This window comes from Podarcis cretensis (assembly GCF_951804945.1).
Source record: "Podarcis cretensis genome assembly, chromosome: 14".
In the NCBI taxonomy this organism is placed as follows: domain Eukaryota; kingdom Metazoa; phylum Chordata; class Lepidosauria; order Squamata; family Lacertidae; genus Podarcis; species Podarcis cretensis.
In genome coordinates, this window is record NC_137183.1 from 7,691,665 (window position 1) to 8,165,733 (window position 474,069).

Consider the following 474,069-nt stretch of genomic DNA (forward strand, 5'->3'; position numbering starts at 1 on the left):
GGCTGTTTTCCCCACATGCACAAGTTGTTATTTATGTGTCGTTTTTACCTGTATGGGCCTATGGCTGTAAATAAAAAATTACTTCATGGAGTTTGGAATTCTTACTCATATGTGAAGCCCACTAAAGCACTTCTGGCTTTCAGTTTTGTTTCCACATTTTGATCTGCAAGGTCTCCATGAAAAATCCAATTGTCAGTTCAAATTTCAACAGGTTCCAGTAAATTCATGTTGTTATCAGTTGTGATAAGTGATTTTTAAGTAAAAAAAAAACCCACCCGGCCCCTGTGTTTATCGTGCATGGTTTTGTAGTTTTAAAAGATTCTTAAATATACCTTTTACTGTTGGGAATGGGGCAATGCCATCCTTCTTTGTAGGATTTGTGTCTGAAGAAAAGATGTTTCAGATAAACTGGGACAGTTCAGGGACTGAGCGGAGGCAGCCAAGGGTCAGATTTAACAGAACAGGCAGTTCCCCAAAAGTTTCATAAGAAGATGAAATCAATAATCTAAACCCAAAGTCCAGCAAGAAACCAAAGTCCGGACAACGCAGTCCAAAGGAAGCAGCAGGGAAGGAACAGACAAGAACTTGGAGTTGAAACAACTGACCCTCAGTATACAGTATTTGGGTTTGGTTTTTCCCTTTTCCTTATATAGGGCTGCTATTGTGCTGGGCCAAGCAAGACTTTGTTATGTCAATCAATCCAAGTAGAGATGTTGCAGAGCAGAACTGGAAGTGATTTACTCACTGGCATACAACTAGGTTTCATTCAGTAATCATAGAATCAAATGAAGTTGATTGCATATCCTCCAACATTTCACAGACAAAAAAATCCAGATTAGGTAACATCCCGGTTAACTCTTTAAACAATATCCCACAACCATTTTGCATGTGTATATTCCCTTGCACCTTGGCTCAAAAATGTTCTGTTTTTTTCCTGAAAAGGCAAAGTAGTAAGTGCTGTAATATACTAATTTACCCTTCAGGCATAAAAGGGTTAACCAGGGTTAACCTTGTTTATTAATAGTAATTAATCCATAACAATGCAACTGAGAGAACTCAAGTTATATATGCAGTATACAAGTGTAATCAACATTTTGAACAAAAGGGACATTTTTAGAACCCTCCATGCAGTTCCATTTTGGCGGAACCAAATGAAGCAGCAGATGGTTCTCCAGTGACGTGAACTGTTTTCTCTCCTGCCGGGAAGTTGCCTGCTATAACTCCTACAGCTGGAGCACCTTGCCAAAGCTGGGTAGTCTGCAGCTGACTCACAGCATGTCACATGCTTTTCTCTATTGTTTAATATCAATCCTAAAATATTAAATCAGATAAATACTTTTGGCCTTTCTGAAGCAGAAGGAAAAAACATTCTTTTAACTATCTGCTCAAATGCCATCATTTTCACTGAAAATGCTAATGGGATTATGTAAAAGGTTATTTCATTCATTTCAGACCAGGGGCGCATTGACACACTGATGATGTCCTTTGTTTGTGCGTTGTTAATGACTTCTTTTATCTCCAAGAACCTCAGGCCTCGAAGAGCAGGCTTGGCATCTTTGCTACCGAAGCCTCTCATTTCAAGCATCTCCCTAACTTGTCAAGTAGTTTTGGAAAAGATGTAATGGACATTAACGAGCGTCAGAAAGTGTAGATATAGCAAGTGCTTGCACAGTGGATGAAGTTTTCTGAATCACCTGTCCTTTCTCCATTCTGCTTGCACAGACAGCAAGATGAAGTGGGAAGATGGGTCAGAAATTCAAATACGTAATCTTCTGTGGGGCTATCACTGCTGAGCTGGAAAGCTCAAGTCTGAGTTATACATCAGCCATTCTGCTTGTGTTTCATGTTCATGCTTCAGGTGCAAACTTAAATCTGTGCAGCACCTTCTATAGGGGGTTTGCAAGCTTAATTTAGGGGGTCTGCAGTGTGTCTGTGAAGAACATGGGCAGCAACAGTCATGAACAGCAGGTGAAGACTTGATTTTCCATTGTGTTCTGATTGCTTCTTGTATTTCTTATATTGTATTTTATTGTGGCATTTTACATTTTATTCTATGGACTTCAAATTGTAATGTAATAAAATACAATATAAAAGAATTAAGAGAAGCAATCAGAATACAGTGGAAAATCATGCGGCCTCTAGCACAGTGCAATACCCCCACCTCTTCTTTCCTGATGCAGAAGGGAATGTCATTTTGTGGTTCTCCCCAGGTGCCAAAATATATAGGGCCAGTCCTGTGTGGAAGACCTCTGATTGGCACCCTAGAGAGCTGCTACCAGACAGTGTATCCAAGACTGGGCTCAGCAGACCAATAGTCTGAGCTGCTTTAAGGCCACTTCCAATGTTCTTAAATTACATTTTGTAAAAAGGGCTGCCACCACCTGTGCAAGGATTCACAGACCTCTAACAGCAGCCATATATTTGGGCTGCAGAGCAGAGGGAGCGATAGGGAAGGGAAGCAGGGCTACAACATCAGTTCTGCTGAGAGACCAGCTGCATTTAGCTTTGCCTCAACAGTGGCCCTACCTGCGCTATACAGGTAAAGCACCATTGTTGTTGTTGTTTAGTCTTTTAGTCGTGTCTGACTCTTTGTGACCCCATGGACCAGAGCACGCCAGGCACTCCTGTCTTCCACTGCCTCCCGCAGTTTGGTCAAACTCATGCTGGTAGCTTCGAGAACACTGTCCAACCATCTCATCCTCTATTGTCCCTTTCTCCTTGTGCCCTCCATCTTTCCCAACATCAGGGTCTTTTCCAGGGAGTCTTCTCTTCTCATGAGGTGGCCAAAGTATTGGAGCCTCAGCTTCACGATCTGTCCTTCCAGTGAGCACTCAGGGCTGATTTCCTTAAGAATGGAGAGGTTTGATCTTCTTGCAGTCCATGGGACTCTCAAGAGTCTCCTCCAGCACCATAATTCAAAAGCATCAATTCTTCAACGTGGCACCATTATGCCACGTTAATAGTCATTCAAGAGAGAGGCAGAGACAAAGAGAGAACTGCAGAGTAGCCACAGTGATACTGAGCTTGCAAAACCTGCTGTCATTTCCATAACTGCCACCTGAGGTCAGCACCTGTTAATGCTTCAGGCTGAAAACCAGACCTTGGGAAGGCTCTAAACTCGTTGCTTAGAGGCTCATTCTGGCCATTAGCATTGTCCTTCAATTCAAGCCTCTCCCTTAGGATCCCTTAAATAATAATATTTTTATTATTTATACCCTGCCCATCTGGCTGGGTTTCCCCAGCCACTCTGGGCAGCTTAAAGGTAGAGGTAAAGGACCTCTGACAGTTAAGTCCAGTTGCAAACGACTCTGGGGTTGTAGTGCTCATCTCACTTTACTGGCCGTTTGTCCGCAGACAGTTTTTCCAGGTCATGTGGCCAGCATGACTAAGCCGCTTCTGGTGAGGCATAGGAATTCGTTCGTGTGTCCCCTCCCCCCCAATATAGTCCAGCCCACCACATGGTCTGAGGGATGATGGACCAGCCCACGGCTGAAAAAGGTTGCTGACCCCTGGCTTAGGGCTTGCCAGTCAGAAGGTCAGTGGTTCGAATCCCCGCGATGGGTGAGCTCCTGTTGCTCGGTCCCGGCTCCTGCCAACCTAGCAGTTCAAAAGCACAAAGTGCAAGTAGATAAATAGGTACCGCTCCAGCGGGAAGATAAACAGCATTTCCGTGTGCTGCTCTGGTTCTCCAGAAGCGGCTTAGTTGTTTTTTTTTTAATAATATTTATTACTTTTAAAGCTTACAAAAAAGAAAAGGAAGAAAGAAGACAAAAGAACAAAAAGAAAAAAAAAGAGAAAAAACAATACAATACATAAACAATACAAAACACAACCTTAACACATTAAACTAACACAATAAACTAAACCAAACCAAACAAAAACAATTTAAAAACATACATCATACCTTTATTCTATCTTTCATTCCCTTGTATCATTGACCTCCTCTCACCTCCCTCTTTGTATTCCACTTCCATTAATTGTTTCAGCAATTCCTTTCCATCTTTCTCTATTTTCTATCATATAAATGTCTTAACATATTTTTAATCTTATTTCCATTAAAATTAGTATACTTATTTAAACTTAACTCCTTATAGCATTTCAGCTAAAGCCATAAAATTTCCTTCCAACATTCTTCTATCACTCATTAATTTTACAATATTTCTATATATAGACTTTAGATTTCCAATCTTCTTCCACCATCTCCTCTCCCCAGTCTCGGACCCTACCAGCCACTTCCGTCAACTCCATACAGTCCATCAACCTGGAGATCTTATGTCCGAGGCTCTTAACTCTTTTCCACGTCCCTTCTGCCAGTCTTCTTCATATTCTTTAATGCTGAAGAGCAGATCTCGGGGAAACTCCAATCCAATGATACTTTTATTCCTTCTCGACAGGTCAGCCAGATTTCCATAATTAAAACTAGGATCCATAAAGTATTTCCGGGCATGTTTCAAAATTCCTTCAAATCCAAAGGCCCCCAGAACTCCAATCTCCTCCTGACCCAAGTCCATATTCCAAAAGTCAGTTAATCCCTGCATAGAGGGATCTTTCCAACTTTCCTTTTCTAGTCCAGGCCAGGCTCCGATCTTCAAAATCTGACTTTTTCTAGTCTCAGTCATAAAGGGCCTCAACTTGTAGTCCTCAATTTGCCTCTGTAAGGCTAAGGCTCCCCCTTGTATTACTTTAGGTTCGACAACAGCAACTTTCTCCTTCTCCTTTTCAGCAATTTGTCCTGTTGAAATAGATTCCTGTGCCAAATCCTGAATAATTTCTGTATTGGTGCTCGCTTTTGGTTCCAAAATGTCAATTTTAGTAGCCATAGCATCCATCTTTTTATGAAGCTGTTCCAACAAGTGGCTTATCTTAGAAAATGCAGTCCATAAGGCTTCTCCTGTCGACATTCTTGAATATCCAAGGTCAATCTCTAGTTCTCACAGTTCTTATCAAGCAGCTGGAGATTTCCCAGCTCCACTCTTGTAACAGTTTCAAAAGCTCCCTCTAGAGGGGAACAGTCTCCACTTGTATCAATCTTTTCCAACACAGATCAAAAAGAAAAGATAGTTTCAATTTTCAGATACTTTTCCTCCCTTTTAAACGCAGAAGCGGACAATGGAAACAGTATATTTCTCTTATTTAACTGACTGTCAACATCTGTTCTCTTTGCTGTCAATGAACTCTCCCGAAACGTCAATCACTGGGAGCCCGTTCCCAGGTTCAGAGCAGTGGTGATTTAATTTTAATCACTCTCTCCTGCAGGATACACAGTCCAAATCCCCACCCCCTCTTCTTTGCTTCCAAGGGGGGTCTAATAATTTCAATCGATGGAAGTTTAATCCTTTACATAAGGCTTTCCGAGACCTTAACTTGTAAGCTCTTTGCTTCAGTCTATTTACGAAAGGGGAAGGCGGACTTCCTGTTTTGAACCTTCCCTGTTCGATGCCAAATTAAGATATTTAAAGATCCAATTTTCCGTTTTACTCACGGGTTGCTGTTTAAAATCCAATCGTCCACAAGAAAAAGTCAGCGCTCTCCGGCAACAGCAATGCGGCTTCACTCTGTGAAAGAAGCGGTCGATTCAAAGCACCGCACCGCTCACCCCACGTCGCTCCGGATCCCCAAAACAGGGTTTCCCCGTGAGTAGGGGAGGCGCAAAAGGTGCCAGCCGAATCCCAGGTTCACAAGCTTCTTCCGCCTGTGATTTCAATGGGTCTCCGCCTTCGCCGTGGCGGTTCAGACCCAACTTTCCACAGAGCAAGTTCCTCCCAATTGGAGGAGCTCTGTCATTGCTGGGGGCGCCAACCCGGAAGTCCCAGAAGCGGCTTAGTCATGCTGGCCATATGACCTAGAAGCTGTCTGCGGACAAACGCCAGCTCCCTCGGCCTATAGAGCGAGATGAGCGCGCAACCCCAGAGTCATCCACGACTGGACCTGACGGTCAGGGGCACCTTTACTTTTACCCCTATAATACCTAGTGCTGTCCCTATAATTCCCTAAAGGCTTCTGGGCTTTTTTAAACAAATGTTATTTTAAACATATTTTTCAAGTTGTTATATATCATTTCCCTGTAAGCTTTAACCGTACTACAAGACCATCACATAGGAGAAAAAGAACCTTCTTTCTCATTACATTTCCAACATTTATTTCATTTGGATTTATACATTTTGCCAATTTACTCGGCGTTAGGTACCATCGATATATCATTTTCATATGATTTTCTCTTATACCATAGCATGCTGTAAATTTTATCTCCATATTCCACAACTGTTCCCATGCTTCCATATCTATATTATGACCAATATCTATTGCCCAAACAAGTTTCCCATTCCTGATACAATTGAATTTCTATCGAAAATATAGCAAATATTCATCAGTTTGCATCGGTGCCTATAAATTAGCCTGTACAAATCGGCATGCAACTCTCAGTGAGAGCCTTCTCCACTATGGTGAAAGGGATTGAATTTCTCTAGAAATTAGAGCCCCGTGTTATCGGTTTGCACCCAGAGCCATAGCTAGGTGATCTTGCGCCCCGGGCAGAAAAATCCAGATTGCACCCCCTAGTCACAGACCAATTAGCTTTTCTTTCCACCTCTCCTCCACCATCCCACTCCACCCATTCAATTCCTCACGCACTAATCAATATTTTTATTTATAGACATATTTATGGACATATTTTAAAGCCAATTTTGCTCCCCCGTCGCCTGCGCCTCTGGTGGGGGTCCACCTCACCACCTCCTAGCTACAGCCCTGTTTGCACCGCCACCTTATAAATCGGCATGTGCAGATTGCATGCAAAACTCGTCAGCCACTTTTTTTTGCGGGGTTTTGCGAGTGATCGCCCAAGAAAAAGAACAAGCATTTCTATTTTGGCCATGTGTCAATGGCCCCCCCACCCGCCCCTGAGGTGGTGCCCCAGGTTTCGGCCCCCAGGACCAGGACCGGATTTAGGTTTGATGAGGCCCTAAGCTACTGCAGGTAATGGGACCATTTATATGTCCAGCTGTCCTTTGTCAACAACAAATTGTTGCTTTTTTATGTTTAATATATGCTATATGGTAATTTATGGACCTAATAGATATCTAAAGCCATTTGCACATAACAAAATATGCATTTTATCAAAGGAATTGTTGAACTGAAATACAATTAAGAAGTATATCAATAGTGAAATACAATTAAGAAGTATATTAATAGTGAAATAATTATGAAGCTCTAACTTAAAATGATTTATTTGTAACAAACTTAATAATGCAAACACATTGGTATTTGGCAATAACAAAAGTTCCTTTAGAAACACAACTTACAAACTCATAATCTAGTCTCTAGAAACTTACTATAACATGAAATAAGAACAGGTGATATATGTTGCAAACTACTAATAATTATAAATAGCTTTATAAATATGAAATTAAGTGTTATAACCTGTACAATGTAACAGGGCCCATTACTTACATCATAGGAGCCTACACAAAACAAAACAAAACAAAACAAAACAAAACAAAACAAAACAAAACAAAACAAAACAAAACAAAACAAAACAAAACACTGTTGCTGTATGTAGGTTTTATTTTATTTTGGGGTTTTTTCTTATAATTTGGAAATGTGCATCCTGTTTTTTCCTCCTTTAAATTTTTGGGGCCCCCCAAGAGTGTGGGGCCCTGAGCTACAGCTTGTTTAGCTTATAGGTAAATCCGGCACAGCGCCAGGACAGCCATGCCGTCGGCTCCGTCTGGCAGCGAGCCAGCAGCGCGGGGGCCCCGACGGGCAGGGAGCGCGCCGGGCGCGGGTCCTCCCCGCCGTCCCTGAGTGACAGCCCCATGTGCGGACCACTATAAATAGCGGGTTCGGCGGCCAGCCGCGCGTGATTGACGGCTGCCGCGCTGCGCGGCGTCGAAGCGGACTGGGAGCCGCCCGGGACCCCCGCGCGCCCTGCCGCCGCTACCAGCTCCCCATTTTTCCCGGCCGGGAGAGACTGAGCGTCGCTCTTCGCTGCGGGGCAGATGGGCTCCAGGCGGAGGCCCCTGGGCCGCTCTTACTCGGGCAACGGCCCTTACTCGGCGTACAGCCCCGGCCAGGGCAGCGACGGCGAGGACAACGGGCCCCTGGTGGAGCACCGGCCCGAGCGGCGCAGCTATTTCCTGAGCGTGCGCCCAGAGAACAGGTACGCGCCGTCGGGGCGCACGGGGAAAAATCGGTGCCCTGGAGGGAGATGTGGGGTGCTGTTGGCATCCAGGCCCGGAGGTGGGGTGGGGTGGGGGGTCGGGAAAAGGTGGAGGCCCCCTAAGCGTTTGTGGTTACGTCGGGGGGCATCCCTCCCGGCGAGGCGGCAGGAAACAGATGGGCACCAAGCGCTTTTCTTTCGTGTTGGGAAGCGAATGGATGCTCGGGAGAGAGAGACTGAGGAAGGGCTCGTCGAAAGTAGGGAGAAGGAACCTGTGGAACTCATCGCCACCAGATGTAGGGAGCGGGGGCCGCTCGCTTACAGGGCTTGGAAAGGAGGAGAGGTGGATCGGCAACCGCCCTGGCAGTCCTTCCATGGAGCCCCGACGTCCAGTGGCAGCCTGTCTCATAGGATCAGGCGACTTGGAGCATGAAATCAGGGAGGGCAGTTTCCCACGTGTCCGGTTTGTGATTCCTCTTGGGGGGGGGGGAACCTTTGGTTCTCTGGATGCTGGACTCCAACTCCCATCAGCCCCAGCCAGCCTGGACCTGGACCCAGGGATAATGGGAGAGGTATTCTAGCACCCTTCCCCAGCCCTGGGCTACAGATGGACCTGATCCAGCAGGGCTCTTCTTACCTTATGTACTTATTAAAGTGCCAGAGGTATTTGAATTGTGCAGATTTCAGCGTTGGGCCTTGCTTCCCTCCCCTCTCCACATTGGAAGTATAAATGAAGGAAAAGGTGCCTTGGAGAATGTGCAAAATGCACTTTTTTCTCTCTCTCGGGACAACGCACTCACAAATCTACAGTTTTGTGGACAGTTGATAGTTTTGTGAGGCTATGAATCTCCTCCTCGAGTCCGGTGAAGGGATAAAGCAGATTATTTTTCCTGGGCTTTTGGGTGCCCTGGTGAACTTGGCCAATGGACCAGGAGGAGGGAGGAAGCTCTTTTATTACAGCGATTTCCTAGAGGTCTGTTTCGTTCCCTGCTGCTAACAAAGGACCTAGCTGATCAGCGAGCGCGATGTGCCAGGCGTTCTCCCTGGCCTTGAGGGATACCCAGGAGAAGAGGAGGAAGAGGGGAATCGCCTGCGAGGACAGAGAGCCACCGGGGCAAGCCAAGGCTTGCAGAGGCGACTTCTGCCTGGCCATTCGGAATTGGCTCTGCACCAGCTGCCAAATGGCTATTATTAAGCTGCGGGCCAGTAATGGAAGCTCTATGTATACAAGTAAAAGGGCTGATTTAGAGAACTCTCTATTTTCCTCTCTTTATTTTCATTTATTAGAATTTTCAGTTTCATGCATTTCAATAATTTTACAATCATTTCAATATTTCAAAACTCGACTTCTTTACCCCTCTTTCTGGGGTTCCTTAAATTTGTTTTTTATATTTTCTGCATAACCAAATTAATTTACTCATTTAGTCATCCGCTTTAAATATATACTCCTATAAAACTGCAGGTTAATATAATAATCCTGCCAATGTTCTTATCTGTTTACAGTTTATTTGTAAATATTCCATAAACCATTTTCATTCTTTTATAATAAGTTGTCATCTTGATTTCTTATTTTCCTGGTAAGTTTTGCCATTTCTGCACATTCCATAAGTTTTTGTAACCATTCTTCTTTCGCTGGGACTTCTTCGTCTTTCCATTTTTGGGTAGTTCTGTCCCTATAATTCCAAGAGAAAAGCTTTTGGATTTTTTTACAAACTTTATTTTAAACATATTTTTCAATTCATTATATATCATTTCCCAGTAAGGTATAACCTTACTACAAGAACACCACATATGATAAAAAGAATCTTTTTTCTCTTTATATTTCCAGCACTTATTTGATTTGGATTTATACATTTTTGCCAATTTACTCGGTGTTAGGTACCATCGATATATCATTTCCATATAATTTTCTCTTAGACCGTAGCATGCTGTAAATGTTATATCCGTATTCCACAATCGTTCTCATGCTTCCATATCTATATTATGACCAATATCTATTGCCCAGTGTGTATCATTGAGGATTTTACTTGCTCATCCTTTGTCTCCCATTCCAATAATATCTTTTACATTTTAGACAGCACTTTTACATTCCATTCCAACAGATCTCGCTCCAGTTGTGATATTTGTTCCCCAAACCCTCATATCCTATCTTTCTTAAATACTTTGTTCAAATGATGATATTGTATCTTCCCCTCTTTTAAAGCAAGAATTGTATACTACTTAATCAGTGAAATAAATCTCAAAGTGGTTTTAAATAGTATGAAATATTCATTTAAAAGATAGCAATTAAAAACAGACTTTAAAAACTATTGACACAACAAAATGACCAAACTCAAGTTTTAAAAGCCCGTATGCATAAAAGAACTAAATGGCTGGGTTTCAGGCTTCCCGAAACAGAAAATGTATTTAGCAGGCATTGAAAAGCAGTACAGTGAAGGCGTCGACAGGGATTTCCAGAGAAATCCAGTGCCACACTAAAAGATTGCTTTCTTGTGAGTGTGGAACATGTGGCACTTTGCAGTTCATGCTTGCATAAGAAGTCTTAGCTTAGCCATCCTCCCTTGTAGTGAGTCAACCTAATAAGTGAGCCAGTGAGTCATCCTTGTGGACTGTTAGCAACTTTTGAGATCCCTGCGGTGGTTTTTGAACTTCGGAGAACACAGAAATTGATGCCAGCCCGCTGCCCTGATTTCTCATTGGTGCTGACCGTTTTTCTTATGTGAGCAACTATTGACATTTCTGAGAGTTTCTGGACTGACAACGGCCTGCAGTCTTGGGAACGGTGTGCTGTGTTTCCTAGTGCTTGGATCAGTTGCTGAAAGAGCTGTTTTAAGACTGCAATCCTATACCAACTTGAGTTAGACGTATATAAGATTTATTGGGACGCGGGTGGCGCTGTGGGTTAAACCACAGAGCCTAGCACTTGCCGATTAGAAGGTCAGCGGTTCAAATCCCCGCAATGGGGTGAGCTCCCGTTGCTCAGTCCCTGCTCCTGCCAACCTAGCAGTTCGAAAGCACGTCAAAGTGCAAGTAGATAAATAGGTACCACTCCGGTGGGAAGGTAAACAGCATTTCCGTGCGCTGCTCTGGTTCGCCAGAAGCGGCTTTGTCATGCTGGCCACATGACCAGGAAGCTGTACGCTGGCTCCCTTGGCCAGTAAAGCGAGATGAGCGCCGCAACCCCAGAGTCAGCCATGACTGGACCTAACAGTCAGGGGTGCCTTTACCTATATAAGATTTGCCCTGTGAGGCTGTGCTCGAGACAGCAAGACTACAAACTGAGCACATCTGAGCAGGGATGGGGAAGCAGAATGGCAAATGGTTAAGGATGATTAGATCTGTGAGTCCTGCTCTGCCTGGAGGGCCATCACCTGAGTCAAGGGACATTTGGATTACAAAAATCCTGGGCAGCTTCGGCATTTGGTGACTAATCAGGTGACTGCAACTGGCGAGTCCAACCTGAAACTCTCCACATATTGTTGAACTGTGACTCCCATCAGCCCAGGCAGCAGGAATGAAGTCTGGACTTTTGGCAGCAGCCTCACCCTGCAGGACGGGGTTGGGGGGGGCAGTGTGGATGTTCTGCCCCAGGAGACTAATGGAACTGAATATGTTCCCAAATGCTCTGCTGGATTTCCCAGTGGATTGAGCGGGTGATCCTGTTACAGCCATGGCCTTGCTGTGGGAGGGTGAGGCGTGGAGGGCTGTTGACATGATCCCTCACGAGGCTCCTCTCTGATGCTGCAGAGCTTGCAGTGCTCCTTGGTTTACTGAGGAAAGCCATGGGCAATGCAGTAGGCTGGCAGGCGACTGGAACGCAGGGGGTGAAAAACAAATTCAAGCTTCAACGAAAAGAGGCGGGTGCACCAGGCTGAGCAAGCTTGGCAGTGTAGGCACAAGGATCTTTTCCCTGGGCACGTTTTTTTGGGGAAGTAAGTCCCGCTGCATCCAGAGGGGCTTTCTGACCCTCAAGAAAATGCGCCTAGGATTGCAGTTCGCGTGGCAGCGCAGGAGCAAAGTTTGCTGCCGGTCAAGCCAGCTGTCTTGCGTGGCAGCGCAGAAGCACAAGACGTACATCTTTTGTCGCCGTGCTGCCATGCGCTGCACCACAGTGCCCGCCAGGTGGAGATGTCAGTCGCCAACCTGCCATCCACAGATCTCCATGTGGTCCAGCTGCCTTGCCGGTCGCAAAGCGTGCCTGGTGTCCGGGGAATTTCGAACCCTGTAGGTCACACCTCTGCCTACCAAGTGGCAGAGAAGGTGGCAAAGAATTATTTTGCCGCCTCCGTTGCATCCTCAAAGAGCCGTCCAGCAGAGCTGCTTCAGGTGGTCTGGAGGCTGGTGGTACCAGCAGTGGTGGGCGGGCCTCTGGATCACTCAGCAGCATGATAAATTCAATTTCCTTGGCGCTCTAAGGCTCATTACACTTTCAGCTGAGGTGTTCAATGCAGTGCCTTTCCACACTCTATGGGATCCATATTGGTGTATGTTGTGGAAAGGACTCTTGCAATGATGCATCCGGCACCTTGCTCTCTTGACGCCTGCCCATCGTTTGCTGTAAGAGCCAGTTGGCAGTGACAGTGGTTCACCAGATGGGTCAAGGGTGTGATTTCTATACAAAGGCTCTTAACAACTTGGGTCCAGGTGCATCCCTCCTTGATCACTGGGGTGTTTCAGGGATTCAGGGCTCCCGATCTCCCGTGGGTGGCTTGGATGCAAGGCTCACATTCACAAGGAGACGTGTGCTCAGTATTGTGGGTCCAGTTTTGTGGGTCCCCCTTCCAGTTGAGGTCAGACCAGTCTCGTTCCTGTTGATGTCCAGCGCTAACTGAAAACTTAAAAAAACAAAAATAAGCCCAGCAGTTTTTAAAATTGGATTTTATAGTTTTAACTCAGGTTTGGTCATCTTGTAATTGTTTTTTTTGCACAGCATTTAGAGATGACTGTGATGAAGTGGTAAAGGAATTGTTTGAATATAAATAAATGAATGAAAATGAATGAATGATGGGAGTTGTAGTCCAACAACATCTGGAGGACACCTGATTGGGGAATACGAGTTTAGTCACAAAAGTGATTTGACTTTAAAATGTATGATAGCTGTATTTACTTGATGTAGATTCAGATTTCTTTTTAAGGAGCCTTTTCCCCCAGCGATGCTGCGTGACATAGACTAGCTAAGGTTGCAAGACAAACTTGTAGATTCCAAACATGGACTGCCACACATTCTCTAGAATCTGTCAATTCACCCCTAGGTCTAAGATGTCTATAGATAAAGAGCTGCTTCACATACTATGGGCATTCTTCCCTAAAGGCACCCCCAGTGTAGCAAATGATTTTTCAGGACTCTTGTTGACTGTCATCAGTAGCAATCAAGGGTGATGTAGGGAAGGCCTGAATTCAGACCCCCATCTCCCCATACAGCTCATTGTGTGGTCTTGGGCCAGTTAAAATACCCCAGCCTAACTTACCCTGCAGGGTTGTTGACGGTGTGTATGCTGCTGAGAGCTAATTGGATGAAGGGCAGGATAGCGGTGCAATAAATATTCCTACATGAAACATGTTGGGAATTTTGTTGCATAGGAAGCTCTCGGGGAAATGGTAACCTTTAGTGAGCCAGCTGGCTTTTGCAGCAGCGCAGAAGCACAAGATGCTCATCTTTTGATGCTCATCTTTTGTTGTGGTGCTGCCACTGCACCCAGCACCACAACGCCAGCCAGCGAGTTGCCAACCTGGCATCCAGCGATCTCCCCATGGTGGCCAATGGAGCCTGTGCCCATCACAAAACACGCCTGGTGCCTGGGGAATTTTGAACACGGGTCTCTTCCAACTCTGATTCTGTACCTCTGTGCTAACATCTGAAAGGCCACAGGCTCCCTACTTCGGGTATAGATGCTACTGAACTAGATGGTCCCACTTGTTGTAAGGCAACTTCCTCCGTTCAAGTTACCAGGACTAGGAGGGACCATTCTCTGGAGGACGGAGAGACCACCTGCCAGTCTGTTTGGCGTAGATGGACCAGTTTTCTGATTCCTTAGAAGCCATGCTATTGCCTTTTTCTCTCTTGTAAATATGTGAAAACATGCACTGGGCATGCCTCAGCCGGTTGTACCCCCCAATCACATGCTTCCCAGATGGTCTGCATGCTTCAAAGATATTTAGGATTCAAATCCTGCTCTTCAAACTTGACAGAGAAGAGTCAACACTTTGCGAAAGCACAACTCTCTCTTTTCTCCAGTGCCTTTGCAGCTATGTAAACACTCATGTTGCTGGCCACAGCAATTGTATAAATAATATGAATGATAAAATTGTTGTTGTTATTACAGTGGTACTGTGGGTTACAAGCTTAATTCGTTCCGGAGGTCCGTTCTTAACCAAAAACCGTTCTTAACCTGAGGTGTGCTTTCACTAATGGGGCCTCCTGCTGCCGCCGCACCGCCAGCACACAATTTCTGTTCTCATCCTGGGGCAAAGTTCTTAACCTGAGGTACTACTTCTGGGTTTGCAGAGTCTGTAACCTGAAGTGTTTGCAACCCGAGGTACTTCTGTATTATTATTAATTGCACTACTGCCCAAGAAACGGGACGCAGGTGGCACTGTGGGTTAAACCACTGAGCCTCTTGGGCTTGCTGATCGAAAGGTCAGTGGTTCGAATTCCCGCAGTGGGGTGAGCTCCCGTTGTTCGGTCCCAGCTCCTGCCAACCTAGCAGTTCGAAAGCACACAGCAACAAGTAGATAAATAGGTACTGCTCCGGTAGGTTTCACCAGAAGCAGCCCGGAAAAACCGTCTGCAGAAGTGGACAAACGGCGGCTCCCTCAGCCTGTAAAGCGAGATGAGCGCTGCAACCCCAGAGTCGTTCGCGACTAGACTTAATTGCCAGGGGTCCCTTTACCTTTACTATCCAAGAATATTTATGGGCATCCCTTTTGAGCTTCTCTCAGGCTGAGGATTACTTGGTGTGGAGGAGAAATATCTGTAATGGAAATGAGCATTTTGGCTTTTTAAAGAGACATTTGCATTGCAAACAGATTGACCCAGACCCACATTAATAATAATTTATTATTTATACCCCGTCCATCTGGCTGGGTTTCCCCAGTCACTCTGGGCGGTTTCTGACAAAACACTAAAATACAATAACCTATTAAACATTAAAAGCTTCTGTAAACAGGACTGCCTTCAGATGTCTTTTAAAAGTTTGGTAGTTATTTTTCTCTTTGACATCTGGTGGGAGGGCGTTCCACAGGGCGGGTGCCACTATCGAGAAGGCCCTCTGCCTGGTTCCCTGTAACTTGGCTTCTCGCAGCGAGGGAACCGCCAGAAGGCCCTCGGAGCTGGGCCTCAGTGTCCGGGCAGAACGATGGAGGTGGAGACGCTCCTTCAGGTATACTGGGCCAAGACTGTTTAGAGAGAGCCAGTGTGGTGTAGTGGTTAAGAGCTATAGACTCGTAATCTGGTGAACAGGGTTCGTGTCTCGGCTCCTCCACATGCAGCTGCTGGGTGACCTTGGGCTAGTCACAATTCTTGAAATCTCTCAGCCTCACTCACCTCACAGAGTGTTTGTTGTGGGGGAGGAAGGGAAAGGAGAATGTTAGCCACTTTGAGACTCCTTTGGGTAGTGATAAAGCAGGATATCAAATCCAAACTCCTCCTCCTCCTCCTCTTCTTCTTCTTCTTCTTCTTCTTCTTCTTCTTCTTCTTCTTCTTCTTCTAGGGCTTTAAAGGTCAACACCAACACTTTGAATTATGCTCGGAAACGTACTGGGAGCCAGTGTAGGTCTTTAAGCTTTGCCCTGTGCAGTGGTGATGCTCCAGGGTTGTTGTGTAGAATGTCTCTTGCGTCAGCACCCTGGCTTTCAGCCCCCTGCGAGGCTGTCCTTCGAGTCACTCTCTCTGGCTCCTCCACTTGTACTTTCCATGTTGTGAACTGGGAATGTTGTGGCTTGTCCACCAAGTGGTCCTGTTTCAAAGGACTAAAGGGACAGGCTTGTTTCCCCAAAGCCTTAGCTAGCTGAAATAGCATGAATTGTGTCATGGGGCCGAATGAGACATGATGTTGAACATGACATTTGGTGCTGTGATGTTCCACCAGTGCTTGCAACGATCTAATTCAGTTTAACCAATTTGATGAATTCGAAAATCTCAAAATTACGATATACCTGAAATGAGTTCCTATAATTCCCAGGTGAACTGAACATGAATTAAGTTCCATTTGCTGTGGCACTTTGGGTGATATTTAATCCAATCCAATTTTAATTTTAATTGAATTTTAGATAGATGCACAGATAAATAGTTGGTAGATAGGGATTTCATCACACTTTGCTGTGTGTGATTGTGGCCATTGCAATTACAATTTTTAGCTGTCTGAAAAGTGGCTCTGCTGTTTTGGCTTGAATATCATAATGGTTGGGGACATGAAACAGAACAGTTGTCCACAATATGTACCCGTTTGCATTCTGTGATGTTTTCTTAGTCTTCTTAAGTATATTTTGCACTTTAGCAAAGCAGCTGGTACATTTCTGAAGGCAGAAAAAAACCGCGGAGGACCACATGACAGAACTGTGAACTGAACTGAAATGGAACTCGTTCCTTTTTCAGCTTGACCTGGGGAAAAATGTTTTTAAAAATAAACTTTCCAAGCACTGAGTTCCATTTTCCTTTGGGAAAGGGGGGCGAGCTGGGTTGGGACTGTGGCTTGGGAGAGCGGGGCTTTAGCCCTTTGGGCCCAATGCAGACCTGAGTAGAACCCCCCTCCCACATTTGCAATGGGAGGAAAGCTCCTATCAACACCAGTGAGGGCTTTACCCCCAGCCTGCCCCCCCCTCCACGATTTCAGTTGAAATCTCAGTGGGGAAAGGCTTACAACCTCCCTCCTCCATGCCACGGCCTTGATCAAGCTTGGCGCCTGCTCTCTGTGCCAGCTCTTGGTTGAAGAAAAATGAAATATGCAGTGCCAGACCACACGGCAAATGTCATGTCTACTTTGGCCTTTCGAAATGGGGACAGTCACGCTGCAACAGTGGGTGATTCAAAGCAGGGAAGGGATGGGCAGAGCAGAGCAGAGGGGCTGAACTCCCCTGCTTACCGGTTTTGCTCCTGCAACCACTTCTTCCCAGCTTTGTGTTCCTTTGAGCCATGTTTACACTGGGTCTCTGAGCCCAGACAGGGAAAACACAGCTGGAGTGGTAAAGTAAAGGTAAAGGTACCCCTGCCCGTACGGGCCAGTCTTGACAGACTCTGGGGTTGTGCGCCCATCTCACTTAAGAGGCCAGGGGCCAGCGCTGTCCGGAGACACTTCCGGGTCACGTGGCCAGCGTGACATCGCTGCTCTGGCAAGCCAGCACAGCACACGGAAACGCCGTTTACCTTCCCGCTGGTAAGCGGTCCCTATTTATCTACTTGCACCCGGAGGTGCTTTCGAGCTGCTAGGTTGGCAGGCGCTGGGACCGAGCAGCGGGAGCGCACCCCGCCGCAGGGATTCGAACCGCCGACCTTTCGATTGGCAAGCCCTAGGCGCTGAGGCTTTAACCCACAGCGCCACCTGCGTCCCATAGCTGGAGTGGTAGAGGTTGGCAATAGGTATGTATTTATTGACAGCCGGGATGGGGAATTTGTACCCTCCAGATGTGGTTGGGCTTCCAGCCCCCATCATCCCTTGCTTGGTCAATGGGGAGAGATAAGTCCCCAGCCCGTGGTCACACTCTGACCTTCATGGCAGAAGGAGGATTTTCAACATGAGTTTCCTCAGTCCTAGTCCATGACACCACACTGGCTCTTAATAGAGGAGAGGACAGTGACTGGAAGCATTTGTGACCCATCTTCTTCAGATTTGTATCAGACTTTCTGGTAGAGGTGACAGTCAGATGATGATGATGATGATTATTTTATTTTCAATTTTATTCATTTCAATAATTTTATAATCATTTCAATATTTCAAAACCCGACTTCCTTCCCCCTCTTTCTGTGCTTCCCTAAATTTATTTTTTAATATTTTCTGCATATCCAAGATAACTTAATTTGTTCATTTATTCATCTACTTTAAATATATACTCCTATAAAACTGCTGTTTATTACAATAATCCTGTCGATGTTCTTATATGTTTAAAGTTTGTAAGTATTCCATAAACCATTTCCATTCTTTTATAAAAAGTTTGTCATCTTGATATCCTATTTTTCTGGTAAGTGTAGCCATTTCTGCATATTCCATAAGTTTTTATATCCATTCTTCTTTCTCTGGGACTTCTTTTCATTTTTGGGCAGGTAACATTCTTGCTGCTGTAGTCACATACATAAATATTTCTAAATAGTTTGGATAGTTCTGTCCCTATAATTCCCAAAAGGAAGGCTTCTGGTTCCCCCCCACAAACTTTATTTTAAACATCTTTTCCAATTCATTGTTTATCATTTCCCAGTAAGCTTTAACCTTACTACAAGACCACCACATATGATTTAAAAAAACATTCTTTCTCTTTACATTTCCAACATTTATTTGATTTGTACATTTTTGCCAATTTACTCGGTATTAGGTACCATCAATATATCATTTTCAAATAATTTTCTCTTAGACTGTAACATGCTGTAAATGTTATATCCATATTCCACAATTGTTCCCATGCTTCCATATCTATATTATGACCAATATCTATTGCCCAGTGTATCAATGAGGATTTTACTTGCTCATCCTATAGAGCTGACAGTCTGGAGGCAGGCTGGGACCGGTCAAGTAAGTAGCTAAGGTAAGGTAGGATGGTCATTTGAGAGCAGCTCTGTAGCTCAGAGATGGGGAACATGTGATACCCCCTTCCTAGATGTGAGAATCCAACTGACTTCATCCTGGACTATTGACCATGAAGGCTAGAACTGGTGTGAGTTGATGTTCACCAACAATCTGGAGGCAAAACAGGTTCCCTGGTCTCTTCTGCACCTGAACAATGAACGACGCTCACTGAAGAAGCAGGTCAACCCTGGAAACTTTATATCACCAAATGAAACCCAATTAGCCCCTTGTGTCACCTGATTCCTTCAACTCACGCTGTGTCCCATGTGCCATGGTGGCACTTCTCCAGGGGATGGACTTCTGGAACCACCTTAATAAATGAGCTAATAACGAGGGCTCTATTGCAAGGAGACGTTATTGTCTGGAATGGCTCGCAAGCAGGGCTGTTAGGGAGGTGAACAGCTGACTAAGAAAGAGCTGGGCTATTTATATATAGCTGCTTTCTGGAATGCTTTCGTGCTCCAGCTGAGCTACTACCAGATCCTGCTCAAACAGGTCTCTGGTTTCCCCGAGAGGTATGTCGACACCTTGGGGTCAAGTTGTGCAGAGGTCACCCAGCCCGGCCGGTGTGCAGTCCCTTGTGGCTCTCTCCTGGGTGAATCCAGCACCGTTTGCTCTCTTGCAGTGCCAAGGAAATGGGGCCTGAAATCCAGTCCCATCCTCATCCTTCACAGTGGAGAAGGTGGGCTGCCAATCCGCTGCCCCGAATCTCGTTCTGACAACTGTGCCAGCCCTCGCTGCTTTGTGCCCACAACCGTGCGATGCCTGCCTAACACTTCCAGGTGGCATTTGGGGGATATACAGAACTGCCCTTGCCTTTCTTCCCTGCTGTTAACGACCCTTTTCATTCATAGCCTTTGGTTGCAATTTACAGCGTCGTGTGTTTATACTGGCAGGCGGGAGGCAGCTGAATTTTATTAATAGTCTCTTGACTCGTGTTGCGAGGACTCATTTAATACATCCCAATAACTGTTGTTTTGAGCTCCCTTTTATGCTTTCTTATTATTACTTATTATTACTCTCTTAAATTCTAATTATTTTGTTTGCTGTCTCTGCTTAGCTTATCAACCAGCCGGTTATCTCCCTCCAGCTTTGGAAGGTAAATGATATTGTATTAGTCTTGTCTGACTGCACACTTCCGGGGTCAAGAAGACTTTCTGTGCAACTCACCCACTGAGTTCAGGGGTACTAACCGCACTGACAATGCTGCCTCGATCCTGCATGCTTATGCTTGCTTGTACTGAAGAAACTCCGTAAAGATGTGTGGAATACACAACAGGAGAGTTTTAAAGAAGGAGGATGCTGTCCCCCCCACTCTGGGATGCTTTGGTTCAAGTCAGCTCCCTCGAACTTGGTGCCTTCTCACTGGAGGTGGGCCCCTTAGCACTGCCCCACCAACCACAGTCTGCCCTCAGCCAGCCTCCACCTGCCTGTCTTCTTTCTTACAGCCAATCAAGCGGTGGCTGTGCCTACTGTTGGTCTCCCTCCCTTCCACCCTACCGGTCCAAATGGGCACCACCCAACATTATTCCAGATGTTTGGAACTACGAGACGCAGCAGCGCTGCTGGCAGTCATTGTCCGCAACATTTAGAGGGAACCAGGTTGGGAGAGGCTGGCTTTAATAAGTTGTGTTTGCTATGTGAAATGGCTTGACAAAGGTTATGGAAGGCTACCTGGCTTTTCCAGATTTGTCACCAGTTGCTAGGAGCAGGCACCAAATCTCCTGAATATGGCTTTTGGCAATGCTTCTGTGTTGGACGAGGGGCCTGCTAGAATAGCAGAGAGTTTGATTTTACAGGGAAGGGAGAAACTTCTCTTTGTGAATAAAATGACCCATCTTCTTCAGATTGTTTCCTGTCCCAACAGGAGCAGGAGAGATGAGTAACTTCCAAGCTAGATGAGATGTACATTAGTCTGAGGACTGCTTCTCTTTTACAAAGCACCTTGAGGAAGGGGCAATTTGGAGTGGGGGAGGGGATGCTGAACCCTTTTCCTGCCAGACCTCTTTCCTCCTGAAACTCTCTCTACTGTGGGGTTCCTGAAAGATAAAAATGAGCTTGGAGACGTGCAACAAGGTTGGGGAGTGTGTAGAGACAGAGATCCATGGCGGAAAAGGGCTGGAAGGGAAAGTATTAAGCCAGGCACAGGCAAACGTGGCCCTCCAGATGTTTTGGGACTACAACTCCCATCATCCCTAGGTAACAGGACCAGTGGTCAGGGATGATGGGAGTTGTAGTCCCAAAACATCTGGAGGGCCGAGTTTGCCTATGCCTTTCTAGAAAAATAGGAAGCTGACCTCCAACAGATTAGAATATCTGTTCATCTAACTTAGTGACCTGCACTACAACTGGCAGCAGTTCTTACAGGGTCTCGGGTGGAGGTTTTGCCCCTTTCCTGCCATCTGATCCCTTTACTCAGAGATGCTAGGGATTGACCCTGGGATCTTCTGCATGCAAGCATGTGCTCTGCCACCAAGCTGTGGGCAGTCTCCTAAAAGGGGCTTTATAAGGGAGAAGCAGCTCTCTGACGGCGTATATTAAAATTTGGCTCTTATGCTGTGTTAAAGACAGGGAGGTTTCATGATTTAAATGCATTTAAGAAAAACTTCAACAGTCCACACACTTCCTGATCTGCCACGGTTTGCACTGGACGTGTTTGCGTGTGTGTGTCTTTGCACAGAATCCTGAACTTTCTTAAGGTAATAGACATTTTTGCACCATGGAGCTGGATCAAAGCCATTCCTTGTTGTCCATCCTGCCTACAGCGGTAAATTTGCACCATCCCATCCACGCACCAATTTACCTAGACTTTCTGCTGATTTTCTTTAAACACAAGGTGAGCCTCATTGCAACACCCCCCCCCCAAATCTCCCTTGCTTCCTTCCACCTTTCCTTCCAGCAAACTGATTGGACTCTGTATATAAACGCACAAGAGCAGGCATGCAATTCAGCAAAGCTCCAAGCTGCAATTTGCAATGGAAATGTCCTGTGGAAATGGCATGGGCTGGAACCAAGGAAGGAAGTGGGGATGGGAAACACATGCACACAAAACAGCGATGAAGTGTGTGGTGTAGATGCACCCCAAGAGCATTCTCCTTTGGTCTCTGTATTTTTGCGCATACCAAATTGCATGGGAATCTGATACTGGATGAAGAATGTGGATCCCTGAGAAGCTTGTGTGGCTAATCTTTTCCTCCTCAAAGCAAATACTTAGCCCTCAAGCTTGTTGTGGGGGCTTGAAAAATATTTTGAATTCTTGGCCACTGGCATCAGATTTCTAGGGGGCTTGGATTTTTTTCTTTCTTTCCAGCTTTTCTGGCTTAGCTGTTTGTGACCTGCATTCTCAACAGTCAGTCTCTCTTTCCAGGAAACTCCAGGAATCATAGCTCTTCAAAGGGTCTCCCAAGAACTCTCAACACCCTTAACAAACCACAGTCCCAAAGATTCTTTGGGGGAAGCTGTGACGGTTTAAAGTGGTATAATACTGCTTTAAATGTATGGTGCAGATGGTGCATTAGATGTCATGGCTCCTCGAACTGCAGCTGTTTCATAGTTCCATAATAGCCACGGGGAGAAATAGGTGTCGTCGTCCCCAGCCCCCTGGGGAGCAACTTAGGAACCAGTGTGTACTTGTGATACTTTTCTCATCAGCACAGGTGACTGAAGCAGTGAATGGGGAGGAGATAATATTAACAGGTACCGTATTTTTCGCTCTATAACACGCACCAGACCATAACACGCACGTAGTTTTTAGAGGAGGAAAACAAGAAAAAAAAATATTCTAAACGAAAAAGTGGATGTATGATTTTTGTGGTTCATGCTGTGGCCACAGACATGTTATCTGACAGTGAGTTTGGAGTAGCCCAATGCAAAAATCCTGAGGATCCATGTGGATCCATGCTTTGTAACCATGTTTTTGCACCACTGCGACCCCAAGCAACAGTGGGTGCGTGATTTTTTTGGTGCAAGATGTAGCCATGGACATGCTATGTGATCTGATGGTGAATTTGGGGTGACCCAGGGCAAAAATCCAGAGGATCCATGCTTTGTAACCACGTTTTAAGTGGAGAGGGAAGGAAAAGCACTCAAGGGACAAGGAGCACGCATGGGGTGTGTGGAGAAGGATGCTGCTAATAATGCTATTTAGCGAGCTGAGTGAGGAGGAGAGAGGGACAGAGAGCCTGCTTACTTTAAAGGAGTCAACCGGACAGGAACCGCTTACACGAGTTTGCTCCTCTCCCCTCCCGCTTTGCTCCTTTAAAGCAAGCAGGCTCTCTGTCCCTCTCTCCTCCCCACTCAGCGGCTCTTCTCCCGCTTTGGTGTTTCAAAGCGAGCCACGGAGGAGGGAAGGAAGGGGAACCATGGATCCTCTGCTCACAACTGCAGCAGATCCTCCCCGCCACCCGTAGGCATTCGCTCCATAACACGTACAGACATTTCCCCTTACTTTCTAGGAGGAAAAAAGTGAGTGTTGTGGTGCAAAAAATACGGTACCTCTTTTGAAGGGACACGGGTGGTGCTGTGGTCTAAACCACAGAGCCTAGTGCTTGCCGATCTGAAGGTCGGCGGTTTGAATCCCCGCGACAGGGGAGCTCCCGTTGTTCGGTCCCAGCTCCTGCCCTCCTAGCAGTTCGAAAGCACGTCAAAGTGTAAGTAGATAAATAGGTACCGCTCCAGCGGGAAGGTAAATGGTGTTTCCGTGCGCTGCTCTGGTTTCGCCAGAAGCGGCTTAGTCATGCTGGCCACATGACCCGGAAGCTGTCTGCGGACAAACGTCAGCTCCCTCAGCCAATGAAGCGAGATGAGTGCCAAAACCCCAGAGTCATTTGAGACTGGACTTAACTGTCAGGGGTCCTTTACCTTTACCTTTTAGTCTTTAGATGCAATTAAGTCTTTCTCATTGGGAGCCAAAAGTAGACCTGGCATTCGCTTTTCACTTAATTATTTTTTCAATGCAAATAGCAGATCAGCGGTAGGCATATTGTAGCGATGGGGCTGGGGAGAGGGTTAACCCTTTCCTTTCTATGCATGGACCCAAGGAAAACCCCACCCCTAATTCCGGTATTTGCTTTGGGGGAGGACCCTGTCCCCAATTCACTGTACACTTACCAGTTGGAGTCAGGTCTGCTGAAATCCCTTAGACCACTCTTCCTCAAACTTGGATCCCCAGCTGTGTTTGGACTACAAGTCCTATCATCCCTAGGTAGCAGGACCAGTGGTCAGAGACGTTGGGATCTGTAGTCCAACAGTGGGGGACCCAAGTTTGAGAATCACTGCATTAGATTGACTTCCCTGAATCAATATGTCTAGCATTGCACCACTGCACGCCTCTTTTCAATAGACAGAAGAAGAATTCACAGATGGGACCCTATTTGACAGCTTGAAGTGCATCCGCAGATCTTTGTCAAACATGTGGACATACCTCTGAGTTAATTCAAGGACATGCCCACATGACATGCGTTGTCTAATATGTTGATGCAGAAACAGTTGCATGTCCTCTTGATCCTCCGAGACCCATGAAGAGGTCCAGGGTCAAAAGTATTTTGGGTGTAAAATCACAGAGGCATGGGTGTGGCTAGGACATGTGTGCCCATTTTTGATCAGGTGACTGTCAGGGCATATCTGAATATAAAAAACTATGGTTCATTCTAGCCCTCCAACCTTTCCCCCCAGAGATGGATGTTGCAAAGAGGCAACAGCAGAACTCTGGCCCATGTTGATAACATGGATGAGTCCCCATGCTATAATTCCAATGGGTTAGGGTTACGCCTCATCAGAATAGACCCAATTAAATGGATGGACATGACTAAAACCTTTCGACTAAAACTAAAAGTACGGGGTCCCACGCACACTGTATATTCGAAGCACACCAGTTCTCCCACGGAATCATGGGAACGGTAGTTTGCCTCTCACAGGGCTACAATTCCCAGGAGTCTTTGCAAGGAGGACGATGTGCTTCAAGTGTATGGTGTGTACACAGCCTAGGTGGACCAATGGTTGGACTTGGGCAGCATGTGCAACATATATTCAAAGCACACATACCTTCCCAAGAATCCTGGGAACTGTAGTTTGTTCAGGGTTCTTGGAATTGTAGCTCTGTGTGTGATAAACTAGCACCCAGGCTGCTTGGGGGGGGGGGCAGGGAGATGTGCTTTAAATGTATGGTGTGTAACCTTAGTTTGATGCGACCCAATCATTGTTTGATAACCAACGGGAGCAGTTTCATGATCAGTTTTCCCAGAGCTATGCCTCTTTTAACTCGGCCAGCAGTTTCTCAGTGGGAGTCAAACTGGGATGTGAGGCTAAGGTAGATCCTTGTGAACAGGGAGGGCGGCGGTGGGGGGGACGGGACAAGGGCATGGAATGCCTTCGCAATTCTTCCCCATGTACCTTGACCATGTTCTAATATTGTTACTTGTATTGCTTCCAGGAGCACCTTCTGTGCGATCATTGCTCAGCTGACTGAGGAAACCCAGCCCCTTTTTGAAACCACTCTCAAGTCGTACGCTGTCTCCGAGGATGCAGATGCCAAGTTCACCTGCATCGTGACAGGTACGTTAGCACAGCTAGCACAGCAGCAAGATGCAGGGATTCAGATAAAGTGTAATGGCTGTTGTTGTTGTTTAATTAAATTTGTATACTGCTGTTCAGCCATAGACCTCAGAGCGGTCCACGACATAAAATGGCAGTATAAAAACCACAAAATGCATAGCAAAAAAAAGATCAAACGAATAATCTCTGCTCCCAAAACACATTTAAAAGGGCATCGGATGTCAATCGGCCAAAGGCCTGGTTGTAGAGGAATTTTTCACCTGGCGCCTAAAGGTGTACAATGAAGGTGCCAGGTGAGTCTCCCTGGGGAGAGTATTCCACAGATGGCGAGCCTCAGAGGATGATCGCAGGGTCTGGATAGGTTCATATGGAGGGAGACAGTCCTTGAGGCATTGCGGTCCTGAGCCCTTTAAGGTTTTATAGGTCAAGACCAGTACTTTGAACTGGGCCTGGAAACTTATTGGCATACCCTGCAGTTGGGCCAGGATTGGCATTATTTGCTCCAACCTTCTTGCCCTGGGGAACAACCTGGCTGCCAAATTCAGCACTCTTTTTCTCTCTTTCTCAGGGTCCAGCTAGACATGATAGTGGCAGACGTATTCATGTGTCTGCCCCGTTTGCGCAAGATGTCAGATCTAAAATTAGCACTGAATAAACCAGAACATTTGCAGCATAAAAAGTTACAAGGGTTTAGCAGTAAATTACGGGGCATGCACCAATTGGAAACAAAGCGGTATGACCACCTTAAAACTTTTGTAAGCACAAACAGTATTGTTTGTATTGTTCTATGTGAACAAACAGTTCACATAGAACTGCCCTGGTACCATCATGAGCCGAAATCATCCTGAAGCATGATAAAAATAATGTCTGGAGGCTCTCCCAGTTCAGCCCTGAGAGTTTTTTGTCCGTTACCAGGATCTGTACTCTTAAAAGTCTTGTGGTACTATCCAGTTCCAGTCAATTTCCTAGCTCTGGGTGCAAGAACACCTCACAGCCAGTTCTCTCAATCTCAAATGTTTGCTTCTGTCTCCCAAACACTGTGACGGAATCTCTTAGAGGCGCTTCAGTTTTCTCTTGAGAGACCAAGATAAATGGTTGCAGGCTGGAGCCCTTCTTCTGATAACAGGCCGGATCTGTGTGTTGTGACAGCTTCTTTCATGGCTTGGAATAATGTGCAAGGGTGTTTTTGTTTTTTTAATCCCCTTCCAAGTGGCTGAATTCCTAAACCTGGTACAGTGGTGCCCCGCAAGACGAATGCCTCGCAAGGCGAAAAACTCGCTAGACAAAAGAGTTTTCCGTTTTTCGAGGCGCTTCGCAAGACGAATTTCCCTATGGGCTTGCTTCGCAAGACGAAACGTCTTGCGAGTTCTTGCGAGTTTTTTCCCTTCCCCCCCCCTTTTTTTAAAATAATTTTTATTAACTGGCCAATCACATCAAATTAAATCACATCATATAAATTCCGAATTACAAAGCCAAATTTTTAAATTTTGTTGGGGGAACCCATACTTCAAGATCCAAAGGGGAATTCAGATCATCTTCTTATTACTGCGTTAATGTCCAAATCTGTCCCAATCAGTCCAAACAAAGTTCATAATTCTATCCAGTCTTATCTTGGTGTTGCCACATCATATCTTGTTCGTATAGTTTCTCTTTTTCCTTTACGATCTCTTCTGTTAGTCTCCTTAAGCCGATAGCAAGTGTAATAATCCTGTGTGGATTTCCCGTTCCTTCACTAAGTCCAGATGGTTTCCATATATCTCCTTCGTAGATAACATCACTTTATCCATCGTAAATTTTGGCATTTGTCGCTCTTAAGTCCCACCGAGGAGTTGATTCACGATATGTAAACAACTCTATTTCTCTCTTTCTCCTCCCAGACCCAAGAGCTCCCACAATGCCTCACAAAATGGTGAACGGCATTTTTTCCTGACTGCGTCACTCCAAAACTCTTAGCTTTCCAGCTTCATCTTGAAACATTGCTTTGGATCGAAAGTTTATCTCCACACAGCCTTAAATCCACAGCTTAAGTCCTTAATTTCTGACTCATTAGGGGAGGGGGATTCTTGTTAAATCACATAAAAAGGTAGAGGCAGGTTTTCCCCCCTCCCCCCTCAGTCATTACCGTATCTTGACGTTCTTCTCGTATTTTATTGTTGTCTTGTTATCAGAGATCTCTTCTGTCAGCAGTATTTACTCCCCTTTTTCCTTGATGTATGTGCAAATAATCATGTCCAAATTATTTCTTTTAAAGATCATTGCAACCAGCGGCGCGAATCAGGGACGGCGTCGAGGAGTGCCGAAAATCCCACAGGAGGGCTTTGTGCCTAGTGCCCCCACCCCCACAAATTCGGGGGTGGTATAGGGCACAGCAGGCAAGGGCCGTCCCCCCCCCATAATCCTGGGGGGGTTAAGGAGGCTAATTACCCCCATCATAGCCTCCAAATTACCTCGTGTGGGTCGGAGAGATGTTATTGTCAGCCATCTTCCGATGCGCCACCTAGTGGCCCCCCTTTTTCTAAGCCGCTAAGCCGCTAATAGCGCTAATCCGCTAAGCCGCTAATAGCCATGCTTCGCAAGACGAAAAAACCGCAAGACGAAGAGACTCGCGGAACGGATTAATTTCGTCTTGCGAGGCCCCACTGTAGTTGGAGCAGAGAGTTGATGCCTCCTGCTGCTTAGACACCCTGCAACAAGCACAGCACCATTCTTTCCCTCCAGCCATTTTTTCATCTTAGGGCACTTCCAGATGAGCTGTTTATTGGGCATAAATCCTGATTGGTTTGCAGGGAGATTGACTTGGCTATTTAATGAGCATTCGTTCTGATTCATTTGTGGGGCGGGGATGACCGCCGAAGAAAGTATTATCCCACACTTCCCAGGGAATTTCCCCATCACCTGCTTTAAAAAGTCTGATCTTTTGTTCATAAGGCCTCTCAATCAACTGTAATTGTCCAACCTGAATTTGCCAGGTTGTGACTGTGGCTCAGCCAAAAATTGGGATTGTAAGGAAAGGTAGTCTTTGAGAGGAACCTCTCTAGTTTCAAAAAACAATGCCAAACCCTTTTAAAATCACACTTTTGCAAATGGTATAAATTTTCCCCAAATAGTTAAATAGATTTGCACAGCTTACTCCACACCTAGATTTCCTTAACACTTAGTTGCATTTCATTTGGGCCGGTCTATAATTTGATTTTACTGCACACCAACTGTGGACTTGGATGCTCCTGGTGTACCCTTTGCACCCAGGGTGATCTCATCTGCGCCTCTCTCCCCTTGGCCTCCTGGTGGGCTTCAAATGCCCTTTCTGCTCCAAGATTCTGTCTGTCTTTTTGTTGCTTTCATTCCTTGACCAATGGCTGCTGTCTCGATCTCTCCGCCGTCCCCAAAGCAAAGTAAAAATAGCACCTCCCAGATGCATGTCTGGCTTTCCCCATATATTCAGACAATTTACAGTATCTCCACCCCTTCCGTTTTTAAAATGCATTTCCTTCCTTTTGGGGAGGCTGGCGGCTTGGCTAGCATGCTTGGTCGCTGCTCCTAAGAGTTCAGTGACAGCCTGTATCTTCCTCTGAAATGACTGGAATAAATTATCTCTGCTCAGCAAGAGGGAGGTTAGGCAAGGGCACAATTGTATCTGCGATGACTAGCATCTTTTGTGTAAGATCCTGGAGCTTTCAGGGACTTCAGAGGGCAACTAGTCCACCCGTGTCGAGGCAGATCTGCTGCTACAGCATCTCTAATAACTAGTCACTTATTAGTTCAGCCTCTGCATTAAAACCACAGACAAAGGAGAGTGAATTGCCTTCCTCCACACAGCCAAAGAGGGGTGGGAAGACAGGCAAGCCTGCTGAAGTTTATGCAGACAAATACAAAATCGACAAGTGAATAATCCACTCCTCCCCAACCTTGTGACCTCCAGATGTTGTTGGGATCTGACTCATTGTCCCTGACCATTGGCCATGCTGGCTGGGGCTGATGGGAGCTAGAGTCCCACAACTTATGGAGTGCACCAGGTTGGGCAAGGCCGGTATAATATTTCTCCTTTCTCAAACAGTAGAGCATGACATGCTTAATTTCAGGGTTGTGGGTTCAAGCCCCATGTTGTTGTTGTTGTTGTTGTTGTTGTTGTTGTTGTTGTTGTTATTGTTGTTATTGTTGTTGTTGTTATTGTTGTTGTTGTTGTTGTTATTATTATTATTATTATTATTATTATTATTATTATCATACCCCACCCATCTGGCTGGGTTTCCCCAGCCACTCTGGGCCGCTTACCACACATATAAAAACATAGTAAAGCATCTTGTTGAGCAAAACGATTTCATACAGTTCTGTTATCCTTCCTCCCAGTTGCCTTGTTTTGCATTTTAGGGCTGGGTGTGCATCATTTAGCGGCAAACAAATGCCTTCAGTAAATGTTACCCAATGTATGTTGGTGGGTTCAGGAACACTTGGCATGTTGTGGGATTACAGAGAATTGCCACCATCTTTCTGCAGTCACTGTCATAGGAGAGGCTTCCCAACGGATATGAAATTGCTGATTCTCATTTCACCCTTTGCACCTTCCAAGGAATCAGCCGCTTGTGGCTGTGTGAATGGGACCAAACAGCTGACACACCTCAAACTCACCTGGAGTCATATTCCTCAGCCCAGAGTTAGGATGGAGAGAGATCCAGTTGTTTGAATTTAAAGGCAAACCTCCCTAGTTTGCACTTTCTGAAACAGCACAGGAACTGAAACGCAGCCATCTTCTATAATTTGTGCTTCTCCACATTTTTCGCAGTGCAGTTCTCCAGTGGAGTAATGTGTACAAAAAGGTGTATATTAGGGTAAAATGTGCAAAAGAAGCAGCAGCATAAATTTATTATTTGTGAAAGGAGTGTATTAGGACTGGGCATATCTGGCTTTCAACATCACAATATATCACCAGCTAAATATTTTTATATACTGATATATCACAACGTCTGAAATAAGGATGGAGTTTCATGGTTTTCCCCACATTGTGATCTTTGCACAGCGCGCGCGCACACACACACACTGATTTGCAATATATCGCCAGGTCAAAAATTATGAAACCGATATAAAAATATGGATTTCAAACCTGTTTTGGACAATATATTGATATATCACCCAGCCCTGTATTAGAGGAAATTGCTTTGCAATGTATGTATAACAGACAAAATAGCACACACAAATGTATGTATTTTAGCACACATTTGCAGTAAAATGTTGATGAATTTTCTCAAGTCCTTTTAATGCATGGCTTGGACTTTTGATTTTTATAATCATCATGTTTTTCATTTGTTGTGAGGGCTGTTCATGGTGAGATAGAAATTTGTAAATAAATATAAGTGGAGAATTGTCTCCCTCACTGGGCTCTAAGCCTATGTCTGCAAGTAAACATGGACCCAGACCCCCTGAAATTCAGGAGGGTATTCAGGAGGGTGGGGGATTTGAGGAGGGAATTAGCCATCTAGGAAAGAGTTAAGTGGCCTTCTGCTCCTCTCTTGACAGTTTTTTTTTTGCTTTTTGCTGCAAATCACACCTCCCTAGCCTCAATTTGCAAAGAAGAAGCAGACAAAATTAAATTCCAGTCCAACTCCCCCACCATAATTTATTTTCGTGAAGTGTGATAAACTTCTCGAGTGAGATGAGATTGCATGTCATTTGCAGGTTTTGTCCTGTATGAAAAAGGGCACTTTCCTCTATGCAAGGAACCTGGCTTTTTCTCCCCAAAACAGCCAGATAAAAATTAAGAAACATCTGCATCTCATGGGCATGGTCTCCTCCAGATGTTGCTGGACTGGCACTCCTGAGATTAATTAATTTTGAGTTTATTAAATTAACACCCCAACCTTCCTCACAGAAGAGCCTGGGGCAGGCTGACCATCACTGACCACCGGCTGTGCTGATGGGAGTTGGAGTCGAGCGATCTCTGGAGGACCTCACCTTGGCTTTCCTGCTTGGATTGTGTGGGTTACTGGGCTGAGAGAGGGGGTGGATACTCTTGGGGCCACGGAGTCTTCAAGCTGGATGTCCTCTGTTCTCCAAGCAGAAATGGCTGGCGTGTTTCCAGGCTCTTTCCTGCAGCTGTGATGGCTAACAATTTACTTTAAAAGCAACAGTTTTGCTTCCCTCCTGGAAAAGGCCATAGATTCTCAGTCGAAACAAAATAAAAAAATTCCTTCCAGTAGCACCTTAGAGACCAAATAATAATAATAATAGCACAGTGGTACCTCAGGTTAAGTACTTAATTCGTTCCGGAGGTCTGTACTTAACCTGAAACTGTTCTTAACCTGAAGCACCACTTTAGCTAATGGGGCCTCCCGCTGCCGCTGTGCTGCCGCCGCGCCGCCGCCGCGTGAATTCTGTTCTCATCCTGAAGCAAAGTTCTTAACCTGAGGTACTATTTCTGGGTTAGCAGAGTCTGTAACCTGAAGCGCATGTAACCCGAGGTACCACTGTAATAATAATAATAATAATAATAATAATAATAATAATAATAATATTAATAATAATAATAATTAATAATAATTGTACCCCGCCCATCTGGCTGGGTTTCCCCAGCCACTCTGGGCGGCTTCCAACAGAATATTAAAATACAATAACCTATTAAACATTAAAAGCTTCCCTAAACTAGGCTGCCTTCAGATGTCTTCTGAATTTCAGGTAGTTGTTTATCTCTTTGACATCTGAAGGGTGGGCGTTCCACAGGGTGGGTGCCACTACCGAGAAGGCCCTCTAAGTTTGTTATTGGTATGAGCTTTCTGAAGAAGTGTGCATGCACATGAAAGCTCATACCAATAACAAACTTAGTTGGTGTCTAAGGTGCTACTGGAAGGATTTTTTTTATTTTGTTTCGACTATGGCAGACCAACACTGCTACCTACCTGTGAATAGATTCTCAGTGTTAGAGAATCGCCTTTGCATGCAGCAGGTCCCAGGTACAATCCCCATCATCTCTGGGTAGGACTGGGAGAGAACCCTGCTCAAAACATTTGAGAGCTGCTGCCAGCCAGTGTAAACAGCACTAAGCTAGTTGGATCCAGTATGGGGCTATTGCTGGGTTCTCCCTCTCCTAGCAAGGTTCCCCCCTAAACTTTTCTCTACTTCTGCAAACCTTGGTGTTTTCCCAAAGCTGGTTGATACCGTACTTTGCTCTTGTGCATGGATGGTACTGTTTGAGCTATATCACCTGTGACATTTGCTGCCTGCACATTGGAAATATTATTATTATTTATTGAGTTTATATACGGCCCTATACCCCGAGGTCTCAGGGCAGTTCACAGAAAAGATCACAACATATATAATCTGAATAAATACAATAACCTAATATGCCCCCCAAGAAAAGAGCCACATTTTAAAAGGGTAAAGTAAAGGTAGAGGGAACCCTGCCCATTAGGTCCAGTTGTGACCGACTCTGGGGTTGCGGCGCTCATCTCGCTTTATTGGCCAAAGGAGCTGGCGTACAGCTTCTGGGTCATGTGGCCAGCATGACTAAGCTGCTTCTGGTGAACCAGAGCAGCGCACGGAAACGCCGTTTTCCTTCCCGCTGGAGTGGTACCTATTTATCTACTTGCACTTTGACGTGCTTTTGAACTGCTAGGTTGGCAGGAGCAGGGACCGAGCAATGGGAGCTCACCCCATTGCAGAGATTTGAACCGCCGACCTTCTGATTGGCAAGTCCTAGGCTCTGTGGTTTAACCCACAGCGCCACCCACGTCCCTTTTAAAAGGGTATAGGATGTCAAACAGATCAACCAAAGGCCTGGTTAAAAAGGAACATTTTTGCCTGGCACCTAAAGGTCTGTAATGAAGGCACCAGGCAAACTTCCCTGCAGAGATCATTCCAGAGACGGGGAGCCACTGCAGAGAAGGCCCGTTCTTGTGTTGTCACCCTTTGGACCTCTCGAGGAGGAGGCACATGAAGAAGGGCCTCAGAAGATGATCTCAGGGTCTGGGTAGGTTCATATGGAGAGAGGCTCCTTGAGGTATTGCAGTCCTGAGCAGTTTAAGGCTCAGGGGGCAGATGAGTTTCTCAGGTTTATGGGCTCCTCTAGGTGGTTGGTTTATTCAGAGTGCAACAATAGTACTTGTGGGTAGATATCTACTGGACTGTCTGCACTGATGGGAAACAAAGCGATATGTCTGCCCCAAAGCTTTTGCAGGCGCGAACAGTGTTGAAAGTGTGGTGACGTATAACCCCCCCAACACCACCATGAGCACAAATAATCATGCATGCACAAGGATCTGTGGACGGGGGCCTTTGGCTGTGTACACACCACAGATTCAAAACATGCCCCCAAGAGTTCTGGGAGTTGTAGTTTACCTTTCACAGAGCTGCAATTCCCAGCGCCCTTCGCAACTTACAGTTCCCAGGATTCCTGGGCAGGAGAGGACTTTAAATGTTCTTTAAACGCATGGTGTGTGCATGTTGTGTACAGTGGGAATCCCTCCATGGTATATGCAAAGTGTGCGCATGGTTTCTCCCCTCCCCCCACGCCAAACCTTGCAGCCTCATCTGTGCATGATATCCTCAGTTATAGAGAATGCCCCCAGCAGCACCACCTGTGACTACTGGCGATGTGTCTGAGAGATGTAATCAGAGTCCCTGGAGGGAAGCGGTCTAACCAAGTTCTTGGGCAGGTCTTCAACATGCTGGCGGGGGGGAGAGCAGGGTGGGAGAGAGGCAGCTCCTATTACAGCTCTCTCTGAACACGTCACTCCTGTGATTCTTGGCCAGAAGAACTGCTGAAGGGGCAGGGATGGCAAGCCGGCTGGCCCTTCGCTTCACTTTGGCCTCTTTGCTGCATTCTGTAGCCACCACGTCCGCGTGGACCAGTCGGAGATCTTGGTAGGGGCAAAGCAAGCCCCTTTGAAAAGATGCTTTTAATGGGCAATTTGATGTGGAAATGGACCCTTTGCTACCCCAGTTAGAGTAGTTGGCAAAGATCTCTTTCTCATTTAATTGGAGAAGGGTAGAGCATCTGCTTGGCGGGCAGAAGGTCCCAGATGATTGACTGATTGATGATTTTCAATTTTATACATTTCAACCATTTTATAATCATTTTAACATTTCAAAATTTGACTTCCTCCCCCCCCCTTTCTGTGGTTCCTTAAATTTATTTTTATTTGCTAAATATCCAAATTAACTTAATTTACTCATTTATTCATCCACTTTAAATACATGCTGTTATAAAACTGCAGGTTATTACAGTAATCCTGCCAGTGTTCTTATCTGTTTACAATTTATTTGTAAATATTCCATAAACCATTTCAATTTTTTTATAAAAAAAGTTCGTCATCTTGATCCCCCCCCCCGGTAAGTTTCGCCATTTCTGCATATTCCATAAGTTTTTTGTATCCATTCTTCTTTCGCTGGAACTTCTTCTTTCTATTTTTGGGCAAGTAACATTATTGACGCTGTAGCCACTTACATGAATAAATTTCTATACAGTTTGGATAGTTCTGTCCCTATAACTCCCCAAAGGAAAGCAGGTTCCAGATTCAATCCCTGGCAACTCCAGGGAAGCTTGGCGAAGGATTTTGGTTTGAAACCTTGAAAGGAGGGAATTAAAGTTAGGAAAAGAGCTGCTATTGCATCTTTTAAAAGCCATTTCTGCAACAGAACTCTTCCTGGCTAGTTGCACTCTTTGCCTAGGACGCATTGCATTGCAGAGGATGGCTCCAAATCTGGTTAGAGAGCCCTGCTCTCTTTGTGGGGCTCCCTTGCGCATTCCTCTCTGTGTGAGGGGACTTCGGCCCCCCAGGCAGCCCTGCCCCGGCCTCTCTGCAAGGCGGTGTGTGCCTGTGAGCTGAGATAACTTTTTGAACTTCGCCCAAGTGCCGAGACCTAAGCAGGGGAAGGGAGAGGATGGAATGAGAGACACTGGAGGTCACCTTGGTTGTGGCAAATTGGAAGGACAGTTGCGAGAGAGAGAGAGAGAGAGAGAGAGAGAGAAGCTGGTTTTGGAAACTGGGAGGAGAGAGGCAGGCACCTCCGGAGAGGAAAAACAGGCAAGGTTTCGATCGTCCCCTGTTTGCACATGTGTGCACTTGTTTTTATCCTGCCCTGCCTATGCACGTTGGGGTGGGTGGGTGTCCTCATTTTATCCTCACAACAATCCTGCGAGGTAGACTAGGTTGAGAAGCAATGGTGGCTCAAGATCACCCAGTGTGGTTTATGGCTGAAGGGAGACTTGGACTTGCATCTTTTCAGTCCATGTCCCAACAACTGCATAACAACAGGTGGAAGAGGACAGGGGCATGTGCCCCTTTCTAAATAGCTGTAGAGATGAGGGAATTTCTGCACCCCTGAAATTCTTTTGCACGGCTTTGAAAGGGCTCAGGAGCCTTGTTTTCCTTGGCATCTGCCCTCCCTATCTCCTGCAAAAACTCTGGTGTGGGAGCCATTGTTGGCTCTATGGTTGCCTCCAAATCCATGCTCTGCGATTCTGTGGTTACGAGAAAGGCCGTGTGAAATAAATAACGGCAGTCAGATACATCTGTGTATTTGCATAGTGTGTGTAGGTCCTCAGAGCTGCATTCCTATTCACAAAGCTGACCTCTTATATTCCCAAAGCGCACCTGCGTGGAGCAAGAGGCAACCAGAGGTTCTGGTCCTCTTATTTTTCCACAGTCCCTAAGTCAGAGTTTAGAGCCAGTGAGTGACCTTGGAGATCCTTAGTCTGCTTGATTACCACCTTAAGGCCCTCTGGAGAGCCAGTGTGGTGTAGTGGCTAAGAGCAGTGGACTCGTAATCTGGGGAACCGGGTTCGTGCCTCCGCTCCTCCACATGCAGCTGCTGAGTGACCTTGGGCCAGTCACACTTCTTTGAAGTCTCTCAGCCTCACTCACCTCACAGAGTGTTTGTTGTGGGGGAGGAAGGGAAAGGAGAATGTTAGCCGCTTTGAGACTCCCTAGGGTAGTGATAAAGCAGGATATCAAATCCAAAAATCCAACTCTTCTGGACAAGTCGCTGCAGAACTGTTCCAAATTGGTTTCCTATAGCCATTCAGTATCTTTGTAAGTTTGTAAGTTTGACTCCTATTTCAGCGGGTGTGTGTGTGTGTGTGTGTGTGTGTGTGTGTGTTCGCCTTCTGGCAGGAGCTTAATCCTCCCTCTTGTGGACCAGAGATAACCAGGGAAGCACAGCGGAAAACCAAGCTGCTCCCTGTATGCTTTTCCCCCACAGTGCAAACAGTGTGTAAATCAATAGGAATGGGTTTAGGAAACGAGTCTTATGTTAATGCCTCGGGTTTAAAGCTGTAATTATCACTGTGCAAACATCCCTGAAGCTTAGAGGGGATGCTGAATGCGCTTTGCAAGAATATGATCCAAGCTTATGCACGGTTCCCAGAATGGGTACTGTTCAAGAGCCACTTAAGGATGAAACTGTCTGGGATTGAGCTGATTTCCTTGGGTGGATCCATGCAGCCTGAGCTTTTCTCGAATCCAGAGGCAGGAGAAGGCAGCAGTTGCCTGCAGATTGCTTGCTGGAGAAACGCTGCCTCTTGAGAATTAGCTATGGCCAAGCTCCCCTCTTTGCTCACTTTGGCTGGGCTCAGGATAAGCCGAACTCTTTCCTCAAACATCACGAAATAGCTTGAATGATTTCTGAGGCAAGCCAAACTGATTTCCGAAGCCAACATTCACTTGCTCGGTCCCTTAAATTGCTGTAGTCCTTGGGGAAACGACATTTCCCAGGGATTATTTGCTGTCTTTCCCTCCCTCCTGTTTGTTATGAGGCTAGGATTGGCCCGGGGGGGGGGGGGGGCGGAGGTGGGCAAATATGGCTGGCTGGCAAGATGAGGTTGTTGTTTTTGTGGGGTGGGGACTCCGTGGGGAATCAGAATTCAGGAGTGTGATGCTCGTTGCGCATTTGAGACAAGCATCATCGGCTCCCGAGTCTTATGCTTGCAAGTCGGGAAATATGAGCCTTGACTCCTCTGAGTCAAAGGCATATCTAGCATTGTGTACCACACACTGATCCCAAATGTCCTCTCAGTTCCCCCGGGGACATTTAGGCTATAAGGAAGGAGTGGGGGAACCTGTGTTGCTAGGATACAGCTCCATCACCTCTGACCATTGGCCATGCTGGGTTCTGATGGGTATTGGAATCCCAAAACTGCCTAGAATCTGGGGTGGATGGTGCCCATTGGGACTAGCGAGACAGAAGACAGAGGGCCTGGCAGTAGCTGGAGCCCAGAGCCAAGGACAAACAAAGCCAATCTGTTCTAGTTTTGCCCCTAGTGAGTTCCATGCTGAGAACACAAAGGCTAAGATCTTCTAGTAGTTGTGTGTCCCAGGAATTTAGGTGAGGGCCAGCCACGGATGAGTTGAAGAGGGTTTGATCAATGGGTGGTGGTGAGCAGTTGGTGGTTGGCCCATCTAGTGCCAAAGCAGGAAGAAGCTGGCAGGCAATGCCAGCCCCTAGACTGGATGCAGATATGGAGGCAGACCTGTGAGGGCAGGCTGAGGTTGGTGGGGCACTGCCCCATTTGCCCTCATGGATCAGCCTCCACTGTCCGGAACGTCACAGGTTCTCCAACCCCTGCTCCATGAGGGGCTACGGGTGCAAAAGCTACACTGCTGGAGCCGTCTCTCTGTGCCCTCTCTACCTGTCGGTGCAAGGAGGACTGGACCCAGAGGAAGCTATTTTGTAAGGCAAGCGGGCAACTTTAACTCTCCTTGGAGGGGTAAGCAACTTTAGAGACGAGTGATTCCTTCCCCTCCCCTCTGGCCCATCTTAGTTCCGTATGCCCATAGCTGATCCTAGCAAGAATATAGCCTCTTTGGCTCAGAAGCAGCCAGTCACACATGTTATCATGATGTCATTGTACTAAAAAGGCAGATGGCATCTGTCATCCAATGGCATTTGGAGGGCACAAGCAGGCTGTGATGCAACCGCTGTTGCTTCTGTCCAATGGAAACTTTGGGTTCAGTTTACAGACTGTGATGCTTGGTTCTCCATGGAGCTTCTGGTCCACTGCTAAGTGTCTGTTTTTTAACCTTAGGTTTCCACCCCCCAAAGCAGGCTCACTTCCTAGAACAGCGGGGATGTTCTCATCGCCCATTTATGTCAGATGTGACAAGAAAAGATCACCTGATCTGCACTCTTCCCAAGTCATGCTTACGAATGGTTGTTTGTTCCGACGGGTGAAAAACTGCCATATGGTGAAAAACTTCCCATATGATTTAGCACCAAAGGGGTTTCCTCTTCACTTTAACATGCAATTAATTTAAGCACAGGTTGACTTTGGCAGACCATGTTGGAATCCCAATGAATCAGGTTTCAGAGGGTAGTTTGTTTTTTTGATACGTCTAGATCGCAACTTGCCATGTCCCAATTTAACCTGCTTTTGGGATATATTTTAGCATGTGGTTCAGTTGCAATCTGGACATTTGACACAACGTTTGTAAGTCTGGGTCAACCTACCCTCCTTTTGCATCTGGACGGTCAGGAATATTATTTCCTTGTTTTACTCCTGCCTTTATATCCTTCCCCTTCCTCTGTTGTCTCCCCCAAATCTCTGGATTTTGGGCCTCATCAGCATGATGCATGCAAAGCAATATCGTGCCACTTTAAACAGCCATGGCTTCCCCCAAAGTATTATGGGAACTGTAGTTTTGCTAAGGATACTGAGAGTTGTTATGAGACCCCCTATTCCCAGAGAGCTACAGTTTCCAGAGTTCCGTGGGAAAAGCTATTGATTATTAAACCACTCTGAGAATTGTAACTTTTTTTTGGGGGGGGGGGGACAGGCACCATTACATTTTTATTGTTGTTGCTGTTTGTTTATTTAGCTTATTAGTTGCACAATTTTACAGAATAAATCAAAGGGACTTACAACAATAAATAAATCATTCATTAAAACCAGCATAAAATAAAACATTATTTTTTTTTAACTGGCATATTTAGCAGCAAAGGCAGGATTAAAATATCCACTCACCGAAAAAGACTACAGAAAATTAGAAGCCAAAGGCTTTGCGGAAAAGAAAAGTTTTAGTCTGGTGCCTAAAGATCAGTAATGCAAGCCTCTCTAGGGGGAGCATTCCACAAGTGGGGAGCCACCACAGAAAATACACATTTTTATGTTGCTACCCTCTGCAACTCCCCTGGAGGAGGCACATGATGCAAGACCTTGGACAGCAGTCGCGGGGTCCAGGTCAGTTCATATGGGAAAAGTGGTCTTTGAGGTATTAGGGTCCTGAGCCACAGGATGTTTCCAAGCACAATTCAAAGTGTTGGTGTTGACCTTTAAAGCCCTCAACGGCCTCAGCCCCATATACCTGAAGAAGCGTCTCCACCCCCATCGTTCTGCCTGGACACTGAGGTCCAGCGCCGAGAGCCTTCTGGCAGTTCCCTCACTGCAAGAAGCCAAGTTACAGGGAACCAGGCAGCAGTGGCGGTAGGGGCGCCCGCCCTGTGGAACACCCTCCCATCAGATGTCAAAGAGATAAACAACTACCTGACATTTAGAAGACATCTGAAAACAGCCCTGTTCAGGGAAGTTTTTAATGTGTAACATTTTAATGTATTTTTAATCTTTGTTGGAGGCCGCCCAGAGTGGCTGGGGAGACCCAGCCAGATGGGTGGGGTACAAATAAATTATTATTATTATTATTATTATTACCACTACTACTACTACTAATACTACTACATAAGACTTCATAGGTCAAAACCAACACTTGGAATTGGGCCCAGAAACTAATTGGCAGCCGGTTCTTGGCCAGGATCTGTGTTAATGTTCTCAGACCTTCTTGCCCCGTTGAACAACCTGGTTGCCAAATTCTGGGCCAGTTGCTGTTCCTGAACCACCTTCAAAGGCAGCCCACATATAACAAAGTGCAGTAATTTAACCTAAAGTTTACCAGAGTGTCAGCCATAGAAATTAGGTTATCCCTGTCCAGATTGGGGCACAGCTGGAGCACCAGCCAAAGCTGACGGAAGGCACTTGGTTCCTCCAGGGCCACTTGAGCCTCAAGCAAGAGTGGGGGATCTCGGACTTTTCCTTTAGTCGTGCTCAGTTGCAGCCCTTTTTGCTGCTTCTTTGCCTCAGCCTCTCTTTGCCCCAGCCCTATAAACACTGGACCACGTTCCCAAACTTCTGCAGCTCGAATCAATCTCTCTTTTGCAACCAGGACAGCCATGCAGAACAGAGAAGTTTCTGGTATCAACCTGTATGTGGCAGAATGTGAGACTTTCCTGCATGCACCTTGGAATGATGTTCATCTCGGGGTTATGCGCTCCTTGACTCCCGTGCCCCAACTCCTGCTAATTTGTCATGTCCTAATCAGGTTACCCGCAACCGGAAGTGACTTGGTACAAAGATGATGAAGAGATGGACCGATACTGTGGCTTGCCAAAGTACGAGATCTTTCGTCATGGGAACCGACACACGCTGCAGTTGTACAAGTAAGGAAAGTGTGTGTGTGTGTGTTGGGGATACCTGTTAGCTAGCTGTGGCTGGTTTGAATATTGAGGAACACTGGCCTTCTGAAATATACAATCTGTTCAGGCCTCTATCACTTCCTGGACTCAAGGCCAAATGCATGAGGAGATACAAATTCCCAGATCCATGGAACTGCCATTATTCTTATTCTTCTTATTATTTTTATTTTTATTTGAATTTATATACTGCCCTATACCCCGGGGGTCTCAGGGCAGTTAACAGAATAAAAACCATGCTTCAGAGGTCCAGTCACTCCTTTTGAGTTTTATACATTTCAATAATTTCACAATCATTTTAACATTTCATAACTCGACTTCCTCCCCCCTTTTTCTGTTGTTCCTTAAATTTATTTTTAATACTTTCTGCAAACCCGAAATTAAATTAATTTGCTCATTTATTTTTCTGCTTTAAATATCCACTCTTATAAAACTGCAAGTTACCACAAGAATCCTACCAATGTTCTTACCTTTTTAAAGTTTATTTGTAAATATTCCATAAACCATTTCCATTCTTTCATGAAAAAGTTTGTTATCTTGATTTCTTACTTTTCCGGTCAGCTTTGCACACTCCCTTTTCTTTTTCACAGAAGACATAAGAACCTAAGTTGAGCCTGCTGGTCTACCTAGTCCAACATCCTTGTCCCACAGTGGCCAACCAGATGCCTGTGTGTGGGAAACCTGCAATCAGGATTGGAGCGCGAGGGCCCTCTCCCCTCCTGTGGTTTCCAGCAACTGGTGTTCAGAAGCACAGCTGCTTCTAGCTATGGAGACAGAGCCTAGCTGTTACGACTAGTAGCCATCAATAGTCCTCTCCTCCCTGATTCTCAGCCAGGTTTGGTTGGTGGCCCAGAGGAGCAAACCAGATACAGTGGTACCTCGGGTTACAGACACTTCAGGTTACAGACGCTTCAGGTTACAGACTCCACTAACCCAGAAATAGTACCTCAGGTTAATAATAATAATAATAATAATAATAATAGTAATTTATTATTTATATCCCGCCCATCTGGCTGGGTTTCGCCAGCCACTCTGGGCGGCTTCCAACAGAATATTAAAATACAATAACCTATTAAACATTAAAAGCTTCCCTAAACAAGGCTGCCTTCAGATGTCTTCTAAAAGTCTGGTAGTTATTTTTTCTCTTTGACATCTGGTGGGAGGGTGTTCCACAAGGCGGGTGCCACTACCAAGAAGGCCCTCTGCCTGGTTCCCTGTAACTTGGGTTAAGAATTTTGCTTTAGGATGAGAACAGAAATCGTGCAGCGGCGGTGTGGCGGCAGTGGGAGACCCCATTAGCTAATGTGGTACCTCAGGTTAAGAACAGTTTCAGGTTAAGAACGGACCTCCAGAACGAATTAAATTCTTAACCTGAGGTACCACTGTAATGGCGATGTGCCTGTCCCATTCACATATCAGTAGGAGCGGGGAAGCTCGTGTGAAAGAAGTGCGCTGTCGCAGAGCGTTGTGCTTTCCACAGCGCTCCACAAGATACCTCTGGGAAGCTCACAAACGGGGTGAAGTATCTGACTGCCCACCCTTGCTCCCCAGAAAATGGTATTGAGTGCAGGCTCCCCCTTTCCAAGCACTGCATTGAAGATATGGTGGCTAGTGGCCACTGACAGACGTCCCCTGCGTGATTTTGCCTCGTCTCCTTTTGAAGACATCTAAGCCAGGGGTAGGGAACATATGGCCTTCCAGTTGTTGCTGGATTCCAGCTCCCAGCCGCCCCAGCCAGCACGACCAGTGGTCAGCGACGGGTGGGAGTTGCAGCTCAGCGACCTTTTGAGGGCCACAGGTTCTCCCCTCCTGATCTGAGCTCTCAGCTGTCACCGTCTCTTATTGCAGCCAAATCTATAAATTCACGGCCTGCCCTGTGAAGAAGTGCCCGCTTTTGTCTCTGCCGAATCTTCTGCCGGTCAGTTTCCTCGGATGACTCTGAGTTCTATTCTAGTGTTTTTAGAGGACGATTATATAAGCTTCTGTCATGTCTCCCCCATCACCCTCAAGGCACCTTTTCTCTAAACTAAAACCACCCTCCAGTTTTTGTGATGGTCACCACCTTGGGTGGCTTAGAAGAGGGTGAGGCAATCTCCTGGAGGATAAGGCTGTCCATGTATCCTAGGCAGGATGGCGAAGTTCTTCCTCCACAGTCAGAGGCTGCTGGAAACCATCAGTGGGGAAAGTGCCATTGGATTCCTCCTTATGAGCTTCCCATGGGCACCTATTGGCCATTGTGAGCAAAGGATGCTGGCTTAGATGGGTCTTTGGACTGATCCAGGAGAGCCACTCCTATGTTTCTATGCTGCAGCCTTTTCCCTTTACGGGAGGAACCCCCAATCAATAGGGTTGCCCCTTTCTACCCCCTTTTTGGTTCTACAATGCTCTTTTTGAGATGAGGGGCACTTGAGATGAGATTGAGGTTGAGATGAGGTGAAGCCTTCCCATATGGTCCATTCTGCATTCTGTTCTATTTGCACTGTTTGAAAAACTATTTTAAGTTTTTTTTTGTTTTTTTTAAATGATGTATTTGTAAACCACCTTGAGATGCACATAGCAAGTGATTCATAAATTAAATAAAAATAAGACTATTACTTCAGCCACTTTTCTCTTTTCCCAGCTCACTTCCTTCGCTTTATGATGGTTCAGATTGCTTTATCTGTGTTTCCCAAATGTTCTAGTGTTCTGATTTGTTTTGTAATTCTTCTTTTATGTCAATGGTCCTGGGGGTTTCCTGTTGAAGGATGCGGTAGAAATGCTTAAAATGAATTAAACCTTTTCCTCAGTAAGGATGGTCCCTTGCACAAAAACTAGCATATTTTTCACTCCATAAGATGTACCTGACCATAAGACACACCTAGTTTTTAGAGGAGGAAAACAAGGGGAAAAAATATTCTGAACGAAACAGTAGATGTATGATTTTTGTGGTTCATGCTGTGGCCACAGACATGTGATTTGACGGCGAGTTTGGGGTGGCCCAATGCAAAAATCCTGAGAATCCATGTGGATCCATGCTTTGTAACCACGTTTTTGCGCCATTGCGGCCCCAGGCAACAGTGGATGCGTGATTTTTCTGGGTGCAGGCTGTAGCCATGGACATGCTATGTGATCTGATGGTGAATTTGGGGTGACCCAATGCAAAAATCCCGAGGTTCCATGTGCTTTTACCTCCCCACTCCCAGGCAGCCTCCTTTATCATGTCCCTTATCTCCTTCCCGATGGCTTGCCGATCAGCTGCCTCCTTTCAACACCCCCTTCCATCTTGTTTGCCTTAGCTTTTTGCTCCTCCTTTTCTTCTAATTTCTCTCCTCATTGCTTGTTTTAGTATTCCTGTCTCCTTTCCTTGCAAGTTCCCGGTCTTTACCTCCCCCCCTCCCCCAGCATCCTCCTTTACCAGCAGCCTTATCTCCCTCCTGATCGCTTGCTGATCAGCGGCTTTGTTTCAACACCCACTTTCCTCTTTCAAAAGAAAAAAAAAAGCATGATCTGCTTTTCGCCCCTGGGCAATTCGGCTCCAGGGACCACGCACTTGCTCCATAAGATGCACAGACATTTCCTCTTACTTTTTAGGAAGAAAAAAGTGTGTCTTATGGAGCGAAAAATACGGTATATTCCCCCCGCCAATACTAAAGCATCTGCTTTCTTTTGCTAGGATGATAGAATCACAGAGTTGGGAAGGGACACCCCACCCCCAGGGGTCATCAAGTCCAGCCCCTTGCAATGCAGGAATCTTATTTCAAGCATTAATGACAGATGTCCATCTAATCTCTGCTTTAAAACCTCATAGGAAGGAGAGTCCACAACCTCCCGAGGGAGACCGTTCCACTGTAAAACAGCTCATACTGTCAGGAAGTTCTTTCTGATGTTTAGTCAGGATCTCCTTTCTTGTAACTTGGAAAATGTGGGCAACATGTTTGCACATTGAAGTGGTCCTGTCATTTGAGATGATGTTAGTGATGGTGTGGGAGCCAGCACTGTGAGTGTCATGTGCGGCAAACTCCGTACTGCCAGTTGCATAGTGCTCCTGATTTCCCTCTGACGGTACTTCCCCACCCAGACTCAATACTTCGGACGGCAGTGTTAAATGGGACTGTTGATGTAAGGCTCAAGCAAAGTTTTTATAAAATGATTTTTGGATGGTGTTTAACACGAAGTCGTCTCAACCGTATATATAAAAAGGCGAGCAGTCTGTGTTAGAGATGCAAGATGTTGAATGCTGGCATTCCACATATTGTTATGAGTTTGGGTGAGGGGGTCGGCTGCATGCCTGAGCCCCTTCTAGTTCCTAGATACAGCATGGATTCAATTCCTGGAATAGCTAGACTAGTTTCCTGGTAACAGCCCTCTAAATAGTAGTAGTAGTGGTAGTGGTGATGATGATGATGATAATAATAATAATAATATGATAATAATAATAATAATAATAATAATAATAATAATAATAATAATAATTTATTTATACCCCACCCATCTTACTGGGTGAAATATACTTGGAGTCGAGTGTGGATTTCATTCTCTTTATTCAGCTCATAGTAGTGAGGAATTCAAGTTCCCCCGAATTATCTGCTTTATATACATTATTTCCATAATGGGCGCCACGTGATTGGCTAATACTGGGATTCTCTTGTAGGCCAATCAGGTGCGGCTTCACTTCCACCTAAAGTTGGATAGGGTGGCTCCTGTGGATCAATCAGACCACTGCATTCTGAATCCTATTGTTCTAGGACCAATCAGACTGCTGCAATTTGGATCCTATTCAACTCAGTACATAACACTGGGTTTCCCCACCCACTCTGGGCGGCTTTCAACAAAATATTAAAAACACAAGAAAACATCTGACATTAAAAACTTCCCGATACAGGGGCTATTAAGTGATAACAGGCTGCCCAAATACATCACAGGGGGAAACAGCTTGCAAAAATGCATTTATTAGTCAAAACCGTATTTTTAAAAATGTATATTCTAGGAGAACTTTCCATTAAAATGCTGATGAAATATCATGAGGATTAAAAAAAAAAAAATCCTGCAAAAATGTGGAGAACTGGATTTTGAGATTTAAAAACCGAGAGACTGAGAGAACAAAAATGGACAGATTTGCCCACCCCCCTGTCTACTACACATCTATGTATGGGCATTCTCCTAAACTGGGCTGACTGAGAAGGAAATGTCTCTTGGCTCCTTCAGTATTGGTTTAATCCCTACATCCACACTCACAATCCAGGGCACATGCTCATTGCTGTCCAAGAATGTGCAAAGAGGACAGCCTGTACGAAGGAGGGGTTTCAGGGCTTATCTACAGCTCAGCTGCAGTTTATTAGCTTTCCTGAGGTAATCTAGCAAGTGCCCATTCAAATGCATTAGCGCATCAGTTCAATATGTGACATGTGTGGTGCTGTTTTCCATTTTTAAAAGAGTAAGACACTAAGCATCTCTCCCACTCTTCCTCAAATTGAAAAGTAAATCTGTTCATGTAATTCTGGCATAGCATTTACCATATTTTTCGCCCTATAGGATGCACTTTTTCCCCTCCAAAAATGAAGGGGAAATGTATGTGCGTCCTATGGGGCGAATGCAGGCTTTCGCTGAAGCCTGGAGAGCAAGAGGGGTCGGTGCGCACCGACCCCTCTCGCTCTCCAGGCTTCAGGAGAGCCGCAGCGCCAGCCCCACAAGGTCGGGGGACAGCGGGGAGGCGGAACGCCGCCATCCCACTGTCTCCCGATGTGGTTTGGAGGCTGACGGCGGGGAGACGCATGCTTCTCCCCGCTGCCTGCCCCGCAAGTTCCAGGGACAGCGGGGAGGCGCAGCGCGTCTTCCTGCTGTCCCCGGACATGGTCTGCAGGCGGGCGGCGGGGAGAAGAGCGCTTCTCCCCGCTGCGGGCCCCACAAGCGCCTGGGGGGAAATAAATTTTTTTTTCTTCATTTCCCCCCCAAAAAACTTGGTGCGTCCTATGGGCCGGTGCGTCCTATGGGGCAAAAAATACGGTATGTAATTCTGACTACAGTAAGTAGCGTAGCAGCTACACAATCCTGTGCCTACTTACCTGGGAGCACATTCCATTACACTTGCCTTGTTTATTAACAGATGCGTATGGAATTGCACTATAAGTTAGGATGGGGAGAAATTTGATTATGTTCACATTTTAAGGAGAAACTGCCCGATTTGCACTTTTGAGGCTCTATGCTTCTGAGTGCCAGTTGCTGGAAACTGCAGAATGATAGAATCATAAAATTGCAGAGTTGGAAGGCATCCTGTCCAACCCCCTCTAGTGCAGGAATCTCGGCTAAAGCATCCATGACAGGTCCCCATCCAATCTCTGCTTAAAAACCTCCAAGGATGGAGAGTCCACACCTTCCAAGGAAGTCCATTCCTCTGCCAAACAGTTCTTGCCGTCAGCAATGTCTAGGCAACACGATGACCTTGTTCATACACAATAGACAATCTTTTATAGAATTCCTTCAAACCATAACAAGTCCAGAATGAAATCTTTAGTCTTAGAGTCTCTGAAAATCTATAAATGAAGGGAGGTACCAGACTTGGTAGGGACGCAGGTGGCGCTGTGGGTTAAAGCCTCAGCGTCTAGGACTTGCCGATTGAAAGGTCGGCGGTTCGAATCCCTGCGGCGGGGTGCGCTCCCGCTGCTCGGTCCCAGCGCCTGCCAACCTAGCAGTTCGAAAGCACCTCCGGGTGCAAGTAGATAAATAGGGACCGCTTACCAGCGGGAAGGTAAACGGCGTTTCCGTGTGCGGCTCTGGCTCGCCAGATGCAGCGATGTCACGCTGGCCACGTGACCCGGAAGTGTCTCTGGACAGCGCTGGCCCCTGGCCTCTTAAGTGAGATGGGCGCACAACCCCAGAGTCTGTCAAGACTGGCCCGTACGGGCAGGGGTACCTTTACCTTTACCTTTAATCAAGACATGGTCCGATGAAAGACAAGCTGTGAAGCTCTGTGTATTCATCAAATATGATGTCCAACACTGAACAGTGATTCTGAATATTGACTACTGTTTCAATTATTACATGAGCGCTGTTCCACAGCATTTCATATTTTCATTCACATACATTCATTTGAAATAAGATGAGTTTATGAAGCAATTCTATATCCTCCCACCACGCTGACAAAGAATTCTACGAAACAGTAGTCAATATCCGGAATCACGTGACAAGCCCTTGAGATATTTGAAGGGGCAAATGCTATTGTGCTTGAGTCCTGGACTAGATGAACACCCCAAACCTGATTCTGCAGGCTTTTCTTATGTTCTTATGAAACCTTATGGGAACCAAAATGCAGCTACCCTCAAAATTTGCAGTTCCTCGAATTTTGTGGGGAAAGTGTGCATAGAACATGCATTAATTTCATTATATTTGGGGGAATTGCTAGCAACGTGTTTTTTTTTAGTCAAAAGTAAAAACAAAAATGCATTCATAGGGGGAGAATTAGCACAGAAATGCCAACAAATGTTCATGAGCATTGTTTGAAAATAATAATTCACAACTGTGGAGAACTGAATTTAAGACTGGGAAAAAGAGAAACTTTTTCCACTGTCTGCAGTTTGGCAGGGAGGAAATAATATTGGCTTGCCTTACTGGGTACTTGTTTTTTGTTTTTTTTACAAAGTAATAATAATAAATAAATAAGAAAAAAAATGTGCACCTCACCCCCAAGACCATTCCGTTGTAACTATCCTACAGCCCAAAATTTCAGCACCTCCTGCGATGGTTTGACCCCTTTCCATTTTAACAATACAAATTCTACAAACACCTTCCATATCTCCTCAAAATCATTTCCCCTGCATATTCCCCATCTTACCTTAATAGCACATGTTAATTTATCATTTTTAGCTATATGCCACACCTCTTTATACCATTCTTCCATTTGATATTCACCTTGCCCCTTCCACTTCCTAGCTATAATAACTCGTGCAGCTATCAATAAATTTGTGAGCAAGTCCTTCATAGCCTGTGAAGCTTCCACCCCATCGTAAATTGATAATAATGCTACCTCTGGACTTTCGATCAGCTTTAACCCAGTGATTTCTGTTATCTCCTTAAACACCCTTTACCCAAAAAATTGTACATCACACGTGAACATAAGTGCCGGTTTCCTGGCATCCCCACCAACATAACACCAAATAGTCCTTGTTTATTTGATTTAATCTGACTGGTGTTAAATACCATCTCCAAACTAATAATAATTTTCTTTTATCCTTAGACAACATTTTCAAAGTGTTTCTCCCATATTCTTCCCCAGCTTTGACCATTTATCTGACCTGCTGTCTCCTTTTCCCGCACCTCTTTTAATTGATCTTCTTGATCCTCCATTTCTGCTAATAACTGGGTACTTGTGAGGATTAGAAATAGGGAAGGCATGCGAAGCAATTTGAACCCTTGGTAGTACTGCGTGAATGCTAAGTATTAGCATATTGATATTGCACTTAGGTGCACCGACAGATGTCCCTGTGTGCTGAAGTTCTGTGCGCACTTCTCCAGTAAGTCACACTGAACTCCGTGGGACTTCTGAGTAAACATGTGCAGGACTATGCTGTCTATTATGGATTTCGATATGTCTCTTGGCTTCTTGGAATGAAGCTACAGAAGGAGCACAATCGTAGGCATGTGTCCTCAGAAGTAAGTCCCACAGAGTTCCTGGTGGCTTCCTACTATTGCCACACAAATATCGCTTCACTGAGACCCCTCTTCTGTCTGTAGATTGGCAATGGGTGTGTTTGGTGGGGCCAGGGCTGGATCTAGGTCAAGGCTCCCCCGTTTCTGAACCGTAGCCTACATCAGACTTGGGGAACCTGTGGCCCTCCAGATATTGCTGGACTCCAACTCCCATCAGCCCCAACCAGCATGACCCATGAGCGTTGGTAGTTGTAGTCCAACAACATTTGCGGGACCACATGCTTCCCATGCCTGGTACAAAGGAAGGCAAATGAGTATTATCGGTGCTTTTTTTGTGACAGTACTCTTCAGTACAGAGTACCGACACACTCAGTGCCAGATTTATGTATAAACAAACTATAGCTTAATTTAAAGAGGGGAAAAACTGGATTTCCAAAATACAAGATAAAAAACAAATAAAATAAAACCTACATAGAGCAACAGTGTTTTGTGTTGTGCAGGCTCCTATGATGTAAGTAATGGGCCCCGCCTGCTAGCCTGCTCCCTAAAATATAACTACCACTATTAATATAAAGGTAAAGGTACCCCTGCCCGTACGGGCCAGTCTTGACAGACTCTGGGGTTGTGCGCCCATCTCACTTAAGAGGCCAGGGGCCAGCGCTGTCCGGAGACACTTCCGGGTCACATGGCCAGCGTGACATCGCTGCTCTGGCGAGCCAGAGCCGCACACGGAAACGCCGTTTACCTTCCCGCTGGTAAGCGGTCCCTATTTATCTACTTGCACCCAGAGGTGCTTTTGAACTGCTAGGTTGGCAGGCGCTGGGACCGAGCAGCGGGAGCGCACTCCGCCGCAGGGATTCGAACCGCCGACCTTTCGATCGGCAAGTCCAAGGCGCTGAGGCTTTAACCCACAGCGCCACCTGCGTCCCTCCACTATTAATATACTTCTTCTTAATTGTATTTCAGTTCAACAATTACTTTGATAAAATACATATTTTGTTATGTTCAAATGGCTTTAGATACCTATTAGGTCCATCAATTACCATATAGCATATATTCAACACAAAAAACAGTGACAATTTTTTGTTGACAAAGGACAGCTGGACATATAAAGGGCCCCATTACCTTCTGTAGCTTAGGGCCTCATCAAACCTAAATCCGGCCTTGAACACACTCCTCTTTTTATGGCCCAAGGTGCCTTTTCAAGATACGAGTGCTGATACCTCTTTCTTTATTTAAAAAAATAGTGAGTATTATTCTTAGCAACTATGGTCAGAATTCTATAATTTGGAGGTCCCCACATTTTGCCCAGAGACTAGTTCTTTTCAGTTCCCATATAGACAATCTTTTTCTAAACTGGGCGCAGCACTTTCCCTGCATCTGGCAATGGTGTAAATGGCTTTTTAAACCCAAATTGGGGTTACAGCAGGGTGGCATTAAAGTGGTCTTACTGCCACGGTCCCAGTTTGGGTTACGTTCCCGCCCCCTGCCCCCTGCTCGCTTCTGCGAGGGCTCCTCCAGACTTACCCCACTGCTTTCCCCTGGGAAAACCTGATCTTTACTGCTGAATTGGAGCAAACAGCAACTGGGTTTTCTCCAGATGGACATCTGCTCTGATTTAACACGGAAGAGCGGGTTTTCCAAGGGAAATCAGTGGGGCCAAAGCAAAACCACTCAGACTTGTGCCTGGAAAGCATGGAACAAGGAGGAAAACACTCAGACCTGGGTGGATGAGCTCAGATGCTATGGACACAATTGCCAATTAGGTGAATGCCATAATGACTAGTTTGGCTTTAAGAAATGGTGTACAGGGTAGATTTCCACAGTTTTTCTGTAGTTTTGCCATTCACAGCTTGGGTGCTATGACCGTCCTTTCCTGTGATAATGGGGGGTCAGGAGAATGCCCCTTTGTGCAACCCTGAGCAGTCAAAATGACCCCATCATGTGTGCACAGATGTCAGCAGAATGACCCTGTTCGGCTCAGTTGCATAAGCCTGTCTCATGAAGATGGCAGTCCGGAGCAGAGGCAAATGTAATGGAGAAACACACAAGATTTCTCTCTACTCATATGGCTGGCTCATTTCTAGCGTTCTACCAAACACATAGGAGCTGCTCATGGATGAGCAGCTGGGAAAATGACAGAGACTACCTATTTAAGGCACATTAAAAGCACATTTGTCTCCACCTCTAAATCCTGGGAACTGTAGTTTCGTAAGAGTGTTGGATGCTCTGTGTGGAGTAAACTATTATTATTATTATTGAATTTATTATTGAATTTATATACTGCCCTATACCCAGGGGTCTCAGGGTGGTTCACAGAATAAAATCAAGATCTAAAACCACAAAATACCTAATAAAAATAAAAACAGCACCCCAATACCCCCGCCAAAAACCCACATTTTAAAAGGGCATAGGATGTAAATTGGATCTGGTTAAAGAGGAACATTTTTGCCTGGCGCCTAAAGTTGTATAATGAAGGCACCGGGCGATCTTCCCTGGGGAGAGCATTCCACAGATGGGGAGCCACCACAGAGAAGGCCCATTCTCGTATTGCCACCCTCTGGATCTCTCAAGGAGGAGGCACACAGAGGAGGGCCTCAGAGGATAATCTCTGGGTCCAGGTAGGTTAATATGGAAAGAGGCGGTCCTTGAGGTATTGCGGTCCTGAGCCATTTAAGTCTTTATAAGCCAAATCCAGCACTTTGAATTGGGCCTGGAAACTAACTACAGTTCCCATGTTTATTTGAGGTGGGGTGTTTGTGTGCTTCAGATGTATGGCATGTGCACAGCCTTAAACTTTACACCTGTGTGCACTAATGCTCAGAACAATCTGCTCCCTGAATCATGTGTGTTTTTTCTCATGGCGCTGTTGCTCTTTGCCCCCAGGTGCAGAGAGGAAGATGCAGCCATTTACCAAGCCTCGGCCAGAAACAACAAGGGCATTGTGTCCTGCTCGGGGGTCCTGGAGGTGGGAACCATGACAGAGTACAAAATCCACCAGCGATGGTTTGCCAAGCTCAAGCGAAACGCCGAAGCCAAGCTGCGCGAGATCGAGCAGAGCAGGAAGCGAGGGAAGGAGAACGTGGAGCTGGAGCAGCTGAGGAGGGTGAGCCCGGACAGGTTCCAGCGGAAGCGGCGCTTGACCGGCGAAGTGGGCATGCGATCGGGCACCACCCTCTGGGACAAGGAGGAGGTGGCCAAGGTGCGCATCCCAGATGGGAAACCACGATTTGGAGAGGACGAGAAGAGCAAAGAGACTTCCGTGAACGTCAAGACCCTGTTCCCAAACAACTTCATAACAGGGCGTCTGGAAGCAGAGGTGACCACCAATGGGGACTCTTCTCTGGAGAGCGGGGAGGAAAACGGAGACGAAAATGCCAATGGCTTTCTTACCTATATCTATGAGACGGTGGAGATCATCAAAGCGAAGCCTACGGTGGCCAAAGAGTTTTCCGCAAAGAAGAAGAAGAAAGAGGAGGTCACCACCGCCCTTCCAAATGCAAGTCAGGATGTTTCCCGAGAGGAAGATGGGACACAACAGAGGAGTATTGGCTCGGCGCATGAAGATGCCACACCTAACACCTTGGCCTACACCACGTCACCTTTTGCAGCAAATGGGCTGGTGGGCACGGAGCCCAGAGGACCTCCGAGGCAGGTGGCAGAAAAGCCCATTGCCCGACCCTATTCAATGCCCCCTAAAGCAGACGTGTACTTTTCTCTGAAAGATATGTATTTTGACATGGGGGTGAAAGCTGAGGCTGAGCAGAAGGCGCCAGAAGCCAAGGAAGGCGAGGCTGATTGGAACCAGCCAGGGGAGGATGCTTCCGTCCTGGGAGAGATGCTCCCAGCAGCCCCTACGGCTTTGAAAAGGGCAAAACCAGAGGAAGGGCAAAAAGAGCCACACGAAGAGCAGAAAACAGAGGAAAAGGAGGCTGTGGAAACAAAGGAAGCCCAAACGGTGGCAGCCACGGATGCTGGTGGGGATGTCAATGCAAACTTATCCCAGTATCCCAATTGGACCGCAGAGGCCGTGCAAGAGGTGCATGGTTCCCTTCGGAGGGGAAATGGGGCAGACATTCCTGAAACAGATTTTCAGCATCCTAGCCAGACTTCAGAGACTGGCCTTGGGGTGTGGGCTCCCCTTTCAAAGGATATGGTTGCCGACCTCCGCGAAACAGACTTGCTGGACTCTTTCTGCCCTGAAGCAGAGCCATCCCCCCAGCCCCAGAAGACCAGGGGGCTGGATTCGTCTGTGCGCTTTCAGGAAGCGGCGAGAGACTTGAAGGAGGCCTCCTTGGGAGAGCAGCTGCCCGACCAAGGGCCTTGTGAGGTACTGTAAGTTTTTTTTTTTTTTTTTTTTTTTTTGCTATGACTGACCTCATGCGAAATGTTTCCCAAATCTGTTAAGCAGCAACTGCCAGAGTCCTGCCTGCTATTTATAGCTGAGAATGCGGGGATGTACATGACTAGCAATAAGCAGGGTGGTCTCTCTCGCCAGTCTAGCTCTGACCCCTGACTGTAAAATGTTGCATTGGCCAATTTTTAATATTATTATTTCTGCAGCTGGTCAGAAATGAGCCAGATGCATTGGGTGATCTGTGGCCAGCAGCACTTTACGGGCTGGTGTTGAGTTGGGACCCAGCCTCATGTGCTGGCCCTCCCAACAGGCGTCATTGCATTGCCGACTGCAGCTGTCCCTGACACTCAACATCCTGGTTTGGCTTGGGGTCTATTTTTTGCTGCTTATTCTGAAGCATTTTCCATGTAATTCTTCATTAGGAAAGAACAAGTGTGTGCCTTGTTAACAGGGGGTTTCCTAATTCAGTGCGTGGAGGAGTTCGTGCTCACGGGATTGGCATTTGAAGGATCCCTGCTGAGGAGTGGGCTGCGTGGGTGCGCAGAGAGGAGCTGGGGCTCCAGGTGCAGGACTTCAGCGTGGTCCAACGAGCTGCAAGGCCCCAGCAACCGCAAACAGACTCTGGCTCATGTTTCCAGAGGATGTCGGCCTGCCCTGCCTGGGAACTCCAGGGCTCGGTGGGCAGCCAAATGTAAGAGCATAAAAAAGCCTGTTGAATCAGGCCGGTGGCTCATCTAGTTGAGCATCCTGTCCTTGCACTGGATACCCAGATGCCCATTATGGGAAGCCTCAAGCAGGACAGTTGGCATTCAGAGGCATAATGCCTCTGACAGTGGAGGCAGAGGGAACATAGCCAATCCCTTGGGAATGTGGAAAAGTGGAGCTGCCGAGTCAGACCCTTCCAGGTCAATATCATCTACAGTGGTACTTGGGTTAAGAACTTAATTCGTTTGGAGGTCCATTCTTAACCTGAAACCATTCTTAACCTGAGGTACCACTTTAGCTAATGGGGCCTCCCGCTGCTGCTGCGTGATTTCTGTTCTCATCCTGAAGCAAAGTTCTTAACCCAAGGTACTATTTCTGGGTTAGCAGAGTCTGTAACCTGAAGCATCTGTAACCCGAGGTACCACTGGACTTCATGTTTTTGTGATCCAATGTGTGGGGTGGTTTGTATGTTACAGTGGTACCTCAGGTTACATACTCCGCTAACCCAGAAATAGTGCTTCAGGTTAAGAACTTTGCTTCAGGATAAGAACAGAAATTGTGCTCTGGCGGTGTGACGGCAGCAGGAGGCCCCATTAGCTAAAGTGATGCTTCAGGTTAAGAACAGTTTCAGGTTAAGAACGGACCTCCAGAACGAATTAAGTACTTAACCCGAGGTACCACTGTATGTACAGGCAAAGCACTATCAAAGCTTTTCGGGGCAAATGTGTCTTTAATTAGAAACTTCCTCTTTATTGATTCTTCTCTTGTCATTGCTTCTTTCAGAAGTGTCCCAAAGGTTAATTGAACCACAGATTTGCATCAAAGCATTACCATATCAGCAATTTTATCTCCAGTCCCTTTTGTATTTATTCCTGACGAGCAGGACTGGGGCTGCGTTGGCTGGTCCTGCCCCCGCTTTCCAATTTCCAGAGGTGAGAAGTAGACATTACCGAATTGCCCCAGAATTCTTCCGTTTCTTTTACTTGCAAAAAAAGGGGCAGGGAGGTTATGTTACTGGTTTGCTTCCATTAACTTTTTTAAATTGCGAAAAAGTGATGTTTTGCAACAGAAAATAATTCTGTGGAAACCAGTAACTGAAGCTCCTTCCCACAGAGAGCTAACACTTTAAGAGCCATTTAGAGGCAACTGACTCATGCCACATTTCCCTTGAAAGGGGCAGAAGCAACAAGGAGGAAGTTTTCAACTAAAGTTGCAGGAGACCTTAGTTCTGAATAAATGTCGTAGAAGGGTCTTGGTCACAGGTACTGCAGAACAGTGATGCTTCCACAGCACTGAAGGGTCATCCTACAGAAGCAGCTTTTTAAAAAAATGCATTGTTAGGCAAAACTCTGATGCCTGCCCCTTTCTTCCGTAGCAGAAAGGGCAGATGTATCTGTTCTGCTTTGCAATGTAGCTGCTCTCAGCTTCCTGCAACATCCTTAATTTCATTTATGAATCGCTTCCTGTGTAGTATCTCTGATTTCACAATGCCATAAAGACATAGTTAAAATATTTGCATTTGTAGAAAACAATTGTGTATAATTTCTGCTGTCCCTTTTATGACAACTGTCCACCTTGGTGTATTTGCTGTGCACACACTTTTGCTGCTTGTCCATGTTGCAGAGAGCAGACAGAGGCAAGGAAGGAAGCCTTTGTCTCAGAGTATTTCAGGACTTGCCGCTTGACTTCCCCCTCTCTTATCAGCCTCTTGGAGTTGCTTTCAGCACTTGGGCTGGTGCTAGCCGTGGCAGCACAGTCCTGTTGGAATTTGCTTGATGTGTTTCCATTTTAGGAGATGCGAAATAATCTCTGCCTATGACAAGGAAGAGACCCTCTTAGCTAATAATGGGAAACAGGGCCTTGCATGCCTGTTGAAGCCCTGGTGTGGGAGCTGATTCCACATTCTGGGGTTTGTTAAATAATAAAAAAAATGGCCATGGGTCAAATTACAGGCATAAGCAAACTCGGCCCTCCAGATGTTTTGGGACTACAATTCCCATCATCCCTAGCTAACAGGACCAGTGGTCAGGGATTATGGGAATTGTAGTCCCAAAACATCTGGAGGGCCGAGTGTGCCTATGCCTGGGTCAAAACATACATGATGTGGGGAACCCATGCTCCTTGTGCATTTATTTAAATATATGAAGCAACTTTGATCCCGCACTTCAGACCAAAAGGCTCCCAGAGTGGCTTGCATACATGACACAAAAGGAAAAATGGAAGGGCAGGGAAGAGGAAAGCTAAAATGTATCACCTCTGTAGAACCCCAACTTTTCAGACAGTGTAGTAGACCTTTCTTTCTTTTCATGCATCCTTCTCTCAGCCCCTCAGGACTCTTTAGTCTTTAGTCACCTATTCAACCCTCATGAATTGCCCCTCCTGTACTATATGTTTAGATAGAAACTTCATTATCCTTTGGATTTCACACTGCTCTGAATTTTGTGAAATGGACCTTAGCTTGAAACATTTAAAAAAGTATCCTAATGCGTTAAAAAAACTATATTTTAGAATAAATATAGGTTTTTTTTAAAGGCATTGATATAAAATACCTTTATAAATATGCATTTTGTGATAAAATACATATTCAGCCACAAATTTTCCTATGAATAAAATTGTCCAAGGAGCAGAAACTGACTGCTCTGTCAACACCTATTTTGGATACTGTGGCTGTGTTTGTTTATTTATTCAAGACACATATACAGTGGTACCTCGGGTTACAGACGCTTCAGGTTACAGACGCTTCAGGTTACAGACTCCGCTAACCCAGAAATATTACCTCGGGTTAAGAACTTTGCTTCAGGATGAGAACAGAAATTGTGCTCCAGCAGCGCAGCGGCAGCGGGAGGCCCCATTAGCTAAAGTGGTGCTTCAGGTTAAGAACAATTTCAGGTTAAGAACGGACCTCCGGAACGAATTAAGTACTTAAGGACAAGACTACACAAAGCAGTGCTAAATTCATCACGGCATCATAATACGGAGCTCATTTTATAGCTTCCTTTGCCCCATCTCTCCCCACTGAAGAGCAGTGCCAGAATGGAGAGGCTCACAAGTGTGCGCAACGTCATTTCTGCCCCACAGATCCCCTGAGGCTCATCTTCCAGCCTCTTCTCTTAAGATTTAGCATTGCTCCCACTGCCAAGCAATGTTCCCATTGACCAGGAAGTAGGGTTGGGGGGGGGGTCTGTTTGCAAGTGAAGCTGCCTGAGTTTGCAGAGCAGCGTTGCCAAGTGGTGTCTCTTCTCCCTCCCTAACACACACACACAAGCACAATTGTCATTTTGTGGTGGGGAAGATCCATATCCCTCCAGTACACCCCGCCCCATTTCCCAGAGATGTTGACCTTTTTAAGTGGGGGGGGGGCTAAAGTTGTTGACCTTTTTTAGAAAAGTTTCCCCAGAGATGTTGACCTTTTTTAGGGAGCTGACACAGCACACTTACACATTATCTCTGCTTGATAAAAGAGAACAGGAAGCATAAACTTTTTTTAGTTGCTCATTTATTAACAACGCACCTGTGCACACACTTATATAGTCTCAGATGCAGGTGGGCCCGCCAAAATCTGACAAGTCACCCCTGCTCTTAAATTGTCCAAACAAAATGGCATTGCTTAACCTGGCACCAAAATGAGAAAGAAATGCTGAACTTAGATATACCTCAGTCAGTAAAGCATGAGACTCTTAATCTCAGCGTTGTGGTTTCAAGCCCCATGTTGGGCAAAATATTCCAGCATTGCAGGGGTTTGGACTAGATGACCCTAGTGGTTCCCTTCCAGCTCTGTGAATGGTTCTGTTATTCTGTTGTAACTGAAGGGCTGCTCACAGGGAAGATGGAGCACGTTTGTTTTGTGAGAGATGCTTGTGCTGTGATTCCTGCACTGGAGGTGGTTGGTCTAAAGGATCCTTTCAACAGTCCAGTTCTGTGATACTATGATTAAAATACTCCAATAAATAAATAAACGGGCTTCTCTGTGGCAGTCTCTGGAAAGGGATCCAGGGGCGGCCATCCCTGTAGCCCAAGCCCCATTCACCAGGCGAGACCCGGTGAGCCGAAGGAGCGCTCCGCAGTGGCCACGGAGCTGCCCAGGATAGCTTGAGTATGTGACTGCACGCCTGAGGGATCATGGCAGGAACTGATGGGGTTTGAAGTCCTTGGCCAAAGGTATTAAATGGTGTTGGAATGAAGCAAATCAGTGGAACTAGTGATTTTATATGAAAGTTTTGAGGCTTTTTCCTAAAGTCGACAGGTTTCGGAAATACAGTGGTACCTCGGGTTAAGAACTTAATTCGTTCTGGAGGTATGTTCTTAACCTGAAGCCGCTGGTGCCGCTGTGCCACTGTTCTCATCCTGAAGAAAGTTCTTAACCCGAGGTAATATTTCTGGGTTAGCTGAATCTGTAACCTTAAGCTTATGTAACCTGAAGCGTATGTAACCCGAGGTACCACTGTACTCTGACATTGACTTGCTACATTTCATCTAGGTTATAATAGAGTTCTCCTGCCAACCTAGCAGCTCGAAAGCACATCAAAGTGCAAGTAGATAAATAGGTACCACTCCAGCGGGAAGGTAAATGGCGTTTCTGTGCGCTCTGTGCGCTGCTCTGGTTTGCCAGAAGTGGATGAATGCCGCAACCCCAGAGTCGGCCAGGACTGGACCTAACGGTCAGGGGTCCCTTTACCTTTACCTTTATGATAGAGTTAACAAGATAATGAGGTTTTGGTAGATTCAGTCCATTGTTCTCACAGCGGGAGATCAATCAGGTGCTAAATGAGGAAACACAGCACTAAATGAGGAAACACAGCACGGGATGGGGGATGACCCTGGCGCTACAGAGCGGAACAGGATCGTAGTGCCTCCGAAGGGCGCTGGAGACGTGCAGGCACCAAGCCCCTGCTCTGCCTTGCTTACCTCCCTGCTCTCCCCTCCCCGGACTCTCCGCCTGGCACCCTCCACTGCTTGGTGCCCTGGCTCACCGCGCCACTACTCCCAATGATAAAGACGTCCCTGATAGTATCCTCTGGGAACCCCAAGCTGGGCATCCATGCTGGCGCATTTGCAAAGCTAAGCAACGTCCGGTGAGGTTTGAGATTGGAGACGGTGACCACTTGTTGAGATTCCTGCATTGAACCTTGGGTTCCCTTCCAACTCTGCAATTCTATGATTCTGGGAAGGCCAAAGTTCTCCAGCAACTAGTATTCAGCGGCCAAGGTACATCTGAACATGGAGGGAGCATACAGCTATCATGTTCCAATAGCCATTGATGGGAAAGCTGCTGATTCCTTCCTTCCTTCTGTCTGTCTTTTTAAACCCCCTTTCTGTTTTTATTCCTCCTCCCCTCCAGCCTCACAGATTACTTGGCTCTGCTTTGATGACTGTATTTTTGACACATATCCATAAGTCTGCACCCCCCCCCCCAATTCCTTTCTGCCCTTGCTCAGCCAGGCTGGACAGATATAGCTCTTTTAATCTCTTCCAGACGTCAGTCCTTCCAGCCACCCGATCTCGACGCTCCTGTTCAGTCGGTCGGTGTGGCTTGGATGTTGCCCATCCTCTGGGCAGCTATTCCTGGTGCCGTTGCACCAGCCTTCAAAGTTGACAGATGGACCCTTGCAGGCCATTTCGCTAGCCGAATGGCAGCCTTGGATTTCCTATGGAGATTTGGCAATACTCTGGCCCCAGGTTTTTTGTTTATTTGTTTAAATAAAAAAAGGTATTGATTCGACAACCAAGAATTAATCCTGAGCCAGAGTTAGATAATTTATTCCCAGTGCAATTGGAGGCTTTGGGGATATTCAAAGGAGGTGAGGTTTCAGGGTCACACTAAAATGATTTTTATTAAATTTTCTGTTTTACAATTCCAGATAAACATTTTGCGTACTTAAGATATTGATGACTGCTCTTCTTCCCTTTCTATGGTTCATTTTACATATCTTATATCCCTGTATATTTTACATAAACTAAACAATTTAGTATTCCATTATTACATCCATCAAAACTTATTTACACTGTTGAATTTATCTTAATGCTGCCAGTGTTTTCAGCTGTGCACAATTATTTCCCATATATTCAATAAACATTTTCCAATCTTCTTGTGCTCTTATTCTACATGTTAAGTTTTCTAGTTGTGCATAGTCTGTCAACTTTAGTTGCCAATCTTCTTTGGCTAGGTTTCAGGATCTCATTAAAGCAGCCCGCACCAACTCAGCACCTTCTGTATATAGATATTTTGGACTACAAGCCCCATCATCCCCAGCTGGCATAGCCAGTGGTCAGGCATGATGGGAACTGTAGTTCAAAACTGATGGAGGGCACCAGGTTGGTGAAGATGGCTTTGAAGGAACTGTGATTGCAATGGAACTGCTCTGAGGATTGAGAGATGTTGGGAGGGATGGGGTTAGTAGTGGATGTTGTGACGGGGAGAAAGCACTCACCTGACCAGACAGCTGAGTCTCTGCTGCTGACTGGGAAGGAGGCTTGGAGGGCCGAGACAGTGAGGAGATCAGTGCAGTGCGAACGCACCAGCAGAGCCCATCTGCTGCGCCCGCCTGTGCTTTTACACCACATCCGTGCTGCCTCCACCCAGCCCCTCGTCTTTCTGGTAAGCAGCTGTCTGGAAGTCAGGTGAGCTGCCACATCAAACCATCCAAAACTTGTTAGCCACCTGCTCCTTGAACAACAACAAAAAGTTGTTCTTTGTGTTTCTTTTCAAGTCTCTGGGCCTTTACTTGCAATGGTTCATCTTCAAATTTCACTTTGCAAGCTCCAGGTGTATTGTACGGGAACCCTTTCCATATTAATGTGTGACTTGGAGCAATGAACCCTGGAAGCGGCTCTCTCTTTCTTTCTCTTCAAATTGACCCCTGAGACGCCACAGACCTCAACATACACACCTAGAGCACAGCTCCCTTTCCTTCGACCACACAGACAGTTCCTGGTGGAAGGGAAGCTGCTCTGATGGCTTTATGGGTAACAGTGCCATTAATAGACATCGCAGCTCGCAACCGAAGCAAAAAACACAGGTTCAGCGAAGTCCAAGATCTCTGGAGAGTTGAGGGCAATCATAAGCACAATCGCAGCTGGGGATTTGTATATTTAGGGCTGTCTACCAGGTGGCTGATTAATCATCGTTTGCCTTTAAGCTTTGTGGTCCAGGGCAAAACACTGATCTGGATTTGATGCCAGTGATGGTTTCTGACACTAAACTCCCACTAGTGGAGTTGATACATGTGTGATTCATTCACATACTGGCCCCGAGACAGCAGTGGAAAACCTGCACCCATCGACCTCACTATTAGCCACATTTCTGGGGCTGCTGGGTGTTTGAGTCCTAGGATATATGGAGGACCACCGGTTCCTGACCCCTGCTCTGAGAGCTCGTTTCTATTCCAAGCAAGGGTCCTCTGCAGAATGGAGAAGCCCATCTCAGGACCAACACCAGCTTTGAGCTGGCCCTGGTAGCCCTCAGCCTTTGCCAGTAGCATCCTTTAGGCTTGCCTGGACTCAGATAGACAGTTTTGCTGGCCATGGAAGCCTCTACATTTAATAACAATTTTCTTAGAAAGAACACCATACTTTCATAGGCATATGCTTAATGAAATACATACACTGCATTTTAGTGTGAGAGAGCAGTTGGCTCAACTAGGCTTTTGCAGCAGAAACATTAGTTTCTTCACAGCACATTTCAAAATACTGGAACAAAAAGACTGGAACATGGATGTAGACTCACAAACTCAAAAGTTGCAGCAAAACATCATCTACCATCAACTTAAAATCATACTCCTCACTTAAGCTACTCGGAGGAAGACTCTTTGGAGCCTCTCTCAAATAACAAACATTTGCACACTTCATTCTCATTTTTTTTTTGTCCTGTTTATGATTGATAAGGCCCAACATGGCTTCCTTAGATTTAAAATTTTTTGAAGCAAGCTTGCAATTTAAAAACTATGTGCATTTAAGTACAGTCTGTGGATGCCGAGGCCAATGTAAACACAAACCCTTGAAATATTTCTATATCTTTGAGTACATCTCTTATTCATGTTTTTTTTTTTTAGAGAAACTAAGATCTCTAATGCGTGGGCTATCAGGCTGGGCTGTTATTATATCTACTGCCTTCTGAGCACCATTAAGTTTACGGTTTCACGTTCTAGCTTTAGGTTATAGTTTAACAACACGAATTTGATGTGTTCAGCTCTTCCTAAGGGTTCACACCCTGATTTTGTTGAAGGATCCCTGAGGTGGCCGCTGTGCCCTGGGTTCCAGGTGGTGGGCCTAAGCCACCCACTAAAAGTTACAACGGTCTCGTACTTTGTACTTGGAAAGATCATTTTGCCCCTTTATTTTTTTATTTTATTTTTCCCAATTGGAGATGACAAGCTGGAGGGGCATATCAGAATCCTCTCTGGGGCAAAAAGGCTTCATGGAAGCTTTGTTGCCAGGAGGAGTCCAGCTAGGGTGTTTAGAAGAGTGAGCTCCCATTTTCCCTCTAATACCGAGGGGGGGGGCTGCTCAGTAGATTACACTAGGAGATAGAAGAACGGGTACAAGAAAGGGACAAAGAGGGGGGGTAGAGAAAAGAATATTCTATCAGTATTCAAGTTATCTTTCAGCTAAAGCAATCCCTGCCTACCAGTAAACTACAAGCAATTTGTCTAGAAACCACAGGCACTAGCCTGGAAAACCACACGTCCCTCTAACCCGGAAAACCACAGGCCCTAGCCTGGAAAACCACGGGTCTCTTTAACCCGGAAAACCACAGGCCCTAGCCTGGAAAACCATGGGTCTCTTTAACCCGGAAAATAACCACGGATCCGGAATTTATTCAGCGCTGCTTACAAGACTAATACTCCGAGGGAAGACGTGGAGGAAAGAGGAAAGAAGACTTTCCACGGTTTCCCCGGTCAGGCTCCGAGAGGGAAATCGGGAAAGAGAAAAGGAGAGAAAGAGTTTAGGACGTTTCTGGTCGACTCCGAGGGGAAACGTCAGAAAACAACAAAGTTCCATGATTTCCCTGGTCAAAACTCCGAAGGGGAAATCGGGGGAGAGAAAGAGAGAGTTTAGGATGTTCCTGGTCGACTCCGAGGGGAAACGTCAGAGATGGAAAGAAGAAAAGTCCAGCTGCCATGGAGACGTTACCTTTCCACCCCCTCCCAATGTATTAATTTTAAACCATACTCACGTTCGTAGATGTCCCCCGTGGATCCCGGGATCCTTTCTCTTTAGCCGGCTTGACCTTGCCTTTGCTCCCCCTGGCTGGGCTTTTGGTGACGATTGATTACCGCCCGCAAAGAGGAGAGAGGAAGAAGGATCCCTGGGCTAAGGTTGCCCAGTGGTGCCCGATCCCCTCTATCTCCCCCCTCACCTTCACAAGAGGACCAAGTGTCCCTGAGCATGGTCGCCAAACTGTTACTGGAAAAATCTGAGGGCTCCCTTGAAAAAAGCAAAGACACCAACCAGGATAACTTGGAGCAAAACAGCAGCCTGTAGGCTTGGCCTTTATTGAACTGTTGCAACAGGGTGTTCCCCTCACTTGCAGGAGAGAGGAAAGACACAGAAAAATGGTGTGCAAGCCCTTATAAAAACTTTTGAAATTCCCATCCTCTAGGTCAAGCCCACCACCAGAAACATCATGCGTACATTACAGAAAGGAGGAGTTGAGGGAGGAGTTGTGGTGGTAACCTGAGTGTCCTGTCACCTGGCTGGTTCCCTTCTCCTCCTCCCCATGAGTCATTTTCTGAAGACAAAAGGTAGTCGCAGTTTCCTGCCCCCTGAGGGAAGATCTGATCATTGTCCTTTGTTCCAGTCCATGCTGAATCCACTCCCATATGCAAGTTCTTTGTGATCTTGATTGTCTTCTGTCTAGGACCATCAGGGTTGGCATAGCAACTGGGCAGGGCTCCTGTGGATTTGCTGGGCTTCCCCATTTTGTAGTCCTTCCTTCATGGAGTAAAATAAAAGTGGAACAGTGCAAATCTGATATATGGTTGATTTTCTATGAATTTATAACAGAAGTGTAGCGTATGTAGTGTGTGAGTGTGAGTGTGTGTGAAGTTTGTACAAACGGAATGATATGGGGGGGGGTTCCTGCTACAGCTACAAGCTGGGTGGGTGTAGCCACCATTTTGATTCCCAACAGTATCTTGGAGTGATGCTACATCTGCAGCATTGTGGGAAAGTTTAAATGTGACCCATTCATCCAGTGCTGCTCAGAATGCTGGACCAGATGGGGGGATGGGGTGGACGAGCCCACCTAGATCCTGGCATCCTGGTACCCTAGCAGCTGCTTGAAGGTGTTAATATGGCCCCTGGACTACAATGATGTTTTCTCTCTAAGCCAAGGTAGCCAATGTGGCAGCGTCTCAATGTTGCTGGGCTCCAACTCCCATCAGCGCCAGAAAGCGTGGTCAGTGGTCAAAGATGATGGGAATTGTAGCCCAGCAACACCCAGGCTGCGCCTGCTTTAAGCTCACACAAGGAGACTAATTATCTTTTCAAAGTTCATTTCCTGACTCCCAGGTGGGTGTCACCAATGGAAGCTAAGGAAGTGAAAAAGCTTAATATGGACTCTAAATGGCCAAAATATTGTGAAATTCTAGAATATGATGGTGTAAGGGTTAAACTTCAGAGTTACGAGAAATTAAAGCCCAAAGTTCGAGATTGGTTGCATTATCATCAGATAAATGAGACATTCAAACAGGACAGGAAAATAGGATTTCAGAAAGAGAGGTCAAAACTAGAAACAGAATTGTTAGAACCCAATACTAAGAACTTATCAAGAATGTATAATTTGCTGTTGAAATGGAACACACAGGATGAGATGGTGAAATCAGCTATGATTAAATGGGCACAAGACATCGGTCATGATATTATGTTTGCTGACTGGGAACAGTTATGGACTACCGGTATTAAATTTACTGCATGTAATGCTTTAAAAGAAAACATAATGAAGATGATCTATAGGTGGTACATGACCCCAGTCAAGCTTGCAAAAATCTATCATCTGCCAAATAACAAATGCTGGAAATGTAATGAGACTGAAGGTACTTTTTATCACCTTTGGTGGACCTGACCGAAGATTAAAGCTTTTTGGGAAATGATCTATAATGAAATTAAGAAAGTCCTTAAGTGGACTTTTCCTAAGAAACCAGAGGCTTTTCTCTTGGGCATGGTTGGCCAATTGGTGTTAAAGAAGGATAGGATTTTCTTTATGTATGCTACCACAGCAGCAAGAATTCTACTGTCGAAGTATTGGAAGATGCAAGAACTACCTACTCTGGAAGAATGGCAAACAAAGATGATGGACTTTATGGGACTGGCCGAGATGACGGGCAGAATCCGTGACCAGGGGAAGGAGACAGTGGAAGAGGACTGGAAGAAATTTAAAATATACCTTAAAAACTGTTGTAAAATTGAGGAATGCTAAGATGTCAAGGGGTAAGAAACAGAGAATTACAGCTGTAACTAAAAAACTAAAGGAAATTTAATGAAAGGGAATCAAAATAAATTGACCAAAGGGTTGCTAAAGAACCATAAAACAAGGATGCAGGGATGGGGAGGTATGGGGAAGTCGAAGGAAAGAAGGTGTATGAAAATACAATTTTGAAGTTATATTGGTTTAATTGTTATGTATGCTTTTGTTTTGCGTTTTGAGTTTTTGTTTTGTGATTTGTTTTTATTATGTGTTTGAAAAATGAATAAAAATTATTATTATTATTATTAAAAAAAGTTCATTTCCTGGTTTGGATTTTTTTTTGATAATGTGAGGGTGATTGGGCAGAGCTACAGAGCATAAAATCCCTTCTGCATAGGTTGCTGAGGTGCTGCTTGTTTGTTTTTAAGTGGTTTTAGTAAGGGAACTGGAAATGTACAGCCAATTGAATTGTTTTTCAGCAAAACCAAAACTAGTTGAAAAAGAAACATAGCAAGTTTCATCTTACCCAGGTCATGGTTCTAGTTAGCACTGAATTCTCAAAGAGGCCTAAGCCATCATGAAATCCTGTTCATCCTCTAAGTGCTCTCTTCTCTGTAGGGAAGAACTCTGTGAAACACTTTGCAAGAAAGAGGAAATCCTTGACCTTTTGCTGTTTTGGGTTTGGAACACAAATTAATGCATCAAGTAATGAGCTTTTCCCCCGAACACAAGCTTTGCCTGAGCTGTGATTAGTGTCAAGGGTTTGGATGGAATTTTGAGTCACAGTTGAAAAACAGAAGTGTTTTTTTTTTTTTAATAAAGCAGAGCTAAAAAGAGTGCCAACCTTCCAAGCTGTGCAAGAACTCCCAGGGAAAAGATGAGCTTTCCCTTCAAAGTGTTCTCTGAAAATAATCAAATATACCAAGCTAGTATTGAGTTGAGATGAGGGGGGAATGTGCCCATTGCTACTAATAAACTCTGTGCTCTTTCTTCCTAGGCTCCGCAAACCTTAAAGCCAGCCTTGCCCACTGCCCGCAACCTGCAAACTCCAGATGTGGGTCTTGGAGAAGAAACAAGCCAGGATGCCCGCCATTTTGCAATAAGGGAAGGTGCTCCAAGAGAGCCAGAGACCAAACAGCCTGAGGAGCAAGATGATCCTAGCCAAGAGGCCCAAGAGCCAAGCATGTTGGTGCTAAGCCAGGATGGCAGCCAGCACTTCTCAGTGACTTCCCAGAATCCCCCAGTTCTCTCCCTTGGCACCACACAGCCCATTGGGAAGGAACAGCGGGTTTTGAGAGAAGATGTGAAAAGGCGTTCCCCACGTTTTGGAAGTGACAGAACCCAAGCCAAACCAATTCCAAGTCATGACAGTAAAGATCTGGCTGCTCCCGGGTCATTGGTTGAGGAATCCAGTCTTGAGCCTAGACCTACAGTCATCTTGGAGCGATATGCCCCTCAAATTGACACGGTGAGCAAAGAAAAGCAAGAAGAAGCCTTTGAGGTCCAGGGAGACAAGAGGTCTAGGCTAAACAGGGATTTAGGGCTTGAGGGCGAGAGGCCTCCCACAGTCACAGCAAGGCCATTATTGGTCCCAGAAGTTGCTGTAGAAGCCCCAGTTTCCCATCAAAGTATTTCAGAGGAACCTCATCTGGTTCCTACAGTAGCAATGCCTCTGGCATTCCAAGAATCTGCTCCACTTTCTCCAGATGAAGAAGGTTCAGCTGAGAAGCGGCAGTCCGTGGCCCATTTGCTGAGGGATGTGAAGAGAGAAATAGAAACCTGGCAGCCATCAAAGGTGGCAGCTTCAGAATCAGAGCAGCGGAAGGTGGGCAACATGGAAGTCCGTGCCCAGGAAGAGCCCCCAACTCCACTGAGGAGTGAGGAAAATGAGAAGGAGTCGTTTGGCCTGGGCAGGAAGATGGACATCAGAACTAAGGAAAGGGAGAGAACAGTCTCTGAGGCACCTGCAATACAGAACTCAGGCCAAACAGAGACCGCGATGGAGGAGGATCAAACCGCAGATAAGGCACAGAACACAAACCTAGTGTCTTCCCTGAAAAATTACTTGCTTCTGCTCTTAAAGATGACCACAGAGGCCGACAAAAGCAAGGGCAGCAAGAAGCAAGATGTCAAGGCTTTGGAAGAAAGGACCCAGCCGACTGCCATTCCCAAGCACTTGCCGGATGTGGGCATAGCTGGCTTGACTCCCAGGACATCGAGGAAGATCTTTGAGCGGGTAGAAACCAACCAGCTCTTCCAAAGCGCAGAGAATCTGCAGTTGACTCCCAAGACTTCCCGGAGGATCACAGGGATGATCAACCAAGAGCTGCTTGCTTGCAAAGAGAGCTTGGTGGCTGAACCGGAGGCCGCCCCATTGCCCTGCGTGCCCTCGATTGTGGTGGGGAGCATCTCCAGCGAGCTGGCAGGGCCCCCAGATACGTCTCCGGAGGTTTCCGGCGAGGCACCGTCGGCACTGCCGAGTGCCACACCTCAGGAACTGGCCTCCGGGGCACGTCGCAAAATATACCTCACCAAAGCCAAACAGGCCGACGAGATGGAAGGGGTGGCCCCAGATGGGCAGCCACGGGCAAAAAGGGGCAGCCCCACTGTGTCCCCACAGCAGGGCCGCAAGAACGCAGCACTTTTGCAAAGCCCCGTCCCGGCTTCTCCTCCCCTGGAGAAGCGCTCCCCTACCACAGCTAGGAAGATGGCAACCTTAGAAGTGCCCAAGATCTATGAAGAAATAGCAGAAGAAAACAAGAATGTGGAAGGCAGCTCCCCGCGAGCTCCAGAGAAGTTGGAAGAGACCACGGCCGAAGTACAAGTGGGCGAATCCCGGAAAGCAAATGACCCATTTAAAGGTCAGGAGGGGTGTGGCTTTTCAGCCTCCCTGGGAGGGCATCTAGCCCCACCCTGAGAAAAGTTTCTTCTTGCAGGTTGAGAGGGAAAGTCACGTCTAGGGGAATAAGCATTCCCAGATGAAATCCCACCCCCCTTGAGCTAGTAATTAATTCGTTTTGAGGTTTATTTGCCACTTTTCCTCCAAGGAGCTCAAGGAGGTGTAAACGGAAACCCCCCCCCCCCATTTTATCCTCACAACAGCCCTGTGAGGTAGTTTATTATTTTTAATAAGTACTTTTATGGAATGCTTTTGACATAAAATAGAAATCAAACTAATCTAAATAACAAAAATAATAAGAAACCAAGAAAGGAGAAGAAAGAGGGGAAAGAAAGAGGGGAAAGAAAGAGAGAGAGAGAGAGAGAGAGAGAGAGAGAGAGAGAGAAAGAAAGAAAGAAAGAAAGAAAGAAAGAAAGAAAGAAAGAAAATAGTAGTAGTAGTAGTAGTAATAATAATAATAATAATAATAATAATAATAATAATAATAGTAAATTTATACCCAACCCATTTGGCTGGGTTTCCCCAGCCACTCTGGGAGACTCCCAACAGAATATTAAAACCACGATAAAATATCAAACATTAAAAACTTCCCTAACAGGGATGCTTTCAGATGTCTTCTAAAAGTCAGTTAGTTGTTTATTTCCTTGACATCTGATGGGAGGGTGTTCCACAGGGCGGGTGCCACTACCGAGAAGGCCCTCTGCCTGGTTCCCTGTAACCTCACCTCTCGCAGTGAGGGAACCGCCTTGGCGGTTGGACCTCAGTGTCCGGGCTGAACGATAACTATAGGGGTCCTTTTATCACATTTATATAATATATGTCATATTTATCCACACGCAGAAAAGTAGATCCACCTGAGAGCCTACCTCTTCTCCCAGTCTCTCACCCTGAGAGACCCCCCCCCCCCGCCTTTCCTGTAGGGACCACCTTCTTGCCTGAGTCCTAGCCTTGTGAGGCACTTTAGACTGATGGCCACTGGTTTAAAGAAACAACAAAATGAACTGATCTCCTTGGCAGGTTTTGAATAAACAAACACAAATTTATTATTGGTAACACATAGACAGATTAATTAAGGATTATTACAGTTGTATAATATGCAGAGAATAACTTGTGCTCAAAAACCAGAGAGAGGAGCTGAGGGATGTCCGGCAGGGTGGGGTTTTCTTAATGAGGGAGGAGGGAAATTTATGGGGGGGAAATGAGTATGATATGTTTTTTGACAAACTGTTATGTTGAAATGTTTAATAAAAACTTAATTAAAAAACAACAGGTGGCCACTGGTCACTCGGTGAGTTTCATGGCTTAGTGGAGAGGTGAACCACCACACCCCTCTGGCCATGCTTCCTCAGGCTCCCAAGGGGCCAAGAGGAAGGGCTGGCACCAAGGATCAACATGGTTGGGCACCCGCTGGAGGCCTGTACCACCCCTCCCCAGCAGGGGGGTCCCTGGGAAGAGCTCTCTCTGGTCCTGCTTCTCCTCTTCGCCACGGCAACCTGCTTCTTCATCCACCCTTTGCTCTAGCTCAGTATTTCCCAACCTTTGGTCTCCAGCTGTTTTTGGACTACAGTTCCCATCATCCCTGACCACTGGTCTTGCTAGCTAGGGATGATGGGAGTTGTAGTCCAAAAACAGCTGGAGACCAAAGGTTGGGAAACACTGCTCTAGCTCACACAAGGGAGCTGGTGGCGAGGAGCACGAAGAGCAGTTGCTGCCCCTGGCTGCTTGTTCCTTGGCTGCCTGGCGAGGGATGGAAGCAGGGCGTGGCAAAGATGGCGGACGGCAGCTGGAGTTGGTGAGAATGGCAGGGAGGAGAGAGACTCGCTGAGGGCTGAAAGAGGTCTTGCCCAAGGGCCCCCCAACAATGCTTTCAGTTAGGAAAACCAACGCTTTCTCCCCACCCCTTCAGGCTTCCACGGTCGTAGCCAGGAGGGGGTGGGCATTGGAGCCCCCTGAGGTGCAGGAGAAGGTGCCTGGCAGAGGCACTGCACTGTTGGTAGAAAGAGTGAGGATGAGGGAAGGAGAAACGTGGCCTTGTGCCATTTGCACTTTCCGAAACAATACAGGCCTTGAAAAGCAGATACCCTTCCAAATTTATGCTGCTTTTTTACTGCCTGGTGCAGAACAGCAAACAGCAACCCCCCCCCCCCAGTTTAGGACTGATGTTGGAACCCATCGCAGGGGCAGGCCCATCTCGAACCCCTGCAACTGCCAGGACACACATTTTCATTCATTCATTCATTCATTCATGATTTTCAGTTTTATACGTTTCAATACTTTTACAATCATTTTAACATTTCAAAACTCAACTTCCTTCCCCCTCTTTCTGCAATTCCTTAAATTTCTCTTTGGAATTTTCTGCATATCCAAATTAACTTAATTTGCTCATTTATTCGTCTACCAGGATGCACATTTTCCAGTCAACTGGAAATATATTTTTAATGTATTTTTCATCTCCTGTTGGAAGCCGCCCAGAGTGGCTGGGGAAACCCAGTTAGATGGGTGGGTTATAAGTAATAAATATCTTCTTCTTTTTCTCTAACTGATAAATCAGCCACTGTCTCTTTGCAGCTCCCCAGGTGATTCGCAAAATCCGAGCTGAGCAGTTCTCGGATGCCTCTGGAAATCTGAAGCTTTGGTGCCAGTTCTTCAACATTTTGGGTGACTCAAAGCTGACCTGGTATAAGGATGAGGTTCCTGTGACAGATGCCAAAAGGAGGTGAGGGGTGCTGATTCGGGTGGCGGAGAAATTCAATTCAGTTTGTGTTTAAAGGCAGGCCTGCCAAATCCACACTTTTCTGAAGTGCCACACTTACCACAACACAGCTGTCTTTCAAGATTTGCAGGTCACTGAATTTTGCAATGCAGCCCAAACTTAAGCTACGTAATGTGCACCGAAATGCACGTACAAGGGTGAATTGGGCGTAAGAACGCATAGGTGAATAAAAATAACACGCAGAAATGCATTTTCTTAGAGAAAATGGCTGTGCACAAATATAGCTGCCAAAATTACATATAAATGTGAAAATATATTTTTTCGAGACATCTTTATTGAAATTTGAAAAAGTACATAATTATATGTGCACTAAACATGATGAGACGTAAAGAGAGAGTGAGAGAGAGAGAGAGAGAAGCAGCAGCCGTGCGGAAGGGAAAATAAAGGAGGGAGGGGGGAAAACCCAAAACTGTACAGTCCTACCTCGGAAGTCAAACGGAATCTGTTCCAGAAGTCTGTCCGACTTCCAAAACGTTTGGAAACCAAGGTGCGGCTTCCGATTGGTTACAGGAAGCTCCTCCAGCCAATCAGAAGCCAGGTCTGACGTTCGGGTTCCAAAGAATGTTCACAAACCAGAACACTCACTTTTGGGTTTGCGGCGTTCGGGAGCCAAAACATTTGACTCCCAAGGCACGACTGTGTACTTTACAAAGTTGTTCTTGTACTTCATCAGATCTTAACCTATTACAGTATTTGTAAGAATGGATTCCAAATATCACTGGATTTGTCCATAGCAAGTCTGCGTTTATATGCAAGTTGTTCATATGCTGCGAGTTTGTACAAGTCTTCAAACCATTCGTAGAAGGGAGCTGCATTTTTATTTTTCCAATTCATCAGTATCAGTCTTTTTGAGAAATTCGCAGCACAATGCTGATGTATTCTTGAGGGCTTTTTAAAAAAAATGCAAACGAATGCTGGGAATTAAACTTAAAATTTGGAAAAAATGAAAAGCTGAGAGAAACTGAAATTGATGCGGGTGGTGTTGTGGGTTAAACCACAGAACCTAGGGCTTGCTGATCAGAAGGTTGGCAGTTCGAATCCCTGCAACGGGGTGAGCTCCCATTGCTCGGGCCCTGCTCCTGCCAACCTAGCAGTTCGAAAGCACGTCAAAGTGCAAGTAGATAAATAGGTACTGCTCTGGCGGGAAGGTAAACAGTGTTTCCGTGCGCTGCTGTGGTTCGCCAGAAGCGGCTTAGTCATGCTAGCCACATGTCCCGGAAGCTGTACGCCGGCTCCCTCGGCCAGTAAAGCAAGATGAGCGCCGCAACCCCAGAGTCGTCCGCAACTGGACCTAACGGTCAGGGGTCCCTTTACCTTTACCTTTTACTGTTTATTGAATCTGACTTCCACACTGATGATGGAGAGCATCTTCCACCTTGCCTCAGGGCAACAGCTCTCCAGTCCTTGCCCCTGCCCCATGCCCACTTTCACCTGCTCCCTGAGATGGCTGTCTCATTCCGGCTAATAGGAGGACCAGCCCTGTTGGCTGGGGTCCCTCCTCAATATATATATTGGGGTGTAATCCTTAATTGGGAGCACCGCCTTTTCTAGGAGATGTGTTCTCTCTGTGATTATTAAAGTTTCTAACTGGTAAGACATGCCTTTCTTTGATCTTTTTATCTATTGCCATGGGGGCGGGCGCCAAGGAAGCCTATTCCCCGAAGCCTAACAAGGATCTTGCCAAGATCTGCAGCAGGTCCCCTTCCCTCTTTCTGTCTCGTGACCACTTGAAGGCCACATGCACCCATTTTCCTTGCAGCGTGCCCTGCTCTCATCTCTCGGTGGGCTCTCTTCCAGCTCTGGAGACGAAGGGCAGGCGGCCCTGGCCATTGTGCAGGTCTCCCTCAAGGATTGCGGAGTTTACCAGTGCACCATCCAGAATGAGTATGGCACCGACTCCACAGACTTCCTCCTGAGCGCTGAAGGTGAGTCTGTCCCTTGCTGCCAGGCCTGGCTGCTCCTCGGAGGCGGTGCTCACCTTGCAAGATGTGCGCAGCAGAGGAGAACACCCGGGGCTGTGGACAGGGTGCTTGAGATCTGCAGGCGCTTGACTTCATCCCACTGCACATCATGGCGTTGGTCTGCTGGGCCGCTTTTTGCTGATGCACCTGTTTGGAAGCACAAAGACTTCTCGTGGGGAGCTTGCTGTGCATGCACAGTACAATGCACAGTGTGGGGTGCATGTTAAGTGCATGCGCATGCATGTGCAAAAAGGAACGATAGGGACGCGGGTGGCACTGTGGGTTAAACCACAGAGCCTAGGACTTGCCGATCAGAAGGTCGGCGGTTCAAATCCCCTGCTCCTGCCAACCTAGCAGTTCAAAAGCACGTCAAAGTGCAAGTAGATAAATAGGTACCACTCCGGCGGGAAGGTAAACAGCGTTTCCATGCGCTGCTTTGGTTCGCCAGAAAGCGGCTGTCATGCTGGCCACATGACCCAGAAGCTGTACGCCGGCTCCCTCAGCCAGTAAAGCAAGATGAGCGCTGCAACCCCAGAGTCGTCCGCGACTGGACCTAATGGTCAGGAGTCCCTTTACCTTAGGACCTATAAAGCTTTAACAGCTTAGGCTATCTGTACAGCCGCATTTTCTCATACAAACCGGCCCAAGCTCTGAGATCTTCAGGGGATGCCTTGGTCTTAGTCCATGCCTGGTGGGAACACAGGAGAGGGCCTTCTTGGTGGCTGCTCCCAAAGTTTGGAACTCCCTTGCCAGGGAGACTAGACAGGCTCCCTCCTTGTTGTCCTTCCACCAAGCAGGTGAAGACTGTTTTGTTCTGGCAGGCTTTTGGGAGCTGGCTGCTTTTAAGGAAAGGGCTTTTAGCAGTGCTGAGCTTTATCTACTAGACTGGTTTGCTAGATCTTCTAGATTTGATTTTATATCATTTTAATTATAGGATTCTATAATTAGAATTGTATTGATTCTGTTACATTGTTTTGATTCTATTCTGTTCCTGGATAAAACACAGAAAGCTAAAAACATACAAACCTTAATAGATAAAAAGTAATTAAACCATTAAACCCTCCCACCAGATGTCAAAGAGATAAACAATTACCAGACTTTTAGAAGACATCTGAGGGCAGCCCTGTTTAGGGAAGCTTTTAATGTTTACTAGACCATTGTATTTTAATATTCTGTTGGAAGCCGCCCAGAGTGGCTGGGGAAACCCAGCCAGATGGGCAGTTTATAAATAATAACAATCATCATCATCATCATCATCATTATTATCATACACACACACACACACACACACACACACACAGACAGACACACATACTTCTCTCTCTCTCTGTTTACTATTTAATAGTTTAATAGTTGCTATTCTTTTAGAGCTATTCTTTCCATTTATACTTTTCTTTTTTACAATTTTCTTTTTTATTTTGACAAAGTAATAATAATAAATAAATTAGAGTAAAAATGTGCATCCCACCCCTGAGACCATTCCGTTGTAACTATTCAGCCTCCCAAAATTTCAACACCTCTTGCGATGGTTTGACCCCTTTCCATTTTAACAGTGCAAATTCTACAAACACCTTCCGTATCTCCTCAAAATCATTTCTCCTGTATATTCTCCATCTTACCTTAATGGCACATGTTAATTTATCGCTTATTTATTTATTTATTTATTTGCTTGCTTGCTTGCTTGCTTGCTTTCTGCGTTTTATCCATGTTTGTTTTAATTTTTGTGAGCCACCTTGAGTCTTGGTTCTGTGGGGGAAAGGTGGGATATAAATAAATGAAGCAATAGTAATAATAATAATAATGAGTGCATCCTAATCTGCCACACAGCCTGGAGTCTCAGCAGAGACGCAGACAAATTGTTATCGTGCATGAATATAGGAAAGCTGTTCAGCATACAAAATCTCAGGGTGCAAAGCAGGCCCACTTGCAGCTGCGAGAGACACATGTGCTTTTGAGGATGGCGGCAGATATGATGTTTGGGGAAATAGGGCAAAGAGAAGCTAGACTTACGCAGACCTTCCAGCAAGAAAAGGGAGCTGCACCACGATTAAAATTTTGATTAAATGGGCTGAAAGATTCCTCCTCCCTTTTCTCAGCTGTCTTTTAATACACCCAGCGTCTCCCCCAAAGAATCCTGGGAACTGTTGTTTGCTAAGGGTGTGAGGAATGGTAGCTTTGTGAGGGGTAAACTACAGTTCCCAGGATCCTTTAGGAAAAATGTGTGCTTTCAGTGTATGGTGTGAATGTATGTGGGGCTCCATAACTGTGATAAATGTGTATTTTTCTATCTTTCTTCCCAGTGCTATCGGGATTTATCTCCAAGGAAGAAATAGAAGGTAAATTGTGCCCCGCAGATGGCGTGGCAAGTCTTGTGCCCCTCCAGGTAACAGGACCCCCGCCCCACATGCTCCAGCTGTGTCGCCGCCGTCGCATGCAAAGTTTAGCATTAAAGGAGTAGGAGAGATCAGTGAGATGGTCTCCTCTTTGGGGCGAAAGGCAGAGAGAGGGTGCTGTTTTGAGGTGAGCCTCTCAGCTTCCTTATTTCTCCAAGTGACACATCTTAAGTCATCCTGCCTGGACCTAGCAAGACCTCCATCCCCATGGATCCCACAGTCACAATACCCAGACATACCTTGCCGGGCTCTCTGTCTTCCCCACCCTCTTCTCTCCATGTTGTTCCATGATCTTGATGGAGGAAATCCTGCTCATCCACACACCTGGCTGGTTTTGGGTCCCTTGGGCCTTTTGCCCAACATCTCTCCTTGTCCCTTGCCTTGTTCTCCCTTGGCTTCCTATTAGCACCCAACAGCTGCATCTGAGCATCAAGGGACACGTGCGCTGGTTGTTGTGCCAAGGAGAGAGTCCCTTCCACCTGTTGCTGAAGAACAAGTCACACCACCTAGATCATTCAATGGACCTTTTCCCCCACCCCTGTCTCCACCACGAGAACTGAGTGCTGTCAGGTTGGGCATCGTCTCCTTCCCCCACTCTTTGAGCCCCACACCTTCTCCCTCTCTTCCAGTTGGCGAGGAGATCGAGATGACACCCATGGTGTTTGCCAAAGGCCTGGCTGACTCCGGCTTCTGGGGGGACAAGCTCTTTGGCCGGATCATGATGGAGGACCTGGAGGTGGGCCAAGGTTACCTGCGCAAGGCATGTCGCGCCCGTGCCATCTACGGCCTCGAGCCGGTGTTTGAGTCTGGGCACACAGGCATCATCAAGGTCCGCAACCTCATCGCTTTTGGTGGGCGCAGTGAGAACACGCTGGTGGAGAGGAACTATGACATCACCATCCAGGTGGGTAGAGGGAGACTCGGTGCTCTGCTGCTTGCCAAATGGCCTTGGCTGGCTCAGAGTTGGAGCCCTCGCTTAGCATGCAGAAGGTCCCAGGTTCGATCCTGGCCAAGGTATCCTCCTGGAATGGCTCTGGGTGTTTGCAGTCATCCCACTCTTTCCTGTAGGGTTGTTACCAGGTAAAAAGCATTGGGGGGTGCATCTGCATAGCTTAATGGCTTCTGGGTTCGCTGAAGTTTTCATTCTGTTCCCATTGTGTCAGGCTTCAGGGAATCGCCTTCCTTCCCTGTGGCCGTAGATAAATCAGAACAAAGGAAAAGGAGTCTTTTCCCCAGTTAGAAACTTTAATAATCACAGCAAGAGAATGAAGAACACTTCTCCGAGTAATGGCGGTGCTCCCAATTTAAAGAGCCCACCCCCTCCTATCCCTATGAACCTACATCACTTCTACGTCTCGTAATCTGAGCTTATCCCCTCTGTGCTTTCTGTTCTGCTACTTTCTGAGCTCTTCTCGACTTTGGGGAGGGTGGTGGAGGAACGCTGTCTAGAGACTGTGAATCTGTTAACCCTCTCCCTTCAAGTGTTTCTTTTCCTAGCTGTTCCCCATCCAGTATTTGAACTATGTCCCTCTGCAAACCACTGTTCCAAAACTATACTGTCCTCCTGCTCATGGGAAGATGAGGGATCTGGATCAGGGGCAGGGGGAGGGGGAGGCTCCCACCTTTGCTCCTCAGTGCAGCCCTCCTCAGCACGGTCCCTGACACATTGTGGCTTAATACCTACATGCAACTGCTATGGGGAGTCACCCAGAGACGATTGTCACCAGTGTGCAGATGCCACCCAGATCTGTCTCTCCATCCCATCTGAATCAGGAGAGGCTGTGCAAGTGCTTAGACCACTGCCTGTCTTTGGTCGCTTTGCTTAAGCATCCGCTCTGCCTGCCGATTTGGCCTACCCATTTTATGTCCACGAGTGTATCACCCCTCCGTTCTGCCTGCAAAGTCCAAAAGTCTCATGGAGGATTGTTTGTTTGCTTTCCGTAGGAATGCAAGATCCAGAATTCAAGTCGGGAATACTGCAAGATCTTTGCTGCCGAGGCCAAAGCCATCCCTGCCTTTGGTCCGGTGCCTGAGTAAGTTGTATCTCTGCAGCCCAGCTAGCAAGTCCCACTGAAAAGGGTTCATAGAACCATAGAATTGTGGAGTTGGAAGCGACCACCAGCACCATCTAATATAACCCCTTGCAATGCAGAAATCCTTTGGCCAATGTGGGGCTCAAACCCATTACCCTGAGATTAAGAGTCTCATGCTCTACCAGTTATGCTATCTCGGAGTTTTTGAATCCAATCCTGATACCCTGATAGGAACAATGGGCAGGTAGGCGGAAAGGAGCCGGTCTCTCTCTGGAGCAGGAGCGAGGACCTGTGGCCCTCCAGAAATTAGTGGACCACGACTCCCATCAGCCCCAGACAGCACGGTCAGGAATGAAGGCTGCCTCCTCTCCTTCTGCACCCAATTGGCAGTGCTGCCAAGGACCAGAGGGCAATGCCAGTAGAGGCTGTGGCTCCTTGCTCTTGTCCCTGCTCACGTGCCAGGTGTCTAGGCAGCAGCAGCAGCTGACACCAGGACCAGGAGGCTCTGGAGGTCAAAGTGGCTCCTTTGCTGGGAATTAGTGGGTGTCCTGGCAGAGCTGCCCCCCTGATGCCAGCTCTGTCCAGGTGTGGGAGCGCTTGACCTGGTTGCAAGGCTCTGAGCAGCAACCAAAAATGGGAATCTGCTTTTGACAGAATCATCCCTCTTTACCTGATCTACCGCCCGGCGAACAATATTCCCTATGCCACCATGGAGGAGGACCTGCCCGGCCAGTTCGAGTGCTACTGTGGCCGAAGAAATGGCGGCCTGGCTCCAGCCAGCCTCTCCGAGGTCGGGCAAAAGTGTTGCGCCTTCCAGCACTGGCTGTACCAGTGGACAAATGGCAACATCCTGGTGACAGACTTGGAAGGTGAGGCTCACGTCCCTGTCCCCTCACTCTCTGGGAATAGCTTCGGGGCAGTGGGGGCGGAGGGTGAAGCCCTGTTAATTGTCAAGGGGTATGGAGTCCAGTTCTGGGTGCCATATTTTTAGGAGTGCATCCAGAGGGGGGACGTTCATTGGGTTGCCTAATTCTACTCCATCTCCATCTCTGCAGTGTCACACCCTGCTGTGACCTACAGATGTACACAACCTTCCAAACGTTAGTCGCGCCACAGATTTGCATCAGGGCATTACAGTATTAGCAGTTCAGCCTTCAATCTCTTTTGTAAGGAGTCTTGATGAGCGGGACTGGGGTGGTGCTGGATGGTCTTGCTCGCCCGCCCCTCCACCCCCAATTTCTGTGCATTGGGTCCAAGGTGATAAGAGGCTCAATGTGCATGCAGCAGCTTGTGCATAGGAACTCTGCTTGTGATCAGGAACCCTGACAGCAGTCAATCTGCAAGGGGCTGTCAGGATGCTGTCAGCAGCTCCCAGCTGGTTGCCCAGGAAAGTATAAAGACAAGGAAAAGTTTCTTGCTGTCCTTTTTTATTTCAATATTACAGAGAGAGGCTATAGCTACATGCCCTCTGTCTTTGAGCTCTTTGCTCTCCTACTTTTAAGGCTCGCCGGGTTCTGGGAGATGGAGGGTCTGGAATGCTTTCTAATGACAACGTGTCAGCCAGTTTCTGCTCTGTCTCTGCCTGCTCCTCTTCCTCTCCCATTATTTCCCAACTTTCCCCCCTTATCTGCCTCTGAGCTGCGACCTCCCTCAAACCCCTGTTGTAAATCTGTACTGTCTTCCTCTTCTTCTTCCTTGGAAGAGTCAGGATGGGGAGGCGGTCGCAACCATTCCTCCTCTGCCCAGTCCCTGATAGGGGTGCGGGAAGGACCAGCAGATGTAGTCAGTCCCATTCCCTGCTCAACATGGTTGTTCTGTATGCCAGTTGAACCATGAGTAGGCTTAGGGTTGAGTTTAGGGTTAGGGTTGGGTTAGGGTTTCCATCTTCTAGGCCCCCAGTAAGTGCTGCAGCAGAATTGATTTGGGTTGGGTTAGGACAGGCTTCCTCAACCTCGGCACTCCAGATGTTTTGAGACTACAATCCCCATCATCCCTGACCACTGGACCTGCTAGCTAGGGATCATGGGAGTTGTAGGCCAAAAACATCTGGAGGGCTGAGGTTGAGGAAGCCTGGGCTAGGAGCATGGAGTCCAGACTTGCCAGGTCCCATTAGCTCCGCAAAAGGTAGGGGCTGCTTACCTCTTTGCCGATCTGCTCCATGACCTAGAGGTTGGGTGTCTCTTACAGGTGTTGAGTGGAAGGTCACCAATGTCAAGATTGCTACCAAAACAAAGGGGTAAGTAACCACCTAGCAACGCAGCATGTTAGGGGCATCTGTCTCGACCCTGATGCCACGGGGCAGAGGGCTGAATTGGGACACCTGAGCCCTGTTGCCAAAGGCTCATCTAGTCCATCATCTTGCTCCCAACCAGATGCCTCAGGGAATTCTGCAAGCGGGGCATGTGTGCTTGCAGGCCATCGAGATTGGAACGGGGGTGTGCAGGGAAAAGGGGGCTTCTCCCTTTCCCTTGTGCCACAGCCCTAATGAAATTGAAGCTGTCATTGGCACCAATGGCTGTTTCCCACCCCTGGCCAAATTGACAGGCCTATGCCCGCTATGGGGCTCCCAGAGTGTCCCATGGCACTACCCTGAACAGCTAGGGCTTCCATCTCCATCTTCAGAGTCTGTAGACTGCTGTAGACCAGGGGTGGGAGGAGCTGCGGCAACTCTGGGGGTTGCTGGACTCCCCAACTCTCATTAGCCCCAGTCGGCATGGCCAATGGCTACGGACAATGAGAGCTGTGGTCCAACAACATCTGGAAAGCCACAGCTGGCCCATCACCACTGCAGAAGGTTTGGGTGTGGTTGGAACCTAGAATGCAGTGGACCACATAGAATTGAGACCAGATAAAGCTTTTGATCACAATTGCTCAGCAAAGGAGAGGGACAACCCGGCTTCCTAGTGGCCTGCTATATGATCCAGACTTGGGGGGCTCAGGGGGGAGAACTGATTTATGCACTTAGGTGCACAGAGATTCAAAAGGGAATATCCTTAACAGAAGCACCGCAGTCCCTACATACAATTTAAGAAAGCAATTCTTAGTTCACAAGCTCATCTTTTTAAGTTGGCAAAATATAGAGACTAAAGGCAATATTCAATGTTAGTCATACTTAGAGCAGACTAACTGAACTTAGGTGACTTAAATCCATTCATTCCAGTGGGTCTACTCTGAGTATGACAGGCTAACGTTTGATATTGCCCATTATCATTGTAACTGTCCGAGTAGTACATGACAATAACACATCTGATAATAAAATACTCAACATGTTTCAACCCATACAGGTCTTTTCAGTAGTAAAACGGAGGTCTATATCCATTTACAAAACAACATGAAAATCTGTGGTATGGAAATGCGTATTCTTACAGAATCAGCAGAACTGAAAATGCATATAGATTTTTTAAAAAAGCAACGTTCAACCTCTAAAAGAACAACTCCACATCTAAATAGTATACTTTAACTAAAATACTTCTGTTTACAATGTTTTGCAAACAGTAAGCATCAAGAGTATTACTGCCATATATGTGGACCATTATTGGGCATTTTCATTTAGTGTGCATATTTGGTTCATATTATATATGAATTTGTGAATTAAGAATCGTTTCCTTAATTTGGAGGCAAGTTCCCTGATACTTAGAACCTCTTATGGCACCTGCTAAAGGTCTCAGTGAATATCCCTTAAACAATCCACACAGTACATGAGAGTGTTTGCTCTTCCTGCTCAGTTTCTTGTGAGGCATTTTGTGTTATGCCACGTAACCCATGGCAGCCATTTTGCGGCTGGTGCCCACGGCACTCTCTCGACATTCCACAACGACCCGTGTGAGCTGGGTGGGGAGGGCTGGGAGTGAGCTTGCCCTGGTGTGTAATCCTCTCTTTATTGCCAGGTACCAAGGCCTCAAGGAGAGCTGCTCCCCCAGCCTGATCGACCACTTTGAGGCATCTCACCAGTGTAACCACTTCTGCCATCTCCTGGGCCTGAAGAGCATTGAAATCCCCCAGCCTACGCCTAAAGGCAAGGGCTCTCGGAGCCCCATAGTGGGCAGGAAGACCCCATCAGCCCAGTCCAGCCCCCAGCTGCAGAAGAAAGGCCTGGCTAGCCCCCAGGCCTCCAGGAAAGGTTCTGTGAGCCCCAAGAGCGCCCGGAAATGCCCTGAAAACGTGGGAGAATTGCAGTCGGTAGCAAGGCCCAAAGGAGGGGACAGTAGCAAGGCCAGCTGGCTGCAGTGAACAGGCGCGGGGACCCTCTTCAGAAGTGCGCTGTGTGTGCCTGGGGGAAGGGGTGCTGCTGCTGCCCCCAACGTACTCGCCTGCGTGGCTCCTCCCCTCCAGTGTGTGCGGCTTATGGTGTGTGAGGGAGGGAGCCACGCTGATGCGCCTCAGAGAGAGGGCCCTGCCCACACACCGCCCTCGGGGGTGGGGGCTTGGGAAGGGATTGGGGAAAGGACGGACTGTGTGGATGCACAATGCCACCAGCGCTGTGTGGGACTCGGAGCCCCACTCACCCCTTGTGTGCATTTGCAGCATCTCAGCTGTGTGCGCTAGATGTCCTGTGGACATGGGCTGCTCCTCTGGGTCCCATAAGGATGCAGCCAAAAGCAGGGGCTAAACTCCTAGGGCGTGGAGCCCTGGCAGGAATGGCGGCTGGGCCCTGTGTTCTGTTGGCTCCAGGGAGGGCCCTGCCGATTTGACTCCCAACACCAGCACTTCCCCACAGAAGAGCCGTCGCTCGCTGCTTTCCCCATGAATGTCTGGGCCCATCACCACAGCGAGCCCTTTGACACTCAGTCTGGCCAGTCTGCCCACCCTATTGATCTCTCATATGGCGGAAAAGAGAGGATGGATTCTTTTCTTTCCCTGTGGGTGGAAGAAGCAGCTTTCTTGACAGGGCTGTGTCCGAGGGGGGTATGGTTCTGTCTTCCTGGATCTGCACTTAGGACAATAAAAATGTCAAGTGGTTTCATGTGTTTAGAAGAGAGAAGGGGGGTTTCTTAGACTTCACTGAGGTTTAGATCAGGTCTGAGGCAGCCAGCTCCCTTCATTCCTGAGCACTGGCCTTGTCAGTCGGAGCTGATGGGAATTGGAGTCTGACAACACCTGGAAGACCACAGACTCTCATCCCCCAGATTTGACTCTTCTTGCTGCTTTCTTTCCACTAGTGCCTCATTGTGCAGCATGTGGGTTGCGCGCAGAAGGTTCCAGGTTCTTTCCCCGTGGTCTCCAGGTTCAGCAGATCTAATCCTCTTGAAACTGCTGCCAATCACAGTGCTGGGCCCCATGGATGATGCCATTTCAGGTGTCTGTAAGCTGCTACTGCCCTCAAATAGCAACACCCCCCTCCCTGTCATTGTGCTGCATTCTGCTGTCTGGCTACCCCTGACAATGTAGTTGGGTTTCATCTGCCATCATCCCTGATCACTGACCATGTTGTTATGTTCTAAGATGGAAGAAGTGTAACCTTCTAATCTAGGTGCAGGGAACTTGTGCCCCTTGAGATGTTGGGCTACAACTCCCCTGCTGCCTGGGGCTGATGAGAGTTGGAGTCCAGTAACATCAGGAGGTCACTAGTTTCTACCTCTGGCCTAGTCAGATAGAAATGGCTCTTCCTTAACAAGGAACCCGCTTTCTGTTGAAATATTCGATGGCACTTCTGCTTCTCCTTTTCCTCTCGTACTGTGCAACTGTTTTTTCTGAGCATCCTCCAAATCCAACAAGTGAGATGTTGGTGGAGGGGCGATTCAGAGAGGACACCTTGGAGCAGTAAACCGAAAACATTTAGGAAGACATTCGGAAGATAGATGCCACAGACTAACCTCTCACCATTGACTCTGATCCATTGACGTCTGATGCGGGTCTCTTTATTCCTGCTACTAAATGATACCTTTCCTTACCCTTCCTAGGAATAAGCCTAGACTGAGACCTACTTTAGGGGCAAGGAAGATTCCGCAGGGTGATACAAAAGAGCTGGTGGTGGTTCTGGCAAGGAGGGTTTCCTTTGCAGGTCGGCACATGCGTTTCCAGAATTTTGCTAAGGATTTTGCGTAATAAGTAAGTGTCAATAATGCTTGTTGGTTGTAGAAGCGAAAGAACAGCTTTAGTTCAAGCTGTGGAGAAGACTCCAGCCTGTTGGGTCATGCAGCAAGAGTATAGAATTTTGTTTTGCAGCTTATCAAAGTGTCTGTTGAAGCTGGGATCTTGGCAGCAACGGGCCAAATCCTGGCTACAAGGCGGCCTCTTTTGCAGGAACGACCTTGTAAGACTTCTTGCCTTGACCCAGTTTAAAGTTGATTCTCTGGAGCGATGGACTGGATGGGAAGTTCTAAGTTTGTGGCCCAATAATTGCTGATTGAATATAAAGAGAGCAGGAAAGTACTTCACTCATGAAAGCAACTGAGAGCTGTCTGTTGAATTTCTGGGTATGCACATGTACGTCCTTTTCCAAGCTTTTTGTAAACTATGGAAACTAAACCTGAGAGCATCTATCTTCCCTACAAAAACATGGGAGGCATGCTAGTTTATTTTTAAAGGTCTAACTGGCGGCTGATGCCTGTTTACTTAGAAGTTATTCCCACTGAATGTGGTGGTGCTTACTGCTGGGGAGTGTTCATAGGATTGCTGCAATTCCTCTACCCATTTAACCTGAGAGCAAGCTCTTTTGAATTCAAGGGAACCTGCTTCTGAGAAGAGATGCTTAGGACGACACTATAAGTCACTAAGGGAAGGGGAGACTCAAGTTAGTTCGTAGAAGCCAAAGCACAAAAAGCCATGAAAATAATGACATCCTCTTTCTGCTTGACTGAAGAGCAGCGAATACTTCTTGGCTGAACAGTCTGTCCAAAATTGCTGGGAAATCTTGTGAATGTCTCGCCACCCAACTCTTCCTGCCTGTCCAGCTTTTCTTACATCACAAAACAGAAAAGCAGGCAGCAGCTCTTGCACTGGACATGCCAGAAAATAGCCTCTTGCTTCCATTGGATGTGACTGTGGGCAAAGTGACCTGAAAATTCACTGTGATTTTTCAATGAATCTTTAGAGAAGGGCCGACACCTTCCCCTATTGCTCTTACATTTGACGCTGATATTTTTGCCCTTGCTAGCCAAGATCTGCATTGCAATTTGACACACACAATCAGACCAGTACACTTCCTATAAATACTTTATTGCATCTTTGTTGTCCAAGCAAGACCCTCTTTGGCGCTGTGCTCTGGAGCCGTTATGGCTTGGGACAGGCTGTGGCATTATAGTGAGAACAGCACTGTTGCAGATACATCGCCGAAGTCCCAACATCCAAGCTTTCCCAGATGCCAGAGAAAGAAAGGGAACCATTTGTTGCAGTTGAGGTGCTATGAAAGAAAGACAAAGATATGAGAAAGTAACAGCATCAGAATTGCTGTCTCCTGGCACCAGAATATCCTTCTAATCTGCCTGCACCAATCAAGAGCATTTATTTTGATAAAAGGGACCTGGGGAGAGCATGGCTGCTTTGCAACCTTGGCCCATCGATTCATATCCAATCAAAGAGGCACATCTAATGGTTTTCCTGCACACATGTATTAGCTTAGGTGCTTTAATAAAAAACACCATTGCCCAATAAGAATAAGAATAAGAACAGCTATTATTATTATTTTATTTATTTACCCACCCACTCTTCATCCTGTGTTCTCAGGGCAGGTGGCAACAATTAAAACACAAAATAAAGTCCAGTAGAAATTAAAATTACAGAAATCAAGTGGGTCCTAAACATACACATCTCAAGTATCAAAAGTCAGGGTAAAGTTGTGCATCTTCTGAAACTGGAAAGTCCACCATGTTGCTCTGATTAAGAAATACTGGAATAAAGACGATGAAGTAAAAATGGTGTTGGAGGAAGTAACCTACATTGTCATTATGCTGTTGTGCAGTGTCTGACGTCACTGCAAATTCTGGTAAACCATGCTGCTTAATCCTGTTCATGTCTCCTTGGAAATAAATGCCACTTAGTTTAATGGGGCTTACTTTTAGGCAAGTGTGGGTAGGACTGCAGCCGACATGTCATTTTTTTTAGAATCCAAAAACTTTCAACTTTCATTTTCTCAACCTCACAGTTAAGAAAATCTTGAATGCATCTGGAGGTACAGGCAGATGTGAACATTTTAATTGGTTGTGACATTGACTCAGAAAGCAGGTGGCATTTCTGGTGGCCACAGGCTGTAAAGTCTCCTTTTCTCATGCCAGTGGCCATTTGGAGAAAGCCCCATTGTTGAGTGATAGAGCACATGCTATGTATGAAAAATATCCCACGTTCAGTTTCTGGCATCTGCAGGTAGGGCTGAGAAAGACTCTTGGATTAGAAGTAGGGAACTTGTGGTCCTCATGTTGCTTCACTATTACAGGTTTGCTGAATCTTCCAAACCAGCCAGCAATAAATGTTTTTCAAAGGAAAATGGGTGCCATCTGCTGGTCATACTCATCTTCACAAGAAAGATCTTCAGAGACACTGAAATGGCCACATATGGGGTCAAAACGGAATATAATGCACAGATTGCTGAAGTGCTTAGCTCATTGTTGCAAATGTATGCACAGGTGGCCATGAAGAAAGGCTTCACCAGCATGCATTCATGGGCCCTCCCGCATTTAAAATTGTATTTTTAAAAAGTGTGCTGCCTTGACCTTTGGCTGGGCGGATGCAGGCAAGCAGACTTGCTCCCCTGCCTCCATGACACTTGCAGTTCCCAGTGGTGGCAACGCAGTTGAATTAGTCTGATCTAATCCAGAGGGCCTATAGCGCAATGGCAAAACACATGCGCTGCATGCAGAAGACCTCAGGTACAGTCCCTGGCATCTTCAGCTAAAAGGTCCAGAGAGCAGGATATGTGAGACGACCTTGCTCTGCCTGGGACTCCTGAGAGCTGCTGTCAGTCAGTGTAGCCAGTACTGGTTCAAATGGACAATGTAGTCAACTTGACCATGTGAGACACCATCCTCTGACCAGGTACAGTGGTGCCTCAGGTTAAGAACTTAATTCGTTCTGGGGGTCTGTTCTTAACCTGAAACTGTTCTTAACCTGAAGCACCCTTCTGAGCTGGGGTTGCTAATGTCTAATTCCAATGCTTACATTGAGGAGAAGCCTTGTTTTTTATTTTTTTTAAATTGCATTTATATTCCACCCTTTTCTCCAAGGATCTCAAGGTGACTGTATATGGTTCTCCCCCTCCCTCACTTAATCCCCACAACAACCCTGTCAGGTAGGTTAGGCCATGAGACAGCCAATGTCTGGCTGAATGGGGACCCTGGTCTCCCAGGTCCCAGTCCAGTACAGTGGTACCTCGGGTTAAGTACTTAATTTGTTCTGGAGGTCTGTTCTTAACCTGAAACTGTTCTTAACCTGAAGCACCACTTTAGCTAATGGGGCTTCCTGCTGCTGCCGCGCCGCTGGAGCACAATTTCTGTTCTCATCCTGAAGCAAAGTTCTTAGCTCGAGGTACTATTTCTGGGTTAGTGGAGTCTGTAACCAGAAGCGTATGTAACCTGAAGTGTATGTAACCCGAGGTACCACTGTAATCTATTCCCCCACCCCCAGCGAGTGGTGTTGTGGTCTAAACCACTGAGCCTAGAGCTTGCCGATTTGAAGGTTGGCAGTTCAAATCCCCACGACAGGGTGAGCTCCTGTTGTTCGGTCCCAGCTCCTGCCAACCTGGCAGTTCGAAAGCACGTCAAAGTGCAAGTATATAGATAGGTACCGCTCCAGCCAGATGCAGCTTGTCACGCTGGCCACGTGACCCGGAAGTGTCTGCGGACAGCGCTGGCTCCCGGCCTCTAGAGTGAGATGAGCGCACAACCCTAGAGTCTGGCAAGACTGGCCCGAACGGGCAGGGGTACCTTAACCTTTATGTACCGCTCCAGCGGGAAGGTAAATGGTGTTTCTGTGCGCTGCTCTGGTTCGCCAGAAGCGGCTTAGTCATGCTGGCCACATGACCCGGAAACTGTACACCAGCTCCCTCGGCCAGTAAAGCGAGATGAGCACTGCAACCCCAGAGTAGTCGGCGACTGGACTTAACAGTCAGGGGTCTCTTCACCTTTACTTTACCCCCAGCTTATCGAAAGGATGGAGGGTCCTAGTTCTCCCACCATCAAATCTTCAAATGATGGTGGGAATCTGGCTTAATTTTTGAAAAAGGTACAGGACACCTAATCCACACAATCCACAAGTGCAGGAGGCAGGCTTGGCCCAGGTTGGTCCACATGCTCATTGAGATTGTGCAATTTGTAAAGAAAGGGATTCAGTGAAATTGGGACCTGCGGGCTGCTTCCTCTCTCATGATGCTTTTGGGCACTTCCTCTGACTCATGCCAAGTGGTTAGGAGTGCCAGGATTCTGAGAGAGAGAGAGACTCCTTGGTTGCTCTAGTGTGCAGAGATGCTTTCTTCCTCTGATTGTTTTCTGGCCATTTCTTTTCTGCATTACCCTCCTCTTGTTAGTTGCAGAATGTCTCCTGTCATTGGCAACACCATTTGGGTCTGTGCCAGGAAGATTAAGAAGGAGTCAGAGTCTCATAACATTGCCTTGTCTAGAAAATTGCTTTAGCTGTTTACATAGCAGTTTGTGTTGCCATTACGTTGTGAGTATGCTGGAGAACTCCCATTTCTTTGCAAATGAATTGAAGTTCTCAAATGCAAACTGAGTCCCATCTGAACACACTGTGTTGGGGACACCAAATCTTGCAAAATGAGCCTTCAAGTTTACTGATGGCTGCCTTATTTCTAGCATCTGAATTGCCTTCAATCTCCCAGAAATTGGGAGTAATAATCCAATGTGACCAGATAACTCCTGCTCCCTGAAGGTGAGCAACATAACTCCAACATTTCCCCATGATTTTTATGGGTAGCACATGCAGTGGAAGAATCTATGTTGTTGATTTATGCATGATCAACAGGAGTCACATCCTGCTATCAAGAATTAATTCCTGTTGTGTGTTCATTCCTGGCCAGTAAACACACTCTGCCCAAGTGTTCTCAATTTTCTCGTGCAAGAAGGCTGGGACAACTGTTCTCTGCTTTGAAATGAAAGATTCCTTCTTCCACAGTGAGCTCAGCTTTGATTAGGAAATATTGTTCTGCTCCTGATGGTAGCTGAATCTTGTCTCCAGTCCATCCTTTTACTATTGCTTCCTTAATAGTGCACCTAGATGTATTCTTCAGTAGCCTGCTCAATTTCATGGATATTGGTTGCTGATATTGGGAGATAGTGCAATGTATTGAACCCTTCAGTGTCTTTGCCCCTTTCTGTAAATTATTTGCCATGGCTGTATATGCTTTGCTAAGGATGTCTGCTAACTACCTGTCATCAGTGTGGGCATCATAGTATTACACAGTAATCTCTTTGAACACTCAGGAGGTGGCTTTGTTGTTATTGTCTAAAGTGATAGCATTGACTGCATGACCATAGGTTGTTGCTGGAATTGCTAAACTCCAAAAAATCATTGCAAGGAATTCTGTGTCTGGGTATAACTCTGTCCAGTCTCCAGTAGGGTGTGCTCTCAAATGCCATTATGTGGCCCAGTGAAAGGTCTGAACTGAGGCCTTTCTCAGACGCATTACATTGGAGTGTCTGTTTGTTGTTCTGTCTGACAGTCCTGCAAAGCTGGGGCATTAGCAATCGTTTCTCTGAAATGAATGTGTGGTATTGTGGAGCTCTCCATTCCTACTGAACTTCCTTCTGGTAAGTTGTCACATTGGCTTCACAATTGTGGCCAAATGAAGACAGAACTTGGGTGACAAAACATTCCAATAATGTATTGCACTTCTGGAGCTGGCATGGCTCAGGTTGCATCAAGTATGTGAGGGTCTTTTGAGCCTCCATACCTGTCCATCATATGTTAACTTTTATCTTTCTCACCTGCATTTTTTTCTGCATTCCGTTTAATGTCTTTGTCTTTGCATCACTGTGGAAAGGTGTTTGATTTCCTGCCATGATCCTGCACTGCCTTCATCTACTATGGGGATATTCTCTTCTTTTATTTTCACTCCATCCTTCTAGGTCTGCTCTGAAAGACCTCTGTAATGCTGGACAGATCCCCACTGGCATATGAAGCCACCCAAAGTGACTAAATGGAGTTGCAGACATTGCATGTGTGTTAGAATCCCTATTTAGTAATGTGTGCCAAAATCTATTCTTTGTACTGCAGAGCATAGAAGATTCTAGCTTTTGAAAGTTAGAGGAACCAGGGACAGGGAACCAGGAGCTAGCAGTTGAGCTATGAGGCTGAAACCAAGACGCAATCTGGGAAGGCGGAGTTGAATCAAGCAGAAATCACAACCAAAGGACTATCTAGATGTCGGAGCTGAGGCCAGAGCCGGCAGGAAGGAGCAATCCAGGAGGCCAAAGGGCAAAGCCAGAAGGCAGGTCTGAAGAGCAAAGCCAGAATTGAAAAGCAAGCCAAAAGTCAGGACCAAAGGTGAAAAACATATCAGAGCTTGATAGGCCTTGTTGCTGAGGCAAAGGTCTAACCAAAGCAGAAAGCTCTTTATAGCCCTTCCTGACCAGGAGGGTCCAATGGCCAGTATGGATGGGCAGAGTCAGGCCTACAAATGCTTAATTGCTAGGCAGATGCTCCTATCTGCAGTTCTGGCGCATGGGCCAGCTCTACACAGACAGGAAGGTTTCTAGTTCAAGCCACAGCAGTTCTTGATAGGAAATTCTGGCAGTGTTTTATGTACCGTAGATACTGGATCGTGGCATTTCTCCAGTGTTCGAGTTTAGGCCTTTGTTGGTCAGTGCAGCTTGCCCGATCACTTCTTTACCATTAAGGTGGTGTATACCCAGGAAGCAGTGGCTTCTGCTGATGCTGAGATATCACTGCTGTGGAGCATTTCAAGTTGCTCTCTTGCTGGATTATATGATGCAGCAGGAGGAGTCTTCTTCATGGCATGTAAACTACTCTTGCTGCTGAGTCTACCTCAGCTTGCAGCTCACCATTCAGGCATGCTTCACTAATGACAATATCCTAGTATGTTTGTAAAATCTCCATTGCACATGGAAGAAGCAGTCTTCTTTTTCTGAACGGAGGAAAGAAAATTCTGATGCTAGGCCTTGGATCATGTCCGTGGCCTCCACTGCAGAACTCTACACAACAGGTCTTTCTGGTTTTCCACAACAGTTGCATTTCCCCATTGGCTGCATTGTGTGTACATAATCTTTGTGCATTGTGTGTACATAATCTTTGTGCATTTCCGCATTGGCTGCATTATGTGTACATAATCTTTGTGCGTCTACTCTGTTTGATACGTGTGGGATTCAGTTTGGAGGATTGCACTGCAGGAAGCCCCACTGGTTGCATTGCAGCTGCTGTGATGCTTCTCTGCCTGTGACCCAACAGTTTGAACCTCAATCTATTTTTGTGGATTGAGGACAGCCACAATGTCCCCAATGCTGTCTGATGTCTGTGTCTTGCCCCTCCAGGTCATCTTTTGACCTGTCTCTAACGGGCTTCCTTTGACTTCCACACATAGCATTGAAGGGACTGAGCCTGTCGCATTCCCCGAAGCACTGCTCTGGTACCAGGTACTATCTTTCATGCTGTCTCCCCTACATCTAATAGTGGGTGCTTTTCTTCAGCATGTTGCCTCGCTGCATGTTTTTAAGGGCTTTCAGTCTCTCGTGTGCAGGTACTAGTCCACCATCAAATTGCCTTCCCTGAACAGCCATTCTCACAGGGAGTTGTCCACAGAAAGGAAGGTGCCATAGACTCTCTTTTCCCTAATAGAAGAATTGGTTCAATCTTCAAAATAGCAAGCAGTGCACAAGGCAGGCAATGGCATAAGAGTCAATGCTTTCCCCCTTCAGATTGCTCTTTGGAGAAAAAAAATCTCCACTTCATGGGGGGGGGGGTCAGTGGGTGGCAAGAAGCCATAGGGCTTGCAGAAACGGTGTTGGTGCAGAATGATCTTCCAATTTTGTTGTTGTTTAGTTGTTTAGTCGTGTCCGACTCTTCGTGACCCCATGGACCAGAGCACGCCAGGCACTCCTGTCTTCCACAGCCTCCCGCAGTTTGGTGAAACTCATGCTGGTAGCTTCGAGAACACTATCCAACCATCTCGTCCTCTGTCGTCCCCTTCTCCTTGTGCCCTCCGTCTTTCCCAACATCAGGGTCTTTTCCAGGGAGTCTTCTCATGAGGTGGTCAAAGTATTGGAGCCTCCGCTTCAGTTTAGAAGACTGCAAACCCCTCTGCCCAGCTTCTCTAAGAGATAAGGACAAAAGCTTCACTTTCCTTCTGAGAGTCACTCTGTTACATGACCAGCTCTGGGTAGAGTTTGACCATAGTTCCACCGGCTTCGTTGCCGAGCTGAGATTCTGTCTGTAAAATCCAGAAGATCAGACAGCTCAGGGGCTGGTGCATTCCAGAACTCAGCTGTTGCCACCGCGTTTTAAGCTTTAAGGTGCAGCGATGGTTGCCAACTTGAACGGTGTTCAAAAGGGATTAGACGGGTTCATGGAGGATAAGGCTTTTGGGGGGCAACTAATCACGATGAATGTATACTACCTTCCATATCAGAGGCAGGCTGCCTCTGGATAACAGTTGCTGGAAACATGAGCGGGGTGTGTGTGGTCTTTTCCTTGCATCCTGCCAGTGGGCTTCCTAGAATCATCTAGTAGTTTGCCACCTTGTTGAATGTTGGGCTAGATGGACCTTTGTTCTGACACAGCAGGTCTTTTAAGTTGTAAAGAGAGAGATTCGGCAGAAGCTAGGCCTGCCAAAAACCTTCATTGAACCAGAGAGATACGTACCAAATATTTGACAGCTAAAAGCTCTTTGTCTGGAAACAGATTCCTTCCAGGAAACCTGCTCTCTTAAGTCCCTTTAAACACATCAACTGGGAGACCAAGGCAAACAACGGTATGTCGTTGAATTGGCTTCCCTCTCTGTCTTTTCCAGGGACATCTCCTGTGCTTTCAGATTTCACACTCCCAACTCCCAACCAAAGGAATAGGCAGCTACCATAATTGGCTTGCCCCAAAAGTAGAAGCAAAAAAGACATGAGCACATCTAATTCATTTAAATATATGTGCATTTTAAAAAAAGAATAATTGTCCCAATAGTAGCACATTCCGAGAGGATGGTTTAAGACTGGCCTGGTGGCAAATGAGATGACAGTGCAGAATGAGAGCATCGCCACATACCTGCCTCCAGCACAGAAATGCAAAGAGGCAGGCAGTTCCAAGTTACCTGTTTCAGGGAGGCTCTTATGCAAGATACCTTCAATGGGCTCCCTCTCTGTGGTGCTGCTCCCCTACGACCACCATTGTCACCAGAGGCAGCTGCTCTCTTCTGCGCCATTGCTACTGCCTGCTTGCTTGTTAGGCTGAGAACTAGTGAGCAAGCTGGCAGCAGTCCCTGTTCTTGCTCCCTGTTTGCACCATTACCTCCCTTGGATCTGAGTCAGAAGTGGGTAAACAGGGAGCCTGCAGTGCTTAAGAGAAATAGCAGCTCCAGGGAGCTCTGATTGGCAGAACCCCTGCTAGACTGTGGGCCCTTGGCAGGTGCCTGGCCATGCCTTCCGTTGGTGCTGGCACAACCAGGCGATATTGCACACACTTGCATGGGCATCTGGTCATCTCCTGGCTTCCCTATAACTTACTGCTCCCACTTCCCCTGCTGGCTGGAGGTGACCATGTAGCTTTTGCAAACATCAGCACTGCAAGGGTAAGAGGAATACACTCACCAGGTGAACAAGTCTTGGCAGCAGATATAGACTGGGTAGCTGGTAGAGTTTAGATTGGTTTTGCTGAAGAAGTCTAAGCAGTCTGTCACCCCTCCTCTGGGCACATAAAGGATACCTATTGTGGGTTGCAGAGTCCATGAGAGAAGGCTGGGAAGTGGGTGAGAGTTATATACGGTTGGTGGCACGTGTCCAGGAGATCTGCATGTCTTTGGGCTGGTACTCATGTTTGGGAGACATGCTGTCACTAAAGGAGTGACTGTGTCCACCAGCCTTTTGTATGGCATTGTTGTTTGCATAGTATATTGATGGGACAAGCAAGGTTCTTTGGGGTTGACTGAGTGCACCCCTTTTCTCCATGTATGGCTATCATAAATCCTAGCCCTTGCATAGTTTGACCTCTCCCTTCTCAAATAATCTCCAGAATGGAGGCAGTTTAGTGGCAGAGCATCTATTTGCTTTGTGTGCGGAAATCAATCTCAGGTTTAAACCCCGGCATCTCCTGGTGGGGCTGGGAATGTCCCCTGCTTGAAACCCTAGAGAGCCACTGCCAGTCAGAGTAGACAGTATTGAGCTAGATGGACCAATGGTCTGACTCAGATTAAGGCAGCTTCCTACATGTTCCCATTTCCAACAGTTAGTTTCTCCTTTTCCCCTCTTTTTGTTCTCCCAGGATCCTTATTGCTCCTGATTTGAATGTGACAAGGGCAAACTGACCCTTTCCTCTAATCCTGGCATGGGGATCTGTGGCCTCCCAGATGCTGGAACAATTCCCATCATCCCTAATCATTGGTTGAGCTAGCTGGGAGTTCAATAACACCCAGAGAGCCATAGGCTCCCATTCTTTGAACCCTTGGGCCCCTTTCTGCCACCAAACACCCATATGTTACCTGCAAGGCATGCGTTGATCAGGGACACACAGGCTCCAGTGAACAAAGCCCGGGGAACGATGCTGGAGAATTCACCCTTGCGTTGCGGTGCCATGGAAGCTTAACACACACACAAAAAATAGCTGGATGAGCAGGATGAACTGGATCAAGTGACTATATATGGGGTTTCCTCCTGATTTGTTCACACCAGGTCGAAACCCCCCAAGTGTCTCCAGTGTGTTAGCCGGGGCAGGCAGTTCCAGGAAGCCACAGCAGTTGGAGACATAGCTATGGGCTGGACAGTTTCTCCTCCTGATCTCAGAGCTTACATGTTCCTCACTCCAACTTACTCAAGCCTCCCAGCATGATCCCAATGGAGCTCAGATTCGCAAATCCACAAAGAGCAAAGGTTGTTATGATTTCAGCTCTCTCCTGGGGAACAAGAGAGACAATGTGATCAGTTCTGCTGTAACAGCACAAGTGGCCCCATGCCAATCACTCCTGCCATACTGAATACCGGCCCCTCTCTTTGCCCTGTTGCAGGGATGCTCTGTGGGAAGCAGCATCAGCATCCCAATGCAATCAAGATCTTGCATACAGTAACTCAGTGCTAGCTAGTTGAGGGGTTGCTCCCTGTGTCTGAGTTCTGGATCAACAGATCAGGGGTGCCGTCTAGACCTTGTTGGACTCCCAACTCATCAGCCCCAGCCAGTGTGGCCAGTGGTGAGGGATGATGGGAGCTGTAGTCCAACATCTGTAGGGCACCACATTGACCGCCTCTACACCAAGATGCACGGCAAGCTGGAGTGTAGAAGCCCAGATCTTTGCAAGAAATAGTATTTTTCCATCTTGCTTTGCTCACCAGGAGTTTGGGAGCTGCAAGGCTCACCCTAGTCTGGCTAGTAGCGTACACAAGAGAACATGCTTCTTTCAGGTCTAGCAAACTCTGTCCCTTCATTGCCTCACTTGGGCAGCTTACCTACCTCCTAAACATGGATTACCCAGGATGCATTGTCAGAATCCTTCATGTATTTTCTTTTTTGGGAGGGAGGGGCCAGCCCTGTGATTCCTCGGGAAATATGAAGGCACATTTTTCTGATGGAAATCCAAGGGCTGGGTGAGCATTAGGTTCACTCTGAGGCCCCTACTTCGCTGTTTGCACCAAAACCCATGCCTTTGTATTGCGTGTGAGTCCAAAACAGCATCCCACAACGGGAGGACTGTGGACAAGAAATCAAAACATATATGGCAAATGAGGAATATTGGTTTCCTTCAAACGGGTTGAAAGTTATTTAGTGTGCAAATTTAAGGCAGCCGTCTAAGTGCTATAATGGAAAGTGCATTTTAATTGTTGACTGTTTGTGAACAGCCCTCCTAGTTTCTCTCAAACCTAACCCAACCTATGTAACTTCATTACTTTCCTGAATAAATGTTGTGTTTGTTTTACTATATAAATATTGGACTCAAGATCAAATATGGGGGAATAGGGGTACTGAATGGAGAAGACTTCACCTACTCCAAGTCTGTTGCCTGGGTGGAGTAAATGGAGCCAAGAACCCAAACAGCCTGATGATGGAGCCCCTGAACAATGGCTGTTGGGACCAGAGCTGGGCTTCAGTCAGGGCCCAGATGAGCATTAGAGTTGAGAAGCAGCATGGGTCCTTGGGATTCTGGAGGAGGACACTAACTCAGGAGCAGAGCAAATGCTTTTGCATCAGGGTGGGGAGCCTCAGGCCTGCCAGGAATTTATATTTGGCCCATGAGGCTATTTTCCCCAAACTATACCTACATGCCTGGTGCTTGGTGTCATATATGATTGAGGATGGAGCAGGTAGAGATGCAACTACCAGGTCACAACTGACAGCCTTTAAGTGCACTCTCTGTTGAGCACTGGCAAGGGAAAGTGGGCTTTGGCTCTTCTAAGGCAAACGGTACAGTGGTGCCTCACAAGACGAACACCTCGCAAAATGAAAAACTCGCAAGACGAAAGAGTTTTCCGTTTTTGAGTCGTTCCGCAAGACGAATTTCCCTATGGGCTTGCTTCGCAAGAAGAAAGCCCATAGGGAAATCTCCGGGGACCTCTTTTAAATGCTGGCAGTGGGGAGCAAAGCCTTTCGCCCCCCCTCCGGCCTTCAGAAGAGGTCCAGGAAGGCCGGCGGGGGCCGAAAGGCTTTGCTCCCCACCGCCAGCATTTTAAAAGCCGTCCGGGATAGCAGGGAAGCGCGCTTCCCTGCTATCCCGGACCGCTTTTAAAATGCTGGCCGTCGGGAGCAAAGACTTTCACCCACCGCCGGCCTTCAGAAGAGGTCCTGGACCTCTTCTGAAGGCCAGCGGGGGGCAAAAGTCTTTGCTCCCCCCCGCCTGCCTTCCCGGGATAGCGGAGAAGCGCAGCACGTTTCTCCGCTATCCCGGACGGCTTTTGAAGGCAGGCGGGGGGGGGGGGAGCAAAGACTTTCGCCCACCGCCTGCCTTCAGAAGACCTCTGCTGTCCCGGGGGCTTTTAAAATGCTGGAGGGCGGCAGCAAAGCCCTCCTGTCCCCGGAGCTTGCGGGGCGGGAGGTGGGGAGAAGGGCTTTTCTTCCCACCGCCAGCCTTCAGAACAGCCTTCTGAAGGCTGGCGGTGGGAAGAAAAGCCCTTGTCCCCCCCCCCCAGCCTTCAGAAGAGGTCAGGGGACAGACGGTCCCCGGACCTGGTCTGAAGGCGGTTTCCATAGGAACGCATTAATTGATTTTCAATGCATTCCTATGGGAAACCGTGCTTCGCAAGACGAAAAACTCGCAAGAAGAAAAAACTTGCGGAACGAATTAATTTCGTCTTGCGAGGCACCACTGTATTCATTTGCAGATAGGTGGTAGAGTCAAAGCCTGCTGGATCTAGTGTTCCCTTGGGGAACGCCCTCATACACCCAATGCTGGGGCGGCATGGGGTGCTTTGAAGTCTCAACTTCAGGACTTCAAAGTGCCAGATTACTTGATGTCTTCGACTAGAGGCAATTGATGTGTGGGGTTGCCCTGTCAGCTTTGGCCCATGAAGCCTAAAAGGTCTCCCACCCCTGTTTTCCATGGCAGAAATGCCAGGTTCAGTTCCTGGCATTTTCAGTTTAAAAGTGGGAAACCCTGAATTGCTGCTGCTGCCAGTGACAACAGGCAATACTGGGCTGGATGACTTGATATAGGGAAACTTCCTGGGTACCCAAGATAAAACGAGCAAGGAACAAAAGAAAAATGACTTGTTGGATTTGGGTAAATCAGGAGTTCCATTGCCAACACAGAAGGCAGCAATGAGCTTTGGGATGTGCAGGGTTTTCATGTTGTTTTCCTGTGCCAGGGCTTCATCTCTTTCCTGTACACAGCTACCAAGGCTGCATATATTACTATAAAACCATGGGGCTGTTGCGTACACAAGGCTGCTGATTGTGCAACTGGAGTAGGTGACTCTCTCATTTTAGTTTCTCTCCATTTCTCATTTTCCTAGTCTTTAGTTCAGTTTGTTACTACACATTGCTACTGCAATTAGTGATTTTTTTGCTACTGCAGGAAGCTCCTGCAGCCAATCAGAAGCCACGGAAGCCCCGTCAGATGTTCAGCTTCCAAAAATAGTTCGCAAACTGGAACAGTCACTTTTGGGTTTGCAACGTTCAGGAGCCAAAATGTTTGAAAACTAAGCTGTTTGAAAACCAAGGTACTGAACATGCATTTTTGCACACATTACTTGACTACAGAACTACAGTACAAAATTCAGAGAAGTGCAAATTTCAAAGGATTTGCTGTGTTTCAGTATTGCTTTGGAAAATGAGAAGTGGGCAGATTTGCCTTTAAAAGTGAACTGAATCCAATTTCTCCATCAGTCCAGTGTACAACCACTTTCTGTTGTGCTGTGTCCCTAGCCTCAAACCCAACTGCACAACAGTCAGGTTTTGTTGCAATGGTTGGGTCTGGAGGACAGTTGTACACAACAGGTGTTGGTGTGTGAGACCATTGAACTGACATTTCCCCTCCACCATATGACTGGCGCACTTGCCGAAATCCACTGCTTATGTGTCCCGTCCCACTCGGGTAGTCCTTTCAATCGTTTCTCTTTGTAGCCCGAGAGCTGTTGATAAGCCACAAACTCATTTAAGAATATCTTGATTCCTAGAAGCTCAGCTACCACCGGGGCATCCTCCCAACTTGCTCCCAACAAGAATGCTACAGGCACCAGGACATAGGAACAGATCAACTGGAAGGGAAAAGAAAGGTTTAGAAATAAAATCAATGGTCAGATAACCACATGACTTCTGCCATCCCAGGCCACCTTCCCCACCCATCCTCACTGGCACCCATATCATCCATGGCACAAACTCACTTCCCATCTCCTGCCCAGCTACCCCCCCATCTGTCGTGAATCCACAGTAAATCCTCCACACTAAGATTATAGGAGAGGGCAAGATTAGGGATGGGCAACCTGTGGCCCTCAACCTAATTTCATGTGGGTAGGGGGAGCCTAGAGAGTGAAATGGGGGGAAATGGGGACAGGAAGTTGAAATGGGCAGAGTGATGGTGTAAGGGACTGGGCAGAGGAGGAATGGTGGAGGCCGCCTCCCTATCCTAACCCTTCCAGGGAGGAAGAAGAGGAAGACAGTATAGCTTTGCAACAGGGGTTTGAGGGAGGACACAGCTCAGAGGAAGATGAGGGGGAAAGTTGGGAAATCATGGGAGAGCCAGAACAAGACCCAATTGACTCATCGTTAGAAAGCATCCCAGACCCTCCATCTCTCAGAACCCGGCAAGCCTTAAAAGTAGGAGAGCAAAGAGCTCAAAGACAGAGGGCATGTAGCAGCACCCATAGAGGAGATGATGAGACAGACAAATGAGGAAGTGGGAGAGACGGGGTGGAGATTCACTCGGGACAACGCCATTATCCAAAAGGCTGGGTTCTATAGCCTCTCTCTGTAAAAATTGAAATAAAGGACGGCAAGAAACTTTTCCTTGTCTTTATACTTTCCTGGGCAACCAGCCGGGAGCCGCTGACAGCATTCTGACAGATGGAAGCAGTGGGGGGAAGCCCTCTGCACCAGTCGGTTCAGATGTCTGACCTGTCCTTGCCCTGGCAACCCATTGAGTGAGAGGGCAAGAGAGCCAATAAGTTACAATGCACATATCATTCCCTCTTAGCATCCGTTGACCACCCTGGTGTACTCACAGGGTGGCTGCCTTGTGGATGGTACCTGGAAGGAGAGTTCTGGCAGATTGACCATGCCTCCCAGCCAAGCGAGGGCAGCATTGATGAACTCCAGTACAGCCAGGAATGCTATCAGGTTGGCCGCGATGTTGGCTACCAGCCCCACAGAGACGGCTGCTCCATTGCTGGCAGCTTCCAGGACATTTTTCTCCTCCCTGCACCAACAATACACCAAGTGAGAAGAAAACAGGCCCAAAAATTGCCTCCTTTGGCAAAGCAGCAATGACATACAAAGCTCCACCACGTGGAGCTCAGCAGACAATTCTGCATCCTACTATCTGAGGGCTTGTCCACATTTGAGCATTATTTAGCTGTTAATCCACTTGACTTAGACCTGCGCATATTAATCCCATTAGACTTAGACCTGCGCATATTTTGATTTGTATATGAGGAGCAACTCCAGTTGTTCTATTTATAGCAGTAAATGGTCTAAATTGTTGATTCCACTGGGGCAGTTAAGTACTCATGCCAAATAATTACTGGCAGGGTGTGCATGCAGTCTCTGGCTAACATGCTGCTCACTACGCCTGGGGTGGGTAGAACCTCCAGATGTTGAAGTATAGCTCTCATTGGCCATTGCTGGCTCAGAGTGATGGGAGATGGAATGCAACAACATCTGGAGAGCCAAAGATTCATCAACTGAGTCCTATACTGCAATAGTTCTCCTTACTTCACGTTGGCTTCTTTCCCAAGCTTTCTCTGTTTCTCTTTGCTATGGAGAAGTTGTGCAAAGATGCTCCTGTGTCTCTCAGATGTTGACTCCCCTAGTTCTGCGCCCCTCTTCCCACTTAATCCTGCACCCTTCCAGGATCCTTTGGGCAGCCTCATGATCCTCATGTGCTCTGACTACACTCACCCACAGGCAATTTTCACGCCCTCCTGGCTCCGGAACTTAGATTCTTCCACTTCTGGGTAGACGAGCTTAGCCATAGCCAAAGCACAAGGTGCTGCCATTACTGAAGCAGCAATCAAGGATGAGGCATCAATCTGTAGCAGGATGTAAATGCAGGATTGTGATCTTGGATGCATATCTCAGTAGCACCACAATACGGTAGAATGGTGGGATGGCAGGCATATTTGGTGTCCCCAAATAACTAAAAAATGTTACATATTAAATCCAGCAAACCACTTTGCTCTTTGACATGTGATGGACAATGAGAGACAGGGCCTGTTTGGTGGTGGAAGTTTCTGTTGTGAACCTCAGCGTGAAACCATATTTATACGGATTGCAGACCAATAAGCTAAATGCAAGAGCCCTTGGAGTTGTCCAGCCATTACTCTCTCAAGTACTGTGCCCTCCAGAAAGGGCACTTATGGTAAAATGGAAACTTGCCTTCTACAACCAGGACCTTGGGTAGCTCTCTCCATTGCTGACTCACCCCAAATGAAATGTAAGCTCCCATCACACTGCCGGCAATGGTGGCAAAGCCGCCAGTCATCACAGCATGAACCTCTGACCGCGTCATGTCCAGCAGGTAGGGACGGATGAGCAGTGGCGCTTCTGTCTGGTGAGCAGAAGGGGGAAAAAGGGGAGAGGCACATGTTGCAGAGTTTTTGCCCCCTAGTTTGCAGCCCTAGAGACAGCACTCCCAGAAGTAGTGAATTTAGAGATATTTTTGCTTCCAGAGCAAATGCAACCAAACAGAACAAATCACAGTCTTGAAGTAAAACGCTCCTGATCTGACTGTGCTCAAATTTGGGCGTTTTGAGATGATGGTATATAGTGCCTTTCATCAGTTGATCTCAGGGAAATTCACAACATAAAAATACAATATGAAAACACAAAATGCATAAGAAGAACAACAGACACACTAACCAATGACCCCCGCCCACTACCCCCTCCCACAAACACATTTGAAAGGGTGTAGGACATTAATCAGCCTGGTTGGAGAGGAATGTTTTTTCCCCTGGTCCCTAAAGGTGTATAATGAAGGTTTGCCTGGGGCAGGGGTAAAAACAAGAGAAACCCTTCTTACCATTCCCACAAACACGTTCCCCACCACACTCAGTGATTCTGTGGCTGCTGTGCCCATGGTGATCTGCAGGAGCCAGGACAACTGCAGGAAGGAGTAGGAGATGGTCAGAGGGCATTACTGCCCTGTCACACAGCCTGCAAGACTTGGTATTATTATTAATAATAATTGTCATTTATTAAATTTGTATGCTGCCCTACACCCGCAGGTCTCAGGGCCGTTCACAGGATAAAATCACGATAGAAAAATACAGAATACATAATCAAAACAAGAACAACCCCATAACCCACCACATCCCCAACACATTTTAAAAGGGCATTGGATGTCGATCAGTCTAGTTAAAGCAGAACATTTTTGCCTGGCTCCTAAAGGTGTCTAATGAAGGCTCCAGCTGAACCTCTCTGGGGAGAGCATTCCCCAAAAGGGGAATCACTGCAGAAAAGGCCTGTTCTCGTGTTGCCATCCTCCGGACCTCTCATGGAGGAGGCACATGAAGAAGGGCCTCAGAAGTTGATCTCAGGGTCCGGGTAGGTTCATGTGGAAAGAGGCGGTCTTTGAGGTATTGCTTTGAGTCCTGAGCCGTTTAAGGCTTTATAGATTAAAACCAGCACTTTGAATGGGGCCCAGAAACTACCGTATTTTTTCACCCTATATGACGCACCAGACCACAAGACGCACCTAGTTTTTGGAGGAGGAAAACAAGGAAAAAAATATTCTGAATCTCAGAAGCCAGAACAGCAAGGGGGATCGCTGTGCAGTGAAAGCAGCAATCCCTCTTGGTGTTCTGGCTTCTGGGATAGCTGCTCAGCCTGCATTCGCTCCATAAGACGCACACACATTTCCCCTTACTTTTTAGGAGGGAAAAAGTGAGTCTTATAGAGCAAAAAATACGGTAATTGGTAGCCAGTGCAGTCGGACCAGGATCCGTGTAACATTTCCTCAAAGTCTTGCCCCAGTGAGAAACCCGGTTGCTGAATTCTGCGCTAACTGAAGTTTCCGAACCGTCTTCAGAGGACACCCTACATATAATGCATTGCAGTAATCGAACCTTGAGGTTACCAGAGCATAGACAACGGTAGTTAGGCTATCCCTGTCCAGATAAGGGGTAGCTGAGTCAGCAGCCAAAGCTGATGGAAGGCACTCTGTGCCACTGAGGCCACCTGAGCCCCAAGACTCGACAACAAAGATCTTCAGTAGCTATGAATTTTCTCTTGCTCTTGTTTGGCTCACCTTGCAAGCATAGCCATTCCCCATACCCATTCCTTAGCTATGAAGCTTAGCAATGAGCGAATGCAGAACTTCTTGGGTTCAGCCTTTGGTGTCTTTGGAGGGCCAAAAGACCCCTCTCTTGAAATGTCGGAGAGCTGCTGCCAGTAGACAAGATGGAGCTATGTAGACCAAGGAGTTGACTCAGTATAAGAAGGCTTCCTGTATTCCTTCTTTTTCTCCAGACAGCATAGCTGGTCCCTGCTTCTCGTCCCCTCCATCACACATGTCTTAGTACTGACTTTCCATCAACAAACCCTCCCCTTTGTGTCAGCAGCCACTCTTCCTGCCCCCTTCTCTCTACCACAGCCATGTTGGTTGCCTCATCTTCCCTGCAAGAGCAACTGCTTCTCCATCCTTGTGGCATGACCTCCCTCCCCACTAGCAGGCAGCAGTGCCTTACCTAGGTTTCCCACATCGTCCAAAATCTTTACACACACTTATCTTGGGAGTTTTTCTCCGGAGCTCAGAGATCTTTCATGATCTTTTATGGTAAGTTGCATGGTAGAGAGAAATGGTTGACCCTCCTCAGCTACACAGTGGGGGCTCAAAAGCATCTCTCCACTGCCCAGAGCCTTGTGCTCAGCATTACCTTCAGGATTATGAACTGCATGACTCCCAGGTAGTAGAGAATGGACATCACACAGCTGAAGAAGACAATGATGGGCAATGACTGGAGGCAGAAAGCAAACAGTGAACGTCAGGCTTTAGGGAGTTCTAGACAACCTACAACACAGCATATATAGGGGTTGATTATAAAGTTGAGCACAGAAGTCTGAGCAGCTTGTAAGGTGCAGAATGTTATAGAAATCCTGGGCACAGTGAGCTAGTCCAATGGCCCACACTGGCAAAGCGAAGTAGACTTCACATGGTTGGACATCTGTGGAGTTAACACAATGGCCAGAAACTCACCACTTGGCTTGTTTGGGAGCATTTGTGAGTGCAAATTCCAGGAAGACAGCTTTGTGGAGGTTATGGGCAAGGTGCCCTCCGATGCCTCCTAAGTGTTGCTCCTGTGTCTGCCACCTGCAAGCTTATCGGGGTAAGAGGAGGCAGAAAGTAGTAGGGACAGGTGTTGGTGGGGAAAGCACAGTAGCTCTCATCTCCCAGGATTCCCTCACCCTGGTGCTGAAAAGAGAAGCACTCAGTGAAGCTGCTTTAGCTGCCCTCTTCACTTTCTCCAATGTCTCCAACATGCGCAGTGCACATCAGAACAGAACCCAGAAGCATTGGAGACAGGGAAGATGGCAGCAGCTAAAACTACCTGGCCTGGCATGAATTTTCCAAAGGACATAGCTCTTAAAAGAAATAAAAATTAAGAATGCTGATGTCAACCACAGATGGGCTCCATGGACCCTGGCATTTTTTGTCCCACTATGCCAGATAACGACACTAGGCCTGTTGCCCAGACTGTAGCCCACAGCTCAGACAGGTCTTATCCCAGTCCAAACACACAATGAAATGCCAGCCTCTTGTGTCAAGGACTCAATAGCAAAGATGACTCAAAGAAGGATAAGGCGAAAGAGAGAAAGAGAGAGAGAGAGAGAGATATTAGGGTCAAACATGCCCCTTAAGCTAACCTGAAAGGCAAACGCCTCTTGGATCAATTTGTCTCCAAAGACGAAGCTGGAACCAGCTGTGGTGTAGTTCAGGAATGTCTATAAGGGAACAGAGGGTATGTTGAGGAGAATGAGTATGCATAGGACTTTACTCAGTTGCATTGGATAAGGCGGAGACCTAAGTGCTTATTTTGGAACATCTTTCCTGAAATGTACATATGATGTTACAGTGGACAGTTCAAGCATCGTTGTGAAGCCAGAGGTGCTACTCGTGCAAGTCTTATTCAGGGCTCATGACCCTGGTCACCACACAATAGATAGCTTTTCCCCACTGCTGCTCAGAGACTCTCTTTTTTTTTTAACGAGCCCACCACTTCCCCCATAAAGAGCCCTTGCCACCACCATCAGGAAGCTGCCTTATATTAGATTATCTAGTTGAGGGTTGGCAACAGCTATCCAGGGTTTCAGACTGGATCTTCCCTGGTCCTACCTGGAGATGTTGGGGGCCTTCTGCATACAACACTATGGCTAACCGGCATGCTGGGAGCAAGGAAAGATGGCAACAGTCAGAGAGGAAGACTTCTGGCTACTTTGGCCATCTATGGTGACAGTGGCGGGAGAAAGGGAAGAGGAAGTCCCTTCACAGGTGGTGGTATTAAGAGAAGGAGAGCCGTACAGTGGTGCCCCGCAAGACGAATGCCTCTCAAGACGAAAAACCCGCTAGACGAAAGGGTTTTCCGTTTTGGAGGCGCTTCGCAAAACGAATTTCCTATGAGCTTGCTTCGCAAGACGAAAATGTCTTGCAAGTTCCTGTGGGTTTTTTTTTCTTTCCCCCACTTTTTCTAAGCCGCTAAGCCGCTTATCTGCTTATCTGCTAAGCCGATAAGCCGCGAAAAGCCGCGAAAAGCCGCTAATAGCGCTAATCTGCTAATCCATCAATGGGCTTGCTTTGCAAGACGAAAAAACCGCTAGACGAAGAGACTCGCGGAACGGATTCTTTTCGTCTTGCGAGGCACCACTGTATTGACATTGCACTGCCACTGCTGCCACCACCAAAGTTAGGTGGCTCCCCGCCATCTGAATCAGTTCTGTTCCACCCCATTGAGAAAAATAAAACTGCCATGCTAGCTCACTGTCTGTGGACCAGGTTGGTGCTGGAGCAGCTTGATGCACCCCTAATGGAATGCATTCTTATATACCATGAACACCCTGCATTGCCTTTTCCATTTGCCCGGGTCTTTATTTCACATTTTCAAGACATCTGCCACTCCCGCCTTTCTCAGGAAGGGCTGCTCTCATCTCCCTGAGTTAGGATGTTTGGCACATGAAGCTGCCTTGCACCAGGGGTAGCCAATGTGGTGCCCTCTAGATGTTCTTGGGCTGCAAGTCCCATCGTTCATGACAATTGGCCTTGCTAGCTGAGCTGGATGGGAGTTTAGAGTCTAACAATATTCACGGGGCTCTACATTGGCTACCTCTACCTAATACTGAGTCTGAATATTGGTTGAACTTGAACCAACCCAGTCCTGTTTATTCCATCTAGCAGCTGCTCCCCAAGATCTTGAGTAGAGGATGCTACTGGATCTGCAATCCGTATACTTGGGGCTGAATGTGGGAGCCGGGGAGTGCAAAGAATGCACTCAGATATAGTCACTTCCAACAACACTGCTCTGCACCTGAATCTGAGTACCAAGCCACTGGAAGGCCTGAAATCCAGGTTCTGTCCGGATGATGAACACTCCAAGGATAAACTGCAGGCCAAGCCCCCAGAACACAGCTCTCCACGACACCTGCAACACAGCACAAGAGGGAATCTTGCGAATACAGAAACCAAGGGACATGTCAGTGAGAATCAATGATAGCCCCAGGTTGCAGAAGTGCTAACCTCAGGATTAACAAAGCACATTGATTTCTTGAATTCACTGCAGAAGGAGGCAACAATGATCCCCAGCATGAATAGGGTGGTTGCTGTGCAAAGTCCAAAAAATCAGCTCAAATTCTACATATTTCAATTGGATTCTGTGAGAGAGCGCAAATCAACTGAATGGGAGCCATTTGAACTTGTTAGCTGTTGCCCCCAAAGGGAAAGAGCAGGTGGAGTTATCCAGTGTGTCCTAGTGGTTAGAGCATCAGGCTAACACTGGGGAGGTCTACATCCAAACTCTGACTCAGCCATAAAGCTTGCTGGATGACCTCTCAGGCAGTCCCACCTCACACCGGTTAAAATGGGGGAGGGCATGCCTCATAGGCTGCCTGGAAATGTAGGGCATAAATAAACTGTCCTTCATTGCGTGTCTTCAGAAACAGATGCTGGACTGACATCTGTTGGAATGCTCCAGTTCTGAACTTCTGGCATCAAGCAAGGCCTACAACCCACCCACCCCACTGTGACTGTTTTATCATTACGAAGTTCTATCTTGCCCAACCACTCTGCAGGTTTTATTTAAAATCTGGCACCTGAGCTCTAGCAGAATCTCAGCTCAAATCTTTGACTGCTATTTCTCAAGTTAAGCCCCACTGAATTCCGAGAAGATCACTCCCAGGGATAGATACATAGGATTGTGGGTTTTATAGACTGGGAAGGTGGCAGGAAATTGTGGGTTGCAGATCTATCAAATCATCTGCGGGAAATTGTGGGTTGCAGGTGTATCACATCATCTAAGGACCACAGGCCAAAGAAAATGCAGCTACTTACGGCTCCGTGGTGTTTGGAGCAGACAAAGAGCACCAGCACCAGCGCAGTGAAGCCACCCAGGGACACCAACTGCTCTTGCCTCTGGGACATGTCAAGAACCAGCCACACTACCAGGCCAATCAAAATGATTGCACACAGCACCCTAGGAGGGAAGCAGATCACCACCATTGCAGAGATACACCCAGACAGGCTTTGCTAAATAAATGAGATTTGTTGGGGAGGCTATTCTTCACATCCTGATGGTTGGGATGCAAGACTGTGTCCATACATGATTATGGGATTCATCCCCCTCCTCACCCCCTTCCACTGCCTAGCTAAGATAGTTTTATTCTAGCAAGCATGTGGCCTGCTGGATTGAAGAGTTGTAGAACTGAACTGTTGTCTTTTCAGCTCTTTCTTCTGGTACATCACTTGCCAACAGAACTTGGTTGAAGTTCTCTGCCATTTCTATTGGGTTTGGGTTTTTTTTGCCATTTTATTGTATAACATTGAATTTAGGGATGGGGAATAGATTTGATTCAGTAAGCAATTGATGCTGAATCTTTCAAATTTGTACTTTCCCAAACAATCTAGGAACCAAAACGCAACCATCCTTTGAACTTTGCTCTTAACTGGAATTTTGCGATGCAGTTCTCCAAACAAACGGTGTTCACAGAAATATATATTTTAGGGGAAAGTGTGCATAAAAATGAAGCTATTTGTAAAAAAGAACATGCAAAAATGCATTATATTGGACAAAATTGCTTGCAAAAATGTGTACATTAGTCAGAATTGCCCATACAAATGTGTTCATTATAAGATATTTGCACTAAAATGCTGATTAATTTTCATGAGTGTTTACCCCCCACCAAAAGAAAGAAAGAAAGAAAGAAATGCTGCAAAATGTGGAAAACTGTATTTAAGACTGAAAAAATGAGCTGTAGCTTTAAGAAAAATGATAATTTTCAGTGTGGAATAAATCACTGCAGAGCTGTCCATCTACAGCAAGATACATTTACAGAGCGCAACTCTATACAGGTTTACTTTGAGGTACCGTATTTTCCTCCCATAGGGCGCTCCGTCCAGGCTGCTATCCGCAGCGTGGGGATGTCTGCCCGGCGCGAGGGGCGCTCTGCTTCAGGGTGCCCCGCACGCTGGGCAGCAGGCTGCTATCCGCAGCGTGGGGAGCCCTGCGGGAGTTCCCGCAGGGCTCCCCACGCTGCAGATAGCCTCCTGAAGCCTGGAGAGCGAGAGGGGTCGGTGCGCACCGACCCCTCTCGCTCTCCAAGCTTCAGCGAAAGCCTGTATTCGCCCCATAGGACGCACACAGATTTCCCCTTCATTTTTGGAGGGGGGAAAGTGCGTCCTATAGGGCGAAAAATACGGTAAGTCCCATTTTGTTCAGTGGGGTTTACTGCCAGATTAAGTATGTCGAGAACTGCACCATCCTGAGCATATTTGCAAAAGGTTCCCTTGCAGTCTTCATGATGGATGGGGCGGAGATCGCTCCTAAATTTTTTTTATTTTAATTTATTTAATCATTAAATGATTAAATCGCTCCTATTCAGATCTGCGCAGCAAGCCCCAAACTCACCATTTCAGCCATGGCCAGATGCTCCGGCAGCATTTTCGGAAAGGGCTGAACATCTGGAAAATCTTGGAACCCCAGAATTTCTTGACCATGCTATAGATCATGAAACAAACCACCAGGGCAGTCAAAACGACCAAAGCCAAGGCTCGGTCAAAGTCCAGCCAACAGGCTGCAATGAAGTAGGCCACATAGCCTAGAGAGAAGAGACAAAAAGGTCAGGAAATGCACCTTATGGGTCAAGTCCTTTGCCAACAGTGCAACCCCCTGTAGTTGTCAAGATATTATTCTCTCCAGGCCGTTGCACTGAGGTAAGGTACTGCAATGTGGAAATCTAGCAAGTTGCCCCACCTCATTTGGTATTTAAGCCGCATTCAATAGCAAACAGTTGTGGGCAATTCTGGACAGTGGACGTTGGTCCATTAGGACAAAGTGGGGATGGCTCCATCAATCTCAGACTGCCCTTTGCCAACCACTGCCTCCCTACTTAACAACCAGCCTTCTAGTCTTGGTGTTGCATTTGTAGGACTCAGCAGGAAGGTAAAAAAGGTAAAGGTACCCCTGATGTCCAGTCGCGGACGACTCTGGGGTTGCGGAGCTCATCTCGCTTTACTGGCTGAGGGAGCTGGCGTTTGTCCACAGACAGCTTCTGGGTCATGTGGCCAGCATGACTAAGCCACTTCTGGTGAACCAGAGCAGTGCACAGAAACACTGTTTACCTTCCCACCAGAGTGGTACCTATTTATCTACTTGCACTTGACGTGCTTTCAAACTGCTAGGTGGGCAGGAGCTGGGACCGAGCAACGGAGCTCACCCCGTCGTGGGGATTCAAACCGCCAACCTTCCAATCAGCAAGCCCTAGTGGTCTAAACCACAGAGCCACCCGAGTCCCGAGCAGGAAGGTAGATGGTTACAAATGCAGAATTAAGTCTTGAGGTAAATGGCTCTTGCGCCACCTACTGTTAGGCTCCCTGTCTTCTGCCCTACCAGTCCCAATGGGCACCAGGCACAACTGCTTCTAGAGGGCTTCGTAGGGGAGCTATATCCTACAAGTGCTCATCACTTTGCTCTCAATCAAAGATCCCTCCCAATGTTCCATCTGAGCCAAAATTTATTTGGATTTTTTTTTTAAAGCTCCTCCTGAAACACCGGGAGAATTTTGGTCTTCCCCAGGGAACATTGCTTTCATATTGGTGAAGAAAGCAATGGGCTTACTTCCTACACCTTCCTGTCTTAACCTGTTGCTTCCTTCGTACACCGGCTTGAACTTAACAATCACGTTGCATTCAGCATGACACGAGCTGAAATTGCTCAGAATGCTGCGGTTCCTGTACTGCAGGGGGTTGGACTAGACAACCCTTCGGGTCCCTTCAAACTCTATAATTCCAAGGGGGGAAAGCCATTAGAGAATCTCACCTCTTCCCCCCCCCCAAGACTATTCAGCAGAGTGCTCTCCCCCAATGTCACCATCCACAATTGGTGTGGAGACTTTTAGAGGGGTCATATATGATCGGCTCATGTGGCCTAGAGGTTTACCAAAAGGGAAGAAAACCCAAATTATTAGGTGTATCGCCCCACTCCTTCCAGTGTCACAAAAGTGTCAAGGTGTGTGTATGCATAATAGCCTCACCTGCACACAGGATGCCCAAGAAGATCTTCCGTAGTATCTTGGCATGAGCCTTGCAAAAGCACTTTGCTTTAGAGAAAGGCTCAGCTGCTGCATTCTTGATCCTGAAGAGAATCACACCAAGAGAATAAGCCTGGATACATGTCTGAAAGAGGGGGAACAGGGCTGCCATTTGAAGCTCCAGCAGTCCCAGGTGTCCTGCAAGAGGCTGGAGGAGCTTCTGCACCTGTGTGGCTCCCATCATTCTTGTTAAAAGGTGAGGGGGAGTGGCAGATGAGGATGCTTACCTGATGCCCCTTCAAGTCACTGCTGTAGGGACCAGGGATGCAGCAGTATGCACCTTCCCTCCCCCAGCCCCTTCCCTGAGACTGCTGGGGGAGTCTAAAAGGGACACCTCCTCCTGTAAGTACCTGTCCAAACCTTAAGGTATCCTACATTTGCTGGTTGTTTTCAAAGCCTATGATTTATATGGTCTTTTATTGTGATCACTTCTTACATTTGGGGGTTAAGCTGGGCTGGATTTTTCAGCTTTATTGTGGCTTTATTTTTATTTCCACAATGCAAATAAAAATGTCTAACAACTGTTTATGTATGCAGAATGAGTCAATAAAGGATATAGTTTCCATACCTCTGGAAAGAAGTATCATGCACATCATTGCCCTCCTTGATCTCAGAAGGCCAAGGGTTCTCTGCCACCTGCGGGTTTCTGTCTGCTTCCTGCCAAAGGGCACAGGGAAATATTTCCTGTTCATAAATGCTTTTAAAGCAGCAGTTGATATTAATGCACCAGAGGTGGCCTTTGCTCTCTCTGGTCTAGGCATACAAAGGAACAGTTATTCTACTGCTTAGAAGCCTATTTTAGCATTAAGCGCTATATAAATTAATAAACAATGACAGCAACAACATGGTCCTCTTTTGAGAAAGTGCAAAGGGCAGAGCTAACAAGCAGTGGCGGTGTTACCGTGAGCTCTAACGCTGGATTCTCCAAACCTCTGTCGCCAGCTCCAAGTGAAATCCTGACTTCTCCCATCTCTCTGGCACTCTGCAGCTACCTGAAGTTGAACTGCTGGCAAAGACAATGCATAGTCAGTCTGGAAGCAAAGGAGCCCTCGGCACCCTCCTGTCTCAGGATCATAGCAATCCTTCTGTCTGGTCTTGTACTCATTATAAATTGGAGTGCAGACATGAATGGACTGCAAAAGGTCCGAGCTGGGAAAAGAATTGGCCCACTAATAAAATCATAAGCCGATATCTTGCGCTGCCCAGGAGTAGGAACATAACAACATAAAGAGTCCTGCTGGATCAGGTCGATCTAGTCCAACATCCTGTTTTCACAGTTGTCAACCAGATACCTATGGGAAGCCCACAAAGCAGAACCTGAGGACAAGCCCACTCTCCTCTTCTGAGGATTCCAGCCACTGGTATTCAGAAGCATTGTTGCCTTTGCCTATGGAGGTAGATTATAGCCATTGTAGCTAGTCACTCCTCCATGAATTTGCTTGATCCTCTTTTAACATGGTAAGTAAAAGGTGCAGTCTGTTGGGGCCCTTGAAAAATTCAAAACATCACCCTCAAAGAAAAGAGATTCCCCACCTTGACAATGCACACACAGGGCTGCATGTTCTTTTCTTCGCACAGAAATGCTTTGAAAGCAAATGATACGAATGCACCAGAGATGGCCATTGTTTTTCTCTCTCTGGTTTCCTGAACCAGGTATAGAAATGCCCCCTCCCAATCGCTCGATTGTTCGGCTTCCCCCAAATTAAATGCTCTCTTCCCTCAAAATAAATGCTGCCCACCCTAGTGATCTCATCCTGAGTGGCTGGCAAATAACTCACGGCAATATCGAACTCTGTCCTGCTCCTCATGAGACGTAGGGAATTCCTTCTTGGTCAGATCCACTCAGGCCTCGGGCTAGGCAATGGAAAGTTATCAATTAACAGAACAGTCCAAAGAACTGGAGGCAGATCTCCTATCACAGCAAAGTCCTGCTCCTCTTCACTCACGTAGGGATTGTTTATTTTCAGCCTCATTACTTCCTGCTGATAAGTATCATTTTCTGGGAAAGAGCAAGGCAGGTTCCTCCAGATGGACGAGAGACCATCTGACCAAACTCTTCTCTGATCCCTTTATCTAGCACAGGGATGGGGAAGCAGTGGTCCTCCGGATGTTATTTGCAAAATAACAGTACAGTGTCATTTGATGTGCTGGTCAGTTGGGAGAAGACAGTACTCTATTCTTGCCCTGTCGGACTCTTCCAGGAGAGATGGGAAAGGAAATTTGGTCAGAAAATGACAGAGCTCTGTTAAAACTCCTGTTCTTTAGAGCAAGCCAGAAGTGAAATGGGAAGAGGCTTCTTCCTAACACATTCTGGGGACAAGTCTGATACGCAAAGCCCTGCCTACTGGAGTCAGAGGGCTGTGCAACCTGCTCTTGAAAGATATCAGTTCATGGTATGCTGGTCTCAACTTTTAAAGTACAAGCAGAACTGGTTTCTGCTCACATGTAAACCTTACTTCCTGGTGTGTATAGGATTCCAGCCTAAATGCCTCAAAGGACCGCCTTCTCTCACAAGAACTCACTTGGATATTAAGGTCTGTCTCAGGAGCCATTCTGAGGGTCCCTCCATCATTAGAGATAAGGCAGGTGCTAAATGCAGACAGGAACTTTTCGGTGGTGACACGCCAACTCTGTAGCATCTTGCACTTGAAGGCTTGCTTGACACAGACATCCAGTGAAGACCTTTTTATTCTCCCCTGCTGTTCAGATTTAGTTATCTATCAATGACTGGGCTTTTCTGCCACTCCATTTTTTATCTGGTTGTTTTACTTATTTGTATGATTGTTGTTATTTTATTAGTATTTTCAACCTAATTTTAAGTAAGCCGTTCTGGAAGGCCGAGGTCTAAAATAGGCTACAAATCCTATGAATAAATGGAAGATTTACGTTCCTGTTTCTAGAAGCTCCTGTTTCTTAAAACAAAAGCAAAAAAGGGATTCAATTGACTGCAATCAGGAAAAGAATAACCTTTAATCGTTGCAAATTCACTTGCGGAAAACACAACATGCTAAAGTCCCTTTGGAGAGCTGCTGGTGCCAACTGCTTTACCACCAACCTTGGAAGGCACAGATAACAAATTAGCAGCCTCTTTAGTCATACTGAACTGGGCAGTTCTGTTATCTGTTAGCAGTGGTTGTTGGGGTTTTTTTAATAAGAAAAAAATATATTTATGCAGTGATTTTCAAGAGAACAGGGTATATAAAAAATAATTAAACTGATGTATCCTTCATCCCAATACTTCCTGTCCATGGGTGTCTAGATTTCTTGTGACCTATGCTAATTTAAAATTAAAATTCAGAATTAAAAACAATTGAAACAAAATAGTCACGGGAATAGGATGGGTCCTGAAAACACATGTATCTGGTGTCAAAGGCTACTCCATTCGCAAACTGCTGATGACAGGTCTCAGCCACTTCATATAGCTTTTAAATAGCTTGGGAGACAAGATGGAACCATGAGGGTCAAGGCAGCAAATCTCCCATGGTGTTGAAAACAGTGCCTTCCCACAACTTTTTGGAAATAGCCCTGGAGGCAGGAGCAAAATCACTTAGTTCTATTGCCTGCAGTCACACCTAAGTTTGCATTAGAGATAAATTGAGTCTTGGGGGAAGAATGGTTAAATACTGGGCCTATTAGTACCATTGTTAGAGGTAAGCGATTGCCTTCAATATTATGGGCCACCTCAGCCAAATAGGTCCTCCATTCCTACAGCATAAAGTAGCTGTGTTGAGTCTGAACCTCACTGATCTGTCTGTGACAATGGGCTCACAAGCCCCTCATTTAACAGAGTATTACCAATCCACTGTGTGGCAAATTGGTAATTCAGGGGAATTGTAGGACATCATTGCAGTCAAACCAACAATTCCTCCTTGGGCAGATGGGCATGTGAAGAGACCAAGACCCATAGAGCTTTCTTGTAGAATGTGCTAGAGGGAACTCTGTGAGATCACTTCTTTTGTCTGCCTGGGCAGGAAGCTGGAATGCTACCAACTTCCTGCTTACCTGGGCAGTCTTTCCTCAACCAGCTTGCAAGCTGACCACATGTGCGTGTCTGAGCTCAGGCACCATTTTTAAACTTACATTTTGTACTTTTGTAACTTTTGTCGCCTCCATTTTGCTACTGTAATTGCTACTGTAAATAGAAGCTTTGTGTGTGTGTGATAAAGAAATACATAGTAGAAGAAATCTTGTCTGTCTGATCTAGAAATGAAACCATATTTTAAAATAATTTTTGCTTTAGATTTTTATAATCATATATGGTATTTCTCCAATAGCAAACTACCTAGAATTGGAAATAATATTTAGTACACTAACCTTTGTTTAACTCTTTATAAATGTCAGCTTGCTGAGTTATCTTGTACCATTGTGATTCAATTTGCCAGCAGGCAGACCCAGCAATACAGAGTTTTGCTGCTTAGCAAGAGATTTGGGGAAGTTGCTACTGTTCTTCACTTTGATAAGATTACACACTGAGTTCTTGTCTCCCGTTTACTGTGCAAGCAAGTCAGCCAGGCCGTAGCATGAGTACCTGCCAGCCATCTCATCCTAGGTCATCACCTCCTATGCAGCATCAGGCAGGTGAAGTCACTAACATCCATGAAAAAATATACCTAAGGCGAATTCTGGGACTCCAGAATCCACAGATACCTGCACAGTCTCTGGCTCAGGTGTGGGGAACCTCTGGCCCTCCAGATGTTGCTGAACTCCTGCTTGCTGGAGTTGACGGGAGTTGCAGTCTTGCTAAAGAGCTGGGGTGGCTAAAGGTTCCCCACACCTCACCAGAGGAAAAGGATTCTGCATATGCTCAGGAGCACATTTGCCCTGCGGTCTTTGAAATGCTACATCCCACTTGGAGATCAAAGATTTCTGTGCATGCTCCAGGACACTCAGCCAAGGTGCCAGAATTTTGGTCAGCCCAAAGGTAGCTGCTGCACTCTTTAGACACGTCTGCTGAAATTGCTGATAAATTTGCACTGGCTTCCTCGCCCTTTGAGACTATCTGAGGTGGGGACTGGAACAGGCTTGCCTCTTTGAGGACTTGTTAATTTATTTTAGCACTCCTTTGGAAACAAGCGGGTATGTGCTCTTTGCAGTCGACTGGGCATATTTCCAAATGTGAATTCCGCAGAAAAACAACAGACTGTGAAGCATTCATGTGCCCCATGTGCCCATGGCTCTGGAATTCATGTGCTCCCATGCCAGAGAGGTTTTATGAGCAAATTTGATGGTTCCTTTCCCCACTTAGGCCAGACAGGTCCCCCACGTGTCTGCCTTTAATGTTATGGCCCACCATTAAACTTGCATGCACCATGAAATGTGCCGCCCACATGGAAAGAATTGGCTGCATTTACCCTTTTCTCTCCCAATTTGAGTTCCGCCTGAAAATTATGTGGCATAAGTTACAAATGCTTGCAAATCCATTCCCCTGCTTAATTCACAGAGTGCAGAAGGGTAGTGATATTATTAAGCCCCCTGCAGCAAATGTAGAAAAAGAGAGCCACCAAGCACCTTAGAAACAAATGGATTTATCGTGGCAGAGCCAGTCATAGGGCTAGAGCAGGCATCCCTAACCTTGGCCCTCCAGCTGTTTTGGGACTACAACTCCCATCATCCCCAGCTAACAGGACCAGTGGTCAGGGATGATGGGAATTGTAGTCCCAAAACAACTGGAGGGTCAAGTTTGGGGATGCCTGAGCTAGAATGTTTGGGATTAAAGCATTCTGCATATCTGATAAAAAGCACAAATCCACAGGGTTCCCCCCTCCCATCAATCTGTGGGGAATTTGATGCCCCTCCCCCCTACAGCCTCCAAAGGGGGGTGGGGTTGTAGAGAAACAAATCTCTGGGCTCCGTTGTTATACAAAGCTTAATAGAAATGATAAATGGAGATGATATGAAATGGAATTACAAACAATACAGAATGTATACAGAAAAGGGGAAATAGAAAATTGAATATATGGTAATTCACACAAAATCCAGTAAAATATGACTGATTGAATGATTAGCAATTGGATATGATTTGCATGCAGATTAGCAAATGGCGAGCACTGGCAAAGCAATAAAAGGCACTAACATATTCGATAATAATTTTTTAATTAATTTTCAATTTCAGTCCAATAATAGCCTCATTATAACGATACCAAACTATAATACAAACACCTATTGTTCAAATACAAAATTATATAATTTAGGTGGCTCCCATTTGCTAGAATTGATGGTTGATTATTTTATTTCTGCGTTCCAAAATCTTACGAATTTCAATTACATGCCGGTCAAAAAAATAATGCCTTATACAACAACTGCAAGATTCACTCCATAAATAATAAAGGATGGGGAAGAGTCAGCTCTAAGACTCCATCGTAAACCTTTTGCAAAATAGAGTTTCCCTCCCTTTTTCCTTTTTTTACACGAACAGTTCTGTTTGATGTTAACTTCCATATCTATAATATGGATAAGGCTTGGTTTCTAACTGCCTCAACCGTTCCTCATAAGGCTTGGTTTCCAGACCCTTCATCATCCTGGTCACCCTCATCTGCTCACTTTCCAGCTGCTCAATATCTTTCTTCAACTTGCCTGCACTGACTGGCAGCAGCTCTCCAGGGTTTGGAGGGAGGGGGACATTCCCAATCTCCCAGCCCCCCCCCCCGGAGATGCCGCCCAGGATGAAAGACCTGCATGCCAAGCAGATGGTCCAATCCTGCGCTATGGAGATGCCTAGCCTGCCTGGAAGGGCATGGGGCTGCAGGAAGGATGTGAAATGAAGATGCAGCCCAGCTGCAGGCGGAACAGCAGGTGCCTCTGAGTTCTGACAGAGCATCACCACTCAGGAGGGGCCAGGGCCAGGTCCTGGGGGGGGGGGGCTTGCCACAGTGACAAGTGTGGGAATGTTCAGGGATGCAGGGGAGGATATATTGTCTGACAATACCCTTTCCAACTTGTGTTAACAAGTTTACAATTTTAGCAGAGTAACATTCCCCCTTTTAAATTTGCAGCGGATGCGTTTGCTCAGGCTCGCTAAAGCCTCTATAATAACTGTTCTGGTAAAGGTAAAGGGACCCCTGACCATTAGGTCCAGCTGTGGCTGACTCTGGGATTGTGGCACTCATCTCACTTTATTGGCCGAGGGAGCCAGCATACAGCTCCCGGGTCATGTGGCCAGCATGACTAAGCTGCTTCTGGAGAACCAGAGCAGCACACGGAAACGCCGTTTACCTTCCCGCCAGAGTGGTACCTATTTATCTACTTGCACTTTGACGCGCTTTCGAACTGCTAGGTTGGCTGGGACCGAGCAACGGGAGCTCACCCCATCATGGGGATTCGAACCGCCAACCTTCTGATTGGCAAGCCCTAGGCTCTGTGGTTTAACCCACAGCGCCACCCATGTCCCTCATAAAAAGGTTTACTCACATATCATTCTGTTTACAATCGGATCCCAGAAGGCAGACTTAGCTTAGAAAAGCAACATACACTTGGAAACTATTCCATAAGTAGTCCCTTTGTCCTCTCTTGGCTGGAGCCAAGAGGGCATCTTTGGCTAAGCAGATATTGCTTCTTCGATGCATGTAGTGAAAGAGAGATGGCTGCCCTGCCCTGTGCTTTTGTGATTACCTGCACAGGTGAGGCCACACCTACCTCTAGTCACATGCAGAGGAAGTCTGTCCCAGCCCAGAAGGAAACAGGACAAACATTCTGCTGCCTGGACAAACATTCCTCCCCATGTGTAAACATGTTCACTCTAGGAATGTTGTACTTGACTGCTCTTGTGTTTCACATCCCACAAGGACCCGCCCTCCTTTGTGACATCTCTTGCTTCTCCTTTAAAAGCCACTGACTTGCAGGCGGCCATTGTGGGTTAGTAAGGAGAGGTCAGAGGAGAGAGGAGGTGGTGGCAGTTGGTGGAGAGTAGACGGAGGATTAGTGAATTGTTCTTTTTCTGTTTTCTTACTTTGATTTCATTTATTACTTTTATTTTATTTGATTTTTATTTTCTTTTATTCTTTTCTTTTAACACTTTTATCTTTTGTTCTGTTTTAATATTTTTGTTTTTTGTGCACATCTGTGCATATTCTGTATATATTTTGTACATTTTTATTTTTTATATAGAGGAGTAGTTAGGGTTAAGTGTAAGGTTAGGGCAGGGGTTAGGTATAGACTTAGGGCAGGGGTTGGGGTCAGATTTAGGCTTGGGTGGGCATTTCAGATAGTTAGTTACTTTAGATAGGAGGGTAGGATCTTTTGTGGACGACATGGGGAGGCTGTAAGTAGCATCACTTTCTCTTCATTACCGGGGGGGGGGGGGGTGAGTCTGTTTCCCAGCCAAGTTGTCCTGGCCAAGTCCCTAATCCACGTAGGTTGGATCCACTCTTGTCCTTGAGATGGCTATGGGAAAACAGGAGGGCAGTGATTATCACCCAAGCAGAAGGGTTGCTGTGTACATGGTCTCATGCTTCAGGCTGCCCCTAGCCGTGTCCCAAGTGCCTCCTCTGGTAGCATTGGAACGGTGTCAATCCAATGTTGGATTGCTTTTATATGAATAGTTGAAGGTTTTCCCGCTGCATGAGTAGGCGAGTGCTATGACCAGATATCATCTTCTTCTATCACGCATAGCCGAGTAAGATTGACTTCCATGAACAGCGAGTTTTAACCGTGAATCCGTAAATGATTGTGGAGGCCACTTCTGGATCCACACGTCTTTCCACAGTGGGAACAGTTTTCTGGGCGGGAGTTGATCACAGTGAGGGTTTGCCAAGTGTGCCTTCCTCTTAGCACGCTTCTCCCTTGTGTCCTGACTTCAAGTGTCTTCAAAGCCCATGACACCTTTGGTAAAGGCTGTTCTCCTATTGGAGCGCTTGCAGGCCAGTGTTTCCCAGCCATTGGACATGACCAGTCGAACGAAGTTGGTGTTGAAGAATCATTGCTTCAACACTAGTGATCTTTGCTTCTTGCAGGACACTGGTATTAGTTCGCCTGCCTTCCCAAGTGGTGTGTCACATTTTTCGGAGATGCCATTGATGGAATCTTTCAAGGAGTTGGGGATGGCATTTATATCCATGTTTTACAAGCGTACAGCTGGGTTGGTAGTGCAAGAGCCTAGACTGAAACTTAAAAGACTAGTTTCAATGGACCAAGAATGGTTTTCATGGCTGGTTCTGACTTTCCTCTTTTCCTAGTAGGAATTCCTACTTGTAGAGCAGAGGCCACGGCTGGTCGGCAGCTGCAATGCCTGTGTGCTTTGTTCTGTTGTTGTTCAGTCGTGTCCAACTTTTCGTGACCCCATGGACCAGAGCACACCAGGCACTCGTCTTCCACTGCCTCCCGCAGTTTGGTCCAACTCATGTTGGTAGCATTGAGAACACTGTCCAACCATTTGGTCCTCTGTTGTCCCCTTCTCCTTGTGCTCTCAGTGCTTTGTTCTAGAGGGTGCTGTTTTGTGGTGCTCACTGGTTGCTATTGGACAGTTCTTTGGATAGTCTGAGCAGATTGGTTGAGTGGCTTGTGAGTGAAAGGCTCAGCCTTCATTAGGGCAAATGTTCTACCCTTATTTATGGGAGCCTTTGGAATAGAAAAAGGAAAGGACTGTGTCAGGATATGTTTTGTGGGGACATCTGCAGAAGTGAAGGTGTTGATTTGGGGTACAGTCGGAGGGGGGGTATGGTGCCTGCTGGAGGGGGAAACCCCCCGCCACCCTCCAAAACTTCCGGTAACAGTGTTAATGGATGACCCAAAGCTCTCTCCTCTCCCTATTCATTTCATTTGCTTCATGAAATTTATACACTGCTTGACTGCACAAATGAGGGGACCAGGCTCTCTGGGTCCTGGCATGGCCGTAGCTCTTGAACCCAGAGCACTTGGGACCACCTTTCTCTCTCTGCCAGCCCTTCATGCTCTGGGCTGCCTCTTTCAGGCTCTGATGATGCCCCTTCAGGTCACTGAACTGCAGAGAGATGGAAGGAATTGGTCATGATGGGCCAGCAAGGATCGATTAGGCTCCACATACGTATTTCTGTTCTGCCAATTTGGCAGTGGTTCACTGTTTTCTCCAGACGCCCCTCCTCACACACAAACACCCCCCAAGAATTGGGGCTGCTGGTGTCTGAGTCGCTCTTTCCGCTCATCTCTTCTAGGATCAGGTGCTTAAGGTGCTTGTTCAGGCACTGCCACAGGGTGGCGCCCCAGCAAGACCCAGAGCAGCCCGTGGCGCCAGGTGAGCAAGTGGCCCTCCTTTTTTGGACTGAGGAGGGCAGGAATGGGCATGGGGGGCAACCAGTCCAAGGATGCAAAAGAGGACTCGCCTGTTCCCATGTCCTTCTGTTTACAGTTTTGCTGCAGTTCCGCATCCCAGCCCCAGGGGTGAGTATTGGAGAAAACAAGAGCAGGGACTGGATCCCTCAGACCTGCCCTCCCCACGCCCCCACGCTCTTTGCCCCCCACTCTGCACTCTCAGATGTGGAGAAGCCCTCCCCTCACGAGGAACTGATAGCCTGACTTTTGCATTTCAGCTACTGGAGGATGAACAGATCTACGTCCTGGGGGTCATCCAGAGCTGCCAGACAATTGAGCTCAGGGGGCTCCGATCCCTGAAGTGCTCCAAGCAGGAGACGGCCCAAGCAATTCTGGTGAGTGATGGGTGGTGTGGGGGGAAGGGGTTGTGCATCTGCGGAGAGGACCCTGCTGGCTTAGGGCATGGGGTTTCCATTCCCCTGCAAAGCCAAGCCTGGTGTTTGGGATCGGAGCTGATATTCCTCCTCTGTTCTCTTCCAGGACATCTTGGGGCCCTTGGAGCACTTCAGGGATCGCCCCCTGACCCTTGCCTTGGAGGCTCTCCTCCAGTTGAGTGGGGTCTTTGGCGTGGATGGGGTTGTGGGTAGGGGGTAGAACTCCAGGGGGAAAGAGCAGGCGGGAGGGAGAAGGGGGCAAGGGAGAATCTAACCTTCTCATCTCTGCAGCACCATGAGGCCCAAATTCAGCTGTGATATGATCAGTGCGATCCTGCACAGGACATTGGAGGCCATGCTAAAAGGGGCCGAGGAGGAGGAGAGAGAAGTATGCCCTTTGTTTTGACTTCCCTTCACTGCTCTTTCTTCTTTGTCACACACTTGCAGAATCCAACCCAGCATTCAAACTTTCTTCTCTCTTTTCCCACAGGAACTGAAGAGGCACTTCCGGCTCCTGCTCGGGAGTCTCCTTATGGAAGCCCCCAAACCTGGCACTCTCCTCCACCTTCTCAGTGTAAGTGTCCCGATGGCATCAGGGGTGGTTTTAGTGTTGTTGTCCCCCCCCCCAATGGACTGCACCATTTCTAGGGCCCCCAATTTGGTCCAAGACCAAAGCTGGCAAACCCTCATGGTCCAGAAGTGCCAGGGACTCCGTGGTGCGGGCAGTGGGGGCCGCTTTGACCCCGACTGGCCCCTGACTCTCAGACACTCTTTCCTCCTGCAGGACCTCCAAGGATATGCCCTGGGGGAAAGTGGGGAGGCTCAAGAACTAGCGGCCAGCAGCATTTCCTTGCTGCTGGCTATTGCCCGGAAATACCCCAACCTCAGAGTAGGTACCTTGCCTTCTTCTATTCATTTCTTTGGTTACTTCCATCCCCCCAAGATCACATCCCCAAGTGATATTTAGCACAGATGATGCGGGGTGTGTCTCTGGGGGTCAGGATGAGGCCAGAGGCTTTTCCTTCCCCCTTTCCTGCTGCTGCCCTTCCACCTCTGCCCAGGAGGCTGCAGGGCCCAGGGAGGTCCTCTGGAACAAGGCATTGGGCCCAAGACAGAGGGAGACCCATCCTTCCTGATTTGGCGCTGCTTCTGTGCTCTCTTGCTCCCATCTGACCCCAATTTTTCTTTCCTCTGCAGATGATAGTAGTTCGGCCGGACCTGGCTTGCTTCCGCTTGAAGCCGAAAGAAGGTAAGCCCCACACCTTGGAGACAGTGCCCTTTGACTAAAGGCCTGTGGCAAAATCTCATTTTCATTTTCATTCTCTTCCATCCAGATGACATCATCACTGAAGATATATAAGTAGTGTGGACCTCGGGCTCCATTGGATACCAGAGAGAGGCCAACATCCAAATGCACTCAGCAGGTAAGACTTTCTCAAAAGCCCATCTGTAGTTAGAGATGCCCTGTTTCATCTGCGAGAAAAGCAGGCACTCCTGGCGTCCTGCGTACCATTTTTCTCTTGCAGGTGACAGAATGATGCCGGCAAGACCTCCTTCTCCATCTTTTCGTGGCGGCAGAAGGGAAGCAGTGGCTGTGGGACCAGATCAGGTTCTACACTGTGAGATGTCCCCTCCTGCTACCCTTGGCAGCTAAGCATTTTTACAGGCTAAGTCACTTTAGTGAGCACACCACTGCTTGATATACATCCAAGTTTTGTTAAAAGCCACCGTGGTCCAAACTCCAGAGAAAGGTGCTGTGAAAGAGAATAATAATTAAAAAATCAACAGCAGCAATCTTGTTTTCTCCTCCTGCCACAAACACAACCCTCTTACTTGTCCAGGGTAATGGCAGCACACAGCAATTATTCTAAGAAAGCTACTGGAATAGCTATCCTGTATACAGTGGCCTGGAAAACTGAAAAATTGACCATCACATACAAGTTAGCTGAATCCTTCAAACTAGTTAGCGGTTTGGATTCCCAGCTTTTTATGGAAAAATTGTACCATCTACTGGTCACTAACTTCACAAGAAAGAACTCTGGGGAAATAGAAAACTACGTATTACACTACAGTGCAGATGTAATGCCCCAAACTCAAGAGCTGCAAGGAGAAAGCTCACAGAAACAAAAGGATGGTTTCTTTGGAGTGAATTCCCTATTTTGCTTTCCCCAAGACAGAGTGCAATTTATGATTTTCAGGCACTAAAACATGTGGGACTTGCACTGCACGTGTGCTATCGTGAAACATGGGGTTTGCACCACCCAACGTTGCAGAGGGCAATTTGCATGTGTTTGGCACTGTTTCGAGTGAATCAGACATCGGGTTTTTGGTGAAACTGTGACCCCATTAATGTAGCACGCTAAAGAAAATATTAGGTTGGACCTTTTGCAAATACACTAGATCAGGAGTCACCAACTTCTTTGATTCATGGGCATTTTTGCAAACAGGAGAAACTGTCAGGTACCACACTTACCCCACAGTCAAGCACATGCTGCAGTCTATTGGCTACAACAGAATGTTTATTTCAACCCACATTTCAGCAAAGGGAGGATGCGCTGTGGGTACCAAGTACCATATTTTTCGCTCCATAGGGCACACCGGACCATAAGGTGCACCTAGTTTTTAGAGGGGCAAGCCCAGGTCCCCCCCAGCCCCAAAGAGCAAATAAGCCAAGACACCGAGCGGGACGGATCCAGCTGGGAGAGGCTGCGTGCGGTTAAAGAAGCAATAGCCGCATGCAGCCTCTCCCGGCAATACCCCCACCTCCTGCAAAAGCCCACAGGAGCCGCACACCCTTTAAGGAGCGCGCGGCTCCTGTGGGGTTTTCTACGAGGAGGGAGAAGGGACTGACTAGCCGCGTCAGTCCCTTCTCCCTCCTGGGGAAAAGCCTGCAAGAGCCACGCGGAGCTCTTGGGGGCTTTTCCTGCCTGCCTCCCCCCTGCATTCGCTCCATACTTACTTTTTAGAGGGAGAAAGTGTGTCTTATGGAGCTAAAAATACAGTAATGCTTCTGTAGGCACATGTGCACCTGCAGACACACTGGCAACTCCTGCACTAGGTTACCTGCCAGGAACACAATTCATTATATTTTGTATTGTAGTGTTATATAATGTTCCTAATATATTTTTTTGAAAGAGATTTTAAAATGAAGGTGGGGGGGGGGCAAATACGGCTGGTGCCTACTGGGTATCCCTGATTTGAATGAGATCTTTGGCAGATTTATGATTTGCAACAAGTATATACAGACCATTACTAATTTTATTGCCGGGCAAAAAAAACTGACAAAGGGATGAAGTAGGTGTGACACATGATCCTGTCTCCCTTCCTCAAGGGATCTTGTTTGAAGTGGGGCCTTTATTGGAGATGGAATATGTAATTCCAGTGCTGTTTTCCCAACTTACTAGTTCCATGCCGCTATTAGGTGGGCTTGGAGGAAAGGCAGGTACCTTTTTAATTGCATTTATGTATCACTCTTCTGCTAAGACACCTGTAATGATTTACAATTAAGGTGATATGAAAATGCTGTCTCAATTTCCTCCTCCAAGGTTATGTGCCGCAGTGCCCCAGAAGTACCGGAAAGGGTTACTTCCGGGTTTCCACTTGCGCACGCGCAGACGCGCAAAATGTCACGCGCATGTGTAGAAGCGGCAAATCACAAACCGTGCGTGCACAGACGCGGGTTGCGTTCCTTTCAGGTTGCAAAAGGGGCTCCGGAACGGATCCCGTTTGCAACCAGAGGTACCACTGTATATATAACCAAAATGAAAACATCCTGACATCCCTCTGTGGCTACTTTATGAACAAGGAGGGGAGATCCGATCAGAATTCCTTGCATGGTATCTGCATTGGCTCTGCTATTATGAGCTTTTTCTATGGAAGGAATTGTTTAGGTTTACATCCCCGCTTATTGGGGCAGTTTTAGAATCTTTTTTTTTTTATATAATAATTTTTATTAATTTTCCAATTTTTAACACAAAACAACAACAACAACAACAACAACACAAACATCAACAAATACAAAGATATCATTTCTTAACCTCATTTTCATAAGCCTCTTTTCTCGGACTTCCCCATACCTCACCCTTTTTGCATCCTTATTTTACAGTTTTTCAACAACTCTTTTTACCAATTAAGTTTAAGCTCATTATCATTCTCAATTTTACCTTAAATCATCAAACAGATTTAGCTGCAATTCTGCATCTCCCTTCCCCTTGACATTTCATCACTCCTCTATTTTACAACAGTTCTTAAGATATACTTTAAACTTCTTCCAATCTTCCTCCACTGTCTCTTTCTCTTGGTCGCGGATTCTGCCAGTCATTTCTGCCATGGGGCAGTTTTAGAATCTGCTCGAACATACACTGACCCTTAATTTTTTTTTTTAAAAAAAGAGTAAACTGAACGCAACATGTCCGTAACTTGATGTGTACATTTGACGCCCAAACCTCACCGTTTCCAGGAAGCGTTGGAAACGGCCAACCTTTCCCTTGCCCAGCGCCGAGGGAAACGAGAGGAAGCTGGGGCACCGCTAGGAGGCGCTGCGGTGTACCAAGCGGCTCCCACGACGGCTCTGTCACCTCAGGAAAGCGGCGGCGAAGGCCGCGGGGGAGGCCCTCGCTTCTATCCTTCAGCCTTCGAGCCAAGAAAGCCGGGAAGAACCCGAAGTTGACCACAACCTCTCCAACCATCTCGGAGGTAGGGGCCGGAGCAAAGCCCTCAGCCGCCGCCCAAGGGCCGCGCCGCCTCAGCCGCCCCCTCGACGGCCAACCGTCGTCGCCTCACATTCAAATCAAGCGCGCGAGACAGACAGCAACGGCCGCTCTCGGAAGGGGCGGGGCTAGAATACAAGGTTTTCAACGTCAGCACGGCGGCGTGCTCAGCCCAGGAGGGGCGGGGCGGGGCGAGGAAAGTGACTGTAGAGCCTGCAAAAGGGTAGAGTGGCGCAATGCCTCACCTAGGCCACGAGGAAAGTACAAGAAGCTCCTTTTATCTTTAGGGTTTTGGTTTTTTTTAGCTTCTGAGGGTTTTCCTGCTGCAATCGAGCGGTGGATTCGTTTATATAAAGCGCCTCCCTCCAGGCTCGCCCTATCCCCAGGCAGCCCGGCGTCTGTCTGAAAGCGGAGGCAAGCCTAGAGCGCAGGCGCGCGCGCCCCTTGAGAACAGCTGCGCTAAAGCGCATGCGTTCGAAAGGAAGGCGGTGAAAGCGGTTACGACCATTCCTAGCTCGAGAACGAATGACATCATTGGCTGTGACACTGAAGAGGGCGGCTGCGTCCCCGACTCTCATCTTCCCTGGTAGCTCGCCGTGATCGTATAGTGGTTAGTACTCTGCGTTGTGGCCGCAGCAACCTCGGTTCGAATCCGAGTCACGGCAGGAAGGCATTTATTTTTCTTTTTCTTTTTCTTGTTCAAAGGAAAGGTGGTTTTGCTTTATTGTGCTTTTGTAACGTGGAACCTAAGCATTGCTCCCAAATGCCAGGCTCGATTTGCGGGAAGGCATTTGGAGACGCAATGGTGTATAGGGCTGAATTGAGCTGTGCGATTTATTTTATTTTTTTACGGCTAGAAGAGCGGTTGGTTTCTTTTCATTTGTGTCTTTATCATGCAAAAACGTAGCGTTGCACCCGGATTCCAAGCATGGCACCGGATTAGACTTGGTTTATGCAGGTACTATGAGATCGCTACACACATGATTTCCATTCGTAGCATTCTTGCATTATAGCCTGCTCCATCTCCAAAGAGTGGCGTTAGTAACAAAGGCTTCCCCACCGCCACAAACAGAATAAATTTTATTAAAATGCAATTACATTTGACCAGCCTAATTAGATCTTGTTTGTCAGTAAAAAAAGAACAGAAAGCAAATTAAAAAAATAAACACCTAGGGTGGCACACAATATTGCAATGGTCAGGCTTGGGCTTGGCTGGGTCCTCAATCAAAAGGCCTTTCATAAAGAGACTACTGTGGGGCATACAGCTATCTGTTCCTTGCATTCAGGCTTTTGTGGGCATCTCCAGATCTGACTCCCCTGATGCCCTCTGTCTGGGGGTGCTCCCAAGGAAAGCTTGAAAACTTCAATTGGTTGAAGAGGTGGCTGCCAGGCTCCTTCAAACTGGTTGGATAGTCAGCTTGCATTGCACAGATCTTGAACCAACACTGCCCATCTGTTTCTGGGCTCAAATCAAGTGCTGTTTTTACCATGAAGTCCTAAACCGCCTAGGAACAGAATATTTCAAAAATAGTATTCTTTCATATAAATATGCTGAACAACTTTATTTATCTTGTAGGACCCTGCTTTGGGTCCCCTACCTTTGAGATCTAGGGGTAGGCAACACAGGCATACAGTGGTACCTCGGGTTACATACGCTTCAGGTTACATACGCTTCAGGTTACAGACTCTGCTAACCCAGAAATAGTGCTTCAGGTTAAGAACTTTGCTTCAGGATGAGAACAGAAATCGTGCTCCGGCGGCGCAGCGGCAGTGTGAGGCCCCATTAGCTAAAGTGGTGCTTCAGGTTAAGAACAGTTTCAGGTTAAGTACAGACCTCCGGAATGAATTAAGGACTTAACCTGAGGTACCACTGTACTGCATTTGTGAGACTCCTGCTGCAGGCTGTCCATTATCCACTCAACAGCTGAAACCAAAATTTATTTTCATTTATTTACTCACTTCCCATAAAATATCTCAAGTAGGTTACGGTCACGATTAATATACCACTGTATGTGGCATTTTACAGGTGCAAGAGTCCTATGCCCTGAGGAGCATACAGTCTAAAACCTGGCACAGGAGAAACAATAGAGGACGCTGAGGCAGGGATAAACAGGAGAATACATGGCTGTCAAATGTGCTCCGGTTTGGTGCTGGAAGATGAACACATTTTCATATAATTTATTGAAAGCACATGAGTGGAGCAGTGGGTTTTCATGCACCATCTCCAAGCATGCACCAACTCTGCCTGTTCAGCTTTGTGCATGTGCACAGAAGTTGCACACGTGTGATCCGAAACTCTCTGGTGATGTATCAGGAATCTCAGGAAGCCTGTTTTTCCAGTGTTCCTGGTCATGTGCCCAGAATCTACGGGCAGGTTTAGCTGAACAATACATGGCAGGCAAGAGTGAAAATGGTGTGCTTTATGCTCCTCTCTCCCCCGCCCCCCCATCTTTCCATGTGTTCAATATAAAAAGGGTATATTCTATGCATGTGCATTAACAGCAAGATATACACCTGTTGGGGCTGTACACACCATACATTGTAAATACCCCCCCCCCCAAAAAAAGGATCCTGGGTACTGTAATTTATGCCTCGCAGCACCTTTAACAAACTATGGTTTCCAGGATTCTTCAGAGGGGATGAAATGTGCTTTCAGTGTATGGCGTGTGCATGCAGCCAAGCCCCACAGAACTCAATGTGTGTCAAGGTACACACGGCTGCAATCTGGCTTGTCCTTTCTAGAGAACAACTCCTCTGATCTTAGCTCTCATAGGATTGTGACACCATGCTCCAATCCCACACATTTACCCTGGGTTTTCTTCTGAGTAGTTCGGCCCCTGATTGCACGTGCACTAGATTTCACTGTGTATAAGGCAGTCCTTGGAGCAACTCCACAATTGCCTACCCTTGTCTCCCATAGGTTCAGGTCGGGGGTCACAAGCAAAAGACTTCAGCCAGGAGATAGAAGCAAAACAGTGGCCAGTAGGCCTGATCTTTATTGTTGCAGCAAGATTTCAAACTACTACACACAAGAGGCAGAGAGAAGCCCCAAACAATGGTTAGATCAGTACAGTGGTACCTTGGGTTAAGAACTTAATTCGTTCTGGAGGTCTGTTCTTAACTTGAAAGTGTTCTTAACCTGAAGCACCACTTTAGCTAATGGGGCCTCCCACTGCCACTGCGCGATTTCTGTTCTCATCCTGAAGCAAAGTTCTTAACCTGAGGTACTATTTCTGGGTTAGCGGAGTCTGTAACCTGAAGCGTCTGTAACCCGAGGTACCACTGTATTTTATAGTTTCCCAAAGTTTCCCATTTCCGGAAGCATCATCAAGACATCATAGATATGTCACAGAAAAAGTTGTTGTCTCAGGTAGAACCTGAGATCCAGGCATGGCCCTGTCACTCAAATATACTCCCATCAGAGTACAAAGGATGTTTGTCAAATATCCCCCTTTGTCTTGTCTGGGCTTCATCCCACTATGGGCTGGCTAGGCATTGTGACTGAGATGGTTATCTGCCTGACACTCTTGGGGCAGGATATCACCCCTGGACTTGACTGTACATTTCAGGGCTTGTGGTGGGCTCACTCACCCCTCCCCTTACACCTCACTTCCCTGAGTCCTAAATGCCATTGGAACATTGACACCAGGATGCGATTTCTTATGATTTCCTAAAGTTTCCCCATTGAGCCAGTACATTGATAAATTTATCAGTGAACTGCTATATCTATATTTGGTACTGTGCAGCTGAGTCTCTTTGTCTTTACCTCCTAGTGTGGAGAGGCAAGGCTGGTGGGGGAGGGAGGTATCTCACCCCTCTTCCAATTTCCCGGTAACAACTGTCAGAGACCGGTGGGGGTGCAGGGGGGGCCGGCCGCACCGGGCGCAACATCTGGGGGTTAGGGTTAGGGGGCGCAAATCCACGGGTTAGGGGGCGCAAATTACTTGCCTTGCCCCGGGTGCTGACAACCCACGCTACGCCACTGTCAGAGACCCGAGCAACACAGGGACCATATTTTTTAAAGGGGTGGAATCCGGGGCTATGCTTGGAAAGGGGGCCCGTCGATGGGGAGGGGGACGTGGTGGAACGCACGGGAAAAGGAACCCCCGCCCCCAAGGCCCTGTTAAGGCTATGGGGTCTCTGGGAGGCCAAGGCTCCGCGCGGGAGCGATCGGGGGCGCTCCGTGGCGATCAGCGCCCCGTCGCCGAGCTTGCGCCCCAAAGGCCCGATGCGTCTCGGGGAGCCGCGCGCCGGGAAAGGAGGGGGAGATCGGGGGCGATGGGCGGGCACAGCGCTTCCGCACCGGCCGGCTAGGCGAGCAGGAGCTCCGACCGGCACTTCCGCGGGCCCGGGACCGGGACCGCCGCCGCTGCTGCTCCGCGTGCGCCCCGCCGCCCCGGGGCGCACCATGGCGCGCTGGCTCCGCGATCGCCTGCTTTTCCGCAGCGCCAAGCCGGCGCCGCCGCAGCCGGATTACGCGGCGGGCCCCGAGCAGCCCGACCTGCTCGCTGCCTACCGGCTGCAGCGGGAGCGGGACTTCGAAGACCCCTACGCGGGCGGCGCCGCCAACTCCGCGCCCGCCGCCGACCCCGACGGCCGCCGCTGCCGATCGCCCCGGAGGCGCCTCATCCGGGTGGAAGCGGCGCAGGCGGCCGAAACAGCCGCGGCCTCCGGGACCGGCGATGCCCAGGGCCAGCGAGAAAAGGTGGGGCCGCCCTCTCCGTCGGGGGGCTGCCGGGGCGGGAGCTGGAGCCGGAGGTGCCCCTGTTTACACGATGCTCTTTCTCCGGAGGGAGGGGAGGCTTTCGTTTCAGCCTGCAGCCTGGCTCTGTTTACTCGGAAGTAAGCCCCCATTGTTCTCCTTGTCCCAGCAAAACGCTACAAGGAGCCTGGGGACGGGCGGGGCAAGACTACTCGGCTTCGATCCCAGACACGTTTCCCCGGAGGTAAGCAGCCGGGAGCCCACTGGGGCTTACCTCCGAGTTCACGTGTATAGGACCGTGCCCTCGCCCTGCATGGACCGGAGGCCACCTCGCCAGCAGTTTCGAAGCGGGTCTCTCCCCCAGTTGTTAGAATCGCAGAATTCTAGAGTTGGAAAGGGCTCCCAGGGTCATTTAGTCCAACCCCTGCAAGGCAGGAATCAAAGTAGTTGTCTTCTGTTTTGCATAGACACGTCCTTGGCTACTCTTTTTGACTCATGGCCCTTTGGGCACCACAGGTTACCAGGATTTGCTTATCCTCCCCCCCCCCCGCCCCCTAGATCACTGGTAGCCGATGCAGTGCCCCCCAGATGTTGCTGGACTCCAACTCCCATCAGTCCCAGCCAGCATGGCCAATGGTCAGGGAGGATGGGAGTCCAGCAAGACCTGGAGGCCACAGCTCCAGCATTAGAAAGTTACTTCTTGTTTGGCTCCTTTTTTTGGGGGGGGGTGTTATTGAGTTGTTGTTGTTGTTTATTTTGATTATACAGTCATACCTCACGTTACAGGCCCTTCGGGTTGTGCGATTTCTGGTTGCGCACCGCGCCAAACGCGGAAGTACCGGAATGGTTACTTCCAGGTTTTGGCGCTTGTGCATGTGCAGAAACACTAAATCGTGCTTTGCACATGCACAGAAGCACCGAATCACAACCCACGCGTGCGCAGATGTGCGGGTTGCAGGTTGCAAACACTGCGGGTTGCAAACGTGCCTCTCGCATGGATCATGTTCGCAACCCGAGCGTCCAGTGTATACCGGTATATTGTGGTTTTTATGTTGATCTTTTCTGTGAACCACCCTGAGACCTTGGGGTATAGGGCGGTATATAAATTCAATAAAGAATAAGAATAAAAACTCAGAAAGCCAAGCTGAATCAGGCCAGTGGCCCAATCTAGTCCTCCATCCTGTTCTTCAGTGGCCAACCAGATCCTTCTGGGAAATCAACAAGTAGATTCTGAGTGCTGTGCAACAGCGCTCTCCTGTGCGGAACCAAACCGCGAAAATGTTCTGGAAGGCCTGTAAATGCCACCTTGGTAGACAAGATAGCACTGGGACTGATTCTTAGTTGCTGCATGAATGAGTTCACATATGTTTAAGCCTTTGCTTTTGCGATGTACTCTTTGGCTTGCTTTGGTGCGCTGCTGATCGGTGGGCTTGGGATGATTAGCTCGTTGGGAGAGGGGAGGCTTCTCACACTGCCCGCCTGTCAGCTTCTCCCTTATCGGGGAGATGGGTGAGAGTCGGGGGTGCCAACTTTAATAAAATATTGGGGGGTGGGGGCGGTAAGCCTCGACCCACATAATTGACCACAAGGCATGGCGCATGCATGTCATTTGAATGGCAATGCCCACAAACTTTTTGGGGGTAGTTGGCCCCCTCAGAAATTTATTGGGGGGAGGGGGTTGAAGGTACCTTGGCCCCTAGGAGTTGGCTCCTACAGTGAGAGTTGGGAAGGGGCCTGCAAGCCAAGGGTGAGTTAACTGGGCTGTAGAGGCCGGCTTACATAGCTTGGTTTTGTATAAATGCTTTCCCAGGTATGGACAAGTCATGTCGACTGCTTGCTGTTTTGGTGTCCATATATATGTGTGTGTGTGTGTATATATATATATATATATATATATATATGTAACATTTTCTGTTTTACAGTTTAAAATAAACATTTGACATCCTTAAGATATCAATGACTTCCCTTCTTCTCTTTCCATGGTTCATTTTACATATTATAAATCCCTGCATATTTTACAAAAGCTATACCAATCGGTTTTCCATTATTGCATCTGTCAAAACTTATTTACGCTGTTGAATTTATCTTAATGCTGCCAGCGTTTTCAGCTGTACACAATTATTTCCCATATATTCAGTATATGTTTTCAGATCTTCTTAAAACATATGTTCTTCTTGTTCTCTTATATGTTAAGTCTGCAAGTTGTGCATATTCTGTCAACTTAAGTTGCCATTCTTCTTGGGTTGGGACCTCGCTCGTTTTCCATTTTGTGGCTAACAAAACACGGGCCGCAGTTGTTGCAAACATAAAGAACCTTTTCTGACAGGGGAGGCAGAACATTTCCATCATGACTATCCTCCATGAGGTGAAGGAGACTAGCTGCCCTGGCTTTCAGGTTCCACATGATTATGGATTTAAAGCACAAAGCGAAAAAGCAAACATGTTACAAACAATAGGTAAAATACAATGAAACCCAGTACCAAAGTAGATGGAGCCATGGCCTGACTCTGTGTAAACAGCACCATACTTTTCTAACTAATTGGGTCGTCTTCTCCCTTTCAGATGATGATTGTGGAGGACTATGCAGATCCGTTTGATACTAGACAAGAAACTAGTTGTCAAACCGGGGAGCAGGAAAGGGTGAAAAGCGAAGGCTATATGGAACCGTATGAAGCTCAGAAGTTGCTGGCGGGTAAAGTACTGTTTGGATGCTAAGTCTTCTGTGTTTCTTGACCTCCCAGATCTGGAGTGAGACTTATCTTTGCAGTGTCGGATGGAAAACTTTGAAATAGGGAACATAATGATGCTCTCTGATGCAGCTTTCTCTAATCTGGTATCTTCTGGGTATTTTGAACTCCGGTTCCCATCAGTCCCAGCCAGTATGGCCAATTGTCTGAGACTATGGGAGCTGTAGTCCAACACATCTGGAGAGAACTGGGTTGGGGAAGGTCTGAGCTAGTGCAAAGACATCTATTGAGTGATCTTTATTTCATTATCTTCTATTTTCCTACACTCAGTACTTGTTTGTTTCAACTTCATCCTTCAGTTTATTGTGTTTCCAGGTTGGCTTCTGTACATTCACTAAACTAGTAGAAAGTATTTAATAGAAAAAAATTGCAGTAGTGGCATGCTCATTGTTCTAGCTGTGAGTTCAGAGTTTTGTGATATTTTCTGTTTTGTAGATTTCTGATGTTTGATGTTTTTGAAATTTTGTTAAGTTTCCTTGAAGGCCACATTTATTTATTTATTCGTTCACTTACTACATTTAAATTTCATCTTTCTTCCAGTGAGCAGGAGGCAGAATAGACAGTTCCGCCCTTGCCTTTTATTCTCACAGCAACCCTGTGAGGAAGGTTAGGCTGAGATGTTGATTGATTTGGTTCAATTTGTTGTATTTTTATGCCACTTTTCATTCAAATGAATCCCAAAGCGGCTTACAAAAAATGTGGGGGTGGGATGAGATGATCCTAAGGGTCCCTTCCAACTTTATGAAAGGACAAAAACATAATAAAACATAATAAAGGGTAAAGGGGCCCCTGTCCATTAGGTCCAGTTGTGGCCGACTCTGGGGTTGCGGCGCTCATCTCGCTTTATTGGCCGAGGGAGCCAGTGTACAGCTTCCGGGTCATGTGGCCAGCATGACGAAGCCGCTTCTGGCGAACCAGAGCAGCGCACGGAAACGCCGTTTACCTTCCCACCAGAGTGGTACCTATTTATCTACTTGCACTTTGAGGTGCTTTGGAACTGCTAGGCGGGCAGGAGCAGGGAGCGAGCAACAGGAGCTCACCCCGTTGCAGAGATTCAAACCGCCAACCTTCTGATCGGCAAGTCCTAGGCTCTGTGGTTTAACCCACAGCGCCACCCGTGTCCCAATAAAACATAATGGAGCATCACAAATACAGTGATATAAAATAAGTAACAAATCATCAAGAAAACAATTACAATCTATAAAATACTATCAACAATGCAGCTACTAAAAATAAGCTAAATATTGCAATTACAACAAAATTCATGTGATTAACAAATCAATATGGCATTTATAATCTATAAAACCATATTATCAACAGTAACAAAACAGCAACTTACAAAAAAATAAAAAGCTGAGCGCTGTTAAATTCATGCACACACTCTCCATGCCCCCATGACTGATAATCTTTCACTCCAGTGAAAGATTGGGCGGCTGCCAAAAGTTGCCATAGGGAGCTTCATGGCTGAGTGAATGTGGATTCCTCAAGTCCTGTTCTGATGCAACACCAGAAATGTGGCATTGCATTTAAAATAAAAACAAACATGGAAAGAGGCAGTCCTGTTCTGGAAGAAATTCTCTTCCTTCTCTTCCTCCTCCTAACCATGTCACTTAACAGTTGCCCCAAATATGAAAGTTTAATTATGGTCACTGCTGTCTCTGCCTGTCACTGCATACGTAAAGCAACCTGCAGCAGTCCAGACTGACAGTATTTTGCAGGAAGGGCTCAAATGCATACTTGAACTGTAGGTTTGGGAAATTCAAGTGGATTGAAGTGCTCTGCTACCTTAGTGGAACAAATCCACTTTTAAAAAAGGCAACAACTTTGGCTGATCTCCTTAAAAAAGCTCAAAAACTTTGGGCAATCTCTTAATAAAAGTTCTGCCCCAGCTGCCGGCGGGGGTTGCTACGAATTGTCAGTGGGAAGGATACAGGTGGAATTCCAGATGTGGTATAACTGCCCCATAAACAAATCAGAAGGAATGCTCAATAAAGACTTGAATGGCCTCCAAATACCACGTATGCTTTGTGCAGTCAATGAATATTCAGTATTCAACAGGTCACTGGAGGAGCCATTAATTCAAGTGTGCTATAAGGAACTGGGTAGTTTCTAACTGGACATGTGAAATCCCAGAGGTGCAAATCTGGAATCCAAGGAGGGATAATAACAATAACAGCAACAGCAACAGCAACAGCAGCAGCAGCAGCTGCAGCAGAAGCAGCAACAACAACAACAACAACTTATTATTTATACCCTGCCTATCTGGCTGGGTTTCCCCAGCCACTGTGGGTGGCTTCCAGCAAAGTATTAAAATACAGTGGTCTGTTAAACATTAAAAGCTTCCCTAAAGAGGGCTGCCTTCAGATGCCTGCTAAAAGTCTGGTAGTTGTTGTTCTCTTTGACATCTGATGGGAGGGCGTTCCACAGGGCGGGTGCCACTACCAAGAAGGCCCTCTGCCTGGTTCCCTGTAACATGGCTTCTCGCAGTGGGGGAACCACCAGAAGGCCCTCGGCACTGGACCTCAGTGTCAGGGCTGAACGATGGGGATGGAGACACTCCTTCAGGTATGCTGGAACGAGGCTGTTTAGGGCTTTAAAGGTCAGCACCAACACTTTGAATTGTGCTTGGAATTGTGCTTGGATATTAAAATGGCCTTGCATTTTAAGCAGCAGCCATAAGAAGTGAAAAAGAATGGCATGCAAACAAGTGCATGGAAACCCATGCAGACACAGGAGTGGGCTGGGGCACTCTATGCCTTCTCTGTGCCCTGCAAAAAGATATCGCAAACTGCTGCAGGAGGGAGGGAGCTCTCTATCCCTCTTCTGCCAGCTCCCTGCAGGCAGGTAAAATTCTTTTGCAGGCTAGTAACTATTTGCAAGCCTGCTTTAAAGTGAAATCTTTCCTTCTTTGCTACCAGAGATCCAGAAAACCGGCTCCAATGATGCCCTAGCTGCTCAAAAACCTCTGCACTTATATGACATTCCCTATGAAGCACCTGAGAACTGCATGGACCCCGACCTCCAGCAACCACCTGGCGTTCAGTGCCGATACTCGTGGCTGCCGGAAGACGATGAGCGGCCACCGGAGGAATATGATCAGCCCTGGGAGTGGAAAAAGGAGCGTATCTCCAGGGTATTTGCAGGCAAGTAGCCAAAGGGAGCATTGGCACAGGGACTTTTTTTGGTTTGGGGGATAGGTGGGATTAGGCATGCATAAGACAAAAGACAGGGAGCCAGGATGGAATTTCAATTCAGCTCTCATTTAAAGCCGAACCTACCAAATTTACACTTCCTGAAACAATGGGCAAACTGAGACACAGCTGTTTTTCAAACTGATTCGAGGTTGTAATGCAGTTCTGCAGCCACGTAACATGTACAAAAATGCAGATAGCAGGGCAAAGCAGGCATATGAATGCACGTGTTACTGAAAATGACACTCCAAATACATTATATTAGGGAATCTTGCTATGGGAAAATGCGTATATTAGGCAAAATTGCACACGAAAGTATGTGTATTAGGAGAAATCCAGACTAAAATTCTGATGAATTTTTACAAGGACTTCCCAAAAGATCACAAATTTATATGGAAATGTAGCAAACTGAACATAAGATTGGAAACCTGACAAACACTGAGAAACTGAATATGACAGATTCGCCCGTCCCTAACAGAATCTGCTTTATTTATGTTTTCGTGGTGGGATGGAGAGCCAAGCTAAAATTTAAACCAGCCTTCCGCAGTTTGGTGCGCATCAGATGCTTTGGACTACAGCTTCCATTATCCCTGATGGTTGGCCATTCCATCACTTTGCCTGGGTGGCTGGATGTCCAAATGTCTTTTTTATGTTGCTGTGAGGACTGACAGGTTGAGCTGAGCACCTATTTGGGAGGGGGCTTTAAGCCCTTTCCCATTCAGAAATTTATGCTGGCTGTTAGTCAGCAAGGCTGACACCCTATAACCAGGGCATTGTTCTGCTCCCTGGAAATATCTAGCCAGCCTCCCTCCAGAATTCTTTCTTTTCTCTCCTAATGATTCATCCAGTTGAAATCGAAGGAATTCAGGAGCTGCCATGGCCCCCGCCCGTTGGGCAGCTAGACAGCTCTGCGAACCACATGGATGCTGAGGGACCACCCACTCTTCAGAGCATCAGCGCCAGATGCCTGCCGGCCGATGCTCCGCCAAGCCTCCAGGATATCAGCGCCAGCCTCCAGGACCCTGAAGCTTTGGCCAGACCCCTGGATGTCAGTAGTGGGTATCCACAAACCACACAAGCTTTGGGATGGGAATAGGGATGCTCCAGCCATTGAGATAATATAGGCAGAGGGTCTGGGCATTTGCGTGGCAGCAATTTCTGCACAGACATGCAAGACAACACAGGGTCCCAAAAATCTCTTTTTTTATCTTGTATTTAAAGATAAAGTTCCTGGTCCTCATGGTGAATCTGAAAATGGGCAGCTCCTACTTCAAAGGCTAAGGGCTACACAGCATAGTTAGGTGACTGACACTTTTTACTGGACTCCTTTTTAGGCTTTTAAGGGAAGTACAGTGGTACCTCAGGTTACATACGCTTCAGGTTACATACGCTTCAGTTTACACACTCCGCTAACCCAGAAATAGTGCTTCAGGTTAAGAACTTTGCTTCAGGCTAAGAACAGAAATCGGGCTCTGGCGGCGCGGCAGCAGCAGGAGGCCCCATTAGCTAAAGTGGTGCTTCAGGTTAAGAACACTTTCAAGTTAAGAATGGACCTCCAGAATGAATTAAGTACTTAACCCGAGGTACAACTGTAGTCGCAGGGGGCATCGGTTTGCAGGGAAGAATGCAAGGGGCCACTGAACCCTTTTCTGGCCAGCAATTTGTCCACTCAAAATTGCCTCCTCCTGAGTTGGTTGACTCACTCCATGGTAGAAAGCATATGTGGTCCCCACATCCTTTCCCTGTTGAGAATCAAAGCTGCTGGAGAGATATGTGGTTTTAGAGTGGCTGGCTGTGAAAGATTTAAAGAGGCCTCATTTCCCTATCCCTCTAGCTCCCTGAAGTTGCCTTAAAACACACCAAACCCGGAGGGGGGGGGGAATCATGGAACTAGACAAAACATGTTTTGGCCCTGAGATACTAAAAAAGGTGGGGATGGGGCCTCCAGTGATCAGGGGGTATATTTCCTGCTTGCAGCGAATCTCCCAGACTACATAACAGGCCTTGTGGTGCAACCTTGTGCACGCTTACTCAGAAGTGAGCCCCATGGTGCTCAGTGGGGTTTTGTTGTTGTTTAGTCATTTAGTCGTGTCCCACTCTTCGTGACCCCCCCCCCCCATGGACCAGGGAATGCCAGGCACTCCTGTCTTCCACTGCATCCCACAGTTTGGTCAAACTTATGTTGGTAGCTTCGGGAACACTGTCCAACCATCTCGTCCTCTGTCATCCCCTTCTACTTGTGCCCTCAACCTTTCCCAGCATCAGGACAGTATTTTGTTAGCTCAATTCCTTTGCATGTTTACTGGATAGCCCTGCCGTGTGATCTCCTGTCACTTTCCCCCCACCTCTACCTTCTTCCTTTTTTGTCTCATGCCCTAATGTTGCACTATAAATTTCGGGCTCCCACATTTCTTGCGCTCTTCCCCAATCCGTTATCCTGCTTTCTGAGTTGCTCTTGTTCTGCACTTTGGGACTCGCCACCACATGTTCCTCATTTCATGCACACTCGTGTCTTTCTGCCCCAAGGCAAGGGAGCTGTGAAGAACCAGCCTTGCCCAGAGAAGAGGAGTAGCGCATGCTGGCTGAGCATGGAGCATGGGTTAGCTTTCGGTGAACGCGTGAATCCTACTTTGCCGCTGGAGAGCCAAGCGTAAGTAGCTTGAGCATAGGAGAGGAGGCTGGGACAGGGACACTTGCATGTCTGATCACACACCAGGGCACCGACAACACCACATACTTGACCCCATCCACCTTCCTCTGCTGAGCTTTGCGTGGTAGGCATACAACACTTTCAGCAAAATTCTGCTCTGGCCATTTCTGTTGACACCAAGCCAATGTCCCGCCCCAAAACTCATTCTGGTGAGAGCCAGTGTGGTGTAGTGGTTAAGAGCAGTAGCCTCGTAATCTGGTGAACCGGGTTCGCGTCTCCGCTCCTCCGCATGCAGCTGCTGGGTGACCTTGGGCTAGTCACACTTCTCTGAAGTCTCTCAGCCCCACTCACCTCACAGAGTGTTTGTTGTGGAGGAGAAAGGGAAAGGAGAATGTTAGCTGCTTTGAGACTCCTTAGGGTAGTGATAAAGTGGGATATCAAATCCAAACTCTTCTTCTTCTCTTAGCCAATAAGCAGGGACTGATGATCACAATCTGGACAAGAATGGCAGTAGTGAAACGAGCTCAAAAAATGAGACCCATGGCTCTTTGAAGGACTAAGATTCATTGTGGCATCCATTTTTGTGTGGATAAAGCCCATTTCATCAGATGCTGTGGGGCTGATAAGAGCAGGGCCCCAAATAACAGTTAGGAGTGTAAAGTGAGTTCCTGGGTGTTCCTGTGCTGTGCTTTGAAGTCTCAACAACCAGAGCTTCAAAGTGCAGCATCGCTTGACATCATAGTGACATCAGGGGATTGGCAAGTGGGCGGGGGCCTCCTACCTGTCACATTTGGCTCAGCATGGGTGGAGAGCTAAGGCCAGTAAAGGTTCCCCACACCCATACAGTAGAAGAACAATAGCCATACACAGCAGCAGTAACGGGTGATTTTCACACCTGTCTTAGCTTTGCTATGCTAATTTAACATCCACAGCCGGGGGAGAGAACCTTTGTTCCAACTGAGTCCTAAGCCCACTCCATCAATTTTAGTTGTGCATCGGAGATCATGAGTTTCATTCTGGAGCCTCCCTTTGAATCTTTCTGAAGTGACAAAGGTGGTACCTAATCCAGGCTGAAAACTTTCAGGTGTCTTCTATTTATATGGCTCCTTGTGGATAAATGCATGCCTTGGTATGTAGGTGCATGTGGACCACAAACAATTATTATTTAGTTTATTTTTAAATTAGATTAGCATCTCACTTCTCCAGCCGAAGGTTCCTGAAGGACCTCTCTATAGGGGTTTGAGTGGATGACTTCCTTTCTCCTCCACAGGTGGTATCATGGGACCTTGAGCCGAGTGGGTGCCGAGGGGCTACTACGACTTTGCAGAGAAGCCAGTTACCTGGTGCGGAACAGCGAGAGCAGCCATGATGCCTTCTCCCTCTCCCTGAAGTGAGTGAGTGAGCATTGAGGATTCTGTATGCATCGTACTGTTCTGAGCTGACTAAAGTAGTTCATGGAGTTTCGCTGGGAAAGCCTGGCAGGGGCTCAGGGAGCATTAGGATGAAGTAAATGGGGTCATGCAACAAAAAGGTTGCAATCTGGAACTTGCTAAAGCTAAGCAGGTTTCGGTCTGGTTGGTAAGTGGATGCGAGACCATCAGGGAATAATAGTAAGTGGAAGGGGAGCGTAATTTGAGTGGTTAATATGCATTAGAATTGTACGTTATACACATTCACCAGCCCTCATGGAGAATCTGCACATAAACCATCCATGAAGAGGGGAATGTGCATATTTTTCGGTCAATATACATATTCTCAAACTGGCATGGGTAAACACATGGGTAGGCAAACTAAGGCCCAGGGGCCAGATCCAGCCCAATCACCTTCTAAATCTGGCCGCGGACGGTCCAGGAATCAGTGTGTTTTTACATGAGTAGAATGTGCCCTTTTATTTAAAATGCATCTCTGGGTTATTTGTGGGGCATAGGAATTCGTTCATTTTTTTCCTATAGTCCAGCCCCCCACAAGGGACAGTGGACCATCCCCTTGCTGAAAACGTTTGCTGACCCCTGGGTAAATGTACATATCGTGGATGAATTTTGTATATTCTTTGGGTATGCATAATCTCCAACAAGCCTTCGGGAATGTGCATATATATCAACCGCCTTTTGTACATTTTCTAGGCAATATGCACATTTTCTGGTCAGGATGCATAGTCTCCAAGAAACTTGCCTCTTTTACAGAAGTACGCAATCTGCACCTCTGGTCTGCTTCCTGCCCACTGCTTAGTATTTCAGGGCCCACGTTATACTCTCCCACTGAGCAGCAGGAAGAAGGGATGGAGCTCCAGATAAAGATCCAGTCCCCTTTCCCCCACCAAGCTACACAAGAGGAATTTGATGGAAATTCCCTATCCCATGCTGCTTTTAAGCTTAGGAGAAAGCTCAATACATGGGGGTCAATCAGCACTGGAATTTCAGGGAGAGGCGAGGATTTAACCAGCTGAGAGAGGGCTACTCAGCAGGGAGAAGAGGGCTGGGAGAGAAAGAGGCCCAGGACCTCTGATCCAACCCACTGCTGACCCACCCTCTCCTGTCATTCCTTCCCCTAGGAGCAGCCAAGGCTTCCTTCACATGAAGCTCTTGCAGACTGAAGACCACAAGTTTGTCCTGGGCCAGCACAGCCCCCCGTTTGACAACGTCCCTGAGATCATCCACCACTACGCCAGCCACAAGCTGCCCATCCAGGGAGCAGAGCACATGTCCCTGCTCTATCCTGTTACCACGCAACCCTCCAGTTGCCTTGAAGCTGAGCAGTGACTTCTTGCAGAGGACGGGTGAGCGTTGGACAAGAGCAGAACATTTTTGGATTGCAGTTGCTTGCATGGATTGGAAGAGGAGGCGTCCAAGATGAGGCTGGAAGGCACAGGCCACCCAAACGGACCTCGGAACTGTTCCATCCTCAGCTCTGCATCTGCAGGAGAAACCAGGCTTTTTGCATGTTGGGACTCCAGGCCCTCCTCGTTGGGTGCCAGTTAACTCTCTTGACATCTTCAGGGCGGGCCCCCCAAAGAAGGAGAAAACCAGTTCTCAGGGAGGAGGACTTGGAATTACAAAGCTGGGTGGCACCTCAAGTGTGAAGGAGTCTAACCCCCTACACCATTATTCCCATCTGACTCCCTTGGGGCCACTTCCAGCAGGCCTATTTGCCACATGTTGCCTGCACATCACAGATTAGGCATTCATATCATTCAACACCACATGAAGCATGGTACTGTTCTATGGAGATAGCTTTCGTGTTTTGACTGAGAGTTGTAAAGGGACGAGAAATCAAGAGACGGCGCGTGCAAAAGGGCCAACCAGCCACCAACCTCCTCTTGGTTTCACAACTTGCTGACTACCCTCTCGCTATTTTGACCTCTATCTGCGGCAGCTTCAAAGCTCGTAGTTTCCTGCAAGCAGACGAAACTATCCACGGGATTTCTGACTGGTTGCTGTTCAATAGGATCTGCCTTTCCCCCGAATGGAGTTGTCTCTCCTGATGTTACTTTATCAGTCAAATCCAGGTCTCTGTTCTCAGTCATGTGAGCAGCCTGCCTTCAGCCAGCTCTTCTGATGACTGGACCTCATCATCTTCCAAAAGGCCCCATCAGCCAGCCTCCAGGCAGAGATTCAGTGAACCGAGAAGACAAAAAGAACGGATGACAAGAAAGATAGAGGAACTAGAGCTCGGTGCAAAGGCGTGCCGAAGATCCCAGGCTGAATTTTGGGCATCTCCAACTGAAATGATCAGATGGGGCAAGGGACAGGAAAGTCCTGTGCTTGAGATCCTGGAGAACCACTACCACTTGTGGTAGACAGTGGCATGGACCAAAAGGAATGGGTAGTCTGACCTGGTACAAGGCAGCTTCTTATGTCCCTATGGTGGGAAGATTTGCATGTGTAATGAATTTACCCAGGATGCATTGTGAAACCCTCATTTGGTACTAGTCAGGTGGTCTTTTGTTTCTAGCTCCTTCAAATAAAAAACAAATGACATGGCATGCCTTGATTGCTGCTGTCCTCTACACCGTCAACAGTAAACAGGGGCACTCAGAGCTTATCCTTGCTCTCTCCCGCTGTCCCAGACTCCTCTAACTATTTTGTGCTTAATTTGGTAGCTGTTGAGAATGCCTGAATGATCTTTCTCATGCTTACAGATGTACCATCTAGTTCTTATTGCTGAAAGCGTAGGGCTTATTATTTAACTTATTCAGTAAATTTCTGGATTTGTGCAAAACTTCCAGAGGGGCATATCATAATGAGAAATCCTGTGAGGTCTTTATTTTCAGTGTGTTGTTTGCTTTGTGGCCTTGTGGGTTACGTTGCTACCAACCTGCTGGACATGTGGATGGTGTGACTCTGGCAACACTCATGGCTGCGGCCAAGATTTGGCAGCATATATTCACACAGCGGGTGGCGCTGTGGGTAAAACCTCAGTGCCTAGGACCTGCCGATCGTATGGTCGGCGGTTCGAATCCCCGCGGCGGGGTGAGCTCCTGTCTTTGGTCCCAGCTCCTGCCCACCTAGCAGTCTGAAAGCACAATTAAGTGCAAGTAGATAAATAGGTGGGACGCAGGTGGCGCTGTGGGTTAAAGCCTCAGCGCCTAGGGCTTGCCGATCGAAAGGTCGGCGTTTCGAATCCCTGCGGCGGGGTGTGCTCCCGCTGCTCGGTCCCAGCGCCTGCCAACCTAGCAGTTCGAAAGCACCTCCGGGTGCAAGTAGATAAATAGGGACCGCTTACCAGCGGGAAGGTAAACGGCGTTTCCGTGTGCGGCTCTGGCTCGCCAGAGCAGCAATGTCACGCTGGCCACGTGACCCGGAAGTGTCTCCGGACAGCGCTGGCCCCTGGCCTCTTAAGTGAGATGGGCGCACAACCCCAGAGTCTGTCAAGACTGGCCCGTATGGGCAGGGGTACCTTTACCTTTACCTTTAGATAAATAGGTACCGCTTTATAGCGGGAAGGTAGACGGCGTTTCTGTGTGCTGCGCTGGTGCTGGTTCGCCAGAGCAGCTTCGTCACGCTGGCCACGTGACCCGGAAGTGTCTCCGGACAGCGCTGGCCCCCGGCCTCTTAAGTGAGATGGGCGCACAACCCTAGAGTCGGACACGACTGGCCCGTACGGGCAGGGGTACCTTTATTCACACAGCACCCCTGTTCCTTGGGCTTGTTAGTTCCACTAAGGCCTGCCTTCTCCTGTGCCTTTTAAATCTACTTAGAGCCTGACAGGCGGTTGCTATACCTGTCCGTTGATCTCTCAGGGCTTTAGCACATATTATGGTGCTACCAGCAAATCACTCCCTCTCATTGCAAACTCAGGATTGTATCAAAAAAGGGGAAGGATAAAACAAACTCCCTGCAGATGTTCTTTCTCTAGCTGAGTTGGCTTTCCCCAGGCCACGTTGTTCTTCGTGTATGTGTGTGTGTGTGTGTGCAAGTGACCCATGTTCCTCGTTCCTGTGCCCAAAAACCAAAATGGTCTTTTCTCCTGCCACTGCAGTCTCTGGGTGACTTTCACATCTTTGCTGACAAAGAGTGACTTTGAGCAACGGTGAGGACATTGAGACCCATCTGTACTCTGCAGTCCACATGCTCCGCTCATTGTTCTGCATTGGCTCCTTCCCTCCCTCCCTTAAGACTGAAAGGGATTGCGGGATCATTCAGTATGGGATAGCTCCATAGGAGCATGAATCATGGCTCAGCGAATCATAGAACTGTAGAGCTGGCAGGGACCTCGAGGGTCCAGCCCCCGGCAAGGCAGGAATCTACTTCGTGCTTTGCTTGTAGGATGGTTCAGTCTGCAGTTAAAAGGAGCAAGTAATTTTAAAAGCTGCCGCTAGTCCTCTGAGGTACAACATCAGAGCAGGAAATGGTTTATTATTTAGTTTATACCATCTGGGGTGGGATAGCTGCCATCTAGACATTTCTGTCTTGGGCACCAAAATGGCGTGGGCCATCTGTGCCCATCTGTAACCAAATGTGTGCCCAGGTCCAGTGTGTGTGTCTGCCACTCACTCACAAATTGTCTCTCTCTCACCCACCTACCGGGATGCGGGTGGCGCTGTGGGTAAAAGCCTCAGCGCCTAGGACTTGCCGATCGAAAGGTCGGCGGTTCGAATCCCTGCGGCGGGGTGCGCTCCCGCTGCTCGGTCCCAGCGCCTGCCAACCTAGCAGTTCGAAAGCACCTCCGGGTGCAAGTAGATAAATAGGGACCGCTTACCAGCGGGAAGGTAAACGGCGTTTCCGTGTGCGGCTCTGGCTCTGGCTCTGGCTCTGGCCAGAGCAGCGATGTCACGCTGGCCACGTGACCTGGAAGTGTCTCCGGACAGCGCTGGCCCCCGGCCTCTTGAGTGAGATGGGCGCACAACCCCAGAGTCTGTCAAGACTGGCCCGTACGGGCAGGGGTACCTTTACCTTTACCTTTTACACCCACCTACCAGTGACAGGTAGGTAGCTGTGATGGTCTGCCGTAGTCGAAACAAAATAATAAAAAAAATGCCTTCCAGTATCATCTTAGAGACCAACTAAGTTTGTTTGTGCATGCACATGAAAGCTCATACCAATAACAAACTTAGTTGGTCTCTAAGGTGCTACTGGAAGGTATTTATTTTTTTATTTTGTTTCCACCTACCATTGTCCCTAAACACATAAGAAAAGAGTCCCACAAGACAAGACTTGAAGTCTACCTAGTCCAGTAGTGGGGAAAGGATGTGACTATCCAGATTTTGTTGGACACTGTGATGTTTTTGGTACAGCCACTGATCACGGATGATGGAAGTGGCTCTGAGACCTGCGGGTATAGGGTGACATATAAATTCAATAGAATAAAAAAATAAAAAATATTGTGAGGGTCACATGTCCCCACCCACCTTGTTTAATATCCTGTTTTCAACAGTAGCTACACAGATGTTCTGGGAAACCCACAAGTAAAGCCTAAAGTAGGATTGGGCGACCTGTGACCCTCCAGTGGACTACAACCCCCATTACTTCTGTCTAGGATTGATAGGAGCTGGAGCCCAACAACATCCAGAGCAACCAGCACTCACGAGGTACACTGCTTATGGAACATGGAGGTTCCATTTACCTATCATTCCTAATAGCCCCCATACCATGGAACTTGTTGCAATGGATATGATAAGCCATAGATGGGAAACCTATAGTCCAGCCAGAGTATGTTTAAGATTTTGTGTATTGTACATTTTTATTTTTGTAAGCTGCTTTGATTATATATATAAAAAAATAAACAAATCGCCATCATCCTTGCTGGGCAGAACTGAGAGGAGGTGCAGTCGAAGAACTGGAGGGCTGGAGGTTCCGCATCCCTTCTGTAAGTGAATTATGCATTAGGAGGATAAATAATTTCTTTTGTCCTGAGTCATGCTGCCAGACAATTTTACTGGGCGTTGCTGCATTCTGGTATTATGAGCGGAAATTAATCTCTACTCAATTTTTTCCCTTTACATATTTATAAAAAAAACCCCTCATGCTCCTCACCTCCAGAAGCAATTCCTACTATCTTCAATGGCTCTTACTTCCAGGTAAGTGTGCACAGGTAGGTCAGCCTTACCCATTATTTCTTGTAAAGCAGAAACAAGGCAATCACTGCCCTAGCAAAGTTTCAAGTGTCAGATCAAGGCCATTTTATTTTAGGATGCCTTGACACCACTGAATGCTGCTCTGCTCTTTTTATTTTCTGATGTTTTAGTCTGTGTTTTGAATTTCATACGTTCTGGGTGGGATTTAATTTTTCATAAGCTGCTTTGAGACACAGGCAGAAAGAGATGTGCGTGTCTAAATTCTTCAAATAAACTTGGGGTAGCCAATGTAGTACCTTACAGACGGTGATCGACTCTCGACTCCTGTTGGCCCCAGCTGGCATAGCCAATGGCCAGGGATGATGGAAACAGTGGTTGTTGGCATCCGTATGTCTTGAGAGACAATGGAGTGCACCTCCAGGGATGGAGCCAAACCGTTGGAGAATCACAGCACCTGCTGTGGCTGCAGAGAGTGGAAAATCATAACTGCGGCTCTGGTGTATTTCTGCTGCATTAGCAGTGCAGAAGTGACCTCTCCAGGGCACAAGCCTGGGCAGTGTGTCTGGAGATCCCGGACTGTCCAGACAACAAGACCACTCCCTTTGGCATTGCTGATGTGGTCCAAAGGAAAGCAGAGCAATACGTTTGGCACCAGCTTGGCTGCAGCAGATGCCAGAAGGAAGCACACAAGACGCCATCCAACCATTTTAGGGACCCCCCCTATGGATTTCTGTAGGGTTTACTCCTTAGCCTTTTCTTCTCCCGAAGATGTCCCACAAGACAGCAGGTATGGATTTTCCCTCAGAGCTTACTCCCAAAGCCTTTCTCACAAACGAATATACAGTGGAACCTGTTTTCTCGAATTTACCGGTAATCTGTTCTGGAAATCCGTTAAACTCCCAAAATATTTGAAAACAAAGGCACGGCTTCTGATTGGCACAGGCACCCTGGAAACAATAGCCGAGAGCTGCAGTGGACGTTCAGCTTCCAAAAAATGTTAGAAAACCAGAACACACAATTCTGGGTTTTCAGTGTTCGGGAGCCAATATGTTCATCAACTAAGCTGTCCGAGAACCAAGGTTCCACTGTAGCTGCAAGACAGCAGAGGTTTAGGGTCAGAGTTTTCCTTCTCCTAGATGGGCTACCTTCCCAGGTGAATGAGCCCCATCTGCCCCCTAACTTCCCTCTACAGAAACCACCTTCTTGCCTGTTGGACCCAGTCTTGGTCTCGTCTGCTCGGTCTGCCTGGAGCCTGTCCCTGCATGCATTTCCCTGCATGGGAATGGCGCTGCAACAATATCTAGTTATCTCTCGCTTGGACTACTGCAATGTGCTCTTTGTGGGGCTACCTCTGAAGGTGACCCGGAAACTACAATTAATCCAGAATGCGGCAGCTAGACTGGTGACTGGGAGTGGCTGCTGAGACCATATAACACCGGTCTTGAAAGACCTACACTGGCTCCCAGTACGTTTCTGAGCAAAATTCAAAGTGTTGGTACTGACCTTTAAAGCCCTAAATGGCCTCAGTCCAGTATACCTGAAGGAGCGCCTCTACCCCCATCGTTCTGCCTAGATACAGATCCAGCACCGAGGGCCTTCTGGCAGTTCCCTCATTGCAAGAAGCCAAGTTACAGGGAACCAGGCAGAGAGCCTTCTTGGTAGTGGCACCCGCCCTGTGAAACGCCCTCCCACCAGATGCCAAAGAGAAAAACAACTACCAGACTTTTAGAAGACATCTGAAGGCAGCCCTGTTTAGGGAAGCTTTTAATTAAAAGCTTTTACCTTTCCCACCCCAACCTGGCCACAGTGATCCATGAGACGGTCACCTCCAGGCTTGACTACTGTAATTCGCTCTACGCGGGGCTGCCCTTGAAGCTGTCCCAGAAACTCCAGCGGGTGCAGAATGCTGCAGCGAGGCTCCTCACGGGGTCCCTGCCATGGGAGCATATTCACCCAGTGCTTTTCCAGCTGCACTGGCTCCCGGTGGAGTACAGGGTCAGGTTGAAGGTGCTGCTTTTGACCTTTAAAGCCCTTCACGGCCTAGGACCCTCGTACCTACGGGACCGCCTCTCCCAGTATGCCCCACGGAGAGCCTCAAGGTCCATAAATAGCAACACCCTAGTGGTCCCGGGTCCTAAGGAAGTTAGATTGGCTTCAACCAGAGCCAGGGCCTTTTCAGCACTGGCTCCGGCCTGGTGGAACGCTCTGCCTCATGAGACCAGGGCCCTGCAGGATCTGATTTCTTTCCACAGGGCCTGTAAGACAGAGTTGTTCCGCCTGGCCTTTGGCTTGGAGCCAATTTGATTCCCTCCCCCTCTTTTCTTTTTCCTTTCTCCTCCTGTGATGAGGCTGCATTTTTATATTTTATTGTTTCAATATTTTTATGTTGTATTTTAATCTTGTTTTTAAGTTGTATTCATTCAACTTGTTTTTATTATTGCTTGTTAGCCGCCCTGAGTCCGGCCTTGGCTGGAGAGGGCGGGGTATAAATAATAATAATAATAATAATAATAATAATAATAATAATAATTAATGTTTAATAGGTTATTGTATTTTAATGTTCTGTTGGAAGCTGCCCAGAGTGGCTGGGGAAACCCAGCCAGATGGGCGGGGTGTAAATAATAAATTATTATTATTCTTATTATTATTATTAATGTTTAATAGGTTATTGTATTTTAATGTTCTGTTGGAAGCTGCCCAGAGTGGCTGGGGAAACCCAGCCAGATGGGCGGGGTGTAAATAATAAATTATTATTATTATTATTATTATTATTATTATTATTATTATTATTATCTAGAAGGCCAAACTCAAACCCTCTCTCCCCGCTCCCCTGAAGCTAAACTCAAATCTCCCAAAGGATTTAGCCTTTACTTGCAGGAAAGGTTCTCCAACTCTGCATTCCTGGCAGGCCATAGCTGCCCCCATCTGCTCAAAGTTCTTCCTAGATACTGTAGGCAGATTGCCACTAAGCCCTAAAGTCAGGCCCTTGGTCCATCTAGCTCTGTATTGTCTGGCAATGGATCTCCATGCTTCCAGGCAGCGGGCACTCCCAGTCTTACTTGGAGGTGTCTGAAACTGAACCTGGGACCTGGTCCACAAAGCAGATGCTCCACCGATCAGCTCCACTGGTACATCCCTTTCTCTAGACAGGTGGCCAGGACCTGTCACGACTCAGCAGCCTCCCCACTGCTATGTGGGGGATGAGGAAAAGCTGTGTTTGGAAGCCTGTCATAGCTCCTTATAAAGAAAACAAACAGGTCCATTTCTGAAATGAATCATTTCTTGGATTCGCAGAGAGGCTGGTGACAGCACAGACTTTCTCTCTCCCTGACTGTGCAAGAATGAGTTCCTAAGCATTTAATTGCAGAGGGGATTTTTCTCACTTCCACGGAAGCTACCTGGCAATATGGCTCCGTTACAATGAGGGAGGTCACCAGTTAAAGGAAGCTTAGGCAACTCATGGACAATCTGAATACAATGTACAGGTAAATGTTGAAGTGCATGACTTTGGCATCTCCCCAAGAAGGGACAAAAAATATAGCCAATGCATTGCTGCACTCAGATGTGCACCCTGTCACACTGAATGCCTTTTGTGTGTATGTTAACTATGAGGTGCCAGTAGACATAACTGGGTAAATTGCAAAATGGATCCCGGACCCCTTATGCGCCTGCCTTCTCTTTTGAGTGTGTGGTGAACGTTGAATTTAAAAGTTGATGATAAAAATAAACAATGCAAATTAACAAACAGTGTAATGTTTTGTAGATGATTTGCCTTACTTTGAGTTTTAATAAATGTTCTAAACAATTAAAGCATACCAAAATTAGGGTTTTGTCCTGGCTCCTGCCCAAAACACGACAGCAGCAGCATTTATTCATAAGTCACTGGCCACTGGAAATCTGGCTGGTCTCCCCCACTCATTTTTTTCCGCTTTTTCCCCACCAGGGGAATCTCCATTTTGGTTTCTCTAACTTTCTCATTTTTCCAATGTTAAGTTTAGCTCTACTTCAGTTTATGAATTTCTTAAATTTTAATGAGGATTTTTTTTTATCAGCATGTCTGTGCAAATTTCTCCTAATATACATGTTTTTCCATTTGGTTTTGCCAGTTGTACACCTGTGCAAAGCAATTTTCTCTCCTAACCATTTTTATATGTTATTTTCGCAAAATATATGCATTTTGATGCACACTTTACTCAAGTATATACATGTTTTGTACCCGTTACTTGCCTGCGTTACAAAATGAGGAGATGTGTGCATTTTGAAAGATGGCTGCATTTTGGCCTGCATATTATTTTGAAAAGTGTGAATTATGTAGCTTCGCTTTTAAGTGCAAACTGAATCCAGTTTCTCCCCCATCCCTCCTCGCCCCACATTTTAAAGTCTTTCCAGCTTTATTAATTATTTATTCATCTGGTTTATTTATATCCCCATTTCCTTCCACCATGGAACTCAAGGTGGCGTAAAGTGAGTTCCCAGGGAGTCTCCCATCCCGGCACTGACCAGAACCAGACCTGCTTAGCTTCAGCAAGGTAGCAATGCATCTTGTGCCTTCAGGCAGGGGCAGGAGTGGGGGGGAATAGGTAAATAAATAAATATGTAGGATTCCCACTTCTACCTCATCCTTCCAGCTGTTATAGGGATATAGAATAAATGTTGATCATTGCACATGGTAAACACACATACATAAGTATATAAACCACATGTCTAAAATAGTACAGGAGAGCAATCCAAAAGCCACCTTAGCTCTTGAAAAGACTCTAAATATTTCCTCTGCCTCCTTAATCTCCCTTGTCTGAGAACAGTCAGGGGAAGTGCCGGAAGGGATTCCTCTCCTATGTCTACGAACCTCCTTTCTATGAATTGTCATTATTTACCCAGATGCTCTGCATTGAGGGATCCTGATTGTCTTATCAAATGCTAATATTTTGTGTAAACTGTGTCTGGAACGATGTGAAACTTGCTAAACCACACCTTGGCCTGCCTGAGCCACAGTAACCTCACCTTAGGTGTGATGTAATTTCTGGCTGTTTGTAGAGGGGGTGTCCTCCTTCTCCACGCCAAAATGCAAACCCTTAAAAGAGATGTTTCTTCTTGGTTCTGGGTTTCTCTTGCTTCCTTGCTAGGAGGGGAGGGAACTCTGTCACAACAGAAAAATGAAGATCTGCCTTGCTTTCACTGCATCCTGTCTCCATCCATTCATCTCTGACCAATCATGGGGCCTTGGGGAGTTCGGCAGCAAAAGTCTAACACCCCTATTTTTCTACATTCATGTGGAATTGTGCAGAAAGGAAGACTGTGTCCCTTTTCAGCAGATTTCTTAATTGCAACTGGACTGCCAAGATAACCAAGGATGGCCTGTTTTTCACAAGTTTCAAGTGGACCTAAAAAGCCTTAAACGTCTCAGGACCACTTTACCTCAAGGAGCGCCTCTTTCCATGTGAACCTACCTGGACCCTGAGATCATCTTCTGAGGCCCTCCTTCGTGCGCCTCCTCCTCCAGAGGTCTGAAGGACAGCAACATGAGAACGGGACCTTTTCTGCAGTGGCTCCCCATCTGGAATGCTCTCCCTAGGGAAGTTCGCCTGGCGCCTTCATTATATGCCTTTAGGCACCAGGCAAAAACTGTTCCCTTTTAACCAGGCCTTTGGTTGATCCGATTTACATCCTATGCCCTTTTAAAATGAATTTTGTATGTGTGGGGGCGCTATTGGGTTGTTGTTTTATTTTTATTAGACATTTCATGCTTTTATATCTTGCTTTTATTCTGTGAACCGCCCTGAGACTCCCGGGTATAGGGCAATATATAAATGCAATTAATAATAACAACAAATCCTTAGGCAAAAGCGCCCCCCTTATCTTCCTTTGTGCGAGACACGCAGCCAGGGCTTGGTTGGGGAGGTAGGGGCACTGCCTGCCAGTGCCAGGCTGGCAAATGGGCGGCAGCAGCCTCCTCGGATGGGTAGCGCGCGTCTGGTGGCGCCCCCGCCTGCGCGCCCCCGGGCGCCTGGCTGCCTGGCTCTTCCCCGGCATCCCTCTCTCCCCCCCTCCAACCTTTTCGTCTCGCTGCGAAGCATCACATGACAGCATCCCGGAGCTGCACTGAGCATGAGCAAAAGCATCGGGGCCACAGAGCTCCTTTATGAGAGCAACAAAGCCAGCAGCCGCCGACGAGCCTTTTGTTTTCTGCCCTGCTGGATCCCCGCTCTCTCTAGCGCGCACGCAATTCGCCGGGCTCCTTGTGCAGCAGAAGCTGGCCATTGATCTCCCGTCCAGGTTTCCCTTCCGTTGCGCCATGCCCGTCTGCCTGCCACCAGCAGCCTCGTGAGCATCCCGGTCCCCGTCTCGCCAGGCCTTCCGTAGCAGTGGAGGCAGGTAAGTATGATGGAGAACGGGGCGCGGGGGACGGACGTTTGCATGGATTTGCCTTTTGTGGGTACCGAGGCCGAGAGATGCCGAAGAGAAGGCGGGAGGCGAGGACCCCGAACTCCAGCTGTGCATGGCCCCTTCCCTTTCTGCTCTTCCAGAGGTTGCGGCAGTTTATCTCTAGCCGGGTTGGGAGCAAGATCGGAGCCAAGGATTGTGCCTGTTTGATTGCTGCGCATTTGTGCACATTGAGCAAATTCGGCTGGGTTGATGAAGGCCTTTACTCTCCCTCCCTCCCTCCCTCCCTCCCCCCTCTTTCTGTGTGTGTTTTGCTGGAGACTTGAGCTTCAGAGTCTAGAGCTAGGGATTTCTGCAATCCCCTGCCCTATGGAAAAGCCCAGAGTGACAAATAAACCAGGCCAAGACTCCAGAGCCAAAGGCTTCCATGACAGTCAACAGGTGGCTCTCTGACAGGCCTGCTCTCACTTCTTGGCAAGGGCCCTGTCTGTCCAAGCTGGGACGCACAGCTCAAAATCACTTGAAGGGCCACTTTGACTTTTTAAAAGAAAATTAACGGATGGGGACTATGCTGCTATAGTAACCACTGAAAAATGAGGTTTTGGAAAATTAGGACTCTGTGTTTTCCTTTTCACACCAGGGTGGTGCACCCCACCCAGCCCACCCCTAATTTGGCAAGCTGCCTCATGCCACACTGGTCTTGGGAGCCATAAAAGGGGAACAAAATAGTTAAGTTACTTGATTTATTCTTATTGCATTTTTGCTGCCAGGGACAGAGGCGCTTGTGGGATTTTCTGACTCAGGTGCTGAAATAACTTGATCAGTCTTGTGTAGGGATCTTGAGTTTGGATGAAGGGAGGTCCTGCCTCGTGTAATGAAGTCTCTCGGGCTGTGCTGTTTTCATTCATTCTCCTTTAGATTCTTTTCCTTCTCTATTTGTGGCCCATAGCAGTCTGCCTCTTTCTGCTGACCACTATCTATGGACCCTAAACTGGTCAATATATAAAACCAGAGGCAGGAAACCATTTTTCTGTTGAGAGCCACTTTCCCTTGAGGCTAATCTGTCAGGGGCCACATGCTGGAGGTGGGCAGGGCCGAAGCCAGCAGCAGAGACAGAATCAGGAATGGGGAGACACCTGCCTTGCTTGCATTTCAATGTGAACTCCCCAAATTTACACTTCCCGAACCAATGCTGTGAACTGAAGCAGCTCTCCTGTGAAATTTGCCCGGTGACTAATTTTGCAGTGCAGCTATCCAGCCTAAAACTGCTTACAAACATGTGCATATTAGTGATACACAAGAGTGCATTATTAATATGGCAGAAGTTGCTTGCAAAAATGCTTATGCTAGACAAAACTTTTTATATATAATTTCACACACAAAAAAAACCACACATGAATTTTCATGCGGACATTGAGTTGTACCCAAGGTAGCGCTGTGTTAAAGTCACTTAGCAAATAACTTCTTGCCTCAGCAGAATGTTATTGCACAAGGGAATATGCAATTCCCCTTTCTAAAGGTAGCTTCGCAACAGATTGCGCAACTGGAACCAATAATTGTGCAATAAGCTTCCGCTAGGGCAACTGTTGCATGGATGCTTTTGCATACCCTTTGAACTCTGTCATCTACCAGCACATGGGATCTTGTGCTAGTAGACAGAGAACGCTGGATATACAGACAGTGTTAGACAGTGTTGAATATGCCCCCCCCTTTAATTGCAGGGGGGCAAAGCAAATTTAAGACCAGAAAAACGAAAATTTGAGAACCAAAAGTGAGCATGTGCACCCTTTTCTCTCCCTCTTTCTTTTAATGCCACCCACTTCACAACCACCACCTGCTTTTGATTTTTCTCCCCACCCAGCCAGCTACCAGCTTGCCAGAGGTCCAAACTGATCACCTGCACCTTGAGCTATTGCAGTTAGGCCAAGGCCCACATGAGACCATAAGGATTCACGTTGCCCACCCCTGTATTAAATACACAATCAGACTGGTGTATCTTAAAAAAAAAAAAAAAAATCCCTGAAAAAGCAGCCTCAAGACCCCCTGGATTCTCTGTGCTGTTTTTTCATGATAAAGGCCACTACTTGGAAGCTGCTATTTGCCTGGAAGGGAAAGTGTGTTTGCGCCAATAGAAGCTTCCCTCCTGCAGCAAATAGCAAATTTGGGAGGGGTGGGCAAGATATTTTCATGGGGAAAGCATCATGTGGGGGAGGGGAAGGAAAGGATTAATTCCCTCTCACACTGAGCCATGGTCCTGATTCCAACTGGGGCAGGAACATCTTGACTGCTTCTTCTTCTTCTTCTTCTTCTTCTTATTAAAAATCAAAGTACATGAATGCATTTAGCATATTGCTTAGTCTGACCCTAAAGCTGTTCTGGTGTGCGATGTTCCTTTGACTTCTTTGGCTTCTGCAGAGGTGGCCCTGTGAGGCTGTATTCTGGGAGAGGAAAGGACATGCCTAGTTTTCAAAAGGGGAGGCAAAATATTCTAGGTTCCTCTTATACTAGTAAACACTTATGCATTGCCACTCTTACATCACCACAGAAGAGGACAAATGAGGATACAGATCTGCATAAAATCTGCATTTGCATTGCTAAGATGCAGTGGAGATGAGATGCAAATTCAGAAACGATTGCTATGATCTGAATAGAATTACAATGTATTTTGCCATGGCGGGTGAAGAATGTGGGCAGGTGACCCTGGTTATGTCTGCTCAATCTGAACTGCTTTTGATGGGCAACTTTAAGGTCCCTCCTGCTCTCCCTTCTTACGATTCTTTCTCTTTAAAGAACACCTGGCCTGGGAAGCCCTTCAAACAAAGGACGCCTTCTAATAGAGGACTGCCCTCTCTAAAGTAGGACCATCCTTACGCATTCACCTGAAGTTACTGGGAAGTTATTGCTCAAACTCCCAGTCTTTGTTGAAGAGGCTGAGAGCTGATCTCCCAAATTCTCCCAGAATGCTTAAACTCTCCCACCATGCCCCATATGTTTCTCTCTGCAGATTACGGAAGAGCTGATTCACACATTCGTGTCTGTCAATAACAGATCGGTGATGATTCACAGCTCCCCGCCTCCTTTGTAAGGTTAGGATTGCCTCTTCCTTCCCACTAGCAGAGAGACCTTTTGAACTCCCCACCCCCGACCTCCATCATTCCATCTGTTTCTTTTCCAGCAGCTTAATTGGCAGCCGATGAAATGTTTGATCTCCATTCCCTGAAAAGCATCACCTGCTGCTTTCCCCATATTATGCTGCTCTTAAAAGGCACAAGAAGAGGCCTCTGGTCAGTTGGGGTCCCTAATTGCACCCATGTTGCTGCCTCTCCAATTAGCCACTGTGGGAAAGGAAGGATCAGTAAGAGAGGCTGTCGGAAAACCAGCACTGATGGTGATGGGGGGCAGGGGGACGGACAGGACGAAGGCACTGCAGAGCCCTGGAGATGGGCCTGCCAGGTGGGAACTGGTGAATCGTTTGATTCCAGTTCCTCTCCATTTTTCCAATGTTCAGTTCAGTTCACCACATATTCACATTGCTCTGCAATCTTCCTTTTTAAGGGTTTGTATGGAAGTTCTTCAGCATCTCAGTGCATTTCCAACATGCACTTTTTTGTATGCAGTTTTCCCTAATAGACGCATTTTTGCAGAGAAATTTCTCTTAATATAATGTTCTTTCCCCTGATATATGCATTTTAATGCAAACTTTATATGCATGTCCATTCACACACCTTGGCTGAAGGCCTGCTTTGCAAAATCTGGATAAGCATGGATTTTGAAGGATGGCTGTGTTTAGGTTTGCGTATTATTTCAGGAAGTGTGAATTAGGTATGTTTGCCTTTGAATGTGAACTGAATTGAACTGCTCCCCCATCCCTATTCCCAGGTTCCCACAAGCATTGTCAAGTCTCCAGTATCTCAAGACCTGTGATTTATAGAATTAGAATGCATGTTCATAACTATTATATGTTCATACTTTAGGTAAAGGTAAAGGTACCCCTGCTCGTACGGGCCAGTCTTGACAGACTCTAGGGTTGTGCGCTCATCTCACTCTAGAGGCCGGGAGCCAGCGCTGTCCGCAGACACTTCCGGGTCATGCGGCCAGCGTGACGAAGCTGCTCCGGTGAACCGGCACCAGAGCAGCACACGGAACGCCGTTTACCTTCCCGCTATAAAGCCTATTTATCCTATTTATCTACTTGCACTTAAGGGTGCTTTCGAACTGCTAGGTGGGCAGGAGCTGGGACTGAAAGACAGGAGCTCACCCCGCAGCGGGGATTCAAACCGCCGACCATGCAATCGGCAAGCCCTAGGCACTGAGGTTTTACCCACAGCGCCACCCGCATCCCATTCATTCTTTATATGCACATAAAGAATCTTGGAGTGAAGTCATCTTAGTCCAATCCCCAGCTTAGCGCAGGGCCTGCTGTCCTGAATGCAGAAGCCCATGCAAGATGGACAAAAGGCAGGTCTGGGATTCTGGAATCAGCACTCCAGGGCATGGTTAGAGATGCTGGTTCAGAGTTCAGTGCCTAGGGTTCAGGACCATGGACAGCAATCCCGCAGCTGAGGCAGACAGAACAAGGTGCCTCAGCACTGGCCTGGAGGAACTGAAAGGTCATACAGTCCAACCATCTGCTTGGCAGATGGGCACCCAGCTTCTGTTGAAATATCTCCAGGAAAGGAGAGCCCACCCCTCCTGGGACTGCCTGTTCCACTGTCAAACAACTCTTACCATTAGGCGGTTTCTTCTCATGTTTACACAAAATGTATTTCCCTACAATTTCTACTTGTTCATTCTAGTCCTGGCCTCTGGAGCAACAGATAACAAGCCTGCTCCACATCTTGCATGGCAGCCCCTCAGATATTTTTAAACAGCTATCATTCATGCCTGTCTTTAATCTTCCCCAAGCAAAACATACCCACCTCTTTCAACTTTTCCTCATACGACATGATTTCTAGACTTCTCACCGTGGTGGTGGTTGCCTTTCTCTGGACATGCTTCAGATTGTCAACATCTTTCTTAAAATGCAGGACCCAGAACTGGATATAGAACTCTAGATGCAGCCAGGTTAGTGCAGATTAGAGAAGTGCAAGATGATTGCCATTTAAGGAAACCAGACAGATTTGATGGTGAAGAAGCAGGAGTATGTTCGAGTAGTTGCTCCATGGGGGAAGTGTATTCACCATGTAAAATTCCCTGTCCAGGATTGAGTTTAGGGGAAATTGGTTCTGTTGTCTTGCAGAAGTTGTCTGTGCATAGTACTGATTGGCTAGCACTTGGGTCATCAAAAACCCAGCAGTAGCTCCTTTACAGTGTACTTATGCTGAAGTAGAGGATATCTCAAAGGATAAATGCTGGCTAAGAGACAAAACTACAAATTACAAAGTCCCTGATTGAATCTATTTGTCCTATCTGAAGGAGTGTCTCCGCCCTCATCGTTCTGCTTGGACACTGAGGTCCAGCACTGAGGGCCTTCTGGCGGTTCCCTCACTGCAAGAAGCCAAGCTACAGGGAACCAGGCAGAGGGTCTTCTCGGTAGTGGTGCCTGCCCTGTGGAACGCCCTCCCACCAGATGTCAAAGAGAACAACTTACCAGACTTTTAGAAGTCATCTGAAGGCAGCCCTTTTTAGGGAAGCTTTTAATGTTTGATGGACTACTGTATTTTAATATTTTGTTGGAAGCCACCCAACTCCCTGTAGCACAATGTCTCTTTTGGGCCACTGAACCAGCACATCATGGCCCCCATACCTGATTCTTCCTTTTTTTACGCTGACTCAAATATCACGTTCAAGGCCTTTTCCTTCATTGTCCCCTCTGACAGGCCTTCAGTGAAACCTTTTCCATTTCACTTAATTGTTGTATTTTTAATATTACTGTATGTACCACGTCTGTTTGAACAAAAACACAACAGCAACAGCAACCATACAAATGGATGAAACAGACAAGTTTTCTCCTGGCTATGTCAGATACCTAAGAGGGCAAATAGGCAGCATTTCCTCCAGCCTTGTCAGTTTTGTTAGAAAATTGTGGGGTAATGCAAAAAGGTGGATTTCACATGCTCAGCCTGTCCCCATCATGGTAGGAACACATCCAAATCCATTTGCAGGGCAGATTGGGCCAATATCCAGCTAGGCTGGTGAAGGAATGTCTTCTCTACAAGCTGGAGAAGCTGTGATGACATTTGAAAGTGGAAAAAGATTAACTTGTGAACTGTTCTAATGCACATTAACTAAAGCAAGGGAAGATTGCTGAGCAAATGTTTATGAAGTGGCTAAAAATTGCCTGCGAATTTGGCTTTTATGCTTGTTGAGCCATGAACTTATTGTTGTAAGTGCCTCTCTCTCTTAACCTCAGTTGCTCATCAGGCAAACTGGAATATTAATGGCCTTTCTCTAAAGGGAGTTGGTAAGGATTAGAGAGAATTACAGTGACCGTAAAGCACTTTGCATGAGACAAAGTGCCGAAGGAAGCACGGCTGGCCCTGCCATTAGGCAGAATGAAGGTCATGAAAGGACAGCAAATGGTTGGTCACCATGTTTACCATTGTGCTTTTACTGCCAGAGAGAAGGGATTTTCTGCCTCTGGTGCCAAAATAGCTTGACTAGATTGGAGTACTATGCACATTGACTTGGGTGTGAAAGAAAGGGTTAACTGATGTGGTTGTTTATTATATAATAATGAGGATAATGACGGTGAAGCCACAATAGAGATGGTTGAATCCAACAATTTCCGTTTCACACAGTTTCTCATTTTTTCCTGTCTTAAATTTGATTCCACACATTTGCAGATTATTATCTCTTTAAAGTCCTTGTGAAAATTCACCAGCACTTTATCGTGATTTTTTCCTTATACACAAATGTTGGTGTGCTATTCTGCCTAAAATACATGTTTTTGCAACTCCCTTTCCCCATATCTAATACATTTCCATCTGTTTTTTATTATATGCATTTCTATGCACGCTTGACCCTAGTATTATGCATATTTTAACACATTGCTTAGCTGAACATCTGAACTTGGACTTGGAAAAGAGAACTGAGAGATTCTGTTGCTGTTGTGCAAATATTAAAAGACAAGTGTTTTTCAGTTGCACATTGTTTCAGGAGGTACAAATTAATGAAGTTTGCCTTTAATGATAACAGAACAGAATTCCTCCTCCATCCCAGTGGCGGAGCTTCATGCAGAGAGCAGGCTGGTGTGTGTCCCGGGGGCATAGTGTGCCACCCATAGGGGTGTAGTGTGTGTCCTGGGGGTGTGGCACGCCACCCAGCGTGGGTGGGGGGGCAGCTGCGATGGCACCCCATTGGGATCGTGCTGCCGGGGGCAGTGCGCTCCCCCCCGCATGCCTCTTCCTCCGCCAGTGCTCCCTCCCTCGGCCATGTTCAGCTTGTTTCAGACTCATGATCACTTGTGTGACTGATAAGTTTCTGCAGGCAAATAAGCAAGTAAACAAATAAATAAAATGAGTCCAGATGATAGAACATCAGGATTGTGCACCCGTGGGACAACATTTTAAAGATGTTGTCACGCTGGATGCTGAGTGCAATAAACCATCGTCCAGGGGCTGAGCAGTGAGAAGAAGGAATGCCTTGGTGATCTCATGCCAAACCCCAAAGAAACATACAGTGGTACTTCGGGTTAAGTACTTAATTCATTCTGGAGGTTCATTCTGAACCTGAAACTGTTATTAACCTTGAAGCACCACTTTAGCTAATGGGGCCTCCCACTGCTGCCGCACCGCCAGAGCACGATTTCTGTTCTCATCCTAAAGCACAGTCCTTAACCCGAGGTAATATTTCTGGGTTAGCGGAGTCTGTAACCTGAAGCATCTGTAACCTGAGGTACCACTGTATTCTGTCTGTGTTGACAGGCTGAAACATAGCCCATGGGAGGAGCTGGCAGTGCCACCACTGCTGCTGTGATGATGGAGCCATTATTTGTAGTTTTGTCCACTGTGGGTGTCTGTGCACCTGAGTATCTTTAAAGCAGGTGTGTGTGTTGTGGGAATGTTCTGGGGTGCAGGAGAGGATATATTGACTAATTATATCCTTATCCAACTTGTGCTAACAAGTTCCCAAAATATCAGCAGAGTTTATGACATTCCCCTTTAAGTTCGCAACGGTAACGCTTGCACAGGTTCGCTAGAACCTCTATAATAATTACTCTGGTAATTTCCCCTTTTGTTCCCTCTTAAAATACAAGACACGACACAGTCTTTATAAAAGTATAAAAGAGTTTACTCACGTTCTGTTCACAATATGATCCCAGAAGGCATACAGCTTTAAAAAGGTTACATACACTTAGAATCTATCTTATAGGAAGATAGTACTGTCCTCTCTTGGCTGAGAGACAAGAGGGCATGTTGCTCCTTCAGAAGATGAAGATGAGAGAGAGGCAAGAGAGAGAATGGCTGCCTGCCCTGTGCTTTTATCATTACCTGCACAGGTGAGGCCAAACCCACCTCTGGTCACATGTGGAGGAAGTCTGTCCCCAGGAAGTTTACCTGCTTGCTGGACAGACATCCCTCCCCATGTTCTAACATGTACACTCTAGGAATGTTGTCATTGACTGCTCCTGTGTTTACATCCCACATGTGTGTGTGTGTGTGGGGGGGGGAACCTCAGACCCAAGGGCCAAATGTGGATCTCTGTGTCTCTCTGTTTGGTCCTCAGCATGCTCCACACGTACCACTGGCCTCCTGCCCCTCTCTACTGCTTCTTCCAGTGATCCTGCTGACTGGGATGGAAAATGGAGATATTGGGGGTGGGGGGACTAGAAACCTCCGACTTTGTGTGGTGGGCAATATTGAAACTGCTACCACATTTCCAAAGCTACGCATGGTTCAGTATGGTTTCAGATTGGATGGGGAACTGTGGGTTGAGATTCCTGCATTGAAGGGGGTTGAATTAGATGACCCTGGGGACCCTCAACAGTTCTATGACTGCTGTAAGAGACACCCATTGTTTTGCCCACTTTTGGCTCTGGCGCTGCAGGTAGCTCAGGGACAGCCAACATGGTACTCACCAGAGTCTTCCTGTTTTATTAATATTTATTAAACTTATTAGTTGCTTGTTGCCCAAAGGTCTCCAAGCGACTTACAGCAAAGAAAAATATGCTGTGCATAAAATCATGGAGGGGAAAGGAGGGAATCATATAATATGTTTCATATAACATAACATTCATGGAAAACAAAGGTAGCATACCAGCCATATAAATAATAGCAAATGACATTAACAATAGTCAAATAATAAGCAAAGCAATACTTGGACCACTCATTAGCAAACAAACAAAACCTCAAACCCCCCACCCTCCTCCAAAATCATTCACATCAGTTATATAGAAAAAAATCATTTTTATGTTAAATGTATTGTGAGAACTATTTAATGTATTATTGTTGTTGTTATTTTCTCCCCCCCTTTTCAGTTGCTAGGAGGTGATGGATATTTCTTTACTTCTATATTTATTTTGTGTGTGTGATGTATTAAAATGATATATATAAAATGATATATATATACTGTATTTTTCGCTCTATAGGATGCACTTTTCCCCCTCCAAAAATGAAGGGGAAATGTGTGTGCGTCCTATGGAGCGAATGCAGGCTCCTTGGCTTCAGCGATAGCAATGCGAAGCCTCTGAAACGCAGAGGGAGAGCTCCCCCCGCGCTCTGGAGACTTCGCGTTGCTTTTGCTGAAGCCGCCTGAAGCCCCTGGAGTGCAGGGAACGCCCGCTGCGCTCTGGGGGCTTCAGGCGGCTATCCGCAAGCCTTCGGAGCGCAGCAGGAGTTCCCGCTGTGCTCCGAAGGCTTGCGGATAGCCGCCTGAAGCCTGGAGAGCGAGAGGGGTCAGTGCACACTGATCCCTCTTGCTCTCCAGGCTTCGCTTCACTGGAGAGGCGCTGCACAGTTTTCCCTCTCTGTGCAGCGCCCCTTCAGCGAAGCGGGAGGAGAAATGGAAGGGGCTCCTTTTCTCCTGCCGCTTCACTGAAGGGGTGCTGAGCAGAGAGGGGGAGAATTTTTTCCCCCTGTTCTCCCCCTCCTATGGTCCGGTGCGTCCTATAGAGCGAAAAATATGGTGTACACACAGACACACAAAATCATTCACATTGAACAAACATTTCACCCCCTTTAATCTCCCCACCCCACCTAGAAGTCTGGAGTCAAGGCCAGCTGTTGTGAATCAGTGGTGGGTGGGACCAGCATCTTCCAGGGATAGTCCAGCATCTCCCTTCATAGGGGAGCAGTAGCAAAGCAAAGTGGGAAGACTGTCGCAAAAGTTTTAGCTGCTCTGCAGTTATCCTGGCTCCTGCTCCTCACTTATCGCTGTTGTTTGCTGGATCCCTGATGATGGGCAATGTTGGCAGGGGCTGATGCAAGCTGTGCTCCAACAGCAAGTGGGGGGCACCAACCTCTGTGGCCGACCTGGGTGTGGACGGGGCAGGGCAGCAGTGAGATCAGGGTTATGGGGGTGCACCAGTGAGAGCGCTGGCTGTGCCTGGGCAGCCCCGACCTCCCCCTGCGCAGCCAAGCTGCAGCAAGGCTGCTGTCAGGAGAGCAGTGCTGCCCCAACACACAAGTCACTAGGGTAATGTAATGGTTCTAGGGGGTTGCTCATGTGTAAGTTGCCGCCACTCTTGGCTTGGTTGCCTGGTTGAACCCTTTCTGTCTGGACAGCCCTTCACTGCGTGGCTGTCTCAGTCGCTGGCAGAATCCGTCAGTGGGCGTTTCTTAAACTTCTTCCAGCAAAAAAGTTCTTTGACGCCAAGTCTCCTCCTACTCTCCCTGCGCGGAAGTCTTCTGCGCAGGGAGGGTGTGGGCAGCGGAGTACCTGTGCTCTCCCCACTAGTCTCCGTTGAAGAGTCCTGGAGCCTTTTCTCCGATTCCCCCATCTGCCCCCCTTCTCTCCTGGTGTTACGTTGATTTCCTTCCCCAGCAGCTGGGCTGCCTCTCTCCCTGCTGGGACCCTCTCCGGCATCGCTCTGGAGCCTTCCCTCCACCTCTGTCTCCGATGGCAGTTCCCTGACAGGTAACTAACAATTTACTGCCCTTCCATGACACAGAAGATCAGCTGCCTGAGGCAGCCGGCTCTTTCTGCCTAATGGAAGGGCTGGCCCTTGCATAGAGCTATGCATATGTAAAGCCTTCGATGGCACACCCCTTAGACATTTCCAGCTTCCTTCTGAAAATGTTAAGGATAACCGGCAGAGGACAGTGCAGAGCACAATTCCACACACCTGAAAAGGGCTAGGCATCAAAGCCTCATTATTAATGCTGCAAAAACGGTTGTGCACTTGAGATCAAGGTGTGTGTGTGTGTGTGTGTGTGTGTGCGTGCGTGCATGCATGTGCATGCTGATTTTTATTGCAGCAGGAGCTGTTTGGGCTGTATGCAGGTGGGCAGCCATGGAAGGGTGCTACATCCTGGAAGAAGGAGACCTCATAGGTCCCTGCTGTCTTGTACTCTGTATTTACTATAGGTTTCAATGTAAACACCCAAACTGTCTTGGATTTCCCCTTTTCAGTTCTCCGACGGCCAATGAGGAGGCCTCTGCACGGCACTGACGTCAGCCTCATCGCTCTCAGCTTTTCTCGAGGACAGTGACTTGGTTGCCAGGGTGACGGAAGAACATACTCCCCAGGCTGACTCTCCCTGCTGAAGGCCGTAACACCGCCTGGATGTCTGTCTCGCAGCTCCCAGGCTGGCTGGTGGCATGGAGAGGAGAGGCCTAGCCCTGTGGAAAGAGTGCCTGTGAACCACAAAGCAAATGGTAAGCAGGATGAGGCTCGCAGGACGGGTTTGCGGTGGTGTGTGGGGGTCGAGCGACTGCTGGACCACGGATGGCAAAGCTGACTTCGCTTGGGAAGGGATGTTCTGCGTGTGTTGGAGGAGAAGAGGAAGGAGTGAAAGTTGCCTGGTTAAATTGCAAAAATAAGAGATGGGTTGGAGGTTTTGACAGTGGGCTCCATACACACCGTACATTGAAAGCACATGGCTTCCCCCAGAGGATCCTGGGAACTGAAGTTTGTTCAGGGTTCTGGGGGTTGTAAACTATGGTTTCCAGGATTCTTTGGGGAAAGAAATGTGCTTTATAAGTGTGTAGTGTACATTCTTGGAAACAAAGGTCAGTTATTAAGTGGAAAAATGAAATGCAGAATAGGTGGACCAAGTGCAATATTTTATTCATTGTATCCCACCTTTTTCTCCAAAAAGGGATCACATCATGGTTTTGCTTTAGCTGTATTAATCTAGACAGCCACCACCTTATTTTAATGCTTATTTGTTTCTTTTATTTTTATTTCAAACCATTTGCAAACCTCTTAATGAGTTTTAAAAACCCCTTAAGCGCATGTTTGTATGTGTGGTTGTGTGTCTACATTTATCTGCAAGCCTTAGGCTCCCCTCTTGTTAGGTAGTGCTGACTTTCTGAGTGTATAAGCAACTGCAGTCATGCCTGAACATTGGAAAAGGAGTGAATGGGTGGGACTTGCAATGAATGCGGCAGTGTAACCCAATCTCTCCATCCTAGGTGTTTGTATGGCCAATCCACGCCATGCAGTCAAAGAATTTTTATACCACTTTGGCAGTCATGGCTTTCCCCAAAGAATTCTGGGAGCTGTAGTTTGTTAAGGATGCTGGGAACTCTCTCTCTGAGAGGTCTCCCAACAACTCTTAGCACCGCTAACAAACTACAGTTTCCAGGATTATTGGGGGGAAGCTGTAACTGTTAAAGTGATAGAAGACTGCTTTATTTTTAAAATATTTTTTTATATATTTGCAATTTTCAAAAACAGGAACAGAGAGCACATTTAACCCCCCCTCCCCTCCCCTGTCCCATTTACAACTTTCTACCAAATACAGCATGTATTTTATTATTATTTTTTGAATTGATTTTAAAATGAATTGATTTTAGAATGCTGTGTTACTTTTATTGTTGTTAGCTGCTCTGAGCGCGGCTTCGGCTGGGGAGGGCGGGATATAAATTATTATTATTATTATTAATGACTTCCCTTCCACCCTTTTCCCGGTTCCTTTGCTTTTCTACTCCATGTAATCCACATCTTTTTAATCATCCAATTTGTCATCTATTAAATACTCTTATCTATTTCAGCTTTGCTGGATTTACTCAAGACCCGCTAACCCAGTCCTTTTTTTCCTAAAAAAATGTTTAGGGTTTCTCTCATTTTCCTACTCATATTGAAATACTGCCCCTCAATGAGGCCAAACTTAGATTCACAAAATATTTAGGGGTATTGCATACCCCTGCGTCCCCCTAGAAAAAAGCACTGTGTTAACCTATGTATTTGTCTATACCAGTTCTTAAAATATTCAGTAAGCATTATCCTTTCCTCCTTATATAGTGGAACCTCGGTTTTTGAACATCTCAGCTGCTGAACGTTACGAATGCCGAAAATCCGGAAGTGAATGCTTCCATTTTCGAATGAGCCTCGCAATTTTCCCCATGTTTTGCAATTTCCCCCATTGAACTTGCTGACAGCCCTTTGATCCTCAGTTTTCAAACATTTCAGAAGTCAAATGGACTTCCGGAACGGATTACATTTGAAAACAGAGGTTCCACTGTATTCCTTATCTTTGTTTTATCTTATCCTGTTCGTCAGACCAGCCAGTTCAGTGTATTCAAACATTTTACACTGCCATTCTTCCTGAGTGGGTATTAGACTTGTTCTCCACCTTTGTGCCCATAAGGTTCTAGCGGCGGCAGTCACGTATAGTAATAAACTTCTGTTTTGGGGGGACCTCCATTGCTACCATCCCCAAGAGGAAAATCTCAGGTGTTTGGGGGAAAGTTTTTAAAAGTATCTGTCAGGGAACTGACATCGGAGCCAGAGGTGGAGGCAAGGCTCTCAAGTGATGCTGGAGAGGGGCCCAGCAGGGAGAGAGGGAGCTCATCGGCTGGGGAAGGAAATCAGCGCAACACCAGTAGAGAAGGGGGGCAGATGGGGGATTCGGAGAAGAGGCTCCAAGACTCTTCGACAGAAACCAGTGGGGAGAGCACGGGCACTCCGCTGCCCACTCCCTCCCTGCGCAGAAGACTTCCACGCAGGGAGAGTAGGAGGAGACTTGGCGTCAAACAACTTCTTTGCTGGAAGAGGTTCAAAAAACGCCCACTGGCGGATTCTGCTAGCGACTGAACAGCCACAGAGTGAAGGGCTGTCAGCCAGGACAGGTTTAACCAGGCTACCTAGCCAGGAGTGGCGGTAACTTACGCACGAGCAACCCCTTATAACCATTACAGTATCTTTTTAAATTCATCATATATAGTTTCCCAATATTCCTTCATTATTTTACAGGACCACCACATGTGAATAAAAGATCCCTCAGTTTCATTCAACTTCCAACATATACCTTTTTCTTTTTTAGACATAGTCACCAATCTGGTTGGTGTCGAATATCATCTGTGGGCCAGTTTCATCCTGTTTTCTTTTATCACATAACATGCCGTAAAATTCATATCTTTTTCCACAACTTTCCCCGTAATTCATAATCCATATTTTGACCCACATTTTGTGCCCACTTAATCATGTTCGATTTCACAAATTCCTCTTTAGTTTAAAATGAGTTGTTCGAGTTAAATCCTGCATGAAATGGCTACCGGTAAATGAATGCTGAGGGAGGTGTCTGTGTTATGAGAAAAAAACTGCTCCTTTTCCCTTATGGGGAACACAAGAGTCCTTTTGTAGGTTCTCTATCGGTAGGTGAAAATAACAGAGACCAACTAGAGAATATTGAGAAGCAAAGCAGCTAGTAAGCCTGATTTTTATTAAAGCTGTTGCAACAGGGTACTCCCCTCCCCACAAGCCCTTATATAGACATTTTAAATTGCCCACCTTGGTCCAAGACCACCCCCAGATGCATCATACATACATAGGGGCGGACTACAGTGGTACCTCGGGATGCGAACGGGATCCGTTCCAGAGCCCCGTTCGCAGCCCGAAGCGATCGTAACCCGTATTCGCGCGTCTGCGTGACTGCGCGTGATGTCATTTTGATGGTCTGCGCATGCGCGCGCAGCAAACCCCGGAAGTAACGCGCTCCGTTACTTCTGGGTCGTCGCAGAGCGCAACCCGAATTTGCCTAACCCGAAGCGTATTCATCTCAAGGTATGACTGTACAACAGAAATCTGAGTGCATTGGTTTTTTCCTCCTGTCTGCTAGGTTACTTGATTGGATTACCTGAGCATCCTGACCACTCTTTTGTTATGATAACTACTCAACTCCTGAATCCAGGTCACAGGTCACAGGCTCACATCCTATTCATATCTTAAATGTGGCCTTAAGACAGAATTTGTGGAAGAGACAATGGGAAGATTTACCATTTCCTTCGACCTTGCAGAGAAATATTTGAGGTCATTTTGGGAGAGAGAAAATGGTTTCAGGGCTTTTCTGTGGGTTTCAGACATGTGGTTTACATATTTGTATGTGTTTGCTTGGTACATTTATTATATATATATATATAAGACCTTAAAATTCTTATAACACCTGTGTGAATTCTTGGCTTTCCATTTGCCACCACAGCAGTCAGTCAACATTTCACAGCCCTTGAGCATCCTGGGATATTTTCGAGATCCGCCCTTAGAGTTTTCCTCCCCTAAAGGTGTTTTGCATTTCCGCAACCTTTGGGTTCCATCTAACCTGCTGTTGCCTCCCTCTTGGGGGCGGGCAGTGCCATTTTGGCCACGTAAGAATTTCCACTCACCACCCGAACGCTGGAAATAGGAGGAATGATGATCATATCGTATATGCCATCAATGTGCTGCCAGCACTTTGAACAGTAATCAGAAGGAGACAGGTCCCTTCCTTAAGGAGCTTACAGTGTAAAATTCAAAAGAAGCAACATGAGAGAGGAGAGGAACACAGAGTTGAAAGCAAACAGGAGGAAATAAATGCCACTCCATTCATAAAGACACATCCTCAGGATCTTCATGTATGAGGAACGGAAAATAATAATAATAATAATAATAATAATAATAATAATAATAATAGAAAAAGGAAGCTTAAAAGAATCCTGGAATATTGGGTGAAGCATCAGATGTGATTCAAAATGTGCCATTGTGAAAACATTATATTTGCAGAATCCTCACTCTTTCTCATCTGGCACTTTTCTTGGCTTTAGGACATCAAAGGTCAGTACTGGACTGATGATGATTCTGATGGAGAAAATGAGTCGGAGGAGTTCTTGTATGGAGTACAGGTGAGGCTCCCGGGGCTTGTGGAGGGGTATCAGTGTGGGTATCAGTGAATGGCTGCAGGATTCTGTACAATTTCCTGTGGAGCTTCAGAGCAAGCAACAAGGATGTACAGGCTTCCTCTCATGGGTCCACACTGCTGGGCGCTTGTCAAAGCCCACAATCCTACAGGCAGCCACATATGATATCTGGCCGAGACCCTCAATTTTGCTCATAGACTCATAGAACTGTCAAGTTGGGAGGGTTTCCATCTAGTCCAACCCTGCAACCCCTGACCCATGGCCACCCAACCTCTGCATAAAAGCTTCCAAGGGTCTGCCACGTTCCTAGGCACTAACTTTTAGTCAGAAACCCATTTCTTGCCATTCGAATTCATTGGTTTGGGTCCTGGAGAAGCAGAAAGCTCTTCCATTTTCCATGCGGCAGCCCTTTGGATATTTGGAGATGGTGAGCGTATCACCTCTCAAGGTCTTCTCTTCTCCAGGCTAAACCTATCCCGACTCCTTCGACCATTCCTCATCAGGCTTGGTTTCTCAGAGGATTTCATGCTTCACTCATTCACTGTCTCTGAATATATACCCCCTGTGCTGGTTTTCTGCAGGGGACCTGTGCGGCGGACCTGTACCGTCACCCGCAGTTGGATGCTGACATCGAGGCCGTGAAGGAACTGTACAGTGAGAATTCTGTGTCTGTCCGGTGAGTTCTGTGGTCCAGGTTGGCACTAACTCAGGACCCCAAAGCTGGACCTGTCTTGCTATGAGGGTCTCATCAAGGACCTGAAGTCAGGGACTAAGCAGAGGAGGAATGGTGGAGACCACCTCCCCAGCCTGACCCTTTCAGAGGAGAAGACAGTTCAGAATTACAACAGGGGTTTGAGGGAGGTCACAGCTCAGAGGAAGATGAGGAGAAAAGTTGGGAAATAATGGGAGAGGAGGAGCAGGCAGAGTCAGAGCAGCTGCCTGACACTTTATTCCAGACCCTCCATCTCCCAGAGCCCAGCGAGCCTTAAAAGTAGGAGAGCAAAGGACTCAGAGACAGATAGCCCTAAGCGGCAACCATAGAAGGGGTGCTGCTGTTGACGAATGAGGAAGTGGAAGAGACAGGGGTGGGTGGAGATTCACTCGGGACAACACCATTATCCAAGAGGCTGCTCTGTCTCATGAGACCAGGGCCCTGCAGGATCTGATTTCTTTCCGCAGGGCCTGTAAGACAGAGTTGTTCCACCTGGCCTTTGGCATGGAATCAATTTGATTCCCTCCCCCTCTTTCTTTTTTCCTTTCTCCTTCTGTGATGGAACTCCTATTTGGGGGCTTCCCTGTTTTTTTTTCTGGCCCATGTAGGACCAGTCTGGATAATTAGCCTTGGTGAAGACTTTTCATCCCCCCAAAAGTTTTTGATTTGAGTTTCCACTGAAATGAGGTTGCTTTTAATGATGTTTTAACATTTTAATGTTGTATTATAATCTTGTTTTTAAGTTGTATTTCAATCAATTGTTTTTATATCGGGTGTTAACTGCCCTGAGCCTGGTCTTGGCTGGGGAGGGCGGGGTATAAATAAATTTTATTATTATTATTCTTAAACCTCTCTCTGTGAATATTGAACAAAAAGCAGATGCTAAGGACTTTCCCTTCTCTTATCCGTTCCTGGCAACCTGCATTGTGGGTTGGTTCCTCTGCCGCCTGACACCTGTGTTCAAATTTTTAAGTGGATGCAATAAAAATAAGACACTGGAAATATTATTAGAAGCTGGAGAGGTGTCCTGAGCCCCCTGGAGATCATCAGTATTCGATTCTTTAGGGTAGGGAAATGCATTATTAACTATGAAAGGCGCAAGGTCCTTCTACACAACTATGGACCTTAGGATCTGAGTCTATGGATGGATCTTGATGTGCAAAGAGGTTTTTTTAAACTCAATTCCAGTCCTGGAGTTGTAGACTTGGGGTTGGGCTGGAGGTCCCTTCCAGATTCTTTCTGGCCCTATGATTCTTTATTGTAAAGAATCTACCAAACTGGTTTAACCAACAGGAAGACAGGAAGGTACCTTATCCTGTGTTAGACTACCCAGTTTAAGCTGTAACCTCCATCTATGCCCAACCTGTATCTTTGTAGACAAATGCAAATACCGCAATAGCTGCCTGACTCCAGTAGATTTCATTCAAAGGGAACCAAACACTGCACCCCCAAGTTCCTTGCTGTTCAGGGATTGGGAGTCTGCGTAACACTGAGATGGTTTTTAATAGTCAGGAAAACAGCCTGAGCCATGGCAAGGGTCCCACGGAGCCACATGGTGGAATGTAAGTGCAACAAACAACAGTGCTTGCATTGACACCTAGAGTAGCTGGCACAAATTTAACTCCAGGTTTGGATTAAGAAGGGCAGGGGGGTAGAAAGCTCTGCAGATCAACAGAGGAGCAGCTTCTGGGTTACTTTCCTTGCCATCAGCTAGCTCCATGTGCCCCAGCCTTTTGCTCTTCTCCCTCCTGCTTTTTCTCACACTGGTCTTTCCCTAATGCTCCTGCTTTCCTCCTCAGCGAATATGGGACCATTGACGACGTGGATATTGACCTGCATATAAATATCGGCTTTCTAGATGTAAGTTTCGGGACACAGTCACATGGGGGTGCAGTGGGCAGAAAGAGGCTACACACATGCTTAAATGCACTCCCCACTTTCCAGATATCTGCAGACCCAAGAAGCTTGAAAGATTCCCCCAACTCTGACACTGTCAGGAAGGTTGATTCCTCCTGGATTAGCAACAGGAAATTCTCACACTTGGCCTTTGCATTTTTTATGGTGCAATGGGTTGGACAGCTAGAGTTCAGACTTGGAGTCGATCCATTGACACCTAGACTGTTGATGCATGTTTTAATCTGTTTTTAGTTTATTGCTGATTCTGTTCTTTTTAAAAAAGTGTTTTAAAGAGTTGCTTTCACTGATGATTTTATTGTTTTATCCTCTTTGTAAATCGCATTGAGGTTCTGTTTCTATTTTATTTTTACAATCAAGTAGCATATACATTTTAGGGGTGGGGGAGAGAATAGTCCTGCTGGATCAAGCCAGGGGCCCATCTAGTCCAGCATCCTGTTCTCACGATGGCCAACCAGGTGCCTGTGGGAAGACCACAAGCAGAGTTCAAACACAAGAGCAGCTTCTCCTCCCGGAGTTTCAAGCAACTAGTATTCAGAAGCATGGCTGCCTGCAGCTATGGAGGCAGAGCAGAGACATCAGAACACATACATCTGGGAAGCCCACAAAGAAAGGCTTAAAAGCAATGATCCTTATAGTTTCTCCTTGGCATCCAGTACCCATATACAGTGGTACCTCGGGTTACATACGCTTCAGGTTACAGACGCTTCAGGTTACAGACTCCGCTAACCCAGAAATAGTGCTTCAGGTTAAGAACTTTGCTTCAGGATGAGAACAGAAAACGTGCTCTGGTGGCACGGCAGCAGTGGGAGGCCCCATTAGCTAAAGTGGTGCTTCAGGTTAAGAACAGTTTCAGGTTAAGAACGGACCTCCAGAACGAATTAAGTACTTAACCCGAGGTACCACTGTAATGCATGAGTCTGGCAACTAATGATAGTCTTATTCCCTTGTCTAATTCCCAATTAAAGCGATCTAAAACAGCAGCCATCCCTGCAGTGGTGAAGCTACCTGCTCTGGCACTGGGAGTGGCGTACATCCGGGGGCATGGCGCACATCCCAGGGGGCGTGGTGTGCTGCCCGCAGGGGGTGTGGCGCGTGTCAAGGGGTGTGTGTCGAGCTGCGTGCGTCCCGGGGTGTGTGCAGTGAGTGCCAAGCATCCCAGGGGCGGGGATGTGGGTGGCCGCAATTTCACCCGGGGTGGACCCCCCCCCACCTTCGTCCACCAGCGCATGCCTGTCACAGTGAATTCCATAGATCAGGCACCCCCAAACTCGGCCCTCCAGATGTTTTTGGACTACAACTCCCATTATCCCTAGCTAACAGGACCAGTGGTCAGGGATGATGGGAGTTGTATTCCCAAAACATCTGGAGGGCCAAGTTTGGGGATGCCTGCCATAGGTCAACTGTGTACCATGTGAAGAACTACTTCCTTGTTCTGTCTGTTCCAAATCTCCAGCAAAAAAACTTCACTGGAGAGCCCTGAATATTAGGAATATGAGAAAGGGAGGAAAATGTCTCCCGATCCAGTGCCATGATCCACTGCAGTCTTTTGCTTCCTTGTATTTTTCTGACTTCCACTTTGAGCCCTTGGTCCTTCCCCTCTTCCATAGTCACAGCCCTGACTAATGAGGATGCTCTGCTTCTCATTGCAGGAAGAGGTGGCAACAGCCTGGAAGGTCCTTCGGACCGAGCCCATTGTCCTCCGACTGCGGTTCTCGCTTTCCCAGTACCTGGATGGCCCCGGTGAGTATCACATTTGCCTGTAAACAAGGAAGAACATAAGAATAGCCCTGCCGGCTCAGTCTAAAGGTTCACCTAGTCCAACGTCCTGTTTTCACAATGGCCAACCAGAGGCCCATGGGATGCCCACAAGCAAAACCTCAAGCAAAACCTGAGCACAATGCAACCGTCCCCACCAGTGATTGCTGGCAACTAGTATTCAGATACATCCTTTCTCCAGCAGTACTAGTCATTGTGGCCAGTAGCCTCCGGTAGCTTTATCCTCCATGAAAGTGTGTAATCTCCTTTTAAAGCCATCCAAGTTAGTGGCTGTCATTAGCTCTTGTAGGAGCAAATTCCATACTGAATGAATTTTATTATTACGGTCACACACCAGTTCCGGCTCACCTACAATATCAGAAAAATCATAAAACACAACAGGAATACATTGAATTGAAATTGGGTTTAACAGAGACAATTCAGATATAACAGCAGTTAAAAATATACATCAAATCTTGATCTCTAAAATATAACCTAAAATTGTCATTTAAAACCTTAATCATTTTGGTAGTAGTAGTAGAAGAAGAAGAGTTTGGACTTGATATCCCGCCTTTCACTCCCCTTAAGGAGTCTCAAAGCGGCTAACATTCTCCTTTTCCCTTCCTCCCCCACAACAAACACTCTGTGAGGTGATTGGGGCTGAGAGACTTCAAAGAAGTGTGACTAGCCCAAGGTCACCCAGCAGCTGCATGCGGAGGAGCGGAGACCCGAACCCGGTTCCCCAGATTATGAGACTACCGCTCTTAACCACTACACCACACAGCTTGTTCCCTAGGTTTTATGGCAGTCACACAGAATTTGGCCACCCTTAGCGTAATCTATTGATCCTTGTCCTCTACCAGGAGTTTTAGACATTGGAGTTTGGACCCATTTGGAGATTTTTGAATAACAGGAGTGATAAATGCCGAGCTGTCAGGGGCTCAGGAGCAGAGGCACAGGGGAGAGAGGAAATGGAGAGCAAAGGGGAAGAATCTGAGGGCAGCGTAGGGGAGTATGAGAGTGGCCCGAGAGATTCCATGAGCTTCTCCAGCGAATCAGAAGATTCCCAGAGGGGGGCGCCGACGGCCAGGGCAAGGGGGGTCCCAGGGGGGACACACCAGAAGCAAGGGGCCAGCGGGGACTCCCAAAGCAGCAGCGAGAGATCAGGACCAGCTCCTCCACCAGAGCGTAGTGGGGGGGAAGAGTCCCATGTATCAGGACCAGCTTCTCCTCCAGCAGGGAGAGAAGATGAATCAGGGCTGGCCACGCCTCCATCGCAGAGTGAGGGAACGGAGGGGAGGTCAGGTCCAGCTAGCCTCTCCGAAGGGGGAAGCAGTGACAGGAGCAGTGTAACGGTCAGGAGGAAGGTTGCCGGCTGGGCGCGCGCGCCAAGTTCGAATGTACAGGCGCGTGGCACAGCAGGTAACCCGGATTGGGAACCAGGTCCTAAAGCCCACCGGAGGGAGGGGGAAGACTCAGGGGACTCAGCGTCAGAAGAGTCTAGAAAGGGCAAGACCCCAGCGGACAGGCGGACCCAGAGGAGGAAAGAGCAAAGGAAGAGGTGGAGCAAGGCTAGAGTCTTAAACTGGTGTCTGGGGGGAGGAGATTCAGACGGAGCTTCAGCGGTCTAGGGTTTAAGACGTAGGGCTGCATGCCGCGGCTTTGAAATCGAAACTGCGTTTCAATAAAGACTTTTGTACATAACAACGGACTGGCGTTGGTCCTTTGTGAGCTGGGACCTCGGGCAGCTCTGACACGAGCGTATATCCCTGTAGAAACGGCAGTGTAACAAGACATGAGAGACGGTTTCTACCTCCATCAAACTGCAAGGGCAGACTCGTTCCACTTATGGTTTACCCTTGATTCTGACCTGCAATAAGGCAGATGGCAGCATGTTGAATCTAGCAAGGGTAAATGACCGTCTGTATTTGGGTATTTCTAATTTTGACAAATAATTTGCTGGGGTAAATCCTCTCCCATTATCTTTTATTGCTGGGTGTTTATTCATCTCGGCATTGCAGTGCCACATCCCAAATTCGTTGGCGGATTATTGCTCTAGCTTTCTCATAACCTACAGCTATCAGGACTTGTGGGGAAAACCCCAAGCCTCTTAGCTTTTCATGCAGTATAGCTTTCCATTTGGATTGGTAGGAATCCAGTAGGGTTAAGATAAATTTTAACCAATAATGGATCTTCAGAATCCATATCCAAGCACTAACAGGGATTTGTCTGACCTCCAGGCGGACAGCTATGTTAGACACACAAGAAGGGATCCCTAGCAGGCAGCGATAGAACTTAGTTTGGAATGATTCCAAGGGAGCAAGTTTTGAGAAGCTGCAGATCTGAGAGCCATATGTCAGTTGTGTTAATATTTTTGCAGCAAAGACCTGGGAGGCTGCCAGAATATATTGGCCCCCTTTTCCATAGAAAAACCTTATAATAACTTTGGTAGATCTTTGGGCATTTGCAATAGTATTTTTAACCTGATAATACCACAAGCCCTTTTTCTGGAAGGATATACCCAGGTATTTAAAAGATGATACCTGTTCAATAGGCTGATTCTCCATTTGTGTCTCATTCTTTTTTTAGAGAACACCATAATCTTGGATTTGCTATAGTTAATTGTTAATTGTTCAGCATTACAATAAACTGTGAGAGATCTTAGAAGTTTTCTTAGGCCTACACAGGAGAAGGAAATTAGAACTGCGTCATCCGCATATAAGAGAACCGGGAGGGGTGTACCAGCCAATTTAGGGGGGTGGGCATTTTCTTTCTCCATGTTTCCTACTAAGGAGTTAATATAGAAGTTGTAAATTCCATAGTGTTAACTATGCACCGTACAAAGAAGTACTTGCTACTGAAGGGAGATGGAAGGATACAGTTTGTACTGCTAGACTGATAAAGTTCACCAGGGCCGGCCCACCCATAAGATGGGGTGAAGCATCATTTACATTGAATTCTGGGTGCCGAAATACCAACGGATCAGAAAAGACTGTTTACGTATGTGACCACTGCTGCTTGGATGTTACCAGCCCAGAGGTGGAAAGAAGACATAGTCCCTACCAGAGGATAATGGCAGATTAAACTGATGGATTATGCCAAAATGGCAAAAATGACCGGAAGAATCAGAAACCAGGAAGACCAAATTTTTTTTAAGGATTGAGGAAAATGTATAATTTACCTTAAAAGTCACTGTAAACAATTTAAATTATTAGGAGGATTGGAATGATACTTATGGTTGTAATGGAGATGTAATAGATTTGGATTAACGGAGAAGATGCAAGAGGAAAAAAGTTAACACAAGGACCCACAAAGTGGAGGAGGGAAGTCCAAGGGAATTTATGGAATTCTCTTTTTATTTTGGTTGTTTGACAATTGTTTGTAAAAAAATTTTTTTAAAGACATTGATTTCTGGTGAGATCTCATGAGGTCTTATCAGAATCACATAAGATCTTGCCGAAATCTCGTCGGAACCTGCCTCTGCGCAACCTAGGTAAGGGGTGCTTCAGCAGTGGCGGTTTGGTGGCAGCAGGGTTGGGCAGCACTTCCCATTTCATCTCAAGTGGTGAAATGTGATGCACCACCCCTGTAGCTCATTTATTGTGATGCCTTACTATGGCGTCTAGCGCTGAAGCTGGTCCAGTCTTTCAGAAGTCTCTCTCCCAGCTAGACGTTACCTTCTTCCCTTGACTCTTAACTCTTCTTGTTCTTCAGAACCGTCCATTGAAGTTTTCCAGCCATCCAATAAGGAAGGGTTTGGACTGGGCCTACAGCTGAAGAAGTGAGTAAGGCCTTTTTAAGCTGAGTCATGAAGCACAAGGTGTTGCTCTGGAGCAAGGGTTGTCTAGTCCAAGGGGCCACATTCCAGTGGTTGGTGGGGTAAGAAGGGAAAGTGATTGGAACAATGGACGTGACTCTCTGCCCTTCTACAGTAGGTTATACTGTATTTATATTCATATATATAAGTCTTACATAATTCAGAGGGTTCTAGACACAAACTCACCTCTCTTCAACCATATCTGCACTTTACTTTAAAAGCAGTACAGTATTGTATTGTGTGCTTTGGGGTTCAGTGATGGGGATAAAACACTTCCAAGATCTTTTCTTGGACTCCTTTCTACCTGTCCCATTGATGGGAAGCTGTGAATGAGGCCAGCTGCTTCAGCGCCATGGAGAGCTCCCAGTGAGCAACTTACTCCAACAAGGGTTGGAGATTAAAGGAGGCCTTTTGAGGCTCTGTCTCCAGTCCACCTCTCCGGTCCAGGAGAAGGCACTCATAAGAGTCCCAGCTCTGGCTCCAGAGGCCCCAAAATTGTAGGAGCAAGTTCATTGGGCCTCTGATCACTAGCTTCAGTCTCAGAGCCAGGGGCCTGGTCCAGCTTTTCAGCCTCTGACCTATTTAGCCACTGACTTCTTGTTGTGGTCACTACCAGTTTCTGGGTTCATGATACTAATGCTGTCAATCACCGTTTCTCTTCCCAATAGGATCCTGGGAATGTTCACATCCCAGCAATGGAAACACCTCAGCAACGACTTCCTCAAGACCCAGCAGGAGAAGCGGCACAGCTGGTTCAAGGCCAGTGGCACCATCAAGAAATTCCGTGCCGGTCTCAGCATCTTCTCGCCCATCCCTAAGTATGGCTCCACTTTTCCGCTGTCTCCACCCAAGAGTGGCTTAGGGTCTTTCTTTTTATTTATTTATTTGCAATCATTTTTATGCTGCACTTCAGCTGAAAAGGGCTCCCACAGCAGCTCTCCCATATCAGAGAGAAAACAGTCCCTTCCCTCAGGCTCACGGCTCTTAAGAGACATGACACAAAAGGGAAACGTATGAGGAAGGAGGAGGAAAAAAGCAAGCTCAGGCACGAATTCGTAGCGGCAGAGCTTTTGTAGTGAGTAGCAGGAATGGATCTTTTTTAAAGATATGAGCCAAAAGTTGTCTGTTCTTGCAGCAGAGCCAGTGGAGAGACCCTGCAAGCCCCATCTTTCTCCCTGTCCCACAGGAATGGCTGCTGCAGATGACAATTGAAGGACGAGCCTGGTGGAGCTGTTCTTCCTCATAATTCCTTTACTTTGTGATTCTCTCTGAGGGATGAAGAGAGCAAGCAAGCTCTCCAGTTTGGGGTGTACATACATGGGAAGCCCAGCCCAAATATTAGCCCAGAGAAGGTCTTGAAAAGTTGTGCAACCCTCCTTTCCAAAGTCCAGATGGGAGACCCCTCCTTGTTAGCAAAGGGCAAATGGGGCTCTGCCCCACCAGCCTCAATCTGCCCCCAGCCAGCCTCCACCTGTCTTCTCACAAGCAACCCAAGGGGCTGGTATTGTCTGTCGGCTTCTTCCTCCTTTGTGTCAGGGCTGCCCTTGTACACCCAGAATGAGTTGGCTGAGCCTGTCATTGCCTCTGGCACCCCCTCCTGTTGGGCTCCCTACTTTCTATTCTACCTGTCCCAATGGGTGCCAGTCACCACTGCTCCTCCGATTGTGAGGGCCGATCTCTCTGTGTCTCCAGGTCTCCCAGCTTCCCTGTCATCCAGGACTCCATGCTGAAGGGCAAACTCAGCGTCCCAGAGCTGCGCGTCAATCGCCTCATGAACCGCTCCATCTCCTGCACCATGAAGAACCCTAAGGTGGAAGTGTTTGGCTACCCTCCCAGCACCCAGGCAGGTGTCGCCCCATTCAACATTCTGGTGGGTTTCTTCTCTGGCCTTGTCCCTTAGGGCTGGCTATGGGTTTTCTCTTGGAGGGCTCTTGATAATGTTTTCCTCCTCCTAGTACTTAGCAGTTGGAGGTGAGATAAATGACGAGGAGATCATGCAATGCTGGAATCTAACTTCTGTTTAAAAACCTCCAATCAGGGAGAATCACATATGTAGATTCTTTTCCACATTAAAAAAATTGCCTGCACCTAACATTCTTTGTCTGCTATAACAAGAATCCTTGTGCTAATGGGTGGCGGAGTTTAAAGGTTGGGCTGCAAAAGAATCCAGTGCAACAGTTGTGCTGACAATGACTTTAACTTGGTGCTACATTGAATGCAACCCAAAACCCCTGAACCACAAAGCTCCCTGCAAGTAGAAAATGAGCATCTCAAGGAGCATCTTGGGGTTTAACCTTTCTCCTTGACTTTCTAGCTTTCTTTGTGCAGAGAGCTTGGGTTTTTTTTGTTTTTGCTTTTCCATGGGTAAAAGGTAAAGGTAAAGGTACCCCTGCCCGTACGGGCCAGTCTTGACAGACTCTGGGGTTGTGCGCCCATCTCACTTAAGAGGCCAGGGGCCAGCGCTGTCCGGAGACACTTCCGGGTCACGTGGCCAGCGTGACATCGCTGCTCTGGCGAGCCAGAGCCGCACACGGAAACGCCGTTTACCTTCCCGCTGGTAAGCGGTCCCTATTTATCTACTTGCACCCGGAGGGGCTTTCGAACTGCTAGGTTGGCAGGCGCTGGGACCGAGCAGCGGGAGCGCACCCCGCCGCAGGGATTCGAACCGCCGACCTTTCGATCGGCAAGTCCTAGGCGCTGAGGCTTTAACCCACAGCGCCACCTGCATCCCTTTTTCCATGGGAGTAACATTCAAATATGACCTGTCACCTCCCGTTTGAAAGAGAATGATCTGGTAGTTGTTGCACCCACGTGATGCTGCTGAATTTATAGCTTGGCTGCAACCTACAAGGGTATATGTAATGGTTCTAGGGGTTGCTCGTGCGTAAGTCGTTGCCACACCTGGCTGAGTCACCTGGGTGAACCCTTTCTGTCTGGACAGCCACTCATCCGTGGCTGTCTCAATCGTTGGCAGAATCCGTCAGTGGGCGTTTCTTGAACTTCTTCCAGCAAAGAAGTTCTTTGACGCCAAGTCTCCGCCTACTCTCCCTGCGCGGAAGTCTTCTGTGCAGGGAGGGTGTGGGCAGTGGAGGAGCCGTGCTCTCCCCGCTGGTCTCCGGTGAGGAGTCATGGAGCCTCCTCACCGATTCCCCCATCTGCCCCCCTTCTCCACTGGTGCTACGCTGATTTCCTTCCCCCGCAGATGGGCTGCCTCTCTCCCTCCTGGGACGCTCTCCGGCATCCCTCTGGAGCCCTCCCTCCTCCTCTGGCTTCGATGGCAGTTCCCTGACAGTATATTTGGATTGCTTTTCATCTATTGCTCGTTGGAGACATTTGGTCTCTGTTGGCAACTGAGTGCAGCAAAGGAAAGGAGGCCCTTTGTTCTAGAGTCCAGGCCAAAAATAGCCTCCCTTCTCTTTATTCTTCCAAAACAAGTGGGCAGTGCCTCTTTTTTTCTTGTCCTTACATCTCAGATATGCAGGAGGTTGCCTGCCTTGGGAAAAGCTACAGCGAATGTCATTGGAGCAGCAGCTGCTGCCTTGTTATGCAAGAATGGAAAGTCAGTCCATCTTGCCTAGTACTGTCTGCTCTGATTATCAGGGCAATGGCAAAGTTTCATAACATGGTGCGCCGGCTTCTGAGTTCCACAGAACTCTTCATCAGGCGAGATGTTAAAAATGCTGGCGGTATTGGTGGTGGTAGGTGGCCTGGAGGAGAGAGAGAAAAGGCTGTTGGTGTTTGCCAAGCCATCCATGTGGACTGAATATGGGAGGAGGCAGCAGACATTCAAAAGAGGTGCTTTTTCAGGTAGAAGTTGCACCCCAGTCTCCTGGGAAGCAGCAGCACATAATGGCTGTATCCCCATCTCTTCAAATAAAACCACCACAGGAATATAGGAAGCTACCTTAACTTTGATTCAGATTATTGGTTCAGTTAACTCAGTATTGTCTACACTGACTGGCAGCAGCACTCCAGAGTTTCAGACCAAAGGTCTCTCACAGCCCGACCTGGAGATATTGGGGGTTGGATCCGAGACCTTCTTCTTTCAAAGCAGATGCTCTTCTAGGGCTGTGCAACCCCCCCCCCCAAAAAAAAAATCCAATCTGATCCAGGGCCCAACCCTGCACTTTGAATTAGCCTCAATACAATCTGGGCGAAGCTGCAGCTGACCTGAGCTGACCCTGAACCAGGCCCTGCCTCAGTGTCGAATTAGGGTTTAGCCTTCAGACTGAATCTTCTGCTCACCAGCTGATGACTGCAGCATTTGGTCTTGCTGAGTGTTGCTTTGCCAGAGCAATCCCTGTGCAGAAGGTGCTGCAAAGACTGCCTGCCTCTCCTGCTGTCCAGCCACCCTGCCTTTTGACAGCCCTTGGTCGCTCCAGGTGCGTCAACCTGATCTGGGGACATCTTAACCCAACCTGGCTAAAGCCCAGATCAGCCCAAATTGGGCTGATTCATTTTGGGATCTGGGCTGTAGCCGGATCCAGTGCACAGCCCTAAGCTCTACCACTGAGCCATGGTCCTTCTAACCGTTCTGCCTCCACCTATAAGTGACATGCAGATGTTTCTTTGCTAGGCTCAGAAAAGGAACAAAGAGAAGCTAAGCTAGTCCTTATGTAAACACATGCAGAGATTAAAGTTGTCCGATCTTAAGAACAAAAAAAAAAAAAGTCAAATAGAAGCCAAATTGGGTAGCTATACCTAATAGTTGGAGGAAGCATTCCCACAGAGAACACTCTAAATGTGATTTGAAAAAAATACCAAATTTAGCCATAAAAAAGCAGAATCCTAAATTGGATGAAGTTGATCTGACACCTCTTGAAGATGGGATTTTATACTCTAGATGTTGGTGCAGCTAGGTTACTTTAGACCAGTGTTTCCCAAACTTGGGTCTCCAGCTGTTTTTGGACTACAGTTCCCACCATCCCAGACCATTGGTCCTTCTAGCTAGGGATGATGGGAGTTGTAGTCCAAAAACAGCTGGAGACCCAAGTTTGGGAAGCACTGCTTTAGACCAAGGACTAAGAACTGGCAACCCTCAAGATGTTGCTGGGCTGCAACTCCCATCATCCCTGATCTTTGGCCTTGCTGTCTGGGGCTGATGAGAACTGGAGTGCAACATGTGGAAAACCACAGGCTTTTCTGAGCTGGAGAGGGCACACCCATACCTCTCAGAGGTTTGGCATTTGGTTACGTCACCAGCTGAGCTTGCCAGCATCTCTGGAACCCATCATGTTTAGAGTGCTCCTCACGAGAAGTTGCAGGTTGGCTTTGAGATTCAGTTCTGTAGCCTGGCTGTTGCTTGCAAGGTTTCTCAGCCTCAACTCCCTTGCAGTAACAGGCTCTTTTCTTCATGATCCTGTGGAAAGAATCAGCAAGCTTCCGTGGTCGCAGCAAGTTTGCAAGTGCCCAGATGTTGGGCTCCCAACTCCCACCCACCCAAGCCAGAATGGCCAGTAGCCTGGGATTTGTAGTTCAGCAATACCTGAAGAGCCATAGGTTCCCTATCTCTGACCTAGAGAGACTGCAGCCTCTTCTCATATGCCAAGGTCCCAACCGGAATAGGAATTCCAGAGGGTCTGGCTTAGAGACATCCTTCTAGAATATCTTTACATGTAATTGGTGGTCGGCAGATTCGTGCTTGAAGAAAGTTAATGTGTCCTATTGGTGATGAATGAACAGGTGCAGAGTAATGTGGCCGGGCTCTTTCTTTGTCTGCTCACTTTGCAGGTTGGTGGCCACTGCAAAAACATTCCTACCTTGGAGTATGGGTTCCTTGTGCAGGTATGTAACCCTTGTTCTGTGTTTTCCGATTCAGCACATCTGGGAGCCAAAGTGGTTCCATGGATCTACAGGGCTTCTGTCACTTTGGAGATCTGGAGAAGGGAGTTTGATGAAGCACAGACACACATTGTGGAATCTTTTCCTTTGGGCAGGGTTCTGAGGAGGCTTATTTGAGATAAAGGCCACAGCTGCACCATACACTTAAAGCAGTATCATACCGTTTTAAATAGTCATGGCTTCCCTCAAAGAATACTGGGAGCTGCAGTTTGTTGAAGGAGGTGAGAAGTGTTAGTTCCCTGGGATGAGGCATTGATTGTTAAACTGATCTGGGAATTGTGAAGGAACCATTGCAAAGTGCACCGCGGCTGTCATTATTATCTTTATTTGACAACATTAATGCAGACAGTAAAACTAAGGAACTTCTTATCCTTTCACTAACGGCCGCGTGGGTTTGAATTGCTCAAAGATGGAAAACCTTAGACGCTTTGGGACTTTCGTTATGGTATCAGATGTATGGAACCTGACCATTTCTGAAAGAAAGAAAAGAATACATAATTTGAGAGTTATACGAGGCCAAGAATGACCACAGGCTTTTTATGCAACTTGGTGGATATTAATGGTGCCACTTTGCAGCGCCAGATTTCAGCATTATCTATGGAAATCTGGAATTGTGTTCTGACTTCAGATATAGTGATAGATATATTTACAGAGATACTTTCCTCCACCTCACATATATCACTTATGATTTTGTTCTTGTATTCTTCTAAATGTGGAATACGTCTCATGAGATTTAACATTACCTCCTTGGGGTATTGTTACATTTCTGCATTTCTTTTATGTTTGCATTTATGTAATAAAAATGCAATAGCATATTCTGAGCCATGGCTCTTCCCCAAGAGAGACCTGGAGGGCTGTAGTTGGCCCAAGGCCCGAGATCTCCCACCCTTCCCTTCAGCACAGCTCCATCAATGGTCCACGTAGCTGAGTCTTGTTTAATTTTACTGGCAGTGGTGCTTGGGACTGGGCCTTTGTGTGATGGCCTGGGACTTGGGTTCGGACTCGGAACCAGAGGAGTCTCAGTCTGCACCGGATCCTCTGCCTCAGGTGGCATCTGAACCGAGTCTGGGGCCTGATTCTGAAGAGCCCCAGTCTGCACAGGTTCCCCTGCAACAAGCACCAGCTGGGCCGAGTCCAGGGCCTGAGCCTGCCCTGGCTCCAGATCTGGGGATTACCTCGTTGCCTCCAGCTGGGCCATCACTTACAGCTGCTCCACTACCAGTTGGGTCAGGAGAGGCTGAGGCGGCCTCTGGGTCTAGTAACCCACCGACATCTGCCGAGCTGCAGAGACTCAGGTCTGAGAGAAGGAGAGACCTGAGTACTCACAGGAGGAGTGCTCGCCTTCGGGCGAGACAGGGAGGTGAGTCACCGGGGGATCAAGACCGGCCGTTACCCCAACAGAGATAAAAGGCTGTTGGGCCCTGCCCCTGGTTAAGGGAGCAACATTACTGCTTGCTGGAACCTGCCTGAGACCCTGTGCCTGACCTAGCCTGGTTTCCTGCCTTGTGGCTTGCCTTGGCCCTGCTGGACTGTCTTCTCGCAGAATCCGTGGATTCGGGACTGGACCTGGACCGTGTTGCTTGGGTTTACCCCAGGGCCCAGCACACTTTGCTAAGTCTGTTACATGAGATCCAGTGGAGGCTGGTCCATCAGGCAAATGGGGGCACTGCCCCACCAACCTCAGTTGGTTCCTCTCAGCAACCCCCACCTGCCTGCCTTCTTACTTACAAGTAATCCAGGAGGTGGTCTTGGCTGTCAGCTTCCTCCTTAGTTCCAGTTTTGCCCCTTGTAGAACTCAGCGGGGAGGAGGATGGGGACAAAACTAGAACAATTTCACTCTGCCTGCTGTTGGCCACAATGCCACATGCCATCGAAATCTGGCTGCATTGACTGTTGGCTTGGCTTTCTGCCCCACCAACCCCAATGGGCACCAGCCACTATTGCTGAGATCCCTGAAAGGGAGATATGGGAGACTGTATCTTCCTGGGACTTTCTGCAGGCAAAGGGGCGGCCCATCCCGCTTTGCTGCCTAAGGCAAAGCGAGAAGATGCTGCCCCCCTTACCCCCCACTGATTGGGACCTCAAGGCAGTGGTAGCTTCTGACGAGATCAGCAAGATCTCCCGAGAGTTCCACAAGATCTCATCGGAAGCTGCCGCTGTGAGATGCCAGTAACAGGGCAGGGGCAGGCCAGATGTCCACAAGGGTGTTTCCTCATGAAGGAGTGAACCAGCCCTGGCATGTACTGAGCTGTGACCCCCATTCCACAGAGTGAGTCCTTCTTTTGAGCTGGAGGGGGCTCTGTGTCCTATTTTACAGAGGGCTGTCCAAAGACAGTCATTTATCTGAAGGGCTGACTGGTTCAAGTCCTGCGTAGTGAAGAAGAACCCTAAGAAGGCAGAAGTAGCACCTGGACTTATAGCATTTGCTCACAGTCTTTTTTTTGGTTCTATTTCTGTGTAGATTGATTTCTTTCTACATTTGCATCTTCCCACAGAAATTCATATGTGCAGATTTTATGCAAATTGGCCTCCACTTTGTGTGTGATGTGATAGAATCTCTCTGTGTTTGGCCATGTCGAAGTGTCCACCTTGTCTGATCTAGACGTGGTTTCCCCTCTCATTCAGATCATGAAGTACGCTGAGCAGAGGATCCCTACCCTGAATGAGTACTGTGTTGTGTGTGACGAACAGCACGTCTTCCAGAATGGATCCATGCTGAAGGTACTACTCTCAGTCGGCAGGGCGTGAGACTCTTAAGTTCAGGGCTGTGGGTTCGAGACCCAGGTTGGGTAGCAGCTTCATACCTGACACTGCTCGGGAATTCTAAGGAAAAACAAAACAAAAAACAGTGATATTTCAAAACCAGTGGTTAAGTCAGTGCAGTTTTGAATGGAGCAACCCACCATCTTGATTCAAAAGGGCATCCAATCACATCCAAACATAGACAAAAACCTCCTCCTTGATTTCTGGAGCCACTGGGTAAAATTAGGTTATGATATATTAAGAGCTATGCAAATGCATAGTGAACAAAAACTTTCCAAGATATATGGTAGAATCTACCCCTTTAAAACAGTTTTTGTGTATTTAACAATATTTACATAATGCTTAATTAAAATCCAAAAAACTCCCTAACCCTCTGACTTATTTCCATAACATATTATAAAATACTCAGAAGAAAATATAAATCCAAAGTGGGGGAAATGTCACTGTGGGAAAGGTTTTCTTCACTGGTTATAAAATCCCTGAGCTCAAGAGCTGAAGAACTTTGTGGTCCTTTCGTTGGATTTCTTGGTGGGGGAGCTGAGTGGACGCTGGAAAAAATGGGGGGTGTTGTGTAGTCCTTGATTTGTCTTGGTTAAAAAAAGAACGGAGGCTCTGGAGGTCATGTTAATGGAGCATGAGGCAGGGGCAGCCCTGCCATTGGGCAGAGCGAGGCAGCTCCCTGGGTTCTTGGATCAGGGCAGTGGCGTAGCGTGGGGGGTGCAGGGGGGGCCGGCCGCACCGGGCGCAACATCTGGGGGTTAGGGTTAGGGATAGGGTTAGGGGGCGCAAATCCAGGGTTAGGGGGCGCAAATTACTTGCCTTGCCCCGGGTGCTGACAACCCACGCTACGCCACTGGATCAGGGACCTTCTGCATGCAGAGTTATGGTCTCTCCTGGTCATCGGTGGTGGCCTCAAGGAAGTGTTATCCTGGCATGCAGACGGACTTTGGCACCTCTCTCTCTCTCTCTCTCTCTCTCTCTCTCTCTCTCTCACACACACACACACACACACACACACACACTAGTTCTGCGGCTTTTAAAATCTTTTATTTTTGCCTTTCTTCAGCCAGCTGTGTGCACACGGGAGCTGTGTGTCTTCTCTTTCTACACTCTGGGTGTGATGTCCGGTGCTGCGGAAGAGGTGGCCACAGGAGCAGAGGTACAGGGGCTAGGGTGCTGAGCTGGAAGGGAGGACTGTCTGGGGCCAAAACTGGGAACCAAACAATAACCGAGGGCTCGCCTGCAGCCAGGGCTGATTCTTGAAAGTTCTCTTTCTGTTGTTCTTCTGGTGTCACTCTTTCATCCATGCAAGTGTGACGGCAATAAAATTAATGGTGTCGTTGCAATCTATGGAAGCTGACTGAAGAAGCAAGGATTCTGTGTACTGTATAGAAATTTATTCATGTATGCGACTACAGTGGCAAGAATGTTACTTGCCCCAAAACGGAAAGAAGAAGTCCCAGCAAAAGAAAAATGGATTTATGGAATATGCAGAAATGGCGAAACTTACCGGAAAAATAAGAAATCAAGATAACAATTTTTTTTTGTAAAAGAATGGAAATGGTTTATTGAATATTTACAAATAAATTTTAAACAGATAAGAACATTGGTGGGATTATTGCAATAACCTGCAGTTTTATAAGAGTATCTATTTAAAGTAGATGAATAAATGAGCAAATTAAGTTAATTTGGATATGCAAAAAATATTAAAAATAAATTTAAGGAACTGCAGAAAGAGGATGAAGGAAGTAGAGTTTTGAAATGATTGTAAAATTATTGACATGTATAAAACATAATAATAATAATAATAATAATAATAATAATAATAATAATAATAGAAGCAGTAGCAGCAGCAGCAACAATTGACTGGTCAGCTACAATGCTGTACATAAAAAGAGAGCTGGGGCATATTGATTTGTATGTTGTTTTCATGAAGATACATCCTTTAAGGCATACTTTAAATTATGCACTTTATCCTAGTACAGTAGTACCTTGGTTTACGAACTTAATCCATTCCGGAAGTCTGTTCTTAAACCAAAGTGTTCTTAAACCAAGACATGCTTTCCCATAGCAGCGGGGGACTCAATTTACAAATGGAACACACTCAACAGGAAGCGAAACATGTTCTTATTCCAAGGCAAAGTTCACAAAGCAAAACACCTACTTCTGGGTTTTGCAGCGTTCTTAATCCAAGTTGTTCATACAGTAAACTAAGACATGTTCTTAAACCAAGGTACCACTGTAGATGTTTTTTATACACATTACCTTGTGGAAGAAGTGCATTACAGAAGCCTGAGAAGTGCAAATTTTTATGGACAGCTGTGCTTCAGTTCAAATATTGTTTTGAAAAGTGTGAACTGGATATATTTGCCTTTAAATGTGAATGGAATCAAAGCTCTCCTTTTTCACTATGGATGAGTATGCCTAGCCACTCATTGAGAAGGGGGACAAGCTTTATTGGAACATCTCCCTGGGAATGCGGCCTCGGAAGCTATCCATCCCCACGTGGAAGCTTCTCAGCCCTGTATTCTGCTCTGGTCAGACCTCACCTGGAGTACTGTGTCCAGTTCTGGGCACCACAGTTCAAGAAGGACACTGAAAAACTGGAACGTGTCCAGCGGAGGGCAACCAAAATGGTCAAAGGCCTGGAAACGATGCCTTATGAGGAACGGCTAAGGGAGCTGGACATGTTTAGCCTGGAGAAGAGAAGGTTAAGGGGTGATATGATAGCCATGTTCAAATATATAAAAGGATGTCACATAGAGGAGGGAGAAAGGTTGTTTTCTGCTGCTCCAGAGAAGCGGACACGGAGCAATGGTTCCAAGCTACAAGAAAGAAGATTCCGCCTAAACATTAGGAAGAACTTCCTGACAGTAAGAGCTGTTTGACAGTGGAATTTGCTGCCAAGGAGTGTGGTGGAGTCTCCTTCTTTGGAGGTCTTTAAGCAGAGGCTTGACAACCATATGTCAGGAGTGCTCTGATGGTGTTTCCTGCTTGGCAGGGGGTTGGACTCGATGGCCCTCGTGGTCTCTTCCAACTCTATGATTCTATGATTCTATGATTCTATGATTCTATGATTCTATGATTCTATGACTCTGGTTTATTTTCATGAAGATTAAACAATGCCCCGTTGCCTCTGTCTGGGCAAGTCAGGATGGAGATGAGATGAGGTGTTGGGATATGTCCTCTTCAGTTCCTTCTCTCTTTCAGGTAGTGGACCTGCTGGTGGCGATGTGCCGAGCTGCCTTGGAGTCTCCCCGCAAGAGCATCATATTTGAGCCTTACCCCTCTGTTGTGGACCCCAGTGACCCTAAGACCCTTGCCTTCAACCCCAAGGTTGGTGTAAGGTAGCAGGCCCAGGGCTGCGAGGGATTCTTTAGACTGGGGTGGGACCCATGATATATGGAGGCTGGCTCCATAGGGGAGCCTTGCAAGCAGAAAGCCTTACTCTCCAACAACTAGTATTCAGAAACAATACTGTCTCTGGCAGAGAATAGTTAACTCTGGAGCATGCTTTGCATACGCTGGGACCTTCTCAACACTCAGGTCATGCAGTTTCCCGGTAGTGGGTCCAGGGAAATAGGGCAGAGCTATTTGTGTATCTGATGCATATTCTCTCTATTTTTCCTGACACACAGAAAAAGAACTATGAGAGGCTGCAGAAGGCTCTGGACAGTGTCATGTCGATCCGTGAAATGACCCAAGTAGGTGCCCACAAATTTTCTCTGCCTCTTGCCCTTGAATGAATGAATCTTTATTTGCTTCAGCCATCGGCCATAGCAACAAAACAACAATACAATATACAAAGAATAGAAATAAAAAGTCAGTTATATAAAATACATTTTAGGGTTTTGAATCAATAGTCAAACAGGGGATCTTATTCTGTTTTCCCCAACTAAAAACCTTGCAACCTTTGCTGTCACCTGCTCATCTTCATCTGCCAAGAGAAAGGCAGCAGTTGGGCGACCCAGAATGGACAATAAAAGAGGGGTGGTAATCTCATTCTTCAAGTCTTTATAAAGAGTGCAAGCCAAGAGGGCATGCACCACTGATTTGGTACTGCCATCTCCACAGGGACATGAGCATTTTTCATGTGGAATCTGTTGGAATCATCCCTCAAGTACAGCTGAGGGCAATACATTCAATCTTGCGAGAGTAAAAGTGCATCTATATTTTAGAATAGGACGCGGGTGGCACTGTGGGTTAAACCACAGAGCCTAGGACTTGCCAATCAGAAGGTTGGCGGTTCGAATCCCCGCGACAGGGTGAGCTCCCATTTCTCGGTCCCTGCTCCTGTCAACCTAGCAGTTCGAAAGCATGTCAAAGTGCAACTAGATAAATAGGTACCGCTCTGGTGGGAAGGTAAACGGCGTTTCCGTGCGCTGCTCTGGTTCGCCAGAAGCGGCTTAGTCATGCTGGCCAAATGACCCGGAAGCTGTACACCGGCTTCCTCAGCCAGTAAAGCGAGATGAGCGCAGCAACCCCAGAGTCGGTCACGACTGGACCTAATGGTCAGGGGTCCCTTTACCTTTATATTTTAGAATTGCTAGGTTATGCAGATAGGGTGCCAGAGAGTTGAAATGGGAAGGTGGAAAATAGTCATACCATGGCAAAATTTCCTTATGGTGGCCAAGTTGTTCTGACACTCGATATCATTTAGGCCTTTTCTTCATCTTGTCTGCTCCTCCCCTTTGTGTCTGAAGTGACTTAAGACCATCAGTAGGCAGGGATGCTTGAATTGCTGCCTGCCCCAATGTTTATCCCAAGAACGCCTAGAAAACTTGACACAATGCATAGAAATCTCTGCCCCAAGCTTCCGTTTGAGTGTGTAAGGTTTTGTAATGGAGCGAAACGGCTTGTCTACTCAGAGTGAAGGCAAGAAACATCACCGTCACTCTGATTTGACTTTGTGATTTGGTTCCGTAGCCAGCTCTGACTTGGCTGTGTGAAGCCATGATGCTATCACACTGGCTGTGAACCTTGATTGGCTGGATCATGTAGCAAATGAGAATAAACAACAAAATGCTGCTGACAAAATGGTATTATGAAGGTGGATGCATGGGAGTGAACCGCCGAGAAAATGTAAGGTTTGGGTAAGCCTTTCAAGAGAAAAAGTTGGGTCCTGGAAAAATATCTGCCGACAGAATTTTTTGGTATATTTAAAGCAAGGCAAATGCATAAGAGAAACTGGGAGTTGGCAAAGACAAAGACAGAGAAAGTGTTAAAAAAAACAAACTTCTATGTTCCAGGAAACCAATTTAAAGCCACATCACCCTTCCTATCAGGGCCTTTTAATTAATCATTGGTGTGAATTCCTAGCTCGGGTGAGATGTTCTGTTTGTGATTATAACCAGGGCTGGATTTAGGTTTGATGAGGCCGTAAGCTACTGAAGGTAATGGGGCCCTTTATATGTCCAGCTGTCCTTTGTCAACAACAAATCGCCATTGTTTTTTGTGTTGAATATATGCTGTATATTTGCACATAACAAATAGGAGCCTACAAAACACTAAACATTGTTGCTGTATGTAGGTTTTATTTTATTAGTTTTTTTATGTTATATTTTGGAAATGTACATCTATTTTTTTTCCTTTTAATTTTTTTGCGGGCCCCCAAGAGAGTGGGGCCCTAAGCTATAGCTTGTTTAGCTTATACGTAAATCCGGCACTGATGATAACCCTGCTGCAACTGCTCCTGCTGCCCTTTCTCCACAGGGTTCCTACCTGGAGATCAAGAAACAAATGGACAAGTTGGACCCTCTGGCCCATCCTCTCCTGCAATGGTAAAGAAGCAGGAGACCTTGCGGACGGGCACAGTGCAGCTGGGTGGGAGGCGGGAAGACAGACACAATCTAAGCGGGATCAAAGCAGGCCACAGTTTCATTGATCACAGTGCCATAGGCTTGGCATAAGCAATGGGCATGTATCTACTATAGACTGCAGTGGAGAAGGCTGGGCGGGTGCTGCTTTTGTGCTCCTGGAGCAGACCAGGCTACCAAAGTCTTCTCTCTGGTCTGCCTCAGAAGCCCTGCCTCCTAGGAGCCCAGCAAGAAAGCTGATGGGCTTCCAACTCCACCCGGAACGTGCAAATCTCCTTGGCCAGGGCAGGAGATACCTGATGCTTCATGAAGACATCTGAAGGCAGCCCTCTTCAGGGAAGCTTTTAATGTTTGATGCACTACACCAGTGTGGTGTAGTGGTTAAGAGCGGTGGACTCGTAATCTGTGGAACTGGGTTCGCGTCTCCGCTCCTCCACATGCAGCTGCTGGGTGACCTTGGGCCAGTCACACTTCTCTGAAGTCTCTCAGCCCCACTCACCTCACAGAGTGTTTGTTGTGGGGGAGGAAGGGAAAGGAGAATGTTAGCTGCTTTGAGACTCCTTCGGGTAGTGATAAAGCGGGATATCAAATCCAAACTCTTCTTCTTCTTACTGTATTTTAATATTTTGTTGGAAGCCGCCCAGAGTGGCTGGGGAAGCCCAGCCAGATGGGCGGGGTATAAATTATTATTATTATTATTATTATTATTATTATTATTATTATTATTATTATTCCTGCCCTTTCCCCCACCAGTGGTGGACCCTGGGGTCTCAAGTTTCAGCGCTGCCCTGGACGACACCAAAATTCGGTTCCTCCTTCCTGCCCCTTGCCTCCTAGTCTACAACATACTTGTAGCCCCTCTGTGGCACCCTCTCGGCTTGGCACCCAGTGTGGCCGAACCACCTCTGCCCCCACAACCATGCCGGGCCACAATGAATGCCCCCGGAAGACAGGAACAGGAAGGGGGATTGTTGTGCAGGTATTGCCCAGTGCCAGGGGAAAGAAGAACAGCACATGGTACAGTGAGTGACTGGAGCATAGGCAAGAGCCATGGCGCATTGGCTGGGTCCCAGGTTCAATCCCTGGCATCCCCAGGGAGGGCTAGGAGGGTCCCTTGCCTGGAACACTGGACAGCTGCTGCCAGACAGTGTAGGCAGTATTGAGCTAGATGGACCCAATGGTCTGGCAGGGCATAAGGCTGCTTCATTGCTTTCTGGTAGATTGTCATCCCCGGTGGCTATGAGATCCAAAGCAAGCCTATTGTTTTTAACTACACCCCATTTTAAAACTTGGCTTTCTGAAATCCCTCCCCACTTTTTGAAATTTTAAAAAAGCAATTCCTATACAGTGGTACCTTGGGCTAAGTACTTAATTCGTTCCGGAGGTCAGTTCTTAACCTGAAACTGTTCTTAACCAGAAGCACCACTTTAGCTAATGGGGCCTGCTGCTGCCGCCGTGCCGCCGGAGCACGATTTCTGTTCTTATCCTGAAGCAAAGTTCTTAACCTGAAGCACTATTTCTGGGTTAGCGGAGTCTGTAACCTGAAGCATATGTAACCTGAAGCGTTGTAACCTGAGGTACCACTGTAATGACAATTTTTCAAAAAGTAAATAAAAAAGTGTCAAAACATAAATGGAACACGTGCAGAATTACAATAGCAAGAAATGTTTGCACAATTTAAATAATAATATTTATTTATTTATTTATTTATTTATTTATTTATTTATTTACCTACCTACCTACCTACCTACCTACCTACCTACCTACCTACCGCCCATCTGGCTGGGTTTCCCCAGCCACTTTGGGCGACTTCCAACAAAATATTAAAAATACAATAAAACACCAGACATTAAAAACTTCCCTAAACAGGGCTGCCTTCAGATGTCTTCCAAAAGTCAGATAGTTGTTTCTTTCCTAGACATCTGATGGGAGGGCGTTCCACAGGGCGGGCCCCACTGCCTTGCGTTCTGTTTCAAAAGGGATAGAAGTGCAGGAATGGATAGCGAGTGGAGAATAGACTTTGGTCCCCAACGGCTGGGAGATCCTAAGCAAGATTGCTTGGAGTTACAGCTCAGAAAATCTTGACCTCTGGGGTCCGGAGGGATTCAAAGTGGTTCCCTAATCTCTGTCCTGAGATCGCCTAGTTCTAAAGGGTTTCACAGCACCAGATCGTGTTGCTGCCTGCTTGGGAGGTCTTTCTGCCTAACTGCCATCGCACCACGGGCCTCCCCAGATGTGGATGTGCTGATAGGTTGCTCCACTGGAGCGCATGGCATGAAGCTGCACCAGTGGCAAGGGCTGGGATCTTCTCATCTGGCCTTCAGATTGACCAATGGCAGAGTGAGCATTCTTTTGCTGCCATACTAACAGGTTCTGTGTCCTCCCTAGGATAATCTCCAGCAACAGGTCTCACATCGTCAAGCTACCTCTCAGCAGGGTAAGTGGGCACTCCTGCGTTCAGCCATCCCATCCACAAGGTGTGACATTGTGGGGAGGGGCCATAGCTCAGGAGCACATACAAGACTTACCATGTGTCAGAGCTGCCTCCAGGTCCCAGCTCACAGAGGACCAACGCTAGGCTGTAGTTATGTACAAAAGTCTTTATTGAGATTCAGTTTCCATTTTAAAGCCGCAGCGTGCAGCTCTACGTCTCGACCTTAGACCGGCGAAGTCCCGTCTGAGTCTCCTCCCCTTCCACACCAGTTTAAGACTCTCGCCTTGCTCCACCTCTTCCTAAGTTCCTTTCTCCTCTGGGCCCTCCTGCCCGCTAGGGTTTCATCCTTTCTGGACTCCTCTGACGCTGACCCTGATGATTCTTCCCCCTTCTTCTGGCGGGCTTTAGGACCTGGTTCCCTATCCGGGCTACCTTCTGTGCCGCTCGCCTGTACCTTTGAACTTGGCGCGCGCGCCCAGCCTGCAACTTTCCTCTTGACCGTTAACTCGCTCTCCGATGGAGGCGTGGTCAACCCTGACTCATCTTCTCTCGCTGGTGGTGCACATGTGGGCTCTGACACCTGGGACTCCTCCCCCCCACTACGCTCTGGTGGGGAAGCTGGTCCTGATTTCCAACTGCTGCTCTGGGAGTCCCCGCTGGCCCCTTGTTTCTGGGGTGTCCCCCTTGGGTCCCCCCTTGCCCTGCCCATTGGCGCCCCCTTCTGTGAATCTTCCGATTCGCTGGAGAGGCTCATGGAATCTATCGGGCTGCTGTCATATTCTCCTACGCTGCCCTCGGATTGCTCCCCCTCGCTCTCCGTCTCCTCTCCTCCCTGCGCTCCCGCTGAGTCCCTGACACCATGTTTTTGCTCCATAAGACGCACTTTTTTCTTCCTAAAAAGTAAGGGGAAATGTAATAAAGGAGGCTGCCTGGGAGGCGGGAGGTCAAGACAGCAAACCTGCAAGGAGAGGAGACAGGAAGACTAAATCAATGAGGAGAGAAATTAGAAGAAAAGGAGGAGCAAAAAACCTCTCCAGCTAAGGTAAAGACACTAAGGCAAACAAGAGAGAAGGGAGTGTTGAAAGGAAGCAGCTGATCGGTGGGATCGGGAGAGAGATAAGGGACAAGATAGATACAGGAGGCTGCCTGGGAGGGGGGAGGTAAAAGCCCATGGATCCTCAGGATTTTTACATTGGGTCACCCCAAATTCGCCATCAGATCACTTAGCATGTCCATGGTTACAGCCTGCACCAAAAAAATCAAGCATCCACTGTTGCCTGGGGCTGCAATGGTGCAAAAATGTGGTTTCAAAGCACAGATCCACATGGATCCTGAGGATTTTTACATTGGGCTACTCCAAACTCACCGTCAAATCACATGTCTATGGCCATAGCATGAACCACAAAAATCATACATCCACTGTTTCATTCAGAATATTTGTTTTCTTGTTTTCCTCCTCCTAAAAACTAGGTGTGTCTTATGGTCAGGTGCATCTTATGGAGTGAAAAATACAGTAATCTCTAGTATAGCTCAGTTGGTTAGAGTGGGTTGCCAATAACGCCAAGGTTGCTGGTTCAATCCCTGTATGGGACAGCTGCATATTTTTGTACTGCAGGGATTGGACTAGATGATTCTGAGTGTCCCTTTCCGACTTGGCTCCCCTCACCAGGGAAGGAGGGTGTTGAGTGACTTCTCTCTCCCCTCAACTCCCACCCAGTCCAGTAACTCTCCCCTTCAAAGGGGCTGAGGGGGCAACTGCTCCTGTGCTAACTGACTGGGTGCCTCAGCCTCTTCCATCTCTTTGGGATGACAGTTTTGTGCCGGAGAAGCGCTGCCTCAGCTCTCACGGTCACTGCCACAGTCACTGGCCATGCTCCCCCCCCCCCGGTTTTCTGTAAGTGCAAAGTGGGGAAGACAGAATGAGAGAGACACAAAATGAATCAGTGGGCCAGGTCCGCCTTGTGAGTCTCTTCTGGCTCTGCTTCACCTGTTATAATTCTTCCCGCCTACTGCTCCCCAGTTTTGTTCTGTCCCCACCCTGAGCCTAACTGGCAGCTGCTGCTGTTACGGGCCCCTGCTCAGATCCACAAGCCCAGCTCCCATTCCTTCTGCCTGGAGTCCGCCTTTTGCTGTCCCAGCCGTGGGGGCTGCTGAAGCCATTTCTGAGGTGCAGCTCAGCTGCTTCGAAGCCTCGGACAAGTGAAGAGCAGAAATATTGTGCCCCTAAGAATTTTGCGCCCGGGGGAACTGGCCTTGTGCAGTGGCGAAGCTGCATGCTCCGCTACAGGGGGTGGAGAGCAGTCGGGGCGTGGCTGGCGCCCCCCTGGGAGCATGGCACACATCCCGGGGGTGTGGCACGCTGCCTGTGAGGGCGTGGTGCACCACCGGCAGGGGCGTGATGCGGGTTCTGGGGGTGTGGCGAGACACCTGTGGGGGCGTGGCGCCCACCGTCCGGTTTGTGTGTGTGCATGGCGTGTGTCCAGGGAGGCCACTGCGATGGAATCCTACCAAAATAGTTGTGCCGGGGCAGTCCACTCCCTCCGCACCCCCGTTCTTCTGCCAGTGCCCCGTGTCTCCACCCACCCACGATACGCCACTGTTTGGGTGCCCTGTGTAATTAGCAGACAGTCAGGGTGTGAAGGCAAGCTTTCTAAGTTATGGGGCATTTCAAAATGAAAATAATAATAGGGAAAGGCATGCTGTTGGTTCTGGAGGCGGAGGAATAAACTTCCTTGCATGATGGCCCTCTCTCTCTCTCTCTCTCTCTCTCTCTCTCTCTCTCTCTCTCCTTCTGCTTTCGTTCCTTCTCCTGGCTGCCCCTCTCCATTTCCTGTGGGTCTGTTTCCCTTGGTAGCAGCTGAAATTTATGCACACCTCTCACCAGTTCCTCCTCCTGAGCAGCCCCCCTGCCAAGGAAGCCCGCTTCCGAACAGCCAAGAAGCTCTATGGCAGCACTTTTGCCTTCCAGTAAGTTTGGACACCCCACTGTTTTGTTTTATTTTATTTCCCTCAGGCTAAAAGCTTGTCGTTCCTTGAAATAGCATTTCTTGGCCTTTGTCCTGCTTCTCTTCAAATCACTGCTGGAACTTTTAAAAATAATATATGCTGAAAGGGAATTATAACACTTTTAAGCGGAAAGTGTAAAAATAAGTTGCAGTGTGGCATGTTCGTGGCTGGTCGACCCTTTCTCGGGATACTCTGTTCCTTCCCCACCCCCAGATTCCCATTTTCTCTCTCTAGATACTCAGCATTCTGTGGCCACTGCCCTTTGCTTTGGCTATAAGGAATTTTAGTATCAAACTCGAGGTTCCCCTAGACTTGCAGATATCTCCCTCTTGCACATGAACACATAAAGATTCATCCCAAGAGAACAAGTCTGCTACTGGCCTTTGTCAACCTGGTGTCTTCCAGATGTTGACAGACCACAACTTCCATCAGCCTCAGCCAATGTGGCCAATAGTCGGGGACGAGAGTTGTTAAAATCACCTGGGGGCATCAAGTTAGGGAAGGTGGGTCTCTGGGATTATATTGAATATCCACCCTTTTCTTCAACAAGGGACTCTAGGTTGTCGTTGGGGTCCTTAGATGGTCTCTCATCCAGGTACTTACCAGCCCCAGGCCTCCTTAGCTGCACAATGTTCTTCCACGCAATGTCTATAACTGCTGCCCATTGCACCTGTTCTGAAAGGCACCCTGTGATTTCATTCTGCTGCTTTCCAGCATGAAATTTGCTGGGGGTTTGCACAAGTGCAATTGCGCAGACTCCGCATTTTGGAAGGGAATGTGAAAATACTACAGATTTGAAGAGGATAAATTATGTTCAGAGTTTAAGGGCTGTCTCCAGCATTCTCTCTCCCTAGTGCAAGGGTTTCCCTGTCCACTTGTGGAAACCTGTTGTAAAACAGACCGTGCAGCCTATTGTACAACAAAGTTACCAGAGACCTATTTATGCATTCCCTTAGGCAACAGTGTTCATCTGATACAAAACATTTTGCCAGTGGAAGAAGGATTCTGCTCAGTGGCTTTTAACTTAGCGCTGTGCGGAACCAACCCTAGGCAACTTGAATAAAATAGCAAACTCCTTTATTGCTTGCATAGCTGAGCTTCTATCCCACCCCCAGCTCCAAATTGAATAGTTTTTTTAAAAAAATAAAGATACGGTCTGGATATAAAGGTGTCCAGAGACAGGGGACATTCCTGTGGATGCACAAGCTCTAGGGAACGGAATAAACGTGCCACCATTTTTAATCTTTTTTTATTGTGTGTGTTGGCCTGGGGTAAGGCCAAGTGCTGGCGAGCTGAACCATTTCTCTCCCCCCGCAGTGGCTCTCACATTGAGAACTGGCACTCCATTCTGCGCAACGGGCTGGTCAATGCATCCTACACCAAACTGCAGGTAAGCGACTTCCACAGACCCCTGCTACTCCCCATAGCTAGAACAGCCCCAAGCAGTGGAGCCACCCCAGCAACCTTCGTCATCCCTCAACCAGCCCTCGCCTGTCTGGTTTTTTCCTTACAATCTGTCCAGGAGGTGGCCATGACAGAGAGCTTCCTCCTCCTTTGCCTCAGTGTTCCCCCCCTTCTACAACTCTGCGAGGAGGAGGATGGGGACAAAACTAGGATTAGTTGGCTCCTCCTGCCATTGGCTCTGGCTCCACCTCCTCTTGGGCAGGTCCGGCCCACCCAGGAGGCAGACTGAGGCAACCGCCTTGGGCAGCAGAACCAAAGAGGCAGCACCCCACCTCACTGCCAATGCCACCGAAATCTAGCAAGAGCTCATGCTCTCCATGAGATCTTGCGAGGGCTCTGCTAGTTCTCATGTGATCTCACATGACCCGGAGGACAGGGGCTTTGGCAGCTGGGCAGGGCCTTCCCATTTCACTTCCAGCGGCAAACAAGATTATTTATTTATTTATTTATTTATTTATTTATTTATTTATTTATACCCCGCCCATCTGGCTGGGCTTCCCCAGCCACTCTGGGCGGCTTCCAAAAAAATATTGAAATACTGTAATACATCAAACATTAAAAGCTTCCCTAATCAGTGCTGCCTTCAGATGTCTTCTAAAAGTCTGGTAGTTGTTTTTCTCTTTGACATCTGGTGGGAGGTCGTTCCACAGGTCAGGCGCCACTACCGAGAAGGCCCTCTGCCTGGTTGCCTGTAACTTGGCTTCTCGCAGTGAGGGAACCGCCAGAAGGCTCCCCATGTCCAAAGGGCACAAACTGCCATTTGGTCGGCCTGGGGGACATAGCACACCTTGGGCACAGTCCTCCCTCCCTGTACTGCTCAGGCAGATCCCAAGACTCTGATCCACTCGGTGGGGTTAGCTGGGCAGTGCATGGTTGCAACAGGCTGCCATCCTGCCATATTTGCACTGCTGTGGGCCGTGGGAACAAGCATCAGCACAGCGTCTCTGAAGGCCAGAATTGCTTCTTTGAGGAGTCAGCTCTTAAATAGTGGGAAAGATGGACGAAGGGCACAGCTCTGTTAGATCCACAGCTCTTTATTACAGCAGTTAGAACTGCTCCTGGAGTCAGACTAGCTGGCTGTTTTATATAATACTAAGTAACTTGTAACAGTAACAACTTCCAACTAGCTAACCAATCAGTAAGCGACAGTTCTAAATCCTTCATTTGCATACTGGTGGCCCTGAGTGAGAACTGCAGCTAATCTTAATACATAACACCAGCCATCCAACACTGGCCAGCAACTCTGCCTCTCTACTGGGGGTTCTTCCAGGAACCAGCCCACACCCCACAACTTCTGCATTTCTTTGTCAGTATTTGTATACTGCTTTTCAGCTGCAAAGCAATTTGCGATAACAGAGCCTGGCCTTTAACAGTTTTTTTTCTATCCTGCCTTTCCTCCAGTCAGCTCAAGGTGGCATACATGATCCCTCTGGCCACCCTTACCCTACAGGTCCTCAAAACAGCCCTGTGAGGTAGGTTAGGCTGAGAGAGAACAATTGGCTCAAAAGACACCCAGAGACCTTTTTGGCTACATGGAGATTTGAACCCGGCTCTCTGCAGTCCTAGTCCAACCCTCTAATATCAGAAATGTTTAAGTGGGTAATATTGCTGCCATAATAATATAGATCTGGAAATACCAGGCGCTGTCTGTAAGGTTAAACAATGGTATCACATAGCTCCGCTCTCCTGGGAGGGGGTGCCATCAAATTTCGGGGGTGGGGGGGGGGAGGCAGGGCCGAGCATCTGTTTTGTGTGTGAAAGGATGCTGGGTCAATCCCTGGCCTCCCCAGGTAGGGCTGGGAATGTCTGCCGTTGGAAGCCCTAGAGAGCCACTGCTGGTCAGTGCAGATAGTATTGAGGTAGATGCACTGGAAACTGGTCCAGTAGGGTAAATGGGGCACTGCCCCACCAACTGTCCCAGTCAGCCCCTACCTGCCAGCTGCCCTATTACCAGTCTAGGAAGTGGCACTGCTGGATGGTTTGTCTCATTGTGGCCCTTGTCAAACTCAGCCGGGAAGATAAGACTACTTGGCTCTGCCTGTCATTGGTTCTAGCTCCCCCTGCTGTTGCCCTCCTGCCTTACACCTGCCGTGAGTCATCGCTGTCTAGATAGACCAATGGTCTGACTTGGTGTTAAGCAGCTCCCAGTGCTCCTATGTGCTGGCAGAGGGCTATCAGGTGCTCCGGCTCCTGCCTCCTGCTCCCCTCAGCAGATGGCCTTAATAGATTCCCATCTCAGCTGGAGTCAGGGGCTGTACCCCTGTCCCCCTGTCCTGGTCCTCTCTGTTTTGAAAGCAAAATATACCTTCTTAAGGAAACACCAGTCTTCTGTGGTTAGGCTTGTACGCACATCCGTGATTAGTAGGTGGCTCTGAATGGAGCTAGGGACGTGGGTGGCGCTGTGGGTTAAACCACAGAGCCTAGGACTTGCTGATCAGAAGGTCAGCGGTTCGAATCCCCACGACGGGGTGAGCTCCTGTTGCTCGGTCCCTGCTCCTGCCAACCTAGCAGTTCGAAAGCACGTCAAAGTGCAAGTAAATAAATAGGTACTGCTCCGGCGGGAAGGTAAATGGCGTTTCCGTGCACTGCTCTGGTTTGCCAGAAGCAGCTTAGTCATGCTGGCCACATGACCCGGAAGCTGTACACCGGCTTCCTCGGCCAATAAAGTGAGATGAGCGCCGCAACCCCAGAGTCGGCCACGACTGGACCTGATGGTCAGGGGTCCCTTTACCTTTACTGAATTGAGCTGCCTGGCAAAGGGAGCCCACCTCACCCTCTGCTTCGATGAACAATGTGTGTCACTTATTTCCAAATGTGTGAAGCCAGTCCTGCTGCACAGGGTGATGGTCCGTGGCACCCCTGCTGTCTGCCCCCAACCCTGCCCTGGTGGCACAGTTGAATACCTCTCCCATCCGAGGTAGGCTGAATACCAGTGGATGGTAATCTCCAGTGGGGACACTTGCTGTTGCACTCAGGTCCTGTTGGGGCATGTGCTTGGCCACTATGAGAACACGATGCTGGACCTTTGGCCTGATCCAGCAGATCCTTTGTACATCCTTAAGGGAAAGCCAATGTTCAGGAAGGACAGACAGACCCCAGGGTTTGCTGATGCTCGCACCGTGCCGCGCCCCCTTCCCTGGCCTGCACTTTCCCCCCAAATTATTTTTGGCTCACATTGGTGTTTTCCTGCAAGCTGCATGGAGCAGCCTATGGCAAAGGCATCTATTTGAGCCCCATCTCCAGTATTTCCTTTGGATATTCAGGTAAGCGGCTCTCTTTGTCCCCTTCCATCTGTCAGTGCACCCCTTCGTCCTGCAGACATGCTTGCCACGCGTCCAAGAGCCGCTCCCCCCACCCCCGCTGTGTGTGTTTCTCCATCCACATGCTGAGCTCCTGGGGAGATTAAAATTCTCAGGGTGATGGTCGTGGTGGTGGTGGTGGTGAGATTGGCTGCCTATGTGTGTTGCCTGGCTGTGGACGCACGTAGCCTTGCAGGCATTGTCTTGAGATTCAGCTAGGCTCAACCGCTGCCTGGAGCTGGGATTGTTATAGAGTAGACCTTGATGGTGATCTCCCTAGTTTCTCCTTTGGGCACCCAAACTCAGTGGAAGGCAGAAGCCCTTGATGTGCCTTCATCACAGCACTGATGGGCTGCAAGTAGGCCTGATGTTCTCTCTGTCCCCAGGAATGATTTCCTTCCATTGCTTGGGAGGTGCGGACCATATGAATAGGTGGCTTCTCTGGTGCTTATCGTGTCAGACAAGTTTGGTGTTTTTGTATTGTGTGCATGAGAAGGAAAGTGATAAGACTTAAGTAGCACACCTTCATTTCTTCCATCTCAGGTAGAAGGCAGGGCAACCTTTATCTGTGTTCTCCCTTACCTAGTGGATGATGTGAGCTTCTGTTGAAGAGACGTGCTGATGAGCTTGCTACTTGAGCTGAGACTGTAGCTCGGTGGTAGATCCTTATGCCGTAGTTCCTGGGTTCAGTTCCCAGACTCCCCAGTTAAAGGACGTTGGGAAGCTGTGCAGATGAAGACTCCTGGAGAGCTTCTCCCAATCAGCATAGACCGCACTGGATAAGGGCTGAATGTCTGTCTTCTCTTTGCTACATCATTGGAGATCATGGGCCATTGTTTGTGTCTCTGGGCTCGTTTGCACCATCCTCCTTGCACAGACTGCACCAGCAACTGGCAGAATTCCTCGCTCATGCAAGCAGCCGGTCCTGGCACCCTGTGGGTTGCTGTTCTTACTCTCTTTATTGTCAATGCAGGGATGGGGAAAGGCCAACACAGGATGCCCTCCAAGGATGAGCTGGTGCAGAGGTATAACCGAATGAACACCATCCCCCAGGTATTCTGCACAAAACTCTAAGCTTTCTTTATTTCAGCAATACGCTTTGGAGCAGGGGAAAGAGTAACCACCTGAACGAATATTGCGAACCACTGGTGGTCCAGGGGCAGGAGTTTGGGAACCCCTGCTCTAGTCCATGGAGCCCTCCAGGCCTCTTTGTTCGGACACTGGGACTCTGCCTTGGCCACAAGTCTTTTCATAAGCCCTGCCCTCCTTGAGTGCTTTTGCCTGACTGAAATATGTCATTGGACTCTGGTGACAACTCTTGCTTGCCTGGGAGGGTGAAGAGAGAAATGGCCTGTGTGTTTGTGTGTGTAGAAACCTCTTGTTGTAAGGTTGAAGTCATATCCGTTTGCTCTGCCAACTTTGGCAACTGTCTCCACTCATGATGGGGTATGAGGCTCCTGGAAGGCTGCCCATGGGAGAATGTGGTGACCCTAGGCTTTCAAAAGCTTCCCCACCTCTGGTCTGTGTAACTCTAGATCTCTCTGGTTTGCTTGCAGACTCGATCCATCCAGTCCAGGTTCTTGCAGAGTCGCAATCTGAATTGCATCGCACTTTGTGAAGGTGAGCGATGGGGCGAGAGAGGCACATCAGCCAATGTCTCTCCCTCTCTTGGAGCTCCTTTCTCTCCACATCTGTCCTGACTCCTGCCTGAGCCCAAATGCAGGCTACCAGGCCCATACAAATGCCAATTTAAGGAATGTGTGCCAGGGAAACCTGAAGCTCATCTTGCTTGGTCACACCAAAGGTCCAGCAGACTGTCTCCAACAGCAGCCAGTTCCATGCCCTTAGAACAGCATTTCCCAATCTGGTTCTCTGCAGTTGTTCTGGACTTCAACTCCCATCGGCCCCATACGAGCTTGCCCAATAGTGAGGGGTGGTGGGAGCTGGAGTCTAGCAACATCCGGGCAGCACAAGGTTCTTCGTTCCTGCTCTACAAATGAGGAACATTTTTTGTGTGTGAAAAGCGTCAGAAGTGATATAGCAAGCAGGAACAAAGGATGACAATGTATGGGATAAGAATCAGACTGTCTGTTTTTTTGCCTCCTGGGAATGACAATATTCTGTTAGTATGAAATGCCAGAGTTGTTCAGGGTCTAGCCTGTCTCTAATGCACATCTATGTGCATGTACATCAGATGAGGGGAACCTTTGCCCTAGAAATGTTGTTGCAAAACAACACCCATCAGCCTCAGCAAGAATGACCCATGGTGAGGGATGATTGGAGTTGCAGTTTGGCAACATTGGGGGTCGTGGTGCGGAGAAGGCTCTTCACATCAGATGTACATGAACCTTAAGGCCCCATGGAAGGGAGGAATATTAAAAGCAGGACAAAATAGAAATAATTGATTCAGAACATTTTTGATTCAGAATCATCCTTCTCTGAGGTTGGAGACTACATGTTTATAATTTTCAGGGCTAATAGCTGTTGATATTGCCATCCTCCATTGGTTTTGTTTTTTTTAATCCAGGGATGAAGAACCCTGTGGCCCTCCAAATGTTGTTGGATTCCAACTCCCATTATCCCCAGCCATCATGGGCAAGAGCCAGGGATGATGGGATTTGGAGTCCAGCAATATCTGGAGAGCCATGGGTACCCCATCTCTTGAAGGAACCTAATCTGGTACCCGTTACCAGTGTATTCCATCAGTGAAATTATGCGTTTTCCTTTGGTTTATCCTGAAACCTTTGACAATCTGTTTCATTGGATGGTCCTCCATTCTACTATGTCACAAGCAAGAGGATTGAAGCTACTCACTGCCCTTCCGCCCTGTCCATAACTGCATAAGTGGGTCAGTCGGAGGCAAGATCCAGGGTTTCTGGTGCCAAAGTACCTGATCATCCTGGTTAGTGGGTGATATTGGCAGGCCTTGTGTGTTGTGTTCTGATTATGAGAAGACCAATGCCTTTCTCATTTGCAGTGATCACGTCAAAGGATCTCCAGAAGCACGGCAACATCTGGGTGTGTCCAGTGTCGGACCACGTCTGCACCCGCTTTTTCTTCGTGTGAGTGGTCACATTTCCTGGGTAGGGAAAGGGAAGCTGTTCTATTTTGCAGAATAGGGAGATAGCAATGCCAATGCTGCAGCCTTGGGCAGTGCCACCTTACCCACTGGGATTGGCAATAGCCCTGACCATCTTGAAAGGTATGGTGGAAGAAGGCAATTTCTGAAGCAGTTTCTGTCTCCCTCACAGGTATGAAGACGGCCAAGTTGGAGACGCCAACATCAATACTCAGGACCCCAAAATCCAAAAGGAGATAATGCGTGTGATTGGCACTCAGGTCTATACAAATTGAGGGGGTGGAGGACCCTGTTCCTTCAGCTTGTGCCAATGTTGCCCCTGCCCCTCCATGGGTAGAAGGGAGCCAGAGGTCAGAGGCTGCCAACGAAGCAATGGAGACCTGGATCCACAGGAGGGGGCAAAGGGGCAACCAGCGTCATTTCTGGGCAGCAGAGGCCCCGGGAGCGCCTCTGGAAGGGTGGAAGCCTGCACCTAGAATATACAGAGAGACTCTCCAATGGGGGGACTTGGACCAAATCCCAAGGACAGTTGGGGTGGCTGACTTTGCGCTCCCACGTTTACAGTGACAACATTTTTAACAATGAAAACAAGCAAAAAACAAACAAACAAGAAGAGACAGAGAGAATGGAAGAGAGTGAGAGAGCGCAAATGGTTTTAGCTTGTTAAAATTCTCTTTAAAAAAAGAAGCTCTGATTGCACCTGCACAGACTCTGTGTGTGTGTATATGTGTGTTTGCAGGCACTTGTGTGTATGCCCAGCAGATGTGCCATTTCCTTTATTTCCTTTTGCCCATGAGGTCAGACCTGTGACCTCAACATGACCTGTTTGTTGTGTGGTCGTCCTGATGGGTTTGCCCCAAACTTATACACAGATTAGATGGTGCCCCATCTTTAAACTGAATATTCATTCTACTTCCTTCACAGGAAGGCTGTAAGACAACATGAAGCATCCATCCTGATTTGCTTGCACCCTGATCCCACAACTTTCCACTAATCAGTTGTTTAGCTCACACTTTTTAATGCATTTCCCTGTCACTCTCCTAACTTCCAGAAGTCTGGGGTTTTCTTTTTCTTTTTTAAAAGATTTTCTTGTACCAGAGTATTTTAATCCACTTAAATTATATGGGCCTATTTTCCTGGTATGCAATGGAATCCCTCCCACAAAATACTGTCTGTCTGGAAGTGGCCAAGGGCACCAACCCAAGCATGATATGTATTTGTGTTGTCCCTTGTGCTTGTGCTGGCAACCATTGGAAGTGGTTGGGCAGAAGGCAGGGAGACCAACAGCAGGTGGCGCCAGAGACAATGACAGACTGAGCCAACGAATCCTTCTTTCTGTTCCTTCTGTTAGGGCAACTGTGAGGCAAAGGAGCAGGAGGCTGACAGGCAGTGCCACCCCCTGACTGACTGCAAGTAAGAAGTCAGGCAGGTGAGGGCAGATTGAGGATGTGCCCCATTCGCCTAGATGGATTAACCTCCACTGGCAGTAGATCTGAAAACTGTGGCTTTGGGTCTATACATTGGACAGTAAAGTAAGGTAAAGGTAAAGGTACCCCTGCCCGTACGGGCCAGTCTTGACAGACTCTGGGGTTGTGCGCCCATCTCACTTAAGAGGCCAGGGGCCAGCGCTGTCCGGAGACACTTCCGGGTCACGTGGCCAGCGTGACATCGCTGCTCTGGCGAGCCAGAGCCGCACACGGAAACGCCGTTTACCTTCCCGCTGGTAAGCGGTCCCTATTTATCTACTTGCACCCGGAGGTGCTTTCGAACTGCTAGGTTGGCAGGCGCTGGGACCGAGCAGCGGGAGCGCACCCCGCCGCAGGGATTCGAACCGCCGACCTTTCGATCGGCAAGTCCTAGGAGCTGAGGCTTTAACCCACAGCGCCACCTGCGTCCCATTGGACAGTAGCCTCTTCCAAATAACCTGTTCATTGGGCATTCATCCTGATTTGTCCACAGCGAGGTTATAAGATCAAGCACGTGTTTTGCCACACTTTCAAGTGCATTTTCTAGTCCCTATTGCAAAAAATCCCATTATTATTATTATTATTATTATTATTATTATTATTATTATTATTTATTGCTCCAGAGCACCACATCATTTCAATTGTGCAACCTGAGTTTGCCAGCATGTGGCTGGATCCCATCTGAGAACAGTGACCACCTTGAAGTACCCAGTGTTTTAGATCTCCATTGCTCTCCCAAGCTGAATTGTGTTTGAATGAAAAAGAGACAACCTCTTTGTATAGTGTATACTAAAGTGGGGGGTGTCATAGATGTGAAGAAGGGAACTTGTCTCACTGAAAAGCAGCTCAGTGGTGGACCGCATGCCTTGCCTGCAGATTCTGGCCAATGAGTTGGCCACTCTCTCTCTTCTCTCAGGAGATAATATTTGAGGCCCAGCAGGTCCCCTGGCAGCCTGCTGAGGTTGCTGGGTGTTTATTACCCGGGGTCTGCAGAGTATATCATACTGGGTTCGATGTGAAAGTGCTTTGCTGGGTGCTGTGGAGCTGCAATCCTTGTTTCCCAGCAGATTAACTGCTGGGTGTGGGAAGGTGAATGTGGTGCAAAAGCACTGGCAGGAGCGCCAGATCCCCGTGTCCCTTCCCTCTTCCCATTCCAGTAAACAGCGGTGACTCTCCTGCAAGGAAGTGAGCATAGTGGCTCCACCTCAGCCAGTGAGCTGCTTCTGGATAGATGGAGAAATATTTGATGGGCCCAGCGTCAGGCAACTTTCCTGGGGTGCTTTTAGACACCTGCATTATATCCATGGCATATGTTGAAAGGGCAAGTGAAGCCCATCACAATGAGGATGGAGCAACTCCCCTAGTAAGGAAGGTTACAGCATTTGGAACAGGCAAGTAATCTGCGATGTGATGGAAGCATACGAAATCATGCACCGTGTGGGGAAAGTGGACAGAGAAAGGTTGTTATCCTGTAACACTAGAACTCACGGGCATCCAGTGAATGTTGGAGGATTTGGGGCAGACAAAAAACCAAACAAACTTCTTCACATAGTGCATAGTTAAACCATGGAACTCTCACAAGATGCAATGACGGCCACCAATTTGGATGGAGGCAAAGACTATTAATTGGCTTTTGGTAAACCATTTTGAGGTGTGTGGGTTTCTTGGGTTTCTTTTTTACAATCAAGTGGTGTACAGTGGTACCTCGGGTTACAGATGCTTCAGGTTACAGACTCCGCTAACCCAGAAGTAGTGCCTCGGGTTAAGAACTTTGCTTCAGGATGAGAACAGAAATTGCATGGTAGTGGTGCAGCGGCAGCAAGAGGCCCCATTAGCTAAAGTGGTGCCTCAGGTTAAGAACAGTTTCAGGTTCAGAACGGACCTCCGGTATGAATTAAGTTCTTAACCCGAGGTACCACTGTATACATTTAAATAAATGACTGTCAACCATGATGGCTTTGATCTGCACCCACTGAGGAATGCAGGTGGGGAAAGAGCTGTTACGTTCAGGTTTTGCTTTGAGGCTTCCCACAGGCATCTGGTGGGACAACAGGATGCTGGACCACACGAGCCCTTGATTTGATCCTGCAGGCTTTCTCTTCTGCCCCTTCAACAGTCATGGCTTCCCACAAAGAAGCCCAGAACTACATTAGGTTAAGGGCTCCGAGAGTTGTTAGAGAATCCCCTTTCCCCTCCATGGAGCTATAATTCCCAGAGTAATTTTACAATCGACCTCCCCTTCCCAGGGAACTCTGTGAATTGGAGCTGTGGGCAGGTAACAGGGGTCTCCTTACAACTCCCAGTACCCTTGGCTCCCAAGATTCCGTGGGGGAAAGTGACAACCACACTGCTTTCAATTTTTAGTGTGGATGCAGCCTGTGTGTCTCCTTCATCTCTCCTCTGCCCCCAACAAGGCTGTGTGTGTGTGTGAGTGAGAGAGAGAGAGAGAGAGAGAGAGAGAGAGACAGACTCACAGGTACACTGTGCCATCTGTTTACCTGCACACTCTCAGCGTGTGTGGGGCAACAGCTCTCAAACCTCCAGGGGGTGGATAAGGAACCCAAATGCAATCTTATCTGCAAACCTTTAAGTTTGCACCATTCAAAAATGGCTGCCAGTCTCTATCTGGGATGGATTCGCTTGAAGGGCATGGCAAAGCATATGTGCTCAGGCGAAGGATGTATGATGGCATGACTCAAGTTACAGGTCCACATGGACTCTAGCAGCTCAGCAGTAGATCACAAGATTTGCAGGCTCAATCCCTGGCTTCTGAAACCCAGAAGCACTCCTGCCAGTCAATGCAGAGACAGTACCGACTTGCATGGACCAGTGGTCTGACTTCCGATGATCTACTGAAGCAAAGCAGAGTCCCAAGACTGAGGCTGCCTTCAGACAACCATAGAATTGAGGAGTTGGAAGGGACTCTCAGGTTGATCTAGTCCAACCCTCAACATGCGGCCCCCCATCCAATCTGAAACCATTCTAGATCCTAATTAGCTTTACAAACATGCTTGTAGTTTTATTGCTGCACCACTAAGATTTCCCCCAGCGTTTCCTTACCTGATAACTTTCATATTTTACATGATCTTTCACATGACATTCTAGCCACTTCTGAAAAACGAGCAGAATCGAGCAGTTTATAATTCATTTCCAGGTTATTTGCTTCTCTCCACCCCCCCCCTCAAAAAAACCCCAAAATCCGTTTGCAACCCCATTAACCAAGAAAATCGTGGGAATTTGGCACTGTAATTTCATGTGATGAAATTTGGGGCGGTATTCTAGCGTTCGGTATTTTCCTGCTGCACAAAATTTAGCATGGCATGGTGGCATGTCGAATAAAAAAGCCACCATTTCATAATGCAACTGGCAATGCCGTGCAGGAGTACATTAGAAAGTGGAATAAAAGTGCTAGCATTATAATCAGGAAGACTTAATCCCCATATTTACTTTTGTGGTTTGTGAAGGCTTCACAGCGCCAGTGGGTGAAAAGGGGATTAGAAAATACCCTTGTTCCCCCAGTTGTCAGTAAGCACATCAAGATTCCTCTTGTGCAAAACCATATTTGATTCATCAGTATTGGGAGCTGCCATATACGGAGTCAGACCAATGGTCCATCTGGTTCACCTACAATGACTGGCAGCATCTGGCTCGGGTTTCAGGCAGGCGATTCCCCCAGCCCTACCTGGAGATACTGGGGATTGAACCTAAGACCTTTCATGTGCAAGACACATGCGCTGCCATTGAGCTATGGCCCTTCCCCCAAATGGCTCAATGGCTAGGGCTAGGCGGCACCATATCTAGGGGTTAGCCTGATCAAATGCAGTGGAGCCTTCTCTTCTCCACCTGCTAGCTGGCACATTGCTCTTGCTGAAATGTCCTCTTCTACACAACTATTAAAGGAGCCCTGTCTGCTCCTCTATCTGGTCACATTAATAGTGCTCAGGCTAGCAGTTTACATGCCAAGCAGTACCACCCATGGATCCTTACACGGGTGCAAAAGGACCTGTTGTGTCATCACCAGGGCAATTAACACTTCAGTCCTACAAGCTGCTGCCTCAGCAATTGGATTCCAGGGACTAGCAACGAATCGTGGCAGTTTTAGAGATGCTGGAACTACAAATGTGGCTATTTGGAGGGTTTGTGGCATCATTTTGCCCAGTGGAATAGAAGATCAGGGTGAGGATTCTAGAGCGCTGGTTATTAACAGCAGCTTTAATAGGGGGTTACAGTTGGGAGTGGGGTGAAGAGCAAGGAATTCCAGGTGCCTGAAGAAATATTTATTTCAGGCCTGACACATTTTGGAACAACCCTTTAATAGCAACCATAGGAGTTGGCGGAAACCCTCGCCAAAGACCTTCCTTACCTGGATTGCATGTCAGAGCCCACGCAGAGGCAGCAACGCTGGTGGTGGGTTCTGGCAAGACCTCACAATATCTTACAGAGTGCACAATATACTGGGAGATTTCAGCAATACCTTGCAAGGGTTCAGTGAGATCTCTCTGGAAACTGCTGCTGCCTCGCTTTTCTGTTGGTGACAGAGGCAGCTGAGTGGGCAGGGTACCTAGGCTTACCCTGCTTGAGGCCACTACCTCAGCACACCTCATGGGTGTGCTAGCCCTGTGTTTTCCCAAAGGATTACTCTGAAATGTGTTCTCTGTGAGAAAGTTTACTCCCATGCCTAAGTAAAGTTACCCAGTTTGGCTTCTGTAGACTTTTTAATAACTAATACACCATCTAATCTGCCAACCTAGCAGTTCGAAAGCACGTCAAAGTGCAAGTAGATAAATAGGTACCACTCCGGCAGGAAGGTAAATGGCATTTCTGTGCGCTGCTTTGGTTCGCCAGAAGCAGCTTAGTCATGCTGGCCACATGACCCGGAAGCTGTACACCGGCTCCCTCAGCCAATAAAGCGAGATGAGCGCCGCAACCCCAGAGTCGGCCACGACTGGACCTAATGGTCAAGGGTCCCTTTACCTTTACACCATCTAATGTTGATCTCAGGGATGTAGAACCTTTGGCTTTTCAGGTGTTGCTGGGCTACAACTTCCAGCATCCCCAACCACTGGCCATGTTGCCTGGGGCTGATGGGAGTCGGACCCCAGCAACATATGGAGGGCAACAGGTTCCTGATCCCTGCATTATAGGTTTACATAATTACTCTTCATTCCTGTTCTCCATCTGCTAAAGAAGCCTGTACCTTTCACCTAAGGATGGAAGCAGAACTAACAGTTGGAAGGTCTTTGGTTCAATGGTACAGCAATTGCTTCACATGCAGAAGGCCCCAGGGTCAAACTCTGGCATCTCCAGGTAGGGATGGAAAAGACTTCTCCCTGAAGCCTTGGGTAGCTGCTGCCAGTCAGTGTAAACATTACTGAAGTAGATGCACCAATTTGTATTTAGGAATATAGCTGCCTTACACTATCTCCTAGTGATGCTTTCCCTGATTTTGTAGTCTTTATTTTATTTTATTTGAGGTTCAGAGAACAACTCTCAATAAGAGACTCACACACGAACAATCCGGGCAAATTCCCACTGGACTGTGCTTTATTTCAGTCTAAGCAGAATATCATTTAACTACAGAGCTACAGAGATAACAATGTCCATTTTGTCTTTCTTTATTATACTACAAGAAATCATAAGAAAGATCCGTCAAAAGAATCGTAAATCCACTGGAATGCCAAAACTGCTCCCCTTGCAAACCCCGGGAGGCAGCGTTCCTTTTTGGAATGGCTGAAACAGAAAGCCCATTTGGGGTGGGGCGGGGCAAGATGCCTCCCCCCCAAAGGAGTGGAACTCGGTGGGAAAAGACACATGCTCAGAGGCCAGCAAGTGTTGTCCTCCTGAGACCCTAGTTGGGCAGGTCGCCTTCCTACATAAAACCAAGACTGACCAGGAAGAGAATAGTAGCGCAAAGGAATTCATTAGATCTTAGCTTTTTGGTGAGTCATCAGTAGGAGTCAGCAACAGCCTTTGTCCTTGGGCGTTCATCTGGGGGGTGTACTGGGCCTTCAACCCGCTTTATGTGCTCCACTTATCCTTGGGCAATAATTACTTACCTCTTACTAGTCTTCCCACTTGCCTCGTTCCCCTGGCTTTTTGCTAGACCCAGGTCACAGTTTTGGAGTCTCTAGGACAATTTTGTCGCTGGCCTCCTGTCAAAGTTCAGGGGTGTTGTCAGGAGGTTACTCAGAGGGTCCAAGCTCTGTATCTTTTGCTCTGGGTTCTAAATCTCCTGCCTCTTCAGCATCAATGCAGTGCCAACAACAGCCCACCCACTCACCATCTTGAGACCCAAATTTGCATTTGTACATATGAATCAACATACGCAAATTTGTGCCACAAGCCTGTGCCCTGAATCTTTTGAGTATCTAGTGACACCCCTGCTGAAGCCACCAATTTTAGGATGTGGTAAGAATGCAAGAGCACAACCGGATTCTTTTTTGGGTGGCTGCACCACTGTAAGAACTGTGAGATAGGCAGGACTGAAGGAGTCTGAGTGGGAATCTCTGCCTGCCCCAAAGACCCTCATTTTGGCGCAAAGTTAAGCAGACACAGTAAAATTGTGAGGAACATCTGGAGGGCACAAACCCCCTCACATTTCCTCCCAATGGAGCACAACAGATTTCCACCCATTTCCCATTTCCACCTCCCCATGCCTGGGTCCAGGGTTATCAGGTGAGACACTGCAACAAGGAATATGCATGGAAATATTGGGCTCAGCCTGGGGAAAAGACCTTTTCCTTCTTGGAGTAGATTCTGCAGTCCACGCAATTACTGTTAAATTGGAAACTCTCACATGAGCTAGTCTTCATGGAAAAGTTACGTCGAAATGGGTTTTCCATTGCTTAGATGTGACCCAGCTATGTAACCGTTCCACCCAAGTGAATGAGATGGCTTCCAAAGTCATTGTGAGAACATGAAGCCATTTCCTGGTGTTGCTGCAACTGGGGTGAACTCACCTTCTGTATAACCCTTCTATGATGCCTGAGGCATGAGGGTGGGGAAGTATCCTTCCCCCCTTCCAGGCAGTGTGTCTGTGCATGTATATCGTTCAAACACCCATCGTATGTCCCACGCTAGAATCAGTTTTAACTGAGGTGCAGTGGACATAAGCAGATCCCTGCTGGATCTGATCAGGTCACCTAGTCCAGGATTCTGTTCCAACAGCCTAGTAGAAGCCCACAAGCAGGACCTGAGTGTGAAATATGCTCTTTAGCTCCTTGGCTCTTGTTGCCTAGGCAGAACCAGGAGGGGACAGTGGGAAGATGAAAATGCCACATCTCAGCAACTTCCCAGTAACTTTTAAGAGCAGTGGGATAGAAAGGCATTTGTTACTTGCCATCTTTCTCATTCTAATATGGGTGACAGTTCAGCCAGGTGACTCTTCTCTCCAACCTGTTTGTAGAGCTGACTTGGGAGTCCGGCATGTTCATGTCACAACATATATATATATATATATATATATATATATATATATATATAATGGGCCAGAACTCAAGCCTGCCTGCAACATTGTTTCCCCTGTGCCCCTCAAATGTCCAAAAGCCAGACACAACCCACCTCTGGATCAGGAGCTGGCTGCCAGATTTCCATCAGTACCTAATTTGGGGAAAGGGCTTCTCTGGAGTGCTGGGAGCTCTCATCCAGAAGTTCAAATCCTATATTCCCAGAAATGTAGGAGACTTTTTAGTGAGTAAATGTAGAAGGGAAGGCACACTTGCTCCTATGTCTGTCTGTCTGCCTCTCTTGCAAACGGGACACAATCTGCATATGGGAAACAGTTCTAGCAGACTCAGTGTTTGAGTTCCAGAACCCCATTGCCTTTTGAAACAATGAATGGGGTCTTATTTCAGCAAAGCGTCAGCTCAAATTACGCACAGTTGCCCCCATACCAGGGACACCCCACATAAATAATAATGTCCAGAACAAATCTTTAATGGGTACACGTTTTCTCCCATTTAAATAACTTAAATCCCCACTCATCACATCCAAGAACTAGGCAGTGGGTACAACGGAGATCTCAGGCTCATATATATACCCTTGGGAGGTTTGCATTGGCCTGAGCCTGCAAAGTCGTCTTCTTCGAGCCTCCCCACTGTGAGAATTTCTGCTTGCAGGAAATGATGAATGGGATATGTATCTAGTGAGTTTTGGAGAATGGCAAGGGAGGAGGGCGGGACAGATCAGCTTTGGCATCAGAGGTAGCTTTGCAATAAGAAACACTCCTACAGTTTCCACCCCATGCATCCCTTCAAAGGTAGCAATAAGACTATGGTAGCAAAAAAGTAGCCCTTAGAGACGGCAGTCACTGCTGTAGGCTGTTTGTGCTCTATGGGAGCTGGGGGAGAGAAGGTTAGAGCTATGAGAGCTGGAGTCAATGGAAAAGTGGGTCTTGGGGAAAGACCCTGTAGACATGGTTAGTTTAGATGGGGAGAGGCCAAAGTGTGCCCTCCACCCTGTCTCTTGCACATCTAAGTCACACTTTTCTCTGTCCTGCACCCTGCATGGAACCCAGTGTCCATGACTGTTAATCTGTGGATTCTTTTTAAAAAGAACAAAACAAAATGGTGCTTGGATAAGGCTGAGCGCCCATCTTGGTGGGCATTTGGCTACGATGAGAAGTACTAGCTGGAGCCTGTGGATTAAAATGGCGGCTGCAGCAAGAGCCAGAGCAGGCTGAGGAGAGGGAGAACTGCTGAAGCCGGCTGGCACCTAGAGCCAAGTCAGGGATGATGGAGGCTCCAGGCCGCAGTCGAAAGAGGCAGTCTTCCTTACTTTAAGTTGGCACAAGAGTGCCCAAGCAGAACCTCGAAAGGATATGATTTGTAAGGGGCCTTCAAGAGTAACACTGCAGCACAGCAAGATCCTGCACCCACGACATTCTTTTGTCTGTCTAAAGGAGACTGTAATCTTATACATGCATGTTGGACTACGCCAACGTGCCAGGACCTGAACCAATGGATTCAAGGTACAATAAAGAAGATCCTGACTAATCACCAGGAGGAACTTTCTGACAGTGAGAGCTCTTGAAGGTGGAACAGACTCCCTTGGGAGGTTGTGGACTCTCCTTCCTTGGAGGTTTCTAAGCAGAGATTGGATGGCCATCTGTCATGGATGCTTTAGCTGAGATTCCTGCATTGCAGGGGGTTGAACTAGATGATCCCATGGGGACCCTTCCAGCTCTACGATTCTATGATCCTTCTCCCCATCTACTTACTCTTCTCTTACATCTTCTCTGCAGGATTTAAAACAAGTATAGAGAGCCTTGGGCCCCAGCCCACTTTATCTGGTCCTCAGGGTTTTCCACAGGCAACACCCCTCCCTGTGCCCCATGAGTGTTTGTGCCTGGCTGGAGTTTGTCCCTGACTTCTGATCATGCCTCTTGCTTGACTGGAAGGAGGATGGTGTGTGTGTGTGTGTGTGTGTGTGTGTGTGAATATGCATGTAGAAACTAGCTTGCTGTGCAAAGGTAAAATTTGCCTTTCTTTCTGGTCCACCCACTTTTGCCTCTGGCTGCTTCCACCCCTGGAATGTGGCCCTTGAGCTGAGAAGATTCCCTCTCATTTAAAGGAGCAGGAAACAGTTCTCCCATCCCCCATCCCGCCTTGAGAAGAGTTCTCCCCTTTCTCCCCTCTGTTCCCATCTTCTCTGCAGTCTTTATCCACAAACAGCAGGCATTTCGGATGAACCGGAAAGATTATCCCCCTCCACCGTCACTGGCTTGCATTTTGTTTTCACAAACCCAATGGAATCACTTGCATTTACAAGCTCATAATTTATAAAGAAAATCCATGATTTTTTTTGCTATATACAGCTGCTGCAGGTAGCTGGCAATCATCAGGAGCAGACACCTCAAGGTAAGAGGAAGGGAGTGGCGTTCTGGACTAGAGATGGCACCTGTCGTTCCAGGCTAGTAGTAAGAAGTCCAGTGGAACATCTCCTGGACAGGAGGCAAATGCATGGTTTGCAAGCTTGATTCACTTATGGGAATCCAGCCCACTACGGTACAGATCCGCCGGTATTTTGGCAAGGGCTTGGAGAGGATTGGGAAAAGGGTCCCTTTACAGACAGTTCAAGAAAACCAACTGCAGCCCATGCAAAGGCAGAGGGAATCAGCAGCTGCCACCATCTGTTGAATGGTCTCCTCCAATTTGGTGCTGCTGTGCTTTGTACATGCCCAGACAGCAATTGATTTTGTGGAGTATTCACCCTGCAGGGAGCTCTCCCACCTCCTCTGCAATCCCAGATGTCCATGGGCAAAAGTGAGGGAATGATAGAAAGAAGTCAGTGTCAGTCTCTCTCTCTCTCTCTCTCTCTCTCTCTCTCTCTCTCTCTCTCTCTCTAACACACACACAGGCACACACACACACACACGGACACACACACACACACACACACACACACACACCCCAAGTGCCACTTGCACAGCTGCATACGACCACAGTAGTAAGAGCTGTCAAGAGCAGTGTACTTTGCACATGCTCAAAGGCACTCTTGTCCTTCTTCTTACAGATGTAGCCTCCCACCCAGAATTACTGCTGAATGGGCAATGCAGCCTGCTGACCGTAGCTCTTTCTAGATCTGCCCTGAGCACATGCAGAGAATCCCCACCACTGTGAAAAGCATGGTTGGGTTGGGTGGGTCAATGGAGCTATGGGTGTGTGTGTGTGTGATGCAGGCCAAGACAGAACTAGTGAGCGTAGCTTGAGTATCATGCAAAGTCGATCGGTCTCCTGATGTTGCAAAGGGATTGCTGCAGCCCATTGTCCTCCCTGAATCAAGGCAAGCCATGCAGGCTTCTTGGGCCACTGCAAATGCTAAGGAAAGTTTAGCAAGGAATTCTCTGAAACCATAAAGGCAGGACCAGCAGCAGCAACCGGTATCCTTGGGCAGCTGCCAGCTCCCAGGTAGGGCCCAGCACTGTTGTCTACTCTGCACCTCCTGTTAATTCTTATTGTCTGGCCCCACACTGTAAGTGGCACCCAGCAGCTGGAACTAGCCTCCATTTAAATCTCAGCAGAGTGCCACGAAGTAGCTCTGCCCTGGGGCAGCCTTCATCAACCTGGTGCATACTCTGTGAATGTCTTGGTTTACAACTCCCACCAGCCTCTGCTTTGGTGGCTGAGGATGATGGGAGTTGTAGTTCCAAAACATTGGCAGGGCGAATGCTCTTCTTGAGAATTGTCGGGAAATTAAAATGGTGATTAGATTAGATCAAGCTGCCTAGTGCCACCCCCCCAACCCCTGGCCAGCACAAAGCTCTCTAAGACCCATTGGCAGACGAGGGAGCCCACAAGAGGGCATTAAAGCCATGCCTTCTCTTGAGCATGGAGCCAACCCTGCAACATTCATTATCATTTGGGAAGGGGGTGGGGAGAATGGATTTTTATCTGCACCGCCAGGGCTTGAAAAGGCTACTGCCACAACACCCAGGCAGGGAGGAAGGTGTGCAGTTCATTTACAAATTATTCCATTTCAATGTATGCTTAGATATTATAACCTGCAGCTTAACACCAGAGCACTATTTTTAAAAGCTCAATACTTTACTGTATGCCAGATCAGTTTAACATTCTGGCAATTCAATGGAAATTCGTTGAGTTTCCAAATAGAAATCTACATTTCTTGTGGTATAATAATAATAATAATAATAATAATAATAATAATAATAGCCATTCCAAGAAAGGCTTGGGTTGAGCTCCCTTCTGAATTGGGATCCCTGGACATTAACATCTGCTCATGGCTATAAGCCTGGATGGGTTTGAAACTACCCAGGATACAATCCAAAGGGCTAGATTGGGTTTTGACGTTGGGCATTCACAAAAGTATTGTGTGAGCAGCACCCCCTGCTAACAGCATGGGTCTGGTTACGGGTGGCCTCCCTTTTATTTATTGATCTATGCTTAGAGGGCTGTTGGGCATGTGGCAAAGGGCCAGCGAGACCACCTGCCACCTCAATGTGTTCAGAATGAAATCGCTAAACTACTGCATAGGCAAATGTCATGCAAATTATTCGTGTCATGGGCCTCTGCCCTTTTTAGCACCTAGCAATGTCCCTGGCCAAGGGTTCCCTTGCTTTGTGCTCAAAAACTGCCAGAGAAGGGAAGATGGAGAAGTCGAGAGTCCCTGGTGCCTCTCTCTCCAGTGCAAACAAATGCCCCCACTGCAAATGCTGCCCCACCCCTGATGCTGTTGCTGCCCCCTCCTGTCATCTGCTCCATGTCTTGGCACTTTCACAATTAAACACCGGTATTAAGACACAGAAGTTGTGTTGCTGGTAGGGCTGGCTTGCTTTGCTTGGCTTGAGGAGGACACCGTCAGCTGCTTCAAACATAGGAATCCTTCCCTGTGGCTGTAACTGTCACAGACCTCTTGGCACAGGGATGGCTAGCTAATGCAGGGAATGAAAGGCACAGTGGTGCTTAAGAGGCTTCCCCTAGCCCTTAGCTGCAGGGAATGTAACCATGAACCTGGATCGCTTGCAAACGGGCAGCACCAGCATTTGATCGGGTGCAGGAACGGTTAGATCTCATCTCTCCCACATGGTAGCATCCCATCGAGATGTATCACCCCCCTCTTTGCTTCCTAGCTCTGGTTGGCCTCCCCTTTACAAGCTCTGCCACAAACTGTGCAACCCTGGTGCCTCTTGTGACATTGCTCCAGCAGCAGCAGCAGCAGCAGCAGCAGTGCCATCAGGGGCCTCACTCCCAGCAGAGCTGGCTTTCCACATGTGGAAATGTCTAAAGAGGGTCTTCTCTTTCTCTCTCCATGAGACCATCCATCTAAAAATCAAGCATGGGGAGCCTGTGGCCCTCCAGATGTTGTTGGACTCCCAATTCCCATCAGCCCCAGATGGAGGGGGTCACAAAATGCACCATGGTCCAGCAGTCTCTTTGCTCAACCTTTCCCACTGCCTGTTGCCAAGTAAAACCGACTGGTGGAGGAATGGCGCTTGAGGCAAAATGGCTGTATTTTGTACCTTGTTCCCCATTTAAAGTAATATGCAGGGCTGTAATCTGGCAACCTTAATCTCCAGGGCTGGTGCATTCCCAGAGTAGCCCTGGGATGCTTTAGGTCATGAGTAGCATGGGTAGGCCCACGATTTTGTCTGATTTACGACATCATAAGCAATGGGCCTGCAGTTCGTCGGCTTTTAGGAGCATACAGGGAGCCACGTTTAATCAAGCCACACTATTGGTCTCGCTAGCTCAGTATCATTAACACAGAGATTCTCAGGATGCAACTACTCACCAGCCCTGACCACTGGTCATGCTCACCGGGGCTGATGAGCACTGGGAGCCCAGCAAAGCATCTGCTGGCACACAGGTTCCCTGGCCATGGTACAAACCAGTGCCTCCATAGCCCTTTCATAGCTGTCAACCTCCCCTTTTTTTGTGGGAAATTCCCTTATTCCAGTGCCATTTCCCACTGCTTCCCGCTGCTATCCCAGATTGTTAGATATCCCGTAGACCAGTGTTCCCCAACCTTGGGTCTCCAGCTGTTTTCGGACTGCAATTCCCATCATCCCTGACCACTGGTCTTGTTAGCAAGGGATGATGGGAGTTGTAGTCCAAAAACAGCTGGAGACCCAAGGTTGGGGAACACTGCCGTAGACTGTCCCTGGGACAGGTGAGGCTGCTGATCCCTTATTTTTGAGGCTGCTGATCCCTTATTTTCAAATCTGAAAGTTGACAGCTATGAGCCCTTTCAAGGTGCTGACAAAAGAGGACCTGCCTCATGCTTGCTCCAAGGTAAGGATAAGAAGTGCAAAGTGTCTGGGACCTTTCATTGATGTAATCTCCAGCTTACGACATGCTGTAGTTTAGACTGGGCCCCCTCCATCTCATGCAAGGGCAAACGACAGAGGTGGCTGCATGATTAAAGCAAATCCCAAATTAATGTTCTCTCGCAGAGGGCAATTCCCAAGTCAGGGGAACGAGGAAGAGAAAAGGTTACCTCTGCAGGATCGGAAAAGTAAACCAGAGCTCCTGAATAAAGAGACCTGTTCTTGGTCTAGCCAGCTGGCTTGTTAGTTGAAGGCAACCAAATAGGCCAAGAAATTCCTCTGTATTCAAGCACAGGGATGTGATTCTCTCAGGTTGGTTAGAACCTTGATCTAGATCAGGAATGCGGAACCTGTGGCCCTCCAAATGACATGGGAATCCAATCAGCCCCTTGCAGCATGGTCAATGGACAGGAATGATGGGAGTTGGAGTCGAGCCACTGGCCGCAGGTTCCTCACCCCAATGTCCCAAGAGCTAACTACGGCTGAGATCCACAGCTTCATGTACACCTCCCTGCCAGGGTTCCAAAGGAGACTTGTGAGAACATGATCAACTTTGTTCTGGTTCAGAACAGATGGGAAACAGTTCATGGGCCTGCTTGGACCAGTTGCCCCAGAACACACCTGCCCGTTCTTCCACCCAATATCCTTGCTTTCTGCAATTGCTTTTCCCACAGCAGATGTAGTTGGACTCTGCCCCAATATACCACCCATCACCCTCCCATTTCATACAAGCAGGCAGCATTTGAGTCCCAGTGCTCACAACTCCCTTCCCCCACCCCAAATTTAGGTCTCTGTGTCATTCTCTCATTCATATATATATATATATATATATATATATATATATATGTTTTGTTTTGCCTTTTTCTTTTCTTTTTTATATAAAAAAGTCACTTTCACAAGGTCACTAAAGTCGATTGTCTTTTTTTTCCTTTTTCTTTTTAGGTTTCATTTGTTTCAAATGGAGGGCTCTCCTATGTTAAACGCTAACCGCTCTACAAAAAGCATTCTGTTCTAAACCACTAGGAAATGTAACAATGAAGCACATTTTTTTTTAAGAAAAAGAAAGAAAGAATAAAAAAATAAAAATAAAGAAGAGAAGAAAGAAAAAGAAGTCGTCCAGTGGCCAAGCGACCGCATTAGGGAATGTGAACCACGAAGGACAATGAGACAACCCCAGATCCTTCATGTACCGTGACATTTCGCTCACTCTATTTGGCACTTCCTTAAACCTGACCCCCTCCCCCTGACCTCCTCCTCTTCCCCAGCAGATTCTTGAAAGTAATAGAGAATTTGGCTAAGGTTACACCAGGGCAATGAGAGACACACAGAGAGAAATTTCCTACAAAGGGAATAATTCACCCACCTGCCCATCCCATGTGATCTGCAAACAGCACCTGCTCACAGAGTGAGCTGGTTCAAGGCTAGAGCTCAAGGAGGGGTTCAGTAGTAGATGAGCTTCAGGACCACAGAGAGCTCCCTGTGGAGCAGAATAGTTCTTGCAAGAACTAGGAATATTGCTTCATCGTTGGTCTGGAGCTGGCTGAAGCTTTATTGTGTGGCATGGCTTCCCTGGAGCCAGCCTGCTTGGTAGTTAAAGTATACTAATATACAGGTGTGCACTCAGGCGAGATTGGAGTGCCTCCCCTGGCTTCTGGACATGGCAGGGTGAAGGGTGTGGTACCTCAGTGGCAGAGCACCTGCTTTGCATGCAGATGATCCCAGGTTCAACCCCTGGCACCCCCCAGGAATGTCCTGGGAATGTCCCCTGTTTGAAGCCCCAGAGAGCCATTGTCAGTCGGCTCAGACAATACTGAGCTAGTTGAATCAATGGGTCTGACTCAATATAAGGCAGTTTCCTATGCTCCCATGACAGCCCCTCTGGAGCTGCAGGTAGTGGAGTCAGAAATCTGAGTCAGATAAGGGGAGCAGAGCTACATCCCTTGAAGCAAGGCATGCTGGCCCCACTGTCTGATGGGGCTTTTCCTCCACGAAAGCTTCTACTGGTGTCAATGCTTTGGATGATATCTCCTGGGGAGTTTTGAAGGACTCCACTGTCTCCATCCTTGGAGCTCTCTGACTGAAAGAGTTCTGGGTCTTATCCCAGACAGGGAGGGAATTCTCCAAGATACACTTTAAGAAAAGGAAGCCATGTTGGTGCATTAGAAAAACCCACAGCAGGGAAATACCTCTACTGGGTCACACCAAAATGCCACAAAACAGGGAGTAAGCTTTTGAGTTTTCTAAAGCTCTTTGTCAGGCTGGATGTTGAGCAAAGTGGGGAGAGGAAGTGGGAGGAAATCTAGCATGTTGTGGTCACTCTGCATTTTTTTACAGTCTTAAGATCGAATGTAGGAGGAGATGGCAGACACCAAGTCCATTAAACTTGACTAGGTGCTATGCAGGCTTCAGGGTGCAACTAAGGACTACTGAGACCAGGAAATTTGCAAGGGCTAAGAATGGTATTGCTGCCTGACTGTGGAGTTCAGATTATTTTTTCTTATGAACTTCTTCTTGCTTTATGTGTGACCAAATTTAACCAAATTTAACCATTGACCCTAAAACTGAAGGGATATGATTTTTTACCACCTGAAGATGGCACTTTACTTTTCAAGGGTTCCACATTCCCTCTAACCACCAGGTAGTGCAATCCACTTTGACTTCTTTTGACATTTTTAAAAACCTAGCATTCCACCTGAAATCAACCTCTAGCCATATTCCTCTCTACTTTTGCGCTCTAAGAAGAAACAAGAGTATTTTGCCTAATGTTAGGGTTACATCCTTTATTATGTTCTTTTTAAAAAAATTGTGTGTGCTTGCATGAGCTCATGTGCCACTGTGTTTCTGCCAACAATTGCTGACTGCTGTCCCATGTGGTGACATGCATAATTGCAGCCTCTCAGTAAAGAATTTTCCAGGCTGTGGACTGACCCCACCCATTAGGCTGGTCATTGGCTCCTCCTGGGCAGGAAGGAGTTTAAGAGGACTTCCTGTCACTGTGGGGCAACAAGGTGTACCCAACCTCTGGTGGCTTTTGCATTTCCAGCCTTATTCTTTGGTCCTGCCTCTGGTTTGCCCTCTGATCTGGATAGCTCTTTCAATCTGGCTCAAACTCTTACTAAGAGTAGGCCCATTGGAATCAAGGAACCTAAATTAGTCATGCCTATTAACTTTGGTGGATCTACTCTGAACAGGACTAGTATTGAACTCCACCCCCAGTTCCTGGCTGCTGTCATGCTCCAGACTTGCCCATGACCCTGCCTCGGTCATTTCTTTGTCCTATCAGTCCTGGGCGCACTGTGAAACCTGAATAACACCTTTGCCAAGCCTCATCCAGTTACGCCTGCAACTTCCTAATGCACCCCTATTTTAACACCAAATGCAGACTTTCAAACTACCATAAGCCAAACATTCTCCATTCCGATGCTTTGCTAGATGTTCAGCCTACTAAGACCTGGCCCAACGTTCTGTGACACTTTGGGTGGTCCTAATAAAAGCATTGTCCAAGTGTGGAGAGACGTTGCAGCTCCTCTACACAGCCATCTAAGCATGGGTGGGAAACCAGTGGCATTCCAGATGCTGCTGGACTCCAACTCCCATTATCCCTAGCCACTGATCATGTTGGCTGGGGCTGACAGCAGCTGCAGTCTACCCCTAGTGTAGGCAATACTGAATTAGTCGCACCGATGATCTGCCTTGGCGCAAGGTAGCTTCTCGTGCACAAAAATATGGTCCTGTGTCTCTTCTTACTCTGGTTTACATTAGCTTTCAATGCATGGGAGAAATAGATCAGGGACTGTGATTACAACCCCCCAGTTTTCTGAAATCCAAGTGCCTATCTGGAGAGAGGAGGAGGAGAGAGCTGCTGCCAAGACCCCCCCCCCACTCTGGCCAAAGTGGCCCCTCCTGCCAGCTTCACTACTCACCCGAACCCCATAGTGTTCAATGCGGTCACAAGGCCACCAGCACTGGCCACACTGCTCACAAGGCGACATCTGCTTGCTTGCTTGAGCTCGCTTCTCTTGGAAACAACTTGCAGCTTTGACATGAAGCTTTTTTTTATAGTTTTTTTTAAACCTCTTTGAGTTTCTTTTTTTTGTTTTGTTTTGTTTTTTAAATTAATTAATTTATATATATATTAAAAAAGCAATAGTCCTTTGGTCCCTAAACTCTAAGGAATGATATGACTTTGAAAGAAGTTAATCCAATCTCCTTGGACTGGTGACAAAGTGGGACAGAAACCCCCACCCCCAATCCACGGGATATAGATATATAGACCTATTTATATATATATCTTCTGTTAAGTTCAACATCCTCTTAGCAACTGATTTTTCTTTTCCCAAACGGATGCGGAAAAAAAAAGTTCCCCTTTTTTTCTTTCCCCCTTTTTAAAAACAAAAAGCGTCTCCCAGGTGTAACATACAGGCCTGGTCCAAACCCACCGGCTTTGGTTTAGATCTGTTTGGCCTCCCTCTTCTGAAATCTTGAGCATCGGTCAAGTGCTTTAGAGAGAGGCTGGTCCCACCAGCAGGCTCTGTGCCTGCGACCTTTTCCTGTTGCAAAATCCTACCCCTCTCCTCGTGAGGGGTCTTTAAAAAAAAGCACGTCTTCTCCAGCGGCTCCTTCCCGTCATGGAGTTTAGAGTCGGCAAACAGCGATGCCTCTTTCCCTTTTGTCCAATATCGTCACAACCACCTTCTTTGCTTTCTCTCGCCTTAAAGCGGCAAAAGGAAAAAGAAAAAGAAATCCCCCCCCCCGAAACCCCAACCGATTTGGAAAATAAAATAAAAATAAAAAAGGTACAACCAAACTGGCTCTCCTCTTTTTCACGAGCATCCTGCCTCCTCTTCCTCCTCCTCCTCCTCCTCCGTGATATGTTGCAAAGAAAGAGAGTTACAAGTCTGGATACTGCACGTGGGACAAGGGGAATACTCTTCGTACGCCGCATGGCATCCCATCTGCAAGAGAGAGAAGGGATGTTAAGAAGAGGCAGGCGATGCCAGGAGCTAGCAGGAAGCCCCATCCCCAGTAGCGAGCGATGGCGTTAGGAGAGAAAGGAAGCTCTTGTCAGGGCCATCTCTATTCAGTGTGTAAAAATATATATATCAAATGACACCCCAATTCCGTACCAGAAGAGGTTGAATTCTGAAATGTTCTAGGTTAGGTCTGGCCTTCCAGTTGTTGTGGGCGTCCCACTCCCAACAGCCCTGAAGAGCTGCTTCCAGTCAGTGTAGACCAGGGGTTGTCAACCTGGTCCCTACTGCCCACTAGTGGGCGTTTCAGGGTTCAAGGTGGGCGTTAGGGGGTTCTACAGCACAAGCTGAATCCTTCCCCCTTCGAGCACTGGTGGGCGGTAAGAATATTTTACCATTAAGAAAGATGCATCCATGGGCGGTAGGTATGAAAAGGTTGACTACCCCGGTGTAGACAGTACTGAGATAGATGGGCCAATGTGGCTTGCGAAATAAACATACTTAGCAACCTTAAACACTGCGAAATACCACTTTGCCGCACCAGTTATCTTGTTTTCTGTACGTAATACACTTATGCCGCATAGTGAGGGTTCTTGATTTCCAACCACTTCTTCTTTCCCCTCCACCCCCCATCCCAGACGTGAAGCTCATGTTGAACAAGCTCCCCCCTTTCCACTGCTGTGTCAGGCTGCTGTTAAAAGAGCAGGGCCTGTGTAAAATAAAAATGCAATTTATCCCAACAGCTCCATATACAGAACAAGTTTCATGGAGCAAGATGGTCAATGTATTGTTGGCCAAAATTCAGATAACTGCTGCTAGAAGCTAGCATAGCAACTGCAGGAGGCCAGGGATGTCATATTGGTTGAGATTTGTCTTAGGTTAGAGGGGTGGGACCAAGAGGGAGGGGCATGGCCTGAGGAGGAGAGGGAGGGACCAAGAGCGCCCTATGTGATGGAACTGGTGATCATTTTGAGCAGGTTCCATTCTTGATACATTCCTGCCCCATTAGGAGCATATATGCAGATCCACGCCATACATTTAAAGCACATGCCTTCCCCCAAAGATTTCTGGGAACTGTGGTTTTCCCCTCACAGAGCTATGAATTTCCAGCAATCATAACACACAGCAGTTCCCACGATCCTTTGGGAGAAGTCATGTGCTTCCAATGTGTGATTTAATAGGATGCTGATTTAGACCAGGTCAGAATATTTGTCTATGCAAAAGAAGAAGAAGAAGAAGAAGAGTTTGGATTTGATATCCCGCTTTATCACTACCTGAAGGAGTCTCAAAGCGGCTAACATTCTACTTTCCCTTCCTCCCCCCACAACAAACACTCTGTGAGGTGAGTGGGGCTGAGAGACTTCAGAGAAGTGTGACTAGCCCAAGGTCAACCAGCAGCTGCATGTGGAGGAGCGGGGAATCGAACCCGGTTCACCAGATTACGAGTCTATCGCTCTTAACCACTACACCACACTGGCTCAGTATTATCTACTCTGATTGGCAGTGGTTTTTCAGGGATCTTGAGCAGAACAGAATATTTCCCACCCCTGCTACCTGATCCTTTTAATTGAATTTTGAAGGACTGAACTGAGGATCTTTTGCATTAAAATTATAGGCTCTGCTGCTGAATGAAGGGTCCTCTCCTGTGAAATGCTGCACGAGTAACACTCTCCTGCTCCTCTGCTAAAGTACCACACTTCATGCTTGCAATCAGGACTAGGACTTTTTCTATGCAAAAAGAAAACGAAACATAACAGGGCTTTTGTTTGCTTTACATATTTTTTTATCCTGGAGTAGGTGATCCGGGTTCATTATCTCCAATCAGGAACGTGAGAACCTACCGTACAACTGGTCAGGCCACTGGTCCATCTAACTTAGTATTTTCCACACTAGCCCTCCCTGACCTAGTGCCTTCCAGCTGTTTTGGACTACAACCTCCATCAGAAGCAGCCAGCATGTCTGATGGTCATGGATGATGAGGATTGTAGGCTGAGACATCTGGAGGACACATGATTGAGGAAAAATGGCCTACACTCACTGGAAGCGACTCTTCAAGGGTTCAGACAGGTTTCTCCCAACCCTGCTGAAGATGTGACTGAAGAGACTGAACTTGAGATGTTTTGCATACAAAACATGTGTTTTCCAACAATCAGTGAGCATTTGTTGTCAATCCTTAGCAGTGAAGCCTTCATGCTCTTGAGACTGTGGAATGCTTGAATTTCCACAAGCATTGGGGTAATATAGAGACTCTAAATTATGCTGGGATGTCCAGGGGGTGGGGGGCAGGGAGAGCTAGCACAACTTGGTGTTTCTTGTGCAGGACTGAGTTACTCAGCCATCATCATCACACAGTAAATATAGAGGGCACACACATCAATTGTCACATCACAACAGAGAGAAAAGGAGGTACAAAGAAGGACAAAGTAGAGTTTATGGGCTCAAAAAATCCACAACTAGTAAAAGACTGACCAATCAGCACTCCAAAAACTATCCACCATGGGCATCAATATGGCACTGCACAACCGCCAAAAAGAGAGGAGGAAGGGGTGGGAAGAAGAACTAATAAAAATAAAGCAGAGATGTAGAAAGATCAACGTCAAGTTCATGCAACAAGATTACAACCGGCCACATGGCGTCATCGAGAAGGACGATGACAACATTAGTTAAGTCACTTACAGTTTCAGATAATTTGGGAGGGAGAGTTTTTGTTTGGGTCTCCCATAACAGCTAGAGGGTTGCTAGGCAACTGTGGGGTCATCCTTGGAGCTATGATTGGCCTGGTCTGGTTAGAGACAAAGTAGTGGATGGGTTGGAGGAAACAAAAATATAAAAGAAAAGATGAATCGGTTTGATGCGAGTTCTCAGTATTAATGGTCATTGCTTCTTCTGATAGCTGCAAAATGGAGCAGGAGTCCTCTGAAGTCATATTCACACGGTATATCTAAAGCACCGAGAAAGTACTTTAGCAGTCATGGGGAATCATGAGAACTGCAGTTTGTGCAGGGCGCTGGGAAGTCTAGGTCTCTGAGGCCAGCCCCCTTCACAAACTACAGTTCCCAAGGGGAAGCCATGCAGGGGAGCCATGACTGCCAAAGTGGGGGAAAAGTGTTTTAAATGTTTGGTGAGCCTGAAAATAGCTTCCTTCAGTAGGCCAATGAATTGCCGGGGAAGATGAGCACAGGGCGCGACTGCTTTCATGTCCTATTCTGTGCATCCCATAGGCCAGGGGTGGGTAATCCATGATTCTCTAGGTGTTGAACTACAACTCCAAGCATTCCTGACTGTTAGCAGGGGCTGGTGGGAGTTGGGAGTCCAACAACGTGTGGTGGGGGGCACAGCTTCCTCACCCCTGCTGTAATAGCAGATGGGCCTCTGGTTGGTTCCAACAGATCTGTTCTCATGCTATTGCATCCTGCAGCCCTCTGTGGGATTTCACTCTTGCAAACTGCTTGCAGTGGGTGTGCAACTTACACTGCAATTCTATACACGTCTACAGAGAAGTTAATTCCACAGAATTTCCAGATAAGAAGGTTTAAGATTGGGACGTGGGTGGCGCTGTGGGTTAAACCACTGAGCCTAGGACTTGCTGATCAGGAGGTCGGCGGTTCAAATCCCCGCGACAGGGTGAGCTCCCGTTGCTCGGTCCCTGCTCCTGCCAACCTAGCAGTTCAAAAGCATGTCAAAGTGCAAGTAGATAAATAGGCAGGAAGGTAAATGGTGTTTCCGTGCGCTGCTCTGGTTTGCCAGAAGCGGCTTAGTCATGCTGGCTACATGACCTGGAAACTGTACACCGGCTACCTCAGCCAATTAAACGAGATGAGCACCACAACCTCAGAGTCGGCCACGACTGGACGTAATGGTCAGGGGTCCCTTTATCTTTACCTAGGTATAAGATTGTAGCCATAATAATCATATAGCCTAAGCCATGACTTATGCAAAAATTGGGCAGATTTGCATCATGCATTTAAAGCATACCCAACCATAATCCATAGAACTGTAGAGTTGGAAGGGACCCTAAAGGTCATCTAGGCCAACCCCCTGCAAGGCAGGAATTTCAACTAAACCATCCATGACAGGTGGCCATCCAGTCCCTGCTTTAAAACTTCCAAGGGAGGAGAGTCCACAACCTCTCACAGCAGTCCGTTCCACAGTTGAACTGCTCTTACTCTCAGAAAGTAAGAGCACATTTGAAGCTCTTTCCCCCAAAGAATCCTGGGAACTGTAGTTTTCTCACACAGAGAAAACTCTGTTCCCAGGATTCATGTGATTTCAATGTGCATTAAAGGTAAAGGTAAAGGGACCCCTGACCATTAGGTCCAGTCGTGACCGACTCTGGGGTTGCAGCGCTCATCTCGCTTTACTGGCAGAGGGAGCCGGCGTACAGCTTCCGGGTCATGTGGCCAGCATGACTAAGCCACTTCTGGTGAACCAGAGCAGTGCACGGAAATGCCATTTACCTTCCCGCCGGAGCGGTACCTATTTATCTACTTGCACTTTGACGTGCTTTTGAACTGCTAGGTTGGCAGGAGCAGGGACCGAGCAACGGGAGCTCACCCCATCACGGGGATTCGAACCGCCGACCTTCTGATTGGCAAGTCCTAGGCTCTGTGGTTTAACCTCACAGCACCACCCACGTCCCTCCAATGTGCATTAGGAATGCTTTAAATGCATCGTGTGGATCTTTTGGTTCAGTTTAACTCTGTGGCTTATTTACACACTGCCTTGATATGGTTAAATTGAGTGTTTCTTTTCTCTTTTTTGCAGTGGCGAGGGGCTTGTGAATGCAACTCACCTCACCCTAGAAACCCCCTCAGACTATGTACCAAGCCAGGAGGTGACTATCCCGATCAGATCAAAACATTTGATTTAATTAGCATTTGAGGTAGACTTTTAAGGGTGGCATGTTGTTGGATTTTAGCCTTTAAGTCACCCCAAGGATCTGTTTCAGGCCAAAAGGCAGGGTAATAATGGCTTCAACAAATAAACAGATGTATTCTGTTTGGTCCTCTTGCCATGATTATGAACACAGCAACTTGGGTATATTGACTTCAATGGAACCACATAATTATGCATTAGATTTTACCCTTTCATTGGTCTGAAGACATGTTAGATTATCTTCCTTCCTTCCTATTTACAGATTTAGCCACAGATATTCTATTCTTGTCTCTTTTTACATAACTATGAAAGCTTTTGGATGTGAAGTTATTGGATGACTTGATCTATTGGTAATTTTATGCTCATTTAAATTTTGATGCATGTTAAATGAACTGTTTGTTGTTATTTTTTTTTCCAGTGTAGTGATATTATACATTTCATTTTTATGTACTGATATTGTACCACTGTTTTTAGACTATCTTCTATGTGTGAATCACTTTGGGTGCAGATTATTTGTGGATCAACTATGACACTCAACAACTTAAACAATGTAATACACATGGGTCTCACTATCAGAACACTAATTATCCAAAATCTCTGTTATCTGAATAGAAAAAATTGTGCCCAAACCTTGCTACATGAACAACTGGTTCAGATAGCCGAACAGTCAAAGTTTGCCCACTTCCTTAGTTGTTTGTGTTCTGCTGGCTGGTGGCCATTTGGGGCAGAAAACCATGGAGGGAGGGAGAGAGATTGGACAAATCAGGGAGCAGGAGGAATTGAAAAAATAAGTTTTTTCCTTTGTTTGGCTTCTGCTGATTGGCTGCAACAGTTTCAGGCAGAGATCAGGGATGGAGCATGGACAAATCACAGATTAGAAATGTTCCCATAGAAAATAATGGAAATCACCAGCTTGTTATGCAAACACTCACTTAACAAACAATTTCCTGAGAATGCATTGTGTCTGGAGAGTGGGACCTGAACATATCTGTCTCATATCTGTTCATTTACTGTGGTTTTATATTAGTTTTTATCTTATTGGTATCCTATGGTTTGGTTTGTTTGTATTATGGTTTTAAGATGTGCTGGAAACCTCCATGGGATTACTGCGTAACGAAGACTGGCTGATACATTCGGGCAATAAATAAATAAATAAATAAATAAATAAATAAAATTCATTCTATTTGGATTGGGGTCATTCTCTATGCCTAAAGACAAACATTAAGGATCATTGACACTGTACATTATTAGAATAATAAACCATTGAAAGTTTATTTGGGTAAGTCAATCCCCTATGGGAAGGCTATGCATCATTTATTACCTTTTAGCTTATTCTCATGCGATGGACATGGACTGGGCCAAAATGCACTGTATTTGCTGTTTTGAACTAGACACACCATTTGTAGTTTTTTGCTCCATTTTCCTCCAGGTTTAACACCAGCCTTGTGGCAAAGGCTAACCCCTTTTCCTGCTGGTAGCGTAGCTGGGACAGTCTTGCCTGCCAATGTCTTACCTGCTTTCAGGGCCAAGGTGAACACGGGTCAGTAGGGTCTGTTAGCATCTTTTGGCCGCTTTAGTTGGACCTTTAGCCTCTTCATGCCGATCTGGAAGCCGTTCATGGCCTGAATGGCTGCCTGAGCACTAGTTGGATTGTCAAAACTGACGAAACCTGGGATGGGTCAAGGGGGAAAGTGGGGTGACAGGGGGTGAGAACAGAGAAAGAAAGGAAGGACAAAGTTCAGCACCAAGGACAGCAGCAGCCCTCTCTGCATGTTGCTGTTTCACTGCAAGCCTTTCACAGAAAATAGATCCTGAGGAACTCAAAAGAGATGAATGTCGGAGCTAGCAGGTTCCCCAACCTGGTGCCTTTCAGATGCTTTGGACTGCAACTCTCATTAACCCCAGCCAGCACAGCCATACTGGTTGGGGCTGATGGGAGTTTGTTACTCAAAATATCTGGAGGGCACCAGGTTGGGGGAAGCTGCTCTTAATGGTGATGGCAGGATGGGCTTGCAAAGGGCTGGTGGAAGTTGTCCTCCAAAACATTTGAAGTGGACTAAGTTGGGGAAGGCTGTTTTAGGCCACTGTTCACTTTCCAGTCACACCAGATTCTTCTTTAACAATGGTCATTGAAAGCAAAATTTAAGAAATCCAATCCATTTAACTCATGGAGTCTAGGTTTGGTTTGGTTTTGGGTCACCTGGGGTGTTGTGAGGACATGGAGGAAAACCTTAAAGCAGCCCTCCAGATGTTTTGGCCTACAATTCCCATGATCCCTAGCTAACAGGACCACAGGTCAGGGATGATGGGAATTGTAGTCTGAAACATCTGGAGGGCCGAAGGTTGGGGGTGCCTGCCTTAAAGCCAAAATACACCATATTTTTTCATTACAATGAGAACATCTTATAATCATGGCCTGCTAGTTAACTTCACAGGGTGTTAGTAGTCTGCGGAATGTTTCTAATACACTTCAAAATAATGTATTGACATGTACTCACTCAACGGGACTTTGAAAAGTTTGGAAGGATGTGCTAACCATTTGAGAATATGCTGAAATGGCGGTATGATTCGTTTGACCTTTCAACATCAAAATAAGCTGAAGCAGTGTTTGAGCAAGCCCTTACTTTATTTTTGCTCTTAATACATAAAGGATCCAGTGCAGGACAAAAGTCTGCATTCCTTTAAAAAAACCCAACAACAGTTGCATTGCTTAAAAAAAAATTTTTTTTTAATCTATAGCCACAACATTTATTCAGTAAGTAATGACTGGCAGGGGATGTGAGAGAGAAGTGACCCTGGAGGTGTGTGGCACCCACAGCACTCACTCAAAAATTCAGAAGTGCCCACAGGCCTGAAAAGGTTGCCAACCCCTAATTTGAAATATTTGCATACTGCCCTTCCATTAAGAAATCCCAGAGCACTTTACAGTAACTAATACAAACACAAGAAAAGGCCATGCTAAAAGCAAACCCAGGAGAGAAAGACATTGCCACAGGTGTCAGGTGAGTCTCCCTAGGGAAAGAGGCGCATAAGCTGATGGATGGAGAGGAGAGAGGCCCTTTCTAGCTATGGCCCCTGGCACATGCACCTCTTCCCCTAGGGAGGCTTACCTGAAGAAGATCTTACATACAGGCAAGTTGATGCGAGAGAAAACAGCTCCTCAATTATCCAGGTTGCAAGCTGCATAGGGTCTTAAGATGTAAGCACTCTCCCTTTGCATTGTATTTGGGAAAGGACTGGAAGCCAATGAAGCCCTTTAAGCACCAGCAGGATGTGAACCCGATGCTCAGTTCCAGACATTAGCTTAGTGTCAGATCTCAGCGGTGTGTGTATGTGATAATAGATCTACAGAATCCTTACAACATATACTATTCTGTTGTTCACTACATTCAGTTTCTCGGATCAGATTTTTGTCCCCTTTATTATTGGAAATCTCGGGTGACTCCTTGGAAACACAGCTAATACATTTATTGCAAGATTCTGATCCGAGCAGGTCTCTTTCTGTTGCCAGATTTCTGATAACAGTATTAGCTTATAAGAGGGAAAATGGATTACTCTATGATTATTGATTTTGCCTAAATAATATTGATAATTTGATATTTTAAGCGCTATATTGTTATTATTTTAATGGAATTTAGAAATTTATGGTTTGAGATGTACTTGATTTAAATGTATTTTAATTTATTAATTTTACTTTGTTATACTTGTTTTGTTGTATGATCTATTGAATATGGGCCTATGGCCGCAATAAACTATCTATCTACATTAGCTTAGTGGCTCTGTTTTGAACAAGGTAGTCTGCAAAGCCAGCCCTATGCCTAATGCATTGTTGCAGTCTGCTTTTCCTCAACCTGTGGTCTTTCAGATGTTTTAGGCAGCAATTCTCACCATTCCTGACTGATGGAACTTGTACTTCAAACCATCTGGAGAGTACGAGGTTGGAGGAATGGCTACGGTAGTCTATGGTGCCATTACATCAGCTGTGTGGGCGAGGCCAGGTACCAGATTCAAGGTTGGCTCCAGATTTGAGGCAAAGTGCCCGTTGGAGGACACTCCTTTACATCTGCCCACTGGCAGGCTTAATCTGGCAGCGGTGCAGGCATCAGCACTGCCTTTGATGACCACCAGGCAGCCCTTGGTGGGTACAGGGTTCATTTTAATCTTCCACAATGCATTGGAGTGATGCTACATCAGTGACACTGCAGGAAATGAAAAGAGTAGTTCTCAAACTAAGCTCTCTCTCTCTCTCTCTCTCTCTCTCTGTCTGTGTGTGTGTGTGTGTGTAGCAAACAGACATAAGTGGTGGACCTTGCTGGTGTACTGGTGTAGGATGTTGACAACTGCTGGTGCTGGATTTGGCCAGACATGTGCAGGGCCTTGCAGCTGAGAAATATTCAGGCTACGATAGACAATGAACTTTGGCTTCCGAAACTCCCAAGCTGGTGGCTGTAAGTTAAATTAAGTGGTCAGACTTTATTTGCAGCAACATGAGGTGCAAATTATGCTTGCAAAGCAACGCCTCTGTTGCATTTTTGTATGGGGTCTTCTAATTTGAGGCCCTAGATTAGTGCCTACTCTGCATATTAGTAAATTTGGCCCTCCATTTTCTTTTTGATACTTACAAATGAATTGCTTTATGATTTGGTTTAGTAACTTCCCAGGGAGAGAAGTTAAGTTAATGGGCCTATAAATTCCTGCTTTTAAAGTTGGGCATTATGTTTGCCTTTTTCCATTCCACTGGAACCTCACCTGTCATGCATGATTTCTCAAAAATGATTGCTTTGTGGTTTGGAGATGCCTTCAGCATCCCAGGGCGCAATTCATCATGACCTGCTAACTTCTAATCATTTAAGATAGTCAAATATTCTCTGAACAGATCTTTGCCTATCCTAACCTTTGTCCCTCCCTCATTGTTTATATCGATTCTACTAATCATCTGGTCACAATTTATCTCACTGGCGAAAACCAAAGTGAAGTAGACATTGAGCAATTTAGCTTTCATTGTACTGTGGATTACTAGTACTCTTTCCTCTAATGAATGGGCTTTTATTTCACTTTCTGGATATTTTCAGTGTGTTTATAGAAAGTCTTCTGATTGTTCCAAATGCAGTCCCAGGAAATGATCTGAAGGCACTTGAGGCCACCACCTTGCTGAAACGAAGCTAAACCAATTGGTTTTGTGATGGAAGGAAGGCACATTAATAATGTAAGAAAATAAGGGTTGCTTCCAGTGCCACTCCTTCTCAGAGTAGACCCACTGAAGTTAACAGACTTAGAACATTCATTTAAATGAGTTTACTCTGAGTAGAACTTAGTTGGATACAATATAAGTAACATTTCCATAGGGGCAGCCGACACTGTGCCCTCCGGATGTGGTTGGACTACAGTTCTCATAATCCCTGACTATCATCCACACTGACTTGGGCAGACAGGAGCTGAGGCCACAGCTTATGGGAAGGGGCCATAGCTCAGTGGTAGAAAACCTGCTTTGCATTCAAAAAGTTCTAGGTTCAATTCCCAGCATCTCTAGCTAAGCCCATGAATGTCCCCCACCAGAAACCCTGGAGAGCTGCTGTCAGTCAGTCCAGATAATATTGAGCTAGATCAGGGGTAGGCAACCTAAGGCCTGGGGGCCAGATGCGGCCCAATCACCTTCTCAACCTGGCCCGCAGACAGTCTGGGAATCAGCATGTTTTTTTTACATGAGTAGAACGTGTGCTTTTATTTAAAATGCATCTCTGGGTTATTTGTGGGGCCTGCCTGGTGTTTTTACATGAGTAGAATGTGTGCTTTTATTTAAAATGCATCTCTGGGTTATTTGTGGGGCATAGTAATTTGTTCACCCCCCCCAAAAAAAAATAGTCTGGCCCCCCACATGGTCTGAGTGACATTGGACTGGCCCACGGCTGGAAAAGGTTGCTGACCCCTGAGCTAGATGGACCAATGGTCTGACTCTGTAAAAGTCAGCTTCCTGACATCTAGAGGGCACCGTGTTACTACCCCTGCTCAGATATATGGCACTAAAAGGATGAAACAGCCCATGATAGCCTTGTGAACCAAGATGGAATGCCCCATTCCTAAGCTACTGTATCATTATCAAAGGCCCATTTTTTACACTTGGGCAATGTAGCAATTGCCAAAAAATGCTTCCAAGTGGTCTGGTTTTACATTACAGTGGTGGCATGTACAAGAACCAACCAGAGAAGTTTCTCCAGAAGTTGGAGTGGAAACAAACCATATGGGTGAGCCTCATGATTGGATGTTGCCTATAATACTAACGATGGACACAATTCCTTGAACTTGCCTTGAAATTATGAGGGGGGTGGGTTGTGCTCCTTGAGTAAACACAAACAATTCCAATTCCACCCCTGCAAGTATTCTTGAGGAACGCTAAAAAAAAACCCCTATTAATGCCTTTCTTCTCTGCAGTTACCCTCCCTTCCAAAGCAGGTACAAGTTTGCTTGAGCATTGTCCCATCAGTTGTCCCCCAAGGGCCGAACCCTGTCTATCATACCTCCCAAAATCCTAGTTTCAGAGCTTGCTCCTTGGTCTGAGCCTGATTGCTGCTTTTGGGTCATGAATCTGCTCCAGCTCTACTTATGACAGCTGTCCAGGATCCTGGAACTCAACTGCCTGGATTCTGACCCCTGCTGAGGCCTGACAATAGTCAACCCTATCCCTCCTTATTCTCCCCTTATGTCACATCTTATTCTGAAATGTGCAGAATTGCATGTTGGCTCCTGGGAGCTAGAGTTCCTTATATAGCAAAACCCTACTTGCCATCTATCTGTGGTGTGAAGTGCAGGAAGAACACACATGTTTCAGCAGCTACCAACACAATGGAAAAGGACTGTGTGGCTCAGTGACAGAGCATGTGTAAAAGGGCCCCGATTCAATCCCTGACAACTCCAGGTAGGGCTGGGAGAGACTGTGACCCTGGAGAGCCATTGCCAAACAGCATAGACAATACTGAGTGAGAATGACAGATGTTCTGTCACAGTATAGGATGACTTCCTATGTTCCTAGCATCTCAAAGGAAGCACGCCAGCTACTTACCAAAGCATTTACTTTGGTTGGTGGCACGGTCAACAAAGACTTTGGCAGAGATGACGTTGCCGAAAGGCAAGAACATCTGCATAAGTTCTGCATCCCCAAACTCCTGGGGCAGGTGATAAATGAAGAGGTTACAGCCTTCGGGACCTGGGATAATGACAAAGGTGTACACACAAAGGAAAAGACATGTGTTAGCAGCAAAGAGACCATGCACAACATGTTTGGCTACTTTCTCACAATGCACTGCTTGTTGCAGTTCGCTTATCTGCTAGTTCAGCAGATAAAAGTCTTTTAAAAAATCAGTTCATTGCAATTGTTTTTTTTTCTAATTTCCACCAGCTTGCTAGAACATAAAGCTGAAAAGAATCATGACACACCTTGAGCAAATATCTAGGTGTATATTAAAATCAATTCAATCCCAGTCATACAAAGAGTTCTTTCCCAGAGCATCAGAATATGGTCTCAGAATGGCTATGTAACAGAGTGTCCTTACTCAAATAATAATTTCTAGTTCAGCTGCAGTCCAACAGCTCACCCACACTTCTGTTGGCCCCACTGCTTTCCCCCAGTAAAACCTGTGGTTTTGCACTGAACAGGAACAAACAGCAGTTGGGTTTTCTGCAGATCGCTGTTTGTTCCGATTTATCACCAAAGAGTGGGGTTTTTACAGAAAGTGGTGGGCATGTGAGAAGGAGAAAATGTCTTAGCCTCGTGCTGGCTAGGCATGGGACAAGTGGAAGTGTTGAACGAACCCTTAGTTCCACACCAAGGAGTCTTGTTATTACCATCAGGGTCAGTCTTTAAGCTATATGGGGATAATTTCTGTATCCTTTCCTTCCTGGTTTTTACACTGGGCCCCTCCAGATGTCCTCTGTTAAGAATTCATCAGAATTCATGCTCATGATGGCTATGGGGGCAGTTATACACAATCACCACTTGCGCCTGTAAAAGTTTTGGGGGCTGTAATACTGCTTCTTTGGCAACAGGTACAGGCTCCATGGTTTCCTGTCAAAACATTCTATACCACAGATGTTCTAGGGTTGCTGTTTTTTGTCCTGCTTTTGTTGTTTTTAGAGTTATCACTCCAGATGGCAATAATTCAACAACTTTGGTGAATCTTTGAATAATAACTAATAAAGCCGAATGATGTGTGGACAGCCCAGTGTCAGTCCATCATCAAAGTGCTATTATTGTGTCAGTGGTATATTGCCAAATACACCTGCAAAAGAAGAAGAAGAAGCCACCAATCTGGAGGGGGCACTAATCCTACTGCCAAAGGGAAGGAGCCTCAGCTGAGGCTGGGTGTTCATCAGTATGCGGATGATACCCAGCTCTACCTCTCTTTTAAATCAGAACCAGTGAAGGCGGTGAAGGTCCTGTGTGAGTGTCTGGAGGCAGTTGGAGGATGGATGGGGGCTAACAGATTGAGGTTGAATCCTGACAAGACAGAAGTACTGTTTTTGGGGGACAGGAGGCGGGCAGGTGTGGAGGATTCCCTGGTCCTGAATGGGGTAACTGTGCCCCTGAAGGACCAGGTGCGCAGCCTGGGAGTCATTTTGGACTCACAGCTGTCCATGGAGGCACAGGTTAAATCTGTGTCCAGGGCAGCTGTTTACCAGCTCCATCTGGTACATAGGCTGAGACCCTATCTGCCTGCGGACTGTCTCGCCAGAGTGGTGCATGCTCTGGTTATCTCCCGCTTGGACTACTGCAATGCACTCTACGTGGGGCTACCTTTGAAGGTGACTCGGAAACTACAACTAATCCAGAATGTGGCAGCTAGACTGGTGACTGGGGGCAGCCGCCGAGACCATATAACACCGGTCTTGAAAGACCTACATTGGCTCCCAGTACGTTTCCAAGCACAATTCAAAGTGTTGGTGCTGGCCTTTACAGCCCTAAACGGCCTCGGTCCAGTATACCTGAAGGAGCATCTCCACCCCCATCATTCTGCCCGGACGCTGAGGTCCAGCACCAAGGGCCGTCTGGCGGTTCCCTCATTGCGAGAAGCAAAGCTACAGGGAACCAGGCAGAGGGCCTTCTCGGTAGTGGCGCCCACCCTGTGGAACGCCCTTCCAGCAGATGTCAAAGCGATAAACAACTACCTGACATTCAGAAGACATCTTAAGGCAGCCCTGTTCAGGGAAGTTTTTAACGTGTGATATTTTACTGTATTTTTGGTTTCTGTGGAAGCCGCCCAGAGAGGCTGGGGAGGCCCAGCCAGATGGGCGGGGTATAAATAATAAATTATTATTATTATTATTATTATTATTATTATTATTATTATCAGATGAACAAATGGAAGCAGAACAGTCAACAGAAATGACTGTTCGGGCAAATAGAAATGAACCACTCAATCAACAGCAATTGCAGTTGAGACCAAAAGTTTCTCAGCCCAGCAAATTAACATTCTGCAACTGTCTTAAATCAGAAATGCGCTGCTGCTTACCCACTCGTTTATTTTGTAGAACCTCCCTAGTTTTATGAAAGCTGCCTACTAGCATTTCTTGACACCCACAAACTGCATAGGGACATGGTGCTCTCCTGCTAGTAGAGAGACCTGATCAGGGATCAGGAGGATGACCACATGGGATCAGCTGAAGACAGAGACAGTTGCTCTTACAACCTCTTTCTTCCGGTAATCTGCACACACATCCTCATGGTTTAGAACTATAGTGCCGACTCATCTGTGGGAGAATTCCATCTCCCACAGAAGTGCTCCGATTCCATCTACTTCTAAGGGGAAACAAGGAAATGTATTTCTACATACCTCTCAACATATCTAGGCCTCTGTCCTCACACTTATTCAGCTATGGAGGCACATGCAGAGATGTATCTTTCTTCCCCTGACTGAGGGGTTGCCAACAATGGTGCCCTTCAGATGTTGTGGACCACACCTCTCATCAACTCCTTCCAGCATGGTTAATGGTCAAAGATGATGGGTGCTGCAGTCCACAACATCTGGAGGAAAGCAAGGAGCATTGCCACATTTAAAGGACATATTCCAGCCATGCTGAAGGGCTTTGTGAGAGTTGGCGAGGGGTGTATTCCGAAGAGCATTCCAAGAGAGACCTGTAGTCCAGCCCATCAGTCAGAGGTTCCTAACCCCTACTTTATTTTGAATGCATGGACACATTTTGTCACAATTTTTCCAATGCAATTCTTTGTTTTGTTTGTTGTGTGTCCCTATGGAAAAGCATAATATAAATAAAACTAACCTAAGTTTATTTCACGGGACGCAGGTGGCACTGTGGGTTAAAGCCTCAGCGCCTAGGGCTTGCCGATCGAAAGGTCGGCGGTTTGAATCCCTGCGGCGGGGTGCGCTCCCGCTGCTCGGTCCCAGCGCCTGCCAACCTAGCAGTTCGAAAGCACCTCCGGGTGCAAGTAGATAAATAGGGACCGCTTACCAGCGGGAAGGTAAACGGCGTTTCCGTGTGCGGCTCTGGCTCTGGCTCTGGCCAGAGCAGCGATGTCACGCTGGCCACGTGACCCGGAAGTGTCTCCGGACAGCGCTGGCCCCTGGCCTCTTAAGTGAGATGGGCGCACAACCCCAGAGTCTGTCAAGACTGGCCCGTACGGGCAGGGGTACCTTTACCTTTACCTTTAAGTTTATTTCATAGGAGAAGGTATCAACATTCTGCTTTCTGATGTGATGGAGAACCACGGGGGCAAGGACTGTGAGTCCACCCTCCATGTTCCTTTGTTCATTAATGCATCCCCAAGAGGTCTGACTCATTCAGCACCTCCTCCTCACACTCAGAACTCTGGTGTTGCCTCCTTCCAATTCAACTCTCCATCTTTCTTTTTGTTGTGTTCACCTCATTCACACTTCTTTGTAGCCCTGTTTCTATCTTCTCTTTGCTCAATTTCTGCCACCCTTCTACCAACCCGCATGTTGATTTAATCATCCAAGCCACCTGCCGTCCTGTCAATATTTGCATATTGTCATCTAATCATCACCGGCACCATTTATGTAGCTGTCAGTTTGTACATTACAGATCCCAGGAAGAAGGGGACTGCAAGAAACGGCTTTTTTTTTTGTCCAAACATGCATCCAAATGCATTATACGAACTAGTCAGGCATGCATCTTTCTCCCTATCAAATCCCAAAAGAGCAGCACTGGATAGTCAGGTTTCCTGTTCACAAGTCTTTTGGGGGGTGAGTTGCATTCACATGGTAGGTATTCAGCTGTCATATCTATTTTAATCTGTCGAGTTCAAGACGGGCTACAAAAGAAGGCAGAAGAGAACCAGGAACTCACTCACTCACTCACTCACTCATTCACTCACTCACTCACTCACAGTGGGCTCCCAAGTTGACTGAACTGATGACTCATCAGATGAGTTGACTCATCTGATGAGGTGGTTGAAAGGCAGGTGGCTCCACCCACCTGTCAAAGTGGTTCATGCTGGATGGGGGAACTCAAGATCCAGCCTGCCAGCTGGGTCCTGTTCCTTAGCCCTGTCCTATCTAATCCAGCATTTTGTACTCAAAGCGCCCAACCAGATGCCTCTGGGAAGCAGGACATGAGCACAAATAGCATTACAGCTATTATTTTAGTGTTTTGCACATTTAAAGTTGCATTTAAATTTAAATTTAAAGTTGCATTTAAATTTGTTCTACGGAAGGGTGGGGAAACCTTTTTTTTATTATTAAAAAAAGACCCACTTATTTTACATTTATTCATCTTGGTTATTTATTTTGTGTTAGGCCACCCCATCCTGGATAGCAATGTTGATATCAGTCATGCACAAAGCAATTCACTATCGATCCCAACAGTATGACTCAGCAGTTTCGGGAATCCCTGCTCTCTGAAATGACCACAACCCATCTTACCTTCTCTCTGCTGTTGGGGGATGATGGGAGCTTGCTGGGGGAAGGCCTGGCTGATTGGTGCATAGGCGGCTGGGTATGCTGCTGGAACACACAAAAGCAGATTGGTCAGGGCAAACAGAGCCTCCTGCTAGTGCTGAGAAAAGTATGGTGAAGCAAAACCAATGGGGGACAAAAGTGGGATGCTCAGCAGTGGATCCTGAGCATGCCTCAATTCCAGAGATGTATGCATGGATCACATACAAAAAGATTGCTTTGCTGCCTCCACGATCAAGTTGGCTTGTACTCATGGAACAGTCCCAAAGAGTACGTGACACAGGTCGCTTGTGTAGCTCAGGAGGTCTGAATGAAACCTTTGAAGTTGCATGAAATCTAGCACAAAGAGCATTTTAGGTATACCAAATTATGAACGTATTTAAGCCACCTTACACTGGTGTTGTTGGTCCATCTCCCAGTGTTGTCCACCCTGACAGGCAGTGGCTGTCCTGGGTGTCAGGTAGATGTTTCTCCTGTCCCGTGCTACATGAGAGCGTTGAGTTGCAAAGGGCAGGGATTAATCATGGGATTTCAGACATGCAAAGCATGGCAGGGGCAGCCAAAATGGTGTCCTCTAGATGCTATTGGACTCCAACTCTCATCAGGCCCAGCCAACAGAGTCAATGGCCAGGGACGATGGGAGTGGAAGTCCAGCAACATTGGCTTTGACTTCCTCTTCTCTGAACCACGGGTGCCCCAGTGCATTACGACTGTAGAGATTCTGGCAGGTCCACCCAAGCATTCTCTCTTCTTCACATTCTATGAGCTGTTTCTTCATGTTCCAACATATTGTTCCAAAGACTTGCCTTAGATCAAACCGCCTGACATGCAGGGTTGTACATGCCTTCTAATGGGATGTGTATACTGTTTGCCTGAATCGGCATTCTCATTTAAACTAATCACTGGCCAGCGCAGGGGACTTGCTGGTTTGTGGCTGACTAGGCATGTCAGTCCGTCTCTCAGGTATCGTTTCCAGGCCTGACCTCTAGCTTGGAGTGCATAATTGCTTTCACCTTTCCCTGGTAGAAAAAAAGGGTCTAACTGCCACTTGCCCTGGGACTGCATTGTTGAAGTGGAATCTGTTCTCCATTTCTTGAAGGTTTGCTTCTGAAAATGAGGCCTCTAGTTCGTTTGCCTCATTTGTAGCAATCTCTAGGATTCGGAGGGGTATGAAGTTGAGATTGCCTTATAATTGCAAGGTAGCTAAGGGTGGCGGGTGTTTTTCTGTCCTTTAAAAACTTTTCCAGCACTTTTCAACCTCTCTGTCCTTCCTGGCCTGAGAAAGCTCCATGGAGGAGATACCTCTTGATGCCTTCTTCTGGGTTTTGACTGAAGCATGGGACACTGTAGAGGCTGGTGCGATTTCATTTTTTGAAAAAGGGAATCCCTTCCATTTACTTATTTTTTTTCTGTATTGATTTCTTTAAAAGGTTAAGAAAAAGACCTCACATAAGAAAAATTAACAATGAACATCTGTCAGGAGAACAGCAGACAGCCTCTCTTGTTTCTTATGCTTCCAGGAAAACCCACCTATGGACATCAAGGGGGTTCTCACCAAGTGTGAGCACCCATGAAGAATAAACAGCCACTAACACTCATCAACTCCCTTGTAAGTAAGGCAGGTACAACAAAACCCTGGCACATTACAAATATCTTTATTTCTTTAAAAGTGTTTATAAACTACTTAGTATTTTTTTAAATCTCTAAGTTGTGTACAACCTAAAAACCATAAATATTACCCTAAAAACAAAAATGCAACATAAAACCAGTAAAACAGTAGTATAAAAGCATATATAAAAAAGAATTAAGGGAATTCAAACAAATGACAAACAACAAGAGGGTCTGATTTTACAGGTCATGGGAAGTCTGGGCAGAAAGGCACATGAATGTTACCAAAAATGTACTTCTCCTTTGATAATGTTCAATATGCCATTTATGATGGAAAATGGTCTGGGGGAAACGCAGGAGAAACTTTCAGCACAGCACTATAGTTTGGCTCCATCCATCAACCAGGGTGCTAAGGTGTCAACGGGAGGTTGCATTCTCTGTGTCCCAGAAAGAACATCATGGCAAGGTGGGAGACCAACTTGGTGCCATCATTTGGGCAGAGAAAGAGCAGCTGCAGGAAGCCTGTTGCCAACTCCCGGTAGTCCTGGGACTACAGAGTTGAAGGGAAGCTTGTTTTGGTTCCATCCATCAGACTGGGACTAAATTGTGCTGGGTTGCGGGATCAACACACACTGCTCTTGCTGATATGCCCTCTTCTACATAACAGGAAAAGAAGCCCTGCCCTTCATTTCACCCACTCATCAGACTAGCAGTTGACTAGCCCAGCAGTACCATCCATGGGCACAAAAGGACCACGTGTCACCATTAGGACAAATAATGGGCCACTGCTACAGACTGTTGCCTCAATTGTGGCTATTTTGGGGCTTCATATACCATATTTTTTGCTCCATAAGACGCACCTAGTTTTTAGAGGGCGAATGCAAGAAAAAAAATATTCTTTAAAGGGAGCACTGAGCAGAGTCTGTATGCATCCCAGACTCTGCTCAGCACTCCCTTTCACGAGCCCCATGGAATGTGTATGTGGCACTTGCAGGCTTTTTCTCCTCGGGGGCTCGTGAAAGGCTCTTGGGAGCTTTTCCGGGAGGTGGGGGAAGGGACAGAGGGGCTAAGCCAGAAGCTAGAACAGCAAGAGGGAGCGCTGCACAGCGATCCCTCTCGCTGGTCTGGCTTCTGGGATAGCCGCACGAAGCCTCCTCAGGGCAGCAGGATGAAGGCTTCCCATGCCCTGAAGAGGCTTCGCACAGCTAAGCCAGAAGCTAGACAAGCAAGAGGGAGCACTGCACAGCGATTCCTCTCACTGTTCTGGATTAGCCGCGCAGCCTGCATTCGCTCCATAAGACGCACACACATTTCCCCTTACTTTTTAGGAGGGAAAAAGTGTGTCTTATACAGCGAAAATTATGGTAAGTTGCATTTCAGCTTCTGGACATGTGGAGCTTTCTTTCTGCTGTAGGGGCTTGACATTCTGCCGTTCTCATGGGCAAGACATCCTGTGTTTGCTTGTTCTCAAACACTCCCTTCCTAGTTTCTTTGGCGTTTTTCTTGACACCAAACCTGCAGCAGCTGGGCCCTGATATATTCCACCAAGAACCACCTTTCCTTCCTAGTATAAGACACGTTTCCCCAAAGCTGCCCACTCCTACTTCAGGTGTGCCACAGAATGGAGAAGCCAGGATTCCTTAAGGAGGAGTGGAGAAATTTTATCCATATCCCCACAGCATCCTCCTTGCATCTGGCTCTTTTGCTCATGCTCAACATTATCACAAAGATGCCATGGAAAGATGGAAAGATGCAGGGAAAGAGGGAAAGGCAGACAGAGAGAGGGGAGGCGAGGAGGACAGGCAAAGCAATGTTTGAGACCTGCATAGTGCTGCATGCCTGCGTAGGCTTGTTGGAGGGGGTCTGCCACAGTGGGACTTTGAGCTGGGAAGAGAAAAGAAGGAAGAAGGAAGAGAGTAAGCAAGTGCAACTAAAGGAGAACAGCTTTCAGAGCAGCACAATCACTGGGGCAGGCAGCAAACCACTCGAGATATCTCCTTGGCTTCCCATTACGTTCCTCTTCCTCTGTCGCTCCTCAGAGTCTAGCTACATGTGCCACAAACTACTTGAGAGCAAACTACACAAACTGCATGACACGACTCTGGTTCTTTGATCCAGCTCCTCATCCTCCTGGACCTCTTGGATCCTCTAACTTTTGCCCTGTTTGTTACCGTTAATGGCCACATATCTGAGAACAACAGGCTGGGTCCAGTGCAAACATTTGGCCTATGGCAATAGGCCTGCTGCTCTTCTCTGTGGACAGAGGAACTCTAAGGACTTGCCCACACCTCCATTTGCTTCCCCTGCCCCTGGGGAAACCTGCAGTTTAGAGCTGACTAGGAACAAATAGGATTTTCCAGGGATTGTCGTTTGCTCCGATTTAGCGCTAAAGAGCAGGTTTTCCAGGGCAAAGAAAATGCAAACGGCTTGGAGATCTGTACCTAGAAAGCACAGGGCAAGTGGAAAACAGCCTGGACATGTGTTTTCTAGGCACGTGACAAGCTGGATGAGCCCTAAAATCTCATATCTAGCTCAGAGTGAGCAATGGAGGGACCCTGTGGATGCAACACAGCTCCCTGAGATCTCATCCGCTAAGGAGTCCTTTCCCAACCTGATGCCCTCCAGGTGTTGCTAGCTTACAACTCCCATCATTCCTCCCCACTGCTCATGCTATCTGGGAATTGTTGCCCAAGAACATTTGGAGGGCACCAGGTTGGGAAAGTCTGCAATAAGGCAATGGCATCGTTAGAAGGTTGCTGGAAATTAGTTTTAGCTCAACTACCATTCAGGGCAGGTAGGCAAATACCTGAAAAAGGCAGCAGAGGCTTGGACTGTGTAAATTCTCTAGTTGTGACTGACACCAGCTGTGAAACTGGCTTAGGAACCAAGGCAGCCGTGCACTACTTGGTAGCCAAAGGTGAGCAGAAATCCCATGCAGGTGAGTGCATTGAATTCTATCAAGGGAGCAAGCAGAGGTGGAGGACAGAAGGATCTCTCCATTCCTCCTCCATCAGTCCTCTTGGTTTTTCTCCGCTGGCTGTAGAGAAAGGGAACCTATCCCTCAGCTCTGTTCCTCTTCCATTTGCCTGCTTTGTAGAAAGCTTTTCTCTTTTTTACTAGACTTCTAAGAGGCTGGTGTCCTGCCTTTTCGTGCTAGCTGAGAAAGAGGAAGCTTCCCATCCAAGGCATCCAGCATAGGACACAGGATACTAGCCTGTTAGCAAAAATAGATCAGGGTAGTAACTTTTGCAAGCTTAGTTACAAGACTGGACTAAGGAAGGTTGCTTTTTTAAAATGATATATAACCTCCCAAAGTGTATATGCATCAACATAGGGGCATAGTTGCACATAGAGAGACAGGGATGAGTTTCCTGTTTGTTCTTTATACTGCGCCAGCTAGGCATTTAAGTCCTCCTGGGGTCCCAAAGGACTAGTTTTCCTCTTGCAGCCAAATGGTAGGGAGCTTGAACAGCACACCCATTGTTTCCTGCCTCCGTTATTATTATTATTTTTGGCCAAAAACCTTACCTGGGTATGGATGGATTCCATTGGTGTAAATAGTTTCTGATGCTGGCTGCCCATTGGTCTGTGGTGGGAGAGGGCTGAATCCATTCACCCCGATGGGTGTGGCTATGCTGGGAACAGGTGCTGTGCTGATCCCTGGAGGTGTGCTTGTACCTATGGACCACCAAGAAGTTGGGGAGAAAGAGACAAATTAGAGATGGCCTTTGATGCTGACTATTTCTCAAACACAGAGGATGGGTGAGGTCTCTGACTGGAACAGGTTGGAATCTGGTTGGTTGAAGCTAGCTGTTAAAAACCAGTCCACTTCTTCATCTGGGCTGTTTTACAGTCAACAAGAGCAAATGAGTCCTGGTCATTGCCAGTTTGGTCCCAAAATGCATATTTGTACGCACACTTTAGGATAGTATGTGCATTACTGTATACATAACTTCAAAGGAGAACTGCATTGCAAAATTTGGAAAAAGTGTGAGCTCTGAATTCTGACCATGTTTTGGAAACTGTCTGTCCTGTATGTCTGCCTTCGAATGTGAACTGAACTGAATTTCTCTACTATCCCTAGTGGCAAATACCTGATGAGGGTGTCATGGGAGCAGCAACCAACCCGCTGACGTTAAACGCCGCCATCTGTTGCATCTGTGCCGCCGCAATGGCCGCCATGGGGTTGAGGCAAGTTCCTTGTGCTGCAGCCATCAGAGCTGCCTGCTGCTGCATTATCTTAAGGAAAGAAAGACAGGCATGGGGGCAGAGAGAAGGAAAAGAAACGGAGTAAGCAAGAGGGGCAGCAGTGGAGGCAGGGAAGAGAGAGGAGAGGGAACAACCAAGAACAGGAAGCAGAGGACACAGAGGAGGAGGAGGAAGAAGGGGAGAAACAAGAAGGTGCAAGTTAGTTTTGCCTTTGTTACTGAAGAGCCTTTTCCAGCTGTTGACACTGGGCATGGCAGGAATGTAGGAAGATGTCTTATACTGAGTAGTGTGTCTAACAGTATTGTGTACAACAGCTTTCCCCAAACTGATGTTCTCCAGGTGTTGCAGGACTACAACTCCCACCAGCCCCTGACAGCACAGCCAACCATCAGCGATGAGGGAAGTTGGTGTTGGAAACAGCTGGAGGGTACCATGTTGGAGAAGGCTGGCAATAGGACCCAGGCACCTTATTTCCCTGAGGCACCATTGAGGCAGTTCTCAGGCAAAAGGAGCTTCCAGTCGGATACCTGCTATTTTGCTATGCTACCCATGGAATGGCCAGAGATGGTGCTGCAGTTGTTTCAGTCCAGGAACCAGCAGAGGCCTGGCTTGCCCTAACCTCTAGGCTAGATTACTGCAACACATTATACATGGGGCTGCCTCTGATGACGGACTGGAAACTTTCGCTGGTGCAGAATCCAGCCACCAGGTTGCTTACTGAAGCAAAACAGCTTGATCATATGATGCCAATCCTTGGCAGACTGCACTGACTGCCGGTTAGTTTCTGGGTGGGCCAAATTCAAAGTGCTGATGTTGCCCTATAATGCCTTAAATTAGCGGTTCTCAACTTGTGGGTCCCCAGATGTTGTTGGACTACAACTCCCATCATCCATGAGTTCTGGACTTGCTAGCTAGGGGTGATGGGAGTTGTAGTTCAACAACATCTGAGGACCCACAGGTTGAGAAAAGCTGCCCTAAATGGTTCAGGACTGCAATACCTCAAGGACTGTCTCTCTCCATATGAACCTGCCCAGACCCTGTGATCATCCTCTGAGGCCCTTCTTTGTGTGCCTCCTCCATGAGAGGTCCAGAGGCTGGCAACACAAAAACGGGCCTTTTCTGCAGCAGTGGCTCCCTGTTTGTGGAATGCTCTCCCCAGAGAGGCTCGCCTGGCGTCTCTATTACATATATTTAGGCCTCTATAACCAGATCTTTGTCTGGTTAAACAATTTGTGGTGGGGGACACAGTTTGTTGTTTTGTTTGTTATTATGTTATGTCTTTTGATACTGTAAACTGCCCTTTGATCCTCAGATGAAGGGTGGTATATGAACTGTAATAATAATGATGATGATGATGATGATGATGTTTCAGGCATGGTTCCTTAGTCTAAGTAATAGGGAAAAGCACAGGGTTCCAGCACCTTCACCACTTGCGCAGAAGGGGAGATTTCAGCTTGCCTGCAAACTGCACCTGCCGAAGCCCTCTCTCCTGCACAGCAAGGAAAGCTGCAGGCCCTGTGTCCTCTGCTCCACCTGCATCTGAGTGAGAGAAGGTGCAAGCCGAGCTATGTGGCCACTTGCCTGCCTGCTCTATAACAGGAACACCAGCCTACCTTAGATCTCATCATCAGACCCCTATCTGCTCTAGACTGATTGGACTGCATAAGAAGAGTCTTGCGGCTGAATCAGGCCAAAGGCCCCAACTAGTCCAGTATCTTGTTCTCACAGCAGCCAAGCAGCTGCCTATGGGATGCCTGCAAGCAGGACTTGGGAGTGACAGCAGTGCTCTCTCCATTTGGGCTTCCCAGGAAGTGATATTCAGAGGTGAACTGCCTCTGACAGAGGACGTAGTATGTATGTATTCTGCCTAATAGCCTTATCATTCACTGATTTATCTAACCTTCTTTTAAAGCCATTCCAACTTGGTGGCTACATGTTATTGGAGCTAATCATGTAGCTTGGCTAAACACTGTATAAAGGAGGACTGTGATGTTTGCCTCTGACTCTGCAGCCTTCTGCCTACTTCTCTTTGCTATCTGGCAGCAGTTTCCTTTGGAACAGCTATCAGGACAAAGACCAGCAGCATCTCCTCCAGAGGTTGACACTTCATCCATATCTTCCACCTCCAAACCTCTTTTCTGGGCTCTTAGAGCTTGCAAGGCCTTTTCCTTTGGTGATCTCTCTCCACTGTTGACACTCCTACTCTGTTCAGCTCCCAGCTAATCTTTCAGCCTACACAGGAGTCAACAAGCCACCAGTGCCCATCAGACCTCTTGACTTGTCTTCCCAGTTAATGCAAAACCTGCTTTCCCAAGAAGGCGACCTCCAGATTTTTTGGAGAACAACTTCCATCATCCACCATGGCTGGGACTGATAGGAATTGTGGTACAAAGCATAGCAGGAGCACCAGCTGTCGTCCTTGGAAGCTGTCTCTGCCATCCTGTGTGAGTTCACCGCCTACCTACAGCTAAGCTAGCCCCCTCTGGCTTGTCCAGCTCTAAATGCGTCCACCTTATAGGGCTGGCAGCGGATTGCAGCATCTCCTACCGCTTGCGTATATGCCCCGTAGGCTCCAAACTGGATCGTCATTGGATTGAAGATCCCCAGCTGTCCTGCCATCTGATGCATCCGCCGAAGGGTCCTCTCCTTGTCTGTGTCAGCAAACTTCACCACCAGGCTGGACGATGCTCCCTAGCAGAGTGGACAGAGAAACAGAGGCACAAACAGAGAGAGTGGGGCAGAGTGTATCCAATGCTCCTGTATGAAGCGGTGGCAGCTGGCACATAATTCACATCCCCCCCACCCCTCCAGCAAGGACAAGCGATATGGATGATGGCATAAGGATAACAACTAGGGCACATCATTTCTGCTAGAGAGACACAGGCAGGCGTTAGGCTAACCAAACAGGTGCGCTGAAAAAGTTGTTTGAATGGCTCCTTTGAGAAACTGAATCATAGACTTGCAGAGCTGGGACCACGAGGGTCAACTAGTCCAAACCCCTGCAATGCAGGAATCCTTTTGCCCAACATGGGGCTCAAACCCAGATATTAAGAGTCTCATGTTCTTCCGACTGAGCCATCCTGGCACTTGCATGTAGCAAGATGGTTGTCGTGGACTACAACCCCCAACCCTTGGCCCATTGGCCAAGATGGGTGTGGACGATAGGAGCTGGAGCCCAAGAACACCTGGAAGGACATTGGTTTACAAGCATATCTGCCAATATTTGAAAACCACAGCGGTGTTATTTTCTCCTGCCCTTCAGGATTCAGGGGGGCATACATGGCCAATCGTCCTTTGATCTTCACAACAGCCCTGTGAGGTGGGTTAGGCTGAGAGTGATTGGCCCAGGATCACTTCAGTGGGAGGAGAACCAGGGTCTCACCAGGTGGAAGTTCAACACATTAGCCACTAAGCTCTCAGGAGATTTTGGCCCTGCCTCTGAGCTCCCTGCCCATGCCCCTGGTCCCACTCCCACTACCCCGGCCATGGTCACCAGTCAACCATCTACAAAATTAGGGTTTAAATAAATTAGAAAGACATTTGTAAATAAAAGAACGCAACAAGCAAATAAGCTTCTATTTACTTCTGGGCTCAGGCAAACTGGATAAAGTGAAACCTCTGCATGCAGTGCTTTTTTCTTGGGGTACTCAAGAGTACACAGTACTAGCAGCTGCACCCCCACCCCCCGCCACGTTAAAAGTGTGGCACTTACTGTGACAACCATGGTGAGTACCAGCACCTTTTTTTCCTAAAAAGAAAGCACTGACCTCTGACCTCTTTCATCTACCAAAATCCTCCCACAACAGAAACTCTCTCCTCTTTTGCAACCAGTCAGCCTGGATGCATAGCCAAGGTGGCAAAATTAAAACCAGCTGATTCATAAGCAGAACCTGCAACAAAATGTTGCAACGTTTGAGTATTTCCATGTTCCAGGTAGGCAGGCATTTATGCTGGCCTCCTCCTCCAGCTGAGTACTCTATTCTCCATGCCCCCCTCATAGTTTTGTAGTTTTCTTTTTTTATATTTCTGGCCATTGAGCGTTCTCACTTCTCATTTAGCTGTTCTGGTTTATTTTTTTTTATTTTTAAAGAGTTATTGGTACTTGTACAAATACAATGATGATCAACAAATGTTCACAAATATGGGACTACTTTTAAAACAGCATCCTCTGTATTGTAACGTATTTTTGCTCTACAAGACACACCAGACCATCAGACGCACCTAGTTTTTGGTGGAGGAAAACATGAAAAAAAATATTCTGAATCCCAGAAGCCAGAACAGCAAGAGGGATGTCAGGCTAGGCTATCCCTCTTGCTGTTCTGGCTTCTGGGATAGCCGCGCAAAGCCTGCATTCGCTCCATAAGATGCACACACGCTTCCCCTTACTTTTTAGGAGGGGAAAGGTGTGTCTTATAGAGCAAAAAATACGGTAATTTATTCTATTTGTAAGCCATCCTTCAACTTGAAGTTTCCCAGGACAGTGCACAAAGAATTCATTGAAATCCAGCACAGGTTGTATCCAATGCAGCGATATATTTGTTGTGCTGTGGGGCATCATAGTGCAAGGGAAAACATTACCAAAGATTTTCTGCAACAGATTTCACAAGAAGAATCAGCTCCAGTGCAATAAGCTTCCTCTAGTGCAATTGCACTGGATTCCTTCCTTTGAACAACCTTTAAAGTCTGCCATCCACTAGCACAAGAGCTCTTGTGCTCATGAACAAACAATGCTGGCCCCCTTGGTACTTTGTTATGGGTGCTGACTGTTAGCAGGAGATGCCTGGCAGTGCTATGATTTCCTGCACACAACAAACTACAGTTCTCAGGATTCTTTGTGTGCAGGGGAAGCCATGACCGTTAGAGTGGTATAAGAGTTCTTTAAGTGTATGGTGTAGGTGAAGAAGCCCTTCTGGAAAAGAGTTTTTGAGGAGGGACGGATAAGGCACTTGGACTTTGAACCTCTGAAAATGTATTTCTTTAACCTCAGTCACCTTAGCGGGATGTGAGGAGATTCAGAAACAGCAAAGCATCTCCTTTGCTCCTCTGAGTATTTATCCCATCTCTTTGATTTCAATAGAGTGAGATAATTGTGATTAGCACGTACCATTGTGCGTGTGTGAGCCCCCCCTCCCCTTAAAGGCTGCTGCTGTTCCAACCAACCACACCAGATCAGAGTTCATCTTCAGCACAGCCTCCCTGCCAGGAGCAATCTCTGATCAATGCAGACCTCTTTTATAATCACCGCCGGTTCCCTGGGCTCTTTCCCCTTTCTTTCGCCTTCATTTAGAACTGTGACCTTCATTGTTAATTAAATGGCAGTTTTCTCAAGCCAGTGATTGAATTACCTCCTAACACCTGCCTAGAGAGCACAGCTGCTGATCAGAATAAACGATGGGCCCTGCGTTATTTTTACAACAAGTGATTTGATCCCTGAGATTCTGATCCAATCAAAGAGAGGATAAATTAGCCGGTGATTGGATTAAGGAGAAAAACACTGTCTTGTGAGGGGTGGGGGCCTGCTCTGTGGGGCTACCCTTTTCTATACGGCTGTGAGCGGCTCCTGAGATTGCTTTTCTAGTTTGTTTTTAAGGAAAGAAAATGGTATTTTCATAAGGCACTGTCTCTGAGAGATTGCTTTATTGCTTGAGGTGTGGAACCTCAGTCCCTGGGGGCCAAATGCAGTTCTTCGGGTCTCTCTGACTGGTCCTCAGGACCAAAACCCTCTTTAAAACTTACTGCCAACTGAAATCTCTTCATCCAACCTATCTCACTGGGGCAGCTGTGAGGATAAAATGGAGATGACAGAGAACAGCAAATTTCAACTAGTCACCCTGTTCATGCAAAGTTTATCTGCTTGCCTCGTGCAAATGAACTCCCTTTCCCTTTCCTTCCTCCATGTGCCCCCCCATCTTGTCTGGGTTTTCTTGCAACCCCACCCCCCTCTGAGCAGGGGCACAGAGCAAGGAAAAGGAGGGAAAGTTCTGTTGAGCAAGCAGAATTCCTTGTAGGAAGGGGATAACTTGTTAGGGAATCACTCTGCAAAGAAACAAGTAAACGTTTCTAGAAGGTTCCAGAGGAAAGGAACAACATGCAGAATTGTAAAGGTGTGAAAATCCCAATGGAAATAGTTTTTTCCAGAATCATATCATTCTGTTATTGGACGTTTATTGTATATTTCACAATGGAGCAGATCAGATTTGTTATTCTGTTGGAATTCTGAGTAGACTTGTAAGTAACCCTACTGAAAATACATGGAAAGGACTAAAATGCATTTTTCGTTTACAAAATACACTTGACTATTGTTTAAAATTATCATCTTCAGGACCAGAAGATCATTCATTGATAGTGGTTGGGCAAATCTACCAGACAGAAAATCAGTGTCTGGGATGGTGCTTCAGTTTAGTAATTCTTTGGTGGGATGGAAGTCCAGGAAACAAGGGATTGTAGCCACTTCCTCCACGGAAGCTGAATACAGTGCTCTATCAGACTTATGTAATGAATTGAAGTACTATGTACAGATTCTCAATGACTTAGGTGTAAAACGTAATTATCCAGTACAAGTACGGGAGGATAATCAGGTAGTCATTGCAATGGTGGAGTTTGAACTGTTTAAAGGTAGAACAAAACATGTAGAGATTAAATATCAAAACGTAAAAGAAATTGTGAAGCAAAATCTGAAAAAGCTACAATATTGTGAAAGCAGGCAAAATGTGGCAGATGTATTTACAAAATTGCTTATGTTTGAAAGACATGCACAACTAGTTGAGAAGTTGGGAACTGTATTGCATGGTGTGTGAATACTTTGTATATGTTCATAATAATGTTTTGTTTCTGTGAGACTGAGAGGGGGTGTAAGGGAATCGTTCTGCAAAGAAACAAAAGTTTCTAGAAGGTTCCAGAGCTTTTCCTTTAAATTTGGGAGTGGCACTCTGATCTTAATTAGTGTCAGCTGCAAATGCTAATAAAAAGACCACTCCCACTTCGTGTTTGCAGACACCTGATAGCAAATGTATGTCAGAAGAGTGTTGCCTATGAAGTCTGTTGGAGGACCGTTGCTGTGGTTTACAACGTGCTGGAGATAAGACTTTTGTTTGATAGTATACTGTTTGTGTTAACAGTCGTAAGATTTCCTTTGCAACCTTAATGCATGTAACCAGTCTGGGAATAAAATATTTTGACCAAGATTTCACAGTTTGGTGGGTCATCTTTTAAAAAACTTCGTCATTGTTCCGTGTGAGAGAGAAAGAAGATAAACTCTGCTAAAACAGTTTAAAAGAGCTCCAGTATCTGCACAGCAAAAGTGTGTGGACGGTAACCTCTAATATAACTTTGTTCAATACAACCCTTGTGCCATGAGCTCCTTGGAGGAAGAGCGGAATAAAAACACAATAATAAATGGGTAATGGATGTATTTTTTTATGCTCTGCAGAGGTGGGTGAGCTGAGATGATGAGTTAAAGGGGAGTGGGAAGGAATTCCAGCCGCTTAATTGCTGCGTGTTAAGCTGTGATTGAAAACACAGGAACAGGGCCAATGACAAAGGCTTCTGGTTCCTTGAGAGCAGCCTGGGAAAGAGCCTAGCACTGCTTATCTGTCAATTTCAATATAGCTTCCAAGCGGTTAGCTGGTCACCTCTGTTTTTCTTCTCTATCTGCAGGGTGTACAAAACTTCCCCACCATAAGTCAAATTGTGGTGCATCTAGCTTAGTACTGCAGACTCCAGCCTTCCCTCTCCAGACATTTTGGACGACAGTCATCACCATCCGTCACCATTAGCCCTGCTGGCTGGGGCTGATGGGAGCTGAAATTCAAAACATCTGGAAGGCACAAGGTTGGAGAAGGCTGGTCTACTTCGGGGTCCTCGCTCCAGGGTCTTAGGCTGGTGGGGCAGTGCCCCAATTCCCCCAAATGAGCCAGACTCCACTGCCATGTGAATATTCCCTGCTTCCTGATGGACCTTTTAGGCACTGTCCTCCACTTTGGTATTGTGGAATTGACAGGGTCGCCAAGTGCCAACCTCTACAACCAAACGGTGCAGAGCAGTTAAGGATCGCTGTGCTTGCTCTCTCCCACTTTGCAAGTTCCTTCGTCTACCATCCTCCTCTTGCAGCTGTGCTCGTGAGGATGCTTTAGCTTTCGTCCCACAGCAGGCAGGAAGGGAAGGGCTGCTGAAGTTGAAGGGCAGGGTGTACAATGGCTAGATCCAGATAGCCACAGTGAGGCTATCTGGGTTGATATCTGCTGGTCCCAATGCAGGAGACCCTATGGCCTTCCAGATGTTGCTGGATTCCAGCACCCATCAGCCTCAGCCAGCAGTGCCAATGCTCAGGAAAGATAGGAGCTGCAGTCATTCTCGGCACATCAGGTGATGTTCAGCCTATGTCACTTTTGCATGTGTTCATTCATGGAGCCATCCCGTTTCTGCATTAATCTGCAATCCGCCCCCCCCCCCCCCCCAGTATCTGCATGAGATGAAGATTTAAGTAAAACTTGCATGTGCATTTCAATGTATTTTTCTCATAAAATATACATTTCCTCTCAAAATTTCTAAACTATCTATCTATCTATCCATCCATCCATCCATCTATCATCTGTCAAACTGCATCAAGGAAGCACAAAAGCCTGCAAGTAACTAAGTTCCACTCTACAAATTAATCCAGGATATTTGGGTCTGGTCATTTTGTATCAAAATACACAAAGTTAAATGCCTCAAATATTTCTAATCTGTTCTCTCGATGACTGTGCACAAACCACAAAACATTTAAAGAACTGAAGTTCACCTCTCGGAGAGCTCAAATGCCAAGCACCCTTAACAAACGACAGTTCCCAAGTATCTCTTTTTTTGAGGAACCATGTGGTTTAAATATATGGTGTATCCTCAGCAATGCCCTTGGATTCCCTGCCACTATCTCAGATGCTTTATGGTGAAGAGAAACTTCAGCAAACTTCTTCCCACGCAAGACACCACAGGAGTAGAAGTTTGAGAACAAGGGCAAAGGTGTGGATGTCTTCTACAGAGACCTCTGGCTGAGCACAGGGAACACCTAAACCAATCCCCCATCATAGAATTGTAGAGTTGGAAGGGACCCTGGGGGTCATCTAGTCCAGCCCCCTGCAATGCAGGAATATGCAGCTGTCCCATGAGGGAATCGAACCTGCAACCCTGGCATTATCAGGACCACTCTCTAACCCACTAATTTGGCCATTTGGCCAGCACTTACCGGCATGGTCTGACTGCCGTGGAGACTACTGATAGCGGCTTGCGCCTCTGCATGACTCCCGTATTTGACAAAGGCACATCCTAAGAGGAAAGAAAGGATCAATGGTCAGCTCAGAGGCAGATCCAAGAAAACAAAACTAAACCCAGAGTGGATCTCCATATTGGCAAAGCCAGTCAAGGTGGGGAAATGCAAGCGGTAGCCTGAAGTCTGGCTGATCTAGGATTCTTTCTCCCCGCTGTAAGGCAATGCATGCCCTTTATTGCAGGGTCAGGTCACATTTTGCTTTTGGTAACGTGGGTTGAATGGCATCCCATGTTACACTAGCAAAAGACAAGCATAGTGCTGTCACTTGGGAATGGCATGCACCTGCCTTTGTGGCCAGATTTGCCCATAATAAATAGGGAGAGAAGCTGCTTCTTCCTCTGTGTGTTTCAGGGTTGCAAAAGGTTATGTTTCAAATCATTAAATTTTGGGCCGATGCTTCTCCCCACCCACCCGATAGAAGGACTCAGTGTGACTATCAGCAATTAAAATGTACAAAAGTTTAAAACAAGAGGCAATTCAACAGCAGTATCCATAATTAATGAAAACCAATTCAAAGTGGGCATTCACAACAGGCAACACAGAGCATGTGTTTTGTTTTTGCAGCTCTGTTAGGTGCCTGTTTGCTCAGAAATAAAGTTCACTACGCCTGGTGGGGCTTAGTCCAGGTAAATGTGCATAGGACTGCAACCTTTAAATTAGTGGGTTTTCATAATAATAATAGTAATAGTAATAGTAATAATAATAATTATTATTATTTCAGACCCACCCTTCACTGTAGATCCCACAAAATGAAAATGCAATGTTAAAATCGGTTTAAACACCTGACAATAGATGTCAAAACCAGGGTAAAGAACTGCAATACCTCAAGGACTGCCTCTCTCCTTAAGAACCTGCCCAGATCCTGTGATCATCCTCTGAGGCCCTTCTTCATGTGCTTCCTCCACGTGAGGTCCAGAGGCTACCAACATGAGAATTGGCCTTTTCTGCGTTGGCTCCCCATTTGTGGAATGTTTTTCCCTGGAAGGTTCACCTGGTGCCTTCATTATATGTTTTTAGGCAGCAGGCAAAAACATTCCTCTTCAACCAGGCCTTTGACTGATTAATATTCCACAGTCTTTTAAATGTGCCTATGGGAAGGAGGGGTATTGTTTTGCTGTTTAGTTTTAATTATTTACTTGTTTTATCCTGCATCTTATTCTGTGAACCACCCTGAGATCTTAAGATGAAGGGAGGTATAATAATAATAATAATAATAATAATAATAATAATAATAATACTGTAGGTGCTCAGAAGGATTGGAGCATATTACTAGCAAGTATCAGGCAATGGGAAAGTAGCAGCTAGACTGGTGACTGGGGGCGGCCGCTGAGACCACATAACACTGGTCTTGAAAGACCTACATTGGCTCCCAGTATGTTTCCGAGCACAATCCAAATTGTTGATGTTGACCTTTAAAGCCCTAAACAGTCTTGGCCCAGTATACCTGAAGGAGCATCTCCACCCCCATCGTTCAACATGGACACTGAGGTCCAGTGCCGAGGGCCTTCTGGCGGTTCCCTAATTGCGAGAAGCCAAGTTACAGGGAACAAGGCAGAGGGCCTTCTCGGTAGTGGCGCCCGCCCTGTGGAACGTCCTCCCGTCAGATGTCAAAGAGAAAAACAACTACCTGACATTTAGAAGACATCTGAAGGCAACCCTGTTCAGGGAAGTTTTTAATGTGTGACATTTTAATGTATTTTTAATCTTTGTTGGAAGCCGCCCAGAGTGGCTGGGGAAACTCAGCCAGATCGGTGGGGTACAAATAAATTATTATTATTATTATTATTATTATTATTATTATTATTATTATTACATAGGGAATATGTGCTGAAGCAAAAGGCAAGTCCAGACCCAGATTGGAACAGGTAGATCCCAGCGTTCGGACACACTACTTTTGGCCACCCCTCTATATTATTATTTATATCCTGGCTTCTCCTGTGCAAAATAATAGCTGGCAGAGATATGCTTGCGTGGCAGACATTGCAGGGAGGGTCTTGATCTCAGCCCTGAATAACTTCCCCCATTCCCTTTTACAAGGTTGTACCTCATACCGGTCCATTTAGCTTAGTTTTGTCTGCACTGACTGGCAGACGTTCTACAGGATTTCAGACTCCACCTGCAGATGCCAGCAGGGATTGAACCTGGAAACATTTGCCTGCAGAGCTCAGATGCTCTACTATTGAGCTACGGCCCTTCCCCATAGTAGGAAAAAGCGAGCTGTGCCACCCCTTTCCAGTGTTGCCGATGCCATTCTCCGCCGCTTCTTGTTCCTCACCTTTACTGGCTCCATCGGGGCCTCTGAGGATGGTGCATTCTTCGATCTGGCCAAAGGGCTCAAAGAGTCGCCGGACGTCATCCTCACTCTGCTGCTTCCCCAGCATGCCCACAAAAAGCTTCCTGTCTTCTAAAAACAAACCACTCCTCATTAGCAAGAGCCATGCAAAGCCACACACGATTAGTAGGGCAGAACGGGAGCACAGGTGGGGGCTTATTGACTTGGCGGCTGGTCCAGGCCAGGGCTTTGGACGACAACTATGAACCCTTGCAGGGACTTGCCGGACGGGCGAATGGCCTTTGTGTCTGGGCTGCTGTTCTGAATCATACTTACTTGCATTGAACTCAACGGGATGTATTCTGAGTACATCAGGACATAAGAACAACCCTGACCCACCAAGCCTAGCAACCTGTTCTCAGCCTGCAAGCATTGTGAATTTGTCACGAGTCCCAAAGAGGTGTCATATGGGTGGGGTGTCTGACACAAAGAAGGGATTGGAGGGACCATGGGGTGGGACCCAGCAGGATGGGAGAAGCATTGGTGGGACCTAAGAAGTGTCAGAGAGCCAGTGTGGTGTAGTGGTTAAGAGTGGTAGACTTGTAATCTGGGGAACCGGGTTCGCGTCTCCACTCCTCCGCATGCAGCTGCTGGGTGACCTTGGGCTAGTCACACTTCTCTGAAGTCTCTCAGCCCCACTCACCTCACAGAGTGTTTGTTGTGGGGGAGGAAGGGAAAGGAGAATGTTAGCCACTTTGAGACTCCTTCGGGTAGTGATAGAGTGGGATATCAAATCCAAACTACTCTTCTTCTTCTTCTTCTTCTGTCAAGAGTCTAGGGCTGGGTGGGGGGCCTGGCTGGAGGATAGTGAGCTGGATCCTAAGGAGGGACAAAGTGCGGCATTCTAATCCAGCACCACGAGACACCCCAGCCCATTCTCCCCTGTTGAGCAGCCACCTTTGGTGCCTTCTGCTATCAGTGATGCTCTTCCTTTGAAGAAGGAGGCTGCTGAGCATAAATCAGCTGAAACTTGGTCTCCAAGGACACAGAGATGCCAATGTTGGTGCAAAAAGACCTCGTAAGCTCAACTCACCGAGAGGAATGCCTGTTTGCTTGCCCAGTTTGAAGACTCGGACCATTTGCCACACTAAGTGCCTGCCCCATCCTTTAAAAAGAAGGCACAGGGGGTGTCTTGTTGGGTCAGCATCTTAGCTCATGCTTAGCCATGTGCCTTTCACCCTTGCCTTCCCTATGTACTGCGCTGATCTTCACCGTCAAGATTTTGGTAGAAACAGAAACCCAAGTTTGAGTCATTCATGCAGCAGGGGGGGGGCTAGGACAGTATCACGCTTACAATTTCCTTGCAATTTCATAGCTGATTTCTTAGATGCCATGTTTATGTCAGTGTTCGAGATGGTGCTCTGTTTTGTTGCTAATACAGTCATACCTCGGGTTGAATGTGCTTTGGGTTGAGCGCATTCGAGTTGTGCTCCGCAGCAACCCGGAAGTAACGGAGTGTGTTACTTCCGGGTTTCGCTGCTTGCGCATGCGCAGATGCTCAAAATGATGTCATGCACATGCGCAGAAGCAACGAAAAGCGACACGCGCATGCACAGACATGCCGTTACTAGTTACATTTGCTTCTAGATACGAATGGGGCTCCGGAATGGATCCCGTTCGTATCTAGAAGTACCACTGTAGTGCTTTATAGAATGTGGGCCTTCTCTGGTATTTCCATAGTTGCTGTCTACTGAAGATGTTTTAACATTTTGTCATTGGCTTAGATGTTCTGTTTAAATACAAGGGGTATATACGGTAAATTGTCAAGCAACTAGGAGAAATCCAGTGGGTGCAGTGTCTGCCATCACTGTGTCTGCATACTATGGACTCCTCGATTCATGGACTTGGGGGAGGCCAAAGGTACAGAATCCCCTATAGACAACTGTCCAGCCTCTGCTTGAAGTCCTCCAATGAGAGAGAGCACAGCATCCTTTTAAGTAACTGGTCACCTTTACCATCACCTAACAGCCAACCAAAATCTGCCCTCCTACAACTTTAGGTCATTAGATCAAGTTCCACCCTCCACTCAGTGGTGATTGGCCCACTAGCGTAAATGAGGCAGTGCCCCACTACACCTCAGAGGGAATGTTTTAAACTGCATTATTATTATTATTATTATCATTACTATTATTATTATCATTAGGGCTTTTTTGTGACAGTACTCACTTGTACAGAGTACTATCATCTATGTTTTTGCTGCCCATGGCTGCCATTTTGTGTGGGCACCCACAGCACTTTTATCAATATAGGAGCACTGGCACCTCATCATTAAAACAAAAAAGAGCTGCTATTATTATTATTATTATTATTATTATTATTATTAAGGTAAAGGACCCCAGTTAAGTCCAGTCAAAGGCAACTATGGGGTTGCAGTGTTCATCTCGCTTTCAGGCCGAGGGAGCTGGCGTTTGTCCGCAGACAGCTTTCCGGGTCATGTGGCCAGCAGGACTAAACCGCTTCTGGCACAACAGAACACTGTGACAGAAACCAGAGCACACGGAAACACTGTTTACCTTCCTGCCACGGAGGTACCTATTTATTTACTTGCACTGGCATGCTTTCAAACTGCTAGGTTGGCAGAAGCTGGGACAGAGCAACGGAAACTCACCCTGTTGCGGGGATTCAAACCGCTGACCTTCTGATCGACAAGCCCAAGTGGCACTGTGGTCTAAACAATAAGGTAAAGGTCTATGGACAAACGCCAGCTCCCTTGGCCTGAAAGCGAGATGAGTGCCTTAACCCCATAGTTGCCTTTGACTGGACTTATATGTCCAGGAGTCCTTTACCTTTACCTATTGTTGTTGTTGTTACACTTCCTTACCTACACCTCACCATACAGTCCCAGAGTGGATTATAACAATTTAAAAATACAATTAAAAAAACTAAAACAGTTTAGAACAAAGTACAAGGCGGTGATCACTGGGGTCCTGCACTATTTCATTTCCTAAGTTTGCAGGAGAGAAAGAGGGAGAAGTCCAAGGGGAACATGTGGAGAAAGATGGAGCGGATGGTGGGGGTGGAGGTTGACAAGAAGGAATGGGGAATAAAGGGGTACTTGGAATGAGAAAGACAGAGATGGAGGCAACGAGGCTCTGAGAGAAAGAGAGACGGTTAAGTAAAGTAGCAAGCCGTTTCATGGTTATGATTGACTATCCAAATAACCCTCCGCTGCCAGCCCTGCCCAAGGGACATAAATAACTTAAACATCATTGGAGTGATGGTAAATAATGAGTGTTTCGCGATTATTGCCGGCATCTGTCTTCCATGGCCCTCGCACCAGCGCTGGGCTCTAATGGCGTCTGACAACGGGAATAAGGTGGCCTGTCGGAGTGCGCAGGCTGGGAAATAAATAAATAACAGCAGGGCACAGCAGACGCTTTGTCAGGCACTAGGAAAATTAGTTAAGAGACCAGGGCTCATACATTGTCTAGTTAAACATAAACCATCTCTATTAAAAACAACACCTGTCCCTGTATAGCGTTGTAGTCTTTGGCTTAGCTTAAATTTCCTTGACACTTCTCTCCACACCACAAGTGCCTCTTCAGAGAGGATTCGAATTTCTGCCTCACTTACAGCCTAAGCCGGAGTCCTGCTCCGAGCCAAATACTTGCTGCTCTGCTGGCCAAAAAGGGAATGATAATGTGAAATTTGAGGAAGCGGGGGACTTTAAGGATATTGTCCAACACTTCATAGATAAAAATAGGGACCCTCTTGTAGGGATGGGGGCGGGGAGTCAATTCACATCTAAAAGGGAACCTCTTGGGAAGACTTTTGATAAGAAATTAGAGAATGAAAATGTAAGGTGTGTATACTAAGTTTATGAAAATGGATAAATAAAATAAATAAATAAAAGGGAACCTATCAAACCTGCATTTTCTGAAACAATATGCAAACTGAGCCATCTTTTAAAATTTGCACTTCTCTAAATTTTGCAGTTCAGTTCTCCAGTCAAGTAGCATGTACAAAAATTGATGGTGATGGTTTATTAAAATTTGTATACCGCCCTAAACTTGTAGGTCTCAGGGTGGTTACAACATACAAAAATGCATATACTGGGGTAGAATGTTCATTAAAATGCACATGTCAGTGAAAATAACATGCAAAAATGCATTATATATGGGGAAATCGCAAAGGAAAAAGTGCATACTGTATTGGGGGAAATTGCATAGAAAAATGTGTAAGGAACAGTTTGCAATGAAATGATGCTGAATTTACATGAGGGACAGAACTATCCAAACTGTACGGAAATTTATTCATGTATGTGACTACAGTGGCAAGAATGATACTTGCCCCAAAAGGGAAAGAAGAAGCAGTCCCAGCAAAAGAAGAACGGATACAAAAACTTATGGAATATGCAGAAATGCCGAAACTTACCTGAAAAATAAGAAATCAAGATAACAAACCTTTTATAAAAGAATGGAAATGGTTTATTGAATATTTACAAATAAACTGTAAACAGATAAGAACATTGGCAGGATTGTTGTAATAACCTGCAGTTTTATAAGAGTATATATTTAAAGTAGATGAATGAATGAGCAAATTAAATTGGATATGCAGAAAATATTAAAAAATAAATTTAAGGAACTGCAGAAAGAGGGGGGACAAAGTCGAGTTTTGAAATGTTGAAATGATTGGAAAATTATTGAAATGCATAAAATTGAAATTATTATTATTATTATTATTATTATTAAAGATAATAATAATAAAGCAATGACTAACTGGGTACCTACAATGCTGTACATAAAAAGAGAGCTTAAGGAACTGCAGAAAGTGGGGGAAGGAAGTCAAATTTTGAAATGTTAAAATGATTGTAAAATTATTGAAATGTATAAAACTGAAAATCATTAATAATAACAATAAGAATTTTCATGAGGTGCTAAATCAAAAATCTGCAAAGAGTTGTGGAAATGTGAAGGCTAGAAAAATGAGAAACTGAAACTGACAGATCCTCAAGGCTGGTATCTGCACCTGACATCTTGGGGCAGCTGTCAGGGTTCAAATGCCCCACCAGGGTGCACAGCTAATGCTTATGTTGGAATCCTCTTTATTATTATTTTCTGACCCAGCACTCCTGGTGGCAGCTGACTGAAGCCACCCCTTTAATTTCCCACAATGTTCTTGATGCAGCATCACCCTGGAGCATTGTGGGAAATCACGGCTGCCCTGTGTTGCTCACAGCCATGCCATTACTGCAGGGCAAACCCACCTGAGCCCACTGCCAAAGGACGTTTTGCCCCTTGCCCCCTCAGACCCCGATCCAGTTCTGTCTATACTCATTCCTCCAAGCCCTGCCAAAGGCTGTATTCCTTCTTAACCCTTTTGTATGCATTCATTCTAGTTCTGCTTCATTTCAAAAAGCCAAAGAGGGGCTTGCTCTTTTTCACAAGGCCGGCCACAAACCAATGCAACTGTGCCAGCCGAATTGGGGAACTATTAATTCAAAGTGGCCTCCTGCACTTTGAATGATTTTGTTCCCAGGAGAGTTAGAGGCATATTTTGGTATATTTCATCTGATCCTCTGGGAAAACAGTGCGGGGCCAAAGGGATAGAGCACCGCTGAGCTGGGCTTTGAATCTAAGGTTTCTTGCATCTAAATCCTACAGACCATTCCAGTGGACCTGTGGGACTTGGGTGGAAAGGGCTGGCCATTCTGTCACAGCACGTTTTACCTATCAAACATCTCTTTGCCACTGACCTCTTAAAAGGCAGAGGAGCCCCCAGATAGCCAGAAACTGTGCTCTTGGGCACGTGCTCCTGGGCAACGAGAGTGCCATCCTCCTCTTCCACAGAGCCCGGCTGAGGCAGCTTGCTCGTTCTTGCCTGTCTATTGATTTTTAATCCCTTACCAATTACATTCTGTAAGTGGGTAATTTATTTCCCAGTTCCCTTTGGGACGCACGGAGCTTTTGCTGGCACCAGCTGAGTCGTGTTTAATAACTACATCTCTCTCTGAATACACTGTTATTTACCCTGCTCAAGCAACTGAACCCTGGGAATAAAACATCACTGGGTTTAAAATACCGATCCTCGCGTGCATTTGTCTGCAGACAGGCGCCATAGGAAATGGGGAAGAAGGTGCACAGAGAGAGAGAGGAGAAATGGGGCATTAGAGGTTTCCCAAAATCTACCTATGTCTGGTTTGATGTAGGCCATTAAAGCAAGGAGAGGCAGTGTTCCATAGTGGTTAGTGTTGGACTGGGACCTGGTAGAACAGGGTGCACACACCCCCCCACTTGCTCATGAAACTTACTAGGTGACACTGGGCCAGTCACTGCCTCTCAGCCTAACCTACTTCAAAGGGTGGTTGTTTGTGGAGATTAAATGAGGAGGGGGAGAATCATGTATGCCACCTTGAATTCCTTGTGGAAAAAATAGACTATAACTGCAGTAAATTAATGAATGAGTGCTGCTCAGAATGACTTGACTCGGTTTGCATTGAAAGGGCAACCTACCAATCCCACACTTCTCAAAACAATACACGAAAGGAAACATTGTCATCCTTTGAGATTTCTACTTCCCCCAGATTTTGCAGTGCAATTCTCCAGCTAGCTTGTGTACAAAGATGCATATGTCAGGGCAAACTATGCACAAAATGCATACGTTACGGAAAACAGCATGCAAAAATGCATTATGTCAGTGAAAAGTGCTTGCAGAAATATGTATACAGTGGTACCTCGGGTTACATACGCTTCAGGTTACATACGCTTCAGGTTACAGACTCCGCTAACCCAGAAACAGTGCTTCAGGTTGAGAACTTTGCTTCAGGATAAGAACAGAAATTGTGCTCCGGCGGTGTGGTGACAGCAGGAGGCCCCATTAGCTAAAGTGGTGCTTCAGGTTAAGAACAGTTTCAGGTTAAGAACGGACCTCCGGAACGAATTAAGTACTTAACCTGAGGTACCACTGTATCAGGAGAAATTTGCTAATGAATTCTCGTGAGAACCTTTAAAAATTGTCGTTCCCCCCCCCCCAAAAAAAAAACTGATATGGAAATATGTAGAACTGAATGGAAGACTGGAAAAAATGGGAAAGACAGATTCACTTATTCCTATGAGTTTCCTGCCAGATGCTGTTGGACTTTTTTAAAATCCCATCAGCAACTCATTCCTCCTCCTCCTGCTGCTGCTGCACTACCATGCGCTGAAATAAGACTTGTTCTCGGTTTACCAATTGTGGGTTGCTCAGGGACGTGCCTGGTGTTCATGTTGCAACCTTTTTCTTATCTTTGTATTAACTTTGCAGATGTGAACTTTCTTTCCATTCCTCCACCCCAGGAAAACACAGAAAATTCTCAAAAGTCAATCTGAGAAACTTTTGGAGCAATGGTCCACCTCTAAAACAATGTATGTATAAGTTTTAATTAAAAGTACTAGTCCATCTCTCATGATTGTAGAATTCAGTTTGAACAGATTGTGGAAAAAGTTTTGCAATGTGGTTTTTGATGCCAAGCACGAAGCCAATCTTTGTTCTTGGGCGAGCTACTGGCCTGGAATTTCCCCTAGAGGGTGCTAGTCATCCACTGGCCACAATCCCTGCAGCTTCTTGAGATGCAGAAAGAGCAGAGGAAGGGGGTCACATCCAGCTGAACTTGGGTGTTAGACCCACACTGTCAGGGCCAGATTATGGTATACTATTGACAACCCTTCAATAGTTTTCTAAAAGCAACAACAGGTAACTAGAACAACATTTTTCAAACATCTCAGCATACTTGTACTATGATTCAGTTTTCTGGCTAATGGAAAGGGCTGCAAATACTCCTGTCTCCAGAGTACAGTCTGCTCCAACTGTCTCTTAGTTTATCGCTGCAAATGCTGCACTTGCAACTTCTACTGCAAGGATTGTCAATGTGGCACCTACAAGCACAGCAATGCGTCTGAGGTCTTTCCTTGGTACCCATGAGCAGTGGCGTAGCGTGGGTTGCCAGCACCCGGGGCAAGGCAAGTAATTTGCGCCCCCTAACCCGTGGATTTGCACCCCCTAACCCTAACCCCCAGATGTTGCGCCCGGTGCGGCCGGCCCCCCCTGCACCCCCCATGCTACGCCACTGCCCATGAGGCCTCTGAGACCCCTCTCCCTGCCCACTTGGTCATGAGGTGCCTAGAGTGGTTGCCTTTATCTTGAAGTATATAGATCAGAGGAAGGAAGTTGGAAATGTGACAGTCTTTCCTATTTCCCCTTTCAGCTCTATGGGCTTTTCAAGCCTCCGATTACTTTTTACTGACTATCACTTGGGAAAGCAGAATGTGTGCTCATTTGTGTGTACGCGTCTTTTTCTTTCTATGGGAAGGGCTGATTCAGAGATGGAGGGAGTTAAATGACCAGAGGGTGTTGCTCACAGCTCTGGTTCAAAAAACCCAAATTCCTGATCTACTTTGCAAAGTTCCTTTGGGGTGAAAAGATGACTGAAAGAAAGAGCAACAGGTGCATCTCAACCCTGTAAAGTTAGGCTTGCCATATTTCAAACAGCTTTTTGGGCGGGGTGTGTGTGTGTGTGTGTGTGCAAATTTACTGAGCTTTTTAAAGTTTTGCCCAAAGTTGTTGAGCTAATTTGAAGGAAAATCGCCAAAAACGACACTGCCAACATGGGTTGCCATACATCCAGATTTCCCTGGACATTTTTAGGATTTCCGTCCGGACGCTGCTTCTGAGTACAGTATTCCGGATATGTCTGGGAAATTCTGGACGTACGGTAACCCTAGTAAAGTGCATACCTGGGATGCTGGAAGGCTGGCCCTACCCTTGGCCAAAGTGAGGCGGCTGCCTCAGATGGCAGGTTTTGGGTGTCATGAAAGGACAACAAAGTGTTAGTTATTCACAGTGCTTTTTCTGGGGATACTGGCACCCTTTTGACTTAACAAAAGCACTGATTTTTTAATTTTATATTATTGTATTTTTAGTTTCAGAGAAGAGGAGAGATTGTTTTCTGTCTCAGCTGTCAAAATCATTTGCATACCCCATACTTTGGCCACACCCACAGCACACATTTAAAGCACTGTTATAGCGCTTTAACAGTCATGGCTTCCAGCACTGCAAGGAGTCCAGTGAACTGTAGTTTGCAAAGGATATTGAGAGCCTCTAGTGCGGACTCAGCATCTGAATGGTTTCGTTGGGTTCTGAGTCAATGAGGCTATGTGACCCAGTGCAGGACAGTGTGAGGGCTCCCCCCCCAATGTTCTACTCTGCTTCATGGTTCACTTTTTATTACAATGGTACAGAAAGTTTTCCATGCGGCCTCCCATCCAGGCCCTACCCCAGGCCAGACTTGCTTGGCTTGGCAAGGGAAATTCATCAAATCATTCTCTAGTCTAGGCCCTATTCACAAGCTGAGTTTAATTGCTCAAATGTTCACTGCTTTATAAACCATGAAGTGCATGCTTTCTCTAATGCAGCTTGATGAGTTGCTTTGAATGGCTATTTTCTTTTTCCTCTTCATACACTATTTACCTAAGCTCGTGTTACAATTCCATGTGCTTTGCGCTGGTGAAGATGCCCGAAACCGGCAAAGGAGGAAGAACCAGCAGAGCTGGGCTTCTATCATTGATGAGCTACTGCTGGTGCTGTACCAGAAGGGAAAATCATTCTTTTCCTGACCCAGTTACAGCAGTTGTCATGACATTTTACACCTTCCTTTCAGTGCCCATCACTTATGAAGATCCTTTCCGGAAAAAACGACATGGACTGCAAGAAGATCAAACCTCTCCATTCTGAAGGAAATCAGCCCTGAGTGCTCACTGGAAGGACAGATTGTGAAGCTGAGGCTCCAGTACTTTGGCCACCTCATGAGAAGAGAAGACTCCCTGGAGAAGACCCTGATGTTGGGAAAGATGGAGGGCACAAGGAGAAGGGGGCGACAGAGGACGAGATGGTTGGATAGTGTTTTCGAGGTTACCAGCATGAGTCTGACCAAGCTGCGGGGGGCAGTGGAGGACAGGAGTGCCTGGCGTTCTCTGGTCCATGGGGTCACGAAGAGTCGGACACGACTAAACGACTAAACAACAACATGAAGACCATAGGAATGTAAGAGCCCTGCTAGATCAGGACAGTGGCCTATCTAGTCCCTCATCCTGTTCTCACAGTGTCCAACCAAATGCCTATGGGAAACCCTCAAGAAAAGCTTGAGCACATCAGCACTCTCACTTCCTGCAGAATACAGCAAGTGGCATTCGAAAGCATTACCGCCTTGGAGAGTAGAGATGGAACATGGCCATCATCTCCCTCTCGCATGTCTCCAGAGCTCGTGGGCATCCAGTGAAGCTGGCTATTAGAAGATTCATAACAAGTAAGACCGCTCACCTTTGTGGTGGGCGGCGTTGTGGCCGGGCACCTGGGCCCTCGCAGTGACCTGGCTCGGGGATGGGGGATTGATGCCCCCTTCTATGCCTGCCCCGACCGCGTCATCCCAGCTCAGCCAATCTATGCCGGTGGGGGTAGCTGCGGGTGTTTTAAACTGTGGCGCAGCCGGTGGCTTCCTTCTCTTGCCTCCTCGCTGGATCTCCCAGCCCACGCACCCACTTTCTAAACTTTGGTATGCATGACCTTGCTATGGACAAATGTCAGCCGCCTTGTTGTTCGGGCCGGGTAGGATTTTTTCCACTTGGTAGATTGGCACCTGCCACTTGGTTTCTGCCTACCTTGTAGAGATAATCACAACATTACAAGGTTAGGCACAGGGGGATGGGGGTGGCTCTGTGGGTTAAACTACAGAGCCTAGGATTAGCCGATCAGAAGGTCGGCGGTTTGAATCCCTGTGACAGGGTGAGCTCCCATTGCTCAGTCCCAGCTCCTGCCAACCTAGCAGTTGGAAAGCACGAAGTGCAAGTAGATAAATAGGTACCACTCCGGCAGGAAGGTAAACGGCATTTCTGTGCACTGCTCTGGTTTGCCAGAAGCGGCTTAGTCATGCTGGCCACATGACCCGGAAGCTGTACAACGGCTCCCTTGGCCAATAAAGTGAGATGAGCGCCGCAACCCCAGAGTTGGCTACGACTGGACCTAATGGTCAGGGGTCCCTTTACCTTTAAGCCTTTGTTTAATGGAGGTGAGGTTGTAGCCTCAGCCTGCCCCTCCTCATTAAGGGTATCCTGTTAAAGGGATCTGGGGGTGTAGATCCTGTACGAAGCCCAGGGTCATGGGCCAGGGTCATGCCACGACCCTAATGGGGACCCCTCGAGGTGTCCCTATTTGATATAAGTCATAGGGCTCCCCCTTCTGGTGGTTTACTCTTAATTTGACTCCCTGCAGAGAGGTGGGAGTCAAGACATAGCCAGGCTTCACCCAAAGCTTAAGTCAAATTGCTCACATCTGTAACCAATAAAGTTGTGGCCTGTTTTAGCCCATAATTCTAAATACCTAAATCACTGAGGAACTGCGGGACATGGAACTTTGGCACACAGCATGCAGTTAACCTGTGGAACTCACTCCCACAGGAGGCAGCAATTTCTACCAACCAAAGAGGAGTGGATAGATTCAGGGAGGTGGCCACAAACTACGACAGCTACACTCTCTGAATGCCCGTTGGCTTTAAAAGAGGACTAGACAAATTCACAGAGAGAGGGCTATCGATGGCCACCAGCCACAATGGCTCTGCTCTGGAAGACCACAGGAGGGGAGAGGGTGCCTGTGCTTGCAGAATTTTGGCCCGTGTAAGAACAGGATGCTAGGCTGGTAGGCTCACTGGTCTGATCCTGCAGGCTCTTCTTTCTTATATTAAATAAACATACATACATACATACATACATACATAAATAAATAAATAAATAAATAAATAAATAAATAATAACTATACCACCTGTGTGCAGTGAAATTAAACGAGCCAGCCCCCCCCCCAAAAAAACACTCAGTCTTGTTCGCACTTTGTGTGCTTGTCAGAAGTCAATTACACCACTATTTTTTCCCCCATTCAGCAGCCCAACAGCCCACGGATAAAAACTGTTCTTTAACCTGTTGGTGCGGCTGACTATACTTCTGTATCTCCTGCCCAAAGGGAGGAGATTAAAGAAATGCTGGCCAGGGTGTGAGTCGTCCCTAATAATTTTCCTCGCTTTCCTGAGGAAGCGGTCTCCCGCGATGTCATCTAGCGAACTCCGGGGACAACCCATGATGTCATGTGCTGTATTCGCCACCCTCTGTAGGGACTTCCTGTCCGTGGCTGTCAAACCAGCTTATCACACTGTAATACAGTATGAAAGGACACTTTCTATTGTGGACCGGTGGAAGGAGATCATCAATTCTGTTCTTTCGCAAGACCCTATGTTCACATTTAAATATATATTTTATCTCAATGCATGCACTTCCAAATGCATTTTATCCTAAAATATGTATTTTTAAAAATACATTTTGGTATGGTGTTTTGGGGGTTTCTTTTTTTTTTTTTTTGAGAACAGTACCACAAAAGGAAGAGAAGAGTGAAGTGCAATGGATAATTAAGTTCTGAACCACACATTAGTTGAGGAGGTGCAGATTAGGTCACTTTGCAGAAATAAAATTCCTCAAGCATCCCTAATCATTGGCTGTCAAGAGTTCCAGCTGCTTGGCTGGCCTCCCCTCTTGCCTCAGAAGCCCTCAGAGGGAGCTACTGCCTGGCAACTGCCAAGTGCCAGCGAGGGAAAGCTGCTCAGCCCCCACTCCCTTGCCTCAGGCTGTTGGAACTGCAGCAGCAAGGATCATTCGGTTTGTAACTGAAGGGTTAACCCTGTTAGTGTTAAAGTCAACTAGCCAAGAGGAGGAGGATGTTACTGAGCAAGTAGGCACAGTGGCATGATCTCTAGAGAGGTTACACATGCTATTAAGTTTGGTTGAATGTATCCCTATTATGCAGGGACGCGGGTGGCACTGTGGGTTAAACCACAGAGCCTAGGACTTGCCGATCAGAAGGTTGGCGGTTCGAATCCCCGCGAGGGGGTGAGCTCCTGTTGCTTGGTCCCTGCACATGCCAACCTAGCAGTTCGAAAGCACGTCAAAGTGCAAGTAGATAATAGGTACCGCTCTGGCGGGAAGGTAAATGGCGTTTCCGTGCACTACTCTGGTTCGCCAGAAGCGGCTTAGTCATGCTGGCCACATGACCTGGAAGCTATCTGCGGACAAACGCTGGCTCCCTTGGCCAATAAAGTGAGATGAGTGCCATGACTGGACCTAATTGTCAGGGGTCCCTTTACCTTTACCTTTATCCCTATTATGCTTGAGGAAAGAAAAAAACTCTAGGTTCCATTCTGCTCAAATTATATACTGTTTTTGATCAGTTTCCTCAGTAAAGTGTTATCAGGATTTCTTTTCTCTCTGGGCACCGCCTGTGTTATTTAAGTAACTTTGCTAGCACAGAGGCCATCAGTGGGCTCTGCTGTCTACTAGGTGGAGGCTGAAGGGTCACACCAGGGAATGCAGGCAGGAAATGTCTGTGGAGTAATCATGTGGACAGCATGTTTATTTCTCTCGCTGAAACTATGCCCAGTCTGTCTTGCATTGTGCAAATCTTTTGTAAGATGCCTTGAGAGCAGGATATATGTATTCTGAATCAGAGATGGGGATCCTGTGGCTCTCCTGATCTCATTGGACTGCAGCTCACATCTTCTCTGACCATTGGCCATGTGGACGGGAGCTCCTGGAGGTTGGAATCCAACAACATTGGGGGGGGGCAACAGGTTCCTCATCCATGGGTGAAGCCAGGGGAGTGCAGGGGTGCACAGCTGCCCCCCCCCAAATCAAGTAAAGAAATAGAAATACTTAACTGACCAATTGTGTTGCAGATAACTTGGTTCTGCCCCCTCCAACATAATGCCTGTCCCCCCCTAAAATAAATCCTGGCTATGCCCATGTCCTCATCCTCCCCCTTTTTACATAAAAATCCCAACTATTTGCCTCAAGAATAAGACCAATTTGATAAGAGCATAACCAGTGTTATTCTTCTAGAAAAAGAGGGGCCAGCACTCACCATGAACGCCTCCCTTGTTCTCTTATAATGGCAGTGGAACCCACCTGAGAAGTGCTGGAACTGAGTTCTAGCAAGTTCCAGCTTAAAAATTGCTCTGAGCATAACCTTGTGTTTCCTGCCCTGGAGCTCAGAGACAGGAAAGGCCTAAAACTTCTCCATTATACTTTTCTGTTCTCTGCATGCTGAGGCCCATCTCCTGGAACAGCTTAGGAGAAAACAGAACTCACCGGGACCAAATAATAATAATACAATAAATTTTTATTTATACCCAGCCCTCCCCGGCCAGAGCCGGGCTCAGGGCAGCTAACACCAATAAAATTACAATAAAACATAATGGGGGGGGGCGGCAAACAAACAAACAAAAAAACAGTTTAATAAAATACGGGTTAAAATACTATTTAAAATGCAGCCTCATTTTAATAGTAGCCCATAAATCAAAACCATAAGGGAAGGGAAACATAAGTTTCAGACTGAGTCCAAACCAAAGGCCAGGCAGAACAGCTTTCCTGAGGAAAGAAGTCAAGTCCCACAGGGCCCTAGTCTCTTGTGACAGACCGTTCCACCAAGCTGGGGCCAGTACTGAAAAGGCCCTGGCCCTAGTTGAGACCAATCTAACCACCTTGCGGCTCGGGACCTCCAAAGTGTTGTTATTTGTGGACCTTAAGGTCCTCCGCGGGGCATACCAGGAGAGGCGGTCCCACAGATACGAGGGTGACAAAATGTAGACAAAGCAGGCAAACCACCATGAAAGTGCTGGGATACTGCCAGGGAGACATCAGCCATCAAGCCCCATGCCGTCTCCGGACGATCCAGCAATCTCTCGTAGAAACGCAGTATCAGTTGATTAGCGACATGAGCCCCAGAAATAGCTTCCCACATTCCAGAGCTGATGCACGCTCTATCAGCAGAATTCGCACAGCGAAAAATGCACGCAGGAGAGCATAATTTACAAGTTTATTCAGCGTTGGTCAGAACAAAGAAAAAACATGACTGCCTGCTTCAGTGTCTCAGACAACGAGAGAAACGAAAGCATAGACACAACGGAAACATCCTGTGAACAGGAAATACGCAGGCTGTGACACAAACATCCTGCTCCCTTTTAAGGTGGAACGGAAATATCCTAACAGAAAGGTGGAAGAACAAATCTTGATGACTGCCTGCCACAAGATATAGCCAGGCTTTTGTCACAAACTCACAGAGGAAAGGCACAGAAGCTGCCTCTCCAAGCATCCTCTACCTGGAGGTGTCAGAGGAAGTTTCCCAGCAGCACCCAAGTCCTGACTGGCTCTTGCCCCTGCCACCCCAGGAGTAATTGTGCTTGATGCAGGAACAGGTTCATCAATCAATGGGGAACCAGGCTGAGGCCAGCTCCTCACTGATTCCCAGGGCACTTTATCTCGAATTGTGCTGCGCCTCAAATGCAATAATCCATGGCTGCCTGACATTTCAAGGGGAGGAATCGGGTCTAACTGCAGGCAGGAGTGACAGAGTCACCGCAAGGCAGCATCAGAGCAGTGGCCTTTAAGATCCCAGCATTGGCCCCAGCCCAGCCTGTAATGAGATCAGCTGGAGAAAGAAAAGGGTTGATGTGGTTGAGACGTCCAGGCTCAGATGGGGCTCTCGCAGCACCGAAATGTCTCAAACTGAGAACATGTGGCTGGCTGGAAGGGGAAACAAAAGGAGCCCTGAGGCTAAGCAAAGTTAAATGAACAGATACCCAGGAGGAGGGCATCCTTAGTGTTGCCATCCTGGCTCCTCTGCTATGTCCTTCTGGCATTACCAGGTGAAGACTTTTAAAAAGAAAATTCTCCCAGGCCTTTCAAGAAACTTTGATCTTGGTGTTGCAAAATACTGTTTAAATGAGGTTTGCCTCATTTACCAGTCCCTGTAAGCTGTAAAAAGTGCTCACTGCAATATATATTTTTAATGTTGCAATTTGTTGTTTTATGATACTGTGTTTTAATAATGTGTCTTAGCATAGGCGCATATAATTGTAGAAACAGAAAGAACCACAAGGGTTCTCTAGTCGAATCCCCTGCAATGCAGGATTTATTTATTTTTGCCCCATGAGGGCCTTGAACCCACGGCCCTGAGATTAAGAGTCTCATGCTTCTACCGACTGAGCTAGCATGAGACACTTAAACTCATGGTCATGAGTTCAAGTCCCACATTGGGAAAACATTCTTGCAATGCGCGGGGTTGGACTAGATGAGCCTCATGGTCCCTCCCAGCTCTACAGTTCTATGATGGTTTTATGTTTGTGAGCAACGTTATTTAGATGGCCTATAACTACTGCAAAACGGATACGGGTGGCGCTGTGGGTTAAACCACAGAGCCTAGGACTTGCCGATCAGAAGGTCAGCGGTTCGAACCCCCGCGACGGGGTGAGCTCCCGTTGCTCGGTCCCTGCTCCTGCCAACCTAGCAGTTCGAAAGCACGTCAAAGCACAAGTAGATAAATAGGTACCGCTCGGACGGGAAGGTAAACGGTGTTTCCGTGTGCTGCTCTGGTTCACTGCAAGTGGCTTAGTCATGCTGGCCACATGACCTGGAAGCTGTACTGTATTGGCTCCCTTGGCCAATAAAGCGAGATGAGCGCCGCAATCCCAGAGTCGGCCGCGACTGGACCTAATGGTCAGGGGTCCCTTTACTTTTACTTTTACTTTACTTTTACCTTTAACTGCAAAGGAGAGCCAGATGGACAGAAAACCTGCCAAGGGGCGGACTTCATTTGTTTATGTAAGCAAGGTTATTTATTTATTGTAACGTTTGCATCCCACTTTTTCTCTACAGAGCTCAAGGTAGCACAAACATTTCTCCTCTCTCTCTCTGTTTTATTCTCACAACAACCCTGTTATGTCCTAGTCCAAAACTCTAACCATTAGGCCACGCTGGCTCTCATTATCATTAGTCCGCAGTTCCACACGAGACTAGAAAAGGTACAAAGCATGGTATTATGTACAAAATCCATTGCCACAAGACTCCCAGCTTTCGATTGTTTTAAGCTAGCCGCTTAGCTGCTGGCCCCTATGGATTGGAAGAGAGGCTTGATAGAATGCAAATCTGCTAAATGCAAAAAGCCCAATGGGCAGCTGACTGTTTTCGGTTGCTCAGGGGAAGGGGTGGAGTTTCAGTGCCTTGTGCTGTTCCTCGTCCCTCCCTGTGACTAGCAGAAACAGAATACATTATGCAAAATAAGGGAGAAAAGCATGCAAATATGCAAAATCTGCATTATGCATGCAGGTGGCTGTATCCCTATCCATGGCACAACATTCCGATTTTCTTTCTTATATATAAAGTTGATGCACCACTGTGATCCACAGCATGCATTTAAAGCACATACGATGAACAGTTACAGCGCATGACTTCCCACAATTCTCAGCTCCCTTAACAGGCTGCAGTTCCCATGATTCTTTGGGGGAAGTCATGTGCTTTTAATGCATGGAGTAGATTGGGCAGGACTGTGTTATGATCATCAATATTTTCATTAACAGAAAGAGTGCCTCACGAGCTTCTCTGTGTTATGAACGCTGTGTATTTTTTGAAGAAAGTATCTGTGGCATCCAAAAATGTGTGCCTAACTAGAAGGTGCAGCCAGGCATGAAACAAATCCAGCTATCAATCACATGTTCCCATCCATCCCTCAAGGTTTACCCCATCCAATGACAGTGTCCTGCTGCCTCTTCCTGTCTTCCCATTGGCTATGCTAGATGCAGCCCTCGTGGCTGAAGTACTACCACAATAAGAGAGCAAAGGATAATAGAATCATAGAATTGCAACATTGGAACCCCCTGCAAGGCAGGAATGTTTTGCCCAATGCAGGACTCGAACCCACAGCCCTAAGTTTAAGAGCCTCGTGTTCTGCCAGCTGAGCTATAGCTGCAAGCACCAAGCCAAGAGCCTTGGAAACAGGAAGTCCATGTCAGAAATCTGTTTCCATCAGCAAACCTCTCAGAATCCTTTCTTGAGAAGCCACTTTTGGGAGAGAGATGAATAACAGAAAAGCCACTTCGGGGAAGGGGGCAAACCACATTAAAAGGCAGGTGAAATTTTAGAGTGTGTTAGCCAGAGCAGATGAGGTAAAGGGTGCAGGCTGGAGCATCAGCCTCAGCAAGAAAAGCATCTATATTCTGTGTATGGTATTTATTTGTTTAAATTAAACGTTTTATTATCTAAGCTGTAATAAGGGCCCCCAAGGTGGATGCACAAAAAGAAAACAGAGACGGAAAATGCAGCTTAAATTAACAAAACAAAACACTAAAACCCAGAAAGAACAAAAAGGTGGTTTTATTCAGGAGAGATTTATTTAAATTAATGGACCTTCATCCTGTTCACTCATTTTAATGAGGAGATGGTGGTCGGTGGGGCTGCACTGACCTCTCCACTTCCGAACACCTCACATCTCTGCCGCTGACTGAGAGGGGAACGGGCAAAGCAGAGGGGATTTTGGCACAGTGCAGCTGCAGTGCTAGAAGTGTCTGATCGGCCGTTACCGGGTGGTGGTGCAACTGTGCTCCCAGGCGAGACACTAAATATATCCTCAGGGTTAGTTAGTCAAGCATGGATGAATGGGTTGAAAATGAAGAGCAACCTACCTCCTCGGCCCTCGCTGTCTGCTGGCTTCACTTGGATTGGGCGGTTCATCTGTCAAACAAAACACAGGCACCCTTGGTTAGAGTCTAGCCATCCCGTACTCCTCAAATCAGCTTAGCTGGTTAGTCAGAAGCCTAGTGATTCGGCGGAAGCAATCAGAGGGATGCTCAAAATGAAAGGGATGGGAGGTTGCCTGCTCTCGGTGGGGTTGCGGTCCCAGTAAAGGAGAAGGCACACAGCTTGTCTCTTGAGGCTCAGGTAGTCTGTCTGGGCAAGGGTAGCCTAACAACTGTTGACCATGCTCTAGTTGTCTCTAGGTTAGATTATGGCAATGCATTATACACAGTGCTGCCTCTAAATACCATTTGGAAACTTCAGCTGGTGCAGAACTCGGCAACTAGGTTGTTTACTCGGGTTTGATGATACTACACTGATCCTGGTGTGACTGCGCTGGCTGCCGATTAGTTTCTGGTCCCAATTCAAAGTGCTGGTTTTCATTTATAAAGCCTTACACGGCTCAGGATCACAATACCTCAAGGACCATCTCTCCCCAGATGAGCCAGCCTGGATCCTCCGATCACCATCTGAGGCCATTCTTTGTGTGCCTCTTCCACAAGAGGTTTCTCGAGAGTCAATGGAGTGTGCCTCTGGGGGTGAAGTCAAACCGCTATGTTAGCAGCAATGAAGTGACCTCCCTGGGGCGCAAGCCTGGATAGTGTGTATGGAGGTCCTGGGCTGTTCAGACAACAAGACCCCCCCCCTCGGCCTTGCTGACGTGGTCCAAAGGAAAGCAGAGCAAACAGTTTGGCGGCAGATGTTGCATACAAGGTGCCGTGAAACAGTCTTAGGAACTTCACTCCAGGTCCTGTATTTTTCGCTCTATAAGACGCACTTTCCCCCTCCTAAAAAGTAAGGGGAAATGTGTGTGTGTGTTATGGAGCGAATGCAGGCTGCGCAGCTTTCGCTGAAGCCAGGAGAGCAAGAGGGATCGATCCCTCTTGCTCTCCTGGCTTTGGTTCGCTGGAGAGCCGCTGCACAGCTTTCCCTCTCTGTGCAGCGTCCCTTCAGCGAAGTGGGAGGAGAAACGGAGCCCCTTCTGTTTCTCCTCCCGCTTTGCTGGAGAGGCGCTGTGCAGAGAGGGAGAGAACATTTTTTTTCTTGTTCTAGGTGTGCAGAGAGGGAGAGAACATTTTTTCCCTTGTTTCTAAAACTAGGTGCGTCTTATGATCGGGTGCGTCTTATAGAGCGAAAAATACGGTATGTGTAGGGTTTGCTCTTTTGTCCTTTCTTCTCCTGAAGATATCCCACAATGGAGGATCAGAGTTTTCCTTCTCCTACATGGGCCAGCTTCTCAGGTTGATGAACCCCATCCATCCCTCATTTTTCTCTGCGGCACTTGTGGTATCTGCCTTCTTGACCGTGGGATGGCCTCATCTGCTCCATCCGCCAGAGCCTGCCTTTGCATGTACCCAGATATCATTATCACAGCAGCAGCAGCAGCCATAGATGGGAACTACAGAGTTACGTGGAGTGGGGAAAATGGAGTGGTGTATTCAGGGAAAGGGCATGGGTGCCTAGCTGGAATGCTGAACAGCATGACACCACTGCAACATTTTGTTGCAGGCTCCCACTTGTCCATTCTAAGCCACAGACTAAGGAGACAGGATTGCAGCGAACGAAAAAAAAGATGAATGCAGCAGTTACATCGGCAAACGAGGAGTAACAGGAATGCCTGCACAAGTCCCCAGGGCACCACAGCACACCAACAGTATTGCTTCCAAAGTCTTCTCCATCGCTCTGGATTTTCCAAAACGGCTCTGTGGCAGGCTGCAGCCCTCCTTCTTTGCCTCCCAGAGCCACCTGACCACTCTCCTCCTGCCAATCAATCTTGCTAATTGATTTGCGTATTAGGAGAAGTTGTTGATGCCATTTGATGGCTATTAAAGTCGATTAAAGCTCCTTTGCCTCATCAGGATGACAGATGAAAGGATGCTGATGTATCCAATCATTCATCTCCACACCCCCACCCCTGACCGCCTCGCTGGACACGCGGGGGGGGGGACACAAATATTGCAACTGCATACATCCCCAACTTGCTGAGCTCTCTGCAGGGGAACTTCTGCAGGGAAAAGCTGCAAGTCATCTGGATCGGCCATCCTGAAGATTCAGGTGCCATTTGAATCTTCCAGGGGACCAGGAACTCAACCACGTGTATAGCTTCTGTTTGCCTTTGGATTTCCAAGTGAGTGTGCAAAGGTAAATTTGTGATAAGACGGCCGCAGCATCTAGAAACCAGGAACTATTGGCAGTAAAAGGATGTTTGTTCTCCTTCCTTAAGAGGTGCCTATAGCTAAATCAATTCTTCTGTTTGCTTGTTTATGCAATGCAACCATGAGCCATAAATGGCATACTGCCTGGGCACAGCCTGCTCTGGTTCTTCCTCTGATTCTAGGTCCACACATACGTCAGATGCAAGAAATTCTCGTCTGTACATAGGGTTAGGCCTTCTCATTTTAGGAGGTGAAACTTAATTTTTGCAAATTTCTACTTCCGGAGGCGGCGCATCCGGCAATGGCTGCCCTCTTCTAACTGCGAAGAGGGAGCTCCGCAGAAACGGGTCGTCCGCTACGGCGCAGCGGAGACCCACATCGGAAAACCACAGGCAGCGTAAGCCTGTGGCCGTGGGACTCGGCGGGCACCAGGAGCGCTCCCCAAAACGTAGAAGGGACCCCGTAAGAGGTCCTGGAACGTGGAAGGGGGTGCGGTGCTGTGAGTCAATCGCTCTTTCTGTGGAGTGAAGCCGCGTAGCTGCTGTCGGTGAGCGCTGTCCTCTTTTCCTGGAAACATTCGGCTTGAAACCAACAACTCGTGAGTAAGAAAAGAAAGAAAGATTTGGCGGATAAAATCTTTGCTAATTCGGCTAAAAGCAAGAGACGAAACCAGGAAGTCCGTCTCTTGCCACTGCTTAAGATCTAAAGCAAAGACTTGGATGTTTTGAGCCTTTGAAGAGGGGTTAAAGGCAATTGATTCTCACATCTATTTAAGTTGCTGTAGGACTTAACTCTTTAAAAGTTTTATTCTGATTATGAACTGTGTTGTACCTGCCCTGCTGGATTTACAAATTGACAAAGAATCCCAGGCAGTCGGACTGCCTAGATAACAGAACTGTCAGATTGCAAGATTTTGACACTTTGTTGCTGGAGTTATTATTTGCTGAGCTTTACTGGAACTGTTGCATTGCACTGCTACATCCTGCACTTACTGAGACATTGTTATATTTTGAGACCAACTCTGCCAAATACAACTTAGTTGAAGGTCTCTAGGAAATTAAAGGCTGTTTGGATATTGCTTTTAAAGCTTTTGAAGTATTGAACTTTGGAAAAATTTAAATAATCGATATTAACAACTTGACTTCTTCCCTATAATACAAGTGGCTCCCTCTAGAGGATTTTAGAACTATAACCATACGTGACTTTCCTTTCGATTTCCTCTCCTCCTATTTGGTTGTTTATTTTGTGGGCTGGTGGATTCCCATGAGAACATATTCAATTTGACCTTGATTAGCAGACAGAAGTGGAATGAGCGGCACTGGGAGACAGACAAGAGCGGCTAAAGGGAAAAGACAAACAACTTTGAATCTACTTTCACAGCCGTGCAGATCATCTGTTCCTGATGTTTTGGAACTAGAGGAAAGTGAACAGCTGCTGGGAGAAGATATGGCATCAGGTGGATCTGCTTCAGTATTAGACAAAATACTTGAAAAATTGGAAGGACTGGACAAAAAAGTGGATGAACAAACGGCAAAGATTGATCAGACCAGAGATTGTGTTAACAAGTTAACTGAACAAGTTGCTTCGAACGCCCAAGCAATTGGCAACTTATCTGAATCCACTGTAGAAAATCGGAAACTGGCAGAGGAAGCCATTCAGAAAACTGAGGCACTGGAGCAGGAGGTAAGACCACTGCATAAGCAGGTTGGGGAACAACAGGCCTATTTGTCTATGATTGAACTTCGAGCCCGGGAAAACAACTTAAAATTGAGGTTTATACCAGAACTTGAATCCGAACAAGGGAATCTAATTGAGTTTTTAACAAAAGAATTTTCCAAGTGGTGGCCTCTGGAGGAGGAAAAAGACTTTAAAATTGTGACTGCCTTTAGGCTTGGGAAATTCACAAAGAAGGACAAGCCCAGAGATTGTTTGATTACCTTGAGATCCAAGGAGGAAAGGGACAAAATATTAGGACTACACTACGGAAAGTCACTTGAAATTTTGGATAAAAGAGCAGAGATTTACAAGGACATTCCTAAACAACTTTTGGACCTTAGATCCACCTATCTTGAACTAGTTAGGCTGTTGAGAAGCAACTCAATTATCTTTAGGTGGGAATTTCCACAAGGACTATCTTTTACGTTCAGAGGGAAGAAGGTGAAAATCAAAACAGCTGAAGACAGAGATAAATTCTTGAATACCTACGGAGAGGACCTTCAGAAAGGGATTGAAAGACCTTCAGGGGCTGGACCACAGTCTTTACCTACACCTACACCTGTGGGGCATGAAGGCCAGGATAAAAAGACACCACCACCAGAACAATAACAGATTTGACCAGGATGTCTCTGCAACTTCTGAGCTGGAACATAAATGGCGCCAACATCCCGGAGAAAAGAAGAAGGATATTTCACATTTTGAAAAAAGAACAATTGGACATTATCTGTTTACAAGAAACACATGTGACTAGGCTACATAGAAAAGTGTTAATAAATAAAAGATTAGGCCAAGAATTTATCTCTTCGGATCGAGTAAAGAAAAGAGGCGTGGTGATATATGCAAAAGAGAGCCTGTCACCAAAATTTTTATTCAAAGATGAACAAGGACGAATTTTGGCAATTGAGATTCAGACTCAAGGAGAAAAGTTTTTGATATTAGGAATTTACGTGCCAAACGAAGGAAAATCGGAATTTTACAAGAAGCTGCACGAGATCATGCTGGACTATCTGAACTATGATAACATCATTATGATGGGAGATATGAATGGGGTGGTATCAACAAACATGGATAAATCGCATAGCCAAAACGTAACAAAAGAAGGCAGACTACCCAAAACATTCTTTGAATTGACTGACAACATGGACTTGATTGACATCTGGAGAACAAAGAACCCCCTAGGAAGAGAAGGAACATTCTTTTCTGAAGCCCAACTGACTTGGACAAGAATCGACCAAATCTGGACAACTAGAGGCCTGGCACCCAAGATAAAAAAAGTGGAAATCTGCCCAAAGACCTGCTCCGACCATAATGCTGTAAAGATGGATATGAGATTAACGCCAACCGGCTCCTTTAGATGGAGGATGAATGACAATTTGTTTAGAGAACAGGAGATCAGTAAAAAGGCCCAAAAAGTTTTGAAGGACTATTTTGAAATAAATTTGAACACTACGGTGGAAAAAAGAATTGTCTGGGACGCAAGTAAGGCGGTTATGAGGGGGTTTCTGATACAGCAGAATACTATTAAGAAAAAAGCACAGAATGAGAAAAAGGATAAGATTTTGGAGAAAATTAAAGAAGGTGAGAAGAAATTAAGATCGAAATCGAAATCAAAGGAGATCCTAAGAGAAATTAAACATTATCAAGCACAATATTCAAAATTGATAAATCAAGAAGTGGAATGGAAAGTTAAGTTAATGAAACAAAGATCTTTTGAATCGGCAAATAAATGTGGAAAGCTGCTAGCATGGCAGCTGAAAAAGAGACAAAAACTGAATACAGTAACAAACTTAGAAATTGAGGGAAGAAATATTCAGAACCCAATGGACATTAGAAAGTGTTTCCAGAGATATTTCAAGCAATTATATACACAAGGGTCGCAAAACGAATCAGAGATAGAACAATTTTTAAAGAAGAATGGATTACCAAGGTTGTCTCTACGGAACAGAACAATCCTGAATTATAAAATAACACAATCAGAGATCGAACAGGCCATTCAGAACATGCAATTGGGCAAATCTCCAGGGCCAGACGGGCTTACCTCCAAATACTACAAGACATTGAAAGATTATTTGATACACCCATTAATGGAGGTTTGCAATGAAATTATGGAGGGGAAGAAGGCACCGGAGTCGTGGAAAGAAGCTTTCATCACATTGATACCCAAACTAGAAACTGAAAAGACACAACTTAAGAATTACCGCCCTATCTCCCTCCTAAACGTGGATTACAAAATATTTGCAGACATTCTAGCAAGTAGCTTTAAAAAAGTTTTAAATGAAGTAATTCATAAGGACCAGGCAGGCTTTCTCCCAGGTAGACATTTGTTTGCTAATACAAGGAACATTATTGATATTTTGGAACTCTTGCAAACAAACATCAATATAAAAGCAGTGTTGATATTTATAGATGCGGAGAAGGCCTTTGACAATATTTCTTGGAAGTTCATGAAGAAAAACCTGGAAGGAATGGGAGTGGGGCGGGGGTTTAGGAATGGGATAGAGGCAATTTATTCAGAGCAAAAGGCAAAACTGATAGTGAACAATGTGGTGACAGAAGAGTTTAGAATTGAAAAAGGTACACGACAAGGTTGTCCTATATCCCCTTTGCTATTTATACCGGTCCTGGAAGTGCTCTTAAACATGATTAGAGGAGACCGGTTGGTGGAAGGTATTTAGGTCGGAGCGAAAGAGTATAAACTTAAAGCATTTGCAATTGACCTAGTCTTGACCTTACAGGAGCCAGAGCCTAGTACCAAAAGGGTTTTGCAACTGATTTATGAGTTTGGTCGAGTGGCGGGATTTAAACTTAATAAGCAAAAAACCAAGGTTCTAGAAAAAAACTTGACTTCTTTAGAATCAGAAAGGTTTCAGAAAGAGACAGAATTAAATGTGGTCAAAAAAGTAAGATATCTAGGGGTAAACATAACAGCGAAGAACAGGAACAGGAGATAATTATGAAAAATGTTGGTCTGAAATCAAAAGGGATCTAGATGTTTGGTCAAGATTGAAACTTTCCTTGTCAGGACGTATTGCTGCTGTTAAGATGAATGTATTGCCAAAAATGCTGTTTTTGTTTCAAACTTTGCAGATTGTGGATAAAATGGAGTGTTTTGGGAGGTGGCAGAGAGATATTTCTAAATTTGTCTGGCAGGGCAAAAAGCCCAGAATCAAGTTTAAGATATTAACTGATGCTAAAGAAAGAGGGGGCTTTGCCCTGCCAGACTTAAAGTTGTATTATGAATCAACAGCTTTCTGCTGGTTGAAGGATTGGCTACTTCTCGAAAACACTGATGTTTTAGATTTGGAAGGATTTAACAATGCTTTTGGTTGGCATGCATATTTGTGGTATGACAAGGTTAAAATACATAAGGCTTTCAAGAATCATGTTGTCAGAAAAGCAGTGTTCAATGTCTGGTCGAAATATAAAGATTTATTGGAAAATAAGACCCCAAGGTGGTTATCACCAATGGAGGCTAAGGCCCCGAAAAGACTCAATATGGAGGCCAAATGGCCGAAATATTGGGAAATAATAGAAAAAGATGGAGACAATTGGAGGTTGCAGAGTATGGAGAAAATAAAGGATAAAGTGCGAGATTGGTTACATTATGTTCAGATTAAAGAAGTTTTTAAGTTGGATAAAAAGATAGGATTCCAGGTGGAAAAATCAAAGTTAGAAACAGAACTGTTAGAACCCAGCTCTAAGATACTTTCAAGAATGTATAACCTGCTGTTAAAATGGAATACACAGGATGAAACGGTCAAATCAGCTATGATAAAATGGGCACAGGACATAGGGTATAACATTATGTTTGCTGACTGGGAAAAGTTATGGACCACAGGTTTGAGATTTACGGCATGTAATGCCTTGAAAGAAAATACTATGAAAATGATAAAATGATATATAGGTGGTACATGACTCCAGTCAAGCTTGCAAAGATATACCATTTATCTGACAATAAATGTTGGAAGTGTAAAGAAGCAGAAGGAACATTCTTTCACCTCTGGTGGACTTGCCCTAGGGTGAAGGTTTTCTGGGAAATGATATATAATGAGTTGAAAAAGGTATTTAAGTATACCTTCCCTAAGAAACCAGAGGCCTTTCTCTTGGGCATTGTCGGCCAGAGTGTGCAAAAGAAGGATCAAACTTTTTTTATGTATGCTACGACAGCAGCAAGGATACTTATCGCTAAATGCTGGAAAACCCAAGATTTGCCCACACTGGAAGAATGGCAGATGCAACTGATGGACTATATGGAACTGGCGGAGATGACTGGCAGAATCCGAGACCTGGGAGAAGAACTGGTGGAGGAGGACTGGAAGAAATTTAAGGATTATCTACAAAAATATTGTAAATTGTATGAATGTTAAGAAAGATGTAAGATTAGTAATAATATGGCTTCAACAAATTAGTTATAAAGAATGCAAATTTAAGTGTAATTGGAAGAAAAGACAAATTTTGGTTAAATAGTATTTTATAATTAAATCTCTAAAAGAGTGATTTTAAATCCCAAAATTTGAGATTTTATCTTGGGAAATTATATTATATGAACGGAATCAACTTAATAATTTGCCAGCAAAATTTATGAGTTTAGAATGCAGGAACAAGAGGTGTGAGGAAGTCCTAGGATGAGAATGAAATGTGGATATTGGAAAATACTATGTTATTATGTATGTTTTTTATTGTTTTAAAAATTTTAATAAATATTATTAAAAAAAAAATTTGCACATTTCTTCTGTGAGGGTGTCTTAAAAATATGTTTTAGGGTGTGAGGAATAAAAAAATTGCTATTGTTTTGTGACTGGACAACATTTAACTTGGTAAGTCTAAGTCTGATGAAGAAATACCTTCTGAAAATGTCAGGTAATGCTAAATATTATTATTATTAATAATAATAATAATAATTGCAAGTACTTCGTGATCATTCTTAATGATTTCTATGCAATTTGACACATGTTTTGCTTACTAGGCATAACTAAATTATATTAATTGAACCCAAATATCTTTTGGATTCCCAAGTCATGTTGCAACATTTTGGAACCCCTCATTTTTGGGATGTGAAAGTTGCAAAATTCAACATGCCCACAGTGATCAATAATGGGTAACACAGATCACACCCACGACATACGTTTAAAGCACTTTCATACCACTTCAAGGGCCATGGCTTCCTCCCAAAGAATCCTGGGAACTGTAGGTTGCTGAGGATGCTGAAAGTTGTTAGGAGACTCTAAACGAACTACACTTCCCAGGATCCTTTGTGTGTGTGGAGGGGGGAGCCATGACTCTTAAAGTGGTATGGTTTAAATGTTATGGTTAAGATGTGATCCGAGTGACCCTTGTACTACAGAAACGTCTACTATTGACCCCACATGTGAAGACGAGGTTTGTGAATGTGTGAGGTTTGTTTACAGTGCCACCCACCCTATGCTTGGGAAACTTGTGGGGCTTGAGGTCTTTTTTTAAAAAAGGATACAAATAAAATACCAAGAAAGAAAAGGTGAAATCTTGCTATTGTCTCCAGCATTTACAGGATGAATCAAGGCAGGGCAACTTGGAAGGAAGTCTCGCTGTGTTCCTTTTCCAGCTTGTTTAGGATTGCAGCCTTAATACAGCTTTTCTGGCAGGGATTTGGGCAGGCTGTGGCAGTGCTAAATTAACATCTCTATTTCTTGCTTTCTTGGTAGCAATATTTGTTAACAGAATATATTATCTGCTGTTAGCAGTGTTCTTTTCTCATATGATTTTTTTTTTAAAAAACTGTTGAATACTGTTAGACCCTGCCCTGAGGGTCTATGCACACACACACAAAAAATACCTGTTGGGTTGAGCTAATGATCCTTAATGAAATAAACAGATATTTATTTAGGGAGGTCACCTTTTTGGCTCCTCTGGCCACAGCACTCTCAGGTTCGGCCCTGAGGACCAAATTTGACAGGTGAGTGGGGCAATCGTATTATGTCATTATGATATCAAATGACTGATAGGTGGGGAGATCTCCCCACACTCCCCCTTAAAGCTCAGATGTCGGAGATTTAAAGGGGGACACAGGGAAACTTCCAAAGGGTTTAAGACAGCTCAATTGTGCCTGTATCAGACCCCAAACTGCTTCCCAGGTGCTTAAAGAAGGGGTGGAGAGGCTGCTTCAAATAGCACTTTTGCAAAGCATTTTAAGACAGAATCTACACTCTTGTTGGGAGCAAGGGAACTCTTGTTGGGAGCAAGCAAGCACTCTTTGAAGCAGCCCCCCTCCTTGTGTTTAGGCTGCTTCAGACAGTGCTTTGCAGCTTTCAGCCAGTGCCTGCACTTCTGTGTGAGCCTATGGAGACTCAGATAAGTGCAGAGATGGACTTAAAGCGCTTTGCAAAAGCACCCTTTGAAACAGGCTCCCTGCTCCTTTAAGTGAGTGAATGGACAGCAGTGGAGGTAGAAGAGTCCTCCCCACACACTGCCACCATACATTGCTCCCTTAAAGGGGTGAGGCATCTTCAAAGGGCACCTTTGTTCTGCTTCTCCTCTAAATGGGTGAGCGATAGCAGTGAGTGGCGGGGTAAGGTAGCCCCCCACCCCCTTGCCACCCCCTCTTGTTTAAAAGAGAAGGGAACAGGCTTTAATCCTCATACTGGTGACTAGAGAGGAAATCCTGCTAACATCTTTTGATGGGCAGGTGGGCCTGTTTCTTCAGGAAACTTGACTCGTGGGTCAATCTGGACTGCCTGGTGGGCAAAGATTGGCTTGTGGGTGGAGGCACCCCACCCCTTATTTACGGCTATGTAGGGCTCGTTCTCAGGGACGCAGGTGGTGCTGTGGGTTAAACCACAGAGCCTAGGACTTGCCAGTCAGAAGGTTGGTGGTTCGAATTCCCACGATGGGGTGAGCTCTCGTTGCTCGGTCCCAGCTCCTGCCAACCTGGCAGTTTGAAAGCACATCAAAGTGCAAGTTTATAAATAGGTAGCGCTCCGGTGGGAAGGTAAACGGTGTTTCCATATGCTGCTCTGGTTCGCCAGAAGCGGTTTAGTCATGCTGGCCACATGAACCGGAAGCTGTACGTCGGCTCCCTCAGCCAATAAAGTGAGATGAACGCTGCAACCCCAGAGTCGGCCACGACTGGACCTAATGGTCAGGGGTCCCTTTACCTTTACCTTTACCTTTAGGGCTTGTTCTAAACAAGACACATGCATGACCTCTGCCAAAACTGCTATACAAGTGAGGCTGGCAACAAATCATTGCAGCGTAGAGTTATCCAGTTCATTGTTTCTGCCAGTCAGTTAGCCACACCCTCTTCCAGAGTCCCCTATTGTGCCACTACCCCAGTTTTCTGCCCCCCACCCGCCACAACAGATGCACAACATTTCAGGCCACTGAGCATACTCAGTCTTAATTCGGCTGTTCTGGGACTTTCTCCCCACGCCACTTTGCAGGTTTTTTGTTTTTGTTTTTTGTAGTTTAGCAAACTTCAGGGTTTCCCAGGCTATGCCGATACCCCCCTCTTGTTTCTCAGTGGTCCCGTTCTGGCTGCAGTTCTGTTGGCCCACCTCACCTGAGCTTGCCATTAGGGGTGTTGATTGTTCCTGAAGGAACAAAGAAGGAGCGAAGCCCAGGATAGCAAGTGGAGACCAACTTGCCCCACTCCCCAGCAACTACTGCATCTTAACACCCTGTGTCCCTGCGCACCGGGATGGTGGGCAAACCGACCAACAGAGGCAGTCGTCGCAAAGTTTGCGGCAAACTTCTCGTCCGCCGGAGACCAATGACAAATATTTCCTTTCAATTACCCCTGGTTCATAAAGCTAATGCTTGTTCCAAGCGACGGGCCGTATCTATCATTTCGCGGCCTGCCTCCTCACTACATTAGTTTTATGGCCCTGTGCCTGCGATGGGCACGTCGGATCCTGCCAGCGATAAGACGAGCAAATTAGTCAAACTGACACCGAGGGGAGTTTTTACGAGGGCGGGCTCCAGCCTGTCTCGTGCCACCGCTGCTCCTCGGCCAGGGAGCATTCAGAGTGCTAAGGTGGCCCCCGCACACTGGGGCGTGTGTGTCCCTGCATCACCCCTCCCTCTGGCCACCGACCGGCACTCGTGTGTTTGTGTGTGGCAAGATTATATGTCAAGCCCTCTCCCCATTTCAGGGAGGGAAAGGACACTTTTACACACCCAGGCAGCATAATGGATGAGCATTTCCTGGGAAGCAGTCGAGAAAGACATGAACTCATCAAGACCCATTATGTAGGGGTCAGGGCATGCAAAACACTGATCTGGAATCGCCATAAGAATCTGGGGTGTGAAAACAACCAACAAAAAACACACACTTGCCCCCCACCCCAAGATCTGTTAAAGGTGGGGGTGGGACAAGATTTTCAGAGGTGAGGCCACATTGAAAACAGATTCCTAGTTTTTCTCACCGTGAGACCAGAATAATATTAAATGTCCCCCAACTGCTTTGCTACAAACTTTTTTTTTATATCTGTACAATATCATCAGGGCAGCCTGCTGAGCCCAAAGGATATTGCCATGTTTTGTACCAAGAGTCAAGTAAACACAAGAGTAATTTAATTTCCCACCTCAATTTCCATTTCTTTCATTCCTTCTGAAAAAAATTAAAAAGCCTAAACCAAACACATACAAACTGTAGACAAATCCTACCCCCCACCCCACTATGTTTTAGAAACCTTATAAAAACAACATTTTGGCATCTCAAGCTAGAAAAGGCTCTGGCTTACCAAGCCCAGCTTAGCCCCCTAGTTCTGGCGATCAGTAAGGCCTACCGGCCAGTACAAAACCCACTGCTTCAGGGTGTGCTCTTCCCCATCATGTACCAGTAGCATGCTATTTTCTTGAAAGGGAGGTTGGTAGTATCCCTCATGCAATGGCAGTAGGTGGTGCCCAGGGGTGTAGCAGAGGGCCGTAGCCCTGGGCACATTTAGAGGGCGCACAAGCCAGGCGCCCCCACACAGGGATCCCTGCCCTGCCTGCCACTGGAATCTCTGGGCCCCAGAGCTTCGCCTTGCCTTGCCGCTGTGCCCCTGGCCCCCTCACTGAATGGCTGCCCCAAGGGCTTGCCAAGGGCCATGTTGGATGGCTGGGCTCTCCCTTGCGTGGGTGGGCCAGCTGGCCCATGAACCCTCTGTGTGCCCAGCCCCTGGTCCTACCTGGTGCATGTACCTACGTACACATGCATGCCCCGGGTGCCAGCAAAGGATGCCACGCCACTGAGCGAAGGAAGCAATGCCCACTGGTGGCGCCAGAACCAATGACAGGCAGAGCCAACTGGATATAGTTTTGCCCCCCTTAATCCTCCTCCCTGCTGAGTTCTGCAAGGGGCAACATTGAGACTCAGGAGGAGGAAGATGGAAGTCATGGCTACCCCTTGGACTGGTTGCAAGTCAGGCAAGCAAGGGCTGGCTGAGGGCAGGCTGAGGTTGGTGGGGCGATGTCTCATTCACCCCAATAAACCACCACCCTCATGGTCTCAATCCCTTCCTGTTCTATAACTGCCCTGAGTTGATGCCCCACAGAAAGTTAGGCCCAGTGAGATTTTCTTTCCCCTGTCACAGTGCAGGCCTGTCTGTTAGGGTAAGTTGAGAGCTGCCTCATCCCTCCCAATGTGCACTCTGCCAACCCCAGCTGGACAGAGGGGTGCAGCACCCTTAGAACTAGTTGGCTGTGCCTGTAGTTGTCTCTGGTGCAACTTACTTTTTGGGCTCCCTGCTTCCCACTCCATCAGCCTCAATGGAGACCAGGCAACACCGCCTGTCAGCAAAAGATGTCAAGAGAGGGGGCAGCCCCTCTTGTGGCTCAAGCTATGTGTGTGTGCTTGGGGAAGGGGAGGGCAAAACCCCTACCTGGGATCTCCCCCATCCTCTCCCTGGCACACTTATGCAAGTAGAGCACCATGTGGAGATGTAGCTAATGGTTAATCAGTAATAATTATTTCTCTCTGTGTTTGTTTCTCCAGCTCTTGTGTTCCCAGAGGATATTTTCCAAATCCTGTTGACAGAGATTACATTGGCAGCAAGATATAGCCCCCAGGAGGATGAGGCAGCCCGGCAGCCCTTTAGCAACACAAGACAGCACACTAAGGCACAGGGAGAATTCAGGTCTGCAAATCGGGATATATCCCACCACTGCTTTATATGGAGAAAAGTGATTGGTCCAGTTAGAGTTAGCTTCTATGTGACTGCACTTATGGCCACAACAAGAGACTCACACTGTTCTCTTTTCCCAACACCATTCGGTCTTTTAAAAGATTTAACATAGATAATGCAAACACTCTACAAGATGAAGATATACTGAACGAAGAAGCTGTGTAATCTTTTTTTTAAAAAATGGTTGTTTTGGGTACTCTATTTTAGTTTACTATTTACAAGTTTGTTCCTAAGTGTTTTCTCCCAGTGGTTTCAGACTGCCACTAATGCCATACTGCACCTCCCAAAGAGGGAATACATTGCTAAAGTATGAGAAGGATTAAAAAAAGACAAAAAAGATGCAGATTTGCATGAAATTTGCATGGGTTAATTTATGTATATAAATGCAAATTTAGAAAGTAACTGTCGTGTAAGTAGAAATACAATACTTCTCGCCATAACACAGAAGACCATGCCCAGGTGACCTGTGTGCCTTCTCAGCCTGCTGTTCAGGGTTGTCCAGCTGCTGATGGGGAGCACCAAGCCCCCTTCTCTCCTCTCAGAGTGTTCCTTCTCTTTAAGCCAACTTTCCCCAATCTGGTGCCCTCAAGATGCGGCTGAACCACAACTCCCATCATCCCTCTCAGTCAGCTATGATAGCTGGGGCTGATGGGAGTCAACCCAACACCATCCAAAGTCCCACCACTCAGGGAAGGGTGCTTGAAACCATACTTGGACAGGAAAGTCCTTCAAACAGAGGACCTTCCAATAGGAGCCTGAGACACTGGGCACAGGATGACTCTAAGGAAAATGACATTTCAAAAAATAAAGTTAGGCACTTTTAATGATTTGTTTCTCTCTTGTGGTCCAGTTTGCTTGTTTCCTCACTCTCACTCTGATGGGCAAAGCCTGCCATTTTTCTTTGCCTGCCTATTTTTGCTTGTGCCTCTTCGGGTGTGGAGCCTGGATGGTGCTCGTGTATTGGACCATGGATGCTGATTTTAGGATCCTCACTGGTGTTGGCAACATAACATATTGATTAACAAGATTAGGTACAGATCCATAGCTGTCAACCTTTCCCTTTTCTTGCGAGGAATCCTATTCGGAATAAGGGAATTTCCCTTTAAAAAAGGAAAACGTTGACAGCTCTGTACAGATCCTAGGCACAACTCTACAAAACAGACCTGTCTCTGGCCTCCTAAGACAGATCTCATGCTTGTGGGTTTGTGGTGGTGGTTGCCCTTGTTATCTAGAACCCCAAAGTCCACCAACCAGAGCCAGATGCAAAATAGGACTACTGGATTGAAGAATTCAGCCCAGAATTTTGTGGGGGTGAGCGTGCCCCTGGAGTAGGGAGGCCAGAGAATTCTGTTGAAAACATAAATGGGAGTGGAAATTGCTGTTGTTTGCTTATTTGTCCCATGTCTGGCACGGAAATCAAACCAGCAGATACGATTGGTATTTGCTGCTGCTGTTGCTTTCAGTTTGCAAATGATATACAGTGGTGCCCCGCAAGACGAACGCCTCACAAGACGGAAAACCCGCTAGACGAAAGGGTTTTCCATTTTGGAAGCGCTTCGCAAAACGAATTTCCCTATGGGCTTGCTTCGCAAGACGAAAATGTCTTGCGAGTTCCTGCGGGTTTCCCCCCCTTTCCCCCCCCTTTTCCTAAGCCGCTAAGCCGCTTATCAGCTGATCCGCTGATAAGCCGCTTAACAGCTGATCGCTAAAAGCCGCTAAGCCGCTAATAGCGCTAATCCGCTAAGCTGTCAATGGGCTTGCTTCGCAAGATGAAAAAACCGCTATACGAAGAGCCTCACGGAACGGATTACTTTCGTCTTGCGAGGCACCACTGTATAGCTGATTACATGCCCTCTCCCCAAATGCACTGTTTCCTTTGCTTTGAAACCCATGGGGCAGAATAGTGGAACAACCATGTAACTTTTGTAATTTACCTAATTAATTACATAAGTTATGCAATTTCATCACAGCAAACAGCAAGGTTGCTTGTGGTTGCTCCCAACTCTAGAAGTCATTTCATTTTGGGGGGAGAGATCTAATACTTTTCAGAGGTGTGCATGTCTTACTTCTCAAATATAAGTGCTGTATTGTTGTTTTTCTTCCTCTCCTTTCTTACCACGGTGGAGGGGAATCTGGTCTTCCAGATGTAATTGGACTCCAACAACAGCAATCCAGCAACATCTGCAAGACCATGGGTTTCCCACCCTGGCTTAAAAGTGCCAGGGGGGTGCACACCAAGCAGCCTGCGTAACATCCCTCTGAGCAAAACACCCCGTGGACATAATGGTGCTACATCATGACACGGAGTCCATTTCCTCGGATGCAAAGCTGAGCGCCACTGTAACAAGAAATGGACTTTTCTGCATCCAGACCTGGAAACAGAATACTTCTCAGTGACTCCATGCAGATTCAGTGCCCCTGTTAACCTTTGGAAATCAGCTAGTGTTGCTAACATACCCATGTAATATACGGGGTCTGTTTCTATTGTGATTTTATCCTGGGAAACGCCCTGAGACATGCAGGTATAGGGCGGTATACAATTTTTAATAGTAGTAGTAGTAGTAGTAGTAGTAGTAGTAAAGTGAGTGCAATTACAGTTAGTCTTGCTAGTTGGCGCTAATGATAATAGAGCTGTATAAGAGGGACCAAGGTAAAGTGTTCTTTGCTACTCAGCACTCTTAAGAGTGTGCGTCTGAGCCTTCTTGCACAGCAACCACGACACAAAACTGCAATCCCTACACCTTCAACTTTCCAGAGGAGGCAGCACACAAATTCTTGGAGCTCTTAGTCTCAGGCAATCATGAATATACTGATGCAACAAGTCGGACTGGTTTTTGCCGTTCACCTGGAATAGGTTAAATTACATTGGGATAAAGAGAGGGTAACAAAGGAGAATGGTAGCTGATTGGTAGTGCTAGCACCCTGAGACAAAGCTCCGTCCAATCGATCCTTCCTATGCCTGGGACTGTCCTAGTGGCTCAGGGCACCGTGCCAGTCTCCTAATGGCCTGCTGTGGCTGGAGAGCATTAATGGCACTTGCGCATCCTCAATGCATGCTCTTCTAACCTGCCTGCCATGTGGGCCTCTGCAGATCTGTATTGCCCTGCAGGAAATGAGATAAATGGCTCTCAAATGAGCTAACACCGTGTGACATACTCTCCAAGGCTAACACTATCAATCTTCCCTCTCGCTGTGCCCCAGCAATGGGAAGGCAAAGAGGGGGCCAACATGGGCAGTTCCCAGATATCTTCCTAAATGTGCCCAAGCAGCTCCTGACTGATGGCAGGCCAATCTACTGTGCTTGCAAGGAAAAGTAGTGATAAAGGGGCTTCAGACGTATCCATAGCCTTTTTACTCCAGATGGATTTGTGCTAGAATCCAGTGGAGGCTGGTCCTCTGGAGTGAATAAGGCCCTGCTCCACCAACATCAGTCTACCATCAGCCAGCCTTCACTCGCCTGCCTTCTCCAATTCAGTGGATCGCACTGCTTCCCCCTTCTTAGTCTCAGTGTTGCCCTCAGAAGAGCCTCTCCAGATTCACCACCACCCAGGGGCGAAGCGTGGACAGGGCCACAGGGGCAGTTGCCCTGGGCACAAAGTTCTTAGGGACACAAAATTTCAGAAGCAAAAAAGAGAAAGTAGTAATAAAAAATAAAAAAATAGTGTGCCATCCTCCCATGCAGAAAATCTCCCAATGTTTGTATGGGCAGACTGAGGAGCAGATTTGGGAGACGGGCAGTTGCTAGGGTGCCTTCTGCACGGGCTTTAGAAAGATACCCATTCCCACGCGCTCTGGCACACGTCACGGTGTCCCGTTGCACCAGAAGCCATTTAGTCATGCTGGTCAAATGCCCTGTCTGTGGCTGGCTCCCTCAGCAATGAGATGAGTGCCGCAACCCCATAGTTGCCTTCGACTGGACTTAACCGTCCAGGGTTCCTTTAGCTTTACCTTTTTACTCGCTCCCGACCAATCCCCAGGTTCATTCTCTGCTGTACTTGATGCTCACAGGGTGCTCTGGCTGCCTCTCAGGTAGATCGTTGAGCTATTGCCCCTTTGTTCCATGCTATCAGCCAGCAGTGCTGAGGAGGCTTGGCTTGCCCCAGGTGCTGCCACCACAACATCGGAGTGCATCCAGCAATATCTCATTGGTGCAATAATAACACAATAGTGGTAAATCTTTTACTGACCAACCATGCATCGTTCTGCTTTGTTAGTTGTTCTGTAATACTTCCCCAGTGTGACAGCACTACAACCATCTGGAGGTTCACTCTTGAACTGCAGTGCAACATAAGCAAGACCCCCCTCCCCCCAAAAAACCCAATAACCCTGAAACTTTCTCAGTATAAAAATAAGGTGCCCAGAACTGACCAGCTAGATAGTAAACTCCCTGCATGTTCCAACAGGGAGAATTCTTTCTACCCTGAATCCCTATTGCCTTGAAGACACAAAAGACAAAAAGGCCACCTCAACTGGGTTCCTTGGCCATTGTTTGTCGAAGCTGATTGGTTGTGCGTTTTTATACACACACCCCCCAATCCCAGGGCCCACGAAGTATTGAACAATAAATTATAGTACAATAAAGAAAGAAGCACAAAAGTAAAACAATTCTATCTAAGGTCGGCAAAACACAACCGTGGAAAATAAATACACAAAATCAGAGGATAAGCATGCCAACATCTTTTACCACAAAAAGCAGTATGGAAAAACATCAGCTTTACTAGTTGTTGAAAAGCAGAGCAGGTGTCGTCTCCCTAAGAAGCAAATTCCAGAGCCTTGGTGAAGATCCTGTCTTGCTTGATATCCCTATATGTATCTCTTTGTCTTAATCAAAGCCTGTCCCTGCTGTGAACCTGATTTCTATCACAATCACCACCTCCTGTATATCCCACTTCCCCTCCAAAGGACTCATGGTTCTCCCACTCTACATTTTGCTCTCACAACAGCCCTGTAAGGTAGGTTAGGCAAAGAGATCATGAGTGGCCAAAGGTCATCCGGTGAGCTTCAAGGCTAAGCGGGGATTTGAACCCTCCCAGGTCCTAGTCCAACCATACCAGCTCATTCTAGGTCCCTGATATGATCATTTACTTTGCTGTTCACACACACTGACAGACTCACAGGCTGCAATCCTACACCTACTTTGCCTGTGAGTAAGCCCCAATGAACTCAATGGTGCTCACTTCTGATCAGATAAGTTGAGGATTGCACAGAGCCACATATCAAAGACACACGGGAGATTTTACACCATTCCCTTCCAAATACATTGCAGCCCACTGCTTGGGTGTTACCACCCACCTCCCCACCAAGCCTGCTCCTAGGTAAGGATGAGGAAGAAATTTGATTTGGTTCGTATTTAAAGGTGACTCTTCCACAACCACACTTTCCAAAACAATATGCGAACCTAAACACTCCCATCTTTCAAAAATTCACACTTCACTGAATTTTGCAGTGCCAAGAAATGTGTACAAAAATGCATCTACTGGGATAAAATGTGTGTAAGGATGCATGCATCACTGGAAATAGCATATGAAATTGCATCGTATCAGGGGAAGTTGTTTTGGGGAAATGTGAATATTAGACATGCATTTTTGCCTAATATTCACATTAAGAGAAATGTGCATTGCAGTCCTGGTGAATTTTCATGAGGACTGAAAAGAAAATCACAAACTGGTGGGGAAATGTGGGGAAATGAAAAACTCTGAAAAACCAAAATGGACAGATCCACCCATCCCTACAGTTCGTTGTCCTTCCTTCATTCAGAAGGATGCCTGAAACCCAGCAAAATCCCAGTGAAACCCAGAGAAATCCTGGCCCTACAGAATGTTCCAGAAACCAGGGCAGGAGCCCCACAGAACTTCGCACAACTGACATCACAATTCTGAAAAGAACCCTATTTTATTAGAACCGAAACTGCTCCCCCAGCAGGTCGCTTGCCCACTGAACAGAAGGCTTCCAATTTTGTCACACAAGAAGAATGCTGCTTGTTGTGTTTGTAGGCACATAACACAGGCACATCGAGGGGATGTCACTTCTTTTGTTGTACACACACCAAGGGGACGTGGCTCTTTTGCTGTTTCATTGTTCCTTCTGCTGAACCTACCGAGCAATTTCATGCTTTGTCGCCTGCCCTCTCTCCCCCCCTTCTCTCCCCCCCACACTTTATCCTCCCTCCCCATCCTACAAGCACTACAATTATATCCGTTGCTCGGGCAACAGCCAGTGCTTCCCTGGCGTTGCCATGGAGACATGCCGTGTGCTTGATAAGGGTAGCCATGGCAACCGGGGAGGCAAGCCACAGATGAACAATTTACTTTGTGAGCTGATTATAATTGCGGGGGTCCTCGGGCGGAGTCGGGGGGTAACGGGGTCCAGGAAGGTGCAGGTGGAGTGAGAAAAGTGTGCCGAGAATTATGGTTCAGATTACGCCGGGTGTCCCTTCAGCTGCACAATGCATAGTCAGTGGCCAATAAACACACAGTGGCAGGGAAATCATAATAATCAGGTGGACCAAGCTGACCAGGATGACAAGCCGTATTGTGCAGGATTTTAGTTGCTGCAAGAGATGGAAAAGGCGTTGTCTTGCCCAGGAGCTGTTTAACAGCCTTTTCACTCCCGATGAAGCTGCTTTATACAGAGACAGGCCATTGAATTATCCAGCTCAGGATTGTTTTCAACTAATAATTTAGTTTTATTCCTATTTAGCTTAAATCCTGCCACTTCCCCAAAATTCTGATTTTTTTCTATTACTTTAGGGAGTGAAGTTTTAGGTTCTTCCACTGTTATCACTAGGTCATCCGCATACGCTTTTAACTTGAATTCACTTTTCCCAGTTTTTACACCTGTAATTCTCTTTATTTGCTCTGTGTTTTTATGGCACATAAAAAAAAAAAAAAACATAAGGCTGGCAGCAACTCTCGAGGGTCTGAGGCAGGAGTCTTTTCTCATCCCTACCTGGAGGTGCCGGGATTTGAACCCAGGACCTTATGCATGCAAAGCAAAGGTGCTTCACCCACTGAGCTAGGGCCCTTCCACAAGATTTCATGGGGCAAGTGGGGGTGTAATTGTATACAAGAAAGACTAAACAAATTAGTGCATGCAGTCCTGCCAACAAAGAAGAACATGCAGTGTGGGGAGGAGAGAATAGGAACCTGGTCAGCTGCTTTCTGGTGTCAACAAGGGATTGCAGTAGTGATGGAAAAAGACATTAAAGGAGTGTAAGGGTGGTCCAACCCACAGCCCAAGGGCTGCATGTGGCCCACAAAGCCTTTTCTAGCGGCCCTCGGCAACATTCAAGAAAAAAAACATCTTAAAGCCTTTTCTTAAAAAAATTGTGTGTCATGCATTTGTTAGCAAAAGCACATGCAATCTGTGTATTGGATTTGTTTAATAATTTAATATATTACGTCTCTCGTGTATTTAATTATATATATTTAAATATATTAATTGTGCATATTAAATGATGGTAAGTACATTCTGAACACTTTAATTCAGCATGCGCATTATCTATGTGTAACTCGGGATGTTGAGATGGATGGGAAGAGAAAAATCCACGCTTTCTGAAATAATACGCAAACTGAAATAGAGCTGACCTTCAAAATTTTCCAAGTGAGTAATGTGTACAAAAAATGTGTATACTAGAGTCAAGCGTGCATGAAAACATATATATCACTGGGAAAAGTATGAAAAATGCATTATATTAGGGAAATTGCTTTGCAAAAAAAATGTGTTTATTAGACAAAATTGCATAAAAGCATGTGTATATTGGTGCGGAGAATTGCACTTTAAATAAATAAATAAATCTTCAAACTGATGTTGAAATGTGGAGAACTTATTTTAAGATTGAAGAAATGAGAAACTCTGGGAAACCAAAACAGACAGACTTGTCTATCCTCAGATGCAGAGGTTGCTAGGTTTATCGAGGGTGCAATGTGATTAAGGGCCACTATCTGAACGATAATCTTGGTCATTTGCCCTTTTTACTCATTGCTGTCTTTTTCTTTGTATATATTGCTTGTTTTATGTTGCCATGGCCGTTGGCTAATGCGAATAATACACACACACACACACACACACACACACACACACACACACAGGACCCCAGAAAGTCAAAGATGTACAGAGACTTTCAGGGCAAATTAAAACACAAACAGCAAAGGTTGAATGGCAGGATATTGAGCTCATTGCACTGATTTGTACAAGTAAGATGACTTTTTGTATGTGGATATGGGGCACACAGCTCCCAGCCTTGAGTGAGTGTCTTGACTGTGGTTGACAGAGCAAGAGCACAGCTGAAAGGGGAGTGGACAGGAAGCCTCACACAATAAGGTGGATGAATGCGTGATACCTTGTAGGTGGAGCCTCCTTTCCAGATGGTGATATCATCTTGGCATCCACTCACAATGAGCCTATCGTTCCATGAATACATACAGTATAAGCAAACTGAATCCTAGCCACTGAAGCAGATTCCATTACAGTGGTACCTCGGGTTACAGACGCTTCAGGTTACAGACTCTGCTAACCCAGAAATAGTACCTCGGGTTAAGAACTTTGCTTCAGGATGAGAACAGAAATCGTCAGTGGATCCCAAGTTGAGGATGACAACTTTCAGTCAATCGCTGAAAGTGCTGGCAGGGAATCAGTAGCAAAGACATGCCAGGCTAAGAACAGCAACGTAAGGAACAATAGAGAAACATTCCTGGAAACTAAATGGTGTGGGTGTCACAAGTTACCTCTTAGTGTGGCAAATTCACTGTCACATTACAATTTGACCCTCTCAAGTTGGTTGTAGTCTACATATCTTGAAGTCAGCCCAGCTGAAAAGAACAGGGCCTATTTCTGATGCCGTTTTGTCTTGCAAGTTATTTTCTTTGAAACGCATCCTTGCATTTGCCATGGCAAAGCAAGATACCAATTTGCCCTGGTGTGGTGAATGCCATCTCGTAATACAGTTGTACCTTGGATCCCAAACACCCTGGAACTTGGAAGTTTTGGCTCCCGAACGCCGCAAAGCTGGAATTGATTGTTCTGGTTTGCGAATGTTCTTTTGGAACCCAAACGTCCAAGGGGCTTCCATGGCTTTTGATTGGCTGCAGGAGCTTCCTGCAGCCAGACTGAAGCTGCGATTTGGTTTTTGAACGCTTTGGAAGTCAAACGGACTTCTGGAATGGGTTCCATTTGACTTCCAAGGTTGAAGCAAGTTCTGATTATTTTTTTACCACAGCTACCTTGGGAACAAGCCCAAATCCTAGATATGTACCTGGATGAACCAGGACCAAATATCTTGTGAGATCATGTGGACATCTGGATTGGGGCTTTCATGTAATCCATGTCTCAGAAACACCACAGAAGCAGTGTAAGGAAGGCTTAAAGTTCTCTCTTTGAGGCTCAGGATTACAAAAGGTCTGTGTAGGGAGCTAAAAACGGGAGATTCAATTTCTTAGAGTGTTGATCAGATGCCGGAATAGGGAGGCCTGGGGAATTTTTAAAGATACTGGGGAAAATTTCAGGTAAAGACAAATTTATTCGAAAGGAGAAGCTGTCAGAGAACAACAATTATTCTTACAAAGATGCTACATTAAACAGCCATGCAAATCTCGAATTTTGTTCTTGTTTTTGTGGGTTGGGGGAACTTGAGATGCTTAATTCCAAAGAGAAAGTGGGTGCAGAATTCTGACAAAAATTTCCACAAAACTAGAACTTTGTGTGCTTGTACACCAAACGCTGCCAACTTGGTGCCTTTCAGATGTTTTTGGTCTTCAAGTGCCGTTAGCTGGGAGTTGTAGTACAAAACACCTGGAGGGCACCAGGTTGCTAAAGGCTATCTTGCACCAACGTAACACTGAAAAATGTCACCTGATTTTGTGTGGGTTAAGGAAGATTCCTGGTTGGGGAGGGCAGGGAATCAGGCTTTTGTTTTTTAAGAAAAGAAAGCAAGTGACAGTAACTCCTGGAAGCACATTTAAAGCTCTCTACAACCCTCAATGCAGAAATATGCTTCTATTTAGCATTTATTTTGTTGCATGCTCTAGTTTGCGTATTGTTTCGGAACATGTGACTTGGATAGGGTAATGGAGCAAAGTAATCAGCCTTCTACAATAGCTTCTCCCTCCTTTTTGCTTTGGGGCCCCCTCTCCTTTACTGCACAGGTTTCCTTCTGGGAAATGCTCAGAGTGGGTAAGACATGCAGAGATTCTTCTGCTTCCTGCTTGGGTGGCCAAAGATATCTGCATTTGCAGGTTGGGAGTGAAATCTCAGATGACAGCCCAGTCATCAGCATGCGCTACATCAAGAATCCTCGCAGCTGATGAAGCACTGAGGAAACAAACAGTGGTGGTTGTGGGTCTCCCCCCCTTCTTCCCTGAAACGGGGAGGGAGGGGAGCAGGTGAGGCCCACTGCTGCTGAGCTGCCAATCACCTTTATGAGCAAAATGGCCTTTGATGGAATCTGTCTCTCTGCTATATGCTTAATGTAATAAAACTCCAGTGAGTATGATTTAGAATAACATTTACTGAACAGGCCAATGTCATTTTGATGTGTCTCTCTCTGCTTTGCTCGCTGGTTATTAAACTCTATTGATTCTCTGGGACTGTCTGATGTTTATAAATGTCAAGCCTGCCTTGTGTAAGCTGAACTTTGGGGGCTGACTAACCTCTGAGAGAGGCGGAAATGAGGCAGGAGAGGCAGCTGCTGGTGCATCTGGGGGATACATGCTAGATTCTCCCTGCACCCCCATTTCATGCTATTGTGGTCCCCAGACCACCACCATCCACAACTGATCTCTATATATGCATGCACTGCAGATGGGAGAACGTGTTGACTTAGGTTTTCTTTCATTTTTGTATTTACCCAGTCTTAAGTTCCGATCGCCACATCTGCTTGCAATTTTCTTAAAAATAAAAATAACCCCTCACGAATATTCACCAGCATGTTAGCATTAATTTCTCTTAATATACATGTTTTCATGGGGTGCAGGTGGCGCTGTGGGTTAAACCTCAGAGCCTAGGAGTTGCCGTTCAGAAGGTTAGCGGTTCAAATGACCCAGAAGCTGTACGCCAGCTCCCTCGGCCAATAAAGCAAGATGAGTGCCACAACCCCAGAGTCGGCCACTACTGGACCTAATGATCAGGGGACCCTTTACATGTTTGCATGTACTTTTTGCCTAAGATACACATTTTTGCAAAGCAATTTCCCCTAATAAAAAAACACTTGGGAATGTTATTTTCACTAACATATGTATTTTTGTACACACTGTTTGGCTGAAAAACCACACTGCAAAACTCAGAGGTGTGCAAATTTCAAAGGATGGTTGTGCTTCAGTTCTTATTTTGGAAAGTGTGGATTAATCAGGGTAACCTTTTAACAAGAACCAAAGCTGAGTAAATTCTCTCACATTCCTTCTCCATGGATCCTGCTCTTTACTTAGCATAAGAACATAAGAAGGGCTTTCTGCATCAGACCAACTGCCCCTCTAGAAGGGACCCAGAGGATCATCTAGTCCAGCCCCCTGAAATGCAGGATCCTGTCCTCACAATGGCCACCCAGATGCCAGGCAAAACCCTTAAGCAGGACCCCAACACAAAAGAGCCACTCTCCCCCACCCTTGTGCTTTCCATTTAGACTGAGTCCTAAATGAATAGGAACAAACTTGCTGCAAAACTCAAGATCAGCAGGTTGTTTTAGTTGCCACATGCTTCTTGTTTTCTGGAATTCCTGGAACTGATTAACACGGCTCCCTCTCTGAAATGTGCTACCTCACAGGGTGGTTGTGAAGCTAAGCTGTGCCGAACCCTGTGTGGACCACCGCTCTCAGCCACTTGATGGAATGACAGGTTTTTTAAAATGATGGCGATGATGCAACGTCTCAAGGGATTGTGGATGTAGCTGCACAGCAAACTATGTTGCACCCACTTCCACCCTTGCTCCCTCTCTTCCCAGTTCTTCCTCTGCTGGGTCTCCCTTCCGCTTTTTCTTTTCGCCACATCCCATTCAAGCTTGCCCATGTTTCCCTCCTTCGTTCTTGCAGCGCCCGTAGCAAAGTAGCCAGACATCTCTCTCCTTGCACCACCCTCTGAATACAAATGGACCGGCTGCTTGTTACCGACAGGGCGCCAGCTGCCAATTCCTCCATCTCTCTGCCGCTCTCTTTCTCTCTCCCCAACCTCACACGCACAATCACAGAAATGGCTGTTGCAGGTTCCCCAAATGCACCCTGTTTCCCCACCTTTCAACATTTCAAAGATGCAAACTGGGGCACAAGCATTCAACGCCCCTATTTCCATACCAGGGGACTCTTCAGAGACTCTCACTCCACGGTTACACACCAGGTTGTATGCTGTATTCTTTGCTTTGGGAATCAGTGGTAAGCCAGGTTCAATCCCCTCCATCTCCTGCTAGGGCTGGGAGAGACCCTTGCCTCAATCCTCCAGGGCCACTGCCAGTCAGTGTAGACAATACAGTGGTGCCCCGCAAGACGAATGCCTCGCAAGACGAAAAACCCGCTAGACGAAAGGGTTTTCCGTTTTTCGAGGCGCTTCGCAAGACGAATTTCCCTATGGGCTTGCTTCGCAAGACGAAAACGTCTTGAGAGTCTTGCGAGTTTTTCCCCTTCCCCCCCTTTTCTAAGCCGCTAAGCCGCTAATAGCCGCTAATAGCGCTAATCCGCTAATAGGGATGCTTCGCAAGACGAAAAAACCGCTAGACGAAGAGACTCGCGGAACGGATTATTTTCGTCTTGCAAGGCACCACTGTATTGAACTAGGTGGACCAATGATCTGGCCCAGTAGACGGGGGCTGAGAGAGCAGTGATTAGTACAGAAGGCCCACAGGCACATGGATCCCTCCTCCCACAAGCTGCAACTTTATTCAACACTATCAGAAACCCTTGCCAATCTACTGACAATCACCCAGTGATCTGTAGGTAGGTCTCAGTCTTCCCAGAGAGCATGTTAGTGTAATTCAGCGGGGAAGTTGCAAAGTTCTTTTTTATGATTTTCAGTTTTATACATTTTCACAATCATTTTAACATTTCAAAACTCAACTTCCTTCCCCCTCTTTCTGGAGTTTCTTAAATTTATTTTTTAATCTTTTCTGCATCTCCAAATTAACTTAATTTACTCATTTATTCATCTTCTTTAAATAGCGACTCTTATAAAACTGCAGGTTATTGCAATAATCCTGCCAATGTTCTTATCTCTTTACAGTTTATTTGTAAATATTCCATAAACCATTTCCTTTCTTTTATAAAAAGGTTTGTTATCTTGATTTCTTATTTTTCCGACAAGTTTCGCCATTCCTGAAAATTCCATACATGGATACATGGAAGTTGCAAAGTTCTTGAAACAAATTCAGACTTGGAAGGGTGCCCTGGAGAAACGCTGCCCGTCTGTGCTTGCTATGGCTGATGGGCCCAAGGTTCACCCCACTCCCCTGGTGTAGATAATTCTGAGCCATGGGAAATGCCATGGCTCAGTGATAGAGCATCTGCCTTGTGTGCAAAAAGCCACAGGTTCAATCCCCACCATCACTGGAAGAAACCCTTGCCTGAAACCCTGCAGAGCTGCTGCCAACCAGTGTGGGCAACACTGAGTTAGATGGACCAAAGGTGTGACTCAGTGTATGACAGCTTCCTATATTCATACCCTGTGCAAAATCAGCTGCCGCTTGCAGCAGATTCTAGCTCTGACATGGGCAAAGATTGTCCAATGGCATGAGAAACGTTTGGTGCAATCCTGTGCTTGTTTACTTAAAAGTCCCATCACATTCAGTAGGGCTTGCCTATTGCATCTGAAGGCTCAGATCCTACACACACTGAAGACACAGGGATTTGCTTCCAAGTAAACATGCATAGGATTACATTGCACAAGGCACTGCCTGCTTGCAGCCCAGCCTCTCACCTGCTCACAGCATGGCCACTGGTCCAGGTCCCAGCAAGAGGAGAGCAAGAAAGATTATTCTCTGAAGGCCAGGCCTGTAGTCTGGAGGCTGTTCTCTCCACTGCAGCACTGGAAGCTGCAAGTTTGAGTCATACCTATATGCATTCCCTCCCCCCCCCCCCAGCCTGCACCAGGGTCCTGCGTGAGGAGTTGCAACCAGCTTTTTCTTATGGCCAGTCTGGTTGGCAGATGGATTTCATGCATTCACAATTGTCACACAGCTTTAGTGCCAGCAAATGGACAATCTGTAATGCGGAAACTGGACTTTTCCTTCCACCAAAAAAAAAAGTGTATACTCTTAACATATGCAGATGAATGACTGCCTTTTGCTTTATTTCTCTTTGAGAAAGAACAAGTTGTATGTAGAATCCATATACAGAGCGGCTACATCGAAAAGGGTGGGGAGGCCCCCTAAGTGCTTAATATGAGAAGAGCTGTCACTTTGCAAAGCATGCACCATTGGCTTGTACCTTCTCTCTCTTGGGATCCTTCTTTTCCCCAAAGGATTTGCCCTTCACTGACCGAACAAGTAAAGAGCAACCTTCCCTGCTCACAGCTCACCCGGGCCAATTTCTGGGTGCCTGGGGACAAAGTCTATCAGACAAGGTGTGAGGCTTGTGGCAGAGACTGAAGATACCACTCTTGCAGAAGACCAACACTGCCTTATAAGACTTGTCTAGATGCGGACCTGTCTCTGGATGCGGTCTTCCCGTGGGAAGAACAGCATGCATTTAGGATTAGGCTCACTTTTCATGATGCGGTTCCGTCATGCACACTTCCATAATGCATTCTGATCGCAGAATGGCTTTTCACTTGGCACAGAATCCGAACACAAAAGCAGAGGGTGTTCTAGCAGAAACAAAGCCCAATCCCCACTCCCACCCCCGATTTCATACCTGTCTCTTGAAGGCAGGTTTTATCCCTTAGTAACAGAATTAGATCCCTGATGGATCCGACCAAAAGCCCAACTCATCCGAATTCTGTTTCTACAGTGGCCAAGCAGATGTTTCTGGGAAGTCCATAACAACTGGTTTTAAAAGACATGCTGCCTCAAAGCCTAGGGATAGTGATTGGGAAAAGATGGCTGCTGCATTTACATTTGTTTGTTTCTTGTTTTAACCACCCTTGCTTGATTTTTCAGCACATGGGCACCCATGGGGGAGCCTTGTCTGGTACCCCCGTTGCACCCTGTTCTGGAGAAGTCAGAACTGACCGCTATCACTCATGCCTTGATTGCATTCAGTTTAGACTATGCACACTCCATGAACCCGTATGGTGAGAGGGTCAGGATGCACCAAAGCATTTCTTCACACAGCACATGGTTAAACAGTGTAAATCTCTGTGGCAAGATGTGGGAACAGCCACCAACTTCGATGGCTTTAAAAGGGGCGTAGACAAATGCAGAACAAAGCTATCAATGGCTACTAGTTCCTTTATTTATTTAGCCTAGAAAACCGCTTAATCAAAAATTCCTTAAGTGGCGCACATAGAACCCTATAAATTATCAATAAGATACAGATAAAAGCAGCAAAAGTTTAAGACAGGCATACATAACTAAATTATACATCTGGATAGCCTTGCTAAAATAGAAATGGTCTGGATAGGCTTGCTGCATATGAAACAAGCAGTGATGGCTGCCTGCCACTTCCAAGCCTTCAGTTCTCTATGGGGCAATCTTTGAAAAGTGTTTAAAAACTTTAGTTGATGCAGAATGCTGCAGCCAGACTGCTTTCAGGGGCCTAATGTAAGGATGATGTTGCTTTCTTGTCTGAGCTACATTGATTCCTGATTTGTTCCTGGGAACGGTTCAAGGCATCAATTATGATAGCCATATTAATTGGACTAAGGAATCTTCCCTCAACATGGAGCTCTCTAGATGTTTTGGAGTACACCTCCCATTAGTCCCAACCAGCATAGGAAATTTTCATTGTTGGTGGGAGTTGTAGTTCAAAACAACCGGAGGGCGCAGGACTGGAGAAGTCAGGAACAGGGATCTGCCTGCCCCCATATAAACTTCCCCACTTGCTGGGACCTCTGGCAAAGGCCTTTCTTTGTGTCCCTCCACCATCAAGAAAATGATTGGTGGTGACACAGAACAGGGCTTTTCTGGTGGTGGCTTCTAGGCATCCCTTCTTCCCGGCTTCATATTACTTCCACAGTGCAAGCTTCAAGGCAATATGTAAAGATGGTTTTATTTTTGCAAAGGCATTTGGTTTTGATTGACACATTTTATGGTCTGGCACTCTCTCTTATTTTTATAATTAGAGGCTGTTTGCAGCTGCTTGTTATGTTTATTTAATTGTTTTATTTTTGCAATTTTGGAAAATGCAATATGCCAAAGGCATTTCAGCTTATTGCAGAGGCGCTAGAAAAGTCTGTTTCTAAGAAGGCTAAATATTAAAAGCATATTTAGGCTGCAATTCTATGCCCACATGCCTGGGAGTAAGCCTCATGGAACTGAACGGATTTACTTCTGATGAGGCATGTGGAGGAAAGAAGCCCCTGACTTTGTGGGGCTGGGATACAGCCTACTAAACACGGTTAAGGGTAATCTCTGCTGCTCCACCAACTTGTTGCCTCTGGCCTTACAAGGTAATGAACAATGACCTCACCTGCCAGAGCACCAAGGTAATTAATTGGCACTCAAGTGGATGAGGGGATGACAAGGCTTTCAAGGTTTACCATTGTTTGTGGCACATTAGCAGAGGGACACAGGTGGCGCTGTGGGTTAAACCTCTGAGCCCAGGGCTTGCCGATCAGAAGGTCGGCAGTTCGAATCCCTGTGACGGGGTGAGCTCCCATTGCTCGGTCCCTGCTCCTGCCAACCTAGCAGTTTGAAAGCACGTCAAAGTGCAAGTAGATAAATAGGCACCGCTCCGGCAGGAAGGTAAACAGTGTTTCCGTGCGCTGCTCTGGTTCACCAGAAGTGGCTTAATCATGCTGGCCACATGACCTGGAAGCTGTATGCTGGCTCTCTCAGCCAATAAAGCAAAATGAGCGCCACAACCCCAGAGTCGTCCGCGACTGGACCTAATGGTCAGGGGTTGCTTTAACTTTTTTAGCAGAGGAGAAGCCAGAGCCTGGCTAACTATTCAATGAGCGCTGTTGTTGGTGTGCCGGTGTGCATAAAATGGATCTGCACAGCTATCTGCATTTCTGCGCTATCCTTGGGAACTTGGTTAAGGGCAATGGCTTCATGATGAGCTTCTGCACTTCCAAATTCACCTCTAAACAACTGAATAAGAGTGCTGCCAAACCCCAGAGTTAAAGCCCTGACAACCCTATTTTAGTTTGGACATCTCTCGCTCTTGCACTCTCTGATACCACTGGAATTGTTGGACACTGGCATCTCCACAATACTTCCCTGGCTATCAGGTGACTCAGTTGCAAAAGGCTGAGAACCAGCGCACAGAACAGGAGGTGGCACCACCACAGCACACAGCATGGATGATCTCCATAAACTCCCAGTGACAGACGGCTGTGCAGCACTGTTTTTAATTGTAAAAAATATCTGGCTGTTTTTATTGCTGTTTTATTGCAGATAGGCTACTTTTTATCACGATCCTGTCTTCAAGGAAAGTATCTCACTGTATATGCTAGCAGTGAGGCAAAATGGCTTTCATTCAGAAGCCGTACAGGTGAGAAAGGAATATTTCCAGTATTCTTAGGAGGTGGGGTGAATTTTGAAGCTAGGGGAACTGTGCAATGAACATCATCCCTCTGGTTCATTGCCACTCTCTTTAACATGCCCAGAGTAACCCCCTTGCTTCATAGCATTACTCTGGGAAGCATTATTGGGAGAAATTTTGAACCTCCAGCATGGGTTGTCATCCCCCCACTCAGAATGCCCCTCTGAATGATGCTACATTGTGATATAGAACAATTCCAGAATCATAGAATCATAGAATCATAGAGTTGGAAGAGACCACAAGGGCCATTGAGTCCAACCCCCTGCCAAGCAGGAAACACCATCAGAGCACTCCTGACATATGGTTGTCAAGCCTCTGCTTAAAGACCTCCAAAGAAGGAGACTCCACCACACTCCTTGGCAGCAAATTCCACTGTCAAACAGCTCTTACTGTCAGGAAGTTCTTCCTAATGTTTAGGTGGAATCTTCTTTCTTGTAGTTTGGATCCATTGCTCCGTGTCCGCTTCTCTGGAGCAGCAGAAAACAACCTTTCTCCCTCCTCTATGTGACATCCTTTTATATATTTGAACATGGCTATCATATCACCCCTTAACCTCCTCTTCTCCAGGCTAAACAAGGTGCATTGTGGGAATATTAAAGTTGGTGGCTGGCAAAGAGCCACAGGAACACCAGTGAGGTTCAGCCCCCCACTCTCAAAAGACACCTCACCCACCCCTGAAATATGACTGTGTGGAGGCAGTTACACCATTTCCTAAATTCAAGCAGAACTTCTAAGATACCATTTATATGTCCAAAATTGTCCATGGACTCCCTGTAAATGTGTGCAGAAGCTGAGCTGAGCTTTGCTCTCTAAACACAATGCTGTTCGACTCTTGTCCCAATATTTTCAAAGGCAATATCCCATTGTCTCAGTCTTTGGCATTTTCCTCCCTTTTGGAAAATGGGTAAGAGACTTGTGTTGTGAATAGGGTTGGGGAGAAATTCAATCTTGTTTACATCTTAATGAAAATGTTTCCACTTCGCAAACCTATATGCAAACCGAAACCCAATTATTAATTGAAATTCAGAGTTCTCTGAATTTTGCAATGCAGTTCTTCAATAACGTGTTGTGTACAGAAATGCATATATCTTGGGGGGAATTGAACATAAAATTGCATGCATTTAGCAAACTAAAACATTTGGGGAAATTCCTAGCAAAAATGTGTATATTAGTCAAAATTGCATTCAACAATTTGTGCATGAAGATGAATTTTAATGAGCATCTGGTGACCGGCTTGAAAATTGCTGCAGAAATGTGGAAAGCTGAATTTAAGATGGGAAATATGAGAAGCTGAAAATGACAATGTCATCCATCCCTAGGTTTGAACATGCTTACCAAATTGCATCCTGTGTTAAATGAATGTCGGAGATTGCAGCAGGTTAACAGTAACTCTTATTGTCTGAAAGCAATTAGCGAATACACAAGACTTGTGCTCTAGTCATAGCTCTAGTTTCACTTTCTATGCCACACCACATAAGGCACTGCCTGTCTATGCCGGATCACATTTCATAACACTAAGTGTAGCGACTGGGCTTTTGCTGGACCCTCTTTTTTGCTGGGCTCCCCCAGCATGTACTGTACATCTAGGTGCCTGTTTATGTATTTGGCTGGGTGGGTTGGTTTTCTGCTTGGAAATGGGGCTCCCAGTTTGACTACTGCCATTTCTACCTCTCCTGGGACTTTTTGCAAGGCTGTCTCTAGAAGCTCCTTGGGCCTGGAATTTGACCAGTTCTGAGTCCTATGTCCTGCTTCTGGGTGGAAAAACAACAAGTTTATCCAATGAAAACAGGGGAACACTGGAGCTGTGGATTTTTTGTTTGTTTGATGCTGTCATGTTTTAAAATAGGAGAGGGCACCTTCTCTATTCTGAGCGAGGCGGGAAGTATTCTTTTTACAAACAGGCAATCAAGCAAATGAACATCTAACAATTTTACTATCCTGATGTTCCTCAGACAGCCTTCATAACCAGGGCTAGCCCAAGACATTTTGCTGCCTAAGGCAGAGCAATGAAAGTCACCCCCACTGAGCTGAAGGTATCTGAGGTTAGTCACATTATTATGGCATCTGTGGTGGAATATCCCACAAATGCACCGACCCTTTCCAAGTAGTAAAAAAACCCCAATAATAAAACCTTAAATAACTAATCATTTGCTGTCCTTTTGGGGCACATAAAACCAGCTGCCTGAGGCAACTGCTTCCCTTTGCCTAACAGTTGGACCAGCCCTGTTTGTAAATCGTTTGTACTGGCTATGTGTACTCATGAGAAAATGGGAAACATAAACATTTGCACAAGGATGTGAGCATTCTTGAATTTAGAGAAGTCTGATTTTGTTGTATATTTGAAAGGGCTTTTGCTGCTTTAGAGCAGGGGTAGGCAACCTAAGGCCCGGGAGCTGGATGTGGCCCAATCACCTTCTCAATCCAGCCCATGGATGGTCTGGGAATCAGCATGTTTTTACATGAGTAGAATGTGTCCTTTTATTTAAAATGCATCTCTGGGTTATTTGTGGGGCCTGCCTAGTGTTTTTACATGAGTAGAATATGTGTTTTTATTTAAAATGCATCTCTGGGTTATTTGTGATGCATAGGAATTCGTTCATCCCCCCCCCCAAAAAAAGAAATATATAGTCCGGCCCCCCACAAGGTCTGAGGGACGGTGGACTGGCCTACGGCTGAAAAAGGTTGCTGACCCCTGCTTTAGAATGCTAATCTCATGTATTTGTAACACACACACCCCAACTTACAAATCTGTTAGAACAAAAAGTTACGTTGAATGTGTGGGATATGAATTAGAGGTTGTTTCCAACTAACATGTTCCACCAGGATAAGGATTTCTGTTTATATAACTGGACTTGTGCCCCCTGTTTATGCCTTCTCCAAATGTACACCTGCTCTGAAGCGTTAGAGGTAAACCCTGAACAGATTTAAGGGGCTCGTGAGGGGAGGGGGAAGTTCTGTTGCACAAGGATAAATCCTTGTACTGACAAAACAAGTTATTTGGAAACCACCCTGCTTAAATAAATAAATCAAACGGTAGTGAAGATTGCTCAGATCTTGGTTTGTTTGTTTTTTTTTGTTTTTTTTTGGTAGTATACCAGCTAATATATCAGTGGTAGTATACCGACAAAAACAGAGTGGCTTGCCAAATTAGTGGAGTATTACAATATATCCAAAACAATGGGAGAATTTGGAAGGATCTCAAAAGAGAAGATAGACAGGGACTGGAAGGTGTTTAAAGGATACTTGCAAAATTATATTGAAAAATCAGAACTCCTATTAGAATAAACAAGTTCCGTTATAAATTCTGAAATACTAAATAAGATGGATAACAATGTGTAACAGAAAAAGAAGCAGAAAATTGGTTTAAAAGTATGTGAAAGAAAGTAATAGAAGTGGAAAGAAATTGCAATTGTGTAGATTGGAAGTTTATCACAAGGGTGGGGTGAGGGGTGAGGTGGTGCGAAAATGAAGTATTTATGGGACTGAGTGTGGGCATGTATGAATATTTTTAAGGGTTGTATGAAATGTATGTTTGTATAGTCGTAACATGTATGTATTAATGTTGAATTATTTTAATAATAAAATTTTATTTTATTTTATTTAAAAAAAGATTGCTCAGGTCTGAATGGTCCATCATCTTGACCATTTATCTGAGACTGTGGGGACAGCTAACTTCTCAGGCTTTGGTGGCTGAGGACCCACTGCCAAACTGCCGTACCACCCGCTCCAGAAAAGCATTATGTTCTCTGAGTGTGAAGACCTCGGGTTAAGAGGGGTGGCACTGTGAGAGAGTCACTTTCTAGCAACCTGCTGCCTTTCGTTCCCTGCAGCAGCTTGACCACTAATCAAGGGGCCAACAGACCATTCACTGATCAACTGAAGCATGATGAGCCCTAAGATCAGCCACAATAAGGAAGAGAAGAGAAGAGAAGAGATGAAATGAAGAAACAGAAAAGGGGGGAAGAAAAAAGATCCAAGAAACAAATTTTGGAAATTGTGTCTAGAAAGTCTAATATTCTAAATAAAATGTAATTACCTTTTTATTTCATCCTTGGAGAAGTTTAGGAGAGTCACCTGATTAACTTGATGGCTGAGTGGAGTTTTAAACCTGGATCTTACTCCTGGCACTGTGTTGCACTGGCTCTCATAGCCTGTATGAAATGGCATTCCCTCTTGCTCTGCTGTTTAAGGCTAGATGTTGGTCCTCATGGAACCAAAACAGCACACAAGTGGGAAGTTTCAACAGGCTTGGGGAAATCCTAAGGTTTGCAGGAAGCACAGAAACAAATATTTAGAAAGAAAAACACGAGAGGTGGAACAAACACCCCTCAAAAACTAGTCCCATGAGGACTGAGCGCGTTCAGGGGCCATGAAATACTGACTAGGGTATGGCTGGCTTCTAAAGTGAAGAGGAGCACTCTGGGCTGCAAGATTTTGTGGCATGTCTCACTTGTTCAACTTCTGAGGAAGTACTGCATCTTTTTATTTCTTGCTATTCCTTCCTACAGTCCCACCAAATCCCACGTGAGTTCCGAGTGACCTGCGACGTGTAACACAGTCTGTTCTGCTGTGTTCACACGGAGAAGCTCAAGGGGGACAAAACCGACAAAATCCAACACACACCATTTAAAGACGGTGACCAAACATAACCGCCATGCCTTGCTTTAGATTAGCTATATCTGGGGAGGCTTAGTCATTTCTGCCTGATTTCAGGAGCTCAATGTGCCGATGTGTAGAGAATCCGAGGCCTAATAGTGAACTTCTCGTCTAGTCTTAAAGCAAAGCTGTTGGCAAATACTGCTACATCCAATTCCATCTTTAAAAAACCAACACATTTCTTTTAAGGTGCCATTTAACCTCCAGGGGGCTGTAGCCACATTTCAGCGACTAGCTGGCTGCCCGATCTCCCCCCTTCAAAGGTTCTGAATTCCTTGCGCTGAGGACATAATCATATTCAGCAGGTCCACAGTCAAACACTTTGGCCATCTGCAAACAACTTCAAGAGGGGAGCAATCTGTCAGGAACATTGGTGACTCAAAGGAGGCTTTCGCGCTGCTTGCAATCCTCCTCCGGTGCTACCAAGAGGTCGCTGTACTCTTGGTGGTCATATTGGCACATAGCTGAGCAACTTTAAGAACTTCTGCTTGGCTTCTTTGCCACCTTACTGCTCCCTCTCCTGGCAACTCAGCTTTCCACCTTGCTCAAGTCCACGAGTAGCCAATCTAGCTCCCTCCAGATGTTGATGTACTACAATTCCCATCTTCCCTGACCATTGCTTATGCTACTTGGGACAGATGAGAGTTTTCATTGGGCAATATCTGGAGGGAGCTTTGCTGGCTACTTCTATGTATTCCAACTCTTGTTATCTCCTCCCCCCCCCCCATTTCCCCCACCTCTCTCTCTCAGACACACACAGCTCCTTCACTGATATGAGATGAAGGATTAGGCATTTTCTCATATGGTTTTAAAGGGCGATTAGACAAATTCATGAAGAATCCATCTATCCATTGTTACTGGTCATGATAGCTCTATGGAACCTGCAGAATCAGAGACGCTAGGCCACTGAAGATCAGCTGCTGGGGACAAAGTTAGAGTGGTGCCCCGCAAGACGAATGCCTCGCAAGACGAAAAACCTGCTAGACGAAAGGGTTTTCCGTTTTTTGAGGCGCTTCGCAAGATGAATTTCTCTATGGGCTTGCTTCGCAAGACGAAAATGTCTTGCGAGTCTTGCGATTTTTTTCGCTCCCCCCCTTTTCTAAGCCGCTAAGCCGCTAATAGCCGCTTAGCCACTAATAGCCGCTAAGCCGCTAATAGCGCTAATCCGCTAATCCGCTAATAGGGTTGCTTCGCAAGACGAAGAAACCGCAAGACGAAGAGACTCGCGGAACGGATTCTTTTCGTCTTGCGAGGCACCACTGTACTGATATCAAGCCTTGCTTCTAGGTTTCAGAGATCGACCTGGTTAGTCACAGTGGGGAACTGGATGCTAAACTAAATGGCCCTGTGCACATTTTGTAGGGTGGCAGTCAAGCCAGCCCAAAGAGTCAATGTTGTCCTAGAACAAGATGGGGAAATCTCTGGCCCCTGGTATCGCTAGACTCCAGCTTCCATGGGCCTCAGCCATCATGGTCAATGGTTCAGGGATTGTGGAAGTTGTGGTCCAGCAACATCTATATTAGCATATGTGAGGCTCTAACCAGGAATCTCAATGGCCACGGGTAGAATTCGGTGGATATATTTGGGACTGTATAGTATCAAAATGTCAGAGCCCAGACTTGGAAGAGAATAAGAAAGCCTATCCTTGGCCATTTTGATGGCCTAGGGAACAAGTCCTAGGGAACAAGGAGAAATTCCTCCCTGCTGTATTCAAGACTCCAAGAAACACCAAAAGGCACTTATCTGTCTGATGCTGCTTAGCATTCCATGCAGCAGGAGTGGGCAAGAGGATTCTCAGGTCTCTGGTGCCCTAAACAACTGAGGTTCTTGAGGCAGGGCCTCATGATGCCATGGGATGACCAGGACAATCTGATATCTTGGTTAGGCCAAGAAATCTAGCCCAGCATTAATGGGGTGAAACTAGAAGGGTGGACATATAGGGAAAAGGGGTGAAAGCAGAAAAAAGGAGAAGGTTTTTTTAAAAAATCAGGTGACCAAACCCATTTTTCCTCTGCAATTTGTATGTAAATTTGAGGAAATTGGAAGGACCCTTTTACTCAACATTTTCTTTTTCTTCCCTTCTAAAATCCCTTTATTGCTGCTACTATTTAAAAATTTGGAGGCTGTTAGTTATCCACAGATCTCCCGGCTGTGAATGTCTGACACCTGTGAAGGTATGGGCTACTCATGAATATCTAGTAACTTGATGTTCCTCATGAATGTCTTGTCATTCTTGATGTTAACTCTGCATCCTTCTGCTACCCATGAATATTATGGCCCTGTCCATCCAAATACTGGCTGTGCTTCTCATTCTCCAGCTCCTGGTTATTCCGTGTTCTGATGAAACAGATGCCCTTTGGCCTACCACCATGCATGGGTTCTCTTACACCTGCCAGCCACATTGCACCGCCCTCTGAGTGGCCATGCACATTCAGCTGCTGCCCAATGGATGCCTGCCATTAGCTCAGGGCACTCTCTTGCAAGGGGAGTGCTGCAGTCAGCTTGCCTCTTTCGATAAATCCACTGCTCTATTAATAGCTGGCTCTGCTAGCGGGGAGTTGGGACTAGGTGTAGAAGCAATGCAGGAGAGAGAAAGAGAGAGAAAGAGAGATGGAGAGGCCACAAGAGCCAAGTTGGACCACAGGGGCCACAGAGCCGAGATGTGATGGGGTGGGAATCAAAAACACATCTGGGAGCAGAAAAAGGGGGAGGCAGGATGGGATATACCCAACAGCATTGATTATTTTCCTTTGCCACAGATTAATGGGAAGAGAGAGTTGAAGGGTACAACAGAAACAGCAGCTAATGAGTTCATTTTAAATGCTATCGTCCATAGCCCAGGTCTGTTGTGAGCCACAGAGTTCTTCAAGTTCCCCTTTCCATTGGAGGATTAATTGCTTGACCAAAGTGAGTGCCTTGTGTTTAAGTTTTCAGGGGAAGAGGCACAGTGATATAGCATGTGCTTTGCGGCCAGGAGGTCCCAGGTACAATCCCCAGCATCTCCAGGTAAGATTTGGAAAGACATGCCTGAAACCCCAGAGAACTGCTGCCAGTCAGTATAGACCAGTATTTCTCAAACTTGGGTCCCCAGCTGTTGTTGGATTACAGCTCCCATCACCCCTGATTACTGGTCTTGCTAGCTGGGGATGATGGGAGTTGTAGTCCAACAACAGCTGGAGGCCCAAGTTTGAGAAACACTGGTAGAGACAATACTGAACTAGAAGGAGCAATGATCTGACATAGTATTGGCAGCTTTCTATGTTCCTAACTGACTTCATCCAGCATTCCATTTGACTGTGACATGGTGATTCTCTTGAAGAGTAAGATATCACAGTGACATTTGGGATCCCTGTTCAGAGCAGAACTCTATGGTTTAGATTTGAATGGTAGCTCAACCCAGCTGGGGAAGGGAGAAAATGCAATGCAATATAATGCAAGATTTTTGAAAATCAGTTCAGAGTTGGCATGCATGTTGAGAAAAAATATTCTGCATGCATGGACCGCAACTCAACTCAGCTTCCAGCTGCTGTTTTCCAAAAGGTTCAGCAAAGGAATTATGCACAACACAATTGCATCTCCTTTGATGACAGAGGTTTTGGAGCAAAGGTTGCTGTGCAAGTTGAGGATTGCATCTCACAATTCACATTAACATGTATGAACGCCAGCATGACCCCTACATTTTCAAGCAGAAATGTGCAACACAACCGTACAATAGCTCCCTTGAGAACTAAGGCACCCCAATGGGTGGACTTTCAAGACAACAATCTGGATTTCAGGTTCAAAGATCAACTTGACCTCCCTGCAACCACTTTCAAAATGGAGGAGAAAGATGCCCATTATAGGGTAGCCAACATGGTGCCTTCAAGATGTTGAACTCCAACTCCAATCATCCCTGGTAGCCTGGGGTGATGGAAGTTGGGGTCCAACTTCTGGAGCATGCTATGTTGGCTGTTCATGGTGACCATAATGAGACACCTGGAACGAAATTTCTCAGACTTGGTATTGATTGGCAGGGCTGGCCCTACTATTAGGCAGAGGGAGGCAGCCTTCTCAGTAGCAGGTGCTGTGGGATGGGAAGTGGTGGCAAGATGTTGAAGGACAGAGTTGTGTGTGTACCATGTGATCTCCCCTGTTCTCCTTGAGGTAGCTTGCTTCCCTCAGGTGCAGTAGAGGACACTGACCCACTACCAATGTTGATGTAAGATTCAACCACCAGTCTGGTCAGCTTCTCTGCATGGAATGGGGTGGTGGGGATCTTGCTGGCCGAATACAACATAGATGCTCTACCACAAATGCAGATGCTTTGGCCTTTCCTCATTCTGAGGAGCAAGGCCCTCTACTTTTGCCCCTAAATCATGCTCTGATGGCACTGATGTCAACACATGCTGGCTAAACTTCCCTTTAGATCGGTCATACCTTCCTACATATTATTAATTTTCAAAAACTGCCTCCCCCACTTCGATACTCATAAGCTAAGCTGGTTCATCCTTTATATCGGTGTGGGGAAAGGCATGCAAGAGACTCATACCTCTTCTTTCCTGAAGTGGGGTCTGTAGATCTCACTCTTGTTCATGGGTCTTGCTATGGGAGGATTCACACATCCTTCACATATTACAGCCAAAACAGGAAAAACCAACCTCCCGTCCCCTCCTCCCTTCCTTTTTCTGTCTCTTTCTCATTTTAACCACCACATCTATATGTGTAACAGTCAAGATTCCTAGCAGTGCCATATATATCATTTGTGTGTGACATTTCTGTCCTTCATTTTCTTATGGCCACTGGAGGCACTATGGGTCCTATGAAATGGGGACCCATCTGTCACCTCTTCAGTCTGTTGATGGTCCACCATCTAGTAGCTGGTGATCCAAATGAGGTGGCCTTGCCCTCCATCAACTTTCACCACAGGGCTACCTAAGAATCATCTTGCCCTGAAGGGAGCAGAGAGCTGGATTTCAAAAGGACTTGTTATCTGCATATAGTTTTAATTTATGCTTATTTTTCGAACATATCTGTGCAAATTCCTTTGTGAGGCTCACCTGAAAAGTGGTACATGCATATCTTAATTTGTTAAAAGAATCATAAAAAAGTTAAATTATCCTGATTGTGAGTGTGTAACATGATACATTGACAGGGTAGTAATGGGCAACAAGTCTGTAATGGGCACAGAACTTGTAACCAACTGCAGTCAGATAGGTCACCGACACACACCCCTTCTAATCACTCAGTGCCCAAAGCCTTTCAGATAAACAAAACTATGCATGGCACTTTGAAGTGCCATCAACTGATTGTCAGCCCTTGCATAGAACTGTGCTGTGCTGCGGTACCCTGACAATCAACTGGTTGCTGGGGCATCAAAGAGCTGCATATGGCTCTATGGAAACCCCAATAATCAGCTGACTGCCAGGCTTTCAAAGAGCAGCACCCGGGGGTGGGGGTTGGCCATTGCACAGGGTTTGGTGGGTGAATGCAAATCTCTTTTTGGCCTAGCTGCTTCTTTGCCTACTCCACACCAGGTGTCACAATGTCAGGCCAGAGGGTGCTCACCACAACCCAAAGGGCACGGAACATGCTGTTCTATCATCAAATATGTTCCTTCCTGTTTTCCCTCTATTCATGGACAAGATGGACCATTCAGGTATACAAGGCCTATATAAATTACACCATTAATGCCAGCCGTTTATAATCAGTGCTGGAATATCAACCCATAGGCCACTTCTGTTTTTCCCTTGAGAGTTTCACTCCTGGAAAGAATGAAGTGAGAGGCAGAAGCAGAGCCAAACGCTGTTGCTTCTCACCTCCTCTGGCATGAAGGAATAGTTATTTTTACTATCTCCTGCCTCCCCCTCTCTGCTCACCTCTCAAGTTAATATGGCAAGACACAGCCAGCCCCTGGGGTATACAGTCAAAAAGCCATGGCATCTGTAGGAGCCCAACCAACAGTCACATTCAAAAAGGCAAAGGAGTACAAAGTCCTTGCATCCCCCTCTCCCTTTTCTGATGTACTTTTCTGTGTGAACACTTTTCTGCAGATCCACTCATGAACGCACCATGTCTGTCACATACACATTTCAACACTATAGATCAGGGAGAAATGCAATTCAGCTTGTGAGCCCATCTAATGGGCACTATACAAAGCAATACACCACTGAAACTCAACCAACCTTCGAAACCGGCGCTTTTCCGAATTTTGCAACCCAGCTCTTTAGCCAAATAATGTACATAAAAGTATGTACACGGGGTAGTGTGCATAAAAAGCCATAAACTGGTGAGAACTGCATACAAAAATGCATTGCATTAGGAAAAATTGCTTTACAAAAACATGTATATTTGGAGTAATTGGTGCACAAAGGCTGGTGAATTTTCATGACTTTTTTGAGTTAAATGGAAACAAATTGTGAAGAACTGAACCTAAGCTTGGAAAAATAAGAAACTGAGAAACTGAAATTGACAGATTCGCCCATTGCTACTCAACACTCAAACTAATTACACCAGTTAAACTCTAACCCTCGAGATGGTTTGGACTACAACTCCCATCAGCTCCAGCCAGTCTTATGTTTCACCATAGAGCAAGGTTGGCAAACCTGTGGCCCTTCAGATTTTTCTGCACACAACTCTTATCAACCCCGATCACTGACTGTAGCTGATGGAAGTTGGGAGTCCGCCATCATCTGGAGGGTCGCATGAGGGGCCAGCAGAAATTCCAGGACCCTGTGTGCTAACCATGGATTGGGCCCTCTGCCTCACTCTCAGTCGGCTCCTTCAGTTTGTGCATATGAAAACTAAAACAAGCCTTATCTAGCATCTAGCATACTTCCTCAGCGAGTCTCATTGCTCTATGTTTTGCAACAAGTGAAGCTGTCGTATAAGTGATGTGGGGTTTTAATTTATTTTTTAAAAAAAATAGATCAAAGTAGGGAGATGAAGGAGATCTGGGGTCTGACACAGAAGATGAAGGCCGCAATGGGGAGCCTCAGGCCTAGGCTCTGAATGGGGCCCTCCATGCCTCTCCATCTAGCCCTCAGAAGTCTCCCTAGGCCACCTTGCTTCCCCCGCTCCAGGCTGTTTCCCTGGAAATCTGATGATGCCTCTTGCTTGCCTGGACAGAGAATGCAGGGGAGGCTGGCCCATTGTGGTGAATGGAGCACCGCCCCTCAACCCTAATCTGCCCTCAGCCAGCTCCTGCCAACCTGCCTTCTTCTAACCAAGTGATGGCACTGCTCCTGAACAGGCTTCCCTTTTGGAAATCTGTATCAGCCTTAGCCAACCTGGTGCCCTCCAAATGCATTCGAACTACAACTCCTATCAGCCCAAAGCAGCTGGGACTGAGAGGAGTTTTAGTTCCAGACATTGGGAGGGCAAGAGATTGGGGAAGGCTAACCTGGATGCACAAAAACCAAGGATGGCTGGGGAAGGGAGCAGGTTGCCTAAGGTGACGTTTCCCTCTTCTGCTCTGGTCTTCAGTCCTCCCTCCTTTAACATGCTTCTGTTGCTCACTTCCATTATGGACTCTGGGGGAGGAGACAAACAGACACAGAGATTAGGGTGGCCATGTGTCCTGTTTTACAGTCCTTTATTTGAAGGAGTCCTCTAGCTGAAGAGCTAAACAGAATCGTAGGAAGGGACCCTGAGGGGCACCTAGTCCAACCCCCGCAATGCAGGAATCTCAGCTAAAGCATCCATGACAGGCGTCCATCCAACCATATGGTCTTTTTGGGATGGGCCACATCTCAGTGGTACAACATCCGCTTTGCAGGCAGAAGGTCTCAGACTGAGTTCCTGGTATCTTCTGGTTGGAAATCTGGAAACTCTGCAGAACCACTGCCTGGAACCCTGGAGAGTCACTGCCAGTCAGGGTGGACAATATTGGGCTAGATGGACCCATGGTCTGACTCAGTAATAGTCGGTTTCCTATGTTCCTACAAGAAAGGAGAGCAGGGGCCCTGATGCTACTCATCAATAGCTCCTGGAGAGTACGCAGGTAGAAAAACAGGCCACTTGGTCAAAGTCTTCCACAATAGCATGAGATGGACTGCATTTCTATTTAAATAATAGCAAATGTTTTCCAGACCGCTACCTATACATATAAGTTTTCATGTGTGGTTTTTATGCAATTCTGTGTCCTTAGGACTGGGGGGGTTGATGCTCAAGTGGCCACCCTAAAAGGCACTGTTTTAGTTTGGGGAGTGATTTCTCCTCTTCACCCTCCCTTCCGCTGTCTTTTGGCTCACCAAGGGCTCCCGCTCATGCTGCTTTGCCTGGGAGCCCTGAGTCTAAGAGAAAGAGATCCTCCCTTGGGCTGTGACAGTGGAAGATAATGCAGCCAAGGGGAAAATACTAGCTGAGCCAATCAGTTTGCTTCCCAAGCCATGATTCTCTCCCTTCCAGGCTGAGCAGCAAGTTAAGAATGTAAGAAGTCTAGCTAGATGGGGCCAAAAGCATTCCTAGTCTGGCATTCTGTTCAGCACAATTTCGGCCAACCCCAGGCCTCCGAGAAACTCACCTATGGCATTTCCCTGTTGTTTACACCTGGTACCTGAAGCTCCAAGCTACACCGACTCTGGTTGTGGACGTGTTATTTTGTTTATTAAAGTTATATACCACCCTTTGCCTGAGGATCAAGGGCATATATTTACAGTACAAAAGCCAAAAATACATAACCTTTTAGCTATTTTAGCTTCCATGGCCAAGAGATTAGGGCAGATGGGCACAGCATGAATTTGCATATTCCATTTAGCCCCCCCCCCCAAGTAAAAATAGAGGGACATGCCCACAAAGAAGCAGAGGGGGGAACTTTCATCCTCTTATTCCTTCAAAAGCTATCTAACCTAGATTTTTATGGATACCTTTTCAAGACATCACCACTGGGCCGCCACCTCTGCCCCAAATCCTACATTCACCCTAAGGACCCTTCTTTCTTTGGACCAATGTGCTCTGGAAGAATGCCTCTACTTTGAAATTTGACTCTTACCTCCCAGAACAAATGGGCTTTGGGCAGTGATGGAAGTCAGGAGGTTGTGGTGGGATGAGCTATTGTGTTAAAAGATGGTGTGACGCACTTGATGTCCAAGAGAGAGAAAGCCGAAATTTTGCATGAAGAAAAGTGGACGAAGCTATTTTGGGGGGAAATGCAAAACAGACTCTGGTCACACCCATGCCATGCATTTGAAGGAAAACACACACCAGTCCTGGGAACTGTAGTTTACTAAGGGTGCTTAGGAGTTGTAGCTCTGTGAGGGGTAACGTGCAATTACTGGGATTCTTTGGGAGAAGCAACGGGCTTTAAACGTATGGTGTGGAAGGAGGAAGGTAGCTCTATGGTAGAGCATCTGCCGTGCTTGCAGGAGGACCCAGCTTCAATTTCTGGCATTTCTATGTAGGCCTGGGAAAGGCACCTGTGCAGAACCATGGAAAGCCACACCTAGTCAGTGCAGACAACACTCAGCTCAATGTACCAACAGTCGGACTCTGTGCAAGTCGGCTCACTATCTTCCTATAATGTTCACTGTGGAGAAGTGGATGCTGGACTAGACAGGCCCTTGGCCTGATCCAGAAGGCTGTTCTTACGTCAGCGCCCATTAGCAACAATTACACAAGAGTAATTTGGCTTTTCTGGGCAATATTTGGACAAATGAGCAGAATCATCCTTCAGGTTGATGTCGCAACAGCAGAGAGAGCGTCAGTACAAGCGACATTTTTACACGCCTTCTTCCAGTGACTCCTGCGAGTGTGTGAAGTCGGGGGACCAGAGTCAACATGCAAAGCAACACCAGTGTTTTTACATTCAAATAAAACATGGCACCCACATGCGCATGATAGTATTGTGTGGTGTGGCACACCGGCACCTGTTTGGGTTTTTTTTTTAAAAAAAATCTATCTATCTATCTATCTATCTATCTATCTATTGGAATACTAAAAATGGAAGACAACAGTCCATATTTCTTCTCACCCCCTCACCCCATGTAGTGTGGAACCAACATGTGAAGACGACAGGAAACGTGGAGCAACAGGGCAGAATGGAAAATTACCATATTTTTCTGTGTAGAAGACTAGGTTTTTTAACCAAAACATTAGGTCTAAATTTGGGGTTCATTTTATACACGGGGAGTGTTGAGGGGTGTTTTCTCAATTTGGAGTCCCCCCAAATAGGGTCTTATACATGGGGGTGTCTCATACACGGAAAAATATGGTATTTGCAGCACCAGGAAAAAAAATCATGTCTCTGCTCGGCCTCACTGTCATCTGCCCCACACCTCACAGGTTTGCACAGGGACTCCCCTGTATGACTCAGTTCCCTGCCCACCCCCATGCCAGAGGTCAGGTGAGTAGGAGGGACTTCCTGTGCTGGCCAGTTCATTTCCTGCCCATCGTTCTCCCTCCATCCTCAAATATGCCTTCACCCCTGGCTTTTCCATCTTGCACACCTTCCCTCTCTCTGTAGCTAGATTTAAGGGGAGGGGCTGTCGCTCAGTGGTAGAGCATCTGCCCTGAGTTCAATCCCTAACATCTCCAGGTAGGGCAGGGAGCGACACCCTGTCTGAAACCCCGGAGAGCCGCTGCCAGCCAGTGTACACAATACTGAGCTGGATGGACCAACCGCCTCAGGCAGCTTTCTATGTTCCGATGCTCTTGTCCAGCTCTTTCCAATAGTCTCGGGTCTCTGTCCTCCATTTTGACTCCTAATCTAAGTTGCACCAACCACACCCACACACCCAGGCCTTGTCCTCCTCGGTCAGCTGCTGCCCGCCCTGAGCTGCAGGCATGCTCACTCGTTTGCCCCCACCCACCCAAAACACCTTGAACTGTCAGCTCCCCGCAATTTCACATCCGTACCAGGAAAAAGAAAATCAAGCATCTCTTGCACGCACGCATCAGACAAACACTGTCCCTTGACATGCTGGATGCAGACAGACACAGGAGGCATGGGCTTTAGTCCTGCTGGGCAACCCCCCCTCCCTTGCTGATTGGGACACCCCAAGATGTGCAGGCTAGCATCTCTCCCCCCCCCCTTCCACCCTGCCCCCTCCCGAAACTCAACTCCGCCCAAATACCTGCCAAAGACAACTCTCACCCCCACCCCCCAAAAAAGCCAATTGGTGGTCCTGAATGTGTTGGCGGCAGTCCCACCCCCCTGGTCTTTTCAGAAACAGACCCCCAGAGAACCCAGCCACACTCGCTGTCAGCCTCTCCAGTTCAACCCTCCACTGCTCCCAAAATGGATACAGTCCTCTAGGGAGGGGCTGTGCCATCTGGCAGGTCCAATGCCCGGGAACAGGGCAAGGGGGCTTGAGTGGCAGACAGCCCCCCGCCTGGGGAGAGGAAAGAGGTTGGGTCCGCCGGCTCAGCTTGATTCCAGACAAAGGCCAGAGAGAGAGAGAGGGAGAGAGGAGATCCAGACAAAGGGAGGGGTAAAATAAAAAGGGGGAGGAAAGGGAAGACTCAGCCTACCTCGATGCAGAGGAACTTGGAGCCGGCTGGCATCCAAATCAGGGGCACCCGGCTGGCAGTGGGGACCATGAGCTGGGGCAGCTGCATGGTCCCCAGCTCCTCCGGCTGCCACTGCCGCTTTTCGGAGTCGGCGAGGAAGCAGAGGCACATAGGCATACACACACACAAGCAGGCACTCTCTCTCTCTCTTTCTCTCTCTCACACACACATAGAGAGCTGGCTGTGCTGCTGAATACATCACAGTGTCAGCCACTGGCAGGGCTGGGGGAGGGGTGGGCGTGGGGAAAACAGCTCCCAGCCTTGCCAAGGAAAGAAAGTGCAGCTGGCTTGGTGGATGGAATGAAATGTTTCAGTCTCTTTCTTTCTCCCTCTTCTCTCTCTCTCTCTGTCTCAATGCCCACCCTCCCACCCCCGATTGCCACCTCTTTGCAGACCTCTCACCAGTCGCCAACATCCCCATCCCTGAGTTGTGTGGCATAAGAGGAGGAGGAAGAGAGAGAGAGAGAGAGAGAGAGAGAGAGAGAGAGAGAGAGAGCGCTCAGCCAGAGGTAAAAAGGGCTCGTTGTGGCCTTGAGTAAGCTTTAACGGACTTGCCAGCCCCCCTTTTTCCCTACCATGCTCCCCCAAAATTTGGCACCGAGGAAATCTAGGTTCTGCAGGCAAAATAAACCATGCCCATATTAAGCATTCATGCATGCTTTCTTTTAAAAAGGAAGAATTATCAGTTGGCATCCGTCTGTCTCGAGAAAAGAATATGCAGAAGTAGAATAAAGAATTTGGGATTTTTTTTTTTTAGGAAACTGCATTGGCAGATGGGGAGCAAGGGGATGGAGACTGAGGCTAGACTGCAAGGGTGGTGAAGGAAGGATGGAGAAGAAAAAACTTGGTTGTGCGATGAGGAGTCAGACAAAGCATGCAAAACTCCATCCATGGATTACTAAACAGAGCTATATTTGGCAGCACATAGCAATCAAAATTATATTTTCCCCCCATGAGGACTAGTTACCTGAATTTTCAGAGAGGGGAAGAATCTTTGTCCCCCCGTGTGGCAATATGCCATACCAGAAACATTTTTTTTGTATGCTTCACTAAATGGCAGTATGTTTGGCAGCAGGTAAAATGTAAAAGGTAACGGTAAAAGTAAAAGGTAAAAAGGTAAAGGTATAATGTTTTATATGTTTTCTTCAAGAAACATGAGGACTAGCTACTTTGGTTTTATTAGGGGGGAGTGGGAAATCTGTTTTTCCTCTCAGAATCTCATACCAGAAGCAAAATTCTGCCATTATATTGTGAGCTCGCAGACATGCAAGATGTACACTACCCAAAGTGCCTTTGAAAGGGAGCATCTTCAGCTGATCTTAGAAACCACAGTCCAATGAAAGGCCAGGAGGTGCCCGAGTGCGTATGCAAGAGCTTTGTAGACTGAAAGCAGCCAATGAAGACCTTGGAATACCAGCAAAATATGCAGTCCATGACCCATCCGTAGAAGGAGAGTGACTGCTGTTCCAGACTACTGGATATTAATTACTATTGGCAACAGGAGGATCAACTGATACTCCCCAGAAGAATCATAGCATATAAAGAGCAAAAGAAATGTTTCCTGCAAGAAAGAAAGAAAGAAAGAAAGAAAGAAAGAAAGAAAGAAAGAAAGAAGGAATTGAATTAGCATCCCTCACATGAATCTCGTTACTTCTCAATTTCAACTTTTACCTTTGATGGAAGTTCCTGCTCATGGTCTGAATTTGTCCTCCCCACCCCCTTAAAAAAAACCCTTAATGTACTGACAATGCTCTACTTAGCTTGTTCAATTCTGAGCCAGGGTTCCCTATAACTCAGCTTGGGGAGGTGTGTTCAGTGCCTATAAGTGGGAATTAAAAAGACCACTGAGCATGTGCAGAGTTAATTCCTTCTCATCACTAACTCACACTTCTGGGATATGGAAGACAGGCTTCATGGTAAAAACTGGGTTTGACAAACCCACACCAGATTAGTTATTGGTAGCTAATATCCATGACAGCTAAACAGCCCCCATGTTCAGAGGCAGTGAACCCTAGAATATGAAATTGCAAGAGATAGTTGATACTTACGTGGCCTCTTTGTAGACTTTCAAGAGGCATCTGGCTATTGTGGGAAATGAGATACTGGCCTAAATCAGCATTTAGTCTGATCCAACAGGACTCTTCTAATCCCACGTCCACTTAATTTAGAGGATGGTGACTCTATGGTCCTCCAGATGTTGAACTCACCCCTGTCAGCATGACCAAAAACTGAGAAATTTTGGTTCAGCCCTACTGCAGAGTAAGCTCAACAGAACACAAGGCAAATATGTATAGGCTTTCACTGCATATACAGACTTTAGCTGAGACTCTGGGTTGGTTCATGCAAAATGACAAATCATTATTTGCTATTACATGAGCAATGCATGGAATCACTTTCTTGCTCCTTTCGTCCCTTGCACAAAGTAATTAACTTCATTTCTGCCTAGATTAGAGTAAATCATAGCTTATCATTATGTCAAGACGGACAAACCATGGTGTATGCTTGCTCTCTGTGCCAGAGTTGGAAACTGTGGTTTGACATGAAGACTGAGTCTCTGTGGCACATTCCTCTCTTTTTCTATACCTGTAATAGCCATACATTTTCTTGCCTCTAGAGGCCACTTCTCCCACAGGAAATAAAAGCCTGTATGTGGCTTGATTTAAATATAAACAAGATTTTTAATAGTTCTTCTCTATGAGCTGATAGAGAGTCCAGCCACGTCTGTCTCTGGCAGAAATTCTCCACCCCTCTTGAGTTCCTCATGCACTTCTATATATTTTGACTATTATTGGCATTGCAGGTGCCAACATCTGGATCTCATTGGTGCTTGGATGGAAGATGATCTGAGAACTCATAAGCACACAACATAATGGAAGAAAACTGAGGGGTAAACAGAATGCCAGCTTTTAAATGGGTATTTTTGCACTGCTCGCAACAGTTCCTTAGATTTCCAAAGTTTGAGGAACCCTGATACAATACATACTTGTTTTCTAAAGCTTTTGGAGAAACGTAAGGTGTTACTCTAGTTTTAATTGATGTTTGGTCTTAGATTGCTTGATTGGGTGCTGTTTGATCCATAATGGTTTTATTTTTGTAGGGTTGATCTTTATGTTTGTGTATTTTTTCTCATCTTACTTTGGCAGCTTTCAGCCTGCTAAGCAATAATAATTAATCGAAGTAATAATAATAAATTCATTCCTACGCTCTCTTACCTTTGCAGCTAAATTCTTGCCTATTGAAGTAGTCAATAGCCTGGAGAATCTTTAACTTCAAAGAACTTAAAATACTTATATACTACCTCTTATTAAAATAATGTCAAGGCAGTATATTATTCAACTAGACTCAGCCAGCTAGAGTTGCTTGCAGTGCTGCTGAGAATGTTGTCACCTGCTGTGCCCCAAAGTGACCACTGAGAGAGGACTGGAGCCTATCTGAGATAACTTTGCCCAGTTCACCCCCACCTAATGTGGAGCTGTCTCTAACGCATTGGGGGGGTGGGGTGGCAAACCTCATGTGACCCTTAAGGACCAAATGTGTCAGGATGCTGTCAGTGGCTCCCGGCTCTTGCCCAGGGAATTATAAAGACAAGGGAAGGTTTCTAACCATCCTTTTTTATTTAGTATTTACAGAGAGAGGCTATAGAACCCAGCCTCTTGGATAATGGCACTGTCCCAAGTGAATCTCCACCTCCCCCCGTCTCTCCCACTTCCTGATTCATCACTTCTACGGGTGCTGCTACATGCCCTCTGTCTTTGAGCTCTTTGCTCTCCTACTTTCAAAGCTTGCCGGGTTCTGGAAGATGAAGGGTCTGGAATGCTTTCTAAAGACACCGTGTCCCTCAGCTGCCACCCCTCTGCTGCTTCCTCCTCCTCCTCCTCTCCCATGATTTCCCAACTTTTCTCCTCATCTGCCTCTGAGCTGTGACCTCCCTCAACCCCCTGCTGTAAATCTAAGCTGTCTTCCTTTTCCTCCTCCCTGGAAGGGTCAAGCTGGGAAGGCGGTCTCCACCATTCCTCCTCTGCCCAGTCCCTGACACTATCTGAGATCACTTTGGCCAGTTCTCCCCCACCCAATGTGGAGCTGTTCCTAATGCACGGGGGCAAAACCTCATGTGACCCTTAAGGACCAAATGTGGCCCTTAAGGACACTCCAGCTCTTGGGACTCTCTCTAGCCACCCTACTTCTCCCTCAGCCACTTGGATTAGTGAGGCCATAGCTTCCCTCCATAGCTTTGCCACCTCCTCGGCTGGAATGTTTCCTTAAGCTCCTATCAGATTTGCCATGGGGCGCCCAGGTCACATGTGCAACGTTTCCCCCCCCCCATCGCCCTCACAAGCTGACACCTCTGCCTGGGTGAGGGATAGAAAGCAGTGTGTGAGTGAATTAGAGAGAAACTAGCCTGCTGTGCAAAGGTAAGGTTGACTATCATTGCCCCACCCACATTTGCCTCTGGACCCACCCACCACTCGCATATGGTCCCCAGGCAGCTGCCCAGAAAAGGATGGAGCCTTGGACTGAACAATTTTTCCACCCCTCCCCTACTGGGTGATGCAGAAGCAGGAAATCCTGTTCTTTTCTAACTTCCCTCCTCCACAGCCAAACATCCTTTGGCTCTGTGCTTCCTCTCAGCGATGGTTTTATGTATAAGCTAAACAAGTTATAGCATAGGGCCCTACTCTCTTGGGGGCCCCCAAAAAAATTAAAGGAAAAAAACACCTGGATGTACATTTCCAAAATATAAGATAAAAAACAAATAAAAGGAAACGTACATACAGCAACAGTATGCTCCCTAAAATATCACTGGTTTGCTCATTTCTATATCAATTACTTTGTTAAAACACATATTTCGTTATGTGCAAATGGCTTTAGATACCTATTAGGTCCATAAATTACCATATAGCAGCCTTTCTCAACCTGTGGGTCCCCAGACGTTGTTGAACTACAAGTCCCATCACCCCTAGCTAGCAAGGCCAGAGCTCAGGAATGATGGGAGTTGCAGTCCAACAACAGCTGGGGACCCACAGGTTGAGAACTGCTGCCATATAGCATATATTCAATACAAAAAACAGTGACAATTTGTTGTTGACAAAGGACAGCTGGACATATAAAGGGCCATGTTACCTTCAGGAGCTTAGGGCTTCATCAAACCTAAATCCAGCCCTGCTTCCTCTCCACCACCATGTGAACTCCATGTCAACTTTTGGGCTGTGCCTCCTATTTTTAGCCTCCATTACTTTAAAAATGAATAAACAAACAGATGCCAAGTTATACAATTTAACACACTTAACGTGCCATATATGCCCCCCTCTCCAGTGAATTTAATGGTTTTGGTTGATCAAGCTGCCTGAAGATAACTCTGGTTCCTGCTCATAGAAATCTCTGGGAAAGGTGTCCAGATTTAATTTCTGCCAAAGCTCTCTGCCTTTATGACATCGATGTAAAGGCAGCACCATCCATTCATTGAAATCCATGCTCCATACAGCCATTGCCAACAGGCACTGATGTATCATAGTGCAGAATGTTGTAAAAGTTTGGTGTGGAGTCAGCAGCACAGTTTCCGAGCAATAACTCCCTCCACCAATCTTCACATGAAATTTATGGCTATCAAGGATATAACTCTTGCCTGTGCGTGCAGGCAGATTCTGAGTCTGAATACAGTGGTGTCAGTAAGGTATTTGCTTTGCAACGTGGTGGCTAGTTGGGGAGAATACAAGTGTTGGGTCTGGGCTGTGAAGAAGCACCCTTGGGAGAGTAGAAGCTGATGGCTAGGATTTGTGGGGCCAGCTAGTAGTGAGGACCAAGAAGTAAGTCAGAAGCACAAGGAAACCAGGTCAAGAAGCAATGGTCAAAGACTTAAGGGCAGTGAAATGAAGGGTTAAGGACAAACCAAGGAGCAAGCCAGACATCTGTAGCAAAGACCAAGGACACATCAGAGCTCAAGAAGACCTCATTGCTCAAGGAAGGCTCAAATTGAAGGGGAAGACCTTTTATATTTCTTCCTATCCAGGAGGATGCAATGGCTTCAGTCCAGGGACTGAGGGTACTAAACTGTGAAGTTGTCACCGGCAGTTCAGTACTTCACCAGATGGGGAAGTTGCAAATAGATCCAGCTGTTCCTGACACAGCAAGGGGTGGGTTCGATGCAATGAAGGCATCTTATCCATCATGGCTTTTAAACAAGTAGATCCATAAATAAAAGCTTCATCACAGTTTTTTTGGGTTATGATTGCTAAATGGGATCTTTAAGTCCAAGAGCAATACACTTCTGGATTTAGATGCTGGCCACAGAAAAAAATCAAGAGAGTGCTGTTGCATTCATCGCCTAAAAAGAAGACACTGATCTGTGATAATGATGAAAACAACGACACAATAAAATGGCTATATACTGATTTATATGCATAGATGCAATGTTTGAAATAATCGCTGTAATTTAAATGGAAATACGATACCATAGCAGTGAAGACTCATCAGGCAACCTGCCTGCTGTCCAACTGCTGACTGTTGACTATCCTGCATTTTCTTCTTATGGTTCTTGAACCAGGCAGCCTTTCCGATGGAAACAACTGGTGTCCTCCAGACATTCTTGGACTTCACCTCGCATCAGTCCCAGCCAGCCAATGATCAGGGAGGATGGGCATTGTAGTCCAACATCACCTGGAGAGCACCATGTTGGATGCCTTCCAATAGAGGACTGCCCTCTGTCAAGTAGCAGACATGAGGATTATTGCATTCATTTTCCTGGTTATAATACAGGTGCTTCTCTCCCAGTTTCTCACATTCCTCTTACACTGCATTACCCAGAATTCCCTAGGAAGAGGAATCAATTGTCAATCTCTTCTGGGAACTGTAGTCCTAGGAGAAGAACAGGGAGTCTCCTAGCAACTCTCAGCACCCTTAAGGAACTACAGCCCTCAGATTCTTTCCTGCTGTCTAAACAGCGTGGTTTTCAAAAGATGTCTGAAGGAATGGAGGGTTGGTTCCTGAAAAACCTCAACCTGCAGGAAGTTCCACAGGATACACTAAAAACTTGGTCCCTAGAGAAGGCCAAATGAACCTCAAGGGCATGAGGAACAACTGAAATCAGCCTCAGCCAAACAACTGCAGCTATTCTCCTCATCAGGGTGGTAAGATATTTTAAACTCCCATTCAGATGGCTTAAAGACACGCTAATGAATGCCGTCTCTGTCTTCTTGTAAAGGAACAATTTGCACTTGGGGACCTTTGGAGGATATAAAGAAACAGGGGGAAACAGGCCACTCCATAGCCAAGATCCTTACTTAGCTGCTGCCTGACGCCAAAGCGTACTTAACATAATGATTAATCTGGCTCGGATGATGGCGATGATTATGCATGCTCTCAGTTTCCAAGGATACTAGTGGGGAATTTCATCCGAATCTTTATTTTAGAAACTGCCTGGGTGGGTTAAAGCTGTCTGCGCTGCTCTGGACATGTGCAGCAGTGATTCTGGCTTCTCTGAGGGTGCTTCTGTGTGGGGTGCTCTCTCTGGGGGCATATGTCCAGTGTGCCTGATCCCCCCCAAACTGACATGGCAGGCATGGGGTGTCATGGGCAGAGCAGGCAGGATTCATGCTAGGAAGGAGCCATGCAGGGGCTTGAAACCCAACATCACCTTTGTCTGGAGTGCAGCTCTTTATAATTTTGGCTTTGCTCCAGAGCATAGGGCCCAACAAGTTGGATGCTCTGCTGCAGACACACCTTAAGAAAGTGCCTGCAGAGGGATTGGGGGGGGAGTTTATTTTGGTTAGGGTTTTCATGAGAACTTACCTATCTTGCAGTTTCCAAAACAATATGCAAACTGAAACGCAGCTATGCTTTCAAATTTTCACTCCTCCAAATTTTGCGGGGCAGTTCCCCAACCAAGAGAAAGTGCATATTAGTGGGGAAAGTACACACTAAAATGCATACAGGAGTTAAAATAATGTATCGAAATGCATTCTATTAGGGGAAATTGCTTTGCAAAAATGTGTGTTTCCACTAAAACGCTGACAATTTCTCCAGCCGCAAATTGATGCAGGAATGTGGAGAACTGAACTTAAATACTAGAAAAATGAGAGACTGAGAGAAACCAAAGCTGACAGATTCATCTATCCCTAGCCTGTTAACAGATCTGTGAATGTACAATATATGATTGATTGATATCCCTAGCCTGCATCCATGTCAATGCTGCCTAAAGATGGAATGAAATGCTTCAAAAATCCATATCGGGGCCAGATAAAGCTCAGACGTTCTTCTGAGACCAGCAGGTGCTCTAGTGCTTTTGAATGTAGGCATGATCCTGCTCAGCAATCTGCATCTAAAAACTAAAAAAAGTCTGATTTTGCTAAATGCAGTAACCTGGTAATTCCAATACTTTACACTCCATTTCCCAAAAAACCTTCAATGCTGCAGCATCCATTGCTCAAAACCTTGCTTCACAAGATTCATATTTTGGGGCGTATGCTGCACAGTTAGTGACTGTGCCATGTGCCAGCCCCGCACTCCAACCTGGGGGATTGTGGTTGTCCTATCAGCCAGCCCTTGGGTCTGTGACTGCTGCTACTGAATGCCAGGTCAGCTCTGAATAAGATTTCCCTCATCCATACTCTGATTGTGGATGAGGAGGAGGATCTGGTTTGCACCACTGAGACCTCGGTGGGTGAGCAGAATGGACTTGGTCACACCCAGCTGTGCCCACCTAGGCATTCGGTGTAGCATCAGGGCAGACTTAAGGGTTGGTGGGGAGGAGTTGCTATGGTCTATAGAAATCCCATCTCTCTCTCTCTCCTGACTCTCTTTCCAACTGAGCGGGGATCTAAAGTGTTTGTTCCTGGTGATGGGTAATGGGGACAGATTAGAGATTCTGCTGGTTTATCACCCACCTCGCTGCCAAGCAGTCTCCTCACCTGAATTGAGAACTCTGGTCTTGGAGGCGGTATTGAGGACTATCAGACAGCTGGCTTAGGGAGACTTCAACATCCAGGCCAAGGAGTCTGGCTCTAGAATGGCTCAGAACTTCATGACTACTACGACAACTATGAGGCTGTCCCAACATGTCATTGGCACTGACTATCAATTAGTTCCCAGGCCCAATTCAAAGTGCTAACTTTCACCTAAGAAGGTAAAAGTAAAGGACCCCTGGCAGTTAAGTCCAGTCATGAATGACTCTGGGGTTGTGGCACCCATCTTGCTTTACTAGCTGAGGGAGCTGACATTTGTCCGCAGACAGTTTTTCTGGATCATGTGGCCAGCATGACTAAGCCGCTTCTGGCAAAACCAGAGCAGCACACAGAGACGCTGTTTACCTTCCCACCAAGCGGTACCTATTTATCTACTTGCACTTTGACATGCTTTTGAACTGCTATGTTGGCAGGAGCAGAGACCGAGCAACAGGAGCTCACCCCGTCGCGGGGATTCGAACCGCCAACCTTCTGATCGGCAAGCCCTAGGCACTATGGTTTAGACCACAGCACCAGCCTTAATGGCTTAAATGGCTTAAATGGCTCAGGACCACAATAACTCAAGGGTCACCTCTCCCCATATAAACCAACCTGGAGCCTGTGATCATCATCTGAAGCCCTTCTTTGTGTGCCACCTCTGGAGCACTTGCTGATCCGACCTGTCCCAACTCATGACACCAGACCAACCTTAGCAACCTTTGATGTTAATGTGTGTACCAGGGCTCATGGTGCTTAAATCAGAGGTGGGGAACCTGCATATCTGCCCTGCTGTTGGACTACAAATGCATCCTTGACCATGGACCAAGCTGGCTGGGGCTTATGTGAGTGGTAGCCCAACGTCAGCTGGAGGGTCACAGGCTCCTAAACCCTGGCTTCAATGGAACATTCACCTAGAAGCCCCCATTTCAGTAAATCCTCACCTCTTTGATGAATTCTAGAAAACCATTTCATAGTTTTAATTCCATACAGTGAAAGTGGGGGAAAGACAGCTTAAGAGCCACTTACATCTGCAACTGATTTTAATTTGTCACCAGAGTCCTCCTGCCTTGTATCCTATTAACACTTCAGTCATATGAGTGCAGAGCTAACATGGCAATGAGCAGGAAAGTGCAATGCTATTCTGTGCCCCTGAAACGAGATGGATGTCCGGGCTGGGGTCAGCGGAGAGAGAAACAGAGACTGATAGAGCAACCAATAGACAGGAGATCTACATTGGTTTTAATATAACCCAGCAGTGAATGCGTTCAGCAACAGAGCATAGGGAGGGCCACCTCAATGCTAGAGGCAAATGTCCACCAAATGTGCATTTGTGTACAGATAATCTGTTGGGACAGCCTTGCTTGCTGTTATGTAACCTCTCTGCATTGATCTTCAGGGGTTTGAAGCTCTTGCTGTAACCATGAGCAGCAGTAGTAATAGTAATTTTGTATCATTGGCGAAAGTACTGCCAGCTCCACACTTCCAAGTACACCTACACAGACACTTAGAGTGGGGAGGGGGGGGGAGGGGATTGGAATGGTTGTGCAATGATACCACATGCCTCCTTCAATGCTGCATGAAGGACAGCCATAGAGGTGAACCAGAAGCCATGGGACAAACATTAAGGTGCAAGCTATAATTCCAGACCAAAGCACAGCAAGGATTCAGGAACCCACCAGAGCTCAGGAATACCCTGTTGCTCAAGCTAGGCTCAGCTGTGACAGGCTGCCTCTCGCACTCCTTCCTGCCCAGAAATATCCAGTGTTGGGGCTGTCTGGGTGCTGGTCAGTCCAGGGCTTGAAGGTACTTCACTAAGAAGCTGCCACCTTAAGTTCAGAAGTTGACATGTAGGATCTGCACACAGATCCAGCAACATCTGACAGCTTTGATCAGAAGTAATACCAAACTATGGTTCAGTGTCCCATGAACAAGCACTGGAACTGTGCACTCCCCTTAGCCTTTTTGACACAGCTACAAGGAGGAGACCGGGTGCTTTCATTTCCATCTTTAATTAACTACTGTCTGAATCCAAACTAGTTGGTCTAAACTATAGTTTTGGGACTTCAAACTACAATTTATAAAGTTGACTTGTTTCCCTAAACTGTAATTAAGAGTAACCATCATTTAGGGTGGCATTTCAGAGAGAAATGAAGAGAAGAGGTACTGTAAGGATGCTGTCAGCAGCTCCTGGCTGGTTGCCCAGGAAATTACAAAGACAAGGGGAAGTTTCTTACCGTCCTTTTTTATTTTAATCTTTACAGAGAGAGGCTTTAGAACCCAGCCTCTTGGATAATGGCAGTCTCCCGAGTGAATCTCCACCCCTGTCTCTCCCACTTCCTCATTTGTCATTCTCATCATCTCCTCTACGGGTGCTGCTACGTGCCCTCAGTCTTTGAGCTCTTTGCTCTCCTACTTTTAAGGCTCGCCGGGTTCTGAGAAAGGGTCTGGAATGCTTTCTAATGACACTGTGTCAGCTGGGTGTTGCTCTGGCTCTTCCATGATTTCCCAACTTTTCCCCTCATCGGCCTCTGAACTGCTACCTGCCTCAAACCCCCACTGTCAATCTATATTGTCTTTCTCTTTCTCCTCCCTGGAAGGGTCAGGATGGGGAGGTAGACTCCACCATTCCTCCTCTGCCCAGTCCCTGGCAGGTACAGTGCTAACTGATTTGCACTGTTTCATTGGAAGGGGGATTCTTGTGGTACTGGCAAGGTAAGAAGCCTTTCCTCACAACTGCTCTCACCTTGAACCCATTTCAGGGATCACTACCTGGTTTGTTTTGTGGGGGCAAATTTGACCCTCCCCTCCTTTCAGTCCTGGACTTGGACAAACCTGTCAGGCTTTATGAATGAAAAAGTCAATGACTAGAGGATCAGAGTTAGCCTAGGGAGATCAAGGTTCAACTCTCCACCAGTAAAAAAAGCTTGCTGAGTAACCATGGTCCAGCCACTCTAACCTACCTCACAGGGTTGTTGTGAGAACACAAAGGGTGGGAACTAAGTACACCACTCTGTGCAACCTGTAAGATGGGTAGGATGCAATAAAAGGAATAGCATCTGTGCAGGCAATATCAAATATCAAATACAATGCTGTATTGTTTTTAACACTCAGTTGGAAGCCGCCCAAAGTGGCTGGCGAAACTCAGCCAGATGGGCGGGGTATAAATAATAAATTATTAATTATTATTAATTATTATTATTATAAAGTCGTATGGCTGATGTAGGACTCAAGTAAATGTATTTTCCCAGTAGTGATGTATGGAAGTGAGAGCTGGACCATAAAGAAGGCTGATCACCGAAGAATTGATGCTTTTGAATTATGGTGCTGGAGGAGACTCTTGAGAGTCCCATGGACTGCAAGAAGATCAAACCTCTCCATTCTGAAAGAAATCAGCCCTGAGTGCTCACTGGAAGGACAGATCCTGAAGCTGAGGCTCCAACTCAAGCTCAAGAGCAAAGGCAAAGTCCTCACCTAATCCCTACTGCTTGTGGGCTGCAGGACCCTTCCCCAAGCCCATGGCAGACCAACAGCCTGTTTTGCTCGCAAGTTGCTGTTGTGCAGTGGTTAGAGTGCCAGACGAGGGCAGGAGAGACCCAGATTCAAATCCCTCCGCCACAAGCTTTGCAGGGTGTCATGGACTGGCTGGATACAGAGGAGGAAGGAACCCTGTGGAGGAAGGCTCAGAGCCAGGGGATTAGTGGCAATATGTATTCAGAGGGAGAAGGAGCAGACTGAGAGGAGGAGGTGCAAGCAACAGGAGAGGCTATATAGGGATAAGTCCATGAAGAATCTTATCATGACACCTTGCAATGGAAAGGTATTTTCAAGAGAACCACAATGCAATATCCTGGAGCCCTCACTTACTTACATGTCATTTCCTGTCCTTCTATTGAATGTTCTGCTACAGGGCAGATATCAAGATTCAATTCACACACCCCCCCCACTTGCTGTGTCCTTCAGCGAGTGACTGACTTGGGTGCATTGCTTGCCGACCTGCTTGGGCATTGTCCTTGCCCAGGAGATGGTCAGATGGAATGATGAATGCCTCACTCCCACTGTCTGGCCAAGGGCCTGCCCTGCTCTCGCCATCCTACTGAGTAATGTGGAACATCACTGTGGCATATGCATCAGAGCTGCTATCATTGTCCTTGAATATGTCACAGAGAGACCTTACAGAATGGGTACACTATCCTTAGCAATGCAACATAGGAACCTGCCTTATACTGAGTCAAACTACTGGGTCCATCTTCCTCAGTATTGTCTACACTGAAAGGCAGAGGCTCTTCAGGTTTCCGGGGTGTGTGTGTTCCTCTTCAGGTTCTGCCTGGAGGTGCCAGATAGACAATTATTTTCCTAGGGCATTTAGATTACAGGGATTGGGGGAGAGAGATTAAAAACTGTGTTTTGTTTTCGATGCCTACCTTCCCCTATGCACGTAACTGAAAAATCTCCATTGTATCTCAAAAAATCCATGGAAGTGGGAGATGACATTTTTTGTCATCCTTGGTGGGAGATGACATTTTTCTTACTCCAATCTTTCTTGTGAATTTATGTTATTTTCTCATTCCCAATTCCTCTTTGCAAATCAATGGCGTAATCTCTCCCCCCTAAGGAGAAAAGACTGTATCACAACAATCCATGGTCGTAGCACAGAAAGATGCACCTCACAAATGAACCCTGTGGTAATGGGGTCCTTGCTCTTTTTTCTACCACCACCCTCCTCCTCCTCCTCCTCCTCCTTCTTCTTCTTCCTCCTCCTCCTGTTACAGTGGTACCTCTGGTTACAAGCTTAATTCATTCCAGAGGTCCATTCTTAACCTGAAACCGTTCTTAACCTGAGGTACCACTTTAGCTAATGGGGCCTCCCACTGCCGCCGCCGCACGATTTCTATTCTCATCCTGAGGTAAGTTCTTAACCCAAGGTGCTACTTCTGGGTTAGTGGAGTCTGTAACCTGAAGTGTTTGTAACCCGAGGTGTTTGTAACCCGAGGTACCACTGTATTGTTATTAATCTAATTGTAAAGATGTCCTGTAGAAAAAAAGTTTTGTCTACAATTTGGCAGACTTAGTCCACTCTGTGTGGACTGCAATACCTGTCAATATGATCCACTTCTGTGAAAAAAGGGGGGGAAATTTCATCATTGATGGGAATGGGTAGAAACAGATCTCTGTTTTTCACAGATCGAATTCCATTCCAAATAGCAAGTTAAATTGGAAAACAGAGTGGCTCCAAAACACGTTGAGCAACTTCCCCAAACTACAGCTACAAACTGATTTTTATAGCAAACTGGTCTACACTGACCACAAAGTTGAGCCAAACCATTACTTCTTGTGATCAGAACACTGTGGCCAGAACACAGCCCAAGACTGCATTAGTTTTTGTTGTTGTTGACATGCTTTAGAAAATAAGTCTGTACACTGTACACTGGCTCTGAGGTAGAGGTCTTTCAGTGCTATCAAAATGGAAGGAGAGGTAGCTGTGTGATGAAGCCAAGATTTTTATCAGAGGTTGGCTTTTGGAAGTGGGGTGGCACATGCCAGGTGTCACACCAGAAGACAGGAATATTATTCTTGCCCAGGCTAAGCAGGAAGTATTCTTCTTTTTTTGGGGGGGGGGGCAAGGGACTAATGGCTGGTCTGAAGAGGCAGCACCAACTGAAAAGCTAGGAACACTTGCCTGTCCAATGAGATCCTCCAAATCGCAGTCCTGGGGCAAGAAGGTCCATAGTTCAATGGGAGAGTTCTGCAGGTAGAAGGCCCCATGCCCAACCTCCAAGTAGAGCTGGGTTTATGGTTCCTGTCACAAATCCTGGAGGGCTGCTGCCAGTCAGTGTAGGAGGTTCTGAGCAGGCTGCACCAATGGTCTGCCTCAAGGTAAGCTTCACGTGTGCAGTGACATTCAAGAAGAGCAGCAGAGCTCAGTGGCTGAGCACTGGGATAGGTGAACGCTGCAGCTTCCTATGGTTCACCATACGAGGCAGCCACACCTGGAGCCAGGTACCCCCAGTTCTAGGCCTGATGGCTCCAATCCTGACCAGTCCCCTTCAGAAGCATCTACCAAGGCCAGGAGCAAAGGAGCTTGTGTTTCAGAGGACCATAACTCATCCGACACCAAGATGTCAGGGGATTTGTATTTATTTGTAATTTAAAACATTTCTACACTGTCCTGCATCATATTAGAATTCAGGACAGTGTACAAAGCATTAAAACAAAATCAATAAAACATACAGACCAAAGACAAAAGCAACAGATAAAATCTCAACACAGACTCACACTCAAATGCCTGGGGAAATAGCAACAAAAATGTTTTTGCCTGGCACCTAAAGAATAGTCAGTAAAATTGGTGCCAAGAGAACATTTTGGGGGACAACATCCCATGACCTGGGTGGTACCCTCTTTGAGGACAGCCTCAGTGCAGATGGGAGAGGCTTATGGATGAGGACCCGGAGGCAAGGAAGTGCAGGTCCCATCAAGCAGTCCTCCACAACCTTGTGATAGATGTTTGGGGCTACAGCTCCCATCAGGGCCTTCTAGCACAGCCAGAGCTGATGAGAAGCAAAGAACAAAACATCAGGAAGGCACCAGGATGGAGAAGGTTGCTCGACAGAAATTTTCCCGAAATTTCCAGTGCAAACCTGGACTCACCTTTAGAGCCTCAGGATCCTGCCTTCCTCACCAGTGGTGCAATTTCACAATTTTAGACTTTGTTTTTAATGGTCTTTGGTGGCAAAATGCAGCTCATCTGACTGGGTTGCCCGAAAGGCCCCAGACTTGGGCTTGAATCTTGGTGCAGTTGAGTTAAAAAAGAATGCCAGAAAAAATAGACTCAGTTGATCAGAATTTGCCCATCTGTAAGATGAGAGGAAGCACTTGGGTTTAGGTGTCATCTGTAAACAAATGAACAGGACCTCCAACTAGATGAATCCTTGATTTTGCTATTAACATGTTCTGGTAGAAGCAAGCACCTTTGCAGATTCTAATGAGACAGATGACCCTCACCTTTGTCTGGGCTATGTAATCCGCATTGTGGTCAATTATCTCCAAGCTTGGGTGAACAGTCATTATGCTTTCATAATCTCCCATTAGCAAGCAAAGGTTTGAATAAGAAGTCAAAGTCCATCCCATTAACCGTTCCAACCAGAGCTGGCCTTAGACCATTTTGTACCTGAACTCAAGTTGAGAATGAACACCCCTTTCCCATGCAATTTTAATGGCACTCAGGAATGTGTCATCCCTGGACTGAAGTTTTGTTTCCAGAAATAACTGCTCATGCCACTTTCTGGTATGGCAAGTTCTATTTCCAACTCATCAGTATGACCAAGGTAGTATAATAGTTCTTCTCTGTGGTCACTGAAAGGGTCGATACGGCCCACACTAGATCCCACAGCATTTGGTTTCTATAGTTCAATTAATCAAATCTCAAGTTACAACCAGGCAAACTGGATGATCCTCTAGTGTAGGAATGGGGAACCTCTGGCTCTCCAGAAATTGTTAGATATAAATTCCCACCATCCGTCACAATTGGCTTGCTGGAGTCCAACAACACTTGGAGGGCCACAGATTCCCAATCTCTGCTCTAGTATGACTTTCCCCAAAATGGTGCTCTCCTGATGCTTTGGACTACAACTCCCATCCACCTCAGCCAGCATGGCTAATGGCCAGAGCTGATGAGAGTTGTACTCCAACAAACTCTGAGGGCACCAGAGGAAGGCTACTCTAATGAGAAATGTTGAGAATCAAACTCAGAAACATCATGAAATCTGGTAAGGTTTGTAAAAACACAAAAAGATACAAGTATATTGCTAAACTGGACTTGAGACCTTATATTACAATGGCAATGTATCAACATGAATATTTATCGTTGTTTGGTTTTTAGTTACCATTGTTGTTATTTTCTGTACTAAACATCTAATAAAAACATCTGCTGAGGTCATTTGAACCACCCCTTTTTTGGATCAGAAGTACCGCTCCCCCAATATGTTCAGGTCACCAATTGGGATGGCATCGTCATTACAGCCTTTAGTCATTCTGGATTACTGTGGGGGTTTTTTAATATTGATTATGGGGCATCTTCAAGGTAGTGCTTCAGCTGTGAAGAATATTGTATTTTCCCAACTTTCAAAAAGAAACATGTGGCTACTAGGAAACTGGAAGTGCATTCCAGTACTGGCTGGAATGTATTTGTGAGAATGTCATGGGTACCATTTGGACACTGCCTGTGACATCATTAATGAGTGGAAACCCAGCTCCTATCCTCAGTGCACACGCTGGGATAGGAAACCTTTTTCCTAGGAAGGGCCATTGACTGGTAGGAAAGTCAGTAGAAAGTATGTGCATCCAGTGGTGGGTGAAGCTAGAGTTGACAGTGGGCACAATTTATAGCAGTTCAGGACTGCATACCACTCCCTCTCTCCCTCCCTCCCTCCCTCCCTCCCTCCCTCCCTCCCTCTCTCTGTGCCACTCATCCTTTTCTCCCTATTTGCGCTAAAGGTAAAGGTAAAGGGCCCCCTGACCAGTCATGGACGACTCTGGGGTTGCGGCGCTCATCTTGCTTTACTGGCTGAGGGAGCCGGCGTACAGCTTCCAGGTCATGCGGCCAGCATGACTAAGCTGCTTCTGGCGAACCAGAGCAGCGCATGGAAACGCCATTTACCTTCCCGCCGGAGCAGTACCTATTTATCTACTTGCACTTTGGCGTGCTTTCAAACTGCTAGGTTGGCAGGAGCAGGGACAGAACAATGGGAGCACACCCCGTGACGGGGATTCAAACCGCCGACCTTTGGATCGGCAAGCCCTAGGCTCTGTGGTCTAACCCACAGCACCATCCGCATCCCTGTTTGTGCTACCCCATCTCTACTTCTCTGTACTTCTCCCTCTTTTCTCTCTCCATTTCCCCCCTTCGCCTCCATTTGCACCCCTCCATTAACACAGCTCTGTACTGATTGCTTGTAGAGGGCACATAAAATTATGCATTATGTTGAGAGCCACAAGTTCTTCATCCTCAAGTAAAACATTTTACTTTACTTCCCCCAATTTGAAAGCTCAGTATCCCATCCTCACTACTACAGCAGCACAGTAATGCTCAACTAGCTATTTTTTAAAAGTGACAAGCATCCAGCAAGGCTTCCCGTAGCACCTCACAGCAACCCTGGGGCAAAAAATAAAATAATTCCATTTATTTTATTCTTTTATTTGAAGGTTACAGACTCCTCTGCTGCAGCAGATGGGTGCATGCATCTCCTGTTGCTGTTGTTTTTAAAAAGAACAGAACAGCTGCACATCTATATTTCCCACAGGAAAGTTACTCTCCCAGCCTCTATTATGCGTCGCTTGGATATCATGCTTTTGCATTTGGGCTTGCATGACTGCCCCATGAGGCAAAAATGCAACTGGACTCTACAATGCAACTGAATGGCGAGTTGCTGTCCATGGTACTGAAAGTGAACTAGTCATTTTGGGAATTGGGTGGATTGATGATCACTGTGAACGTACAAGTATCAGGATGATACATGTGACACAAATAGTTTTTAAACAACCCAAAATCCATGAAAGCAGACATTTCTTCAGTTAAGATGGAAGTTCTGATGTAATTTTTTAAAAGCACGAGGCCTTTCAAAAAAAAGCCCATAAATGCATTCATCTACTCTTCTCTTAACCACATAATAAAATAAGAGTTTTACTGAATCAGTTAAAATGTCCAGCATTTCCATCTTACTGTTTCCCACAGCAGCCAGCCAGTTGCCTCTGAGAACCCCACATATTAAGGCAATAGCTCACCCCTCATTGCTCACAAGAAAAATATTCTGTGACATGCTACCTCTGAATACAGACATTTTGTGTAGCCATCATGACTAATAGCCATCCTCTATGAAGCCATTTAAAACCTTGTGGATCCCACATACTAATTTGGTGTTAGGAACGCCAGAAGCTGCCTTATGCTGCATCAGACCATTGGTCGACCCATTTCAGTGCTGTCTACATTGACTGACAGTAGCTCTCCAGGATTTCAGAAAAGACATCTTTCCCCAGCCCTACCTGGAGATGCCAGGGACTGAACCTGGGACCTTCTTCATGCAAGGCAAGTGTTCTACCACCGAGCAACAATCCTTTCCATATTGAAATTAATGGACCTCCACGGCTGATGCTGAGCTGTGGGCTCGCCAGCTTTGTGCAGTCTTGGGGCCAACTGACTTCTGCCTCTTCCAAAAAAGAGAGGGGTTGTTTCATGGACCCTTGGCTGTGAGCATTCTAAGCCAGGTGTCCTGTTGTTCCAGGAAATATACAGAGCAGTCCAGCTGTTCACTAAACGGCTGTAATTACACACTCTCTCGGGGAGGAGGTCTCCACGTGACAGCTGATCCTTCTTCACACTTGGTTGTGATGCATGTGTCCTGTCAGGAAGCCGTTTTGCCTCTATCCTGGCTTCCTTCATTAGCTCCGCTCACGCTAACAAGCGACAGAAGTGGATAGCAGCAGGGTGGCCTCCATCTAATAACATCGGGCGAGGTCATAAAATCTTCCACTAACTGCACAGTGGGAGCAGCTGTGTGGGGATTACAGCAGAAATAAAGAGGGTGTTTGAGTTCACCAGGAAATAGTCACATTTCTCTCTGCCCCCTTCCCCGCAACCATGTCTGAAACTCTTGAGGAAACTTTTGTTGAGGTCGTAGGCAGAATCTTTCAGAAGCAAGCATTAGAATTAGGTGTGTGGCTCCATTATAGAAGGCCGAGAGCTTACTAGGATCAACAAAAACATTTCAAAGGAGCGAATAAGCTTTCAGGTTCACCATAACTCTTCTTCAGGTTAGATGTTCAGCAAAACTGTGGGGAGGACAACACATACTGCCAGGTATACTGAAAAATCCCTCCCAAGCAGCTCCCTGAATCACAATGTTCCCAGACCTCACTGCATCTGAGAGGGGTCTCCGTTGGCACCTGCCCCTCCCCTGTGTCACTGTGTCTGCAACTACAAGGACATTTCCCACTACTTGGGTCTTTGAGTCTGCTTTTAACAACCAAGATGGGCATGACTTCCATGACAGGCTTCTGAAGAGCAAGAAGTCGGTGGGGATCGATTTCCATGTTCAGTGGTGCAGTCCCTGCAAGATCTTAGGCCCCCCAGACAGAAAAGGTGGGGACCAAGTAGAAGAGGAAGGTCTGATTGCCAAAGTGGACTTTGCCAATCTCAACAAATACGAGGTGTCAGCAGTGCCCACGGTCCTAGCTATGAAGACCTGGTGGATAATTTTGTGTGGATAAAACATGGGGGGGGGGGCAGCTGAAAGTCTTCCTTGAGAAACTTGTTGGGTCCTGAGCAACTGAGGACTAATGTGTGCATACAAAGGCCATTAAGAACATACATACATACATACATACATACATACATACAGGCTTCCAGTCTCAGCCACTTTCAGCTATTTTCCCCCTTTGCATTCACTGCCTCTGTGTTTGCTTGTCTGTGTCACCATGCCACTTCTGAAAAGCTCACATGACCTTTTGCTAGCAATGCTCAGACAAGGAATGGTGGACTTTTATGTTGATTCAAGCCATTCAGAGGAGCAAAGTAGGATGGATGTTAACTTTGCTGTAAAAGGTTTGCTCTGGTTTCTGGCAAGCAAGAGAATTCTGGAGGAGGGGTTTGTAGCAATAACTATTGACAGGTGGGCTAGCCATAAAATGATAGGAGGAGGAAATAGTGACTTGTATTAGATGGCAACTGTAACATGCAGAAGAAGGGACAATAACCCAGCCAGGAATGATAAAATGGTAAAGGGGCGGGGAATGAAAATAATGGCAAGGACAGTATGGTAAGGATGTGAAATTGGACAGTATATATGAAATAGGAGATAGTATACATTTGAAAATAGTGCAGGAAAAAGTATACCTGTGATTAGTATAAATTATAGGAAATGAGATACATTTGAAATAAGATAGTATACATGTTGAGATAGTATGCAACTATGTTTGCAGGGTGTAGTGTGCTGTAAACCACCCAGAAACCCAGCCAGATGGGTGTGGTATTATTATTATTATTATTATTATTATTATTATTATATTACTAAGTGGCCCCATCTCTACAACCCTGTTTCTAATCTTTGCAGAGAGAATTTGATCTGGGAGGCAGGGCAAATCCCTAATTCCTTCAACCTTCATGGACCAACTTTGGTAGATGGGTGGAACTGCCCACCTGTCAGTCACCTGATGTCATAATGCCGTCAGGTGACTGTCGTCAAGGTTTGAATGGGAACTCTATAGCCGTCAATCAGATAACTAGCAGTTACAGAGACATGCTTTGAAGTGCACTCAATTTTTGCTTAGGATACTCCTCCCCCTGCCATGGTATGGACATGGAAAGTTATATACCTGGAGGCTGAGAGAGGCTGATTTTTGTGTGCAAGCAAAACCTTTGGAGACCTACAGCATGCTGCAGTTTGAAGGGACCATAGCTCAGTGGTAGATCATATGGTTTAGATCTAACACGTCCCTCAAGACCTGTTGGAGGTTTTTTTCATAATGACCAGAGAATGCACAAAATTTCATTGAGATCTGCACTTTCTTCAAGGCCTGCTGGGGATTATGCATAATGAACAAAGAATGTACAACATTCATCCACAATACATGATACAATACATCCACATTTTCCAAGGCTTGTTTGGGATTATGTATTTTCACCAGAAAATGGGCACACTTCCCTCTTCATGAGGCCTGTGGAATGTTCAGAATGGCCAGCAGACATGCACATTAAACACTCAATTTATATTCCCTTTAACATTTATATGGAATACAGAACAAATATTTCCAAATCTGATTATGAAGATTATGATAATGATAATAATGCACTTGAAGTGGGAACACCTCTATAACATGATGCTTGCATTGGGGCCTGCCCTGAGGGTCTTGGTTATATTTTATCTTATTGTTTCACAGGATCACAAACCATGCAGCTAAAGTTGCGTAGCAAAGTTCATTTGTAAAATGATGAAGTAGAGGAGAGGTGTCAATGGAAATTATATAACCACAGTTGACTATACCATGCAAACAAAATGTCACCAAAAAAATTACAAGCTGTGATTGAATAAGTTTTCCCAAGGTTTGCTCTCAGCATGAACCTGAAAAATCCATTGACTATTCCTTTCTGTGTCAATAATGAGCAGCAGAATCCATTTTGCAACCACCGGGTCAGAAAATCTCATTTAGTCTTTCAAATCAGAGTGTTAAGAAAGTAGAAAATACTCAAAAATTCTTTTAGCCCAGCTCCTGTACTAGCAATATTCTTGAGTTTAGAATCTAAAATACTGGTCCCAACCATTGTTCTTCCCTCCCTGTATCCAGAGAATGAGATTGTTATTGTTATTATTTATATTGTGCCATCAGCCGTGATGGCTGCTGCCCATTGAGAAAGGTAAGGTGGAAGGCAGGAAACCCAAACAACAGGTGGTACCAGAACCAATGGCAGGCAGAGCCATCTAATGTTGGCATTGTCTCTATCCTTTTCACAGCTAACTTCTATAAGGGCAACAGTGAGACTGAGGAGGAGGATTCTGACAGGCAATGCCAACACCACCACCCTGGCAGGCAGGTGAGGGTTGGCTGAGGGTAGACTGTGGTTAGTGGGGCAACACCCCATTCACCCTAATGGACCCACCTCCATTGGCCATCAATATGCAAGGTGCTCAGGGACGCAGGTGGCGCTGTGGGTTAAAGCCTCAGCGCCTAGGGCTTGCCGATTGAAAGGTCGGCGGTTCGAATCCCTGCGGCGGGGTGCGCTCCCGCTGCTCGGTCCCAGCGCCTGCCAACCTAGCAGTTCGAAAGCACCTCCGGGTGCAAGTAGATAAATAGGGACCGCTTACCAGCGGGAAGGTAAATGGCGTTTCCGTGTGCGACTCTGGCTCGCCAGAGCAGCAATGTCATGCTGGCCACGTGACCCGGAAGTGTCTCCGGACAGCGCTGGCCCCTGGCCTCTTAAGTGAGATGGGCGCACAACCCCAGAGTCTGTCAAGACTGGCCCGTACGGGCAGGGGTACCTTTACCTTTACCTTTATGCAAGGTGCTCTACAGAGCACAGTCGGCTATGTCTCTGCCCTGAGGAGCATCCTAATTCCTGCAGCCTTCATTTGGTGGTTCTGGTAAAAATGATTATCCCTCTTCCTCATGGTAAACTTGTTGAAAATGACCCCCATGTCTCCCCATGTGCTTCTCATGCCATGATTTCAAAGGACTGGCATCTCTGCTGGAATTGCAGGCTAAGAAGCAAAGGGTGGCATCTAATTGGGTCTGATTATAGCCTTTCTTATAATCAGACCAATTAGAGTCAGTCACGACTCTTTACCTTTACCTTTACCTTATGGCCTTTCTTATGGGACATGGGTGGTGCTGTGGGTTAAACCACAGAGCCTAGGACTTGCCGATCAGAAGGTCGGCGGTACAAATCCCTGTGACGGAGTGAGCTCCTGTTGCTTGGTCCCTGCTCCTGCCAACTTAGCAGTTCGCAAGCATGTCAAAGTGCAAGTAGATAAATAGGTACCGCTCTGGCGGGAAGGTAAATGGCATTTCCATGCGCTGCTCTGGTTCGCCAGAAGTGGTTTAGTCATGCTGGCCACATGACCCGGAAGCTGTACGCCGGCTCCCTCAGCCAATAAAGCAAGATGAGCGTCTCAACCCCAGAGTCGGCCACGACTGGACCTAATGGTCAGGGGTCTCTTTACCTTTACCTTATGGCCTTTCTTGGCATGTGGCACCCACAACTGGACACTCACTAAAGCTTCATTCTCCTGCTCTGTTCCATTAGGCCTTGTGAAGCACTGCCACATCCTGCTGTACCCTTAAGAAGCTCATACTATCTGCGCAGTTCTCACTGCCTCTTTCTCTACACCCCCCCCCCAAGTACACAACTCAAGTGCCAGATTGCTCTGACCTTCCCTTTAATAACATTTGCCCGTGATGTTGACATGAGTGACAGGAAGGCACTCAGGTGGAGGCTTAGTTATTAGATCTGTGAATACCCACTGAAGCTGCATGGAACATCTTTATCTGCTGCCATCCCTGCCTCTTTCTCAAAGGAAGGGGGGGGCAAGTCAATTCCTTTCTCCTTCTCCTGCAATATCCTGTGTCAGGGCACTGAGCAAATAATAAAGAGCAAAGTCCCCTATTCCACAGAAGCCAGAGCCACCTGATGTGGAGCACAACAACTGCTAACAAATGGGCTTCTCTGATATGGGAAAGGAGAAAAACAGGGATAGGAACAGCTGCATAGCCTTTGGGCTAGACCTGCAGCAGTCACCAATATGGCACCCATGGGTGCAATGGTGCCCTTGAGGTCTTTCCTCAAGGTGAGAAAGAGGTGTCATGATATAAGTGTATTAAAATTATTCATGATTTGGAGAACAATTTTCTTCTTCTCTTATAGCACTGGAACTCAGTCAAATTCAATTTAACTGCATGTTGGAAGATTGAGGACAGACAAAATACTTTTTCACACATTGCATAGTTAAATTATCTCCCACAAGAGCCAATGATGGTCACCAAGTTAAATGACACTCCTTCCCTCTTTCTCTTTCAGCTCTGTGGGCTTTTCAAGGCTCAGATTAATTCTAGTGGATCTGACTTTTACACAGATTGTTTGGGAAAGCAAAGTCAATACAGGTTTATTACATTCACATACCAAAAATAAAATGAAATAAAAGCATACAGTACATTAGAATCTCAAAGCAAAACAGATTCAGAAGTGTGACATAAAAACAATTATATAGAGCTACAGCTATCTTAGATTGGCCCCTGGAAGTGGTATTTCCAGTTTCAGATGGTGAGTTATTCTCTTGTTCTTAAGGCTACTATGGGTGACATTGGGGGGGGGGGTTATTTGCCATCAGATATTTGACAAAAAAATTGAACTGACCTTCCGGAAATTTGGTCAGTAAAGAGCCAACCGCATGCTGCCAAACTGCAGCATCAAAATTACAAAACAGAAGGACACGTTCTATAGATTCTATCTCCTGATTATTACAGTGACATATCCTTCAGGAGAGAGGGAGGTAGCACACCTGCCCCAAAGCATTTAGGATGGAAGAACATTACATCAGGCCAGAGTAAAATTTCTGCAATATTTGCCAACATAAAGATTCCTGAAGTAGACAGCTAACAGGCAAGGATCATTGTGAGAGATACCCAAGAAGCAAGGTGAACAGGTTGTGCATGAATGAATCAGAAGACCTTCAAAAGAAATGCTCTACCGTCTTTGTTTTTCCAGGGCAGATGCTTTGTTGTGTCACATGTGAAGAAGGAAGATGAGTGAGAGTTCAATACAGGCAGCTTTGGGGGCAACAAGCTTTTTCCAAACACTACAAAAGGTGTCCTCGGGTAAATGTGCTAAGGGCCCTCTTCCTCTTTTAAAAAAAGGACCCTTAAGCCAAAGCTTTAAGGCTGCCAACAAAGCTCTTATCTCAAAAGGACACAGTCCCATTTCCAAAAGTATAGCTGCATTAGGAACATATCTTGAGATCCATAGAAGGGCTTGCAGGAATTTAACAGGAATTTAACAATTCAGATGACACTCCGCTCACCCAAATGGCAGCTCCATAAAGAAGCAGGGAGGTTGATATTATTAATTAATTAATTAATTAATTAATTGCTAATTAGTTAGTTAGTTAATTGCTTTTTGCCATGGCAATTTAAACCGACTTACAATATTTTATGCAAAAAACCCAAACGCATACATACATATCAACCAGCAAAAACAACTAACAAACAATGTTATTTAAAAATCATGTTATCCTAGTTTTAAAACTTTAATAGCTGCAGGGATATACTGACCCCCTTTGGTATAGTAGCAGATATAAAAAGTGTACTATAGCAGACTGATTAGCTTGAACTGCCTGGGATGCAAAGGTTTGTTGTTCTTGCTGAAAAATATACTAGACCCCTGCAAGGGGAACTGTTTACCGTCTTCACTGGAAAGTTGAGTGTTTATGTGCACACTTTATTTCTCTCTCTCTCTCTCTCCCTCTCTCTCTCTGGGGAGCTGATTTGGGAGAGATGGGAGGGAAGTGGCCAGAGGGTGTCGTGTTCATGATACCTGTTCACAGGGCTAAAAATGGTTGATGATGCATGCGTTAGTCATAGTCCAGCCACTGCACTCTGGAACAGTGGCACTGGGGAATGTTGCAATGGCAATTTGTATATGTTTTGTCTCCTGCTTGTTTATATTCATCACCATTTAAATCCAAACCTACCGAAAACCTGATGTTTTGATTATGTCATGACACATGTCAAGTGTTTGGGACGGGATGGGGTTGAAATTCAAATGGCTCACATTCTCCTTTGCGGCCAGTTCTAAAGCTCTAATTCCAATGGCAGGATCTGAATATGGGAATGCGTTATGGCAGCAGGTTTTCTTTTGGAGGGAAGGGGCAAGCACACACATGAACCCTGCCTTCACTGATAATTGCTGCAGCTTTCTGCAGGAAGATCCAAGTTTTCTAATATGGCCATGGCTGGAACAGAGAGCTGCTGTCCATGGTGCTGAACCTCATCTTTATCTGCATGTTTGAATTCCAGGTCCTTGGCAATATTAAAAATGTAGCTTCTAGCAAGATCCCAAACTCTGCCCTTCTTGGAGTTGAGCCTCCCAAACGGGAGGCAAATGCCTATGTGGTGAGCCCTAAATATTTTCTACTCCCATTTTGGAAGAGGCCTGATGAAGAATCTTTCTGGTCCTCTCTTCAGTAAGTGCAGTGTGTTCACTACTATCTTGATCTTGCTGACTGTGTTATAAGAGGGGAGAATTTATGGACAACCTATGATTTGCTATTTGTTTGCTCCCCTAGGGCTCATACCCCAAAATAAATGTTCCTGGCCCCGAGCTAGTATATACTTCTGTGGCATATTTATAATCTGTTACAATTTGGTCAATTTTTCCTCTTGTTCCCCTGCCTGCAGACCTCATGTAGCTGATAATACTTTAACACAAAAAAAGGATTTGATTCAATATGCAGTTGTTGTTTTTGTATTGGTTTTTTTCTGTATATTGGTGTAACCATTTTGCGTATTGTTGTGAAATGAAATATTGTTCCAGATCATGTTCCCCCAAGGCGGGGTTCTTCATCTTAAAGCAGGGTTGGAGCTCTGTGGTCCTCCAGGTGTTGTTAACTCCCACCACTCAGCCCCAGTGAGCATGGGCACTGGTCAAGCATGATGAGAGTAGCAGTCTAGAAACCTTTGGTGGGCTATGTGTTCCCCACTCTGTCTTATATAGAATCATTATCCTTAAAATCCCCCAAAGCCCTTCTTTAGCCTGATTTCCCTACATCTGGATTGTATTCAGAAGGACCATGTTGAGTCACATTTATTTCACATGTCCCCCATCACTGTCAAGTATAATGAAAATCTATTGAGTAAACATAGAAACACCAATACTACTTCTTGGTGCTTGGAGTCTTGGCCTCACTCTCATTAGATTATAAAATCTGACATCCCTTCAAGTCAAGCAGACTTGGAAAAATTCACCAGGATCTCTGCAATACTTACCTGTCACTCATGATGAACAGGCTATGACCTCACTACCAGCTGGGAACTGAGCCATTCAAGGGGTAGTTGAATGTTTGTCTCAGAGACTCTGTGCTACGCATTCCAAAAGCAAGAAGCCACAAATAAGAATCAAAGAACTGCCAAAGATACAGAAACATGGCAGAGCTCAGGAAGACCTTGTAGCTCAAGCAAGGTTCAACTAGAACAGGAAGCCCTATACTCCTTCCCTGTGTGGGTGGAATCAGTCCAGGGCCTTAGAGAAATTCACTGTGACGTTGCCATCTGGAGTTCAGTCGCTGACCACATAAGGCAGCTACATAGAGATCCCAGCAGCTCCTGAGGCCTGCTTACGAGAGCAAATCCATGTTCCTAGTGGCCACACAGCAAGCTGTTTCTTGTGCTGTTTCTTACGGAAAATCATCCCTTTCACATCAGGTATAATGGGTGCAGTCACTGTTCACTTGTACATCCTGAAGAATGAGTTAATAAGACTGTACAGAAGAGCCACATGTAATGCACACAATGGTAATATACAGTATATGATATCAATGACTTATTCTGTATTCCTATGGAATTGTTTGTTGGTGATACACTGTGGTTAATATATTTAAGGTAAAGGTAAAGGTACCCCTGCCCGTACGGGCCAGTCTTGACAGACTCTGGGGTTGTGCGCCCATCTCACTTAAGAGGCCAGGGGCCAGCGCTGTCCGGAGACACTTCCGGGTCACGTGGCCAGCGTGACAAAGCTGCATCTGGCGAGCCAGAGCCGCACACGGAAACGCCGTTTACCTTCCCGCTGGTAAGCGGTCCCTATTTATCTACTTGCACCCGGAGGTGCTTTTGAACTGCTAGGTTGGCAGGCGCTGGGACCGAGCAGCGGGAGCGCACCCCGCCGCAGGGATTCGAACCGCCGACCTTTCAATCGGCAAGTCCTAGGCGCTGAGGCTTTAACCCACAGCGCCACCTGCGTCCCTGGTTAATATATTTACTGTACAATAAAGATTGACTTGACTTAACGTTGCCATGTGGGAATATGGTATCTGGTTCTCCTTTTTGAGAACTTTGCTTTGAGAATGATTTCTGGGCAGCAGCTGTTATAAGAATTCTATGGTCTCAAATACAGAATAAATATTCATAAATGCACACATATCTAAATATATAAACCATGTGTTTGAAATATTACAGGAGAGCAATCCTGAAGCCATTTCGACTCTCCCAATGACCTCAAATATTTCTCTGCAGTAAGGGAGGCAAATGGAGAAAGCCTTCCCATTGTCTTTTTGCTTACAAATCCTGTCTTAAGGGTGTATTTGTGCATGAATAGGGTGAGCCTGTGACCTGGATTCAGCAACTAAAGTATTAACCATCACAAATGAATGGCCAGACTGCCCAGGTAATGCAACCAGCAACCATTTCTGCTGTAAAGTGCCTCCTGTGATGTATGTACGATGATTTTGGTTAAGGGAGTTGGGCAATGTCAAAAGTCTTTAAAGGTTCCTGCACACTTTTGTTCAGGGTCTCTCCCTCCTGGGAAGGAGGGGAGGGAACTCTGTTGCAACAGAAAAATAAATATCTGCCTTGCTTTCCACTGCATCCTGCCTCCATTCATTTTTCTCTGACCGGTCATGGACTTAGGGGACTCAGAGTCCTATGGAGAGTTGGGCAGCAAAAGCCAAACCCCAATTTTTACATCACAGCCACACACCAAAACAACAACAACAACAACAAAAACCCCAATAAGAGCCCTTGGAACCCATCACAAATGCCTTCATATGTCTACCTGTTGATTAAGAACATAAGAAGAGTCCTGGAGCTGAATCAGAATCCAATCCTCATAGCACTCAGTCAGAAGCCATGCCCACAAACAGAACCTGAGTGCAACAGCACTCTCCCCACTCATTTCACTGTCTAGGACATTCCCATTGCTCATGTTCTCCACCTGCAGTATACCATGTTGCTCATCACCTCCTCGAAACCTTTCCCCTGCCTCACATAATCAGGTTGAAAATCATTCAACAAGTAGCAATGAGCCAAACATCAGGGAGGAACAGTTACATGCAGCTGCATAGCCCCATGGCAACATTTGTGTGGAGGAGGTCAGGAGGAGGTAATATAGGAGGGGGAGCAGTGGTGCAGAGTGCGTGCTTCACCTTTTTCTTGGCTGACATGTTCCTGCTACAAGTATCCACTACCACCTGCCACTGCTGGTTTTCCGCCCAGGGGGTTGCAGATACGTGCTTAACTTGCAAGTACACCTGGAATATTTAAAGCAGTGGGTGACTTGAAGAGGGAGTTGCAATGGGAAAGCAGCAGTGGAATAAGGTTAAGCACCTCCTCCATTGTCCCCTCTCCGAAGTAGCTTTTATTTGGTAACATAATGTTTAACTCTGCTCTGCAAAAGGAACACAATGTATAAACACTACTTCACTGCGTAAATGTAAACAGAGATTTATTTATTTATTGCTGAAGAGTGAATCTCTTTAGTTTGAGAGAGAACTTGAAATTGTTGAGCTCACAGCATCCGCACCTGCCTGTACTCTCCTCTGTGTATGCACACCCACATGTGGCAATCCCTGCAGGTTTCTCTGTAGCTATGGATTTATGAACACCTGTGAACATTATAGGTAACTCTGCACATCTGCTGCCAAGGAGTGGAATTTGCTGCCAAGGAGTGTGGTGGAGTCTCCTTCTTTGGAGGTCTTTAAGCAGAGGCTTGACAACCATATGTCAGGAGTGCTCTGATGGTGTTTCCTGCTTGGCAGGGGGTTGGACTCGATGGCCTTTGTGGTCTCTTCCAACTCTATGATTCTATGATTCTATGATTCTACATGTGTCAGAATATTAATGGGGAGCCTTGTGAGACTATATTTCGTGGGAGTTATAATGCACTATGCCCTCACAGCCAGTTCTGTGCCTCATGACCACCAGAATTCTGGTTTCAGAGCAGGGAATTCTGGCTCTGCTCCAGCAGAAAGTGTTGCTATGATTCTGTGGCTATAAATTAAACAATCCACACCATTACACGTCAGGGCCTTAGACTCTGGACTGATGTGCTTTCCTAAGCCCCAGCAATGAGGAGCCGGACAGAGAAGGAGCAGAGAAGGAAGAGGGAGTCAGGGCAATATGCTGCAGAGCAGCTTTGCTGCCCCCAGACACTCCGGTGTTTGACACACTGAGCTGCTCTCATTTGGCTCAGCAGATCCGAGAGGCTTAGGGAGGCTCTTTGATACAAATGTCAAATTTACATAAACTGACACAAATGGGATGTAAAAATGCACCAGATTATCAGAACCCCAGGGTTTACATGGCAGCTGGGCACGTGGTTGGAATCCTAAAAAGAGGGCTCCTATGCAGCAAAGGCAGGGCTGAAGGGGGAAGGGTTGGCAGGCGGGCAGATTGCAATGCATCCTTGCATTGCTGGGGCTGTGGGTGAGTGTGCACAGCTCAGAGCATCAGGGAAAGGCCACATACAGGGAGAGGCAAACCATCTATGCAGCCTAGTCCCGTTCATGCTCCCTTGAAGTGTGCATTTAGGATGGTAGCCTTGGAGGCATCGGCCAAGATGCTGAACACTTCCACTTAATTCTGTGAACATTGACTTGCTTCAAAATCTGTGCTGCCTCGATTATGCTGCAATAACGAATGATGGGGGAGGAAGAGGAGGACACCTCTCTGCTTGAAACCAGATTCCTGAAGGTTAGAAAAAGGAATTTGTAAATAGTATTTGTGGACCTGAGAAACAAAACTTCCATTTGACTATGGCAAGTTTTTATCCTTCGTGACTACAGAGGAGAGTTCAATGAAGGAGGGAAATTCATTTTTAAAAAAAAAAAACAGACACAAATTCAGTGGAAAGGGTCTTTCAGGACTGAAGAGCGGAAAGTATTGATACTCTACTCTGGCTCCCTCTCTCACGGCTACTGAACCACAATTTTTGCCTCTTTATATGATCCCCAAAGCAAGAGAAAAAGAGAAGGATGAACCTCAAAAGGAAACTGGAAGTGCATACAAGAAAATTCAACACACACACCCTCCCCTGCAAATGTACTAGCAGCTAATAAGTGTAATGGCAAAACAGTGTTGCCACAACATAATTAGAAAAACAAAACCCATTGATGATAATAATAGATAATAAGCAAGGATGAAAGACAACTGAAATGACAATGAAAGACAAATACAAGTAAGCATATAACTATATACATCAAGGTCTAGCAACATGTCTGCAAAATTGTCCCAAGTGCCTTGGTGCTTAAATTCATAAGAAATTTATTTAGAATATTATGAAATATCTCAGCTGCATGGATGGACTTTGGAGCAACCTTGCATCCATGTGGATTGCAACTCTTGACCCTATTAAGGAACGAGATAGATGCAATTTTAGATATCTGTACTATCACTGTACCGCACCCCCCCAAAAAAAAATAGCAATTTCAGGTGAGAGAAGCACTTAAACTGGGGAAATGGCATAGCAAAAAAGTACAAACACCACTTGCTCAGTGCTGTGTCCTGATCTGATTTCTCATTAACACCACCCCAAATGGAGCTAGTTGTCTATCTGCCTGTCTATTGTTCTTCTATCACCTCCATGGAACTACTCGGCTACAGGCACAAAGAGATCACTATGGTTTCATCTACTCTAGTGTCCCCCTTAAGGGTACGAGGCATTCCGGGTTGGCAGTGAGCAATGCAATGAAAGTGGAAGTGCAAAACTATGCATGGAACAGCACGGGTCAAATACTCCAAGGGTGGGGAACCTGCAGCTCTCCAGATATTGCTGATCTACAGCCTGCATCACCCTTGGCCACTTGTCATGCTGGTTGGACCTGATGAGAGTTGGAACCTAACAGCATCTAGAGAACCACAAGTTTATTCCTCAGGAGTTATGACATGACCTAGGATTTGCACAGCAAATGCAGGATAAAGGATTTCCCTACCAATGAGGATCAGGAATGTTACTCCTGCCTTCCCCAATCATCGCCACACCTAGCCTTGGCTTTGTCCTTCCCTACCACTGTTCTTCTTCCTTTCTCTACAAAGCATGCAAAAAAGATGCTAGAATAAAGTGCAACTGACTGAGCAGCTGGCTCCTTATCACCAGGTAAACAGAAATGAATCAAAACCCACGTGTGACTGGAATACAGGTCCAATTTAAGGAGGTGTTCAGCACAGCTCAGCTTCGGCTGTGTTTACACAAAGGGGTTGCTTTTAAAACACTTTGGCATGTGTTCACTTCCAATTGTTTGTGTATGAAGAATTGAGAGCAAAAGGGTTTAAAGTGGAGTCAGGCCTGAATTACCGCTCTTCAAAAACAAAAGCAACAACCCTGCAGTCTAGAAAACCTCTAGAAGTCTGAGTCTGGCTTGAAATCACACAAGATAGCAACTTGAAGATAGCAACTTGAAGGCACACAAGATAACAACCATGCCAGACTAGAAGACCACTTAGGAAACACATTTTAAGGACACTGACAAACTGGAGGCCATTCTCTCTCTCTGTGTGTGTGTGTTTGTGTGTGTGTGTGTGTGGCCAGGATACTGAGGGGTCTGGAAATGCAAGCCCTATGAGGAGTGGTGGAAAGAACTGGGTGTGTTTTGCCCAGAGTGGAAAAGATTAAAGGGAGACAAAAAAAGCTGTCTACATCTGTCTGGAGGGCTGTTGTGTAGAGCATGAAGCAGACTTGTTACCTGTTGCTCCAGAGAGCAGGATTAGAACCAACAGGTGGAAATTGCAGTTAAGTAGATTTTGGTTAAACTATAGGAAAAACTTCTAACAGTAGGAGTTGGAATAGTTGGTACTGAAAAGCAGCGCACAACCTCCCTTAACTGGTTGGCCATCTGTCAGGGATCCTCTCTTGCTCTTCCTGGACCAAATGACCGCCAACATCTCTTCCAGTCAGTTCAAGCCAGTTCCTTCTGTCTTAGCTTCAAGATTGCTGTCCATGGTCCTGAACTCTAGGTACGGGACTCTGAACTAGCATCTTTGATCCAGTCAGGGATGCTGACTTTACCAAATCAAGCTTCAGAATTCCAGTTCTGCTTTTCTCCACCTTGTTTGGGCAGTCACCTCCTCTCAGTGGCCAAGATCACAATGGATGAGGACAGCAACCAGCTCAATCCATATCTTCCCCACCAGCACAGAGCTGAGAAGCAGTGGGCACAGACCCAAGACAGTTACATAGCCTCTTTCTCCAGTGGTGAATTATGCTTGGATCCTATTCACCACTTTGGGTTGCACAAAACAACTCTGAAATCGGAGCTCTAGGAGACATGTAAGCTGTCAATGGTATTCAAATGTCTCAATTACTCTGGGCCAAACTAGACAGGATACCATTTCATACAATTCAATAGTGTGGATGGTTAAGGCAGCATAGGCAAACTCCGGCCCTCCAGATGTTTGGGATTACAATTCCCATCATTCCTAGCTAACAGGACCAGTGGTCAGGGATGATGGGAATTGTAGTGCCAAACATCTGGAGGGCTGGAGTTTACCTATGCCTGGGTTAGGGTTCTTTTGTTTTAAAAAGAACAGAGCAGCAGATATGAACCCCCCATCCACACTGGGACCTTGGTGAAAGCAAAATACTTTCCTTCCAAAGCAAAGATCAGTGGTAAAAGTGACATCATTAATCACTACCATTTTTACCTGTTCATTTCCACCCTTTATTTTTTAAAACCAGGAACAGAAAGACAGTGAGAGATCTGATATAAAGAGGGTGGAGCTCCTGTACTTTTAATAGCTGCCCTCATCTACCTGGTGCCCTCCAGATATTCTGGACTACAACTCCCATCATCCCTAACAGGAACTGATGGGGGCTTAATTCAAAAAATCTGGAAGGCACCAACTTCAGGGGAGGTTACCTTAGCACTTTTTGCAGAAGAGGCCATTGTGGCCCCTGCAGCAAGTTGCCCAAAGTTTCCTATTCCAAAATCCTCTCTTTGGGTAGTACTAAGAAAGGCAGGAGGGACATGGGTGGCGCTGTGGGTTAAACCACAGAGCCTAGGACTTGCCGATCAGAAGGTCGGCAGTTCGAATCCCCGCAACAGGGTGAGCTCCCGTTGCTCGGTCCCAACTCCTGCCAACCTAGCAGTTCAAAAGCACATCAAAGTGCAAGTAGATAAATAGGTACCGCTCCGGTGGGAAGGTAAACGGCGTTTCCGTGCGCTGCTCTGGTTCGCCAGAAGTGGCTTAGTCATGCTCGCCACATGATCCAGAAGCTGTACGCCGGCTCCCTCAGCCAATAAAGCAAGATGAGTGCCGCAACCCCAGAGTCGGCCATGACTGGACCTAATGGTCAGGGGTCCCTTTACCTTTACCTTTTTACTAAGAAAGACAGGAGCTCCTCTACTGCCCTCCTTTACATCTGAACACACCAGAGACAAGAGAAATAGGGAGCCAAAGTAAAAAATGGGGCTTGTGTTGAAGGATGAGGGATACAGTAAGTCCCCACTCTGAAAAATATCAAAGGTGACAAACTTCAAACAACTTGGAAGTTGCCAATAACAATCATGTAGAGGGGGAAATGGCGGTTGTCACAGATAGAGCAATGCAGCAAGGGGCATTTAAGGTTCTGCTGCTCAGGGCTATTACAAATCCAATCACAGCATGTCATGAATACCAAAGAGCCAGTGCCCCTGTTTGGCTTTCCATGGGAAGAAAGTCCCATTTCCCTTCAGCTCAGATCTGCCACATTGCCATCTGATTTGGGGACCAGGTTTTCCAGCAGAGGTGGAGTATTCTCGAATTTCTCAGAGAAAGACATGAAGGAGAAAGAAGGCAGAGAGGAGAGTCCAGGGGTGGCAGAGAAAAAGCGCAGCTCAAGCGAGGGGGGCACTAACACAAATATTCCTCCTTTCCCTTCAGCCAGGGCTCAACTTCAATCAAAAGGATCACGGAGAGCTATTGGCTCAGTAAAATGCATTTGTTGCAAACGGACAAACTTCAAGAAGAGAAAGAAGAAGAAAAACAATGGGGAGAGAAAGCTGATTCAATTCTTTTCAAAGCAAAAACTTGAAAGCCCACTCTCCAGGCCTGGCCAGTTGCACTGCAAAGCCCCCAATTTCTCTTTCCTGGAGCTCTGGCAGAGAATCAGTACCAAGAGAACAGGCATTCATTAAGTTTTTAAGAGGAAGGGCATTCCTTTTCAACAGCCTGGAGGATGGCATCCCCACTTCTGCAAACCAGCCCCCTCTAGCTCTGGAAATTTGGGTGCTGGGTTCCTTCTAGCCTTACCTACCAAGTCTGATGCTGTCAGCTGGGAAGAGAGAAAAAAGAGAGAAAATGACCCAGCTAAGACAGGACCTTCTCCAAGAGTAAAGCACAGGGCAAGCCCTGTGGTATAACAAACTGGTATGACAATGTGCTCAGGGCTTTGGGCAGGACATAGCAAAGCTCCCTTTGTCTTTACCTGCCCCACACCTGGCATCATATATGATGCCAGGTGTAGGGTAGATGGGCACACCTTGGCCAAAATTGCATCATGGACCAAACAGGGAGGCCTGGGAGGCTTAATTAAAATGATGTGCTGGAAGTACCTTACCCCTGGGTTAAGGAATAAAGAACCAGGAATTGTACTATACTCAGAGTTCATTTCCTAAATTCATATTACATATTTATACATATTTCATCCCAGAAGCTTCTATTCTCTCTTTCCGTGTTGTACCTGGGCCCCCCTCAAATTCACATATTTAATATTTGTTGCTCAGGTGCATGCACACACCAGCTGATCAAACAAACACACACAAACACACACACTGAAGGTTGCCATGCAATTTCAAAACGCAAGAGACACATAAAACTAAACCCTAAATTCTAATAATCAATACTGGGCCAAAAGCTAAGGCTACACAATTTCAAAATCTGAAGCATTCAAAACAGCTAAGTTCACACAGATGCAGCTAACCTCAAATGTCCCTTGGCAGAGCCTTTCAGACATTTACAAATGAAAAAATAAATCTGGATCTGTGTGTGTGGTAGTTCAAAACTCAAGAAGCTGCTCTCAACCTCCAAGACTCAAAATCTAGTTTTTGCCCTGAAGTTCAAAACTGGAAGGCAAACTGAAGGTCTATAGAATATTTTGTGTGGTTTTTTTAGTTTGCATGCATTTGTGTACTGATGTTAGTCCATGTCAGTCTCTGTTGCAACAGCAACAGAAACTTACACAGTTTCAGCAGGATTTAAGTCCTAACTAAGCCTCCACCTTGTATATTCCCTTTGCAACCCAACCCAACACATGGAATGCATCTCAATTCCCCACACTCACCCTCTCTGCAAAGATACACCCATACCTGTAGTCATGGAGGATACATACCGGTAATTCCTTTTATGTAAAACATAACATAATACGTTATACAATCAGTGCTTTTTTCTGGAAGTACTCAGGGGTATGCAGTACGGCACCTTTCCCCAAAAATGTTTAAAGTTTAGCACTTAATGTAACAAGTTCATGGTGGCTACCAGCACCTTTTTTCAAAAAACAAAACAAAAACAAGCACTGGATACAATATTACAGGACGAAAACACCTAAAACAGAAGAAAGGTTTTTTAAAAACCCCTGACAAAATAGGTGACTCTTTCAAATCCTCTGAGATATTAATGGAAATAAGTCCCAAATCTCTCTGAGGAGAATTCTGAAGACTCTCAGGTTATCTGTCTTAACTCTTTGGATGCTGACATTTGGGTTGCTTCCACATGAGGGCCCTTTAGTGCTGCTGAGGTGTTGCTGGAAGACGAAGTAAAAACATGGCACTTACTGCACTGTTCTATTCCCCATAAAAATCTAGCAGTGCCATCTCCATGTGCAATAACCTGCTGTAAGTTTTCTCAGAAGATGGTCCCTTTCCAAGAAAAGCCTTGCTTCTCTCCTTTAATTACAGTGGTGCCTCACAAGACGAAAAGAATCCGTTCCACGATTCTCTTCGTCTGGCGGTTTTTTCGTCTTGCGAAGCAAGCCCATTGATGGCTTAGCGGATTAACGCTATTAGCGGCTTAGCGGCTTTTAGCGGCTTTTAGCGGTTTAGCGGCTTAGCGGATCAGCTGATAAGCGGCTTAGTGGCTTAGAAAAAGGGGGGGGGAGGAAAAAAAGTCGGAAAAACTCACAAAACATTTCGTCTTGCGAAGCAAGCCCATAGGGAAATTCGTTTTGCGAAGCGCCTCCAAAACGGAAAACCCTTTTGTCTAGTGGGTTTTCTGTCTTGCGAGGCGTTCGTCTTGCGGGGCACCACTGTATTAGGTTTCTGTAATTAGTTGTAAGCAGGTTCTTTACATGAAAGCTACTGCTTCTCCTTGACACTGCCCCTTTAATTAGTGCATCCCTCCTTATCCTTTTCTTTTAAAGCCCCTTGTACACTTGTAATTAGTTGCTTCCCGGTTGTTTGCATAGCTGTGACATTCCTCTGCTGGTTATTTGAATATGTCGGCTGCTTTTACCTGTGGGGACATAATGGATTTATGTGACCATACAACAGTCATAGGCAAACTCGGCCCTCCAGATGTTTTGGGACTACCACTCCCATCATCCCTAGCTAACAGGGCTAGTGGTCAGGGATGATGGGAATTGTAGTCTCAAAACATCTGGAGGGCTGAGTTTGCCTATGCCTCCCATACAACATCAAAATCTGCTGCACAATGGAAGCCTGTAGTTAAAGTTCTACTTTCTTTTTGCAGAGGGACAGAAGCAGAGCACTTACAAGGAAGCTGTGGTCACACAAGTGATCAGGAAGCAATTAATTACAAGGCCAGAATCCCTTTTAAAATAAAGTAACAGCATTTCTGAAGAGTCTCAATAGCACTTTGTCAATCCACACCTGGCAATTGGCACTTAAAAATTGCATTTTAAGTTTAAAAAAAATGAAATCATCACAAATCAAATCTAAAAACAACAACAGGAGGAAGACAACGCAGAAAGCAATGGACTGACAGCAACATTATTGGATTTCTCTGTAAAAACTCAGTGTACAAAGGATAGAGATTTTACAAAAAAGACTGTGAAAACAAGTTAGGAGTCATTAAAAAAATAATCCAACAAAAACAACAGATCATTTCTCTCTTACTGTGCTCTTGCAACACTGTGATTTTCAAAAGTTGCATTTCATATATTATATTAAGGATATCAAACAGTAAAATTTATATTTTTACATGTTTAGAGTCACGAGTTTCATTATGACTCTATTTACCTTGCAGCACTCCAGCTCAAATGCTGAGAGCTGAAGTAGGTCTCTGCATTCAATTACGGCCCACATTCACAAAGCATTAAAGATGCATTGGCTGCAACTGCGGTGGATGCATGAGATATATGCAGGAGGGAAGGCTACTGGAAAAGTGGCTGGTTTGGTTGGTTTACAACAAAAGCCTGATAAGCAGTCAAAGGATAAGTAAGTGGTGCCCAGATGTTGGAGGTATTCGTGCTTAGCTTGCGACAGAGCAAAAAGGCTGATAAAGTATGTGCATACAAGCAGATACAGAATACTTCCAGAATACTTGGTTTTCTTAGCAGCTGTTTCTTTAAAAACAACGCATACCCAGGCATGCAAACATTTCTCCAAGGAAAGTTTTTACTTTATTATGGATTTGGATGCAAAGAGAATGTCTGCTGATGGAAGAGCGAATTTGTACCTCACACTAGAAAAGTAAATTCAAGATGGCTCTTAGGAGAATTTCCATAGAATGATTTTTACATTGCTACCCCACCTTTCTTCCATGAAGCTCAAGGCAGAATACATCCCTCCCCCCTCCGTTTTATTCACACAACAACCCTCGGAGGTTGATAAGGCTGAGAAGCAGCCACTGGCCCAAAGTCATCCAGTGAGCTTCATGGCAGAGTGCGGAATTTGAACCCTGCTCTCCCAGGTCCTAGTCAACACTCCAGCCATTATGCCACACTAGTTCTGTGTGGCGCCACTCATGTTGGTGCTTTGCAAACACTGTGCAAATGGGTACCCTTGTACAATGGAAAGGTTTTTAAGGCTATGCAACAAGTTATTCATAAAGTTGTATGTGTTTAACTCTTTTTGAAGACAGTTGTTTTTAAGTGCATAAACTGAACCGGGCATTGCTATATCCAGTTTGCACAAGAACATAAAAAGCTTCTGTGTCCAACTTTTTAGCTGTTTAGTAGTCAAACTGCTTAGCTGCCTATCCTAGTAAGGTCTCCTCTGGCTGCCAGCAGCTCTCAAAGATCTAAGCCTTTCCAATCACCTTCTACCTAAACATTTTTGAATGGACCACCTATATGCAAAGGATGCACTCTGCCACCAAGCAATGGACCTTATCCAGGTTGGACCAAGTTAGATGTGTTTCTACCTTTGCTTAGTGGTGTTTCTCCTTAGTGTGAGTCACACTTTTCCCTGCTCACTCCATCATATTTCAACAGATGGTGCAGCAGATGAAGCATCATCGACAGATTCCTTTTGGATCCAATCCCAGGATACCCTGATCCTGCAGGGGCAGGAATCTCCAGTTCAGCCTCACATTTCCTTGTATGCCCCCTGCCAGTTCTCCCTCCCACCTTTTAATTATTGCTTCTGCGCAGCAGAACAGCCATTAATGGAAGAACTCCAAGCAGCGCATGGGGAAAATTTATGGGCCCCCTGATTTACTTAGCCAACCAGCAGCTCTATTGATTTTTATTTAGGAGAATAATTAAATATTTATTTTCACTTTGTTAAGCTCAGGAGGTCGAAGCCCACATAAAGCAGAACAGCGCACAAGCAAGGCAAGATCAATGACTTGTGGTTTGGGGAATATTTGACCTCGTCCAGACCTCACATAGGTGGCTTGGCCAAGCCTCCGCAGAGCAGAGCAGCTGGGATCACCTTCCTGGCTGGTTTTTCCATGGGTGGGTATAAGCAACTGGCCACAGACCACCAGCTGGATCATAGTTGAATGAACTGTGCTTCATTACTCTTGATGAAATCCCAAACAGCAAGTTACAGGGCAGCCTTCTTTGTGTTGGATATATGGCTGGTCCCAGCATACAAAACCAATGAACTGGGATCTGTTGAAGGAGGCTATGCATCAGATCCTTTCGAACAGCCAGTGGGAAAATATAAAATCCATGAGAAATGGATGCCCAGATTCTATTTAAGTATCTCCAGCAAAGATCCAAGGCACTTTGCTCCATTATTGGGTAACTTTTACAGTTAGGAAGTTTCTCAGACTATTTAGCCTGGTTCCTGCCTCCCTGCCATTTCTCTACCCATTGGTTCTAGCCCTGCACTTTGGAGCAAGATAGAGAACATGTTGAATCAAAACAAAATAAAAAAATTCCTTCCAGTAGCACCTTAAAGACCAACTAAGTTAGTTCTTGGCATGAGCTTTCGTGTGCATGCACACTTCTTCAGATACCTGAAGGTATCTGAAGAAGTGTGCATGCACACGAAAGCTCATACTAAGAACTAACTTAGTTGGTCTTTAAGGTGCTACTGGAAGGAATTTTTTTATTTTGTTTTGACTATGGCAGACCAACACGGCTACCTATCTGTAACTGGGTATGTTGAATCAAACCATTGGCTTAGCTGGCCAAATGCTGGCTGTTTTGGCTGGCAGCAGTTCCTCTCAGAAGATAAGAAGCTGCCTTGTACCATCAAGCTCAGTATCGTCTGCACTGGCAGTGGCTCTCCAAGGTTTCAGAAAGGAGACATTACCAGTCCTACCTGCAGAAGCCAAGAACGGAACCCAGGACCTTCTGCATTCAAAGCAAATGCTCTACCACTGAGCTGTGGCACTTCCTAGGAATCAGTCATTGCCCAGGAATCTCTATTGCCCAGGAATATTTTTGGGTGGAGACTGAAGCCAGGACTTCCTTCTGCAAACAGGGCATGCACTCTGCCCTTGAGTTATAACACGCACACAAAAGGTGGTAGTGTATTATCCTTTGGGTACCTGCACCAGAGGAATCTGGAAAGCAGCAAAGGGGAACAATTCCCAGCATGGAACCAAGCACAGCTGCAGATGCTCTCTGCTTGGAGCCTTAACCTGGGGCGGGGTGGGGGAGGTGACAACAGAGAGATGTTTCGCTGGTAATTTATGGACAGTTCTTTCATTCCATAAAGCTACCATCTGTCAGTGTGCTGCATGTAGTATGTGTAAAAGCCGTCAGCTTTTTGCCTCCAAGGCCAATGAGCCTCTTGCAAAGAGACCCCCTATACACACACACACACACACACACCTGCTCACCCAACAGTTGAGTTGGGAAGACCAACATTAGTGAACCCAGAGAATTCTAATAGGGTGGGAATCAGAGAAGGGGCTCAAAAATAGACAGATTGCATGAAACAGCCAATGGAGTTTGCCCCATCCTTCCTCATGCCCAACCTTTATTTCAAGATGCCTACAACTTACAAAACATTAGATATTGGAGAAAGCAAGCAATCTCCCTTTTCTTTCTACTGCCAGGGTAGAGCAGCCTTTCAGTAGAGCAGGAATGGCAACCTGTGGCCTTCCAGGAGTTGATGGCCTCCAACTCCCATCATCCCCAACCAGCATGGCCAATGGTCAAGGGTGATGGGTGTTTGTAGTCCAACACCATCTGGAGGGCCCCAGGGTCCCAACCATGGCTGTAAAAGCTGGTGTGCAGCTGACTGGCCTTCTCAGTTGTACAACCAAAACAAGTGGCTGCACTGTCACTTCCTCCTCATTAAAAAATGTAGCTGGCACCAGAAAATAAAAGCCACGGCACACACTATGTAGATCAATGGTGGGGAGCCTCAACACCAGGGGCCATATGCAACCCTCTAGGCTTCATTATCTGGCCCTCTGGACTCTTCTCAGACTATACCCCTCGTCAACCCTGTCTGCACTCTCCTTGAGTATTTTGGCCTGGTTAGAATGTGTCTTTAACTCCAATGATGCCTTTTGCTTGCCTGGTTAGGCAGACAAACATGAGTGTCCATGGAAACAGCCTGGTGTAGAAAACTAACATTTCCATTTGTTGATCCGCCCACTTTGGTCTCTGGTCCCACCCACCACTGACCTGTGACCATTGGAAGGTTGCTCATCCATGGCATAGATCAGAGGGCAAGAAATTGCTTTGGTCCAGTCGGCTGAGACATTCAGAGCAAGAGATATGCTACTTCTTCACCCAGCCAAATGGCCTTGTGGAGGACTGTCAGGCAAATCACATCAGAAAACAGCCAGGCAGACTTGGGTCTGCCTACAGGGAGCTCCATTTAAACCATCCCATCCTCCAGCTCAGCTCTCTGCTCTTCAAGCTAACTGCAGCTCTGTTCCTCGGCAGAGGGAGGTTGGCTATTTCCCCCGCCCCACCTCCTTCCCAGCTATGCCTAATCCCTCCCACGCACACGTGTGTGCATGCACACACACACGCAGAACTGGGCTCCCATCCAAATCTCTATTGAAACCAGCAGGAGGCTTCCCTCCCCACCTTGCAACCACTTGAGCGGATTGTAATTCTTGGAGCTGCTGGTGGGGAGTGAATGGATCAGGCAAGAGTGCTGAAGAACAGCTCCCTGTGAGACTCAGCAGGGAAAACCAAGAAGCAAAAGCACAAATTACAGTCCTGTGCGCAAGGAAGAGCACGCTCACAAGTGCAACTACCCCCCTTTTTTCTTCTGCCACCTCCCCCACCTCATTAAAGTCTTCTGAAATGGGCCCTTCTGAAAGGGATCATATGAAGGGAAAATGCCATAGTGGAGGGCAAGCTAATCAAAGATCTGCCTCTTTGCCAAGTCAGTTTCAGTGCAACCAAAACATCAGGAGAGTTAATAAAATGCCTCACTGGAGGAAGAGGACCAGAGATTTCCAAGACACAAACTTCACTCCTCAACCGCCAAGAGCAGAAAACCTTATTGGAACAGTTCCTTATTAGAACTGCACCTCAGCTTTGGCAAAGCAGATCCAAGTTTCACGCATACAGTCAGTCATCTCTCATCCCTACCTTTGCTCCTGCATCTTTGTCAGCCTCAGACTGGCAAGCATTTAGCCTGGATGCCAAGCTGCTCTGCCATCCTCATCGAAACCTCGGCTTCGCACATGCTCACATCACACGCCCACACTTAAAGGGAATGTGCATCAATGTAGCTGAACAACCAATGTGTCGGGTTTGTCAGGTCCTGAGGAAAAACATGCCAACCAGCAAGGAAACTGAATGCCAACATGGCAGAATTCAGCTTTTTCCAGCTGAGCTCGGGAGGCAATTACAGGATCATAGCATCGGCCACAAACCAAGGAGAAGCCCTGGTTTCAAATCCTCACTCAGTATGTAGTTCTTGGCCCAGTTTCTTTCTCTCAGCCTAACCTACCTCATAGGGTTGCTGTGAAGATAACTTGTGGTGCAGCTGAGGAACAGAAGACCTTCCAACAATTTCAGATCTTCTCCAACCCATAACATTCTCTTGCTGCTGTTTACTATTTCTAGTTCTCATTAAGGAATGGGAATACTATTCTTAGCACTTGGGTGAAGCATTCCTACCCTTCTATTGAAAACGCATTTTTAAAAAAATCATTAGATAATTTTGGAAAACATTTATGTTTACACCACAGAAGGCACGTATCTTTTTTTAAATATAAAGCGTTCTTCTTTTCCACTTGGTTTATGCTGGTTTTATTTTTGGAAATCTTCCCATTTATTCCACCACTATCCCACCCCGACCCCATAAAAAGAAAGGTCTGGTTGATGAAGCAAACACCCAAAATCAGTTGCAGAAGCTAAAATGTAAACCATAAGGAAGAAATGTCTAGGAAAAGCCACAAAGCCAGTCCAAGAAGCTACTCCAAAAATATTGTCACATGCCTTCTCCTGGACCCCTTGTGCAACTGCAAAGCATCTAGTCACTGAGGCCTGAATGCTCATTTCCATACTTAACTCGTGATCTCATACTTAAATTCTCATACTAAATTGTAATTTCTGGATTTTGATCACTGGTTCCATTTTGGCTCAATGGCATCAGCTCTCTAGGCCTCTTTTTTGAAAGTGTATTCTGCAACATGCCATTGACATGTCATTCCTACTCCACAATTCCATAATTCCAAGAGGCAATAATATTGTGTTGGTGGTGGGTTTATATTGGACTGCCCATAAATCATTCTGGTTTATTAGTTGTTCTGTGATGCTTCTCCATGTTACTGCATTGTTGCCATCTGGAGAGGCACCCTTGCTCTATAGAGCAAGAAAAGCAGGACAAAAAAATAAACTAGAACATCTGTGGCCAAAAAAAAAAAAAAGTCATCATGAATGCACAATAACAAGGATGTCCAGAAGAGGCTCGCTATTTCTCTCAAAGGAAGCAAAGCCCCACCTCCCACGGGTGCTGCATGTGGTCTGGAATGAGAAGTTCTACAGGCACTGCTTCTGTGAGTTCACTTTCCTTTAAAAGATGGAATAATAAAGGAACATAGAAAGCTGCCTTATAGTGAGCAACACAACTGACTTGTGTGGCCACCGCTTCTTAGCAAATAAACTTAACTGACAGTACACTTCTGGCAGCAGCTCTCTTGGGGTTCCAAGCAGAGGTCTATCCTTGGGCTACCTGGGAATGTAAGAGATTGAACCCAAGCCCTTCTCCATGCAAAACAGATGTTCTGTCACTGAGCTACAGCACATCCTCCAGAGTTATGGTGTTTCCCCTTTATTTGTAATATACGAGTAGAGCATATATGGAATCAAACGGAAGGTGCTCCTACTAGATAGGAGAACTGCTACCCTACACTGGATTTCTGGCAAGGCTCTGCACCCCAAAGTACCTTTGCTAAACTCACCACTCACCTCTCTCTCTCTCTCTCTCTCTCTCTCTCTCTCTCTGTCTCTCCAAACTGATGTTTCTTAATGCATGCACCTGCCCTCTTCTTTTAGCTGTGGGGGTGATGCAACAGGCTGCTGCACTTCTATAATTTATTATTCATTTGGGGACATTTCTCCACAGTCCAGCAGCAGAGAATTAGCTGCCGCCACAGGCACAGGCTCTGGCCTGGGGCAAGGTGCTGGCTCAGTTTTCTACCAGTAAAACGGGAACAAGAGTGATCCACAACACAGGGCTGGTGTGAAGATTAACAAACCCCGTGCATTAAGCACTTTGAGAATTTTAAGTCCTACCTAAAGAACAAATGGCAGAAGCTGCCATTAACCGTTTAAAGGAGGGCTCTGTGGGAAAATCTGGGGAAGGCGAGAGAGAGAAATGTGTTGATCAATATACACAGGGTTGTGTGGTACTTACGGATTTTAGATGCTAACTTTTTTTGCACCCTCCTTTAAAGAGATATTTAGGGAGATATAGGGGGTTGGACTAGATGACCCTTGGGTTCCCTACAATTCTATGGTTCTGTTTTCCTATATTTGCATAGCTTTCACCCTCTGTAATACACTCATTCAATAAGAGTCCACTGGAAATAACATCAACCATGGTGATGGAAGTTCAGCAGGCTGCTGATTATATTATTATTATAATATTCAAGCCTGCTGAACATGCTTGTGTCTCTCACTCCTGCTCCTTTGCTCTCCTATTGTGCTGAATCACTTCCTGGTTGCCGTTTCCCCTGTCTGCATCTTCCCTTTGTGTTGCTGAGTAAATGCCCCCTCCAGGCCCAAACACCCTAACTCTCTTATTTAGTTCTGCTAACAACGATTCACAGTGGGACGCAGGTGGCGCTGTGGGTTAAAGCCTCAGCGCCTAGGGCTTGCCGATCGAAAGGTCGGCGGTTCGAATCCCTGCGGCGGGGTGCGCTCCCGCTGCTCGGTCCCAGCGCCTGCCAACCTAGCAGTTCGAAAGCACCTCCGGGTGCAAGTAGATAAATAGGGACTGCTTACCAGCGGGAAGGTAAACGGCGTTTCCGTGTGCGGCTCTGGCTCGCCAGAGCAGCGATGTCACGCTGGCCACATGACCCGGAAGTGTCTCCGGACAGCGCTGGCCCCTGGCCTCTTGAGTGAGATGGGCGCACAACCCCAGAGTCTGTCAAGACTGACCCGTACGGGCAGGGGTACCTTTACCTTTTTAACAACGATTCACAGTTTGCATATCGTGGTTCTCAGATGAATAGGGAGCATGACAGGACAAATGCAAAGGTCAGGTTAAGAACTGGAGAGAGGAGAAGACTTTCTTTCTGGCCAGCCCTCCTTGCTCTTGAGGAGACCTTTTCCTGCCCTTCCCTTGGAGCTGTGGTGGGGGGAGGTACCAGCAAGTCCTTCAGCTGAAGAATATCTAGGTAGAACATCAGAGCTTGTTGGACTTCCCATTGCCTTGCCTCCTGCGGACTTACCCCACACAAGACAGGTTGCAGGCATCTCAGCCATGACCCAAGAGATGTAAGACTGCAACCACACTATACATTTAAAGCACCCAAGCGCATGTTGAGATTCCTGCATTGCAGGGGGCTCAACAAGATGACCCTGGGCTCCCTTCCAACTTCACATTTCTATGATTCTATGACTCCCCCCAAATAATCCTTGGAACTGTAGTTTAGGGGTGCTTGGAATTGTATATCTGTGATGGGTAATCTACAGTTTCCAAGATTCTCAAGGGGTGGTGTGTGTTTTAAATGTGCTTTAAATGTATGGCTTGCACCAAGCTGTAATTGTGCAAAGGTCATCTGAGATGTTATTGAAGATGAAGGAAAAAAAACAATTATCTCGTCTGTCCACACAAGTGTTATAAGAGGAATGTCCAGCAGTGGGTGACAATCCAAGGCTCCAGCAACCTGTCTCAGCTCCTCGCGAGGAAGCCAAAACATCATAGCATTGTGCATTAATGCACATCCAGTGTGCTGAGTGCAATGTGTGGACACGGGCAAACAATGCCTTCTGAGTCATCCTACACCATGGTAGCATTTTATTCACCCTTACTCGGGGTTTGTGTTACTCACTGGACATCATACTCTGGGCCTTAGGCTTGCATTAGCAAGAAGCCAGAGAGTCACATGAGTCTGTGTGGCATGGCGCATGCCTGGCTGCCTGGTGCTGATGGTTTCCTTCGCTCAGCCTGTGTGTTTCCACGGCAACAGAAGCAGCACAGGCTCACTCCCTGCATCAGGAATGCCTGTAATTAGATCCACGGCCACAGCTGTCAATCCTCGTTTAACAGCCTCCCATTTAACTCCTCGCTCCAGTAATTAGGGTTTACTAAACAGAATGTCAGGCAATTAGAACAGCAGGTCAATCGCTTTCCATGTAACCTCTTTTAAGGCAGGGTGTAAGCTTCCTCCAGCAAGCTCCAACCAGGGGCAGGGGCACCCTAAGGTGCCTGGTGGGAGCAACGAACCGAGAGGAGTAGAAGGGCTATTGAGCTCCTCTGAGGCTGAGCCCGTTGCTGCTTGCATTTGAGACATGGCATTGGTTCCTTGAGTTTTCAGTCATGAGTGACACAGTAATTATTCTCGATACAAAAGATAAAGTGACCTAAAAACTGCCACAGTTCTGCCAATGCTCAGAGCCAATTTGAACATGGGGCTGGGGCAAGAAATGTCATCTAGCAGGGGTGGGGAACATGTGACCCTCCAGAAGACTGCTGGCCTTCAACTCCCATCAGTCCCAGCCAGCATGACCAATGGTCAGAGACAATGGGAGGGCCACAGACTCAGCACTACCACTACCAGCACCTAGAAGATTGGCTGGGCTGAAGTGGGCACTCACACTCAGCAGCAGTGGTGGCAAGTGTCCACTGGCCGTGGTAGGGCAGAAAATTGGGAGGCCAACAGTAGGTGGAGCCAGAGGCAATGACAGGCAGATCCAGAGTCTATGGAAAGTGGAGCTGCTCCCTGATTGATTGTAAGACAGCAAGCAGGTGGGAGGATTGGCTGAGTGCAGGTTAAGGTTGGTGGACCAGTGTCCCATTTACCCTAATGGAACTGCCTCTACTGGTTGGCATGAAATTGAATGGGGCATAAAACTGAGCTCAGTAGCTCAGTATCTGTTGAGTTTATGCTGCACTGGGATAGAGCAAAAAAAGAAACAAACCCAGCAGTCAATGTCTTTGAACTTTTTTCAAAGTCCTGCAGGTTGCTTGGGTACCCATTACAAAATGAATTTCCATCCATTAGCTTTAAGGCTGTGTTTCTCTTCCCGGTTTCCAATTTGATGCCATTTGTTCTAGATAAAAATCAGCAGAGGACGGCTTCACTTCAGAGGCTGTCCTAACCAAGCACGATAAGCACGACAGATTCTGCAAATGCTATCAGCACCATAAATAATTAAGGGAAAGGATCCAAAAGGTGTGCATGGCAAGAGGTCAAATTCAGAACTGGATCAGTGCTGGCGTGTGGGGCTCTCAGCAGATGCCCAGGTGTTCCAGTCCTTGATGCCAGCCCTGCCTGCTGCAATCTTGCACAAGGCACAGAGCTTGGCAACACTGCAGAACTTAGCATGGAGGGTTGTGTGGGCAAGACATTCTTCACCCTGGGCACAACAACAAAAAACTTTCCTGACCTATTGCAAAGTACCAAGAGATCTACAGGCCATCCTGATTTAACCTCTTCCATCCCGAACACCATAGTGATGCGGGTGGCTTGCTGATCAAAAGGTCAGCGGTTCGAGGCCCCATGACTGGGTGAGCTCCCGTTGTTCGGTCCCAGCTGCTGCCAACCCAGCAGTTTGAAAGCATGCCAGTGTAAGTAGATAAATAGGTACAGTTCTGACAGGAAGGTAAACGGCGTTTCTGTGCGCTGCTCTGGCTTTGCTAGAAGCAGCTTAGTCATGCTGGCCACATGACCCGGAAAAAACTGTCTGCGGAAGCGGACAAACGCCAGCTCCCTTGGCCTGTAAAGCAAGATGAGCACCACAACCCCAGAGTCGTTCGCGACTGGACTTAAACGTCAGGGGTCCCTTTACCTTTATCCCCAACACCATAAAGATCTATGAAATATATCTCTTCTTGTTTTATTTATTGCCAAGTTTGTTATCATATCTGCATGCCGAGGTTTATGACCACAGGTTCAAACTCAAACATCCCCACTTACGGTAGTTAAGTTCCAGAGCTGGCTATGACCTCAGGCTGATATTTTGAAGGAAATTGCTACCAGTCTGAGGCGTTAATATGGGCCTATCAGTGTCGAGAACCACTGCCATGGTTAAATAAGTAGATCCTTAATCACAAAGAAGTTGACAGCCCCCCATAAAAATGTATAGGAGTCACTGCCAGGTTTTTCTCTCTGGTGCATTGTGGGACATCTTCTGGGAATCCGTGTGTGCCTGGAAACCTCCTTGACGGCAAAGCACCATCATATAAAACAGCCAGATTAAAAGGATATCTGAACAATAAACCGAGCTAAATGGATGACATCATTTGAGCAGCACAGAATGATTTACCAGTTTGGGTACGAAAGGAGTGAAATGTATTCCCACTGAGTACTATTATTTGCACACCACAGTGGTTCCCTCGCCCTTCCATATTATCCTGGGGACCCAAACTTGACCCACCAGTACAGATGCCCCCTTTGGGGCCCCAGGCCTTGACACCCACTTTGTCCATAGCTTTACCACTGAGCAATGTCTGCCCTGCAAGCAGGAGGTCCCAGATTCAATCCCCGCTGGCATATCCAGGAAGGGATGGAAGAGATTCCTGCCTGAAACCCGGGAGAGTCAATGTAGACCAGGCATAGGCAAACTTGGCCCTCCATCACCCCTAGCTAACAGGGCCAGTGGTCAGGGATGATGGGAATTGCAGTCTCAAAACAACTGGAGGACCGAGTTTGCCTATGCCTGGTGTAGACAATAGGGAGCTAGAAGGACCAGTATGCTGACTCTGTATAAGGCAGCTTCCTGTGTTCCTGTCCCTCCTGCTTGCCTGTTCCCCTTGCCATTCTAAGCAGTAGTAGGGCTGGGGCTGGAAGTCTGCTGGCCAATATCCCAGAATGCCTTGGGGCACCCAACAAAGTGCTGTTCCAGGGCATTGTGGGAAATGTAGAGGGCAGGTGGCTTCTGAGATCCAGTCAAACTGTGTGCGGTGGGGCAGGAGGGAACTTATTGATAGGCACCCTAGGAGAGTTTAGCTCCAAATAGAAGCCAGCCCTTTCATGGAGTTTGAGGCTTTGCTTCATCTTCACGGTGGGCTCACCTTCCAAAAACTGTCATACAGACCAAAATTCTATACTTTTGAACCTGTCATTTCTGGTTTGTTTGGTTTTTGGCCACACTGAAGAGCTATGTAAAAGGGAGAAGAGGTTCGATTTGAATAACCATCTTGGTCCTTGATGCTGCCACTGGGTGCTGACTCATGACGGGGCTTCTCGGTAGTGGTTCCCTGTTTGTGGAAGGCCCTCTCGGTTGAGGTGCATCCATCTCCCACATGATTAACATTCAGCAGGAATGTCAAAACATTCCTGTTCACCCAGGCGTTTGATGGCTGAAAGATACTGTTACTGGCAACGTATTAGCTGCGAGGGTCTGAGAAATGCTTTCAGATGTTTAAAAACCTTTCCACTGCTTCTTAAAACTTGCCTGGTTTTGTTGTTTGCCGCCTGGGAAGTTAGGAATTTAGTAAATAGCTGAATAATTGCCAGGTAATCACACTGAAGCCCCAGTTTCACATATAGCCAGTAGCCCAGGTGCCCGTACCTGTCAAAAATTCTCTCACAGTGCAATCCTATGCTTACATGGGAGTAGAGATGGGTTGGGGGGGAGCTCAACTCACTTAAAGGCACATCTATTAAATCTGCACTATCCGAACCAATATGAGAACCAGCCACAATTTGAAAGTTACACTTATCCAAATTCTGCAGCGCACTTCTCCAATCAATGCTTCTAAAAAATTACAGAAACACATCTATTACGGGAAATTGTGTATAACAATTAATATATTACTAAAAATAAAAAACAAAAATGCTGGTTAATGCTGGTTAATTTTTATGAGGGTTTTTTAAAAAACAAAAAAAAACAAAACCCCAAAGATTACAAATTAATACAAATTAATTGCAAATTAATGTGAAAAACTGAATTTAAGAATGGAAAAATGAGAGAAACAGAGAACAAAAATGGACAGGCCCTTCCAGCTCTGCATGGGAGTGAGTCCCATTCAGTTCAGTGGTGCTTACTTCTGAGTTCATAGCTGTAGGACTGAACTATTAGCATGGCATTCTGAAATTTTGTTTCATTCTACCTGCCAGAGATCTGAGCCACTTACAAAAATAAATGCAATAAAGCCAGCATGAAACCCATTAAAAAAGTAACTGTATCACATGAGTAATAGAAACAGGCTTTTTGAATCCATAAAATACACATCTCCGTCTCTGTTTGGGATATATTTCAGTAGTACATCCAGGGCCTACAGACCATATGGCTGGAAATAGCTGGCCTCTGATGTTACCCTGGAGCTTTGCAGGTAGATACATCAGAGTTCCTTTAGCTGTCATTGGCTATGTGATGTCAGGGAAGCAAGGCAGAATTAGAACTGGAATTCTAAAGTCAATGGAATTAGTAGAACAAAGTTTGATTCTTCCCTAACACCGCTTGCCTTTATGTGGCACATGTGACTAATAAAACTGGGAGGGTTGGCTAATATATATTTTTTGTAGGCTAGCAGCAGTCGTGAACTTCCTTGAAGGCTGAATGAAGGGGCTAGGGGGGCCCTGCTGCAAGTTCTCTTTCTTCCTGAGATCTTAACACAATGGTCAATCTTACCAAGGGATAACTAGTTAACATCTTGCATCTGTACCAGTGTTACAAGTTCCCCAACTACCATTCTGTACTGGAAGCGACTGGCAACAAAGCACCAACATGAGTACATGAGTACAATGTGACCAGATCCCTACTGGGTGATCCCTACAAATCACCACCTTTCACCTTAACTTGATTTAATGGTGTAAACTGCCTTGATGGGGTTTGTCATTTGGCAGTATAGAAATACTTTGATAAACAAATAAACCTACTCTTGCAAGGTTGTTCTGCAGGGCAAATGGGAAGGGGGTGAGTGTGTACCCCTTCTTCAGGGAAAGGGTAGGGATGAAAGTGAAAGGAAAAGCAATTCATAGATAGCTTAGGGGAAGTAGCTTAATGACAGAACACAGCTTTGACATAAAGACTGTCCCCAAGGCTTGATCCCTGGGCATCTCCTGGTAAGACTGCGAAAGACAGGTTTCTGAAACCCCGGAGAGGTGCTCTAAGTGTAGAGCAGGGGTGGGGGACTTGTGTCCCATCACAGAGGATCTGCCTTGCCTGCAGAAGGTCCCTTGTTCAAGCCTGGGGCTGTTGGGGGTGGGAGTATTGCTTGATGGTGATGGTGATGTTATGCATTTTTTGTTTTTATGTTGTAAACTGCCTCACGATCTTCAGATGAAGGGCAGTATAAACATTTAATAAATAATAATAACCCCCAGCATCTCCAGAAAGGGCTAAGGACTAGGAACCAAGGTAGCTCCGTTGGTAAAGCATGAGACTGTAATAATAATAATAATAATAATAATAATAATAATAATAATAATATTTATACCCTGCCCATCTGGCTGAGTCTCCCCAGCCACTCTGGGCGGTTCCCAATCAAATGTTAAAAACAGTACAGCATTAAATATTAAAAACTTCCCTAAACAGGGCTGCCTTCAGATGTCTTTTGAAGATAGGATAGCTGCTTATTTCCTTCACATCTGAAGGGAGGGTGTTCCACAGGGTGGGCGCCACTACCGAGAAGGCCCTCTGTCTGGTTCCCTGTAACCTCACTTCTCGCAATGAGGGAACCGCCAGAAGGCCCTCGGCGCTGGATCTCAGTGTCCGGGCTGAATGATGGGGGTGGAGACGCTCCTTCAGGTACACAGGACTGAGGCCATTTAGGGCTTTAAAGGTCAGCACCAACACTGTTAATCTGAGGGTCATGTGTTCGAGCCCCACATGAGGCAAAAGATTCCCACATTGCAGCAGATTGGATTATTAGATGACCCTCATGGTCCCTTCCAACTCAATGATTTTGAAACCCAGGACAGCTGCTGCCAGTCAGTTCAACAATATTGAACTAAGGCAAACCAATGGCCTGACTCATTATAAGGCTGCTTCCTATGCCTGGTGTCCTCTTAAGAGGCAATGGTTGGAAGAAATCTGTTATCACTGTTCAGCAACTAGGCACCCAATGCTGCTATGATGGTGGTGGCGATTTATTACACACCCTTTGCCCTAAGGTTGCAGGGCAGATTACAGCAACTAAAACATAATATTAAAAACAGTTTTAAAGTACTTAAGCACCACAGAAATAAAGTGGGTGCTAAAAATATCTCTCTCAAGAGTCAAAAGCCAAGGTAAAGAGTATTTGCTGAAAGCTGTGAAAATGCCAGATGTACCTCTGTGGGGAAGGAGCCCCGGGACTTAGGGACTGTCGCAGAGAATGCCCTCCCCTGGGCCTCCACACCTTGAGCTTCTGAGGGTGCTGGAACAACCAAGACGGACACCCAGGAGAGTCTCTTGGGAAGGAGGCAGTCCTTTAGGTATTTGGGGACATTTAAGGCTTTAAGCACGTACATTAATAATGATAATTATGAGACTAGAAATACAACTAATAACAATGTACTATGTGTCCAATGAGAAAGCTGGGAGAGAAGGAAACCACATCAGATCCGAGCTACGCTACAAGCACAAATTAGTTCTAAATTGATTTAATTGCATGGATTTTCCTTAGCAACCTTGGGAATCATAGTTCTGCACAAGTGCAGAAAATGGTATATGTTAATGATCCTTACCCCTTAATGCAGCGACATTTCCCAAGCGTTTACTTGAAGGGTAGCATTAACAGTTAAACTGGCATAAAAATGCAGGGCATCCATGGCCCAAGCTTTTTCAATCAATCTGGGCATGTTACTATTTCTGCTAACTCAAGCCTCTTTTACTCCCTGGGTGTAGCTTAATGGAAAGGCTCACAATAGTTGGTTTGCTTATTGATCTGGCGTCTTCATTCTGCAGTCCCTGACTCCACAGTACCGTGCCCTTGGCATAGTCTAGCCAATGGGCACCCCTTGCCAATGTCTCTGCTGCCAGCGCCACCATCCCCAGCTGCCACGCTCACCAGCGTTTGGACTCCCCACCACCCCATGACGTGGTCCTCCTTGCAGCAGCCGTGCTATCCTCTTGCTTTGCACCACAATTGTGGCAGCCCTGGAAAGTTTCTTTGCCACCTCTGGGCAGTGGCGTAGCGTGGGGGTGCAGGGGGAGCCGGCCGCACCGGGCGCAACATCTGGGGGTTAGGGTTAGGGTGCGCAAATCCACGGGTTAGGGGGCTCAAATTACTTGCCTTGCCCCGGGTGCTGACAACCCACGCTACACCACTGCCTCTGGGCTCTAAGAAAGAACAGAAGAGGGGTCCTTCTGGATGAGGAGGCCAGGAGAATGCCTGTGCTGATACTGTGGTGGCCAGAAAAGACTTTCTTAAGCTTAGAATTTTCACCAGCCCTGCTTTGCACCCTGCTGGAGTATTTCTGCTGAGCTGGAACATGTCCTAGAACTCAGAAATGCCTCTTGCCCAGACAAAGGACAGAGAGGTATGTTAGAAACTCAGATATATAAGCTAGGTGCTAAATCTAGGTTACGGCCACCACAGCAGAATGTCTATTTGCCAGGGGGTTGAACTAGGCAACCCTCAGGGTCTCTTCCAATGCTACGATTCTATGATTCTGTGATCTCAATTATATTGCTTGACTGTAACTCACCTCTTACAACAATTCACTTGTCCCAGTATGCAAGAAGGAGAAACACACGCAGTGGAAATGGAAATGGCATTAACTATGGACTAAGGCAGAGGTTTTTAAACTGTGGTCACCAACCCGGTGCCTAGAAATCTCCACATGGTTGCAATTGGACCCAAACCAAGAGCAATGCACTCCTGGCTAATTTCTAACACTGTGTAGAAACCAAGCTGCTGTACAAAGGTAAAAACAAAAACGAAACACTGCATTCATTGCTCCACCCACTTTTGCATCTGGCCCCACCCACCACTTGCATATGACCCCTGGAAGATGGCTCAGGAAGGAATGCAGGCCCGAAAGGCTTCCCCTGTTCTGTGTGATAGTTTCTGCTTCTCTCGTAGAACTCCTTCAAGCTTCTCACACCCTCCAACCTTCCTCAGATGAAAATAAGGACATATTCTACATCAGGCATTCCCAACCTCGGCCCTGCAGATGTTTTGGGACTACAACTCCCATCATCCCTGCCCACTGGTCCTGTTAGCTAGGGATGATGGGAGTTGTAGTCCCAAAACATCTGGAGGGCTGAGGTTGGGGATGCGTGTTCTACATCAATGTCCCCCCTCTCCACACCTCCTCCTCTGAGGGTGGGGAGGGAAGCAGACACAGCAACTGAACGAAGCAAGACGGAGCCAAGTGACCATAATGGCCCCTCTTCTGAGCCCACAGCCCCTCAGCACCCATCACAGCCATGGCAGCTGTCTCGCAGACGGGCCCTATTCCCCTTGCTCTCCCACCCACCACTTTCTTTATGGGAGACCAACTGAGGAGCATGGAAACAGCGAAAAACATGCTGCGGGGCACCCAAGTGATCTGGAACTTGTTTTCGTAAAAACAGGAAGTGGCGCCATATTGAGCGGGGCGGGTAAGGGAGTGGGAGGCACAGATCTAAGAAATGTGTTAGAGGGACTAATGGATCTGAACGTCCTGTAACACATTGAAATACTATACTGTTAGGAAGGTCCGTCTGGAATTTGGGACTGCGTGAAAAATTGAGAAGCTGTGATGGCTCAGGGTTTTGATTATGATTCCTGTATTTTGGGGGTAGTTGGAGGGGATGTCTTCTAACCATATTCCAGCTGCATGCAAATGCTTGCATTTTGTCTGACTTCGATTCAGTTACATAACTAACATCCAAACTCTCTCAATGGCCAGCGTTCTGCTCCTCAGGCTGTTTTACTCTAACTGTCCGCATGATATACACGAGGCTCATAATCTGTGGGCGATGATGGACGTTCCTCTTTCCCCCCTCATTATTGATCTTGTTTGGTCCTTATGTTACTTGCAGTTTCTTCCTTTTGGCTGTTATATTTTTATTGCAAAACAAAATATGGTGTGTGTGCATTTTTTTTTTTAAAAAAAAATACATTCGCAGACCTGATTTTGTTTTACCACCACTGAATTTTATAGCACAATTTTGATGGTGGGGTTAGCATGTTGGTGGGGTAGAGAGATGACAGAAGGCCTGGCAGGAGAACAGCAGGTATGGATGCCAGGGGACTTAAGTCAGCTATCCAAACAATATTCTAGCCGAGATCTTCCTTCTCATGCTAAAATTAAATAGAAACAAACTACGCAGGGTGCCCCTGAAGAGGTATACAACTCTGACTTCAGAAAAGAACTGGATGGGAGGAAGCGAGTTGTTGTGGGGGAGAAGAACATGTTTCCATCACCTTCTCCCCATGTGTCATTCTGGCTACATAAGTTGCATTCCCCATTGCCAGCATTTGCTTGGTCAACTGGAGAGAGAGAGCAATTGGATCTAGGGGGTGGAACCTAGGGCATGATACCTCATTGGCAGATTCTAAAACCTGAAGGGTGACGATGATATACAGCTACAGAAACATATACCGTATTTTTCGCCCTATAGTACGCACTTTTCCCCCTCCAAAAATGAAGGGGAAATGTGTGTGCGTCCTATGGGGCGAATGCAGGCTTTCGCTGAAGCCTGGAGAGCAAGAGGGGTCGGTGCGCACTGACCCCTCTCACTCTCCAGGCTTCAAGAAGCTATCTGCAAGCCTTGGGAGCCCGCGGGAGTTCCCACCGGGCTCCCTAGGCTTGCGGATAGCAGCCTGCATCCCGAAGCCAGGGGTGCACTGAGCAGCGCGCCCGGGCTTCGGGCAGATATTTGCAAGCCTGGAGAGCCCGGCGTGAGTTCCTGCCGGGCTCCCAAGGCTTGCGGATAGCAGCCTGTTCTGGGGGCTGGGGTTGGGGGAAGCTCGGGCTTCCCCCGCCCCAGCCCCGCGCCTGGGAGGGAAATAATTTTTTTTCTTTATTCCCCCCCCCCCAAAAAAAAACTAGGCGTGCCCTATGGGCCGGTGCGTCCTATAGGGCGAAAAATACAGTAAGCAGGTGCCACTGTCAGTGCTGTGTACCCTCCCCAAAAGAAAACTGATCAAATCAGAATTATGCACCAACATAATCCAAGCAACACCCCAAAGAAAGCTGATTTAGAAGAAAAAGAAAAACTGGATTACGCTATCTGAGTAAATTATGCAAATGAAGCCAATTTGCATATTGTTTTGCTTCTGCTTGTCGTGTGGAAGAGAACATAAGAACAGCCCAGGTCAAAGTCCCATCTATTCCAGCTTCCTGTTCTCCCAGTTGCCAGCCAGATGCCGATAAGACATGAGGAAAACAGTTCTCTACCCAGCTGTGAATTCCAGCAACTAGTATTCAGAGGCATACTGCCTTGAATAGTGGAGGCAAATCGTAGACACTGTGGCTAATAGCCACTGGTAGTCTTCTCCTCCATGAATATCTTTAATCCGCTTTTAAACCCACCCAAATTTATAGCCGCTGACACATCTTGAAGGAACAAATCTCATCGTTTAACTGCATACTGTGTGAAGAAGTAACCTCTTTTGTGTGCCCTGAATCATCAGCTGCATAATATGGGCCAAAATTCTAATATTATAAGAGAGAAAAAGACCTCCTTCCCTGTAATCACTCATACACACACACACACACACACACACACACACACACATATATAATCTTCATCCTATTGTCCTGATGTTTTTTTTAAAAAAATGTAGAAGCACTGTGTGTTTCCTGGGTCTGTAAACAGGGCTTGCCGTACAGCCAGATTTTCCCGAACATTACTGGGGTTTCAAAGGTGAAACTGACATCTGGGGGAAACTTCCGAAAGGTGGCGCTTTGTCTGGATCTTAGGCAAGTCAATCGGAAAATTGTGGGTGTTTTGGTGTGTTTTTTTTATATATATATATATATATATATATATATATATATATATATATATACACACACACATATATATATATATATATATATATATATATATATATATATATAAAGCTCCACAATTTCAGTGGTTTCCTTTAAAAAAGATCGACAATAAGAAAGCCGAGATTCCCAGGAATGTAGATTCTTTGTCAAATTCCGTGCTTTCTCTGTGCTTGCTTTGAACGTCCGAACCTACCCTTTCTGGCCAAAGCTATTTCAAAGGACACAGGCTTGGAGCATTTGGGTGGCAGTAATAATCAGATAAGGGGTGGGCAGCTAATTTGTGTCACTCCAGCTGTTGCTGGACTACAACTCCCATCATGCATTGCAAAGGGATTTGAACTACATGGCCCTTCCAACTCTATTATCATTGCACCATAACAAAACCTGCCACACTTGCTAAAATCCTTTCTTCTGCTAAACTATTAAAGGTGCAGGAGTCTTCTTTTCCATCAGGTCACCGTGTCTCTGGATCGCTGACTCCAACCTATCTGCCCTTGCCATTTTGGGTTCATCTGACTTTATCCTCTACTACCAATCTACTAGAGGAGTGGGAACCCTATCTCCTTCTTCTTAATGGATCGTCCTATCCCTAAATCACTTACTGCAGCCAACCTGGCCCTGTGGTCTTCGATTCATCTGGCCTCACACTTTTCATTGTCCTTTCAAGTTAAATAGACCAAAAATTCTAGATGGCTATCAATATACTCTTTTAAGGTACAGTGGTACCTTGGGTTAAGTACTTAATTAGTTCCAGAGGTCCGTTCTTAACCTGAAACTGTTCTTAACCTGAAGCACCACTTTAGCTAATGGGGCCTGCTACTGCCACCGCACCACCACTGCACACTTTCTGTTCTCATCCTGAAGCAAAGTTCTTAAGCTGAGGTACTATTTCTGGGTTAGCAGAGTCTGTAACCTGCCATATACCTTTAAGGCCCATTCAAAGCACACACACACAGCCCAAAAAATCTGGGAAACGTAGTTTGTTAAGATTGGGGGAACTGTAGTTCCATGAGGGGTAAGCTTCCCTTCCTGTGATTCTTTGTGGGGGGTGTGTGCTTTAAATGTGCTTTGAAGGTGTGGTATTATGTAACCGAATACTTGATTCTTGATGTATCTATACCATAACCAGTTACATATTCACGAGAGCAACAATACAAGGTGATGCATCTCTACTAGGGATGGAATAACCTGTCAGTTTTGGTTCTCTCCATTTCTTGGCTTTTTTTCTAATATTAAATTCAGATCTCTACATTGTGCAGCAATTTGCAAAAGAAGAAAAAAATGTTTAAAAGTCCTCCGCAGAAATCAGTCAGTGTTTTATTGTGAATTTCTCCTAATAAATATCCACACTTTCCCCTAATAGATGCATTTTTAGTGACATTTTTTTGGGTTGGAGAACTGCATCACAAAACTGAACAAGAATTTCAAAGGATAGCTGTATTTCAGCTCATGCATTGTTTCAGAAAGTGTGGATTTAACAGATGCAACTTTAAATGCATCCCGAATTGAATTCTTCCCCTGTCACTAATATCTTATTTCTAGGTGCAGCGTTACAGGCTTACTCTGGTTCAAAGGACGCGTCAACACAGGCTTGCAGCCTCCGTTCTCTCAGTGTCAGGCGTGCATAAGGATGTGGTGTCTCTACAAGCAACGACACTACAGTACTAGTACAGGCAAAGCCTTTGGCAATGTTCCTGTTGCCACTTGGAACTAGGAACTAAGAACCCACAACATCTGTAGTGAAGGATGCTAGAGAATTCTGGCAGAAATGAGAGCAAAAATTGCCAATGTTCACTCATTTGTCACAAGTCCAGAACAGTTTGATCCACAATTGCTGCTGCTGTTTTCAGTCTCTAAAACGTGGTGTAGTGGTTAAGAGCGGTGGACTCATAATCTGGTGAACCGGGTTCGCTTCCCCACTCCTCCACATGCAGCTGCTGGGTGATCTTGGGCTAGTCATACTTCTCTGAAGTATCTCTCAGCCTCACTCACCTCACAGAGTGTTTGTTGTGGGGGAGGAAGGGAAAGTAAGAGCTGTTCGACAGTGGAATTTGCTGCCAAGGAGTGTGGTGGAGTCTCCTTCTTTGGAGGTCTTTAAGCAGAGGCTTGACAACCATATGTCAGGAGTGCTCTGATGGTGTTTCCTGCTTGGCAGGGGGTTGGACTCGATGGCCCTTGTGGTCTCTTCCAACTCTATGATTCTATGATTCTATGATTCTAAAGGAGATTGTTAGCCGTTTTGACACTTCTTAAGGGGAGTGAAAGGCGGGATATCAAGTCCAAACTCTTCTTCTTCTTCTAAATGATACGGAACCGATTACCTGCCCCTTATACACACAGACATTTGCACTGCATTTTCTTTGCATTGAAATGAATGGTGTGGAATAATGTGACGATGACACCATTAATTATATAATCAGCTACATAAAATTCTGCCACAGCGAGTTTAAGAATGTCGTTTTTGTCAAAAGCCAAGCTGCAGTGGAACGGAAACAGCGCTATATGTGACGAATACGGAGTGGATGGAAATTGAAGCCTTCTTACATCCCTAACTGCATGGCAAAGAAGCAGCAGCAAGCAGGCACTGTGTGTGGTAGGAGATTCGATGAGCATGGAATGCATATTTTGTTCTCAGAAGGCAGACATGTGGAAATGTGCCTTTAGGGAGAAGGTCGCCCGTCTACATTAAACAAATCCCTACCAACACTACATTTCAGGAAGACGTTTGGGAACCGATGCTCATCTGCTTACTGCCACTCCAAAACTCTAAGAGTGAAGAGCACGTTATCCAAACAACTCAGAGAGGACAAGGAGCATCAAAACCCAACTAAGCAAGCTTGCTAGTCAGTGGCGTAGCGTGGGTTGTCAGCACCCGGGGCAAGGCAAGTAATTTGCGCCCCCTAACCCGTGGATTTTAGCACTCAGAGAGCTGCGAGTGCGAGCGCGCGCCCCCAGATGTTGCGGCCGGTGCGGCCGGCCCCCCCTGCACCCCCACGCTATGCCACTGCTGCTAGTTCTATAAGGCCCTGCTGACAGATGTCCCACACCTGATTAAACAATTAAACTGATCAGTTTGTTTTAGATAAGGAAGAATCTGTTCACAGGGAGATTATGAAAACCTCAAAGATGGAAGTTTGATGTTGTTTCCTCAAAAACCATCCAAAGGGAAATCTTTTCCCTTAAAATGATTCCTTATCCATTTCTCAAAATATGCAACACTCCCGTAGAATAAAGAGAAAGAAACGGCTGTGCCCAGTGTTCTCTTCCGACCAGGGCAGGAGCTCTGATGCTCACAGACAAGTGAGCTTTAATGATGACCCGCAGAGAGACCCAACATGGTAGTGATGCTAGTGGCAACTCATTGCACAACAGATTTGCACAGCAAGGTTACCAGCAACACAATGTACTGCTGGTGCAAGACATTTTGTCAGTGGAATGTAGACAACCCAAAGGCCTCTTAAGGATGAACATTTATGGTGGCATAAGCTTTTGTGGGTTCAAAATGCAGAATTTTGTGTCTTTAATTCATGGAAGCTTATGCCCCCTTAAAGCTCTTACAGCAAAATCCTAAACGCTACTCAGAAGTAAGTCCTATTACACTCAAGAGGATTTACTCCCTGTGAGCGATGGAGGAGAGTTTCATTGAGTCCGCATTTTAAAGCAAATTGACCTTATTTGCAGCTCTTAGATTTATATGCAGATCAGAATGCAGGTAACAGTGGCACTGGGCACTGCTCTGAATTTCAGAATGCTGTTTTGGTTCCAAAAATGTGAGTATCTTATAGGGGAAATGCATATTTTAGGGGGAAATGCATAGAAAGGCATTGAATAAAATGCATGCATTTGGAGGGAATGCATGCAAAATGCATCTTACAAAAAGTGCGTACGAACATTTAAACACAGTCGGTTTGGGTGCAGTTTAATAGACTTGGCTGAGCATGTGTGGAACTGACACAGAGCAGAAGAGGACTGATCCATCCAGCCCAAAACATACTTAGGATGGCACCCTCCATATTGAAAGCTACAGGACTCACTAGGGGCTTAATGACACTTACTTTCTGCCCCGCTCTTTCCAGGAATTGGCCCACATTTTAATGCTTCATGTCCAAGCACCCTTCCCCACAATTCAGGAGCTTCCCCATGAAAACCCACTCTTCAAAGCTGAATCAGAACAAACAGCAGAAGGCGCTACCTGTGGATTGCCATTGAAATTTAAAGAGTGGGTTTCTGCAGGGAAAGCTCCACAGCAAAAACAAAAAGGGGTGGGGTGCTTGGATACAGTGGCGTCACAATGGGGGTCATTGCGCCCCAGGTTCCACGTCTGCAGGAGTGACAAGAAGTCACCCTGCAGGGGCTCGCAGCGGCACAAGCAGCCATCGTGCTGCCAGAGCCGCATGTGTAAGATCCTTTGCTCGTGACTGTAGCGGCGACAGAGGGATCCCGGCACCGTCCGTATGGTGCTGGAGCGGTGGCTGAGGCAAACCGCTATACAGCGCATGTGCAGCGTCGCTACATATGGTGCATGTGTCGCCGCCGCACATGCGCTCTACATAGCGACGCCCACCCTGGGTGTCATGACGCCTTCCTTTGCCCCTGCTTGGATACAGAGCTTTAAAGTGCAGACCATTCCTGGGAAGCATAGAGGAAAGGTAAGTGTGGATTGCCCTCGATTGCAATGGGTTCTTGCTGTCCCAAATGGACACTGAGCAACACTTGCTGAATTCTAGCCCAGGACTCTGAGCCAAAGGAGGTGAGTCGTGCCTGCACCAGAGAAGAACACCATCACTTACCCCAGGCAATGTCTTCTGCTCATGCAGGGCACTCTGGGCTTTGAGGGCTGAATCCCGGGCACAGTATGTAAGAAAGGCACAGCCTGGAGAGAAGAAGGGAGGGGAAAGGGTTATTGCATAAAGTCATGTGCCAGAACAGTCACGCTCAGCAAGGGACGGCTTTGCCCAGTCCACACCTTCATTTGCAGTGGAGAGAGAAAGGCGAAGCTTATACAGCACAACTGGAATACCGCCTGCGATGTCCCTTGCTCTGCAAAGCAGCTGGATACTCCCTTTCCAGGGAAGCTGTGCCTAGCCTCAAAGAGATGAGCGGAATCCAGCAGCAGGTCAGTCCGCAGCCCGGCAGGGATTTGATTTAAGGCAATTCATATGGATTAGCAGGGCCTGGTTAATTGGAATCGGCAGGCAGAGGCAAACACACTGGGATTAGTGCAAAAGCCCTCCAGATTAGCACATCAGATTTTCATCCTGCCATGCCAGCAGCTATAGGGGTAGCTTTCTTTTGTTGCTGTGGTTGGAGGAGCATATTATGTGAGGGTCTACAGCAAGGGTGGAGGATCTCCAGTGACCGGGGCCAGATGCTTCCATCCATACCTCTTTACCTGGCCCTTTAGACTCTCCCCAGGCCACATACCTCAGCAGATGGTTCCACTCTTTCACCAAGCGCTTTTTGCCTGGCTGGAATTATGCGTATTTGATTGATGATAACACAGATAGCTCAGTTTACCTCAGTGGCAGGGCTTCTGCCCTACACACAGAAGATCCCTGGCTCAATCCCCAGCATCTTTAGTTCAGCCAGGGGAAGGTCTTCTATCTGAAATGCTAGAAAGCCACTGCCAGTCAAGGTAGACAATGGTAAACGAGATGGACCAATGGTCTAACTCAGTATAAGGCAGCTCCTTCTGTTTTTGCTAAATATCATCTTGGGTGGCAATCTGCTGGCAGGAAGCTGAAGCATTTGTCACCTGCACACCCCTTTTGCTCCTTAAACTGGAACACACAACACACACAAGCAGGTATGGGTTCTGAAGACCACCTTCTCACATGTAAACATGCCCATTTGCTGAGATCATCAGTCAGGGTGCTATGTCATTTGCCTTCACCCCCAGAAATAGTGGGTGGCCAACAGAGGGCAGGGCCTTTTCTGTGGTGAGACCTTGAATATGGCATACCCTCCCCAAATGCATTTGGCAGCACCTACTCTGATATTTTCTTTAAACTGTACTTGAAATCTGTCCCATTTTCCTGAGCTTTCAATGGGATGCAATATGGAATTGCTTGATTATTGCTAATAGCTGGCTGTCAAGCTTGTTGTCACTTGTTGTGTCCTTGGTGCTTGTGGCTTCCTTTTGATCTTTGTCCTGACTTAATGCTCAAGCCATGAACACTCGTCCATAAACTCCTCTGAAGACCAATTGATGGAATGTTGGGGGCAGAAATCCATTGATTACGGTAAATAAAAATTCTCTCAGTGATGCTTTCAGTCACATTTAGGCATAGAATTAAAGAGTTGGAAGGTACCACGATGGCCATTTGGTCCAACCCCTTGCAAGAAAGTACATACTGTCTCTCATGCTCTAAAAGATGTGTGTGCATTCGTGTGTAACTATTGAGAGCGACATTTCCTCACATCTTTGCTAATAATAGTTATCATTATTATTACTACCACCTTACATTTGTATAACACTTTCAAGAGTTCAAAGCCATTCACATGCATTATCTAGCTGTAATAAGATAACCCGGGAATGCAAGGATAGCCAATCTGGTACCCTCCTGGTCCTGTTAAACTACAGTTCCCATCATCCCTGGCTATTGGCTGTCAAGGAGCTGCCAAATGTGCCCAGGTCAACCACAGGGCAGGGAAACATGGGAGGCCCAGGATGCAATTAGCTTTTAATTAACACAAAATAAAAACACAGTAGAGTCCTCTGGTTCACCTTAATCGAGCTCAGACATTGCTGAAACTGACCAAAACCACCCCTCCCCGCCCTAGCCTCTCACTATGGATCCCTCCCAAGCAGATGAAGGCTGTGTCAAGGTGGTGAGCTCCTTCTCTGGGCCTAACTCTCTTCAAGCAGGGTGTCCGAGGGGAAGGAGAGCCAAGAGGACTGGGACTGCCCTGCTGCTGAGTAGCCGGGACAACCTCTGACTCCTCTCTGTCTGAGTTTGCACTTACACTGTGACTCTCAGCCTCTAACCCTGTGCCAAAAGGCCCTCCTCCTTCTGATCCCATTGATCACTCAACCCCCCTGCTTCTAAGACCTCACAGCTCTTCCCTTCCCCAGACTGCTCTTCAGTGTCCCACAATCACCATCCAGGATCTAAGTTGCGGTCTTCTGTGTCCTCCCTGGGGTGCTCCCACCACTCGTCTTCTTCTGGCCAGCCCCTGACATTGGCCATGCTGGCTGGGGCTGATGTGAGTTGGAATCCAACAACATCTGGAGGGCCACTACTTCCCCATCCCTGTGATGGGACCTATAGGAATAGGAATACAGGAAGCTGCATTCTACTGATACAGACCCTGGTCCATCTAGCTCAGTTTTGCTACCCTGGCAGTCACTCTCCAGGGTTCTAGGAAGAGAGTCTCTCCCAGTCCAGCCTTGAGATGCTAGGACTGAACCTGGGACCTTCTGCATGCAAAGCAGGTGCTCTACCACTGAGCCATGGCCCTTCCCTCCTCCAAAAGCAAGGATGACCAGAATAGTGCCCTCCAGATGCCATTGGCAGCCAACTTCCACCATCCCTGACCACTGGCCATGCTGGCTAGAGCTGATGGAATTTGGAGTCCAACATCTGAAGGGTCTCACCCTTGGTACTGGGCTTTTGGCTATAAAGACCAACACTGGCACTTTGAATTCAACCTGGAAACGAAATGAGAGCAAGTGAAGGTCTTTTAGAAGTGATTCTCTACGTTCCACATGGCTAGCTGCAGGCAACAAATGAGCTGCCACTTTCTGGAACAGTTCGAGTAGTCATTCAGAGACCTAGTTGCCTCACCTGGCTAGGGGAAAAAAGGAGAAATAGAGCTGGGCATCATTGGCATACGAGGGGCACTTTGTGGCCAATCACAACATTACTTCTAACCACCATAAAGCCATGAAACAAGCACAGAACCCCATGGAATAATTCCCATGGGGGGAAGCAAGAACCCATCCCCCCATTCTGACACCACTCAGTGAGAGTAGCTTCTCCACATTCCTGCTCACCACCATCAATCCACAGAGGTGATCCAAAAGGATACTGTCATCTGGACTGAACCTCACCCTGAGTGTTTATGCCTGGCTGGAATGTGTCCTTGAGCTGTGATAATGCCTCCTGGACCATTGTCTGGATGAAGGATAGAGAGAGGTGGAGACTAGCCTATGGGGCAAAGGAAGAATTCACATTTGCTGCTCTAGTCACTCCCGCAACCAGCAGGCAGCCCCTGTAATAAGACAGCTAGCCCAACCAGTCTGGAAGTCATCTAGGTTCATCAGCCTTCAAGGACAGACCACCCTAACTAGCCCAGAACTCCTTAGGGGACAAGACATAAGTGAAATCCCAAAGTCCAGCCTTGATCACCCACTGCAAAAGGAGTTGACAGGTGTCCAACATACTCAAATGGACAAGTTCAGCACTCACTGCCTATGATACTCTCTGATCTACGTTGTTGTTGTTGTTGTTGTTGTTGTTGTTGTTGTTGTTGTTGTGTTGCATCCAGTGTTAATCAGACTCAGAGTAGACCCACTGAAATTAATGGGACTGACTAACTTAGTTGGTTGGAGACAACTCACTATTTATTAGTTTACTCATCCATCCTCCACCATGAGGTTCCAACCATTTAGAAGTGAAAATATTAAAACGAGTTCAAACAAATTTAATACATTTTACTTGCCCCACACACCGAAAATGAGCAGTGATGATGCTATTTGGGAGTTAAAGTCACAACTTTCTTTTTAATATCAAGGACCTGCAACAGGGCTGCCAACTTGAATAAATGGGGGGGGGCTGGTAATCCCTGACCTGCATAAAAGAGAGGGAATATGTAAGCAAGTCCCATTTTTAAGTCCCACAATTAAGTGTTTTAAATTTGTTGTTAGCTGCCCTGAGCCCGGTTTTCTGAACCGGGAAGGGCAGGGTATAAATAAAAATGTATTGTATTGTATAAGCAATTAATAATAATAATAATAATAATAATAATAATAATAGCACCTTTATTGTCAATGTACAACCCGTGTACAATGAAATTTACTGAGCCTAACATGGTCATGCACACCATCTGAATCACAATGCTCATCAACTTTGTGGGGGCTGGCCCCCTCAAATTTTTTATGGGGAGTGTGCTGAAGGGAGCTTGGCCCCTAGGAGTTGGCTCCTATGACCTCCAAGGAGAAAAGCAGTGTTGGCCAGCTACTTTGCCAAAGACCGCACAGAGGAACTCACCTGGGCAATACCACTTGCACTGAATGTCAAGAGGAACATGCTGGGGAATATCGCTTCCCAAAGCCCTGCACTGTTCAGCATTCAGAAGGAGGAACGGGAGGAAGGAAAATGTTCCCCTTTAACCAGGCTTTTGGCTGACTAACATCCCATATAATTTAAAATGCATTTGTGGGAGGGCTGGGGGGGTATTGTTTTGTTCTTGTTTTCACTATGTATTTTGTGCTTTAATATTGTATTTTTATGCTGTGAACCCTGAGATCTATGGATGAAGGCTGGATTAATAATAATAATGACTTGAAAATGAAATCTTAACCTTAAACATCTCCAGAGCCCACCCCACCCCATATAGCATGATGAAACAACCTGCATCACACACCACAACTGGTGGACAGCAATTGATGAAAGAGGGAATTGGTGTCTGAACAGTCTTGCAAGACTTTATAAAGTGATGTCTCTAACAAGCCACCTTCTGGGCTCTGCTCCCAGCAGTGAAATGTCTTGGGCTCAGCAATGTAGGTCACACACCCCCAATCTGCATGAAGGCAAGATAACTTTCTTTTTTAAGTGTTGCATGCGCCTAAGCATGTACAGGCAAATTTATCAAGTAATATAAGGAGAAATTCTAGAAATGCATATGGACATGACCTAACACACTCTTTACTTCTATAGGCCAGACAGGGCATGGGCCCCCAGCTGACACCCCCCCAGGGTCCCCTTTCAAGGCTTTGCCGCTGCTTTTCCTGCCATTGCTGGAGTCTGGCTTGCAAACCAGCCTCTGGCCTTTGGCAGCAAAGGGGGCTGGGAACAGCATCAGCCGCTGCCTGCGAATTCACTTTCCTTTCCCCATAGGCAGTGGTAGGAATTGGGCCCAGAGGCAGAGGGAGAACAAGGGGGTGATGAGAGAGGAGAAGAAGGATGGGGCCAGTTGGAAGCATCTTGCAGGATGGGTTCCCCAGCCCTCAAAACAAAACAAAAACATGGAGCTAGCACCTGAGATGGACAAATGTGGATTTTTTTTGTTGCTCTCAGCTTCTCATTTTTACAGTCTTCAGTTCTCCACATTTCCCCACCAGTTTGTGATTTAAAAATAAATAAATCTTTTTTTAGAAAAGCTTCTCATGAAAAATCATTAGCATTTTGGTACAAATTTCTCCTAAAATGCACTTGCAATTTTGCCTAACATTTTGCAAAACAACTTTACCTAATGCCATGCATTTTTTGTATGTTATTTTCACTAAAATATGCATTAATATGCATGTTTTACACTAGTAAATTTATTTTTGTACATGTTACTTAGGTGGAAAACTGCACTGCAAAATTAGATGCGTGAGTTTCAAGGGATGGCTGTGTTTCAGCTTACATATTGTTTCAGAAAAGTGTGAATTAAATGCAAACTGAATCAAATTTCTCTTCCATCCACAGCCGGCATGGAACTATCATTTGTCCTAATCTCTCCTCGGTTGAATCAGAGGTGTCTACTAGCACCTTACGCTGTGAGTAGTTCTGTGGAATTTTCATGGGACTGCTGAGGTGTCCGTGTGTGTGTTACACTCCTAAATGCTCTCCCTCCTTAGCACACACTGCAGGCTGTGAATCAAAAGGCTTGGAGAGGGAAGACTGCTCAACACTGACTCACCCTCATGAGCTCTTACTCCCAGGAGGAGCTCGATTAAAGGTTTGCAAGTCCGCATTGCCACGAATATAAGGTTTGCACAGATTTTGTTTTGCTTTCTTGCCCGTAATATTCATGGCGCAGCTTTGCAAAGCTGCTGTGGAAATGTAGCAGCCCAGGCAGAAACTCTAGCTGCCCCTCTTGTTGATGGAAACAAATCCAAACGTGGCTACTTTGCTAGCCTTTTTTGTAACACAGGAGCAACAACAATTCCACTCGGTCTGCAGCATACGATCCACATTATTAGGTGGTTTTTTTTCTTTGTTTTGTTTTTTAAATAATAGATCCTATATAAATCTTCCTAAAACGATATTAAAACAGCAGCAAAACAGTTTCCCTTCAAAAATGTAAATATTTAATGAACAAAATTTGACATTGATGCATTTTTAATATTGGCACAATTAAATCTGCCAGATGATTAAGTATTAATAACTCTTAATAAGTGCAACCATCTCGCCTTCAAATAGAAGCAATTCACGAGCGAGAGGAAGCAAGCCTCGTAGCCAGGAGAATGCAGACTGACCCATCAGCAGGCAGACAGTTGCTCCTGGCTGCAGCAGCCGTGCTTCATTCAAAACAATCCTCAAACTTCCATTCCACTGACTTGCCTTTGTGAACAAGAGAGTCACAAAAGATGCATATTTGGGCAGAGGAGCAAAATTAATGAGGACCTTAATTAGATGAAGGGTGGCATTTAATTGTGTTGATCAGTCTATGTATTTAAAAGGAGAGGGGAGTTTTAATTTTCTTTCTGGCCTGCACAGTTTCAAATATGTAGGGCAGGGCTGAGGAGGTTAAAAAAGAAAATAATTCAAGCAGTTTGAAGTATAGACTTTATAGGTATAAATGGAACTGGGAGAGGATACACAACTGCTATCCTTCCATAGGGTGCTGGATTAGAGAGTGTCGGAAGAGTTAAGCAGCAATGCAAGAAGCATTGGAGACTTTTCAACATGCTAATGCATAAAGAATATTGGTGCACCTGACAATTTTCACAAGTGACTTCCCATCATATTTAAGTCAAATTTCATGTCTCTTCCTAGAAACTCTCGCATCCAACCCAGCTTCCTCCATCAATCTCAAGGTCTGATATCTGAAATGTTATAGTCGTATTTATTTATTGTGATGACAAAGAACCTCCTGTTCCATTGCTGTTAAGCAGCAGAGATAAACTGGCCTGACTACTGGGTTGCTTGCTTTGGGGTGGGGTGAGCGGGGTGAGCAAAAAGCTCTCTCCAAATGTTAATATTATTTCAGTCTTTCATTGCCCTAACCTACATCCCTGCCTGCTTCCATCATCTTGTCTATACATTTGAACTGAAGGCCTGCAGTTTTTAAAGGTCATTTCCAAGAATCTACCTAGGAAATGTTAGAAATTAAGATATAATCTTCCTGTGGACTACATATTGCATTCTCCTTTTTCTGCAGCACGGAAAAAGGATCCATTACCGGGCTGTTGCTTTCCATTCAGAAAGGACACATTTCAAAATAGGCAGAGACTGGTATGCCCTGGTACAAGATGTGATCTAAAATCCCAACTCTAGCCTGCACTGAAACTTAACAATTTATATACCATCAGATCCCACTGACCAGAAGGCAACCGACCTGAAGAGCTGGGAACTGTATTTCACAGGAAACCAATAGCCCTAAATATAACTACTTGAAGGCAATGAAATCAGTCGGTGTGACTTAGATATGTGGGGTGTCACCACTTTAGAGTAAAATCCAATGCACAATTATTGGGAGTAAGTCCTATGCATGCTTACTCAGAAGTTAAGTGCCACTTAATGGGGCTTGCTCACAGGTAAGTGCGTATGGGATGTCAGATTTAATTGCATGCAGCCTCGGGGATTATTATGAAAAGAAATGTTAGGCATACACATGACACAGTGTTTTATCTCAGTACTTAAAGAACAAGAGAGAGCCTTCAACTATTAGGTTCTAAAAAGTTGGCTAAACATAGTGTAGAACAACCTACCATATGAAAAAAATGTGAAGTGGAAGCATCTATCCAGATGCAAACTTGCTTCCTCTGCAAATTCACTCATTCATTTCTTGCCTGCCCCACATGTGCAACTGTTACTAGAACTCACCAACAGGTGTGTGTGTGTGTGTGTGTGTGTGTAAAGTGTGTGTATATACACACATATATTTGTGTGGACATACATGGCATTTCCTCTATCTACATGGCTGTCAACTTCTATCCTTAAAGTTAAATTAACATCAAGATACTGAGCCTCTAATAATTTTATGATTTATGTTAGCACATGTGATGTTTTATGAGCACTTTTTACCATCTTGATCGTTTTCTAACTTCGAAGCCACAAAGAATTGTACTCCTTGGGCCAGGCATATCAGTATGGGGTATGAAATACAATAGCACAAAACACCCTCTTGGGTTGTAGTTAACTAAGCCCTACTCAGAGCAGACCATTGAAATTAATGCACCCAAGTTGCCTGTGTCCATTAGGTTCAATGGGTCTACTCTGAGTTGGAGTAACATTGAATAACATGCCTTGGCTAATAAAATACATATCTGTGAAGGATATATGAGGTTGTCAGTTATGTTGCCAGTGACAATGAATATTATAAGGCCAAGATCTTGATGTTACTTCTGCATGTTTCAGGTAACTAGGCAGTTGGGTTAAAGATTCACGATACAGACACTGATTCTGGGAGCCAAGATGGACTCTCCATACAGAGTCTACCACTACACCACAGATCTTTGGCTCAACTGTCCAGCTACCAGCAACTGCTAAAATTCATATCAAGGTGCCAGCACTATAATATTCCTTGTTAACGGCAACATCGGCACTGTCACCCCATTGTTACTCACACACCTACACACACTTTTCATCCAGTTCAACTTTGCACACCAACTAACTCAGCAAAGGGTTAAGGAAACAGGGAGCTCCTTTATAGGTATGCTAACTCCTCTAGTTCCAGCCAAGGCTGAGACCTATTTCCTAATCCAGGGGTGGGGAAACCTGTGGCCCTCCAGATGTTATTGGACTCCAGCTCCCATCATATATAAATTCAATAAATAATAATAATCCCTGACCATTGCCCATGCCAGGAGTTGGAGTCCAGCAACATCTGGAGAACCACCAGTTCCCCACCCCTGTCTAATGAGTGCTTATGTGCCATCTGCCTCTCCGATGGCATAGAAGCCCCTTCATGTATATGTATACAGCTTTCCTCGGCCCCCTTCTCTTGTATGTAACATAAGTTTGCAGGGAGCTGGGGCCTCTTTCAGCCATATCCTCCCCCCACCATAGCACCATTCAGAAGATGTCTGTTTCCTGTCTCTGTTTACAAATCTCCCTCCACTGTCTCCACCTCCCACACTTACTCGCTCACACTGTGACACACATCTCTCTGCCTTACACTCTCCTGCATGCAGACACGCACATGCACACTTACTTTTTCCCCCACCCAGCCCAACTTTTCGCATGCTGTGTGATCTGATGCATGCTAAGTCAGGGGAAAAGCCCCCCCCCCGTCGCACCCTACTCAAAGGGGCTTGCTCCCAGGAAGGGGCAATTAGGACTGTAGCCACAATAACTTAAAATGAGAAGAACAAAGTAGCAGAGAGAGGGGCCATTGCCAGAAGTCCTAATCTCCTCCTGATGCAAAATATGATCTTTTCTTCGGGGGGGGGGGAGGGAGTGTCTGTGTTTGTCTTCCTTTTCCTCCTGCACATGCGTGCACATCCTTCCACTGATCTCTCTCTCTCTCTCTCTCATCCAGTCATTACACGTGACCCAACTTTATACACATTACGTGTGTGTGTGCATGTTCAGAGAGGGGGGGAGACGGTACTGGAGAAGGGGGGGTACGCTTCTCCCTCTCTTAGAGAATGTGTAATTCCCTCCTTGTTTACGGACCCCCCCCCAAACACACACACACTGCAAATCCCATATCCACTCTTACACATGGAAGCAAGTCCTACCGAGCTTCGTGGGACTGGTTCTCGAGTGAATCTGCCCAGAGGGGCATGCTTCGTCCACTTACTCCTCTCTGTGCGCCCTCCACCCGCCCTCAGCCTCACACACACAACGCGGCGTTCGGCGGCGGCCAGCATCTCCTCTCCATCCCTTTGTTGGCCCTTTCGCCTGGCCGGGAAGCGGGGGGGGGGCTGTGCAGGCGTGGTGGGAGTAGCCGAGGCGGCATCGGCATCGGGAGGAGGAGAAAGGGATCCACCCGGCGCGCGGCAGGAGGAGGGCGGCGCGCGGCGGGGCTCCCTACCTTTGTGCATGCCGGTGAAGCGGTCCTTGAGCACGGTGAGCTCGTAGATCTTGCCGAACTCCTCGAAGAGCGGCTTGAGGTCGCTCTCCTCCAGGTTGCGCGGGATCTGCCCGATGAAGAGCTTGATGGCATCGTGGTCCTTCATGGCGATGGTGCCGCCCGGGCCGTGCGTCGGCGTCGTCAGCCCGTTCATCCTCCCGGAGCTGTTCGTGGTGCTGAAGGCAGCGCTCTCCGCCTGCGGCGGCGGAGGCGGAGGAGGAGGCGGCGGCGGCGGGGGCGGGGGCCCGGGGGGAGGTTGTTGCTGCGCTAGCCCGTTGGCCAGAGTAGCCATGATGTTCCCAGCCGGCTCTGCCCCGCCCCGCCCGCCCCGCCCCGGCTCCTGCCTGCTTGCGCCGCGCGGGAGCAGGGGGAGGGGGGCTGCCCAGCCCGGGCTCCCCCTCTCCGCGCTCAGCCCAGATCTCGCCCTCCACCCCCCCCTGCCCGCCCTCCTCCTCCTCCTCCTCCTCCGCCGCCGCTTCCCTTCTCCTCCCTTCGCCTGGCTTGGCTTGGCTGGGGCTTCGCCTCGCTTTGCGCGCACGCCCTCCCTCCCTCCTCCCTCCCTCGGCGGCTGCCACTGGGCCGGATGACGTCAGCTGACTGGCCCCCGAACTACTCGCATAAGATTAGCATAGCGGAGCGTGGGGGGGGGAGGAGCCGCAACCAATCAGGGCGCGAGGGAGGGGAGAGGGGCAGGGCTGGCCAGGCAGGCAGGCAGGCGAGCTCTGGGAGGAAGGGAGACAGAGTCAGGAGGAGCGGGAGCCCCCACGGAGCCCGGCGCTCGCGGAAGGCGGGGGAGAGAGGGGTCGCCTCCCGCTATAGGGGAGGGAAAGGAGGGTTGCTAAGGAGGCCAGGTCCTCATCAAGTTGCAAGGTGTGTGGCTGCGGGTGGGGGGGAGCTCTTGGACCACTTACAGTCGGGCTAAGCGAGCACCGGTCACTTCCCCAGAGGCAGGATTCATGGAGGATTTGGCTTGGGTAATTATTATTAATATTAATATATGTCATAAAATTTACACACAGCTTGATTGGAACACACACACACACACAAAACCTTTGAAGCATTTTGCAAAAAAATGTAAAACAAGGAGTTAATTCGCAACCCACGTGTAAAAGAATGTCCTTAGCTTTCAAAGCACCTGGGTACACATGCCTAAACAGCCAAAACTAGTACCCTGAAGGTGCCTGCTTGATCTCAATAGGCAGGGAGTTCCAAAGTGCAGGTGTGGCCACACTGAAGGACTGAATACTGACAGACACAGAATGGGTATTATGTGGCACTGTAGTAGTGCCAACCCCAATCGAAGCAGTCAAATGACTTTTTTTTCCATGCACAAACTCAGCCTGGGAAATGAGCATGTACAGAGTGCATCCCACCACCTTGGGATGATGCTTCATGGTTGTGCGAATGGAGATGAGGTGTGCGTGTGTGTAGGAACAAGTAAAGGTAAAGGAACCCCTGGATGTTAGGTCCAGTTGTGGATGACTCTGGAGTTGTGGCGCTCATCTTTCTTTATTGGCCAAGGGAGCCGGCATACAGCTTCCGGGTCATGTGGCCAGCATGACTAAGCCGCTTCTGGCGAACCAGAGCAGCACACGGAAACACCGTTTACCTTCCCGCCAGAGCGGTACCTATTTATCTACTTGCTCTTTGACGTGCTTTCAAACTGCTAGGTTGGCAGGAGCAGAGACCGAGCAACGAGAGCTCACCCTGTCACAGGGATTCAAACCGCCGACCTTCTAATTGGCAAGCCCTAGACCCACTTTTGCCTCTGGCCTGACCCATCTCTGGTCCCTGGGAGGCTGACCCTGAACTCATAGAGGTTCCCTAGGCCTGCTCTAACTTGTGGAAATGGAAAGCCTCCTCATGGAGCTGCCCCTCACTATTTAGGAGCAAATCAGGGCATTCATCCCCCATTCTGTCCTGTTCATGTGTAGGTCTTATGCATAAGGAAAATGCCCACGTACAGCTACAGTAAAGCCACACACAAAAATACAATTAAGACTAGAAACAGGGAGGGACTTATCTTGTTGTTACTATGTAGTGATGACTATATAATAAAGAGAATGTTGATTCTGTGTCTTTCCATCCATTATCTGCATGAAATACTGCTTGAGAGCTTGCCTAATCAGGTTGCTCCCCATGAAAAGCATTTTCCTGTCAGTGGATGAGATGTTGTGAGAGCTGGAAATGTTGAAGAAAGGGGAAACCAAGATTGATGGGGAGTCTGGAGCACCTCCCTTTGCAGGAAGGCTACATCAGGACTGCAGAATGTGTGGTGTTCCCAAGGTTGCTGGACTACAATTCCCATAATGCCTGGCCTTGCTGCCTGGGGCTGGTGGAGTCCAACATCTGGAGTGCCACAGATTCTCCACCACAAGCTTGCATCTTTGGGGCTTTTTAGTGTAGAAAATGTGGACATGATTTGATTATGAGAGTTTGGTTAACATTCAAAGGCAAACCTACCTAATTCACTCATCCTGAACCAAAACACAGCCATTCTTTGAAATTCACATTTTTTTCTGAATTCTCCAGTTCTCCAGACAAATAAAATGTACAAAAATGCACCTAGTAAGGTAAAGCATGCACATAAATGGCTATATTAGTGAAAATAACATACAGAACTGTAGGGGGGAAATGCTTTGCCAAAATTTTTCTTATAATGGGAAATTTGCGCCAACATGTTCATGGGTTTTCCAAGGACTTCTTAAAATAACAACAGTGGTAATAATTGCAAACTAATGTGGAAACATGGAGAACTGAACTTAAGGTTGGAAAAAATGTGAGACTGAAAGAAGCTGAAATTGACAGATTTGCCTGTTCCTAGACACAATAGAGGGTGATGCAGTGATGCCAGGGTGTGGAACGAATTACTATTGGAACTTTAGGACATCCAGTGGATTGACAGAAGAAAGTACTTCTTCTCACAATTCAAAATTGCAGTGTGATCAAGGTCACACGCTTAGGTGGCTTTAAAAAGAGATTAAGCAGATCTACAATGGGTGAGCCTATCCACTGATCCTAGTTATGACGGCTCAATGGATCCTCCAGGTTCAGAAGAATACCACTGACTATCAAATGCTGGGGGTACCAGCAGAAGAGGGTCATTGCTTTCAGATCCTGTTTGTGGGCTTTCCAGTAGCATCAGATGGACCCAGAGGGAAGGAGGTAGAATGCTGGACTAAGTGAATTAAGGGCTCTTCTTAGAGATGCAAAGTGAACAACAAAAGATGGGATGAATGGATTTCAGTCTATGCAGGGTTTTATGTATTCTAAAAATGCAGCAGACCAAGCACACAAACTATTTTTCCCAGTTTCAGCCAATCACATTATAAATATGGATGATCCCCCCCCTCCTCTCCTTTTAAATGCTGTGCCCTCATCCTTCCTCTCCAAGACCCCAGAGGAGCTTCCTCTTCATGTCACACAGACCAGGAGGGAGTCGCCTTCACCATCTGAGGGCGGGGGGGGGGGGGGGACAAGCAAAAAACATGCACAGAGCTCAGGTTGTCAGGAAGTGAGCTCTCTGTCTCTGCTCACTCACCTGCTCGCAGGAGAAGCAGCAAGAGGACCGCACGCAACCAAACCACACTCAGTCAGTTAAGTATGCATGCGTGTTTCAGATTAGTTTCAGGCTGAATTCATTTGAGGAGTACAAATTAATGACTTGATTTCAGGAGTATATTGTCCTGCTCAGAAAGTGACATGCGTGCACATTCATTTCAGGAATATGTGAACTCCTCCTCTGGGATTCTGTGTACAGTACATGCATGCACACACAAGTGATTGCATGTTCATGTGCTGCTAGTAGGCAAGGCCTGAGGCAAAAGTGAGAGCAGCAATGGACGCAAACTTTACCTTTGCACAGTAGACTCGTGTGCCCCTCTCTGTTCTCCATTTAGAAAAGCAAGAGGTTTGAGGCTCCCAAAGGCAAGATTTAGAGAGTGGTATTTGCTCCAAAGGGGGGTGACAGAGGACGAGATGGTTGGACAGTTTTCTCGAAGCTACCAGCATGAGTTTGACCAAACTGCGGAAGACTGGAGTGCCTGCGTGCTCTGGTGCATGGGGTCACGAAGAGTTGGAAATGGAAATGTTTGTTTATTCGGCTTTACGCCCATCATAAACCACAATACAATACAACAAAACAAATCAAATAAAACAAATAAAAGAGTTGGACACGACTGAACGACTAAACAACAACAACATTTGCTCCATTCTAGTAGCTTTGAAGGCTTACACAGGGTGGCTGCACAGAGAATTGAGGGCCCCCTCTCTCAGCCACAGTAGCTCCTGACCCTCAGTGGGATGAAACGGGTTCTCCCTGCACCAAGGCAAGCATGCCAGTTCTTGTGCCAGCAGAACTGCATCTGCAGCCCCAGCATCACTTGTGCCCATGCAGGCCACACACCCACGTCTCTATAAATACAGACTCCATGAATAGCAAATGCCAGCACCAATGTGTGGCTGAGGGATTGTGTCATGACCTGATTTAGTGGGAATCCTCCAAATCACAGTTTCACAAAGGTCCCCAGTGGGGAAGCCAAACTGGCGCTCAGCTGGCAGCTGGTGGAGGGGGCGGGGATAGAGCAGCTTACGCACACATCCCGAAGATGGATGTGACAGGCATCTTAGACCAGTCCAAAGCAAGCCCCAGGGAAGGGTGCACGGATGAGAGCCCCCTTGGGACTCTATCCACAGGGCTGGTGAAAAAGAAGGTGAGGTTAACTGACACAGAAAATGCTCACAAAGCCTTGGGAGAAGCCTCAAGCATGTTCCTTTATGCATCAGTATGAATAGGAGTGTGTCTGTTCTACTCCCTTTCCTGCAGAGTGTATTTAGCCCACGTGTAGGGCACATATTTCAGCCCAAGAGCTGGTTACCATTCTGGGCAACTTTCCAGGAGCCCCATGCCAGTGGTGGGCAAGGCAAAAGTGGGCAGGGCAGTAAATACGAGTTTTATTTGCACAGTTTTATAGGCTCCTCAAGGGACGCAGGTGGCGCTGTGGGTTAAAGCCTCAGCGCCTAGGACTTGCCGATCGAAAGGTCGGCGGTTCGAATCCCTGCGGTGGGGTGCGCTCCCGCTGCTCGGTCCCAGCGCCTGCCAACCTAGCAGTTCGAAAGCACCTCCGGGTGCAAGTAGATAAATAGGGACCGCTTACCAGCGGGAAGGTAAACGGCGTTTCCGTGTGCGGCTCTGGCTCGCCAGAGCAGCGATGTCACGCTGGCCACGTGACCTGGAAGTGTCTCCGGACAGCGCTGGCCCCTGGCCTCTTAAGTGAGATGGGCGCACAACCCCAGAGTCTGTCAAGACTGGCCCGTACGGGCAGGGGTACCTTTACCTTTACCTTATAGGCTCCTCATGAGGCCAGAGGAACATTGCCCAGCTGTGCGGCCTGAAGGCTGCTCCCTGCAAGGCCCTTTCCACGTGGCCTAGGGGGCAGGGCTCTGACTCACCAGCCCTACTATGTTAAATATGTATTCTGTAGTTGACCTCCTTTGTAATGTTTTATTTTGAAATCTTTAAGATAATATTTTAGTTTTCTGTTACGTTGCTTTGACTGTATACTCTATATTTGACTTTCTTCAGATTGTTTTATTTATGTTTTATTGATTTAATATGCTGTAAACTGCTCTGAAGTTTTTCTTAAAAATATAAAGTGGTATAGAAATTTTAAAAATAAAAATAAAATAAATAAATTTACCTTTCTACAGTAGGCTGGCTTCCACACACACTTGAACACCCCTCTATGTCCTCCATCCAAGCAGGCAAGAAGCACCACCAGAGTACAATGATTCATTGCAGCCAGGCAAAAAAAAACCAAGGATGGTGGAAAGCAGGGCTTGGAGGTGGGGGGTGGCCTGGAAAGAGAGCAAGGGCCAGGTGGAGAGGCCCGGAGTTTCCCTATCCCTGGTGTAGTGGATCATGAAGTCAGAAGGCCCTTCACTCTGCCATTTCTTTGAAACCCCATTTGCTTTCCAACACAGAACCAGGTTGAAACTCCTCTGTTCCCTTCTCTTCAGCTCAGAATCAGATCTGGGTGTGAGTATTCGCTGTATGTAGGCTGAGAATTCGGAGAAAGAACCACCTGATTTACTCATTCTTCCTCCTTGCAGGGGTGGATTTAGGCCTGTGCAGGAGATGTGCAGGAACTGGGCGCTGAGCTGAGGGGGCGCCTTCTCAAAGCCAGGTAAGTGAGGTGCTGGGCTCCCAGAAGAAAGTGTGAGGCTCTGACAGGCTCTGAGAGTCCTCCTGCCTCCTTCCCAGAGCCTAGTTAGTGCTTTCCCAGCTTTGGGAAGGAGCTGGGGGAGATCTAGGACCCTGCCAGAGCCCTCACGCCTCTTTCTCAAAACCAGGTGCCTCCTTACCAGCCTTTGGGAAGGGCAGCGGAAGGACTTGGGGGGGGGACCAGCCTTCAGCAACCTGGTGCCTTCCAGATACTTGGGGCTTCAACTCTCATCAACCAGTGGTCAGGATTGATGGAGGTTGTAATCCAAAAGATCTGGAGAGCATCAAGCTGGGAGAGGCTGCTTCTAGAGTCTCAAGACCCATCTTATCAGGACACCTGAGTGGCATTTAAAGATTTAAATGAACCATTCTTGGCTCCTAATTTTAAATAATAGCTCCCTGATACCTTTTGACATGCATAAGTGCAGGGAAACAAGACATGTGGATATGAAAATAAGAGGCCTTAATGGGAAGTGTCTACAAGATATCAATACAATGGCCAGTACTTAAAGATGAAAAGAAACTGATTGCTCTCCAGGAAAAAAAATGCATAACTAGTCTAGCCAGCCTTGGGAATGTGGTGTTTTCATTCCTCCAGCAATTTCCCTGCAGAAAGTTAATGTAAATTTACTTATACAGTCCCATCAGCACATAGTCATAGGCAAAATAGATATGTGCAGTGCAATGATCTTACAATCTAACAGGGCAACCCAGGAAGTTTATTATTTTGATGAAAAACTCATTGGGTTTTTCCTTGAAAACCGATATTTTAACGTGATAAAAATCTTTCCCCTGATTTTAGGAAAATTAGAAAACATGGCAGGTCTATGGACATTGGGTTGAAATTAGTTTTAAAACTGCTTGTGGGCTACAGTTGGGAAGGACAATTAAGGAGGTAAGTCAAAAGCTACTCAGAATCTTCAATTCTGTTTTCCACATATCCATAACATTTTGCTTCCTCACCACAAAACAACAAAACAGTCGTACCTTGGCTCCCAAATGCCTTGGGAGTCAAACGTTCTGGCTCCTGAATGATCAAAAACCAGAAGTGAGTGCTCTGGTTTTTGAACATTTTTTGGAAGCCAAACGTCTGGCACAGCTTCCGTGCCTGCCCAATCGGAACCAATCGGAAGCTGCGCCTTGGTTTCTGAACTTTACAGAAGTTGAACGGACTTCTGGAATAGATTCCGTTCGACTTCCAAGGTACGTCTGTACTCATAAAAATTCATCAGAATTTTTGTTTAAATTTCATTTCATAAACTCATCTTTAGATGCAGTTTTGACAAATATACAGATTTTTTGCAAGCAATTTCCCCAAAGGTGATACGTATCTGTACACATTGGTTGTTTGGAATGGCATAGAAAAATCCATAGGTGTGCAAATGTAAAATACTATAATACACCGTGACCAAATGATGGACCACTAGCCAGCCAACACCTGGGGAAACAGGTGAGTTTTAAGGAGGTGCCAGAAACTGGACCACAGTCCTGGCCTGCCTTATTTTCTCGATTATCCAGAGGGATGCAAAGCTGGGAGGGTTTGGGGAAACTCTGAAGGAGAGCCTAGATCCAGCTGCCTGAGCCTTCTGCTTGGGGGTAAATGCAGGGCTGAGCCAGATGTTTGGCAGCTGCCTGAAGTCATCCAGTGGTGCCATGGGCCTGGCAGAGAGAGCGCTCCTGGAGCCCAGAGCCCATTGGCTCCAGTCCTTGGCCAGGCTCTGACCTCACAACCAGCTGTAGAATCCTGCAGAATGTTTTGTTTCCTAGGAGGCCAGGTGAGTTCTAGGAGGCCTGGGTCAGTTGAGAGCCAGTTGGATCAGTTAGCACCCCATAAAGCAGTGATCCTTCTTTTGTCGTCTTGAAAGCCTTTTGTGGTCTTTCTGGTTCTGAAGATCTTTTGCATAATCTGCTGCTGGTGGCGTAGAAGGTAAAGTCATGGGAAAGGGGGGAGGCATCCTGAAGATTTGTTCCCCTGCCACATGCCTAGTTTTTAAAGATGCTCCTTGGTTATTTGACCTTTCTAACTCCCATGCTGTGTTACATGAGCCAGCCATTGTCCCAGGGAGTTTTCTGATGAATTTTCTGAGTTTCCTTTTTTGTCACCATCCAAATTGCAGCAGTTGGAGTCCCGTAGCAACATCTGGAGGGAACCAGGTTTGGGGAGGCTTGATGGAGAAAACATCAGGCTAATTTAGCATGGTAACACTGGGTGACTGGCCAGGGGTTTATCCTGGCTCTGATCAGGAGTAGCCAGAATCAGCCATGTTAGTCATCTGCAGGAGAGCAGCCCTGGGGATCAGCTCTGCACTCTTTGCAAAATAAGAAGGAACTGGGAGCACCTTTTGTCTGTTTAAAAAGTTGTAGTGACTTGGCACAGAGTTAGGTGTGGTTTTTAAAATTTCATTTATAATTTTCATTTATATTACAACAGTAGTTCAACTATAATTCTAACATTTTGAACCTCGACTTCCTTCTTTCTGTGGTTCCTTATATTTATTTTCACATTTTCTGCATACTCCAAATTATCTTAACTCATTCTTTTAATCATCTATTCTCATATATATTTTTGAAACTGTAGATTTTTGCAATAATCCCGCCAATGTCTTAATCTGTTTACAGTTTCTTTGTAAATATTCAATAACCCATTTCCATTCCATTATAAAATGTTTAGTGTCTTATTCTTCTTATTCTTTAGTTTCTTATTCTTTTGGTAAGCTTTGCCATTTCTGCATAATCCATTAGTTTTACTATCCATTCTTCTTTTGTTAGGACATCTACTTCTTTCCATTTTTTCGCAAATAACATTCTTGCAGCTGTAACTGCATATATAAATACATTACTATACTGTTTAGGTAGTTCTGATCCTATAATTCCCAAGAGAAAAGCTTCTGGTTTTCTTACAAAAGATATTTTCAATTCATTATATATCATTTCCCAGTGAGCTTTGACCTTATTACAAGACCACCACATGTGAAAGAAACGAACCTTCTTTCTCTTTACACTTCCAACACTTACTCGCTTTTGATTTATACGTTTTTGCCAGTCTACTAGGTGTTAAATACCATCTACCGATATATAACATTTTTCATATAATTTTCTCTTATACCATAGCAAGTTGTAAATTTTATATCCGTATTCCACAATCGTTCTCATGCTTCCATTTCTATGATATGACCAATATCTATTGTCCAAAGTATCATTAAAGATTTCACTTGTTCATCCTTTGTTTCCCATTCCAATAACATCTTATGCATTTTAGTCATCACTTTAATGTTACAGTCTAACAGATCTTTGCTTCTCCCTTCTTCCACAGAACAGCCAGAGTCTCAGTTGGGGAGCCAAGCCAGACCCCTCCCTCCCCTCGGAGCTGGAGGAAGTCTTTCATTATGAGGGCAGCCTCTGGAGAGAGACGGCCGGCTGCAACATCGCCGGCTCTCTTCCGGCATGGGAGGTCCTCCGGCAGGAAGCCATTCATGGTGAGGAGGGTCTTTCTATGGCTCTTACCTCAGGTCTCCCTCAGAAATATTGGGCAAGGGAGTTCAGGGGAATCTTCACTTTCACAAAGCATGGGGAGGGAGAGCGTTCCTGGGAGATTGGCTGGGAAGTGGGTCCTTCCCCCCCCCCCCAAGGGTAGCCTGGAACTTTTGAGTTCTCAAAAATGGCCAGGAGATCATTTTTCTCCAGACAAGTCCCAGAATGGCAGTGGTGGACTTTGGGCTCTCCAATTCCAGTGCCACCCTGTGCAACTCCCACCCACAAGGCCCACTGCCACCTCTTGCGCTCTGTTCCAAAGCACCGTTTTGGCACTCCCTGCAGTGCAGTGCCCAGTGCAGCCACACCAGTCACGCCGCCCTAAAACCGCCAGAGCCATGGGGTGCTTCCTGGTGTCCAGGCTGGCAAATGGCCATGGCTCAGCGGTGGAGCCCTTGCCTTGCCTGCTTAAGCCCCAAGTGCAGTGGCATCTCCAGGAAGGCCTGGGAAGGAGGGACCCCTGCCTGAGGCACTGGACAGCCACCAGCTGGTCAGCATGGAGGTCACTTTGGGCCAGGAGGACCCAACTCCTTGGCACCCCCACCAATGGCCACTCTTTGGGCTTTGCTCCCAGTTCAGTAGGAGAGCAGGATCCATCTCTCCTTATCAGGCAGAGCCCAAGTCTTTTTTCAAAGAACAGCCCACTTTAGCTGCCTCTTTTTCAGACCCTGCTGGGATGCGGCCTCTACCTGACGTTCTTCCCCTTCTGCCCTCTTTGCACAGAGCTGTTTATGACAAAGGCCTCCCACCTGAGCTCCCTTCGTATTGTGGCCGTGCTCTTCTATCAGCGGCTCCATACAAAAAAGCTCCTTTCGCAGGAGGAGCTGACCCTCGTCTTCCCCGACCTAAGAGAACTCCTTAAGATCCATGGTAAGTCTGTTTCCCCCCCCCCCCATTCTGTGGCTGGCCCAGGCCTCTGCTTCTTCCTGGGTGGGTCACAGGCAGAGGGAAAAGGGACAAAAAGGAAAGCACAGCATCCAAAGAGCTCTGCAGCAGGATCAGGCCCAAGGGGTCCAGCCAGACCTGCAGCCAGTTTTCAGGGGGCCCCACAAGCAGCAGGGCAGGAGCACAAGCGCAATGCCCCCCCTCCAGGAACGGGGATTGTTCAGAGGGGCACCCCCACTCCGCACGTTTCCTCTTGCCAGGCTGGGGTCCTTGGGGGGATCATGACACGAGTCTGAGACAGGTGAACTTCACAGGTACGGAACAAAAGCCTGGCATCATCTTGATTAGCAGACACACATACCCGTTCCAGACGCTTTATGAAAAGAAGAAAGATCTTTCAGTTGTACCTTCACCACGTAGCACCCCCACACTGCACCCCCACATCACACACACACACACAACACACACACAAATGCAGATGCCACGGTCCTGTTCTGGTTGCTGTGCAGTCATTAAGCCTCGAACTATTCCATATCATTAGAGTTGATGCCTTCTATTCTGTGTTATAGAACCAACTTTTAAAACTTAATCTACAAAGCTAGAATAAAATAAAATGGTTAAAAGCATGCATATACCATAACAGTCCCCCCCCCCAGGGCTTGGGGTGGTGAAGGGTTAGGCCCCCCCTCCCCACTGATGGACGTCTCTGTCCCTCATTTTTAGGCCGCTGATCCAAGCAGATGCCTTCTCCCCTCCGATGCCCCTCAGGAGCAAGAGTTGAAGGAGGACGGTGGCTTCTGGTGAGTTGCTGGGGGTCCCCACAGCATGGGGTGTCTCCCATCATGGGGGCAGCCTCGGCCTCCCAGGTCTGGCAGGGCTGCAAGGCATTCTGGGAGTGTCCTGCCCATCCCCTTCCCTCCTCCTCCTCCTGGTGAGAAGATCTGGTCTTTTTTGTTATAATAATATAATAATATATTACCGTATTTATACCCCACCCATCTGGCTGGGTTTCCCTAGCCACTCTGGGCAGCTTCCAACAAAAGATTAAAAGCCCCCCCCCCCATTGGTTTCTTTCTCTTTTGGATTCGGATTGGGTGGCTGTTTGGGGGCTCCAAAGTCTCTCTCCCCCCCTTTTTTCTCCCCTCCCTCCACAGCAAAATGGTGGCCAACTGCTGCCCTGGCAGACAACCAGCTTGAGCTGCTGGAGGAGGAGGAGGAGGAGCAGAGGATTTGATCAAACAAATCGTGGAAGACAGTGAGTCTCCTCTTCCACCTGTTGTCCCCCCCCCATAGTTTCAGTCTCCTTTGTGGGGGTGGGGAGGCTCCAGGGCCCCTCCAGGTAGGGAGGGAAGGCTGCCAATGGTTGTGTTCTCCCTCCCCTGACGGAGGCAGTCAATGTCTCCAACTAAGACCAGCTGGTGGAGAGCAGAAGTGGGGAAGGGGGTTGCTCTTGCACTGAGGTCTCACTTTGAGGCTTTTCCTTGGGGCATAAGGTGGCCTCTGTGAGAACAGGGCAAGATGGGCCCTCTTGGGCCTGATCCTGCAGCAGCTGAGCTCTTGCCTTTGCTCCTTTCCTTCAGGGTCCATGTGGTCCGTCTGTCCCCTTGGGTGTCCTGCTTCCCCTCAGCCTCAGAAATGTCCTGGAAGGTGGCAGAATTCCCCCAGGTCTGAGGAGAGGCAGGCTTCAGCCCACTTGTGGGGTCGTGACATTTCTCCCCCCACCCCACCCCAGGGGAAGCCCCAGGGGAGCATTCCTGAGGATGCTCCTCAGGAAATCTGCTGAGTCTGATGGAGGACTGGCTCCCACCAAAGATGCCAGTGTGACCCAGAGCAGTACGTCTGTGATTTCCAGTGGGGTTTGGGGGTAATGTTGCTGCCTCCTTGCCTGGGGAAGGGGGCCCAGTTGACGGGAGGGGTTGGTGGGTGGTGGGTGTCCTCCCTGAGGTTTCCCTGCCTGGGTATTTGGGTCTGGAGAACAGAGCCAGAGTGGGCATCAGTTGGGATGGTTTGGCCCACAGAGGAGAGTTGGCTTGTGCCATCTCAGCCACCCAGGGAGCTCATGGGCACTAAAGGAGGCAAGACTAGGAAGCGTCCTGGGCAGCAGCTGCCTGTTTGCAAAGAGCCTGATGGCATCTCAAAGGCTGACCCTTTTAACATGGAGGTTCCCTGTCTCTCAGCAGAGGTGCAGCAGCCGGACAAGCAAACCATCAAGGACCTCATGTCCCGGATCTCAAAGAACCTCAAGAGGCTGAAGATGAGGAGTCTGGGTGTGAAAGGGTGTCCTAGCAGGCCAGAGAAATAAGGGTGGGGGCAGCCCCTTGGTATGCCAGACCTATTTCCTCCTCTGAACACTTTCCAACATCTGCACATGGCTATGAGAGGCAGGGCAATGAGTTGAATCTTGTGTCGAAATCCAGAGCCTGAGAGGATGCATTGGAGGGAGCTTTTTATGTGTGTGTGTTGGAGGGGGAGGATCAAAGCCAAAAGGATGAGTGACAGTAGGCATGGAGGGGCAGGGTCTCCAGCCTTGCCAACCCCTTAGCCCCTCCTTGTTCACATAGCCTGAGAAAACTAAAGAGGTTTTCACTTTGAGTTCCATTGCCACACCCCTCAAACACCCTTGGCATGCACCCCACTATTTCCTCAGTGCTCACCTGCATTGCAGGACCACCCTCTGTGCTCACCTGGAGTCACGGGCAAGGGAGAGGGGGCCACGTATGCCTCTGGAGCAAGAAGCAGCTGAAAGACCCAATGGTGGAGGAGAGAACCAGAGGAGGGGTCTTTGAGAGACCTCGCAAAGCCTCTGTATTGACACCACACTCCACTTGAGGTTCTTTGCCTGGTTGGACCCCTGAGCTGGGATAAGAAGCCACCTGGGCAGAGGAGGTGGGTGGGTGACTTTTGGCCTGACAGGACTGTAGCTAACAGGGCAAAGATGGGAACTGCATTCATGGCTGCCTCATCTTTGGGCCCTGGCCCCTTCCACAGTCAGAAAGCGGTCCCCAGGAGGTTTCCCATGGGGCCATGGGGCCCTCAGGCTGGAAGAAAGCCCCTCCTGGGAGGCTCCACAGCAGTAGCATAGGAAGAGGGCGGGGAGGCACCCTGGGTGGCACTGGGGCTGCAGGGCGCCCTCCAGCAGTCGGGCTCAGAACTGCCTGAAAATGCAGCATAGGATGTGCCGCGAGATGCAGGTGGTGCACAGCCTGGGCAGGTGGCACCCAGCCACTGCTTCCCTCCCAGCCTCAGTTGCCACCTAGAGGGCCAAGCGGTGCCTGAAAAAGCAGTTCTGGATGTGGCTGGCATGTGCCAGCCTGCAGGGCACCCCAGCTGCTGCATCCCTCCCAGCCGCGAGTGGGCCCAGCGCTGCTGGGGAAAGTATTGCAAGGTGCACCACCAGGCGGGCACCCGGAAGGGACATCAGGCAAGGATGTGACTGGAATGCATGGGCCTGCATGTTTCCCTCCCCAGTCCCGAGCGCCTTCCCAGTGGCGCACCCCACAATGCTTTTTCCAGCAGCACTTGGCTGGCGTACACCAGTTGCGTCCCTCCCAGGAGGGAGGCATTCACTTGTGCAGTGTGCCCCACCCACTTGGGATGCCCCACCCACCCCAGGCACCAGCAGGGGTTGCTATGCCAGTGCTCCTCCGCTGGGTGATGGAGATGGATGCACGCCCTTGCGACGGCTGCCCTCCTTTTTAGAGGCCCCTAACCCCTCCTCTCTGGGCTCCCGTTTTCCCAGGAACAATGGGAGAGATACACCTCAGAGGCCTCCCAAACCATCTCTTTCTCCATCTGTTGAGATCAGCAACGGATGAATATTCTTCCGAGTCTGATGTGGCTCTTCGGCGAAGCTCAAGTGCTCTGGTCTGAAGATGTGGCATTCAGAAGTTGACTATGACAGTTTGTTTCCAGCCCCTTTAATCCCCGCTTGCCTGGAGTTCAAGTAGGCATCTAAATATGCAACCAGCAGCGGAATAGGAGCAGAGCATCAGCCCACTGGTTCTGGCTGCTGGGAATATAGATGACCTTAAAATCGAAGAACTGGGACCATTGGATCTGGCGCTGATTCAGCTTCTTGGCTGATTGGAGATGTTCTAGGTTCCGAAGGTCTGTCCGAACTTCAACTGGATAACTGGCCCCCTCTAACAAATGATGCCACATCTCAAAGGCCACTTCGACAGCCAATAGTTCCTTGTCTCAAATGCCATAATTCTGCTCTGCCGGTTGAAGTTTTCGGGAGTAGTATCCACAGGGGTAGAACGTTGAAGGCTGTGGGTCGGCCTGCAGTAGCACCGCCCTACAGCAACATCCAAGGCATCACTTTCCACCACAAACTGCCGTGCCGGGTCCAGTTGCCGAAGGATGGGCTGAGAAGCAAACACAGCCTTCAATAATAATAATAATAATAAAAATTTATTATTTGTACCCTGCCCATCTGGCTGGGTCTCCCCAGCCACTCTGGGCGGCTTCCATAAAAACCAAAAACACACTAAAATATCACAGATTAAAAACTTCCCTGAACAGGGCTGCCTTAAGATGTCTTCTGAATGTCAGGTAGTTATTTATTGCTTTGACATCTGATGGGAGGGCATTCCACAGGGCAGGCGCCACAACCAAGAAGGCCCTCTGCCTGGTTCCCTGTAGCTTTGCTTCTCGCAATGAGGGAACTGCCAGAAGGCCCTCGGCACTGGACCTCAGTGTCCGGGCAGAACGATGGAGGTGGAGACGCTCCTTCAGGTATACTGGGCCGAGGCCGTTTAGGGCTTTAAAGGTCAACACCAGCACTTTGAATTGTGCTCGGAAACGTCTAATGCCTCCTGAGCTGCACCGTCCCAGACAAATAGCCTTTTTCCGAAAGAGGATGGTCAGAGGTCCTGTCACCTGAGCGAAGTGCAGGGTGAACGAAGAATAAAAAAAGTAAAGGTACCCCTGACCATTAGGTCCAGTCGTGACCGACTCTGGGGTTGCGGCGCTCAGCTCGCTCTATGGGCTGAGGGAGCCGGCGTTTGTCCACAGACAGCTTCCGGGTCATGTGGCCAGCATGACTAAGCCGCTTCTGACGAACCAAAGCAGCGCACAGAAACGCCATTTACCTTCCCGCCGGAGTGGTACCTATTTATCTGCTTGCACTTTGATGTGCTTTCGAACTGCTATGTTGGCAGGAGCAGGGACCAAGCAATGGGAGCTCACCCCGTCGCAGGGATTCGAACCGCCGACCTTCTGATCGGCAAGTCCTAGGCTCTGTGGTTTAAACCACAGTGCCACCCACGTAGTTCGCATATCCCAGCAGGTGCAGCACCTCCTTGTGGTTATGGGGAGGCTGCCAGGACAAGATAGTCTCCACCTTGCCAGGGTCCATGGCAGTGCCATCAGCTGATGCAATGGCCCAGGAAGTCGATAGTGGGCTTGTCAAACTTGCACTCAGAGAGCTTGGCGAACAGGCAATGCTCTTGTAATCTCTGCAGCACTGTGTGTAGATGCTGCTCACAGTGGCTGAAGAGGAGTAGATCAGGATGTTGTCAAGTTAAACAAAGCAGTCAAGGATGTCCTGGAACACATCTTTCATGAAATGTTGGAAGACCAGGCACGTTGGTCAAGCTGAAGGGAATTACGGTGTACTCAAAGTGCCCTTATCGTGTCTAAAATGCTGTCTTCCATCCATCTCCCTCACAGATGTGCACCAGGTTATAGGCTCCCCACAAGTCCAGTTTGGTGAATAGTGTGGCCCCCCGCAGCCACTCCCAAATCTCAGCAATGAAGGATAGAGGGGATCAATTATGGATGATAACCTGGTTTAACATCCAGTTGTCATTGCAAAACCGCAACTCCCCTAACTTCTTCACAAATAGTACAGAAGCAGCAGCTGGTGAGGAAGAGGGTCATATAAAACATCTCTGTGGGTTCTTGGTGATGAACTTGCATAACGCGGCCCATTCAGGTTCCGACAGAAGGTAGATACAGACTACTGGAATTTGAGATCCAGGAACCAGATTGATAGGACAGTCGTAGGGTCGATGAGGTGGCAAGAGGTCTGCTTCTGTTTCACTGAACATGTCAGCAAACTCATCATACTTGGCTGGCAGGTCGGCAAGCCCATCCTTTTCCGTTCCCACTGCCAGGATCGCTGGTGCCAAACAGACATGGCCCACGCAGCCCAGGGCACCAAAGCTGATTGTCCTCTGGGACCAACTGATGTGCAGATCATGGACCTCCAACCACTCCAGGTCCAACACAATGGGGAAATGGAGTGCAGAAGCCAAATAGGACCCCGCCTTCTCACTATGAGTCCCCGCTTGCAACCGCAGCTTGTCCGCTGCCCAAGTCCCAGGGCCAAAAGCTGGCCCTCAATTGTTTCCACCACAAGAGGCGGTTGGATGGGATCTCTGGGGATTCCCTGCTGGGTAGCAAAGTCCATGCCCACGAAGTTGGCCATAGCTTCTGAATCTATCATGGCCCAGGTCTGCAGGGCTGGTCTCCCTGGAGCTTTCAGGGCAACGGACACCACCAGGTTCTTGGAGGGTGTGGGGCGAGGCATACTAGTAGTACAGGCCAGACCCCAGCTTAGTAGCCCACCTAAGCCAGGGGGATTCTGCTTCCCCGGCAGGGAGCAAATTCCCTCTTTGATGGGCATGTGGCTGCCATATACCCAACCTCCAGTAGAGACACAGTCCCTCTCTGTGTCTCCTTTCATTTTCAGCCGGTGTCAGATGAGGGCAATTTCCCCCTATTTGCATTGGCTCCTCAGCAGGAGGTGCTTCTGAAGCAGGTTGGGGCATTCTGGGATATATATATTTGCCCATATTTACAGATAATCCTATTTTGTGAGAATCTGTCTGCGGTGTGAATATTGTCATCATCTAGGGCAATAGCTTTACATATTTCATCATTATCCCACCCCACTTCTCGCATTGAAACACCCGCATAACGAAACCTCTGTTGTTGGGAATGCTTCCTCAATACATTGTAGCGCTTGTTCTAGATCCTGCCAGATTTGTTTTGCATAATGGCTTATGTGTTCAGGATGGTTATATACACTTAAGCAGATACATTAATTCATTTTAAGGAGGTTTACTAATACAGTCTGGATACAACCATTATTTGTTAATTTCAGCTCCTTTATATCCATTTGTGTGTCGCAAGAGAAGAGGACAGCCACACTACCACTTCCACATCTGTATTTACCTGTTTTAACAGCTGGGCGGGACACTATTTTAAATGGATGCTGGTGGTATCTGTTAGCCAAGTTTCTTGTAGGCTGTGCTGGTCCCGGGGGGGGGGGGGGGGAGGTTACCATGAGGCGAGGTCCAGGACCTGAGTCGAGGGTCGGCAGACAGTCCTCCACGGGCGAAGCGGGGTCCACAGCGAGGAGCCGGGCAAGGACAGGAACTCTGGGGGAACAGGACTGGATGCTGGCCGAAACAGCTCTTCAACGACGTTGCTCCTGCAACCTGGGACTGGGCTGACTGGCCTTTATCTCCTCTGAGGCCTAGGGCGGTCCCAGCCCCCAGGAGACCCGCCGCTCCTGGCCTTAAGGTGAGCACTCCTCCTGGGAGAAACCAGTTCCCTCCGCCTCTCTGCCCTGAGCCTCTGCAGCTCAGGAGAGGCTGGAGGGTTACTGGACCCAGGGGGAGACTCACCTTCCCCTGACAGGGCTGGGAGAGGCGCACCTAAAGGCACTGTATCCTCAACCCCCTCTGGAGCCAGAGTGGATTCACCTGGTGCCTGCTCCTGAGGATCCGGCACAGGTGCAGGCGCTTCAGAATCAAGGCCCTGCCCCAGTTCAGCCGGCCCTGGAGGCGGGGACTCCTGTGCAGGCTGGGATTCCTCTGAATCGGATTCCCAGGCCATCACATAGGCACAGTAAATCAAATGATTGCCTATAAGTAATAAATGCAGGATCAACAAATTTGTTCATCCATCCTGCCATGTTCCATGACAAGATATGTAGTGAATGCTCAGAGTGCTTTACTTCTAATCTATCAGATCTAAACAACCCGTGGTGCCCAAAAAACGCTGCTATTGTGAAACTGGGCAGTTTGCATCTTCTCATGCTCTACATTATCCGTGTCTTGTGCTGATTCCAGTGGGTTACCCAGTTCGTGTGGTTCTAGATATCTGGTTAGTCATTCCTTGCCAGAGCAAGGATATTTATTCTGTGTCTAGCAGGGATATTTTCAACCTCTGCCTCAACAGTGATCTTAGAATCAGTTTTTGTGTTGTCACAAAGGGATTCCGTTGCATCTGTTCCTTCAAGATTGGGCTGGGTACATGTCCGTAAATGTCTCGTGGTACCTTGTCTAATTTGTCCATAATCCTGTGTTGTTCTTCATCAAGGGGTTTGAGGAAGGAGGGTATCAATTCTTCTACTGCTGCTTCCACCCAGTCAAATGGGTCTGGGTCCAGCTGTTTGTGGATTGGCAGGGAGTCACTTGAATCGCTTGAGTAGACTCCTTCAAATTTTTCTGGTTGTTCTGCTTCTCTTGGGTTAAAGTATCGCCCTGATTAGCTTTATTTGACTCTTCCTCTCCTCCTGAGTTTGTGATAGATCTTTGCTGCTGTTCAAAAGGAAGATGTGAAGACCTTACTACAGTATTTTTAAAGTGCCGGTGGGGAAGCCCCTGACCAGTCAAAGTGCCTCTTCCACCTCTGGGGCCAACATTAGTATCTCTCTTTGCGATTGCAATTAGTTTCTGTTCACATAGTCCTATATTTATGGGTAGAGAACCTTCTTTAGGTCTTTTGTTATAAAAACATTTTATTCAAACATTTATAGTGTTTTTTAGTCATAAAAGAGTTTATAGGCCTTAATTAATAACATTATTATATGGGGTGGGTTGAGACGCAGGTGGCGCTGTGGGTTAAAGCCTCAGCGCCTAGGACTTGCCGATCGAAAGGTCGGCGGTTCGAATCCCTGCGGCGGGGTGCGCTCCCGCTGCTCGGTCCCAGCGCCTGCCAACCTAGCAGTTCGAAAGCACCTCCGGGTGCAAGTAGATAAATAGGGACCGCTTACCAGCGGGAAGGTAAACGGCGTTTCCATGTGCGGCTCTGGCTCGCCAGAGCAGCGATGTCACGCTGGCCACGTGACCCGGAAGTGTCTGCGGACAGCGCTGGCCCCTGGCCTCTTAAGTGAGATGGGCGCACAACCCCAGAGTCTGTCAAGACTGGCCCGTACGGGCAGGGGTACCTTTACCTTTACCTTTTATGGGGTGGGTTATTGGTTTATTTTTGTTCTTGCTGTTCTTATGTATTTTGTGCTTTTATGTTGCATTTCTATGTCATCAATGCCCTGTGATCTGTGGATTAAGGGCAGTATATACCTTTAATAAATACATTTAATAATAACAACTTCCACAAGGTGTGTGTCTCTGCTTTGCCCCCTGCTGTTTGATGGCTGAGGTGTGGACAAGTGTTTTGCAGAGCCTAGCCTGCTACTTACACTGTTTTTCCTATAGAAGAGGCTGTTTCCTAAGGAAGTTTAAAATTCTAAGGGCAACTGCCATTTTTCTGTAGTGCTTTCTTTTGGGGTATGGGGCTGTGTTTGTACTTCTATACACTTGTAACCATGCACTTCTCCCCCTGCATTATATTCATGACAAGAGGATGACACAGCCCTCCACAAAGCGTTAATGCATGCCTGTCTTTAATCCTTCTATGGCTTGGATTGCTGTAAACAGCTTCCAAGAATGAATGTGTGTGAGAGAGACAAAGCAGTACAGAAATAATTTCATGAATGAATGGAGTGTCTCTCTCTTTCTCTCTCCCTTTCAGCCCAGAATGTGCCTGGAAGACTCTGAGGGCAAGCAGCTCCTCCCGACTCCCTCCCCTTCCCAGGTTCCCCCACAAGGGAAGGGGGCAGCTTCTACCAGGAACTCGCCCCCAGCAGAAGGAGCAGCACTCATGTCACCCCAATAGAAAGAGCAGCACCCAAACCCTCCTCACGCCAAGAGAAGGTGCAGCCTGCTGCCCAGTCCCCCCAACCCAAGATAGGGGGCAGTCCCCACCCTCTCTGCAAAAGAAGGGGCCACCCCATCCCACCCTCCCAAACCCCCCTTGACCCAAGAGTGGCGCAGCAGCAGCCCAGCATGGGTTTCTCAAAGACAAGTCATGCCAGACAAATCTCATTTCATTTGTTGATGGAGTTACAAGCTTGGTGGATCAAGGGAATGCTGTGGACATAGTGTATCTTTGTTTCTGTCTATCTGAGTTCCACCCTGGCAGGACCCTGAGTATTGAGGAGTACCGGTATTCCTTCACATTAACTTCAGGCAGGTGAAGTTTTTCCCACCATTTATATCCATGAGGGGAAAAGCTGCTTCAGTTCTAAATTTCCACACACCAAAAGCTGGGCCTCTGGAAACGAGAGCACTCTCACTCCTCACATATTCCCGTTGTCACAAAAGAACTGCAATCTCTCCAGGACATTTAATCCATTTTACAGGTGGCTTTTTAAAGCACAACATTTTCTATAAAAATGTGCTTGGACTTGTCACATCTCATTCTTTACAAAAAGCAGCCACAGGAGCCCCAATCCAAATCAGGGCTGAGGTGCAGCAGGAGATGGGCTGAACTCTTTCTGCTCTGTGCTGCTCTCCCAATTTAGATCATAGCTGCCTTTTGGTAAATGGAAATATGTGGCCATTTTGTGTTTCTGAATCATGTGCTTAAAGTCACTTCTCATTTGACACAACATGTGCATCCTCAAACAGATGTTATCATGCTGAAGACCCTAATTATAACTTTTTAACTTTTTAACAGTAACTTTCCTGGCCATAGCTGACAGCAAGTGGGTGGTTTGCACAGGAGATCATGAGCTTGAGCTTCTTACTGGCAGCAAGGGAATCTCCAGATTTAAGATTTGCCCACATGTCTGATTTCTAAAACAGAAATATGCTATTGTTACACTAGTCCTTATTCTCCAAGTGCATAAATTTCAGGTGGGCAGTGCTCGCCCGGCTTGTTTTCCTTTTAATGAGGTCACTAGAGCCTTCTGACATTTTACAAAAATTGCATTGATTTACAAATCGGAACAGGAACATCAGAAGCTGCCTTAAACCCAAGGTTTCGCACCCAGTGCAGCAGAACTGGCTGTGCTTCCTTAAATGCGCCTCTTGACAGCAGGCAGCCCCAAACTCTTACCAGCTCCAGCTAAGCTTTCTGATCCTCAACCTGCACCACTCTCAAACTACAGGCTGCTTGCGTTTTTGCCAAGGACATGCTGGACACATTTCTCTGCTGGGAGGATGGCAAAGCCTTGGTTCCCAAAGAGTTCCCTCCATCCAGAACAGGAGCGGAGAACCTCAGGCCAGACACAGCCCCCCAGGCCTCCCTTTCTCTTTTTTTAAAAAAATAATATTTATTCAAATTTTAAAGATTACAAAGAGAAACAATAAAAAAGAAAAATAAGAAAAAACATAAGAAATACAAACAAACAATTAAAAAAACAAACAAATCAGACCTTTGCATAACTTTCTTTACTTATTTCCTTGACCTCCTCACACCTCCCTTTTTTGTATTCTAGTTCAGTTAGATGTTTCAGCAAATCTTTTCCAGCTTTGTTTTTATCCTAATAATTTATCTTATTATACTATAATTCTCGTCTTTCACCAATTAATAAATCAATTTTAACCTAATCCTTTATAACATTTCTGCTAAAACCACATTACTTCATTCCAACAACCTTCTAACATTCCTTAATTTTGCAATGTTTCTGTAAATAAACTTTAAATTTTTTCCAATCTTCTTCCACCGACTCTTCACCTTGGTCTCGGATTCTGCCAGTCATTTCCGCCAGTTCCATATAGTCCATCACTTTCATCTGCCATTCTTCCCGGGTGGGTAAATCTTGTGTCTTCCAATACTTTGCGATGAGTATTCTTGCTGCTGTTGTTCCCTTTCTCTGGCCCTCATAACTCTTCCCAGGCCACAGCCCCTTTCCTCAGAGCCACACCACTCACTGGCTCTCCTTCTCCCCCAGCTGTTTGTCCCTGGTGATTGGAAAGTGTCCACCAGGGATGCATCTCACTTGTCTGGACAGGGCATAGTCAGACCCTCCAACATTTCTCCAATCAAAATACGGACATCCAAAAGCAAAATGGGACATTTCAGGATCAAATCAGAAACCAGGATGGCTTCTGTAAATCAGGGACTGTCCCTGGAAAATAGGGACACTTGGAGGGTCTGGATAGACAGGGCTTTGTGAGTGTGGGTGAAAACCAGCCTGTTGTACAAAGGTGGAATTTACATTCCTTGCCCCACCCATTTTTCAATGCTCCACCCATCTAATGGTGTGTGGTCTCTAAAAGATTGCACAGAATGTAGAATACAGCTCTTCAGTTGAAAAAAATTCCCCATCCCTTAATGAAATCTCCTTAACAAAAGAAAGGCATTTGTCCACCCTGCCAGCACCATTGAGATAATTGCCCCCAATTCTTAGGGTTCCACTAAACCTTCTCTTGCCAAGCCACAATCTCACAATCTTTTTTGTTTGTTTGTTTGTTTTAAAGATATTTATTAAAGTTTCCAATTTAATACAAAAAGAAAAACAACAAAAAACAAGTAATGCAACCACAAGGCTGGAAGGCACTTGGAGGGTTAATCCTCAGTCCCATGACTGTATATTTCACATTAATATTCCCATCTTAAAAATATGAGAACAGTGTGTTATTTGTTGTGGATGGCAGGAGTGGGGGAGCCACATATGCTTGGTGTAAATTTGTATGCAGGCTCAACCAATAGTGGTAGAGTTCTGGTGAGGGATGGAACAAGATGAACTTGGGGCTTGGAAACTCCTACCATGGACCTTAATACACCCTTCCCACCTGCCCTCAAAACACTCCAGTCTTCACAGCCATCATTGCCTTTGCTTAGTCCTCCAGCTACTGGAGGAAATGTGCCGATCCGCATGCCAATTTTCTTCAGGATTCAAGACACATGCTGCCTTGTAAAATTAAGGGGAATGTGGGAAATGCAATCACGACATCTCCCATTAGTCTAAAGAAAGGACAAATGCACAGGAGATTTCCAGACCTCAAAGTACTCACATGAGGTCTCCAGGGCTGTATAATCTTCATCTTCTTTGGCAAGTCTAATAAAAGACATCATAATTACTAAACTCGGGTCTTTGACAGCTCCCCCCCCCCCATCTCACATAATGGAAATGTTTTTGTAGAGAGAAAAATATGTCCAGAGAAGCAGTCCGGTAGGTTGCTGGGGCTGCTTATAGGGGAGTGGTCTTTAATGGGGAGGGCTTGCTTTGGCAAGGTCAGGGGATTCTTTGGACACTGCAGCTGGCAATGGCATGATCTAGCGCTGGGCAGGAGGAGGACACAGCAGGAGTTCAACGCACATAATCTGCTGGTTATGTGATTGGTAGTTTATACAACATGCAGTAGCAGCAGGCAGGGCAGAGCAGTGGCCATGTTGGACACCTGGTTTCCCAATGCAGAGGTTTCTGTGAGAAACAGAGAGGGGAGGGGCAAGGCAGTGGGCAGGTCAGCACAGTGACGGTGCAGCAGCAGGACCATTGGATTGGCTCCACTGCTGCACCGGCACTGCACAGACCTCCCTGCCGCTTCACTCATCCCCTTCTCCTTCTCAATTACTTTCTCAGTTGCTCCACATTGGGAAGCCAAGTAAACAACAATTCTGACCCACTATTGATAATACAGTCAAGAGCTACTAGAGCTGGACTGGTAACCTCTGAGGCCAACAAAATCAGTGCATTTTAGCCATCATTGTATATGGCAGGTGATGAACCTGGTGTCCTCCTGATGTTTTGTTGGAGACCATCTCCCATGACCCCCAGCCAGCATAAGCAATGGTCAGGAATTATGGGAGCTGTAGCTCCATATCCCTGGTGTAGGAAAACAAAAACACGGGTGAACTAGGGCACTGACCCCATCAACTGTCCCTAAACTGGTGCCTTCCAGATATTTTGACTACAACTTCCATCAGGCCCAGTCAACACAGACATACTAGCTGGGGCTGATGGATGTTGTAGTCCAAAACACCTTGAGGGCTCCATATTGAGGAAAGCAGGTCTAATCTAAATTATAATGGTAATCACAGTGTTTAAACGCTGTTTAACAAATTAAGAGATTAAAAACCATGAATATTTTTAACTCCTTCTCTTGACTCAACAACAATGAAATGAAACTGTAAGGGTCAAAGTACGAGTAGTAGTGGGGAATGGATCTAGGGAGAGGGTCAGATCTTGAACTCTCTCATCTCTTTGACAAGTGGGTCCTCAAGCTGAAAGTTTCCCCACCTTCCCCCTAGAAGGTGGGAGTTGGCCATTGTGATCAGTTGCTGAAAGACTCTAGGCAATAGACCTGAGTAGTGGCTAAAGTGCCTTGGCTCAGGTAACAGGACACAGCCAGGTTGTCTGACTTGTGTTTTTCTTCTGTATAGATTCAGCATGTCCTCCTGGGAACCCAAGAGGCAAATAAGTGTGCTGTGTGCCCTCGCAGTTGGGAGGATAACAGGACAGGCTCTTGCCTCCAGCAAAGCTGGTTAGCTCATTAAGTGAATCCAGGCAGTCAATAATTCAATAGGAGAGTTCTAAGCCAGCCAAAGGGCTCTGCAGAGAGATTTGTCCACCGCAGGAGAGAACAAGATTGACACCCTGTCGTGCCTAGGCCATATTTTGCCATTTCTGCCTGGAAAAGGGACAGCTGAGATACATGGCAGAGGGGACACCAGAGGTGGAATTTGGGGATCAGCAATGGATGGGATGGTTGCATGCCTAGTTATTTTAAAAGCTGGGACCACCCTACCTAGTTGCTATTATCTTGCACTCCCATTTTTAGAACTGTTTGCTTGTGTTATGTTCAAAGGAAATGATATAAATGTTTAGAAAAATTAGCTTTCTGTTTGTTTGATCAAAAAGGTGGGTGCATGGATAGGCACACTCAGCGCGCTCAGGAGTGCCTCAGTTCCTTCTCCCCATTTGTTTGACTAGTCTAGGATTTCCAACCTCAAGATGTTTTAGACTATAAGACCCACCAGCTCTGGACTGATAACAGCTGGAGTCCCAAACATATGAAGGGCACCAGAATGGTGAGGGCGGGACTAGCCTATTGTCCTGAGTGCTTCATGCTGAATAATGGCCTACAAAGAGCCACAATTTAATGTGATGTGTCAGGTGCCTCTGAAACAGTCATGGGGACCCCATGGCCCTGCAGATGTTATTGGACTCCAACTCCCATCATGGCCAATGGTCATGGATGAAGGGAGTTGTAGTCCAGTAGTATCTGGAAGGCCACAGGTTTGCCACTTCTTCTCCAGAGAGATGCAGGGACAGGAGGTCACAAGACTTTGAAGAGGACTACCTCAAAAGGCCAACTCCCTGCCAAGGGCTCCCTCTGTTTGAAATGTCATTTGGGTGACTCAAAAAATGGTTACTCATTCTGGCCTGAAGAGCAAGTCCTTGCCATTTTTGGATGGTCTTCATAGGAAAAACTCATCTATGGCCCATCTAGTCAGTATTCCAAGAGCAGCAGCCGTGATCATCTCCCCTCCCTACAAAAAAAAAGCCCACCAATAAGATCCCAAAAGATCTGCATGGTGGTTACCTCCATGCCGACTAAATTCTCCAGGACCCTCCCCTCGTTTTATTTCATGTGTGTGCACGCTGGGTGAAGGAGCTGCTCATTTCTCAAATGCTCTGCCCATGTGCGTGTCCATGAACTGGCATGCATGGCTTGCTTGGAATTTAATGTTCCTACACAGAACATTGAACCCATTAAAAATGAGCAATGGGGAGAAGGTGGAGTTCCCTTTCTTCCCTTGGCTGAAGGCCTCAACAGCTGCTCAGGTTTTAGTCTTCTTTAACTCTTTGGGTGGAGGCATTCATAAAACCTGGAGGCTGCATTCAGGCCTGAGCTCAAGGGGCAGCCATCTAGGCCTCTCTGTCTGGTCCTGGGCACTCTCATTAGGTCACACCATCCCAGTTCAGATCCATCACTGGCCATGCTCCATGCATTATCAATTGGCATAAAATATGAGTCTGTTAATACCGGGGTGTCTATACACCCCTTTTTCCCGAGGGGGCTAATGCAGCCCACCAGCATTTTTTGCTGGCCCCCCTTTTTATTTTTTATTTATTTATGATTTTCAATTTTATACATTTCAATAATTTTACAATCATTTTAGCATATTGAAACTCAACTGCCTTCCTCCTCTTTCTGCGGTTCCTTAAATTTATTTTTAATATTTTATGCATAATCCAAATTAACTTAATTTGCTCATTTATTAATTTACTTTATATATATATTCTTTAAAAATTGCAGGTTGGTGCAATAATCCTGCCAATTTTCTTATCTGTTTACAGTTTATTTATAAATATTCAACAAACCATTTCCATTCTTTTATATAGAAAAGTTGTTATCTTGATTTCTTACTTTTCCAGTATGTTTCACCATTTCTGCATATTCAGTAAGTTTTTGTATCCATTCTTCTTTTGCTGGGACTTCTTCTTCTTTCCATTTTTGGGCAAATAACATTCTTGCTGCTGTAGTTGCATACATAAATAAATTTCTATACAGTTTGAATAATTCTGCCCCCTAATTCCCAAAAGGAAAGCTTCTGGGGGTTTTTTTACAAATTATTTTAAAAATCTTTTTCAATTCATTATATATCATTTCCCAGTACCTTACTATAAGACCACCACATAGAACAGTCATGTCCAAAGTCTGGCCCAGGGGCCTAATCCGGTTAATCTGGCCCCTGCAACACTTTAACCGTAACAAAAGGTCAACAACTTTGGCCCTCATGCATGTTCACTTCATCAAATCTGGCCCTCTTTGAAAATAGTTTGGACACTCCTGACATAGAACCTTCTTTCTCTTTACATTTCCAACACTTATTTGATTTCGATTTATACATTTTTGCTAATTTACTCAGTGTTAGATACCATCAATAATATAACATTTTCATATTATTTTCTCTTAAACCATAGCATGCTGTAAATTTTATATCCATTTTCCTGGCCCCCTCAAGTCCCCATCAATGTTTGCAGTAGTTGAAAAATAAGTAAAGTAGAGCCCAGTGCCCTGATGGGGTGTAGTGTGGTGTAGTGGTTAAGAGCGGTAGTCTTGTAATCTGGGGAACCGGGTTCGCGTCTCCGCTCCTCCACATGCAGCTGCTGGGTGACCTTGGGCCAGTCACACTTCTTTGAAGTCTCTCAGCCCCACTCACCTCACAGAGTGTTGGTTGCGGGGGAGGAAGGGAAAGGAGAATGTTAGCCGCTTTGAGACTCCTGAAGCGGAGTGAAAGGCGGGATATCAAATCCAAACTCTTCTTCTTCTTCTTCTTCTTCTTCTTCTTCTTCTTCTTCATGGCTCCCCAGTCATCAGACCAGTTATTTGATGAGCAGGCGACAGCCTCCTATATTTATGCATTGATTCATTGATTCATTCATGTACTGTGTATCCCACCTGTTTCTCCAAGGAGCTCAAAATGGTCACATGGTTCTCCTCATCCTCATTTAAACTCCACAAGTAATCTCACAAATAGGTTAGGCTGAGAGGCAGTGACTGGTCCCAGGCCACGGAGAAAGCTTCTTAGGTCGTGTGCCAAGGCCTCTAGAATTCTGTTTCTTCCCCGTGGTGGCAAAGAGCAAAGAAAACAAAGGAAAGAACTTTTAAATGAGTTTATCCATTCCTAATTGCAAGAGACAACAGAACTCAGCAAGCCCTAACAATGGTGTTGCACCAACTGGGCTCCTCCTCTGTCCTTCCTAGAAACAGCATCTCCCCTCATGGTGGCCACTCATGGACAATTGTCAGTTGTTTACTGCACCCTTAATGAACACCGAGGTCTGCGAGAAGGGGGATCAGAAATATTCTCCCGTGACAATGTGTCAGCTGACTGCTCTGCCTCTGTCTCCCCCCTCCTTCTCCTAACATTTCCCAACTTTTCTATTCGTCTGTCTCTGTGACCTTCCTCAAACTCCTGCTGTAAATCTATGCTGCATTCCTCTTCTCCTGCAGCATCACGAGAACGGGTGGGTGGGTGTGGGTGTGGGTGTGGGTGTGGGTGTGGGTGTGATCTCCACCATTCCTCCTCCTCCATCTCATCCCCTTGAGTCCGACAATCCCTGACACCAAGCGGGGATTTGAACTCCTGTCTACCAAGCCCCATTCTGATGCTTTATCCACTATGCCACAATGGCTCTCATAGATTATCTAGGGAGTGGGTCAGGGTACCTGTGCATGTGCCTGCTTCCGTGTGTGCATCCGCACATCCATGAAGAAGTGTGCATGTGAGAAAGCGTGTGGGGTGGCATGCAGCCCGTGGAAGGCTGCTCAACGGTGGGCTTTGCCCTTCAGCCCAAAGATAATGAGCCACCCTTGTGCTAATGTCTATTTATAAATGCCAAGTGAGGAATAATGGCTATACTTTAAACGGAAATGCAACCCCTCTCACTTTAGTGGGGAGGAAGACAACAACCAGGTGATCTGTGTGCCCAGTCAGCCAAAGTTCAGATGCTGACTGTTGACAAGCAAATTCAAGGCCCCTCCTGCTCTCTCTTCATTCTAGAATCATAGAATTGTAGAGTTGGGAGGGATCTGAGGGTCATCTAGTGTCACTACCTGCAATGCAGGAATCTCAACCAGATCATACACGACAGATAGCTATCCAACCTCTGCTAAAAACCTCCAATGAAGGAGAGGCAACAACCTCCCGAAAGAGTCCATTCCACTGTCAAGCAACTCTTATTGCCACAAAGTTCTTCCTGGTGTTTAGCCGGACTCTCCTTTCTTGTAACTTGATTGCATTGGTTTGGGTCCTAGCCTCTGAAGTAGGAGAAACCTATTTTGCTCCATCCTCCATGTGACAGCTCTTGAGATAGTTGAAGAATATCTTTACCAGGCTAAACATTTTGCTTCTTTATCTTTAAGCTCATCTTGAACCAGGGGACTCTTCAGGTAAAAGAGGTGTGGAGAACCTTGGCCCTCCAGAGGTTGCTGAACTACAACTTGCATCAGCCCCAGCATGCATGACCAGTCAGAGATTATGGGAGTTGTAGTTCCAAATCTTTCAAACAGAGGGCCATCCTCTGGAATACAGGGCTAACCCTAATTCCATGTCAGAATCGGAGAGATTACATTTGTGAACCAGTGTCAGGGTAGAATAGAAAGATCAGCCCATTCATTCATTTGGGCCTAAGATCAGAGCTGGACTTTTAAAATTATTATTTTTGGCCAACAATCAAAGCCCATTAAACAGGATATTAAACACAGGCAACTATTACAAGAGTCAGCAACAGTTTATTACTGCAATAGAGAATGAAATATTTAACAAGTTTAATAAAGCTTAATTGGAAGGAAATTAAAAAATAATGGATATAAGTTCTTAAGAAATAGTCTCAGACTCCTCTCCCTACAGCCCTGTTTCACAGGCAGTCTTGTGAAACCAATGATTGCAGTGCTTGTTCATTCTGCTATTCCAACCCACCCAATTCTTTTACATTTGGCAAACCCCTGCTAGGGCATATGGTCCTATTTGCCCTTGAACAATGACCTTTGCCCATGCAACTACATTTGTAGATGGCATGTGAAGATGGCTGCACACATAGGTAAACAGGAGGTTGTGAGCAACAAGCTTGCTTCTCCCCAAAGACCGGACTTTTTTGTGATGAGGAAAGTGATGGTGAAAATGCACCGGAGACTGCGGGATCAATCAAACCAGAATGAATCCTCATTTGATAGCCAGCATCACCTAATCTCCCTGCAAACAAATCAGGATGAATGTTCAATAAACAGGTCAGCTGGAAATGCCCCAGGTGTGCTTGGATTGCAGCCTTAAAAAGTTTCCAGATGCTGCGACATGGGGCATCTTAAAACCATTTTCTGAGAAGGGAAGAACAGATGTAGAGCAGAATAATGCAGCCATTTCTCTAGGTATTTTTCTTGGGGAAGTTAATGATAAGTTTTTGAGCAGATGGCATGCCACACTTGCCTGAATGGAACACAAATTTTAAAGGGGTTAATGGGGCTTAGTGAAAACTATGGAGGGGGAAGCTTTTTTAAAAAAACATATGTGGTTGTCTGATCAATATTGTTACACTCCCACCATTTCTGTGAGCACTGAGAAGATCTAGGGATATTGCACTTAGAAGGAAGTTTCTGGAGGTTTACTGACAATTTGTAAGATTTATGTTTATTTGCAAGAAGAAGAAGAAGAAGAAGAAGAAGAAGAAGAAGAAGAGGAGGAGGAGGAGTAGTTTGGATTTGATATCCCGCTTTATCACTACCCAAAGGAGTCTCAAAGTAGCTAACATTCATTGAGCATAGGTAGAGGCAAAGGGCTTAAAACATACAGCGAAAGCCCATTGCTCCCATATCAGATCTGCAGGGAGTCAGTCAGCATCCTAGGAGACTCATGATTTGTGCGCATGATGGTATAATGGCAGTTGCACACCATCCCTTTTGATACTGTTTGCACCTACAAAAGTTTTGGGGTGGACATATTGCTTCATTTCAAGTCATGCATGTCCCATAACCTTCTGCTGAAATCCTATAAATTCCTTTACCAGAAATGTTCAGGGCAGGTTGTTTGTTTTTGTTTTGAGTTCCTTCTTTTGTTGCGCTACAGTGCAAGAGTGACCCTCCAGATAGCAATAATGCAGTAACTTTGGGGAAGCATTAGAGGTACATGTGGAATGATGTGTGGCCAGTCCAGTATAAATTCAGCACTATTGCACTATCATTGTATCAATGACTCATTGAAGGATGCACTTCCAAAAAATTGACCGGTGCAACCTGAATTTACCAGCCTGGTCTCACAGTGGCCAGCAAGAGCTCTATGGGAAGCTCCCATGTCTGGCCAGACCCATTGGGCCCTAGTTTAAATATAGGACTGCCTAAGGGAGTCTATATTTTATGCGCAAAATGCATCTCTGCTAATTTTTGCTAAATACTGGACAGCAAAGGTTGAAGTCAGGGACTGAAAGTACTTAGGAAAAGTGTCTTTTCCTTAGCTGGAGCAGTTTTTTGCTCCTCCTTTTCTTCTAATTTCTCTCCTTGTTGCTTTAGTCTTCCTGTCTCCTCTCCTTGCAAGTTTGCTGTCTTGACCTCCCTCTTCCCAGGCAGCCTCCTTTATTGCTAGCATCCCTTATCTCCCTCCCTGGTCGCTTGCAGATTAGCGGCTTTGTTTCAACACCCACTTCCCTCTTTTTTTAAAAAAGAAGAAGTATGATCTGCTTTTCACCCCTGTGCAGTTTGGCTCCAGGGACCAGACTTTTGAGGAGCGAAAAATACGGTATGTTAAGATACCAGAAGCATTCCTCCTAGGGATTTTAGATCAAGAAATATGAAAAGACAACTGGAAATTATTTATGTATGCAACAACAGAAGCAACAATTCTACTAGCACAAGCTTGGAAGATAGAAGAAATCTCATAGAAAGAACAATGGAAAGAGAAACTTATGGAATATGCAGAATTAGCAAAATTAACAGATAAATTACAAGAAAGTGACAACAAAGACTTCAAAAGAGAATGGGAACCACTTACAATATATATGAAGAGACAACATGAAGAGTTGGACTCATTGGCAGGGCTTGAGTAAACATTCACAAATGTATACAAGAAAAAATAGCTGTAAATGTATTAGGAACTAACTGGGGAAATAATATGCAGGATGAATAAATTGAAAGTAAAACAAAGTGGAAGTATGAGGGAAGTCCAGGGGAGGGCGGCAGGAAAAAATGGAAAATTGTTAGAGAGATATATCATAAAGGATGTACCGTATTTATTGAAAAACCAATAAAAATTATTATTATTATTATTATTATTATTATTATTATTAAATAGAGAATATTTTTGATCCCTCTTCTCCCAGAACTCGGTGTTTGTTAAGAGTGCAGTAAACAGTGAAGTGAGAGGGACTGCATATTCCTCACGTGGCATTTATAAATAGACATTAGCACAAGGGTGGCTCATTATCTTTGGACTGCAGGGCAAAGCCCACCGTTGAGCAGCCTTCCACGGGCTGCATGCCACCCCACACGCTTTCTCACATGCACACTTCTTCATGGATGTGCGGATGCACACACGGAAGCAGGCACATGCAAAGCCTTGGCACTCAGCCTAAGAAGCTTTCTCCGTGGCCTGGGACCAGTCTTTTTTTATATATATATAATAATATTTATTAAATTTTTGTATAACCAATAAAAAACATATTTTCCATTATCCACATTTCATTCTCAACTTTGGACTTCCTCACATCTCTTGTTCCTGCTTTCTAAACATAGATTTTACCAGCAAATTATTAACTTAATTTAATTCATATAATATAATTTTCCAATATTTAATGTCTCAAATTTTGGGATTTAACATACTCTTATTGAAGCTTAATCATAAAATATTACTTATCCAAAATTTATCTTTTCATCTACCAATTAAATTTAAATTTATATTCTTTATAACTAGTTTGCTGGAGCCGTGTTTTTGCTAATCTTACATCTTTCTTAACATTCATACAATTTACAATATTTTTGTAGATAGTCCTTAAATTTCTTCCAGTCCTCCTCCACCAGTTCTTCTCCCAGGTCTCGGATTCTGCCAGTCATCTCCGCCAGTTCCATATAGTCTATCAGTTGCATCTGCCATTCTTCCAGTGTGGGTAATTCTTGAGTTTTCCAGCTTTTAGCGATGAGTATCCTTGCTGCTGTTGTAGCGTGCATAAAAAAGGTTCGATCCTTCTTTTGCACACTCTGACCAACAATGCCCAAGAGAAAGGCCTCTGGTTTCTTAAGGAAGGTATACTTAAATACCTTTTTCAGTTCATTATAAATCATTTCCCAGAAAACCTTCACTCTAGGGCAAGTCCACCAGAGGTGAAAGAATGTTCCTTCAGCTTCTTTACACTTCCAACATTTATTATCAGACACATGGTATATCTTTGCAAGCTTGACTGGGGTCATGTACCACCTGTATATCATTTTCATAATATTTTCTTTCAAGGCATTATATGCCGTAAATCTCAAACCTGTGGTCCATAACTTTTCCCAGTCAGCAAACATGATGTTGTACCCTATGTCCTGTGCCCATTTTATCATGGCTGATTTGACCGTTTCATCCTGTGTATTCCATTTTAACAGCAAATTATACATTCTTGAAAGTATCTTAGAGCTGGGTTCTAGCAGTTCAGTTTCTAACTTTGATTTTTCCACCTGGAATCCTACCTTTTTATCCAACTTAAAAACTTCTTTAATCTGAGCATAATGTAGCCAATCTCGCACTTTATCTTTTATTTTCTCCATACTCTGCAACCTCCAGTTATCTCCATCTTTTTCTATTATTTCCCAATATTTCGGCCATTTGGCCTCCATATTGAGTTTTTTCAAGGCCTTAGCCTCCATTGGTGATAACCACCTTGGGGTCTTATCGTGGCCTGGGACCAGTCACTGCCTCTCAGCCTAACCTATTTGTGAGATTACTTGTGGAGTTTAAATGAGGATGAGGAGAACTGTGTGCACCACTTTGAGCTCCTTGGAGAAACAGGTGGGATACACAGTAAAAGCAGTAAATGAATGAAACAATGAATCAGTGCATAAATATAGGAGGCTGTCGCCTGCTCATCAAATAATTGGTCTGATGACTGGGGGAGCCATGAAGGACTGACCTCCCCATCAGGGCACTGGGCTCTACTTTACTTATTTTTCAACTACTGCAAACATTGATGGGGACTTGAGGGTGCCAGAAAAATGGATATAAAATTTACAGCATGCTATGGTTTAAAAGAAAATGTGAGAATGTTATATTATTGATGGTATCTAACACTGAGTAAATTGGCAAAAATGTATAAATCAAAATCGAAACACTCACACAGACCCGTCCTCCTGACACTGCAGGAAAAGAGGAATGCAGCATAGATTTACAGCAGGAGTTTGAGGAAGGTCACAGCTCAGAGACAGACAAACAGAAAAGTTGGGAAATGTTAAGAGAAGGAGGGGGGAGACAGAGGCAGAACAGTTAGCTGACACTTGGTCACTGTAGAATATTTCTAATCCCCTTATACATTTTAGCCCCTTTCTATGGTGCTATGTACCATCTATACATCATTTTCATATAATTTTCTTTCAATAAAATACAGTCTGTGAATTTTAAATTCACCTTCCACATCCTTTCCCAATCTTCAAATTGTATATTATGACCTAAATCTTGAGCCTGCTTTATCTGGGCTGACTTTACCATCTCATCCAATGTTTCCCATATAGGAGGAGAATATATGACTTTTTAAGTAATTTTTCTTGATCTCATTCCAAACTTTCTCATAGTTGTATTTATACAAATTCATTTTTTTATTGGTAAGCCAGATTCCTAGTTATTTGACTTTTTTATGAATTTCTATCTTTTGTGATCTCCTGGAACTCCTTTTTCTCCACTTCGGTCACATTTATCTTTTCTTTATTTAATTTAAACCCTGCCACTCGCCCAAACTCTTGTATTTTTCCTAAGACTTTAGGGAGACATGTTTTTGGTTCTTCTTCTGTAATTACCAAATCATCTGCAAATGCTTTCAACTTAAATTCATTTCCCGCCTGCTCTTATTCCCATAATCTGTTTATCTTCTCTTACATATTTCTATTCAAAACCTCCAGGACCAAGATGAATAATAAAGGTGATAGCGGACATCCTTGCCTCATTCTTTCTTCTATTTTGAATTGGTTCGTTATCACCTTATTAATAATCAATTTGCATTCTGCTCTGTGTATACAGCTTGTATCCTTTTTGTGAACCTCTCTCTAAATTCCATTTCTTCCATCACTTTCTTCATAAAATCCCAAGAAATATTATCAAATGCTTTTCCCGCGTCTATAAACATCATTGCTGCTTTTTTTCTCATTTCTTACTACTAAATATTCTATTATATTTATATTTATATTATTATATTATATTATATTATATTATATTATTATATTATATTTATATTTAAAATATTTCTTATATTATCTTTCAACTGTCTATCTGGAAGGAATCAAGCTTGGTCTGAATGTATATAAGCTTTTAAAACCTTTTTCAATCTATTGGCTAAAATATTAGCAAATATATTGTAATCATTGTTCAATAATGAAATAGGTCTATAATTTTTGACCAAGGTCAGGTCTGTATCCTGCTTTGGAATCAAAGTAATGTATGCTTCCTTCCATGTTTCCGGAATTTTCATTCATAATATCTTTTAATGGGTTTACAAGCTGTTCTTTAAGTTTTTTAATAATACTTTGCTGATAATCCATCTGGTCCTGGTGATTTACCCACCTTTATTTGGTTTATTTATTGCATCAAAAATTTCTTGGTCTGGGACTTCCGGGTTGGCGCCTCCGGTAATGGCGGAATTCCTCTGATCGGGAGGAATTTGCTTCGTGGAAATCCGGGTCTGGCCGCCACGGCGAAGGCGGAGACCCACTAAAAATCACAGGCGGGTGAAGCCTGTGAACGTGGGATTCGGCTGGCACCTTTTGCGCCTCCCCTACTCGTGGGGAAACCCGGTTTCAGGGATCCGGAGCGACGTGGGGTGAGCAGCGCGGTGCTTCGAATTGATTGCTTTTTCCACGGAGCGAAGCCGCATAGCTGTTGCCAGAGAGCGCTGACTTTTTCCTGTGGACAATTTGATCTTAAAGCAACTACCCGTGAGTAGAGTGAAGAATTGGATTTTTAAACGTCTTAATTTGGCACCGAAACGGGGAGGTTCAAAACAGGAAGTCCGCCTTCCCCTTTTGTAAATAGACTGAAGCAAAGAGGCTGCAAGCTAAAGTCTTGGAAAGCCTACTGTAAAGGACTAAATTTCCATCAGTAAAAAATACTAAATCCCCCTTGGAAGCAGGAGAAGAGGGGGGAAGTTTTGGATTGTATATGCTTGCAGGAGAGAGTGAAGGAAGCTAAAATACCACCGCTCCGAACCTGGAAACGGACTGCTAGTAAGACTGACATCTTTTGGAATGCTCATTGACTGTGACTAGAACGTTCACTGACAGTTAGCTAAATAAGAGAAATACATTGTTTCCAATGTCTCTGTCTGCGTTTAAAAAGGAGTAAAAGTAACTGAAAATTGAAACTAACTTTATTGTTTGAACTGTGTCTAAAAGGACTAATACAAATAGAAACTGTTTCCCTCTAGAGCAAGCTTTTGAAACTGTTACAAGAGCTGATCTGGGGGAATTTCCAGCTGCAAGATAAAAAGCTGTGAGACTCTGGGACTGACCTTGAATCGGTTAAGAATGTCGATAGAAGAGGCCTTAGCGGTCGCATTAAGTAAGATAAGTAACTCACTGGAACAGCTTAACAAGAAGGTGGATGTGGTAACTACCAAAATTGATAATTTGGGACAAAAAGTGAACATCAATACAGAAACTATTCAGAAATTGATACAGGAATCTACTTTGACATGGCAAACTGTGGAGAAGGCTAGGGAGAAAGTTGTTGCCATTGAACCTAAAGTAACACAGTTGGAGAGAGAGAGAGTCCCAACCTTACAGATGCAATTTGATGACCATAAGTTGATGCCTTCTATGACTGAATTTAAAGAAAATCAGATTTTGAGGATTAGAGCCCTACTTGAACTGGAGAAGGAGAGTTTGATGGATTTCATCACGCAGGAATTTGCTGATTTTTGGGACCTGGACTTGGGTCAAGAAGAGATTAAAATTGTGAGGGCCTTCAGACTTGGAAGAGGAGGGGAAAAAAGAGAAGAAAAAAATAAGAGACTGTTGGAACTACCAGAAGACCCTAGAAGAACAACAGTCAATAGTGGAAATTTTGAAAGACGTCCCAAAATATCTTTTGGATTTTGGGTTTAACTACGGAGATTTGGTTGCCCTGTTGAGAAGGAACAAAATCATCTCTAGGTGGGAGTTTCCCCGAGATCTACTCTTCAGCCTCAAAGGAAGGAAAATAAAAATAAGATCAGTAGAAGACAAAGTAAAGTGCATGTATAAATATGAAGAAGACTTGCAGAAGGGACTTGGAAAAGAGTTAAGAGCATCGGACAGAAGATTACCATGTTGATGAACTATATGGAATTGGCGGAAATGACTGGCAGAATCCGAGACCAGGGAGAAGAGATGGTGGAAGAAGATTGGAAAAAGTTTAAAGACTATTTATAGAAATACTGCAAAATTGACGAATGTTGGAAAAATGTTGGAATGAAGTTATATGGCTTTAGTAGAAATGTTATAAAGAATTAGATAGATAATACTTTATTCGGCTATAAGCCCACAAGGTAAAACAAATCAATAGATAAAATAGCATTTTACAATCTAAAATATCAACTAAAATATTTCAACGCATAATCTCTTTCACATTATTTACAATCTCTAGATGTACCGTGTTATGGCCTTGAAGATCAAGATGGTGCATAGAGTTTACTGGATTTTTAATAGTCATGCAGCATTCCATGAAGTCTTTTATATGAAAGAACTGAAATCAGGAATCTAGCAACCTGTAATGTTCTATAAGAGTCAATGTCCTGGAGTAGATAAGCTAGATGTAATTCAGGTGGTTTAGCAGCAATTTCCAGAATGATTGAACTCAGGATCCTTGATCGGGGAACAATGTATAAGGGGCAATTAAACAAGATATGATAGAGGGATTCTATTGATTTGTTGTCACATGCGCATAAAACAGAGGTTTTACCATTAGAAAATCTATTGCTCAGAAAATAAGGTTAGGATATGTTAAGATAAATATAGGACAGAAAACAGAGAAAGATGGAAAGGAATTGCTGAAACAATTAACAGAAGTGGAATACAAAAAGGGAGGTGTGAGGAGGTCGTTGAAACAAGTAAATGAAAGATATGACATTGAAATTGTATGATGTGTGTTGAACTGATTTTGTTTTGTTTTGTTTAGCTTATTGTGTTAGTGTTGTGTAATGTTTTTATATTGTATTGTATTGTCTTTTTTTTCTTTTTTTCTTTTTTCTTTCCTTTTTTGTAGTGTTTAAAAGTAATAAATATTATTTTTTAAAAAAAAAATTCTTGGTCTGTTTTTTGCATATTTAAAGATACTATCTCTTCTTGTTTTATCTTTGGCAGATGACTCTTTTTTATATATTCCTGAATGTCCATTATTTTTTCGTTTCCTCTTTTATATAAATTCTGAAAATATTTTTTAAAAGTCTCTCTTATTTCTTTTGCTTTTTTCTATAATTTTCCCATTGGAATTAATTTTTCCTATATGGTACCTCAATTGACTTCTCCTTAGTTGCCATGCTAACAACTTTCCTGGCTTATTTGCATGTTCAAAAAAATTCTGTTTAATTTTTTTTTTTTTTTTTACCTTCCATGTTATTTCCTCATTAATTATCATTGAATATTGAGATTGTAATAAATTTATGGCCTGTTTTATTGATTGTTTGGATTTCTTCCTAAATCTTTTTCTTTCTTTGATATGGCATCCAAAATTTCTTTTTTCTTTGTTTCCCTAGATCTTTTTTTTTTTTTTTGCAGTATTTTGTTGTATAAAAAGACCTCTCATAACTGCTTTGCTTGCCTCCCATACCATTTGGATTTTAGTTTCTTTATTTAAATTTAATTTGAAATATTCTAATTTATTTGTTTTTGCATTGTCTACTATATTTGATCATCCAATAAATCATCATTAAGTCTCATCTAAAAGTTGACTGTTCTTCCTTTTGCATTTCCATAAACACTGGGTTATGGTCCGATAAAAACCTCGGATTTATCTCAATTTTCCTCACTTTTATTTCCAACTCTTTAGTGAGCCAAATGGCATCTATTCTCACACTGCTCTCATAGACATGAGAATAATACGTGAACTGCTCATCCATTAAATGCCTTATTCTCCAGATGTCTACCAGATTCAAAGTATGGGCCATATCAAAGAAAGTTTTTCGAAGTTTCCCTCCCTTTGTCTCTTTCTTCTAATGGTCCTATCCATTTCCAATGAGGGCACTCCATTCAGGTCTCCCATTATTATGATTTTTGGTATTCTGGCTGGTATTCTGGTGTTTGTTTGTTTTTTAATAAAACCTCCTATGTACTAATAATGGTAATCTCATTCTCTGGTTTTCATTCATTTTGTAGTGAAAATGGCCCCTTCAGGGTGGTATCGTCAGGCTCAAAATATCATGTAAAACATATTGTTTTTCTTAGGTTGCAGTTTTGTACATTTTGTTTCTTAGGAAATGCTAATAAAACATGATTTTAAAAATGCAGTGGGTGGGGACACACACACAAATATACATATATATATATATATATATATATACAGCTCTTGCTTGTTACAGCCTATGAAATATCATGACAATATCAAAGTTGTAAGGAACATATTAGGTTTCAGTTTTAAATTGCATATCTGCAGAAACACACATGGGTAACACACACTTTGATTACCTGATTTTGATGTGATGAGCTTTATATTTCTCTCCTCTAATATTAATGACATACATGCATTAAAATACAAGTTCAATATATACTTCATTTTCTTCTCGTTTCTTTTTTGAAGAATGGGTCTAGCAATAAAGTCTTGTAAACCAATAAAATCAAGCCCTTTCTATGTCCACTCAGAAGAAAGTCCTAGTGTGTTCATTCCAGGTAACTGTGTAGATGATTGCAGCTTCAGACCAAACTATAGGAGCCTTGAAAGGAACTCAAATCTCATCAAGTCTCTTTTTCTTTCATTACAGATATGTGAGGATGCTACAAAGAGCCTAATTTGCAGGTATTATAATTTGCACCAGGCAATCCTTTTGTTCATAATTTCCCCCAGCTGGCAAACACTCTAGAGACCATGGATTCTTGGAGGCTTAGATGGTCACACCTCCTGAGCATCGGGATTCAGTGCGGATAGAGGAGGTAGTGGAGATTTCCTAGGCACTGAAAGCTTTTCTTGCAAAACCAAAAGCCGTTCCACTATGCCATCTTGTTCCTATTTGGGCAGTGGTGGGGAAAAAAGCCACTGATTGCTCTTCTAAGGCAGAGCTTTCCAAACTGTGTGTTGTGACTTCTTAGTGAATGGGTAGGCAAACTAAGGCCCGGGGGCCGGATCTGGCCCAATCACCTTCTAAATCCAGCCCGCCTGGTGTTTTTACATGAGTAGAATCTGTGCTTTTATTTAAAATGCATTTGTGATGGCCTGGGAATCTGATTCAGAAGCTGAACCTGAGGAGTCCCAGCATGTGCAGGAGTCCCTGCCGGATCCTCAGGAGCAGACACCAGATGTATCCACTCTGGCTCCGGAGGTGATTGAGGACCCATTGCCTGCAGGTGCTCCTCTCCCAGCCCTGTCAGGGGAAGGTGAGTCTCCCCTGGGTCCAGTAACCCTCCAGCCTCTCCTGAGCTGCAGAGGCTCAGGGCAGAGAGGCGGAGGGAACTGGTTTCTCCCAGGAGGAGTGCTCGCCTTAAGGCCAGGAGAGGTGGGTCACCTGTGGGCCGGGACCACCCCAGGCCTCGGAGGAGATAAAGGCCAGTCAGCCCAGTCCCTGGTTGCAGGAGCAACGTCGTCAGAAACCTGTTTCTGCCAGCACCCAGACCTGTTCTTCCGGAGTTCCCGACCACACCCGGCTTCTTGCTTCGGACCCCGCTTCGCCCTTTGTGGACAGTCTCCAGACCCTCGACTCAGTACCGGACTCTGACCACGCCTCACGGTAACCTCCCCCGGGGACCAGCACAGCATTTCTGGGTTATTTATGGGGCATAGAAATTTGTTCATTCTCCCCCCCACAAAAAAAATATATAGTCCGGCCCCCCACTAGGTCTGAGGGACAGTGGACCGGCTCCCTGCTGGAAAAGTTTGCTGACCCCTGTAGTGTGTCAGCTGCAATGTGTACGTGTATCTTGTGAATGGTCGCTGTGATCCTCCCAGGGCTGGAAAGGAGTTAGTTTAACCTCCAGTTTGCTAGTAAAACTGAATTACTGTGCCGCGAAATGATGTATGTCTAAAAACATGTGTCACCAACATGAAAAGTTTGGATAGCTCTGTTCTAAGGGCTTAAACTGACCATTACCAGGAAAAACAGGCAAAGGGGTATGGAGCCATAGTTATGCAGCAACATGGGCATGGGCAGATCCAAAAGCAGGCAACAGCTCCTAGAATCATAGAATCATAGAGTTGGAAGAGACCACAAGGGCCATCGAGTCCAACCCCCTGCCAAGCAGGAAACACCATCAGAGCACTCCTGACATATGGTTGTCAAGCCTCTGCTTAAAGACCTCCAAAGAAGGAGACTCCACCACACTCCTTGGCAGCAAATTCCACTGTTGAACAGCTCTTACTGTCAGGAAGTTCTTCCTAATGTTTAGGTGGAATCTTCTTTCTTGTAGTTTGGAACCACTGCTCCGTGTCCGCTTCTCTGGAGCAGCAGAAAACAACCTTTCTCCCTCCTCTATGTGACATCCTTTTATATATTTGACATGGCTATCATATCACCCCTTAACCTCCTCTTCTCCAGGCTAAACATGCCCAGCTCCCTTAGCCGTTCCTCATAAGGCATTGTTTCCAGGCCTTTGACCATTTTGGTTGCCCTCCTCTGGACACGTTCCAGTTTGTGTCCTTCTTGAACTGTGGTGCCCAGAACTGGACACAGTACTCCAGGTGAGGTCTGACCAGAGCAGAATACAGTGGCACTATTACTTCCCTTGATCTAGATGCTATACTCCTATTGATGCAGCCCAGAATTGCATTGGCTTTTTTAGCTGCCGCATCACACTGTTGGCTCATGTCAAGTTTGTGGTCAACCAAGACTCCTAGATCCTTTTCACATGTACTGCTCTCAAGCCAGGTGTCACCCATCTTGTATTTGTGCCTCTCATTTTTTTTGCCCAAGTGCAATACTTTACATTTCTCCCTGTTAAAATTCATCTTGTTTGTTTTGGCCCAGTTCTCTAATCTGTCAAGGTCGTTTTGAAGTGTGATCCTGTCCTTTCGGGTGTTAGCCACCCCTCCCAGTTTGGTGTCATCTGCAAATTTGATCAGGATGCCCTTGAGTCCTCTGCCAGGTAACCCTGAAACAATCCACATGGTGGCTTCATGACTTTGCAGAGTAGTGGATGTCAGCCTTAGCAAGATGGGGAGGGATTGGAGAGATAGAGGCCACTTGCAGGCTGTTGCTGTTTTCCAGTGGGATAATAATAATAATAATAATAATAATAATAATACTAATTTATTTCTACCCCACCCATCTGGCTGGGTTTCTCCAGCCACTCTGGGTGGCTTCCAACAAAAGATTAAAAATACATGAAAACATCAGTCATTAAAAACTTTCCTAAACAGGGCTAAAAATCACATCTCGGCAAATTCAAGTTGTGCAAAGACAGTTGATTGAGAGGCCCTGTGCAATAAATCCACTTCCCCCAAAATACTGGACTTTTTGCAACAAGGAAAGTGAAGGGGAAGTGCGGGATGACGCTTGATGCAACATCATCTAACCTCCCCAGAAACAAATCAGGATGAATGTTCAATAAGCACCCATCTCCTTGCCAAACCTATTTCCCTTGCCTGGAAGGGAAAGCATAATTCAAATCTTCAATCTGCTGCACTCCACAGTCATACAGCTGATTGAAACTGACTTTAGCCCAGCCTTTCTCAACCTGTGGGTCCCCAGATGTTGTTGGACTACAACTCCCATCATCCCTGAGCTCTGGCCTTGCTAGCTAGGGGTGATGGGAGTTGTAGTTCAACAACATCTGGGGACCCACAGGTTGAGAAAGGCTGCTTTAGCCCATGAAAACTTATACCGTAATGACTCTGTTGGTCTTTTAACTTGCCTCAAGACTTATTGTGTATTCATTGCTTTGTTCTGTGACTGCTAGTACACATTAAGAACACATCTACAGCATCTGGCTGGAAAAAAACTAGCATGATTTGAGAACATAGGAAGCTGCCTTCAAGCAAGTTAGACCATTGATCCCTGTAGTCCAGAACCGTCTTCACTAACAGAAGCTCTTTGGGGTTTCAGGCAAGGTTCCCTCCCAGCCCTACCCAGAGATGATAATAATAATAATAATAATAATAATAATAATAATAAATTTTATTTATATCCCGCCCTCCCCAGCCAGAGCCGGGCTCAGGGCAGCTAACACCAGTAAACATAATGGCGGGGACAATTTAAAATACAGGTTAAAATGCAATTTAAAATGCAGCCTCATTTTAATAGTAGCCCATAAATCAAAACCATAAGGGGAGGGAAAACATAAGGGTCAGACTGAGTCCAAACCAAAGGCCAGGCGGAACAGCTCTGTCTAGCAGGCCCTGTGGAAAGATGTCAAGTCCCGCAGGGCCCTAGTCTCTTGTGACAGAGCGTTCCACCAAGCCGGGGCCAGTACTGAAAAGGCCCTGGCCCTAGTTGAGACCAATCTAACCACCTTGCAGCTTGGGACCTCCAAAATGTTGTCATTTGTGGACCTTAAGGTCGTCCATGGGGGATACCAGGAGAGGCGGTCCCATAGGTATGTGCGTCCTAGGCTGCAGGGATGCTAGGGATTGAACCTGTGACCTTCTGAATGTGAAGCAGGTGCTTCACCACTGAGCTACAGCCCCCCCCCCCCCCCCCCCCGTGCAAGACAACAGCAATCTGTAGCCTTTGGAAGTTTGTTTGTTTTTTGCTGGAGATTCCTTGTCCCCTCACAGAACTGCAGCTCCCTGGCAGGCTCAGAGCAGGCTGAAATGTGCCATGTAACCATTCCCAAAAAGCACTTCTGAGCCTTTTTCATGCTATTTGTACACAGTGTGAATGCTGGTCAGGTGGGATCGAAAGCAGAAAAGAGCCAGTTTTTAAAAATCAAATGCACATTTTCTTGCCACTGTAAGTTTTTTTTTATTCTTCCCCATTTGGATTGCAGCTCTCCAGATTCCCTCCTGAGAGCAAAAGCAGCAGCAGCAGCTTGTTCCAACGGCCAACTCTGGTATGGGGCTTCTGTCTGCGGCTGCAGCCCAGAAAGTATTGTCAAACGCCCAGGCTCAGCTGGAGGAGCTAAGCAGAGCTGCATCTTTGAAGAGCCCCAGCTGCAAGCAACCCAAAGCCAGAGCCAAGAAGGGACTGGCGGAAGCGAGTGAAGGTCCCCAGCTGGTGGAGATCCTTAGCAAACCAGCTCTCACAAGTGAAAAACCATAGTGAGATGGCTTCTTCCTGGGTAATTGCCTCTTTAGCAGCCTCTTGCTGCCAGTTATCCTTACAATCCTAATTAACAAGCAACCAGATAATTAGGAATTTAATTAAGAAAACCAGACTCTCCAGAAATAGCTGGCATCTTTGGAAATAATGTGTACGGCATGGCCACCGAGGCATTGTGTCGGCTCCCAGAGTGGGGAATGCTTGACTTGCTTCCTTCACCCCGAGCTCTGCCTCCCAGCGGCATTGCCACATCACCTGAACATACGAAACTGCCTTATACCAAGTCAGGCCATTATTCCACCTAGCTCTGTATTGTCAACACTGGCTGGCAGCAGCTCTTCCGAGTTTCAAACATAGGTCTTTCCCAGTCCTTGCTGGAGACACCAGGGATAGAACCTGGAACCTTTTCGCATGCCAAGCAGATGTTCTGCCACTAAACTACAGCCCTTCCCCAAGGGCCAGAGACTCTTTCAGATGGCAGCAGCTAAATCTTGGGTCCTAGCAAGTGATGTTGTCTTTGAGGTCTCATCAGCACCACCCAGCTTGGCCAATCATAAGTGGGAGAGGGCTGCTGTACTCATGCCCTGCTGTCCATGGGTATCTGGAGACCATGTAAACAGGCTACTGGACTAGACAGACTTTTGGTTTGATCCAGCAGGGCTCTTCTGATGGAGGTTCAAGAAGAAATGACTTCTCCACTGCAGCTTTCCTACAGAGACAGCTCCTTAACCATCACTAATGAAGAGGTCTAGTTTCCCATGTAACACTAAGCACTGCTTAACGTTATCTAAGGCTTATAAACTACTGTAGCTACAAACCTTGATTCAGGGGCACCATCTAGGAGGGCTGCAGGGCCAAGGGCCCCCTAAATTCTGTGGCAACCATGTGCACGCACACAGTGCAATGTGCTCACGTCACTTGCGCAAGCTGTGTGGCACACTCATGTGGCATGCATGTGACATGTCAGCCTGTTGAGTGCACACATGGCGTTAGCATGTTGCATGGTGTGTGCGCACAATGCAAGCACATTGCACATCATGCACGCATGACACCGGCATGTTGAGCGGCGTGCATATGTCACATGGCACCAGCCCCCTCAATTGTGAGGGCAAGCTGCCACACTTGCCTTGGTTAACAAGTGACCTTTAAATGTAGTTCATAAACAACACTAAGCTGCTGGGCTGGGTTCACACATAATGCTAAGCCGTGTTTTAATAAACTGCAGCTATGTATGAACCAGGCCTCAGTGTCTGTCTCTGCAATGCGTGGAGATAGCACCACCACTGCTGGTATTCTCAGGGCACTTGGCCCATAATTCCTTCTTGGCAGTCAGCAGTTTCTAGGGCTCTCTTTCTCTCCCTGACTGCTCCCTGGCACTCAGAAGCAAGGAGAGTGAGTTAGAAAATCATGCTGCCCATCTGGAAAGCAGAAGATACCTGAGTCGCCCACTCTGCCTTCTCAGGGACTGTGCTTGGTAGGCCCAAAGAGCTGCAGCCCTGAGGTCCATTTCCAGGGGCTCCAAACTGCAGTCATTTTCCTCAATGCAAGCAGCACACACAGTTCCTTTTAGCCTCTCCACCCTGCAGGTGGGTATTGCTTCAGGTGCCATCCCTAAAAAGCCTTTAGACAGATGAGTGGGCCAAGCTATTAGTGGCCATCAAGAAAACATCTGTTGTTCAGCATCCATCAGCGGGATATAAAAGAACCTGGGAGGGGGGAAAGGACCATCTCTTCACTTGGCAGAGCAGAATAGCACAGGCCTAGACCATTACATGGTAAAGTTTCACTGAAACCAGCTGACTCATCCACCAGTTTTAGGCTGTGGGTGGAGCTCCATAGGAAATTAGCCTCTTAGGAGTCCTGTGGTGTTCCAGGGAATTCAGAGAGGATAAGCCCCAGGGAGTTCAATTAGTTTGGCAAGGTCTGAGGTAGGCTTACAATAGTCTGAAAAAATGGTCTATGCTGGATGTTTAAGGGACGCTGTTTGTGAATTAGGCTGCTGGTGGTGGCTTGATTAGGAATTTTCCATTCCAGGGGAAAAAGAAGTCACTTGCTGAAAAACAATGAAGAGCTTTGTGGTACCTTTAAAGACTAACAAGCCTCTTGCAACGACTCGGTCCAGTATATCTGAAGGAGTGTCTCTACCCCCATCGTTCTGCCCGGACACTGAGGTCCAACGCCGAGGGCCTTCTGGCAGTTCACTCACTGCAAGAAGCCAAGTTACAGGGGACCAGGCAGAGGGCCTTCTCAGTAGTGGTACCCGCCCTGTGGAACACCCTCCCATCAGATGTCAAAGAGATAAACAACTACCTGACATTTAGAAGACATCTGAAGACAGGCCTGTTTAGGGACGTTTTTAATGTGTGACTTTTTATGTATTTTTAATCTTTGTTGGAAACCACCCAGAGTGGCTGGGGAAACCCAGCCAGATAGGTGGGGTACAAATAACAAAAGATTATTACAGTGGTACCTCGGGTTACAGACGCTTCAGGTTACAGACTCCGCTAGCCCAGAAATAGTACCTCGGGTTAAGAACTTTGCTTCAGGATGAGAACAGAAATCGTGTGGCAGAGACGCAGGAACAGCAGGAGGCCCCATTAGCTAAAGTGGTGCTTCAGGTTAAGAACAGTTTCAGGTTAAGAACGGACGTCCAGAATGAATTAAGTTCTTAACCCGAGGTAACATAAAGGTAAAGGGACCCCTGACCTTTAGGTCCAGTCGTAGACGACTCTGGGGTTGTGGCGCTCATCTCGCTTTACTGGCAGAGGGAGTCGGCGTACAGCTTCCGGGTCATGTGGCCAGCATGATTAAGCTGCTTCTGGCAAACCAGAGCAGTGCACGGAAACGCTGTTTACCTTCCCGCTGGAGCGGTTCCTATTTATCTACTTGCACTTTGACGGGCTTTCGAACTGCTAGGTTGGCAGGAGCAGGGACCAAGCAATGGAAGCTCACCCCGTCCAGGGAATTCGAACCACAGACCTTCCGATCGGCAAGTCCTAAGCTCTGTGGTTTAACTCACAGCGCCACCCATGTCCCAAGGTACCACCTGTATCCTGAGGTACCCGTAACCCAAGGTACCACTGTATTATTATCCTCTTCTGCGAGCCAGAATCCACTTCTTCAGATGTGTGGTCTGATAATCTCACCATGTATGCCCAGTTGCTGTTGCAGGAGCAATCAAAAATTTAGCAACCGTAACCACAAGGGTAGCTGATGATGTGCCCTCCAGGTGGACTCCAATGCCCATTGGAGCCTTAGCCAGCATGGCCAATGGTCAAGGTGAGTTGTAGTCCAAAATATCTCGAGGGCACTGGATTGGTTACCCCTACCTAGCTGTACCCAATGCATGAAATGTCCTTAAAAGAACAGGAGAATGGGCCTATCTCACACACAATAAGATGCTGGAACTAGATGGGCTATTGACCCAGCAGGCTCTTCTTACATTCTTGTACACCACTTAGAGGTTTTAGACGATCAAAGCGGTATATACATTTTGTTAAATAAATAAATTAACCATAAGGAGGGAGAGCAGGAAGCCCTCAATAACAAAGAACAGGTGGAGGCATTTGGAAGCTGCCCAGCAGCAATGGACATCTGGGCAGGAGACTGAGCAGGCTGAAAGGTCACCTGGTCTTTTGCACTATGGTGAAATGGAGTATATTTCTATTGACAGGAGTAATTCCTCATAGTGGTGTGTCTGGAACCTTCATGGCATAGTTTTCATTGCATGCTGAGGAGGCACCTCTTTATCCCAGCCTCTAATATATTACCTACCCTATTCTTTGGACTTGAAATGGCTTTAAATGATTTTAATATTGCATTTTTACACTATCGTAGCCTGCCCTGGGACCTTATGGTGAAAGCTAGATCAATAATAATAATAATAATAATAATAATAATAATAATAGTATATGCATAAGTTAGCATATGGAAATTCTGTACAAATCTGTCTTTTGTCCTCTCAGATGACACTTTTCCTCTTTTGGGGTGATGCATAAGGGATACTTTAGAGGGACCATCACTGAAGCCCAGGTAGATAAGATAAGCTTTTGGGGGTTAGGTAAAGGTAAAGGGACCCCTGACCGTTAGGTCCAGTCGTGGCCGACTCTGGGGTTGCAGCGCTCATCTCGCATTACTGGCTGAGGGAGCCTTCGTACAACTTCCAGGTCATGTGGCCAGCATGACTAAGCCGCTTCTGGCGAACCAGAGCAGTGCATGGAAGCATCGTTTACCTTCCCGCTGGAGTGGTACCTATTTATTTACTTGCACTTTGATGTGCTTTCGAACTGCTAGGTTGGCAGGAGCAGGGACCAAGCAAAGGGAGCACACCCCGTGGCGGGGATTCGAACTGCTGACCTTCTGATCAGCAAGCCCTAGGCTCTGTGGTTTAACCCACAGCACCACCCACGTTTTGGGGGTTAGGGAGGACTAAAAACTCAAAATAAGTAGCATAAAGGTTCAAAGGGCTGCCCGTGTGCATTGACACTGATATCACCATTTCAAGGCCACATCCTTGCCAACGCTGCGGGCTCCTGTTTGCCTTTTGGCCCACTGCATTGTTGGCATCAGGGACTAGTAGAAGCCCTAGTTGCCGGATGCCATTCTGCGACTGGGCAACCTTAAGCAAGTTGCAGGAAAGCCTTGTCCAAGAGAACACATTTATCCCACTTAATTACAGTCCATGGGACTGCACTGGGCAGCTGTGCCAAGCACCATTTGTGCCAAGTGCTCAAGTCAAGGGATTGTTTGTTTTACGGCATCTTCAAAACTCAGAGGCCAGCAGAGCAGATGGAGGCCTCGCTTCCTCTCCCTGGCCAAGTCCTGCAGGCTCTGGAGGAACTGGCATGGTTTCCCTCTTAAGTGGCCAAACACCTCCCAGTTCTCCAAAGACAGTGGCTTAGTTCAGTTGCCATCTCTTCCCGAAATCACTGGCAGGCGCTCGCAGTGCTGTGCTGTCAGGGTGGTTGGGCAAAAGCCATGCCCCACAAAAGAATGAATGCCGCCCAGCAGGGTCCAGCTCAGTCTCTATGGTCTCTGGCGCATGGGCCTAGAACTTCCTTCCAGGGTTGGAGGAGTGACGTGGTCATCTGTGGAAGCTGAAGCAGTAGGAGACCAAGTGGTCAGAAGGAGCCAGAGCTCAGCCTTATGCCATAAATGAAATGTCTATTGCCAGTCCTGGGATGTGCAGAGTTAGTAAGGGGAAGGATAATAGCTCCATAGCAGAGCATTGGCCTGCATGCCAAAGGTCCCTGGGTGAATCCCTGGCGTCTTCAGATAGGGCTGCAAGAAACCCCGGTCTGCAACACCAGAAAGCCACAGCCAGTCAGTTTAGCCTCCTGCCTATGAAACACATGCTCTGCCACTGAGAATATACAGTGGTACCTCAGGTTACAGATGCTTCAGGTTACAGACTCCGCTAACCCAGAAATAGTATCTCAGGCTAAGAACTTTGCTTCAGGATGAGAACAGAAATCGCACAGCGGCGGTGTGGCAGCAGCGGGAGGCCCCATTAGCTAAAGTGGTACCTCAGGTTAAGCACAGTTTCAGGTTAAGAACAGACCTCCGGAACGAATTAAGTTCTTAACCTGAGGTACCCCTGTAATGGCCATGTGCCTGTCCCATTCACATACGTACCTCAGGTTACAGACGCTTCAGATTACAGATGCTTCAGGTTACAGACTCCGCTAACCCAGAAATAGTACCTCGGGTTAAGAACTTTGCTTCAGGATGAGAACAGAAATTGCGTGGCAGTGGCACAGCGGCAGTGGGAGGCCCCATTAGCTAAAGTGGTACCTCAGGTTAAGCACAGTTTCAGGTTAAGAACAGACCTCCGGAACGAATTAAGTTCTTAACCCGAGATACCACTGTATGTTAGTAGGAGTTTTTGTCTGCCCAGGAAGGTAGAATGTGTGCATGCTCAAGTGCGCATGTGTGGGAATTCATGAAAGGCATTGACAGAGCAATAATTTGATGGGGGGAGATGTATAAAAATAATTTATACATCACGAATCTCCATTTAACTCACAACAAAACCCAAAGGGAAAGCATGCTTATCTTTTATCATCTTAACCTAAGCAGGGAATTATTGATCCCCAGCGCTTGTTGCACTGAGAAATACATTTGTCCTTCATTCCACACATCGGTAATTACTTTTTTAATCTCGTTTTTGGACACAAGATGTTTTGTGCAAACATTGTCATCCTCTTTTCTCCTTCCACTCCTATTCCCTGTGTCATTCCCCGCTGGAGGTTGAACATGGTCACACACATGCCCAGGTATACACCTAAAGGCGGCACCTGGCTGGGTTCCTGGCTAGCCAGATGTCTGTCTCTGCTGATGGCTTTCTTTTCTCTAATGAAGCTGTCAGGTCTCCCATGTGCAAATGTGTACGTATACCTGTAGGTATGCTTGCATCGTGTCTATAGGTATTTATAAAAATATTTATATACTCCACCTCTCATAAAAGCATCAGGAAAGTGTGCAACAACATGGGGAAATAATTAAGAATAACACAAAACAATCCTTAAAATGAGTGGCAACGCAATAAAATTTTAAACAACTTGCCTGGGCTTATCAGTAATAATAAATTATAAATAATAATTTTTTCTTTATACCTCGCCCTTCCCAGTTCAGAAACCGGGCTCAGGGCGGCTAACAACAAATTTAAAACAGCTGTAAAAGCAGCATAAAATACAGTCTAAAAACATGAATAACAATAAAATTCAAAGTTCAGAAATCAGTTTAGGGGAAATCCATCTAATACGCATTAGATAATCTCCAGGGCTAGCTGGCTGAATTAGTCCTACTTGGGCCAGCGAGGAGGCCAGGGGAGAATTAGCTGTGGAGTCTCAGAGCAGGTAATCTTCATAAAAGGGGAGGGGGAGAGAAGAAAAGGGAAATAAAAGATCAGGCTGAATTCAAATTAAAGGCCAGGAATAATAGCTCTGTCTTACAGGCCCGGCGGAATGAGGTTAAATCCTGTAGGGACAGAGCATTCCACCAGGTCGGAGCCATCACTGAAAAGGCCCTGGCCCTGGTGGAGGATAGTCTGACTTCCTTAGGGCCCGGGACCTCTAAACTATGGTTATTCATGGACCTTAAGGTCCTCTGCGGGGCAGACCAGGAGAGGTGGTCCCATAAATATGAGGGCCCTAAGCCACAAGCAAGACTTCAAGAGGTCCCTGAAACCTCCATTTAAAAACCTCCAATGAAGGAGAGTCTGCCACCTTTTCTGAGAAACTCCACTGAACTCTAGATGAGATTCTAATGCTGAAGGCAGGAAAATCAACATGAGTTGGAGAAGGCATATGATTTCATCAATTTTCAGGATGGGAATGGACGGGCTGTGATGGGTTAAACCAGGGGTCAGCAAACTTTTTCAGCAGGGGGCCGGTCCACTGTCCCTCAAACCTTGTGGGGGGCCAGACTGTATTTTTTTTTTGGGGGGGGGGGGGTGAACGAATTCCTATGCCCCACAAATAACCCAGAGATGCATTTTAAATAAAAGGGCACATTCTACTCATGTAAAAACACCAGGCAGGCTCCACAAATAACCCAGAGATGCATTTTAAATAAAAGGACACATTCTACTCATATAAAACCACACTGATTCCCAGGCCATCCGTGGGCTGGATCTGGCCCCCAGGCCTTAGGTTGCCTATCCATGGGTTAAACAAAGACCATCCAACTGAAACCAACCAATCCTGGCATCTCCAAAGGTAAGAGTGGGCTCTCTTGTGAAAGGGGCGTCTTGGGAGGGTTTTGTCATGCCCCCAGCTGCCCCCTGAATCCATCACAGTGGCCCAGCCTTTTGCCACACAGCCCTCTCCCTCGTCCTCACTTGCTCCTTGAAAGCTTTCCCAGTCAACTGATGGATGGGAGACGGCTGCGTCCTCAGCCAGCCTGCTCGCAGCTCTGTCCCAAAGGATACATCTGCAGGTCGGGCGATTGTTGCAATCAGAGCAGTACGTGTAATCCCCTGCTCGGTACATCTGTCAGTCACACAGATAGCCACCCACTGCCGAGTGAAATCAGATCACATCGGCTGGCCTTGTATCAACCTGCACCATACGGGAAAGCAGGAAAATCAATAGTGGCTTCTGAACAGAACCAGAGATAAAATTCTGGCGGTGCGATTTTCTTTTGCAACTTAAAACTGGAGTGGGCAAGACAAAGTCATTGTGCAGGTGGGCAGAAAAAGCAATGCATTATCATCATCATCATCATCATCATCATCACCTGGTGTACACAGGCAGCTCTCCAAAATCAGATTCCAGTGAATAAGACTGCTGGGCCAGATTCAACCCACTGGCTTCATTCCTCCAACAAGCACCAGACACAAGAGTTTGATCTGCCACTGCTGCTACTAGATGTAAAAGGTTTATCTCTGCACAGCAAAGGACAGAATGGAAGCCGGATATTCCAGAAAATACAAAGAGTCAAGTGACTCTTAAAGACTATGGGTTGTAGCCAATCTTAGTCCTACTCATTCTTAGAGTAGAGCTCCTGAAATTAATAGACACATCTAACTAGTCCTCGTTCAAAGCAGTATCGTGTCCCTTTAAATAAACATGGCTTTTTCCCAATGGATCCTGGGAACTGTAGTTTGTTAAGAGTGCTGAGAGCCGTTCCCCTCACAGAGCTACAATTCCCATAGGGGTTTCAAAATCAGTCCCTCTTCCCTGGGAACTCTGGCACTTATAGTTTTCAGGGGAATAGGGATCTCCTAACAACTCTCGGCACCCCTAATAAACTACAATTCCAGCATTCTTTGAGGGATAAAAATGCTTTAAAATGTGGTGTAGATGTAGCCTCAGGACCATTAACTTCAATAGGTCTACTCAAAGTAGGATTTAATTGGCTACGGTAAAGGTAAAAGGTCAAGGACCCCTGGATGGTTAAGTCCAGTCAAAGGCGACTGTGGGGTTGTGGCGCTCATCTCGCTTCAGGCTGAGGGAGATGGTGTTTGTCCACAGACAGCTTTCTGGGTCACGTGGCTGGCATGACTAAACTGCTTCTTGTGCAATGGGACACTGTGACAGAAACCAGAGCACATGGAACACCATTTACCTTCCCACAGCAGTGGCACCTATTTATCCACTCGCACTAGTATGCTTTCGAACTGCTAGGTTGGCAGGAGCTGGGACAGAGCGACGAGAGCTCACCCCGTCGCGCAGATTCAAACCACCTACCTTCCAATAGGCAAGCCCAAGAGGCACAATAGTTTAGACCACAGCACCACCCGCGTCCCTAAATGCTTAAATTGGCTACAACCTTAATGAATTTATTATGGCATAAGCCTTACACCAGATCAGACCATTGGTCCATTTTTATCAGTACTGTCAACACTGGCTGGTAGCAGCTCTTCTGAGTTTCAAACATAGGTCTTTCCCAGTCCTTCCTGGAGATACCGGGAATAGAACCTGGGACCTTTTGGCATGGAAAGCATGTTCTGTACCACTGAGCTATGGCCCTTCTGACAGCATGCTCATTGGCAGCCGAATGCTGATTGACTGTGAGGGGGGACAAATTTGAAAACTTTGGGATGGGAGGGAGAATGGAACAGATTGGCCCACAGCCACCACTCCTTGGGGCAACATCTTCTTGCAGATCCCACTTGTGTTTTTGTTTTCTTAACCTGTGGCAGGGCTGGGTGGCACTTCGGCAGTGGTCCTTGAGTGGTCCTCTGAGAAAAGGGAGTGTTGCAAGCATGTCTCTAGTTTCATCTTTGAAATGATGAAGCGTGTCGGATGTTGCTCTCTGTCCATGATGCTGACATTGGCTTGGACTTTGGAGAGAGCATTGTCATACAATGCGCAACCCGCCCTGCATGGTGTCAGGACACGGCAATGCCTTATCGGGGAAAACAGGTCATTCTCTTGTAATTAAGTGCCATAGCTCTGCTCCGATTGCCAATGAGGTAAGTCTCTCACCTAGAAGCAAGTTAACCTAAAGTTGAAGGTGTCCTGTGTGCCCTCTGGGTACAGTTGTGAGGTTCCTGCATTTCGTTCTGAGCAGCTTCTCTCTCAAAATCTCAGCGTTGCATTCAAATACTGCATTCCAAGCACAGGAGAGGAACTTACTCCAGAGGCCAAACAAAGGCACAACACAACCTAAATATCCAGCTCGTGAAATGAGGTGGTGCCCCCAACAGATCCAGATCGAGGTCCCTTCCTGCGGGGGTCCTCAGCCTGCCTCACTGTCTTTTATGCTTTGCTGGTCACCATTGGTGTATAGAGCTGGAGTCACAGTCACTGGGCAGGAACTGCTTTCACGTCCCTGGGTATGATCCATCGGGCGGATGGACGTTGCAAACCACACTCCATAATCCTGCCTGCCTGTGATTTTATCTCTAACCCAAATGCCTTTGCACATGCCTCATTGGACAGCCAACCACAGTCAAATTTGCTGCCTTTAAAAAGCAATTTTTAAGTTATTTGAGCGCAAAAGGAAGACATTGAGAATTAATGGCTTCCCTGGCAGCTGACCTTTCTCCATGGCTGGGGAGCTCCAAAATGGACGGACCATGGGCTCCAATCAAACTTGTTGGAAGCGTTCAGTAATATCATCAGAAGGGTGAAAGGAAACTGCTTGAAGTGAAAGATCCGAAGGCACAGGCTTTGGGAGGGGGTGTCGGAAGTTGGCATTGCCAGGCATCTGTCGAGGGCCACACCAGGAAAAGGCCCCCTGCCAATCCCTGGAGCCCTTGGCCCTGTGGCTCCTTCTCCTTGCCATTGCTTCCTGTCCACCTGCCTTCTCAACATGAGCAAGTGTGAGAAGAGCAAGTCGGCATTCCTTAGCGCAGTGGAAAATCCCCCCCCCCCGCCCTCTTTCTCATAATGCTAGCACTCAGGTCCATCCAATGAAGCAGAGTGCTGGAAGATTCAGGACAGAGCAAAGATAAGTTCTGTAGCAAACTATGGAACTCCGTCACATAAGCAGCTGTGATAGCCAACAACTTGGACGGCTGTAAAAGAGGATTAGATGAATTCATGGAGGATAAGGCTCTCCGTGACTACTGGCCATCTTCTCCCTCCACGGCTGGAGGCAGTGTGCCTCTGAATGTAGCTTGCCAAGAATTTTTTTTGGGGGGAATGCTTGTGTTCTGCTTGTGGGGTACCCATGGGCAGCTGGTTGGCTGCTTTGAGAACACAATGCTGGACTAGATGATCTGGCCAGGCTCTCTGTGCTGGTCCGTGGGTCAACCAAGAGGCGAGGTTCGAGTCCAGTCCAAGGTCAAAGGAGCAATATGGAGGCAGTCCATAAAAGCTGAAGCTGGGTGCAGGGCAGGGAGTCCGGTGAGGTCAGGAGCGCTGGCAGGAGAGCAGGACAGGGTACAGGCAGGAACTGGCAACCTACAAACTTGCTCCCGCAACTTGAGACTGGGGGCTGGCTGGCTTTTATCTGCCCCGAGGCATTGTGCGGCCCCGATCCTCTGGTGACTCGCCTCTCCTGGCCTGGAGGCGAGCACTCCTCCTGAGGGAACTTAGTTCCCTCCGCCTCTCTGCCCTGAGCCTCTGTAGCTCAGGAGAGGCTGGAGGGTTACCGGACCCAGAGGCAACCTCAGCTTCCTCTGACGGGGCTGAGAGTGGAGCACCTGCAGGCAATGGGTCCTCCATCACCTCAGGAGCCAGAGCAGACTCAGCTGGTGCCTGCACCTGAGGACCCAGCACAGGTGAGGCCCCTTCAGGCTCATGCCCCAGCCCCGGCTCAGCTGGTTCTGGAGGCGGGGAATCCTGTGCAGGCTGGGATTCCTCAGGTTCAGCATCTGAACCCAAATCCCAGGCCATCACACTCTCCTTATGTTTTTACCCATCCCTCTCTGGGAGATGATGCCAACTGGGCCCAGAGATTCCAGAGTGAATGCGCAGTGGCCACAGCAGGGAGGAGGGATGGGGACACGGAATACAACTTGCCCAGATCCCTGCCCCCTAAACTGGAGCCAGCATGGATGCAACTCAGATGCTGTTGTGCATCTGTGTCATCCTGTCCAGTATGAAATGGTTCACAGCCGTACAATTGTTGGAAGAGTCTTGTGTGGTGGCATCACCCACATGCTGATGATCTGCAGCTCCTTTCCATCAGGCCATACCATCACAGGGTTGTTGTTGTTTAGTCGTTTAGTCGTGTCCGACTCTTCGTGACCCCATGGACCAGAGCACGCCAGGCACTTCTGTCTTCCACTGTCTCCCGCATCACAGGGAGGGGGGGGCTTTTTTCAATCCAAGGGCAACATTCCCTTCTGGGCAACTTTCCAAGGGCCATATGCCAGTGGTGGGTGGCAGCGGTGGAGCAAGCCAATCAGGTGCCTGGGGTGGCATGTGTGGGTATGGGGCCAGTCAAGGAATCTGCCTGCCTCCTCCCACTCAGCCGCCCTACAGCTGAGGGGGAGGCAGTGGGCAGACCGTTTGGGGCAGCGTGGAGCCTGTGGGCACTCAAGACACCACGTCACTCCCAGGAGAGACGCATGGCTCAGGTGTGCTGCAGGCCCCACGGTGTCACCCACCATTTTGTCACCCCCCCTCAGTGGGGACACCCATGGTGGGCCACACCTACCACACACTCCTTGCTACGCCCCTGGTGGGTGGGGCCAGAGGGCAAAAGTGGGTGGAGCAATGAATAAACTTTATTTTTGTTCTGTAGGCTGCTTTCTATACACAGTCAGGTACCCTTCTCTATCCGCCATCCAGGCAAGCAAGAGTCATGATCAGAGTGTATGGACACGTTTCAACAGGGCTTTTTTCCCAGAAAAATAGGTGTCGGTACTCGCTATGAAGTTGTTACAGTAAGTACAAATCTTTTTACAACAACAACAACAAAGAGGTGATGGTATTGAGTACCCTTGAGTACCCCCTTTTAAAAAAGCACTGCATTCCAGCCAGGCCAAATCACTCCAGCTGTGAATAGAGTTACAAAGGCCAGACAGAGAAGCTGGAGAGGCACATTCAGCCTCTAGACCTGAGGCTCCCCAGCCCTGTTCTAAGTGATTGGATAGGATGTAGGCAGGAAAACTAAGACTTAATCCAGACAAGGCAGAAGGGCTTCCAACAGCAGGACTGTTGGATCCAGATATAGGGAAACGGGCTATTTTGGTTAGGGCTCCACTCTCCTTGAAGAATCAGATTCTAGAATTGGTGCTCCTGGAGATTTAGGTGACATCTGAGGCCGGGAGTGCTAGTGCACACCTTCAGCTGATGAGCAAACTGCACCTGTTTATGGAGTCAGTCGGAGCCATGGAACTGCCTTAGTAGCATCAAGATTGGATTACTGCTATGTGCTGTAAAGCGATACCCTTCTAGGGGGTTAGAAAACTTCAGCTGGTACAAAATCTTGCAATGCCTATGCTCATGTGGCATATACAAACCTCACTAGCTTCTGGACTAGTGGACTAGTATGTGACTAGGTATGGACAAATCCATCAATGATGGTTTCTCTCATTTCCCCCATCTTAAATTCAGCTCTCCGCATTTCTGCCACAATTTGCAGATTATTATTTTTAAAAGTTCTTATAAAAGTTAGCAGCATCTCCACACACTTTTGCCTAATATACACATCTTTGCACTTTTGCATCTTATTTTCACCTATATATATACCTTTTCATGCACACTTTACTCCAGTATATGCTCCGGAGTATTTTAGTACATATGATTTGGCTGGAGAACTGCAAAATTCAGAGAAGTGAAGATTTCAAGGGAGGGCTGTGTTTCAGCTCATGCATTGTTCTCAAAAGTACAAATGAGTTAGGCTCACCTTTACATGTGAACCAAATTGCATTTCTCCCCCATCCTTATATGTGACAGAAGGGAGGGTTGTGCATATTTTAAATTAATGAAATACCAAAATACCAGAATGACATTTCAAAAATGAGGAGTATATCCCTGCAGCCCCACCTTGCAGCATAGTGATGAAGTTTCCCGCATCTACAGGGCAGTATCTGTCATCTTCCCTTGTTTCAATCCACCCTGGAAACAGCAGACAAAACCTCAGATTCCATTCACAGCAACAGGAGCAGCACCAGTTGCATGTCACCATAGCAACATCCAATGAGAGTCCTCCTGTTCACGGCTGCAGCATCCGATCACTATCAGGCTACCACCTGTAGCCCAGCTAGTAGGCTCTGAGTTTTTTCAGCCATGCATCTATCCATGTTTACTTGCTCATAATGGCGCCTTCAGACTTCTCTGTATTCTGTGGCAGGAGTCCAAGCGAAGGCTGGGAAATTAGATTTGCCTGGTTAAAGCACTCTGTGGCCCTGGCACAACAAATACACCTTTTAAAAAAGCGGACTTTTGAGGTTGGGAAAGTGATGATTCAAGTATCAGGTAAACAAATGATTAATAAGGAGATAAATAAGCATTAGGGCTGCGCAGACCAAAACGCAGTGCTCCAGATCATTCCTGACCTGGCTCAGGTTGACATGGAAACATCCAACCTGGAAACAGCCGTGAGTCAATTTGGAGGCTAGAGTTTACATTTAATTTGGGTTTTCTAAAAATTGTGAAGCCCTAATTCTCATGTCATGGGCTTCTGCTCCAGCTGTGTTCAAAACACAAGAGGGTGTTGGCTCTTTTGCCCTAGGGTTCATCTAACACACAGAAAGTGTTGCATGTTTATGCCCACTGCCTGCATGTTCAGCACAATGGCTTACTTACATCTAGTCCTAGTCCAACTCACAGGAGACCCACTGAAATTAATTGGCATATCTAACATAGGTCCATTAATTTCAGTGGGTCTACAGAGTACAAATGAGTGGAATACAGCCCAATTCCTAAAAGGGGTGCTTTTCATACAACCTGGAAACTCATGTAGCACTCCTAATCAGATGGACAGCCTATTCACAAACACTTAATTGCAGACAGGCTCCACTTTAGGGATAGGAATGAAATTCAAATTCATTTGCATTTTAATGAAAGATTATCTATTTTGCACTTATTGAACATAGACTTGAACTGAAATACAACCATCTTCTGAAATTTGCAGGTCTCTGAATTTTGCAATGCAGTTCTCCAACCAAACAATGTGTACACAGATGCATACATTGGGGAAATTTGCACACAAATGAATTTTATTAGTGAATTTTCCAAAAATGCATTGCATATGGGGAAAGGGGCATATTAGTCAAAACTGTGCACACAAAATGTGTTAATTTGGAGAAATCTGCACTAAGGTGCTGGCGAATTTTCATGAGGATCCACAAACTGCTGTACATACGTGGACTGAATTTAAAACTGGAAAAATGAGAAATGAAGTAAACTTAAATTGACACTTAGGCAGGTTTTCTGAACAACTTGGAAAGCCATCCACCAAAGAGAAAACTCTCCCCCACAGCCGCCCCATCAATGTCTCTGTAAGGCAGGGGGAGAGCATTAGAGCATTTCTTACAAGATGATGGGTTTTGTCTGTATGGCAAGAGCAGATCCAAATAGTCTAACAGCGCCATCTGGTGATTCAGGCTACAATCAAGCAAGCAATCCTTTGGACGCTTTCACAACAGTTGCACCAGCAGCCTGCTGTTTGAGCCTCTCTCAACAACAGCAAAAGACCCTTGTTTGAAAGCTATCTCACACTCTCCTACACAGACAAACGTGGAAGGGGGTCCAAGTCAGAGGAAAGTGAGAGGAGGTCAGATTCAGCCTTTGACAACGGAGGTCTGACTCTTGGTTTGCAATGGAGTGGAGAACCCTAGTTGATAATTAATAAATGCATTAGTGGATCAGAAGGGGGCACTTTAAACTGATGTATGGTTATGGATTTTATGCCATGGTTACAAAGATATGGATTCACCTTCCCAGGGGGCTGTTAAGAGCTATAAACAAGCAGCCCGGCAAAGTCTTATTAAGCGTCATTTCAGTTCACGTTGAATACAGCCCCCAGTGGGGCAATTGGACAACTTGGCTGTTTTCACTAGTTTATATACCCTTTGAATAAGCCACAGGGCATTGTGCCATTGGCAGCAAATCACCAAGTGGAGTAACTGGCAGTGCAGAGAGAAGACATGTTGCTACGCAACAGCCAAAAGGGATGCAAGGAGACTTCCAAAATAAGCATGGAAGAACATTGTTCCATGTGGATTTGCGGGGGGGGGGAGGTACTCTGTAAGAGTAAATTCCTCCTCTTCCTCTTCCTTTTATAATAATCAATCAATCTGCATTGATTTTATTGGTAGCTCTCTCTATATAAATATAATGATTAGCATGGTTTGCTGTTTTGTTTTCAAAAATCCAATAATTTCCCCCAGATTTTTTAAATAAAAAATCTCCATTTAAATAAAAAATCTCCATTTGAAAATCCGAAGTCTTTGCTTTTTTCAAAAACGTCACCTGCCCTTGGGTCTCCAGATTGGGGGGGGGGGAATGGAGACCTCAGCAGAAGGAGGGAGGAATAAAGGCCTCCCCACTCCCCAACTGAGTAACAAGAGAGCAACAGGAACTCACCAGACTGTAAGAACCGCTGCCTGTTCTCAAAGGGCCATGTTAACATCCAGAACATCTGCCCACCCCACTCACACATGAAAACAAAGTTCACCACAGCCAATCAACCACACCCTAGGCCAGGGGTAGACAACCTAACGCCCAGGGGCCGGATCAAGCCCAATCGCCTTCTAAATCTGGTCAGCGGATGGTCCAGGAATCCGCATGTTTTCACATGAGTAGAATGTGTGCTTTTATTTAAAATGCATCTCTGGGTTATTTGTGGGGCATAGGAATTCGTTCATATTTTTTTCTCAAAATATAGTCCGGCCCCCCACAAGGTCTGAGGGACGGTGGACCGGCCTACGGCTGAAAAAGGTTGCTGACCCCTGGACTCGATCATGGGTAGGCAAACTAAGGCTCAGGGGCCGGATCCGGCCCAATTGCTTTCTAAATCCTGCGCACAGATGGTCCGGGAATCAGTGTGTTTTTACATGGGTAGAATGTGTCCTTTTATTTAAAATGCATCTCTGGGCTATTTGTGGGGCATAGGAATTTGTTCATTTCCCCCCAAAAAATATAGTCCAGCCCACCACATGGTCTGAGGGATGGTGGACCAACCCACAGCTGAAAAAGGTTGCTGACCCCTGCCCTAGACCAACCCCAACCTCTCTCACCACCAAAGGAACACAAGCGAATAGCAAAGAGAACCTGCACAAGCGATGCCGATAAAAACCCCCACATATACATTAAGAAAAATAGAAACATCGCCACCCGGACCCACCCCCACTCACCATTCCCCGCTCCACCTGTTTCCCCCTTTTCTTCCTAATGTAACACTAATGTCTCAACAAATTAAACTGATCTGTAGAAAATGTAATGTGGAAAAAAGAGACATTGCACATACTTTTGTAAATAAAGAAATCTTTAATAAAAATACATTTAAAAGGGAGGGGGGCATGTTAAAGGACAGGGGATTGCATCTGCAAAGGTTTCCTGGCCCTGACCCCCTGCAAGAATGCAATGTTTGAATGAATACACGACGTGCAAATCACTTGGAACACACCCACACCAATCATTTAAAATTTTATAGCAACATGACCCTGCTCAGTTCCAACAAGACATGCTGGGTTTTACATGTTTATATCAGTCACATTTTATTGAGGGTGAAAGAGGAGAGTGCAAAATATGGTCTGAAGCTCAACATCAAAAAAAACGAAGATCATGGCTACTGGTCCCATCACCTCCTGGCAAATAGAAGGGGAAGAAATGGAGGCAGTGAGAGATTTTACTTTCTTGGGCTCCATGATCACTGCAGATGGTGACAGCAGCCACGAAATTAAAAGACGCCTGCTTCTTGGGAGAAGGGCAATGACAGGCCTAGACAGCATCTTGAGAAGTAGAGACATCACCTTGCCAACAAAGGTCCGTATAGTTAAAGCTATGGTTTTCCCAGTAGTGATGTATGGAAGTGAGAGCTGGACCATAAAGAAGGCTGATCGCCGAAGAATTGATGCTTTTGAATTATGGTGCTGGAGGAGACTCTTGAGAGTCCCATGGACTGCAAGAAGATCAAACCTCTCCATTCTGAAGGAAATCAGCCCTGAGTGCTCACTGGAAGGACAGATTGTGAAGCTGAGGCTCCAGTACTTTGGCCACCTCATGAGAAGAGAAGACTCCCTGGAGAAGACCCTGATGTTGGGAAAGATGGAGGGCACAAGGAGAAGGGGGCGACAGAGGACGAGATGGTTGGATAGTGTTTTCGAGGTTACCAGCATGAGTCTGACCAAGCTGCGGGGGGCAGTGGAGGACAGGAGTGCCTGGCGTTCTCTGGTCCATGGGGTCACGAAGAGTCGGACACGACTAAACGACTAAACAACAACAACAAAATCAGTCACATATAAGGAAAAGAAAACCTGAGTGGGGACACTGTCAAATAACTGAACCATTGAATACACCGGAAGGCTTCAACTATCCATGACATAAGTAGGCACGAATGATTGGAGGTTTTAGATTAACATCACTCCTATTTACATAGCTGAAATATGGGGACCGTGCCATATCAAAAGGATTGTTCTTAGTTTGGTCTCTAACAACTCTTCTGTGTGTGTTAGATGCTCAGAAAGAGCCAAGATCCCAAACTTTCTCTTGCCATCCCATCAGAGATGGTCCCTTTGTGTTTTTTCCGATGGGAGGCAATCTCTAACTGGGCAGAAGTAAACAGCACAAGAGTTAGATCCTAGGGTAAAAGGGGGTGGTTTATACCAGCATCTAATGACTGAAGGGCCAGAGCATTGGGGGAAATTGCATTAAAAACGTGTATATTGGGATAATTTTGCACTAAGATATTGATGAATCTTATGCTGAAATACCAAACTTTGTGGCAAAGCAAACACTGCTTTCCCAAAGGGCTTACCACTCATTCCTCACACCATTCACAACCAATTATACTGTCTATTATACAATGAGTTTGCACTAACACAATTGTTGCATTGGACTCCTCTGTCGTGCAGCATTAAAACTCACCCATCTGCTAGCAAAATAGCCTTTGCACTAGCAGATAGAGAGTGTTAGGTACAGCCCGAAATAAACAAAGCAGCAGGGGAATATTCTTCAACTCAGCCCCGTTCTCTTAGGAATGCCATCCATTCTTATTTCAACATTAAAATCACCTTAACTGATCTGATGTGCAAATGTTGCAAACAAATAATATTTAAAAAGGATGAGGGCGAACTAACATGTGCCAATGAGCAATGCTTGTGCCTTTTCACATTGCCTCTGTCCTTGCTAAAGGGTGTTTTATTTTTTTTAAGACTCCAAAACCACACTCTGCCAACAGATCCCTCTCCTCAAGAAAGAAAGAACCTGTCGCAGCAGAGATGAGAGGGAAGGGTGTAATTACTCCTAAATAGGCTGCCTATTCCATGTCGCACATTAAGCATCAGATGTTCCTTAATGAAGCCTCGGTCTATTTTTAAGCGCATGGGCCCTCAGTGATTCACACGCTGTATGTTCGCACATTATCCAGACAAGCCCTACATGAGAAATACAAATTAAAAATAGACATTCTTGAAGGAAGCCAAAGTTGGAAGGGAGACGGAGGGGGCGGGGTGTGTGTGGAAGCGCTCTGTTTCCCCATGTGAAGCTGCTGAGCCAAAGAGCAAGGCAGCTGGAAGCATGCTGGCCGCTGTGCCACACGGTGTGGGCATGCATATTTAGCAGGCGCCATCTGGAAGAGGATGGCTCCTTCTCAAAAGTTCAGCCGTCATTGCAGTGCGGAGCTGAGTAATGACTGCCACACAGGCTTGGCTCGCTGCAGAATTTCACATTCCCAGGCAGACCTGCCTGGTATGGAGAAATGGGCACATCCCATTATTACAGCAAGGACAAATTGATGGATTCTCCCAAGCCATTTCTGAGTGAGGCTAGGGGGGGAGTTTTGTCCGTCACTACTTCCTCCTCTGTTCCTTGCTGTGATATGCACAATGAGCAGATATATAAATATGTGTGAAATAACTGATATTCTAATTCTACGATCTGTCCCTCAGCTGTAACTCAAATCCTAAATTCCATAGGCACCCCAATGCTAGTCCAAAGCAGAACCCCTATGGAGCCACAGAAGGGGAGCCAGTTGCAATGGCTCCCACGGCAGCTAGATATTGTAGTTCCTATGTAGGCAGAACTCAAACGGGGAAGGCTATTCAAGATCAATATGACAAAGCTTTGGAAGAGAAAGGGCTGAAAATGTAAGACTGGATTGTTTGAAATTGTCCTTGAACAAAGGAGTCTGCAGAATCTAAATGCATCAGGCATATTTTAGGGTGGAATACATTAAGTGAAGTAAAAATGTGAACATCTCTTTATTTGTTGTTCTTCATGCAGCTGTTTCTCCCCCCCCCCCCCTTCTCTTTTTACACAATTATTGCATTGTTTTGCAGCTTTATAACCAACCTCTTTCCTCCACATTTGGCTAGAGATAGTTACCCCTAGGAGAACGACTCCCAAAGGTCTCGACTCAAAGCTTTGGGTCCCACACTGTAGGACGACCAACTTCTGGGAGGGTGGGAATTGTAGCCAACAAAGTTCATCTGATCTTGCCATGACAGAAGGAAGCTGACCTTGCAACATTCCTGCTCATCATAGAGTCTTAAAAGCACAAATGCCTTGCCAGAAAAAGTTGGCAACCCCAGATCAAGGTTTATTCCATGACACAGAGAAATCAAAGCTTATACACAACTCCAAAGGTTATTTCTTACAGGATTTGAATCCATGTTTGGCACAGGATTAGGGCCTTTTAGACTTGGAAAGTGACTCCAGTCACGAAAAGTAATTAATTTTCTCATTCTTATGTTCCTCTTTTGAAGCTGATCGAAGACTGTTTGGTTTTTCTCCAGTCAAGGCCAGATTAGATGAGACCTCTCACCAGACTTCTCAACATTTTCAGTTTCACCTAAAAGCAGATATGAGGGAGCTCCAAATTTGGAGCAACAGTGCAGGAGGAGGGAGAGGAATGGTGCCTATAGGGCTTTCTGCAAAGGGATAATAACATCTCCCCTGCTCCTGCAGCGATAATAGGGAAATGAGACAATTTAGATCAGGGAAATGACACAGGGAAAAAGGTGGAAGTCTCCCCCCCCCCCCCAGAACACAGGGGTTGTCAATCATTTTAGGCCCATGGGCACAGCTGTATTTTTAAGGAAGCGCCATAGATGCCACCCACTCTACATTACATGCACACACCCAATACAGGCAGCACATGCCCACAAACTTCATTTCCCCAGGAGATCTGGATCAAAGTCTGACCTAGTAGAATTAATCTGCATCTTCAAAGGCACATAAAGCAGAAAGCAGTTGGATAGATCATTACTCTTCCAACTTCCTTCTTCGGCCTTATGCACTTCTCAAGGGAGAGAAAGGTAACCACATACCTCACAGGTGAGGCAGTGAGAAAGCTTTGAGGGCGCCTGGAGATGACCTCAGGGGCACCATCACACTCAGAGGCACCACACTGGCAGCCCCTACTCTAATGAAACCCTGAGCCCTTTGCCATGGCTGCCTTTAGATAAAAATGAAAGCATTGGGAGATCTGGTCACAAATCCAGGAGGTCCTAGGTGGCCTAGGCAGCAACTGCTGTTCCTCACTGCCCCCAAGGAAAGCTGTTTTGCTGTCACCAACTGCCACTGCCCGTCTGGAACCACGATTGGCCAAACCGACTTGCCTATGCGACGCAAGCTGAATGTCACGGTGCTCATTGAAGGAGCTCCATGTGACACGGAGATCAACACCGGGTCTGCCCTGTCCATCGTGTCTTGGAGCACCATCAAAAGACTGGTACCCAGAGTGTCCAAAAGGCAACTCGACTCTCACCGCGTACACCTGAGAGACTACCAGGGAAACGACATTCCCGTGGTAGGCATTGGCCAGTTCCGGATCGCCTTCAAGGATTTTTCGGGCCTGCTCCGGCTGGTGGTGGTCGAAGGTCAGCAGCCAAGCCTCCTAGAGCTAGACTGGTTTGATGCCCTCGGCCTAGAAATCACCAGCATCAATTGCATCTCTAACGCAGAGACTGAGGGTCTGGTCAAAGACTTTGCCGAGGTTTTTGATGGCACTTTGGGGCAATATACAGGTATGCCCATCTCCTTCAGCCTTGATCCACAAGTCGCCCCCATCAAGCTAAAGCCACGCCGGGTTCCCTTTGCTCTCAAGACTAAGGTGGATGAACAACTGGACCAGCTGATCGCCCAAGGAGTTTTGGAGCCGGTTGACCACACCAAGTGGGAAACCCCCATCGTCACGCCTGTCAAGCCAGACGGGTCAGTGAGAATCTGCGCTGACTACAAGTGCACGATCAACAAGGCACTTCAGCAGCACGCTTATCCAGTTCCTGTTGTCCAACACCTGCTGCATTCCCTGGGTGAGGGTAAGGTCTTCACTAAGCTGGACCTTGCCCAAGCCTATCAACAACTGCCCATCGATTATGCCACTGCTGAAGCCCAGACGATCGTCACCCACCGAGGGGCATTCCATTGCCGCTGGTTGCAGTTCGGGGTGAGTGTGGCTCCTGGCATCTTCCAAAGCCTTATGGCTTATGACATCTCGGTGTCCGCAGACTCACACCAGCAGCTGTTCGAGCGCCTCCGTGCCGTGCTGACCAGATTCCAAGAGGCCGGGCTCAAGGTAAAGAGGGAGAAGTGCCAGATCACCGTTCCACAAGTAGAGTTCCTGGGCTATCTTATCGACGCCTCCGGCCTTCACCTGACCACATCCAAGATCCGCGCTATCCAGCAGGCCCCCATCCCAAAGAATAAGATGGAGTTGCAGGTGTTCCTGGGGTGCTGAACTTTTATAACATGTTCCTGCCCCACAAAGCCACGGTGGCTGAGCCTCTTCACCGACTCCTCAGCACAAAGACGCCTTGGTCCTGCGGTCATCGGGAGACGGCAGCCTTCAGCGCGGTCAAGGCTCTCCTTTCATCGGACAGTGTGCTGGTACAGTACAGTGAATCCAGGCCGCTGGTCCTTGCCTGCGACGCCTCACCTTTTGGCATCGGTGCTGTCCTTAGTCACCGTTTTCCAGACGGAAGAGAAGCACCGCTCGCCTACTTTTCCAGGACGCTATCTCCGACAGAACGGAACTACAGCCAGCTCGACAAGGAGACACTGGCACTTGTGGCTGGAGTGAAGAGGTTCCATGAATACCTCTACGGCAGGACTTTTGACCTCATCACTGACCACAAGCCGCTCCTGGGCCTCCTCGTCGGTGATCGTTCAACTCCACCTGTCCTCTCACCGCGCATGCTGCGATGGACTGTTTTCCTGGCTGCCTACCACTACCGGCTCGTCCATCGCCCAGGGAAATCGATGGGCCATGCCGACGCCCTCAGCCGTTGCCCTCTTCCAGCGTTTGTGGAAGACCCGGCTCCAGCTTCATCGCTCCTCCTGATTGAGGATCTTCCGGCAGCACCTGTATCGGCTGCCACTGTGGCCTCTGCGTCTGCCCAGGATCGCACCATCAGCCGTGTGCTCAACTGGGTGTGGAGGGGGTGGCCACAAGGGCCTTTTGCATCGGAGTTCCAACCCTTCGCAACCAGACAACATGAACTCTCGGCTCATCGCGGCTGTCTGCTGTGGGGAGACCGTGTTGTGATTCCCCAAAGACTCCGTCAACGCGTCCTGGAGGCTCTGTACGTTGGCCACCCGGGAATTGTCAAAATGAAGGCGTTGGCTCGGTGTTACGTCTGGTGGCCTAACATGGACGATGCAATCACTGCCTGGGTGTCCGCCTGTCAAGCGTGCCAAGAATCGAGGCCTGCACCACCGGCAGCTAAGGGACACACCTGGGAGACGCCAAAGACACCCTGGTTGAGGGTGCACATTGATCTGGCTGGCCCCTTTCACGGCCGGACCTTTATGGTAGTGGTGGACGCCTATTCCAAATGGCTGGAGGTGGCCCTGATGCCCTCCACCCCTACCGAGGCCATCATCAGGGTGCTGCGAGGCCTGTTTACGACGCATGGGTGTCCTGATGTCCTTGTCTCTGACAACGGACCGCAGTTCACGGCAGGCACTTTTGAGCAGTATCTTTTGGGACTGGGCATCCGTCATGCCCTAACGGCACCATTTCATCCATCCAGCAACGGGCAAGCGGAGAGAATGGTGCGCTCAGCAAAAGAGGCACTGGCACGCCTGGACCGGGGAGACTGGCACGAGCGGGTCGCCGAATACTTGTTCGTGCAACACATCACCCCTCATGCGGCCACAGGGCGGAGTCCTGCTGAACTGCTTATGGGCCGCTGCCTCAGGTCACCGCTCGACCGGCTGCACCCAGACTTTGCCGTGGCCGAACCCCCAGGCTGTGCCAACGCACCACGGTCATTTGTTCCAGGAAACCAGGTCTTTGCCCGGAACTATGTGGGGGATATTCCTTGGGTGCCAGCCACAGTAGTGGGAGTCGCTGGACCTCGCTCGTACTAGGTGGCACTCGAAGACGGACGCTTGTGGCACCGGCACATAGACCAGCTTAGGCGCAGGGTTGGGGACTTGGACACTACCATGGTGCCCCCAACTGCGCTCGTGGCTCCAGAAGAGACACTTACAGATGGCGAGGCTCCACCTACACCTCCCTCGCAAACTGCCAGCATGGAGCCGAACCAAGCCACTTCACAGGGTCTGCCAGACTTACCACAGGCTCAGACCACTCTACTTGCGGAGGCTCCACCCACAGCAGCGGATCCAGGGGATTTGGTTTCAACACCACCTAGGGTCGCACCACAGCCTCAGCAAGAATTGTGTAGCCCCCCGGACTTGGCTACCAGTCCCCGGCGGTCTGGCAGAGTTTCCAAGTGCCCAACTTATTTAAAGGACTATGTTGTTGGACATGTATCACTGTTGGTCTAAGTATGGGAAATGTAACCGATATGCTTTTGTGCCTAATTGAACCATTACGTGTAGTGCTGTATATAAGGAAACCATTACGATTGTAACTAACGCCTTATCTCGGTGGGGAGGGGTGTTATGTACTGAAGTTCTCACCCTGGGCCAGCAAGGGGATACTATAGATAGTTATGCAAACGAAGGATTGAAAAGTGACGTTCAGTGATTGGATAGTTTGTATGCAAATGAAGGATCGAAAAGTGACGTTGAGTGATTGGATAGTTTTAGAAAATGGCAACAGTTACATTGTTCTGGAGCTCTATATAAGCAGGCTGACTGAGCTCCTCAGCTTAGTTCTGTTCCAGCTTACAAAATAAAGAGCTGCTTTGGAGAAATCGCTGTGTCGTCTGCTATGTCAACCCACAACGTAACAATACCCTCTATTAAGAAAAGAGAACAAGGACTTTGAAGCTGCCCGTCCCAGACAGCCGGCTGAGCAGGTCACCTAGTTGCAGCCTTCCCTGCCATAGCGAGACGTTCTGCATTTCTATTTACAATATAGCAACAATGTTTTACGTACAGCTATAGCCTACATAAGGGACGCCAGTGGCACTGTGGTCTAAACCACAGAGCCTAGGGCTTGCCAATCAGAAGGTCGGTGGTTCGAATTCCCACGATGGGGTGAGCTCCTGTTGCTCGGTCCCTGCTCCTGCCAACCTAGCAGTTCAAAAGCATGTCAGAGTGCAAGTAAATAAACAGGTACCGCTCTGGCAGGAAGGTAAACGGCATTTCCGTGTGCTGCTTTGGTTCGCCAGAAGTGGCTTAGTCATGCTGGCCACATGACCCAGAAGCTGTACGCCAGCTCCCTCGGCCAATAAAGCGAGATGAGCGCTGCAACCCCAGAGTCAGCCATGACTGGACCTAATGGTCAGGGGTCTCTATACCTCTACCTTTTTATAGCCTATACAATCTTTATGTTGATCTGCATCTGTCAGGGAACTGCCATCAGTACTGGAGGGGGAGCGCAAAAGCAGAGGGATTCCAGAGGGATCAGGAGGAGCAGCCCATCTTCTGGGGAAGAGAATCAGCGTAGCACCAGTGGAGAAGAAGGGGGGCAGGTGGGGGAAGCGGCAAGGCGGTCCCATGACTCCTTGCCTGGGACCAGCGGGGAGAGTAGGGGTCCTCCGTTGCCCACGCCCTCCCTGCGCAGAAGGCTTTCGCGCAGAGAGGGTAGGCGGAGACTAGGCGTCAAAGAACTTCTTTGCTGGAAGAAGTTTAAGAAACGCCCACTCACGGATTCTGCCAGCGATTGAGTCAGCCACGGGTGAGTGGCTGTCCGGACAGAAGAGGTTCACTTTGGCAGCCCAGCCAGGTGTTTGCACCCAGCCAGGGAAATAGTATTCAAGCACATACCGGAAATTTAAGTTTGTGCAGTTAAAGTGCATTCAGTTGACCGAGTACAACAAATCCACTTTTTTAAAAAGGGAAGGCTTATCCACACTGATTCACGCTCTGTGCCCAAGTGTTGTTTTTGCCCTGAGCTTTTCCTGCAGAGACCCACTCTTTAAAGCTGAATCAGAGCAACTGTAAATTTGGGGTTTCAGCTGTTACCGGAAAAATCTGAGGGCTCCCTTGGACAAAAAGTAAAGACACCAACCAGAGTAAATTGGAGCAAAACTTTTTGTCCAAGGGAGCCCTCAGATTTTTCCGGTAACACAGCAGATTGACATTTGCTCCAATTGAGCTTTAAAGAGTGGGATTTTAAGGGGAAAGCTCTGGGGCAAAAGGGGGGGGTACTTAGACATGAAGCCTTAAATTGCAGACCTGTGCCTGAAAAGAGTCGAGGAAAGGAAAGTGTGAATAAGCCTGGACTTTTTGCAGTTAGGAAAGTGAGAAGAAAATGCTGCCTAGAGCTGATGGGAATTGGAGCCCACCAACAGCTAGAGGACCCAAGATTCCATACTGCTAGAGTACACAATACTGAGATAGATGGACCAATGAACTTACAGTATCAATGGTCCTAACTCTGATATGCTTCTGTGGGTTCCTTTGGTTCTTGTTTGTTCCTTAGCTTAGACTTTTTCCTATGTTCTGTCCCCTGCTTTGTCCCATTGCTCTGACTCCCGGTCTGTGGCCCACCTTAGGTAGTTGTCTCAGCCCGGTCAGGAGCCATACCTGTCAAATCTCCACACTGATAAATGTCTATTTGCTGCTGGGCCCATTGCCATGGTGTTTGAAGCCCGGAGTGAGCTAAGTCACAAATGCTTGAAAGAGCATTTATCTTCATATCCTAGCTGTCTTGTTCTGCACTAGCTGTAGCCTCCACACCAACCTCAAGGTTGTGTCACGTAGAACACATTGAAGAAATCCAACCTTGATGTTACCAATGAATGCACAGCTGTAGTCAATATATCCCAAGCAAGGAACTGCCATTTCTTGCAGGTCCTTCTTGTCTTTTGGAGTTTGAAACATTTGTTGATGCAATCAATGAGGTTGCCAGCTGTTGAATTGGCTCCTGTAGCTGTTCATTGGATCAGTAATGAATCATCCATTGCTGCTTTTTATTTTTGGGAATAAGAAGCCTGGATGACCTTCTTCTGGTCAGTTGGCAAGCCCTAGCAACAGCAAACAACTCTTTCTCACTCAAAGTTTTTTGGCTAGTGTGCACCCAGAAAGCCTCTTCATGCTCAACTTGCCATCTCCATCTGGCCACAGAGAGCAAGAGAGACTGAGCACTGGGGCAAACCAGGAAGAATAAAAGAAAGCAAACAAATGAGATGAGAAAGATGTTTGTACCTGATCATAAATACCACCTAGTAATTGCCACCCTGCAGCTTTATTGGAGCAATCTGGGTTAATAATTAAATCCCCAGCAGGGATCGCATGTCACTATGGGTAAACAGCAGATAAATTACTGCAGTCTTAAAGGTCAACAGCAGGAGAATTTGCCCTTGTTAGCTTAATGGCAATGCAGAGCTCTTTGGAGAGGGAGGCCAAAGGCCCTGGCTAAGAGGAAGAACAAGAAGAGCCAATTACTCACGTCTCCGCAGCCCACTCATCCAGCCCTTTCTTCCTTGCAACCCCTTGATTTTAAGAGCATTTTATTATGGAGCCAATCAATCCCACAAGATTCTGGGAGGCGCTCAAGACCAGCAGGTCCTTCAAAGAGGAGAGAGATCTCCAAGGCCAGGGCAGACTCACTTACAGCTCTTGTTGGACTCCATCAGCTCCAACCAGCATAACCAAAGGTGGCCACATAAACAACATATCTAATGCACTCCTATAAGCATTTAATAGCTGTGGCTCCCCACCCCCCCAAAAAAAATCCCAGAACTTGCAGTTTGTGAAGGTCGTTGAGAGTTCTTTGGAGACCTCTCACATCTGTGGTGCCTGCCAGAGGTTACTGAACTAAAACTCTCACCACCTCTGACCATTGGCCATGCTGGCTAGGGCTGATGGGAGTTGTAGTCCACCCAAATCTGGCTATCCCTGCCTCATAGAAATGTGATTCCCAGCTCCACTCACAAACTACAGTTCCCAGGATCCTTTGGTGGAATCCATGACTGTTAAACTACTATATGTGTTCTTTAAATGGACTGGGAACATGTGATCAGTGCATGGTAGTCCAACAACATCTGGAAAGATACAGGTAGCCACCCCTGTCCTAGGCTATAGTCCTATAGTCTAGAATCCTCCATTTTGTGTTGGACAGTTACCAGGAGCTCTGCGAACAATAATGCCCTGTTTAAGATCACACACACCAACTGTCCCTTTTCTGATATATAATTTATGATTTTCAGTTTTATACATTTCAATCATTTTACAATCATTTTAACATTTCAAAACTTAGCTCTTTCTGTGGTTCCTTAAATTTATTTTTAATATTTTCTGCATATTCCAAATTAACTTAATTTGCTCATTTATTCATCTACTATGAACATATACTCTTATAAAACTGCAGGTTATTACAATAATCCTGCCGATGTTCTTATCTGCTTACAATTTAATTGTAAATATTCAATAAACCATTTCCATTCTTTTATTTTTAAAATTGTTATCTTGATTTCTTATTTTTCTGGTAAGTTTTGCCATTTCTGCATATTCCAGAAGTTTTTGTATCCATTCTTCTTTTGCTGGGACTTCTTCTTCTTTCCATTATGGTGCAAGTAACATTCTTGCTGCTGTAGTAACATACATGAATAAATTTCTATACAGTTTGAGTAGTTCTGTCCCTATAATTCCCAAAAGGAAAGCTTTGGGGTGTTGTTGTTTTTTACAAACATTATTTTAAACATCTTTTTCAATTCATTATATATCATCCAGCCCGGCCCTCACTATGGCTTTGCCTCCAGATTGAAAACCTGGCACACAAATCAAGGTGGGGCTGCCCCAAATCCACTGCTCGGGTTGTTAAGAGACAGAGGAAGACCCCAAACCCTTCCCTCTTGGCATGGCAACCCTCTTGTCAGCTCCCCACCAAAAATCAGCCTACACAATCGAAGCATCCATCTGCCTCAAACAGAGAGCAGGTGCGCTGCAGGAAAGGTATTTTGCGGGGTTTTTAAGACTCAGAATGACTCACCCCAGCAAGCCAAGCCTCACTCTACTGGGGGAAGGCAGAGCGCCAGAGCATTTTTGCAATTCTAATAATGGCATCGGCAGAGAACTGCTGGAGGTACTCAGCAGGTAATAAGAGGACAGATTATACACACACAAACACACACATGATTCCTAGGCCCATTTCCAGCCAACGCTTCCAAGGCAGCTAATATGATACAGATTTTTCTATAATACAACAATGAATTTTATTATATATGGCCAACTCTATCCTTGTCTCGGGTCCCTGGAGTGCTCAGAACCTCAGGTAGTCCCTTGTCCTAGGACACCTCCCTGGGGCAGACCTTGTTCCAAGAAATTGGTTCCCCCTTCCATCACAGAATGCCACTCTGCTTGT

General features: G+C 46.5%; 5 protein-coding genes and 3 long non-coding RNA genes across 26 annotated transcripts; 6 read left to right on the forward strand and 2 right to left on the reverse strand.

The window, feature by feature from the left end:
* Positions 1 to 7,865: 7,865 nt before the first annotated feature.
* ALPK3 (alpha kinase 3) lies at positions 7,866 to 89,540 on the forward strand. Of its 3 annotated transcripts, XR_013833031.1 has the most exons (15): positions 7,866 to 8,155; positions 19,988 to 20,026; positions 25,358 to 25,479; positions 40,776 to 40,893; positions 52,435 to 53,878; positions 67,012 to 68,875; positions 71,482 to 71,629; positions 73,484 to 73,611; positions 75,948 to 75,983; positions 76,670 to 76,944; positions 77,985 to 78,073; positions 78,728 to 78,942; positions 80,261 to 80,309; positions 81,961 to 87,085; positions 87,407 to 89,540. XR_013833031.1 is itself a non-coding variant. In XM_079953142.1 (14 exons), the coding sequence occupies exons 1-14, from the start codon at positions 7,995 to 7,997 to the stop codon at positions 82,301 to 82,303; spliced, it is 5,031 nt and encodes a 1,676-aa protein (XP_079809268.1). In that variant the 5' UTR covers positions 7,866 to 7,994; the 3' UTR covers positions 82,304 to 89,540. The 3 variants fall into 3 exon arrangements, 2 of the variants coding, with proteins under 2 accessions (XP_079809268.1, XP_079809269.1); XM_079953142.1 differs by having other exon boundaries at positions 81,961 to 89,540; XM_079953143.1 differs by lacking the exon at positions 19,988 to 20,026 and having other exon boundaries at positions 81,961 to 89,540.
* Positions 85,286 to 113,090, reverse strand: LOC307202901 (sodium/nucleoside cotransporter 1-like; the record flags this gene model as incomplete). Of its 3 annotated transcripts, none has more annotated exons than XM_079953287.1 (18): positions 112,384 to 113,090; positions 111,507 to 111,608; positions 111,174 to 111,262; positions 110,549 to 110,649; positions 108,925 to 109,114; positions 107,352 to 107,493; positions 106,333 to 106,446; positions 104,678 to 104,755; positions 103,690 to 103,770; positions 101,835 to 101,915; positions 101,238 to 101,363; positions 100,715 to 100,845; positions 99,845 to 100,013; positions 98,659 to 98,856; positions 94,988 to 95,069; positions 94,659 to 94,757; positions 93,772 to 93,886; positions 85,286 to 85,415 (listed from the first exon to the last, which is right to left on the reverse strand). In XM_079953287.1, exons 2-18 carry the CDS (start codon positions 111,573 to 111,575, stop codon positions 85,286 to 85,288), a joined length of 1,995 nt encoding a protein of 664 aa, XP_079809413.1. In that variant the 5' UTR covers positions 111,576 to 111,608; positions 112,384 to 113,090. The 3 variants fall into 3 exon arrangements, with proteins under 3 accessions (XP_079809413.1, XP_079809414.1, XP_079809415.1); XM_079953288.1 differs by having other exon boundaries at positions 111,507 to 111,611; XM_079953289.1 differs by lacking the exon at positions 112,384 to 113,090 and adding an exon at positions 112,345 to 112,366.
* Positions 113,091 to 119,089: 5,999 nt separating this feature from the next.
* LOC307203012 lies at positions 119,090 to 123,860 on the forward strand. Of its 2 annotated transcripts, XR_013833067.1 has the most exons (7): positions 119,090 to 119,400; positions 120,025 to 120,907; positions 121,987 to 122,149; positions 122,458 to 122,509; positions 122,595 to 122,684; positions 122,787 to 123,011; positions 123,102 to 123,860. It is a non-coding gene; the product is annotated as an uncharacterized lncRNA (long non-coding RNA). The 2 variants fall into 2 exon arrangements; XR_013833068.1 differs by lacking the exon at positions 123,102 to 123,860 and adding exons at positions 120,924 to 120,955; positions 121,105 to 121,221; positions 121,367 to 121,834 and having other exon boundaries at positions 120,025 to 120,809; positions 122,045 to 123,007.
* A 6,514-nt stretch (positions 123,861 to 130,374) lies between these two features.
* On the forward strand, positions 130,375 to 143,241 carry LOC307202982 (SH2 domain-containing adapter protein F-like). The gene is made up of 7 exons (XM_079953478.1): positions 130,375 to 130,674; positions 133,234 to 133,363; positions 136,337 to 136,561; positions 137,458 to 137,664; positions 139,136 to 139,259; positions 140,530 to 140,649; positions 141,811 to 143,241. Exons 1-7 carry the CDS (start codon positions 130,378 to 130,380, stop codon positions 142,016 to 142,018), a joined length of 1,311 nt encoding a protein of 436 aa, XP_079809604.1. The 5' UTR covers positions 130,375 to 130,377; the 3' UTR covers positions 142,019 to 143,241.
* A 9,515-nt stretch (positions 143,242 to 152,756) lies between these two features.
* On the forward strand, positions 152,757 to 205,970 carry PARP6 (poly(ADP-ribose) polymerase family member 6). Of its 5 annotated transcripts, none has more exons than XM_079953293.1 (23): positions 152,758 to 153,144; positions 164,665 to 164,910; positions 169,276 to 169,353; positions 169,950 to 170,044; positions 171,880 to 171,940; positions 173,647 to 173,737; positions 177,467 to 177,533; positions 178,238 to 178,387; positions 179,262 to 179,439; positions 183,300 to 183,353; positions 186,036 to 186,131; positions 187,240 to 187,332; positions 189,384 to 189,509; positions 189,812 to 189,877; positions 191,886 to 191,953; positions 194,378 to 194,426; positions 197,278 to 197,390; positions 198,747 to 198,819; positions 202,087 to 202,156; positions 203,166 to 203,245; positions 203,749 to 203,812; positions 205,170 to 205,254; positions 205,444 to 205,970. In XM_079953293.1, the coding sequence occupies exons 2-23, from the start codon at positions 164,908 to 164,910 to the stop codon at positions 205,544 to 205,546; spliced, it is 1,863 nt and encodes a 620-aa protein (XP_079809419.1). In that variant the 5' UTR covers positions 152,758 to 153,144; positions 164,665 to 164,907; the 3' UTR covers positions 205,547 to 205,970. The 5 variants fall into 5 exon arrangements, 4 of the variants coding, with proteins under 4 accessions (XP_079809419.1, XP_079809421.1, XP_079809422.1 ...); XM_079953295.1 differs by having other exon boundaries at positions 179,262 to 179,412; XM_079953296.1 differs by having other exon boundaries at positions 179,262 to 179,412; positions 197,281 to 197,390.
* A 15,377-nt stretch (positions 205,971 to 221,347) lies between these two features.
* On the reverse strand, positions 221,348 to 399,917 carry CELF6 (CUGBP Elav-like family member 6). Of its 10 annotated transcripts, XR_013833052.1 has the most exons (14): positions 399,578 to 399,917; positions 389,236 to 389,318; positions 278,264 to 278,312; positions 259,686 to 259,814; positions 257,327 to 257,406; positions 250,654 to 250,797; positions 247,992 to 248,136; positions 247,426 to 247,575; positions 245,719 to 245,781; positions 242,257 to 242,337; positions 237,423 to 237,566; positions 231,879 to 232,034; positions 228,167 to 228,272; positions 221,348 to 225,475 (listed from the first exon to the last, which is right to left on the reverse strand). XR_013833052.1 is itself a non-coding variant. In XM_079953357.1 (13 exons), the coding sequence occupies exons 1-12, from the start codon at positions 399,906 to 399,908 to the stop codon at positions 231,907 to 231,909; spliced, it is 1,524 nt and encodes a 507-aa protein (XP_079809483.1). In that variant the 5' UTR covers positions 399,909 to 399,917; the 3' UTR covers positions 221,348 to 225,475; positions 231,879 to 231,906. The 10 variants fall into 10 exon arrangements, 9 of the variants coding, with proteins under 9 accessions (XP_079809483.1, XP_079809485.1, XP_079809484.1 ...); XM_079953357.1 differs by lacking the exon at positions 228,167 to 228,272 and having other exon boundaries at positions 259,686 to 259,811; XM_079953359.1 differs by lacking the exon at positions 228,167 to 228,272 and having other exon boundaries at positions 247,992 to 248,127.
* On the forward strand, positions 310,602 to 314,055 carry LOC307203114. Its single transcript, XR_013833138.1, has 2 exons — positions 310,602 to 310,911; positions 313,838 to 314,055. It is a non-coding gene; the product is annotated as an uncharacterized lncRNA (long non-coding RNA).
* A 39,988-nt stretch (positions 399,918 to 439,905) lies between the features above and the next one.
* Positions 439,906 to 446,653, forward strand: LOC307203059. Its single transcript, XR_013833116.1, has 3 exons — positions 439,906 to 439,943; positions 444,062 to 444,352; positions 446,368 to 446,653. It is a non-coding gene; the product is annotated as an uncharacterized lncRNA (long non-coding RNA).
* Positions 446,654 to 474,069: the final 27,416 nt, after the last annotated feature.

Excerpts from the sequence above, each read along its gene's own strand:
- ALPK3 (XM_079953142.1), top strand. The coding sequence starts at position 7,995 with ATGGGCTCCAGGCGGAGGCCCCTGGGCCGCTCTTACTCGGGCAACGGC. Across the intron at positions 25,480-40,775 it reads GTTCACCTGCATCGTGACAG|GTTACCCGCAACCGGAAGTG; the intron begins GTACGTTAGCAC and ends TGTCCTAATCAG. Across the intron at positions 76,945-77,984 it reads ACTATGACATCACCATCCAG|GAATGCAAGATCCAGAATTC; the intron begins GTGGGTAGAGGG and ends TGCTTTCCGTAG.
- LOC307202982 (XM_079953478.1), top strand. The coding sequence starts at position 130,378 with ATGGCGCGCTGGCTCCGCGATCGCCTGCTTTTCCGCAGCGCCAAGCCG. Across the intron at positions 133,364-136,336 it reads AGCTCAGAAGTTGCTGGCGG|AGATCCAGAAAACCGGCTCC; the intron begins GTAAAGTACTGT and ends CTTTGCTACCAG. Across the intron at positions 140,650-141,810 it reads GCCTTCTCCCTCTCCCTGAA|GAGCAGCCAAGGCTTCCTTC; the intron begins GTGAGTGAGTGA and ends TCCTTCCCCTAG.
- PARP6 (XM_079953293.1), top strand. Across the intron at positions 178,388-179,261 it reads ATCTTCTCGCCCATCCCTAA|GTCTCCCAGCTTCCCTGTCA; the intron begins GTATGGCTCCAC and ends CTGTGTCTCCAG. Across the intron at positions 179,440-183,299 it reads TCGCCCCATTCAACATTCTG|GTTGGTGGCCACTGCAAAAA; the intron begins GTGGGTTTCTTC and ends CTCACTTTGCAG.
- CELF6 (XM_079953355.1), bottom strand. The coding sequence starts at position 399,908 with ATGGCTACTCTGGCCAACGGGCTAGCGCAGCAACAACCTCCCCCCGGG. Across the intron at positions 250,798-257,326 it reads ACGGCAGTCAGACCATGCCG|GGAGCATCGTCCAGCCTGGT; the intron begins GTAAGTGCTGGC and ends CCACTCTGCTAG. Across the intron at positions 247,576-247,991 it reads TCCCATGACACCCTCATCAG|GTACAAGCACACCTCCAGGG; the intron begins GTATTTGCCACT and ends GGTGGTCCATAG.